At 38.2% G+C, this 527,840-nt stretch overlaps 176 protein-coding genes and 1 non-coding gene across 177 annotated transcripts; 94 read left to right on the forward strand and 83 right to left on the reverse strand.

Annotated features, from left to right (window-relative positions):
• Positions 1–2,096: 2,096 nt before the first annotated feature.
• BDF20DRAFT_860888 (rho guanine nucleotide exchange factor) lies at positions 2,097–3,313 on the reverse strand. The gene is made up of 2 exons (XM_053080546.1): positions 3,120–3,313; positions 2,097–3,042 (listed from the first exon to the last, which is right to left on the reverse strand). Exons 1-2 carry the CDS (start codon positions 3,192–3,194, stop codon positions 2,584–2,586), a joined length of 534 nt encoding a protein of 177 aa, XP_052938418.1. The 5' UTR covers positions 3,195–3,313; the 3' UTR covers positions 2,097–2,583.
• Positions 3,314–6,149: 2,836 nt separating this feature from the next.
• On the forward strand, positions 6,150–8,614 carry BDF20DRAFT_860905 (methyltransferase domain-containing protein). The gene is made up of 5 exons (XM_053080547.1): positions 6,150–6,908; positions 6,992–7,070; positions 7,134–7,201; positions 7,303–7,950; positions 8,044–8,614. Exons 1-5 carry the CDS (start codon positions 6,603–6,605, stop codon positions 8,425–8,427), a joined length of 1,485 nt encoding a protein of 494 aa, XP_052938419.1. The 5' UTR covers positions 6,150–6,602; the 3' UTR covers positions 8,428–8,614.
• A 2,235-nt stretch (positions 8,615–10,849) lies between these two features.
• Positions 10,850–11,695, forward strand: BDF20DRAFT_399600 (uncharacterized protein). Its single transcript, XM_053075372.1, has 2 exons — positions 10,850–10,918; positions 11,009–11,695. Exon 2 carries the CDS (start codon positions 11,088–11,090, stop codon positions 11,586–11,588), a length of 501 nt encoding a protein of 166 aa, XP_052938420.1. The 5' UTR covers positions 10,850–10,918; positions 11,009–11,087; the 3' UTR covers positions 11,589–11,695.
• Positions 11,696–12,345: 650 nt separating this feature from the next.
• BDF20DRAFT_986478 (ankyrin repeat-containing domain protein) lies at positions 12,346–15,907 on the forward strand (the record flags this gene model as incomplete). The annotated part of the gene is made up of 3 exons (XM_053085219.1): positions 12,346–12,419; positions 12,527–12,616; positions 12,734–15,907. The coding sequence occupies exon 3, from the start codon at positions 12,818–12,820 to the stop codon at positions 15,905–15,907; it is 3,090 nt and encodes a 1,029-aa protein (XP_052938421.1). The 5' UTR covers positions 12,346–12,419; positions 12,527–12,616; positions 12,734–12,817.
• Positions 15,908–16,027: 120 nt separating this feature from the next.
• Positions 16,028–17,358, reverse strand: BDF20DRAFT_860916 (uncharacterized protein). The gene is made up of 5 exons (XM_053080548.1): positions 17,294–17,358; positions 17,036–17,215; positions 16,808–16,967; positions 16,705–16,727; positions 16,028–16,626 (listed from the first exon to the last, which is right to left on the reverse strand). The coding sequence occupies exons 1-5, from the start codon at positions 17,327–17,329 to the stop codon at positions 16,222–16,224; spliced, it is 804 nt and encodes a 267-aa protein (XP_052938422.1). The 5' UTR covers positions 17,330–17,358; the 3' UTR covers positions 16,028–16,221.
• A 596-nt stretch (positions 17,359–17,954) lies between these two features.
• On the forward strand, positions 17,955–19,374 carry BDF20DRAFT_834114 (Pex12 amino terminal region-domain-containing protein; the record flags this gene model as incomplete). The annotated part of the gene is made up of 5 exons (XM_053078710.1): positions 17,955–18,074; positions 18,135–18,243; positions 18,313–18,770; positions 18,841–19,089; positions 19,156–19,374. 5 exons carry the CDS (start codon positions 17,955–17,957, stop codon positions 19,372–19,374), a joined length of 1,155 nt encoding a protein of 384 aa, XP_052938423.1.
• A 195-nt stretch (positions 19,375–19,569) lies between these two features.
• BDF20DRAFT_911701 (adaptin N terminal region-domain-containing protein) lies at positions 19,570–22,621 on the reverse strand (the record flags this gene model as incomplete). Its single annotated transcript, XM_053083859.1, has 8 exons — positions 19,570–19,709; positions 19,774–20,697; positions 20,770–21,201; positions 21,290–21,423; positions 21,548–21,984; positions 22,071–22,229; positions 22,308–22,510; positions 22,591–22,621. The coding sequence occupies 8 exons, from the start codon at positions 22,619–22,621 to the stop codon at positions 19,570–19,572; spliced, it is 2,460 nt and encodes an 819-aa protein (XP_052938424.1).
• Positions 22,622–22,943: 322 nt separating this feature from the next.
• Positions 22,944–24,334, forward strand: BDF20DRAFT_816239 (uncharacterized protein; the record flags this gene model as incomplete). Its single annotated transcript, XM_053077134.1, has 4 exons — positions 22,944–23,568; positions 23,654–23,819; positions 23,917–23,999; positions 24,147–24,334. The coding sequence occupies 4 exons, from the start codon at positions 22,944–22,946 to the stop codon at positions 24,332–24,334; spliced, it is 1,062 nt and encodes a 353-aa protein (XP_052938425.1).
• Positions 24,308–24,757, forward strand: BDF20DRAFT_860940 (uncharacterized protein). Its single transcript, XM_053080549.1, has one exon. It carries the CDS (start codon positions 24,459–24,461, stop codon positions 24,702–24,704), a length of 246 nt encoding a protein of 81 aa, XP_052938426.1. The 5' UTR covers positions 24,308–24,458; the 3' UTR covers positions 24,705–24,757.
• Positions 24,758–27,038: 2,281 nt separating this feature from the next.
• On the reverse strand, positions 27,039–28,001 carry BDF20DRAFT_834118 (uncharacterized protein; the record flags this gene model as incomplete). Its single annotated transcript, XM_053078711.1, has 1 exon — positions 27,039–28,001. The coding sequence occupies one exon, from the start codon at positions 27,999–28,001 to the stop codon at positions 27,039–27,041; it is 963 nt and encodes a 320-aa protein (XP_052938427.1).
• Positions 28,002–30,869: 2,868 nt separating this feature from the next.
• Positions 30,870–31,947, reverse strand: BDF20DRAFT_911704 (uncharacterized protein; the record flags this gene model as incomplete). The annotated part of the gene is made up of 3 exons (XM_053083860.1): positions 30,870–31,174; positions 31,342–31,577; positions 31,655–31,947. The coding sequence occupies 3 exons, from the start codon at positions 31,945–31,947 to the stop codon at positions 30,870–30,872; spliced, it is 834 nt and encodes a 277-aa protein (XP_052938428.1).
• A 104-nt stretch (positions 31,948–32,051) lies between these two features.
• Positions 32,052–33,337, forward strand: BDF20DRAFT_860948 (uncharacterized protein). The gene is made up of 2 exons (XM_053080550.1): positions 32,052–32,562; positions 32,653–33,337. Exons 1-2 carry the CDS (start codon positions 32,196–32,198, stop codon positions 33,294–33,296), a joined length of 1,011 nt encoding a protein of 336 aa, XP_052938429.1. The 5' UTR covers positions 32,052–32,195; the 3' UTR covers positions 33,297–33,337.
• Positions 33,338–34,930: 1,593 nt separating this feature from the next.
• Positions 34,931–35,792, forward strand: BDF20DRAFT_911706 (uncharacterized protein; the record flags this gene model as incomplete). The annotated part of the gene is made up of 2 exons (XM_053083861.1): positions 34,931–35,163; positions 35,243–35,792. 2 exons carry the CDS (start codon positions 34,931–34,933, stop codon positions 35,790–35,792), a joined length of 783 nt encoding a protein of 260 aa, XP_052938430.1.
• Positions 35,793–38,678: 2,886 nt separating this feature from the next.
• On the reverse strand, positions 38,679–38,751 carry BDF20DRAFT_t51. Its single transcript has one exon. It is a non-coding gene; the product is annotated as a tRNA-Arg (tRNA).
• Positions 38,752–40,725: 1,974 nt separating this feature from the next.
• BDF20DRAFT_905433 (emp24/gp25L/p24 family/GOLD-domain-containing protein) lies at positions 40,726–41,371 on the reverse strand (the record flags this gene model as incomplete). Its single annotated transcript, XM_053083161.1, has 4 exons — positions 40,726–40,815; positions 40,884–41,021; positions 41,089–41,171; positions 41,236–41,371. The coding sequence occupies 4 exons, from the start codon at positions 41,369–41,371 to the stop codon at positions 40,726–40,728; spliced, it is 447 nt and encodes a 148-aa protein (XP_052938431.1).
• A 3,293-nt stretch (positions 41,372–44,664) lies between these two features.
• BDF20DRAFT_911708 (membrane bound O-acyl transferase family-domain-containing protein) lies at positions 44,665–45,696 on the forward strand (the record flags this gene model as incomplete). Its single annotated transcript, XM_053083862.1, has 1 exon — positions 44,665–45,696. The coding sequence occupies one exon, from the start codon at positions 44,665–44,667 to the stop codon at positions 45,694–45,696; it is 1,032 nt and encodes a 343-aa protein (XP_052938432.1).
• A 147-nt stretch (positions 45,697–45,843) lies between these two features.
• Positions 45,844–49,503, reverse strand: BDF20DRAFT_911709 (Mis6-domain-containing protein; the record flags this gene model as incomplete). Its single annotated transcript, XM_053083863.1, has 15 exons — positions 45,844–46,011; positions 46,097–46,174; positions 46,265–46,379; positions 46,479–46,931; positions 47,007–47,178; positions 47,237–47,354; positions 47,426–47,565; positions 47,668–47,812; positions 47,876–48,158; positions 48,221–48,292; positions 48,360–48,469; positions 48,529–48,647; positions 48,731–48,859; positions 48,922–49,098; positions 49,473–49,503. 15 exons carry the CDS (start codon positions 49,501–49,503, stop codon positions 45,844–45,846), a joined length of 2,310 nt encoding a protein of 769 aa, XP_052938433.1.
• A 949-nt stretch (positions 49,504–50,452) lies between these two features.
• BDF20DRAFT_911710 (uncharacterized protein) lies at positions 50,453–51,020 on the reverse strand (the record flags this gene model as incomplete). The annotated part of the gene is made up of 2 exons (XM_053083864.1): positions 50,453–50,561; positions 50,629–51,020. 2 exons carry the CDS (start codon positions 51,018–51,020, stop codon positions 50,453–50,455), a joined length of 501 nt encoding a protein of 166 aa, XP_052938434.1.
• Positions 51,021–52,111: 1,091 nt separating this feature from the next.
• BDF20DRAFT_834126 (uncharacterized protein) lies at positions 52,112–53,883 on the forward strand (the record flags this gene model as incomplete). Its single annotated transcript, XM_053078712.1, has 4 exons — positions 52,112–52,381; positions 52,446–52,688; positions 52,770–53,052; positions 53,111–53,883. 4 exons carry the CDS (start codon positions 52,112–52,114, stop codon positions 53,881–53,883), a joined length of 1,569 nt encoding a protein of 522 aa, XP_052938435.1.
• Positions 53,884–54,250: 367 nt separating this feature from the next.
• On the forward strand, positions 54,251–56,587 carry BDF20DRAFT_400126 (70 kDa heat shock protein 3). Its single transcript, XM_053075373.1, has 2 exons — positions 54,251–54,389; positions 54,483–56,587. Exons 1-2 carry the CDS (start codon positions 54,371–54,373, stop codon positions 56,405–56,407), a joined length of 1,944 nt encoding a protein of 647 aa, XP_052938436.1. The 5' UTR covers positions 54,251–54,370; the 3' UTR covers positions 56,408–56,587.
• Positions 56,588–57,157: 570 nt separating this feature from the next.
• BDF20DRAFT_911713 (uncharacterized protein) lies at positions 57,158–61,467 on the reverse strand (the record flags this gene model as incomplete). Its single annotated transcript, XM_053083865.1, has 9 exons — positions 57,158–57,667; positions 57,750–58,315; positions 58,399–58,516; positions 58,595–59,433; positions 59,499–59,633; positions 59,707–60,066; positions 60,171–60,703; positions 60,823–61,306; positions 61,395–61,467. 9 exons carry the CDS (start codon positions 61,465–61,467, stop codon positions 57,158–57,160), a joined length of 3,618 nt encoding a protein of 1,205 aa, XP_052938437.1.
• A 534-nt stretch (positions 61,468–62,001) lies between these two features.
• Positions 62,002–64,430, reverse strand: BDF20DRAFT_860992 (uncharacterized protein). Its single transcript, XM_053080551.1, has 3 exons — positions 64,075–64,430; positions 63,294–64,002; positions 62,002–63,189 (listed from the first exon to the last, which is right to left on the reverse strand). The coding sequence occupies exons 1-3, from the start codon at positions 64,301–64,303 to the stop codon at positions 62,364–62,366; spliced, it is 1,764 nt and encodes a 587-aa protein (XP_052938438.1). The 5' UTR covers positions 64,304–64,430; the 3' UTR covers positions 62,002–62,363.
• A 7-nt stretch (positions 64,431–64,437) lies between these two features.
• On the forward strand, positions 64,438–64,926 carry BDF20DRAFT_400615 (uncharacterized protein). The gene is made up of 2 exons (XM_053075374.1): positions 64,438–64,681; positions 64,745–64,926. The coding sequence occupies exons 1-2, from the start codon at positions 64,514–64,516 to the stop codon at positions 64,811–64,813; spliced, it is 237 nt and encodes a 78-aa protein (XP_052938439.1). The 5' UTR covers positions 64,438–64,513; the 3' UTR covers positions 64,814–64,926.
• An 863-nt stretch (positions 64,927–65,789) lies between these two features.
• Positions 65,790–67,214, reverse strand: BDF20DRAFT_834130 (Pex12 amino terminal region-domain-containing protein; the record flags this gene model as incomplete). The annotated part of the gene is made up of 5 exons (XM_053078713.1): positions 65,790–66,281; positions 66,363–66,647; positions 66,724–66,881; positions 66,949–67,026; positions 67,103–67,214. 5 exons carry the CDS (start codon positions 67,212–67,214, stop codon positions 65,790–65,792), a joined length of 1,125 nt encoding a protein of 374 aa, XP_052938440.1.
• A 141-nt stretch (positions 67,215–67,355) lies between these two features.
• On the reverse strand, positions 67,356–69,126 carry BDF20DRAFT_861028 (Thiolase, N-terminal domain-containing protein). The gene is made up of 5 exons (XM_053080552.1): positions 69,014–69,126; positions 68,884–68,927; positions 68,301–68,798; positions 67,612–68,195; positions 67,356–67,545 (listed from the first exon to the last, which is right to left on the reverse strand). The coding sequence occupies exons 1-5, from the start codon at positions 69,049–69,051 to the stop codon at positions 67,516–67,518; spliced, it is 1,194 nt and encodes a 397-aa protein (XP_052938441.1). The 5' UTR covers positions 69,052–69,126; the 3' UTR covers positions 67,356–67,515.
• Positions 69,127–72,901: 3,775 nt separating this feature from the next.
• Positions 72,902–75,681, forward strand: BDF20DRAFT_800955 (uncharacterized protein; the record flags this gene model as incomplete). The annotated part of the gene is made up of 8 exons (XM_053076377.1): positions 72,902–73,098; positions 73,172–74,097; positions 74,631–74,722; positions 74,793–74,806; positions 74,893–74,918; positions 74,996–75,084; positions 75,179–75,532; positions 75,625–75,681. Coding segments are annotated over 8 exons (1,755 nt in total), but the record flags the coding sequence as incomplete, so codon positions are not given.
• Positions 75,682–75,705: 24 nt separating this feature from the next.
• BDF20DRAFT_400784 (uncharacterized protein) lies at positions 75,706–76,366 on the forward strand. Its single transcript, XM_053075375.1, has one exon. It carries the CDS (start codon positions 75,811–75,813, stop codon positions 76,306–76,308), a length of 498 nt encoding a protein of 165 aa, XP_052938443.1. The 5' UTR covers positions 75,706–75,810; the 3' UTR covers positions 76,309–76,366.
• On the reverse strand, positions 76,093–77,816 carry BDF20DRAFT_861040 (tubulin-tyrosine ligase family-domain-containing protein). The gene is made up of 2 exons (XM_053080553.1): positions 76,665–77,816; positions 76,093–76,591 (listed from the first exon to the last, which is right to left on the reverse strand). The coding sequence occupies exons 1-2, from the start codon at positions 77,704–77,706 to the stop codon at positions 76,425–76,427; spliced, it is 1,209 nt and encodes a 402-aa protein (XP_052938444.1). The 5' UTR covers positions 77,707–77,816; the 3' UTR covers positions 76,093–76,424.
• Positions 77,537–80,592, forward strand: BDF20DRAFT_400816 (uncharacterized protein). Its single transcript, XM_053075376.1, has 3 exons — positions 77,537–77,698; positions 77,776–78,366; positions 78,443–80,592. Exons 1-3 carry the CDS (start codon positions 77,680–77,682, stop codon positions 80,299–80,301), a joined length of 2,469 nt encoding a protein of 822 aa, XP_052938445.1. The 5' UTR covers positions 77,537–77,679; the 3' UTR covers positions 80,302–80,592.
• Positions 80,593–80,830: 238 nt separating this feature from the next.
• Positions 80,831–82,508, reverse strand: BDF20DRAFT_834137 (uncharacterized protein; the record flags this gene model as incomplete). Its single annotated transcript, XM_053078714.1, has 3 exons — positions 80,831–82,094; positions 82,153–82,248; positions 82,342–82,508. The coding sequence occupies 3 exons, from the start codon at positions 82,506–82,508 to the stop codon at positions 80,831–80,833; spliced, it is 1,527 nt and encodes a 508-aa protein (XP_052938446.1).
• Positions 82,509–83,142: 634 nt separating this feature from the next.
• Positions 83,143–84,618, reverse strand: BDF20DRAFT_861049 (uncharacterized protein). The gene is made up of 2 exons (XM_053080554.1): positions 84,394–84,618; positions 83,143–84,310 (listed from the first exon to the last, which is right to left on the reverse strand). The coding sequence occupies exons 1-2, from the start codon at positions 84,514–84,516 to the stop codon at positions 83,477–83,479; spliced, it is 957 nt and encodes a 318-aa protein (XP_052938447.1). The 5' UTR covers positions 84,517–84,618; the 3' UTR covers positions 83,143–83,476.
• Positions 84,619–85,984: 1,366 nt separating this feature from the next.
• Positions 85,985–88,379, forward strand: BDF20DRAFT_861050 (uncharacterized protein). Its single transcript, XM_053080555.1, has 2 exons — positions 85,985–86,584; positions 86,652–88,379. Exons 1-2 carry the CDS (start codon positions 86,152–86,154, stop codon positions 88,295–88,297), a joined length of 2,079 nt encoding a protein of 692 aa, XP_052938448.1. The 5' UTR covers positions 85,985–86,151; the 3' UTR covers positions 88,298–88,379.
• On the reverse strand, positions 88,380–89,792 carry BDF20DRAFT_861053 (SCO1/SenC-domain-containing protein). The gene is made up of 4 exons (XM_053080556.1): positions 89,702–89,792; positions 89,481–89,606; positions 89,226–89,414; positions 88,380–89,150 (listed from the first exon to the last, which is right to left on the reverse strand). Exons 2-4 carry the CDS (start codon positions 89,523–89,525, stop codon positions 88,449–88,451), a joined length of 936 nt encoding a protein of 311 aa, XP_052938449.1. The 5' UTR covers positions 89,526–89,606; positions 89,702–89,792; the 3' UTR covers positions 88,380–88,448.
• Positions 89,793–89,829: 37 nt separating this feature from the next.
• Positions 89,830–90,276, forward strand: BDF20DRAFT_817121 (ubiquitin-related domain-containing protein; the record flags this gene model as incomplete). Its single annotated transcript, XM_053077226.1, has 3 exons — positions 89,830–89,907; positions 89,985–90,134; positions 90,211–90,276. 3 exons carry the CDS (start codon positions 89,830–89,832, stop codon positions 90,274–90,276), a joined length of 294 nt encoding a protein of 97 aa, XP_052938450.1.
• Positions 90,277–91,880: 1,604 nt separating this feature from the next.
• On the forward strand, positions 91,881–92,711 carry BDF20DRAFT_905442 (NUDIX hydrolase domain-like protein; the record flags this gene model as incomplete). Its single annotated transcript, XM_053083162.1, has 5 exons — positions 91,881–91,946; positions 92,024–92,134; positions 92,211–92,338; positions 92,420–92,555; positions 92,619–92,711. The coding sequence occupies 5 exons, from the start codon at positions 91,881–91,883 to the stop codon at positions 92,709–92,711; spliced, it is 534 nt and encodes a 177-aa protein (XP_052938451.1).
• Positions 92,712–92,825: 114 nt separating this feature from the next.
• BDF20DRAFT_986506 (uncharacterized protein) lies at positions 92,826–98,750 on the forward strand (the record flags this gene model as incomplete). The annotated part of the gene is made up of 4 exons (XM_053085220.1): positions 92,826–94,344; positions 94,425–97,269; positions 97,370–97,494; positions 97,569–98,750. The coding sequence occupies exons 1-4, from the start codon at positions 92,878–92,880 to the stop codon at positions 98,748–98,750; spliced, it is 5,619 nt and encodes a 1,872-aa protein (XP_052938452.1). The 5' UTR covers positions 92,826–92,877.
• A 767-nt stretch (positions 98,751–99,517) lies between these two features.
• Positions 99,518–101,554, forward strand: BDF20DRAFT_911728 (uncharacterized protein; the record flags this gene model as incomplete). Its single annotated transcript, XM_053083866.1, has 1 exon — positions 99,518–101,554. The coding sequence occupies one exon, from the start codon at positions 99,518–99,520 to the stop codon at positions 101,552–101,554; it is 2,037 nt and encodes a 678-aa protein (XP_052938453.1).
• A 1,391-nt stretch (positions 101,555–102,945) lies between these two features.
• On the forward strand, positions 102,946–104,945 carry BDF20DRAFT_861078 (uncharacterized protein). Its single transcript, XM_053080557.1, has one exon. The coding sequence runs from the start codon at positions 103,090–103,092 to the stop codon at positions 104,905–104,907; it is 1,818 nt and encodes a 605-aa protein (XP_052938454.1). The 5' UTR covers positions 102,946–103,089; the 3' UTR covers positions 104,908–104,945.
• Positions 104,946–105,582: 637 nt separating this feature from the next.
• On the forward strand, positions 105,583–106,684 carry BDF20DRAFT_999607 (uncharacterized protein). The gene has a single exon (XM_053085488.1). It carries the CDS (start codon positions 105,799–105,801, stop codon positions 106,414–106,416), a length of 618 nt encoding a protein of 205 aa, XP_052938455.1. The 5' UTR covers positions 105,583–105,798; the 3' UTR covers positions 106,417–106,684.
• Positions 106,685–108,134: 1,450 nt separating this feature from the next.
• Positions 108,135–108,563, forward strand: BDF20DRAFT_861084 (prosome, macropain 26S subunit, non-ATPase, 10). Its single transcript, XM_053080558.1, has 2 exons — positions 108,135–108,347; positions 108,423–108,563. The coding sequence occupies exons 1-2, from the start codon at positions 108,252–108,254 to the stop codon at positions 108,540–108,542; spliced, it is 216 nt and encodes a 71-aa protein (XP_052938456.1). The 5' UTR covers positions 108,135–108,251; the 3' UTR covers positions 108,543–108,563.
• A 135-nt stretch (positions 108,564–108,698) lies between these two features.
• Positions 108,699–109,626, forward strand: BDF20DRAFT_861085 (ankyrin repeat-containing domain protein). Its single transcript, XM_053080559.1, has 4 exons — positions 108,699–108,841; positions 108,918–108,948; positions 109,017–109,084; positions 109,165–109,626. The coding sequence occupies exon 4, from the start codon at positions 109,196–109,198 to the stop codon at positions 109,433–109,435; it is 240 nt and encodes a 79-aa protein (XP_052938457.1). The 5' UTR covers positions 108,699–108,841; positions 108,918–108,948; positions 109,017–109,084; positions 109,165–109,195; the 3' UTR covers positions 109,436–109,626.
• Positions 109,627–110,904: 1,278 nt separating this feature from the next.
• BDF20DRAFT_861092 (uncharacterized protein) lies at positions 110,905–111,542 on the reverse strand. Its single transcript, XM_053080560.1, has 2 exons — positions 111,377–111,542; positions 110,905–111,293 (listed from the first exon to the last, which is right to left on the reverse strand). The coding sequence occupies exons 1-2, from the start codon at positions 111,384–111,386 to the stop codon at positions 111,067–111,069; spliced, it is 237 nt and encodes a 78-aa protein (XP_052938458.1). The 5' UTR covers positions 111,387–111,542; the 3' UTR covers positions 110,905–111,066.
• Positions 111,543–114,497: 2,955 nt separating this feature from the next.
• BDF20DRAFT_911733 (Sec1-like protein) lies at positions 114,498–117,030 on the forward strand (the record flags this gene model as incomplete). The annotated part of the gene is made up of 8 exons (XM_053083867.1): positions 114,498–114,564; positions 114,690–114,867; positions 114,950–115,040; positions 115,108–115,230; positions 115,301–116,280; positions 116,378–116,480; positions 116,543–116,848; positions 116,923–117,030. The coding sequence occupies 8 exons, from the start codon at positions 114,498–114,500 to the stop codon at positions 117,028–117,030; spliced, it is 1,956 nt and encodes a 651-aa protein (XP_052938459.1).
• A 134-nt stretch (positions 117,031–117,164) lies between these two features.
• On the reverse strand, positions 117,165–118,530 carry BDF20DRAFT_861100 (uncharacterized protein). The gene is made up of 4 exons (XM_053080561.1): positions 118,246–118,530; positions 117,968–118,143; positions 117,754–117,892; positions 117,165–117,674 (listed from the first exon to the last, which is right to left on the reverse strand). Exons 1-4 carry the CDS (start codon positions 118,401–118,403, stop codon positions 117,269–117,271), a joined length of 879 nt encoding a protein of 292 aa, XP_052938460.1. The 5' UTR covers positions 118,404–118,530; the 3' UTR covers positions 117,165–117,268.
• A 766-nt stretch (positions 118,531–119,296) lies between these two features.
• BDF20DRAFT_861104 (caspase domain-containing protein) lies at positions 119,297–121,010 on the forward strand. The gene is made up of 3 exons (XM_053080562.1): positions 119,297–119,664; positions 119,747–119,885; positions 119,968–121,010. Exons 1-3 carry the CDS (start codon positions 119,362–119,364, stop codon positions 120,981–120,983), a joined length of 1,458 nt encoding a protein of 485 aa, XP_052938461.1. The 5' UTR covers positions 119,297–119,361; the 3' UTR covers positions 120,984–121,010.
• A 12-nt stretch (positions 121,011–121,022) lies between these two features.
• On the reverse strand, positions 121,023–122,692 carry BDF20DRAFT_401816 (WD-repeat region-domain-containing protein). Its single transcript, XM_053075377.1, has 6 exons — positions 122,479–122,692; positions 122,225–122,407; positions 121,979–122,148; positions 121,524–121,913; positions 121,236–121,449; positions 121,023–121,157 (listed from the first exon to the last, which is right to left on the reverse strand). The coding sequence occupies exons 1-6, from the start codon at positions 122,593–122,595 to the stop codon at positions 121,062–121,064; spliced, it is 1,170 nt and encodes a 389-aa protein (XP_052938462.1). The 5' UTR covers positions 122,596–122,692; the 3' UTR covers positions 121,023–121,061.
• Positions 122,693–123,601: 909 nt separating this feature from the next.
• Positions 123,602–124,484, forward strand: BDF20DRAFT_816874 (P-loop containing nucleoside triphosphate hydrolase protein; the record flags this gene model as incomplete). The annotated part of the gene is made up of 5 exons (XM_053077201.1): positions 123,602–123,715; positions 123,801–123,888; positions 123,975–124,084; positions 124,149–124,286; positions 124,350–124,484. 5 exons carry the CDS (start codon positions 123,602–123,604, stop codon positions 124,482–124,484), a joined length of 585 nt encoding a protein of 194 aa, XP_052938463.1.
• Positions 124,485–126,657: 2,173 nt separating this feature from the next.
• BDF20DRAFT_817070 (Snf7-domain-containing protein) lies at positions 126,658–127,946 on the forward strand (the record flags this gene model as incomplete). The annotated part of the gene is made up of 3 exons (XM_053077219.1): positions 126,658–127,034; positions 127,071–127,353; positions 127,437–127,946. The coding sequence occupies 3 exons, from the start codon at positions 126,658–126,660 to the stop codon at positions 127,944–127,946; spliced, it is 1,170 nt and encodes a 389-aa protein (XP_052938464.1).
• Positions 127,947–128,526: 580 nt separating this feature from the next.
• On the forward strand, positions 128,527–129,745 carry BDF20DRAFT_816857 (DnaJ C terminal domain-containing protein; the record flags this gene model as incomplete). Its single annotated transcript, XM_053077199.1, has 2 exons — positions 128,527–129,141; positions 129,224–129,745. Coding segments are annotated over 2 exons (1,137 nt in total), but the record flags the coding sequence as incomplete, so codon positions are not given.
• Positions 129,746–129,953: 208 nt separating this feature from the next.
• BDF20DRAFT_834155 (transcription elongation factor Elf1 like-domain-containing protein) lies at positions 129,954–130,585 on the reverse strand (the record flags this gene model as incomplete). The annotated part of the gene is made up of 4 exons (XM_053078715.1): positions 129,954–130,189; positions 130,278–130,348; positions 130,411–130,517; positions 130,583–130,585. The coding sequence occupies 4 exons, from the start codon at positions 130,583–130,585 to the stop codon at positions 129,954–129,956; spliced, it is 417 nt and encodes a 138-aa protein (XP_052938466.1).
• A 206-nt stretch (positions 130,586–130,791) lies between these two features.
• BDF20DRAFT_834156 (uncharacterized protein) lies at positions 130,792–132,151 on the forward strand (the record flags this gene model as incomplete). The annotated part of the gene is made up of 3 exons (XM_053078716.1): positions 130,792–131,049; positions 131,151–131,617; positions 131,653–132,151. 3 exons carry the CDS (start codon positions 130,792–130,794, stop codon positions 132,149–132,151), a joined length of 1,224 nt encoding a protein of 407 aa, XP_052938467.1.
• A 98-nt stretch (positions 132,152–132,249) lies between these two features.
• BDF20DRAFT_402014 (nucleophile aminohydrolase) lies at positions 132,250–133,393 on the reverse strand. The gene is made up of 3 exons (XM_053075378.1): positions 133,201–133,393; positions 132,941–133,130; positions 132,250–132,836 (listed from the first exon to the last, which is right to left on the reverse strand). The coding sequence occupies exons 1-3, from the start codon at positions 133,284–133,286 to the stop codon at positions 132,411–132,413; spliced, it is 702 nt and encodes a 233-aa protein (XP_052938468.1). The 5' UTR covers positions 133,287–133,393; the 3' UTR covers positions 132,250–132,410.
• Positions 133,394–133,604: 211 nt separating this feature from the next.
• Positions 133,605–134,700, forward strand: BDF20DRAFT_815943 (proteasome component PRE2; the record flags this gene model as incomplete). Its single annotated transcript, XM_053077120.1, has 4 exons — positions 133,605–133,742; positions 133,833–133,980; positions 134,064–134,275; positions 134,365–134,700. The coding sequence occupies 4 exons, from the start codon at positions 133,605–133,607 to the stop codon at positions 134,698–134,700; spliced, it is 834 nt and encodes a 277-aa protein (XP_052938469.1).
• Positions 134,701–136,339: 1,639 nt separating this feature from the next.
• Positions 136,340–136,966, reverse strand: BDF20DRAFT_986520 (uncharacterized protein; the record flags this gene model as incomplete). Its single annotated transcript, XM_053085221.1, has 2 exons — positions 136,748–136,966; positions 136,340–136,669 (listed from the first exon to the last, which is right to left on the reverse strand). Exons 1-2 carry the CDS (start codon positions 136,889–136,891, stop codon positions 136,340–136,342), a joined length of 474 nt encoding a protein of 157 aa, XP_052938470.1. The 5' UTR covers positions 136,892–136,966.
• Positions 136,967–137,569: 603 nt separating this feature from the next.
• BDF20DRAFT_911745 (uncharacterized protein) lies at positions 137,570–138,441 on the forward strand (the record flags this gene model as incomplete). Its single annotated transcript, XM_053083868.1, has 2 exons — positions 137,570–137,822; positions 137,936–138,441. 2 exons carry the CDS (start codon positions 137,570–137,572, stop codon positions 138,439–138,441), a joined length of 759 nt encoding a protein of 252 aa, XP_052938471.1.
• A 166-nt stretch (positions 138,442–138,607) lies between these two features.
• Positions 138,608–141,440, forward strand: BDF20DRAFT_861162 (uncharacterized protein). The gene is made up of 3 exons (XM_053080563.1): positions 138,608–138,812; positions 138,887–138,984; positions 139,073–141,440. The coding sequence occupies exons 1-3, from the start codon at positions 138,681–138,683 to the stop codon at positions 141,219–141,221; spliced, it is 2,379 nt and encodes a 792-aa protein (XP_052938472.1). The 5' UTR covers positions 138,608–138,680; the 3' UTR covers positions 141,222–141,440.
• Positions 141,441–142,400: 960 nt separating this feature from the next.
• On the reverse strand, positions 142,401–142,977 carry BDF20DRAFT_986523 (uncharacterized protein). The gene is made up of 2 exons (XM_053085222.1): positions 142,514–142,977; positions 142,401–142,437 (listed from the first exon to the last, which is right to left on the reverse strand). The coding sequence occupies exon 1, from the start codon at positions 142,959–142,961 to the stop codon at positions 142,587–142,589; it is 375 nt and encodes a 124-aa protein (XP_052938473.1). The 5' UTR covers positions 142,962–142,977; the 3' UTR covers positions 142,401–142,437; positions 142,514–142,586.
• Positions 142,978–143,064: 87 nt separating this feature from the next.
• BDF20DRAFT_911748 (uncharacterized protein) lies at positions 143,065–144,407 on the reverse strand (the record flags this gene model as incomplete). The annotated part of the gene is made up of 5 exons (XM_053083869.1): positions 143,065–143,212; positions 143,284–143,738; positions 143,813–143,840; positions 143,929–144,115; positions 144,218–144,407. 5 exons carry the CDS (start codon positions 144,405–144,407, stop codon positions 143,065–143,067), a joined length of 1,008 nt encoding a protein of 335 aa, XP_052938474.1.
• Positions 144,408–145,471: 1,064 nt separating this feature from the next.
• BDF20DRAFT_911749 (uncharacterized protein) lies at positions 145,472–146,965 on the forward strand (the record flags this gene model as incomplete). The annotated part of the gene is made up of 6 exons (XM_053083870.1): positions 145,472–145,508; positions 145,581–145,659; positions 145,723–145,781; positions 145,866–146,368; positions 146,437–146,865; positions 146,939–146,965. The coding sequence occupies 6 exons, from the start codon at positions 145,472–145,474 to the stop codon at positions 146,963–146,965; spliced, it is 1,134 nt and encodes a 377-aa protein (XP_052938475.1).
• A 1,072-nt stretch (positions 146,966–148,037) lies between these two features.
• Positions 148,038–150,426, forward strand: BDF20DRAFT_816885 (WD40-repeat-containing domain protein; the record flags this gene model as incomplete). The annotated part of the gene is made up of 4 exons (XM_053077203.1): positions 148,038–148,178; positions 148,246–148,318; positions 148,445–150,272; positions 150,330–150,426. The coding sequence occupies 4 exons, from the start codon at positions 148,038–148,040 to the stop codon at positions 150,424–150,426; spliced, it is 2,139 nt and encodes a 712-aa protein (XP_052938476.1).
• A 296-nt stretch (positions 150,427–150,722) lies between these two features.
• Positions 150,723–152,114, forward strand: BDF20DRAFT_816536 (uncharacterized protein; the record flags this gene model as incomplete). Its single annotated transcript, XM_053077160.1, has 3 exons — positions 150,723–151,510; positions 151,578–151,738; positions 151,840–152,114. 3 exons carry the CDS (start codon positions 150,723–150,725, stop codon positions 152,112–152,114), a joined length of 1,224 nt encoding a protein of 407 aa, XP_052938477.1.
• Positions 152,115–152,342: 228 nt separating this feature from the next.
• Positions 152,343–154,444, reverse strand: BDF20DRAFT_993882 (adenosylmethionine decarboxylase; the record flags this gene model as incomplete). The annotated part of the gene is made up of 3 exons (XM_053085393.1): positions 153,601–154,444; positions 153,261–153,487; positions 152,343–153,166 (listed from the first exon to the last, which is right to left on the reverse strand). Exons 1-3 carry the CDS (start codon positions 153,966–153,968, stop codon positions 152,343–152,345), a joined length of 1,419 nt encoding a protein of 472 aa, XP_052938478.1. The 5' UTR covers positions 153,969–154,444.
• A 3,009-nt stretch (positions 154,445–157,453) lies between these two features.
• On the reverse strand, positions 157,454–158,140 carry BDF20DRAFT_816798 (nucleotide-diphospho-sugar transferase; the record flags this gene model as incomplete). The annotated part of the gene is made up of 2 exons (XM_053077193.1): positions 157,454–157,560; positions 157,654–158,140. The coding sequence occupies 2 exons, from the start codon at positions 158,138–158,140 to the stop codon at positions 157,454–157,456; spliced, it is 594 nt and encodes a 197-aa protein (XP_052938479.1).
• A 425-nt stretch (positions 158,141–158,565) lies between these two features.
• Positions 158,566–159,460, reverse strand: BDF20DRAFT_816062 (peptidyl-tRNA hydrolase PTH2-domain-containing protein; the record flags this gene model as incomplete). The annotated part of the gene is made up of 6 exons (XM_053077126.1): positions 158,566–158,725; positions 158,796–158,863; positions 158,927–158,980; positions 159,056–159,109; positions 159,186–159,311; positions 159,383–159,460. 6 exons carry the CDS (start codon positions 159,458–159,460, stop codon positions 158,566–158,568), a joined length of 540 nt encoding a protein of 179 aa, XP_052938480.1.
• A 176-nt stretch (positions 159,461–159,636) lies between these two features.
• BDF20DRAFT_861192 (FAR-17a/AIG1-like protein-domain-containing protein) lies at positions 159,637–161,127 on the forward strand. Its single transcript, XM_053080564.1, has 5 exons — positions 159,637–159,948; positions 160,043–160,124; positions 160,203–160,237; positions 160,324–160,678; positions 160,772–161,127. The coding sequence occupies exons 1-5, from the start codon at positions 159,835–159,837 to the stop codon at positions 160,846–160,848; spliced, it is 663 nt and encodes a 220-aa protein (XP_052938481.1). The 5' UTR covers positions 159,637–159,834; the 3' UTR covers positions 160,849–161,127.
• A 213-nt stretch (positions 161,128–161,340) lies between these two features.
• BDF20DRAFT_816753 (WD40-repeat-containing domain protein) lies at positions 161,341–162,928 on the forward strand (the record flags this gene model as incomplete). The annotated part of the gene is made up of 3 exons (XM_053077184.1): positions 161,341–161,468; positions 161,566–161,769; positions 161,851–162,928. The coding sequence occupies 3 exons, from the start codon at positions 161,341–161,343 to the stop codon at positions 162,926–162,928; spliced, it is 1,410 nt and encodes a 469-aa protein (XP_052938482.1).
• Positions 162,929–162,985: 57 nt separating this feature from the next.
• BDF20DRAFT_816461 (uncharacterized protein) lies at positions 162,986–163,742 on the reverse strand (the record flags this gene model as incomplete). The annotated part of the gene is made up of 2 exons (XM_053077150.1): positions 162,986–163,405; positions 163,566–163,742. The coding sequence occupies 2 exons, from the start codon at positions 163,740–163,742 to the stop codon at positions 162,986–162,988; spliced, it is 597 nt and encodes a 198-aa protein (XP_052938483.1).
• Positions 163,743–164,142: 400 nt separating this feature from the next.
• BDF20DRAFT_861205 (uncharacterized protein) lies at positions 164,143–165,242 on the reverse strand. The gene is made up of 3 exons (XM_053080565.1): positions 165,173–165,242; positions 164,947–165,103; positions 164,143–164,876 (listed from the first exon to the last, which is right to left on the reverse strand). Exons 1-3 carry the CDS (start codon positions 165,213–165,215, stop codon positions 164,237–164,239), a joined length of 840 nt encoding a protein of 279 aa, XP_052938484.1. The 5' UTR covers positions 165,216–165,242; the 3' UTR covers positions 164,143–164,236.
• Positions 165,243–165,820: 578 nt separating this feature from the next.
• Positions 165,821–166,819, forward strand: BDF20DRAFT_834170 (uncharacterized protein; the record flags this gene model as incomplete). Its single annotated transcript, XM_053078717.1, has 3 exons — positions 165,821–165,999; positions 166,392–166,497; positions 166,703–166,819. The coding sequence occupies 3 exons, from the start codon at positions 165,821–165,823 to the stop codon at positions 166,817–166,819; spliced, it is 402 nt and encodes a 133-aa protein (XP_052938485.1).
• Positions 166,820–167,260: 441 nt separating this feature from the next.
• Positions 167,261–167,824, forward strand: BDF20DRAFT_911756 (uncharacterized protein; the record flags this gene model as incomplete). Its single annotated transcript, XM_053083871.1, has 1 exon — positions 167,261–167,824. One exon carries the CDS (start codon positions 167,261–167,263, stop codon positions 167,822–167,824), a length of 564 nt encoding a protein of 187 aa, XP_052938486.1.
• Positions 167,825–169,225: 1,401 nt separating this feature from the next.
• BDF20DRAFT_861212 (uncharacterized protein) lies at positions 169,226–171,038 on the reverse strand. The gene is made up of 7 exons (XM_053080566.1): positions 170,806–171,038; positions 170,667–170,717; positions 170,525–170,587; positions 170,346–170,460; positions 170,132–170,255; positions 169,957–170,038; positions 169,226–169,872 (listed from the first exon to the last, which is right to left on the reverse strand). Exons 1-7 carry the CDS (start codon positions 170,839–170,841, stop codon positions 169,552–169,554), a joined length of 792 nt encoding a protein of 263 aa, XP_052938487.1. The 5' UTR covers positions 170,842–171,038; the 3' UTR covers positions 169,226–169,551.
• Positions 171,039–174,582: 3,544 nt separating this feature from the next.
• On the forward strand, positions 174,583–177,199 carry BDF20DRAFT_834174 (uncharacterized protein; the record flags this gene model as incomplete). Its single annotated transcript, XM_053078718.1, has 6 exons — positions 174,583–174,681; positions 174,767–174,805; positions 174,878–174,919; positions 174,996–175,239; positions 175,328–177,020; positions 177,118–177,199. The coding sequence occupies 6 exons, from the start codon at positions 174,583–174,585 to the stop codon at positions 177,197–177,199; spliced, it is 2,199 nt and encodes a 732-aa protein (XP_052938488.1).
• Positions 177,200–177,981: 782 nt separating this feature from the next.
• BDF20DRAFT_789247 (P-loop containing nucleoside triphosphate hydrolase protein) lies at positions 177,982–179,421 on the reverse strand (the record flags this gene model as incomplete). The annotated part of the gene is made up of 2 exons (XM_053076162.1): positions 177,982–178,125; positions 178,240–179,421. Coding segments are annotated over 2 exons (1,326 nt in total), but the record flags the coding sequence as incomplete, so codon positions are not given.
• A 2,132-nt stretch (positions 179,422–181,553) lies between these two features.
• On the forward strand, positions 181,554–186,228 carry BDF20DRAFT_911760 (chromosome segregation protein sudA (DA-box protein sudA); the record flags this gene model as incomplete). The annotated part of the gene is made up of 13 exons (XM_053083872.1): positions 181,554–181,568; positions 181,644–181,719; positions 181,792–181,830; positions 181,915–181,982; positions 182,064–182,135; positions 182,232–182,311; positions 182,384–182,580; positions 182,694–184,600; positions 184,703–184,957; positions 185,048–185,515; positions 185,593–185,694; positions 185,779–185,956; positions 186,053–186,228. 13 exons carry the CDS (start codon positions 181,554–181,556, stop codon positions 186,226–186,228), a joined length of 3,633 nt encoding a protein of 1,210 aa, XP_052938490.1.
• A 2,492-nt stretch (positions 186,229–188,720) lies between these two features.
• On the reverse strand, positions 188,721–189,167 carry BDF20DRAFT_861229 (uncharacterized protein). The gene has a single exon (XM_053080567.1). It carries the CDS (start codon positions 189,061–189,063, stop codon positions 188,818–188,820), a length of 246 nt encoding a protein of 81 aa, XP_052938491.1. The 5' UTR covers positions 189,064–189,167; the 3' UTR covers positions 188,721–188,817.
• A 4,823-nt stretch (positions 189,168–193,990) lies between these two features.
• Positions 193,991–194,994, forward strand: BDF20DRAFT_861232 (RlpA-like double-psi beta-barrel-protein domain-containing protein-containing protein). Its single transcript, XM_053080568.1, has one exon. It carries the CDS (start codon positions 194,279–194,281, stop codon positions 194,687–194,689), a length of 411 nt encoding a protein of 136 aa, XP_052938492.1. The 5' UTR covers positions 193,991–194,278; the 3' UTR covers positions 194,690–194,994.
• A 666-nt stretch (positions 194,995–195,660) lies between these two features.
• Positions 195,661–201,163, reverse strand: BDF20DRAFT_911764 (ER-golgi trafficking TRAPP I complex 85 kDa subunit-domain-containing protein; the record flags this gene model as incomplete). Its single annotated transcript, XM_053083873.1, has 7 exons — positions 195,661–196,149; positions 196,229–196,989; positions 197,077–197,452; positions 197,546–197,799; positions 197,875–200,204; positions 200,341–200,605; positions 200,689–201,163. The coding sequence occupies 7 exons, from the start codon at positions 201,161–201,163 to the stop codon at positions 195,661–195,663; spliced, it is 4,950 nt and encodes a 1,649-aa protein (XP_052938493.1).
• Positions 201,164–201,827: 664 nt separating this feature from the next.
• On the reverse strand, positions 201,828–204,048 carry BDF20DRAFT_935866 (uncharacterized protein; the record flags this gene model as incomplete). The annotated part of the gene is made up of 3 exons (XM_053084762.1): positions 201,828–203,333; positions 203,410–203,523; positions 203,616–204,048. 3 exons carry the CDS (start codon positions 204,046–204,048, stop codon positions 201,844–201,846), a joined length of 2,037 nt encoding a protein of 678 aa, XP_052938494.1. The 3' UTR covers positions 201,828–201,843.
• A 3,137-nt stretch (positions 204,049–207,185) lies between these two features.
• On the forward strand, positions 207,186–210,590 carry BDF20DRAFT_999639 (Sodium/hydrogen exchanger family-domain-containing protein; the record flags this gene model as incomplete). Its single annotated transcript, XM_053085489.1, has 9 exons — positions 207,186–207,521; positions 207,646–207,796; positions 207,860–207,974; positions 208,060–208,104; positions 208,185–208,267; positions 208,349–208,537; positions 208,621–208,669; positions 208,740–208,919; positions 208,992–210,590. Exons 1-9 carry the CDS (start codon positions 207,392–207,394, stop codon positions 210,588–210,590), a joined length of 2,541 nt encoding a protein of 846 aa, XP_052938495.1. The 5' UTR covers positions 207,186–207,391.
• A 177-nt stretch (positions 210,591–210,767) lies between these two features.
• Positions 210,768–211,943, reverse strand: BDF20DRAFT_403697 (uncharacterized protein). The gene has a single exon (XM_053075379.1). It carries the CDS (start codon positions 211,464–211,466, stop codon positions 211,062–211,064), a length of 405 nt encoding a protein of 134 aa, XP_052938496.1. The 5' UTR covers positions 211,467–211,943; the 3' UTR covers positions 210,768–211,061.
• A 1,751-nt stretch (positions 211,944–213,694) lies between these two features.
• On the reverse strand, positions 213,695–220,340 carry BDF20DRAFT_403852 (proteasome stabiliser-domain-containing protein). Its single transcript, XM_053075380.1, has 11 exons — positions 219,789–220,340; positions 219,388–219,693; positions 218,891–219,298; positions 218,669–218,813; positions 218,394–218,584; positions 217,762–218,314; positions 215,747–217,693; positions 215,458–215,675; positions 215,140–215,395; positions 214,055–215,050; positions 213,695–213,966 (listed from the first exon to the last, which is right to left on the reverse strand). Exons 1-11 carry the CDS (start codon positions 220,191–220,193, stop codon positions 213,863–213,865), a joined length of 5,529 nt encoding a protein of 1,842 aa, XP_052938497.1. The 5' UTR covers positions 220,194–220,340; the 3' UTR covers positions 213,695–213,862.
• A 74-nt stretch (positions 220,341–220,414) lies between these two features.
• BDF20DRAFT_905461 (phosphatase 2A regulatory B subunit-domain-containing protein) lies at positions 220,415–222,956 on the reverse strand (the record flags this gene model as incomplete). Its single annotated transcript, XM_053083163.1, has 8 exons — positions 220,415–220,627; positions 220,706–221,030; positions 221,105–221,206; positions 221,297–221,949; positions 222,016–222,219; positions 222,293–222,492; positions 222,570–222,671; positions 222,887–222,956. 8 exons carry the CDS (start codon positions 222,954–222,956, stop codon positions 220,415–220,417), a joined length of 1,869 nt encoding a protein of 622 aa, XP_052938498.1.
• Positions 222,957–224,471: 1,515 nt separating this feature from the next.
• BDF20DRAFT_861274 (uncharacterized protein) lies at positions 224,472–226,196 on the forward strand. The gene is made up of 4 exons (XM_053080569.1): positions 224,472–224,833; positions 224,905–225,086; positions 225,171–225,380; positions 225,491–226,196. Exons 1-4 carry the CDS (start codon positions 224,656–224,658, stop codon positions 226,067–226,069), a joined length of 1,149 nt encoding a protein of 382 aa, XP_052938499.1. The 5' UTR covers positions 224,472–224,655; the 3' UTR covers positions 226,070–226,196.
• A 520-nt stretch (positions 226,197–226,716) lies between these two features.
• Positions 226,717–227,841, forward strand: BDF20DRAFT_861276 (uncharacterized protein). Its single transcript, XM_053080570.1, has 4 exons — positions 226,717–227,105; positions 227,177–227,183; positions 227,273–227,616; positions 227,686–227,841. The coding sequence occupies exons 1-3, from the start codon at positions 226,885–226,887 to the stop codon at positions 227,453–227,455; spliced, it is 411 nt and encodes a 136-aa protein (XP_052938500.1). The 5' UTR covers positions 226,717–226,884; the 3' UTR covers positions 227,456–227,616; positions 227,686–227,841.
• Positions 227,688–230,368, forward strand: BDF20DRAFT_817077 (Rrp15p-domain-containing protein; the record flags this gene model as incomplete). The annotated part of the gene is made up of 6 exons (XM_053077220.1): positions 227,688–227,839; positions 227,922–228,147; positions 228,231–228,564; positions 229,523–229,738; positions 229,848–229,945; positions 230,021–230,368. The coding sequence occupies 6 exons, from the start codon at positions 227,688–227,690 to the stop codon at positions 230,366–230,368; spliced, it is 1,374 nt and encodes a 457-aa protein (XP_052938501.1).
• A 190-nt stretch (positions 230,369–230,558) lies between these two features.
• Positions 230,559–232,192, reverse strand: BDF20DRAFT_861283 (uncharacterized protein). Its single transcript, XM_053080571.1, has 5 exons — positions 231,736–232,192; positions 231,467–231,649; positions 231,109–231,201; positions 230,927–231,036; positions 230,559–230,847 (listed from the first exon to the last, which is right to left on the reverse strand). The coding sequence occupies exons 1-5, from the start codon at positions 232,108–232,110 to the stop codon at positions 230,658–230,660; spliced, it is 951 nt and encodes a 316-aa protein (XP_052938502.1). The 5' UTR covers positions 232,111–232,192; the 3' UTR covers positions 230,559–230,657.
• Positions 232,193–233,094: 902 nt separating this feature from the next.
• On the forward strand, positions 233,095–235,789 carry BDF20DRAFT_911773 (uncharacterized protein; the record flags this gene model as incomplete). The annotated part of the gene is made up of 7 exons (XM_053083874.1): positions 233,095–233,161; positions 233,243–233,309; positions 233,373–233,403; positions 233,480–233,755; positions 233,880–234,139; positions 234,269–234,431; positions 234,533–235,789. The coding sequence occupies 7 exons, from the start codon at positions 233,095–233,097 to the stop codon at positions 235,787–235,789; spliced, it is 2,121 nt and encodes a 706-aa protein (XP_052938503.1).
• Positions 235,790–236,075: 286 nt separating this feature from the next.
• On the reverse strand, positions 236,076–237,481 carry BDF20DRAFT_972252 (Bicoid-interacting protein 3-domain-containing protein; the record flags this gene model as incomplete). The annotated part of the gene is made up of 6 exons (XM_053085039.1): positions 237,203–237,481; positions 236,999–237,123; positions 236,591–236,912; positions 236,371–236,524; positions 236,178–236,298; positions 236,076–236,110 (listed from the first exon to the last, which is right to left on the reverse strand). Exons 1-6 carry the CDS (start codon positions 237,409–237,411, stop codon positions 236,076–236,078), a joined length of 966 nt encoding a protein of 321 aa, XP_052938504.1. The 5' UTR covers positions 237,412–237,481.
• An 11-nt stretch (positions 237,482–237,492) lies between these two features.
• BDF20DRAFT_861289 (kinase-like domain-containing protein) lies at positions 237,493–240,794 on the reverse strand. The gene is made up of 5 exons (XM_053080572.1): positions 240,488–240,794; positions 240,080–240,371; positions 239,876–239,908; positions 239,471–239,773; positions 237,493–239,393 (listed from the first exon to the last, which is right to left on the reverse strand). Exons 1-5 carry the CDS (start codon positions 240,686–240,688, stop codon positions 237,553–237,555), a joined length of 2,670 nt encoding a protein of 889 aa, XP_052938505.1. The 5' UTR covers positions 240,689–240,794; the 3' UTR covers positions 237,493–237,552.
• A 2,869-nt stretch (positions 240,795–243,663) lies between these two features.
• On the forward strand, positions 243,664–247,584 carry BDF20DRAFT_911775 (uncharacterized protein; the record flags this gene model as incomplete). Its single annotated transcript, XM_053083875.1, has 6 exons — positions 243,664–243,732; positions 243,815–244,475; positions 244,551–244,753; positions 244,827–246,704; positions 246,778–247,251; positions 247,360–247,584. 6 exons carry the CDS (start codon positions 243,664–243,666, stop codon positions 247,582–247,584), a joined length of 3,510 nt encoding a protein of 1,169 aa, XP_052938506.1.
• Positions 247,585–247,901: 317 nt separating this feature from the next.
• Positions 247,902–249,242, forward strand: BDF20DRAFT_834196 (uncharacterized protein; the record flags this gene model as incomplete). Its single annotated transcript, XM_053078719.1, has 5 exons — positions 247,902–248,007; positions 248,398–248,556; positions 248,662–248,742; positions 248,852–248,907; positions 249,099–249,242. 5 exons carry the CDS (start codon positions 247,902–247,904, stop codon positions 249,240–249,242), a joined length of 546 nt encoding a protein of 181 aa, XP_052938507.1.
• A 982-nt stretch (positions 249,243–250,224) lies between these two features.
• Positions 250,225–253,411, forward strand: BDF20DRAFT_861298 (uncharacterized protein). Its single transcript, XM_053080573.1, has 6 exons — positions 250,225–250,889; positions 250,976–251,122; positions 251,228–251,347; positions 251,423–252,023; positions 252,118–252,272; positions 252,381–253,411. The coding sequence occupies exons 1-6, from the start codon at positions 250,269–250,271 to the stop codon at positions 252,924–252,926; spliced, it is 2,190 nt and encodes a 729-aa protein (XP_052938508.1). The 5' UTR covers positions 250,225–250,268; the 3' UTR covers positions 252,927–253,411.
• Positions 253,412–254,149: 738 nt separating this feature from the next.
• On the forward strand, positions 254,150–255,977 carry BDF20DRAFT_861302 (uncharacterized protein). Its single transcript, XM_053080574.1, has one exon. It carries the CDS (start codon positions 254,215–254,217, stop codon positions 255,748–255,750), a length of 1,536 nt encoding a protein of 511 aa, XP_052938509.1. The 5' UTR covers positions 254,150–254,214; the 3' UTR covers positions 255,751–255,977.
• Positions 255,978–256,018: 41 nt separating this feature from the next.
• On the forward strand, positions 256,019–258,677 carry BDF20DRAFT_955040 (uncharacterized protein). The gene is made up of 9 exons (XM_053084906.1): positions 256,019–256,249; positions 256,320–256,431; positions 256,496–256,656; positions 256,774–257,039; positions 257,124–257,622; positions 257,785–257,976; positions 258,054–258,206; positions 258,267–258,434; positions 258,549–258,677. The coding sequence occupies exons 1-8, from the start codon at positions 256,058–256,060 to the stop codon at positions 258,324–258,326; spliced, it is 1,635 nt and encodes a 544-aa protein (XP_052938510.1). The 5' UTR covers positions 256,019–256,057; the 3' UTR covers positions 258,327–258,434; positions 258,549–258,677.
• BDF20DRAFT_861316 (Glutamate/Leucine/Phenylalanine/Valine dehydrogenase-domain-containing protein) lies at positions 258,673–262,207 on the reverse strand. Its single transcript, XM_053080575.1, has 3 exons — positions 261,864–262,207; positions 261,088–261,716; positions 258,673–261,011 (listed from the first exon to the last, which is right to left on the reverse strand). The coding sequence occupies exons 1-3, from the start codon at positions 262,019–262,021 to the stop codon at positions 258,772–258,774; spliced, it is 3,027 nt and encodes a 1,008-aa protein (XP_052938511.1). The 5' UTR covers positions 262,022–262,207; the 3' UTR covers positions 258,673–258,771.
• A 1,292-nt stretch (positions 262,208–263,499) lies between these two features.
• On the reverse strand, positions 263,500–266,020 carry BDF20DRAFT_905467 (P-loop containing nucleoside triphosphate hydrolase protein; the record flags this gene model as incomplete). The annotated part of the gene is made up of 4 exons (XM_053083164.1): positions 263,500–263,771; positions 263,858–264,313; positions 264,445–265,759; positions 265,835–266,020. The coding sequence occupies 4 exons, from the start codon at positions 266,018–266,020 to the stop codon at positions 263,500–263,502; spliced, it is 2,229 nt and encodes a 742-aa protein (XP_052938512.1).
• A 33-nt stretch (positions 266,021–266,053) lies between these two features.
• On the reverse strand, positions 266,054–267,271 carry BDF20DRAFT_816501 (uncharacterized protein; the record flags this gene model as incomplete). The annotated part of the gene is made up of 5 exons (XM_053077156.1): positions 266,054–266,391; positions 266,474–266,560; positions 266,653–266,763; positions 266,899–266,991; positions 267,115–267,271. Coding segments are annotated over 5 exons (786 nt in total), but the record flags the coding sequence as incomplete, so codon positions are not given.
• Positions 267,272–268,090: 819 nt separating this feature from the next.
• Positions 268,091–269,178, forward strand: BDF20DRAFT_905471 (Alpha/Beta hydrolase protein; the record flags this gene model as incomplete). Its single annotated transcript, XM_053083165.1, has 4 exons — positions 268,091–268,261; positions 268,336–268,460; positions 268,540–269,039; positions 269,111–269,178. The coding sequence occupies 4 exons, from the start codon at positions 268,091–268,093 to the stop codon at positions 269,176–269,178; spliced, it is 864 nt and encodes a 287-aa protein (XP_052938514.1).
• Positions 269,179–270,895: 1,717 nt separating this feature from the next.
• BDF20DRAFT_861331 (uncharacterized protein) lies at positions 270,896–274,283 on the forward strand. Its single transcript, XM_053080576.1, has 7 exons — positions 270,896–271,821; positions 271,922–272,577; positions 272,708–272,828; positions 272,950–272,958; positions 273,060–273,238; positions 273,340–273,467; positions 273,532–274,283. Exons 1-7 carry the CDS (start codon positions 271,337–271,339, stop codon positions 273,952–273,954), a joined length of 2,001 nt encoding a protein of 666 aa, XP_052938515.1. The 5' UTR covers positions 270,896–271,336; the 3' UTR covers positions 273,955–274,283.
• BDF20DRAFT_861343 (uncharacterized protein) lies at positions 274,284–275,935 on the forward strand. Its single transcript, XM_053080577.1, has 4 exons — positions 274,284–274,388; positions 274,514–274,655; positions 274,790–275,063; positions 275,219–275,935. Exons 1-4 carry the CDS (start codon positions 274,338–274,340, stop codon positions 275,787–275,789), a joined length of 1,038 nt encoding a protein of 345 aa, XP_052938516.1. The 5' UTR covers positions 274,284–274,337; the 3' UTR covers positions 275,790–275,935.
• A 1,433-nt stretch (positions 275,936–277,368) lies between these two features.
• Positions 277,369–278,713, forward strand: BDF20DRAFT_816553 (Vta1 like-domain-containing protein; the record flags this gene model as incomplete). Its single annotated transcript, XM_053077164.1, has 6 exons — positions 277,369–277,459; positions 277,563–277,657; positions 277,725–277,852; positions 277,942–278,017; positions 278,084–278,150; positions 278,265–278,713. The coding sequence occupies 6 exons, from the start codon at positions 277,369–277,371 to the stop codon at positions 278,711–278,713; spliced, it is 906 nt and encodes a 301-aa protein (XP_052938517.1).
• A 151-nt stretch (positions 278,714–278,864) lies between these two features.
• On the reverse strand, positions 278,865–280,927 carry BDF20DRAFT_405050 (PCI domain-containing protein). Its single transcript, XM_053075381.1, has 7 exons — positions 280,760–280,927; positions 280,600–280,681; positions 280,449–280,527; positions 280,321–280,381; positions 279,751–280,243; positions 279,585–279,672; positions 278,865–279,514 (listed from the first exon to the last, which is right to left on the reverse strand). The coding sequence occupies exons 1-7, from the start codon at positions 280,796–280,798 to the stop codon at positions 279,016–279,018; spliced, it is 1,341 nt and encodes a 446-aa protein (XP_052938518.1). The 5' UTR covers positions 280,799–280,927; the 3' UTR covers positions 278,865–279,015.
• A 20-nt stretch (positions 280,928–280,947) lies between these two features.
• BDF20DRAFT_861388 (raptor N-terminal caspase like domain-containing protein) lies at positions 280,948–286,025 on the forward strand. Its single transcript, XM_053080578.1, has 8 exons — positions 280,948–281,381; positions 281,458–281,488; positions 281,572–284,560; positions 284,650–284,774; positions 284,875–285,229; positions 285,299–285,508; positions 285,594–285,774; positions 285,853–286,025. Exons 1-8 carry the CDS (start codon positions 281,037–281,039, stop codon positions 285,868–285,870), a joined length of 4,254 nt encoding a protein of 1,417 aa, XP_052938519.1. The 5' UTR covers positions 280,948–281,036; the 3' UTR covers positions 285,871–286,025.
• Positions 286,026–288,638: 2,613 nt separating this feature from the next.
• On the forward strand, positions 288,639–291,680 carry BDF20DRAFT_861392 (uncharacterized protein). The gene is made up of 5 exons (XM_053080579.1): positions 288,639–289,511; positions 289,593–289,696; positions 289,840–290,210; positions 290,303–290,783; positions 290,916–291,680. The coding sequence occupies exons 1-5, from the start codon at positions 288,693–288,695 to the stop codon at positions 291,415–291,417; spliced, it is 2,277 nt and encodes a 758-aa protein (XP_052938520.1). The 5' UTR covers positions 288,639–288,692; the 3' UTR covers positions 291,418–291,680.
• BDF20DRAFT_405561 (kinase-like domain-containing protein) lies at positions 291,677–294,726 on the forward strand. The gene is made up of 4 exons (XM_053075383.1): positions 291,677–292,373; positions 292,452–292,972; positions 293,051–293,700; positions 293,784–294,726. The coding sequence occupies exons 1-4, from the start codon at positions 291,761–291,763 to the stop codon at positions 294,583–294,585; spliced, it is 2,586 nt and encodes an 861-aa protein (XP_052938521.1). The 5' UTR covers positions 291,677–291,760; the 3' UTR covers positions 294,586–294,726.
• Positions 294,727–295,666: 940 nt separating this feature from the next.
• On the forward strand, positions 295,667–297,974 carry BDF20DRAFT_955069 (Alpha/Beta hydrolase protein; the record flags this gene model as incomplete). Its single annotated transcript, XM_053084907.1, has 5 exons — positions 295,667–295,751; positions 295,828–296,563; positions 296,651–297,272; positions 297,367–297,385; positions 297,460–297,974. The coding sequence occupies exons 2-5, from the start codon at positions 295,953–295,955 to the stop codon at positions 297,972–297,974; spliced, it is 1,767 nt and encodes a 588-aa protein (XP_052938522.1). The 5' UTR covers positions 295,667–295,751; positions 295,828–295,952.
• Positions 297,975–300,672, reverse strand: BDF20DRAFT_999662 (mediator of RNA polymerase II transcription subunit 1-domain-containing protein). Its single transcript, XM_053085490.1, has 6 exons — positions 300,443–300,672; positions 300,037–300,361; positions 299,879–299,963; positions 299,545–299,798; positions 299,187–299,480; positions 297,975–299,110 (listed from the first exon to the last, which is right to left on the reverse strand). Exons 1-6 carry the CDS (start codon positions 300,570–300,572, stop codon positions 298,024–298,026), a joined length of 2,175 nt encoding a protein of 724 aa, XP_052938523.1. The 5' UTR covers positions 300,573–300,672; the 3' UTR covers positions 297,975–298,023.
• A 4,435-nt stretch (positions 300,673–305,107) lies between these two features.
• Positions 305,108–306,144, reverse strand: BDF20DRAFT_905480 (RNA polymerase Rpb5, C-terminal domain-containing protein; the record flags this gene model as incomplete). Its single annotated transcript, XM_053083166.1, has 7 exons — positions 305,108–305,173; positions 305,254–305,332; positions 305,398–305,537; positions 305,621–305,702; positions 305,795–305,899; positions 305,975–306,054; positions 306,130–306,144. The coding sequence occupies 7 exons, from the start codon at positions 306,142–306,144 to the stop codon at positions 305,108–305,110; spliced, it is 567 nt and encodes a 188-aa protein (XP_052938524.1).
• Positions 306,145–308,533: 2,389 nt separating this feature from the next.
• BDF20DRAFT_807551 (alkaline-phosphatase-like protein) lies at positions 308,534–310,441 on the forward strand (the record flags this gene model as incomplete). Its single annotated transcript, XM_053076551.1, has 1 exon — positions 308,534–310,441. A coding segment is annotated over one exon (1,908 nt), but the record flags the coding sequence as incomplete, so codon positions are not given.
• Positions 310,442–311,818: 1,377 nt separating this feature from the next.
• BDF20DRAFT_834215 (uncharacterized protein) lies at positions 311,819–313,027 on the reverse strand (the record flags this gene model as incomplete). Its single annotated transcript, XM_053078720.1, has 1 exon — positions 311,819–313,027. The coding sequence occupies one exon, from the start codon at positions 313,025–313,027 to the stop codon at positions 311,819–311,821; it is 1,209 nt and encodes a 402-aa protein (XP_052938526.1).
• A 2,435-nt stretch (positions 313,028–315,462) lies between these two features.
• Positions 315,463–316,569, forward strand: BDF20DRAFT_809272 (Alpha/Beta hydrolase protein; the record flags this gene model as incomplete). The annotated part of the gene is made up of 4 exons (XM_053076584.1): positions 315,463–315,537; positions 315,619–315,762; positions 315,832–315,981; positions 316,072–316,569. Coding segments are annotated over 4 exons (867 nt in total), but the record flags the coding sequence as incomplete, so codon positions are not given.
• A 437-nt stretch (positions 316,570–317,006) lies between these two features.
• Positions 317,007–319,483, forward strand: BDF20DRAFT_911795 (rab-GTPase-TBC domain-containing protein; the record flags this gene model as incomplete). The annotated part of the gene is made up of 2 exons (XM_053083876.1): positions 317,007–317,919; positions 317,994–319,483. 2 exons carry the CDS (start codon positions 317,007–317,009, stop codon positions 319,481–319,483), a joined length of 2,403 nt encoding a protein of 800 aa, XP_052938528.1.
• Positions 319,484–319,650: 167 nt separating this feature from the next.
• On the reverse strand, positions 319,651–321,399 carry BDF20DRAFT_911796 (kinase-like domain-containing protein; the record flags this gene model as incomplete). Its single annotated transcript, XM_053083877.1, has 6 exons — positions 319,651–319,668; positions 319,780–320,195; positions 320,263–320,752; positions 320,832–320,980; positions 321,075–321,185; positions 321,240–321,399. The coding sequence occupies 6 exons, from the start codon at positions 321,397–321,399 to the stop codon at positions 319,651–319,653; spliced, it is 1,344 nt and encodes a 447-aa protein (XP_052938529.1).
• A 2,544-nt stretch (positions 321,400–323,943) lies between these two features.
• Positions 323,944–324,830, forward strand: BDF20DRAFT_816483 (WRB/Get1 family; the record flags this gene model as incomplete). The annotated part of the gene is made up of 5 exons (XM_053077154.1): positions 323,944–324,027; positions 324,102–324,212; positions 324,305–324,374; positions 324,452–324,634; positions 324,712–324,830. The coding sequence occupies 5 exons, from the start codon at positions 323,944–323,946 to the stop codon at positions 324,828–324,830; spliced, it is 567 nt and encodes a 188-aa protein (XP_052938530.1).
• Positions 324,831–325,327: 497 nt separating this feature from the next.
• BDF20DRAFT_905484 (acyl-CoA dehydrogenase/oxidase) lies at positions 325,328–327,081 on the forward strand (the record flags this gene model as incomplete). The annotated part of the gene is made up of 7 exons (XM_053083167.1): positions 325,328–325,410; positions 325,470–325,567; positions 325,633–325,733; positions 325,852–325,974; positions 326,048–326,289; positions 326,370–326,851; positions 326,933–327,081. The coding sequence occupies 7 exons, from the start codon at positions 325,328–325,330 to the stop codon at positions 327,079–327,081; spliced, it is 1,278 nt and encodes a 425-aa protein (XP_052938531.1).
• Positions 327,082–327,247: 166 nt separating this feature from the next.
• On the reverse strand, positions 327,248–328,571 carry BDF20DRAFT_905485 (GTP cyclohydrolase 1 type 2/Nif3; the record flags this gene model as incomplete). Its single annotated transcript, XM_053083168.1, has 6 exons — positions 327,248–327,399; positions 327,479–327,646; positions 327,735–327,911; positions 328,001–328,154; positions 328,252–328,343; positions 328,478–328,571. 6 exons carry the CDS (start codon positions 328,569–328,571, stop codon positions 327,248–327,250), a joined length of 837 nt encoding a protein of 278 aa, XP_052938532.1.
• Positions 328,572–328,764: 193 nt separating this feature from the next.
• On the forward strand, positions 328,765–330,051 carry BDF20DRAFT_911800 (uncharacterized protein; the record flags this gene model as incomplete). The annotated part of the gene is made up of 2 exons (XM_053083878.1): positions 328,765–329,126; positions 329,220–330,051. The coding sequence occupies 2 exons, from the start codon at positions 328,765–328,767 to the stop codon at positions 330,049–330,051; spliced, it is 1,194 nt and encodes a 397-aa protein (XP_052938533.1).
• A 1,918-nt stretch (positions 330,052–331,969) lies between these two features.
• On the forward strand, positions 331,970–335,276 carry BDF20DRAFT_861500 (protein-tyrosine phosphatase-like protein). Its single transcript, XM_053080580.1, has 6 exons — positions 331,970–331,992; positions 332,063–332,592; positions 332,743–333,362; positions 333,547–333,739; positions 333,815–334,188; positions 334,285–335,276. The coding sequence occupies exons 2-6, from the start codon at positions 332,121–332,123 to the stop codon at positions 335,095–335,097; spliced, it is 2,472 nt and encodes an 823-aa protein (XP_052938534.1). The 5' UTR covers positions 331,970–331,992; positions 332,063–332,120; the 3' UTR covers positions 335,098–335,276.
• Positions 335,277–335,394: 118 nt separating this feature from the next.
• BDF20DRAFT_834225 (uncharacterized protein) lies at positions 335,395–336,752 on the reverse strand (the record flags this gene model as incomplete). Its single annotated transcript, XM_053078721.1, has 5 exons — positions 335,395–335,566; positions 335,616–335,733; positions 335,820–335,874; positions 336,016–336,093; positions 336,648–336,752. 5 exons carry the CDS (start codon positions 336,750–336,752, stop codon positions 335,395–335,397), a joined length of 528 nt encoding a protein of 175 aa, XP_052938535.1.
• A 968-nt stretch (positions 336,753–337,720) lies between these two features.
• BDF20DRAFT_834226 (uncharacterized protein) lies at positions 337,721–339,746 on the reverse strand (the record flags this gene model as incomplete). The annotated part of the gene is made up of 4 exons (XM_053078722.1): positions 337,721–338,126; positions 338,241–339,256; positions 339,400–339,513; positions 339,600–339,746. 4 exons carry the CDS (start codon positions 339,744–339,746, stop codon positions 337,721–337,723), a joined length of 1,683 nt encoding a protein of 560 aa, XP_052938536.1.
• Positions 339,747–340,325: 579 nt separating this feature from the next.
• Positions 340,326–341,293, reverse strand: BDF20DRAFT_861507 (uncharacterized protein). Its single transcript, XM_053080581.1, has 3 exons — positions 340,932–341,293; positions 340,842–340,858; positions 340,326–340,732 (listed from the first exon to the last, which is right to left on the reverse strand). Exons 1-3 carry the CDS (start codon positions 340,964–340,966, stop codon positions 340,572–340,574), a joined length of 213 nt encoding a protein of 70 aa, XP_052938537.1. The 5' UTR covers positions 340,967–341,293; the 3' UTR covers positions 340,326–340,571.
• Positions 341,294–341,804: 511 nt separating this feature from the next.
• Positions 341,805–342,623, forward strand: BDF20DRAFT_816825 (HSF-type DNA-binding-domain-containing protein; the record flags this gene model as incomplete). The annotated part of the gene is made up of 3 exons (XM_053077196.1): positions 341,805–341,947; positions 342,010–342,162; positions 342,248–342,623. The coding sequence occupies 3 exons, from the start codon at positions 341,805–341,807 to the stop codon at positions 342,621–342,623; spliced, it is 672 nt and encodes a 223-aa protein (XP_052938538.1).
• A 69-nt stretch (positions 342,624–342,692) lies between these two features.
• Positions 342,693–343,448, forward strand: BDF20DRAFT_406164 (uncharacterized protein). The gene has a single exon (XM_053075384.1). It carries the CDS (start codon positions 342,821–342,823, stop codon positions 343,373–343,375), a length of 555 nt encoding a protein of 184 aa, XP_052938539.1. The 5' UTR covers positions 342,693–342,820; the 3' UTR covers positions 343,376–343,448.
• Positions 343,449–343,714: 266 nt separating this feature from the next.
• On the forward strand, positions 343,715–343,978 carry BDF20DRAFT_796415 (uncharacterized protein; the record flags this gene model as incomplete). Its single annotated transcript, XM_053076277.1, has 1 exon — positions 343,715–343,978. A coding segment is annotated over one exon (264 nt), but the record flags the coding sequence as incomplete, so codon positions are not given.
• A 783-nt stretch (positions 343,979–344,761) lies between these two features.
• Positions 344,762–345,720, reverse strand: BDF20DRAFT_807725 (Alpha/beta hydrolase fold-3; the record flags this gene model as incomplete). Its single annotated transcript, XM_053076552.1, has 4 exons — positions 344,762–345,138; positions 345,212–345,413; positions 345,476–345,533; positions 345,617–345,720. Coding segments are annotated over 4 exons (741 nt in total), but the record flags the coding sequence as incomplete, so codon positions are not given.
• Positions 345,721–353,876: 8,156 nt separating this feature from the next.
• On the forward strand, positions 353,877–357,032 carry BDF20DRAFT_861528 (uncharacterized protein). The gene is made up of 4 exons (XM_053080582.1): positions 353,877–354,466; positions 354,656–355,932; positions 356,005–356,152; positions 356,218–357,032. Exons 1-4 carry the CDS (start codon positions 354,031–354,033, stop codon positions 356,550–356,552), a joined length of 2,196 nt encoding a protein of 731 aa, XP_052938542.1. The 5' UTR covers positions 353,877–354,030; the 3' UTR covers positions 356,553–357,032.
• Positions 357,033–357,660: 628 nt separating this feature from the next.
• On the forward strand, positions 357,661–359,903 carry BDF20DRAFT_861537 (protein-tyrosine phosphatase-like protein). The gene is made up of 8 exons (XM_053080583.1): positions 357,661–357,891; positions 357,963–358,094; positions 358,174–358,229; positions 358,326–358,633; positions 358,731–358,838; positions 358,913–359,250; positions 359,317–359,395; positions 359,500–359,903. Exons 2-8 carry the CDS (start codon positions 358,052–358,054, stop codon positions 359,669–359,671), a joined length of 1,104 nt encoding a protein of 367 aa, XP_052938543.1. The 5' UTR covers positions 357,661–357,891; positions 357,963–358,051; the 3' UTR covers positions 359,672–359,903.
• Positions 359,904–360,176: 273 nt separating this feature from the next.
• BDF20DRAFT_815879 (uncharacterized protein) lies at positions 360,177–361,553 on the forward strand (the record flags this gene model as incomplete). Its single annotated transcript, XM_053077118.1, has 2 exons — positions 360,177–360,449; positions 360,690–361,553. The coding sequence occupies 2 exons, from the start codon at positions 360,177–360,179 to the stop codon at positions 361,551–361,553; spliced, it is 1,137 nt and encodes a 378-aa protein (XP_052938544.1).
• Positions 361,554–362,452: 899 nt separating this feature from the next.
• On the forward strand, positions 362,453–365,587 carry BDF20DRAFT_407172 (uncharacterized protein). Its single transcript, XM_053075387.1, has 4 exons — positions 362,453–363,795; positions 363,884–364,132; positions 364,211–365,316; positions 365,391–365,587. The coding sequence occupies exons 1-4, from the start codon at positions 362,646–362,648 to the stop codon at positions 365,397–365,399; spliced, it is 2,514 nt and encodes an 837-aa protein (XP_052938545.1). The 5' UTR covers positions 362,453–362,645; the 3' UTR covers positions 365,400–365,587.
• Positions 365,588–366,303: 716 nt separating this feature from the next.
• Positions 366,304–370,860, reverse strand: BDF20DRAFT_911812 (P-loop containing nucleoside triphosphate hydrolase protein; the record flags this gene model as incomplete). Its single annotated transcript, XM_053083879.1, has 13 exons — positions 366,304–366,433; positions 366,511–367,076; positions 367,185–367,419; positions 367,481–367,581; positions 367,660–368,123; positions 368,202–368,336; positions 368,439–369,039; positions 369,126–369,235; positions 369,318–369,846; positions 369,931–370,234; positions 370,326–370,375; positions 370,465–370,609; positions 370,706–370,860. 13 exons carry the CDS (start codon positions 370,858–370,860, stop codon positions 366,304–366,306), a joined length of 3,525 nt encoding a protein of 1,174 aa, XP_052938546.1.
• Positions 370,861–371,440: 580 nt separating this feature from the next.
• BDF20DRAFT_815925 (uncharacterized protein) lies at positions 371,441–372,682 on the forward strand (the record flags this gene model as incomplete). Its single annotated transcript, XM_053077119.1, has 3 exons — positions 371,441–371,975; positions 372,055–372,276; positions 372,369–372,682. The coding sequence occupies 3 exons, from the start codon at positions 371,441–371,443 to the stop codon at positions 372,680–372,682; spliced, it is 1,071 nt and encodes a 356-aa protein (XP_052938547.1).
• Positions 372,683–372,920: 238 nt separating this feature from the next.
• Positions 372,921–374,280, forward strand: BDF20DRAFT_911814 (uncharacterized protein; the record flags this gene model as incomplete). The annotated part of the gene is made up of 3 exons (XM_053083880.1): positions 372,921–373,765; positions 373,852–373,924; positions 374,035–374,280. The coding sequence occupies 3 exons, from the start codon at positions 372,921–372,923 to the stop codon at positions 374,278–374,280; spliced, it is 1,164 nt and encodes a 387-aa protein (XP_052938548.1).
• A 1,406-nt stretch (positions 374,281–375,686) lies between these two features.
• Positions 375,687–377,740, reverse strand: BDF20DRAFT_816955 (endo-1,3(4)-beta-glucanase; the record flags this gene model as incomplete). Its single annotated transcript, XM_053077209.1, has 3 exons — positions 375,687–375,943; positions 376,055–376,686; positions 376,761–377,740. The coding sequence occupies 3 exons, from the start codon at positions 377,738–377,740 to the stop codon at positions 375,687–375,689; spliced, it is 1,869 nt and encodes a 622-aa protein (XP_052938549.1).
• A 594-nt stretch (positions 377,741–378,334) lies between these two features.
• BDF20DRAFT_407021 (S-adenosyl-L-methionine-dependent methyltransferase) lies at positions 378,335–380,263 on the reverse strand. Its single transcript, XM_053075386.1, has 8 exons — positions 379,993–380,263; positions 379,801–379,912; positions 379,673–379,705; positions 379,333–379,596; positions 379,037–379,184; positions 378,897–378,949; positions 378,771–378,826; positions 378,335–378,671 (listed from the first exon to the last, which is right to left on the reverse strand). Exons 1-8 carry the CDS (start codon positions 380,227–380,229, stop codon positions 378,591–378,593), a joined length of 984 nt encoding a protein of 327 aa, XP_052938550.1. The 5' UTR covers positions 380,230–380,263; the 3' UTR covers positions 378,335–378,590.
• Position 380,264: 1 nt separating this feature from the next.
• On the reverse strand, positions 380,265–383,102 carry BDF20DRAFT_406997 (uncharacterized protein). The gene is made up of 4 exons (XM_053075385.1): positions 382,923–383,102; positions 382,679–382,822; positions 382,311–382,594; positions 380,265–382,204 (listed from the first exon to the last, which is right to left on the reverse strand). Exons 1-4 carry the CDS (start codon positions 382,940–382,942, stop codon positions 380,538–380,540), a joined length of 2,115 nt encoding a protein of 704 aa, XP_052938551.1. The 5' UTR covers positions 382,943–383,102; the 3' UTR covers positions 380,265–380,537.
• A 2,367-nt stretch (positions 383,103–385,469) lies between these two features.
• On the forward strand, positions 385,470–386,364 carry BDF20DRAFT_861568 (uncharacterized protein). Its single transcript, XM_053080584.1, has 4 exons — positions 385,470–385,682; positions 385,778–385,825; positions 385,897–386,053; positions 386,117–386,364. The coding sequence occupies exons 1-4, from the start codon at positions 385,643–385,645 to the stop codon at positions 386,241–386,243; spliced, it is 372 nt and encodes a 123-aa protein (XP_052938552.1). The 5' UTR covers positions 385,470–385,642; the 3' UTR covers positions 386,244–386,364.
• A 43-nt stretch (positions 386,365–386,407) lies between these two features.
• On the forward strand, positions 386,408–391,291 carry BDF20DRAFT_407260 (uncharacterized protein). The gene is made up of 4 exons (XM_053075388.1): positions 386,408–387,458; positions 387,548–387,601; positions 387,706–387,821; positions 387,915–391,291. Exons 1-4 carry the CDS (start codon positions 386,621–386,623, stop codon positions 391,095–391,097), a joined length of 4,191 nt encoding a protein of 1,396 aa, XP_052938553.1. The 5' UTR covers positions 386,408–386,620; the 3' UTR covers positions 391,098–391,291.
• Positions 391,292–391,747: 456 nt separating this feature from the next.
• BDF20DRAFT_861575 (uncharacterized protein) lies at positions 391,748–393,740 on the forward strand. The gene is made up of 4 exons (XM_053080585.1): positions 391,748–392,235; positions 392,308–392,496; positions 392,636–393,264; positions 393,344–393,740. The coding sequence occupies exons 1-4, from the start codon at positions 391,767–391,769 to the stop codon at positions 393,362–393,364; spliced, it is 1,308 nt and encodes a 435-aa protein (XP_052938554.1). The 5' UTR covers positions 391,748–391,766; the 3' UTR covers positions 393,365–393,740.
• Positions 393,741–396,326: 2,586 nt separating this feature from the next.
• On the forward strand, positions 396,327–397,163 carry BDF20DRAFT_861579 (uncharacterized protein). Its single transcript, XM_053080586.1, has one exon. It carries the CDS (start codon positions 396,341–396,343, stop codon positions 397,142–397,144), a length of 804 nt encoding a protein of 267 aa, XP_052938555.1. The 5' UTR covers positions 396,327–396,340; the 3' UTR covers positions 397,145–397,163.
• Positions 397,164–397,341: 178 nt separating this feature from the next.
• Positions 397,342–399,673, reverse strand: BDF20DRAFT_407339 (uncharacterized protein). Its single transcript, XM_053075390.1, has 3 exons — positions 399,223–399,673; positions 397,706–399,085; positions 397,342–397,627 (listed from the first exon to the last, which is right to left on the reverse strand). Exons 1-3 carry the CDS (start codon positions 399,572–399,574, stop codon positions 397,539–397,541), a joined length of 1,821 nt encoding a protein of 606 aa, XP_052938556.1. The 5' UTR covers positions 399,575–399,673; the 3' UTR covers positions 397,342–397,538.
• A 692-nt stretch (positions 399,674–400,365) lies between these two features.
• Positions 400,366–402,401, reverse strand: BDF20DRAFT_861586 (Septin-domain-containing protein). Its single transcript, XM_053080587.1, has 7 exons — positions 402,170–402,401; positions 401,946–402,101; positions 401,632–401,848; positions 401,440–401,557; positions 400,973–401,316; positions 400,793–400,904; positions 400,366–400,702 (listed from the first exon to the last, which is right to left on the reverse strand). The coding sequence occupies exons 1-7, from the start codon at positions 402,366–402,368 to the stop codon at positions 400,556–400,558; spliced, it is 1,293 nt and encodes a 430-aa protein (XP_052938557.1). The 5' UTR covers positions 402,369–402,401; the 3' UTR covers positions 400,366–400,555.
• A 1,036-nt stretch (positions 402,402–403,437) lies between these two features.
• BDF20DRAFT_816302 (glutathione-disulfide reductase) lies at positions 403,438–404,973 on the forward strand (the record flags this gene model as incomplete). The annotated part of the gene is made up of 2 exons (XM_053077141.1): positions 403,438–404,440; positions 404,546–404,973. The coding sequence occupies 2 exons, from the start codon at positions 403,438–403,440 to the stop codon at positions 404,971–404,973; spliced, it is 1,431 nt and encodes a 476-aa protein (XP_052938558.1).
• Positions 404,906–406,157, reverse strand: BDF20DRAFT_407331 (signal peptidase complex subunit 2). The gene is made up of 4 exons (XM_053075389.1): positions 406,032–406,157; positions 405,870–405,928; positions 405,526–405,777; positions 404,906–405,449 (listed from the first exon to the last, which is right to left on the reverse strand). The coding sequence occupies exons 1-4, from the start codon at positions 406,051–406,053 to the stop codon at positions 405,225–405,227; spliced, it is 558 nt and encodes a 185-aa protein (XP_052938559.1). The 5' UTR covers positions 406,054–406,157; the 3' UTR covers positions 404,906–405,224.
• Positions 406,158–406,839: 682 nt separating this feature from the next.
• On the reverse strand, positions 406,840–409,486 carry BDF20DRAFT_972363 (OPT oligopeptide transporter protein-domain-containing protein). The gene is made up of 3 exons (XM_053085040.1): positions 409,167–409,486; positions 408,545–409,060; positions 406,840–408,404 (listed from the first exon to the last, which is right to left on the reverse strand). The coding sequence occupies exons 1-3, from the start codon at positions 409,381–409,383 to the stop codon at positions 407,008–407,010; spliced, it is 2,130 nt and encodes a 709-aa protein (XP_052938560.1). The 5' UTR covers positions 409,384–409,486; the 3' UTR covers positions 406,840–407,007.
• A 4,348-nt stretch (positions 409,487–413,834) lies between these two features.
• Positions 413,835–417,151, reverse strand: BDF20DRAFT_407714 (uncharacterized protein). Its single transcript, XM_053075391.1, has 4 exons — positions 416,097–417,151; positions 415,841–416,005; positions 414,327–415,752; positions 413,835–414,228 (listed from the first exon to the last, which is right to left on the reverse strand). The coding sequence occupies exons 1-4, from the start codon at positions 416,932–416,934 to the stop codon at positions 414,066–414,068; spliced, it is 2,592 nt and encodes an 863-aa protein (XP_052938561.1). The 5' UTR covers positions 416,935–417,151; the 3' UTR covers positions 413,835–414,065.
• A 286-nt stretch (positions 417,152–417,437) lies between these two features.
• Positions 417,438–418,620, reverse strand: BDF20DRAFT_816663 (Rieske Fe-S protein; the record flags this gene model as incomplete). The annotated part of the gene is made up of 4 exons (XM_053077176.1): positions 417,438–417,475; positions 417,553–417,677; positions 417,761–418,163; positions 418,467–418,620. 4 exons carry the CDS (start codon positions 418,618–418,620, stop codon positions 417,438–417,440), a joined length of 720 nt encoding a protein of 239 aa, XP_052938562.1.
• Positions 418,621–421,480: 2,860 nt separating this feature from the next.
• Positions 421,481–421,648, reverse strand: BDF20DRAFT_793473 (uncharacterized protein; the record flags this gene model as incomplete). Its single annotated transcript, XM_053076231.1, has 1 exon — positions 421,481–421,648. A coding segment is annotated over one exon (168 nt), but the record flags the coding sequence as incomplete, so codon positions are not given.
• A 4,470-nt stretch (positions 421,649–426,118) lies between these two features.
• BDF20DRAFT_911829 (carbon-nitrogen hydrolase) lies at positions 426,119–427,569 on the forward strand (the record flags this gene model as incomplete). Its single annotated transcript, XM_053083881.1, has 3 exons — positions 426,119–426,652; positions 426,768–426,995; positions 427,081–427,569. The coding sequence occupies 3 exons, from the start codon at positions 426,119–426,121 to the stop codon at positions 427,567–427,569; spliced, it is 1,251 nt and encodes a 416-aa protein (XP_052938564.1).
• Positions 427,570–427,995: 426 nt separating this feature from the next.
• BDF20DRAFT_861652 (uncharacterized protein) lies at positions 427,996–430,071 on the reverse strand. The gene is made up of 2 exons (XM_053080588.1): positions 429,338–430,071; positions 427,996–429,239 (listed from the first exon to the last, which is right to left on the reverse strand). The coding sequence occupies exons 1-2, from the start codon at positions 429,976–429,978 to the stop codon at positions 428,036–428,038; spliced, it is 1,845 nt and encodes a 614-aa protein (XP_052938565.1). The 5' UTR covers positions 429,979–430,071; the 3' UTR covers positions 427,996–428,035.
• Positions 430,072–432,132: 2,061 nt separating this feature from the next.
• Positions 432,133–433,183, forward strand: BDF20DRAFT_911831 (putative methyltransferase-domain-containing protein; the record flags this gene model as incomplete). Its single annotated transcript, XM_053083882.1, has 2 exons — positions 432,133–432,293; positions 432,448–433,183. 2 exons carry the CDS (start codon positions 432,133–432,135, stop codon positions 433,181–433,183), a joined length of 897 nt encoding a protein of 298 aa, XP_052938566.1.
• Positions 433,184–434,221: 1,038 nt separating this feature from the next.
• Positions 434,222–436,452, forward strand: BDF20DRAFT_861656 (uncharacterized protein). Its single transcript, XM_053080589.1, has 4 exons — positions 434,222–434,542; positions 434,613–434,651; positions 434,777–434,838; positions 434,912–436,452. Exons 1-4 carry the CDS (start codon positions 434,446–434,448, stop codon positions 436,316–436,318), a joined length of 1,605 nt encoding a protein of 534 aa, XP_052938567.1. The 5' UTR covers positions 434,222–434,445; the 3' UTR covers positions 436,319–436,452.
• Positions 436,453–438,381: 1,929 nt separating this feature from the next.
• On the reverse strand, positions 438,382–439,705 carry BDF20DRAFT_905501 (uncharacterized protein; the record flags this gene model as incomplete). The annotated part of the gene is made up of 2 exons (XM_053083169.1): positions 438,382–438,429; positions 438,968–439,705. The coding sequence occupies 2 exons, from the start codon at positions 439,703–439,705 to the stop codon at positions 438,382–438,384; spliced, it is 786 nt and encodes a 261-aa protein (XP_052938568.1).
• A 2,259-nt stretch (positions 439,706–441,964) lies between these two features.
• BDF20DRAFT_408017 (uncharacterized protein) lies at positions 441,965–443,292 on the forward strand. Its single transcript, XM_053075392.1, has 3 exons — positions 441,965–442,912; positions 443,056–443,216; positions 443,290–443,292. The coding sequence occupies exons 1-2, from the start codon at positions 442,056–442,058 to the stop codon at positions 443,063–443,065; spliced, it is 867 nt and encodes a 288-aa protein (XP_052938569.1). The 5' UTR covers positions 441,965–442,055; the 3' UTR covers positions 443,066–443,216; positions 443,290–443,292.
• Positions 443,083–444,450, forward strand: BDF20DRAFT_905502 (WD40-repeat-containing domain protein; the record flags this gene model as incomplete). Its single annotated transcript, XM_053083170.1, has 6 exons — positions 443,083–443,216; positions 443,290–443,369; positions 443,444–443,528; positions 443,608–443,683; positions 443,750–443,959; positions 444,040–444,450. 6 exons carry the CDS (start codon positions 443,083–443,085, stop codon positions 444,448–444,450), a joined length of 996 nt encoding a protein of 331 aa, XP_052938570.1.
• A 2,765-nt stretch (positions 444,451–447,215) lies between these two features.
• On the forward strand, positions 447,216–447,837 carry BDF20DRAFT_816982 (uncharacterized protein; the record flags this gene model as incomplete). The annotated part of the gene is made up of 2 exons (XM_053077213.1): positions 447,216–447,495; positions 447,584–447,837. 2 exons carry the CDS (start codon positions 447,216–447,218, stop codon positions 447,835–447,837), a joined length of 534 nt encoding a protein of 177 aa, XP_052938571.1.
• Positions 447,838–448,721: 884 nt separating this feature from the next.
• Positions 448,722–450,031, forward strand: BDF20DRAFT_905503 (oxidative stress survival, Svf1-like protein; the record flags this gene model as incomplete). Its single annotated transcript, XM_053083171.1, has 3 exons — positions 448,722–448,734; positions 448,811–449,042; positions 449,119–450,031. The coding sequence occupies 3 exons, from the start codon at positions 448,722–448,724 to the stop codon at positions 450,029–450,031; spliced, it is 1,158 nt and encodes a 385-aa protein (XP_052938572.1).
• Positions 450,032–450,581: 550 nt separating this feature from the next.
• On the reverse strand, positions 450,582–452,475 carry BDF20DRAFT_911837 (magnesium transporter NIPA-domain-containing protein; the record flags this gene model as incomplete). The annotated part of the gene is made up of 6 exons (XM_053083883.1): positions 450,582–451,570; positions 451,668–451,831; positions 451,942–452,032; positions 452,097–452,162; positions 452,234–452,299; positions 452,373–452,475. The coding sequence occupies 6 exons, from the start codon at positions 452,473–452,475 to the stop codon at positions 450,582–450,584; spliced, it is 1,479 nt and encodes a 492-aa protein (XP_052938573.1).
• Positions 452,476–454,532: 2,057 nt separating this feature from the next.
• Positions 454,533–457,521, reverse strand: BDF20DRAFT_861740 (P-loop containing nucleoside triphosphate hydrolase protein). Its single transcript, XM_053080590.1, has 6 exons — positions 457,395–457,521; positions 457,122–457,332; positions 456,971–457,052; positions 456,884–456,903; positions 456,080–456,813; positions 454,533–455,988 (listed from the first exon to the last, which is right to left on the reverse strand). Exons 2-6 carry the CDS (start codon positions 457,240–457,242, stop codon positions 454,585–454,587), a joined length of 2,361 nt encoding a protein of 786 aa, XP_052938574.1. The 5' UTR covers positions 457,243–457,332; positions 457,395–457,521; the 3' UTR covers positions 454,533–454,584.
• On the reverse strand, positions 457,048–457,910 carry BDF20DRAFT_408413 (uncharacterized protein). The gene is made up of 3 exons (XM_053075393.1): positions 457,399–457,910; positions 457,122–457,336; positions 457,048–457,052 (listed from the first exon to the last, which is right to left on the reverse strand). The coding sequence occupies exon 1, from the start codon at positions 457,832–457,834 to the stop codon at positions 457,454–457,456; it is 381 nt and encodes a 126-aa protein (XP_052938575.1). The 5' UTR covers positions 457,835–457,910; the 3' UTR covers positions 457,048–457,052; positions 457,122–457,336; positions 457,399–457,453.
• Positions 457,911–461,999: 4,089 nt separating this feature from the next.
• On the forward strand, positions 462,000–463,312 carry BDF20DRAFT_408436 (uncharacterized protein). Its single transcript, XM_053075394.1, has 2 exons — positions 462,000–462,342; positions 462,417–463,312. The coding sequence occupies exon 2, from the start codon at positions 462,478–462,480 to the stop codon at positions 463,249–463,251; it is 774 nt and encodes a 257-aa protein (XP_052938576.1). The 5' UTR covers positions 462,000–462,342; positions 462,417–462,477; the 3' UTR covers positions 463,252–463,312.
• Positions 463,313–464,689: 1,377 nt separating this feature from the next.
• On the reverse strand, positions 464,690–466,512 carry BDF20DRAFT_993930 (Metallo-dependent phosphatase-like protein; the record flags this gene model as incomplete). Its single annotated transcript, XM_053085394.1, has 4 exons — positions 464,690–465,696; positions 465,784–466,010; positions 466,084–466,293; positions 466,381–466,512. 4 exons carry the CDS (start codon positions 466,510–466,512, stop codon positions 464,916–464,918), a joined length of 1,350 nt encoding a protein of 449 aa, XP_052938577.1. The 3' UTR covers positions 464,690–464,915.
• A 767-nt stretch (positions 466,513–467,279) lies between these two features.
• Positions 467,280–471,248, reverse strand: BDF20DRAFT_911842 (adaptin N terminal region-domain-containing protein; the record flags this gene model as incomplete). The annotated part of the gene is made up of 6 exons (XM_053083884.1): positions 467,280–468,029; positions 468,096–470,206; positions 470,278–470,500; positions 470,584–470,723; positions 470,794–471,031; positions 471,108–471,248. 6 exons carry the CDS (start codon positions 471,246–471,248, stop codon positions 467,280–467,282), a joined length of 3,603 nt encoding a protein of 1,200 aa, XP_052938578.1.
• Positions 471,249–473,198: 1,950 nt separating this feature from the next.
• Positions 473,199–473,882, reverse strand: BDF20DRAFT_905507 (6,7-dimethyl-8-ribityllumazine synthase; the record flags this gene model as incomplete). The annotated part of the gene is made up of 2 exons (XM_053083172.1): positions 473,199–473,600; positions 473,703–473,882. 2 exons carry the CDS (start codon positions 473,880–473,882, stop codon positions 473,199–473,201), a joined length of 582 nt encoding a protein of 193 aa, XP_052938579.1.
• A 1,754-nt stretch (positions 473,883–475,636) lies between these two features.
• On the reverse strand, positions 475,637–478,281 carry BDF20DRAFT_408611 (WD40-repeat-containing domain protein). Its single transcript, XM_053075395.1, has 2 exons — positions 478,012–478,281; positions 475,637–477,925 (listed from the first exon to the last, which is right to left on the reverse strand). Exon 2 carries the CDS (start codon positions 477,861–477,863, stop codon positions 476,088–476,090), a length of 1,776 nt encoding a protein of 591 aa, XP_052938580.1. The 5' UTR covers positions 477,864–477,925; positions 478,012–478,281; the 3' UTR covers positions 475,637–476,087.
• Positions 478,282–479,314: 1,033 nt separating this feature from the next.
• On the forward strand, positions 479,315–480,319 carry BDF20DRAFT_999711 (uncharacterized protein; the record flags this gene model as incomplete). Its single annotated transcript, XM_053085491.1, has 5 exons — positions 479,315–479,524; positions 479,587–479,767; positions 480,009–480,075; positions 480,160–480,230; positions 480,300–480,319. 5 exons carry the CDS (start codon positions 479,315–479,317, stop codon positions 480,317–480,319), a joined length of 549 nt encoding a protein of 182 aa, XP_052938581.1.
• A 36-nt stretch (positions 480,320–480,355) lies between these two features.
• On the reverse strand, positions 480,356–483,389 carry BDF20DRAFT_999712 (uncharacterized protein). The gene is made up of 3 exons (XM_053085492.1): positions 481,682–483,389; positions 480,868–481,618; positions 480,356–480,799 (listed from the first exon to the last, which is right to left on the reverse strand). Exons 1-3 carry the CDS (start codon positions 483,278–483,280, stop codon positions 480,477–480,479), a joined length of 2,673 nt encoding a protein of 890 aa, XP_052938582.1. The 5' UTR covers positions 483,281–483,389; the 3' UTR covers positions 480,356–480,476.
• Positions 483,390–483,512: 123 nt separating this feature from the next.
• Positions 483,513–486,100, forward strand: BDF20DRAFT_816471 (Lecithin:cholesterol acyltransferase-domain-containing protein; the record flags this gene model as incomplete). Its single annotated transcript, XM_053077151.1, has 6 exons — positions 483,513–483,982; positions 484,113–484,159; positions 484,325–484,669; positions 484,757–485,550; positions 485,714–485,778; positions 485,887–486,100. 6 exons carry the CDS (start codon positions 483,513–483,515, stop codon positions 486,098–486,100), a joined length of 1,935 nt encoding a protein of 644 aa, XP_052938583.1.
• Positions 486,101–487,688: 1,588 nt separating this feature from the next.
• BDF20DRAFT_834272 (uncharacterized protein) lies at positions 487,689–488,534 on the reverse strand (the record flags this gene model as incomplete). The annotated part of the gene is made up of 4 exons (XM_053078723.1): positions 487,689–487,841; positions 487,904–488,215; positions 488,256–488,382; positions 488,440–488,534. 4 exons carry the CDS (start codon positions 488,532–488,534, stop codon positions 487,689–487,691), a joined length of 687 nt encoding a protein of 228 aa, XP_052938584.1.
• Positions 488,535–489,129: 595 nt separating this feature from the next.
• BDF20DRAFT_861790 (uncharacterized protein) lies at positions 489,130–489,436 on the forward strand (the record flags this gene model as incomplete). Its single annotated transcript, XM_053080591.1, has 1 exon — positions 489,130–489,436. A coding segment is annotated over one exon (165 nt), but the record flags the coding sequence as incomplete, so codon positions are not given.
• Positions 489,437–490,078: 642 nt separating this feature from the next.
• On the reverse strand, positions 490,079–491,049 carry BDF20DRAFT_816670 (uncharacterized protein; the record flags this gene model as incomplete). The annotated part of the gene is made up of 2 exons (XM_053077179.1): positions 490,079–490,537; positions 490,612–491,049. Coding segments are annotated over 2 exons (897 nt in total), but the record flags the coding sequence as incomplete, so codon positions are not given.
• Positions 491,050–491,919: 870 nt separating this feature from the next.
• BDF20DRAFT_805594 (uncharacterized protein) lies at positions 491,920–492,102 on the reverse strand (the record flags this gene model as incomplete). The annotated part of the gene is made up of 1 exon (XM_053076498.1): positions 491,920–492,102. A coding segment is annotated over one exon (183 nt), but the record flags the coding sequence as incomplete, so codon positions are not given.
• Positions 492,103–493,007: 905 nt separating this feature from the next.
• BDF20DRAFT_815973 (HAD-like domain-containing protein) lies at positions 493,008–495,076 on the reverse strand (the record flags this gene model as incomplete). Its single annotated transcript, XM_053077123.1, has 2 exons — positions 493,008–493,319; positions 493,400–495,076. The coding sequence occupies 2 exons, from the start codon at positions 495,074–495,076 to the stop codon at positions 493,008–493,010; spliced, it is 1,989 nt and encodes a 662-aa protein (XP_052938588.1).
• Positions 495,077–496,590: 1,514 nt separating this feature from the next.
• On the reverse strand, positions 496,591–499,442 carry BDF20DRAFT_986628 (uncharacterized protein). The gene is made up of 4 exons (XM_053085223.1): positions 499,146–499,442; positions 498,832–499,084; positions 497,665–498,775; positions 496,591–497,577 (listed from the first exon to the last, which is right to left on the reverse strand). Exons 1-4 carry the CDS (start codon positions 499,379–499,381, stop codon positions 496,691–496,693), a joined length of 2,487 nt encoding a protein of 828 aa, XP_052938589.1. The 5' UTR covers positions 499,382–499,442; the 3' UTR covers positions 496,591–496,690.
• Positions 499,443–499,860: 418 nt separating this feature from the next.
• Positions 499,861–502,537, forward strand: BDF20DRAFT_817140 (uncharacterized protein; the record flags this gene model as incomplete). The annotated part of the gene is made up of 7 exons (XM_053077227.1): positions 499,861–500,145; positions 500,203–500,803; positions 500,888–501,759; positions 501,831–501,912; positions 502,005–502,060; positions 502,128–502,214; positions 502,268–502,537. The coding sequence occupies 7 exons, from the start codon at positions 499,861–499,863 to the stop codon at positions 502,535–502,537; spliced, it is 2,253 nt and encodes a 750-aa protein (XP_052938590.1).
• A 389-nt stretch (positions 502,538–502,926) lies between these two features.
• On the reverse strand, positions 502,927–503,562 carry BDF20DRAFT_816420 (putative methyltransferase-domain-containing protein; the record flags this gene model as incomplete). The annotated part of the gene is made up of 2 exons (XM_053077146.1): positions 502,927–503,472; positions 503,509–503,562. The coding sequence occupies 2 exons, from the start codon at positions 503,560–503,562 to the stop codon at positions 502,927–502,929; spliced, it is 600 nt and encodes a 199-aa protein (XP_052938591.1).
• A 407-nt stretch (positions 503,563–503,969) lies between these two features.
• Positions 503,970–505,455, reverse strand: BDF20DRAFT_409404 (N-terminal glutamine amidase-domain-containing protein). Its single transcript, XM_053075396.1, has 6 exons — positions 505,251–505,455; positions 504,870–505,108; positions 504,752–504,805; positions 504,640–504,674; positions 504,407–504,581; positions 503,970–504,308 (listed from the first exon to the last, which is right to left on the reverse strand). The coding sequence occupies exons 2-6, from the start codon at positions 505,086–505,088 to the stop codon at positions 504,135–504,137; spliced, it is 657 nt and encodes a 218-aa protein (XP_052938592.1). The 5' UTR covers positions 505,089–505,108; positions 505,251–505,455; the 3' UTR covers positions 503,970–504,134.
• A 158-nt stretch (positions 505,456–505,613) lies between these two features.
• Positions 505,614–507,266, reverse strand: BDF20DRAFT_816269 (uncharacterized protein; the record flags this gene model as incomplete). The annotated part of the gene is given in 3 exon segments (XM_053077137.1): positions 505,614–505,766; positions 505,780–505,991; positions 507,122–507,266. Coding segments are annotated over 3 exon segments (510 nt in total), but the record flags the coding sequence as incomplete, so codon positions are not given.
• Positions 507,267–527,840: the final 20,574 nt, after the last annotated feature.

The following is a 527,840-nucleotide window of genomic DNA, read 5'->3' on the forward strand; positions in this document are numbered from 1 at the left end:
ATTGGATCGATCCATACTTTGGGAGTGGGGTTTTTTTTTCACAGAATTCTATAAATGCTGGGTATGATTTAAGACGACGGTGGAAAACACTTCACTTGATGGCTCTGCGTGATACGAGTTTATGTTGGAATTCTAATGCAAGACTATAATGACGTGTATGAGAAAAAAAGAAGAAAGGTAAACGGGTTAAAAAAGAAGGGGAGTCTTTTTTACAAAAGAATGGATCCAAAGAAGGTATTTTGCAGTATGAATAAGAAAAAGAAAAAGTAACAGAAATAATGAAAAATAAAAAGAGAGAGAGAGAGAGAAAGAAAGAAAAGGCAGAGAGACAAGATGAAATACCCAAATTACACAATGTGGACAGAATAAGCGGCGACAAAGTTCTAAAAAAGTTGTTGAAGAAAAAAAAAAAAGAAAAAAAAAATAAATCAAAGGGCGGTTTCAAAAAAATAATCATTGACTGGAGAAGTCGGTGATTTGGGTGAATTGTAAAACTTTGACAGCCCTAAGTTTGTCCCAAAAAAGGTAATAATATATGGTCAAAACGCCAACAGCTTCTTTTTGCAAAAAGGGACTCTTTGACAATACATGGATATATCAGTCAAGTCGATTCGGTCAAAGGGGGGTGTGAGACGTTAAGCTGTCTTTTGAAATAGAAAAAGCGCAAAAAAAAAACCAGCTGGTAAAATATAAAAAAAAGGAGGAGACAGAAAATAATTACAGTTATAGACAATAAATAGATAATGGATTTGTATTAACTCAGTTAATTAAAGCACGACATAGGATAGTTATATATTCGGGCCTACTCTATCTCCATCAGTTTACCAGATGCTAATTAATCGCATTTATGACCAGTCTTGGCTCAGGGCAGCTCCCTTTTGATTCATTTTGATAAGCCCGATATCAAAGCTCTAACCTATAAGATGCATGATACTTGTCACTAGGATGAGGTTTTAAAAAAGGGGCAAAGGAATACTATTGACTTGCTTTTTCGGTATAGCGTGTGCGTGCGTGGCTGTTTCAAAACAGATTTCACTGGGCATAAGATTCAGAAAAGAATCAAAACCTTTTTTTTTTTTCATCATCCATGGTTCTATGCCCCTTAAAGTAAGTGTGTCGAAACTATATATAAAAAAAAAAAAGGGCTTTCTAAAGCTATTGCTACAAGGCGTTGGTTCTTTACAAGCGTTGATCCAACTTGTTGCTATTACTATTATCGTTATTGTCATTGTCAGATCTACCTCGGGCTCGATAGGCTACCCCCTTCTCTTTCTACTACAACTCAGCTCTCAGCTTTTTTTTTAATTTTTTCTTTTACCGCAAATCAGTAAACTGTCATTGTGTGATTTCTTTCGTTGAAAGTCAGAACCACCTCTCAACTGCTCGTACACGAATAGAATGTTCATTTTCATTCAAGAAATAGGGTACTAGGTACAAGCCAAAGGGATAATCATATCATAAAGGCGAGGTATTCTATGCGTATGTATACATCTATAAGGAGTACTTTATTAACATGTAAATGCAACGACATGGATGCCCCTCGTTGTGGAGTGGTCTTGCTTCAAGACATAGGGTGGTAGGTATTTCATGAGAAAGGAAAAAAGCTGAGCGATCCTCAAGCCACAGCCACATCCACACGCACACGCACACACATAGAAGCCAGTTGTTGGGATGATCGATTGTTTCTAAAATTTTTTTTTTTTTTTTTTTTTTTTGTTTCCTCACCACCACCCCCCCCCCCAATAAACTCAAACACTAGGAAATTTTTTGTTGACCTGTTGGGCTCACTCGATCTCAGTCAACATCAAGTGTCAACAAGTGAGAGTGGTGGCTTGCTTATCGAGATGCGTTCATAGTGACCAAAAAGCAAGTCATCCTTCATGTAAAGAGAATATGGCTTCTGCTCTTCAACAGAAGGGAAGGAGAGGGTGCTGCACCTTTTTTCTTTTTCTTTTTTTTTTTTTTGAATTGCGTCCACAGGGTTTGCATTTTAAAGTAACAAACAAACACTTGCTATATTTGTATAGAGTAAAACATCCACTTGCAGAATTTCGATTTTTTTCAGGTAACACGTAGTGACTCTTGTTGCGTTATTTATAGGTCTCTGCATACGTTTGGCATATGAAAAAGAATGCTTTTTTATTGATGATGTACAAGATAGCACTGTAGAATGGATATAATTATAGGACATATTTACATTGTGCAAAGGAGGAAAAATAAAATAAAAGTGATATCTATATCTATATTTATATATAATGTCAAACGACAAAAAAAAAAACCCTATAAAAGATAGAATGGTATATAATACATTATTTTTTTTGTTAAAAAAAAAGAGGGGATATCTATGGTGATGTTACGCTGACAGTGGCTGGAGAGGGTGGAGGATGGAAGGTGTAAAAAGATGTGGAGAACAGAGACTTGGAAATCTTTTCTTGCACTCGGTTCATCGTAGCAGCCAAACCACTAATGATATTCTTGGCATAAACCAAGTCATTGCCACCTTCTTCAGAACCCATGGAGGACAGATCTGTATGTTTAATAAGATCTAGAATGGAAACAAGCATGGTGAATACGTCTACGCATCTAGTGTCGATTGCGTCCTCGCAGTAAAAATACATTACCTTTTAATAATAATTCATAACGAGGCACTCTTTGAAAAGGGGCAATGAGATAGTCTGCTAAGCCCAAACGATGATGAATGCCGGCGTTGGCTACTCTCTTGGATTCAGTATCTATCTTCATTACAAAACTCGAGGTGCTTGCTCTTCGAATCGCTTTCATGTAGCTTTGATAATGGATAGCATACTTTAAAAAGATGACGAAATCTTCTTCCAAATCTGTGAAAATCTGACCGACGGCGATACTAGGACTGACCTTGTGTGGTAGTTCATGACCCTGTTTGGCGTATTGCTCCAATCGGACGAGTATTTTTTCAGAAACAGCGATCAGTTCAGGAAGATGACAAAAGAGCAACTGTACATCGTTTGTTTTGACAAGAGGATTTTTGGTGAGAGTAGCGGCTTTCATGGGCTCCATATAATTCTAAACGACAATCAACACATGTTAGTATCGAGCCTCCCTCCCAAGTAGAACATCCTACACACACATTTTCCATCTACCTTGCGTATAAAGATTAAAAACCTGTGAAAAGACTTTTCAGTGGAATACAATTCGCCTACAATAAAGCGTGCCATGGCTAACTCTTTTTCAGTATTCTGATCGAGAGAGAGAAATGAATAAGTGTCTCTTTCAAAGACCCCTTCATGGGGTTGGTTTTTTGTTGTTGGGGGGTTGGTTTTTTTTTTTTTTTTTTTTTGCTTTACCTTTGGTTTGCGCATCGTAGCCGCGGAACATGGGGCAGCAAAGGTTGCTTGGGCTGCACGTCTCTGCAGGATCAACTCTTGAACAGCGGATTGCCACATCATGATGGCTTTGAATTCTTTTTTGCGTACTTCAGATTTACCAAAAATGACTTTAGGAGGGGATGGGGTGGAAGACAGGGTTAGTTTATCAAACGAGACGGCGGATACAGTGGAATGGAGGCTGGTACATCTCTCAATGGATTTCCTTCGCCAGTTGCTGGTGGTGGTGGTGGTGCTGCTGGTGGTGGTGGTGCTGCTGCTGTTGAAAGAGAGAGAAGTGGAGGAGGTGGAGTGGATCTTGGATGGACTCTGCTGACGGGTTCTTACCCGCATGATCTCGCTGCCATGACTTTTGCCTCTTTTTATTTCCTGAAGAGGAGGATGAGACATGTCATCGACGAGAGGAGTCGCTGGCGTCAAGGGTCGGATGGCTGGCGTGGTGGACGTGCAAGTCCAAGCACTTTGCAGGGTGGGTGTAACGGCTTCTTCTTCTTCGTCACTGCAGCTACTGTTGCTACTGACAAGACTTCCCGATGGACTGACGTCTTTTAACTTTTGTGCATCCAAAGAGCCGTGACGACCGCCGCTCTTGTCTTCCAGAGGGCAGCAGTGTTCAAATCCATGTGGTAAGGATAATTTACGTTGGCTGTCAAAAGCATCGCGCAACATGTCGCCAAACCAATCCAGATCGGTAGCGTCTGTCGTGGTGGTGGTGGTGGTGGTGGTGGTGGTGGCAGCGTCGTCGAGGGGGGTGAGTGGGTGGTGAATCGGGCTAGCAGGAGTCGAAAAGGAAGTCAATCTTTTTGCATGGAATGTGGAGTCGCAGCGGCTCATGCGGGGTGGTGAAGAAGTAGACGTGGACACGCAAATGACAGGCGTAGGAGCTACTCGCTGGGGTAGTGGACTGTCTTGAGGGCGAGGAGAACAGCGAGTCGTTGTTGGCGTCGTCGTCGTGGTGGTGACGGGCGTCCTTTTTGTTGTCAACAAAGATTCATCATCCGCGGATGTCTGCTTTTTTTCTACTGTCGTACTGGCGGCTGTCATTTTTTCCTTGTCAAGACGACCCGCATGGTTCTTTTCTGCAACAAGCGTGGCAGACGAGGGGTGGTCCGATGCATGTTCTTGTGGATGCTGCTGCTGCTCCGAAGCATGAGCGGAATGGAGTCTTTTGTGATGCGTGCTATGAGAAATTTTGTTGAAAAATGAACTTGCACATCGTTTCAAGGTGAATTTTGAGCTTTTATTGGCTGTGGGTGTCTGCAATGCTGTCATCTGGCTCATCGACTGCTGAATAAGAAGGGGGGCGGAGAAGAGACGGATAGAGAGGTGAAATTAGGAACGTGGGATGGGGAGCTGTTTAGTGCATACAATGACGAACAAACGAACGAACAAAGGAGTGCTTAAAGGAACGAAAAAGGAAATGAAAAAGACGGGGTAAAAGAAAAAGAAAAGAAAAAAGGAAAGGGAGATCAAAGCGAGGGCTTCTTTTCGTCTTTAATCAAGTAAAAATGGGTTCTCGCCGTACACACAAATAAAGAAATAAGTAGTCTTTTTGCCTCTACTCTAGTTTGATTCGTAAATTGACTGGTTGTTGCTAAGGAAAGGAAAAAAAGAGAGGATAGAATTTCTATGCTATGAAAATTCTCTTTTTTATCACTCTAAAAGCGGAGTCGACGCTAAAATAAGACATGAAACTACTTTTTTACCCTCTCCCAACAAAAGAAATAGGTTTAAAGCGTGATGATATCATTTCAAAAGGGGATTCACTTTTTGCAAACAACTCGTGATAGAAAAAGAAGAAAAAAAAAGGCTCTTTTTTGAACTCTCTCTTTCGTTGTTGTGGTCAATGAAAGCTTACTTACTGCTTTTGTCGGATAAGATTTTGATTCTGTTTTAACCTTCAAGTGTTACCGAAATCTTGATTTATTTTTGACAGGTGTGGTGGCAATGAAAACAAACACAATCAAAAAGAGATCGCTCCATTTCCTAAGCGTGTAGCATTTTAACTGATTGCATTATTATCATGCAAACCAACCAACACACAGGGATTCAACTGACTACAAAAATGCCCTTTTTTACTGAGCCTTCCATCGCTCGTTTTGTTGGTTCTTTCCACTCTTTTGGCACGATCTATTTTTCCCACCAAAAAATAAAATAAAATAAATGAATGATAATAACAATTAATACAGCACTTGCATATTATAGATCGTCAATTAACTCATTTATATAACATTTATTTATTTATTTTTTTTTCCTTGATAACTCCTTTGACTTGTATGATGTCAATTTCTTTTTTCTTTTTTGCAAATCCCATCAAGAATGCCAATCGCTTGGGTTTTCTATTTTCGCATTAAGAAGCACTGGGATACAGTTTCAGATCCATCAAAAAATAAAATAAAATCAAGGGCCACAAAAAAAAAGCACCAAAACTTGACGATCGAATATCCAGAGAAAAAAAAAAGTGGTCTAAACAACTGAGTTACTAAAAATTGAAAAAGAAAAAAGAATGGAGGAAATACGTCCTCATTGTTGAGACATGTATCACTTGTGCGTTTGCAGAAAATGAAAATGAAAAAAAAAAAAAAAAAAAAAAAAAAAAAAGATTTTCATCAAGTTGTGTGTCTATAGAATGGAACGTAAATGTGCACAAGAATTGCATAATTCATACTTGAGCATTAGAAGAGTGATTTTACCCAATAAACGTCATGCAAATGGACAACTTTTTATAAAGATAATTCTCTTTTTGGAATCAGTAAAAAAAAAAAAAAAAAAAAAAAAAAATTGCTTCTTCTTTCTTCTTGAATGAAAAACTTTATTCATAAAGACATTCTAGAATTATTATTATTTCAGCTCTCCATGCACACACTAGGTGCATTTTTCTTTTTTTTCAATGGTCGTGGACCCATGCCACCCACCCTTCAAGTCGCATCATGAGAAACAATCTCTCTCTCTCTTGGGATACCTCATAAAGGGTTTGCCGCGCGAAACCGATGTAAGAGTCTATCCCCTGTCCAACCTATCCCGCTCTAAGAATGAACAAGGAATTTTTCAAGACAATAAAAAAATTCGTAGCACACATTCTTCGATTGTTTTGAGAGACACCTTATTTTTTTTTGGGTTATTGCAGGATGAATTTACAGAGCATTGTGATTGGTCGAGAGATCGCTTGGAGCAAAGCTTCTTTTTTTTGCCCCTCTTTTGACAGTTTGTAGGAATGAACGTTTCTTTTGTGTCTCTACAATGCAAGATGAGCCTTCCGATGCGCAACAAGAACAACAGCGACAGTTTATTCCAAACACATTTTTGAATCTCCCAGAAAAATATGCCCATCTCAGTCCTACAGATTATTTATCGGCTCTGATCCATCATATTGAGAGTTATCGACATGTGATCAATGTTCACATTGGTCATTTTATAACGCATCAACAGTGGGAGTTATTGGATGAGGATTGGAGAAGTGCTCTTTTACCCGATAAACAGTGTCTATCCAACTCTGAGGAATGGATAGAGTCGCTTATTCGTATGACAACCGATGCTGCACCTAATGTAATTGTTTTTCCTTTGGTTTTTTTTATTCTGTTTAAATGTCTATGTGTGTTTTTTAAAATGATTTCCTTTCTCTCACTCAGGCAGATTGGCCTGATTCGTTGAAAAGCTTTATCCTAAAGACCAGAGAACTTGCTTTACCTAGACAGAATGGAATGAGCAGTAAGTGACGATGGATAGGATTTGGATCATCCCATCCCAATGTCTCTAATTTGTCAATGATAGCACAACAGGTCATAGAGACTTTAGATAAACGTATCACACCCGGAATGACGTCTAAAAAGATACACGAGGTTGTTCTTCATTTATTTTATTTTTTTATCACGAATGCTACCCTCCTATGGATGATGATGTTGGTTGTAACTCGAGAACTACTCTTCCACTCTATCTATAGGTGGAGCGTATGGCGCCTGTCATCAAAGAACTTGCCGCTGAACACAAGGTCGCTTCTATTGTCGATTTAGGAGCTGGTCAAGGCTATCTCTCTCGCGCTTTAGCCTTCAAAACCAATTTAAAAGTGCTCGCCGTCGACTCATCCGCCATACAAACATGTGGAGCCAAGCGATTTGACGAAAAAGTAGCCAAGTTTCTAAAGAAACAGGACAAGATCCTACAGCTCCATCATGTGACAGAGCTCATCACACCTGACAATGCGTCCAGTGTTTTATCCAAATGGGACAATGATCATCATCTCCAACAGAAAGAGGATGGAAAAAAAGAGACCACAGAGAAATGGCTGCTGACAGGTCTACATACATGTGGCGATTTAGCAAGCATGATGTTGACATTGTTTGCAACACACCAAGAGATGACGTGTTTTGTGAATGTGGGTTGCTGCTATCATTTCCTTACGGAACAGTCAGAGGACAGAAAGGGCCGTCCAGAGGTAGGCTTTCCTCTGAGCAGCGGATTAAAGCGTAGGAATTATAGGTTAGGATCCAAGGCAGCCATGCTTTCTTGCCAAGCGCCTGTACGATGGACAGATCAACCTCAAGAAACACGTACTGCCTTTGAGCATCATTTTTTCAGAGCGTTACTACAGGTAAGGAGGGGGGGGGAAAGAAACCCACACCGGAACTTGAGATCTCTCCTACACAACTTGCCCGCTAACGCTTGCCCCAACAAAAAAAAAAAGCTCATTATGGTAGAGAAAGGTTTGACGGATATCACCACGGCACCTATTGTCGGACGTTTGAACAACAAAAAAGACTTTACCTCCTTTCCTGTCTATGTCAAGGCTGCTCTGCATCGCTTAAAGATGCCTATCGATAGTATCACGGAGGAGGAAGCACAGGCGTACTATGATCAGGGCATCCAAATGCAAGCGGATCAACAGATCACCATCTTCTGGACCCTACGTGCTTTATTAGCACCCGTTTTGGAAAGTATCATTTTGGTGGATCGTTGGCTTTACCTGACAGAAACGATAGAGGACAGCCCCACAAAACAAGTCTACCTTTGGCCGTTGTTTGACCCTATTCTGTCCCCCCGTAATATGGTGATTGTGGCTACAAAATAAACCTTACGTCACTCACACTCCCTCTCTCTGTTGAGAGGCCCAAACCCCCAAAAAAAAAGAAAGAATTCATTTCAAACCGTGTCTTTTCTATTTTATACCGCTGGCATGGCTTTACTCATGAAACGCTTGACACACTCGGAAAAGCAAGAGACCTTTATCCTCATACGAAAAGACTGTAAAAAAAAAAAAAAAAAAAAAAAAAAAAAAAAGAAAGTCAACTCCATTGCCTACGGCTTTCTCAGCCTGAGCACAGCACGTTTCTGTTAAAAACCGAGTCAAGGTACATCTGGAAAAAAATAAAACACTTGTTTCATAAAGATATCCTTTATCTGCGCATAGAACACTCAAAAGGAAAGTCAATTAAATGGTAAGGATATGATGAACGTTTATCCTGTTGGCAGGTTATTGACTTTTTCCATGTTGTACCCAATCTTTCCTTTTCGTTTCTTTTTTTTTTTCAAGCTTAAATAATCCATGTTGGTGTGTTCCCGTCATTATCTTTCCTTTTCTCTATCAGATGCTCACAGGGAGAGGATGTTATGGACGCATTGACGCATCTCTTCAGCTTTTCATCCCCCCTCTCCATTACCTGAGATAGGACAGCTCTATGGCGCTCCTACTTTTTCTTTTTTTTTTTCCATGACAGCCACACTCTATACTGTAATAACAAATTAGTTTCACTGAGCTTTTTTGGAAAGCTTGCATCCCCGCCCCCCTCCCGCCCCGCCACTGCTGGTATCCTCCTCTCGCTTGAGTTTTTCCAAGCCGTCTGTGGGTGATACGAACAACGGGATTTTTATTTGAAATTCCGTCGTTGAAATGATTCCCCAAAAAAAAAAAAAAATGGAAATGACAAACAAAAATAACCAAGGGCCACTCTCTGGTCATGCAGAGATGAGCTAAAGGCATCTATTTCCGTATTTCACATCTGGTCCCTTCAACCCCAAGTATATCTCATGTCTTCTCCTCCACCAGACTCCTGTTCGGCGTCTGAAAATAAAAAACCCGCTTTTATATGTATTTGGAAAAAAAAGAGAGAGAGAGAGAACCGTCTTTTACAGTGTTGTGCAAGCCTGTCTGAAGCCCCCAAGATGGCGCACGCATTCCTCTTACTCCAGATAAATTGACCAGTTTGCACCAAAAATGGCTCATCTGCTCTTGATTCAAAGGCCCGGTTTTTACTGTGAATCGAAGGAAAAAAAAGGGGTCTTGACATCATGGTGTCTTTATTCTTTTCTTTTATCGAAGGCAGATTCAAGTTGCATGTTTTCTAACGAAAAAAGAAGCAGTGAAGGAAAAAAAAAGTCGAGATTAAGGTCTATGGCAGAATAATCTGGGAAAAAAACAAACGTAAAAAATAACGAACAGATGCGCTATTTGTGCGAAAGGCCATCATGCTTCGGTCGAGATTTGCTATTTCTTTCTTTTTTGTCCCTTCATGAAAAAAAAAAGTCCGTGGGCTATAAGCCCTATCTATTGTATCAATTGTCTAAATATGTCTACAACGTCAGATAGGTAGCTCTCCTATCTTCCTTGGGACATTTGGACCCACCTTTTCCAACTGGACACGAGTTTTTTTTTTTTCGCGCTGATATTGATCTCGTTCCGTTGGCTCCATCCCTGGTACTGTCACCGTGAAGCATGATGGTTACACGTCACTTATTCATTAAAAAATAAAGGATGGCTTTGGGAAACGACTTGCAGTTTTCATAGTTTATCTTTCTCGGAAACACATTCCTTTTTCTTTTCCTAATGATCGAAACATTGTCTTTTTTAACCTTGTATCCCAAGATTTCTTTTTCTCAACGACGAATCATATCTGTAGGCTCTCTGTTCATGCCATCATCATTATGGCGAATCAAATATTCGTTGTTGAGCATGAGGGTCTTTTTTTTTTTTTTTTCTTTTTGTTTTACCCGTCAAAAAAATAAATGAGAGTAGACTCATTGTCGGGGAAAACAAAGTTTTCTGACTTGGGAACATATTACAGATAAGGAGAGGGGGGGAAAAAACTGCTTATCTGCAAAACTGCCTAAAAAAGGGACCGAAGAGTCTAAAGAATTATTTTATTTTTTCTGAGCGGGAAGATGCGGAAATTTTTCTGCAAGCAAAAGAGCTCAGATAGGGCCACTCTCTTGCAAATCAGCAGTTATAAAAAAAGCACAGAAAGGCATAGACTTGGCATAGAGTGGAAACGGGTAGAAGAGAAAGATGTCAAAGGGCAGAGTGAGTTCAATAGAAGGCTGTATCATCCGATCTGGCTGGCTGGCTGAGCAGACCACAGGTGTCTTTTCTCACACAAAGAGAGGGCGTTTTCTTTTTACGATCACTCACTCTATCTGGGTTAGCAAATAAACATTTCGCATGCGTAATATTTCTCTGCCTTTTGATTGGACGGAAAAATAAGGGTCTAACCTACTTCCCCTTTTTCCGCCCCTGGAGGTTTTTCGAAAAAGAAGTGTAACTTTACGCAGGCAATCATTAGAAAAAAGTAAAACCAGATGAAAAAAAAAAAAAAAAAAAAAAAAAAGATGACACTAAAAAACATATATAAACTCCACTCTCTTATTTCATTTTAAAGGACGTAATTTTTTGACCCTTTTTTTTTTTTTCTTTTTCTCTGCTTCTGGGTTCTCTTTCAAACAATTCATCGTGACACTATGCCAGCTATTCGTTCTGATGATACCGACCTCTATCTACATTCACTGCACCCACTAGAGATCGACCATGGCGTTTTTGTAGAAAGACATGATACGGATATCTATAGCAGAGGAAAGAAAAGAACGAGAAGACTCAGTCTTTCTTCTGATTTGAGTGACCAAGCACTCTTAGAGGAAAGACGTTACGAAACAGAAGAAATAAAAAGAAGATACACTTTGAAAAGGAGCAAATGTAACCTTACCTATCCACAGAGCACCAGCAGTTGGGACCATCTATTGACACAGTTAGACCTGCAACCCGATCTACTACAACTGATTCATCTATGTAAAGTGGAAGAAGATAGGCGACGTGAAGAAGAGACCAAAATGAAGATCAAAGAATTACAAGTTTTACATCAATTACAATTCTTACAGTCAAGGGAAAACGTTCAGGCTATCTCAGATCTTTCCGCGGAACAAGTCCAACGAAAATTGCCGCCTTTGGTATCTTTACGTAAATGATTCCACTCGTATTATCTACAGAAAGCTCTTTGAGCTCTCTTGAGCGTTCTTGTCTCATCTTGTCCTGAGACATCGAGAGCCACTATTATATAACACACAATACAGCTTCCACACTCAGCTCATGCACATTACTTTCACATACATCTACACATGCTTAGACATCCCTTAGGACATATCACCCCGCCCCCCCACAACTATCCAAGTACATAGATCATGCGTCACCATCTGTTGTTTATTTACACATGTAAATTATATCCCTTTCCGTTCCTTTTATACTTTCATTGTTTTGTACATATTGTTTTTTTTTTCTATCTTGCTTTTTGTTTCATCCTAATAAATTCCAATCAAGTAATCTCGTTTCTTACTGTACTGTAAAGAATGTGACTTCTTATTGTTTACTCATACATCATGCATAAAGGATAAAAAGTACATTCACTGAAAAGCCATTTTCATGCATTTTTGCACTAGCGAGACAGATACACACCTTTTGACAACAAACAACAACAATCATCAGCTGAAAATGCAACCCTTTTTTGTTTTATGTTGAAGCGCGAATCAATCGAAAGCGTTCTTACTCTTTCCTAATATGTTCTTTTTCTTTCCAAAAATTTCAAACTCCTTTTTACAGCAAGCCAAAAGTGTATTTTGCTACGAAAAAGAAAAAAAAAAAAAAAATATTTCTCTTTCTTCTTTTTTTTATTCTTTCAAACATTTGCATCATTTTTTCAAGTCTATTTTTTTTCTTTTTTTTTTTTATATTTCTACAAAACACAATCTAAGAAAAGGCATTTTTTATATCTCCACTTGGAAAAAAGAAAAAAAAAAAAAAAGGTACGCAGGAAGAGTGCTTATTATGAAACTGCAAAAAAGCCAAGGGAATAAAAAAATAAAGATTCATTTTAATTGGAATTTTTTTTTTTTTTTTTTCACCTTTTTAGTTCTCCCTTCCCCAATTTTGATACCTTGTATATACCATTTTCTTTCATTATTTTTATTGTATTGTATTATATCTTTTTTCCCAATTCTACGTATGTATAAAAAGTGATTTATCTTGGGGGGTTTTTTATCTTAAAAAAAAGAGTTGATTCATTCTCATTTCTTTTGCCTATTTTTTTTTTTTTTTTTTTTTTTTTTACTTTATATAGTTTTCTCTCTCTCTCTCTCTTTCTTTTTCAAAATCAAGCACATCGACTTCTTTTTTAAAAAAAAAAGTTTTTTTTTTCCAACACATGTCAACTATAACACTAGATAAAGATAAACAAGAGAGCCCTGTTAGTAATGCATCTACTACTCCATTATCCATTCAGTCAGAACGACGTCCTTTCGACAAAGACAAACATAATGTTGTCACTGAAGCGAACAAAGAGGAAGAGGAAGAGGAAGAAGAGGAGGAGGAGGAACAGATAGCCTATAGCAGACCTAAAAGAAAACAAAAACGAATACTACAGGATGACGACGTTGATGGTTCCTCACCAGAACCTACCATGACCCACACCACGGAAGAGGAGAGTAAAAAGGGTCGCAAAAAAACATGTCGAAACCCTAACCGTAAAGATAAGGCAGGAAGAACAAAAATATTTTCAGCTACCACAGCGGGTCATTTGGACAAAGTGAAACAATTAGTGGAATGCGGTGCGGATGTCAACTTTCGCGACAATGCAGGCTGGACACCTCTCCACGAAGCCGCATTGAAAGGCCAATTTGACATTGCAAGCTATTTGATTGCGTGCGGGGCTCACGTCAACGTTCGAGGCTTTGGTTTAGATACCCCGCTTCATGACGCCTGTAGCAGCAACTCTCCCGAATGTATCCAGTTATTGATCGATGCAGGAGCCGATGTCTTTGCTTTGAACGAAGCCGAAAAACGACCTATTGACCTCTGCACCGATGAGGAATGCCAAGCCATTCTCGAAGCGAAAATGAACGTGTTGGACCAGCTTATTGCACGCGACGCCCACGGCCGTTCTTCCTTACACCGTGCTTCTCTCCACAACGATCTGGAGCAGATTCAGCGCTTGCTCGATCAAGGGGCCGACGTCAACGCGAAAGACAACCAACAAGCAACCCCGCTTCATTTAGCCGCCGCCCTTGGCCACCTGGACACCGTTCAGTTGCTCGTGCAGCACGGCGCCGTCGTCAACCGAAGAGGCACCGACCATCAAGACACACCCTTGCATCAAGCCAGTCGTAGAGGCCACGAAGCAACAGTTCAGTATCTGATCCAAGCCGGTGCCGATGTCAACAGTACCGATAAGGAGGGCAAAAACCCTTACCAAGTGTGCCCGGCTTCCTTTCCGGCCATCCGGCAACGACTCACTGCACGAATGGATGAAGTGCGATTAGAAAAGGAGACAACAGATGCATTAGATGAAATTGCCAAAAAAGCCCAAAAGACGGCGATCAGAGACTCAAAAGCAGCAGAACGTCGTCACCTGACCCGTGAAGAAAGAAAAATTCAAAACTACATGCGTCAGTTTGCCAACCTGGATAAATCCACCCACAGCAGTAGTGGTCCTCGTTTGGACGAAGAAGACGACACGACTCCCCTTCCATTCGCCACGTTACCTACGAAACGAAGACGCAAGCGAAGGAATACCAACCTATCGTCTGCTTCGACTACGTCAAGAAGAAATTCTCCTGCTGCTGCTATGGACAGTGAAGTCTCTTCGGTGGCGACGCCTACCCCTACAACGACCACTGCTGCTGCTGCTGCTGCTGCTTCAGACCTAGCCACTACGACGACAACCACCACCACCACCACCAAACGATCCACCTCGGCCCCCAAGTTGGATCCCTTCAAAAAAGATACCAGTGGTCGCACGCAATTGCATCGCTATGCGAAAAAGGGCGACTGCACAACCGTGGAGCGTCTGTTGGAAGCAGGTGCTGATGCCAATGCAAAAGACTTTGCTGGATGGACCCCGCTTCATGAAAGTGCCCTGAACGGCCATGTGGACGTCTGTCGCCTCTTGCTGAACTACGGTGCCGACGTGAACGCGAAGGGTGGCGATATGGACACACCGCTGCACGATGCCACAGAGAACAACCATTGCGATATTGTCGAATTATTACTGGACTATGGTGCCGATCCCTTTGCACGGAATGAACACGACGCTGAGCCGATCGATATTGCTACAGAACACGACTTTGAGGATATCATGCTGGTACTGCAGAATGCAAGTCCCGTCGTCAAGAAGAAAAAGAGAAGAACCGTCCTCAAAACAGAAGAGGCGGATGACACCCGTCTTCCAGACATCACACTAAGCTCCTCCACCTCCTCCTCCTCCTCTTCTTCTTCTTCTTCTTCCTCCACTCCTACTACCGTCACTACCACGACCATGACCACAAGAAGAACACGCAGAAAAAAAGCGCTTGCCTTCAGTGATTCAGAGAATGACAATGAGAAGAGTGACGATTCTCGGAACGTGACCACCCATGCATCTGTCAATACACCAAAAACACGCTTACAAAAGACACGTATGAGAAAACGTCGTCTCATACAAGCAGCAGACCTCGAAAAGAATAAAGAGGACGACAAAGACGGTGAGGAAAAGAAGAAAGAGGAGAAAGACGTAAAGGAGACACAACCACCCGTAAAGCATGAAACCAGCGACACCTTGGTCGACGAGCGTTGGAAGGTCGAAGAAAAAGAAGTGCCTATCAAACAAGAAAAAGAAAATGTGCTGATGCAATTCCCCACCAAAAAGAATGGCTTTTTAACCAGCTCCACAGCAGCCCTCTACAGCAGTAACAACCATGGCTCTTTGAAGAAAAAATGTACCAATATCTACGCCGCCACCACGACCCATACCCGTACTGCTGCTTCTACATTCACTTCCTCGCCTCTCTATACAGTGCAAATCAACTCGACTTACTATGTGATTGATCTTCAAGTCGCTCTTTTCTTGAATATGTCACTGCAAAAGTTCTGGTCCGACTATTTCTATCTAACGAAAAACCGCAAGTCTATCAACGAGCAAGGAAAATCGAGATTATGGTCCACCCTAAAGCATACACTACTGAATGAAGCGAAAGAAAGTTTTGTCAAACGTCAACTTTACTTTATTTCGTTAGACGATGTATTAGCCTTAGTGAAAAGGGATTTTGACTATCTCAGTTCCAGTTTAATCACCATTACGTTAGATATCGGTTATTACAAAGACGACAACCATGGACCGGAGGAGGAGGATGAAGTGGCCAAAGAAAAGAAGAAGGCTCAAGAACAACTGCCTTTGAAGAAAACAGTCTCACCTTTACCCATGTACAATTTGCCTCCCAAATTAGCAATGAAGATGAAGCTAAAGAGATTTCATACTTGAGAGGAAAAAAAAAAAAATATCCTCATGGTTGTACCCATATACCCTCATCATATCCTTCGCAATTTCCTTTTTCTTTTTTTTTTTTTTTTGGCTTTTTGTAAATGTGTCTCTCTCTATCTCAAAAAAAAAAAAAGGATTTTTTTATTATTCCCCCTTCTACGTTCAACTCTTTTTGTACAAAAACTCTGTTTTATTAAAGTCAATCTCATTGTGTGAAGAAGCTACATGAGATAAATCTCTCAAATTAGCCCATCTGTTTTATCTCAATAAGGTCTTTCTCTTTTTTCCAAATCAAATTTGAACAGCTTCATTGCTTAGAGCTTATAAACACGTTCAGATGTATAACCCAAATCTTTCAAGTATCCTCTAAGTTCACCTTGACTCTTGTCTGGGTTTTTGTCACCACTCATAGCTTCCATGAAAGGAGGTGGACCACAGACAAAGATGATGGAAGATTCCACATCAGGCTTAGGCATAGTCTTTTCTAACAATTCAGCAGAAATATAACCGGCATGGTACTTGCTTGCACCTTCGTCTTCAGTAGCGGGTGGCCTTTCCAACACATAGTGTACCTTGAAACGATGAGGGTATTCTTTGGCCAAACGATCCAATTCTTTCTTGAGGATAATGTCCTCTTCGGTAATATTGGCAAAGATAAGTGTCCAATGAGATGTCTGATCTTTTGCTTTGGGATTGAGATTTTTACGTAACAATTGAAGCTGCCATGGATATGAAAAAAAAAATAGTAAGTACTATTAATCTTCTTGGCTTTAAACTTTGATTACTATCGCCTTTACCATAGGTGTAATTCCAGTACCGCCTATAGTCCCAAAAAAAAAAATAGAAGGATTCGTTAGTCTACGGTGAAAAACAAAGAAGCTTTTTCATGGATTATTTTACCTGCAAGCATGCCAACGTGCTGGACTGTCTTTTGATCCCAATTATACTTTTCAAAAGGACCTTTTATCTCTAATGTATCGCCTACTTTCAAATTATGCACATGTTTACTCATATTGCCTTTAGGATAGTACTTAATCATGAACTCGACGAATCCTCGTTCCTATGGAGACAGTGAGTTGTGGTTTCGTCTCTCCCCTGAAAAGGAGAAAATAGTTTTCTTCGTTTTACCTCTTCTAAATTGACAGGTGTATAGGGACGAATCACTTCTTCTAATTGACCGTCTTCTTTCTCGACATTAGCACGAAACATAACACATGATGCAACGGGTAATCCAGCAACATCTGTTTCATTGGGAAGGCTGAAACGGAATAAGTTGACGTTATGATTGACGCGTTCTATTTTGTCGAGCTACAGCATAAAGTTCAAACGTATGAGAAAATACTTTGCAGTATTGGAAAGCCATCTTCTACTGTCATGTCTTTTTACTCTGAAATGCCTGAATTCTTTGGGAGAGAATGCCATTTTAGTTTTATGAAACCGTTTTTATGCAACAATGGAAAAAAGAGGGGTCGGAAATAGTTACTCCAGGATTTGTACTGATTTTTCGCTGGACTTTCGAAAAACTTAAATTGAGACAACCTATACAGTTGAATTTAGAAAAATTTCAGATGATAAGGCATCGTTTTTTTTACATTCAATTAGTTAACCCAAAAACTTTCGCAGTTCTACCTAACAACAGGTGAAGCCTACCAATTCAAAAAGCGAAGAGGTACCAAGTCAAACATAATTGAATACACTGTATATAGCGCTTTCATTCTTATCAATAGATCTCTTTATGAATAAAAAAGTACGAAATGAATGTCATAGATGGCTTTGCTATCCAATTTAGAGGTAAAATGATATCGAGTTTTTCTCAACTTTTCTCTTTGTAAGGGTTCAAGCTATTCTATTATAGTAAAACCTGATCGATGCACAGTTTCTAGGCGGATGCTAACCACGGAACACGCTTTTTTTATTTCAAAGAAAAAAATTAAAGTGGTACACCACAGAAGCACTTTTTGGGATAATATAAGAACTTTCCCCCCACATTTAATTTTTCCTTTTCTTGCTGTATCAATTCTTTCTCACAATTTAACTATTAACAACCATGGAGTTTATGAGTGCAATGGGGTCTCAGGAGGACGCTTATCGTCCTTCTCTTTTTGAACTCATAGCACAAGAGAAACTGAAAGAACTTTTGCAACCTGCTGTTCAATATATTGTAGCTGTATGTCGAAAACGAAAAAGGTGCATTCACAAAACGAAAGGCTGACATTTACATTCATAGATTTATGCTCAAAGATATCCACGACTTCTTTTAAAATTGGTGAACCATCATGAAGAATTTTACGCCTTGCTGATGCTGCTAGTGGAGAGACATTATTTAAAGGAATGGGGTATGTAAAATTCATGCTTTGAGATCAAATGGGTCACCCATGTGTTGATCACACTCTTGCCATCTTTAGGTGGATCATTTGCTGAAAACTTTTACGGTCTGAAAAGAGTTTCGACAGCCCACTTGGATCATATAAAATTCAATTCAGTCAACTCGCAAACACCAGCACTGTCATCCAAAGACGTAACCAAATCATTGTTAGTGCTGGTCGGCATACCGTATGTTAAATGTCGCTTGGACTTACTATATCAGAAAGTTACGGGTGGATCAGCATCTTTAATTTTAGGAGACAACGAACAAGAAGAACTTGAAAATGAAGAACTAGCTGATCCAAACACGAAAGCAACGAGGAAGCTAGCGATTCGATTAAAAAGATTATTCAAAAAAGTATACCCTATCATCAACTTTATCTATTATGGATCTAATCTGGCATACAACGTTGCTTATCTATTTGGAAAGACAAGATATTACACACCCTGGTTACATCTACTTGGATTGGAAGTGAAGCGTATGAGTATGAACGATTATGTAAGTTAAAAATGTGTCCACCCTCTATTTCGTCAATGTGTTTTGCTAACCCAGCATTTTCAATTATCAGCGTGCTCACTACGATAAAATGGAAGGGCAAAATATGCGACAGCCAGCATTTTCACTTTTGAAAAACCCTCTTGGTGCCATTTCAACGATACTCAGCAAAGTGATTGAATTTTTGAAAGTCTTATTACCAATGTCCATCTTTTTCTTCAAGTTTTTGGAGTGGTGGTATTCATCCGAATTCTCAAGGAGCGGCGGGCTAAGTCAAGACGAAGATAGTGCGAATGCTATCCCGCCTCCCGAACAGATCAAGGTACGTAATAAAAGTTGAATGGTATGGCATGTCTTACTGTTCTCACATCCATCCAATATTCAATAGCCTGATCCACGTGGCACAAAATTACCAAAGAGTCCAAATACATGTCCTTTATGTTTAAGCAGTCCGATCAACAATCCCACAGCCTTACCGTCGGGCTACGTTTTTTGCTATACTTGTGTTTACCACTGTGTGGAAGAGCATGGTCGATGCCCTGTGACATGGATCAAACTGAATGGCGGTACTGAGCAGTTAACCAAATTATATGCTGATGTAATGTAATGGAAGAAGTTTATTCTTCGAGGAGAACTTTTTAAACGGAGGAGATATATAACGTTTTTTAAGCGTGTAAATTACTCAAGGGAAAAGATAATAACTATATGATGCTAAGATTATGTATGTGAACGAGTAATGCATGCAAAGGGAAACAAAAGTAAATTCTACAATTTCCGAAAAAACCGGGAAGAATAAAGGCCTTTAAGAGGAGTTAGGGAAGTCTTCAGGTAAGACTTCTATACCCTCGACTTGATATTCATCTTCGTAACCTTCCTCGTCCGCTTCACCTGTGGTCGGGTCGCAATCCTTCACAATGAATTTCAATGTATTTTCAAAGGCAGCTAATTCAAAAAATCATGCTTAGTATTTACTGCAGCAGTTTTTAAAGATTGGTTAAGGACTCACCTATAGGCAATTCTTCTACCTCTGCCAACTCATACGCGACATAAATTTGGCCAACTTCATTGTACTTCAGCATGGGTGCTGGTACCTCGAAGAGAGGAATAAGGCCACAATCTTCTTCATCTACATCCATATCCATTACCATTTCTACATTTTCCAGCAATTGATCGTTCAGCGTATTGAGACAATCAAACTGAAACACAATATGCTTGGCAAAGATATGCTTGATACACTGCACAACATATTCGGTTTCGCTCTCTGTCAATGCAACCTTAGGACAGCTCTTTAGAAGGGGTCCAAAAGCAGCTATTTCTGGAATAGCTGATAAAGTATCAGCATAATTGGGTGTATTTCCTGTGGAAGTTGGTTTTTGTTCCAGTTGAGAGGTTGTAGAAACTGCGGCAGGTGAGCTCATATTGGCTATTGTCGTTAACTCTTGAGGCCTATTACGACGACGTTCCTCTTGCTCTAGCGCTCTACTGATGACAGGAATAGTGTTTAGATCAAAAGGATCGCTTTGTTTTGAGTTATTGATATAGTCGACTAGCTTGTGTTCCAAAGCAGGAAGGGAATAAGTCATTTCATCAGCAGAATACTGCTTGGCAAGTTCATTACGTTCAATCATACGCAGAGCTAAAGTAGCTCTATCGCGCACCTCATCATCAATGTCATCCTGACAGCGTGTTAGCAAGACTCTAATACTGTGTTTGACTTTAGGATCGGAGCAATTGGTACCAAATTTGGTGAGTGCACTGACGGCTGTACCACGTATAATTGAATTCTCAAGTACGACACGGTTGTAGATGTAGCGAATAAACTTGGTAGGTGTTGCTGTTTTGGGGCCTTCGACACCGAGAAGATGCAATACACGCACAGAAAGCTTAGTGAACTCACAATCTTCAATAAACTCACATAGACAAGACAGTGCTATAGTAATAGTAACAGAAAAAGTTGAATCTTCATCCATTCAAGTTATCTGTCGTCTATAACTCCTCTTACCTGTATCCTTCGATTCAGGAATATGACGAATCATATCGAAAATAGCTTCTACAACGGCCTTCTTAAATTCATAACCTCCCTCATCTCGTAAAACGCCACTCAAAAAGGAGAGCATAACTTCGTGCTTGTTGGGGAATTTGAGACAAAGTGAACGGATAGCTTCAACGACTATTACCTTGAATTCATCAGAAATCTCGCCCATAAAACCCAAAATTTGTTTCATTAAGCGATCCACTGAAGCTTCATTGCCTGTTTGCAGTAGAGTAGTGATAGCAAAAGTGGCAATGCTGCGGTTTGAATCAGATACAAGAGTTTCTATATCCAAGTTACAAGGTGATACAGCAGATGGTTTGGTTAATGCGAGAGTGTTCAAAATACGGATGGCTGCGAAACGTAAAGTAGGCTTAGGGGAGGATAGGAAATTTTGTAAAACTAAAAGACGAAGTGTGAGCAGCTCGTATTCTATTTTCGAACAACGACATAAACAAACAGCTGGTCTGAACCAAGCTCAATGTATTACCAGAAATAGCAGGAAACAATTCCTTTGCAGTTACATCCTTCATCTGACAAATAGCTCGTGCGGCCTCCAGATTGACCATATCGCTTTTATGTGCCAAATATACTTTCAGTAAGTCATAGATACGTTTAATAGACCTGAAAGATGAAAAGAAATATATAATGTTAAATATCTCTTTCCTCTTGTTTAAGATACTAAGATTGTCCATCGCTTGATTTGCTATTTTCTTTTTTTTCTTTCTTTTTTTTTTTTTTTTTTTACCCTGGATCGTCTTCCATTACTTTGCAAGCATATCTAATAAGAATGCATACTGCAGCAGGATTTTTCAAAGTCCCATTAGCTGAAAAATTTTGGACAAGCTTAGCAACAGCCATACGATCATGCTGACGTATAAGGTATAATAGTCCAATTGCATGATATTGAGAGATTATACTTGTAGAGACTACAGTTTGGTTCTGGCTTGATGATGAACCACCAAAGTTGGAAATATAACTGGAAGCAAAGGAACCAATGGAGGATAATCTGCCTGTCTGTTTAGCATAAGCGGCTTCTTGTACTTCCGTAGCCCAGCGACGAACCACTTCTCTAGACTCAGAAAAGAGATGGTATGCTGAAACGAGCGCTGCTGTAGATACTGATGGGTTTTTATCAACGATGGAGGCTTTAAGGATTCGTTCGATACCTTGGATCATGGTGGACTATTAAAACAAAGAATATTTTATGAGATGCAAAGTTCCTAATTTTGAAGGGGGCGCAAGATATTGGTATAGTCAGGCTTATTTACATCAGTGATAAGACATAGTGCTCGAATAGCGTTAGCTCTGTAAATAGTTTCTTCTCTAGACTGAATATCCTTAATTAGAGATTGAGTCACCATGATGACATCTTGGGCTGTGCCTGATAATTCCTTAATAACCAAGTACATAAGTTGTCTCAAAGAGACCTATTCGGGTTGGAGATGAGGCAGAGTGTGTTAGTCGCCTTCATCTGAGGATTGAGCTTTCAAAAGTTGTTTGCTTACATCTTTAGACTGGAAAAGTTTAATGACATTGAAAAAGAGATCTGTCGCCTCTTGCGTCGTAAACACTTCACCAGTTGAAAATAAGTATACAATTTTGGTGAGAACTAGGCGACATTTACGAATGTTGACAGGTGTTTCATTGAAAATTCGAGCTTCTTGTAACAAAGTTGTTTTGTTTATATGCGAAAAGACGCTGTAGTCTCCTAAAGTGAATTATGCAAGATGGTGATACTTTTCAGCAAGTCATTCCTTGGCCCTTCGTGCTAAACAGTTCGTTGAATACCTGAGTCTTCATCTCTTTTAACGTAACTCATCTTTATTCTTTCGGCAACGTCAAAAGAGCAGCTTGAAGTTTATTGTTAGAGATAAAGGACAAACAGAAAGCAATGTGCGAGAAGGCAGAACAGGAAAATGCAAAATTACAAAAACCGCTCTTTCCCAATTCATATATAGGCATGACACGTCCAGACACACACATATCAAAAAAGGGCCAGTTTTGTAATTTTATTGGTCAAAGCGTCCGTACTTTCTGCTTTAACCCGTCATTTTACAAACCCATATAAAAATACTTTTTTTTTCCTTTGAACTGATCAACTATCAACAGGCTTAAAACTTTTTGAAACAAAGTAGCTCGGAATGTCTTTTGTCACTCGTTTTTCTGATTCTGTTGGTCACTTTTTTGAACGGCATCCCCACGCAGTCCATTTGACACTAACAGCAGCTGCAGCTTCTGCTTTGACAGCTGCAAGTATTTTGACATATCAAGGTAGTCAGCGACGATCGAGAGCAAAGACGTTGAAGGATGAGCTAAGAGAGGCCGAATTGCACAGTTCAATGGACCTTACACCAGTTGGAACCGCCACCCCAATATCAAAACAACAGCAACAACAAGCGTTACATTTGCCTCGAGTGTACGATGATAAACTAATTGAAGAACAGTTGAGCAAGAACACGGCATTTTTGGGGGAAGAAGGTGCCAAAAAACTACGAAATGCATTCGTGATAGTCGTAGGGGCAGGTGGTGTGGGATCATGGGCTGCCCTTATGTTAGCACGCTCTGGTGTAAAACGAATCCGTATTATCGATTTTGATCAGGTTACTTTGAGTAGTTTGAACCGTCATGCAGTAGCGACACTAGAGGATGTGGGCACACCTAAAGTTAGATGTATAAAGAAATGCTTTAAAGACATCGTGCCTTTCGTAGAGGTAGAGGATTGCATCGATTTATTGAATGCAGAAAATGTCGATATATTACTAGGAGGTAAAAGCTCAACTGGAAAGCGATTGTTCATTGGGATGTAAATTGAGCTTTTTGTTTCATCATACATGTACTTTGATGTGTTTAGGGAACCCTGATTATGTTGTCGATGCTATTGATAATATCAACACAAAAGTTGATTTAATTAGATATTGCTATGAGAGAAAGCTGCCGGTTATCAGCTCGATGGGAGCAGGCGCCAAATCTGATCCATCACGTATTCAAATAGCGGATATCAGTGAAACTTTTGGTATGTTGTAGGACAATATAGTTTTTTGCATACTCCACATTCAGGACGAGACATTGATATAAAATGACAGAGGATCCACTTGCTAGAGCAGTAAGACAGAGATTGAAGAAGTTAAACATCTTGAAGGGAGTGCCAGTAGCCTATTCTACAGAAAAGCCCAGTCATGTAAAACTGCTACCGCTAGGTAAATGACAACAGGGTTGGTGGGGGATCACAAAAGAGCATTTTGATTGACACTCTTTTTTTCTTTTTTTTTTTTTTTTGTGGTAATTGTTAGAGGAAGAAAAGGTAGCAGATAGAGAAGAATTTGCAGCATTGCCCGACTTCAGAGCTCGAATTCTTCCGGTGCTTGGCACCATTCCCAGCATGTTTGGTATGGCGATTGCCAACTACATCATTTTGCGTGTTACAAACTACCCTGATTTTGATCCATTACCAGTTAAATTGAGAGACGGTCTCTACGTTCGAGTTCATCGTGATTTGCTGACAAGAGAAGCAAAAGTATACAATGAAAAGTAAGTTATAAAAAATAATGGGTGCCAAGTTATAATGTTAGGAGCTTTGTCTTTTGACAGTTATATTCAACACCTCATGTAGAGTCTGTACACTGGATGTCAATGATGTTGCCTATATTTTTGAGGAGATGTGGCATGGAAAGAGTGTGATATCTGGGCCAAGTGACAAGGTTGTTTTAACTAGATGGGACAGAACAAAGCCTCCTAGTTACTTTAACCTTGTGTGTCTGACAAGGATAGAAGCGAATGAGCATGAAAAACTCCCTGACGGTACAAATTTAGAAGAACATTACGGAAAAGATGTGTTTGACCGTGTCCAACGACAATTCGATCGAGAGCAACAAATCCAAGATATTTGGGGCAGTATCTTATAAATCTCTTTAAATAAAAATGCATGCATTCAACGTATCGCATCTATAATTTAGTGTCTCCCCAATTGCGTTTTTTATTGAGTAGGGTTACTAATACCTGTCTAGATTATATAAGTTGACGAGCTCTATTACTGTTACAATGATTTGGTGTATTTCTTCTATCTCACACTGTCAAATTTCTCTCTTAATGATTTGCGGTTCAATATCCTTGATGCTTTCAAAATAATCATATGTATATAATAGGACGTTTACTTCACTCATAGTGACTTCGTTATGGTTTTTACGCAAGATTTTGAACATGCCTTTAGGGCAAAGAAGGATGGGTGTTGGCTGTACATTGTATGACCAAATGGAACTTTTAAGCGAAAAGCAACACTAATAATCAAGTGCCTACAATAGTTTGTATATTCTACTAGTAGGGAAAAGAGTAACAGCTTTGCTGCAATTTTAAATGTTGTTGAGGCCTTATAAGCAAAGGAAAGAGAAATAGAGAGGGACAGCAGCAGAAAGTGGAAGAATTGACGAGGAAGAGAAGAAGCTTATCGTCAGCTGCAGTTAACTCTACGTCTATTTTAAGATCGATCCGTTCGAGGCATTGCTCTTGACTGAGTAATGCCTATTTACTTCAACAAGACAGTGTAGAAAAAAGTACCAAACTGAATGCAATCAGAAAAGCGATAAATTTATAATCTTTCTCTTATTTAGAATGTCGGTACGACCAGCAACAGCAGAAAAGACGATTCCTGATCAATATTTTGATAAGGTGATGTCTATCAATCGAAGTGTTTAATCATGAATTGTTGGGACATCAGCAAAAGTATTATATCAGTAGCTGTAGTAGTATGACAGTAATTTGCGGCTCTGCCACTGAAAACATAGTTTGACATCTTTTTGAATTCCAAACATGTAATATATGATGACAAATGTATGTACATGTATTGGATTGATTAGCATATTGAAAGCTGAGCCTATGAAGACATATCGTTGAGAAATAATAAACTTCCAGATAAATACAGTTATATCGAAATGGCAGAATTATTAACGAAGCAAATAACAGATAGACATTTCTCACATTTTCTGCCTTCTTTCCGTCAAGGATTACATCCAACCCTATATTTTTCTGTGACGGAACCCTGACAAGAAATGTTGATAAGATAACATTGAAACATTACAATTAAACATACCAAGTATTCAATATAGGTAATATCGAGCGTAAACGATGTATGACCCATCAATGCACGCCTCACTTCATTGTTCGATGCATCAAGATATTTATCTGCATATAAAAGTTTTGGTTTTGCAAGGTCAATAGGTATTGGGTTTTAACATAGTTATCGTTGGCTCAATCAAACCCAGAAGAGCAAATATTATAAATCCATACCATTAAATAAGCGTCTATCAATCAGCGCTTTCATAAGCATTTGTCCTTTGCAGTTGTGGATTACTAATGTTCAAAGGTTTTTTTTTGTAGCTTTAGGAACGCTTGGCTGTGGGTAAATATAAGATCTTTTTTAAATCTCATATTGTTGGCTGTATGTTACAATCGCTTGCCTCGTTTAAATCAATCTATTGAGTACTTTATCATTTTCTCAGTCTCGATTTTATCAACAAAAGGCGAATTTTAATTTATAATGGACCTGTTATCGTTCCATTGCACTTCCTAACTTATTTGAAAGAGCAAGCATTGGTAACTCAGAAGTTTTTACACAAATTTTTTGGGTAAATGGCGATCTCGAACAAAGAAAACGACCTATGCTCAACGTATGAATGGCGTAAGAAAGAATAAAGCAAGAGTATTATGATATTGTAGGCTCTGCACTTTTCTCGCCTTCTATACTACTATAAGGATGCTTTTATATTACAACAGCAATTAATATGCTTATGGTTATGTTATTAGTTAATTAAAAACTGTTGTCAATAGTGGGTACGCATCATGTAATGACTTTTGCAACGTTTCACTCTTGTGTTTTTTGTTTTCTTTTTTTTTTTTTTTTTTTTTGGGCGGCTGAATTATACGTACGAGGGGAAAAAAACCCAGACAAGCTGAAAAGGAGCGTTGTTTTTTGTTTTGTTTTTTGGGTACAGCAACAAAAAAGTATCTAGACTCTTTTTCTAGTTACAGAAAGGAGGTATCAATGCAGATGTATTTATTAAAATATAACTGTTCTGTCAGTAAGTATGTAATGAAGAATGGCAGGATCGTGAGCCAAAAGCAGCATCAAGATTTAGATAAGTTGATAGGTAATAGTAAAGGAATTCAAACACTATATAAGAGGAGGGCAGATACCGATTTCAGTATAACGCGTTCCCTTCTTCCGCGGCTTTTTTTTTTTCAATCTAAAGGAAAGGATTGACTGCTTGTGGCTGGCCTGGGTACTGATGATCTTCATCGGAACCTAATTGAAGTTTTGCTTTCATTTTAGCCTTATATTTTTCAGCAGCCGACATATGATGTCCACTTTCGCGACAGATACTCAGAGCAGCAATAGGCACCAGATCATCATCGTCTTCTTCGTCATCCTCTTCTGTACTGATTACTGTACTTTCTTCTGTGCTGCTTCCGCTCAAAGATGTATAATGGAGGTTCGAATAAGAATTTGTGGAGACCGGACTAGCCAAAGGACCAAGAGGCTCATTATTATTATCATCGCTTTCTTCCGCACTGGAAATTGAAGGCGCAGGATGATATGTAGAGGACCGCGTCATCTCTCGCCATGTACTTGACCTTCTAGTAGCGGCAAAAGACATATTTGTAGGTGACAAGGGTGGGGTAGAGAGTCCGTTAGATGTAAGAGGGTATAATGGCTTATGAGGAGGATATGGAGTAGTGAATGATCGTTTGACAGGTGAGATTGGAGAGGGTAGATTATGAGAATGTAGAGAAGACGGTGAATAAGGAGGGAAATGCTGTTGGCATTGTGTATAGTTTAGAGGTTGTTGTTGTTGTTGTTGTTGTTGTTGTAGTTGCTGGTAGAATGTAGGTTTGGTGCGATGTGTGACAAATTCAGGCGAAGAATGATGGCGTTCAATTCCACGCGTCAATGATTGATTTTTATATGGCCTTTCGGGCTGTTCCTTGAAAAATATTGTGTTGTTATGACTGGATGAGATATGAGGCGTATATGGATCGTCTTCTCTCAATATTGATCCAAAAACAGGAGATTTCAAGCCTGAGCCAAGTGGCATCTGGTGGGTTGTATTGTTATGGGATTCTTTTTTGCTACAACTGCGGTCCAGAATATTTAAAAACGATGGCTTTTTATCTCGCTTGAGGCCTTTTTTATGAAACAAGTCAACCATATTTTTTTTTGAAAAGAACAAGGTTCAATAAGTAAGAAAATTAGCTATTGATGAGAGCAAAGAAAAGCTAAACTAAGGATGGATCAACAATGTGAATATGCCTTCCTATTTATATGGAAAATGTCAAAAACTGAATCAAAGTATATTTCATTTTCCGACCGCATGGAAATGTAGGTTCCCCGTCTTTTTTTATCCTTTCCTTGTGATTGTTTTCCAGCAAATAACGTACTCGAAAAGGTGTTTTTCATTGGCTTGGCATGAAAGATTACATATTCTCATTTCTTATCTTGTTATGAAATATCGAAACATCTTAAGGCGCATTTCCTTTGTGTTTGCGAAACAGTACAGGTGTTGCAAAAGATTAAGCTCTTAGCCGGACAAAAAAGTAGCTAACAGAGGCTCCAGACTCTTGTACGTCATAAACAGATACATCAACAAAGATTCAATTTGTCCTGATCGATGCCTTACTAAGCTAAATCAAAAGGGAGCAAATTTTACTTACGAATACGTAGTCATCGAGTGTGTCTTCTTTTCTGATTAATCGAATTACACACCCTACCGTTGGTTCCTTTCAATCTAAAATGATTCAATTGTAAGCTTGAAATGATTACACATCTTAAAACTTTATAGCGCGTATTGCAAATGCTGATAAAGTCGAGTATGTAGCAGTGAACTATCTAAATGCCTTGGTTATATTGCACGGCAGATCACTCTGGCTTTTTACTTTTTAGTCTTTGCCGGTTGAATACAGTTTAAATTAAGCTACAGAAGCATCGTACGAAATGTTTGTTGCTCTTTTTCGACTCGGGATGAATATTATTCCTGCCAGCATGTCTCATGTGCTGCTTTATCATTTTTTTTAGCGCACGCTTGTTGTGGTATTTTTATATACCTATCAAAGTTGATGAATGTAGATGCACAAAATGCTTACTCTTCTTACTTCTCATTCGTCACAACCTATTTAACATTTAGTGATTATATATCATATGTTTGCTATGGCTAAAATGAGGCCACTTGAAGACGCGGGGCAAAACGCTGTCACTTTACGGCTAAAAGGGGTTATTCATCACTTAAGCTTACTTAAAAAGTCGGTATCCACTTTGTTGAAAAAAGAAGAACTGTTCGAAAAGGTAGATTGATGTACGTTTAGAGGATTGGATCTAGATAGTCTATAGGAATCTAGCTCTTGGCCACGTTTTCTTTTAATTCGTCTTTCTTTCTCTGCTTCTGCTCCTTCTCCACCATAAATTTGCTTTTATCATCTGAAACAAAAACGAAAATAAAAAAAAGAAAAACGTGGAAGATGAAAATAGATCACTGTGCATTGTTCATCATCTATTCTGGGGCTACCAGTAATAGCGGATTAGGCTGTATGATGACAACTGTAGCGAACACACATTGAACTTGGTTAGAAGAAGTCATATTAGACTGGTCCTTTTCTATTGGAGTCGCCTTCGTTATTTCATCTTATTGTCCTATTTTCGGACCGAATGATGATCGTCAATCCTATCAAGCCAAATAAAAAAATTTTACATATTTTCTGCCGGATGCTTAACAGAAGATCAGGCACTCATGTCTATCTGGAATCACTCTTGATTTTTCTGTACACGATTCTGTATAAGAACTGTTACCTGCTGCTTTATACTGCTAATAGTCAGCGACTTTGTCCTTTCTAAACATATTTTATCTTTCTTCAGCTTTTGCAGCAAAACGGTTTGCGAATATGTCTGGCTTGATCATTTATGAATCATTTGAAAAAAAATTTCCATGCTAAAAAGATTGAAAGACTAGATAGAAGTAGATCGTTTAACCATTGCCGCATACCGCTCAGGATCATTGGAAACACCCTCAAGGACCTCAGGTTAGCCGCTAAGTATGTGCTTACATAATTATAATTGGTAACGTAGGTAGACCTCTTGCCGCTTATTCTATTAAGATTTATCCTCTGTCCAATGAATGGGCTCAATTTTTCGGCCCGTCAACAACACTTCTTCGGCCTCTTAGACAAGAATAAAGGCTTTAAGAATTCAGTCTAATATAAGCTTCTATTTACTTTCTTTCTTATTTTAAACTGCAGTAGTGTGATTGCAATATCTCTGATACTCTCCATGAAGTTTGTTATAGAGCTACAAACACAACCTACCGGAGAAAATATTTGCAGTGTCAGGGAACAGGGATAAAAGGGATAGATGCATAGTTTCCGGGGTTAAATTTCTATAAATTTGGAAAATGATAAACAATTGGTTGTCACTAATAGAAAATAAGTCATGAGATGAGCCCCGTTATAAAAATAAATATGATATCCTTTGGCTGCTCCATTGTATATTCTGCTTTCGGCTTATTGAGATGTAAACCAAGAACATTTGAACCTCTCTAAAAAAGCACCGGTAATCAAATTACCCGCCAAAGCAAGATAGTTAGCGTAGCGCGTTGTTACGCTCATGTGTTATCTTTATTCTCAGCAGTATGACAGTGAAATTGTTCATGCCGGTATGGATTGAACGGCTGGAGCGACTATAGTTACGTAAAATCTCTCAATATGCATTCACAAATACTCTGAAACCATTAAACTCACCAGGGTTCCGTTGAAACAATGGTAATTGCCATTGACGCCCAATATATGGGAAAACTGAGTACAACTTACAGTAGTATCAATAATTGTATGCTTCCTGAAGGAACACTTTTGAGGAGGAGCAAGAAGCAAAAGAAAAATGGAAGCATTATAGACCTATAAAGTAGACTCTAGTCTTATATTCAATAAATATCGATTCAGCAGCGCCTCACTATAGAAAGATTCATTTATTGATAATAATTGTTATTGTGCTGGAGATGTGAGCTGCCGCTCAGTTGGCAACCGATGTTCAACTCCTAGTTTGATTTTTTTTTGTCCAAAGTCCCGTTTTTTTCTTTCAATGCTCTTAACTCCTTAGACCTCTTGTTCCATCTGTTGGAATATGTCCCATAAATAAGTCCTCCGGATAGGAAAACGGCACTCCAAGCTTGTGCTTCGATAGGTTCTAATATGGGAAGGTTGAGATATTCACTAATGGCGGGTGTCGTAGCGGCTACATAGAAGATCGTAGTGAAGAAAGATGCTTTCATATCAATAGAAGCGCTGTGAAGTAAGCGTGGAGTAGAAAATGTCCAAATAGGTTGATTTAATTGAAAGGCATCTAAAAAAGTGTCAAATGATACAGTACGTATTAAAACGATTAGGTCATTGACAGTCCATTTACACATAGTATCCATCAATGCATTTACGAAATGCACAATGTGTTCAAAGACGCTCTCTATACCACACGCAATTTCCACACATCACAACAGCTGTACAAGCACTTACCGATCCATAAACCGCCACCGCAGCCGGCTAAGGTTCCGCATAAGATTTTTGCGACTAACTTATCAGTACCCAAGGCAGGATTGGATGCAACTCCCTCGACTCCTGTTTGTATCATAGCAAACGCTCGCAAAATACTGTCCGATAGCGTGAACATATGTTCAATAGCTGGAATTGAGAAAAGGAAATCGATCACTTGATAGACGTAAGGATTCGAAAACATAGCGAGGTAGGTTGAGCTAAATTTTTAAAAGTAGAATCTGTTGATGTCAATCGTCAAGTCCATATTACCGCTCTCGTATACAGGGGATATTACCAGTGAAGAGCCCAGAATTCATTGCTTTTCAGAATACCCATGGGTTCGCCTCGTAGAAGCGAAACTGTACATCCACCACCTGTTGCCATCACTAAAGTAGCAATCAAGCCTTGATACCAACCTACTTGGTTATGAGCGACACCCAGAGCTGATCGATATGAATAATTGATTAAAATTGCAAACAAAGCATCCAATACAGGCAGAGGATAGTTTATAATGGGTATGTTTAATTTCAAATCTGCTAGTCCAAACACTAACTGGACTACTTGTTCGTTCAAAGTGAGAGGAGTCATACTGCTTTATTGCAAAGAAAGAAGAAGGAAGAAGAAAGAAACAATAGCAAGGAAAAGGATGGGAATAAATGCTCTATCAAAGAAGCTGTCCACTGATCAGTTGCTTGTTTACACTGCTTTTTCAATTCAGCTGCCTAACCTTAAATGTTAGTGTAATCGAAACTTTAATGCTTCTTTTTGAGACCAAACAGGTTTTTGTATATATTATAGCGATAACTAAGTTTCTCTGCTAAAAAGTCATCGTTATCATGTCTTTAACCGTATTGTCCCAGAAGAACATTGATGATATTTTAAGTAAAGACAACGTTGAAGTAGCCAATGCGATCGTAGATCTCATGGGAGAAACTTTTGCTAAATTCACTGCTGGTCATTCGGATGACACAAAAGCGTTACAAGCTCAGTCCCCACAACGTATTGGTATTGATACAGATAGTCGGAAAGTATTGTTCATGCCTTCGCGTTTAGGCGAAACCACATCCATTAAAATTGTTAGTGTTCCTACAAAAGATGGGCTAAGTGGTTTACCTGCAACAGTCATGGTCATGGATGAAGATACAGGGCGTGTTCAAGCAGTAATGAACGCCGACTCCCTTACTGCTATTCGAACAGCTGCAGGTAAATAGTATTGTACATAAAATCATTAAAAATGTCTATTGTATATAAGAATCTCCAGATCTCAAATATGTGCATACAATATTATTACAGGATCAGGATTAGCTACCCGTTATTATGCCGATGAAAACGCGAAAAATTTGCTAGTATTCGGTGCAGGGGCGCAAGGCGAAGCACATGTGAAAATTATGCTTGCCGTTAGGCCAAACCTCGAGAAGATTTACATTTGGAACAGAAGTGAAGCTCGTAAACAGGGATTGATCAAAGAACTGCAGAAGGCACACCCTACTCGAGAGTTTATAGCAGTTAAAGCAGACAACAGCAACCTTGAAGAAATTGTACGAAATGCTGATATTATTTGCACATGTACCAATTCGACAGAACCGGTTCTGTTTGGAAAATGGCTTAAACCAGGTGTACACTTAAATTGTATTGGATCCTACCGAATGGATATGCATGAAATAGATAGCGAGACAGTTAAGAAAGCTGAACTTATCATTGTAGACTCAATTGATGCATGTAAACACGAAGCTGGTGAGCTTGTCAAGTCCTCTAAGCCTGAACAATGGATTGAAATGGGGAGTAGAGTACTTGATGGTTTAAAAAAAACAGAGGCAGAAAGAAACAAGAGAACGCTTTTTAAAAGTGTTGGCATCAGTGTTCAAGACAGTGCCATTGCGGGTTGGATATTAGATAGAGCGAAAAGAAGTAATATAGGCAGCAAGGTGCCTTTCTGATGCGAAAAATTCATAAATTACGGGAAAAAACACTTTATTCATTTATGTGCAAAAATATTGGCATATCTATAATAAATGTGATTATTCAGAGAACCTTGTCAAACCTATATTTTAATTAAGAAGTCAATAAGTAAACCGAATAGAAATATGAACTGAAAGTTTGGTATAATGTGTCTCCATTTATCAGCGAATATGAATTAGCATCAAGTATACCTTCGTAGGGTATCTGCTCAGTGCTTGACTCTATATATTCACAATCTCATCCCGCAAACGAGACTACATTACAATCCAGGTTGCTTTAATACAATACCTACAGGTTGACGTTATGGTTATGGTTTCGTGAAAGGAAGAGAAGAAAGACTTACCATTCTACTTTTTTTTTTTATATGTTAATTAAGCTCAGAGAAAATTTTTTCATGGGACAATAACGGTAGTCCCGCACTGTCACAGACCAGCTGTCTGATTTTGAAGCTGTGTTTGACGCAAAGGCATCCTTTTTTTTTTGAAAAAGTTCGTTGAGGACAAAATAACAATAATTTTAACTGTACTCGAAACGAGTGGGCGATCAAAATGGACTGATATAATTAGCATTACGATAACTAACGAGAGACCTTCATATCTATAAATATCCATTACACAGATTTTATCCTATCCTCAAAAGATCGTTCACCGGGCTTTGATCTAAGTATGGCCCCTTTACACGATGTTCAATTCATAAAAGGTGATCAGCGGATGTACAAAATCCGGGTAAATGCAAATCGTTACAATTGACCTTTTGAAAAGCGTTTACTTAAAGCGAAAGGAAAATCTCGAGATACTTCTGTATTACTGTTAACAACCATATAATGTTGTCCCAGTCAAATTGGCTGTCATCCTTGCGGTATATTAGTAGTTTGTTTCTTAAGACACAATACTTGCTGTTGTTCCTTCTGAAAATGTACTCAGGTCTCACCCTTCTGTGTTGAATTTATACTGTTGTACCTAGTGTAACAGGCGTATTCATAGAAATTGCCATGTATAGAACTGTTAGGTTCGTAATTGTCGCAAACGGCTCTTCACAGTAGTGATAAAACGTTTATCATTGCTTAAATTATCTTTTTACATGCCCTGATTCCTTACCAAAGAAGTAGTAAGAGTTTCCCTTACCTTTCGCGCGACGAGGCTTGGTAATAGAGACATTCTTATCGTAGTATGTGAGCTTTGTAACTTAAAAATTCTACAGCAACTTAGTTGCATTCTAGCTATTTACAAGACTTTAATTTTCAGTAGAATATGAACCAATATAGGAATGGCGTTGACTTGCGGTTATTCCGTTTGATTCGAATAGTCATCGACAATTCTTGTTTAATCAGTAACGTATTCTATTAATGAGAAATGCACCTAAAGACTATGGCTATTGTTTATATCAGCAATTTCGTGCTACTGATTCAAGGAGAAATACTTTCATGTGCTTTGTGCTTCAAACAGGAGTTCTTGAGAGAACTTTACCATATCACTTTCTTTGTTCAGTCGGACAACAATAGGGCGTACAGACATCCATTACACAAGTTGATCCTGAGAGTATATAAAGAGCTATACAGCTCAGAATTTGGAACTTTTAACCCAATATTACACTCATTTAATTAACTGCTACTATGCGTTCTACATTCCTTATCACCGCCGCCGCCATTGCTACTGCTGTTTCTGCTGCTCCTGCTACTTTACAAAAAAGAGCCACTACTGCACAAGTTATCGAGACATGCACTGTACCTGGCACTATTGCTTTGACTTTCGACGATGGACCATACGAATATACTTGGGACTTGGCCGAAACACTCAAAAAAAATGGTGTTAAGGCCACCTTCTTCATGAACGGCGAGAATTGGGTGTAAGTTCGAAAATAGTGCCTTATGGTTTTTACTTTCTGCAGACAACTCACATATATAAATCCCTTTTTTTTGCTACAGTGATGTTAACACTCAAAGTGTCCAGACCAGTGCTGGTAAGAAGACCTACAAGCAAGTCATTAAGCACGTCTACGATATGGGACATCAGCTTGGCAGTCATACCTACCACCATCTCGAACTTGCAGGTCAAAGTACCAGCAAAGTGAAATCAGAAATGACCAAGATGGAGACCATCTTCCGCTCTATCATTGGTAAAAATCCTTTGTACATGAGACCTCCTGCTGGTGCTTATGACTCCAATACTCTCAAGACCCTAGGTGGTATGGGCTACAAGGCCGTCCTCTGGGACATTGATTCTAACGATTGGAGATACAGCGAAATCTCAAGTCTTAGCCATGAACAAGCCAACTACAAGAGTGTCATAGAAAAGGACTCTAAAACGAAGCCTCATGGTCACATTGCCCTCCATCATGACGTTTATGAAAAGACTGCTGAAAAATTGGTTCCTTGGGTTATTTCTTACATCAAGAGCAAGGGTACTTATAAGTTCGTTACTGTTGCTGAATGTCTCGGTAATACTAAAGGTAGTGCTTATAGAACCAAGCAATAGGCACACCTTCCCGTTCAACTTAATTTCGTAATAACATAATTTAACTTTTCTGCCTTCAGTGTTATTTTTCATCCTCCAAATTTTCTGGCTGTTTTACACCAGAATCAATTACCTGTACTTTTATAGATGTAATTTTAACAATAATAAATGCATTAATCTGTGCTTATAAAGAAGACAGCTATCATTGATGTACGACGCTTCGATTACCGTCTCCTAATAGCTATAATACATCGCATTACAGTAAAAGTGACCTTGCTACCGTTCGTTTATGTATCGTCTACTTTTCTTGGATAATGTCTGGCATGTATGTGTTAGAGCGGGTTCTGTCCTACACCTAGGAGTATTGTTAGAATCAAATTTGACTTGTAAGTAAACTCTCGTAGATATCAATTGAGAATACTTCAACCGCAGATCTGATAGCTTTCCTAGATAAAGTTTATCAACGTGAAACCTTGTCATTTGCGTCTGCTCAAAAGTTACTTAAGCTTGTTTATTTACTGAAAGCAAACTTTTTGAGCAGAGATTCCTAAAATTATACTGCGCACCTGTAATCGGTAAATGAAGTCCTACATAAAGACTTCGTAATATTGAGTTGCTGACATTTGCGTTATTGACAGGTATATAACAGTTTAATTCGAATTTCTTTAGTTTGTATCAATTATATTTTTAGCAGTTGCTTTGGAACTTAGTAGTTGCAAAATAGAGGCTCGATCTTCTGTAGATAACACTAAAGGTTGATGGAGCCGTGATATGGAAAGATAAACGACTTAATGCATTGCCCAATTAGTACCCATTCTTTGGCGAAACCTTATAATGCTGATTTAATTGGCAAACCCGTCATTACTAGTATAGCTCATCTTCCTTCTTATGCCCTTAAATTGGTTGTTTTAGCCTTGATATAACGCGTATTAACAATGTACTTTTGATGTAGATTCGATTGTTCCAAATGTCGTAATCAGTAGCCACATGGTTAATAATTCAATCTTGAGAAATGAATTGTCCTATTCTTAAACATTAATAGATTTTGTCGTATTTGAGGGTAGATGATATACAAATATTAAAGATCTAATTCACTTTATGAAGGATAAAGATGAATTATATAATAATGCAAACCAGAAATAATTAGAAACTACATAAACTCTAATTTACGAGTACCGTGAATTAAGTGTTGTGTTTAGTTGACAGCATCATATGAGATGTAGAGAATTCGTATACAATTTATACGAGATCCTCACACCTCATTACTGCTGAAATAATATAAAGTAGAGTAGGAAACGAATATAGAATAAGTGATGATTCTTATACGAGATTAGCTACCTCGTATAAGGCTGAACAGGTTGTCATTTAGGATATATAGTTTACTTATTTTACTGTAATACGTTACTATATGACATAGGATATATAGTAGAATTCATATATGGACATGCAGGATATATTGATTCAATACCAAGGTATAATAGGTTATAAGTACTGTTCTCTGCCTTCGGCATATAGAATGATTACAAGATAATAGGCTGTGATCATCCTTTACAATAACTGCTCCCTCAACTCAAACACCACGCACGAATACTATTTTCCTAATAATACTATTTTTCCTGTAAGCAGTGCTACATAATGGTTAGGACGGGAAAATAGGTTAGTTGCATGATCACTAGATCAAGCCATGGATACATTTACAAGTCCACCCGCTCCGGGTAGATGCGTAGACTCCTCAAGGGAGAATTCTATTCTTTTAGGGTTCAGAGGACGTACGTCTTCTTTGAGTAGAATAACTCAGCTATCAGTTTCTAGGTTCCGCAATATGAAGAAGATATTTCTTTTTGAACTTAACTTGATTCAAAATAAAGACCTACTAGTTTGATCTCGTTAAGCTTTTTACTGTTTTAACTATAAGTGATATTCAACTCTACAATTCGTCAAATACCACAGATCCCATAAACTACACCACCGAGCTTTGAAATTTATTGGGCAGTTTGAATGTGTATTGATATTGATTGGTATAATCTTAGGATGTAATATCATGTCAAGTTATTTAAATAAAGTAACTTTTGATGTAATGTATAAAAGAACACGTTTTTGTCGCCCTCATTTAATACTTCGAATTACAAGATTAAAACGTCTATTGTCTATCAAAAGTTTATCTCTCTATTATTTATTTATCCCATATAACTCGATACCTTATAATGTAATGCTCACTGACGTTACTAAAATATCCGCGAGTATAATTTTTAATTTTAGGCTATTCACTCTCTACGAAAATTCTTATTATCTTTCTCTACTTTGAGCCTATTTCAAAAAAGACTTGGAACTCATGCCGTGCCTAACCAAATAGCTTCTTCTATTAAGGTTCTTCTTCTCTTACTTATCACTTTGGATCCTGCTTTTAAAAGAAAGAGAAAGCTTAACCCTCTTCTGATTCCATGTTATATGTCTTTCATACAATTACATTGTTACCTTAAACTTATTGGTCAGTATCACATTTTTCGTGGCATTTCTTTTCTTCTTTTTTGTTTGAATTCATATGCGGTTTATTTGAACATAAGACAGAAGAGGCAAAGTAGAGGTCAAGACGTTTAGTGTCGTGCTTGAAATGATAGCCTCGTCAATTAGTGCAAGTTATATACAATTCAATAATACTTTTCAAAAGGGAGAGAAAGGATTCCGTTTATTTCTTTTGCAACATTCATATTCTTATAGGATTATTACTGTTACATTTACTGAAGTTTTATATACCGTAATTTTGTGGTAGGACATTAGTAGAAGAGGAGAAAAGGAGGGCTAGAAGAGGCACATTACAACTTGTGGCAGGACAATCGCAAGACTGGTTCCGACACTTAGAATAATCAAAAACGTTTCACGAAAATTATAAAAAGTTAAAAATAAAATCGAAGCTACCAGGGGTCGAACCTGGAATCTCCTGATTCGTAGTCAGACGCCTTATCCATTGGGCCATAGCTCCTTATATATTTTGAAAAGTCGCACTTCGATGAGATGGCTCAACACATCGGAGTTTAACTATTTCTATTTTTGGTATATGAGTGATTTGGTCGCTCTCATGTTACGTCAGCAAGTAGCTCTCTTTCCTCGTCGGAGATTACACCTCTTAAAGTTTCCCATTCCTTTTTATTCTGCAAATTTGTAAAGTTTATACTCGATCAAATTTTAAACAACGTATTTGATCTATCTATGTTTCTATGTTACACCCCATTATGTTAGTACCCCCATAGACACTATAACTTACATTTAATTTAAAGAGCAGTGCTTATAGATGAGTTAACAAAAAGTATAAGTAGCGACAATGTAATTTTGAGAATAAAAAAAAAAGGCTTTTCCACTTTTATATTCTTTTTGAGTACTGTTAGAGTATAGATTGAATCGTACATAGTAATATATAGACATTAGACTAGGTCGGTTACAAAAGAAAGATTGGAGTAATGAATTCCTGTTATCAAACCGATAACATATACACAATAGGGCCCATTTACCTGTCAATTTTGTGATATTTGTGGTTGTTTTATGCTTAGTGAACGCGATTTATAATTTGATATAAATTGTAAGGTGAAATGAGTCTCCTTTAGTCCTTTTATTATACACTGAAAATTAGAGAGGGGAGCGTTCACAGCAAACTGAATGTTTGTATTTAAAAATAAAAAGTCCTCGTTCCTTAATTTCTCAGCCAGTAATAATGCAGCATTATATATGCGCATCTTCAGAAATACAAGATGACGTGTACAAGTGTTATAATGATTCTATGATCATAATAACGAGTCAAATGCTTGAAAGTGTGTCTAATTCGTCTTTATATATTATAGGAGGTATGGAAATACAACACCTTCTTGACCAGATACATCCAGCAATTTGTTCGTTATAGGTAGGATTTTTTTTAGAAGATATTCTGAACTATTAGCGCCAAAGCGCCTATGACTCTTTTTGATTTATATGGTAATCTGGTACAATGTTGGACTGATTAAGGATGTTCCAACTGAACATATAATTTCTCAAGTTAGATAATCGCATTTGAGCCATTGGCATAATTTTTATTTCCTCAAATTTCATACAAATTCATACCTTAATCATTATAATGTATCTGTGTTCTTTAGTTAATCACTACTCCTTCGGGTAAATCTATATACCTTACCTACTTTTGATTCAAACTTTTTGTTAAGTTTCTTCCTCTAGCCTCTTTATCATTGAAGCATTTGGTTGTTGTAGGTTTGGAAGAAACAGTTTGGCTATTTTGAGATCAAAAGTTATAATTGAATTCCATGGATTGTTCAGACCAATATTCAATAGTTGAATTCTAACAATGATCATACTCCTATCAGTTAAGCCTATAGAAGGCAGTTATACCAGACCTCACCTATTTTTTTATTTTTTGTTTTTTCACACTAGGATATTACAATCACTTGTTTACAGTTATTCTACATACATTCATGTTCAGAAAGCATACGGCCCTTTCAATCGAACAGTGGGCTCACTACCGTATGGCTTGAAAAACAGCAATCTGTACAGACTGGATCAACATATACAAATAACCAGCGATATAGTAGGCATAACATTATACATTTATTTTACTGTTATACAAGTTTTTTCGCCATAAAGAAATTCTTAAAGTAATGCATCTGCCAGAAACAAACTACACCAAGAACAACAAGTTGGGCGATAGTCCACCAGACTACACGAGAATTTGTAAGCTCGGATTGATCACGAAATTCCTTCTCACGTTCCTGTATTAATAAACAAAGTTTTGCAGATGTTAACCAAGTGATTCAATTAGATAACATGAGAATAATAGTATAAGACTTACACGTTGGGCATTTTGTTCGATTTGAATATCTTCTACACGTTCGTTTAATTCATGGACTCTTCTAACTAGATCTGAATACACATATTCGTGATTATTTAGTGTACTGCTGCATCCAATTCTATTCAATCAATATATGCCGCACTCACCGGAAACTCCTTCTGCATTGTGATCGTGGTGGTCAGTTGGGTCATCAAAATCCATATCAAGTGTCATTTTCTAATTTTCCAATGTTATCGTTGGTGCCTTTTTTTGTTGGTTAAAATTAAATCCAATAATCAACTTACAGTTTTCGAGTTATCAAACCATGAGTTTGAGGCAGCAGAAAGGCAGATGGAATGATCACCAGACTCAAGAGATGTGAAAGTAAAGCGACCCGAAGATTTACTTTTAGTATCTACAATTTTATGACCTTGAGGAAGTTCCTACATAATATCAGCAAATTTAGTCACCTCCATCGTACAGATTGACAGGATGCCATCATTTACTTACTTCGACTGTAATTTGAATCTTGAGATCGGGATTCTCCACCCATTTATTCTCTGAAGTAGAGAATTGCTCAGACTTGTAAATACCTAGTTGCTATTGTTGTTAGTCTTTTGCTTTAAAATTAGATTGCAAAGGTCCAAACTGACGTACCAATCACCATGGTTTCTTTTGGTAAGTCTTCAACAAAACATTTCTTTTCTGAACCTTCAAGATAAAAGTATAGTGCTTGTGTTTGAGCAATGAAGGCAAGTAATAGGAACAAACTCCCAAAATGCAGACTAGTCATCTTATGACTATTCGTTTGAACGCGTTGTTGAAAGTAAATAGTAACTTATAGAAAAGGAAGGAATAGAAAAAAGTTAATTTGCTACATAAATTGGGATGTTTGCACACAGCAAAGTAGAAAATGAAATTTCAAACCAATCAAATATCAAAACCTGATTTTTTTAACTGTACGCGATGTATTGCAAGTCGATGTGCACTCTAAACCGAACGGATGATTACATTTTACAGCGATTAAATTTTATATAGCATAAGTAGCACATATTAGAAAGGAATATCTGGCCTTAGCGATTTTGATATGCGGGTAAACCAACTGGTAAGATTATTTGCATTACATATAGTCGAGAGGCAAAAAAGCAGCTTTTGATTCTGAATCCGACTGAAAAGCTTCATATGATATATTTGAGAGTAGTTGAGTGATGAAGGATACTTGCATTCGCATCAACAGTATCAGTGGTTACAATCGATTGACATTTCCTTCAAGAGGAAGGAGAAAAAAGTTTTAGAGAGAAGGCTCACCGTCAAAATCAAAAGCCAGCCGCAGAGCATGTTTAGATCGTATTTCAGCTAAATGGTGATCTCTGCAATCGAAGGAAGTTGGCTACCATGCATTTCCTGCAAATACCGCATAATTGCTGCTTTCGGTATCTAATATTTGAAGGTCGAAAATACTTCGGTTAGGTTACCCCAGATAATAGCTTCACCAATTCATCTTCTGTGCCTTTCCGGTAGTAGGCATATCAAACATCAATGAATTATACCTACATCAAGTATGCTATAGATGTTGAAATGCCAATACAGCTGATAAATACGTCAAATTTACGACATCGCCGAAGCTTGTGATTGCATACGATGAAAACGTGGATAACGTATAATCAATTGTGGATTTAAAGCGAGCTGACAATGAATGTTCTTAGCGCAATGTAGAGAAACAATCAATAATTAGTAGCTGAAATTTGTATGGGCAGTAGTATTAATCATTAAAATACGATATGCATCCTTGAACAGATCGATGAAATTAGTTACAACATTCAAGAAAGATGTCTAACTGTATCTACAATTCCTAGCGTAGTGGGTTATCTCAAAATGCGGCTCACAGGATTAAGAGAAATCTACCTCAAAATGTACATCTATTCTTATAGTTGTGCTGTATTTTTTTTTCCTGGAACAGAAAAACAGTTGAGAATAATGCTCACATAGTAGCGATAAACTGAGTCAAAAGCATGAAAAATGATGAGTAAGTTAGAATAAAAAAAGGAAAAAATGAAGTATTGAAATTGACCCAGTGAAAATGGGCGTTCATAAGCTGTTGATCTAGGCGCGTGATTTCTTAGTCGCTACTCCTCCTGAATGAAAATTAACAGCATTATTTTGGCAGAGCGGTATCTGTTGAATTCTACGAATGATAACTTCATCTCTGTTCATAGCAGCAAGTGATAGTCTCCTTTTGGTAGGGATCTAAAGTACCCAGACCGCAACCAGTTTTCCAGTGAACTTTTCGATGAGAATCCATGTACAGTTCGAGAGCCTATCACGAAAAATTTCTGTTATACCTTCTTAACTTAGTAAAGGATAACCGTGTAAATTCCTTTAGCATATGACTGCATGAATACTACCTCTCAATAGCGATTGCTATGATTTGCAGCTTTAGATGTTCACTTAGTGATCTTGCTTTTTTGCTCACTTTCTTTCTGAATTGATATGGCATCTTATATAGTGCATACTGCTGGCTGATAATAACTCATAAATGTGAATTTCTTTTTTTTTAATCTACTTGATTATATGGCATAGTGTTAAGTGCAAACAATGTTACATCCGTTCCTTAATTTTAGATTGTTTCAATTGTGAATAGCACCATTATAATGCATAAAACGATAACTCAGCGATCACTGCACGTGTAGGTTACGAGTAGCTGCGCATTGGATCTTTGCTTTCAAGTATATTACATTTGTGTCATAATGTTACTAATCTTATGCACATCTGACTCTATGTTATTATTGTTCGCAGAGCTACCAAATAATTACTTGACTTAACCAAATAATACCTCACGCCTCGGTCAATTATACTTACATTCCCCAAATGTAGCAGTGTCGTTTTTTATGAAATACAACACCTCCTTGCCACGTGCCTGCTGTTTTTGATCGGATAACGTATCAATAGCGTATATACTTTATACCGCCAGTACATCAGCACAAGGATTAATTACAACTCTGTCTTACAATCAGTATTTCGTTTTAACAACGTATAGCAGCATGGCAATTGAAAGAGTGTATTTATAAGCTATCCAGTGATACAATAAATTAAGACAGAAAAAAAATACTCTTTCCTAGCCTGTCTTAGCAGTCGAACGTATTAAACAGATGCTAATATTGCTGCTTTTAACATTAAATATATGGCGAAATACCAGGAAGATCAACGAACGAAAAAATGTTCGGGTATGGTTAAGAATCCGATTACAAACACACCGCATGAGCTGTGCACTGCAGAATTACAACAGAAGGGATCAACTCAGCAGGAGCATAAAGAAATGCTTATCTTATTATAATTAATTCAAAACGAAAGCTTTTACTAGTTTTTGTAAAAGAGTGTTTGAAATGTCGATAGTTTCAACGTAGAGATTTAGTCGTGTTTAATGTAGAGATGTTCTTTTGCTTCCAAACACAATACCCACTCTTATTGCTTAAATATCTGTAGTACAAACGATACGCGCTTTTGTCGTTGCTCGCGGACATAGTGTCCGCCACAGGACTCGCTGTCAATAATAGGGTCTATTATCAATTTCAAATTAACCCAGGAATTTTGTAGCAGTTTGAAATACAAAATGACTACACTACCAAGCAACTATATCAGCTCGCAGACGTAGAGTCAGAGTGCATACTTCCATCAATCGTACATATAAGCAAAAATCATCATACCATGTCTGTCATTAGCACATCGGCCGGAGATAATAGCGGAATTTATTTTTCAACACGCCATTTGCAATTACAAACGAAAAGCTTAATGGAAAGTTTATTTCCTTCTTCCCAAGTTGAATTTATACTTTTCTATTTTTTAACTTGTATTCACTTTTGATAAAATGAAATTATGCTGGGCTTCATACTACAGAAGTTAAAACTATATTGCGGCTGCTCTGTACCTTCAATTGTATTTTATCTTCTTACTAGAAACCAGACCACAAAGAGAGTCAACAATAGTCCTCCCAATTGGTTACTACTTCTTATTGGACTCATAGAAATTTTGGTACCTGTTTTATATGACACAGATGGAACAATACTTGACCGAGTTATATGCGCCGTTATGGCTGTCATCATGACTTCGGGGATGCTGTATTATGTTGCAGACCGCCGACAAACCCCCGTAGGAGCAAAACTTCGACCTTTTTATGAGATTCTTTCTCGTTGGAACGAAGCACCTGAAGTTCATACAGATCACAAAAAAGTTGACGATGTAGACAAGTCCAAAGTAATCACTGTCGGCGAGATTCGAGTGGACGCAATGAAATTTCTTCTTCGAGCCATTGTATATGCGCTTTTATATATGCCAGCGTTCGCCACCATGGACGGTTTCATTCGTGCGTGTCAAGAGCCACCAGAAATTTTCGCTTCTATACCTTATCTTCACAGACTCTTCAAGGAACATGTTCCTTTCCGCTCGATGTATTACTATATTTGGGTTGGCATAACACTTTCTATGCATATTGCTATCGTCCCTTTGGTTCATCTTTTTCTGCATGCTATTCAACTCAATGTTCTAGCCTGGATCCCCAATTTGAACTACAAGTTACTCATCAAGTTGCACCACGACCTTGTTCATTTTGTCGCGCAACCACCGATTTTTAACAAACCCTGGCTAACTCGCAATGTTCATGATTTGTGGTCAAAACGTTGGCATCAAATTTTTCGCCCAGGTTTTCATCAGGTTGCGTATAACCCAATTCGAAAACTGTTCGGTCCAAGACACAGAACCCTTGGGCGCTTGTTCGGTATTTTAGGTGTCTTTGCTTGCTCCGGTCTAATGCATGACTACATTGTCCTTGCTATGCTTGGATATAGTAATTGGAACAAACCCGGCATTCTCGGTTACCAAACATTGTTTTTTATGCTTCAAGCAATCGCTACCATTACGTCAATAGCAAGTCCTCGTTTGCCAACTTGGATCTCAAGAGTATTAACGTTAGGTTGGATCTTATATACAGCGCCCTTGTTTGTAGAGCCCTATGTTCGGCTTGGCCTGCATCATAACGCTGAAGTACCTGGCTTCCCCAAATTTATGGATACTCGTATTGGCGGAATCTGTCCCTACGGTCCGCGTGAATTGATTTCGCAGTAAGTCGTAACCTCTCTTCACGATATAAATTTCATTATTTGAACCTCTTCTCCACATTCATCATTTTGTATCACACTTTCTTACAATAAATGCATCCTAATATCGTTACTTTTAGACAATATTTAATAATAAACAATAAATTAGAAGTATTTATTCCAGTTGCGAGATAGATGGAGTTGTCGAAAGCTTTCTCTTGTGCTTTTTCAATGAACCCATAGTCCCAAATAAAAACATATGAATGCCCGTTAATCCCAAATTGCTCAGATATTCTAGATATTCTATACGATATTTCAAATAATTCCATTGGACGCCACCAGCCTTTGGTTAGAGTAGAAAGGAACGTTATTTTTAGATTTTTTTTCTTAATATGAACATCAAAAGTGATGGAACAAAGTACACTTACCTCTTTTAACCGGGTCAAATATTGAGCTGTAACAGGCTGAGAATGCTTTATAAGCGTTTGAGCTTCATTCTCGAGACTCTAATAGGATCGGAAGGGTATACCGATTTTAAGTTTTTGAACACTATACTGCGTAATATACAGCGCTCCCCCCTTACATTATCAACATACCTCCATAAACTTTTTCGCAAACCCAACCAATGCTGGAGAATGTGTGAGTGATGAGGTATAATTAGCTTCTACTGCTCTTTCTTGACAAAGATCATGGAAAAAAGCAAGGACTCCTCTGAAACAAAAAAAAAAGAAAGATGCGATCAAAACACTTTAGCATAAGAATAAATCACTATTCAAAAGACGGAACTCATGCGCGAACTCCAAGACTTACCTGCTCAAAGAGGTTGTTACTTTCTCTTGCCAAGAATCATCTAAGAACTTGTTTCTCCATAGCGAGTTGCATATATCAGTTACATACTCGTTAAAGTGCTGTAAATACTTTGGTGTATGCTGCGACATCCACTCTTCTGTTTTGTTCTCGTTCTCTTCGAACGCAAGTTTGTAGGTATAAATAATACCACATAAGCGGCTGATTGGCATCGCCGACACAGAATATAGAGTACGCTGAATGAAAGCTGCTTCAGGGATGATGATATCTGGTATATTATCTTGTAAAGAAAGGGTTGCAGCAAGCTCAAAAAAACTTAATCCTGCGTGTTGTATCAACGGATGGTCATTTTCTAATAAGAAGCCTGTTACGCTCAACTGACCAACATACTGTACCATTTGTTCAATGGTATGAAAATAGTTAGTGTTAAACGTCAAACCAGCGAAAGCATATGTACTATTCATGTTGAATAAAAAAGATTAGTCGTTTTTCCAACTCGACAAAAGCAAAAAAAAAAGCATTGGTCGTTACATGAATTCCATATCTGCATCAGTATCTCTTCTAAGTTGAAAATGGCGACGCCAATCTAAGAGCCCCCAATTTGCCAGCCAATCCGTATAGCAAAGTATTAGCCTTGATTTCCATTTGGTATCAGATATTATGAACAGTTCAGATAATGGTTTCAAAATATGATCATATAGTTCTACATGTAAAAAACAAGTAAGCACAATTTCAATACCAAACACTATTTGTAGTTCTACCTTTGTAATCTCGAGGCTTTATAAAGGTTATCAATTCAAATATTTCTGTGTCAAAATCAAATCCATTCCATATCGGAATGTATGCAAACAGAAATTGCTCTATGCAAGGAAGTTGGCTCTAAAAAATCAAATGGAGAATTGCTTAATCCCCTGTTTCATTGATATGATTAAGTACAAAAAATAGGTTACCTTTGCGAACCGTGTGACTTTAACAAACTTTTTTAACATTTCGCGTAGTTCATGCTTCCCAACATCTCGTTTGTTGCCCCAGCGGAGCAAATCCATTATCTTTTGCGTGATCCAAAAACCGAGTCGATTCAATGCCGTACCTGCCACCAAGAAAAAAAAAGAAAATAAAACAGACAGAAGAATCTTGAGTCAAAAAACGGTTCAAAATGACCAAGCTGTTTTGCCATGGTGAATAACACTACCATCTGGTTTACTAACAAGAATATGCTGCATCTTCCGATTATCTAATACTGCGCTCAACTGTTCAGAAAGCTCAAGATTTTCTATGTGGTTCACAATATGTGTTACATCGATTATATCCAATTCTAGAGGAGTTGTTTTCTGATACTTTCTTTGACAATAAGTATATAGTAATCGATAAATCCCTGATATTTCTCAACTGTAACTTACCTCTGGAGCAATTTTTTCACTCGATTTCTTATACTTGGGCTTTTTGTGAGCAGGCAGTCTAAATACTGGTTTCTCAGTCTCCGGAGACATTGTGTATTCATTATCCCAAATCTGTCTGATGCTGGTTATGTCATTTTTTATTTCGGGAAAAGGGTTTTGGAAGACGAAGCGATTCGCAAGCCGGACATTATGAGGAACATCAATCTTTAAGTCATAGGTTTGGTACACCACCATCAGGCCGATCAGTTCACGATTATCCTTCACATCTTCTATGAGTTCCTTTCTAGTCCAATTTAATAGAATAATTTAGTGACTTTGTCAAATAGTACATTGGCTCGAACATACAATCGCATAACTCTGAATGGTGTTACATGTTCCCGTCTCGTTAAATAGTACAATAAATGACAGGCATACGGCCTATTTGGTTATGATATTGGTTAGTTTCCTTTTATGAAAGAAAAGTGTTTATATTGGGATATGTTACCTTATTGTCTCGTAGCTTAGAAAATGAAATAAGACATGGTATAATCTTCTAAGTTTCTCCTTAATGGCGATGATATCATAAACAGATATTGTCCATTTCAACAGTTCGGCCTAGTTATTTTTCACTATGAGTAGAGCAACAATAACGACCGATTACATACATCACTTACGGCCAAATCCAGAATTTTTTCCTTGTGTGATATGCTGGCAATAATACGAACAATATATTCATCAGTAATGTCGCCCCTAGGTAATAAATAATGAACTAATCTTTTGCTCGTGCCGATTGCTTTTGTGGAAAAAAAGTGGGGTTGGTGAAATCATTCTTTCAATTATATGATACTTGTATGTAGCTACGAGATGACTACATACGTAATTTTTTGCTCATAATAACCTCAAATAGTGCATTAAACTGTGGAGGCAAAAGTCCATACTTCTTGATGACTGGAAATATCCGTCTTATCTTTTTAAGTTTTTTTTGTATCCGATATGTAGGTTGATCTAAACGATCGAGCAGCAAGATCAATAACTGATCGTACAGAAGATTCCAACATTGAAAATACCTGGGTGAAATCCTGCCATTGTATTACTAATAAGCTCATCAACTGTTTCTCTGTTTATTGCTTCGAACGAGATCCCGTTCAAATCACCATTGTCTTCATTCTCGTTGCTTTCATTGTTATCATCGTCGTCAGTGTTTGAATCGTGAATAGAATCTTCGGCTTCTTTTATTGCATATGCTAGAAGAGTATGTAAGAAAGAATGCTGTAGATAACGTTGTAGATGGGAAGTTGCTCAACTGCTTACGATCAGAATCAGACAAACTCATGTTCTGCTGTTTGACAGAAGCAAATTGTGTGGGAAGTTAATACTATAATTTTTAGTTTCTCTTTAGGATCATATTTCCATTTTCAGCTCGCATTTATCGTAACTTGAAACTGTACAAAGGCATTTCCACTGTTGCACCAAGTTCAATCATCATGTTAACTTATTTTCGAAACAATATAAGCGCCTTCAAAAAGCACAGAAAGTAACAAAACACGCTACCATTCAAGGCTAACAATAGACATGGTATAATAATTTCGCTTATATTTACAATTCGATGAAAGCTTACATGCGGAATCCACGTCAAACCGTCTTTGCATTTCAAACTGTCACAAGTATTTCTGCATCAATATGAAATTCGCAATAGGCCCTGTTATTGAGTGTTGTACAAAACACTATGTTTGCAAGATAAGAGAAACGCGCGTATCATTTGTCTCTTAGATAATTTATAAATAATGTTTCCAGAAGCAAACATATTAGCAAGTGTTCCTAATACAAGCAAGATAAATTGCTTTGACCTACGATAACCAACTTCAACAATTACGATTGGAATTTCTTAATACCCTTCAACCTTTCTCCTTTGTCGTGCATCAAGCATTTTTGCAATTGATCTGCGATCACAGCCATATACCATTTTCACATTATTTGAAGCACCTAACACAAGCCGCGATTCGGCAACAAAAATGGTCTCCAAACTTTTTTATAATGTCGCTTATCTGGTCCTTCCAGCACTAATCCGACTCTTCCAAAGCAATATGTAAAACACTCTATTTGTGAAATGCCAAAATGGTCAAACAAAGTCTATCTGACAACAAAATCGTTGATTTAAACCATGAAGATGAATACACCCTCAACATATTGGACACTCATTCTCTCAGTGCGCTATTAACACTTCTGACTTCCCTGATGTCAGCAAGCCTCGTTTCAGCAGACAAATCTGTGGCAGAACATGTCAAGTCTCGTGTCCCAAACGGTTATTAATACATCCTTGTCTCCGCTGTTACGTATTGCCTTTAGACATCAGATGATCGTTCGGTGTCATGTTGAACATCAGAGACCAACAGTAACTATCTCGTATAACTATCTATACGATATACTTTTAGGCTTTTTGATACCACCATTTATATTCCTATCTTTTACTGTATGGTACTTTATTTTTGGCAAACTGAGTAAGGCTTTTTTTGTTTTAATGATGCGTAATACATGTGTTTATTGCAAGATATGCATATAATGATTACATAGCTATAAATGCACATATTATTTAAGAGATTATTTGGAGCTGCTTGGCTCGTAGTTAATCCATTTTGTCTTCTTTTTTTGCCTTGGTCTAGATAAACCACTGGTATTGGCATTGGTGATTGTTGCTGATGGGGCAGGGCTATGTATAGTAAGATCATTTTGGTCATTATCTGTGTTGATTTTGTTTGATTGAAATATATGATTACCTATCTAGACCGAACTGTGTGAAATCAAAATATCGAAAGAAGCATCGAGCAATATATCTCACATTTGTCTCCCTAGTCAGTTGAGGTAAATATTCCCGAGAAAAGAAATGCCTTAAGTTTTGTGCATCGATTTTTATAAAACGCCATTTGTGTGAAGGATTTGGAAAGAGAGACAACAGTCGAGGTACGAACGGAGGAAGTCTTCTATTCTGCGGCTCTTCCTGTGGCAAATGACGAGTGGTTGTTTCTTCCAAACTTTCCATGATTTGCCGTTCATAAACCTGCATCATGTATATGAATAATGGTATCATAATTTGAGGCCTCTCTGTAACTGTTTCCTTTGTTAACGGTTTTCTTTCCAAATGGTTCCGTAGATGGATAATTTCTGTCATATTTATGGTTGATTTCTTATTAAAGTGAACGCGACTTATAAATTGATATGTAAAACTGTCAGGTGAAATGAGTCTCATGAGTCTCCATTAGTCCTTTTATCTACACTGAAAATCAAAGGATGTTTGTATTTAAAAAAAGGAAAAAAAAAAAAATAAGTCCTCTCTATAATTTCTCAACCAGTAGGAATGCAGCATTGTATGCGCATATTTAGAAATACAAGATGACGTGTACAAATGTTATTATCATGATAACGTGTTTAGTATTTGAAGGTGTGTTTAATTCCTTTTTATGTATATAGGAGGTATGAAAATACCACAAATACATTATCATTCTGATGAAAGGATATGTACTTGCCAATATTCTTTTCATTAATGAGAGCTTCAGGAAGTGTCATTTGATTCTGCTAAAGAGTATATGAATCTAAAACAACTTGTAAGAAACAAAGATAAAGATAGAGGAAAAGAAAAGAGAGAGTAGTATAACTGACAACATTCTTGGATAACAATTTATCACTCTACTACTGTCTGATGTATAAGCTTTGTATTTTAGCTCTTCGGGAGGGGCTCTCAAGAGGACAATAAGTGAAAGAAAGGTTATTCAGACTGTTATGCTCTCAGTCCTGAAGGTGCTTTGGACTGAACAACTGCCATCAGTCCAATTTTATTCTAGGAAGTGTTTAGAACAGAGCGCCAAATTGGTCCGAATGCAGCTAATGAAAGAGTCCCAACTTTATTTAAGAAAAGTTCGAATCTAAAGCGAAATACTGTCATGACTCAACTAAACTGAGATAGAATTGATCGTTGCAGCGTTGACGTCCCGGTACCTCATAACGCAAAATTTTACATGTTACGCCCGCTGAAGATTCTTCATTGGTGCAGAAGGCGTAAGTGGTAGCGTATCCCAATAACCAAAGTAAGGAGCATAAGGTATCCGTTAGAGTTCGCCAATCGGGTAGTTTTTCAAAGCGGGATTATCTTTCGACATACAATCCTCTACGTGCGACAATAAGCACATTCTGTGGGACAATGAAATGATGGAAAGGGAAAAAAGCGACTAGTTGTTTCCTTTTCTTTACATTAATAAATGAACAATGACAGCAAGCTATTATCTAGGATTAGACTTATCTACCCAGCAATTAAAATGTACTCTTATCAATGATGAGCACACTATTGTTTGGGAGAAGGCTGTGAATTTTGACAACGACTTGCCTGAATTTGGAACGAAGCATGGTGCAATTGTAAATGACAATGTCGTCACCTCGCCAACGCTAATGTGGGTAGCAGCTTTAGACATGTTACTTTGTAGTCTGAAAGAGACTCGATATATTGGTTGTATCAGGGGTATATCAGGTGCTGGTCAGGTAACTATCATAGACGATGGGTTTTTTTACCAGAGAGAAAGCTGTATCTGACAAAATGATGTAGCAACATGGCAGCGTATATTGGAAGCAAGCAGGCATCACTCAAATTCAGCAATTGGATCCTCAGCAGTCTCTAGCAAAGCAGTTAAAAGATGCATTTGCCATTACACAGTCGCCTATATGGCAAGATGCGAGTACAACTGCAGAATGTCGCGCTTTGGAAGAATTTGTTGGAGGCCCTCAGGCATTAGCTGATTTGACTGGGTCCAAAGCATACGAGAGATTTACAGGAAATCAAATCGCAAAGGTTCGTAACTAAAAACTTATTCAATAACCTGGAATATAATTACGCGATATGAACATAAACAGACTAATTGTATATTTACAGATATACCATACAAATGAAGATGCATATGAAAATACCGCATATATCAACCTTGTCAGTTCATTTTTGGCAACTCTTCTACTAGGTCAGTTTTCTCCGGTCGATGCCGCTGAAGGTTCAGGAACCAACTTGATGAATATCAAAAATCATAAATGGGAAAAAAAACTACTCGACTATTGCGGAGGTCCTGATTTGGTAAAGAAATTGGCTAAAGAGCCAGTGGAAGGCGGTACCGTTTTGGGCAACATCAATTCATACTATAGCAAAAGATACGGTTTTCCTTCAGGTACAGTTCTTTTCGGATGTTGACAGTTTTTAAGGAAATAACACTAACCCGATCGAAGATTGTAAGGTTATGCCTTTTACTGGCGACAATTCTGCAACACTTGTCTCCATGAATCTAAGTGAAGGTGACTGTGTGATTTCCTTAGGTACATCGGATACTGTCTTGGTTTATCTAAAGAAGGGTGCTGCCGCAACTACGGATTCACATCTAATGGCACACCCCACAGACTCTGAAGGTTTTATGGGTATGCTCTGCTACAAAAACGGCTCCCTCACCCGTGAATATATTAGAGACAGTTACGCTAATGGCAGCTGGGACACCTTCAACGAGTATTTGGTTCAAAAAGAGGCTTTATTGAACGATTGTTACGGATTTTATTACTATATGCAGGAAATCATTCCATTTGCCAAAGGCATTTATCGTTTTGAAAATGGTAGTGCATTGAACGATTTCACAGACAAGACTATAAATGTGAAGGCTATTCTTGAATCACAGTTCATGTCCATGAAAATTAGATTACAGCGTATGGGTGGTAATAAAGTTAAGCGCATTCTAGCTTCTGGCGGTGCCTCCAAAAATCCCATGATTTTACAAGTGTTGTCTAATATTATGGGATTACCAGTCTATAGACAAAAAGGAGCGAATGGCGCAAGCCTTGGCGGAGCTTTGCTTGCCAAATATGCTGTACAAAACAAACCATTCGAAGAAATGATGGCAGAACATTCTTCAACGGATTTGGAGCTTATTTGCGAACCAGATATGGAAAGAACAAAGCGGTATTCAGAACTCGTAGATAAATTTGTTGACTTGGAGAGTACAATAGCAAAATAAAGGTGTTACATTAGCAACAAAACCTATTCAGTGTATATATTCTATAGTTATTATGTATTATTTCATTTTTAAAGACATGTGGAGCTTTCTTTTAATCACAGTTGCATATTAAAGGATTGCTCATCCAAAGCCATCACATTACTATGCGTCTGTAACTTAGACACTCGTTAAAACCAAAAATGATCGCAGTCATGTCAAAGTTCGGCAACATGCTGGAACTTTCCTGAAATGACGATATGGTCGGAATCCAAGAACTCGGATAATTGCTTTAGACCAATAAGAAAGCAACAATATATGCACAGACTGCCAGTACTTTCTCGTACTTTCTCTACCAATTTTCATTAGCCAATAAAAAACCTCGGAATCTCCTAGTAATAGCCAAAGGAAAACATATAAAAAAAGCAAAGTTTGCCAAATTTTCTGTTCTTCATCAGTAACTGATTTTTCTTTAGTTCTCTATTCATTACAATATCAAACTATAAATAAAATGTCTGAAGGCAAAGCTGGTATGTATCAAACCGGAGTGACGTTTTTACAAATTTATATTTTAGTTTACAAACGGTTGTGTTAACCGCTTTTATTTTTCATTTTTTTGATAGTTGGTATCGATTTGGGTACTACCTACTCCTGTGTTGGTGTTTGGCAAAATGATCGTGTAGAAATTATTGCCAACGACCAAGGTAACCGTACAACTCCTTCCTATGTTGGTTTCACCGACAGTGAACGTCTTATCGGTGATGCTGCCAAGAACCAAGTCGCTATGAACCCTCATAACACTGTTTTCGATGCCAAGCGTTTGATTGGTCGTCGTTTCGATGATGCTGAAGTTCAAGCTGATATGAAGCACTGGCCTTTCAAGGTTGTTAACAAGGATACCAAGCCTGTTATTCAAGTAGAATTCAAGGGCGAAACTAAAACTTTCACCCCTGAAGAAATCTCTTCCATGGTCCTTACAAAGATGAGAGAAACCGCTGAAGCTTATCTTGGTACCACTGTCAAGAATGCTGTTATCACTGTTCCTGCTTACTTTAATGACTCACAACGTCAAGCTACCAAGGATGCTGGCTTAATTGCTGGTATGAATGTCCAACGTATCATCAACGAACCTACTGCTGCTGCCATTGCTTATGGTTTGGACAAGAAAGTTGAAGGTGAACGTAATGTCTTAATCTTTGATTTGGGTGGCGGTACCTTCGATGTCTCCCTCTTGACAATCGAAGATGGTATCTTTGAAGTCAAGGCTACTGCTGGTGATACTCACTTGGGTGGTGAAGATTTCGATAACCGTCTTGTCAACCACTTTATGCAAGAATTCAAACGTAAATTCAAGAAGGATATTTCTGGTAACGCACGTGCTGTTCGTCGTCTTCGTACTGCCTGTGAACGTGCCAAGCGTACTTTATCCTCTGCTGCTCAAACCACTATCGAAATTGATTCTCTCTTTGAAGGCATTGATTACTATACCTCCTTAACTCGTGCTCGTTTCGAAGAACTTTGCCAAGATCTCTTCCGTAACACTATGGAACCCGTTGAAAAGGTTCTCCGTGATTCCAAGATTGACAAATCTCAAGTCCATGATATCGTCCTTGTCGGTGGCTCTACTCGTATCCCCAAGGTTCAAAAGTTGGTTTCTGACTTCTTCAACGGTAAGGAACCTAACAAATCTATCAACCCTGATGAAGCCGTTGCCTATGGTGCTGCTGTTCAAGCTGCCATTCTTTCCGGTGATACTTCCGAAAAGACTCAAGACCTTCTTCTTTTGGATGTTGCTCCTCTTTCTCTCGGTATTGAAACTGCTGGTGGTGTCATGACCCCCTTGATCAAGCGTAACACTACTGTTCCTACCAAGAAGTCTGAAATCTTCTCCACTTACGCTGATAACCAACCTGGCGTCCTTATTCAAGTTTTCGAAGGTGAACGTGCCCGTACCAAGGACAACAACCTTCTCGGTAAATTTGAGTTGTCTGGTATTCCTCCTGCTCCCCGTGGTGTCCCCCAAATTGAAGTCACCTTCGATGTCGATGCTAATGGTATCTTGAACGTCTCTGCTCTCGATAAGACTACTGGTAAATCCAACAAGATCACTATTACCAACGATAAGGGCCGTTTGTCCAAGGAAGAAATCGAGCGTATGGTGAATGAAGCTGAGAAGTATAAGGCCGAAGATGAAGCTGCTGCCGCCCGTATTCAATCCAGAAATGGTCTTGAGGCTTACGCTTACAATCTTCGTAACACACTGCAAGATGAAAAGGTCGGCGGTGCTTTACCTGCAGAAGATAAGGAAAAGATAAAGACTGCAGTTGATGATGCTATCAAGTGGCTTGATGATTCTCAAGAAGCCTCCAAGGAAGAATATGAATCAAGACAGAAGGAATTAGAGGAAATTGTTAATCCTATCATGATGAAATTCTACCAAGCTAATGGTGCTGCCGGTGGTGCTGCTCCTGGCGGATTCCCTGGTGCTGGCGCTGCCAATACTGCTGCTCCTTCAAATGATGAACCTACCATTGAGGAAGTTGACTAAATATCATGCTTGCATCGAATTGTAGATTTCCCTCAGCTAATTTCTAGAATTTTGCATTATCACTCCCTTATACACTATTTATTATACTATTATCCATTTTAATTGTCTTTTCTGTAAATCAATAATTCAAATTGTAAATAAATTGTCTTTGTAAACAAATATTTTCATTTATCGTCTTTGTTTCTGTAGTATCGAATAACATTATTATTTGAAACTTTATTCAAAACGATTCATGTTTAGTTCGTGAAGAAATGTTTAACAGTTGTTAGGCGGTTGGTTTGATGTAATCTGTTCGGAATGGAGTATAAAAACAATCCAATACATTTTTAGATTTTCTGTAATGTCCATCATTTGTTTACACATTTTGGTTGCAAGCGGTTAAAATTTTACAATAAATTAATCTGAGAAATACTGATGGAGTAACTTTGCTTTCAATGAATAAAGTTTTAATGATGTGCATAACGGTAGGGTTTATATTCAATCGAACTCTTACCACATTGAAATAAAGGTAGGTTGAATTGTTATGTTTGAAAACAGAAGGAAAAGGCACATACTGACCAGATATTTATTCAATTGTTCCAGAAATAACCTTAGAGTATGAATATAGCAATTCCAGAATAAATTTGGCAAACACTGAAATCGACTTTTGATATATATATATAACATTGCTCAGAATTTTGATCGAGAATATACAAGGAATACTGACTGAGCCGCAGTGTAGATGTAGTATTGTTTAGTCAGAATAATTCTTTACTGCAGTTGTTTCAATTTCTTATAGCAACGGTTGCAGATTTTTTCTTCTGAATTTTCATTGTCATTATTGTTGCTCTTTGGCCACCATATAGGTGTATGCTGGATTTGACAATCTTCCATAGCACATACTCTTCTTTTACGTGGATTAGTATAAGTGGTGGTATTAGTAGCAGACAAATTGACAATGTTATTGCTGTTGGAAGATGAAGAGTTAGTTGCGGATGATGATGGTGTATTTGCAGAGGCTGAAGATAGTGACTTTGAGGCTGAAGCAGATAACGATAACAATGATGAATGCTTCTTTATAGATAATTCAGGATGATAACTCAGTAAATTAATATGCTCGCTCATATTCAAAGCTTCGATAGCAGCATCTTTGGCATTAGGAATCTTTGGATGACGCGCTTTTGTTGCGCGTGAATTTAAAGTTGCACGAAATCGTCGCATAGCTGGAGTTGTATCCGCAGCGACTTGTTTGTAAAGCTTGAAATAAGTCATTAATGCAGACTAATTAATAACAGAAAGTTAGTTATAGTGGTTCGCGCAGCATCTTCTAGAGGGAGCTGGTGTGCTTCCTGATTAAACTCACCTCTTGGGTATCATTGACTGTTCGGCAATTCAAGTCAATTAGTTTTTTGTGAGATATAATACTATTATGGGATGGACAGAATACATGAGGCACCATAAGGCCTGAAGGAGAACCACGGCCAAATAGTCCAGCAGGTACCATGGGATAATTTGTGAACTTGTTGCTGTTACGAGTATTAGGAAGTATTTCAAAGGCAAGTTTGAACTGATTATTCACGGCACATTGAACATGTACTGTCTTTCTACACTCGGAGCAAGCAACGCACGCACCACGGGTATCGTGACAAAGTTGACAATTGGCCTCAATTCTACCAGGATGCAGGCAACCAATGTATTCTACAGGCGTTAATGTGGTGATGTTGGCAAATTTGATCTCGGGAATAAAGGCGGCACAATGGAGATGGACCCAGTGATGACCAGCTGTTCGTTTTAGAGGTTGGTGAGGTGTGCCCTTGTTGTTACAGAGAAGGCAGTTGTAAGCATAGGATACAACAGGGTTTCGCTTGTTATTACAAACATCGCATCGCCATCCGATGCGTGCTTTACGGCTATCAATGCCATAGCAGTCTAAAATAAATTGGTCAGTGATTTGAAGATTCGCCCAATTCTGGTAACAGCAATTTCTTTAATAAAATTTCGTACGAACTTACCATTATGCACAGACATACCGCAGCTATGGCAGGTGTATAATCGATCATCCGGAGTAGTGGACGAGCAAATTTTGCAAGGAGAAGGTGGAAAGTGTATTACCACTTGCCTTTGTCGTCTCTATATGTCAGAACACAACATTAGTTAGACAGGTTCTAACGATTGATTTGCCAATGTTAAACCCTATCGCTCACTTACCTCATCTTTGATTTTCTTTATCATATGTTTGCTGCCACTTTCAAGAGGTCGTTTTCGCTTTTTGTTATCTACTATATCACTGCTTTCGCTGCGAGGACTTTGACTCGCAATAGAAGAATTTGAAGGGGAACTTTGACGAGCATGAGCTGTGTTGATGTGAGCAATTCTTGTCTGAGGTGAAATAGGTTTAATCTTGGCATATTTCAGCCAATACACACCGCAATCATCACATAAAACTTTGGTAAAAACTTTCTGCCTACGATCTATATCGGAAGGAGATCTTCGCCAAACTCTAGATTCAGTATTTAAACAGTTCATACATTGATAAGGTTTTCTTGGAGGTACGGCTGTCTTTGGAATAATGGTGGGATCAAGGTCTTCATCTTCGGCTTCATCTTCATCCTTTGCCATCTCTTCCTCTATAACATCGTCCTTGTCGTTCTCTGAAGAAACATTATATTTTTTGAACTTTTTCAATGGCTTGTATATTTTTGTCCATTCAGAATAAACAATTTCATAACGATTTGTTTTCTTCCACTGATAGAAGAATCGTACAATATCTGCCATCGGTTTAGTCTTGACATTTTTCTTAGCGTAGTTTAAATCGTGGCCATGTTCGCGTATACTTTGCTCAAACAGGTTGATTTCTTCTTGTGACCACTGAGGTACTACTTCTCCCTTAAAATCCTCTGTGGTAAGTTTGGACATATTCTCAAACGCAATATCGGTATGGTAGGAATTGTTATGAAGCTCTAATAGAGCTCGATCAAGTAGATCAGAATTATGCGTTGGAAGAGGAAGGTTGGGAAGTTCGCGTACTGAGTCCATATAATCATCCACTAGATTGTATACTCAACTTAGCAGAACGATCAAATGAATATTGGTTGACTCTGTGAAAACTTACCTTGCTCATCGCTCAAAACGTCTGGTTTGTACATGCAGGTTACTGTATCATCGCCTCCTCTAACGGGTTTACTCCATTCATCATTATTGGAAACAGAATCTATATCCATAGCAATGTCTGCTGTCGTTGTGTCGCCTAAAAAGAGAGTATAAATGAATTGGTTAAGTGACATGTGGTGAATTTCTATTTTTTGCAAAAATTGCTTTACATGGCTTTTTTTGTTTTTGATTGTGAGGACCATTAGACATGATACTGATATTATTCATTTTGTTATGGCTTTGATTCTTTTTATCTGACTTTCTTGATTTACTGCTGCCAGAAAGGAGGGAGAGGTGTGAGACTGAATTGGCTTCACTGCTTGTTGGAGAAGATAGCGCACTACTGCGACTATTATTGTCAGCTATTGATGTTGTTGACAGCGAATCTGCTACAGTCGCTTGGTAACGTGAGCCTATTCTACTTTTGGCTCTCGGGTAGATTCTATCATCAACATCAAGGATATCACCGATATTCGTATTAATACCAAAGTAACGGAACGGCCACATATGCGTCATTTTCATTGGTTGATCTGGCGAAGGCCGAACAAAAAAAAAAGAAATTTTTTTTTTTTTTTTTGAAGCCGTGTGTGTTAGTCAAATTCGCATCAAAGGATAAATAAATTAATGTGCTTACTGTTCTGAGGTATAGGTGATGCTCTTGGAGTACTAACAGCAGAAGAGTCATTTCGTTTGATGTTAAGCTTCAATTTAAGACTAGGAGAGGCAGAATTAGAAGAATTGGTAGAATTTGAAACAGCGGGGGCCAAAACGACGGAAGCTTTCGTTTGGGGTGGTGTGGGCAGTGGAGGAGGAGTGGTTGAAGGGGTTGAAAGGCGCTGTTGTTGCTTCGTTTGAGAACGGGTTGTACGGGCCTGTCTTTTATTCCTACTATTTTCCAAGCGATGCTGATCATTTTCTTGCTGCTGTTGAGGATGTGTTGCACCGGGCGGACTTAAGGAGTTTGCTGCAGAGCTGTGCGATGTTGCATCGTAAGAGGGACTTTGGGGGTTTGAGGAAGAAGACAAAGATTCAGCCATCAGTAATTCTTGTCTTGTGCAGAACGCGCATTGCCAAGCAAAACCCTTAGAGGGTTTGCGAGTCAATGGTGGGTTCAAACAAGCCATATGATAGCTTTTCTGACAAGCAGTGCATTTCACAGATACAGTACTACGAAGAATGTGAGAAGTATAAATTGAAATATTACGTTTGAAAAAAAAAAGTGAGATTCCAACATAATGGGAAAGATATGGCTTAATAATGAATGAGGAAATAAGAATTATAGTTACCTTTGGCACCATTCATTACAGACACAGCAAGTTCTTCTGGCTACAGTCAAGTCAGCTGCTTTACCTTGCTCAACTACGATAAACTGATACCTTTGTTTTAAGGCTTCCAATATATCCATGGGCACATTTTGAACTGTTTCACATGGAACGACATCATAAACTCGTTGGATATATCGATCATAGAGCTGATGGTAGTAGAAATTATCTGGCTCTTTTCTGTAGGCCTCAAACTCATTCTTGGGTATATAGTATTTGTGAGTTACGGTACATTTACCACGAATGGAGGATACAGGATTCACATCAGAATGCATAGTGGCCACCAGTAAGCAGGGATCAGCCGATTTCCTGTTGATGACATCTTTGAGTCTGTTATACCAAGCTATTCTAGCCTGTAGCCCTTTTCGTTTATGGGAAGTACAGAATTCCATCACTCTGCCAATGTAATAGGGTTCACCAAGGTGCTCTGGAGCGAGGTAGACGTGATCTTCCAACATAAATACAAAAGGAGGGGAATGTCAGTAACTCAAAAACAGAATGAGCAAAAGTCCTTCAGCCGAGTAGCATATACTTACCATTGATATGGATAACAGTTCCATTTTCCAGTGTTACTTCAGTAATTTCATGTGCAGGCTTTACCTCTGACATAACCAATGCTATCAATAGATATAAGAAGATGGAGAGGTAGTGGTGGGGGATAACAAATTTGGAAAGAATTTTTGGATTTCGAAAAGAGCAAAGATAGTTTTCTGGCCTGAACAGTATTAAAGGGGGTTCTTTTTGAGAGAAAGAAGTGCGCGTATGTCTAATGTGTGTATCTTTCTTTTTTTGTTCAATTAAATACGGTAGATGGGGTAAGGAAGTATAGGCTAAAGAAGTACAATAATAAACAACAAAAGGCGAAAATTGTTCAAATAGAGAGACTTTTAAAGCAGAAAATCCAAATTAGCCTTATGTTGATTCTCCTGTTTCCCCTTATTTGATTTGTGTATTCAGATATCTGTGTTCTGCAGCCTGATGTCGATAATCGATATTGAATAGGCAGAAAGAAAAAAAAGAGATGTTTAAAGAGAGAGAGAAAATGTAGGCGGACAGAAATAGGCATTTCAAAGTTGCTTCAGTCGACTGTAATAAGGACTCTTTTGTATTGGCTGCTGGAAAAATTTTACAACAGCAAGATAAGGAAATTTCATTGAAGAATTGCAGACCGTTTCCCTTCAGTCTCCCTGATCCCTAAGCCAACGTTGACAGGAATTCTTCCCCAGCAAATCTTGGCCTGCTGCCCTAGATAGTCAGCTAGACAATATATTCACGCAGATACAACCATCATAAGCATGAGAAAATATGCTGAAATCAATATAAGTATCGTAATAATCGATCATCGAGAATATTTTATTAACAAGTAAGTATTATAGGAAGTGAAAGTACAGGAATATTAGAGTATAGTAAGTAGAGTCATCATAAATATTAAGATTAGTTTTAGGAAACAGAAAGCAGAGTACGCATCATAATCAAATATCAACATTGGACAGCAAAAACAAGGTCTAGAATGATTCTATCGTGCTTTGTCGAGCTTGCCTTTTGTTCCACTCTCGTTTCTCTGACCAGGCTTTGATCACCATTAATGTGGCCACGTACGTCAAGGTTATAGATGTAAATGCAACACAAACATTCATCAAAAACATGGAATCAACATTATTACGGCGCAACCATAATAATGTGCCAGAATTAGAAGCCATGAACAAAATAGATCCTGCAGTTAACAAGAAAGCACCGACGAGTTCACTAGGTGGTCTGGTTGGTTGAGAATCTTTGGGTGGGTTACGATACAATGTGATATAAGTAATAAATCTGCACAAAGCTGCTGTAGCTAGTAGTAGACCCCACATGTAATGTATATTCGAAGAATAAGCTGTATCCTGGTGGTGATTTCCCATTGAAATGCCCGTCATAAGAACGGTCAAAGCTGGGAAAGGATTCCACGAATACCCTTCCCTGTCTACTGTTGTATTATTCGTATTTGTCAAAATAGTACGCTCTAACAGACGTCTCACTGCTCTACTCTCCACAAGAATTCCAACTAAGCCACACCACCACCACATGAATGCTAAACTAGCATGTTCCAAATCTTTGTGAGTCCAAGCAGAATCTTGACCAAAATGTTCCATCCAAGTGTTTGTGATACCATATACAAAGATGAGACTACATTCAACCATTTCAAAACTGAAGCCAGATGCACCTTCTACCTTATTCCAAGCCCATCCGCGATTTGCAAAGGCACCCAAATATCGGCCAAAAGTGCCCATACCGTAAAAGAAGAATATGCCACCTTTGATTAGATGTGCAATACAGCCCAGGACTTCCCAAGATCTGCATAATGACATGTGGTTGCCAAAAATAATCAGAGGAATAGAAAGCTTAATAATCTCGAATGTACTATTTGTTATAGGATGCATAATGCAATTATACTTTACCTGCAAACACCATGGTAAACAACGAGACCGCTCAGCGTCTGAACGAAAATCAGAACAATGAATGTTCTGCCCATTATCATATGGAAATATCGACAGACAACCTTTGTAAACGGGTTATATGCAAGCATCACAAAGCCGTCTTTAACAATACTGGGTATATAAGGTGAGGCTAAGTTGAACAAACGCATGGTGACTGGCTCTTTCTCAAAGACAACTTTGCTGCGATTGTCATTCAAGGACGATACCAGCTGATCGTTTTCTTCTGCGCCTTCTGGATCATCTTCATAATCAGTAGAGTGGTTCGCATTGTTAATCTCAGGATTAGAAGACCGTCTATATTCCTGCTTGTCTAAATCAAATTCATTCATGTGGAGAGTATCACCGCTTGCTTCACTTTGATGATCCGACGAGGAAGATGATGTTCCGCTACGGATAAATTCACGTTGCTGTACTTCCTGTAGTCGTTCGTAAGCATTGCTGGATCTTCTGCCTACTGCATTGGCTATTTTGCGTACAACACCCACACTCATTTGAATAAGCATAAATAAAAAAAGAATCCAGCCGAGTGTATGGTGAGAATTGCCTTTATAAAGGTGCGGCGTCGAATGACCATAGAGTTGTGCAAAGAAGAAACCTGCCATTGCAAAGCAGAAAGCTAATAACTGGACAGGTACGTGAAATGAAGATTTTGCTATGCCCAACATGATACCTGTGGTTGCAATAAATGATAAGCATGGCATGGTTATGGTTTAAAGATTGCTCTACATTTTGTTCAAGTTACCAATAGGCATAAGCACCCAAAAGGCTATCACCATCATTGCGACATGAATATAGAAATAGCCCTTCTTTTCAGGAAATAAAGCATAGGACATCAACTCATCACCTGTTGCATTGAATGCTGGTACTGGCTCATCCATTCCCATGGTGGCATGGTCATGTTGTGCTGAAGTAAGTTGAATCAGACATAAAAATAGTAATGAAAGGAATAGTAGATCTCGCCACTTGAACATTATTTTTCTGCTTTTCGGTGAGAGAACCTTATTAGTTAGATCAAGTAAATCAATACAAAAGCAAGTCAAAGTATAGAAATATAAATTAAAAAAGGAATTAAAAAAATTGAAAGATAAAACAAAAAGGAAAATCTGTTTAGAAAAAAAATAAAAAAACTAATACGTTTTAAGCATAATTTATATCAAAATTTTAGCGCGTAAAATTCCTTAATGTGTGTTATGATGCTTGTATGTGTTCTCCAGTCCGGGTTTTGTGTTCTGGGAGAATTGGATCTTTTTTATTTCCTGACGTTGAATTCAGTTCAGCGGCCGGTTGGCTGTCAAAAAGATTGGCTACGTTTAAGCGAGCTATCTAGGGTTTCAAAGGATGCAGTGCCCATATACGTAAAGTAGTTCCTTAGCATTTGAACATTTTATTGCATAGTCATTAAGCTTTTCTACCATTGCTTATCCCTTGATCGTGATCTGCCATATGATGCAGTTTGCTGTTGTTTGACAATACCAACTTGAGTAAGCTGATAGTGATATCATGATGTCCAATGATTTTTTGATAAAAAGCTCGGATAAATTGTTAATGTCTCATGCAAAAACTGAAATGCAACTCTAAATTGTACCCTGCAAAATTGTGTGATTCGGCTTTTCATAACAATCAATGTATACATTCTACATAATTCCTTATGGTTCGTTTCGTCCCCGCATTGAGGCCATAAATCATGTGTTTCTTACCCCGCAATTTCAATTGTTACTCTGAATTTGATGTATTTTTGATTTCAATTCTTTGATCCGACAATCGTCTATTATAAATATGAAAAGTGGCTTCAAATGCATGTGTATAATTTTTCTTTCATTTCCAATCTTCTTGAAAGATATGACTTTACGTTTTCGCGTGTAACATGCCCCGATTGCGCAAAAAAATTTTTTTGGGTTTTGACTGTAACTCATGGACACGGCTAAACTCTTTTAGGTCTTTCTAGAAGGATATAATCCTTCTATGCGTTATACATGCAAAAGAATGCTAAAGAATGACTGTCCTCATTGTACTTTTATTAGATGAGGAATATGCTATTAGCAAGATCGCATTAATGTTTTTATTGTCTAACACTTCTATGTTTCGAATTCAAACGACAACAAACCAACGGGAAGTATTTTTATGGAAATTCTTAGATTTGTCATGTTATCACGAAGTTACTGTAACGGTCCATCATATTTACCGGCGGTTATGAGTTCCTCCAGCACAAAATGCTCAACAGGCCATCTTTCGGATGAGTTCTTTATTCAGAAATTACAAGAATAGGAAAACAAAAACCATTTATCATGAATTAAACGATGATAATAATGTAAAGGTAATCAACCAAAAAGGTGTCTGAGAGGCTGTTTTCAGTTCTACGATAATTATATCGAGTTCGGGTTAAAGAATAAGCAGTTGCTATAAAACAGCAAATCAAATGCTCCTCGCCAGTCGAAACAACCCTGGTAGATCCCTTTTCTAGAAATTGTTTAAAGGAACCAGATGAGATATATTGACACTGCTGCGGCATAACGGACATTCCGGCTTATTTTGACACCATTCTATGATACAGTTCCAACAAAATAAATGACCACAGGGTGTTGTTGTTGTAACTGTACGCTGTTCTAAGCAAAGCGCACATTTCAACAATTGCATCTGTTCGTAGCTTAATTCTTCTTCTTTTTCTTCTTCTTCTTCTTCTTCTTGCGCAGCCTTTTCATCAATTGAGTCCATGAAATCGAAATCATCTTCATCAACAATCTCAAGCTCGTCTTTTTGTGCTGCCTTCTCTTTTTCAAGATTTTCAGCATCTTCAAGTAAGGCTTTCATTTGTTCTTTTTCTCGCTGTACAGCTTGAATACGTTTTCGGGCAGCTATAAAACCCTGAATTAGTAACTGAAGCGTGATCAGAACGCCCAAGACCTCGTAACCCACGCGTTGTTCATGGGCTCCTAATCGACGGGTGAATATCTATAAAAAAAAACCAAAAAAAAAACAACCTTTTTTTTAAGATATCGAAACCAGTTAATGTTATGTTCTTCAGGTACTTACATAACGGATGCCTGTGAATCGTTTTGAGAAACTATAATAGGCTCCGAAGAAGTAGAAGATAGCCAAATGCACAGGCCGAACGTTCTTTACAAAAAATTCTTGTATGGAATTCATATGGGTTCTGACAAATTGAGTAACTCTCTGCCTTACTGAAAATGTCTTTGCTGGATCAACAACGTGCTGCTGCTGCTGCTGTTGTTGCCGAGACCTTTTCTTGATCTCAGCAATACTGCGGGTATAAATGTATGGTAATAAGGTTTGAATAAATACAAGTGAAAACCGTCGCTATATACAATAGAGGAATTTGGAAGAGTCAAGTTAACTAAAAAGTTGACATCTACTGGAAGTATGAAATTCTTACAAAAAAGCGAGGATAAGTCTGACTACTATCGCTAATTTGAACTAATTCACAATACTCTTCTCCAAGTGTTTGTGTGCCGAGCAAAGTTGTCAACGCATAGTAACAAAAATCAGAGATTGTGTTGATCTCTTTTTGCCACAGATGCTGTCGGCGAGTACCTTTTTATACAACCCAAAGACTCAGTCAGCGTCTATTCTCTTAAGCTTTTTAACTATTTATCTTTACCGAAAAATTGTTGAGCCACTCGAGTCATTTGCTCTTGTAAAATTGTTTGATAGTAAACATCTTTCTGGTTTGCACGAACTATTAAATGTACAAATAAGCAATTACATGTGTAAATCAGTGAAGCGTATGCTGTACTGCGAGTTGATAATTTTACTTATATCCGGTTGAGCTCCATAAGGAAATTGCAAATTGAGGGGTGGCAAAGGTGGCTTCGTTAATGGCGGTTTGCTTGTGTCTGTGGGGGTAGTCGATTGTGCATCTGCCATTGTAATATTAATGAAGCAATTTTTATTTTAGGGAAACTTACAAAAAGAGTAAATAGCGCTTTGTAAAAGTTGAAAAAGAAATGTCTCCTCTCCACACGTGGGAGGTTACATATGCTCAATCTGTCTTTTCCTTTTAAATCTTCGTATGCCTCGAGTGGATATTATCACTTATTTACAGTCCACTGAAATGCTCAAGATAAAGTACATCTGTCTACCAAGCAATATGTCCGTCTGAAGGTTCAAACTTTTATTACACATTTCATATCAGTCTGCTTAAATTTGAACACTCTTGCTATTTGCTTTATACTCTTTCCAATATAACGGCCACACCCTAAGATATAGTTAAACATAGATTAAGCATTTTATACAACTATTCAGTTTTGAGACATTCGATTACCTGTCCTCCTCCAATACATGCAGATCCTACAGCATACCTTTCCTTTGTGCGTTGAAGGGCATGCGACAAATGCGTTAGAATACGTGCGCCTGAAGCACCCAATGGGTGACCTACAGCAATTGCACCACCATTAACGTTTGTTTTATCTCTATCCAATCTTAGTTCCTTTTCACAAGCTAAGTACTGAGCAGCAAAAGCTTCATTGACTTCGATCAAATTCATGTCCTGCAAATTCAGCTTTGCACGTTTCAGGGCCCCTTGTATAGAAGGAACTGGACCAAGACCCATCAGAGTGGGCTCAACAGCTGATGCTTGCCAACTTACAATACGGGCCAAAGGCTTCAAATTATATTTGTTGACAGCATCTTCACTGGCCACGATTAAAGCAGCTGCTCCGTCATTGATCCCTGATGCGTTTGCTGCAGATACTACTCCCCCCTTCTTGAAAACAGGCTTTAACTTGGTTAGATGTTCTAATTGCAGCCCAAACCGTGGATGTTCATCCTCGCTCACAAGTTCCGGACCTTTACGGCCTTTAATTTCGACTGGCGTGATTTCATCCTTAAAGATCCCTCCCTTTGAGGCTACACAATACAGGAAGAAACAATTTCTATGATTCAATATTGGACGACCCAACACAAAAAGTGTTTTCTTTTGCTTTTCGGTTTTGTAACCTATTTTTAACGTACCTTTTTCATATCTATTTTGACTAGATAAAGCGTAGTTGTCGCATTCATCCTTTGAGATATTATATTTTTCTGCCAAGTTCTCAGCTGTAATTCCCATTGGTGTCGGTGTCGGATACTGATCGGTTAAGGCTGTCCATAACGTGTCCTTTAACTGAGGGTCTTGACCCAGTTTGAGACCCCAACGGCTAGATCCGGACAAAGAGAAAGGAGAAAGTGACATATTTTCTGTACCGCCTGCCAAAACAATTTCTGCTTCGTTAAGTTGAATTTCTTGAGCAGCATTTATCAGACTTTGGAGGCCAGAACCACACAAGCGATTGACAGTCAATGCAGGAACTGTCACAGGTAATCCTGTACGATGACCAATATGGCGAGCAACATAAGCACCAGCAACATCTGTTTGGAGAACATTACCAAAGATAACAGAATCGATGGGAATATCTTTATTAGGAAGATCTGCGATAGCAGCTCTAGAAGCTAATCCGCCTAATTCAGAGGCTGATGTGTATGTAAATGAATAATATGTACTTAAAATCCTAACAATTTGTTTATGGCTATAAACACTCTTGAGTTTTATTGTTACCTGTAAGGTCTTTTAATTTGCCTCCAAATGCTCCGAAAGGTGTTCTATTTGTTATAGATATGAATGTAAGACGATGCCTATATGTATCCTTGTGGTATTTGAAAAAAAAACAACAAACATTGCCATGTACCTTTTTGCTGCTACTATGAACACTTGTCTTAATGTCATGGTATGTAAACGAAAAGGGGTATAAAAGGAAACAAAAGAAAAGAAAATGCTTGAAGATGAAAGTCGTACTAAAACACAAAACGTAGGCTATCAAAAAGTGTGTGAACTTTGAAGAGTCACAGCATGTGATTTTGAGTGATCTGCATTAACAGCTAATTGATATGGACAGTCTTTTCTTCGCAGTAAGCTGGTATTGGCACCTAATGCGCGAGCACAATTGCAGCAGGCGGCTTTAGATAAAATACAGAACCAATTTTCAGATTGAACACATAATGACATGTATATGGCATTGAGCCATTGTACCCCAGTGTCTGACAGCAAGTTAAGCAAAAAGCTGATTTCTTCTCCATATATAATTTACCCTTATTGAGTGAACAGTTATATCGAATTCAAACTCGTCCACTGGGTATACTGTATACAACGGTCAAGTGCCTATCAGTAATATTCAACAGAGAACAAATGAAATATTACTGCACTTCATTACTATTAAACAGACTGTGACCATATTTTTAACCACTCATGATATGACTTATATATGTTGGCATACGTCAACGAGCATCCCCGTTTTGGATTACATGTAATTGAAAGCGAACAGTAAAACTGTTCGGCCCAACTAAAATGCAAAAGACGAACTGCTATCGCAGCTTCGTAATACAGTGTACTGTTGCAGATAAGTTACTTCAGGCGGCCCTGACTATCACTTATTAACTTGGAGAGATACTTTCCGTTACTGTTAAGAATAGTATCCTATTGCGAAATCTTAAAAACCCATAATTGAATTTTACTTTTAATGAATAGTTAAAAAAGCTCTTTTGCGCGGTTTCTGTTCGATTATTTCCTTTGCCCATTTCGAGTTGGAGAGCATGATTCTTTTTTCTACAGAGGAAATTGACTAGAATTATGAAAGCACCAGATAAATATACGGAACAAAATGTAAAAATGTTAGGATTATTTGTGATAATTCATTGATGAACTTCTTTATTTTTAATATGCGTACGATTTTATGATATTTTATAAAATCGTCAAGGAGTAATCGACTTCAAGCGAAAATAGTGCTTTTGTATAGCTTAAAAAACATAGCAGTCTAAAGGAGTATATGCTAAGCAATTACTCTCAACGGAAGTATCAATAGAAACAATTGTACGTAGAAATCTTTCCTTAAAACTGATACATGCAGTTACGATCAGCACCGCTTATTGATACGCCTGTATGATGACTTGATAAAAGATGCTTTGAAGGCTCGAACTTAGCATTCATGTATAACTTTAACCTTTGAGTATTTGGTGCCGTTCCGAAGTCGACTTTAATTGAACACGTTCTAAAAGTCAGGTTCCGCAAGTCATATATTGGATCACTTGAATAGGAACTCTGCTCATTGTCAAGTCCTAGTGTATTAAATTTACGACACGTCTGTTGACAGTCTTAAAAAATTCATACGCTTCCCTTTCCTACCTTCCGCTCCGTAACAACTATTCAGGGTTAAATATAGTTTGCTATTTTTTTATTTCTGTAGAAAAAAAAAAGAAAAAAAGCGAACACTAAGGTAACATATTACAAACGTTTAAAAAAGGTTTGAAAGGTTTTGCAAGTCAACAAACGGCTCTTTTTACAATTTCTTCAGATACTCGAAGAAGTAAGTACACAATGATCACGAAATTGAAAATTTCAAGAATGCCAATTCGTGTTTTCTGCTGGTAACACACACATCCTTTTTTTCCTTTTTTTGCAATGAGATGCTTGGGAACACACGAGTTTTGTGCGATGTTTAATTGCCTAGACTTCCATGATGAATCTACACTCAGTAGACAGGCCACAAGCTTTCACCACAGTTGGCAGAATGAAGTATATCTTGTTTGTCGTACGAGTCAATTTCTATACCTATACATGGTGATCAATAGTTTGGTTCAATGTGTTCTTCTGATCCATCAAAAGCATGACAAACAAAACGGTTAAACATTGAGGATGAAAACTGTTGATTGACTTGTTCTATTATGCTTTTTCCCGGCCGGAAATACTTTGTTTTGCCTCTTGTTCCCTGTCTTGAAACAAACACACGACTTTGAATGTCACTTATTTATATTATTCTCAATTAAGTACAGCATATAGGAAGATACCAGCGTTGAAATACTATAATTGATACATTGCTCGTCATGTGATTAGAAAGTAGGATGGAATAGGAAGAAGATTTCTTTTATTGTGCGTGCATAAGCTGTGAGTTTTAGTAACACATACAAAATGCTTACAAATTGTTAATGCTTGCTATTTAATCTCGATAGTGTTGGTAGCGTGTGAGTGGAATGCAAATTGCAGCTTTTTTTCTTTTCAGAAAAGCAGACTGACAAAAAATTGAGACTATCCAAAGAATAGATTAAGACATTTCAGTTTGGTATTGCAATATAATTTTGTCGCCTTATACATCTTATATTTATAGTATCTATTGAAGGTAATCGTGTTCAAATCCGGCAGTGTATAATAACGAAATCCACCATAGCGACTTATAAAAGACGTCAAACAAAATTGGTTAATGACATTCACATTTTTGCACGTTCTAGCTCATACTGTTGATAGTCCGTATTTGCTGTCAGATATGGTCTTACCCAGCGATAGCTGTATCAAACTCGACAAATCTGATACTGCTGCCGAATGCCAGTCTGTAGCTAAAGTTAATCGCGTTAGAAAACAGCACTTGACACAGAAAAATGACGAATAGCAACATAGCATCCCGTGAATCAAACCAGACGTGAGTGAACTATTATACGTAGCTCTTGAAGAATAATGCGTAATGTAGGATTAGGCTTCGCTTTCAATATACGTCGCCGACGTAAGTTTAGAAATGTACAAGAAGGAACGATAAAGGCGGAGAAGCCATAACAGCGCTTAACTCTTTGGTAGTAAGATTCGACATATAATGGCTTTCACAACAATTATTTCGTATTATTTCTTTCTCTTGAAAGATCATTTAATCTTATTCCCGATCAAACATATTCACTATAATTTGCAACAAAGCAAAATTGACAATTTTTATATGCAATATTTAAGCCATACCGCATAAAAGAAAGGAGGTCGATGAATGAATATTGTATGGCAACATACGCAGAATTGTCCTAATTTTTTGAAACTGACTGCCCAAAAAATAAATTCGAATATGCTGACTTTAAAACAAATAATTATATCTCAAATATGCCCAGCGCCACGGTAAAAAGAGAAAAAGTCCAGATTTTTGATCGACAGAATAACAGAAAACCTCAAAATATCAACACAAGGTTCGGGAAAAGTCAAACCCATCTTTCATGCAGAAAGGCGGAGTTCCTGAATTCATATTTATCTCCTTTCCTCTGTACACAGCTGCCACAAAGAATTACAGAGCTAAATTTAATTCATAATGACAAAATCATTTTTTCATAGTTGGACTAGTACCAACAAGCTTATGCATAATAGTTAAGTAATTCTATGGTTATTTTACTAATTACGGAGAGCGTCATGGAAGGATAATCGAGTTTAAAAAAGCCTCGAAATTGTATGAATTGAATCAGCAGATTTATTCAAAAAAAAGAAAAAGAAAGAAATAGACAGAAGCACCCGGTTTGATGAATGTTTGCAAACAGACCCAAAAAAAAAATTGCAAAGAAAATTGTACACAAAATCTTTGTATGACAAGCTTCCCCCACCTTAAAAAAGATTTTCTATTTTTCTTTGGTTCTTTGTTTTTGAAAATCAGAAAGTCAGAAAATGATTTTCATATAAAAGGCTTGAATCACTGAAGGTTCTTTTTTTTTTCCTCATTCATATATCACCTATACCTTTATCATACTTTGTATTTCTCTACCTAACATACCATTAACACAGCAATATGGACAAGATAATGTCTCATGCTAAAGCAACAATTCATGTCGAAAACGATAAACTGATCATGTACGGTGCTTCGGATGAATCTGCTGGATGCGTTTTGAGAGGTTTCCTCAAATTAAATGTACAAGAACCTATGAAGGTCAAATCAATTTCTTTGGAATTTGTTGGCAAAATGTCTACATCATGGGCAGAAAGTAAGTCATCATTATATCTAAAGGCAGCCATTTTCAAAGGCAGGCAATTCTAACATTTTTATATCAGGTTTAGGCAGAGGACATGACAAATTATATCATGAAGAAAAACCAGTCATAAATCATACATGGAACTTTTTACCCAAGCAAACTAAGCTCCAACAAATCAACCCCGGTGAATACCAATATGGCTTTGAACTGGCTCTTGCTGGCAGCCTACCAGAGTCATTGCAAGTGCAAAACTTCTACCATGTCCAATATCAGCTTAAAGCCACCATTGAAAGATCAACCTTTATGCCCAACTTGACTACTCGAAAAGTGATTCATCTTTCTCGTCAACTCTTACCCCTCACACCCGACTTTTTGGAACCTATTACTGTATCAAATCAATGGGCCAACAAGCTCGATTACGAAATCATATTACCTTCAAAAATTTTTACTCACGGAGATTTGGTGCCTATCTCCATTCGTATCACACCATTCACTAACGCACTCCGTGTTCGTCATCTGACTTGCACGTTGAAAGAATACATGATCTGTCGTGGTGGTCAAGGATCATTCAATACTCGTCCACGAGCACACGGCCGAGTGTTGTTCACTACGAGAGATGACAAATTCGGTCAGCAACAATTTAATCACAATAGCAGCAGTTTTGTAGAATGGACAAAAGTGCAAAACATTCAGTTACCACGATCAAAAGAAGACTTACAATGCGATATCCGAAATGAGGCTATTCGAATCAGACATAAAATCAAATTTGTATTGTCATTGATCAATTCAGATGGCCATATTTCTGAGCTGAGAGCAGCTTTGCCAATAACCATTTGTTCTGTTAACAATACTGGCCTACCAAGATACGAAGAAACATGGCGCAGTCTACCCTATAATCCCATTACTGCTACAGGAAACTCATCAGATCAAGAAGATTATGCTATTCGAGAGGAGGATGCTAGCGACAGCAATGACTGCTTATTACCATCTTATAGCTCTATCTTTGAAGCAGATAGTAGTAACAACCATACTAGCCTGAATTGCTTTTCTTCAATCATTGCTCCACCTCCAGCCTATGAATCAATTCCTTGTTTATGAACAAAACGATGTACATATGCAAAGCCCATATACAGATTTACTGATATTCTAATAATGATACCCTCTCATTCCTATGATCCCCCCCCTACATGTAAAATAAAAGAACTAATACATTTGTTGAAGCGTCTCAAATCTAATTATGCAAAATTACTGTCAATGTTGGCTTCGTCGCCAGTATCCCGTTTAATGGAGTTGGATTTTGATTGGATAAAACATTGGCCTTTTAAAATGGAACAACCAGCATTGAAACGAAAAGGAACTCAGATTTCGAATTTATTCTGAGGTATTCTTTGTGCTAAAAAAAATGCAAATCTTCTTTCTTCCCTTTTTTCGTTTTATCTGATTTTTTTTTTTTGCCTATTCACTCTCATCTTTAGATTTAATATTCGTCCTAACTTATACGAATAATGGCAAAAATCGACTATTATGAAGTTCTAGGTCTTCAGCGAGAAGCAACTGAACAGGATATCAAAAAAGCCTATAGAAAACTAGCTTTGAAATATCATCCTGACAAAAACTCTTCTGATGATGCAGCTGAAAAGGTACGTACACCTGTCATTTTTTGATGTAATATACTATGTATAAATATCAACAATTTTTCAAATTTATCAGTTCAAAGAAATTAGGTAAATGCTGGCAATTTGGTGTAAACATTGCCATGTTGGCAACAATTATGAGAGTAGCAAGCTAAAACAACAAACTTTTTTTTTAGTCAAGCATATGAAATATTATCTGATCGTAAGTTCATTTGTACTCAGTGCCGGAAGGAAAACCATTGGCAGCTTTGCTAACCTGGCTTCTGCTTCTTATCTTAGCCGAGAAGCGTAATCTCTACGATACTCGCGGACATGTAGAAGAGGAGCAGGAAGACTACGCCTATCATGATCCCTTCGATAACTTCCATGTAAGGAAACAGATACAGCGCCTTTCGAGAAACTTTTTTTTTTTTTTTTTTGTTTTTACTAATCATTTCCTCTTCTTTCTTTTCCTGCCCTTAGTTCCATAGCCCTGAAGAAATCTTTGCCCAATTCTTCGGCAGTATGCATCCATTTGGTGGAGCGAGTGGAAGAACGGGTAGGGGACAAAGGCGTAACGATCCATTTGCTTCATTCATGATGCCTTCATTGTTCTCCGGCTTTATGGGTGGGATGCATGATCCTTTCTTTCAGGATGAAAATGATGGTTTCATGGGCTTCCCTCCTATGTTTGGCGGCAGTAGCAGTTTTTCATCATCTTTTAGCTCTAACAGCGGAGGACGCGGTAGAGGTTATTCAAAATCTGTATCAACGTCTACTCGATATGTCAACGGTCGTCCAGAGACGGTGACAGTGACAAAGATTACTGACGAAAATGTAAGGAAAAGGAGAGAGAGAGTTGTGTGTGTTAATATTTCGAGCAAAATTACTGTAGCAGACTGCTAATTGAATATACTACTGTGATATAGGGCACAAAAGTTATTGAGGAATACGGAAATGGTGTAACGAAAATCAACGGCATTGAACAACCTAGACCGCAACAGATCGAATCTTCAGTCAATCAACAAGCATTACCTTCTTCTTCAACAAGTAAGGCTCGAAATTCGGATTCATATAATAGTCGTAGTAGTCCTAGCGTCTATAATAACAATTTGATGGAGCAAACTCAAGATATTTACGATCAAATGAACCAACATAGAGCTTATTTCTCACAGCAGCAGCAGCAACAAGCTGAAGAGCAATTACGTCAAAAGCAAATACAACAGGAGCAAATGCGTCAACAAGCGCAGATGCAACAACAAATATACCAGCAACACCAACAACAATTTTGGGACCACCAGAGGTTACATGAAGAGATCCTTGAGCAACAGAGGCGTCAACATGAACAACTCATGGCAAATCAGGAAAATGAAAGAGCACGAAGACGCCAACGACAATTACAGCAACAACAGCAACAACAGCCACAACAATTATACCAGCAGCCCGAAGACGCAGCATACTACTTACAACAGCAACAACAACAACAACAAGCACAAATAATGAATCCGGGGATGCAATTTGCCTCAAATCAAAACTATAACTTGCATGGTAATCATTTCAATTACGACAATCAGAACGGATCCAGTTATAATCAAGGTATGTACCATCAATAACCTTAGTTTTTCTCAAGAGTGCCATATGCAATTATTCGCCTATGGCGTTATGTTTATATGTGGATAAAGTTATTCATACAATTCAATCTTATATTACAATGATGCCGCTTCTTTTCCTATAAGGATAATAGCTCTTTCTCATATACTTTGACCATTTTCTTGTCTATTGTTTCTTCAGTATCCTGCAATAAAAATGGTTCAATTGCAACTCTATTTGTAGTTTCAAATAACTCTTCAATAATATGCTGCAATTTGTCACCGGTTTGTTTGAAATCAGGAAACTGTTCATTTCAATGGACGTTAAATTAGTTTGGTTGCCCCCATTGAATACATATGCATATTCTTAGTACTTACAGCATTCGCCTCCAAAAAATACACGTTCAAATCTGCGTCTATCATAAAGTCAACGCCAAATAATTCGAAAGCATTGGGCATAGCTTGGAAAGTAGTCATTTCGCTAGTACAAGCGTCGAAAATGTCTGCCAAGACGTTCTTCATTTGCTCAAAGATATGTTCCAAATCCTTCTTTTCTAAATCCAGTTCCCAGAATAATTTGACGGATGCTTGTTCATCAAAGCCTTCTTCGTCCGTTTGTATACATGTGTTGGTCAAATGTATCAAGCTATCATTCAAGTCCTCTGTGCTGTATTTCTTCATAGCAAATAAGGCTAACATATCTCTGTATAGATAGACTTGAATGTTCGATTTCGCAAGGACATAAGCACGAATATGAAATTTTCTACCGTCTACTAATAGTGGATTCGCAATATAACGCTGTATCACCCATTCACGTACTTGCGTTAGATCCTCACGGTCAAAATTGTAACCGTCTCCTGCGTCCGTTTCTTCTCCATCTTCGTCTTCGCTGTCTGTTTCGTCTTCTTCAAACATGGATCGTAGTTGTTCTAGCGAATTAAACACTTTGATACCTGCACCTTTATTTGCCATGCTTGGCTTAATGATGAACATATGATCGGTATCTGGGTCTAACAAATCACGTTCTACTTCAAAAACTTCATTCATAGCCTCTTCAAAATAATCGACATGATCTAATTCAAATAACCAAGTTTCTGGAATAGCTGACCTCAAGATGCTTTCTGGATGCTTTGAAAGGTATTTTGTTATGTTGTAAGAGAGTTGCGATTTTCGGATTAAGCCTTTACGAATACAATAGGCATTCGCAATGGCATTTGTTGCATGGCGAGCCAAATAGTGCCAGTTGATCAGCTCATATTCAGCCCATTGTAACTGAATATTGTCGAGGTCTTGCAATTCAGCGTTGTCAGCGCTGGGTTCTTCTATTTGCCAGTCTATTCTCGAGGAGTTTTTTAAAGCATTAATAACAGCTTGATTGGTATAAGCTTCGTCAAGATGAACTTGAGCTTTCAAAGTAGGCATGATATAGAACTATTAAACAAAAAAAAGGTGTAAACTAGGTTTGCTTTTTTTTTTTTAAAAAAAAAATAGACTGCCTTTCAGGGTCCAATAAAATCTTTGGCATTAGGAAAATCAGAATTAATTTTCTTTCTCTTTTCTCCAATCGAACATTTTTCTTATTAACTATTGCTGAGAGAAAAAGAGCAATGGAAGTAAAGCAAGAAACTGTGAAAGAAGAAGATGTGACAGCTGAAGAAGCATTAGCTAACTCGCAAAGTGTCATTACTATGTACGAGAAAAAATTATTAACACAATTTGCACGCGTTACCAACCTAATGAAGATCTCCCCTAACTCAACTGAAGCTATGGAGGCTCTAAAAGAGTATAGCAATTTGGAATCCAATTTGAATACTCTAAGAACCATGAAAGCTTCTTTCGAAAAGAATATGACAAGATCCCCTTCAACATCTGCATCGCCTGCATCTTCCGTCCCGTCATTTACTTATAGTAATAATGATATAAACCATCCCAACGCTCAAGTGCAAACAAAGACTATTTCTCACAGTATCAGCGTTCCTTCTGCTGCTACTCAAACTGATTCGTGTGTACATACAATGAATCCTGGAAGTGCAAACTTATTGGTGATAGAGAAACAGCCTGGCGAAGAATCGATAACATCAGGTAACGATCAATGTTTTATGATATAATAATTGAATCTGTGTAGTACACATGAGTGAATATATATTGATGAATCGAGGTTTAGATTTGCTACCTACTCTACTGTCTATTGATTCTGCAACGAATACGTTAGACACAATCAATGACAGTTTTACATTAAGTGACATAAAAAAAACTTCAAACACAACGGAACAAAACAAAGGACCAAAGAAGAAGGCTGATACTGAGAACAATAATAATAATAATAATAATGCAAGATCTCTCACTGCCAGTAGCACTTCGTCACAATTATCAGCGCCCATAAAAAGGGAAACTGAAGGTCCTTCAATTGAGTTAGCGCACAATGGCACTTTGAAAGAGACAGAATCAAATCAACCTGTTATTCCTACTCATTTACAGAGTGAGCCGTCTCTTAATACTGAAGCAACTGTCAGTGCTGACGTTTTGAGTCCCGAAATCAATGCGCTTCCATCTACAGCTTTCAATAATAATGACACTACTGCTACCACTATTATTGCAACACCCGAGCATGGAGAATATGCAACTTCCGACAGACTGGATTGTAATCAAATAGATCCTCGCTTGGCCACACACTGGTCAGAATTAGGAACCGATACTGAGCAACATGTTACTAATCCCGACCGTAATGCTGAAGAAAACGTAAGCTATAATGATACGGTGTCAGCGTCAATAACAGCAGAAACATCATCTACTAAAAGACAGCTAGCGAAGCGGTCTTTACCATTACCACGTTCGTCCTCCTCTTCAGCTTCACCTTCACCGACGTTTGCAAGCACCTCTGAAGTCAAAGCTACGAATAATAAATCAGCAATCCCTGTTTGGAATAGCGCACCATCCTCTTTAGATATGCCTGCTACTTCAGCATCAACACCGATAATCTCGTCCATAACTGATACCGCACCTACAGGAGAACAACAGCAAGTTAAAATTGAGACCTACCTAAAGATTGGCAAGCATCCCGAAATAGTAAGATTGGCAATAGATTTTTTTGGTGCATTTGGAGCGGCCCTTAAAGCATCAGGTATACCAACAACAGCAAAACCGCCGGTCTTTTCGGACAGACAGCAAGATTCACAGCAAGTCAGTAATAATGCAAGTGTCAATTGGGAGGATTTGTTCATTCGGATATTGGAAAGAACTGAAAACCTAGAATCTGAGCAACGTGCATGGTTTTTGAATTATCTGATCAATCAAGGAATTTCGTGGAATGAAGCTCTAGAAAGGATTGCGCACCGTTATTTCTCACTACCTGAAATGTTTCCGATTACGAAACAGGAACTTTATTCAAGCAAACAATGTGAGAACGAGAGTAATTTGAGCTTTGTGAAGCGATGGCTTGGTCTTTTTCGAAGAGCCAATATACCAGATGAAAGAGAAGTGGCTATGGCTTTTTGTTTGTGTCTACAAAAACACGTCCTGCAAAAAATCAGACATACATTGAATAGAAATGGCTTTTGTTCTTCAGTGTATGAGGTGATGCATCAAGTAATTTTGAACAGTCCAGAAGCATTACAAACAATAAACTTTAGACTTGCTGCTTTTAAGGTTCTCAATTTTATCAACAGTAGCAGCAGCAGTAACAGTGACAATAGCAGTCGGAAGAGCAAACTGTTGGAACAACGCGAAAAAAGAGCCAATGAGCAAGACAGGCAATTGAGTTACCAAAATCAACGACTGCACCATAGTGACCCTCGATGTAATAAGAATAGAAATAGTAGTAGTAATAGTAGTGGTAGTAACAATTGGAAACCAAGTAATCGAGCCGAAGGCAATGAAAATAGCGATAAAAGACATCAGAAGAAGAGGAGGTGGATAGGATCAGATTGTACTTATTGCCATCAAGCTTGGACACCGGGTCATACTTGTCTTGAATTTATAGAAGCAAAGAGAATGAAAGCTTTCAGACCAAGAAGTTAATACTCGACGCTTAAAACTGTATTCTTGTTGATACAATATACCAATATCTATCTTTTTATTTATTTAATTACTTGTAATTTGCCAACATTTACAAATTTCTCAATGCTTTTGGCTGCGTATTTATAGCCCAAAGAATTACTTTTATACCCTCTTCACATCTCGTATAAATATTCTTCTGAAATATGATTTTAACTATGCCTGACAGGTCCCCGCCCCAGTATAACTCCTCTACTATTTGCATTTAGAAATGACTTTATAAAAAGCTATCGGGTTCTCTTCTATTAGAGCAGAATATTCTCTTTATGAATTTATACATTTAGTAAAAATAAATGTGGTAATGGGGTGAGAGTCTACATTAGAATTGAGAACGCCGTCAATTTTATTACAGCAAATCAATACCAAAATTGAAGAGATATAGTGATTAAATTGCTGTTAATGCTTGGATATACATGACAGGATAGGTAGTAACGGTTTCGATCGAAGGGATATCCGATATGAGAATATAAAAGTATTTCTCCATTCGAATATCTCAATTATTCAAACTCTCGTCCATAAAAAATTCAACCATACTCTTCACTCGCGAACCCACAGGGCCTCTAGGCTTCATATCCTTGATACGAGACGCAAATTCCGATGAGAAATTTGATGATCTTCTCTTCCTCTGTTTTTGATAGTGGTCATTAGCAATTCCACATGCATTATTACCAGGATCTAACAAGGCAGCACGAGGAGTCAGATTGGCTGTCTGTAAAGAATTGAGCTGGATAATTGTTTCGAATCGAATTCGCAGTTTCTCTACTTCAGCTGCACAATCGTTTTGTGAATTATGCGGAAGAGAAGCGATTAAAATAGGAGAGAAACAGGACCTTGCACTAGTGGGTGTTGTGGTTGCTGTTGAAGAAGACAGCAGTGGTGGTAAATCTACCAGTAGTGACAATCGACTGGTGGTGTCCTTGATGTCAGCATCCACATCATCCGTGAACGCTGCTAAACTTGTTGAGCAAGTAGAATTATAGGATACAGGTTGTTGTTTTCGGTCAGTCGACATAGTGGGTAATTGAGTGTTCAACTCTTTTTCCATTTTTGATACGGTCATTGGTTGTTCCTTTGCTCTTTGTTGCTCCTTTACTTCATTGTTTTGTGGCTGTAGGATTTCCTCCTTGTCATCGCCTTGCGATACTTCTTTTTTGGTGCTACCAGATTTCTTTTCCATAGCCATTTTGTTTGAATTACGGGGGCGACTGTTAAGAATTGAGGTGGGCACCTTCTTTGTGATTCCTCCTTTGTTAGCTGTCAATGATGTATTATTACGGCTGCCATAAACCTTGTTCTTCGTTACGGTAGTAGTTGGTGCGCTAGGGGCCTTTGACTTTCCTTTACTAGCTGTTTGCAGCACTGTATTTTGACTTGTTGTTGATTTCTTATTTGATTCATGACTCTTTCTTTTTTGTACTGGTGCTATTGATGCTTTTTTAGCGGTAACACTTGTGCTGGTGTTAGTAGTAATCGTTGTGGTAGACGATTCTTTGTTTATTGATTTCAAATTCACTGTCGACGGTAGCACCTTTTTTGTTTGTTGCTTTTGAGAGGTGGCTATCGTCGGTGCAGTTGCTGAAGAGGCTGAAGACGATGAGGATAGAGAAATAGAAAGTTTTCTTAAGCTCTTAGTTGTCGTGGAGGATCTTCTGATCGAAGATACATTTTGAGTAATAGATAAGTCAGCTAGGATCATATTATTGAACCAGCTTATTTCCAGTTGTGCGAACGTAATGTCAGAACTTCCATGAATCAATCTATTTTACAATAGTAAGTATAGAGGCTAACCTAATGTTTGCACCAGAAATTGATTACCTTTTGGTATTCGTCGCTGCATTCAATGCATTCACAATATTCAGCCACTCGTAGACGGCATTCATACCTTCTAATACAAATGCATAAACAGGAAGGCTAACGAAAGTGAAAGAAAGTAAGAATCATCAGTTATACTTTGTCTCTAACATTCGAGAGTATGTCTTGTAACGCAGGTACATATAGCTTTACTCGCTCTTGATCTCCCGTTTAAGGTTTTGCTTTGCTGTTTCAACTGAGAGCTCAAATTGTCCTTCAACTATGATCCTTAACTGAGGGTTCTTCTTCAGCTCTTTGAAAGCGTCTGCTGTCACTCTCATTGATATGAGGCCAAATGTCTGCTCTTGGACACGAGTCATTCTTTTGTAGCTTTTATATACAGATATCCAACGGACCGAATTACCACTAAAAGTCAAAAAGAAAGGAGAATGAAAGGTAAATAAAGAGGTCGAATAACAAATCCAATATAAGGTTCATTCTTTTAGCGTTTGGTATGCATTCACAAAGCGTTTACTATAGACTCATAGTGGTTATTATACCACCGATCTATAGCAAAATAAAGTATAATATTCACCTGCTCTTTTAGGTTGTAACTAGTTTTTTAAAATGCTATTGATAATTCTTTTAGAGCTGCAATATTATGCGAAGAGGAAGAAAAAAGAAGAAGAATAGAGGAACATTGTAAGCAACTTCCATTTCAATAAAATGTAAACGAATGGACGGTCGTACAAAGCGATTTGACAGTCTTTGCTGTTAGCCGGAATTCAATCTGCTTGAGGTCTCACATAGTCGATAAAAATCAATCGAGTAATTCAATGATTGAGGTCTGATAAAGCATCGGCATCTTTGCTCTATTTTGGTGACTAGAATAGGTAAAGGTTGATTAGTTGTCGAACATGCTACTAGGCAATGTGGCAGCAAAATTTTCTATTCTTTTAATACATGTTTCAAGACAAAAACGCTATTGTCCTAATATGAGGTAAAATCAAAAATGTTGAATTTTGATTTATTTAAGGTAGAATGAAACAGAATAAAAAAATAATAATAATAAAAAATCAATATATGTAGTATGTTGAATTTACAAGCGTACAGAAAGAAAATGAACATTTATGTTGAATTATGTTACAGATAAGGATATAGTAAATGTTGAATTTCATATGAAAGTAAGTGTTATGTTGAATATACAAGTATAAGCTGCAAAGGCTGCGAATTGTTTTCAATCCTAGAAACAGGAAATTGGTATATGTTGAAATATGTATAGAATAAAATGTAGAAAAATGTTGAATTTATATACATCTAAAGCTTGTTGTTGCTCTTGTGACCTACGCTACTGATTTTGATCCGTAGGTGCAGTAGCAGTAGAGGAGGCCGTTGTAGGCTTCACAACTACTACTTTATCCAATAATAAATCTCGAAGAAACTTGATCTCTTGCTCGAGCTGATCAACTCGTTCCTGAAGTTTATTTGATTTTAACGTCATTTCACGAACAGATTGCTCCATGGCTTGTTCACGTAACTTCTTCTTTTCTCGAAATCGTGCGCTAGCAGCGGTATTACGACGACGTTTATCGTCATCTAACTGAACGTTACCTTTAGTACTTTTTTCTTCGTTGATGAGTAATTCATCACTGGGTTTTGAACGTTTTTGTGGCGTAAGCTTTATCGTCGTTGTTGTTGTTGAAGAAGGAATAGCAATGCTTGTAGATTCCAACGTCGTCTTGGGCAACAATATCTGACGTTTAGAGATTGGTGCAGGTGCAATAGTAGGCATACTATTGGAAAGAGCAGGTGAAACAGGTGCAGGCGCTAAAGGTCGAGGTAGAATACGTCGTGTTGTTACTGGTGTCACTGGTGCTACTGCTGCTGTCAATGATTCCGAAGGTCGTCGCTTCGCACTAATAGTGTCATTATTGCTAATACTGTTGTTGTTACGAACAGTAGCCATCAGGTTAACTCCTTGTTGTCTCGGTAGCTCACAATCCAGATAGTTTGCCAAAGATTCATAAGTGAGTGGATCTAGCCCGGTAGCTTTTTCAAACTGCTCAGCGGCAGCCACCACTTCTGGACTCTTCACTAATAACTGCTTCTTTTCAATGTCGGTCCCTTCGGTTACATTTATAATTGATTTAGGTTTAAAGTCAAATGTGAATTGAGTATTACTCTGTTGTTTAGAAAATAAAGTGTCAATTCATAAGTTATAACTCAAAATTAAAATCAAGACGAAACTAATGTTAATGACGTTACCCATAATGCTAGTTCCTCATTGATATCCTTTTCAGACTGAGTCGCTATGTCAGGAGAGCCGAATATGAGAGAATCCAAATTTGAGAGATACGACTCATAGGATGAGAGGTGTTTTTCTGACATTTCCTTATTTTTCTTCTCAATGATCAATCTTTTCTTTGTGAGCTAATGAAGATAGGAAAAGGTGGATAAGGAAAAAGAAACCCCCAATCTGGACGAGGGGGTATCAAAAAAAATCTTATTCCATCATCAAAAAGTTATACTGGAGGCATCTGGCTGTGAAACCGTGCCACAGAACTGGATCTTTGAAGACTTTGATTGGCCTGTATTAATTGTACGTAACTGATAAGGATGAGATGTGTACGTTCAGCAAGGTTAGTCGTCATGCTTCGAACAGTACTGGTGCAGAAGCGAATTCATTATCATCAAAGTAATAGCTACAAGATATCTGTATGCAAAAAAAAGCCCAAAGCCAATCATATTTGCCTCCTCCCTTCGATAGTATGTAGAGAATTGTACACGTGTCTTTTTCAAAGTTAATACGCTTATCTTTGACGGCATACAAGTTTTAGAAAGCTTGTCAAAAACTTTCGAAGGAAGCACTAAGCATCTCCAAACATTAATTGAACGTGACTCCAAGTACAAACTTCCACTGGTTCCGCACGAAGCAATACAAAGGCTAGCTATCATATTATTGTCTTGACCGCCTTTAAAGAAACTTCTCACAATAGCAAATCTGTTATAGCACTATTTCTCGCTTGTTAACTTTTGAATATGTAACAAGATTCTGATCTTTCGATAGGACTACGGCATGAATACATACTAAAGTGTTTCATGTCTACTTTACAGATAAGCAAACGGAAGATTGCAACCTGTTAAAAAGCTGATGCTTATTATACAATAAAGCTTAAATCGTCAAAATAACAGCTGTAGCCGCAGACTTCTTAGCTTCCCACAAATTTATAATTTGAGTAATTCTCATCTGAATCAAATGAAAAGAAATCTGATTATTACTAGAAAAGACACTTACTGACGGCTTACATAGTAACAATTGGTTTTTGTAAGATATACTTATACAGCCCTTTATTCATGGGTTTACCCAGATTGATACGCTGCAATGTTCATACATAGGACCCTTCATTACTGTGCTCAGATGATTGTTAGAAACTTAATTGAAGGTATCCTCACCTCTCGGTTATCCCGTTGTGATTTGAGACTATCCATGATAGATTGTTCATTTCATTTCGATGTACCACAACAACAATTAAGACCAAAACAATGATAAAGTTTATCTTTTTGTCATTTCGAGCTTTTTAAGGCTCTTCTACTGAAAATTCTCGTGTAATTGATAAGTAGATACTTGTTGATCTGTTTTTTATTGAGACAAAAAGCGTGTCTGCCTACAATAAAAGCATAATAGTCCTTGAATCTAATCCATCTCGTTCTCAAATCGGGAAAAATATTGTGGAACTGAATTTGCAGGGCGGCAATTCTCCATTGAAACGAGCACTTACTTGTTTGGGACGACTGTGTAAATTGCTTTCAAACAACACAATCAAAAACCAGCCTGGTCTCTTTTCTTGGCTCATACCTGTGTTGCCTTTTTCATTTCCTCCTTTTTAATCGTTTATTTCTTTTTTTAAATCACAACGTCCATCATAAAGGCAGCTTTCTACTATTCTCTGGCCATCGACATTTATACGGATAAATTTACAAGAATATCACATTTTGTGAAAGGGTTATAGCAAGTATAAACTAATGCCAAATGATGCACATATCTTATCGAAATTGCATACCAACAAAAAGAATAGCATCGAGCAATTACTATACTTAAGACAGCCTCGTAAATCCTCGTCAACAAAAACGAGCTGTATGAGTGAGTCCGTGAACGAAGAATCAATGGATGATAGACACTATAAAAAAAAACGGCGGTTTCGCTGGTCGACTTGCTTTTCAATATTGACGAGCAAAATTACAAAAATAAAATTGTCTATGGCATCGTCGTCTACTTTTGATACTACTTCGAATTCAACTGCATCTAAATTTGGAATAGAACGTTATCAATCATCCCATCAACCAAATCTGTACACTGTTACAGAAAACACATTACGATCAAACCAGCAACAGCAGTATCAGCCAGTATCTCAAAAAAGGCCTGTATCAACACCTCTACTTACTAGTACAGTAATTGGTAAAGAGTTCTATTGATGTATTTGAAATATCCTGTTTACTGAACTGTAAGTTTTTTTCTTTTCCAGATGATAAGTTTGAGACAAAGCTTTGGAGTTTACAAAAAAACCAACCATCACAGCAGCAGCAGCAGCAGCAGCAGCAGGATTCTATTGCAACTTCTCATCAGTTAGCTTCACTTTCTCCTCCTCCAAGACAGAACATAAGAGCAAAAAGAGAAAACTGGTCTCATGACTATAGTGCGCATACTGACGATGGAAGACCATCCTATGAGATATCCTTAATAAAAAATACCCCGCAACAAATATCCTCAAATCCATCCACAGCATTTTCATCTTACAGCAATACTAACGGAAGATCTCTAACAGATCCTACACTGACTCCTCGTGTTCGACCGGTGACCGCCATCACAACTACCATTATCTTACCAAGAACAAATACATCAACAGTAAAGCGAACATCTCTGTTACGCTTGTCGTTAGATTCGCATCTCGCCTTAGATGACTTGGATACCAATAGCAGTACTAGAACGAATAGTACCAGTAGTCACTCAAGTAATATAACTTTCTTTGGACCTACAGCTGCCACGAAGATGCCTTATAGAAATGGTACGCTAGGTGCCATTACTCCTAGTTCAGTGGAACAAGCTATGCCAACAGCGGCTGATGAAGCTTGCTCTACCAATGATTCTTTGATGCTGTTGTCTTCATCTCCTCCCCCACCCTTCTTCTCCGGCATTTCAAGCCGACCTCAATCTCATTCTTCTATCAAAACACACTTTTCAAATTTTTCTATTGTAAACACATCTATTTGCTTGCGTGCTAACGATGAATCTTTAAATGATGATGTTGAGCATAGTCAGCTGCATGATCTTGACACTTGTCAACTGCAAAGCAGATCTCAGATTTCCGATCGTCATAAGAATCAAATAACTACTACTGCTGTAGTGCGGCGACGCCCACAAAGTGAAATTGAATCAATCAAAGAGAGAAGGCGCAAACGTAGCCCACTCTCTTTGCCAAATACTGATCAACTTACACTAGCTATGGAAAAGTTGTTGATCAACAGATATGGAGAGCAACACTGTGAAGAGAAAACAGGTTCCAGTACGATAACATCAATACGATCGAGAAATAAGAAATATCACAGCGACCTCGTTTGTTATCAGCAACTAAAAACGGCGGCAGTAGCAGCTCATACAAATAGTAAAAATAGTGATAGTACGACATCGTCATTATTGCTACCGTCTGATAAAAGGCGTTCTTTTGTTACTACTGCTTCTGTTGATGACATGCTTTGGTTTGGCAGCAGCAGTAATTCTCAGGACTATGATGACTATGGTAATAAGAAGCGTATTTCGTCTACTACCGTAGAGGATGTGTTTTCTACTGAAACATCTACCATGATATCCCTGCCCCCTCCTTCTCCATCCAATGTCACTGATAATTTAGTGGGTGAGCCCATTACCATTGATACTGAAGACTCGCCTCTCTCGCCACCATTGGAGACCCCTCCTTATCATCAACAAGCCGCTCCATCCTTGATCTCAGCATTGTCAACTCCAAATTCCTTTGATTCGTTTGTGGAAGACCACGAGAATGATAATTACATTCATTCGCCGCCACATCCTTCATATTATCCGCAGCATTTATATGCTCCTTCTTCCATCACTACTACTAGAAATGCTCATACTAATAGTGCGTCTATTTCTTGATTGTACTCTTAACTGGTAGTAGAAACACTCAGATCATGAAGTTTATTGCTAACATCCTCTTGTCATGCTTCATTAAACATAAATTTCCTCGTAATAACATCGATCAATTGAATGCTATATCGCTTTTTTTCTTTCTTTTGAAGAAAGCACTTTATTGTTTTTTAAAGATATCCGTTCTATCCAATTGGCCTCCTTGGGTTGTATAAGCTTCATAATACTTTTTAAAACTGTCCACCACGTCCTCAGCTTTGGAATTTTGAGCATAGCAATCCAAAAATTGACCTTCAGGGTCCATCAAATAAAAGAAAATCGAGTGGTCCACCAAGTAATCGTTATCGTCAGCGGCATCTGGCGGTGAAGAAACGTAGACACGGAACAATTTGGCCACTTTTCGAATTTCTTCCTCTGTACCTGTTAAGCCTATAAGATCTTCATGAAAATCCTTCACATATTCTTTGACAACTGCAGGCGTATCGCGTCGAGGATCACATGTAATAAACACTGGTACGAGAATATTATCTTCTTTCAAGTCTTTCTTTACCTTGTCTACCACTTCAGCCATTTTATCTAACTCGTCAGGGCAAATATCAGGGCAATGGGTGAATCCAAAATAGACAATGTTAAATTTCCCTTTCAGGTTTTCGGATCCAAAGGGCTTTTCTGTGTCGGCATGAATAAGGGTGTAGGGACCGCCAAGTTTGGGTTTCCCGTAACTTTCGACGGTTTTCTTGTTGTGATGCTCCTCTATCTTCTGTTGACGAATGGCTTCGACACGTTTCTTTTCGCGATTAAAGTAAAGTAATAGACCTGCACCTACACCTACGAATACAGCAGCTGCTTTCAAAGTAAAGGGCTATCGGATTATAATTAGGTTTGCTTTTATATCAGTGTAAGATTTACTGCCCCTCCTCTTTCTTCTCTTACATACACCCATGGCTGCTCTCGCCCTTATTTTCTCAGTGGAGGTTGCACTAGAAGAAGCATAAAATCGGCTGGATGATGTAAATCTGCATGGCTGCTTATTATTACATGTAGCAATTTTGTCTGCCCTGAAATAGGGTGTAGCCGTTGTGACAGTGCGTTTTGGAAGTATAGAATACGATAATAATTGACTGGACTAGAGTAAATTTTCAGGTTAGAACTACCTTCACTCGAGCCTGCTCTTATAAAGAATCCAACAGACCCTAGCGCCAAGTTTAGATTTGGTAAACGTTCGAATGACTGACATGGCAGTTTTTAAATGACAGTTAGATAAGTGAACAAAAAGATCATTTCTTCTGTTCTTATCATTTCAATACCCCGGGCTTTTCTTCATGCAAAAAAAAAAAAAAAAAAAATAAATTAAAATTTTAGCTGCTCCTACCGGTTGATCAGCGACTTTGAGCTCTTTTGAGCGAACATTACTTTCCAGCATACTGTGACAGGTTCCCGCTCTACTGAATCCTCCATAATTTTGCTACGGGCTTCTCTTTTTTTTTTTTTTTTTTTTTTTTTTAATTGTGGGTAACTACAAATCACCTTAAATAGTCGACATGTCTGAAAAGATGGAAAAGAAAGAAGGCGCTTCTGGTGGTGCAGTTGAACATATCAACCTCAAAGTTGTTGGCAGTGTAAGTAATCGTTTTCAATTGTTTAGATAGAGCCGATTGTAAGAGCAAGTATAATAACCATTCGTCAATTGAAACAGGATCAAAATGAGGTCTTTTTCAAAATCAAGCGTTCGACTGCTCTTAGAAAGTTAATGGATGCTTATTGTGAACGCCAAGGTAAACAACCCGGCTCTGTACGTTTTTTATACGACGGTACTCGTGTTTTACCTCAAGATACACCTAACGACGTTAGTATTTTCGAATTAAATTGCAACTGTAAACTTGTTCTCTCATCACTAATATCACACTACTTTATTGACACAGCTGGATATGGATGACGGTGATTGCATTGATGTTATGGTAGAACAAATTGGTGGTTGTTGCGTATAATATAGATCTATATCGTACTTCAGCATTAAACATATAACAAGTTCATCAGGAAAAAATTGTAAACCACCCAATCGAGCTCTATACTTTATGTTTGAACATTAACTTATTTAAAGTTATAAAACAGAACAAAGCAAGTCAAATACAGTAAAAGCATCGTATAAACCTATTTGCCTTCTTTGCTTGATACATTCGGATTATAATAAAAATACAGTGATTGCGCCAAAAATTCAAGGTTCACAAAGAAAAGAATCACCGATAGTTTTTGTTTCAAATTCGACACCATGAGAGGTGTACTCGTGGAGCTGCTCGGCTTATACAAGCTTGTTCATCTTATTGACCGCAAAGGATCCATTTGCAATTCTATTTTTATGAACGCATTTGGAGCCCCAGCTTTGAAGAATTGCTCACTTTATGTTCTATGATCTGTTATCCTATCATCATCAAGTCCACATTTACTTATCAACTTCCACCAAGTCGTATTTTCAGCGCAATAAAATGTTCGCATGAAGTACTCAACAATCTAAACAATTTTTATTCCTTTTATGAAAAGACTTTGCTTGTAACACATTTATAAAACCAGCTATCAATAAGCAGCAAAAAGATAATCTTAAGGATTGCATGAAAGAATTACGAAAGTATAGTTCATTCTTCAAGCAATAGCGTGATCGACGAAGCAAAATTGTGAACCACACATTATTTTTGAATATGCTGTACAAATTGCCGCGTCTAGTCGCTTTTTGATAATCAAACGCGAAAAAATAACACTCTGAACTCCAGCTAGTATAAGCGTCTTATATCAAGATATGAGCCATTTGTTTCAAAAAAGGGTCGAGAAAAGAATCATTAGTATTGACATTACGTTTTGTCCTCAATTATATGCGCAATAATACGTAAGCATAAGGTTAGGATCAGATGTGTTATTGAAGTACTTCGTGTCACTCATCAATATCTGTAAGGTTTACTTTTTACAAGGGGAACAGGATAAGAAAGTTTTTCTTCTTTTGAGAAGAATATCTAAAACTTCAGCACTTGCTTAACTGCTTGATGAGGCGCATTTATTGTAATCAGTAACCCGCGAGTTACTAGTGATAAGTCCTACTGTTCCTGAAGAGCCTAAAATATACTGTGCAGAGCTGCTTTCGTCAAATGTAATCTAACCTTCCTGACGCCCCTTTTTTGTATTTATGATACATAATTTTGAAAGCTTTCTTTGTATTTAATAATGAGTATTATCACGGGAAAGCGCAAGAAGAGGCAGCATGAATCTCTGGCTCGATATCAAATTGTTTGAAGAAGCCAATTTTTCCAACTTGCTGCGGCTAGACAATAATGGATTCAGCAATAAAACAGCAGTAGCAGAAGTAGAGAACAACAATTCGATTTTGAGGGACCTGAATTGATATATTCCGTACCTTTCGTTGGCATTCTTTATTATAGCTGCAGCTGGTGAATTATGGAGCTACAAAATTGAAGGAATTGAAGTTATCTGTCAACTTAGCCCTGAGACTCAATACTATTGCTGATCTTTCTGACAGAAAAAATTTTCGGAAGCGATCAAGATCTCTTTCCTCATCTACCGTTACGGTCTCGATTTGAAAAATACCATGTCGTTGATCAGTAGTATCAAGAAGCTCACCCTTGTTTTGACCTTGGATGAACAAAAAGAAAAAGTATTAAAATGAAAACGAGAATATTGGTAGAAAAAACACTTGTACAGGGTCCAATTGATGTATTGCCCTCTCTTTAGGTGCTTCTGGGTATGAAGAAGCGTGGGTTTGGAGCGGGAAAGTATAATGGCTTTGGAGGCAAATTAGAGCCAGGAGAAACAGTAGAAGAAGCAGCTATTAGAGAATTATGGGTAACAACAAAGCTTGCTTGTACATATACAGCTTTATTCTTCAATAATGTTAAGAAAGACTTTGTGGCAATTTTAGGAAGAGGCCGAAATCAAAGCGTTGGATTTGAAGCGAGTGGGTATGATCATGTTTACATTTGAGAAGGATCCCGTTGGATTAGAAGTACATATCTTTACGACAACCCAATATGAAGGAAAGCCAACAGAGTAATGACGTCAAAAAAATCATCTTTTAACATTCAATTTGCAGACATGGTTTTCTGAAAAGAACAATTTATTTCACATTAGGACGGAGGAGATGAAACCAGAATGGTTCGATTACAAGGATATACCTTTTCAGTCGATGTGGGCTGATGATCAGCATTGGTTCCCTTATATCATCGAATATCATCAAGCATTTACTGGACATATTCATTTTGCCGAGGTAAAGCTTTTTTGAATCATAAAATGTCAAGTGCTTGCAATACTGATAAAAGTTATATTGTAGGATCAAACCACCATTTTAAAGAAACATTTGATCGGCTTGAAAGACGATGAAGTACTAGAAGCAGGTTTCAATATAGAAAAAGTCATCTTGTAATTTTATGTAATTAACAAAGCCTTATGCTGAAAAAGCCCGTTATTATTGGACTCCACATGAAACTTTTGCATTAAAAAAATTGTTCCAAAAAATCCCATTTCCTTCTCCTGAAATCAAGCTACTATTTTTTTGTTTTTTTCGTATATGCTCAATCTGAATTCTGTCAATGTCTGAATCGCTCAAAGAAACTGACAACAGCAATAATAATATCATAGTATCCATAGAAAAGGGAGTTGCGAAATCTACAACGAACGAATCGGTTGCTACCGATAAGTCTCTTTCTGTGGTTGATGATATTGATAGTAATGATGGTAATAGCAATAGTAGTAGAGATATGACGCCACACAGTAGTACTTTATCAACTCGCGATGAAAGCTCAACCTTTGGTGTTTCTAATGCAACCGCTAAGCATACCCTGCCGTTTTCTTTACTCTCTCAATCGAACAGCGAGCTAAAGCAGCGCCGTAACAAACAACAACATCAGGGAGTATCAACTGCATTAGATTTCCCCGGTTCAACAGAACAGATCGATGGTAGTAGTCAGCAGAAGGACTGTTGTGTTGAGAGTAAAATTATAGCAAAAGAAACGATGCCAATGAATGAACTTTGCATCAGTATCATCAAAGCAACAGTTATATTCAATGTTTTTTATTATGCTTATTGTTTGGCTTATACAACAACTACTACGATTTGGACAGCTATCGAATTAAGTATTTGGTGCCTTATCAGTCTTTGGTTCATGGTACCGGTCTCTTTGAGCAGCTACAGCAATAATTGCGGTAGTAGTAGGAGTAACATCAGTTGTCGATTTGGCAATAATCTCTTGGATGTACTTGGTTACCTTCGAGTGATTTCATTGGTTATGCTGGTCATAACAACGTTGTTCAGTTTCAATAATAATTTCACAACGGCAACAACAGCGACTTTTTTTTCTTCCATCACTGCTACTATCACCATTCTATTTGAATTATTTATTCTTTTTATTTATACTTTGATGGAACAAAATATCAAATCATCCTTGCAACAGGCTAATTCTTCAACGCAGCAGCAGCAGCAGCAGCAGCATTCCAAATTGTCGTCATCGTCGACAACGCCGAGCTTGGCTGATGTTGACGATGCAACTGTACAAAATCAACAACCATCAGCATTTGAAGAGGAAAAAGAAGCACGGCTAGTTCAAAAAAATGTATTCTTATCTATTGTATCCCAAGAGATACGCGACACATGTTCTATGATTACGACAACCTTGGAGCAATTTTGTCCGAGTTCTTTTTTGGTCCCTTCTACCCATGAATTATTAAGTGCCTGTTCTATGGCAGTACCTGTTTCGAGTATATCAGCTATTACGACCACAGTAAATCATGCATCCCATATAGGTTCAAACTTACATCTCTTGGATTATATCTTGCAAGAGGGAGACGAGGAATATTCTGATAGTTGTCAGCGTCAACGGCTTTCTGCAAATCATTGCCACGATGTCGATATGGGAGAATTGATTCAGCATGTAGGAGACGCTTTAGCAGGCCTTTCTGCTAAGTTAGGTGTCCATATTGCCATCTATCATATGGACAATGGCTTTTCTTTTCCTTCTGTTTTCGCAGATGGTCCAGCCATGAAGCATACATTGTTAACTGTAAGGGAATTTAACCTGCTATGCGTGTCTCCCTATGTTCTGTCTTCATTAACCATCTTCTCTATACTATCTTTCTGTAGTTACTACGAAATATTTTGGAGTGTAGTACACCTGGAGCTTGCATTGAGCTGGGGTTAATGATTCAACCTTTACCAGACCAAAACAGCAGCAAAGTGCGAGTCACTTTTCAAATTATACAAACAGCTTCACCAGCTATACCTGTTGGTTTAACCAAAGCTATGATACCCAATATACATTATACCGAGAAGTTGATTGGTTATATTGACGGACAAATGGAAATGGAGGCAATGGAAAAAAACAAGTTTAAGATCGAAATCAATATGGATCTCGAGCCCTCTTCCAATGCAAACAATAGTAATAGCCATAATAGTGGCACTGATGAATTGCACCTTTTCAAAAATCAACCGCACCATCACCACATTTTTTTTGATAAACCATCTCATTTCTTCGAAACTCAATTTGCAAACATACGATTCTCCAACGAACCGACTTTAGAAGAATTATCCATCTTTTTGGCGCATTTGAAGGGTGTCAAATTAATTTTGCATGCACCTGAAAAGAGTAATTTCGCAAAACATCTAACAAGCTGTTTGACAAGCTGGAATACAGATATCAGCCATCTTCCTGTTCTCACCTATGCTACTACTGCTTCCAATGATGATGCCGAATCTGCTTCCTCAATTACTCTAGGGGCTTTAGGTGTTGGTGGATCTGATTCAGACACAACTGCTTCTTTCCATTCTATGTTTCAACAGCAAAATGGAATGAAGACACCTTTAGATAATGTACTATCACAAGAAATTTTAGGGTCAACAGCGACAGCAGCGACGCTAACAACGACAGGAGATTTATCACCGGCCTCCAACCGATCGATCAACAGTAGTAATAATCCCACCACTACCACGCTTACGCAGCAAAAGATACCCTCGCCTGCTATCGAAGAAGATCACATACATTCTATTCCGCCGGCCTTTATCCTAATTGATGATGACATTTTGACTTTAGAACGTAAATTACGACATTTCAGAGAAAATCTGATCCAATATCAGCAGCAGCAGCAGCAGCAGCAGCAGCAGCAACAACAACGTCAGTCTTCTATTAGCACTAATAACAGTGGTGGTAGTAGTGCTACTAGTGCCAGTACTACGAGCAATAAGAATGATACTGCTCGAAATACCAGCAATAGCAGCAGAGCAGCACATCATCATCCATCTATTCATCATCCCCACTATCCTCCTTCTCTTCCACATCACCGTCGTTCCAAATCGAGAACGAGTGACTATTCTTCGACTTATGGTACAGTCGCCATTATTTTCTTTACATCCTTATCTAATTACAAAAGAGTTCGGGAAACAATCCAGTGGTACACCTCTGCAGCATCATTATCAACACCTACACCCGCTGCAACACAACCATTCACTACTGCTCAGATGACCGCATCAGGATTTGCCTTTTCTCCGACTGCTTCGAGCATGGCAGGGGGCTCAGCTATTCCCGCGCCAAATACTACGCCAACGACGACAACAACACCGTCATCCCCTTATCAAAGCAGCCAGTACTATTTACCACGTGTGGTGGTGGTTCCTAAACCCGCGGGACCTCGTCGGTTTTTAACAGCACTCCATACAGCATGGCATAATGCGACGGTGGATCCTAATTTCGTACCTATCGCTACATCACCTATGAGTCCGATGACGATGCATGTATTACCTACGGCTTCTGCTTCGAGTGTTATTACAGATCAACAATCACAACAACAGCAGCAGCAGCAGCAGCAACACCTGGCAGTCACTCCGATGATGACGGCAACACCGCACCACCATCCTTATAGTCATCAGCAGCAACATGCGTATTATGGACATGAGACGCGTTACTCACCTCGTCGTATGCACTCACCTCATCAAATGGAAGCAATAGAAAGAGGAAATTACTTTTTTGCAGATCCTCACCGACCTTCGAACACTTCGCCTTCATTACTTGCCACAGCAGCTGCAGCCGCTGGAGCTGCAGCAGGGGGAGGAGGAGGAGGAGGAGGAGGAGGAGGTAGTGGCGGCTCAGTACCGTTGAGCAATAGTCCATCACTTATTGTGCCTCCACCTCCATCTCCGGGAACTGTTACGGCTTCACTAGCACTCTCGAGTGGAACGCAGCAACAAAACACTCACATGACTACAACTCATCCTATGCCTCCGAATACGAGCAATACTACCTCTTCTGCGACTAACTCTACCACTGCCACTACTCCAGGTACACCTACAGAAATAAAACGACGACTGAGATCGAGAAGTAGTTTAAGACGTGCTTTTATGAACAGCGGTGGCGTAAATGGAAATAAAATCCCCCAAGTGGACACAAGCATTGACAGTGAACAACAGCAGCAAGAACAGCAGCAGCCATTGGAGAAGAAGGATAAGTCACCCATTCAACAGAAGCAGGAAAGCGCAATATCCCCCACTAAGAATAAATCTTCTTTACCTATCAAGACGAAAACTACTACGAATAATAAGCTGGAATCACCAGGAATCTATTCACCTACGTCACCCTCCTCAAAAAAGTCAAAAAAGAATAAGCTGATTGAGAAAAAGAATGGTGAGAATACGACTATACCAGTAACAGTACCCACAAGTACACCAGGCACACCAGCACCCGTCGGTCATACTGTAGACACCCATGCTACCACGACTACTATTGCGGCTGCAAATGCTAGCAATACGGCCACTGCCCCCATACCCACACCTACGCCAGCGAACAGCAATAATAATAACAATAATAATAACAATAATAGTACTAATAACTCAAAGCCTAAACCCAAATTCAACTTCAAAATCAGTAATCGTAAACGTAAAGAAAAAGTCAATACGTCAGGCAAACAAGGACCCCCTATTACTGTGCTTATTGTTGAAGGTAACATTGTGTGTGTGTGTGTGCGTAGTGGTAAGCTGTGTCATCTTCTCCCTGATTCACTCATATTTGGTTTTGTTTTCTTTTTATTGTACTTGTATAGATAATATGATTAATCAAGCTATTTTATCTACTTGGATGAAGAAACATAGTATCAAATTTTCAGTTGCCTCAGATGGAAAGGAGGCAGTAGAGAAATGGAAAGGAGGAGGCTTTCATCTTATTTTGGTAATATTGCAAAATATCGATGCTTGGAACAATACGATATGAACCAATTTTTTTTTTTAAAAAAAATTCTATAGATGGATATTCAATTACCTGTGATGGACGGTATTGAAGCGACCAAGTTGATTCGAGCAATTGAAAAAGAGAGAAAGATCGGTGTGTTACCTTCGTCTTCATCCTCCACTTCGACTGTATCGTCGACGTCGCTCTCTTTAATAACAACAGAGGATGACAATGTGAAGAATAAGAGATTAACCGAAACAAAACGAGGACTTAAGGTAGAGGACACGGACAGCCATGATAAAGTAGGAACAGTAGCAACCATAGCAACAGCAACAGGAGGAATTGTAGGACAAGGAGCTGAACAAGGGGCAGGAGCAGGAGCAGCAGCAGGAGGAGGATTCCAGTCACCAGTGATTATTGTCGCATTAACTGCATCGTCCCTAGAATCAGATAGACAAGCAGCCTTAGCAGCAGGGTGTAATGATTTCTTAACCAAGCCTGTGAGCCTTGAATGGTTGGAGAAAAAGATCATGGAATGGGGTTGCATGCAAGCCCTGATCGATTTTGAAGGCTGGCGTAAATGGAAAAGATCATCACCTTCGACGAGTATACCCTCCACTTCGATAGCGTCCACTTCAACAAAGACGAATAACAAGTATCAGCCTTATTTGTCATTTAATCATGATCATCAACGCCCACAAGCCATCATTAATAACGAAGGTCATAGTAAGGAAGAATTAGAACGAGAAAAGGAATTACTGGCACTCCGTACGAAAGAACTACTCAAAGATGAATCAAGGGCCATTGTGTTGATGGGAGTGCATAAAAGAAGAGTTTCCAGTAATATCACAACGCCCACAACAGCAGCAGGCACTGTAAACCATCAAAGAACTCTGTCCTCTTCTAGTACGACAAGAACAACAGACCCACGCTTATTACAACAACAATTATCGCGGTTTATGTCTTCTTCTACCAGTAGTACAGATGACAAGTTGTCCTTGCCAAAGATTCCTTCGGACCCTGACCTGTATCAAAACGGTTATAACCATTTTCCGTATGAATACTTACCTATACCGCAGCAAGTTGAAGAAAGGGCGAGAAGAAGAGCTTTAGAACTACAGCAGCAACAGCAACACATGGTGAGCGATTTATTAATAAATTACGTAGGCTCTCCAAATCAGCACCACGTTGATGAGAATAGTAATACCAACCAACCACCACCACCACCGCCACCACCATTAACCACTTTAACATGAGCTAAGAATATATAAATAAATAGATGTTTATTTATATTAGTTTGCTTCTTCTATTTCGATTTATAAAAATTATCCGTTCTTTGATTATGTCGTAATTATTATTATTTTATTTTTTTTGTATAACAGTTTTTTTTTATTTATTATCTTCACTCCCTTTCAATTCTCTGCGTTGCTCCTTACAACATATACGTTGTCTCTTTTGCATGGCTCTGTATATGTATAATGCGAGATAAAACAGATCTTCCCGAAATTGTATTAATAAAAAAGATGACGGTTTACCCAAATAAGATTCAGTAATATATGCAAGACATATTACATATAGAAGACCCAAATGCTATGTAAGGAAACTACATGCATTTGCTTTAGTAAAGAAATAAGCTTTTTTAAGGAGTTCACTGTGCGTTGTGTTCTTTTACACGCCCATCAAATGAGCTCCCCGATGGTTACAATCCCAATATTTCATGTGCTCTTTTAGCCTTTTGAGTCGCGCCATAAAGTAACACTATGGACCTCTCTCCCTTATGGATTTGAAAAAAAAGTAGAAAAAAAAAAAAAAAAAAAAAGAAGAATGAAATGTCGATGTTCCATATACCTTTTCGGGTGAATAGGAGAAAATGAAAGGAAATACTAGCAAGATATATATACACATAGATCGAGTTTCTTTGCCTTCTTCTTTTTTTTATCTTTGATTTTTTTAACTTTATAGCAGCCGTCAAACGTTGTTTTTTTCTTTTTCTAAAATTAAAAAAAAAAAATAAAAAAAATAAATGCTCAAGACAGCAACGGAAATTGAACATAACAAATCCATATTATACCAGCAACGACATCATTATGCCAATAGCAGTAATGTGGATGACGAGGAAATTCTAGAGGATCTTTTACTCTATGGCGAAGACGAAGATGCTGGAGTGGATGGAGATCATAGTAGCTGTAATCATAGTTTGAGTAGTAGCAGCCATTACAGTCAAAAGTACCAACATTATCTCCAGCACAACCATTACATGTCCCCCGCGACAGCAGCAGCGTCTAGAAAGAGCATCAACAGCAACAGAGAAAGAGATGTACTAGCGTACGACACACGAAATGATACCTTACTGCTAGCGCAATTCCTTGCTACCACTGGGCCAGAGGAATACCATCATTACCGACATTCGGATAACGTCACTTACCAACAACAACTACCCGCACCCTCCGTTCCCAAAAAGCAACAACAACAACAACAACAACAACAGAAACAACCCTCGTCGTCGTCAAAGCGTACATCCAAGATTTTGAGTCGATTCCGTAATAAACGTAAAACGGTTGATCATATCAATCAAGAAGCCTTAACGCCACCTGTGCCTTCCCCTATTGTACAATCACGCCATTTACCTACTAGAACAAATCATCTAGGAGGATCCAACACCACGGGTTCAACAACAAAGAAAAATTATATACCCTTACCCGTGTATGAGCCACCGGTGCCACCCATGCCACCCCTCTCTTCACCCTCGCCACCAGCAGCGTCAGCTCCACAACAGCAGCAGCAGCAACAGCAACAGCAACAGCAACAGCAACAACATCATCCCCCATCCAACCATCCTAAAATCTCTTCCGACAGACAGCAAAAGAAGTATTATCAACATTCTCAACGAAAACAACAACCACAACAACAGCAACCGTCCATGTCGGGTACTGCTGCTGCATCTTCCCTTTTACGTGATTCTGGCATTTATAGTGAGACGCATTCCGAAAAAGACGCTTCCGTTATAACGTCTTATACGATGCATACCGGTACTACATCCTCCTCTGCCACATCGCCATCGACCCCACCTTCTAGCACTACTACTACTACTACTACTACTACTACAACAACCACATTAGATAGCACGCTATCGCCATCGCCGCCAAATCATTATCAACCCTGTTTGTCCAGTATGTTGTTGCTGAATGAATTTCCACAACCGCCACCCTCTCCTCCTAAACGTCAACATCCTGTTGTCTTACGTACTGTCCCTGAAGCAGCGAAAAGAAGATCTGTCCGCCTTCGTCATGTTCAGGTACAAACAGAAGCCGGGGATGCCTACAAAGACGACGACGACGAAGAAGAAGAAGAAGAAGAAGAGACAGCTACATATCAACACAAGCTGTTCAATCATCAATCACACATAAGTTGTCCTCATTGTCGACAGCAGATTACACCTTCCATGGTCCATACGGCTCCATCTACGGATATGGACGTTGTTGACAGCCATAGCACGCTTAACCTAAATCGGTCTCCTTCTTGCCCACCGGGTCTATCTTCTGGCCCCCTTCTCGTTTTACTTGAAGAAAAGAAGGAAGAGGAAGAGGAGGAGGAGAAGGAGGAGGAAGAAGAGGAAGACCAAGAGGACGTGTATGAGGCAGTACCACCACAAGGACAACAAGTGAGTCCCTCCAATAGCTTACATAGCCATACGACCCACACGAGCCGTTTGAGTCGACATGAAGAGCAACAAAAGGTCTTGCTGGATATGATTATGAAGTTAAAGTCGCAATTAGAAGAAGAGAAACAATGTCGACTTGAACTAGAAAAGAAGTTTATTCGACGCGTATCATTTATTGCTGATTACGATAGAATGGATGATGATGATGATGATGATCAAGACAGTAAGAAGAGTAATAATAGTTTCATCAGTGCTCAAGACCATGATGCTGATGAAGAAGAAGAAGAAGTGATGGTCGGGTGTCAAGAAGACGTTACGCCTCGATACACACCAGGAGCAATGAAGAGAGAAGATTCATTCTGGCTTCATAACCGTGTTACATTCTTACTACCTGAATAAAACGCTTATAACTAACTAGAAATATATTAACCTATCCATACCCCCCCTTAATGTCTAATAAATATCTCCGTTATTGCTTTCGCTACTATTACAATAAGATGAAAAGAACCCATCAAGATTTAACAGAGAGAGAGAACGGAAGAAAATAGTACTTTGCAAGTGCTCAAACAGATTATCTATCCATCAAAGGCCTTGGGAGATGAAGAATGTTATACCAGTGCTAGCCTTTAAACACGATCAGGAATGGCATAATGCACTCACTTTGAAATGTCTAGCTTACTAAAAAGAAAATAGCACTGGGGGGCGGGCAGGGAGGGACGTTTCTAAATTTGAAACGGTCTCTCAATGATTTACAAAAAGTTCTCCGACAGCGGGGACGAAAGGTCTACTCTCGCTGCAGCGGTACTGTCGGAATATTATCCAATTTTTTTCATCTAACGGCTGAATTAGACCGTTCCTCCTATTTTCCATCCGTAATTACGCCAATTTGGGCGTTCTCTAATGAAGCTTCTTGGAGAAGAGGAATTTTTTTAAAGTTAAGAGGAAGGGGCGGGGGGAGTGACGGGTGTGGCTTATGAGGAAAAGGGTCATAGGTGCGTAAATGATGGTTCATCCTTTTGAGTTTCGGCCTGGGTTGCATTACATTTTTGTTGGGTTTTTTGCACGGACGCAGCTAAGCAAAACAAGTACCCATGAAAGAGGATCGTTTCATGAGCAATTCCTTTTTGATAATTACGTACTTTACAATGACAACATACAATTGTATCTTTTTCTTTTTTAAACGGAATCTCCTGATGTCCGACGAATGATTTTAGCCATCCAACCGATCTGATTTTTTTCATTCAAATAAACATATCAATTATAAATCAGTCACGTGCGATGATATGTCAAACATTATGCATCATTGGCATTGATAACGATGGTATTGATTGACCAAACGGATTCGCCCCAGACAAATGCACAAGTATAGGCCTGGAATGGCGGGAAGATGTGTTTTTGATGTACATGAAGTATTAGCGATTTTCTTTTTTAATTCAAGACTCAATGAATCAAAAGAGATGCATGAACCACCCAGGAAACGGTTTTGTTTCCTTCTTGAAACATTCCATTAAAAGAACCATGGAAAGATCGGTTTGAAAAATATGGAAATGGGCCGATTGAGTTTGAGACGATACAAAAATCTAGAAAAAAAAAAAAAAAAAAAAAAAAAAAGTGATTTTTTTTCCCTGTCTTTCACGCACTTTGAGAAGAATGCTGCGCACATTTGCGTTTCTCTTTAAATGAGCTTTTTTGAGTTATTTGTGATCACTTTTTCGTTTTTTGACCTGAAATGAGTGAAAGAGTACTGCTGACTCGTATTTTTTTTTTTAATGCCAATCCTTCTTTTCTATTCTGTTATATTAGCCGTAGTTCCTTTTTATTTTTGTAATTTTGTTAGTTTTTTCCTTATTTCTACACCATCATTATCCTTCATTCATTACAGTCTATAAAAAAGAGAATACTCTATTCTTGAAAGAAAAAAGCAATTGAAAAAGATGGGTCAACGACAATCAAGCTCACAATCTTATAGAGACAACAATAGCCATTCAAATCGTAATGTAAATAGTAACAGAAGACAAAGAGTTGTTAGACCCGACAGTCGTTCCAATGCCAATATTCCTCCCCATGATAATATACCCTACAGACGTACAAACACAACTACAAACAGTAATCGAACGCATTCACGATCGTCGTCATCTCCACAGACAAGTTCTAATGTTACGGCATCTTCCAATACAGCCAGTGATGAAAGGACGTGGCGACGGTTAAGGAGAGAAAGAAGAAGGGAAGAGGGTCTTCACGAGGATAGCGGCAGCAACCATCATCTGAATAGCATTATATCTACTGTAACGGAAGCGATTGATGCTGCGGCTGCCATGGCGAACAATAACAGTAGGAATGATACCAACCATGCTCCCTTTGATCGGACGACGACGCCCTCTGACCCAACGAGTGCCACAACAACAACAACAACAACAACAGCAAGAGCAACAGAAGGAGCTGCAGCAACGATGAGCCCTTTTTCACGTATGCTTGCACAAGTTATTACGGAAGCTGTCGTTACTTCTTTCCGTAACGGCCATCTGAGTACTACGCCACCCCTCTCTGAACAGCCATCTTCCTCACCGTCTGATACGAACAATGAAGAACGTCATAGTAATAGTAACAATCAAAGTCAAAATCCATCCTTCCCCCTACCGACCTCCTCCCCCTCGTCCTCATTGTTGTCGTCGTCGTCACAGCAAGCACAACCTCGACAACAATTAACAATGCATATCTCACCCGAAATGTTTAGTCAAATGGAACCAGAAGGTACTGAAGATACATTTATGCGATTCCTAAGATTGCCTGTTATTGTTAGTAATGTTTCCAGTGACGATACAGCAAGCACATCTCATGACCCCGCTATTACTACTACTACTACTACTACTACTTCTACCTCTACTGCTTCTTCGACGTCTAGAACGAGACGTAGTCGTAGTTCAACGGCAGTGAATGCAGATGGTGAATCACCGACGTTGACAGAAGAAAATAGTGAAATTACTCGTGTGATGATGTTGCCAGTCTTTTTATATGGTTTAAGAACCCATGCGAATAGTAACATGATGAATACAGGCTCAACCACCACCGCAACAGCAACAGAAACAGCAACAGCAGCAGCAGCAGGAAGTGAAGGAGGAGAAGGAGGAGAAGGAGGAGCAGGAGCAGACAGAGAGGATGTAGATGATGAAAATAACAATAGAAGATTTAGTGTGAGAATTCGTGAAAGATTAGAAAGAGAAAGACGTCTACAAGCAGAACAATCAGCATCCTCCGTACCCGCCACCTCCAGTACATCTGGAACTGGAAGCTCCTCCTCCTCTAGAGGGACAAGACAGGAGGGTGATAACAGCGGCGGCATCAATGGTCAATGGACAGTGTATATTATTAGCGGTACAAGTATTGAAAATTTGTTCACCTCCGAAGGTGAATATAATTTTAGTTACGAAGAATTATTAGAATTGGCGGCCATGATTGGGCCCGCAAGAAGGCCTACGGTTAGTCAAGAAGAGATCGACGCAGCTATTCCTATTGTTAAATACACTCAACAGGTGAAACAGATGATGGTGGGTAACTCGGAGGGGTGTCAAGTGTGTTTGAATACATACCAATCAGATGAAGATGTGCGAGTTTTATCGTGTCATCATGGGTTTCACAAAGATTGTATCGATAAATGGCTGACGGAGGGCCAAAATCAATGTCCACTTTGTCGCGGCGTACCCGTTCAACGGCAAGAACAACAGCAGCAGCAGCAGCAGCAGCAGCAGCAGTAGCAACGTTAACCATTGAGAGAAGAAGAATAAAAAACAAGCTTTTTTCTATAAAGACTTTATCTATGGATCTTTTTGTATTATGTCATCTTTATGAAGATGAAAAAAAAAAGGCTTTTTTTTTATACAAGGGCAGGGGTGACATGATGTATATTGTTGATAAGAAAATTTAAACAAGTGATAGACTTTATGGGTTTTTGGTGTGCTTATCAATACATGATGCGTGCTGCGCTTGCTTTTGATATGATGGTCCCTGTCAGAAAAAAAAAGAGCTTTAGAAATCCAAACAAGTGCTAAAGGGAAAATCTTGTCCAACCACATCAACGTAAATTTTTTTTTTTTTTCTTTCACGCTCAACAAATAAGATTCTTTTTAAAGTTCGGTTTTTTTTTTTTTCGTAAAAAAAAAAAGCCACTTTTTCTTTTTAAAAAAATACTAAAATTTAACCTCCGTCGAATCAAAAGCGTGGCCCAATATGGTTGGTGACGGTGTTTATTTACCCTATTTCGCAATTAATTTTTTATCCGAAAAGTTAATACTCCTTTTCTGGAATTTGTTCACCGAAGTTTCGTTTGTTTCTTTTTTGAAACCTTAAAATAAGAAAGCCTCCACCCTGTTCTCTTCTACTGCAGATTTTTTTTTTTCCCATTCGAAATTTTTCATATATAAATAGCCTAGTTTTTTTTTTTTTTTTATCTAATTTCTAATTTAAATTATTTTCAGTCATTTTTCCCAAAAATTACAATTTTATCTGTCCCAAATCTTTATAGTGGATTTTTTTACTTACCCCGCTTTTTTTAAGCTTGCATAATCATTAAATACACCCCGTCCTTTTATTTTTTAATTCTTTTATCTAGTACACCTATAAATAATCTCTTTCTCATTGTTTCATCCATGTCTTTGCAACAACAACCACAACAGCAATCTCCTATGTTATTAGTCCAACCTTTAAAGCTTGATGAAATCAACTTAAAGATGGACGAGCCTGAAGAAGATCAAGAGGAACAAGCACAAAAAGCAGCCATCACACCGATTGATGTGATTGATGATGTCGAATTATTGGCTATCCTTGGCTTACCTACTCCCACTCCTACTGTTATTTCTACTGATTTCTCTACCATGATGAGCAACAACAACAACGGTCCTAACTTTCTAGCATCCTCTCCTTGTTGCAATACACCGGCTCTCACCGATGAAAACGCGTTTTTGGATTGGGATGATATGCCCGAACTTTCTGAAGGTGAAGAAGAACCAGACACCGCCTCTCTTACACCCAATAGTAGAAAGAGAAAGTCCTCCTATGATGATGAGGATATTTTTGCTGAACTTGATTTTGAAGATGCCATTTTATATCCTGCCGCTGCGGGTACTACCACAGATGCGACAACTGCTCATACTACCAGCACCAGCACCAGCACCACCACTAGCCCAGCACCGTCACTGCAACTTCCACCCACGAAAAAGAGATTTGTTCAGGAGCAAATGATCAACCCTATATCCAATGCTGTATAACCAGATATTATTTTTTTTCTTTTGCAACTGCACCCCGGCACCCTCTTCTACCAATACGCGCGCCTGTATCATATTCTCACTCCAACCGCGTTCATTCTTGTACATTCTCACTATTTCTATATACTATTACATACCTTTGCTTTTGTTTTTGAGGGAAATTTCCCCTTTTATTATTATTCATACAAAAGTTTGTACAAAGTCGCTTTCGTCATCAAGACCTATATTTATTTTGCTTTTTGATATAATCACCCTATTACGTAAATTGCTCTTTTTTTTCTTTTTTTTTTTTTTTTTTTTTTTTTTTTTTTCTGTTGGAAAAAATAAATTAATCACTTGTCCATTTTTTCTGATCCGCAAAAAAAAAAAGCTGGTTTTTCTTTTACAGTCTTTAATGAAAGGCAGCCTATGGGCGGGTTTTTTAATCTCCAATAGCGGTTTCTATTCTTAATAACTTTAAATGCTTTTTCTTATGAGAATAGAATGGTTGACGAAAGGCGGGGAGAAGGGCGCGATGCCAATGGGGATTGACGCTTAAACAAAAAAACAAGTATCAGAAACTACACATTGAAAACTTGAATACAATCTGTCAAAAAGCATCATGTGAGACCATTGATTGTTTGAAAAAGTGTACAAAAGCAGTTGGAAAATCTACGTTTCGTTCGTACGGCACCGAGATAATCCTAGTAAGCATGACAAAATACGTAAATTGCTTTCCATATATCAACAAACGTACAGTCAATGGTCGTATCAATCATCTTTCCTTTTTTTTTTTTTTTTTTTTTTTTGCCTCCCCGCCCTCCATTTTGCCAGATGCCCTTTTCTAATCGCCACTACAATATTTTATTGTTAATGAAAAAAGTGATATATCATTCTAAAATGCAGAACGTACCCATAACGAGGACGATCCTTGTTGGCATGCATCATTGAACGGATGATAGAGGAGTCCGATGACGCTTCGTTTTGCACCCTTCTGCATCACTTACAGGTTCGTACAAAACGTCAAAACGCGTCCGTTACCCATCACTAAGGTGCGAATGGGCTTCCAATGGACCGAGGGCTATTCTTTCCGTCTTTTTTTTTTTTTTTAAAATTTTTTTTTTTGTAAAATGCTTTACCCGCGGGGAGCATGTGTCATGAGTTAGTTATCTGGAAACCTGTTTCCCAAGATTTCCAATTGGGCGAGTTCTCCATCCATCGTAGAGAACATCGCTCGGCTAAAGCTTTGAAATGAAAGAACAAAGCATCTCTTACTCTCTTTCAACCATTAGGGTCAAAGGTGATGGAAACGACACGATGACTTTCAGTTGCTAATGACGAAAAAGTAGAGCCAGGGAAGGTGACGCACTATGGACAGTACAATCGTCATTCGCTTCAGTGACGTCTGCAAAAAAGATGGCTTTTTTTTGTCCCATTCTATTGAACCCATGACGCCCTTTCCGTAGCTTTCTTTTGTAAACAATTTTTTGCATGAATTAAACCACATGTCTCGGTATTTTAGGTTTTTTTTTTATCAAAGTAGAGCCATTGTTGTCTATTTTAGGTCCAATAATAGAATGTCTAATTGCTTAGGTTTCGTATTCATTTGTGTATGGGTTCATTCATCTCTTTCGTATTCCAGACCTTTTTTTGATAAAAGTGAACAGCCTCTTTTATCGGATTAAAAATGGGCGTAAAGTGTACACAAAACCACTTGTGATGTAGAATATGCATGACGCGTCTTTTTTTTCCAAACTTGATTTTTTTTTTCAACTTTTTCCTGCATGTGAACCTTTAAGGCTCTTTTTTATTATTTTACTGCCTATTGCTTGAGAGAAAAAAAATAAAAATTCGTCATCATGTTGGATATTTATCAGGCCTCCTATGAAGGAAAGCTATTCGTCGTTCAGTCCATGTTGGAAAAGGATGCATCCCTCATTCACTCATTTGACAATGTAAACAAAACTCTCCCGCTCCCTCCACCTTGAGATAAAACAACCCGAATAAACTAAACTCGTATTATTGTGTAGGATGGACGTACTGCCTTGCATTGGGCTGCCTCAGGTGGACACGTCGACTGTGTCGACTATTTGTTAAATCAACACGCATCTATCAACTTACAAGATAAAGAAGTAGGTTTTTTTTTATAAAAAAAAAAAAAAAACAATTCACGTGATCATGAGCCGAGTAAAGAGAATGACGATGGCAATGGATCTATATTAGGCAGGATGGAGTCCTTTAATGATTGCTGGTATGTCATTCCATGTTGTTTTATGAAGAGTAAAGGGCCTTTTTTTTTTTTTTTTTTTTTTTTTTTTCTCACACAACGTGGAAACCCACCCCCACTCCCACCAAGAACAGTTTCGGCTGGGCATACAAAAGTAGTGGAATTGTTATTGGAAAAAGGCGCAGATACGACGCTGGAAAATGAAACGAAGCAATCCGCCTTGCAAGTATCTACTATTGTCGTTTGTCCTTTGTCAAGGCGCATGTGCTAAATCATGATATCCCCCCCCCCTCTATAGACATTACGCAGCTTCTAAAAATAGGCTAGAGGTAAAAAGTAAAAAGGTGAAACTTGCAAACAAACTTTTCTACTGAGCAAACATTGCACAAAACTGTAGATTGGCCGCTTATTATTAAAGAACAATGCCCCTGTCAACCAAGTCAATAAATACAAACAAACACCATTGTAAGCACTACAAAAATCGCCTGCCAATAACCCGAAAAAAGAAAAAGCTCATACCCCTTTCCCTCCCCCACCCCCATCAGACATAGAGCAGCGGCGGGTGGCTATATCAAGATGATGGCATTACTTATCGAGGCCAAAGCAAGAGTCAATGCAAAAGACTCGGAGGGCAACACTCCTCTCCATTATGCTTGCGAAGAGGGTCATGGTGATTGTGCCGTGTATTTAATCCAACATCGTGGTAACTTGGATCAGCTCAATTCACAAGGAAAGTCTCCTTTGGACTTGTGTACCAACCACCAAGTGCGCTCCTTTATACAATCTCAAATTCAAGAGGAAGATCTCTCATCATGATCTCTCTTTATCATCTATCCCCCCCAAGCCCATTGTATAACACACATTCCATGGATAATAAAAAAGAAACCACAAAAGGACAATAGACAAAGCCCATCTTTTTTTTCATTTGCATCCTACCCTCTATTATTTTTCTTTTACTTGTCCATTTTCGGATCTGTGCAACGCAATCTAATAGGTAATAAACGAACTTTTTTTTTTTTTTTTTTTTTTTCTTAATTGAGAGTAAATGAGTTCATGTCTCCTTTTTGTTATTGTTCGTACGACACATAGAACAGACACACACATACACGCACACATACACGCACACAAACAAACGCAATACACAGAAACACATAGACAAGGCAAACAGACAGACAAAAAAAAAAAAAAACTGAAACAAACCAATCTGATTGGAGGCAAAAAAGCTTGTCTTTTCTTTTTAAGGGGCAGGGATAAAAGGAAGAAACATGAAAATAGATAAAAAATTTTTCGACTCCGATCAATATGACCCATTTACCAAACATACCACATGGAAACAAAAAAAAAGTTTTTTATTTTTTTTTGATGGTTAAAAGTTTACTATGTGTCTGCTTGGCGTTCATTAATCATCCGTTCTCCCATGAATAAATTGGAACAAATAAAAGCAAAATTTGTCATGGTTTTAACCAAGTTTCTATACAATTAAATAATGAAGGATGATGGGACTGGTTATTTTTAAGGTTTATTATTGTTATTTTTTTTACACAGAATAAAATATACATATAATATTCTACTCAATAAATAAAGGAGGCCTTTTTTGCATATGCATAAGATGATGAAATAAAAATAGAAAAGTAATGATATATGGTTAGAAAACGTGCGGTGACTAAGGATAAAGTAGAATAGGAGGGAGAGGGCATAAAAGATGAACAAAAAAAAACCAGTATATGAAATTTATTTGTGAGGCGCTAAGAGAGGAGAGGAGGATGTAGATGTGATGAGTGGTTGGTATTGCCTTCACTCTTTCTTTTTATATATAAAAAAAAAACCAAAAAAACTATTAAGGATGGGTGTATATATACATAATGGAGGGCCATAAAAGATGCGTAAACAAAGTAGTGCTGAGAAAACCAGTTTCCCTTTTTTTTTTTTTTTTTTTTTTTTTTTTATCTTTCGCTGTCTTTCTCCGTTGCTAAAAAATCATATTCATTAGTCATAGTCTCTAATAATAAATTCTGTTTTCACCAAAGATGCATATTGTTGGACAAAAATCCACTGACAGTAGTAGTTGCAGCAGTGGTCGATAAAGCAGCAGCATTAGGAGGAGAAGGGTGTATAAACGGAGATACAGACGTAGAAGAAGAGGATGGGGAAGGTTGGTGTTTTAGCAAATGTTGTTGTAATTGGGCGTGTTGTGCTTGGACTTGGGCTTCCTCTAGTTGTTGTTGTTGTTGCTGCTGATGATGTGCCTGTGCCTGTGCCTGTGCCTGTGCCTGTGCCTGTGCCTGTGCCTGTGCCTGTGCCTGTGCCTGAGCTTGTTGCTGTTGTTGCTGCTGTTCTTGAGCACGTAAAGCAGCTTCAGCTTGTTTCTTTGCCTGTTCTCTTTCTTTCTTTTGTCTCCTCCATTCTTTTCGCATTTCTTTAAATTCATTTGGATGGCGCTTTGGACCCTATAAAAAGTGGCATGACTTGTTAAAACAGGACATCCATCTCTTATTTCTGGTTTTTTTTCTATTTTTTTTTTTTACACTTACATGTTGTTGCATGCTCACATGTGCATTTAAATGGTTCAGCGTACCATAAGCTTTCGTACATCCAGGGAAATTACAATGATAAAGTCTTTCAATTTCATCATATCTTCTACGTGGACGCTTTCTTTGCGTTGTGCCAGGAATATCTATTCGATTCGAAAAGAAAAACAAGAGAAAGAGTTAGGCCATTTTAACGACAATGAATAGCAACAACAATGCTTGACATTACTTGTATTCATGTGATTGTTATTATTCGTATGGATGCTTGTGCTTGTGCTGCTATTGGGAGATGAATGGCTGGACACCGTGCGATGCTGTTGTGGTGGTTGTGGTTGGACGTGAGTTGGAGGGTGGTGATGATGTTGTGCTTGTGCTTGTGCTTGTGCTTGTGCTTGCGCTTGACCTGGATAGGGCTGCTGAGAAGGAGCAGAAAGATAAGACGAACCGGGCTGTGGATGTACTTGTAGAGATGAGGTCGACGTCGGTTGTAATGGCATCCCCAAAACACCAGCAGAATGGGTCAAAGCAGCCATCGGTGCGGTGGCGGTAGTGGGTTGTGTCATAAACAGTGGTTGCTGAGGGTCGATAAAAGCTGGATCACTCAATGTCACCATGGAATGATCCAACGTAGACGCCGAGTTTAATGTATGAGAAGGCAATGCGTGATGACTGAGGACTTGAGGATTCGCTGTTGCTGCTGGTATCACAGTGGTCGTGTGCGCTGTATTTACGGTTGTCTGAGGGAACAAGACAGCCGCAGCCGCAGCCGCAGCTGTTACAGCATCTACATCGGCGGATAACAACTGATTCGCATTCCCAGTGGTGGTGGGAGAGGCATAGTTACCAAACACAGAAGATGATGGATCGGCCGTCGTCGATAAAACGGTAGGATGGTTCAAAGTCGTATGGCTATTTGTCTTGACAACAGAGCCTGCAGTAGGAAGGTTGGGGTGATGACCAGTAGCTTCAAAAGAAGAAGGCGGAGGCGTAATCGTTGTATTGGCAGGGTTAATGGTGTGAATCGTGTTGGTCGAAGAGGAGACAGTCGAGGTGGAATCATTGGATAAAAAGGGTGGCGGCGGCTGTGGGTGAGTAAGCGTTTGCTGGATGATGGGTTGAGTCGATGTAATCATACTTGTGTTTGCAGCAGTTGCAGCAGCAATGACAGCTTCTGTAACAGCTTGTGTATTCGGTGTTAACTGCGTAGGGTCATTCATAATCTGTTGCTGCTGCTTCTCGGTCAACAAATGTGATAATGGAGGTAGAGAAGGTAATTCCAAGTGTTGTAGAAAAGGCGCCGTTTGTTGTCTTCTTTCAAGTAAACTGCTTGTCTCTGATGACGTGGTTTTCTGCTGATTGGATGCAGTTACATTCGTATTGTTGATATTGTTAAACACGGAAGCAGTCGTAGACGTCATTGAGTTACGCTTTTAAAGTTGGAATGATGGTTGAAATAAGAAATAATAAAGCTTGATCTGATAATGCGAAAATATCTCCTCTTTGGTTATTTGATAAGAAATTCGAATTATTTTTTTCCCTTTTTCTATAATAACTAATTCTATACTGTAATTGAGAATAAAAAAATAAACGCGACTCTTCGTTTGGTTGCTTCTGCTTTTTTTTTTTTTTTCTCTTTATTTTCTGTATCAGAAAACGGGAATATGCAAACAGAAAAGAAAGAGAGAGAGGTAGAAATCAAGAAGAGAATAATTAGAACAGGAGGAAGAGAAGTATTGAATTAAACGGCAGCTTTAAGGGGCAGCATGAAGAGATATTAGCGGAGATTGATCTATGACGTAATAAATGAAAATAAGTCACGGATGATGATGTCGCTTTGTCTACAGGCTTCCCTCTTTTGAAACTCATATATAAATTCATATGGTGAAAGCGAAAAAAGATCGACGTTGAGCCATTTTTGGATTTTCTGCTTATCAGTCAATGTTTGTTTGCTCATATGTCACCCTACTCCTTTTTGCACTTTAACGTTAGGTTTATATCAACATGTAATACGCCACCCCGCAAAAAGGTTTCAGAATCATTTAAACATATGAAACCTTTTGTCTTAAATCTGTACAGAAAAAAAAGAAAAAAAAAATAGGGCTGACATATTAAGAAACAGCAAAAAAATTTAAAATGCCATTCATATGAACAGAGAGAGGGGGCCCTTTAAAAAATGACCTGATTGAGGTTACAGACCTGTTTTCTCATGCAGAAAAAGATAAGATTACCATTCATCAGAGCATCTGATCCGATAATTGCAACGTTACAGTTTCAATACACTTAGACTTTTGCTGATGTCGTGCAAAAAAAGACTGATCAAGAGTAAGAAAGATTGCATTATTCTGTTTTAAGCAACAACCAAAAAAGTCGGGGGCAACCCGTTTATTTGTTACGCGTGATACAGAAAAAAACATTTGAAAAAAGATACGTTTTCCTCTGTCTAAATAAAGAAACTACGTCGTTAAGCTACAACCCTATGCCCAATGAAGCATCGCCACAGACCTGATGGTCTCTATGGCAAGATGCAATTTAAATAGGCATAAAGCCTCATTGCCAATCCATACATCTTCTTTTGTCAAAAAGCCCTATGCTTGCATAGCATACTGATTTGTTTTAGACAAAGCACAGCTACAATGGAAACTTAAGGATTTCTCATGGCTGACTACAAGGCATTCATCAAAGCTACATAGAGGAGAGGAAACGGAAAAAAAAATAAAAAACGCCTGTTCCTTACCATATAAGAGTTTCTGAGAGCCCTAAAATGGGGGAACATTAGCATTTTGCGACATTGTAAACATAAACTACACTTTTATAAGAAACAATCATGTGTCTATATTTTTGACCTGTTTCTCTTTTTGACACCGTTTTCCCAATACACGTCCAGCATGGTCAACCTTTTTACGCAAAAGACCACAATATGTAACGCATTTGAATGTTAATAGTAGCTAGTATCCATTTGCATATTTTGCACAGATGATAAAAAGTAGATGCTCTTTTCTCTAGAACGCAACGCATAGTACCCAGGCTGTAACCAGAAAAATACCAAATGTCAGTCCTAAAAATACCGTACATAAACTAATCGTAGCAGTGCTAAAAATAAGGAAAAGAAAAGCTTATCTGTAAAAGAACAAGAAGAGACCTTTTGTCTTGTACATTCTCAAAACTGTTCCTTTTGACGGTGGTAAGATCCGCTTTATTTTTCTATCTGGTGAGCGAAACCCCGACGACGCCCAAATTGGTTGTAAAATCCAAAATGGCTGACTCTTGAAATATGTTGCGTGTGTTTCCGTGTGTGTTTGTTTGGGTCGTCCTTTCAAGTTCATTCTTTTTCTCAGTACTGCAATACAAGTATGCAGAATACTATAAGCTCCATTATTCCTCTTGAGGATTCAAATTCCTTACGTTCCGCTCAATATGGTAAGATAAACTCAAACGTTGCCCATACGTTTAAAAAAAAAAGATGGGTTAGGTTCCCCCCATTGGGATAAAGATGACCATGACAAACATGCAAGAAAAGCTAACATGACAATTAAATTCATCAGCTGCCATTAAAAAGATGCTCCACCTAAATTCATCAGAACAGCTTATAACCGATGGCAACAGTAATAACGCAGAAAACATTGTTTGGAAGGTACTCATCTTTGACAAATTTGGTCAAGACATCATCTCATCTATTATGCGTGTCAACGATCTTCGTGAAAATGGGGTAACAGTTCACATGTAAAGTAAAAGCAGCATTGAGAAAAAGAATACGTCAGAAAAAGATCTCCTCACCACCCGTATTCAACCATTCTTTCCCTAGGCTCTTGTCGCAAGATAGATCACCGTTACCAGATGTACCCGCTATCTATTTCGTCGAACCCACTTCCGACAACATCAAACGTATTTGTGATGTAACTACTTGAGATTTTTAATGTTGCCAAGCTAAATAATGTAGTACTTATTATGCTTCAATCACAGGACTTGAATAGAAGCTTGTACGATTCATACTACATCAATTTTTGCTCAACAATATCTCGACCCATTTTGGAAGAGTTGGCTACTAAAACGATAGCAGATAACACATCAGACATGATTAATCAAGTAAGGAACCGGACGACCGCATCAAAAATTTTCAGTTGACACGTATTTATCGTTTTATTTTGTATGAAAGGTTTATGATCAATATCTCAACTTTATTTGCACGAATCCCAACGTTTTTTCACTTCATCAACCTCAAACTTTCATTCATCTGAATAATCCTTCTGCTACAGAAAAACTAATCGAAGAAACGATCGATAAAACCGTGAATGCACTCTTCTCAGTCATTATCACGATGGGCGTGGTTCCTATCATCCGCTGCCCTCGTGGTAACGCTGCTGAAAGCATCGCTCAAAAACTAGACAGTAAACTACGCGATCATATCATGAACAGCCGAAACAATTTATTCTTGGATGAAAACAGCACAAATAACAATCTACAGCGCCCTGTTTTGATTTTGTTGGACCGTAGTATGGACTTGACACCCATGTTGAGCCATTCATGGACCTACGAAGCTTTGATTCACGATGTTCTGCATATGAAACTTAACCGTATTACCATCGAAGAAGAAAATGGTAAAAAGAAGAGTTACGATCTTGACAATAAAGATTTCTTTTGGAAGAAAAATGCTTCGAGCCCCTTCCCTCAAGTAGCGGAGGACATTGACAGCGAGCTCAACAAGTATAAAAAAGACGCAGCAGAAATTACCAACATGAGCGGTGTATCTTCGTTGGATGAGGTGAATCAGAACATGGAATTATCGTCGAATACAAAGTTGCTCAAATCAGCTATCACAGCTCTACCCGAACTCACAGCGAGGAAGGCGACGTTGGATATGCATATGAATGTCGCTACGGCTTTATTGAATAAAATTAAAGATAGACAACTAGACAATTTTTTCCAGATCGAAGAAAATATCACTCGACAAAATAAGAACACGTTGTTGAAAGCCATTGGGGATACTGAGAAAAAAAATCCTGAAGATAAAATGAGATTGTTCTTGATCTATTATTTGTCCATGGTCGAAGAAATACCCAAAGATGACATGGAGACTTATGAAAAGGCTCTTTCAGAAGCTGGTTGTGATATGGAACCTTTGAACTATATCAAAAAGTAAAGGCCCCTCCCCTCTATAACAAACAAGGGAAAGAAGATGTATACTTCTGAATAGTCAACTCAGCTTTCCTTTTTGATTTTTATTTCAACATAGGGTTCGTGCTTTGATGCGCATGACGTCCTTAATGTCCTCCTCGGCAGCACCACCTCAAGGAGGATCTGATCTATTACGTGGCTTCAGCACGATTGGTAATAAGGTAACCCTATCACACGATCGACTTTTTCGCGCTATAATCCTAACCATGCATGCTTTCTATAGCTTTCTGACAGACTAAAGGAAGGCGGTTTAGGTGGCGGTTTTGGTAATTTACTATCTGGTGTAAAGAACCTATTGCCTACGCGCAGAGAGCTGGCAGTCTCAAAAATTGTTTCTGATATAATATCACCACCACAAAACCACGAAACATCCAAAGCCAGCGATTATCTTTACTTTGACCCTAAAGTTAGTAAAAAATCCTCCACAATATCTCCACGTCAAACGAGAGTGAGCTTCCAAGAGGCCATTGTGTTTGTAGTAGGGGGCGGTAACTATGTTGAATATCAAAATTTGCAAGAATTAGCCACGGTAGGTTCTCTTTTTTCCTCCCTTCAATGGTCCTTTCGTATTCTTACATCTTCATTTTATTGCTTTTTGTATAGCAAAACAACAACAGAAAGAAAATCACTTATGGCTCTACCGAAATCTTGTCACCTCACGAATTTTTGCAGCAATTAGCTACCTTAGGAAAAGAAAGCTCTCTCGCTTAAGATAATTAACCATCCAACAAACGTAGCCGCACATCCTTCCTTTCCTTTCCCTCTTTCTCTCTCTCTCTCTCTCTCTCTCTCTCTTTCATTTTGAGATCATGTTCATTGTAAAAATAAAAAAAAAAGACTTGATATAAAGTACAAAACGAAAAAATGCATCTTCTTTTTACTCACAACGTCCATGTTCCAAAATTTTGTAGAGTTATAACAGAAAAAGAAAAAAGTATATTTGCCTATTTTAATGAATAGGTGCTGCTTCTAACTTTGTTAATCCTGCCCTTTTAGACATGGCTAACAGATTAGCATAAGGCTTTTCCAAAGAATATGGCAAACTACTCTGAAATTGTTCCGAACTCATCCAGTCCAATCCGTGTTGGAAGATAGTAGCAGCACGATGATGACCGCCTTCGATAGTGCCCATAGATCCATGCAAAGTAGCTCTTTTAGATTTGCATTCATAGGCAGCACGATGGAGGATGTTGTTATCGTAAAAGACGGTTTGGCCTGGTTTTAAGACGACCTTCATCATATTGGGCATAGCGTGGCTTTTGGCATCGTGGATCGTAATGTGCCGTTCCTCGGCCGTACGGACACGACGATGAGAGCGAGGAACAACGTACAAACAGCCGTCTTCATACAAAGCTCTAGAGAAAAAGAAGAAAGTAATGTTAGAATACATATATTGTTTACTTTTACAGTCCACAGGCACAATTTTTACTTTACGTATTCCATTGTGTACCATAATGGGGTATTTCCAAGTACTCTTCTTCTTTCTCCTCCGGTGTTTCAGCAGGGACAGAGTCTCTATGCCATGTAAGATCAAAATCTGTTTCTTGCGGATTGATCAGCAGATTGAAAAGTTCTATACAAAAGAGTGTTAACGTTTTAAATTGTTTTAGACCACTGTTATACTCGTCATGTATGAGCAAACATTTACCTAATTGTAATTCTTCAGGTTTAGTGCCCAATAATTGGCATACGGTTTCTTGTAATTTAGCTGAGCCATACCAGTCGGCGAAAACAGGTTCATTCAATTCAGGGTGCATCAAATGCTGTACACCCCAAACGTCTGTGCCTTCAGTCCAAGGTGGAAATTGTGTACCCACTAATCGGCTGTGGAGAAAGGTAAGGTTTTAGGATTGTCATAAACAATAAACAGCACAATAGGCTGTTTTGTTAGACAAGAACCATGATGGCATGTAGATGCTACTTTACCGGTATTTCCATTCTCCTTGTCTGGCTTTCTCTACCACGCGATCACAAGCTTCCTTCAACTTGTCAAACAAGTCTAACGGAATCAACCCATCAATAATAACATAACCTTCGGTCTTTAGGGTTTCTTCGACAGGATGACCATGGATGTCAGTAATCATTTTTCTTCTTTCGGATAGCGAGATAGGGTAAGTAATCAAGAGATAGTATTAATGAAAAGGAACAAAAATAGCGGAAAAAAAGAGAGATGACACAAAGCTTCTCTATTTTGTAGGTCCCTACCATACATCAAGGGTTAAGTTCACACGATTCACTGTGACAGTCAGAATTGGTATCATTCGCTCTATGGATAGTGCTAACTTTAAACTGTGCACTGCTTAAGTAAGCGAATAAAAGATCCAAAAAATGCAAGAGTGTAAAGACTGATAAAGTTAACCAATAAACTCTTCAATACCACATATAAGAAAGATCCAAAGCGGGAAAATGTATACGCCCCGAATACTTTATGTAATACAAGTATAAAAAGTCAGATGAGTACCTTTCATGTTCTGATATATTGCTCGACTTGATTATCCTTGACTAGCAATGTTTAGTATTGTAAGCTTTCAAACCAGATAAAGTTGATGCTAAGCTGCCTTTTGTGCTCGGATTGGAAAAGATGTAAAGTTACTAAACTTAACAGAGGATATCAAGAAATAGGCAAGCGAATGCTTTTTGCAGTATCGGTGCTACGTTTCTTCTACGACAATTTGAAATTTCCTACAAACTCAAGATAGAGGGCCATTGAAAAGTTCCTGAAAATTTATCCAAGATGTTGTAGCCTTTCTACTGCAAAATGACATGTACAAGATAAAGATTGTTACTGGTTAGAGACGGCAATATGCTTATTTTGCAAAAATCAGGTAGTAGCGGGATCAAGCGCAACACATTTCGACCAATCTTGTTGCAGCATTTACGAATAAGAAAATTAAGGGGAAAAGACAGCAGTTCATGCCGAGCCAAGTTTTTTTGTTTTTTTTTTTTTTTTTTTTTTTTTTTTTTTTCCTTTGAGATCTTTCTTTTTCTTCTATTTTTTTAATTTTTTCTTTAATACCAACAAGCCGAAAAGTGATTTCTAGAATGCAATTTCCTGGTCAAGGATATACATTGAACGGTGGCGGTTACCCACCACCACAACAGCAAGGTTATCCACCACTTCATCCATCACAGCAATACAATCAAGGCTACCCTCCACCGCCGCAACCATATCCAGGCTATCCCCCACCGTCATCTCAACCTCCACCATATCAAGGCTACCCACCATATACTTACAATAGTCAACCTCCACCATCTACCTCTTCAATGTACCCTCCACCGCTCCCGGCAAATCATCCTCACAGTAACAACCATCATTCTATTCCACCACCTCTCCCTTCTAGAGAGGTAAGTTACAGTACGGTAGACAATAAGTAATTGCAAATGATTTACTTTTATGCAAATTCTTTCATATCAATACGATATATAGTCATTGCCCCCACCTCCTCCTCCAACAAGACCACCTGCCTCTCCACTAGATCCACCTTTTTCACCAAACGATCCAACGCTAGGTCAGGCCAACTATCACCAACCACCCCATTCGATCTACAATCCATCACCTGCACCCGGTAAGTTTATCTGTCATTGTTCTCTCAAGTTTATAAATGCAACTGTGATGTATTAATTTGGCATTGTTCTCTACTGTAACAGTTCTTCATATTCCACCACCACCCAATGTCAATCCAAATGACTTTGTGTTACACGTCAATCCAAAATTCAGAAATATCCCTCCACCTCAGTTTCAATTATCCAACTGTCAAGGTCGAAAGCGAGCTTTACTGATCGGCATCAACTACTTTCATACTCGTAACGAACTGAGAGGCTGCATCAACGATGTTCATAATGTGAAGCACTTTCTTATCACTGTGTATAACTTTCGAGAAGAAGATATGATCATCCTCACCGACGACCAGGTTCATGATGCACGCCACATGCCTACGAAGCAGAATATGATTCAAGCCATGCAATGGCTTGTGCACGATTCGCGACCCAACGATTCTTTCTTTTTTCATTTTAGCGGACATGGAGGTCGTATGCGTGATTATGACGGTGACGAAGATGATGGCTATGATGAGACAATCTATCCTGTAGATCACGAAGTGTACGGGCAAATTGTGGATGATATGATGAATGATATTATGGTGAGACCCTTGGCTCCAGGCTGTCGGTTAACGGCTATTTTTGATAGTTGTCATTCCGGGACAGCCTTGGATTTGCCGTACGTTTATTCAACACAGGGTGCAGTGAAGGAATCGAATTTGTTCAAGGAGACAGGAAGCAGTTTGTTGAATGCTGGATTGGCCTATATGTCGGGGAATCCGATGAAAGCTGTATCATCCATGATGTCCATTGGATCCAATTTAGTGAATGGTGGTGGTTTGTCTAAACAAAAGAAAGAAAGAGTCAAGCAACAAAAAGGTTCGGCTGCGGATGTCATCATGTTGAGTGGTTGCAAAGACAATCAAACTTCGGCAGATGCTCAAGAAGCAGGCAGAGCAACAGGAGCAATGAGTTGGGCTTTTACGACAGCGCTGAGACAAAACAGAAATCAATCTTATTTGCAGTTATTGAATTCAATAAGGCAGTTGTTGAAACAAAAGTATCAGCAAAGACCACAATTATCATCATCACATCCGATGGATATGAATTTATTATTTATGATATAACATGAGCTACAGTATTAAAACGAAACCATATGCTCTGTTCTTATGATTGAATAAAATCGTACATCGGATCGTGCTTTTTTATCTTAATTTTACATGGATGGGTTCATTGCAATAAGGGCATTTCCCAAATAATATATTAAAACTTTGCGTCGTGGACGGGTTACTTCTGACCCACTATAGAGAAAAGTGAAAATATAATACCATTAACCATGGCAGCTTGACCTGGATAGATAATCATCTACAGACACTCACCTCGTATAAACATTGATAGTGGAACCCACGATTACATGATTCGTTAGCACAGATAATATCAGGTGTGTCCTTTTGGTTCAATTTGTAAGAATAGCATATGCCGCATTCAATATCGCCAATATTAGTATAATCCTCATGAACATTGTTGTTTTCAGTATTGGATACCATCTGAAACGCTTCTAGCAAGTTTTCACTCATTGGTCTATCTTTGTCCCTGCTCATGGTAGGCTTTGTTAAAAGGCAATGCTCCTCTAGTCGTGCGTTTTTTCTTTCTCTCGTGAAAGTTACCATTTATACAACGCCCATTGTGCTTTAAGATCTTTCACTCTGTTCATACTTCCTAGAAACCGTACCCTTGGTTTTACACTCAAGGGTGTCTCTAAATTGCTGCTGAGATCAACCTCCATTGAACAATGATGTCCTAATGCAATTCTTCGCCAATTGTCACTTCTGGTAGGGTTTTCAGGTTCCAATATACGCATATGTTGGTCCAAATCATCCAAACAATCGAACAATTTCTGGTATCTGTCGATGATAACACGATGTTGTTGTATTATTTCTGTAATAGTGCGGTTATGCTCAATAGGAACAGGCAGATTACAAACCACTTTGGGTTTAGAAAGAGGATATGTTAGGGGTAAAATAACCTTTACAAAGTGTGCTCTTCCTTGAGTATCACTATGAGAAAAAATGCTTTAAGATCAGAAAGAATTTTAAAATGATTCTTTTGTACGCGATTTTACTTGATTTTGAAGGTTATATTCGTCATATCCTCAGATATTTCGTGTACTTGATCATAACCAACGTTAAGCAATTCATTATAAATATAAACAAAACGATCATGATCATATCGAAAGGAATGCTGTTGTTGTTGAGATTGCAATGGTTGTGTCACCGAAGTAGGGGGTGCTTCCTTTTACATTGCATAAGCATCAATGTTAATACTGTTTGAACTAGTGTTTAACAGTCCTGCTGCAGTAATCTTTTACCAATAATTCTTGTAAATCAGTGAGAAACAACATTATATCTGTTGCATGCCTAAGCTTCTTTGTAATTACATCTTGGATAGTGCTTCCTCGTTGCTGCTGTTGCTCGAGTAACTCTAGAAACTTTTTCTCGCCTGTCAACGTTCCTTCATCACCGAGCTGAACTTTGATTTCATATTCGACATTCTGTTATGTTACAATACGATGAGCGTTGAGTATCAGTAGAACCAATTCTTTTTCTCTCTTTTATTTCATACGTTAATTGATATAAAGCCTTTGTAAACTTTTTGTACATCGTCCACTGGAATGATCAACGGATAGGGTACGTTCATACAGGTGAGAATCGCGAAGCAAAGCTTCTTTTGAAATTCCATTTCGGAGTTTCTTCTGGGCTTCCCTGAAGACGGTTGTCACTTGATTTGCCTAACAGTGTACAACCCTCAATTCTTATGAATAACAATAAGATGTGCGCTAAGGAAAGCGGGCTATCGCAAAATACAATGGTTAAGGACTGAAATATTTACACTTGAAAAGATTATGATAAAAAATTATGGAACGGAAGAATTTCAATGGCCGTGTTCCCAACTTATCGAAAGAGAAGCAATATTATGATATTGTACATTTCGTATTTTTTCTTCCTTCTTCATATAGAGAAATGGCTGAGCACTGTTCAATATTCTTTTTGATGAGATGTCAATTCAGTGCAACGCAATATACATAATGGATGTGCTACTCATACTGAATGTTTCTTTTATAACCGTTGATACTGGCATTGTTATCAGAAAATTAATCGTGCATTTGCTTTTGCTTCCTTTCTTTTTCAAAATCAAAACCCCTTTGCTGGGTCTACTTGAGTAGAGTATCGTGCTTATAATGTGCTAGTTGTGTACATTTGAAGAAAAACTTGACTACGAAAAATCATAATAAAAAACTCTTCGTAGTGTTAGGAGAAATCAATGAAATCTAATTTCTTGTTTCTCAGAGAAAATCAAATGATTATGTTCAAAAAAAGTCAAAGGGGTCCGAGAAATAAAATGAGGCTTAAGAGTATTACCAAAGAGCAAACTGTAATTTTGGGCGTACAAAATGAGGCATAAATAAGGCCATTTAAACAACAAAATAATGATGCTTGATTGACAAAGCAGGATAATTTATCTTTATTTCTTTATTTTTTTTACTGCTAAGCAGTCTTTTCTTTATTTTTCTATTCGAGTATATGTGCCCATAGATCTCTCATAGTTTGTTTAAATAACAATAATATAAAAAGGAGTAATAGAAATTGAACAACTACAATCAAGAGAACCATTTTTTCCTTTCCTTTTTTTTTTCTTTCTTCTTCTTTCTTTATCTGTTTCTACTACATACCTCGATTGAATTGTTATGAGTTGCTTTGGAGAAGAAGAATCCCTCAAACGGAAAATTGTAATTGTAGGTGATGGGGCCTGCGGCAAGACTTGCTTATTCTGTGTCTACTCTAAAGGTGATTTCCCTCATGTGAGTTTTCATAGCTGTTATATATGAAGTAGGATTATCTACATTGTCTCCATCCAATCGGGTACTTATCAAACAGCCGTGGTAGAGTTATGTTCCAACTATTTTTGAGAATTCAGTGAAAGATACAGTCATCGATACAAAGCAAGTGGTGGTTGAGTTATGGGATACAGCAGGTATATTGAATGCTTATATACTTTGGAGTGTAGTAGTAGGGAACTTTAGGCATGGTACATTCTGTTGCTCACATCGTACAAAATAGGCCAAGAGGATTATGATCGATTAAGAACTTTATCCTATCCTGATGCTGATGTTATTCTAGTCGCATTTTCCATCGATGCGCCAGAATCTCTCTCTAACGTGAAGGAAAAGGTAATCTCCCACTCTTATTGTTGTAGGTTGAAACCGTTAAATTTTTGATATGTGTGATACATAGTGGGTACCAGAGGTGAGGCGATATTGTCCTCCAGATTTACCTGTTCTTCTAGTGGGTTGTAAAGCAGATTTAAGGCAGGATAAAATGGTCATTGAAAGTTTACAAAAAGAATCTTTAACACCCGTTACAACTTTACAGGTAAAGAGGACTTACAACAAGTTTATAACAAAGATTCAGTGGATTTATATCATTGTTGATTAGGGTCTGCAAATGGCAAAAGAGTTGGGATTCTATAAATATGTCGAGTGTTCCGCATTACTAGGAAAAGGTGTGAATGAAGTGTTCTACTCAGCTATTAAAAGTACTATGAAACAATCAGCTTGTATTATATTATAAAAGGCCCTCATAAATATGCTTTTATCACCCACGACTACTTATTTTTTGATAATGATTTACGAAACTGATAATGGTAAACTTTGGGAAGACAGTTATTAGGACTTTAATCGTGTGACATATTGTCTACCGACTTGATTTAAAAATGCTGGCTGGTATAAGCTTTCCTTGACCTCATTACAACTTTCCTCCAGGAACAGCTTACTATATGCGTAAATTGGTAATAAAGTCGTATACGAACCGTTCAATGAATCAGTCGCATTTGTTCCTTATCAAAGACAAAGAATTGTAATTTTGCTACGAGCGCCCATCTTCTTTTCCGAAGACTAGTAACTTCAGATCTATCAATTTGACATAGACAGGCAACTAAAATGCTATTTAAATTTTGAATGCTCCACAGCGTATCATTCCTTCACTTTGTCATATCTTAGCAAAACTAATAAAAATTGAAGCAGCCAGTTTAATTAAACAAGCGCATAATTTATGTCCTTAGCTGACCCTAAAGGGGTTCCAAATGATAGCAAGTCTTTTAGTAAACTGCCTGTCAACAAGCAACGCTTCCGCTTGGAGAAGTTATAATTTTAGCAAAAGATGTTTTTACAAGGTCAAAAGCATTTCGCTTCTTCATAAATGGACACTTATCATAGCTAAGCTATGAAAACTGACAGAACTCTTGTGTAAGCCGCTTGACTCAGAATAGTTGTGCTTACCACGTGATTGAAAATTGACGAATAACTAATTTATTACTGATGATTACATGTTAGTTCTTATCAGCTTCCGAAGAGGTCAGTATCAGTTACGAACGATGGAAATTTGAGAGTCAGTTTTACTATCAAAGAAATCAATGCTTATTACTATCCTATTAATATCAGTTGCGACCATATTGACAAGCAGTTTGATCTTCTCACAACGTGTATTATAGTTTTTAGTTTTCCATTTCCTCTAGGAAAGAAGGTGAAGAAAAAGGAGAAATTGATATTCAATAGAAACTTATTTACCATCTACTAGGACTTTGCTTGAAGTAGCGAATCTCTAGCAAGTGAGGGTATATGTGCCGGCATATGGAGAGGTATTTTTATTCAAAAGTATAGCAGAGAAAAGAATTGAAGGGAGATTTTTTTAGGGCTCGCAAATTGGATAGAATAATGCTTTTAATAAGTTTACCAAACATGATAGAAAATTTAAGAAGGTGAAGAGGACGAAGGCTATGATAGCCTTTGCTGCCGACCTTGCAGGCACTAATGGTACCTAATTATGTAGATTCCAGCATGATATTCTTAATGAAGCGGACCGAGGTTATTGTAGCTTTTAGATGGACGAGTACAAGACATCGAAAATTATCAATATTCAATTGTTTACGCTCTTTTATCAGCTTAATCTCTTGTATATTTCAATAAAATCTGTAAATTAGGTGAAGCAAGCTCCAGGGAAGCCTTATTGCAATCTATAATCAGCAAAGCCATTAGATAAAAGCCTGTAACAATTACTATCTTTTGGAATCGCGACAGTATGGAAGCAAGCGATATGTTCTCAGGAGAAAGTGTAATCAAAAATTGAATTATAGCTGTCGCAGTTATTAGCTTATGTAATATTGCGTCCCAGACGCTACTATTTCCATGCAGTTTCCAAATAAAGTAATCTAAGAGAACAATTTTTCACATTGCATTGAAACTCTTCTATCTATTATGACAATTGCTCCTGCTCTTTTTCCTTTACTTTTATTACATTACCTTCCCTGAATAATTTACCACGCTTTTCCACTATTTGATACCTTCATAGCTAACCATAATATAATATGGCCACCAAAAAACACTCAAAGCTCAAGACCTTCTTAGAAGCCAACTTTATAGAATTCAGTCAATCCGATTCAGAACGTCTCAAAGCTCTTTATGCCGATTTCTCTAAACTTTGGGTACTCAACAAATACGCTTACGACCTCAATAGTAATTACTGGCGCCGAGTTATCCTGGACAGTAGTCAACAAGGACTTTTAGGTTTATCCGATTATGCATTGGTCATCGATCGTGATGGTTTATCTGAAAAGTTTCAACGACCCATCTTAGGTCAGCCATTAGCTCTCGACTGCGTGTTAAACCACATGGAAAAGGAAAAAGAATTAATAGCGCTAGAGGACTTTAACAAAACTTTTGCACCACCTTTGACATGGTTAGGGTGGATGATTGATACCGTTGTGAAGAATGCTTGGCAATGGCGTTGGCGATTATCAGCGGCTAATACCACACCGTCGAAACTCTATGTAGTTCTTCCTACTTTGAGAGCCATCGCTAGAGCCATTCTGTTAGACCAACAGCAACAACAGCAATTACAACAGCAACATAAAAACAGTAATGTTCTTTTGACCTTGACAGAATTTAGACAGCGCTATGCACATCATTTCGTAAACGAGATAGAATTAACCGAAGAAGATATGAATCTCTTGTTGAGATATTTGCATTCGCAGCATGGAGTGGCTATAGTAGATAATGTGAAGGGATATAATGCAACTTATACGGTAATAAAGTTTCCTGAAGGGGATGCAATAGCTGCTTCTTTGTCGACAACAACAGAAATCGGCCAGGGTAATAATAGCAACAAGTTCAAACCTGCAGTTATTACACAGCATGATGAGGCTATTATCAGTATAAGGACAACATGTCATGCGCTATCCGTGCAAGTAGATGCCTTACAAAAGAAATCGGAGGAATTGTCAAAACAAGCCATATTAGAAAAAAATCTAGGACACAAGTCAAAAGCGTTGTATTGCTTGAGAAGGAAAAACAATTTACAAGAGATTCTAGACAGACGATTACACTCAATGGAAACCATGGATAATGTTTTGATGAAGATTGAACAGGCGAAAGATGATTTACAGGTAAAAAAAAAAAATTCATTTTACGTAGAGATTCCTCATTACTTGTATATGAACTTAATGCAATTTAATGTTGATCTTTATAGATTGTGCAAGCTTTGAATATGGGTGCAGATACATTAAAGGGGTTATTAGGCAAAGATGGTCTATCGGTAGTCTCTATAGATGAGGTGATGTCAAAAATTCAAGATACTTTGGACGATCAGAAGGAAATTGAGGTTATCATGCAATCTGGTATGGACAATATAAATGATAATCTCATGGCAGACCTTGATGAAGAGGATGTACAAGATGAATTATCGGATTTAATACGTCAAGAGGAGAAAGAGTATCTAAATCCTACACAAACCACAATTCCAACATTACAACAAAAGCAACAAGCATATGCGATTTCATCACCCTCATCAATATCAACATTACCATCAACGTTATCAACAAGTATACCATCTAAACAACAGCAACAACCAAGCCCTGAAGAATCAGAATTAGCAAGATTAAATAATCTCTTCTCCAGCATGAAAACACCTAAACATAATACTAGTAATGGCAAGGACGACAATAAGAAATCTAAAGACAGGGAACCTATTTTAGCATAAAAATCACCCAATGAACCTCATCATCTTATATATTTGAAAGCCCTATCTATCAGTTATTTCTTACTTGTAGTTACTTCGTAAATAAAAAAAAGACAGCCTGTGTTCGAACCAAGCAGCTCTTTCCTTTTTCTTGACCCTTTCCATTTTCCCCTTCTATTTTCTATCAGCAACTCTTAAATCTTGATAAATGGCTGTAGACGCTACCTATTATGAAATTCTCGAAGTTGATGTCGAAGCTACGGACTCTGAGATCAAGAAGGTGAGAGGACTTTACCATTTGTGCTTGTCAATGCACCCTGGTCTTTAGACATTCTTATGAGAAAGGCAAATACGTATAACTAACAGTATCTCCTTTTACAATACTTTTAGGCTTACAAGCGATTGGTAAAGGATCTATTACTAAGGAAATGCTAATTACCCACACTAAATTTGTTGGTTTTTATATATTCTATATCGTCTATTTCTAGGCCATGAAATACCATCCTGATAAAAACCCAGACGAAGGTGAAAGAGTAAGTTGAAGGGAATTAGAGCGATGAACGTGAACCCTTCATCTTCGATTAACAATTTCTTTGTCTAGTTCAAAGAAATCTCTCATGCATATGAAATCTTGTCTGACCCGGAGAAGCGCGCCAACTATGATAGATTTGGTGAAGAAGGACCTGGTGGAGGATTCGGTGCCGGTGGTGGTATGTCCGCTGATGATTTATTTGCCAACTTATTCGGTGGAGGATTTGGATTTGATATGGGTGGCAGTAGTGATGGTTTTTATTCTGGCTATGGTGGCGGCGGTAGTAATAGCCGTAGACCTCGCAAAGGGGAAAGCTTGAAATACCCACTCTCTGTTTCTTTGGAAGATTTATACCTTGGTAAAAAAACAAAATTGGCTCTTCAAAAGAATGTTATCTGTTCTACTTGTGATGGCAGAGGTGGTAAAACCGGGGCGACTAAAAAATGTACCAGCTGTAAAGGTCGAGGATTTACTGTAGCTATGCGCTCAGTAGGTATGGGCATGATTCAACAAATGCAAGTGCCTTGCCCTGATTGTGACCAGACAGGTCAAATTGCTAAAGATCGTTGTAAGAAGTGCAAGGGAAAAAAGGTGACAGAGGAAAAGAAGTACCTGGAAGTCTTCATTGAAAAGGGTATGCAAAATGAACAAAAGATTGCTATGAAAGGAGAAGGAGATCAAGAGGTAAAAAAAAGAAAGAAAGAATAATCTTTCAAATCATACGAAAGAAGTCTTATTGATATGGAATTATTTTATGTGATAATAGCCTGGTATTGAGCCGGGAGATGTTATTCTGGTGTTGAAGCAAAAAGAACATGATAAATTCAAGCGTGAAGGCAATGATTTATATACCAAAGTCAAAATTTCCTTAACTGAAGCGTTATGTGGGTTCAACAAGGTCATTGTTACCCACTTAGATGGACGCGGTATTAAAGTCAATCATCCAGCTGGACATGTCATTAAGCCCGGTATGATTAAACGTATTTCCAACGAAGGTATGCCGACGTATAAGCGTCCTGATGATCATGGTGACTTATATGTCGAATTCGAAGTCGAATTCCCCCAAGATAACTTTGCTTTGGCTGACGAATTAACAAAGTTGGAATCCATCTTACCAAAACGTAGCAAGGAAGAACAAAATTATGAAATTGTCGATGAATGCCACATGACAGACGGTAGCATGGACACCTTTGGCGCTTCCAATCAGTCACGTAATAACTATTACGATGAAGATGATAGCGAAGATGATGAACGCGGTAGCAGCGGTGTGCGTTGTGCCCAACAATAATAACCATGTCATTAGATCATAATATTTATTTCAGGAAACCTTTCATAGTTATATATACATAATAGACACGCGCCATGTTTCAATGTAAAAAGGAAAAAAACTACATGTATACATTTTGCACACACAGCGTTCTTGTACATAGTGAATAAAAGTTATGCATTTCTTTTTACTAAACCGTTGTTTATTTAATATGTACACAATAGCTGTTTTAAAAATCATCATCGTCTTCATCATCGTCAAAGGGATCCAAGCGATCCAGGTTATCATCGTCGCGAGTATTACGGCTTGTAGAAAGGGTCAGAGGCGGCGACGTTGACCTTCGTCCATAATCAACATTGTCTAAATCTGGTCTCAGCTGTCTTGCACGCTGTACTCGTTGCCGTTTATTCAATTCCTCACAAGCGTCGATCCAAGCAGAGTACACATCAACAGGTTCATCGAGATCTGTTCATTTTTGACAAATTACGTTTGAAAATATTGAATTAGTTAAGTGTGTTTGGTTATAGGTGACAATTGAACTCTTATACATTACAAGTGATGTTGGTCTGCCAAGAAACACCGCATATTTTGCAATTCAAATGACCCACTTTGTTCTGTTGATCCCTATAAAGTATATTATTAGTTCCACAAAAGGGCTCTTAATAGTGGTTTTGTCTTCTCTTTACATTTTGCATTCTATACTATTCTCATGATTACAGAACGTGCAGTTGAAGACTGTATCTAGTTTTTCCTTCAATTTCTTTTGAGGCTTTCTTTTAGTCTTTCTTTTACCCTAATATTAGAAAACGTTAATAATAGTCCTTGAATACACAAGCTTCTAATAAAGTGAACAGTTACCATTTTGGTTTTCGAAAGTTCTGCAATAAAAAGGTTAAATGAGCTGTTAGGAAAAAAAAAAGTGTTTTAAAATGCATAGTTTTTTAAGTCCCAGTTGCAAATTAACGTCATGAATCGTGGAGTCTAGCTGACCTTAAGCTCTTAATTTAGCGAGACAGAGTTTAATTCAGGCTAACCTTTCTACTCTTCGTTTCCACTCTTGAATTGTAATGCCAGATTTTACCGGTTTTGTATTCATCGACCCAAAAGAGGGAAAGGAAGAAAAAGAAAAAGAACTAATAGCGAAAGAAGAAGAACAACAACGTGTCAACGACCTCACTAATCAGTTCACCTTTATGCAAACTGACGATGATCGCAATTTGATAACTCAACGTTTAGCTGATTACAAAGCACGTCTATCGCCCTTATCAAATAAAGATAGTTTACAAGAAAAACGACGGCAAGAAGCTCTCGACTTTCAAAAAAGGGTAAGGAATTACTACCTCTAACGCGTAATAATAATTCGCATCATTAATTTGAATTAAAAAACCTTTCTCTTTCCATATACAACGAAAATGCAAAAAAAAAGCAACGGCATATGAGTATGTTTAAAGCTAGACAAATTGCATCCCTAAAGCTATCCTCAGACGAAGAAGACGAAGAAGGCGAAGATGGCGAAGAAGACGACGAGGAGAGTGCAAAAGAGAGTGAAGAACCACTAGGATCAAACCAATACGGTGTTTCTGCTATGAAAAGACAAAGAGATATTTCCGACGACGAAGAAATGGAAGAAGTATCAAAAATTGTCAAATACGAAACCATGAAAAGGAAATCGAAAAAGAATAGCAAAAAGCGCAACTCTAACCTTGCCAACCAGATTATGCTTGCTGAAACTATTGAGACCTTACCAGAGGATTTTTTGGAAAACTGGATCATGGTCATTTGTCCCAAGGGAAAGCGATGTTTAGTCACATCTGGTGGTGGAGTTACTATAGCACGTTCAAGGGCAGGATTTGTTATTAAAAAATTTCAATCTTTGCTACCCAACGGATCAAGGTAAGGAAAGTGTAGCTTCTATTTTTTGCGTGAAGTCATGCTCAGCAGCTCCCTATATTTTTTAAACGAACGTACAGAAGTAACCGTCGCACATCAGATTTTTGTATCTTGGACTGTGTTTACGATAAAGTGCATTGGACATTTTACGTCTTGGATATAATGGCTTGGAATGGCCATCCTGCTTATGACTGCGATACCTCCTTTCGTCACTTTTGGCTACAGAACAAAATTCAACCCAACGAACTATCGAAACCTAACGGTGAAAATCAGTTTTACAAATTCAAACCCATTATCCCTATACCCACTACTGAACTATCCTGCGTTATAGGTGATCCTGCAGCATATTTAAAGTCAATCCAAGGCATGAGCTATGATATTGATGGATTGTTGTTTTATCATCGTCAGGCATTGTATCAGGGGGGATTAACACCCTTAGTTAACTGGTTGCCATTGAATGATATCCAATCCTTCTTTGCATCTCAAGACCAGCAATTGCAGGAGCAGAATTTACAAGTACAACAGATGGAGCTCTAAATATCTCACGTTGTCACAATCCTATATACCCTTCTCATACTTATTTTCCGTATACACTTTTATATTTATGAATTTGACCGTCGCGTCCATACATTTTTACTCGTTGGTTCATGTCGATGTATTAGAATCCGTCTAATTTGTCCTTTCGGCTATGTTAATACGTATCGATGATGTTGTGTAGTTCATTTCTTCCCTTTTATTTAAATTGCTCAAGTACATAATATATATGCTAATAGGATACTGGGTTTCTCTTCTTCCTTTAATCTTTCTTCAAGGGATGAAGCTGAACTTCAACAGGTTGATCTTTACGAATAATGAAAATCTCCAAGTTATCACCGGTATAAATATCTCTTTCTGTCGCTGATGTAAATGCATCTTTCACGATCTTTAACACTTCATCTAATTCCATATCTTCATAACTTCGGTTGGCCATATTCTTTTTCATAATTTGGTTATCTAAGAAAGGTTGGATAAGAGCAGAAGCTGAACCACTAGCACGACATTTTTCACGCTCAAAAGAACCAATAGCATCATAACAGTAAACGGCACCTTTGCCTTCCGAGTCGACACCGCCTAAAATACAGAAACTGTAATAAGGGAAAAAGCGACGTCCATAGAGTGTGATGGATAACATTTGAGCGAGAGCGGTGACTGACATATTCTTTTCGTGATTGAATTTATACCACTATAACAAACCAAACAAAATTCAGTTAAATATTAAGTTGTATTTTACTTATTGTTGACACGCAGAACAGTGCCTTACTATGCATATTGAGCCTTTTAGCTTACCTTCAATCGTTGATCAAGTACTTTTTTTAAAGTTAAACCGTCTGCATGGAAACCATTCATAGCAATAACGGAGGTCTCTGATAATTTATAAGCTTTGGGTGCATATCTTGAATTAATACTGTATCCAGTACTTTGCCTAGTGTCAGCAGCAACGATACAGAAATCTTTTCCTGCAATAGCTACTGAGGTACTATCATAAAGGTAAATTGCATAAGTTCGCCGACGTTACAGTTTTCTCTTCATATAACATTTCTCCGTACCCTCCATTGTCATCGTAGGGTTCAAATCTATGCTGAATAGGTGCAGTTGTTGGCTCCATAGCAGGATTTGTAAGTGCGAAATCCATGGTCAAATTGTGAAATTGTATAGCGAAAAAAAAGAAGAATTTATTTAGGATGCTCGAGAGTTCGAAGGGACGCGCGTAAAATATAGGAATTATGGAACAGACAGTGTGTTGGAGAAAATCAACCAATCAGAATAATGACGTAGAGAGCAGATTGCCTTGATTCTCTCTCTTGACTTCAAAGAACGACGCGTAACTGTCATTTAAACCCGAATCGCAGCAGCATGTATCAAAAAATCAGTTTACAGAAATAAAGTATTCTTCTCTTCTTCTGCAAAACAGCTATCATAATCAAAATAGGATATAAAATTTAATATGATGATGAATAAGTTTGTGTCGAAATATGCTTCTTCACCTTTAACTTTACCTCAAGAAGAAAGCTTTGGCCAAGTCTGTGGAAAATGGGATGCAGCACAAGCTTATGCTGTTCCTTCATTCGACATTCCAAACGTTCACAACGTAAGAACTAAAATCTCCTTATGATTTTACAACGAACTACGATACAGGAACAACAAGTGACTGATTGAGCGATTTAACCATTGGCAATAGCCTGTAGATTTCTTAAAAAATATTACTGCTGAAGACTCTCCCGATTATAAGATTAAGATTCAACACGGTACAACTACGCTTGCTTTTCAATTTCAAGGTGGTGTTATTGTGGCTGTCGACTCTAGGGCTACCATGGGCAATTATATTGGTAAGCTACATAGTAACAGCTCGAAGAAGGATCTTTTAAATCAGTGCAACTAACAATATCAATTTGATTACATTCTGTAATAGGATCACAAACTGTAAAAAAGGTCATTGAAATTAATCCATATCTGCTTGGTACTATGGCTGGTGGTGCTGCCGATTGTTCATTTTGGGAACGTGAGTTAGGTAGACAATGTCGTTTGCATGAATTAAGAAATAAGGAACGTATTTCAGTTGCTGCCGCATCAAAACTATTAGCCAATATGGTCTATCAATATAAGGGCATGGGACTTTCCATGGTAAGGTTTTCTCTGGCCAGTTAGAAAAGTGTAGACAATAACTAGTCCTCTAACTCTATTACTGCTGTTGTAACGCATGTGCATTATAGGGTACAATGGTAACAGGTTGGGATAAATCAGGCCCCAATCTTTTCTATGTAGATTCGGATGGCTCTAGATTGAAGGGAGATATCTTCTCTGTTGGTTCAGGTTCTACATTTGCTTATGGTGTTTTGGATACAGGTTATGATCATGATCTATCAGTAAAGGATGCTTTGGAATTAGGTAGAAGATCTATCTATCATGCTACTCATCGTGATGCTATGTCTGGTGGTTCTATTAATTTATACCATGTTACAGAAGAAGGCTGGACATATCATGGTAATCATGACGTTGGTACGCTTCATTGGGAGTATCAAGATGGTATTGCAAAGGATATTATTTAAAGTAGTATAGTACGTTTAATAATAAAGCATAGGAAGACTATTGTTCGTAAAGATTTACAAAGGCTCGAGATTTTAAAGCATGTTTTTTTGAATTTCAAACAGTTATTCTGAGGACGTTAGAAATACACCAGATGCTAAGCCCGTTGAACTTTTGAAAATTTAGCGCATACTAATCATGTAATATTACAATCTATGTAAGCAGTGCTGTCTCCCAATTGGTTTTCTGAGCTATTGTAGCATTAGAGTTGTAAGGATAGTGTTGGAAAAGCTCGGCTAGAACACTCAAAAAGTGAAAACTAAACTTGCTTATGCTATGTTATCACTACTAAGTAATGAACATTAAGCTATTTTTGACTGTAAATACAAAGTATGATCTACGTACTACGTGAACGGTATTGCTGATATGGAATGATTATTACAGCAACTATTAACAGTGAGAAACATGACATTACAATTTTATTAATCTTATATGTGAATGACCGTCGAGTATAATTTTTAATCGTCCGAGCAAATAAGCTAGTAAAAAGAGTTCCACAACATTTTCTCTGCTGCAGACAGAGAGAAAGAAAAAAAATACGGGATTCCCAAACAAATGACACAAAACGCCAAACGGCAGTGTATAACACAAAGCTAGCCATGCCTTTTTTCTTTAAGCAATTTTTTCCTCAATTGATTATTGATTGACTACGAACATGGAAGCGCAATGTTCAAAAACACCGCATTTAATGCGATCACGGATAAATATACTGCCTGTGATAAGCTTTGAATTCATAAATGGCTTTTGGTGACTAGATATGATGCTTGCAGGAAAATTGATTTGGTGGAAGACGAAATATAGTGCTCAAAATAACTGTTCTGACAGGTAATATATGATATACTTTGATAGATATTGAAGTTTAATCTGATTTCGCTTAGTTGATTTAACAGTCTCCTTTGTTATTATAGGTAGGTAATGCATTTTCTATGTATGGGATTGTCAAGCCAGATCTGACTGCACTTGGTTGGGTGGCTGTAACGCGTGTGATAAAAGTCTGGTCTAACTATGCCCTTATGAAGATCACTGCTAAGCCTGAAAATATAATTGTAATAATAGCTTTTGTGCGGCTTATTTATGGTATTAGTTTTGTAGAAAGACAGCAATTGTGTTGCTGCTAGCAATTATACCCGCAGTTACCAAAACTGTACAAGAGATACGAGCATAAAACATACATGACTTAAACGGTAAATTTAATTGAAGAAATGAACGTTGTCAAGATTCTCTAAGCCGATTACGATGTAAAGAAGTTGATGCAAATAGACTCCGGGATAGGGAAGTTTACTATTAAATATGATTGATTGTTCCAGACAAATCACTTTTGAGTATGAAGGAGTTATATAGTGAAATAGTTAGACATTGTTTTAATAGAGTACAATTAAAGAAGGGCATTGATTAAGTTTGAATAAAGAACAAGGTTTCGCACGAACCCAACAGCGTTTACCGAAGAGCTTATTAAATTGCTTTCATGAGTTCAAGAGACGTGGTATAAAAAAACAAGAAAATATAAAGTACTTAAAGTTTAACAAGTAAAATGTCATATAAAATATTTTTTTAATATTTTCAGCAAGGTGAATGTCTGTTGAGCTCAATGGTATCGGTCGTTCAAGATACAGGCGCTACAATGAAAGCTTCAGACACCACATCACTATCTTGACACCCGAGAAGTAGCATTTGCTTGAAATGATAAGCAGCAGTAATGCTAGAAGGAGCCTTGATAAACATTAGACTTCCATCAATCACAATTCCTTGCCTCTTCAACTTTTTACTGAGGATTTGATTGTTTTGCTCATATGCTTCAAATTGCTTCAATTCCTCTTCAAAATCGCTATTATAGGAAGATGCAGAAGAACTATAACCATCCTTTCTGCTACTGTTAAAGTCTACAGAGTCTGCATCCTTTTTCTTTCTCTTCTTCATAAATACTTTAGTAAACTGTACAAGATGAAAGAAAGCAATGTCAGAAAACTATAATAGACTGATTTATTTCAATCTCTCGATTGATTTACATACTTTGCGCAGGAATAACTTGATAAAATTATTGGACATCATGTTGGAAACAAAGTTGCTTTGGATTTCAAAGGAGTGGAATGTTATGTTCGTTTGTGAAGGGAAGAAAAGACCAAAGATACGGAAACAAACCTTAACTGGGCTCATTCTTATAATGAAACATGAATATAAGTAAACGTACTTTTCACTTTTCTGTTATTGAACAGAATAGATTAGCAGTTAGCCTTCATTGTCCATGAATATACATTTAGAAAGATTTCATTATATTGTAAGTAGGAAGTTGTAACCTATCAAAAAAATTAGCATGGACTCAATGAGTGAAGGATACATTAAGCCTACTCTTCTTATTAGACTTTGTAAATCACCTTGCCGGTGACTTTTTTATTGCTGTTGTCATTGAAAACGAGCAAAGGGTATATGCTGAAGACAGTCCAAGAAGATAAGGGCCCCAAAGTAGATAGACTTTGTTTTTTTTTGAAAGATTCAATTATAGAAGGTTCAAATGATCAGCAAAATGTTCGAGAAAGATGAGATAATACTTGACAAAAAAACTCAGGAGAACTCTGATTCCATTATAATGCGCGGACAGCGTACTTTTAGGGGTTTCAGTATTATATAATGGCAGCTTCTGTGAATAGAATAATGATAATAGATAGTAATCTATTCAAAGAATAATAAAATAAATAATTGCTCAAATAAAGCTAGTAATGATGCACTACAATACTCTATATCTGTCTCAATAAAGAAATGATTAGTGTATATAAATACAACATCTGCTATCTTGCTTTATTCATTCACATACATAGATCATACCCTTACATTCAAATGTTGGAGAACAACAAACGGCTTAGAAAACGTACAATTAACCAAGGCTTTGAAGCTACTGTCAATCTTTCTTTCTCTCATATAAACGGTTATATGATTTATCGTAAGCAGAAACTAGAAGAAATTACCACCTTTGTTCCAGGCGTCTGCCAAACAGATGTGTCAGTCATTACTGCTAAATGGTGGAAGGAGCTAACTGAGCAACAAAAAAAACTTTACAATGATGAGGCTGCAGATTTACGGCGGTGGAACCGTATGATGAGGTATTATTGATACTGTCATGATAATGACTTCAATTACTTGCAACACTTGTTTACTTAATTGAATATAATCCATAACAAATATATAGATTGCTTAAAATCGGAGTCATTCCCACTGAATGGAATCGCATCAATAAACAAAGACAACGGTACTACACAGCTGAACAGTTTCGAACCTCTGATGGCGCCAAGAAAAAGCTATTGTTAGCATTATATCAAAACGGACCAAGTAAAGCAGGGAAGCACAGATCAATGATTACGATACGTGAAGCAGCAAGTGAAACGAAGGATAATCCGATGTTCATCAACAATTCAAAAAGTTACTTTTCAGAAAACGACGTTAATGCGTCTATATCTACTGCTCTTGCTCCTATTTTCAATTGTATGGCTCCTCAACTTCGCCATCTTCCGTTTCCAAAGTTCGGCAGTAAAACCAGTACTGACAATGATAATTTTTCTACTCATGGCTGCTCTATTTCTGATAATATTAGGTTACAACCTCTCATTATTACAACGAAGAGCCCTATTTACTATCATTATACAAACGGTGCTATTTCTTATTCGATACCCTTGGAACTTCCTCCTACAGGAAGATATTACCCATCAATTTAGAAAAATACCCTTGTGCTCTACCTATTTTATTTTTCTATTGTTGTTGCCACTTGCCAAAAGTTTGTTTATTGGGCCTTTTTCTCTCAATACGAAGACAAATAAAGCTTCTATATATTAATCAAAGATTACAATACCTTTCTGAATTTGCAGTTTTCCTATCAACCTACTCCGCTAGGTAACCAAAGGCGCCTGTTAAAATATTGATTGCATTACTGACTCTTCTTCTTCCTCTCCAAACTATGACAGATTTTGAAGCAATGGCAGATGAAGTATTATCCATTAACAATTCAAAAAGTAGATCTGACATATTAGCCGACCTAAAATACACAAAAAATGCAAATGCTACCTTAAACCGAATCTTCGATGGCCAAGTAAGAGGTAATAAACGGTTCCGTCACAGTAAGCTCGTAGTGATCAACCCTGTTTTCTTCGACCATATGTACAGTTTTTGATTGGGACAGACCGCGATCCTTCAATACAAAAACCTGAGTTGATCATTTTGGACTCTGATGAAGAGGAGGCATTGTCTCAACCGGACAGATCGTGAGTGTATATTACAAAAAATCTGATCTTGCTCAAATCACTATTTACAGTTAGCTGTTCTTCGCCTGACCTATTTCCATGAATATAGAACATGTAACTCTTCTACTTCCAATTTACATGGAAGTAGTGTTTCACGACTAGCCGATGATTGGAATAACTCTTTTCTCTCTTCATCGCAGCCTCCATCTCTACCAATGATTGATATTAACGAAATGAGAATGGAATCAAACGGAAGGAAAACTAATAGTCAATTCAATAACGACAAATTGAATGATATAATTCTTAATAATGACGATGATATGAAGGAAGACAAACTATTCGATATGAACTCAATTATACTTAGCAAAACCAACTTTGACGACAATAACCAAATTTCACAACGAGTACACTTAACTGACAAATATGTACAACAAAAGCAAAAAGAGGGCCGTAAACAAGATAACTCTGAGAAAGAAATAAAGGAAGATGTAATTGATAAGCTTCAGCTATCAACTCTATCTTCCCGCCACGATAATACTAGGGACAACAACGACGTTGATGATAAGCAAACACCTCGAAGAAGCATCTTGTTTGAAAATTATAATTATATATATAATGTTGAATTGTCTGATGTTGCCGCTGATGAACGTGACCTGTCCCTTGGACACGGAGAAAAAACCAATGATTTGTGTTTGTTGCTGGACGAGGATGTTGACAGAAAGACCAGCTTTAACGGTGAAATACAGCCCACTAAAAACAATAAAATTGAATATTCAGAATATAATATAAGCAGTGACTACGAGGATGATGTGGATCATTTGCCGTCTACTACAGATTTTTTCGAAGAATTAATGACACAAACGAAAAAACCCAAAAAATCTTTTGAGGTTTTTGAAATTGATGATAGTGATGATGAAGATATCGTCACCTATGGCAACAAAAGCAGTCCAAGAGTAAGTGATTGGAAGGGCAAAAGAAAAGCGGCAGAGGCTTTCTCTGAAATGAACGATGATTATGTTGACTATAATATTTTTGACATCGATTCACTACAACAACGACCACGCTATCTCAACGATTATAGTGACAGTAGAAGTAGTAGTGTAGAAACCACTCTAACCGCTAAAGAAAGAAAAAAATTAGAAGTAGACGAAAAGAAACGTCTTCGAGTTGAAGCTGCTGAAGAAAAGAAGCGGCAAAAAGCGCAATTGGCAGAAGAGAAGAAACGCATGAAAGAACAGAAGCTACTTGAAAAGGAAAGGCAGCAGCTTCTTGAGAAGGAAAATCGAATACGTAGCAACCGTAGCCAAATTCTTCAAGAGATGATAATTGATGTCCATCCGGACTTTAAAGCTTCTAAACCTGGTGAGCTTTTAGAACGCATATTGCAAGCAAAAGAGGCTGAGGTAACAGTACTTGATCCTAGCGCTAATCATACCATTGGTTGGCGACGAAAAATCACTTCGGAATGGGATAACGATAGCCAGGCTTTTATACCCATTGCACATACCAAGGTTGTTCGTGAGTCGTTTATTCTTGTGTATATGACGGCATTACAATTTGTTGACCGTATTCAACGAAAATCTATGGATGCCTTTATTGATAAGGTAGCCGAACCAAACTATCAAATACTGTTAATGGTTGAAGGCTTGAGTCAGTATTACAAAAAGAAGCTATTGTATAAAAGGCGTCAATATGATAATCAAGTGAGAAACGCTTTTCGATCTGAAGAAGAGCAACAACAACCTTTAACGTCATCACGTCGTAAAACTAAAACATTAAATGAACTAATCATCAATGGACCTGAGCAGAACGTAATTGAAGAATATTTGAACTATCTCATGTTAGTACGCAATATTATGCTGGTTCCTACAAAAGATGTTGAAGATACTGCAAACTGGATTGAAAGTCTTACGACAGATCTAGCTCTTGGGCGTTACAAGTCGAGAAATATCAATAATTCATATCGTGTCAGCAAATGTGGTACTGACCCTCAAGATACTTATATTAAGATGTTACAAGAAATCCAATTGTGTACACCAGCTGTAGCGAGAAGTGTCATCAGTGCTTACCCATCGTTGCAAAGGCTACATAGAGCTTATGAGAGGACACAAGGAAGAACAGCTGGTGAATTGATGCTGGCGGATTTAGAGGTTGAGAGAAGTGCATTACAACTACGGGATCGTACAATTAACAGAGCCATGTCGAGGAAGATATACTCAATCTTCACTAGTAGTGATCCAGAAGAAATAATCTACTAAGGAGTCTCTATCATACATTATATATACCACTTAGCTTATATTGATACCCCTTATACCTTGTTTGATAAAATCTTGCATATTAAATCATCAGCATTGTTTTTGGGCGAAAATGCTAGATTCTAAGAGCAGTGTCACTTCCACACTATTTGTGAATCATATGCATAAACATAGAACTCATTTCGTTTATCAATTTCCAACTAAAATAATCATGCAACCAACGTTTCGAAATAGCTACATAACTGTCCTTCAAATCAAATCCTTTTTCTGAGCAAAAACAAATAAACATTGTTTTAAGGCGACTTTGAACTGTTTCGGATGGTATTGGTAACATTAGACGAAAGTAACTTCGTAATAAATTGAATTAATTGAAGTGGAAATTGAGAATTATTAACTACAGCCCGAATATTCTAGTGATTGGTACACGTAAACCATAATGTTCATCTTTCGGCTAAGAACGCGTTAAAAGAGATCAAGCGAAAACTTTGGAAGTAGATTTAAATAGGATAGAAAACAATTTTAAGATCATATCAGCCTCGAGAACAATAACAATAAGCATGAATATTTACATTAGCAATTAAGTTTTTGTAACTGCCAATACTGTTGGGTTATTTGGGCAACAATAATGTTTGTTTGACTTTCGATTACAGCGAAGATGAAATTATGTTTAGACAAAAGCCAAATTATTTTACCATTGAAGCATACATGTCAGACAGTTTTCACTGATATAAAATTACAAGTTTATCTTTCTTACCTGTAAAAATCAGCTGGATTCGTTCCAGCGATGTTAAGTGTTAGTGGTAGAGAAGATGGCGGCGGTGGCGGTCTTCTTCCTTGAGAATACTTTGAGGTCTACCGTCCCCATTCCAAATCGTAATACCTACTGACATCATGTTCTTACAGGCATTGATGTCCCGGTTCCATAGTATGCCACAGCTTTTACAGGCTAGTATAATATGGCCGGGAACATGACCAAAACCATGCAATTCCTCGCTGTGGCAGCGGCAGCAAATCTTCGACGTCTTGAATTCGTCATTCGTCAGCACTAACAGATCGCCGGCTGCTTCTCTTCTTTTCAGCGCACAGAACAAGACACCAACAACGCCACAACGGACCTTTTAACTTCACGTTACCTTTGCCAAACATGCCATCTCCAAAGACAACTAGAGGAACTTTTTTCCTGTCGCCTACTTCGAAGGGTTTCTGCTTCCACTTGTCTCTAGACGGATTGTAAGTGGAACTTTAGTCTTGTTTTGACCTCTAATATGACGGTCATTCACATTTAATTGACTTACCCCTTTCCCATGCCTTTGATCTTTTTGTTTGGTTCTTTCTGTCCTTCAACTTCATCAGTCTCTGCAATTTTTCTTACGTTCTTCTCCATTTTCGAGTAGTCGTTTCCTTTTTCTTTTTCTTCTTGCGACTGCCCCTCTTCCTCGCTCGCAGATCCTCATTGTAATTGCTTGTTCCGTCAAGAAGCATGTCGACCATGTTATCGGCTGCACGCTGCCGACCTTGACAGAGACGGAACCTATCTTCAGCAGCACCAGCACCGTAGAAAGAAAAGAGAGGCTCAATATGCTGCAATATGTATCTTATATGGTTATCATATTGCTGAGGATAACCTGTCTTGGCGGTTGGGATCTCAGTTTCATCTGCTTGATGGAGTCGGCTATTCTTTTTTCCAAGCGTGCTGAAAATCTGGTGCTTCCAGTCATATGGTAGTACTCTTTGTTGGAGCATTTGCAAACCTGGTGCTCTTCAATATCTAACCCACATGCAGCAGGAAAACGTCTCTTCGTCCTGGATCGATGAAGTACGGTCTGTACGTTGTTTCGACCTCTTCTTAGGTGAAATCTTCGAGTTTTAATTCATGACCATCTATGACTACGTTGTTTTTTCTCTTCCTACTGAAAATAAAATCAACAGTGAAGCCATTCGACCGAACCAGATTCTTAAAGAGTATCTCTTGGCTGGTCTTGAGGTCATTTAAACTAGGCAAAAAGAAATGAGGTAAAAGAATTAAAAATTTTGTATTGTTAGAAACTGGAGACGCTGTACTTACCTTTCAAAGCCCAGCTTTATAAAACTGAAGACACGATAAAACTGCTTTAATTGATTCAAGTAACCAGTTTGTACTGTACCCGGCAGCACGAAAGGATTCAAGACGTTTATACTTATGGTTATAAATTGCCATCTGGTTGAAGGAGTTGGGAAAGGGAAGAAGCGTCGAGGTAAAGGAAGCCTACGAACATCATACGGTGCATGTTCGGCATGTTCCTGCTCATAAACAGATAGCATATACCATAAGGGCCTGGCGAAATTCGCAGGATTTGCTGCTAGTGACAGAAGTGTAACTTTCTCCTTCACAAGCTTTTCAAAGCAGTTGCAGAGCGTCTCGATCTTGCTTTTGTCCAGGCTGCTTAATTCGATTTTTTCAGGCCACTCGGGCTCGCCTTTGCAAATTTTTTGATAACAGTATGATTCTGCTACCTCCTCAGCATCAGCTTTCTTCATATTCTAACAGGCGATAAAGTACAAAAATGCCAGCAAGAGCAGATAGTGTCAACGATAATGATGAAAGTTGGCCTTACAACGAACACATTTTGAATCTTGTAGGGTCTAGTATTTTAGCATCCGTTGCTCAAAAAGTTCAACAATAGAATTAGTGTATGCAACACTTGTCCCCTTCGTAGCTTCTGTAAGATACTGACTATAGCCTTTGGTGAAATTTTTACTGGTTACTATTGCCGGATGTTCTTCCTTGAAATCTTCAAAAAAAAAAGTCTTGATACTGTCGTTTACTGCTGTCTTATGAGTGACCTTTTTGCCTGTAACCAGTTGTCCAATCGAATACCAGAATTGCTGTGTAAAGACTCTTGAAGAAAGCCATTCTTCTTATTATGGACGAGATAAGCATCGACAAATAGCTGACAACGGAACATTATAGCCCTAATGCCATTGCAGCACGAAATGACTTTTTTCCATAAACTTCTCACGATACTCAGGTAATACGGCACGGCTAACAGGAAGTTTCCTAGTAAACGTGGTAGAGTCACTGCCTAGGACAGACGAGATGAATTCCTGCTTCGATTGAGTGTGATTGGGACAATCTGGCGAACGGGAGCTGGTATGACCTTCTTCTTTACAGCTGATGCACTTTACAGCTTGCGATGCTTCTCTCTTCATTGTAGCAGCTTTTTGTCAGCCTTGACCTTGTCACTCTGTTTTCTCTGCTTGCCAGAGCTACCAACTATGTGTAAGAATGAGCTGTTAGTGTACTGGCTTGTGTGTGTGAATAGAAAATTTCAGGTTACCATCATCAGCGGTTACGGCTTTATAAAACTTGCATTTGTAGTAGTCCTTATTATAATGTTCGGAAGCATTACAGTCTTTGCACTTGGCATGTTCTGATTGTGTAATGATGTTGCTAGTACAATTGTGCGCCGAAAACACATTCCTCAATACATGCTTACCAAATGGGTTCGGTAGCTTTGGTAGCTTGAGTAGCTTCGGTAGCTTGAGTAGCTTCGGTAGCTTGAGTAGCTTCGGTAGCTTCGATTTTTATCTATGATAATACTCTTGTAAATGCAAGTAAAATAGCAGTGTTTACGAGGTAAAGAAATGAAAGAGAAGAGGAAGAGAGATGTGGAAGGATTCAAACACGAAAATGATCTTCGCTTTTGACAACAAAAAGCTTTCCTTTGACAACACATTATGAAGCATTATCTCATTTACGCGTTCAACATCGCGTGTAAAAGAAGCAGTCAGTCCCTTTATATAAAAACTTAGGTTCGATCTTTACGCTGCCAGCTTGCTGTGTAGAAGCTCATTAGCATACTGCCCTCATCATCCAGCTTTCCATTACACTGCTTAGCACGTATGCCTACTTTGTCCCAGTCTTGGTCGAGGCCCGCTCCGACTCACTACACATCATGGCATAATCCATCGTATGCCATAATCAAACTTTTATGTTATGCTTTCATAGCTACTCGATCTGGCTGCAGTGCGTCAGTAGAGCAGATGTTTGAATAGAGAACTTGTCTGAGCTAGACAGAGCATTATTCCAATTTTGAAAAGAGAACGTCCAATTTTTTTTGTGTATAAGTCTGAAAATCAAAGTATTTTGATTTTTTCTAAGGAAATCAATGCAGTACTTTTTCCCGCTGTGACTCGTTCGTTAAGTACAGGAATACCAGCTTAAGAATATTGTGTAGTCGTTTCATTGTTACTACTTTTGTAAACTAATCAACATGAGTCATGCTACTAGAGGGTCTCGTGTAGTATTTGGTACTTTATAAAATATTGGACTTTGTAAACTACGTTCGATAGACTGATCACAAACTTGTATACTTTTACTAGTCGGCAACATCCCTTTCGAACTTTCAGAGGAACAGTTAATCGATGTATTCAAGGAAGTCGGTCATGTTGCTTCATTTCGGTAAACTACTATCAGTGACCGTTGCTAATTGTGAAGGCGAATTCAGCTGACGTTTTTTTATAGACTTTTATTCGATCGTGAAACAGGTCGACCCAAAGGCTATGGATTTTGTGAATTTTACGGTAAGAAAATTGTTAACCAGTAATGGAAATAACAACCCATGGAGCTCAGAAGATTAATTGGAAACGCAATCATTAAAAAAATAGATGCTGAAACAGCTGCGAGTGCTGTTCGCAATTTGAATGATTATGAGATCGGAGGACGTCAGCTTAGAGTAGATTATGCTGCTATGGATGACAATCAAAATAGAGCTAATAACGCTAATCGGCACCACCAGCACCATCATGGAGGTCCCTCTCACACACAACAACAACAACAGCCTCCTTCTGCACCTTTACCTCATCAGCAGCAGCCACCTATGCACCCTTCACAGCAGGGTATGCCATCAGCACCGCAAAATATGCCTATGCAACAGCATGCTATTCCTATGCAACCAATGCAGCAAGGAATTCCACCCCACTTACAACAGCAGCAGCAGCTACCAGTGCATCAGCCAGTACCGCCTTTGCAGCAGCAACAACCACTACCATCAGTTCAACAACAATCACCCATGGTATCCAACCCTCATTTATCGTCTGTGGATGAAATCTCCAAAGTACTAGCTTCGATGAACGCTCAAGACTTGTTTACATTAATGAGTCAAATGAAGGTTAGTTGATAAAAGAAAGAGTAGAGAATAATTAATGCTTAACAAGAACTATATTCTACAATTTGCAGCAAATGTCTTTTGAAAGACCTGATTTTACAAAGGAGTTTTTGACAACCAATCCTCAAGTTGCATATGCATTATTTCAAGCTATGGTAATGATGAATATTGTAGACCCTAGCATAATTACACGAGTAATGACTACTGCTACAGTACCTCAGCAATCCCCCGCTGTTGCCCCTCAACAACAATTACCACCACAGCAACCTCCTCCAGTACAACAGCAGGCAACACCTATTATACAATCACAGCAACCCCAGCAGCCATTGCTACCACAAGTACCCATGGCAGGCACTCCTACTATGGGTCAATCTCAGCCTATGCAGCCTATGATGGATGATCCTGAACAACAGAAACAATTGTTAATGAAGGTTTTACAATTGACAGATGAACAAATAAACGCACTCCCACCACATACAAGAGATCAAATCAGACAACTGGTAAGATTACAGAGAGGGTTTATGTGTATTTCAAAACAAAGGGATTAACAACTTTTTTCGCATTATGCTCTAGAAATCACAATTAACTATGCAACAATAACGACTGAAGACTGCCTTTACAGTATCAAACATTACTATCTTGTATATTTAACCTGTCCACCACGTTTATTGGCTCTCTTTTCAAGCTTCATTTGACGTTTCGACGTTCCTTCGTTTGATGATGAGTCTTGATTAGTTCCCTGTTTGTTTTTCTGTAAAAAGGACGTGACCATTGGAATAATTTTGTATGCTGCATAAGCAGGAATCTATAATAAAATGAATCGTTTTAGCAAAAATTCAATAATAGATAGATCTCTATCCTCATTGAGAATCTGGCTAGTGAAAACCAAACGACTATTTTTTCTTACCACAAGGTAAACAAACCAAAATTTGCTGGAAATGAAAGCGGTTGTCATATGTACAAACCAAGTAACGTAAATTATGTCAAACATATAACTGTTGCCAAAATAACTTTTCAGTAAGCATGTAAACATGACAGACGACTTAATTTCTTCCCTCGCAAAAACTTACGCAGTGAGTCCCTCCGAATTTAGATCATCGCCACTATTCACCAGATTACCGTCTTTACTATAGGTGGGTGTACCATTGGCTGACAGAATTCGATATAGCATAAACGTAAGACCTGCTGTTGTTCCATAAAGCGTGGCTTGCGTTAAAGTAAACGAACTCCAGTAAAAAATTATACGCCACGCAATATAGAGCGCCTGGTAAACAAACAGCAAATAAGTATTTGAATTAATTTTTCACTTAACATAGTGCGTGCAATATTGAAGATCATCTTACGTTGATAATTAGGAATCCTTTCTGAAGGTTAGCCAGTGTCCGCTTATTGGAAGCTGCAATTTTTTTACTTGAGGCGTTAGCCTTAAAAAACAATGACTCAATAATGAATCGAAAACGTCGGCTATCAACAATAGATCTATGTTTTTACCATTTCAGAAGTTAATGCACGAAAAGAAGCTACAAAGTTTAAGAGATATAGGAAATTCTGTGAGGTTAAAAGCGCTGCTAAAAAAATTGAAAAAAAAAACTGAGTTAGGCAACTCCACAACGAAACAAATTTGCTTAATCTCTTGTTCGCTTTTCATTGTATAATACCCAACCAGTCCTTTATGTCACTATTTGATAAGCTAACAGGCTTAGCTCAAAAGGCAAAAGATAGTGTTGTTTCAAAAACGCTCATTTCCAAAGATAGACGACTAGAACGCTCCCTTTCTGAACGCATAAAAGTCAGCGACATTTATTTTGAAAAGGTACCTCTACGTTAATTTCGAAATCAGTCAAATTGCAAATACGTATTAACGCTTGTTAATTGCTCAGATCTCAACGTACGGTTTACCTTCCAAATTGGATGTCGTTGCTTTCGATTGTATAGCAAGCTTATTGGCAGTTGGTAAAAAGAAAAAATAAAGCGAAATTTTTTTAATTCATTGGTGCCTGAAATATCAGTTATTGATTACTGTTATTATTTTAAAAATAGGTAATTCAAAGCATGGCTATGTTAAAGTGTTTGGTAAAGGAATATCTGCAACAATAAAGCTACCTAAATCTAGTGGTATCAAATATCTTCAATTCAAAAACGGGTATCCTATTTTGGTTGTCATCGATACCAAAAATATTATCATAACCATCGATTTACGCACAAAATCCATTCGGCATACTTTACAAGCACAGCAAATTATTACTTGCCACGAGTATTGCACAGGAACAGATTGGCTATTTATTGGATACGCGAACGGCTATGTGGACGTATTTGATATTATGCAAGGGTGCCTATCGCCATATCAGATACCTAACCTAATAGAAACCTTGAGCGATCAACAAAAGGGTAAACCAGCAGCTAACAATGAGAATTATAACTGTGAGCAACGTAATGTTGTAGTAGATTTACAAATTCATCCAATTGATTTGAACACATTAATGATTGGATACAACTCGGCTTTATTTATTTGGAATATACGTGAAGCGACTATCCGCAAATCCTTTACTCTGCAAAAGCTGAAAATGCCGGTCGATTACAACATCAATGCCGGACTAACATGCTTTGCTTGGAATCCTGACGGAACCCATTTTGTGACTGGAAACGATGATGGCTATGTACACTTATGGGATATTAAAAATGAACATAAACCTGTAGCCTCAAAGAAAGTAGCAGAATACTTCGCAGCTTCAAATAAGAATGTTAGCAATGACGACAAACACAGTTTCGTGGGGCCTATTTATCAAATTGCTTGGTATACAAATGACAAACTGCAAAAATCATACATGCTCATTGCTGCAGATTTAGAAGCCCAACAAATTCATGGCCTGACCATCTTGGAATATGATCTTCTTGAAAACAGCGACAATAACAATTATAAAGAAGTGAAGAAGCAGACTCTATTGCCTCTATCGAGAGATTTATCCCATTTTTTAATTCTCGGCAACGATCCCTACTATTTAGGCTTACGAAATCCTTTGGCGGTTGCTGTGATAGATATTGATCATAGTCTGCAAATTTATAGCCTAGAACATGGATACCCTAGATTGAAGCTTCCGCCTGCTCTTGAATTCATTAACCCCAATGTGCTGAATGCTTGTTATATACCCAATATTTCTGATTCTGTGTTCAAACAAGTCACAGCTTATACCATGTCTGACCAAAAGACACGCTATTTACCCATCACAGGTGGTAGTGTAGGCCCCGATCACGTATATCATGTAACCTCTAATGATTTGCTGCTCACCATTCATCAAGGAGAAATTATCAAGTTTTGGGATGCATCGTATACCGGTCTACGGCCACTCAGCCATTTAACTATTTATAGTCGCGATGAATTAACTTCTGAGGACGCCTTTATATGCTGCGTTGACTTTAATAAAATGACAGGCACGGTTTCCATTGGTATGAGTGACGGTTTCGTTCTAATTTATCAATATCACCCAGACCCTGAACCGCCGACCAATATTAATCCTAAATTTCTGAACAGAAGAAATGAAGAGTTTATCAACAGCTGTGATGATACACTCGAAGAGATTTCAGCATTACTCAATGAAATGCAAAAAGATAGTTCTGATGTTATCGAAAGGTCTATGAATAATAATGAGGAACAGAATCCTAGCGACAGTACGAATCCCTTCTTAAAAACAGAACTCCAAGGAGCCGAACAAAAGGATGAATTAGACATGAAGACTCCCGAAACTACGGCTAGCTATAGTTCAGCCACGAGAACATCGGAAGAATCTACAACTAGTTCAGTATCATTCAATCGAATCTACTCCAATCCTATCTCGAGCGGTTATTACCCTTGTCTAACTATAAAATTAGGCTCTCCGGTACGAGGTATACTTAGCATCGATAACTCAATGTAAGGTTAATGAATTTGCAATGCATAATGGTTACCTAAAAACTCACGATCAGATAGTATCACTGTAACGCTCGACAATGGGCAATTATATCTCATAGATATCATGAATCTATACTCGTATGAGATCACTCGTAAGTACATGAATAATCTCTGAGATACCACTACGTGCCTTAAGCTCAAACCAACCATTGATTAGGCGACATCGCCGAACGAGAGACAGTTTCGTGCCAGAGAAATGTTGAGACATCCCATAATGTTGATAATAATTCTGCGCAGGACATATCACCTGAAACTATGCCATGTATCGTATCTATGAAACTTTTCAACACCTACTCACCATCAAAAGGTATTAGTAACTTTGTATGAAGCAGTTTTTTTTTCTAAGAGTAGTATAGCTAATTTCAATCTCTTAACAAAGTCATGACAGTCTCTCCTCAGCTCTTTGTTGGTATGAACAACGGAAATGTCCACCAGATTGATCTCAGCGAAATAGAAAATATAAGAACAGCTAATTTTGAAGAACACCCGATTGTCCATGCAACAGAAGGATCTTCATTGATTAATCTACATGTGATCGATTTGCTGGAAGGCAAGCTCCAGACGATTACAGACCGAAAATATTCGAATACAAATGCCAGGGACTCGCCATTAACAGTAGCAAAAATCAGTACGGCTGGTTCTTCTGAAAATTCTAATGAACATTCACTGATTACCGATAATGGAAACAAAAGCTCCTCTACATCGGAAAATACAGTAATATCCTCTTCAAACTGTGTTCATCAACAAAGTCGTGACGGTAACAGTTTGCATCATGGTACTTCATCTTCTGTTTCGTCTTCTTCTACAGTAATATCCAAGCGTATGATAGCCATCGGTAAAGGAGAATACCAACGACAACAAAATCCTCACCTGTTAATTTGTACCTCTACAAGGAGTATATCTGTATTTATGACGGGTTACAACATAAAACTAGTCAGCAAAGAGCTTAATGAAACCAGCATTGTTCATAGCGAGGTGATAATCACACAACATGGCAGTTGTCTTTGCGTATTACTTGATAATGGAAGACTAGCATTCTTGTCTTTACCACATCTGGAACCTATGCTTGAGAGAAGTCTACCAAATTCTTGCTTACTCGACAGATTAAATGAAGCTTTCTTAACCCAAGATGGTCGGATTGTTTTCTGGACCGGTGATTACGAGCTTGAACAGTACTCAGTGATACAGAAAGCCAATTTGTAAGCTTTCCAAAAAAAAAAACCTATTGATACAAGTTCTTACTGACATTTTTCTTTTGTGTTTCAGCCCTATCGGAGAGTCTGTCATTCTATTTAATGCACAGAAATCAATACCTCCCCAGAGTTGTACCTCACGCATGCAACAAAAACCAAAAAAGTCATGGATAGATGCAGTAGCAGGAGCATTCCAGAAGGAGCCTTTAACGGTAGAGGAATTTGATTTGCTAAGTAAAGTATCTTGCAAAAAACATACGACGTAGTCTTAAAAATATGAAGTTATATATTGATATGAACTTACTTTTTATACCTTTCGTTCTTAAAATTTGAAGTGGGACGTATGCCTGTAGAAGATCCTAACGAAATCAGAAAACAGAAAGTTGAAGCGTACAAGGCGAAAATGAAGCAACAAGAAACGGCAGGAGATACCGGAAACAACAGTTCTAATGTGTTTGCGCAATTAGGGCAAAAGATGAATGAACGTGGAGAAAAGTTGAATGAGCTGGATAAGAAATTTCAGGATATGAATGCTGCATCTGGGGATTTTTTGAAAGCTATTCGCGATTACAATGAACGGCAGGCACGTAAGAAATGGTGGGAGTTCTAATTTGTACAATCGGAAAGTTCGATAAATCGTCCATATATGGAGCTTTTTGTGATCCTCAAAAAGTTACATCGTTATGCTGGAATCTATATTGAATAAATCTGTAACATTTATTGAACGTTGTTGCACTGCTATCAATTTAAGTGTGTGTATGTGTGTATACATAAATCAAACAAGCTTTTGAGGGATCAAACGATTTTTTCGCAATGAAACTTATTTCAATGAAGATAATTAAATCTTTGTGTAGTGACCGAATATAAAATCATATCCTTCAAAATCATAAAGAATCTTATCGTTGCGTTTGTATCCACCGTATTTATCAACGATATGCACCAGTTTGTTCATGTTGGTACGTTGCTGTTCCTCGTCTATGTGAGATGTGAAGTACGTGATAGTGAATGATCCCGGCTGAAAAATGTCAAGGACTTGACGCACTAATTTAAGAATGGCATCCTCTCGTTCCTGGCTATTGTTCTCAGGCGTATCCATAGGTTTAACCGGGATGGTAGTTTCAAAGGAAGCATAAGAACATTGTGGTTCAGGAGTTACATGTATGGTGTAGTAGCCATCTTCAACCAAGCCATTACATGAATAGCCACAAGGTTCAAACAGGTAGGAGTCGATATCCGCTTGGGGATAAAGCTGATCAAGACCAGTTTCAAAATCAACACGCTTCCCACCTTCTAACCCGGCTGGCTCGTTGGAACGGTGGTAAAATGGGCGCATGGCCTCCGGGTTGAGATTAGGCATGAGTATTTCAATAGTCTCATCGTATGTTCGATAACCATGAATAGTAGTCATTTTCTCCTTTGGAGCATAGGCGTTATAAAACGACTTGTTACTGTTGAGAAGTTTTTTGTTTGAAGGGTTAAATTTGCTCCAAGAGTTGGCAGCATAACCATCATTACTCAGCCAAGACAGTCCTTCTGTCTCTTTTACCAATCTCTTAGCATCATCGACAGCCATAATTTCGTAACGTGTTTGACCAGGGGAAGTAAGATAGAGGTACCATTCTTCAGCACGAGTATTTCCTATAACATAGGAAGCACCATTACCTATGGTCAGAGCAACGGAAACGTGTTTGCTTAAAATCCAATATTGGGCTTATACATAGGATAAAGCGCTACTATGCTAGAGGTTTATGCTTACTGAAGTAACCATCCAGGTAATTGACTTCTTCTTCCCAGCTCCGATGAGGATCAGGTTGCTTGTCAGGAAACATGAAGGATTTCCTCGAATAGAATAAGCGATAGATACTTTTATACCCACAATGGTTCCAAGCAATATCCAAAATTAAAGGTATTGCTTTGAGCAAAGTTGTCGTACCACATGTCTTTAAGATAATCTTATGTGGAAAAACAAACATGGAAGACTCGCTGTATGTTAATTTGCCAGGATGTAGTACACATAGAAAAGGGATTGTTAGTCAAAAGAAAACCACCGACAAACCCATGTAATGAAGTAGACTTTTCATGCAGCAAAAATTTACCTTAGCAAATATGCGTGTACATGTTGATTCTTAACAATATTAAGGATCGTACACTTTACTGTAGCAAGCATCGAATCCCAAATTGGCTTTTCCACAGTACGAAGATCATTGGAGAATCCAAGAGATAAATTTATCATGGAATCATTTGGCGTAACCGGGTTGGACTCATCTGAAAATTCGGAATCGGAATTCGAAGTACAACGAGCAGTAGTAGCTTGGGCATGAGAAGAGACAGGGCGTGCAAAAGGAGCTGGGGAAAACCAAATCTCAAGGAGTTTTTCTGGGCCCTCAAAACAACCATGTTCTGCTGAATAGTTTGCTCCAGAGGGAGGTGGAGCTGAAGGATGAGGAATGTTGATTTGTGTCATAATGTTGAGTGCGTTACTGTTAGTTTTTTTGCTTTAAATTATTTTTCTTTTTTTTTTTTTTGCTTGAATTGAAGTTGAATTAAATAAGTGCTTATATGAATGTGTTAATGATGCAATTGATGAAGTTACTAGCCGAATTTCTGAGAGAGAGGCTCGCGTTTAAATAGTCTGATTTCTGCCTTGGGTTATGTCAGGACCAAAAATTGGAAAAGTGAAGCCGGAAAGGTAAGCTAATCAAATATCGTACTAAATTTTCTGTATAATAAAGGATTTCTATAGAGCGCATATAAAGGTGAAAGTGAAGATTTGCTTTCAAGTGCTAATAGTATTCACTGTTTTTAACAATTAGAATTGGTATAGAAAATATTGTTCATTCCTATACTTTAGAAGAAAAAGGAAGAAAGTGAAAGTGTAAGGAAAAGCAGACTAAAAGGCTGTTCACACAGAGAAAAGTCCATTTAAATATTTCTGGTTCAGCAACTTCGTTTCCCGTTTCAGCAAACTTAATTGTGTGTTACAAGATTAGATCAAAAAAGAAAAATCCTTAAATTAACAGGCTCCTGCTTGCTTCTCATATATGGACATATTATGATGACAATTATTTGCCCCCATAATTCTAAATGGAATGCTTTTATTCATATTGCACAGTTCGTTCACTGTCATCTATCTTAGTTGAAAGATTAGTAGGGTGAATAGCGGAAGTAGTTTCTATAGGAATTCCTTGAGGATATACTGAAACAGTATCTTCATGGATTATAGAGGAGACAGAAGGCCGTCTTAAAATATCCATGTCGTCAGCTGGAATCATGTTGACAATGGGGATAGAGTCTCGTCTAAGAATTAGAGGAATGGAGACTCTACCAATATTCGCAGCAACACTTGCTCTTCGGCTACCTGGTTTAGAACTGCCACGGCTGCCACTACCCGAGGTCGGTGTATGAAAGCCAGATTGAAGTCTGCTAGTGGGCTTGAACGTTATGGGTATCATATTTCGTGTACTAATATCGTCGTCGTCGTCATCATCATCTGCTATCAGTGATGCAGCAAGCTTGTCCAATTTATGCTGTGCTTTAGAGGACATTATTAAAGTATCTAATGCAAATAGATCAGACTGATCACCATTGGCCTGAGGGGTCATGGGTGATGAAAGATCACTAAGAAGTACGCATAATTCAAATGAATGATTAATAGTGTCGTTTGTGAATTGTTAAAAAAAATCATACTCTACTCAGTTTCATTATTGTCAGTGGTAGTCTTTGGTTTGGTTTCGAGGGATGATTCAGAGTTGTCTTCTGTTTTATCATTGGTCTCAAGTACTTCAAAAGAATGTGCATCCAATTCTCTATAGCGAAGTTCCTCGGCAGGAGAGTTATTAGAGGTATCGTCGTCACCCAGAAATCCAGGCATTGCCATATTGGAAGCATGTTCTGTAATCTGTGCATGCTTCTGCTCGATTGCTTCTTGATCAACTAAAAAGGACGTTCCTTCGTCAAGTCTCTGGTAAAGATCAGATGAATCAGCTTGAAGAGCATTGTTTTCTCCCTGCTTTTCACTAGTACGACGGCTTATTAAATTGTGATAGTTATATGTATAGCAACGCTGTATTTTCGATTCATAACTACTTCGTTCGTTCAGAGGTAGTTCATCGAGCCATATACGGGATGGAGGGGGGAAGTGATCAGCTTCCGTTTCCCATGGAAAGGCTGGAGGATAGTGAATGTCTTCTGATAATGATAGTTGGTCTTGTATCTCTTCCCCCTGCTGCTCTTCAGCCTTTTCTTCAGTACTTTCAGGGTATGCCATATCCGGCATCTTTTCCTCCATTTCCTCTTCTGCTTCCATTGCCTGTGCCGGTTGGGCTGAGAAAGATAGTGAAGTTGGTTCAGGAACGGGTGTTTGATATGCATCTCCTTTGTAGTCTTCAAGGCTATACTCGGCGTACTCAGGTCTGCTTGCAAGGACTCTGGCATCAGGCTGTAGAACAGAAGTCTCCCACTTGGATTCCTCTTGTTTCAATTTAGGTTCATCCCAGGCGTTTTTAAACGATGTAAGGTCAGGAATATTAGCTGTGACAGCTCCCGATGTTGGTGGTGCTTCACGAGCAGGGTCCCATTCAATCATAGAATATACTTTGGGCTCTTCGATAGGCTGACACGTATCCTGTGAGTGATTCTGCTCATTTTCAACGGTTTCCTCCTCTTTGACGCAACACTCGTGTTGTATATGCTCTTCGTTGGGTATTCCTGCATCTTCTATTTGATGGTCATAGTTAATCGGTTGCTGTACATCGGCAGAATAATTAAGCCTTGTATTATCCTCATCAATGACAAACTGTCGGCTTTGTTGCTCTTGTTCAGCTTTATGCTATAAAGATGGGGAAAATAATTAGAAAAGAGCCTCGTACTATGTGAGATTAACATTACCTCTTCCTTAAAATGATTCTGTGATTCCTCTTTAGAGAAATCATTTTCTTTGCGTTTTTCCTAATTGTTTAAACGTATTATTTGAATATGTCTTTCTTCTATTTACATTTTCATTAGTAGACGCACATAAAAACATACCTCCTGCTCTTCCATGTTAAGCTGACGCTCCTCTTGTTCCTTTCTATTCTGGAACTCCTCTTGTTCCAATCTTCTTTGACGCTCTTCTTCTTTCAATCTATTCTGGTGCTCCTCTTCTTTTATTCTCTGCTGACGCTCCACTTCTTTTAATCTATTCTGGTGCTCCTCTTCTTTCAATTTATGCTGACGCTCCTCTTCTCGTAATCTAATCTGGTGCTCCTCTTCTTGGCGTCTTCTCTATATATTAATGACAATTTAACAAGGTAATCTCGTTTACATATCGTTCAGCTTTACTAGTACCTTCTCTTCCTCTGCTTGTTGTTGTTGTTGCTGGCGTCGTATCTCTTCTATATACCACTCAGGCTCGGAGGTAGTAATTGCCGGTACAGGCGGCATGGGCTCTACATACTTATGCTGATCATCCAAATGGAAGTCTTCAGCATCCCAGGCATTCTCGATTGGTTTGCTAAAAGGATCAATAGGGCGTGTTTGAAACCCAGTATCAAAAGATACATGATCTACTGAAAAAGTATCGACTGATGAAAGTAATTGATGGGGTGATGTCTAAAGATGTAGTGTAAAGCGGAGAAACGGTAGGCATTTTAATATGATTTCCTACACACTATTTGTAATCAGTTATAGTTATAGCCAAGTTGATAATACTCACGTTCCCGAATTGCTCGCCCCAAGTGGACCACCAAGCTTCTATCGTCTCTTTCACACCATTCCAAGCGCCTCCTAGAGGAAGGATATGCCCATCTTCAAATCTTTGATATACCCAAGGCTTCTTATCGCCGATGAAATGGAGAATGGAAACGTCATGACCATAGTTCTGATATGCGGGAAGATAACTAACCACCAGGAAGAGAAAGCATGTGTAAGTGTCATACGTTGAAAAGCTTTCTAGTCGGCAATTTCTAACATTTACCCGTATTGAGTGGTAGGTGTTGTATTGTAAGTGAAGGGTAATCTCTGAGCTGGAGATGTTGACCACGAGTCAAAATAGGTATTTAGAAGTCCCTGATCTCCGCCTAAACAAAATTGTTGAAAAAGGCAAAGTTTTAGTTTTCTTTTTGCGGAAATCAACTCTGGGAAAGCTTGTTCCCTGAAAAATGATTGCTTACCATCAAAGGAGCCTTTTTCAGAGGCAGCAAGAGATAACAGTTCACTATAAGTTGTTTTTGAAGGCGTCGCTACGAAAACTCCAGAATTGAAGCAATCTGGCCAACCTGCATCCGGAGCAGCAGCAAAAGTGGCCTCGACGTTGAATAACTCATCAATCCTCTTCAAAGGGTAAGTATCAGCATCTAAGAAAACTACTTTCGAATATTGTGTCAAGTTCCAAAGATGAATCTTTGTGAATGTTATGTCCAGGTCGGGACGGCCTAATAGCTTCAGATTGTCGTAATTGCTCGACCGAAGTGTATCTACTTTTATGATAGTGATCTGCTGTTTTGACAGCAAATCAAGGACATGATCTGATATATTGGGTGTGACAAGACAAACAAAATCCCTATTATTAACTGAGCCTAATTTTCTTAATTGATGATTCAACACAAGTGCGCCTGCAGCGTAGGGTTCTGTCGCCACCAAGGTAATGAATGCTTCCATGAGTATATTTATTAGCAGTTATTTGGCGGTAATAGGGTTAGGGCTTGTTGAAGGATATCAAGACGAGGTAAAGGAAAAGAATAGAATGGAAAAGGGAAAAGATGTTTCTCTTAAGATTTTCGGGTTCAAAATAGCAGCACAGAATTGTGGAGGGCTGCTGAACTACAAATGTTTTTTTTGTATTTTTTTATACATTATAAAAATACAATCCCGTATGACAATGTATTTGTACATGAAACTGTATAAAACATATCCTCTTTGTCTCTTTTATTATGTATTTGAATCTATGTTAATGTCCATTTGCTTTTATAACACGAAATATAAGAATAATACCTCAGGACTATCTAATTATCTTACAATAGTTTTAGGTGACCTGTAACCTGATCAATGAGTTCAGCAGGGCCTATCAATCGAGTTTTTGGCTATTAGTTTTCCGCAAAGGAAACGAAACCAATATGATCAGTTTTATTACCTGGACCAACACCAAGAACAGTACGTGAACCAGGCGCAATCTGTGTACGACCAGCGTCTTGAATAGTTTGTGCAGGCAGACCGAGGCTAAGTGCAACAGCTTGCATTTCAAGGCTACACCCAGACCAAAGAGGAAAAATGAGAGATATGCTTATGTAATGCTTATGTTAGTGCACGCACTTACAGTTTCTCTTCACTATCACATTTTAAAGCAACTTTGGCCTGCCCTGACATTTCCCAATTCCTTAAAAGCTGAGGAATAATGCTCGTTAGATAAGCACATTAATAAGATTATATATCCTTCGCTCTTTTTACCATCGGATTAACTCTCTTTGCAGCTTTGTAACAAGCAAGGGTTGCATGCCCACACTAATAAATTTGGAACCTGTTGTTAGAATACTCTAAATCATATTGTTGTCAGTTGTTTGGAATAGGCAGGTGTACCTGTGCAGCAATTTTTCCTTTTGTCATTCCCAAGTCAGTCCGAACAACAAGTGTCTTTGTTCGAAAAAAAAAGATCATCAATAAAACAAAAGCTCATGCCGTCTAGACTGTGCACAGAACATAAACTCACAAGCTTGAAATTATCGTATTTCTTCAGATCGATCTTTCCGTCTTCAGGCAGTTCGTCAAGTTCTTCGTCATCATTCTCGTCTTTTGTTTCAGTCTGCTTAGACGCCTTCGTGGTGTCTTTCAATCTCTGCAGCACCCAGATCGCTGAAATTAGTAACAGACCAGATCGATTGCTACTATCTTTGGCAGCCAACTTACATTTTGAGCATTGTATTTTCCAATAATATACCCCGTCACAAGAGATGCAATCGCAGTAATGACAGTTGTTGATACCATAATTCTCTGCGCTCGCATACTATTCGTGAAAAGAAGTCATTCACCTAATCAGTAAAGGGTGGATAAGAAGTCTAGGCTTTTTTCAAGCTCCGTAGAAAGCTTTTTTGCTCTTGCTGCTCAACACTGTTATCCTTCTAATTTATTTTTTATAGATGATGATATTATCCTACCTTATATACTTTTTGTTGGCTTCTGCAATACAAAAGAAGAGCAATCGCATCTTTGCTGGTATAAATATTGCTTCCAAGGACGAACATGACGACTGTCGAAGCAGACTTTCAATCGGCTGTTAAATTGTTAGTCCACGATAAACTGTTTTACTGCTTGTGTAATGCTTACTCTGAGCTCTTTTTCTCCTCCGAGTTATCTATATCATGACAAAAGGCCTAAATTTGATTGTAATTACTTTTGGCTTGCTGACCAGCTTTTACGGATTCTATGGAATTGGTTTTGGAGTACCTGCACCTGGATATGGCGGGCATTTTCAAGTATATAAAATATATTCATTTATGCTATTTTATCTACTTCCCTCTTGTTTGCTCATGTTATGTAACTTAAAGAATCATTTTCTTTTTAAAACAGTATCTCACTATAATGGGACTTCTGGTTGCTACTTTAATGTTTATGGTTAGAATTATTCATTTATTGAGTGGCACAATGAAAGGTACATACGCGTCAATCAGCCAAATGGCACAATTTTGTAATATTGATAGCACTCATTCACTAAGCTCAATTTTCATAGTCGTGTATGAAACTTTAACAGCAATTGCTACACCAGTAAGTTATATATTTTTCGTGGTGGATGTCATCAGGAGCAGACTTACCAACCAAACTTTTCTTTGCATTACAATTCACTATATCAGATTGAAGGCCTTGTTAGTGTTCTCTATTGGCCACTTGTTCTATATGATAAATCATTGCTGATTCCAGAAGACACTGTCTTCGACTTGCCATTAAAACTGGATGTGTGCTTGCATTTATTCCCTACCGTCGTTTGTTGGATCGACTTTATGGTATTTAATACAAGTTATAAGCGATCTCCTTTACATATTCTGGCAATATATGCGTTTACTATGTTCTATTACGTCTGGTTAAACATCTGCTTTGAACACAATGGTTTCTGGCCGTACCCAATGCTAGGTTTATTCAAAAGCGATTTTCAACGAGGCGCTTTCTTTTTGCTTTGTGGATGGCTTTGTTCAAATCTATATAAAATAAGTAAGTTGTTGAATAAGTTTAATTGACAGTAAATGTGAAGTGGGTCCGTTATCAATACTAATATTATCAAAATACAATGTTTCTCTTCGATAGTTGCTAAAGGTCATGCTTTACTGCATCCAAAGGATGAGGTTCTCGTTGAGAAAGACCCAGTAAAAAAGCTCAGTTAAAATAGATTGTGCGTGGTTTTCGTTTACATATTGAAGAAAAGAATGTATACGTTTAGCTATTCATTATAGCAACTTAGAAATACAATATGCGTTTTTGTTTTCCGGGATATCTTATATATTTCCATCTGCTAGTATCAATCTTTTCATTTATGATCTATATATAACAGTCTTTAATAGCAATGAAACAGACAGAGTATACGCAACTACTTCTGAGAAGATGCTTCAGCCTTTAACCTATATTCACCGTCAAAATGTAACGTATAATTAGTGGTAATTTAGGGTTCCTTTTTAAAAAAAAAAATGGGAAAAAAAGCCTTAAAAAAATGCAGCTCTTCACATTTCGAGAAAGGGTGTATAATTTTTCCTTCTTTTCCATTTTTGACAGCCTTGTATCGAGTTATAACACGAACCAAAACCAAACTCCTTTCTGTCGTAAAAATATAATAGAATATGGTTGCAGCCAAACGATCTTCATCTAAATCAGCCGTTGAAATGGAAACATCCGTTTCAAAAGATCCAACCATTGAGAAAATGGACGAGATCTTGACGCAATCAGCAAAGAGAACCAGAATCCTATTCTCAACATCCTATAGTCAAACAGCTATGGACGAACAAGACAGGTAACTGTCGTGAGAGAAACGTAGGAATAGAGCTGGAAAGACAATTCCCACTAACTCTTCTGAACTGTGCTTCTTCCTGTATGTTACTGATCGCTAGTCAACGTGCCAAATTAACGAGTAAAATACACGATGAGTATCAAAACTTACGTACATTGCCGGAGGCTTTAATCAGACAACAAAAAGAAGCAGCTAAAGCACGTAAACAAGCAACAGCTACTAAAATTGAAGAAGCACCATCAGATCAGGAAGAAAAGAGTTCAATGTCTCAAATTATAGAGTCCATACCGGAAAGTTCAAAAGCGTAAGATGCTTTTTACTTAATGAATAAGCATAAATTGTATAGAGCGCTTCGACTAATATTTTGGCTTCAACACAATAATAGACTTGACGGCAAGAATGAAGGTGTTGTAGCCATTCGTAGTAAAGATCAGTTCTCGTCGGATGTATTTGGTGACACTTTGGCTGGTGCAGGATCACTCGTTCGCCGCGCTAGAGCAAAAATAATTAAACCGGTCTGGCATGCACCTTGGAAGCTTATGCGTGTCATTAGTGGTCACTTGGGTTGGGTACGTGCAGTAACAGTAGAACCAGGAAACAAATGGTTTGCCACAGGTGCTGGCGACCGTACCATTAAAATTTGGGATCTTGCTTCAGGCACCTTGAAGCTTTCACTTACGGGTCATATTGCAACAGTACGTGGTTTAGAAGTATCGCCTCGACATCCTTATTTATTTTCTTGCGGTGAAGATAAAATGGTGAAATGTTGGGATTTGGAACAAAATAAAGTGATACGTCACTACCATGGACATCTTTCTGGTGTTTATGCCTTAAGTTTACATCCTACATTGGATGTGTTAGTCACATCTGGTAGAGATGCAACAGCACGTGTCTGGGATATGAGAACAAAGCAAGCAGTTCACGTTTTGACAGGGCATACCAGTACAGTTTCAACAGTCAAGTGCCAAGAAGCAGATCCTCAAGTCATCACAGGTTCCATGGATAATACAATTAGATTATGGGATTTAGCAGCAGGCAAGACAATGGGCGTTTTGACACACCATAAAAAGAGTGTTAGAGCATTAGCTCTTCATCCAACTGAATTTGGGTTTGTCAGTGGTAGCGCAGATGCAGTCAAGGGATGGAAATGCCCCGAAGGCACATTCATACAGAATTATGAAAGAAAGAAGGCTATTATCAACGCATTAGCAGTAAATCAAGACGGTGTTGTTTTCGCTGGCGGGGATGATGGTTCATTGAGTTTCAGCGATTGGAAATCAGGATACAACTTTCAGTCACAGGATACAATTGTACAGCCAGGTTCGTTGGATGCAGAAGCAGGTGTCTTCTGTAGTACATTTGATAAAACAGGTTTACGTTTGATTACTGGTGAGGCAGATAAAACAATCAAAATATACAAGGAAGATGAAACTGCTATAAAAGATTCTAGTTTTTACCAATAAAGTAACTGCTATTTAATTGTTTGCTTTTGTAAGCTGTTTATTCTATGTTTCTTTCCATTAAATGTCAACTGTCATAATACCAATATCCTCACTGCCTAAACGGTTTAATATCGTTATGGATTCATTAGAAATATCGAGTACGCAACTTGAACCAGCAAATGTACTTTGCCGTTCAGAACCGGTCCTATTACACGCAACAAATATTGTATGTCTGCCGTCTTCAGAATCTTGGTATAGAGGTAACATTCGGGTAGCCCAGTATTTAATCGTACTATCTGGATTTGAATCACTTTTCAACCAAGACATACTGCAAAGTATTAAATTTGTGTTCTCTTTCAAATGATAATTTGCAAATTCAAAATCGCGAAAGTTCGCTTCGAATCGGTATGGATTGATATCCATGCAGATCCCTAAGCCAACCTGTAAAATGGAAAATGGAGAATTGGAGATGTAGGCAAAATCAATCGTAATTTTAAACTGTTATCTTCATCACGTTTTTGTAGTCTGTTTGTACCTTTCCTATATGCTCCATTTGTAATGTTCGAAAACCCGGCCCTTCCTCGGCCCAATTCTCATCAGTTTCATACAGAAATGCTTTTTGATAAGTTGTCATAAGTTCGCCTTTTGGATTGATTACACACATGCTATTATAAAAATGCGTATCATCTTTTTTCTGAGGATATCCAACACAAACGTAGCTTTTCAACCTCTTTGCTTGGTGTTTAGCCCACAAAGCAGAAGGGCCGTTCTCAGCATCCTCCAAGAATGGCATAATTTCCTCCTTGCTTTTGAAAACATAGCCTGAAAAAGCCATTTCTGGTAAAATCAGAATGTCGATATCCTCTTCAGTAAAACTACAGGTTAAATTCGTAGAATTATATTTGAGCCATTCTTGGTTGAAGTAGCAATATACATATTTTTTTTGATTTTGCTGCTTTATACAGGTTTGGAAAAACTGTTTACTCTTCCAACAGCTTAGTTGCAGTTTGAATATTGCTCTCGACATCGCCCCATTTGGGATTAAACTGACAGCACGCTTAAGAATCATTGTACAAACGCACAGATGTCAGATTGAAATTGAATATAGTTTTTTTGATAAATGAGTTTATTGAACGTCTTGAGGTCATTTGCTTAATTTCAATCGTTACCGATCTTCATTATATTGTACGCTTTGTCCTTGAAAAATGAAAGAAGAGTTCTAGAAAAGTTTTTCTGTTCTCGAAAAAAAAATAAAGAAAATATCCCACAATTATTATCTTTTATACTTCATAGCATCGAAAATCATAATAAACTCTTTTTTCAACACAACTACTCCGCCTTCTGCTTCTTATTTCCCATATTGAATCGTTCAGCTCTCTTTCGTTTCTTTTCTTCTTCTACCGGATCGAAGTTTACTGGTGCCTTTCCTTTAGACGCAGCTACTGTGGCAGCATTATCAGAAATACCAAACCTTTCGGCACGCCTTTTAAGTACTTCAGGATCGATGCCTAGTTTGTGGCTCTTCTTCACTTCTTGCTTATTTGTATTAATGCCAAATCGCTGTGCACGAATTTCTTTTTTGGCCTTCTCGTTTAATTGAATACCAAATCTTTTGGCCCTTTCTAAGGCTCTTTCAGCATCATCTAACTTCGCCACGGGCTTGGTGTCTGAAGTTGTTTGTTTAGCTGCGGGGGGTGAAGCAGCAGTAGCAGTTTTCTTAGAAGCTTCTGTGGTTCCAGTAGTTGTTGTATTTTTATCATTAAATGTGACGGGTGTAAATTTGAAGTTGCTGCTAGATTTCTCTTCGACATTCGTCTTTGAGTCTTTTGGTGCTATTTTGACTGTATCGCTGGGAGTCGTTTTATTTTTCGCAGTCGCATCCTTTGATTCTGAGGTTGGCACAGAAAGAGTAATATCATCCGCTGTATCCTTACTTTCATCGCCCAGAATATCCTCGAGTTCTTTAGAGCTACAAATTGTAGATATCTTAATGTCTATCTAGCGATAAACGATCACGTAAACTAACTATCTTAACTTACTCTAAAGGAACTTTAGATTCGTCAAAGTCTTCAAGATCACCGAATTCTTCTTCTAATGACTTTAATTCTTTTTCTTCTTTTTCGTCATGTTTAACTAAACGTTCAATCAGGTCCTCTTTCTTTCCGGTGACAGGAAGGTCTCTCTTCGTCAATAATTCTATAGAAGAAAAGCTTGTTATTCAGTATGTTTAGCACAGCAACAATTTCAAAACGACATCATGCTTACCTTGAAGTTCCTTTACTTTGAGATTCTTATATTTGTCGCTCATCTTTTTATTTTCAAGTGATGATCTGGAGGAAAAGGAGTTTGACTGATAGTAGAAAAGACCTTGTCACCATAAAATTGTCCGATAAAACACGAAATTTCTGACTCTCAAACACCATGTATTTTCAATTAACAAAATTAAGTCCTACCATTATACAAGTCCATTAGTCCAAAGACTAAATTTGTTGGCTTCGTAAGTCCTTAACAATTCTTTTGTCGCAATACTAACAGCCTGGAAGTATAAAAATTCACGTGAATGAGATTTCTTAAGATAACTGTCAATTTAATTGAAAATTGACAGTTTGAGTGAAGCATATATGATAAAGAAACTATAGTACATACTCTCTGGATGGTCAAACGGTGAGAACGCGTTCAAAATTTGCATTAGATGGGGGATAAAAAGGCCCTTTTCTTGCATAAATGCTAATGTAAACGTCATTGTCAATAAAATACCGATAACAAATGCTACGTTACTGACTCAAAATAGCGAATGTATAAGTATAATTTACTGTACACAGATGATATTAGCACATCGCATAGCATAATGGAGGATCTTTACTTCGAAGGTTTCGAACAAGCTCATTAGTCGTATCTAACTAAATTTAAATCATGCAAAGGCTTTTCGAACTAAGAGAAATTATCTGCGTTTTATGTAGCTATTGTAGCAACACCATACCCAACACCATCTTCATCTGTATTTCCCTTATGCCGCTATCATCTCTCCTCTTTGATGAAATGAGGCACTGGAGCAGTTGCGAAGGAAAGACTAATTATGTAGCCTGCCTGTTGTAAGTACCATCAATGTGGTCAAATAACGATCTGTTTGCATTTGATTAGCTATATTATGTAAACGATCTTCGAGACGGCATGGTTTCCGTTCATGTTTGGATGTTCCTTTCCTTTTCCTGAAAAATGATTTAAAATATGGCATGTCATTAAATAGCTAGGTTTATGATAAGGAAGCAGTCTTGAGAATGATTGTATAATCCTTTCGCCGTAGGCGACGAATGTCGTCGATGATTATCATCAACTAGAGCAACAACCAATTGCTATCGCTTCCTTAATTAAACGACAATAAAACAAACGTTCCAAGTATGGTGGCTGAAGGCTCTTTGATTAGGGTCTACAAGTATAGAAAAAGCTGTTGACATCATCAACAGGAATATTTTTAGTAGCACAGAAACTCTTTGCTAGCCTTCATAGTGAATATGATTGCTGGTGATGCTAACGTTAGCGGATTATTTCAGTTAACACACAATACTCCATCAAAGACAATGGTGAGAAAAGTAAAACAAACAAACAAACAAACATTTTGGAACTGATAGCAACGAGGCGGATGGTTGGTAAGGGATGAGACTAAAGGGATTATAGTTGCCTAGGTGTGTACATGATGTGGTCATACTTCAATCCCTGCCAAGGTATGAATATACGTTGATCTGTAATACCACGACTATAGAATCTTTTTATTGAGGTCATTTGTATTAATTGTAGAACTATCCAATCAGCAGTAACAATTCACTATTGGAACCACGTCTAATACTGGCTTTGAGAATGGAAATAAGACCAAGTATAGTGATGAATATGAGCCTAATAGAAATTCGAAAGTGACGGGGTATAAGGACAATTAAGAAGTGTTGTGACGCAGAACCAACTACTGATGGAAAAATTACTGAGGTGATGTACGCCACACACTTTTTTCTTCGGAATACATACAGCACATCGGCTTTCAGCTCAGCTCCCACACCACGTTAGCCTTAGTGCAACACATTGTTGATACAGACGACAAGCAGTAAGTAGTAAAGCTTTTGTCGGTTCAGTGTAGCATTCGGACATTTTGAGTGCGTCCTCATGGTACTATTGAAGACGTTTCAGCTTCAATAGTTTGATCCACAAGGGTTTATTTGCATAAATTTTTTCCTAGACACACGGATAAATACCAAACAACAACCATTTCGATTAACTATTACTTCGCGATCAGAAACTTTCCTCTGTTTTTCTTTCAAAAAAAAAAAAAATAAATCCTCAAATCTAAGAAAAATCGATTAGAAAATGTCTGCAAATATTGCAAACTCGACAGCAACCGACAACATGAACGGTAACTTTGATAATTTTGTATCTCAACAAAATGACTTGGGCCAGCAAGGTTATGAAGGAAATATCACCACCGCTGGATCCACTATACCTACTGATAGCTCATATAACAACTCAGGCGGTGGGACTTATGACTCGGTTCCCACCAGCGGTGTTAATGACTCTACTGTCAATTCAGGCTATGGAAACACTAGCGGTTACGGAAATAATACTTCTACAGCTGGCACTACTGGGGCTTACGTTGATACAACAGACAACACTACCGCTGGTGCTTACAGTAACGCCCCTAATCCTGGCACTGCTGAAGGCTTTGGCAATACAAACGCTACTAGTAATACTGGAGCTGCCACTGCTACTTACGGCAACAACACTACTGGAGGCAATGCTGGTGCCACAAACACTACCGACACGGCTGCTGCTAATGGAAATCAGACACAAGGTAAGCAATCCTTGGCTGACAAAATTGAAGCTTGGCTTGAAAAGCTAGTCAGCAAGTTCAAGAAGAATAAAACACCAAATTAAAGTTGTTTCTGTAAAATTTGCTATACTGTATACTTAATCTATGTCCTATGCTTTTTGTACTTTACTTATACTTACTTAATAACCTACTCCTATTTTTTATAAATAAATATATACTTATCTTTTCATTCTATAGCCAATATTCCTTTACGCGAATGATGAGCCATCATAGAAGACGCCAAATTCAAATTGCGGAAACTTTAACCTTTTTGCGAACAACTTCGTGTTTTAGGAAGTATAAACAACAATTACATTCGATTATATGCCTCCAAGTGCTATTACAACAGTAACTACTACATATGAAGTGCTGATTGACAACAATAACTGTCTTTGAAGGAAAAGAAAGGATGTTTAGGATGTAGATTGGTGTTGGCTTCTTTTTAAGTTTTCTAGATGAAAATTGGAAACAAAGTATGGCATCTAATAAGATCTTGATTGAGACACTCAAACAAAGATGACACTACCGAGAGAAAAAAAGATGAAAGAAAACAATGTATGTGACGAAAGAAATAATGTAATATTGATTAGAAACCACAACTGTAGTGATTGATTACCGTCTATGGTTAGTATACAGAGGCTGCTTTAACACTCATGCTATGCCAAAAGGCACATCAATACTATTGGATTAAAAAGCGATTTAATCAACTGAATGGGGAGAGTATTAAACAAAGCTAACACTAGAACGCGTCTTTGACCATACGGACAAAGTTATCGATGGACGAGGCTGAACAAGAAATGATGTGAACTGAAAGTGACAGGTTAACATAACATTTTTAATGCTTGCGTAAGGTTTCTGAGCGCTAACAAATGTTGACACTCCAAGCAAAAAACAGATTAGCATATTGACGTAGAAATGCTTTCTTAAGTTGAGTTGAGTAGTAAACGTTCAAAATGAAAAAGAAGATAAAGTACTTTTTTGAAAAGCAAGGGCCTCCTTCATGTGGTACTCAGGAAAATTTGGCTTACGATATCCATGTTGTTCAGCAGAGAGAAGTATGTACAGTAAAAAATTGTACATGATTTGACTAACAAATTTGGTTTTATGAGAAATGGCATGTCCAACATTCCTATATGCATCGCTTCATATTGGCTTCTTTCCTTGATAATTCACCATTATGCTCCTCTATTTTACTATCTGCTCGGCAATATTTTCTGTCCTATTGTGAATGATCTACTCGCTACTCTTTTCACATAGAGTGCTGCGGTATGAAGGAAAAAATCGATACGATAAGTTTAGAGCTCTGTCTGCGTGGGGTTTCCCAAATAACAGCCACCACATGACGAAACTACCAATTGTAGCCTTCACGTTCAGTGCCACATATTTATAGATAGGCTCCGCGTACGGAAATTAGGCTTGGCTTTAGGCGGCAAAGCGATACCACGTATGACTGATGATGTTAATGACTCTATTCGGAAAAGTTCTGTTATTTTATTATCGTAGTTTAATCGTCACCGGCACATACAAGAAGCTGAAGAAAAACAACATACTAACTTCAGTTGGCTATATCGATAATTGTAATCATGCCGGTGATTAAGTGCTAGAATGTTTGTATTATACTTCAAGAAATTGATGGGAAGACCATCTACAAGTAAGTTATGGCTCATACATCTTATTATATGAAGGAATGACTTTGCTATGTCTCAAATATGAGATCAGATATGTTACTGTGACTTACATTAGGCACAATATCCATCATACAGTAATAAATACAGGTCACAGTGCATTATATTTACATATGTGCAACTGTGACGACTGCACCACCATCTACTGTGATAGTGGTACCATTGGTATATTGACCGGCACGAGAAGCCAAGTATATACATGTTCCTGCAATATCTTCAGGCGAGCCAATACGCTTCACACCCAGTCTCGATACAATTTGATCGCCATATTTTTCAAGAGTTGCCTTCATCATTTTAGATTGAAAGGCACCTGGTGCAATAACATTGACGCGAACGCCTCGGTATCCTAACTTACCGGCCATATGACGTGACATATGATGAAGACCACCTTTTGAAGCAGAATAAGCATAGGTTTCTTGAGGCGGCGCCTTTTCAAAAAAAGATAAATAGCTTAGGTAGGTGTATGCAAAAAGAAAGAACCTCCTTTTATCTCATGAATCATTGACACTTACGCGTATACCGTCTATCGAACCAATATTGATGACGCTTGAAGTATTTTCTAAGCTTGCCTTTGCTGTTAAAAGGGGAAGACATCTATTAATGAGTAATAACAATTCATGTCAGTTTATTTTTGGAGCCCCAATTATTCTGCAGCGTTTCTTTCCTTTGAATGATTGTAGCACTTACGCTTGGGTCAATGTAAAGATACGCTTTAAGTTCAGATTTACGACCTTTTCGAACGCTTTATCAGGGTAACTATCGATTGTCTCGTTCCAGTTAGCACCTGCGTTATTTATCAATACATCAAGATCTGTATAATATGACATTTTGTGCAAGAGCAAAGAGAGACTATATCAATACGTTGTCTACTTTAAGTTGCGAAGGAATGCTATACACTTACGATCTTCTCTCTTGCTTAACTCTTCCACTAATCTTTTAATTTCATCGAAGCTTTGAAGATCTGCTGGTATAGCTATACATTCACCTGGCCCTTTTTCTGTCAATTCTTTAGCAACCTGGACAAATAGACATTAATATAAGGTATGATGGATTATTGGGCAGGTCATTAGTAATTCTTACTTTGTAACACACATCAGCAGAACGACTGGTAATGTAAATTTTGGCGCCTGCAGATACAAAACCCTGTACATATACGTATTAACATTTTGCTCGATTCAGTAATGTGTAAAATGGTCGAATATATCCAGTCGATATTAGTTACCGTTGCGATCATCTCACCAATACCTCTAGATCCACCTGTGACTAAAACAATCTATAGGGCAGAACGAAAGTTAATGAAGCTTACACCTTGCCAAAAAGAAATAGAGGCATGTTTAACAGATCTTTATTGTATGCTTTACTTTATTTCGAACATCAAATAAGTTATTGTAATCCATGGTTTATTGCTTTTGCTGATCGATCAATGATTATAGTAGATGTTTTTAATTGAAGTATGTGTAAAGGTAAACGGATGGGATATATACGATAATTAGTATAGAACAAAAACAGGGAAAAAGGAGAAAAAAAAAGTTGATATAGTTTACGATGAAGGATGCCAAAATAAAATCGTTTTTTTTTTTTTTTTTTTTTTTTTGTTCGCTAACCTAGTTTCGTGGAAGAGCTGACTAAAGAATTTCTCATGCTTTTAATGGATTCTTTCGAAAAGCAAACGTTTCTCATAATAGTCAATTAACTAAGCATACAAAAAGCACCATTGGTTTTTTAGCCTCGAAAAGGATATGTTTTAACAGTATTTCTAAGATGCACTTACTTTCAGAGGCGCCTTCTTAGCAACGACGCCTGTCTTATATCTCGCTAATTTACCGTCATTCCTTGACGTCCAAAATGAAAGAATATGAGCGGTTTGTCAACAATAACTATTAAAAAGCTACTATACAGATACTAACCATCTAACGATAGCATATAAGGTTTTATTATCGTCAGCAGGTCTGACAGCTTCAACCTTAGTAACGTCGACCCAGCTACTATTTAGTCTGAATTTGCTATCCTCTACTTCCGTATCAGAGAAGTCCAATTCAGTCTCACTCTCATAGTAAGACACAGGTTCGTTGGATTCTTCGCCTATGTTACACCGAAAAGTTTTGATATCCGATAAGCAAAGGCATAAAATCCAACACTTTTATATACCGTCTAGTTCAGCGACATTCTCTGTTCTTATTCTACTCACCTTCATCGATGTAATTTTTGGCCTTCTTTGTAGTGGAGGATGCATCAGGGTTTGATTGTTTTCTTTTTGCTGATGTGGTGTTATTATCAGCTGCAACCTTGTGAGTGGCGGTAGAGGCAGCACGTCCTAATTCCTGATCTACCTTTAGACGAACCGCTGGGCCCTGCTGTTGCCAGTACTGTTCAACAAGTTCTGTTGCATGATCCCTATCGTTATTTGTTACAATGAACGAGAAAATTATTTAGCAACTGAGGACCTTTTTTCTATTGTCCGGTTGTTATTTACACAGCATCTTCTGGTTCCCAGGTATTTTCATCTGAATCGTAACCTTTCCATTTGATGTAATACTGAAGTATTTTCTTATTTTTCTAACAGTGCCAGAAAAATAAACGCAAAGGTTAATCTGACCGTCACTTAATAAATTATCTCACTATTTCATTCGACGATCTTTCTTACCGAACGATGATTGATTTTGTGGTTTACGATACACTCAACTTCATACTCCTCGTCCTCTGTTTCCGATTCTGCTGGCTTTTTTACAACTTGTCTACCACTTTTTGCCATTTTTTCTTTATTTTAATTAAAAATGTATGAGTAAAAAATGGAGAAGAAAAAACAAAAAAAAAAAAAATATGGAAAACAATAGAAAAAGTCTGCTCCGCAAAGAAAAAAAAACTTTCTATTCCTCCTAACATAGACGCGTCGAATTTCTTATTTAGTGACTTTCGAAAAGTGAAGTTGCACATAATGAAGTTTTCTTTTTTTTTGTTTTTGTTTTGGTAAGCAAATGAAGGTTTTTATTAATAGTCACACATATGCGGAGAACAGGGACTTCAGGTACATAAGACAAGAGAGGTTTTCGTGAGATTATCTTTTAGGATGATTTTGAAAGGGTTAGAAGAGAATTCCATAAAAAAAAGAAAATTTCCCAATACGTTACCCATACATTTAGTAGTCGGCTTATGCGGAACCGACAAACGGAACTGAACCGAGCACAATGTTAGAAACTGACTCGGGTAGAGAGGAGTAATCGTACATAGAAAGGATACCAGATCCTATATCTAGCTATAATGAGAAGCAGAGCAAAAATGTTCTTAACTAGCCATCTCCATTTCTGAGAGACCCCATGTTCGAGGAGTCGACTTTTTCTATGAAAAAGAGATAAACGCAGTGAGAATTTACCTGTAGAAATATGGGATCTTTTTCATAAATGAGCTACTCGACGCACAGACTAAATAGTAAGCTAATGCATAATGGCTTTAAGATGTTGTAACACTTATCGAATATGATTAACAAAAATCAAAAGGGTTAGGATAGCACCTAAACAATAGAAGCTGTAGGCTCTGAAATAAGTAACTAAAGCACAAACTGTGCTACAAGGGACTTGGAGCGTTATTGTACGTCGTTGGACAAAATGTTGCTACACTCAACGGTATGAACTTGGAAGCATATAACCCTGCAACTTGCTGTATGATCAAGAAAAAGATTTATGTGGTTAAAGATCGACTAATTCTGGAAACACTGGTAATCTGAAGGTAGCTGCTAGGAAACTTTGAGGGAGTGGAAGCCGTAACAATAAACTGAGAAACTCATGAACCAGGTCGCATAGAAATCGAAAGTAATTGAATGTCTTGAATTTCATTGGCAAAATGGATTGAGGGTAGTTCAGGACATATCAAAAATAATAACTGTGGCATTATTTATCGTCTGGACCAGAGAAAAGTGATGAAGCATTTAGACAGCATAGAGCTGGGAGAAACAAGCATAGTCCATAGAAACAAGGGAAATGATACTTAAATTGTTAGCCAAGTTGTTTGTTTAATTGCTAACAAGATCAAGCCACCTTTATCCCTAGGTGGGAATGATTGATTATAAGTCGAATCATAATTGAGGCACCATAACTGCTAAGATAGCTGCCGTAAGATATTGAAAACAATCAGTAAACCAGATTCTACATAGAATTAAAAACGTTTCTAACTGTAACTCTTTCTATAGAGACAATTGCCGCTAAGAATACTGAGGAATCAGAGACCGCACCATTTCGAGCAGTTTATAGCTAAGCATTTAATACGGCAGTTATATCTATGGTATTTATTTGCCGGAGCACTTTGAGGTGTACATTTAGATATTATTCTTATTGGACCTCAATCATAAATATTATAGGGAAATACTAAAGTGCACTTCCTTTTAATTATGCTTTGCACGCAAGTTTAAATAATGTCATACTATAAAGTGGTAGTAACTCGTATCATAAACAAGCATATGAATCACTTTAATTGATAACTCTGTTCAAATGGTTACTAATCATGCAATCAATTCTTCATAGATACAACAAAAATAAACACATGAAACTATCATAGAGTCCTCCTCATTTATTTTTACCTATGCATCTGCTTCATTTTATTCATAAACCATATTGCAAGAGACTCATAGCTTGTTACATACTAAAAGGTTTGATATGAGTATATGTAATTTTTATGGTCTACACAATTGATTGAAATTAGGAGCTAAATTGTAAGGTTAGACATGCTTTTTTTTATGGTGACTAGCGTTTAAGGATTTTCTTTGCTGTTTGATATACGTCTTACAATTTATGACCGTTTGAATCTTTTAAAAACAGGTCCTTCTCTATTCCACCAATCCAACATACAGCCACATTCAATCGATCGTCCAAGTATCAATAAATTCAAACAACGATTTTGTAAAGCCATTTGTGAACTCGCATGGCTTACAGTTTCTAAGAAATACAAATTCCGCCGCCTTTTTCATTTCTACTGATCTGTATGTGGGCAGCTCGTTTTACCATTGGTTCGAGCCAGTATTTTTTTAGTTACACACTATAATCCAATTCGTAAATGTGATGAATAAGCTTTTGATCTCGTCTATCTTTCCTCTGCCAACACAGTTACTTTTGCTTTTTTAGTCTTTTAAAAACAAGCATTTGTACAGAATGTCATTTTTAGATGGAGGAGGAGGAGCTGACTGCGGGCCAGCCAATCCCATGGCAAGCTTGATGAAGCAATTTGGTCAAGACAGATCGATACAACAAGTAATGTCCTTAGAAGATCAAAATCTATATTCATTTAAACTTTTCTTTAAACGAAAAATACCTTCTTCACCTTTCATTTTTATAGGATCGTTTTGGGCCTGAACAAAGAGGTGAAAGCTCTAAGGTTAGATAGGAAATATATCCGTTGGAATAAAAAGCAGTATCCTAAGCTAACTGTCGACTTTCCAATTCATAGGCAGCTTTTCGAACTCGCCAAAGACCTACGCCAAGTGGACAAGTAAGCAATCTTTCCCAACAATCAATAGTTTGAAGATGCAGAGAAGCATTAATTCACATTATTCTTACTTTTACAGCTGACAGATGGATTTTTCAGAGAAGAGACCGCAATGGAAAGACCAAATACCAACGTATTTCAATTTAACGGGTTAAACAGAGAACTTGAAAGATTACAGCAGCCGCAGCTTTCATCAGGACCACCGCCCCCGACAGCCGCAGCGCAGAATTGGGCAAGTGATTTTATGGCACATCAGGGTTTGCCTTTACCTCAGAACGAACAGTTTGGAGAATTTGAAAAGATCTATAATAGCCCTCAGCAAGGTAACGCTGTCATGAAAAATATGGGGTAAAAAATAAATATAACAAAAATATTAAGGTTAAATTAACTCTTTTTGGTAAAAAATAAAAGCTGTTCCCCATCATGCATGGCAAGAAGAGTTTCATTCTTTACAACCACAGCAGCAACAACAACAACAGCATCATCATCAGCAACAATACCGACATCAGCCAGCTTTAAACTTATCGCTTCATGAGCGACAAGCATTTGAAAGAGCCTTTGATGAAGCAAGGCAAAATGCACCTTCTAACTGGGAACAAGAATTTGTCGCCAAAGAACATGATGCTTGGGCTTCTGAATTCGAGCAACTGGAGAAGAATGACACGCAAGTAACAGCCAACAATGATAACGATGCATTAGCCAAGACAGCAGGTATGCTGCTCGATTCAGTGGATGTTGAATCAAACCCTAAATTCAAAAATTCGCAATTTATGAACTTGATGCGTCGACTCAGAGATAGTGAAGTGGCTATTGAAGGAGATAGAATGGTAGAGACGAATAAGTCTGCAGCAGGTGATTGGGCCACTCAATTCAGTGGTCAACAACAGGCAGACAGCAGTACAGCGGGTAATATGTGGTCGACCGAATTTGCGAGTAAATTAGAACGCGGCTGGACCTCTGAATTCCATCAGGAACAAAGGCAGCATCAACACCCTGGTGATTGGGCTTCAGAATTTTCGACACAACAGCTGAGCCATCGACAGCAAGAAGAAATGCAACGGCTTTTTGGAAAAGGCACAGAAACAGAAGACTGGATCGAGCAATACAACAAAAATATCGCTCATCTCAAAGATGCCCAGGATCATGAATGGGATACAATGCAAAAGGACTGGGAGCGTTTTAAACCTGATTTACAAAAAGGTTTAGGCTATCGAGCCTCCAACCCCAATTACGACACCTATCATTTTGCCATCAACAATCCTTATTTGATGAATCCTCAAGCGATCGACTCAGCAGATCATGGAAATTTGGCAGAATCCATTTTGGCCTTAGAAGCGAAAACTCAACTTCAGACATCGGACGCCAATGCCTGGAAATTACTCGGTTTACGTCAGCAAGAAAATGAGAGAGATGATGCTGCTATTGCTGCCTTACGACAAGCTGTGCAAATGAATCCTGGTCAGTTAGATGCTTGGTTGGCTTTAGCCGTCAGTTATACGAACGAGAATTGCCGCGCAGATGCCTATGACGCCTTAGAGCAATGGCTCGCCAACAACCCTAAATACCAACATCTGCTCAATAAGCAAGCGAAAGGACAAACAGCTGCGGAAATCCACTACTACATTACCAACTTATTTTTAGAAGCGGCGCGAAGTTCGCCCGGTGAGGAAATGGATGCGGATGTTCAAGTAGGATTGGGCGTCCTATTCAATGTATCAGAAGAGTACGATAAAGCCATTGATTGCTTCAAAGCAGCTGTGAGAAGTCGACCACAAGACTATCTACTGTGGAACAAATTAGGTGCTACCTTGGCGAACTCGCGCGATACAACAGGTGCCATCGAAGCTTATTTCCAAGCCTTAGAAATCAGTCCTACCTACGTGCGTGCACGATATAACTTGGCAATTAGTTGTGTTAATTTGGGTCAGCAGCGAGAAGCAGCAGAGCATTTGTTGACAGCATTAGCAATGCAGCAAGCCAATAATGTGATACCGCAAGTGCCCGGGGGAAATAATGTTTTGACGGATGACCGCGGTAATACGGTGAAGATTGCTGGTGGTATGAGTGATAACGTATGGAGAAGTCTTCGCATGCTCATGTTAAAGTAAGTTTGAGATGAATCACTGTAATGCATCGAATGGGAAAGGGGAGCAGATGACGGATATATTTGGACTTGCGCTAATTTTTCAATCTATCTATAGTATGAACCGCGATGATTTAGCGAGGGCATGCGACGCCCGTAATCTCAATGCTTTTCGTGCAGACTTTGAATTCACAACATAATTTACCTATCCAAACCATTACTACTGATCAAGGCTATAGAACACCATACCATTTTGTAAAAAAGATATATCCCACTTTTATTTGGAAACCCTCGACACAAGTCGCTTGGTGCGTGTTCCCCGAGAAGGATCTGTTTTAATTCTTATTTATTTACAACCTTTTTTAATTCGATGCGTAACAATTTCCTAACCGCAAAAACGCGACAAAAAATGCGAAAAAAAAAACTATATGTATTTTTATTCTTCCTTCTACAATAAACTATCTAATAGTACCATATCATTTGATTTTGTAAATGGTGTAAATATGGCGATGGTCGGCATTCAATGGTTCGAAGGGGCATAAATAAAAGTTGTACGAAGACCGTGCTTATGATTATGGACCATATGCTTTGATTTAGTGATGTATAATTTTCTTGAGAAAGCTCCAGTTTTTTTAATATTGGCGCTTCTGTTTTGTCTATTGGCTGGGATTTGGCATAGATTCGTCTATTTGTTCATATATATATAGATACGTACAGAAATATTTTGTCTTAAGCGATTGTGGAATAAAAGTATAGACACTCTGTGCCAAAAATTTGAATGATATTTATGACCTTATTCAGAAAGAAGCAGTAAAAGCTCTTCATTGTTTGATACTATTGTTGGTGTAGAGGAATTGGAAAAAGCAAAAATATAGAATATTATTACAAATTAAAAGAAATCGTACAGTATCACTGGTATATGAAAAATTAAAACAGCAAACTATAGATGGACGTCTTATTGCTGATGCGTTTGTTGAGGTATCAGTTTCGTAACTCGGCCTATGCATTTTGATCTGCCTTCCAAAAACAAAATTTGTGATCCAAGCTTTAGGTAGCAAGGCTCATACATGGAGCTAAAACAGCATGTCCCTTTCTTCCCTGTACGTAATATAGCTGCGTTCGTTTCCTTTTTCGTCTGCTGCTGTTTGTCACAGTTCAGATTGGCGACTCCTTCAGTTACTGCTGTTATGCTGTCGGGATCTGCTTCTTTAACAACTGCATCTTGCTCTAGAGCTGTCACTGACATTACTTTTGCGCGCTGTCGAATAGACCCCGAATGAATCATACCGCATGTACCTGCAGATACTCCTGTCGCATGGTACACAACGGTCAGTTCTGCTTCAAACATGCGATAGCAATCTGGCTTTTTGTCATCTTCTGCGGCTAAAAGGACCATACCTCTACTGATCTTCCAAGAAGAAAGTGCTTCGCTCTCGGAACGGTTTTGTAAGGCCAGAGTAGCTGTTTGCCCGCAATGTACGTAATGAGAAGGAACTCTGTGTCGGTGGACGGATATAATATTCACTAACGTAAATTCGCCTTTAGTATTGGGTCCTAGATAATATTTTTTGTCCTTCTCTTTCACGTTGATTCTTCCTTGGCCCAATACCCCGCCAACGACTACACCGACGTCTGGTATTCTATAAACTTCTTCAATCTGAAATTCCGCCGGTTCTTCCAACTGTTCGTCGTAATTCATACGTTTTGGTTTCGGCAAATAATTAAAGAACATCTGTAATAAGTTCATATTGGAGCCGGTTACATTAGACACCAGAAATATAGGCAATTCAGATCCTCCTCCTTGTCGTCCAAGGCATGAGGCATACGTGACCACGTCGTTTTCGTTCTGTACGACAACGGGCACCTTCTTCTTCAGCCACAATGACGACTTTAGCAAATTGAGTAGAAGATGTAAAGTCGATTTGAGTTGATCATGTGTTGCCACGTCACTTTTTGTCATGACGACAAAGACAGGTACGTCCAACATGACGGCAATAGATAAATGTTCTCGTGTCATATCGTCTATGGTGGGTGTTGATTTATTGGCTGCAGAATTAGCAGCTATGACTAAACATGCATAATCAGGAGCATAGCCCATTAAACCCGAAATGGTTGTTCGTAAATATTTCGGATAACCACATGTGTCCAGCAGAGTGATGACTTTATGACTGGCTTCACAAATTTGCTCCCATGTATTAATATGAGTGGTGGCGTAGTTGATCAAGTGCCCTTCAGCGTCATAACCAATAATTTCATGAGAGATAGAGGAACTTCTGCCGGATTCTAACTCATGTCGATGCCGCAGCAGGTTGAGACGAGCACTGCCCCGTCCATTGTCTTTCGTGCCGTGTGTAATATAACTTAACAGAGTTGATTTTCCTGCTCCTAAGCCTCCTACGAGCACTATACGTAGATCCGTCAAACTTTGTCGGTCGGGTTTTCTTTTCACAAGCACTTCAGCTACTGTATATTGCTTCTGTGGATGTTGATATAACTGCTGCTGCTCTTTCCATTGGCATCGGCTCTGGTGGGTATGTGATTCGTTAAACTGTGCATCCAGTTTCATTTCTCGCATAACCGAAATGTCTGCTTTCAATTCTGCTGCCATTTTCTGTAACGTGTCGATGGATGCTTGCATTTCTTCACTACTTAAGCCTGTGTATATTCAAACAATTTTCGCACATACAAGAGTCGCGTTAGAAATATCTATTCCAGCCCTTCATACCAAACAAATACTGCGTCAAACCTTTAATTGTACCGTCGTCATCAACGCCAATCTCATAGAGTGCCTCACCATTCCCCTCGGATAGCCTTCAGGAGAAAGACGGTGATAATAATATGAGTCGTTATGAACGAATTGGTTCGATTATAGGGGAATAAAGCATCAAAAGCTCTATCTCTTTTACCTCCATTTCATCTGGGTTATGAGCTGTTCTAATCGTTCGCCTGACGTGTTGGTTAGCTTTAACTATTTGCCACAAACAAAACAATAAATATCAGTGTTAACCCTGCTATTTTTCTGCGTCTCTACGATGAGAAAAGACCCTTTACTTTATATTCTATATTTCCTTCAGCATCGCTTTCTGGAGGCAAAGCTCCGTTTGAAAAGTATTCTGATAATAAAGAGACTACAGGTTCGTTGCAATCGTCATTTGCCATTGAGAAAAGAAAAAGAATAAAATGTTGAATTGATAAAGAATTTGCCAGTTGTCATTTTCAATTTATGCAGAATATTTGAACGGAGTCTCAACCCTTTTGACAATATGTCGATGGGATCACAACTGTCGATCTATCCTGCAAAACGTCAATGCACTTCCCTTATACGAATGCCGAATGCAGGAGGAAGGTCTTTCAGCTTCTATAAAAACAATAGAAAAAGCGATTATTCCTCCCATAACTTGTCTTTAAATGAATAATTGTTTCTACGGTTTCTAAGCGTTTTCACACTTATTCAGACGTCAGTTTCAGATATCGACGTACTGTCATTAACTATGACAACTTGGGGATTATAGAAAGTATAAAAAAAACCTCCTGTTTAGCATCTATTTTGTTCTATTGATGCGTCATTCTACATAATCTATTCTGATAGCCCCTAGTATTTTTGTTTTGATATAACGACCGATTGTGTTTCTGTAAGTCTCGTTGCTGCAAAGCAGAATTTATTCAGGAAATGATTCAAGATTTTGACAAGAATTGTATTTATGAAAACCTTGTATATTTGCTATGGAGAATATTAAAAGGGTCCTCTAGAGTTAACGGAGTGTCTTGCCAAGGACGACGTAGACTCATTTATAACGAAAAGAATGGCGACTGCTTCACAAGTCCAGAGGCTGGTCTTTGATGAGCATTTCAATAGTTCAATATATATATACAACTAATGGACTACTTGATCATTCTTATGTGATAACTAAATATAGAGACGATGGTAACCTTAAAACCAGCTATCTGTCATACAGTTAATTGTAGGATAGAGAAAGAACGTGACCTTCTCTTAATAACAAAGTGTGAAGCTGAAGTTGTAGTGACGGTAGACCCCTTTGGCGCAGTGTAACATGAAAACTTGCGTTTAATTGTGGTCTTCTCAGTATGAGCACTTATTTGAGCTTTCTTCCTGTATGAGCGTTTTTTTTTTTTTTTTTTTTTTTCAACAACTGACGATCCATGACCGTTGATGCAAAACGATAGGTGATTTCTACACCAGTCCCTCGGCGCAGGTAGATGTTTCTTTGACGTAGCTTGTCAAAATGTACCTGATTTACTCAGAAAAGAAATGATACGTATTTTCCGCCTCTTTCAATTCAAAAAGAATCAAGAGACCAAACAAAGCAGAAGCTTTCGAGTCTATCAGTATTGGGAACTGTGAACCTCTTTTTGCTATGGGCATTTGAAAATGAAGCTCAGACCGCGTCCCTCTTTTTTTTTGTTGATTTTTACGCGGACCTCGTCGCGTCTTCATCTCCCGCCCTCCTTCTGGCGCAAACAAATTGTGCTTTATATTCTCAATCCTTTCAATTCCTTTCGTGCCTTGTGCATTATATACTATTGACTGCAACAATGTACATTAAGCAGGTACGCATTCAAAAGTGAGCGCTCATTACTTCTTCTCGTTATAACTGCTGGCTGAAGTTTCTCGTTCTCTGACAGGTTATAATTAAAGGGTTCAAATCTTATAAAGATCAACAAGTCATTGATCCCTTCAGTCCTAAACACAATGTCATTGGTATAGCGGAACATGAGCACTCTTGTCTGCATTCTGTATAAAATAAGAAACTAACTCTTCATAATGACCTAGTTGGCAGAAACGGCTCTGGTAAAAGTAACTTTTTTGCAGGTAAAAAGCAATAAGGAACCAAGCCCTATTTACTCCCAAAAAGAAGAAGATAACCGTGATATTCATCTCTCTTTTCTTCTTCAGCCATCCGTTTTGTTTTAGGTGATGCTTATCAAAACTTGAGCAAGGAAGAAAGGCAAGCATTACTTCATGTAAGAAGATAATTTATATGTGTAAATGCATACTTTGAAAGAACAAAGGCGATTCATTGTTGGACATGTATGATTTTCTAGGAAGGCGTTGGCGCAGCTACTATTTCAGCTTTTGTGGAAATTATCTTTGATAACTCGGATAATCGATTTCCTGTGAGTAGGAAAAGAATTTTCTGATGTTGAATACATGTGTCACCGCATCGTGTCTATGCTTAACAAGACACTCCTCTTTATTTTTGTTGACGGTAGACTGGAAAAGATGAAGTCGTTTTACGTAGAAGCATTGGTTTGACAATGGATGATTATACATTGGACAGAAAAGCAATCACGTAAAGTGTAGTATGATAATCATCCATAGTAGCAGTAACAAACAAGCGTATTAAAATCATTGAACACCATAGCAAATCAGAAGTAGCAAGTTTGTTAGAAAGTGCAGGCTTTTCAAAAGCCAATCCTTATTATATTGTTCCTCAAGGCAGAATCACTTCACTCACAACAGCAAAAGATGAAGATCGACTCAAGATTTTAAAAGAGATTGCAGGTACAAGAGTGTATGAAGACAAAAGAGCTGAAAGTAACAAGTTAATGCAAGAGACACGTAAGTTTTTGTTTTGTTTTTTTTTTTTCTTCTTTTGTAGAAAGAAAAATGAATGTAAGAAAGAAAGTCCATGTCAGGCTAATGCCTTGATGAACGATGCTATTTCCTTGTAGATTTCAAAAAGACAAAGATTGATGAAGTGTTGTCCTACATTCAGGATCGTTTACAAGAATTAGAAGCCGAAAAGGCCGAACTCTCTGAATTCCAGGAATTAGATAAAGAACGTCGAACGATTGAATATACCATTTATGCTCGCGAACAAGCGAGCGCTAATAGAAGACTCGACGATTTGGAAGAGGAAAGAAGGAGACATATCAACTCGAGCGAAAGTCTACGAGACAGTTATTTAAAGAACGAGGAAACTGTTCAACAACAAAAAACCAAATTACGTGACATCCAGCAGTCTATTCAACTGTACGAATCAGAAAAGAAGGATTTCCAAGACGAGCGTGAGACATTGATGAAGGAACGAGCGCAACTTGAACTTTTGATCAAGGACCTTGAAGACTCTCAGATGTCGGAAGAAGAGTTCAAATCCAAAATGGAGAGCGAAATTCGAGCCATGGATGAACAAATCAACACGCAACAAGCTACACTTGCTCAAATTAAGCCACAATATGATGAGTATGTCCAGCAAGAACAGCAATACAGATTGCAATTACGTATCTTACAAGCGGAACAACATCATATTCATGCTAAGCAGGCCAGAGCTTCTAAATTCACTAGCCAGTCAGAACGTGATACATGGCTCAACCGACAAATTCAGGATATCACACATAACCTGACGATACGTCAAAACCAGCTTCGTCAGTTGGAAGCTGAAAAGCAGCAAATCGAACAAGATGTTGCCAAGAAAACAAAGGAGGCTCAGCAACTGAAGGAGGCTCATCGTCAACAATTTGAAGAACGTGAACGCTTAGCCAATGAAGAATTACAATTAAAACTGCAGCGTGATGAAGCGATGGAAGAAAGAAAACAATTGTGGCGTGAAGAAGCAAAAATGGAGGCTGTTGTACGAAACTGTCGCGATGAAATTCGTAAGGCAGAACGAACATTAGCCAATGCGATGGATAAGAATATCAGTACAGGGTTAGCTGCCATTCATCGCATTGTAAAAGAGCAAGGCTTGACAGGTGTATATGGTCCTATTTTTGAATTACTTCAGGTGGCGCCCGAACTTGAAACAGCGGTTGAAGTCGCGGTTGGCGCCAGTTTATTCCATGTTGTAGTGGACACAGATGAAACAGCGACCCAGTTGCTCGAGATCATGAACCATGAAAAATCGGGGCGAATCACATTTATTCCTCTGAATCGCGTCAAGCCACGTTCTCAACAGCAACGACAGCAGGAGGATTCTTTTGATAGAGAAGATGCGGTTCCATTGATCAGTCAGGTTTCTTTTGACCCTCAATTCCAACTGGCTTTTGAGCAGGTGTTTGGTGGTATCATCTTGTGTCGTACCTTGGAAGTCGCTACTACTTATGCAAAGACGTACCATCTGACGGTGGTTACTGCTGAGGGTAATCGTGTGGATGGTCGTGGTGCCATGTCAGGTGGTTATATAGATACCAAACGTTCTCGTCTGAGCGCCGCCAAAAAATTGAGAACGTGGCAAGCACAACTAGAAGAAGAACTATTACGTGGTAAAGATATCAAACAAAATCTTTTGCAGCTTGACCAAAAGGTCACGCAGATTGTCAGCCAATTGCGTATGTTGGAAGCCAAGAAGAAGAAATTGCAACTCAATCAGGCTGTGGATGACGTACAATTAGCAGAAGCCAAGTTGCGAAAGGAAGAAGATTTATTGAAGAGTAGCTTGCTGCAAAAAACAAGAGCATTGGATAATATTCGTGTACACGGACAATTGTTGGAGAAACAGTTGATCAGTTATCAGAATGAACTTCAGTCAGAATTGATTCAATCTCTCACTTCGGAAGAACAAGAGATTTTGCAAAGAAATACTACAGCGATAGAAGAGATTCGTCAAAAGACAGCAGAAACCAAAAAAATGAAGGATCAGGTAAAAAGAGGCGCCGAACCCAATAGGATTTGTTTACAGGACAGCTATCTGTTGGAGCTCATGTGCTAACCATCATTTTTTTGCTTTGCATCATTGGTTCAGCTTGAAGAACGCATGAATAAACTGAAAGACACTCTAGAGAACCAACTTTTACGTAAAAAGGAAGACTTGCTCAATAAGAAAGATAGAGTTATCACTCGAGGCAGTTTGAACGATTTGAACCGATCCAAGAATGAGCTCAAAGCGATTACAAAAAAACTGGTGCGTTTATCAAAACGAATTGGTGATTTGGATAATGAAACGGATCGATTACAAGAGGAGGATGCCAACATTACATCCGGTCTTGAACAAGCGGTGGTAAGAAAACATCTATAACTCTTTTTTTTTTTTTTTTTTTTTGTATGTTGAGATGGGGGGTGTTTACGGGATTTTTCTTTTGTCATATAGGAAGTACAAATGAAGATTACACAAGCTATCCAACGTGAAGAAAAACGACTGGAAGAGAATTTACTTAAACGATCCTTACTTACACAAAAGAAAGAGGAATGTAATGCAAATATTCGTGATCTTGGTGTTTTACCAGATGAAGCCTTTGAAAAGTACAGTCAAACCTATCGTATTGAAAAGTTATTGAGAAAACTACATCGCGTCAACGAACGACTCAAGAAGTATAATCACGTGAACAAAAAGGCATTTGAACAGTATGGTAGATTTACAAAGCAGCAAGAGCAACTCAATAAACGTAAAGAGGAGCTTGATACATCAGAAGATAAGATTCGTGGTTTGATTGACAATTTGGATCGACGTAAGAATGAAGCCATTAAACGTACGTTCCATGACCTGAGCATCAAGTTTGCAGAAATTTTTGAACAGTTGGTACCTGACGGAAAGGGTGAATTAGTGATGAAGTCAGATGTAAGTCTTGTCATGTTTTTTGCGTCATCATTGTCATTGATATAACGTATATTTATTTTATTTATTTTTTTCCCTAGTCAACAACAATACAAAGTATGGATTTAGATAATAGTAGTAGTAGTAGTCAGAGCATTCATAGCAATTCTGCTGCGGAAAGATACAGCGGTATCTCAATCAAGGTGACGATTAAAAAGAGAAAGTTTAGGTTCCTGAATGAATAAAGATTGATCTGAGCTAACACCTTTGCTGGTTTTTTTTTATAGGTATCGTTTAATAGCAAATCAGATGAAGGCCTAATCATGCAGCAACTTTCTGGCGGTCAAAAGTCACTTGTGGCTTTAGCTTTAATCTTTGCTATTCAAAAGTGTGATCCTGCACCGTTCTATTTATTTGATGAAATTGATGCCAATTTGGATGCTCAATATAGAACAGCTGTAGCAGGTAAGCGTCAATATGAGTCAACATCAAAGGGGGCAAAATGGCATCCGTCTCATTCCTTTTTTTTTTTTTTTTCTGAAAAATAAAATAAAAAAATAGATATGATACATAAAATGTCAAATGATGCACAGTTTATTACAACTACATTTAGACCAGAATTAATACAGAATGCAGACAAATTTTATGGCGTTACTTTTCATGCCAAGGTCTCACGTTTCCACGATATTGAAAAAGAAAATGCCATGGCTTTTATTGAACATGAACAGCTTCACTAAATGGTTAATAAAAAAAGTCCATCTCCTTTATAATAATAAATAATTTATTTCTTCATTTTTTGTGGTTTTTTTTTTTCCATAAGTTCCGTATTGCATGTCACTTTGAATAAAGAAAGGGGAGGGTATATAATATTCATTAAAGAATGCGTATATGAACGATATTGCAAGATTGTATATTACAGTGTATAGATTTGAATAATGATAGTGTGCGACAATGGTTAGTTTTTATTTTATACAGATGTTGAGGTATTGGTGATGATGATTATGCTGACAGATTCAGATAAAGATGATTGTTTGTTGTTGTTGTTGTTGTTGTTGATGTTGTTGTGTGTGTGTAATGCAGATCTTCAATATGTTTTTCGTCAGATAATGACGGTGTCACGTAATGAAAGGGGAGCGTTATCAGTAATAAATTATTGTTGCCGTGTAGAGTAACAGAAGGTGGCAAAAAAGAAGAAGGGGAAGAAGAAGTAAATGGCTGATCTTGTTCGTCGCTTCCTAGCATGGGCGATGTTATCCTAGTAGCAGCGGTCGTATGATTTGTAGTCGTTGTGGTAGTAGAGTTAGCAGTAGTAGCAGGAGTAGTAGTCGTAGTGATGATGGTAGTATCCGTCGTAGCAGTGTCTTCCATAAGTATATCTTCATCGTTTCCGTCATTGTCATAGTACACTTCCTCATCTTCTTCTTCACTTGCTAGTTCGTTGAAGCATGCATCAAGCCATGTCTGTTCTTCTTGCACGATTTGATTTGTCATTAGAAGATTGGATGAGGATAAGAGCAGATTTCTCACCAGAAGCTGCCGTCGAAGCGTAGGTTCTCCTCTTCTACTATTGTAAGGCTGATTTTGCTGACTTAATTTATCCACTGAGATTTCAGCTAGATGATACAAGAATTCTTCGTTATTGTAATAGTCTTGTTGTTCGTTCATAGTAGTAGTTGTGTTTTTTGTATTCAGCATGTGCATGGACATTATTTGTATTTTTCTACTGCTGCGGTAAGGAAAGGGGCAGGAGTAGCAGGGAAAAAAAAAAAAGAAGAAAGAGATGCAAGTCCTAAAGATAAAAAAATCGCTTAGGTATTTATATAGAAGCACAACTTTGTCAAAAAGAGAATTCAGGAGACATTTTTAAATTCATGCAATTCCCTTATATGTCACCTTTTTTTCTATCAGCAGGCATTTTCTGACCAATGATTTGACTTATGCCCACATCATATTGTGTGTTGTTTATGAAATAAGCTGACTCCCTGATAATTCATTGGAATTCTTTGAGCGGTTTTATTTTAATTGTTAAAGAAGTGTTTATCTCTACACTATGATTCGCCATTTCATTTTACGTTGATTGGTCCCACTTTTTTTATTTTATTTTATTTTTTGCCCCCTTATTTCACATTTTTTTCCCATTTGAAATCATTGGACATAGTAATGTACGTGTCGCAGTAGAAGTATAATAAATAAATGAGTAGATAGATCAGCGGGTCTAGATTATGGATCGTTTGCCACCACAGTTGTGATTCTCAATTACGTTATTTTCTATAGAAATGGGCAAAAACAACTTTCAATAGAACAAAAAATAAAAAAATGTGACAGGTTGACGAAATAAACAAGACAAATGACCTCTACTAAGAAAGTGTTCCGATGATTAGTTCATGTAGCAAGTGGAAGTTATCGTTGGTAAGAGGGATAATGGGTATGACTCACGTGTTCGTTTGAGAAAAATAGACCCTTTTTCCAACAAGTAAGATAAGAGAAATACGGCTCATTCTTATATCATTATCCCTGTACACGCGATAGAAAACAGAATCCCCTTTCTATCGAGAAGAGAACCGGACTGGGATAGCATTACATTGATTTCTTAAAATAGTCGAGTTTTTTTTTTCTTTGGATTCCCAGATCAACAATAACGTCAAAAAACGATGTGGATGAATAAGGTGAAATAGGCCAAAAGCCACTCCCACTCAACCTTAGATAGAGTTAATTAAAGCGCGTGTAATGTTCACACACCCACACAGATCCACACACTCACATATTATTCTCAACTCTCTCTCTCTCTCTCTCTAACTATAACACACGCGCAGTCATCCTTGAAAATTCATTGATTGCACCCCTCTCAAAGAAACATGCTGCACGAATAGCAAAGAGTGAATGATGAGATGGAGTCTCCGACCTTTGTGCAACAACATCTGACAATATCAGATTTTGACTTTTTTACTATCAGTGAAAACTAAAGAGATACGGATTGTCCAGCATGGAGATAGGAGTCAATGACATGTGTATTTATAAAGTCAACCATTTCCACGACAGCTCTATGATCTTTCTAAGGGGAGGGGGAGGGGTTTCTTACGAGTGTTGTTGACAGGTAATGGTAACAATCAACCTGCTTGCTGTTATCACTTTCTGCCGTTAATCTCCTTCATCACATATTCATTCCATGCATATTTAATTTTGCTACCAATGTCCACGTTGACTAAAGAACGAGCTGCATTTGAAATCTGGGTATTCCAAGAGTTTTTCACTATAATTAGGTTATTTGAAAAAAAGTGAATAACTCTCCCCACCAAGTCATCATCAATGGGTAGATATCAAGCCTATCAAACAATCCTACCTGAGGGCACTAAACGATCTGACATGTATTTCTGTGTATTCCTATAATATTCTCTTGTCTTTTCTTGTTGTGCGCGCTCATCTGCCACAACGGCTTTCTCAAGTGTTGATTTCGCTTCTTCAAGACGATGCTTCATCTCAGATTGCTGTTGTGTTATATTTTGATCCATTTTGTAGATAATAGCAGCAGAAATGCCGATACCTGCTGTTAGCTTCCAGATGAGTCGCACCATACTGTATGTTAAGAAATTATCTTGTCTGTTTTTTATCAAAAGAAAGGGCTCAAAGAGAAGTAGTAAACAGAAATTTGCAAGCGAGGCTAGGGTGAGCGGCGATTAAATTTACTCCACACTTTTTCTTGGAGGGGCAAATTTGATCTCATTTTGAAGAAAAGCTTCTTGTCGTTATTGTATTCCATTTCACTTGAGAGTGAAGGGGAAGAGGCTATGTTTAAACAGGAGCTTTTCCTGGATGCACAATTCAAAAACAGCTTATTGCCTTTTCTGTCAGTTTAGATTGAAAAAAAAGACTTATGTCAGAAAAGATAAAGGATGCCTTTTCATGTCTGCCCACTTTAGTTGAGAAATCTTTTTCAGCCGTTTTGTTGAACAACCTAACAAGTAAGGTTGGCGGAACCTCTTGTCAAATGTACCGAAGTAGAAAGGGCCATTGAACAGGGTCCTAACCAATTTCGCAACCTATAACAACAATATGGTTGTAACTCCATGTTGCTGCTATAACAGCACTCCTTTCAAAAGAATTAGCTTCTTTGCTGAGGCAAAATTCTTATTTACTCTACAACTGTTACTCAAATTCACAACAATAACTGGTAGCGACTTCATCTCAGAATGTCTGGACAGTGAACGGTTTCACTCGTCACGAAATGGGCTTGGAAATCAATGGAAAATATTAGGAGCGCAGCTGTCCCGTCAACTCAAACGGGTTAGAATCTGGAAATTAAGCTGTAAAACTTTACAATTGGAAGGCAAGAGGGAGCTTATATTCAAGTTAGAAGAAATCGAGCCCAAACTTTGACAAAGAAAAAAAAAATAAAAATAAAGTACAGTGGTGATTATTATAGTATAGACAAAAGGTAAAACATGGGTTCCTCATACTAATTTCTCTTCTAACCATCATGCATTTAATTTGAAGAACCCTCACGCGATTGTTTGGCCTGTTGGAAAATGATGACGATAATAGCATTATACATGAAGATTTCTTTACCAAATGACACCGTAATCAATTTTAGTGGCCAGATTGTAGATCTAAATAGTGTTTATCTTTGCAAGACAAAGCATTCCGTAAGCCCTATAGACAAAAAGAAAGTTTCCTCTCTTGCTTGATTGTATTTTGCAAGATATTAAACTTTCTATGCTACAACCTTTATGCCGTGTAATATCGTTCTGAGAATAGAGTTGAGAAAGAAAGGATAGAAGCATGACCGCATTGTGCATATGCTCATTTATACTATATTTTTGTTCGTTCGTAGCAGACGGTCTATTTCTTCAAAACAACAAAATGGCTTTCTTTCTTTCGACTGAAGAGGTAAGGAAAGCTTCGCTGTAACATGGTGTGTTTGAACCTCATGCATTTAAACCTCATACATTTGTAACAATGACGCGCAGAGAGAGCCTTCTTCTACGCATACTGTTTACATTGGATAGTACTGAAAGTAAATTCTGAATAGAAGCTTTTAATAGTACAGATTCATTAACATAATGTAATATTGCGCTGTTGTCTTTCATTCATGTTTCATGATCACTATCTCTAGACTGAGAAAGTAATCTCGTTTCTTATCCTCCTATCCGCATTACAAAGGAGCCACCGTTGCTTATGTACTCCAAAACATGCTCCAAAAGACCGTAGTTGATATTCCACTTAATGGAATACGTGTTACCCATGGCTAAAATTGTTCAAGCAAATCCAACAAGAAGATTAAACTACTCTCATTGTGTCTTCCCTAATAGCAATACTCAACATTTATAATTCTATACATGAGAGAGCAAAAGCTCGTTAAAAAAAGCTAAATGAGTGTGCGTAGGCACTCATTTGGTGCAGTCACTTTGATATCCCTGGTTTATTCTCAAATAGGATGAATACATTCGTGAGACTGTAAGATGCAAAACCAAAATACTTGCACATACACGCGTGAGCAACCATAGACCTATAAATCCGCATTGGCATACGGCTGTTCTTTGTGCCTATTTACAATTTTCCGCAAATCTCTGTTAAAAATGGTTGTAGTTTAGGTTTCATAATTGTACCTGAAAAATAGGAACTCAATCAGTCACTGAAACACAGTCTACAAAAAAAAAAAAAAAAAAAAAAAGAAAAAGAAAGCTTGCATTATAAAGAAGGCTTAGCTAGTTGCTGCGAACGCAAAAAATACCGCGAAAGGAAGATTAAGATGAGTTGAAAGCCTATCACTGCGAGAAACTTCATGAGAAATATGCCTTCATCAACAGTCTGCCGCGTAACCATACCTGTTCTGTCACGTAATGAAATGTTCAATAGATCGTTGGACCTTGAGACTTCCTTCCTGCCTCCATTTTTCTAGTCGGCAAAAACGGATGTTCTTATCAGATTAAAACACAGATTCTAATCTCGAACGCGTTTGTTATCCCGCGACAACCTTTATCTACTGTTCTCACCCCACTCCCTCGCAGTTTTGGACTTCTGTTTGAAAAGCAACCGTTGAGGCAATATAGTCCAAATGAGGACCCAGGTACTTTGGTTCATCATCGTTACTGTTATCAGTGCCTATTGTCGCTAGTATAGTATGACCTATGAATAGCATTCTCTAAGATGGTAATGGCTGGTGGAAGGGATTTGACAATCTACTCTCAGGCTCTAGACCTTCAATTCAAGGCCCCTTTCCTTTATTTACTCTCCATCTGCCGATCGTTTGCGTCCGTATATAGAAGAGACTAAAACATAACTCAAGCTCCGCATTTCCTTCAACTCAAACTTGACTTTAGCCATGTTAACACCATCACCTATTGAGAATTACATTTTCAATACAAAAAACACGTATTGACAGAGTGCCTGGGCAGTTGAACGCATTGTTCTACGTTTTAGAAGGCTCAAATATTCTAGGTTTTCACGTCTAATAGAAAAACGAAAGTCCGCGTCGCCTTCTAAAATCCATAGTTTTAAAGTAATACTGCAGTGATATCTCTTTCCTCGCAGAAAAAAAGAAAAAGAAAAAGAGATCTGCTCATAAATGCCGACAGGTATCTGTAAGACATTAAAAAGCAGAAAAAAATAAAACTCTGACACAGAAACAGCAGTAGAAGCTGCAATTGATTTGTGTGGCGCGTCTTCTGTCTTCTTTTATATATTACACCCAATCAGCGCGTTCAAAACTTTTTGCGAATTTTCAGACTTTTGACATACCGTGCAAGATTTTCAATAATCATGCCCGAAAAACGAAACAAAGATTCCCGCAATATCGCTCAAGAAGCTACGACAACTTGTTGACCAGCATTCAGAGCCACCATAACCGGTCTCCATATTCATCTTGTTCAGAATTGCTTTGGCAGTTTGAAGCAGAGAAAGGAGCTTGAAGAGTACTGCATTGCAAAGTATAATACTTTAAACCTAGAAACCACACGTCTTGGCTACGGCCGTATGTGTATATTTTCCTCTTTACTTTCTGAACATCAAGCAAATGCTGTTCTTTTGTTAAATGTATGTTAAAATGAGGAAAGCCTCCAGAAAGAGACAGTTTCCAATTTTAAGAAGAGTTATCACATAGTTTTAAATTGTTGACGTCTATGGATACTTGAGAGCTATACTATTTTTTGATTTGGTCATTACAAAAATTTCATGTTCATAGTGGCAATTATAAAGACATTAATTTTGTGGTAGAAGGGAAATGCAACTACGCCGAATAGTCTACTGACAGGCGTAATGACAGGTGGGGATGAAGAGGCTACAAAAATCAATGACAAATCTTGAAAACGGTAGCATGTAGTAGCGTGTGAAGGCGTTTCTGCTATGCCTGAAGCATAATAATAGGGGCAACTTCTTTCATGGTAAAGAAATTGTTATGTATATTTTTGTCATATTGCAATCGTCATGCTTGACATTTGCTGAAATACGTATTGAATCAAAGTAGATATCATGGCATCCGGACGAATGTCAGGGGTCAGTGTACCTTCCTGATTTGGTCACCGTTATACTATCAACGACTGTCTTAGGTACAAATCACATTAGCTGAAACAGACATCTTAAAAAAGTACTAGTGTTTTCAAATGTGCATACAATGTAATCACGCTACGGAGGATAACCCCAGATCCGAAGAGTATGCTAAAGTATTGTTGAGCCGAATTTGAGAAAGACTTGACTCTAAAGGATTGACATCAAAAGAGATTTATCCAAAGAGTCGACTGCCTCCTCCTAAATTACATCTCTACAACGGCATTCAGACAGTTATGAACAAGCAGACTGATACTTATGAACCTGCAATGCTCAAGAATAAGGATAGGATCTTTGAAGGGAAACATTAGAGAATTGTATACAAGCAGTCGCTTTTATTGTTGCGGGAAGTTTCAGTGGAATAAATCCACATGAATTTCTACAAATATCTTTGTTCTGGTTAGTAACCCTCCGCGCCCACTCAACCCCCTCCCTCCCTACAGAAGATAAGGTCCGTTGTCTTAATTGCTTACAGAAATAGAACAACCCAAAATTTCCTTTTTTTATACATGATAACTCTCGGAACGCTATTGGCATAGAGCGGCATCGTATGTATATCTGCAGAATAGCTATAGCCATTGGCCAAATAACAAGAATGAAGCTCTTTTGCTACTAACAAGACCATAAAAAGTCACTAAAAGAACTATTATCATGTATTAGGACGCTGTTACATCTTGTATAGGTAGATGCAATATAAAATTCTACTATTTCCCATGTAAGACATTCATTGAAAGCTACGCCTAACCAGGGTGCTCAAATGCTCCATCGTAAGATTTGAGCTTTTTACTCTTACCTTTCCTTTTTCTGACGGGCAAAAAAGTAAAAAAAAAGCAGAAAAAAATAAAGGTCTCATTTTGGGAAAAATTAAATTGCCTACTAAAATAGAATCTGAAACTTCAAAAAAAAAAGAGTAAAAAAAAGATGATCGCGTACAAAAAAAAAAAAAAGCCAAAAAAAAAGGGACTTGAAATTTTATCACACCTGTCGTTGAATGTTAACTGACTTTTGAACCATTTCAAGAGGGGGGGAACTGGGTCCCTCTCTTAGAAGATTACAACATTTATAGAGGCGCGGAACACGGTCAATAAAAGCGGATCGTCATAAAAATACCCATTTGTTCAAATGAATATAAAAAGGACCGTCTTTGGATGCAACAGCTCTCTTTTTTTTGGTCTTCAAAACCTCAACCTCTACATTCTAAGCCTATTCATCTAAACGCAGGTCGTTCTTATCAAAATCATATTCAACATGCAAGCTCAATTCCTCGCTACTCTCTTTGCCACCATCGCTGTTCTCGCTGCTTTCGTCGCCGCTGCCCCTGCTACTGAAAAGAGACACAAGTCTTACAAGGGCACTGCTACTTGGTTCAAGCCCAAGCATGAAGGTGGTAGCCATGCCGCTTGTGGTGGTAAGCACATCGATAATCACTCTCGTATCGTTGCTCTTAACGCTAAGCAATACGGTGATGAAGATGAAGAATCTGAATGGTGTGGTAAGGAAATCAAGATCCATGGTAAGCATGGTTCCGTCACAGCCACTATTTTGGATGTCTGCCCTGAATGTGACAAGGGTGATCTCGACTTGACTCCTGTCCTCTTCAAGGAAGTCGTTGGCGACATGGACATTGGTGAAGGTGATATTGAATGGGAACTTATCTAAGTAGAACCATTCGTCATGATGAGTTGATCTCATTCTTTTTTTGCTTTCAGTCATCTGTGATGACGAACACAACGATTCAAATTACTGACACAGGTTGTCATTCTCATCTATAATGCTCGAGGTAGACATCAAAGTTCATGATACTACCATTAACTTATTAAATACAATTTGCAGTTCCGCTGAACCTCATCTATCATTCACAAATAAAATAATTTTTCACTCAAAATACTCATGCATTGACTAGGTGTTGTAATTTCAATTATTGTCAACAATGTCTCAAGTTTTTTTTTTTTCTTTGGTTTTTTGTGTTTGTACGTTCGGGTCACTTTGAACAAAACAAGAGAATGCTGTTGTTAAGTCATCCAACACTACAATCATTGACTGAGCGTTCTGCTGGTGCAACGTCGGAAGCGGATCATCCCATCCGGTTCCACAAGATCGAGTACCAAAATAAACATTTGCAACTGAGTAGTCAATGCTTTAGTGCAACATTATCTGTATCACGTTTATGTAACAATAAAAGTATCATCTTTCCCAGACATTGTCCTACCTTTCTTCCACTCTAACAGTCTATGATGTAAAGCGCGCGGGGTTAGTACCGCAACAACAGTCTTTCCTACATAAAGCTCCCCACCCCCATGGCCTATCTCTTTATATTCTAACTGCTGTGTCTATTAGTTACAAAGCAAAAACTCAAAAGATGACCCATCAACACATTTTGTAAGGATACCATTGCGGCTACAAAATCTGTTCAAGGTGTTTTTACCACAGAGAGCATCGCTTTCATGATAATGTTTGATGTCAATGTCGGTCGAGAGCCGCTAGCTGAAATATAACTCTCCTTTCAAATTGACGATTAATAATTGAGTTCTTTCTCATTTACAAGGGTGGGTCAACATCTACACTAAATTAGAATATGCCAATTTTTTTTTTCTTTTTTTATTCCTTCTCTATTATGAGAATAACGAACATTATGCTTTGGTGGCTTCCTGCATGAGTGTTTGCAATAATAGCGATCTTTCTCTAGCCGACATATCAAACAGAGACCGATTCAAAATAGTGTCTGCTATGTTATTATTAATGTCATTGTTCGTTGTATTTACAGCCGTTGCCAATGTTGATAAATTACTCTCCGCTGGCTCAGGATCGGTGAGATTAATCCCAATAATGTAATGGTGTCCACGTCGCTTATGGGTGGCAGCTGAAGCGTCATCACCACCTGTACTATTAGGGTCAGTGCTTGTAGGGTTGGCGGTAGGGGCAGTGACGGACGGTGAAGCCTCCCAATACATCGTAAAATCGATATCCCCTGTATTGTAGAGATTGAATAACTGTGGATAAAGGTCTTGAGGGACGTAAGGGTATTGACTCTCAAGGTTATTTTGTCGCCATTGCATGCGTGCATTCAAAGAAAATGACTTGAGAGTGGGCGAGTCGAACGCTATCTGACCATCGTCTCTCTATTCAAGGGGGATAAATTCGTCATTAGAGCGAGTAAAGACGAGCGTAGTACTGTTTTTTAAAATAAAAGTAACTTACAAAGGATAAATTGTCAACATGAAAGCCTATAGGTGCTGGCTTCTCTATCACTGATTTTCTGTCGAGCAATTCACCAGAATGAAACAGGCGAAGGCCATTCGCCGTCCACGCTTCAGGGCTGCTATCACCAACCTTCTCCGAGATCTCATCCTCCTTCGTTTGTGATGTTTTCTTGGTGATCTTGTAGTAAGCATAAGTTGTTTGTCTTGCTGGGATGGTGGTTTTCGCTTCGACATCTTCCTTTGACGTCAAATCAACACTGAGTGGCGAGATGCTCCAGACAGGGCTGTTGACGGTTAGCTGCACTAATCCAAAGTTGGTCAGGGTTTGCAAGTTCTCAATCTCCACGCCCAGAATATACCCACGCTCATCCTTTTTCTCTTTCTGGTCATCGTCGGCAGCGGATAATGTGGGAACAGTAGTAGTAAAGGTGTTGCTGGGACGTGTAAATGCATTAATTTTTAAAGAAGGAATGACTTGAAGAGGTAATGTATAATGAAGTGTACGATGGGCAATCATATTCTTCTTGTTGTTGTCTTCATGATCGTCCGGTTGGTAAGAAAAGAGTAGTTTGATGCTATGCTTACCAATACGATCACCGCGTATCCAAAGAGGGATCAAGGTAGTTTCCCCTGGCATGACAACGCCATGTCCATTTCCAGCCTTGTTCGCTGGTAAAGGAATAGTGATGACGCTAGGATCAAACAGTTGATTCTCGACCGTTAAACTAGTAGATGTACTACCTGTAGCCGTACGATCGGCTAGATGAGATAGGGGGAAGGAAGAAAAATCTTTGGGTAAACAAACGCAAGAGCTTCCTTTTTTTCTTTTAGAGCAATCTTCTTTACCATAAATATCTTTGTCCATGTCTTCTAAATTTCCAATGCAGATGAAGCTAGGATGACTTGTTTTGACTCTAAGCGCTGTCAATCCTTTATTTCCTTTATTATATACTTCTAATACTGTTTGAATGACTTCACCAGACAAAATAGCCCCCGGTACCTGATGACAAGTGAGTTCAAGCAGAGGCATGGGCGAAGTGACCAAGATATCCATCGAACGATCTTGTGAATAGACCACTGACATTCTTTCTTCTTTTGTGCGGTTCAGTCGTTTGCCTCTCTTATGGAAGTACTTGAACGTGTGAACAAGCTCGTTGAGAGTGTAATGTAACCCTTGAATCTGAACACTACCCTCATGACGAGGAATGATAGTCAAACTGATCTACAGTCAAGAGAACAGGAGAATAGGAGAAGAGGATGAGAGATGGTTCTCGACGAGAGTCAATTAAAATTCAAGTCAAATAAGAATACTCACTGTTGCCTTTTCCAGCGGCTCCAACGTCAATGACTGTATTGTTTGTAAATCGTAGTTTTCATATTCAAGCATATCGGCATCGTTTTCCTTTGGTTTGCCTTCAGGCATGATAGTATGATCTATTTTTTCTTCTCTATCTCCATTTTCATTGTTCGTGGCATCAGGCTTCTTATACTGACAGCCAAGTATCAGATCAGATAATTGAAGAGCCACAAGTAAAGGGTTGTACAATTGTATATGAACGATGGTAGGTTCTATGGTTCATTCGATGAAAGGATTAGGTCGACCTCTGCCATTTTTTTTTTTTTTTTCTTTTTCCCATTTCATACCTCCAACTGCGCAAACGATGCGTTGATCATCTTGTTGTTGTACAGCCATACGCTTTTTTGAACTAGAAATGAATCCATTGGCAATACTGTTTTCCAACAAGGCCAATTCCATTTGGGCCCATAAATCTTGATCATCCGATAAATTTGTTGCGTGGTGATCCATAGGTGTGCCTGCAGTGTCTGCTGCTGCTGCTGCTGCAACTTCTTGTTGCTGTTGTTGTTTATTGGACAAAGTGACTTTAATGCCTTTTTGAACGTCTATCACGGGCAGCTGCAACACATCGGCGGACAACAAGCATACTTTGGAAGGGTCTTCCACAACACCTTGCGAAGCAGCATATTGTTTATAAATGTACAAAAACTCACGAATATGCGCCATTTGTTGTTGTACACTCTGTGATTGTTGTTGTTGTTGTTGTTGTTGTTGTTCAGTGTTGTTCGCCGTCTTTTGATGCTGATACATCCTGCTGTTGTTATTGTCCGATAAGACGTGAGCAAAATGATGTACGGCTTCTTCCAACTTTCCTAAATGGAAAGCTTGTCGACCGAGTGCAAATTGTATATGGGATTGTGCGACTGACCATCCTTTATTCTTCAAGCTGTGTTGATATTTATACTCATCGTCCTCTCGGCTGTCTTTTGATAAGGCATCCGCGTTGTTAGCAGCAGCACTCCTTGCTGCTCCTGCTGCTGCTGCTGCTGGAAAAACAAAAGAAGCCAGTTGGTAACATCGATAGGCATGAACACGTTGCAAAGCTTTCCCATAACGATGGCCTGCCATGACCAAGTGAAAAGCGTATTTACGCACCATAGCGCCTCCTCTTCCTTCGTTGGGTTGGCCACTACTGTTTTGATAATTTCGCAAGCCTCTGTGCCTGCTCTGAGTGGCATTGGCGGAGGGCAACAGCCTACTGCTTTTCCTTTTTCTCTTCAAGAAGGCATGGGCAGCCAGCTCCAAAAATAATCCTGATCGTACGTCCCAATCCTCTCCCGTCATGCGCACCAGAGCAGTGGGAATCTCTTTCCAGAAACCACAGGCTTTCAGCAACTCGTAATACATAATGGTGGTACGTGTAGCGTAGTACGGTAATCGGCATCGTGTCAGGTACTGTTGAATCGCAAGTTCCATGTGACGATCGATCGAAGCTATATCCACTGTGCTCTTACTCAGGTTGTTGTTGCTGCTGCTGCTGTTGTTGTTGTTGTCGCTGTTGCTGCTATATGGATGTGTACCCGTGTTTGTACCAGGGTGGCTGTTCAGACTGCTGCTGAGGCCGTCCTGACGGGTGGCGGTCAGAAAGAGCTGGCAAAAGGCCATCATTTCCAAGGTTCCGGCGTGGTAAGCATACGCTTTCTCTGTGGCAAAATCCCTGCGCACGGTGTCATAAATGGTATAAGCGAATTTATAATCACGCAACATGAAGGCGTAATCGGCTAATTTACGAAGTTGAGCCTCTGGGGTGTTGTGAGGGTAGACCATGAGCTGGTGCACGCCGTGAGGCACGTTGGAGTTATTTTGATGGTTGACGGGGAGAAATTGTACAGAAGGTGGAGGGTGAGAGGAAAACGATCGACTGTTGCCTCCAAACAGACGTCGACTGGCGCCAAAAAGGCGGCCGGTCAGTCCACGGCGTGGTGCAGCGATTTGTTCATTCCAATGTTGGATATTGCGTTCCATAAACGGAAGCAGGCTCTGCGTGACAAAGGCGCGCATCATGGATTTGAGGTTTTGAATGTCATCGAACGTCATCAAGCAGCCGTATTGGATAGAGGAGGGTTGTCTGTCCTGAGAGGCGTCTTCTTGTGGGACAGACTCAGTGGGGTTATTTTCATTTCGCTGAGTGTCCACTTCCATATCGACAGGTACTGACTGGATGGATGTGCCTTGTATAATGGTGGTGGACGTGGGAAGTGTTTGTTGACTGTTGGACGAGAGAATAGAATTCGCGCGTGAGTGACTGGGGGAAGAAGAAGGTGACATGGAAGTGGGTGAAGTGATACTGATAGGGGAAGAGATTCTATCCGGTGGTGGTGGTGGTGGTGGGTGTTGGACGGTAGGCATGACTGAACTCGTATTCATGTTGCTCAAGGACAAAGACGATAGGGAAGAAGTGTCTGTTGAGTTGTTATCTTCAGTAAATGATTGCAGGTCAGACTCTAACCTGTAAGTGTCTGTGATTGTGTCGTGCCAAATCGCTCGAATCGCTTCTTCGGCTAGATATTCTTCTTCTTCTTCTTCTTCACCCTGCCTTCTTGGTTTAGAATTGATGCGGAGTAGATAGCAATGTAATCCTACTGTTTTTTTCAACTTTTCAAATAAATCGTTGGCTCTAGGATGATGTGTAGGAAAAAAAAAAAAAAAAAAAAAAAATTACACAGTAAAGGGATCAATAGGTTGTCTCTATGTGTGTTTCTTTTTCTCTCAATAAAAAGAATTGGAAAGGGCAAACCAGCCGCTGTTCTTACTGTTCATCTGAGGTTGTAGTTGGATCATGAAGCACAACATAATATCGCAACACATTAGGATGGATGTAAGGTCGGTCAACAGTAAAAGAAGGTATGTTTGGATTGTATAGTTGCATGATCGTCTGGAGAGGGTCGGGATTAGCCGAGGAAATGACCACCATGGTGGCGACAGGATGATCAAAGGTCTCATATTCCGTAATGCCTCGTAATGATAAAAGGGTTTTCTTAAAGTCGATATACCAAGGCATGAACTGATCAAGAGGTGCTATTCATTTGTTTATTTATTTATTTTTCTTATTCATCCACATCCCTCTTTCAATAAAAGTGTTCTAGAAATAGGCAACTTACTGTTCAAGTAGTCGTCTGTCACATCTTGTTTGGTTCTAATCATGGAGTTTTCTTGTGGTTGAACATTAGGATATCGTTTCATTTTATCTTCCATCATTTTCATTACACTCTGATGATTGGGTTCGTCAAGTCGGTGAATAGGTTTCAATCGAAGCATAAACTGATCGATAGGGATAGGTACACCTTGCCAATCGCGTGGCGTTACTTTCATAAGCGTATAGAGAAATAAGAGAAGCGTCAATAAATTGTCCTCTGGCAAGGGTAAAAGTGTATAAAAGAAAGTACCTCGCCCTTCTACAGGCGCACCAAAAGGCTTGAGTAAGTCAGTCACTGAAGGTATATGATTCAATCGGCATAATGCTTCGGCATCGTCACTAGCAGTAACTGCTATGACAGGAGATAATGTTTGAGCAATAAAGTCAAGGGAATACATTGTTGATGCTGGAGGAGGCTTCAAAGGTAATGGTTTCTCCATGTATTATTAAGGGATAGGATGAATGGTATACGCAATTGAAAACTGTCAAGATGGGGGGTGGAAATGGAGAAAGAAATGAGGACCAGACAACAGATCTTTTTGGTTTGTTTGGCCTTCATGCCAGAATACGATAGCGTCTGTATTTTAATAAAATTGAATGGGCGACTTTTTTATTTTATTTCTTTATAGTCTATCTGCTTGCTGGATAGATAGTTGTACGCAGCCGTTGAACAGTTACCATCCACCCCGTCCATTGGCTTCTTTTTTCAGAAACAACAAAAGAATGGCCTATTCGACGAACTCGGGTCTTTTTTGCCTCCAACCCCTCCTCACACAACTCGAAAAAAGCAGCCACTCCTGTATGCATAAGGATCCATCACGATATTTGAACTTGTATTAAAAAATTTCTTTTTTTATTATGTTCATTTTTAGCAAAACTACAAAAAACATAGCCAAGATTGGAAAATGATTGTAAAAAGGGGTGTATGTATAATATAATGTATGTCATGTCGAGAAACTGGATAAAAAAAGATATACTTTTACTTATATCATATATATATATATATGTATATAGTGTTGAAAAAGAATGTGTTTGTAAGAAAAGAAAAGAAAAAAAAAAAAAAAAAAAAAGATCAATCATGTCATAAAATATTCCAAAAGAAAGAAGAACGAGGGAGGGCTTATAATTCCATATGTACACCCATATCCATAATTGCTGTTGTAGTGGTGGTGGAAGTGGCATTGGGATCATCTGTTGTATTAGCACTTGTAGCAGTCGCCGCGGCAAAAGCAGCGGCAGCAGCAGCAGCAGCAGCAGCGGCGGCGGCCGCATTAGAAGGAGAAGAAGAGGAGGAGGAGGAAGATGAAGAGGCTGATGAAGCACGATTACTGCTATTACCATGAACGGTTGTATGCCGGCCATCGTGCTCTTGCGATTGATGTAATGGATGGGATACTAATTGATCAGGTACCCTAGTAATATAACTGAATCCCGAATTTCTCGGCATGATCAACGCATCCATATTGCCATGATTGTTTACACCTTGACGATTGTTGTTGTTGTTGTTGTTGTTGTTGTTATGATTCATTCCTACTGATGCAGCAGCATGATTCATATGGGTAGCGACAATGGCCGCTGTCGTAGCATGGGTTGCAGGCACAGCTGTTGTAGAAGGAATCGTAACAGAAGTTGCAGGAGGGTGAACAGCAGCATCCGTCGCAGTCGTCATCGTCGTCGTCGGCGTCGGCGTTATCGTCGTAGTAGGAGTGGCGTGATTTACTGGCGTATGATTTATTTCATTCGTAGTTCTTGCAGCAGTAGCAGCCGCAGCCGCAGCCGCAGCAGCAGCAACGGCCATGGATGAATGGGTGGTAGTAGTTGTGGTAGTCGCAGCCGTAGTGGTAGGGGTAGTGGTAGTGGTAGTGGTAGTGGTAGTGGATTGTCTTTCAACACACCACCATCGATGACCATCGGCCCAAGCTTTGGATTGACAAGGCTTTGAGCAATATTTTGCTTTTCTACAGCGTCTGCATTTTGCGAATTCTCTGGGTTGCGTTTCCCATTTACCACACGATAAATTAGCACAACGACGCAAACCACCTTTCGAATCATCCCTACGACAAGCGTTCCTCATGATGACACCAGCCCAATACTGAATAGGGCCGTTGGTAGAGCTATTATTGTTACTATTGCTATGGGTATGAGGATGGTTGTGGAATCGGTGGGAACAACAAAATTTTTCTACTACGCTAAAAACGTTCTTTTCATAGGCTGTGTGAAATAGATCACGGATATGAGGATATTTTGAGAGATAAGCTAATAATTGCAAGCATAAAAGGATATCTTCTTCTCTTTGAAATAAAGTGTTGTTATTTAGAATGTTGTCAACCTGTTGTTGTTGTTGTTGTTGTTGCTTATGAACACGGCGATGACGTCGTTGTTGTGGATCTATTTTTACATAAGGAAAGGTAGAACGACGACGCTGTTTGAATGAGGGTTTAGTGGTAGATGTATGATGTGCTGCATTAGAAACAGAAGAGGATGCTGATGATGGTAATGGGTTACTGGTAATGGTAGTTGCTGTAGTGTTATTATGATGGGTGGCGGCGGTGGTAGGAGTGGTATTAATAGCAGTGGCAGTGGTAGTCGAGGAGAAGGAAGAATTTGTATCTATGAGAAATTCCAGATGAGCCAAGGTGATACAAAAAAATGAACAAGATATTGGGAAACGGATGAATTATTTTACCTATCAAACTTTTATCTTGCACTGCAGCAGTTGTAGTAGTATTGGTGGTAGTGGTGGTGGTATTATCATTGTTGGTATTTGTATGATTCATAATGGTATTGTCATTCTTATTTTCTAGAATAACACCAATCAATTTTTTGGGTGTTAATAATGAGATAATTTCTTTTTTTCTAAAAGGTCTTAAAAAATTCTTATAATTTTTTTACTTGTGGTATTTTTCTTGTTGGATGATGTTATTTCGTGTGTTTTTAAATACTGAGACAGGTTGTTAATGATGAAAGGGATAATACCCGCTTCTACGACTTTTGTTCTAATCTGTTCGGAACCCCTGACACCAACGTTAACAACACTTTGAAAAGCAAGCGTCCATTTCCAAATGGTGAGTTTATTCAGTGCTTGTTGTTGATGTTGCCGTTGCTGCGATTGAGTCAAGATGCGAACCAGTCTTTCTATACCGCCATCTACACAAAGAATTTCTCTGATTCTTGGCGAAGTGGAAGTGAGATAAGCGAGATGGGTCAAGGAGTTGACTAATGGTAAGGTGGCTGTACAATCTAAAGCTCTTCTATCATACAAAGCAGATGTAATACATACAGCTGCTCTGCTTTGAGAAGGGAAGCATAAATTAGGTTCTCTCATGATTTCTTTAAAAATAAAAAGACAATTGTATATGACTGTGAGTGTGAGTGTGAGTGTGAGTGTGAGTCTGTGTATAAAGATGAATAAATAATTAAAAATAGTGTTGTATGTAAGTGTATCTAATAGTAAAATAGAATAGGGGAAGGGGGGTGGGCGGGGGGAATAGATGTATTTTATGTATGATTGTCAGAAAAGAAATAAAAAAAGAAAAAGAGGAAAAAAATAAAAAGAAAAAAAGAGTGTTTTTTTTTTTTTTTTTTTTTCTGAAAAAAAGAAAAGGGGAGGGGGATGGGTTTGAAGGCGAACTTTTTCTTTTTTTTTTTTTTTCTTTTGTCTAGCCAATGAAAAGAATTCTATTTATTGACTTTAAAGGTAATTATTTTATTGGTTTGTAAAAATGTGTATTATTTATCTGACGATCTTTTTCATGATTTTTTATTATTGGTCGGATGATATGTTGTCAAGGGCTTAGGCTTAGTAATAGCATCCAAAGTAGTCATATCCGTAGTCATACTCATCATGCTAATAGAAGTCTGTAGAAAAACCTGGATTATAAGAAAGGTAAAAGGCGGTGATGGTTGCGGCACAATATTAGCATTAGAATGAGTACCAAAAAATGATGTAATAAATTCTATTTATCATCAAATTAGATGTTATTTGATAATAATAAGAGTTAAAATAATAAAACGCGTACAATTATGAAAAACGAACTTACATAAGTGGCAATGGGTGTTGTCGTGGTTTGTTGTTATTGTTATTGTTGTTCAGGAGTCGTAGTAGGGTAAGACGAAAATTAATGCCACCAACATTTTCAGTCACATTTATACATGAATTAAAACACGCAAAATAGAACGGTTCAACATTTTCATATCATTTTATCTTTTTTTTTTTTTTTTTTTTTACCTTGATATTTCGTCTACACCTGTAATATATCATCATCATCATCATCATCCTACTTGCGAATAAAAAGGAGAAAGGCAAAGATAGAGCATAAACCCATTAAGTGTGCTTGATGAATGATGAGTATAGCAAAAAGTCATGATGCTAGTGAAATAATAGCTCAATCTACTCAAGATAATGAACAGTAAATGGTTTGATGGGTGTATGATTGAATTTATCGTGTGAGTCATTTTATGGGCAGCATCAAGTATCATATCTAAAAAGATGAGGGGCGTCTAACCGTACGCTTAACAAAAGCACAAAACTGTTGCCATTGGGTTACGCTCTGGAAAATAGGGAAGGTGGAAGATACATTTGTCATCTGCAACCCTCCCACGCGAATAAAAGAAAAGCATTATCCATAATATCCAACAATTTCCTTAGGAATGTCTGTTTCAAGTGTGATAGTCATGACGGTTTGGATATGTTCTTTGCGGGTTGGTATTTTTACCCAGAAAACTGCGCTTAGTGCTTTCCTTGACACTGTGTTTTAAGCGTAGCAGTTCTGGCTGACATCAAGGTTTGTCATTTTGTATTCAAGAACAGTTACCTTATACAAAGTTGAAACAGGGTGTTGTTTGCTTCTTTATACTCTCATACGTTGCTATACGGCATATAGGTCATGTATGGACATGCAGGATAAATTGTTTTGCCACCAAGGTGCCGTAGGTGATAGGTTACTGTTGACTGCCTTCGGCATTTTTCCTAATTCATACTGGTTTCTGCAAGCAGGGCTGCACAATTGTCTGCACAGAAAAATAGGTTCGTTCCACGGTCTTTAGATCAAGCCATGGATAGATCCACACGCTCCCAATAGATACGTAGCCCCCAACTCATTCTTTTAAGTGTGTCTTTATTGAGTACAACAACTCGGATGTCATTTTATTAGGCTTCACAAGAGGAAGGAGATGTTAGCATTGGCTTGATTGACTCTATAAAGCGCGTCTCTCTGAACGTGGTGTTGAGTTAAGCAATTAGCATTATCCATAGTTACTTTGATTCGAGCATTCAAATAGGATACGTGCTCAAACCAACACACTTCATTGGCAATAGGTGAAGAATAAACAGTTTACAACGATACAGGCAATGCTAGAACTATTGGCTCTTGTTTTATCCAACTGCTTATACTGCGCCCAACTGTACTCGAACATCGTCCCTAAAGATTGCCTTGGATGTGTCAAATACCAGGGAGCTTGGTTTGTGCAGACAATGACCTTCTTTATCATACAGAAGAATCTCAGATCAGGGAAAAAAAAAAAAAAAAAAAAAAAGTTTGAATTCTATTTTGTAAATCTAGATCTTCAAAACGCAGAACATTGTTTAGAGAATTACAAAAGTAAAAACATATAACTATAATTTCTGGGGAATTTTTTTTTTTTCTTTGATTTTTCTCAAATTGAAGAATTTCAACATAACCACGAAAAAATAAGGTTGACTCTCTCTCTCTCTCTCTTTTTAATCTCTTGAACTCTAAATACATACACCACGGTGACTACTGGACTTTTTTGTGGATAATCGTAAAAGAGGCTGCAGGAGATAAAGACACTAAAATGACAGTCTATCGTCGTCACTCACTGCAAAAAAACGTCCTGACTCCTATTCTCAATGCCACAACCGCTCAATGTATTCTCTTGGTTCATCTTGCAATTTATGCCTTGGTCTAATTATCATCACCTGTTCTACTACGTAAAAAGATGACTGTGGGGAAAAAAAAAAATAGTGTTTTTATGTTTGCCTCTTTTCCTACCCCACATAGGATGGTTGTTATAGAAACTGAGAAAAAAGGTAAAGCGCAATTCCTGATCCGATCCAAAACCAAAACCAGCAATTGATGTGAGGGCATTTCCGACCTGACTATTTCTAGCCTACCTCCTCCCACTTTGCTACTACTATCACTCATACCTTCACTATACTTGTTACATCATCCAACGAGTAGTTTTGTATTTTACAGTAGATCGATTGAATCAATAGGTGCAAAAAATGATCGACGATGTTTCTAGGCAAAAAAAAAAAAAAAAGGACACGATGCAAGCGGAATTTTCTACGGGTAGAAATCCTTTTTTTTTTTATTTTTTATTCATTAAAGAAACGAGAAGAAGGGGGTTTTTTTTTTATTTCCCGTTTTTGACGATTATTTATGGGTTTTTTCTTTTTTTCTCTCTTTCCTTCATTTTTCTCTTTTTTTTTTTTTTTTTTATAAATTCTCTTTTTTTGGTATATAGATAATATACATTTTTATATATATATCCTAGTTACTGCTTTTTACATTATTTTTTCTTGTTCCTTTCTGTTGCACCAACAACATTCTGTACAACCAAAATTCCTGTCAAATTTTTTCTGCACAAGACGGCATTTTGCATAAATTTTATAGAAAGTCCATTCACCAAAAACGAGATCAGTCAAAATGGCAATTCATGTCATTCCCGGAGAAATATCCGTATTCACTATTGCAGTGGCGGTCATTAGTGGATTTATATTATTCTTTGGATATATATCCATGTTCCTGAAAGAAAAGCTTTTTCTGTCTGAAGCACGTAAATGGGGGTTGTTTTTTTTTTTTTTTTTTAATGTTTAAAATGCTGGCTTGTGGGTTGTCCATGATGCTATCAAGAGGAAAGACTCATCTCACGCTTTTATCTATTGATTTATTTCTTACAGTGGTGGCAGTCATTGTTGGTATTATAGCGGGTCCTTTGGTTTCTCATGGCTTTGATCCCATGAGTTGGCCTGAACATGATGAAATAACCAAACAATTGACAAGATGTATCATAGCCATTCAAGTGATGGCTGTTGGTATTGAATTACCAAAGTAAGACAGTAAGAAACGTTGATTCAAATGGTACACATTCTCACTCTTTGTCCTCTTCTATAGACATTACTTGAAGAAAGAATGGCTCACCATGTTATGTTTATTACTGCCTACCATGGTATTCATGTGGCTCGTGAGTGGATTATTTATATGGGCCTTGATACCTCCCATCAATTATGTAAGAGAGAGGACAAAAAAAAAAAGAAAAGCAATGGAATGCCAGTTGAAAAAAGAGTCTAACCTCATCATTTTGTTCGTGGCAGTTGGAAGCGTTAGTGATTTCAGCGTGTGTTTGTCCAACCGATCCAGTAAAATTCAAATACCAGAAAAAAAAGAAAATAAAAAAAAATGGAGACCCCGTGATTGATTCGTAAATGATAAAAATTAGATTCTGGCGAATTCAGTTGTGAAAGGAAGATTTGCCGAAAAACATGTACCAGCTCACATTCGAAATGCATTATCAGCAGAAAGGTAAAAAATAATACAAAGGGAAGGTTGCAATGACACTTTGATGGAGATGTTTATCCTTTTACTTATGCGGTAACTCTAAAGTGGAGCCAATGATGGTATGGGCTTTCCATTTCTGTTTCTAGCCATCTTTTTAATTGCAGAAGACAATGTAGGAACAGCGATTGGAAAATGGATTTATATTACATGGTTATTTCAGATTGTATTGTCGTGCGTCATTGGTGTCATTGTAGGTTTTGTTGCGAGAAAAGTATTACAATGGTCAGAAAGAAAGTAAAGTATAGGGTCGCTTTTTTTTTAAAAAAAAAAGAGAGAGAGACAAACAGACGATTGTATTCATCTCATTTTTATTCTAGTCATTTGATTGATAAGCCATCGTTTTTAGCCTTTGCTATTGCTTTAGCGGTAAGTATCAGTCCTTTAGACAAGAAAATAGTCATGTACTTGGCAACTTATCCTATTTCTTATGAAAAAGCTTTTTCTGATGAGCATGACAGGTTTTTCAGGCAGTGATGATTTATTGGCTTGTTTTGTGGCAGGAAATGCATTTTCATGGGATGACTGGTTTCGACAAGAGACAGAAGAAGCTCATTTCCAAGAAGTCATTGATATGATGCTCAATTTATCCATTTTCGTTTATATTGGCGCTATCATTGTAAAGTACTTTTTTTTCTTTTTTTTTAAGCATGAACGGGGTGTTGATGTCTAACGCCCATCCTTTATCCAGCCTTGGTCTGAATTTGGTAATCAAGAGATAGGTTTGACACCATGGCGTCTCGTGGTGATTGGTATCCTCATTCTCCTTTTCCGACGTCTTCCCATCGTCATCTTACTAAAGCCAGTGATGCCTGCTTTAAAGACCTACCGAGAAGCCGTCTTTAGTGGTTGGTTTGGTCCGATGGGCGTGGGGGCTGTTTTTCTATCGATCATTGCCAAAGAAGAGCTCAGTGCTGCTTATGAAGGAAAAGAAGAGCCTGTGTCCGTCCGTCTCATTGCGCCTGTCGTCCTCTTTATTGTCTTTTGCTCCGTCATCGTCCACGGGACCACCATTCCTCTTTTCAAACTCGGTAAGCGTATTCGTACCCGAACACTCTCCATCACCAGTATCAGTAGTAATCAAGTGGTTCGACTGCCCAAGTTGTCTTCCCGCAAGAGTGTCGACGAAAAGTCCACCATGACAGAATTGGAAAGAAACACATTGTACAACACCAATCAATATGTGGAGCCTTCGTTGCTGCTGGGTCCCGCAAACGTCTTTACTAGCACAAGTCCCGCCACGACAGGTCATCTGAAAGAAAAGCACTCACAAATAGCGATTGATATGCCACTCCAAGGACAGCCTTATCATCTCCATCCCACACACTACCCGCACCCGCACCCTCCTCCTCCTTCACAGCAACAACATGAGAAAGAGGAGGAACATGCCTCTGACTCGGATTTGGCTGAAGAAGACTTTTTACCCGACGATTCGTCCGATACCGTGGATGTCCCCCTACAACACCCATCACCGTCGCATCCCTTCGCACCAACAACCCATACACTACACGTACCCTTATCCGATGCGGACGATCTTCGAAGAGGAAGTATGCATTCTGAACAAGCCATTCGATTTGTCGAACCTGTCAAACCACGGTTGACGGTGCAACAACAACAACAACAACAACAACAATTGAACGCGGAACGAAATGAAGCAAGTGTATCTAGTTTTCGCAGTTGGTTATCTAGACAGCAAAAGGAACCACAAGGAGATCCTTGTGTGGAAGCCGACGACGAGATCAAACACACAACAACAGTAGCAGAAGAAGCAAGGCAAGCTCCTGGTGTGGCTACTTCAGCCACCACCAGCAGTAGCCATCTTCTCCCTCATCAAGGCTTCATGAGCATCTTTAAACGAAACGCAAAAAAAAGAAATAGGGCAGAGAGTGAACAGGAGGCCATCCCCACGACCCTCGTTACAGCAGACGACGACGACAATGATGCAGACGATGGAAATGATACTTGCAGTAGTCATCATAGCAGTACCGTGATCATGACCCTGCCGCCGTTGACCTCCTCCTCTGCCACCACCCACGCAGAAACCCATCGAGAGCATCAGCAACACAGGCATCAACACAAGGGCATTCATCCACGTATAGAAGTGTGGGATGAAGGCAATCATGTAGTGGTGTCCGATAAACTGAATGATGTGCCTGAAATCATTGTGGATAAAAAATTACACGCTTCCAATTGGAAAAAGAAAGTGCAAGAAAAGATGAAACAGATTGAAAAAAATATATCGACAAAACAAACACTTCATGATCATGACCATGATCAGCAGCAAACTTAGCAATCATGAGAAATGAAGCTTGGGTGGCTGGCTCTACTTAGAAAACCCTTCCTTTTGAACGAATATCCATACACATCATCCATCTATATCCCCCCCTTTTTTTTTTCTACTTTTGTTTTTTATTTACTGTAACATTATCTCATGCATCATCCCATCTATCAGCATCTTTATAGTAAGAAAAAGCGCTGTAACAAAAAAAAAAAAAAAAAAAAAAAAAGACATTAAAAAAAAACCCGTCAAGATATCTACCCATCATTACAATTTTTAACAAGCAAAACTTATTTGTTATGTTTGAGAAATTTTGAAAGAAACTTCTATTTATTCAGAAAATCAATTTCTATATAAGAAGAAAGATGTTCAGACAAAACCAGTTGTCCGATAGCATCTTTTGAAATATTTACAATAGGGTGTATATAAACATATATACCAAGATCAACTTAAAGTACATATCAATGATGAGAGAGAGATAAATTAAAGAATTTCCCAGGTGATGGCACCAACACCTTTATCCTTGTCACCAACGACCTTCTTGAAGAGAACGCTGGTAAGATCCAAATCACCGTAAGAACATTCAGGACAAGCATCGAGAATAGTAGCGGTGGCAGTACCAGCTGGACCTTGGATTCTAATCTTCTTGCCACAGAAATCAGATTTACCGTCGAGGTTACCATATTGATCGGCGTTAAGAGCAACAATAGGTGATTCATCGTGGATGTATTCACCGTTACAGGCAGCTAAGGGACCACCTTGAGTAGCAGGAGCGTACCAAGTAGCAGTACCAGAGTAACTTTCACCTCGCTTGGCCATAGGGGCAGCTTGAGAAACAGTGGCGAGAGCAGCAACAGCAATAGCAGTGAAGAAAGCAGAACCTTGCATTTTGAATAGAGTTGAGTTTTACTTGTGAGATAAGAGAGAGTAATAAGTTGTTTGTTTTTAAAGGAATAAGACGACCAGCGACTTGATAATATAATAATAATGAAAATAAAACGGGTCAAGATGGTGGAGGGTCCCGTCTTTATATACGTTTTTTTTTCTTGATCTTCAACCGACCATAGCTTTTGATCGCCACTCTAAAAATGACAGCCAACTCTCTCAAACTGTTGTCTTTTTGAAAGCTGGAATTAAACCCTACCAATGATGTTTCTTTACTTTACCATTCCTTTCTTAGCATTTTTTCCTTCAGAATTCTAGATTTCTACAGATTCGTCGCCCCCAGCTTCTTATTCGATAGGCAAATTGGCGACTCCAATCAGGGTGCATTCTATCGTCAAATAGAAAACGCTCAAATAGATCAATGTAAAACCAGACAGGGACTGGAACTGTGCCTTCCCACCTATGTCCCGTTTTCCAAATAACAAATAATTGGCGTTACTGCTATAAGCTAAAAATAAATAAACAATCAACCAAAACTTTAATCCATGTTTTCTGTTTTCTTCTTTTAGCACCAGCGTTTGTCTATATGAATTCATTTGAAAAGAGACATGGAGAATGTCAGAAAATGACACAGGGGTTGTTCACGGCAAATTATTCCGTGTTTTTTTTTTTGTGCACGGACAATTCCCCTCAATTCTGGGCAGTTTTTTCTTTTTTTTTTTGGATGTGTACAGAAAACTTTTTCATTGGATTTCTGTTACCTGCAATAAGGTACTCCCTTGAGCTTTGACCAATGTGTGACCGGCTTTGATGGAAAAAGGTGTCTTTTTACTGGCTGTCACCACAAAATAGCCTCCATTGGCTATATTGATTCGTCCTGAACCTTTTTATTTGAGCAGTCTCTTGGCAGTATATTACTCTGAAACATATTGCGTGTTACTGATGTCTTCATTGGCCTCCAGAAAGACGAGCAGTAATGAAGGGCACATACGCATTCCTTGCCAAGAATACAGAAAGCGTCATTCCCATTGCCCGGAAAAGGGCGGTATTGTGATACACTAAAAGAGACACTACATTATGTAATTTAGCCAACCGCAAGGAAATGCCAGTAAACACATTGAAGAAAAACAAGTACATCAGCAGGAAAGCCTAGAATGACCCCTAAGAAAAATCAAAAAGAAACCTGGCGGCTCGTCGGCGAATGATCTATTTCCTCTTAAGCTTTCTTGAATCTCTCCAAGAAAACGACGTTTTTTTGTCCAAATGGTATTTCTTTAAATTCGTTGGTTTTTTGTTCTCAAATTCGTTCGATTTCAATACCATTCACTACAATAAAATTGTTCCAAAAAAAACCCGGGCAAACACTAGACCCCATATCATTTGACATTCAGAAAGCGCGCAACGGCCATTGTTCCTTCAATACCAAGAAAAAGTGAATGTGACTGTTTGTGCTTCCTGATTCCACAGTTTCCATATTTTTTCATTTTTTGGACAATACCGGGTTCGGACAGACTTATCTGTAAATCCTAAACATTTTTTTTTTTTTCATGACTATAGAAAGGCGATTATCCATTATGAAACATTGTCATTAGCAAAAAAGCTGAGCGGTGTTCTAAGCATACAAACAGTAAAAGTGATCATCCTCAATATCTGCTAAACGAGACATGTCCTACATTGGATGGCTGCAATTCATCGTCTGAATTTATGGTTTCAAGAACCTACTAGTGTGTATACGTGTGCTTGAATCAAACTCATTTTATGAACCGATGACACCGGTCGCCACTGAACCATTTTTTATGTAAAGCAGTCTTTACCAATAATCCTTTCTCTGCAGAAAGAAATCAATCCCGTAATCCTCCTCATAACTAGCTATGGAACACGTCTTCTTCACACACACAGACACCCACAGGTTCAATCGTTGGAATTTTTTTTTTTTTGCTGTCTTTCCTTCATTTCTATTCCGCCTCTCCGCGTTCCGCCCCTTCCCTACTCTGTATAATGGTGGCGTGTTATTCAAAAATGAAACACAGCATCGTCATGAGACTCTGCTCACTTTAGCGTAGTTCAACTTTCATGTATGGAAGTTTGTAGTACAGTACTCTGCTGGATATATTGATACTGGAAGGCAGAATCAGTACAACGGGCTAAGGTCATATTTGGAAGGCAAGCACTGGCCATGTTGTTGCGTTGATTGACGACTCGGGACAATAACAGTCTAGTCTCAGAGTTCAGAACACCCCCTTTTTTCCATTGTTTGCAAAACGTTTTTGAATAATAGGGTTAAAACTACTTTCAAATCATTTATTTTCAAATAAGAAAAATATACAAGTCACACTGCGTACCCAAAGAATAGCACATATACAGTTATGTATAGTAGAATACACTTGTCATGTGTATCATCACACTCGGGATTGAGTAGAGAGTGCTTTTAACCTATCTTTGATGGAGGCAACAGGCTCTTGATTTATATACTTTGCAAGTCGGCTGTTGATGTCGTCTTTCACTAGGTTATTTGAGAAACAGAATAAACTTTTTTAGTTACGCAGTCCCCATTTCTGATCCAGCCTTTTCGATATTTGCTGGGTCATTACCTAAATGAGCCTTCATCAACTCTTCTAAAACATCGACAGCAGCAGAGCGAATAGCGGAATACTTCATGTTGTCTAAGGCTTCCATGAGTGCTTTTAAAATAAGCTGGACAGTTTCTGGCTGCGATAACCCTTCCTGTGTTCCATGAGAGACCAACGTGCGAAGGCTCTGCAGGATAGCCAGTTGCACATTCCACACGTTACCCGATAGACATCCAGTCATTAAGCTCACAAGCTCATATGTTTTTGCTTCATGTTGTTGATACGTCTGGGGTCGGTAAGCTGCCGTTAACGCTTTGAACGCATTGGCTTTGATCATGAGTAAAATTGGCTTGATATTATCACTGTCGTCTTCTTCCATAGCGTCGGCTTCATCTAATATACACAGTTCTGTCAAAAACTCCTGTTGGCTATCTAAAAGATCCCAACTATCCCCAAAACTATCGTTAAATTGCGCCAAAGAAGCAAGCGCGTGACGTTGATAGACACGGTTTCTTCGTTTCGTTTCTCTCGCCATAATAGCGTTGATTTCGTCCAACGTGGCAACTTGCTGTTCAGTGTTGAAGGTAGCTTTGGCCGCTATACATAATTGCACCATGGCGTCCAACACTTTTTCCTTACCATCCCAGGACCTTGTAGCTAACGTCGCCATAAGCACAGGCAGGAGTTTACCCGTGTGCTTTAGAATACTCTTGTCGGATGACCTACACATATCTGCAATCGTAAGAGCTGCTGCTTGCTTTACCTTCCAAGAAGAGGATGACAGCAACGGTTCGACAAACTCAATGATTTCGTCTGCATAAATAACGACCATACTCTTGGTACCCGACGTCAGGTTTTCCCAAGCAGATTTCCATAATTCTTGAAGGTCAGCATCTGGGTCGTGCACACCAAAATAGATGAGAGGCACGATCGAATCTCCAATAGCTTTGGCTCTATCTGTGGCAAATCGAGTTATTTCAACAGCAGTAACAGCACTACCTGCTTTAAAGTCCTCATCTACAAGGGAAAGCAAGACAACTTTATTAATGTTGCACTGCTTTTCTATGTTCCCAAAAATAAAAATAAAAAAAAAGTTGCTTATTTACCTTCCTCATCGACGTACAGCTTTTTTAAATGCTTAACAATAGACACTAAACGCGCATCGGTGACAAGTTGACAAACGTAGCCAATGGCTGTGGCGTATGATTTACGAACAACTGGGTTCTTTGAACGAATCGTACCGCTGAGTGCTTTAAGGAAATCGTCAGCAAACGGTTTAAAGGTACTTCTGCGATTCATCACTAAACTGACAATAAAACGAGCACAACCAGCCTGCAGTATCATTGACGTGGGTGGGAGGACAAAAAAAAAAACCACATAAGTGTCTTTAGCCTATATTATCATCAATAGCCCTGTTCACTCACCTTTGTAGGAAGGCCAGTGCCCTTCCTGACAATATATAAAATACGAGGCGTCAGCTCCTTCATCACATCATCATCTATTTGACTTATACATTGCTCGATGCCATCCATCATAGGCGAGTTCTTTGCGCTGCTTAGACGGGCATTATCCAATTGTTCTTGTGAAATGTTGTACTTGTCAACATGGAAACTCAAATAATTCATTGCCTGCGGCTCAAGTGCTACAATGAATGAGAAATAATTGCATTAGCTTCCTCTACGTACCCCAATCACACAGCAATAGCATTCTTACAAGACAATGATTGCAATAGAGTATCGACCACGTCAGGTATATATTTCTTTAAAAGCCCTGCGCCGGTCTTACAAACGCGAAGAACAGCATCCAGACTGAATTTACGTACGTCTTCAGCATCCGATACGATACCTCGTTCCAACAAGAAGGGCATGACAATTTTCATCACCTTGAGGCCATCTTCCATCGCCACCATCGTAGGGTCACAATAATGCACTGTTAATCGTGTTAAAGAGCGGCACGTCTGCGTTGCTGCTTGTCGAACAGAATCTTTAATGTCATCTAAAGCCCGGAAGCACATTTGCCACAACTTCTCCAAGTACGGCTCTATTTGCACTAACTGCCGGCCGACGATCAAATCCGTCACTGCTGCACAGGACGCTTCGCGAATGCGCCATTGACTATTACTCAAACCGCTCAATACATCCTCTATGATTTCGTTGAAATACGTATCGACCGTCTTTTGATTGTCTTTCACAAGAGACCGCCAGATAGACTTCATTGTCTGATTAACACGAACATTGGGATCAAACTGATAACGATAGAGCTTGGGGATCAAACGAGACAAGTAAGGCTCCATTTCTTTTTCGGCCACTGCCATCAAGTTTTGAAATCCAAAAGCAGCGCCGCGTCGTGATGTCCACATAGCATTATGATTAGCCAAATTCATAAATTTGTAGATAAGATCGGGCTGGTTCAATTCAGAGGCCAAAGAACACAGTTCCTTATAAGTAGTAATCGAATTCCCATCTGGTGTCTCACCTAATTGTCCTTCTTCGAACAAGACAGTATTATCCGTCACCGATTGCGCCTGGATTTGTCGTCCTTCTGAAAAGACACCCACCAAGGAATAAAGCATGTCCTCTTTGAGCTTTGCATCGCCATACTCATAAACAAGACCCAAGCCCTTGGAAGCGCATTCTTGGGTGAAATCGTCGCGGTCGGCTAATAAGCGGGAAAAGGAAGCATGTATGTTACCCAGGTTCTGCTGGACGAGAACATGGTTTTTGCCAAATTTCAAAATAGATAAAAGCCAAATGCAGCCAGCCTTGCGATACCACGAGCGATTGCTCACCACGTAGGTACGCATGATCCTTTCCATAATTTCCAAGAATTGATCATTGTAGTTGTAGTCAGTGGGGTAACTGATACTGTTGATATCTTTGTACTTTTGCATTGCCTGTGAGCTCCAACCAAAGGCGAGGACAGACCAAGACTCACCCGCGGCAAAAGCAAGCTCCACCTGTTTTGTATCCGCTGTCGCGAAAAGTGCTTCCACAATGAGTTTAATGAGAGAGGATGAGTGATTACCAGATATGACCAGTGGTATGACCATATGACCCAGTGCCAATATAGCTTTCTCTTGAACCTTGGCATCTTTGCAATGAGCAGCCAAATGAGCCAATTTTTCAATGATGCTTTGCATACTCAACGCTTGGTCCTTCGATCTGTCTATCTTTTTTTCCGCCGTAAAAGGCAACAAACGCATGCGGCTCATTTCTGCCAGTGATTGACAAGCAGCACTCGCCAGCATAGAGAAAGAGGAACTTGGAGGACCCTCTAACAAGCGTGTGAGAGAGGTAACGCATTGCACGTATAAATCTTCCGGAATAGTGCGTTGACGATAGAAGCACCTGCTGAGTAGGTAACCTATCGAAAGAGCAGCGCCATGGCGATGGTCGAGAACTTGCTGCTTGGTAGATTCAGGGGCATCCAAGAGTCGAACATACTCACCTAAAATGTCTTCAATTTCCGCAATAGAAACACTTTCATGACTAGCCATAAGACCGAAAATATGTGACATGAGCGTTCTTGTATCTATTTTTTCTGATAGCGTAAGTGACCTAGAAAAGCTGAGACGATCTTTGAAAATTGTTACAATAGACGATGGGCCTAATGAGATAATCTCTAATAGAGACTTGGCTGATGTAGATAACAGAATAGCGTCTAATGTAAATGTACATATCTATTAGTACGAAGTTTCTTACTCTCTTCTAATGCCCAACATCAAATACCTTTCAGTTCTGGTTTTAGCCCATTCTCAATGAATTCAAGCCAACGTTGAATCACCACTTGATCATCCGTATCAGACCACATCTCTGTCAAACTATTTCTATAATTCTCCATCACTCTGGGATCTTCCACAATACTATTATCTACTTTTTCTGCTACATATTGATCCATCAATATCGTAGTGCGGTTGGCTTGCAGGATCCATATCAATCTTAGGAAACGAAGAATTTCAGAATACACTTCCACAGGAAATCCTTTGATCACTGGCGTTTTTGAAAGAAGAGAATACTGTTGATCAGGACGATGTTCATAGATGTATGTGACGAGTTCAGAAAAGTTGGGTAATTCAGATGGCGGAACGATATCGACACTCTCCACCAAGCCATATTTGTTACGAACAAAAGGAGTGAGGCCACGTTGAGCCTCTTCTTTCACATCTAATTTAGCAACAGATGAGGATGTGCCTAACAAACAGACATAGCGTGCAAAGACACAGGAAAAAGGGAAAATTGCATTGGCATATCTTAAAGCCATCAATCGGGAGTAAGGATCATTCTACAAGTAATTTAACAGCGGAGTGATCATTAGCGCATTTTGAAAGATGAGAAAAGTGGAGCTTCCAATTAATGCTTACCGTTTGCACAGCTTTGAGAATGATCTGCTGAACTTCTGTGAAAATAGAACAATCCTCCGGCAAGTCGACGTAGGTCTGTATCATGGAAGAAAGAGCATCTTGAACATAAGTTCGTACATTTTTCTGTTCCTTTTGCAAATTGTCAAACAATAATGAAAGAATCTGAGTATCCGATAAGCCAACTTTGGGCACTAAATGTATATAAATATGGATGCGTATTCATATCATTAAGGCGAATGGAGCTTCGTCTTTTCACTTTTACTTTTTTGTTATACCTTTCTTTATGATCAAACCACAAGCGACATATGCGTAACCTTTGATGTCCTCAGAACCAGGCTGCATCTCATCGTTCTCCTTTATAAATTTTAAGAGTCCCGAAATCAAAACAGGTGCAACAGGTGCAACGTTTGCTTCTGTGCTCTGTATTTTGTCAAAAGAAAATAACAAAAGTTGTAACGTCAAAAAGGGTTAAATTCTAATTGGGGTCCTTTTCTTACCATCCTAGCACACCACTGTAAAAATGACATGGTAGATCTTTGTAATTTGATTGTAGTCTTCTCTCCGTATATACCATCAAAAATAACTTGGACCATCATTGTCACCATGGTTGTTGCTATAATGGATTTGGACAAATATTGAAGAATACGCAACTTGATAGGAGTAGACGCCGGTGCACGACCATCTTTACCATCTCCTTTTGCTGTTGGCTTAGTTCCCAAATATAATCTATAAAGTGCTTTGATGGTGTTCACATTCTCATAATCTACATTGCCTGTCCAACGTCTTATACCATCCTCAGAAGCTGCAACCACCTGGTGATGGGGATCGCAAGCGCCAACCAAAAGCAACAGCAGCCTTTCACTGTCGGTGAATATAGGTGTCAAAATGAAATTCAAAACGCCCAGCTACCGTAAATGCTGTTGAGTCAGTCGACCTTTCATAGGGAAGAAATCTCGTCTACTATCTTTGATTTTTTTTTTTCTTTTTTTCAAACCTTGATATCCTTCAACTGTGATGTCGACCATTGCACTTTGCCTTTAGTGACTTCTTCAAGAGCTTGTAGACTAAGGCCGGGGAATCTCGAAGTTGTTGGTGTAGTTCCTTCCACACTCGATGCTCCCTCTACACTTTGCTGTTGCTGCTGGTCTGCCAACTCTCTTGCTGTCAATGGCTGGTATAGCATAATATCCAATAAAAAACTCAATATGATTGGGACGTCCTTTGAGTTTTCTTCAAAGTGAAACACATCCTTCCTCGCTGTGGATTGTTGTTCTGTATCCATTTTCCACTTTTCCAAGACCTGTGAATATAAATAAGATTATGCAGCTCACTATAAGTTCGTGCTCAGCATCTAAGAGGATATGAATTCACAACAAGTACAGCAAGATACATTACCGGTAATACAATATGCAAGAGAGCTATCCGTTGCTGAGGTGGTCTCAAACTGATATCCTTCAAAAATCTGGGCAATTGCGTCGCTACTTCTTCTGCTGCTAAGCGACTGGCGGCCATTTCCAAATAGATGAGTGTAAAAGTTTTGACAAAGTTGGAAACGGTGGCATTGGTAAACTGATCGAGTAGTGCTTCAAAAGGTAATTTGATATGGTCGTTGGACTTGACTCGTTTATTTATATGTGAGAGAATAATCATTACTTTATTTCGTGCCTGGGGGTTAGTGCTTGCCAACTTTAAAAGCACTGGAGGTAAGAATACTTGAATTGTCTTTTCGAGTTGAGAATCAGTATTGCACATGGCAAGCTTCAACTCGACATTTTCGAGTAATTGAACTTCATTAGACATGTTGCTCCTGAATTGTAACTTATTTTGGTACTCTCAAATTTATCTTGTAGTAGAGATATAATGCAAGGTTGTTGAAAGGTGATAGAAAAGCAGAAAGCTTAAAAAATAATCAATTATCGGACCAAATATGGTAATAAATAGAGCTAAAAAGTTCAAGGTACGCGTAAGCTCTGATTTAACAGAGCTGTTACTTTATTGATGAATTACGCGGACAAAGACGACTACGCATTGTTACTCTCGCCGTTGTCGTAAGATGGCGAACTATTCGCTAGGGTAATGGGGGAGGATGAAGATGTGTCTGCACTTGGAGTCTGATTCATGACTTCATCGAGGCTGACATGGCGAGATAATTCTGTTATGACAGTTTCATCAACGGGTATAATAGACTTGCGTCTAAACTGTCGAAATTGTCCTATATTGGGCTCAAAGTTTTGCTAAGGTTGCACAATTTTTTTATGTTAGTATTCATACATGGAACTCATGTTAATAACTCTGAGTTATGAGTTTCCTACCATATCCGTGTCTAAAATATCATGTTGTTCTTCTAAATGTACTGTGTGTTCATCAGTGGACGCTGGTACACCGTTGTGTGGAATCCCTTCAGTTTCCTCTTTGATGCTATTACTCTCAGATTCATTAAGAATTTTATCGGCAGTTTCAACTGTGCCATCGTTTTGAAATGCAGCAGAACAAGGATCAGATGAAAGGCTTTTAGTGGCATAATACATGTTATTGTTGCCATCATTAAGCGCTGTGATAGTGAGTGAAGTTGTGCCTGAAACTTTACGCTGTAAAATTTTCCAATTCTCTTCGCGCTCTCTTTGTCGCTTTCGTTCACTAAAAAAAAAAAAAATAGATAACACTTCTAAGTAGAGATGTTCGAACTCATATTGCAAGAAAGACAGTCTTACTTTTGCTTCTGGTGTTTATACTGATTCACACATTGGTCGAATAACTGTGGATTCAAATTCATACATAGTTTTAGTGCGTTAAAAATCAGTCCTAGAATAGTCCTATGCGTTAAAAGTGCAAATGATTCGAAGCTTGAGCTTTTCCTGTCCTTCGACAAATCCATACAATTGGAAAACAATAAAATCTTTTACCTATTCCAATGCGTTTTGGATGTTTGATAAAGTATGGGGAAAATGATGGGCATAAGGACGTTCATATTCTGTGATAGTAAGGTAATGAAGTATTCGTTGTTCCAAAAATAAAGAGCTCTCTCGGCTACTTGGAAATGTTCACTTGAGACACACTGACCAAGTCTGACGAACAAGGGAACCATACATTGTTGAAATGCAACGGGATCTATAACGTCCAGTACTTCCTCTAATTCATTCAAAAACATCACCTCTTTCGGACTGTTGACTTTAGGCCAATATTTTAACAAGCCGCCAATCACTTCTTGCGATAACGTGTGATCTTTATCCAAAAACTGCACAATACAATAGGCTAATTGTGGATGATAAAGAGCCAAGTATTTGACTTTGTGCAGTGGTATAAGTACTTTGCTAAAGAATATTTTGTGCTCTTCCTTTAAAGGCAAAGCAAATCCATTAATAATGCTTCCGAGGACCTCTAATAATTCTGCAATGCCGTTGTGCCGTTCAGTTTCGTAAATGAATTGGAAGAATATGTTGTTGATGGAACGGCGGATGTAGGCACGCAAGTTGACAAATTTACCATAGATTCGATGTAAGGTTGTTTTTAGAAAATCTCTCTCTCTAGGATCCTCACTGTCGAATAGCTCTAATAACTTTTTGATTCACGACGCTGAGATTAGTATCACCAACAACTACTAAAGAAAGAATACCCACTTTACCTGAAAAATAAATGTCTGATCGACATACTTTTTGGCATAACCAATGTTAAAATCAGGTGATTCTAAAAATCTTAAAAAAAATTCGTATACAATTTGCAAATGCGGCCATGCTGGTTCTAGGACTGGTTCATCCTCCTCTGGATCAAAGGCATCGCCTGATGGGTTTACTTGTGGTGGAATAGTACGGAACAAATTGAGTGCAACCTGAATGTGCAATGTGTTATGATTGATTAATAATTGCCCCCTTCCTCACTATCAAAATTTTTCATGATAATACCATTTTCAAAACTTCCGGGTATAAACTTTCTGATATGATGACACCTCTATTGCTTGCTACATAATTTGATAGCTCTTGCAAAGTTTGCCTTTTAAGTTCTTTCTCCTCCAATTCAGCCAAAGGTTCTGAAAAATCACAGATAACTTTGCACTGTTGTAACTTTCTTATAAATAAGTCTATTCTTAAATGTGGTGGAACCTCTAATAAAACAAGTAGCAATCAATCACCATGACCTCAAGGTTCCTTTTGAACGTCCTTTTAACACCGTAGTGCATACCATGAAATGCTGGAGTTCTTTCTATATGGATTCGTTCCACCATATGATGAAATCTTGATGATGAATTCTGCCTTCTGGGTGACTTTATTATAGGAATCTGATCTTTGGGAGCATTTTTTAAGCGATTGATAGGACCAGCCTTCGGTACGTCAGTATGCCTTTGATGAGTCGGTGAACGTAACTATCAAAATGGATAAGGATTAATATAAGCAAATTTTTGGCCAAGTTCTTGAATGTCAATTACTTCTTGAGAAGAATAGTGTTGCTGTTGTGAAGATTGCTCATTTGTTACTCTTGATGTCGCTGTTGCTGCTGACGTCGTAATCGGCGGCACAAAAACGATCGGTCTTTGTAGAAGTCTTGCTGCAAGCTCTGCATTGGAAGCATTTGTTGTCGAAGATTGAGGGGAAGTTCTGTTCAAGTTTCCATTATGCTAATGAAATTGTTACAGTAAAAAGTTAAAGAAGAGCTATGATTGTTTGGTGTACAACAACAAACAGCAAAGTGTATGTTTGTGCATACATTATTTGCCCAATCACTCATTGAATCTTCTTCTTCGTTGCCAGTAGAGGAAAATTAAAGAAAGACTTTGTACTATTTACAGTATTGGGTAATATGAAATTGAGTAAATGCTAGCTTTGTTGAGGATAAAAGAGCAAATTTGAATGCTTCATGGGTGCTCCAAAAAAAGTAGACACAACAGATTTTTGCCTCTAGTAACAACTGTTCGAAAATTTTAAACTCCTACAGTTACTCGCTTTGTACAGTCATGAATTACAACCCATTGCAATTATTGATTGTCTTCTACCCTTTGGTGTAATGAAATGGTTATGATCCGCAGTTCACAATCCATGGTACATCTAAAAGAAGAGCACGATTTAAATCGAGAAAAAATAACTTATACACTGGCTCTTGAGATTCTATAATCATTTGCCATAAGAAGGCATAATTAGCCTTGCTTTTCTTTAGGTTTAGGATGCTTTCAAATCTTTTCGGCTGCACTACTTCGTATAGGCTTAAAATTTGATTTTAATTAATATCACTAAAGCTACCGTAAATATCTTATCAGCCCTAGGCTTAAGTTTTAACCTGCATTAATCTGATTAAATCTGTGAGCAATACTCCACTCAACCAGTAATATTGCAGATAAAGGATCGGTTTTATGGTTAATCGGGGGGTCTTCAGCAATTCTTAAGCTTAAAAGGCTCTGGTAAACTGCATAATAAGTAGTGCATTTTAGCAATAGTCACACTTGTGTTGGGATGGTCGATCCCAACTTAACAACCTTTAAAGTGTCAAGAATACATTCCGTTACGCAAGCCTCATTTTGTGGATGGGGCAGTGTTTCCTGCATCCTAAAGTATGCCTATTTTTTAAAGTGGCAGCAGAGATTCCGTTATGTAAACAGTAATGATTTGATATAACTGACATAAGCCAACTAATACTCAAAGCAATAGCATAGGAGGGGATAAAACAAAGCGATGAATAACCTGTAGATTTGAATAAAGAGCAAAACCCAAATATTGCCTTTTCCCTTTCTGTTACTTCTGTAAATGTGCGTTAACCACTTTGTATGGATTGGAAAGGTGAGACAAGAAAGGTGGCAGTGCACACATTATGCTTCAAAAATTCAGGTCTCCTATTATGCGTAAAGCATACCTTGAAAAATCGCTGAGATGACGCATTTCCTTTAGTCCACCTTTCCGCATTGACTGCTTACTGCAATGCATGTATACAATCTACATAATCTAGGATAATGCATCTGTTAAAAGGCTTGTTTACCAAGTAAGGCAATACAGCACTTTAAATTTTGTCAGTGCTCGATTGGACATGTTTTTTAAGAGAAAAGTTTGTGTTGCCTCGTTGGATATACAGATTAAAGCTTTCCTTTTCTTTTTTTTTTTTTTTTCTTTTTTTAGTTACCCCAGCTTTCTCTTCTCTTATATATTGCATTATTAAAGAGGCTATACGCACTCTTCTTTCAGACAGTTTTCAATAGTTTTATGATACCTCCTTCAGCTGTAACAACTATAGCTTTACAAGGAGCAGCTGTAGGTGTATCATGTCAATTAGCCATGAGTAGTCTATGCAGAAAACGAGAAAAGAATATTCAAATCAAAATTGGAAAGTTTTTTCTTGGTTTTTGCATGGCGATAAAATCAGGGCTATTTTTAACATTTTATGCAAGGTAAAAAAAAAAAGAAATGAAGTTACTGTTCTGCAAGCAGACAACGATATTCACAGTGCAAATTTGGAATGTCTATGTAAAGTCAATGGAAAGCATGTCTTATCACAGGCCGCTTCGCTGATTTGTTTTATCATTTGGCCATGACAGCAGGCAATCATGTCTTGGTTACTCGAGTTCAATCAATTATACCCTTCGCTTGGAAAAGCCGTGCACTTATATTTCACTCTACTCTGACCGTGTTGCGATTTTTGATTGGTATAGTGGACGTTGCAACCGTTCATCTCAGTTATTTTGAAGATGGATCCTGTGAATATTATGACGCGGAATTCGTAAGCACAGCAATATATTGTGATGGATGTTAACTGTAGATACATACTCACTCTCTCTTGCAATTTATATGTACATATCATCAGTGGGGTCCTGTCTATACACTGTACGATACCGTCGTTGACTTTTATGTTACACTGATGATCTCAATTGTCCTGATTAGTCACATTCGGTCCATCATATCTACCAGAATGAAGGTCAATACCCTTCTTTACACGTCTGTTATTTACAATAATGTCTTACGAACACTTTGTATTACAATCGTTAATTTGATGTCAACATTGTTAATTATAATGGTACCTGGACAGCATTTGTACATACATTGTTGGCAATGTATGTTAGTGAATATTTTATCAAAGATAACAAGTTCGACTTACAGTTTAAATGGTCTCTTTTATGCTTATAGGAGAACAAAATGATAAAAATTATGCTGTTATGGCCGATTATCAATATCCTTATCGTCTGCCTTGTGGGTTACGATTCCGATGTCACAAAAGCAATACAAAAAATAAGACAGAGACATTGGCAAACTCTATCAGCAACAGCAACAAGTGTCACTTTGGATTTGAATGAGTTTCCGATGAATGAAGCAGGATTATCACATCTACAGCAACAACCACAAGAACAAGAACAAGAACAACAACAACAACAACAGGAGCAGCAAGGACAGCCTTATCAGCACTTCCGAAAACCTTCACTGACCAGACGACACTCGGACTCTGCACTGGCGGAAAACTTGTTAAGCGACAAGTTTGACAGAAATAACAGTGAGCATCTTTCGATCACAAGCCATTGGAAATCAGTGGTCCCCTTGACGGCTACAAATGCTGCTTCTCAACATCTTCAGCAACAATTTTCTCCATTATCAGATTACGATAACAATTTACTGCATAACCTACATATACTGCTTTCCAACACATCATCTTTGCAAGGATCTACGTCAAATAATACTATTGACAGCTATGTCAAAGGTCAGTCTGTTTAATCAGAAAGCATTCAAATACCAATCAATAGCCTCGCTCTTATAACCTACTACTACTACTACTATTACTACTAATCTAATTTTGTAATGATATTCTTTATCGCTGATGATATTGTACCTTTATACCCCCAACTAAAAAATTTTGTTCTACTTGATTTGCTTCTTGCAAAGACCCTTTGTAATTCATTCAGCTTTATATTGATTGTCTTTCAGAACTTTAGTTTACGCAATATCTTTACAAATATCCTATCTTCCAAACAAAGTGAAACAATTGGCACTTGTTTTTAGCTTTAAATTTCATATGCTTTACATTTGAGACCATGCTATTGTGACAAAACGGCAGTTTTAACGACAAGGAGTCGAAACGATGATATTGCTGGCATGTACTCTTTAAACCCGTAACAGCGTATCAATTCGTTTTGTAAAAGACAAGAACATTTAGTAAACGAATACAATAACAAAAAGAAGGCTGAACATAGTCTTTTTATTGAACACAAAATTGAAGAGCCAAGTGGTGTTTTCTTCGAAGCCATATTTTCTCGAGTGATGGAGTTGTATAATATACAAATCTGAACAACCTTCAAAAGTATGCATACTTTAAAGTCGCTTAACAGCCCAAAAAAAGAAGAGTTAATAAACGGAGTTTTACCCAACACCCAAAATAAGATCAAAGAAAAAAGGGGGTTTGAGCGACCTTTCAATCTCGACAGTTTCCGTGCGTCTTCAAGCCTGTAGTTTTCACTTTGTGTTGCATATACCATTAATGTGCCCAAAATACATCCAACTTTGAAATAGTGGGAACAAAGAAAAAGATAGCAATGAATAATAAAGCAAAAGCCCGCTATAACAGTCGGCTGTCGGACGAAAGTGATGTCGTACCCTTACGACAAGATGTCGATGGTATCGACGAGATTCCTCAGCAGCAACAGCCTTCTAATGCTTCACTCATCGATCATGCCATAAAAGAGGAGGCGGCAATTCAACACAAACAAAGTATGGTGAAGACTTCAGCTGTAAATTTATTTTGGGTTCTTATGTGGTAAGCTAACAAATGTCGCATTATCTATATCCGCTCTATTTTGAAACATTATTAAATATTTATCGTTATAGGTACACTGTAAGCAAGCCTTGAAACCGACAACAACATAATGAACAAACAAGTTTACTTATTCTGAATTATTCCTTGTTTTTCTTTATTTGAAATAGTTTGCGACCGTGCTATCAATTTATAACAAATGGATGTTTTCAGAAAACCATTATAATTTCCATTATCCATTGTTTGTCACAACTTTTCATATGATTGTTCAATTTGTATGCTCCGGATCTACATTATTAGTAGTTCCAAAGTTGAGGCCCAAGAAGCGGCCGAGCAGCAAAGACTATATGTAAGGGTTCAAGATGGACTGGGCTTTTATAAACTGGTTATGTGAATTGAAGACTCACATCCAGTACACCCATTAGGTATAAAGTGTTTCCATGCGCCTTGGCTACGGCTTTAGATATTGGTTTATCCAACTTGTCATTAAAGACCATTACACTATCATTCTATAGTAAGTTAAAATTCATGTAGTAGTATAGGTGTGGTAAGTGTATTGATCATGTAAACTATTCATCAATAGCCATGTGTAAATCATCCACTCTTGCTTTTGTTTTAATCTTTGCGTTTTTGTTCAAGTTGGAAAAGCCGACCTGGAAGCTGGTGACTATTATTGTTATTATTACAGTGGGCGTTGTATTGATGGTAGCCAACGAGACCGAATTTGACGTTGTAGGGTAACGTATTATTCCTCTCTGGGTTGGCAGGTTAGCAACTGTTGTATATTGATTAATTTATTATTTTCCCTGGCTCATCTAGGTTCATGCAGGTCATGTCAGCTGCTGTTTGTGGTGGCCTCCGTTGGTCACTCACAGAAGTGTTACTACGTAGAGAAAGTATGGGCCTAACCAACCCGTTTGCTTCCATTTTTTTCTTGGCTCCTGCTCAAGGTATCATTTTGTTTGTTATTTCTGGTCTTGTGGAAGGATATATCACAATTTTCAATAGTGCTTTCTTCATTTCTTTTGCTGAAGGGTTGAATACTGTAAGTACACGTATGATATAAGGAAAAGAAAAGTTCGCTCGTTATCTCGGCAAAATAACTCCGTTTTATATAATTTGAAATAGATTGCTATCATTCTTGCGGGCGGTTCACTTGCATTTTGCATGATCGTCTCTGAATTTTTCTTAATCAAACGCACTTCCGTCGTCACTCTCAGTGTTTGTGGTATTTTCAAAGAAGTAGCGACTATTTTCATCTCTATGCTTGTCTTTGGTGACGTTCTCACTATTGTCAATACAATCGGTTTATGTATTACTTTATTTGGTATTGGTTTGTACAATTGGTTTAAATTCAACATCGTATCAGCAAGAACGCGTAAGGAAGCGGCCGAGCTGGAAAATGAAAGGATACTTGCCATAGCGGAAGATAATGAGCGGAATAGAGAGGATGACGCTATGAGTGACGACATTGAGGACGATGGATTCAATATCGGAAGACGAAGTGGAGGCAGCTTTGATTCAGATGGATTTAGACGAACAGCTTTTTACAGTACAGTTGCTGAGAGTACACCGTTCTTATTAGTGGATGGTGGACTTACATCAGCCTTCAATAGAAGCAGCCACGATGAGGATGGGGATGAAGACGACTCGCTCCATAGTAACAACGACGAGGAAACGGGAAATCATCGTCGACATCATACTGATAATAATAATAATAATCGTTTTTCTAATGAACGTTACGAACTTCACTGATACCCTTCTCAATAAACCTTTTCATCCAGTTTTCTGACAATTTAGGCTAGAAACATTTCTTTCTTTCTTATTATTCGCTCAGATTTCTAGACAATTGGTAGCTTTGTAGCAACCTCGATTCTCTTACACACCCAAAGTGTACCTATTTGCTGTTGAATTCATGGCTTTCATCAATGAATAGCCGGCAACAGCTGATGTTTTCCAAATACCCGCTTTACTTGAGGAACGAAAACCGGATTTTCAATCAAATTTGGTGAAGGACAATGATAGCTTCTTATAGATATCGTAATGAAAACCAACTGTAAAATGTTCACATTTGACACATTTTATGCTTTACGATAAATAGCCAAAATTTCTTCGATAACCCTTATCCAGACAACAATAGTTTCTATGAATTCTTCAATGTATTGAAGCGAGTCTGAGGTGTGACTGTATTTCATCTAAAGCCTCAATTTTGAAAATTCCTAATGCTGTGTCAGGTCCTTTTTTAATATTATTCCGAGTTTAACTCGTACATTTACAGAAAAATTATAAATATCACGCTATGGTCGCTAAGAAACAGCAGTCTAGGAAACAAGCCAACAAAAAATCAAGCGCTAAGTCACATACGCATGAAGATAAACCAAAAGAACGAGCACCAGTGATAGATTCTGATGATTCTTCAGAGGCCTCATCAGTAGAAGATGTTGATGAGGATATAAATATGGTTGACGATGTTGAAGATGAGGAGAATATGAGCGAAACACAAGAGCAAAACAGCGGCGATTCGAGTGAAGAAGATGACGAAGATGTAAATAGTTTGAATGAGTCTGATCTAGACGACGAAGCTGATGATTTGGAGTCTGATGAAGACGATGAAGTAGAAGAAATGGATGTAGATGGTAAATATTGCATTTTTACAAGAAAGTTTTTTGGGTACTACATCTGTAAGGATGAAAAGGATATATGTAATGTTAAATATGATGTTTTCTTGATATTTTAAATGGACAGGTTTAGCAAAAAAACGAACAAATAAATATGATACAGAGGCATTTTCCAGTGCTATGACAAAGATTCTATCGCATAAGCTCAGTGGATCTGATAAAAAGGTAAGAAATTTGAACAGCAATCAGTATCGTCTCCATTACGATTTGTCATTAAACTATTGTATGTTTTAAATTTAGCAACCAATTTTGGCGAGATCAAAAGGCGTAGAACGTAAAATTGAAGATGAAAAATTAGACTATAAAGCGCGTAAGATACTAGCTGCTCAGAAAAAGGCAGCAAAAGAGAAAGGACGTGTGATTCCAGACTTTACAACATTTGATTACGAAAAGAAATTAAGGAAGGTAGCGACCAGAGGTGTAGTGAAGCTATTCAATGCTATTAGAACACAACAAAAAATGACAGAAGTAGCAGTGAATAATGCAGCTTCGACGAAAAAGACTTTAAATGCCATTGAAAGGGCTAAAGATGTGTCCACTATGTCAAAATCTAGCTTTTTAGATCTCTTGAAGTCTGGCAAAAAATAATCTCATCATGTATCCCTTTTTGTTTGTAATTCTACACTTTATATATTCTGCTCACGACATTTTACCCATTCTATTTCTCTACCAACTGTCTCTTTTCGCTTTGCTTAATGTGTATATTCTTTCTAAACTCGATCTTCCGGTTTCTATAATCGCATTACTCTAATCAAACAGTTATTATAAAACGCCATTGCTAGTAAAAGCAATGTTCAACTTTTTTTTTTTTCCCTGGTTTATTATGATTCAGGTTTTGGTATTCTTAAATGGCTGCTACAAATTTAATACACTATAACTATCGCCTTGAGGGTGGTTGTGATGAGGCTGTTTGCTGAGCATAACTTTCCGCTTTGATTGGGTCAACTATACCAGTACCATGTTTGCCTAAACCTTCACCTTTCTTCCACCCCATTTTCTGTAGCATTTGTGCACCTTTGTTCGAATCGGAAATAGGTACGTGCATAGAAGCCTGTTGGATAGCCTCACTACTCGCAATTGAACGTTGAGCGTTGCTAGAAGAGAAAGGAGTTGCTAATTTTATATTTTCAACAGTAAAGCACTTACATTTCTCGCGGTGCCACAGGTTGTTTATAACCTCCAGGTCGTGATGAAGGTATCACTGGTTTATCTGGTTGCCCATAAGTTTGTCGTCTTTCGGCTGCCCTATTACGGTACTGTCATGAAGGAAGCTATGTCGTTTAATTGAACGATAGCTTTTGTCGTTAAGTGCAATTCTTTTCAGTTACCTGCATCGAAGGCTCCTTCTCTTCTGAATCGGACTTTAAGAATTGCAACTTCAACTTGGCTTTGTTCACAGCTACAGGATCATTCAAATTGGTCTATTGTTTTTGTCAAAGAGAAGAAAAGGGTTCCAGATGCAAAAGAGGAAAAAGAAAAAAAGAGAAAGAGCTTTCGCTGGTTATCATTCATAAGTTCTATGCTGATTTTCATACTTATAATATTTCACAAAAAAAAGAGCCCCCACTGTTAGAAAACTCTCATATTCTTTCTTCCCAATCACCTTAGTGAAAGAAAAGGAAGTAAAGAATGTAGATGCATAATAATATTGATGTTGCATAGTAATTTGTGTGTTTGAATCCGTACTTTGTGTAGTTCTGATAATTCTTGATGTCTCTCCAAATCAGCTTGAGACTTGAACTTTCTTTGACAAAGTAAGCAAGCCATGGCTGATAAATCCGCATAATTTTTAATAGCCTGCTCCTCGATCTCCCTCTCATGCTTCAATTCTTCCTTTTTTCTATTCCAACGTTCAAGATGACTATGAATCTGTAAAATAATGACAAAAGTTGATGAGTTGTTTCGAAGAGAAGTATAAAAAAAAACCCCAAAAAACACCCGATCAGTGAACACACCTTTTTCGTAGTCAATGGTGCAATACTGCCAGGAAGAGCAGTTTCTTTGTCAGAGCGCTTACGCTTACGATTGTCTGTTGTTGCAGAGGCATTTTGAGCGGCTGAAGGCTCAACCGTATCGGAAGCTGAGTTGGTTGAAGTAGCTATTGTTGTACTTGTAGTTTTTGTGCTTGTTTCGCTCGTTGTTTCCGTTACAAGCGAAGAAGTAACTTTCTGTTCTTCAACGAATTCTTTCGTACTGCTCTGTTTCTTGTCTATTTCTGCGCTTTTGAAGCCATCGTCCTTTCTTTCTGTACCTTCTCCTGAATTCTCTTGTTCTATTTTTGAATGAATGACAAATTTAAAAGCAGGCTTATGTGGTTGTGGATTAAACATTTTGCTGTTTGTTGAAAAGAATTTGAGAGAAAAATAGATGCTCCAAGAGTAGACAGAAGCGATTGACAAAAAAAAAAAAAAATAGATGATCTGACTTTGATTTAAAAAAAGACCACTGTTACAGTAACATAGGATGCCAAACGTGTATCCAAACTACTGTCCTTATTTTTGGCTCAAGTAAATAGCACCTACAGAGAAATGCCTATCGCATATATCTGAAATAGCTCATTTTAATTGTAGAAGCAGAATAGTTTTGGTTTTATTATAGATGAAATACCTATTGATCGCTTTTTTGAACAATAAGATTGTATACTCTTTGCTTATTTACAGAAATCTAACGATCAAGATCCATGACTGCTATGGAAGTAACTATTAACGTACTCCAAAAGTTTCAACACTGAATCTTTATTACTCGACAGTGAAGGCTTCTATAGGAAAACATAAAATGATCTGACCTTTTTTCCTTGTTTGTGACCCTCTCTGTCTTTTTTACTTACAGAAATCAGGAACAATTTTTCTAAGTTCTATAATACTTTCGACTGCATTAATGTATCGGCGAAGTTAAGTCTCTTGCTTGGCAATGAATCATAATCACAAAAAGTAAGGATCATCGTTGGCCAGTAAGGTTCTTCTAGAAAAAAAATAGAAAAAAGGACGAATACCATCCCAAATAGTAAACTACCTAACTGAAACTGTTAGGCCAAAACTGTGCACAGACGCCTTAAGCCTAACTATAGGCGAGTTTTCCATGTGTTGGATCACATAAATTGGAACAACGTTAAGGTTTCTAAAAATACAATGCAAATTTTTGGATTTCCGCAAAACGCTGTGCAGTAAATGGAATTTAGGCTTATGAACAATGTCTTGGTGATAGATGATTAAAATTGCTTATTTTTTTATTTTTTTTCAATTCTTTAAAAATTCTGAAACCCTCTCTTCCTTTTCCCATTTTCTGATACATTACAACAACCTCAGTTTCCAACAATGCTAAACGACACTCAAAAAGGATACGACATCGAAGATTATCCAGTGGTCGTTGGTATTGATTTTGGTAAATGCGATAACCGCGTGGTGTAACTGTATCATACCTGATCTGCTAAACTGATGAAATTTTCATCCACATTGATAATAGGAACTACATTCTCGGGCTGTTGTTATGCTTTTGCTCAAAATGAAGAAGTGATTGATATTGTGAAATGGTACTAAACAAATTTTAAAGAGGGTTGCATGTACATAACACTGACATTCAAAGGATTACACAGGCCAAAACAGAATAATAATATATATCCAAAGGTAAATGAAGAAGGAAATCGAAGCAACTGTGACAGTTATAATTAGCTTACTTTTAATAAACTAACGCCAATTATAGACGCCTTCATTATCATTGTATCGGAAGGGATCAACGCAGATATTAGATTGGGGACATGGTGCGCGGCGAACAGCCATGAAGCCTAATAGTGCCGACCTTTTACTCTTATCGAAATTTAAGCTTTACCTCGACGAACATTTACGAAATGAAGTTCTTCCAAATAACCTCAACATCATTGATGTGATTGCAGATTACCTTCGTTCGTTTCATCAACATGTGTGCGCAGAATTATTAAAAGGATTTGCAGGCAACTATGATCAAAGCAAATTTAGATATGTGAGTTAACTTTGATATTGACATTGTCTCGAGCTACTGCTCTAGATTCATGTGCATTTTTTTTGGGGGGGGAGGTTTGGAAGAGCACCATCCATCTAATTGCGCAAACGTAACTTTTCACTAGTGCCTAACAGTGCCTGCAATCTGGACTGACCGTGCCAAATCAGCAATGCGTGAAGCAGCCATTCGCGCGGGACTCGTTACGCGTCATGATCCACCTGAAAGACTAGCCCTAATTTCAGAACCTGAAGCTGCCGCTTTGTATTGTGAAAAGAAATCAGATCAGTTTAATTTATCACACGGACAACGATTTATGATTTGTGATGCAGGTGGTGGAACAGTGGATTTGATTGTATTTGAAATAGAAGAAAAAATACCAGGAAGGTTCGTGTGACCGCTAGTAACATTGACTTGCTTGGTTGAGGAAAGAAGAAAAGAGGTGTTCATGAGGATAACGTGCTGGATAGATGTATACAAATACTTAGCAGCTCTAAATATTCATTAATTTAATAGACGGTCATTGAAAGAAGTAACGAATGGACAGGGTGCTACCTGTGGGTCAGGGTTTTTGGATTCAAGAATGCGTGATTACATAACGCGTAAATTCGTACATTTGGGGCCCATTAATGAATCAGCTATGGAACATATAATGGAAAATTTTGTTAATATTATCAAAGTAAGTTAGCCGCACAGGAAAAAATAGATATCAGCAATTGATAAAGTCCTGATAAATCTAACGTTGTATTTCTCTGAAAACTGTTTCCAAAATCACTGTAGCCTGAATTTGATGGTATAGAGGACCATTACTTAGACTTACCAGCATCTATGGGCTTAGCTGATTTCACGGACAAAACAATAGGTTTGGAGAATGGTTGTTTGTTATTACCAGTGCAAGAAATGATCAATGAAGTATTTGAGCCTGTTGTTGCTCAAGTGCTCAGTCTAATCGATATACAACTACGCCAGTCTCCTAACTTGGAAGCTATTTTCTTAGTTGGTGGATTTGGTCAATCTAATTATTTATTCAAACGTGTGGAGGACATTTTTGCTGATCGAGTGGGTATGATAGGTGTCCCTCCGCGGGGTGAACTGGCTGTTGTACGAGGCGCCGTATACTTTGGCCTGAACCCTCAAACCGTTACTGAACGTGTATCTCGTCGTACATATGGTGTAGAAACGCGTATGTTATTCCAAGACGGTATTGACCCGCCAGAATTTGCAGCTATTGGTGTGGATGGTAGGACGTATTGCCGACAACGATTTAGTGTCTATGTACATAAAGGACAAAGTGTAAAAGTAGATGAGTGTATATCAAAGACATTTGTTATCAGTTACCCTAATGACACTGACTCCGACCTATACGCCTATGATGGGGATGGTCCTGTGCCCCGTTTAACAACAGACCCTGCAATCCAAAAAGTAGGTCACTTCCCCATCCGCATGCCAACATTGGAAGGCGTAAAGTCTGGTGACAAGGTGACACTGACGATCAGAATGTATTTCGGACTTACAGAAATTAAAATAGAATGCGTGATACAAGATCAAGTGTTTGTGTTTACGTCGGCTTTTGATGCATCCGACGCCATTGTACGACCTCCAGTAACACCATCCGTCAATAATAATAGTATATACAACATACAAGACACTTACAATATACAAACGCCACAATCTACAACATCAATGTATCCACCAATTACAGTTTCCACAAATGCCTGTGCTACCCATACAAGGTCCTCCAGTGTAAATCAAGGGTATCATCCTTTACCTCATAATACTACTCAAGGCACTAATATGGCAATGTACAACTACTCTGAAGCTAATACTCCCAATAACAATACTATGTCGTTCGTCAACCGCAATTCGTTATATACGAAGCCTTCTATTTATAGTTCGCCTGGAATTAGTCAAGAACTATATAATCAATCACAGCAACCTCAACAACAAGCTTATCCTACAACACCCACAGGTTATTATAATAATGCCAATTCTGCGAATTATCCTTCGATGTACCCACCTAAGACTAATTATCGCTAATGATCAATCGAAAACTAATAAATTGAACTCTTATACAGCAATGTTACCATAGAATATTTCAAGGGTAGTAGCAGTAGACGGTAAAGTGCCGAAAAGCATGTTAATACAAATGATTCCATTCCCACCCATTTAATTTAGTAGAATAGAGTTTTATTTATCTTCCAATTTATTAGTTACAACCTCCCACATTGGGTAGGAAAAGACAATAAGGGTTTTCGTTCAATCACCTGTCATCATAATAACTTTGAGCTTCAATAATTTCCGACTTCTAAACACTATCTCTATTTCATTTAATGTACAAAATGACTGGCCGAGAAAACCCTGACAATATAAAACAGGAAAGATCAATATAGGTTATATAATGCATAAGTCTATGGAGAACATTTACCTTTAGATTCACTTTGGGGAACCCCCAAGTCGTGATGCTCTCTGAATCCCACTGTATTTATCAGATAATCTGTATATTCTTCAGGTCGAAAATGTAATTCATCCTCCACTTTGGTTGATGGCTGAAGAAGAAAGATACATGTTAGTTTCTATTGAGGGCTTTATTTTGTCTTTTGCAATCATGGCTACTTTACATCAATAAGTTTTGCCTTCTTCTGATAGGTCTCAAATTCCTGTGGCTCTAAAACCAATGTACCTCCTGGCTTCAAAGTATCGTGTATTTTTTGGAAGAAAGCTTTCAAACCCTCATCGCCACGATGCAAATGAATCCATTTTGTAATACTTAGCCTGTTCAAAACAAGCGATCAGTGGAATGAAAGAGTACTACATAGCCTCTTTTGTGATTACACTTACGCTAAGACAGTATCGTACGTTTCTTTCTCTACATCTGCTGTTGTCCAGTCCATTGTCTCGAATGTTACATTGTAAGGAAAACCTTTCGGCTTTGGGCAATTTGGAGGCAACGTCATAGGTAGCATGCCGAACATATTGGTCATAGATTGTGGAAAGTAGTGAAAGCGTAAACTTAGATCGAAGGGCATTGTTGTGGTATTTATATCGTTTGTTTCATGAGGATTTTGAAGCGAATATGCCACACGGGCATTTTTGTTTGCTTTACTTATCAACCCCTCATCAATATCTACACCGTGTATGGAGATAATATCGTACATTTTCGCTATAGTTTAGCATGACACAAAGTCAATTATTACTGTTAGACTAAGATAGGAGCACTAATTTTCTTAATGATAGTATTTGTTTTACCTATGGCTATCGTCAAGTTTCCAGAGTTGCAACCTATATCCAATATGCGTTTATGCTTAAATACGCTAGCATCAACGAGATCAATGCGCGGATCAATAACAGCATTGCCTTGTTTACGTCGTTGACTATTTTTGAAACATGTTCGTGAATGTTGTCTCAATTGAAGGTAACTTCGTTTTCCTTCTTGCTATTAAACATTCATACGTGTAATAAGCTGGGTAGTTACCGTAAGGAAAGCTACCAAACGTATTCTTTTTATCTTCTTTGCGTTCATTTGTTTTCATCTTGGCATTGCTGTTTCTACCGCCATTATATCTCATATTACTGCCAAATCTTGGTGGTCGTCTTATTATTTTGGCTCTTTGGCCACGGGTTGAGAAAGATCGCGTCGATTGATCTGTTCCGTCATTCATTTTGGTATGTATTATATTCTTTTCCTCCCTTTATTCGTGAAAAATCACAGAGAAAGGAATTTGAAAAAATCAAAATTCATGCTTGGATATTCCATGCTTCAGTAGAGGGGTTCTTTTTTTATTATTTGGGCAGTTGCAAGACTACAATTTAATACTGTCTAATATTTTACTACAGATATTCTTATAGTGCCAAGGGTCCCCCATAATACGCCTAAACCGTATCCCTCTCATTCCTAATAACCAAGGTATTTTTACTATATAAATATCGAATCTAACAGCTTGAGGATCATCTATAGAGTAGTCAAATATGTATCGCTTTGATTTTGCTGCAGACGTCTGTTGTTGTCGTTGTTGTTCAACCAGACAACTTGTCGTTTCCTCTTCGTCAGTGAAATATACAATTGTCATAGTGGGGTCGTTTCTTATTCTATTAGGCTTACTCAATAGCACACATTTAAATCGATCCTTCGTTTCTTTGAACTCAATATAAGCATTGGCTTGTAATACACGAACGATTTCCTTTCGGATTTCAGCAGGTTTTTTATTGGATGTGGTGGATACAGAGAACAACCCCCTGATATATACTGATTTAACAGATAAATCGTCTGCTTGATCCATCGTCATTTGATTGCAGTCGTTATTGTTCGCTTCGGTCCTTTCGTGTTGTTGTATAACAACTGTATCAGCTGAAGTTGAAGCGGTGGGTGGAGTTGCTGAGGACGGAGGCAAGGTGAGATACATGTTTTCTGGATGAAGGGGAGTAACAACTGTAGTAGCGTTGACTGCCGCTCCTGCAGTATGATTTTGCTTGTTTTCCAGTGTGGCAGACCCACAAGTTGACTTTCGCCGAATCTGAGCATCGAATTGAGGGAGATGAGAAAACCGCCGACGGTAGTCTTTCTTCGCGCTCATTGAAGTGGCACGTTTAAGGAGCCTATTCCATTTGCTGTTATGAGTACCATTCAGTTGACCAGTTTTATTTGTGCTGGTAAGAGAAGAAGGCTCTTCTGGTAGGTTGATAGTCACCACAGGCTGAGCGTTGTCCGCGCTGGCGGAAACTTTAATTTGCTCTTCTTGTGCAGAAGCCATATTATGCCTTTGATCGTAAGGATGAATGTTTATGATAGAGGGTGGAGGAGGTGAAGGAAGCATATTGTTTTCTGCTGCTATCACAGCAGTACCAGTATGTGGTTGTTTGCCGCCTTCATTTCCTATGCGACGACTTAGACGACGAAATAAATTAGGTTGTTTGGTTGTTGGTTTAGAGGATGCATTCGATGATGCACTGGATGCTGATGTGGTTGTAGGTGTTATTTCCAGCTTGGGTATACGCAATACAGTTTCTTCTTCTTTTGTGAAATCCAGAGCAGCTCTGCCATTACTGGATAGCTGCGCTGACATTTGCTGTGGAATGACTTGTTCTTCTTGTACTGTAGATTGGTACACATCTCTTTTACCTTCTGCAGTATAAGAAATACCAACAGTTGGTGTATCTGTAGCTGAAGTTGCAGATAACCGATGTGTTTGTTTGTCTTCCTTTTGCATATGTTCTTGTACCAGGTAATAAACAGAGATCAAAGGATGAAATGCTGGCGGTGACGTCTGGGGAGCTGGTGGTATCTGTTGAGATGGGAATCCCAGAACGTAAGGTAATGATTTTCTACGGACTGAATGCAGCACATTAGTCCCGCCAGCTTCCACTCTTTTTGTATCCATTTCTTTTGTACTTTGCTGATATTCCTCTGATGTTATTAGTGCTTCTAATTCCTTTTTTATCGATTCTTCCGTGCCAAAATCAAAACCTTTCATTCCTCTGATAACATTCATATCCACTGGTAGTTGAAGTGGTTTCCGTTTTGGAAGATGATTATCTACAATGCTATCATACCCTCTATTCATCCAAGGATGGTATAAAACCTCTTGCAAAGTGGCTCGATTTTTCGGTTCCGTTACTATCATACGCTGTAACATATTCCTGCAATCTATGAAAGGCATATTTTAATTCTAATTCCAATAGTTCTGAGACTAGAGTCAGCTGCGACGTGCAAATATGATTTACCTGAAGACAGGTGAGCCGGATAGTTTACATGGCCTTTTTTCACTTTAGCATGCATACCGCCCATAGTAGGATCGTCAAAAGGCACTTGCCCACATACAAGAACGTAAATGATAATACCAAAACTCCATATATCCACCTCCGGCCCTGTATAAACACGTCCATCCAGCAATTCAGGTGCCGCAAAGTAAAGTGATCCACAGAAAGTGTTTAGTTGAGACTTGGGAGAAAATACATTAGATAATCCGAAATCAATGATTTTAATAGTGCCTATTGTAGATAAAAGGATATTTTCCACTTTCAAATCTATCAAAAAGTATGTACCATCATATTGTAAGAAAAGTATATTCATCAATATCTACTTCGAATCGTGAAACATTTCTAATTGTTGCATATTTCATATTTTACCTCTGTGCACAATTAGATTGCGATGACAATAGTCTTTCAAAAAAAAAAAAAAAAAAAAAAAAAAAAAAAAAAAATTAAAAAAAAATGTGGAAATGAGTCATGAGAAACAACTGGTTTTAGTAAGTGAGACCCAAAAATAAAAATAAAATATCGAGCTCCAACATATTGTTAAAGGCTTATGAAGGATCGTAGACAAATATATACCTAAAGCACTGGCAATTTGACGAGATATGTCTCTAGCATGCTTTTCCTTGAGTTTTCCATGAGAAATAACATAATCTAACAGTTGGCCGCCATCCACATATTCCATAAACAAGTAATAATAATTATCCACAAGTGACATTTCATATACTTTGGCAATATTGGGATGGTCAAGCAGAAGCATAATACTTGCTTCGCGAATAGTTCGAATCTCTCTACTTTTATCTACATCTTTTGTTTTCTTCGGATCAGCAGAATTGCTATGAAATCTACGTGGTACAATTTTGACAGCGACCTTGATAGGATTTTTTTTTTTTTTTTTTGTAAAAGAATATCACTTGGTCAGTCTTTTCACAAACTCTCTTCGATATAAATGTATATGTAGTGAATGCAATGATATTGATGATTTACTTTTTCTTGGGTATCTATATTCGTCGCTAATTTTACTTTACCCATGGAGCCTTTACCAAGAGTTTTTGACAGGTAATACTTGCCCACAGTTTTATGTGGTTTTGACATAGATGGGTCTGAAGCTCTGCAATTATAATGTTTGATGTGATCCTCTTCCGTGGTGTATTGAACAGGCTTTATTTGGGCAGGTGCAAGCGCCATTATGCAGAGTTGCTGTGATAGAAATATGAAGAATGTATATAGGCGAAGCTAATTATGTGATTTTGTGCCTAAACAGAAGTTGGAGAAAGAAAGCAAAAAAGTTGAGAAAGGCAAGACATTGCCATAAAAATTAGTAATTCAACAGCGGGGTAATTTCTGCATGCCTTGCCTATCTACTTCGGTGGCACTTTTGGTGCGCTCAGACCACATTGCACAACTTCCCCCCAAAAAAAAAACCTTAAATGCGCCCCAGCTTTCGAAAGCTATAACTTGGTATCACTCTCTACATCATCGTTCCATTTATTCAAAACAGGAAATTTAAAAGCTTGATCTTGGAAGTACTGGACTGAGATAGTCCGAGCAGAGAAATGTTCCAGTTGGAATCAGTATAATGTATTATTTACACGCATTATAGGTCTTCTATGAATAGCAGTGATCTGCTTTCAACGTAGCAAAACCTGATGATGTTTGCGTGCAGCTAATGTCGGATGACAGTTATAATAGCTAGAATATTCCATATATTCATTAACAACAAGAGATTCAATGCAATTGAAGATGTTAAATGAGTAGTACTAAAATGATAACATCGGATATAATTCATTTATATATTGCATACTGACTGAGAATAATCGCATTGTAACCGTTCATTCAGATAGCTGAATCACAACTTTTTAATTTTAACAGTAACTGTAGTGGAATACATCAATGACGAAGATTTATATAATAAGGTACTCTTTTCGCTTTGAAATTACCTTTAAATAGCTCGCAAATGTGATGACAATAAGGCAAGGTTGACTCAAAGTGATTTCGAAAAGAGTTATAACGGACGAATATACACAGTTACCTGCGACAACTTCAGAGTCCATTGTAAAATAATCAAATTGTAATTGAGTTGTAAGCTATGAGTATATCCATTCAAATCGTTAATTGCTCTAGATGATCAAATATACCAAGCTAGACAATGAGTCGAACAGGAATTATCCCTCTACTAAATCGATCTTCTGTTTGGTCGATGAAAGTAAAGCTCCTCATTGGCCTCTGTCCACAATACTGACTAAAGCTGCTTTTCTACAGTTCAATTAAGATTAATAACACTCAGTCTTGATAGTTAGTTTCCTTTTGCTTTCCTTCTTCTTTGCAGTTTTTTTTAGGCATTACTTGCTAAACCCTTCGTTTTACTCTGTATAGTAAATTGAAACTTCTCATTGGTGTGTATAAAATTGCTTTTGTATGCATATTGGTGTCCTTAGTTTTGCACAGATAGTTGATTGTGGACAGAAATCGTACTGTTGCATTTGTTAATCCACTTTTCCGAGCTGGTTTCTTTACCTGCTTTATCCGTAATCTTTCTTTTATTCTAATTTTGCATTCTATTGTTACTCATTATTTGTTATTATAGGACAAGCGAATCTTGACTGATACTTCGAATGGTTACGATTTGAGCTGAATTCCGTAAGTATTAATCAACTACAGAAGCCAAAATTATACTGATGGGCTTTGGCAATAGATCTATCTAAAGTGTTCTTGCTTTATTTTTAAAGCTCGTTCTTGTCTCAAAATGCTTATTATTATCCGCTCCTTTAAGACCCTAAGCTAGGGATTTGAATCTGGGATTCCTTGTAAGCATACTACAAATGACTTTCCGTTGACAGTTATATTTATTAATAACTGAGCCTTATACTAGCAGCAGTTTTGTATTACACTCTTATTTTTGTTGAATTTAAGATTTTTTCCACGGTTTAACCTAACGCAAACGTCCTGATACGGTATGCTTATTTGCTCATCAGCGCATATGGTGCTGTCTTCTTCTACTAAAGATAATACACGTAAATTTTAAGTTACAACAACGTGCATTGAGTTGTGTATCCATTGCCCTTGCAATTTATACACTGGGACTTGAGATTAGCAACAAGAACCGGAATACTATTCACCTCTTAGAAGCACATAATTGATAGCACTGTGTCAAACACATTCAATTCCTTAGTCTATAAACTTAGTACAGAAAGAAAACTAATAAACTACGGTTACTCTTTAGCTATTGCAAAGACACTGTTAAAAATGTACTGCACGATTTTCAGTTCTAGTACAACTCCTTGCAGCTTCTAACATATTAGTAACTTATTGACCAACGAAATCACGCCAATTATTGTTACAGCAACGAGAAGAACAAACAATTCATGAGGATGTGAGATCATAACTTACCAAAGATTTGCTTATGTGGCTAACCTTACTTTATAGCTCGAATGTTACATTGATGCGGTCTATCAGCTTCTGCTAAGCCAGTAGGTGATATCTCCTGACAGTGTTACCTTCATTGTACAGATGAGCAACTCTGCCTTCGGTTAGTATTAAAGAGCATAACGAGCCCCTCTTGAAAGGGTAAAAAATTATTTATAGTCATTTACTACAGACTTAACAACAAAAAAACAGAGGGAAAGGCCAAATACCTTTTTTTTTTTTTTGCTTTCTTTCTTTTCAAGGAGAAGAAAAAACTTCTGTTTCTTCATGGATGTATAATAAGTAGAAGTCTGACTTAATCCTTTAAGGTGCATAATAGGTATAAATACCGGTGATGTTATTCCACACCAAAAAGATTCAACAATTGCCATATATACCACCTTGAACCATAGATATAAGAGAAGAAGTTAAGTCATCAATGCCTTGCGTAGTTTCACTATTACAACCGTCGTACAGGAAAATTCGAACCAGACCATTATTCATCACTAAAATGTACCATTTGGCCTAAAGCAGCTTTTAGTACTTCAGCTGAATCTATCTACTACTTAAGGCATTGATATACTAATCTTAGGTGGACCTTGTCATCGTGAGACGTTTCCCTATCCTTTGCAGCAGTTTAGTTTTAAACCCCAGTGATAGACACAATTCTTGCAGTAATTTTTCTTTTTTTTTTTTTTTCTTGTATTTTAACACTAAAAACACTTGCTCAACGTTAATTCCAGCAAAAACTAGATTAAATGTCGTTAGCTGGCTATTTTTTTGGTAACGTCGACGAACAAGGTCGACTTGAAAGTGATCTAGACGATGTAATTTCTTTTGTTAAAGAGCGATTTGAAGTGCAAGATTCCTTGGTTAACAAATATAATGCAACAAATTGGTTACTTTTAGGAATTGAAAGAAACGTTATCTAGCGTTGATGCAAGCGTGATGTCGAGGATTTTTACCGAAGGTACTTTTGGCTTGGAATCAGCACGTCCTAAAAGCGCCTCTGCAGACGAAGATCAAGACGAAGAAGACGAAGAAGACGAAGACGATGCATCGAGTGCACTTGGCAGTAGCCGCATACCCAACATACCTACCCACCATGCGAAGGACGCCGTTGATTATTCTGATTTTGACGAAACTGTTCCTGACGACCAACAACAACAACAGTCAATACTGTCAGAAAAATATTTCAGACGTGGTATGGGTATTTTACAACAACAGCAGAAAAGTCTGCCAAGATCTAGACTATCACTCGTGACAGATAACTATGATGACGATGAAGAAGCGGAGGAGATCAGCACACAGCAAGCTGAAGCTTCGCGTACAGCAATGGTTGAAAAAGAGATGCAATTGGATCGACCAATAAAACAGGAAGGGACAACAGACACAATCATGGCTGCTGCACCTGCGTTGTCAGACTCACAGTCCATGGAGCCAACAGATAAGAAAGGAGTAGACATTCAAGACTTATTCCCAGGTTTTGAGAAATGTAAAATTCTAAAGTTCTCCGAGTTATTCATGCCGAATATACAAAGGCCACCAAAGCTAACACCTCATAAGAGAAGTAAGTACGACTTTTTTGTTTGGGTTTGATGTACATGGTTAAGACGATCTGTTGTTCAATGTTTGTTTTTTGCAGTCATTTTTGGTGATGGATACGAATATGAAATGGAACGTGATGAACGAGCAGCATTTTTGAGAGCGAGTAAATTTGATAGATTCAAAATTGAAAGGGCAAAGCAGACAAATAAAAAGAGAAAGATCGAAACATTACATGAAGAGAATGAGAGTAGTGAGGAAGAAAGCGAAGATGAGGAATATTTAGATGATTTAGCGGAAAGGGTAAGTTTTTTCTCAAATTATAGGTCGTTTGGCAAACTTCAATGTCAATAATGTACTATTATCTTCACTTTAGGCAAAAAAAGCAGAAAAGTTACCGCAGATTATTGAAGATGAAAAATTATATCATTCAGTCGTGCTGGATAATTGGGAAGATGATATAGTTTGGGATGATGATAAAATGGAAGAGGATAACACAAATACGAATGAGAATAACGATAAAGTGGTCTTGAAACATTTGAACATGAACCTAGAGGAAGGAGATTGGCTGAATGCAGTGATTTGGGATAGAGAGAAACCACCAGCTGATTCTTTGAAAATTGAACTTGATCTCAACGATCCCAATATGCTATTTGATGTAGAAGAAGTTGAAGCGAGTAAAGAACTTCTTATACAACCTAAACACGTAAAGAAGGGTCGTAAACCTTTGCCAAGGCCACTACCCAAGATTCAAATCTACCATACAGAAACGGAGCCTCACAATAAGCTACCATTGAATCGCTTTAATTTATCCAATGATAAACATTATGAATCTCATTTGGCGGGCAGATTGATTCGTGTTCGACAAACATTCGGCCAGTTAGTCGTACAACATGCGCTACCTGCACTGAAATTACATCCTGCATTATATAAGACAAAATTATCCAAACAAGAGTTACGGTCCTTCCACCGACCGTTATTACAATTGCCTACCAATACAGATATTACCTTCTCACGATTGAAAGCTAGCAAAAAGAGCAGAAGAAGAGATAAGAAGAAGAATAATGTTGAGGAAATCCGCAATACTAAGGAATTGACAATGAAAGATAGTTCACCATTTGTTCTCTTTGAATATTCTGAAGAAAATCCACCCATCATATCCAATGTGGGTATGGGTACACTTGTTATCAACTATTATCGAAAAACCGAGCCCAAAGACGAATTCGTCCCTAGTGCAGACATAGGTGAACCCTTTGTGCTGGACATTGGTGATACTTCCCCTTTCATGACATTCGGTAATGTAGAGCCTGGACAAACGATACCTGTGTACTATAACAATTTGATCCGTGCTCCTCTCTTCCGTCACAATGTTCGCCATACTGATTTCTTGTTCATCAAAAGCACTTATAAAGATCATACACGTTTTTACTTGCGTGAAATACCCACTATTTATACCATTGGCCAAGTATATCCGGTTCAAGAGGTGCCTGGTCCTCATTCGCGTAAAGTGACAACCACGATTAAGAACCGGTTACAAGTGGTTGCCTATCGATTAATCAAACGTAATCCTTTACATCGATTGAAAATGAGCAAGCTGGCGCAGAAGTTTCCTGAATACTCTGATATACAGATCAGACAGAGGTTGAAGGAGTTCTTAGAGTTTCATCGCCGCAGTAAAGACGGTGGAGGAGGATATTGGAAAACACGAGGCGGCGGTGATCCACCTAGCGAGGAAGACTTGCGAAAAATGGTAACACCAGAAATGGTCTGTCTGTATGAAAGTATGCTTGTCGGTGAGCGTCATTTACAAGATCTTGGCTATGGGGATGTGAATGATGACGATGAAACAGCCGAAGGTGATTCGAAACTGGAGGTAGAACAACAATTAGCTCCCTGGTTTTCTACACGTAATTTCATCAATGCTACTCAAGGAAAGGCTATGTTGAAACTGTACGGTGCGGGTGATCCCACAGGTCGCGGCGAAGGTTTTAGTTTCATTCGTGTGTCGATGAAAGATATTTTCTTGCGTGCTGGTGAATCAGCCGAAGAGAAACTGGCCCAAATTGAAGCCAGGCCTAAAAGTGCCCACAGATACAATGTTGCTGAGCAACAGCAAATTTATCGAGAAGAAATTGCTCGTATTTGGAAGGCACAGTTGGAGTCACTCAGCAATAAAGTGGAACCAGAGTTGTCAGACCATGAAGAAGACGATGAAGAAGGCAAAGATAACGAACAAGTTGATAGCCCGTCAGCGGTAAGTTTTTTAATTTATCCATCCTACTACTTTTCTTCTCCTTTTAATCATTCCCCCTTATCACTATACGTAGTCTGAGTATGACTGGAACCATCGCCCTGGCATGTCGCCCTCACCCGCTACACCTCATAGACGATATCAACGTGCTACTTCTGAGTTCGATGATGATGACGATGTTTCTGTCACCGGCAGCATGAGCTCTAACTATCATATCCAAAATCAGAACAAATACCTCATCATTAAACGTTTGATCCGCCAGAAGAACGGCGAAAAGGTTTGGCAACAAGAAGTCATCCGTGATCCTGTTGTAATCAAAGCCTACCTGAGACAGCGACAAATGATTGAAGAAGAGGCAACTAGTGCTGAGGCATTAGAACCCACGGATGACGAGGAAAAGAATGCTCGTATGAAGAAACGTATTCAAGACCAATTGGCGAAATTGAAACGTAATGCAGAAAGACGCCGACAACGTCAACTTGCTAAACAAGCTGCTCTGGCGGAAAATCCTGTGCTTGGTCTAATTAGAGGCAAGAGAGAGGGTGCCATGGTAATTTTTTTTTATTTTTTTTTGTTATAAAAGATATCATCTAGCTTTACGCGGTCTGGCAGTTAGTTTTTCTTTGTGGAGACTAATACAAACTCGTTTCTTTTCCAGCGTCGCTGTGGCAACTGTGGCCAGTTAGGACATATGAAGACCAACAAAAATTGCCCTAAGTTTTACCTCAATTTTGTCGATGAAGATGGTAACCCTAGAACACCAAATGCACCAAGTACACCATCCATTATTCCTTTGGACCAACAACAGACACACCCGAGCACACCGTCTTCCTCTCTCTCAGGAAACGCACCCAATAATAATAGTACTGAATTTAATTCTTAGAAGTATTGATATATAAACTGTTTCCATATAACCCCTGTTGCTCATATCAGTAATTATTTCCGATGCTTTTCATTGAAATTGAACAATACGACTATTTATGTCTTGACGAATAATTTTAACCGGCCCAATAGAACGCTCCAGTGTCCATCTTTTATTCTACATATTTGATTTATGTAAACTGAATCATGTAGGAGCTCAAAATGGTATGGGAAAAATAAAAAAGTTGGATTTAAATAAATGAAGACTCTGCATTTTCAATATCCATTCTGAGGCACCATTATGGAATCTGTCAGTTTCCGTGCTAATAAAAAGTACGAATGAAGCTGCAGGAATTGGTTGGGTTTCTTTTCGTACTCATAAATCCTTTGTTTCCACCACTTGCGCTTTGTAATGCGGAATCCGTTAATAGGAATACCTCAACTAGTATGCAGTGCAACCAAAAAGGATTGACTAACCAACCTATGCTCGAAATAACAGTAATCTTAATTGACTTCTCTTTAAACTATTTTGAATGAATGAGTTGCGTGGTACGAGAATTCACGCAACTTTGCGAGAATCGTCGCAAAAAGATAGTACGGCGTGGAAACAACACTTTTGCAAGAAATGTCGCAGTTTATAACAATGCATTATAAAACGCATGTTGCGTGAAAACGTGCAAATTGATTCTTTTGCCTGAAAGCATGCAATTTGATTAATTTTTCGTCTACCGTTCACCTATGCTTCGTAGCAGGAATTCTGGCTCAATTAATTGCGCAGTAAATTACATTTACAGTATATCCTTTTATTTGTATAATAATACTATTCTATCATGAGTTTGGGACATCTTTGCGACTCATTTGTTTCCCATTTTTTTTGAAGAAGTTCATACAGAAATTTCCCTACACTTGAATGTTGTACGCATATTTCTTGCTTATATTGAAATATTTTCGTCTACCTCTTCAGCTTTACCTAAATGTATATTTGTATTTGAAGGTAGTAGCATCGTCCCCTGATATTATCTCCTTCAAGTTCTGTCGTCAAAGCCTTAACGAATAGGAAATATACGCTCCAATGATGATAATTATATATGTCATTGAGGCAAAGTATGGATAGGATTTTATGACGTTAAACGATTGCTATGTATCTCCAATCCTCTACAAAATGTCCACAATTCAAATTGTAAATAAGAAAGAATGATATATGCAAAAACCGCGTCTATTGGTATGCAAGTCCTGATGTAGTGTATCTATTATATACTCTATATGTATGTGTACATGTATAAAATCAGCTTTCAAACTGATACTAGCCATCACTCTTCGTCTTCAACGCGAACCACTCATTAAGGTACACTATTTTATAGAATCTACGTGAAATGAACCAGCATGGCTATATAACATTGTTATCAATCAGCAAAACTCAGTATAAGTGAACTGCTTCATTTTATTTTTTATTTTATTTTATTTTCATTTTCTATTTTGAATTATAATATGAAAAAAAAAGGTGTTGATGTTCTAGCCTACTTTCTAGGAAAGTAGTTGCCCAGGCAGCCCCCACGAGGAGAGACATCAACATGGCTGCCCATGGGACTGGTTGACATTAACCTTATGCTACCGGCTCACGAGGAACCGACAGACACCTATTTCAGGCAAGTGGCAACAACCAGCATTACACATGAATAGAAGAACCATCATAATACAATAGGAGTACTAGGCCCATCTACACAGAGGAAACCAGTTTAGAAATCAAAGCTACTGCAATATTTGTGCTGAGCTGATTTCTGAGTAAAGAAAAAAGAAGCGGAAATTCAGAAAAATGAGCGCCTTTATATACTTTTTGAAAACAATTGTAACTCCTTTTAAAAGACTGCTTTTTGACCCAATAGAAGTCATAAAAATTGGTCTCCTGTTAAAAAAATGCTCTTCTGCAGCTAAAGTATTCATATACAGCAATAAAAATGTGAATCCGCGCAAGTTTGTGCCTTAACTTTGATTTTCCATTTTTAAATGCCCCCGAGTTAAGCTATGAAAGCATTAGCTCACTTTTTTCCTGGACATCCTGCAAAGTGAATTGCAATTGGGGAGCAAGCATTCCACCTGTTGCAATGAAAATCAGGCTGCATTCATTCTTTAACGAGATCAGCATTTTTGTTCATCAGCTGATTTGAAAAGAGGCTTTCTGCCCCACTTCTGTATGTGTATTGCTCTCTGATACAATAATCTGAGAGAATTTGTTAGTGAAGAAGGATTTCTCATCTTTTCAAAAAGCTCATAATACACCATAACTTCTTCGCAATCTTCATAAAGCAAGAACCGAAGAAATGTATAGGATTTGAAAGTCAAATCTTGGCTAATCTTTCGTGTATTGGCAGGCAAATTAAGGCAAATTATATAATTTTATTTAATACAGAGTGTTTCGCTGTCCTTTGAGTTGTAACATAGCACTTGTCTGCAAAAAAGAAAACAAACCAGAGGTGCAAATCATGACTTAAAAGTGTTAAGCAGAAAGTCAATAGGGCTTCTGATATACGAATGTTACGAGATGGTTCTGAGCCAATCTTTTCAATTCTGGAAACATGTGGTTTAGTCAGATTGTGTACTTTATCTTCAAATTATGGGTATTTGCCTAATTTAGAGACGAAAAGGCTGAAGCAATTCCCAACTAAAAATTTTGTTGTCTTTTTTTTTTTTCTTCACTACAAACTTCCTATGTCTAATATTGCAATAAAGCAACCTACAAAGAGTATATTAAAACATACCTATTCTGAAGAACACCATCAGCTCAAAAATAGACAGAACGAAAGCTTGAATAACAACGTCAATAATCATATACATAACCCTTCGACTTGGTTCACGAAATTCAACTCCATTCCAAATAGAGACGATTTGGCATTAGCGTTTACCAATACTACTACAACGAATGCAGCAAAAACAACAACTCAAACACACAGACTACAAAGCTTTTTAGGCAGTCTACGAAAAGTTTCTCCGCAACAGCAGCAGCAGCAGCAGCAGCTAATAAAAGAACGAAACAATAACAACAACAATAGCAGTAGTATCGACGAAGAATTGATGAGTAAAGAATTAGCACCGAGACAACTTAGACGAGTTCGGTTCCCTGTAAAAAAAAATATATCGACAGAATATATATTCCATAAAAATGATGATACCCATATAGATAAGGAGAGATTACAACGACGGCGACAAGAAGCTGAAGAAGAGCAAGAGTCTATCCATATCCAAACTGCAGGCCAGCTATTGTCACTTTATGAATCCATTTGTAGAAATAAGCAAGAACCAACAATCGACCTTTTAGTGACAAAACTGATAGTAATATCATCCATGTTCATTTTGAAAGAAAAGAAAAAACGAAATTTAAACAACTGACAAACAAATTGCCTACCTATCTATTGTAGACACAACCTAATATGACCAATTTAAGGAAATTAGACTTGACAAATCAGCCATTGAATAGAAATAATGTCTCACCACTTGCAGATCTCCTGTGCATTGATTTTGGTATAAGAGAGCTTGTACTAAACAACTGTAAATTGGAAGATGATGTAAAATGGACAAAAACAAAAAGAGGAAAAAAGAACACTCTATAAGTTGAATTAGTCAATAGTCGTTGACCTGAACTCGTATTCTTGTTGTCCGTCTAATGATAGGCTGTCAAGATCCTTATGAGCAGCTTATTGGATAATGATCCTATCGAACAATTAGGACTTGCGGAAAATCCTAAATTGACGACAAATGGGTTCAAATATATAGCTATCTATATTAAAGCAGTAAGTTGATGTGGCATTATGAATATGAACGTATCGACAGGACGTAGAGGACTAAAAGCAACACTTGTGTCGTAGTCTAAACAATTGTCTAAGCTGGATTTATCCAATAATCAACTCCAGAAGAAGAGCTTACAATATATATTAGCTGCTGCTTCTGTGACGAAAGCAATGTCACCTCGACTGAGCCATCTTGTGTTGAACAACTGCAATTTGAAAGGACCCCAGTTAGAAGTGCTTGCTTCGAGTATTCGAACATCATCCATTAGAAAGCTTTCATTGAGGAATAACCGTATCACTCACCATGGTGCACTTTCCATCGGTGTCATGTTACGTGACTATGACAGCCTCAGCGGCAACAAACAACAGCAGGGCTTGAACACGCTATGGCTGGATCATAATGAAATTGGCCTAGGCAATGGCATTCAATATTTAGCCCAAGCATTGAGAAGGAATCAGAACCTTTATCATTTGTCGATGAGAGATTGCAAAATAGATGGGAAAGGATGCACATTACTAGGAGAAGCATTGAAATACAATCAACATCTGAAAAAACTAGACCTTGGCTATAATCCACAACTATGTACCGAAGAAGGAATAGCCATGCTGGGGCAAGCACTAAGAATAAATAAAGTATTGACCGAGTTGAATTTTGCAGATACAGGCTTAGGGACAGGAGGTAAAGAATGAACAGACAAGAGGATATGAGTAATAAATGGTATTGCATTTCAACGAATGGGATTGGGTCTCACGTTGACATTATATGTATGTAGCTACCATTACACTAGCAGAGTGTTTATCCGGAAATACATCACTCGAATATCTGGATCTTTCCAATAATGCATCTATAGGTTTAGCCGGCTGTATGGCCATTGCAGCCGCTGTACAAGTGAACCATGTTATTTCTCACATTGATCTTGGTATTCCTGTAAGTCGATATTTCTTTCATAGGCAGATTATTGTGGTCGTTCCAACTCTTTTGAATTGCGATAACAAAAAAAAAAAACTCATTCCATTGCCTAACCGTCTTTATTAGAGAGAGAATCAAGATATGGTGGATGTACACAATGGAATCATCGCAGCGTGTACGAGAAATGCACTTAAAAAAAAGGAGACCGAAGAGCAAGAACAACGACCCTCTCTTCCCCCAAGAAGCGACAGTGATAGTAGTCATAGCAAAAAAAGTTTGAATTTAACAGCGCACGCAACAGCCAGATTATCATTAGCGGAAAGATTAGCGGCTGTCACTAAGAACGCCAGTAATAGACGCAGCTTATCCAGAACCTCTTCTGAAAATTCGTTGGATAAATTCACCATGACCAGACCCATTGGATGCGACTCTACATTAAAAACAGCTGGGAAACCAAGCGACAATGGTTCTAACGCCAGCGAGGATATTTCTCGTCTGATTCAGGAAGCATTGGATGATCTCGGTCATTTGGAGTGTGCTTTGAATAGTGAGAAGCAAGTACATGATGATGACCTTGATACTATTGCGAATAGATGCAAAATGAGGCATAACATGATTTGTCTAGAGATACCCTCTGTGACAGATGCCGTACAGTTAGGTACGACTGCATAACAGTGTGCTTTGCTCTCATCTATTCGGATCTTATTTTTTTTACTGATTTCATTTGCTTTTAGAGTTGTTGCTAAGTCTCAATGATAGGCTAAATACAGTGATAAATGCGTATGAAGGAAGAAAAGCAAGGACTGCGTTATCGACCAATGGCAACGACCTTCTGCTACAAAAGACAGATACAGAAAGCATGACTCCTTCTTTTGAGATTGGTGATGAAGAGGACGAGGACGACGATGAAGACGATTATTTGGAAGAGTTACGTGACGAGATGACGGCAGAGGAAGGTGCGGCCTTTTTAAAAGCGAAAAAAAGTGATACAAATACAGTGGTAGATGCGGCGTGAATTGTAGCAGGAGAGTAAACGATAGACTTTGAAGATGTATGATCATTTGTAATAACCTTGTAAAAATAGAATACCATTGTTTCTAAAACAATAAACATTTCAGATAGAGCCTTCTTTGCCTTCTCTACTTTTTTGTGTAACAATATCAATTGAAACAAGCGGAATACAGGATATCAGCAAGTGTCTGTTGAAGCTCATGTCCAATGCCTCTTAGGAGTGGCATCAGGAGGATACAGCGCTCAGGCCGAGAGTCTGGGTGTAGATTTGGAGGCCGCTCATGGCCTGCCTCTCACTCTGGCTTTCTATTTCACGCTCCGATTTTAACCCTATTACATCTTTCATTCGCTTATTCTTTTCCCTTTTCTTTTTTCTGCTTCTTTATTTTATTTTATTTTTTGTTAAGAATAAAGTACTATGAGCTCTTCTGTTTCCTCTTTTGACGGGAATAGTGATAGAGATTCGCTCTTCCAAAAGAATTATGTAGAGGGTATCGCTTCGGCATCTTCTTCGACGGTGGGTGTACCAGCTATCAATGCACCCATCACCAGCTCGACGATGATAGCTCCAACGCTTCGGCATTCTTATTTAAGGAAAACCGACCTTTTAGATACGCTAGATACAACCACCAACCGATTACGTGATACAGACGCTTGGAGTGTGGCAGCGACGATTGATGATCAAGAAAGTGTGATAAGTGCTCATGGAAATCCGCCTTCGATTATTACTAGTAGTAGTCGTATGACGATGGATAGAGAAACAGACCTATATAACGAAGACGTCGATGAAGACGAAGAAGCAGGAGGCGAGGAGGATAGATCGAGTGTGGTATCGTCCATTCGAAACATTCGTATTACGCATTCTCACACTCGCCACAGTAGCCACAACAACAACAACAACAACAACAACAACAACAACAGTAATAATAATAACAGCAACAATAACAGTATGCCACAAGCACTTCATAGTAACAGTAGCATGAATCATCCACCGTCCATAGTAGGTAGTTTACCATCTATTATACCACACATTATAGAAGATGATGAGGATAAAGGATCTCGCTCCAATGCAGCAGAGTTTGGTGATGACGGAACTCGTTCTGCCGCAGCTGATTTCGACGACCACAGTAGTGTGACATCGGATTCCGTCCATGAGGATTCTCTTCACCACGGCCATCCTCATCGTCATCACCATCAGCACCTACACCATCATCATAGTGTGGTGGATGATCAAATCATGGCACCGCCCCAGCCTCAACCAAGCTTTGCTGCCACAGCCAGTGTGGTGTCGACCAAATCGTATGCTGAGCTGTTGGAAGAGAACGATCTGTTACAACAACAACTGCGTGCTATGCGCATCCAAATGAAACATCAAGAAGAGATGATTTATCATTTACGACAACTGACAGAATGCAATGACGAAGTGTATGGCAAAGCACTTCATTTATCACAAATCAAAGAAGAGGATTTGAAAAAGATCAATAGTCTCAGTATCGGTGGAAGAAGCAGTAGCCGCAGCAGCAGCACCCACAGCGGTAGAGCGGGTGGAGATGCCACCTCCGGTAGTTTATTGATGACCGCGAATTTGAACTCGATCGATTACAGTCAAATCGCTCCTATTGTGAATGCACGGACGTTAACTCAAAAGTTGGTTCGTTTGGCAGAGACAGTGACGCGATTCTCGCAATCCGCGGCCATCAATGAAGAATGGAGTTTGAGACTTGAACAGGTGCTCTATTTGCGCATCATGGAAAGCTATCTTGGTTCGCTTCCGTTTGGTACGGAAAATCAGCATTTACTCAACACAGCTTATTCTGATCAAATTCGTCGGTTCCATAATACCCTGGGAGCTAATTTTGCCAAATGGTATCGTCGTCAAACAGTTCAATCCCTATCGTTAAACCCGGCCACGAAAGAATATTTACAGCATATGAGAAGTTATGTCACCGAACAAATGCTTGGTATAGTCAATACTATGTTGCAAGCCGCGGCAGCAGCAGCAGCAGCAGCAGCAGCAACAGCAGCTACTTCACCCACCAAAGAGGGTCATGATACGGAAGAACATTCTCTGGACGATAACGATGCAAAGGGGAATAAAGTGGAAGAAGGAGATGACATGGAAGATGTACAACAGATGACGACGACCCGTGCTACCCATGAGAATACAACGACAGCGACATCCCAACCAACAGCAGCCGTAGCACCGCCTACAGCTGCTTTATTAGACCAGAATAATTTGCACCTTTGGAATGAATTATTAGAGCTCTGCTCTGCTTTGTCATTAGAAATTCATGGCGGAGATGCTGATGTAACGGCACAAATCATTGCTGTAGGAAGCAAATACGATGAAGAAATCATGGCTCCTATTGGAGACGATTTGAAGAATACCAATATTAAGGATAAGGCTGTGAAAATGGTAGTGAGTCCATTATTCGTAGACGAAGATGAAGTGGTTTTATTGCCTGCTCGAGTAGTGCTTGAATGATGATGAGTGTTTCTTTATCCAGACTATTTAGCCCAAAAAAACCAGACTAAAAACCGTCCCCCCCCCTTCCCCCACTGAATTTTAAACGAGAAATATGCCCCGCAATTTAAACAACCAATCATATGAGGAAATCTTTCAATTTTCGCATGAATAAAACGGCTTATGTGTGACCCTGAAATTGGAACAAAAAAGTAAAAAAAGACAAAAAAAAAGTGTTTTGGTTTCAATCCCATTTTTTATGTCTTTTTACTTTTTTTTTTTTTTTTTTCCCTAAAAAGTTACGCTTATAGCTTTTTTTGTTGAAATAATGAACCATCCGTCGTCTTGTCATTGCGTGATTAAGCAAGCGCTAGACAAAGAAAAGTTGGACATTGAAATTATAAATGCAGAAAAAGTTCAGTCAACAAAAAGTAGTAATAAACGTGGCAACAGCAGCAACAATAGCAGCAGTATGAGTAGTGGATATCATGTATACAAAATAACGACTTTTTGTGACGAGGTATAGATAGAACGAGTGTTGAGCATGATATGGATCTATGAATCAAAGAATGTCTTTTGTTTTTGTCTAGATTGTGAAAGAGACAAGTCGAAGATATAGCGAATTTGCATCACTGCGACAATCTTTGATTCGATTATATCCGAGTTTGATTATCCCTCCTATACCAGAAAAGCACTCTATAGGTACAGAAAAAGCATTTACTACTTTTGATGTCATAGTGCCCTCTAATCACACCCCCACCTGCAGCGGACTACACTTATACAACGCAAAAGAAGAGTAAAGAAGATACTGCTGTTATTCATAAACGAAAGAGAATGTTGGATAGATTTTTAAAGAGGACAGCTGCGCATCCTATTTTGAGAAATGAACACCTCTTCCATTCCTTTATTGATGGAAATGAGACCTGGGTAACAAATAACTGAACAGGGTTTGTGTAAAGACTACCATTACTGATATTTACATGCTCCTCCTTCCCCGTACACACACACACATACATACATACACACGACACACCACTGTCACAGTTAGCATCTATAGCCAATCTACCCAAGGATCCTCTCTTATCCGTACTGGAACACAGCTTTACTTCATCTATCACCAACAACCTTCCAACCACTTCTTCATCATTCTCATCGAATAACGTCATACCCATTCCTACTTTATCTTACACACTGAAATACCCTGACAAAGAATTTGAATCTTCCGAGTATAAGCTAGGTAAAGCAGCTCAACACTCGGTATTGCAGTTTGAAAGAGCTCAAAAGAAGATGATGAGAAAATGGACAGGCAAGTATCTCTCTCTCTCTTTTTTTTTTTTTGTTCTGTAGTACTTTTTCGAAAATTGCGATAGAGAACGTTTTTCTCATTTTGCGAGCAATGTCATTTTGGGTATGACGCCTATAGATCTCGCCACAGATTATGCTGACTTAGGGTCTGCCTATCAAGCACTGAGTCTAAATGAGTCTGATAGAGACGTGGCCGATTCTATCAAGAAAATGAGTCGAGCGCTTGAAGAAGGCTCTCATCAGTCGACGAAAAAAATGGTCGAGTTATTGGAAAGTGAGTTTTCTGAACATGTGCAGGATTATATTCAATACTTGGCCATGGCGAAACAAGTGTTGAAATACCGTCGTTTAAAGCAAGCACAGTTAGAATTGGTGGAAGATGCGATTGTATCCAAAAAGGCTCAGTTACGCAACCTGACAAAGACAGAGGAAAAATCACAACAGTTGAGAAAAATGATGAGCAGTCAGGATGAGGCCCCTCTTGGAGGCCCAACAACAGAGCAAGAAGAGCAGCAGCAGCAGCAGCAGGAGGAGGAAGAGGAGGAGGAGGAGGCTGCTGTCCCTAGCCGGATCGCAAGAGACCAGAACGTTACAACGCGTCAAGATCAAACGATGGGTCACAGTAGCAGTAGTAAGCATCATTTTGATACAGAGTCTATTGAAGAGGGTTTTTCGGCTATCGTGAAAACCTCGTCCAACGGGTCGGTTCTATCCAGCAGTAACCCTAGTCAAGACGAAGATGAAGAACAGCACAGCCCATTGGACTATCCAACGAATGCGAGCGCACCTACGATGCGTGCTTCAAGACTTCAGACGAGAAAATGGTCGTCGCCTAGAAAACTATTATCTGCTGTTACGTACACAATACAAGGCATGATGGATACAGACCCTGAACAAACACGACGAAATCAAATCCAAAAATTAAAGGATACTCTATGGCAGGTAAACTTTTTTTTTTTTTTTGAAATAAATTGTTACTGGTGGATGAGAATCTGACTTGGTACGGACAATATGTGTAGTTGGAGGAAGCCAAAGTGAGGTTGAGACAAGAATTAAAAGAGATGGGTCAAACGATACATGAGGAACTTGATCGATTACACATTCAGAAAGACACGGAAATAAAAAAGATGCTGATCTCCTTTGCGAAAATACACGTGTCTTATTGTCAACAAGTAAGTGACATGTTTCTCCTCGTTAGGTACATACGTTTATATGTTTCTTTGAATGAATAGAATTGTGAATTATGGAAAAAGATGAAAGAGGAAGTGACTTTTGTCATCAAAGACCTGTGAGCTCTTATAGAGTGACGAGCATTGTAGCCATGCGCTATTTTTTGGATCTTATCCTATGGTAACGAATGTACGATGAAGATGAGGAAGGCAGCAGTAAAAGAGAAACAAGTAAAGAATACCCAATTTACACTAGAGTGAATGAAAAAAAAAAAAATGGTAGCTCTCAAAAAGTGATACCTATACATATCCTCTTTCTTTTTATTTTTGGATGACAAGAAATAGTATAAAAAGCAGTAGTAGTACTCGTAGGAATAGGGTAGTAGTAGTAGTCGTAGTCGTAGTAGTAATAGTTGTTGTTATCGTCGGCAAAGGAGGGGCAGCATGCGAGGAAGGAAAAGTATATTACAAAACAGAAAAAAAAAAAAAAAAAAAAAAAAAAGTCGTTCATGTTGTTGTTGTTGTCGTTTCGTTGTATAGGTTGATGAGTGGGGGAGATGATCAGATCCTAAAAGTTTTCACGCATGAATTCAAAGAAAGCAAAGTTATCAGGATGGGCACCGTATTTGTAAACAAATTGAGAAGCCAAATAAGCACCAAAGATAGCCTTGACATAGTTTTCAGGCACACGCTGTAGTAAAGTGGAGAGACCGACAGTATCTAACAACAACTTGGGGAAAGCTCTCGTCAGCACAGTCGTACGTAGAGTTTCATTCTCCCACAAATTAGAGCTTTGCAATTGAGCTTGCAAGTGAACAATGGCCGTCGACAGTTCATCCGAGAGAATAGAGATGGGGGTTCCGGTACGCTCATGTTCGCGCCAAAGGGCTTCGAATTCAAGACGGGCATTGTTTTCAATAATGTGTTGTACTTCTTTGACGTACGCTTCGTAGAAAGCAGGCACGACGTCACCACTGCCCTTGACACACATGTTTTCTTCAAAGCTGTCATCATCGAACGCCAAAGCCGCCAACACTTCGAGAGAGGAGGAGGTGACACCGCCCTTGTTCGCTGAGGCATCCTTGAAGATAATGATACCGGCTTTTTCAAGACGAAGACGCGCTTCTTGCGTAAAGAACAAGTTGGCGCCTTCGACAATATACTTAAAGAGAGGACCCTTGCCGCAATCGATCAGTTGCTGAACATTGTCCAGGCCAACGGATTCAGGGCGACCGCCACAGGGAACAAAGACAGTGGCTTGGGCCAAGGGGTTGGTGTGGAACGTATTACGGAACTGCAGACCATTTTCCACGACCGTGCCATCGAACAAGGTGATGTTGTCCTCGTCGACCAGCACACGGAAGCCTCGAGGAGACAATAAACGGACGTCAAAGTTGCTGATCATCAAACGGGACTCGGCCAAACGGAGCATTTCTTTGCGATCAATACCGTCCGCATCGTAGAGGACACCTGAGCCATCGACGATGGCGATGGTCTTGTCGTGGGAGATCTTGATTTCGTTCGAGCCCAAGTCACCATCGGGACCGCCCGTCTGCACCTTGGTCATCTCTTCTTCCTTCAATCCCAGCTTGCGATAGATACCCAAGACGTATTGGTGCACCGAACGTGTGGTCTTACCATACTTGTCGTGAGGAATGCCACCCATGGATTGACTCTTCCCGGTCGTGAAGGCCTTCCAGAAGGAAGCACCGCGACGTCGGGCATGCTGAGAAGCCCAATCCATGTACTCGGCGGTGCCTTCATCAGGACCAAAGAACAGAATTTCAGGTTGGCCGACGAGGTCGACGAGCTTGTCCTTGATGCCGATCGTCTCACCGTCAATCAACAAGTCGAGCATGGAATCGACGTACTTTTCAAAGGCCACGAGCGGCTTGTCTTGTTGGTCCACGTCCAGCAAGATGGTCCCCTTGGAGCCTCCTTCGGGGATATCCTTGTTTTTGCGATGCTGCGTATTGGCCAAGTTGTAGTTTTCATCAAAGAGAGTACGCAAATTGATCGAGTAAGCTTCACGGTTACGCGAGCGGATCATACGAATACCACCACGAGCCACATCGCTGAATCGAATATGGAAGCCACGGAATTCAGAGCCGACGACCAGGAACATGCCATAAGGCGCGGTAGGGTATTCAATCTCTGGCAAGAAGTGGGGGTCCAGTCGGAACGACAAGGCGACTTTGGTGGATTGGTAAAAGTTGGTCTTGAGAATGTGTTTGTTGAAGGTCAAGAAAGACTCAAAGACCAACTGTTCATGAGCGTTGGTGGTGACGGATTTGATACGCTTACTCAATTCCTCGACCGACAATGCTTCCATGTTGGTGAGACGCTGATAGGAGATGGTGGGTTGCAAAGAGGCCTCACGCTGATTGACGTAGTGCGTCGTGGCAAAATTGGCATACAGCACTTTGATCAGTTCGGGATAGCGCTTCATGATGTCCAAGATGTACTCACGGGTAAAGGTGTCTTGACGGAGACGTTTTTTCAGTTTGGAAAGGACCTCTTCATGCACGGGATTGTTGCGGTCCAAAATGGAGGTGAGACTGAGATATTCTTTACCAAGACGGTTTAGGAAATGTTGAGCAAAAATCCAAGCCACGTAGCCGTAGACCATTTCCTGAACAGAGAGCTTGTTTGTTTGGAAGTAATGTTGGAGAGGTGTTTTGGGCAAACAGTACAAGAGAGAGGCTTCTTTCATGACTTGATAGATGGAATGCTCAATGGGAACAGCCTTGGAATTGGGCACAGGATGCAAGTAAAGACCGATGATGGTGACACCATTCGAGAATTGTTCTAATCATGAGGACCACAGCCGTCAGTCAAGGTGGAAGCCTTTTTTTTTTTTTGGGCAAAAAGATGAGAAACTTACCAACATATTTACGAGTGGAGTATAAATCATAATAATGGTACAAATCAGAAATCGCAGAGAAGAATCCCTTGGTGCTTCTTTGACGATAACCAATGATCAAACGCTTTTCTCTTGTGCCTTTGACTTCATACATTTCAATGACAGGGCCTGTGCGTTGCAAGACGGTCTGCATCATCTCTTCATACAACTTTAATGTATAATCGGTCGCTTTACGTAAAAAGTTCTTATCGGCCACCTGTTGGATATCCATTTCCTGTGCAAGCGTAGGCGTTGTGGTTTCGAATTCACAGCGAGTGACAAAGTAGCTTCGAAGCTGAGACGTCAATTTACCACCGCCATTGGAGCTGGAACGATAAGATTCGACACGATAGGCTTCAGAAGGCGTGGAATTATCCAGGAATTTTTCATCAATGGCACGTTCGTGTTGAGGACCGTAGATCTGAGACACACCAGGCGTGGAAGAATGGATGTAGACAGCAGCATCCGCGGTTTCTTTCTGAAGATTGATGTCGAGGACATTCTCGTTTTTGGTGTAGGCAAGTATTTTAGCACCGTAAAGGGACATGATGTGATTGGCAATGGTTTCCACGCTTTCCAAGGCAAAATAGTAGTCATCTATATTTAAATTACTTTTTTTTTTTTCCAAAAAAAAAAAGTTTCAGTGATTGCTGCAGGCTTCACCAACAAAACATCCTAGCCTCCCCTCCCCTCCCCTCCCCCCCCTTGATGGCCCAAGTAATCAGGGAAACCCCTCACTCTGTCTATAGTTGGTTTACCTGTAGAACCATTGTACTTCATTTTGCACCAATTCCTTGGGTAAGAAACCAAGCTTGTCAAGATACTCACAGACCTTTAACATTTGACTTTCCTTTTCGGCAAAGACGTTAGCAGCATAGCCACTTTCATTACTGATGATATGTGTAGTATCTCTCATTTTTGTAACAGTGTTTTCAAGTAAATGTGAAAGAAGAAAAGAAACAAGTCAGAATTGAGAATAAATAAAAAGAGAGAGAGAAAAAAAAACGAATAATCAAGGTTTGAAACTATTTGTTGATTCTGACGACTCATATTTATATGAAAAAATAAAATAAAAATATTAGTCATTGCTTTGATGATGAGCTTTTTTTCTTTTTCCCATTTTTTTTTTTTTTTTTTTTTTTAGGCACAGGGAAATAAAGAACTCATTTTGGCGTCAAAGCAAAACGGTTGCTATGTTTCCAAAAATACCCTTTTTGCCTATTCATTTTTTGATTGGTTGGATCGTGAGAAAAAATGCATGTGCGTTGTTTCAACTTTATTATCAAGGGAGGCGCGGTGAAAGAAAAAAACCCTCCCGTCCCTTTCCCTCATCCTCTTTCCAGATCAACAATACAACGCATTTCATTCTTCTGATGAAAAGGACAGGTCCAGCCTTTCACATTTGTCATATGCACAACAAAAAAGATCCGTCTGTGTGTGTGTGTGTGTGTGTGTGTGTGTGTGTATGTGTGTCTAGGCTTTTTCATGTGCGCGTGTTGTAGATGGTTTTTCTATTGTCATGAAGAAGCCCTTCTCTTTTTTCCTTTAGACCGTAAAAAGCACAATGCTGACTTTCTTCTTTACAAACTCGGATATGTGATCTTTTTTTTTTTTTTTTCCACGTTCATAGAAAAAAGTTTTTCTCTCTTTTTCCCCAGTTTAAAAAAAAAGCGGAAATCAAAGTATTGGCTCATGCGTTACATTAATAATATTGCGCGTAACTGGCGAGGTTTGCAAATCGAAGCTGCTTATTTTTCTTGCTGACTGATAAAGACAAACCCAATAGCAAAAAAACCCAAGAAAGGGTGAAATTTAAGGTTCACGTCAGAAAAATGTGGGGTAAAAAAAAAATGTGAAACTGGGCAACCCTATTCTAATACATAAGTAGGATGACTGTAAAATAGTGACTAGTTGCATCTATTGTATGATTTTAGTAATCACCAACCCCCCCTCCTTCCCCAACAACAACAATAACAACAATATTCAACAGACACGGAATAACCTTGCTGTACCGCGGAAGACGTCTAAACCTTTTTTTCAAGCGGGAGTTGAAAAAATACACTGCTTATTCTGTTTTTAGTCAAGTAAAAGATAACACTCGCTTATCACGGACCTTAACTGCTTACAGTAGGTGATACGTCCCCCATCTCGTAACATGGACTACCGCCAATTGTTTTCTTTTTCCGCTTTTAAACAATAAATTCCATCATGATTATCGTCATTATGAATTGTTTCTTTACCCAAAAAGTCATCAAAAAGAAGATGTGTTATTATATACACAGAATGAGAATAAATTTGTACGCTAAAATAGGGGAAAGGGAAAGGGAAAGGGAAAGGGAAAGGGAAAGGAGAATAAAAAAAAAAGGGGTGTTAGGGGGGGGGAAGGAAATCTATTTATCTTCTTTCTTTAACAAAGAATACAAGCCCTATATAGGCTATCAAGATGAAAATGCCAAACATGCCGCTTAAACGAATGACATCTGGCCAATAATTCTTGGCATTGAATCCAAACGTGGATAAAATAGTAGCGCCTGGCACATCAATCTTGAGACCGAATCGTTCTTCAATGAGTTGGAGATATAAAAGTTCATTGACCAACATGGCCTCCAGTGCATAATTGAAAAACGAGAGGTATTTGAGCCAACTGAAATAAGCAGGCATGGTATCTAAGATCAAAAAAAAAAGAGGTGAGTTTTTCATCTGTTTTATGATAAAGGGAGAAAGAACCAGCACACACAAAACGTCATGTTACCTTTGTTTAATAAAAGACCTGCAAACAACATGGAGAACAAAATAGCCATACACGCCAACAAGTTGGCTATGGAAAGGTTCTTTACGACAACACCAATAGCCAAGCATAAAGCAGCCGCCGTCAGATTGAACAAAACGAGCACGAGTAAGAATTTAAAAAACTCGGGCACTCCTTCCACTAATCCCACCATAGGATACGTGATGATGGCCATCATTAAAGGCGGGACGACGCGGAGAGGAATGATATCAAACAATACTTTGGACAGGAAATAAGTGGTAGGAGAGTAATAACCATTGGCCCGTTCGCGTGCAAATAAAATACGTTCACCGCTGAACACTTGTAGAGAAGTAAGGCACATGAAACCAAGAAGGGCCTCATAAAAGAAAAAGAGACCCATACGATTTTGAAAGCCTGCGATGGTATTGGAAACATTATAAAAGAGACCACCACAGACCACTAACAAAAAGGTATAAAAGACAATGGATCGTTGTTAGACCCAGAACATTTCTATGTATATCCTCCCCCCACTACCACCCTACATCCCCATCCACACACCCATGCCCAAGTACAATAGACAACCCACTTACAGGCAAGAAGGACAGCCATAGCATAATGACTAAACATCAACATAGGGTTGCGATACAGATTCTTGAACGTTCTGTTGGCCAGAATCTGAAATTGAGCAATGGGACCCGGTCGCTTATAAATGATGATACTGTTCGTGCTGATGGATGAATTTTCTTCTTCCTGACGATCCTCCTCATCCTCATCACTTATATGCTGTTGCTGAGCTTTCATGATCACATTCTGGATAGTTTCTTTGAGCGCATTGGCAATGATGCTATTATCATAATAGGCCACCAAATCTCTCAGATGAGACGACAGGCCATCTCCTTGTGCTTCCTGCTCTACAATGACCTGGGGCACCCTACTGGTCGTCGTCGTCGTCATGCTCTCCCTACCTGTGGTTAATGGAGAAGGCTGTTTGGCAGTGCGCTCTCGAGACCCTAATTCAGAGGCCCACTGCTCAGTGGTGTTTTCAATATCACTGTACATACTCGACGGTGGAGGAAGCCCTACGGCTGCCAACGCGTCCGCTGCAGAAAAACCACGGGTGTCGGCGGAGGTACTTACAATCTGCGAGGGTAAATGAGGGACCCGGTTGACAGCGCCCATACTCAAATCAATAATATAATCCGCAATATTGAACCCTGGAGGGCAAGGATAACCAATCTGTCTAAAGTAGTGTTGACATTCCTCTTGAGGTCCTGAATAGATCACGCGTCCTTGAGCAAGCAGCACCAACTGGTCAAACAACGTGACAATGTTGGATCGGGGTTGATGAATCGTGAACACCACGGTACGTTTGTAGTTTTTGGCAAGCGCCACTAAGCATTCGACGACATTAAAGGCATTGTAAGCATCCAGTCCACTCGTAGGTTCGTCCAGAAATAAGATGGAAGGCGACGTGACCAGTTCGCAAGCAATCGCGACACGGCGACGTTCGCCGCCACTGATGGAGCGCGCACCGGGCTGTCCAATTTTGGCGTCCTTAATGGCATCAATGCCCAGTTCTTGCATGACTTCCATGACACGGTATTTTTTCGCGGCCTGGCTCATCGATTTGGGAAGACGCAAAAGAGCAGAATAAAGAATGGTTTCGTACACAGTCAAGGTGGGTATCATCACTTCTTCCTGATCCACATAGCCAATGAGCTTTTTGTAATGGGAATGATCCAGTGTCTGACCATTGAGATAGATGCTGCCTGAAGAAACGCCTGCTTTCGTACGTTTGGCAAGAATATCAAGCAACGTGGTTTTACCTGCCCCTGAAGGCCCCATGATGGCCATGACTTGTCCTGCTTGGACAAAGCCACACGCATCTTGTAAAACGACCTTTCTCTCTTTACTGCTGCTGCCACTACCACCACTCCCCTTCGAGCCCCGGCGTCTGGAGGAACCCACCAATCCATTGACGTTGACTTGATAGCTGATATCTTTAAAGATCAAGCTGGTGGGGGTGTGTTCCGACATTAACTTTCCTGCCTCATCATCCGCAATCGCAATCACGCCGTCCGGCCCTCGTTTCTTGGCGTAGTAGGCGACCACAGCACCTACCATGATTAAAAAGGCCGAGACGCCGGCTAATCCACTGATCACCATCGCCCAGTTTGTCTTTCGTTCGGGTCGTTCAAAGCCAGGCACCATCGTGTAATGCAAACATTCACCTCCATTACACGACAAATAGATGGAATCGTCTCCAAAAACGGCCGAAATCAAATCGTCCATGGCCGCCTCTGAAAAGGCACAGTCTTGACCCACACAGTTGAATGAGGCAGGGCCTTTGATCTCCTCTTTCAGCATGTCTGTCAGATCAATCGATCCATCTTTTCCGCAGAGAAACTCATCCTTGATACAACGACATTCGATATTGTCACAACGGTATTTGGTGGTATTTTGATCATAATCGTGTTGTTGTTCAAATTCACAAGTGTCCAAATGACAGTAAAAAGATTCAATTTCATCCACCCAAACTACAGGAGACAAGACAGGATTATCATCCCTCTCTACGCTTGCTTTTTTTCTTCCACTCGACCAAATACTAAATAACCTTACATTGAAAATCACATGTTTCCTTCTTTTTGTTACAAGAAAATGTCACTTGAGGAATTTGTCCTTTCAAAATATCAAGAATCTTTCTATCTATACTCAAACATACATAGGAGTAAGAAAACTGTCGTAAAACAGATGTTCTTTCTCTTTCTTTCTCTCTTCAACCTTTCACTGTTACTTACTTGTCACATCGCACATTTGATAGTTTTCAAATACAGTCAATCCATTTCTGTAGCAAGTCCCGTTTTGACCCGTAGGTACCAAGGAATGACACACGGAATCCATCGTACATACTATTGAGCAAAAGAAATGATGTCATGTTGGTTGGTTTTTCTTTTTTTGTGCGTGACATTCTCAACTCTCACAAGACAGCACAACACAGCCGTCTTTCATTCTACCCTTTTGTGTGAGAAATAAAGAAACCCTACCATTACAATTGATGCCTTCCCAGCCTTCAGGACATTCACAATGATTTCCTTGACGAGGTGATCTATCATGACCGTCCGGTAAAGCACCACACACTATGGACGAGCAATAAGTGAATGATGTGTTGAAAACACATGTCTTTTTATCTTTTTTGCCCAACGTTGTGTTTTCTGACTGTTTGCCCGTCAAGAAAGAACATTTTACTTTCTACTACTTACAAGGTTGTTTACAGTCATCTCCACCAAATCCTGGTGGACACACACATTTACCGTCGTACTCGGAACAATTAGCGAAATGAAGGCATTCGAAGCCTGGTAATAAACAATTGAAGCAGGGTGGACAGTCGTCCGTGTTATTTCTATCGATGGCAAACATATTGTAGAGCTGGGCTGTATCTGCTGTAGGGGATATCTTTAGCGACGTGGGTGCGAGGGAATCCATGCCTGTGGATAGTAATGGATCATATTCATACGCTTGCGTCGAAGGAACGACGACGACGACTACTAATACACATAACAGTAGTGGTAGTAATAGTAATTTGAGTCCGCTGAAGAACCCTAAAAAAATGGTCATGTTCTTTTTCTTCAAGAAAAAAGAAAAAAAAAAAAAAAAAAAAGGTATTATGAAAACAAAAAAAGAACAAACATGGAAAAATACTGTTTTTTGTGTGTTTCAGCTCTTTATGCAAACATTTAGGCTATATGCTGGGTTTTGTGGGTAGTTCCGAGAATGGGGGGGGGATCTTCAGCAAAAAAGAAAAGCTCACATAGTGAACTATTTTTTTGGTCACGTTTTTTTTTAAAGGCGCACAGTGCTCCTGATCCCCTCCACTGCCCAATGAAACAGTAGAGTATTGTCTTTAAATAAACGTACGTATCGCCCCGTGAACGGCGGAACGAACGCTTAAAACGAGTGATGCTGCTGTTGACAATGCTGTGCTCTGAGTACGATGATTTTGTGTGTGCAGCTATCGTTCGAGCTGCTATGTGCTTTTCAGCTTTATACAACGCAATAGAAGGCTGCCCTATTCTTTCACTCGGCTCATTCGACCTTTTTTTCGGTATTTTTTTTTTTTTTTTTGCCTATTGTGCGGGGGATATAGACATAGTATGTTTTGAAATCCATGGCAGGCAGGGTGACACACGCAGATACACACGACTCTTTTTGTATCAAGTAAAAGGCATCACACTCTCCATGTCGACTCATTGGAACCCATTGTCATTATCATTTAAGCGATTCGGCAGCAGGACCCACAATAATAAAAATCCGCTAATTATCTGTCATGGCCTCTTCGGATCCAAGCAACACTGGAAAAGTCTGGCACAAAAAATTCACGCCATCACTCAACATGACGTATGGACCATTGTATGTAAACGATAGAGAAAGACAGAAACGTTTCCGTTGAGCTTTTCTCAAGTAATGCTTACTCCGCCTACTAGGATGCCCGTAATCATGGTGAAAGCCCCCATCATCCAACCCATGATTACCAAGTGATGGCTAATGATCTGGTCCACTTTATGAATCAACATGAATTGAAAAAGTCAATTCTACTCGGACATTCCATGTAAGTGAATATCATCTTAACTGCATGCATAGAGACACCTCGTTGACAGAAAGGCCCTTTCCTATGTGGGGGATAAAAGGGGCGGTAAAGTGGCGATGAATGCTGCCCTTCGTTATCCACAGTTAGTAGCCAAATTGATCGTAGTGGATATCCCACCTTTGCAAGTTCCTTTAACAAAAGAATATCACGGCTATATCAAGGTCATGAAAGAGATCCAGCAGAAGCGACTTAAACGACAGAGTGAAGCTTACGACATGATCTCTGCCGTTGAGCCTGATGTTGGGGTGCAACACTTTTTGCTCACCAACCTAAAGAAGAATTTGAAAAAAGATGGCATCTACGAGTTTAGAATACCTTTGGATATCCTCGACAGCGCCTTGGATAATTTAGGCGAATTCGAATCGAGCATTCCTGCAGCTCCGAGTAGTGATAGGAGTAGTATTCACTTTATGGGGCCTACCCTGTTTATCACTGGACAGCATAGCCCTTTTCGGGTACCTTTTGTAGAATACCCAGACAAGATAAAAGCATTCTTTCCAAACTCTACAGTGAAAGAGATCAAAGGATCGGGCCATTGGGGTAAAAAAGAAGAATACCTGTATCGGCAATGATAGATCATGTTGACTAACTAGCATGCCTTTTTTCATTAGTCCAAGCTGATAAACCTGACGAGTTTTTAGATACTGTCAATACATTTATCAATGATGGTGTAGAGTAGTAAAGCCAACCTACATAGACTTGCAGCTCAGTTTTCAATCCGTACAATTCTAGTGGGAATACCTAGTACGATTCATACGACTCGCTACAGAATAATATATCCTACCCACGTGGAGACAGCTTAGCTCTGTCAATGGTAGACATACAAAGGCATTGCCGTCTTGAGAAATAGTGTCCATTTCTGTAAAAGTCTCTTTCTTTACATTTTTCATGATAGCCTTCATTAGATGCCTCTCTTGGGTTCATCCATGAATGAAGCATCTCTTTCAATCTTATGTGCCTTTCAACTTTCAAGACGAAACATCCGAGAGGAATAGTAAAGCGACGGCTGCATCTTTTGGGCACTCATGTCATGAGTCTTACAGGTCCTTGGTTTTGAACCAATGTGAGCACTGTCTTTTTTTTTTTTTTTTTCTTATTTTTTTTTTTTTTCTTATTTTTTTTTTTTTTCGTTTCTTTTCCTTTCCATGATGCAATGGATGGCAACTCCGTTTTTCCCTCTACCCACACAACCCAGCCCTCCAAAGTGACTCTGTAAGAATGAAAGTTTTATTTGTCACCACCCGATGAAGAGAATCATCGATAGGCTACTGTAAACCCCTTGTAACGGACCAGAAAGAATGATCAGGAAAGAAAGACACTGTTAAAAGAACCCTTTTCGTTACTAGAACCGCGTCTATCATATCATCTCTTATAATATAAATCGATATTGATTGCTGCCTGTGAATTACTTAGCAGGGTTATCATGCCTTTCTATCTATGCAGGCAGTCCATCCTCCCCTCCTCGCCTTCACCTTACCCCGTTGTGGATCATTGTCTTGTCGAATCATCCCCCACGACTTCTCGTGAGATATTGAACTCATGATAGCAACAGAAAAAAGATGCTTCACCATCTATCAGCGATGTTCGGCCCTACTTATCAAAGCTATGGTATGCCTTTTCTTAGATGACTTTGCCATGTCGTTTGATACATGACCCAAGAAGAGCGACACTTCAATTCAGGAAGCACTCTTTTCTTCCTTGGTAATGTTGCCATCAGCCTCTCTTCCGCTTCCTTGCAAGGGAGCCATTGAGAAAGAGGGGTATGATCATACCGACGTACCTATCTCTACTGTTCCTTCCTGCCAAACCCAATCGATGAGATGCGATATCCGCTGGTTATGGACTTTTAAAAAAAAAACAAAAAAAAATTCCACTTTTCCCTTTTTCTTTTTCATTAAAAAAAAAAATTTAAAAATAGTCGAGATTTTTCTCTTGTTTTTTTTTTTTTTTTTTTTTTTTTTTTTTTTTTTCCTGGTTTTTGCCTTCTTTTCTTTTTGTATTTTTTTCTTCGGTTTTCGGTTGGCTTTTCTATTTTTTTTCTTTTTTTGTAGTGGCATGGTAATAAAATTTTCTTTCATTTGGGTTTTGTTATTTGGGATGGATTGATTATGTAATATTAAGATTAAACCCTCACATACACACATATACATATATATACATACCTATACAACGCCTACCATCATTTCTTTTTTCCATTCATGCTCTATAAGGCTATCGTACCTCAAGACCCTATCACAAGGTCTTCTCATTCTACCGATAGTCGTCTTCAGCAACAGCAACAGCAACAGCAACAGCAACAGCAACAGCAACAGCAACAGCAACAGCAACAGCAGCAGCAGCTACAACAGCAACAACAACAACAACAACAACAACAACAACAACAACAACAGCAGCTACAGCGTCAATCCAATTCACCGTCGTACAGCGAAGCTTTATCCACCACCTCCTCTACTGGATCTTTAAAAAGGAAACGCCTCACTCGAAGCGGTGGTGGTCATAAAAACGACACGAATACCACCACTGCTACTACTCGTCTTGCCTCAAACCGACCTCCTCTGAGTCCTAGTGAACCTGACTTTAGAGCGAATAAAGTAGATTCAACACAAAAAAAATTGAGAAAACTAAATATAACACCAAGTAAGGATCATAAAAACTGTTCTGTTATATATATATGTATTCTATCAGTGTAAAAGTTTGAGCGGGTAGAGTAGGGTAGGGTATAGTCTGGGGGCGGGGGGGGGTGTACGGTGTGGGGAAAGGGAAAGCAAGAGATACAGAGAAATGGGGAGTGAGGAGGAAAGAAAGAGCTTCCATCACTCATGAAAAAAAAATAATGAATGATCGTAGACAAAAGCCCTTATCGTAATCTATCCTTCAAGATTGGAGAACAAGTAGAAGCCATCAAGTTCAATGGAGATGCTAAGGAATGGTATTGTGCTCGAGTGGTGGAGATATTAAATGATAGCCATAACGAGGATGAATTGTTAGTGTTTGTCCATTATGAAGGTTGGCCACCTGATGAAGCCGATTGGATTAGTCCTACTTTAATACGCAGTATCAAAGCAAGCAAAAGCAATCAAGACAATGAGGATGAGGAGTCAATGCTTCGATTTGGCCCAAGAGGACGTGAAAGTAGTCGATCATGGAAAGACTATGCCATTTTTTATGAGTCAGAGTCAGGCGAAGAAGCAAGACAACATACGGGTCTTGTTCAAGACAGACGCATGACATTGCATTGTTGCCCTTGTCATTCTCGCGAAACAGTTCACCCTGAAAGGCCCGATCGAATAACCTCTATTTTACAGGCATTTCACAGTAATAGGTATGTACGAGAGACGGTCTTGGTTTCTTTCCAACGAAAAAATAAAAGGAAAAAAGACTCACGTCATTTCCATTTTGTATTGTTCCCTACCCTGTATCAGAATGTTGAGATACTTTAAACGAATTCATGCTCGAGAATGTACCAGTAAAGAACTATTACGTGTACATCAATATTCACATGTACGTAATTATTATCCACTCCAGCATGACGATGATGACGACAACAACAATAACAATCACACTGTAACAGCCATCATAAAAAATGAACCTCCGTCTCCACCTCAAAAACCGTTGAAAATCACATCCATTGCCGCTTTATTAAACCCTGCACCCTCGCCTACATCGACCACCCAACCTTCCTTTCCAACCCCACCCTCAGCACCCTATCCTTTAAGACATCACAGCACCCCCACCGTCAAACAGGAGACTGTGAATACGAAACCTCCCATGGTCACACGCGGTGTCAGTGGCGGTGTCGTCATTGAAGCCGATCATGACCATATCAGAAAGCAACAGCGTCGATTTTCTACAGCGGCTGCTGCGGCTGATGCCTCTCAATCCAATCCTCAACCGAATACCCCACCTGCGCTTGTCTGTAAAATGACATGTGGTGAGCTAGGTATCGCTGTCGATACTACCTTCCATCCTCTGTATAGTAGTTTGTCTGCTCGAGTCGCGGCAGGTGCATTATTGACACTGGTGGAACCTATTGTGAAAGGACAAATGAGAAATGGATTTGCACTCATACGACCACCAGGTAAAGACACACACACACACCTATACAGAAAGAGAGAGAGCGAGAGAGCGAGAGAGCGAGAGAGCGAGAGAGCGAGAGATCATCCTTATCGTAGAAGAGTGGATAATGAACTTTTCTTTTCTATTATAAGGTCACCATGCAGAGGACGATGCAGCGATGGGATTTTGCTTTTATAATAATGTAGCGGTGGCTGTGGCTGACACTCTGGAAAAATACTCTGCAACAATCAAAAGGATTCTCATCATTGATTGGTAAAGAATATCGTAACAGATTATTTGCTGTCGTTGAATAGAGTTAAGGAATAAGCGAGCAAAATGCCTTTTTGTTATTAACAGCACTCTTTTCTTTTTTTTTTTCTTTAACAAAATATAGGGATATACAGTAAAGTTTCAAAGGACGCCTTTTTTTTTTACTCGGGATAAGGGATGTACATAGTTTGTAACTCATCATATCTCATTTTTATTTCTATATTTTCTCTAAAGTCATGGAAATGGTACCCAGAAAATCTTTTATGACAATCCAAACGTATTATATATATCCATTCATCGATGGGATAAGGGCCAGTTCTACCCATTCAGTGGCGCACCTGACGAATGTGGAGTAGGAGCAGGACTAGGAAAGAATGTCAATATTGCATTAAGTGCCTCTGAAGATAAACCAAGTAAGTCTATTTACAAGTGGAAAAAAAACAAAGGGTATCCTATCTGATGCCTCATCTATACATATATCTATTGTATTCTCTTGAAACTGCGGGTGGAATAGAACCCATGGGCGATACTGAGTTTGTAGCTGCCTTTTATCATTTTGTTATACCCATCGCTAAGCAATTTCAACCGGATATGATTTTTGTTTCTGCGGGATTCGATGCAGCCGAAGGACACCCTGAAAACGTAAGTTTCAATTGTTATAAGGAGCGGAATGAAGAAAAATATTCATACGTGTATTATTCTATAGCTGGGTGGTTATAATGTGACTCCTCGAGGTTACGCGATCTTGACGAAAATGGTGAAAGATTTAGCAGAAGATTTGTGTCAAGGCCGCTTGGTACTGACCTTGGAAGGCGGGTATGAATTACAACCTCTTGCTTACTCTTGTGCAGCTAGTGTTGCTCAGCTACTACTCCCCAACACATTACCAGACCATCAAATCACAACCTTCAAACGCACTCTGAATGCCGTCAAACCCAATATGGGCGCAGTAGAAAGCTTCAAGGATATCCTAAATCAACAAAAGAAGTATTGGACGTTTTCTGAAAAAGTACAATCACCTGAATTCAGATTTAATTTGCCTAGTGATTGGCGTGCAACCGATAGTATATCCACTAGACCACGACGTGATCGAAAAACTGTAAAAACACCTATTGTTGAAGGCTATTAAGAAACAACCAAAAAAGAAAAGGGTCCGTTCCCCTTTGCAATAGAAACATCATGTTCATTTCATCAAATCATGTTATTTTTTATATCTTCAATTCTTTTTTTTTTCTTCTTTTTGCTTTTAAGATCAATAATCTTTTAATACATATACATACATATAATAATTATAATCCCCATCTTTTATAAAAAAAATACTCACTTTCAACTATTACGTAGAATATATTTAAAAATAGACGCAGGTAGAGGCAGAATTCAAAATTGTATATCTCCCCTCTTTCATTGGCTAGAAATAAAACTTGTCACAATCTTTTCCTTGTCGTTGAAAAAAATTGGAACCAAAAACTTTTTGCTAAATCCTTACTCTCGTTTTTACACGTACTATATACAATGGCTAGCATCGTTACTGAGCCTATTCAATCTGTTCAACTTGACGGCTTGGTAAGCTTTCTATATACATCTTTTATCTCTCACACAATAATGCAATGCATCGACAGTAGGAATGCTCTCCTTTTCAGTTATTAATGTAATTTTTCAACCATCGGAAATGGTCATCACTATTTTAGGTAGTTTTAAAGATCATCAAGCACTGTCGCGACTCTTACCCTAACGATGTCACAGGTCAGCTTTTGGGTTTAGACGAAAACGGTCGCTTGGAAGTTACCAATAGCTTCCCTTTTCCTACCGAAGGTGACGAAGATGCTAGCGGTAAGAACTTTTTTTAGATCCTCTATACTGTGCAAGACAATCAGTTTCTAACGACGATTCCCTTCATCATTGTTCACTTTTCCGTCTTTCTCGGGCATGTCGAACAAAAAAAATTTTTTCGTACCGCTTCATAGCCCAATATCAATATAATATGATGAGATGCCTTCGTGCAGTTAATATCGATAACAACACTGTCGGCTGGTATCGTTCCGCTCATTTGGGCAACTTTATCGACCTCAACATGATCGAAACTCAATACAGCTATCAAAGTTCCATCGGTAAACAGTCTATTGTCTTAGTTCACGATGTTTCCAAGAGTTCGGCGCAGGGCAATTTGAGTTTAAGAGCGTTCAGATTACAAGATGCTTTTATGAAGGCTTATGAAGCCAAGAAATTCACAACGGAAAGGTAAAGATAAAAAGGCAACCCCTTGTATACCATTCATGTGGATTTGCATCTGGACGACTTTTGTGTATATGTGCTAAGGCTTGAAGCGGAATACCCTTTTCAGACAGAGTGAAGCCATTTCTAACACGTTTTCTTCCTTTTTTATAAACCTTTAGCCTTCAACAAGCAAAACTATCCTTCTCCAACATCTTTGAAGAATTACCTGTTCAAATTCACAACTCTCACTACGTTACTCTGATGCTTCACAACATCGAAATGCCCAAGTTGGAAGCTGACCGTCTTCACTCCCTCTCCACCTTCACTTCTGCTCGCCAGACTCAAACTGAAATAGAAGAAGCTCGACCTTTAGCACCCAACTTTGAAGTGCTCGACCTAGAACTCGATCCTTTCATGCAAAAGAATTTGCAATACCTCTTGGACTGTACTGACGTTCAACAACAAGAGCAAAACAACTACCAATACTGGCAACGATCTGTGGCTCGTGAACAAGCCAAGATTCAAGGTTGGTTGAACAAGAGAAGACAAGAAAACGCTCAACGTGCTGAAAAGGGCCAAGATCCTCTACCTGAAGATGAAGTCAATACACTATTCAAGCTACCTCCTGAACCTAGCCGTTTGGATTCAATGATTTTGACTGCTCAAATGCACAACTTTACTAAACAACTCAACCAATTTGCTGGTCCTAGTCTTGCTAGATTGTACAGTATTCAAGAATTACAGAAATAAGAAAAGAGAGAGAGAAACTCCTTTTTTTGTTACATTATTTTTGCTTTTCTCATTCCCCTACTGTTGTCTTTAATCAGTGGTTTCTTATCCTAATCAAAAATTTTAAAAAAATAAAAGGCCAAAAGGCGGATTACTGATCCTTCACGATTGATCGAAGCTCTAGTGCATATCAGAGTTAAAAACCTGGAATTTCAAGATTCAAGCACTTTCTTTCACAAATGAACACATGTACATATTGTAAACTATCTTTTAACTACAGGTATACGCTGCTGTATAAAGCATGGCAAGAATGATTTTTTAAACCAGATAAAATAGTTCATGCTAGCATCTTTTGCGCCTCCTAGTCTCAACCATTCCCTTCCCTCCCCCGCTTACGATCAAAGAACTCACAGAACAAAAGTATACCAAATATAGGCTTCATCATCAATAGATACACACAAAGTAATTCAACTTTGGTACATATCGCATCTTTATCAATTCCTTCGGCACTACATTATAATCAGTAAAAGAAAAAGAGGGGAGAAAGCCAAAAGATATTGTATATGAAATGTAGTATAGGTTGCCTCAAATTGATGTCTAAATTCAAGAGAAACACCGGAAGAAGCTGCTTTGCTTTTCGCGTGATCGTTAGGCGAGCCATTGTCTTTGTATCTGGTACGTTTCATTGAACCTTCCATGATCGAGAAGCGAGGCAAAGTCAGTAAGTTTTCAAATAATGTCAAACGCGCTTCATTAGGGAATCTTTTCTGGCAGTCTGTTTATTGATATCCTTGTAGTATACTGCCAACTATTTTTTGGGCAATTACCATCATAGCCAAGAGAAAGAGCGAGGCGAGACAGGAAGTATCAGTAAGAACCATGGGTTTTTGATTGACTTTATCATTCTGGAAGAATTAATGATGAAAGGTAAAGAGTGGCAAGCGCAACGGAATGTTACACATTGCTTATTTATTGGCTTGTGGAGCTTCTATCGTACGCCTTTATCTTATATAACGTATAACCTGCATAGAACATGAAAAGCGATGATTAATCGCTGTTTTGAATTCATAAAGACATCAAATTTCTTCGCGTATACACAACATACACACATTTGTGTCTATTTTCAATTCAATGCATACCTCCTACACTTTTTGCGATCAATTCAACGGGTTCTATTTGTTAAAAAATGAAGAAAAACGATGAAATGACTCTGATAGTAATAGATCGCTAAGTTACGTTGCTACCAAAAAAAAAGAAAAAAAAGAAGCTAAGCTTGCAATTCCCAAACATCAATTATTGTTATCAAACAGGGCTCTACGCATTCGTTATAGTTGTTACATGCCCTTTTACAGTTGGGCAGACAGTTGACTTAGAGTGAAGTGGCTCGAAAACAGTCGAATAGGTTGATTAAGGATTTCCTACTCTTTTTAAAAGGCACTTGCTCGAAATTGGTGTTATAGTATGTTAAATTGCTCAGGAACTGAATCAATACGATTATCCGGAAACAGCGGAAACTCTTACGTAATTAGAGCACCATACTAGCCAAATCACAGACAAATTTTACCGTCTGCTTTCTTCACTCTTCACTTTCTCATTTCCAATGAATATTCCAACTGATCTAAAATATATTACTCCCTATATTCAAAGGGGGCAAGAGCTTTTGAGTCGTGACCCCATTTTATCTTACTATGGTAAAGTCCTTTCGTTAGGAACGGAACGGACCAGAGAATGCATAAGTTTCAGACAGTCAATCAGGGATTATTGACAAGCTTAGCTTTTCTTTTTCTATTATAGCACGTTATTATGCTGCAAAGCTTGCAATAGCCAGAGGGCCACGAACGAAAGAAACAAATGCATATCTATCTGACCTACTAGACGCTTTAGAAACAGTAATAAGTTGATGTTTTAGCCGATGAGTTCAAGATGCTTAACTTTTACCGGATTCAATTTTGGTAGCAAAAGCAAGACATCGGCGACAATGAAGCTATTACTAACGACATCGTCGCTTATGCTTATGTTGAAAACTTTGCTCTGAAAATCTTCCTGAATGCTGACAACGAAGACCGTGCTGGAAAAGCGAACAAGTAAGGCCTGGCTTATAATTTTATACAGAACTTTTTTATCGTTGCGTATTAGATACGTACTAACATATTGTTAATTCTCGAACTTACAGGAAAACAGCCAAAACTTTCTTAGCTGCATCAATATTTTTGGAACTCTTAAAAACGTTTGGTGACCTTGATCCTGAGGTAAGATTAATAATATATTTTTGTACCAGGCAAAAGTAAACTGACATATTACCGAAATATGAAAAGGTCGAGGCGAAAATCAAGTATTCAAAATGGAAAGCGGCAGATATTATGAAGGCATTACGTGAAGGACGTTTACCTACTCCTGCTCCCTCTGATGATAATGCTGCCAATAATGAAGCTTCTATCACTATAGCAGAAGAGCCAGAATTACAGAATATGGAAGCAACATCATCTGCCACGACAGCAGAGCAACAAATACCCTCATCAACGCATTTCGATCAGAACAATTTACCTGCTATCTCTGATTTCCCTGATCCACCATTGACATCTATTAACTCAGATCATAGTGCTACAACGGCTTCGACACAATACCCATCGTCTTCCATAAAACCATCTACTGCTTCTGCAAATAACAATACTTTCACAAATCCACAAACACAGCTGCAGACAGAGCCACAAACACAATTTCAACCGCAATCACACTCACAACCTACTTCTGTTAATACGCCGCAACAATCATCATTGACTGTTGAAGCATCTAAGCTGGATGCTGGTACTATAGCAAGGGCACAGAAGTATTGCAAATGGGCTATCAGTGCTTTGGATTATGAGGATACAGAAAACGCACGCTTACAGTTATTAAAAGCACTAAATGAAATGGGATACAATCGAAATAATAATTTCGGTTTTTAGAGGGAACTGTTTACTAGTAACATTGTCCGGTTCATATTCATTGAGTAATAGGTAACATGCTGTATACGATATGAGTATGTTTTGAGCAATCTCGTTAACTGGACACTGCGCCTTCATCCTGCGATTTTCATGCAATAAATTTATGACTGCTGGTCTCTTTTTGATTATGGTTACAGAACAAAAGATACGTTTTTGATGCTTCTCTAAATATCCAAAGTCAATCTAACACAGCTTTTAATCTACCCTAAAGTTCCAAGATTTATTTTGCAACATTGAATTGAATTAATTCCAGGTCTTTTTAATCAAGTCGCTTTGCCAATAACCGTCTTGCATAATTTGGAAACATTGTCGGACCAGGCATCCAATGCCAGATACTTTAATTCATCTGTAGTTTTTCGTTCCAATTCCAAACGTTGATTCACCTGATCAATTCGCCCTGAAATACGATCATCCAAAATCAATCCCACTAATAATTCTTCCACATCCTCTGCCGGTATATTAAGTTGTTTGGAAATAAATTGGATTTCAATGCTAGTATATGGTTTGATAAGTTTTATCAAGACCTGAGTACGGATATTGCGTAGTACATCATCGATATAAGCACGAATAAAGGAATCACCCATGATAGCCTTTTCATTAACCTTTAAAATGTGTTCGAATTCATTTATATCCTTCCGTTGATAAGCTGCTACTAGGTTGGTGATAGCTTCAATTTCTCTATCATTTTTATATGGTTTGGTCTCTTGTGAATCGAATGGATTGATCTGTGATTCAGTCAACATATTTGCCAACACTAGATATCTTTACGTTCAAATAGTGAAATTTGTTACAAACTCCTCGTCGGCTTCAAAATCAATTCTGTGAACCTTACTTCAATACTTGTATACGTTGTGGACTACCAGCTTCATCATAATTCTTGAATGATTCAAAGAAATCTGTCTGTGCATCATCCCATTTTTCTATTCAACGATCATTTTAAATTGAAACACATGAACGACTCCTCTTTAAAACTTAACAATCACGAATAATATACTTACTCTCACTCATATGCATTTTCCCGCCACATTCACGTATAACCCCCATGATCCTTGGATGTGGAATCGCTGATTTAACAGACAAACACTGCTGATATAGTTCCTTCAGCTTTTTGTTATTTTTCGTCTCTGTATACATTTGAATTTCTAGGGCTAATACTTCCAATAAGTGCGTTCCTTTTCTTTGATCATCTGTGCCATCATCTTTTTGGCACGCGACGTGTAACTGTTTAATGATCTTCTGTAAGCGTGTATATTCTTTACGGTCCAACCATAATTTTGCTAATTTTAATTGTGTCTTGACCCAGAGTCGTTCATTTTTCGCTTCCCCATCCACGCCCAAAGCTTCGAGAGTGATTTGGTAGAACTTCTCCATAAAAATCATGTTGTCTGTTGTCGAGATGTAGTCGAGGATGTTGTTGATAGATTTTTCACTGTAATTACGAGCTACTGCAGATTTTACGTAGGTAAGAAGCTGTTGATAGTATTTAAGTATCTATATACAGGTGAAAAACTCAGTATGTATGTTTCCATTTATATCAACGATAAGTGTCGCATTTCTTCTGGACATACGTCATCAAAGTTGTTTAGTTGGAAGCATATTTTGATCATTTGCTTTAAAGCTTTGAAGCCCCTATAATTGTCAGACGACGAGGGATCAGAAGATCGGAAGCAGTAGTTTCATCAGTTTAGCTCATTACCAATCGCCTTTCTCTTCTTCAGTATCCACTATATTTTGAAATTCTACCAAAGCTTCCTTTAAGTCATCCTCTTTTCTTGCTGTTTTACCGGTTTATTTATGCAGAAATATTAATTATCATTACATTGAAAGCAAGAAACTATTGATAATACCTTTGGCGTTATAGTATCTATTTTCTAAATCTACGTCGGGTTCCTCTTCGTCATCGTCATCGTCATAGCCGAAGTCATAGTCCTGTATTGTAAGAGCGTAAAAAGAAATACACAGTTACAGATACTGTTGACAAGCATAAGTTAAGCACTTTAGGCTTACCTCCTCTTCATCTTCAAGCATAAAGTCGTCGTCAGACATTGTTATACAATTAGTTGCTTTGACAAGAAAGAAAATAAATATTACTGATGGAGGGTAAGGGAGATGTTAGCTCACGTCAATTTCAGTTTGTTTGAAAGCTGCTTTAAAAAGTTCTTGAACTGAGTTTTTATTGTTCTACATATGCTTTTTTTTTTTTTTTCTCGTATTTTTTTTTGTTTTTTCTCTTCATTTGCTTTGTTTACACCCGCTTTTATTGAACAAGAGCAACGCATGAACAATGGTAGCTGCACTACACTCCCAACAGCAGCAACAGCAGCCGCCGTCAGTAAAGTGCAGTAATAAAGATAACGATGATAACAAAAGTACGAGCTCAACTCTGGTGGGCGAAAACGAAAGTGGAAGTAACAATAACCATAATACAAGCAGTAATATGAATAACGATGAGGACCTTGACGACGGATCCTCACTTCAGCGACAGGGGCACAACAATAACGAAGTCAGACATGGCTTTGACCAAGAGGCGTATGAGGAGGATATTATCCGATTTCTATATTTTACAGAAAAGAGACATGATACCAATGCCAAACCTAACGCCACTGTTCGAACTGCTTTAAAGGACTGGGTAACTACGCTTGGCATAAGATAACATGTTGGTGCATAAGATTAATCTATTTTTTTATGGTTTTGTGTATATTTAGAGGCTTAGAGAAAGAATAAAAACTGTATCAGGTCAGAATTGAAAAAATGAATACAAATGGTATCATGTCAATACTCACAACTCAACTTTTTATTTCATTATTGACGATAAACAGGATTGTTGGTTGTTTGCTTAAATATTGGCACAGACCCACCTGATATTGTTAAAACGAATCCTTGTGCTAAGCTTGAATGTTGGATTGATCCCTTTTTACTTATTCCTCAGAAATCCTTAGAAGCTATCGGGAAAAGCCTTCACAATCAATACGAAACCATTAATGGAAGAACCCGCTTCAAGCTTTCACTTGACCCTTCTGTAGAGGAAACAAAAAAAGTATGCTGTCAAATGCGTCGAAACGCCAAAGAAGAAAGGATTCTTTTTCATTATAATGGCCATGGTGTGCCTAAACCTACAACTAGTGGGGAAATTTGGGTCTTTAATAGAAATTATACACAATATATTCCAGTCTCTTTGTTTGATTTACAAAGTTGGCTAGGATCACCTGTTCTTTATGTTTGGGATTGCTCGGCAGCAGGCAATATTATTCATGCTTTTAATCGATTTGCGGAACAGAGGGATTTGGAGGCGCAAAGATTATCACAGCAGCAGCAACAACAACAGCATAGCAATAACAGTCAACATCATCATAGTAGTAATAATTTATCAGCTCAAACACCACATACTTCACCACAGGCTTATTTACCACAATGGAAAGATAGTATTCAGCTTGCCGCCTGTGGTCCTAACGAGACATTGCCCATGAACCCTGATTTGCCAGCCGATGTTTTCACAGCCTGCCTTACCACACCTATTGAAATGTCACTACGTTGGGTTGTAATGCGTAATCCACTTCTCACTACTAATATCACAATGGATATGGTGCTGCAACTCCCAGGCCGCGCCACTGAGCGTCGAACACCTCTTGGTGAACTTAATTGGATTTTCACAGCTGTAACAGATACCATTGCTTGGTGTGTCTTACAAGACCAACCTGAACTTTTCAAACGCCTTTTTCGTCAAGATCTCACAGTGGCTTCTATGTTCCGAAATTTCCTCTTAGCCGAACGTATCATGCGTTCTTATCAATGTACACCTATGTCTACACCTAAACTACCCGAAACGCACGATCATCCTATGTGGCAAGCATGGGACTTGGCCGTCGATATGTGTTTATTCCAGCTTCCAGCTCTTAAAGCTGCAGAAGCTGGTGGTCCACCTTACGAATACCAATCCAGCACTTTTTTCTCAGAACAACTTACAGCCTTTGAAGTCTGGCTATCTGAAGGCGCTGTCAATCCTAAAATCCCAGAACAACTTCCGATTGTCCTTCAGGTATTGTTAAGCCAAGTGCATCGATTACGTGCACTTATTTTATTGAGTCGATTTTTGGACTTGGGTCCGTGGGCTGTCAACGCGGCCCTTTCCGTGGGTATATTCCCTTACGTTCTGAAACTATTGCAAAGTCCTGCTGCTGAATTGAAACCTGTCCTGGTTTTTATTTGGGCTCGTATCCTGGCTGTCGACCGCTCTTGCCAGAACGATTTGTTGAAAGATCACGGTTATGCGTATTTTATCAATATATTGACACCAAGCCATGCTATGCTGAGCATTCCGCACGTTTCCGAACATAGAGCGATGAGTGCTTTTATTCTATCGGTGTTTTGTACGAATTTTAAAATGGGGCAACAGGCTTGTCTGAGAAGCAATATAATTAGTGCCTGTTTGGCACATGTGGCAGACCCTGATCCTTTGTTAAGGCAATGGGTTTGTTTATGCTTGGCACAAGTATGGATGAATAATAATAGTGAAGCCAAGTCAGCGGCGATTGCAGAGAATGGACATGAAAAGCTATGTTTGTTATTGACGGATCATGTTCCCGAAGTGAGAGCCGCAGCGATGTATGCACTAGGCACCTTTTTAGCGGACGGCAAATCAACCTCCAGTGCGAATGCAACTGCAGGCGCAACAGCTTCCGCCGCAGTTGCAGCAACTCAGAATGCAAAAACGGAACAGATTATGAATATAGAACATAACATTGCGATTGCTGCTTTAACTGTCATGAATGATGGTTCACCTATGGTACGAAAAGAGTTGGTAGTGACATTGTCGCATATAGTGGATCAAGCAGGTGCCGATAAATTCTTGGCGGCTGCTAGCCAAACTATAGAGGAAGACCAATACCTATACCAACGCAATAGCACCATGGAAAACGGTTCAGGTTGGCGAAGTACTACTAGTTTAGCGGAAGCTGCAGCAGCAGCTATCGCGTCCTCTACAATTTCGAACAATACCTTTGGAACAACCAGTTATGATTCAGTGTATGCAGTTGTCTGGAAGGCTTTATTGAGTCTATCAGTAGATCCTCATCCAGACGTTTGCCAAAGCGCCTCAGCACTTGTGGATCACATCAATTTAATGCTATTAAGTATGTCTTTGACAAGAGAATATGGATCGAATTTAAGAGATTCGCTTTTATCATCACCTGGACAGTCGCCTCAACATCGACATGCACAGGAATATTTGGAAAGATCGTCATTAGACGACTCTCCATCAGCAAGAAAACGTCCTGGAATGAATGCGAATACCAATAAGTTGGTTCGATCAGTTTCTTTTGCATCTACTCTACGGAATATCTATAATTTCGGTACATCCTCTTCATTGGATTTATCGCCTTCTTCACAACAACAGCATCACGAAGCCATGCCACCCATTGCCTCTTTGTCTTCTTTAAGGTTGCAGCAAACACCTTCAAATACCCACCATTTACATCACCATACTACCTCCGTTCTGGAGGAAAATGCTAACGTGCTTCCTTTATCTTCTACTTTTTATGATTGGAGTTGTGAATACTTCACTGAGCCACAAATGCGTGCTGCGGAGGCTGATGAACCCGGCAGTGTAGTGTATACGCAACGTAAATGGCGTAGAAGTCGAAACGAAAAGATTTTACAGGAAGCGAATACCACAAAAGGTTTTGCAGCAACCAAGAAAACTCGTTGGGACGAGCAAATAAATACGATGTATAATGATACAGAAGCAACCTTATTATTGTTGCATCAGTTTGAACCGCATTTGGTGGCTGCTGATGCCTACAATTCCCTTGTGTAAGTTCAATCAGTCTATACGCATGAGGATACGGCGCACTATTTGTTCAGAATTCCAAAACATCTTTTTTTTTTTCTTTTCCGTCTAGTGTATGGGATTGGAAGACAGGTACTCCTCTGAGTGTCATTGATAATCACAACCCTGCACATAGTAGAATAACAGATCTGAAATTTATCAACGAGGAAGATGAAGCCCTTCTACTGACTGGTTCAGGTAAGGAAAGAGTAGTATAAGGATGTTCTTGCTATTCTCGAACCAAACTAATTGGGTTGACTTCATTATCTATTATCATCTATGTGCATTTCTTCATTAGATGATGGCGTTATCAGGCTGTATAAAAACTATGATGGCAGTGATCCTGAAAATGAGGAAGCCATTGTTGTCAGTTCTTGGAGAGCCTTAAAGAATCTCGAAAGAAGCAATACCCGCCACAGTGGATTGATCACTGATTGGCATCAGGCCAGAGGATTATTGTTTACAGGCGGCGATGCTCGAATCATTAAAAGTTGGGACGTGCATCAAGAAATGCCTGTGATGGATATACCCACCCATTCATCCAGTTGTGTATCAAGCTTGACAAGCGACCAACTAAGCGGCAATATATTAATTGCAGGTTTTGGTGATGGATCTATAGGGGTGTACGATAGAAGGTTAAACCCAAATGAAGCGTAAGTGGTTTCTCTTTCGAGTATTTATACATGTACAAGTTTGATTAATATTTGACCTTTTCTGAAAAGCCGTGTCAAACTATGGAACGAGCATAAGGCATGGATTACCGGTATACACTTACAACGAGAAGGAACTCGTGAGTTGGTTTCAGGTGGATTTGAAGGCGACATAAAAATTTGGGATATTCGCGAAACTAAATCAATTAGAACCATTGAAGCTCATACCCATAATGAAATGATAGCGTTGGCTGTACACGATCATAGCAGTGTAATCGCGAGGTAGGCACTTTTCAAACTAGTTCCAAGTCTTTTCTTTTGAAATTTGACTAAAACAAACTCGCGAATTCCTTAAACTCGCTTTTAGCGCTGGTGATGATCAGGTGATTAAGGTGTGGAAAATGGATGGTACAAAATTATCTACCATTCGACCATCATCTGGCAGTGGCGGCTTTCTTAGTCAAAAGCTGTCTCCTTTTACTCGTAGTTTAGCATTCCATCCCAATTTGATGGTTATGGCAGCAAGCGGAAATGATGGATATATTACTGTAAGTGCTGGTTGATTATATCAAAACAATATGTAACTTGAAGTAGCTAACTAATCTTAACTTTGATTTTGTTCGTAGCTATATAAACCCCATTAACTAAATCACCTCATACATTGAACCTTGTCAACTTAAATCATATCTACTCTGATACTCTTTACGTAATTATACACTTATACACAGTACTATAGATTTTCCCTTTAGCCTTCTTGCTTTGTAACATAATAAAGTTTTTCATATACCTACTGCATGTATGTTTATCACAATGAGTTTTGTTACGAAATGCACAGATTGAAACTCTATTATTGACTTAACCTGATGAATCTTATATTTCTCCAGCTTGAAATAAAATTACTTTACCTATTGCTGACGCAAATGAGGCAGGTAAGATTATTTCTAAGTCATGGTTAATTGGATTTGTAGAAGCTGAAGGTAGTTTCTACTTGGTAACTAAAGATACCAATAGAATCGTACATGGATTTGGTATTACTCAAAAATTAGATAGTAGTATTAGAAGGTATTAGACATATTCTTCATATTTCCACTAAAGTTGTATACAAAGAAAAATATAATCATCATATGATTGATACTACTAATTCTAGAGCAATTGACAATGTATCAAAATATTTCTTCAATACTATGAAAGGTATGAAGGGTATTGAATACAGAATTTGGTCTAGATCGTTTAATAAACACAAAGGAGATTATTCTCAACTTGTAAAGATTCAAAAATTATTACGAGGATTAAGAACAGTTAGAGCAAATAATACATTGTGGACTTCTAAGTCTTAGGTTGAAGGTATAGTCCGAACAATAGTGAGAGCTATTGAGTATAACGATAGAACCCAATATCTATTGAATACAAGGGTTTGAGGTTATCAACATTAATGTTACCCACCATTATCAGGTATTGCTTCTCATTCTGGTGGATCTGTTGATTTAGCTATTTTTAGTCTTCATTTATCAGGTATTTCTTCTATGTTAGGTGCAAAAATTTTATTACAACTATTATTAATATGAGAGCTCCTGGAATGTCATTTCATAAAATGCCTTTATTTGTATGGGCTGTATTAATTACAGCTGTATTATTACTTTTATCTTTACCTGTATTAGCCGGTAAACTAATTCTGCCGGCTTTAAATTCGGCTATTTGCTGGAAACTGTTTGATTATTATACATTATGTCAAACACAATCAGCAGGAAACCTATTAGATTTGAATCTTTTAGGGATCTTCAGAGACTATACGCCGGAATTAATCTGTTATTCTATTCTACCTGTATCCCAATTAAAAACTAATAAAGTCAATAAAGACTTAAGATTCTTTGATGAATCTAATTTAAACTTAACCAAATATAATCTTCTTAATTCAAACTTTAATTCTTATTTTGCTGGATTAATCGAAGGTGATGGTACTATTATTGTACCTAAAACTGAAAGATCTCCCAAAGGAAGAATTAATTACCCTTCAGTACAAATTGTTTTTCATCTTAAAGATTTACCATTAGCTTTAATAATTCAAAAACAATTAAGAAATGGATCTCTTTCTAGAAAAAAAGGAGTAAATGCTTATATTTTAACTATCAATAATTATGAAGGATTATTAAAACAAATTTGTTTTTATTTATACTATCTAAAGGATAAATTTATTTTTTTTTTTTCATTTTTTTATACATGGTAATCGATGGCTTAAAGCGACACTTCAAATAGCTTTTAACTCTTTAACCAAGCAGTATCAAGGAATCCTACCGATCCCTTTTCTCAAAACCATATAATAGAATAAGAAAATTTTTTCTTTAGTGTATTTTGCTCTCTTCACGATTTATGAAATTATAACAAATTTTGCTCTTCCTAGTTTATGTATATTCATACTGTAATGTGTTAAGTAGTCTGTCACTATGGCTTTTGCCAATCAGTACGATAAACCTTGACTATGCGGCTTTACTGTAATAGAGTACTTATTCCTTCTGGCGCTTTTTCGTAAAAAAGATTAGAATCGCTATCTGAAGATGTATATAAATGACCAAGACTTCCTGTTCTAGCGAAGTAAGTATAGATTTCTACTGTTATTAACAATAATATGGCAACTTTTGAGCAATTCAGAGTTGCAAAAAATAAATACGCGATGGACTGTAAAGACATTCATGATAAGCGCAGAATGATGAAAGCGGCGAAAAATTTGTACAACCATATAACAGATACATAATACGGTAGATGCACTAGCCGACGCGCGATTTTAACCTTAGAGGAGCTGGTGAGTATAAACATCAAGAGCAAAACTTCTAAAAGTCGACATTCTTCCAATATTTAAAGCAACCCGGTGGTATTAATGCTGATTATACGAAGAAAAGTATTAGTACTGGTTCATATTCCGTAAATTGTTGCGCAAATGATTGTGGGTCTTAGTGTCATATTTTTAGTTGATAAACATGGCGCTCCATTCTAGACCTTCCATCTGATACTTCTACTCTCCAAACAAGATTGATATTGCTACACTGGTCGTTGGTAATGAAAGCTGTTGTAGCTAAAGAGATGAGAATCTCTATACAAAATACGCAAAAGTTGATATTATTTGGTGTTGCTCGTGATACCCAGAGGAGCTTTTTAAATACTTTTATACGTAAAACTTTCAGAATAAACATGATAATACAAAAAGCCACATCATCAATAAATAGTTATTATTCCAGTGAAATAAGATATAAACAAAGTTCAAAATATGGTATTCTCGACAATGTTAGAATAGTTGATTATCGAAATAAGGAGTGAGTTCTCATGGATTTGCACTCAGTTGGCAGCAGCGTGAATTTTTATGCCGACAAGAGTTTAAAGGGGAATTTTTATTTTTATTTTTTATTTTTTTCTGTAACAAATAAAATACGATTCCAGCTCCTTATTGTCTTTTTTTTCCCTCATCAACACTGTAATGGTAACTCCACGATCACAAAAGAATCCAAATAATTACAGAGGACGAGGCAAAGGTGGCATCAGTAAGCTACAAATAAGAGGCGGAAGGGACTTTACCAGTACCGCTGCTATTAGCACTGCTGCTACTGTTGCCCCTTCTCTGTTCATTGCAGAGCCTGACAGTTCCGATCGAAAGGAACTATTTGAATACATGCAAATACTGGATGTAACTGAAAACCGCTCATCCAGTATTCAACCGTTTGTTATTCCCGAACGTCTGGCAAGGTCGTTCATTTCTCGTAGAGGGATTGGCATAGATAGCTTCATTGAAGGATCTGCGGCAGGACTTGAAAGGAGAACCGTTTCGCAATATGTTAGAGATATTGGGCCAAATAAGCTTGCTGGTATTCCCTCTAATAAGCTAAAAGGTTCCCGATTATGGCTATTGTATCCTGTACAATTTGATCCCGAGCTTGCTTCTGCAACATTAGCACGCAGACCTGACGCGCAATCATCGTATGATGAAAGTGCAGCAGTAGCAGGAGCAGCTTTTGCTGCTGCTCCTGCTCCTGCTCCCTTTCACGGAGCTAATTTTGCCGCTCCTGCTTTTATGTCAAATCCTACTCTTGCTCCTACCTCGAATTTCCTTGCTCCTCCTCACGCTCCGTATTCCGCTCAAACCTTTAATCCTACGCGAAAGATTAATACTCCTAAAGCCTCGAAAGCTGCTGAAATCTCGAAGCCTCAGATTGAAAATCCTATTGCTGCTCTGAAGCAAGATCTGATGCAACCATTAGAACGTTACTTTAAATTTGATCATGAACAGCCAGAGCGACAGGTATTATGATAACGACTAAATGGCAACTTAGGTATGATGGATAGGAAATATTTGCTAAAATCATGTCTTCTCTTTTGGCAGCTTTATAGAGCAGAACCAGCTTTATTGAAAAAGATCATCCAGAAGTTAAACTATATATTCCATAAAAGATTTCCGGGTTACTACTTTAAGTTCACTGCTTATGGGTAAAAGAAGGAAGACTTTAACAATTGTAGTATGAAAAGCTTGCAATCTCGTATAGTTAATATATCCTTTTCTTTCCGTTTTGTGTGCTTTTATGTGCATTGCCAACCTATACTACTATCATTTTAATGGAAAAAACAAAAAGTTCAGCAAAGTCCGGGTTGGCGTTCATTAACTCAAGTATCAATCTAAATGTCGAAATGGATCAGCCTGACCTTGATTGCTTGAAAGATAGGGATGTGAATCCATATGTCTCCGATCTTGATGCACCGTATTGTTTCAATACAATACGTCCCTTTTTACAGCAAATGTTGAACGCTAAAAAAGTTATATTAGACGAAGCTACAGGATTTACGACAATCCAGTTGCAGCATATCAAAGTTGAATACAATTTCAACAAAGAAATATTTACGAGATCAACTCTTCTGATTGAGCAATATATAAAGTTAGACGGTCGTGTTGGTGAATTTCTGGGGATTTTGAAGCATTTCTGTCAATCTAGAAATCTTCTAGCACGTAGGTGTATTATATGGAAATTTATGGTAATGATTGCGCGAAGCAGATAAACTAATGGCTTACTTCTACTTTGCAATTCAACTATCTGACAGCTTCCTTATTTAATGGTATGCGGTATTATGGCTATGTCATCATGGCACTTGCGTACCTCACTTCGTTGAATCCTCCTGTTTTACCCAATCTGCAAAACATCAATTTTAAAGACATGAGTGATACCTGCTTCTCCTCTACTTGTATCTCTAAAAAGAAATATTGGGATTCTGTCATCTTCAACAATCGTGAGTGCGGTATTGCTGCTCGATATCATGACTGTATTTCATTTAAACCTCACCTTAGTAATACCAAATTACGGGTGAAGAAGGCAGAAAATGGCACACTTTATTGGAATTCAGACAATATGGCTACTGTTAAGAAGCTTTTCATTGACTTTTTGTATCATTATGGGTATGAATTGGATTATAAAGAGTTTGCTGTATCTTTGAAGTCGTTGGGTGGATATGCAGTTAGAAAGGATGCATTTAATCCATATCCAGTGGTCGTTGAAGATCCCTTCATACCCGGTATCAATCTAGCGTAAGTTATTTTACTTTGTTTGTACCCTCACAGGCTTACGTGTGTGTACATTTTAGTGAAGTTTAAAAAAGTGTAGGGACTTGATCGCTTCAATAACCACATAATGCATTTTTTTTTTGTATCAAATTACAGTGCTACAGTAGATAATATTATCAAATTCAGAGATACATTAAGAGGCGCTTTTACGTGCCTTTACGGTGACATGACGTTCGGTGAAATGGTTCGCACGTCTGATATTCATCGTATGAATAATATTCAAGGATTTGAAGGAAGGAAAAAAGATTATGAACCTTATATGAAATTGAACCTGACGCCTACCTATCGTACACTGCTATTGATTGGTTTGCCTGATATTCCGGAAGGAAGTGAAGATGCTTCCATGGATAATGTGGCAACAACAACAACAATGTCAGTTCAAGAACAGAACTGCTATTGTGTTGAATTGGCTCAGTCATTTCCCAAGTCTTGTCGGATAGAACAACTAAACATCTATGATAGAAACACAATGCTTATGAGTATCTCTGCTGTAGAAGGTAGTATGAAGAACATCGTTATACCCAACAGTTTCACTTTTAGAGATCGTACTGTACAAGTTGTCGAGCTTTATGAAACTGTCGAAATCGAGGAGCAATAGAGTAACCCCTCTATATTTTTGTGCATCTACTTTCTTTTCTTTTTTTTTCTTTTTTTTCCTATCAAAATAATCAAAATATTTATCATGTATCCATATGTTCTCGTTTCAAGTACATTCTATTACATACGTTGAGGCTTGATTCAGCTTTTCTATGCATTTTCTATATTTATAAACATCCATTTTAAACTTGCGCCCAATTGATGCAAAATCATACAAAAAAATCGTGAAATACCGCCTGAGAAAATGCAATATGCCTCGATCAATCTTTAATTCTTTTTGTCTTTCGTTTTTAAAAAGTGCCTGTATAAAAAAAACGCTCAATGCCAATTGGGGAATATAAAGGATGTCTTCTTCTCTCCCTAAATCTACTGGCATTGTTTCTGCAAATATCAAATTGTTCAACAATAAATCTGACAATGAATCATCAACAGCGATAGTCAATAATGTTAGCAAGTCTTCTGCAACGAGCCATGCTCACCAGAAAGATAGTATTGACGAAAGTCCAAAAGTACCGCTAGCACCCCCATTACCACCGAAGCCCTCACAAAAACAGATAAAACTGGGCTTCACTAATGGATGCACATCAACTAATGGGGATTCTGCCGCCATTAACAGTAATAGCAATTTACCTGCGTCGCTATCTACAACACCACCACCCCTTCCGCCTACAAGGCCACGGGCCATACCCAATAATAAAGATGGAAGCACACTCAAACTGCATAGCCATAAATTGCTAAAACCACCAGTATCAATTTCTTCGAATTCGACCTACACCCATCCACTGTCTTCGTCTGCATTAACTGTCTTGTCAACTCATAAAACCCATTCACCAAACACTTTTTCTACATCAATACCTTCAACGAATACAACCGTTACCACACCTTTGCCGCTAACAGCGCAAAGAAGTGGGTCAACGTTGAAGGGAATGTTAGGCAAAGTAGTCGGCAGTATGAGCGGTAAGGTTATTCGCAAATGCTTATCAGGATTCCTTTCTCCTAACTATGTGATATTTGCATTTTCGTGATTGAAACTAGATTTATGGACAGCTGCCCCAAGTAGTACTTCTGTTACTTCTGCTGCATCAAATTCGAGCCCAATAAACAATAATAGCACTAATAGTAGTGGGAGAGCCAAAATATCTTCACCATATAATATGGTTCACGTCACTCACGTAGGATTCAATGCGCAAACAGGCGAATTCACTGGTTTGCCTAGGGAATGGCAACTTTTACTACAGCAAAGTGGCATTACGAAGAAAGAACAACAGCAAAACCCTCAAGCAGTTTTGGATGTATTGGAATTCTATAAGGATACCAAAGAACATTCAGTAAATTCCGTTTGGGAGAAATTTGATAATGTACATCTCAAGAGCAACTCTACATTTGTAAGCATGACAACTTCATCCACGCCTCCACCTCTACCAACACGATCCCGGCCAAAGCTGGTTGTTGTAAATAATAATCACGATCATAATACTACCATCAATAATAATACAAACATAAGCGCTAGTAATACTCATAAACCACCTGTACCAATACGACCTTCCAGCGTAATTGTAAGTGGGCGTTATTTATAGATTTATCCTATTCATTGAAAAAGGACTGACTGAACTATTTTGAATTGTTGCGCATAGAATGCTACTCAAAATATCGATACACCTATTAATACTAATAACAATAATAATACTGATACCAGGAGTGCAACACGTCCTATATCAACTTCTTCTCCTCCACCTATACCTAATCGGCCTGACCTTTCCAACATAAAACGCGGCAAATTACCGCCCCCTAAACCACCATTATCTACAAAGCCATCCGTCTTGATGTCTACACAAACGGCGTCTTCCTCAGCACTAGCATCATCGCCTGCCATGTCATATACTAGCAATGTTCCGACTACTACCGAGTCGCATCAGCTTTACAATAAAAAGGCGCTTACCAATGGAAACAAAAATGTAAATATCATGTCAGCCGCGCTTAAATCAACTCCTGTACCGCCGCCCAGATCAAATAAGCCTGTATTTGCGCCTGCCGTCTCTTCAATGTCTTCACGTCGACAATCTGCAACAGTCGCATCTTCTGTTTATATTTCACCTTTGCCCGCTCCGCTAGATCCTGCATTAGATACTGATACACTACAAGATAAAGCACGTCAATTAAGACGAGAGCAGAGACAACAAAAAGAAGCAATGAAGGATGCTCAGATTATTGCCGAGTTGAAGGCTATTTGTACAGATGCTGATCCTACCAAATTATATAGAAATATGGTGAAAGTAGGTCAAGGGTGAGTATATGATTCTCTTTGAACCGAAAGGAAGTTTTTTTCAATGACTGAAGTATAAAACAAATGCTGTCTGATTGTTATAGTGCATCTGGTGGTGTTTATACAGCTCAATCTGTTGATACCAATATGTCAGTTGCCATTAAACAGATGAACCTAGTCCAGCAACAACGTAAAGAAGTCATCATCAATGAAATTCTCGTTATGCGAGAAGCCAAGCACAAAAACATTGTCAACTTTATTGATTCATTTTTGATCTCAAACGAGCTTTGGGTAGTTATGGAATACATGGAAGGTGGCAGTTTAACTGACGTCGTGACAACTAGCATGATGACCGAAAGTCAAATCGCCACTGTGTGCCGCGAAACTTTAGAAGGCATACACCATTTACATTCCTTAGGCATAATACATCGTGATATCAAATCTGATAATGTTCTTCTCGGCTTGAATGGACAAGTGAAGCTAACTGACTTTGGCTTTTGTGCACGGTTGAATGACTCAGAAACACGAACAACAATGGTTGGAACACCGTATTGGATGGCACCTGAAGTAGTGACGCGAAAAGAATATGGGCCAAGAATTGATATCTGGTCACTGGGTATTATGGTGATTGAAATGATTGAAGGGGAGCCTCCCTACTTACATGAAAACCCCTTGAGAGCACTCTATTTGATAGCTACCAATGGGACGCCTACTTTGCAACATCCTGATGAACTTTCTGACAAACTAAAAGATTTTTTGAAGCAAGCACTCATGGTAGATAGTCAAGAGAGACCAGATGCTGAGACATTATTACAACATCCATTTTTGGGAAAATCTGATAATGTAAAGCTTTTAATGCCCTTAATCAAAGCAAGTCGAGAAATACGAAAAGCTCATGAAATGTAACACACTTGCATAATGGAGGGAAGGAAGCCAACAGTTTTTTCACTAGCACATTGATGTGTAATAAAGTAAAGTTACCCTCCTTTTCTCAGCTAGCAATAAAATTTTGGTCTCACTTTCACAATGGAAGCCTGACGTTGTTTCTTGCTTTAGTATATCTATAACAGATGGTATTTGATTAATGAGGCCTGATGTGGTGTTATGACTTCACCTTCTTCACTGGTTTCTTGATCATTGATGGAGTCTCCTGTTCACCGTGTGATTTTCCGGAATCTGTCGTATATCATTGGCAACTCACATTTTTCATGTGAAATTTTTGAACTTTCGTTAGTTAGATATAGTCGAACATGACAGCAGCTGTATGCTGGACAAATTCAGCCACGGGCACATGAAAATATCGAAACCTTAATCATTATGTATCGAAACAGCAAGATCAAAAGCAGCAAAAATCTCTAACATTGCAGTGCAGATTACTGTTGCTCCTTTTTTCATTCCTTCTAGATTACAAACCTGCATTCCATTTTTTTTCTTTCGCTTTTCCTTCTGTCTATTCTATTCCTGCGCCACTACTATACTATATCCATTTTTACACATACTTATTAAATAGAATAGAGAATAAAATAGAATAGTATGTTGGACCATTTATTGGGAAAGCCTTCGCCCAGCTTTAAGAGGACACAAGTCTTGCTGACATTATTATTTGGGTAGCGAAACGCAGCTACATAAGAATTGTTTTCGTTGTACTAATGTTAATTTACTGTTTTAGATGGTATTTCGTTGTTTACGGTAAAACTAAGTCTTTACCTAAATTCATACAGAGTTTGAATAGAAAAGCAGGTATGCATTTTTGAAGAGCTGATATCTAATACTAGGTGTGTCTTATCATACTTATCGTATGGATATATACTAAATTTGATACACAAAATTGCCGAAATACAGGACAAACACCATGGAGGCTAACGTTGGCATCATGGTTGGTGTTTTATTTGTCCCAAAACATTTTTCTTCTATTGGGATTGAATGGTATTAACAAAATGCACTACTTGCAGCTCCCTAACCAACCCCCCTCCCCACCCCACCCCCACAAAATAAGAAGCCTTCATAGTGGCAGATCAGGAACTAATTTTATTGAATTATAAAATATAGCCCCTGACCCTCTATCGCGGCTGGTAAATATACAAAAAAAATTTTGATGATATACTATTTTACAAAATATTCCATTAAGCGCAACTCCAAACAACAAAGGGAGTAAAAAGAAATATTCACACATTGTTCTGGCTCTGTTGTATATACATACATAATAGTACAAACGCAGTTTTTACCGTGCCACTTGGATTTTAACAGCTCTTGATGCAGGATTTTTTACTGCCATGTCATTTAAACGGCCCGCCTGGCTTCGACATATTCTTTCTATTCTCTTTAGCGGCTATTATCTCATTTTCGCAGATGCTGCTGAAGACAAAGTACGAAAGATACGAGCCACTATTTCTATTGAACAGATGCGAGTATCTTGGGAAAAGGCAGCACAAAACCCTATCCTGAGGTGTTTGTCACGTCTTCTACGCCCATCTTTAACAATAGAAGATATCATCTACGTTCCAAGAAGGCAACAACAACAACAACAACAACAACAACAGCAGCAGCAGCAAAATAAGTGTCATCTCCCGCCTATAGAAGTCTATCGATTATATACAGGCAATCCGAGTCAGCTTGAACATCATGACACCATTGTCTTACAGTTCCCTGGTGGGGGCTTTGTTTCAATGGGACCAGCATGCCATTTGGACGCCCTATCTGCATGGGCGAGAGACACTCGATTGCCGATATTCAGCGTAAACTATAAAAAAGCGCCTGAGTATTCATATCCTTGGCCCATCGAGGAATGCTTTGATCTGTATACATCCATTATTGAGAGTCGTGGAAAAGTGTTGGGGCTTTCTGGAGAAAACGATATCAATATTATATTGATGGGTGATTCTGCGTAAGTTTTGAGAAACAAGCTTGATGAAATTTTGCATTTCATTACACTATATCCCGCATTAAACACTCATTCTATGTATTAACCCAGTGGTGGAAATATTGCAGCTGCAGTCACTCTAAAGATACTGCATCACAATCAACAATTGCTTAAAGAGTTTACTGAAACTGCAGAGATGTTCGTACCTACGGTATCGGATGATGAGGATTCAGTTTTGCAAAAGTCAACTGAACACTCCATTATAAAGCTCACTCCAATCTTTGATAGAAAAGAGCAAAAGAATTCAACAAAAGCGATCATCCCTGCACCAACTGGTATCATCCTAATCTACCCAGCTTTAGATTTTGAGATGTCTTGCTGGATGTCACCTGCTCAGCTCTCTCTAATACGTGCTGAATCCACTACAAGCTTATTCCGTTCAGCTTCCTTGAAATCTATTTGGGAGTCAAAAGATCATTTAAGTCATGCTAGTCCTTTGAGTGTTGTGCCTGATCTAGAACAAGACAATAAACCAAGCTTGTTCCATCATTTGTTCCGTAGTAAGCAATCCAAAAGGAAGAAACCTAGTGTAGGCGAACGTGCTCAACAGTCGTTGAGCATGACAGATCAATACAAATTAGCCCTTCAAACAAAAGAAGCCTGGGCTACATCACGGTTAGCTATGACAAGTCGTATGAGTTTTTTTAATGACCGTGTTATTTCGGCTGATCTGGTATAACATTAATGAAATAATTGACACCTGTACCTTCTATTTAACAGACGCTAACTGTATAATATTTTCTTTACGATGTATATGAATTACTTAGATGAGAGCAATGGCTATCCGTAAGTAATACTCTCAGTATATGATGAAGATAAGCCGATTATTAATGACTCGCTGTGCATCTATATACCAACAGTCTATTTAGGACCACACGCTAATCCAGACTTTGAAAATGACTACTTATTGTCCCCTATCCAAGCACCAGATGAGCTTCTATCCCAATTTCCAAAAACGTATTTGATTTGTGGCGAGAAAGATCCTTTCGTAGACGATTCTGTCCTGTTTGCAGGCCGTATTAGACAAGCTAAGGCTCGATGTCAATTTCAACAACAAGGCACAAGTAGTGCCTGTAACGAAGAGGGTGTACGTGTTCGCTTCTTAGAGGGAATTAGTCATGCCTTTTTACAAATGATGCCGTTTTTGCCGGAAGCCCATCATGCTGTAAAAATTATTGGAGGCTGGATCAATGATATTGCACAGCAGCAACAGCATAGCCAAAGTAAGGACTCGGCATCAAATAAAAAGACAGTTATCGTACTCAAGATGGACGGCAATAGTAAGCATACTCAACACCAGCAAACAATTGTTACCAATGAAAGTGATATGATTCGTCGTAGAAAGCAACAGTTAGTGAAAGGCTTATTGTACTAATAGCTATGTCTATGAGAACGTTTATTGTGGAAGAATAATAATCATGTAGTTACTCATCAATTTCCATTTTGATGTATTTGTTATGTTGATCATTTTTGTCTTCGTCATCCTTTGATGTTAGAGGTCTTTTCAGTGAGTTAATTAGTAGGGTATCAGCGATGGACATTTTTTGGTAAAGGGATCGGACTAAAACGGGGATTTTATAACTTGATTGAAGGTCTTGAGTCATTATCGCTTCATCAAATACCGCAGGATTCCAAGATTGTCCTAACTTTGGTGGAGAGTGTAAAATTACCCGAGGCTTCGTGGGTTCATCAGCAGGGATTTGAATAGAGATGGGTATCATGGCAAACTGTTCTGCCCCCCATGAAGGTGGCGGTAAAATGGTAATGTGCATAGCGTTTGGTGCATCTAAAGTGACCACTTCGATTTGTAACTTAGAATCATTCTGCTCGCTCTCTGTTGATAAAAACAGTAGGAAATTAGTAGCCCCTTTTTTACACTTAGTTCGATCAATATTAATCCGATCTGTATCAGTCTTACCTGCTAATATATCGTTCAATGAAAGCATAAACGATTTTTGGTCTTTTTCAGCTTCGGTTACTGAATTATTGCTATTATTGATAATACTTTTATATAAGGTATTAAACATTTGCTGCCGACGAAGACATTGTAAGATGTTGTATATTTGAACCGGATGCTGAAATGGAACCCGAGTGATCAATTTGGCGCTCGAACTTGAAGAATTTTTCCAATGATAAATTTGATCCGGTGTTTCTTGCGAACGATGAACCCATTCAAATTGTCCAGAATCATCGGCATGCTGTTGCTCCTGTTGCCTAACGCTACTTTTAGTTATATCAAGCATTAGTATCTCTTCTAAAGATAATGATGACGATTCAAAAGATATTCTTTCTGGTGCAGCCATTTTATTGCAGATATTGACATTCGTTAGGCCTGTCACACTTAACAACTGCTGGCAAATCACATCTGAAGCAGGTAAAGGCGGTTCAAGATTAAATACAAATCGTAAAGGAATTGGACTAATATCAGAATGCGTTGTTGATGGTTTGATAAATCTAAGTGGTTCCGAAAAGGATGGCGAAGCTCCTTCTGTGACAATTTTGAATTGCTCTCTTAAAATTGATTTGCAAACAGAATCAGTCCTGCTTCCCTAATCAATCGTATGTGTATGAACAATACGTCACTTACTGATCTATCGATTCTTCTGTTTCTTCCATTGAAATAAGATAAGATGATCTTGTTGAAGGTAAATATGGTATAAGTTGAATAGAAGTCTCGAATGACAGCAAAAGTCGATGCGAATCTGCTAACTGCAAAGGATTCTCTCCATTGTCAAAGGCAGTTTTTACTTCATCCCAGGTAGTTTGGTTGATCATGTCTATATCCATCCAATACGCAATAGATATACCAGGAAAATTGAAGTGTAAACTTGGGATACCGTGACCTTCGACTAATATACAAGCCATATCTGGTTTAATTGATCTTTGAGCTGCCTGTTAGTATCCGTTAAATGTCGAATGGCAAATTGATGTGCCAAATACTTTACATTTCTCTGTTGCATATTGATTTCATATCGTCAAATAAATTCTTGATGAGTATAAAAAAATCAACAGGTCTATATGTGATATTGAGTTGTGCTAACGATGCTAAGCTGCTCAAATTCCGTTTGAATAGATTAAATTCGCTGTTCTTCAAATTATCAATTAACATTTTTTCAACGCCTCCATCAAGGTTTTGTAATGTATCTGATACATAGGTCACTTTGGTTTCTAAAATTCGGCCAGTATCATCAATGTCAATCTATATGGGAATATACACGGTTTTTGTTAGGATATTCTCTCCAAGAAGCTAGTAATTCAAATTAAGCGAACGGCTCTTACGTCAACCACAATTACTTCACCAGCTAAAGTAATGGTCGTTACTGGTGGGCTTGAATCCATCTTAGCGTCTTCGTATGTTACTAGACTATAACCGTACAATAATGTTAGTTTCCTTTTTTCGTTTCTATTCCATAGTAAGTTGCCTTGCTTCTGCTTACCCTAGCGAGTGTGCGATCTTTCGTAATTGCTGCTTTTCTATTATCGATGACTTCAACTCCTCCTTTTCCTTTTGCGATTTATCGAGAAACTCGTTGGTCATTTTTAACATCTCTTTTACTCGCATCACAGTGCTTTCTAGGTTGGCTTGCTCTTTAAGATGGGTGAAATGTTTTCTAAAAGCGGGATCGGCGCCTGCGCCCATTTTCATGACGTCTTCCAATACTTCAGATTCGAATTGAGAGCAAATGTCTCTTATGCTACTGATTTGAGCGTTGAATTCGTTTCTTGCTTCGTCTATGTTGAAAGGACCCAAAGCATGAAGCTCTAACAATGGATAAAACGTCTGAGTAGGAGAGAAGTATAATTTCGAGATTCAACAGCAGTTAAGGAGACAGTTGTCTATACCATTAGGTCGCCTTTGAATCTTGTCGACTTCTGTTGCTGATTCCGCGAGACATGGTAGTTGTTGTTGTAATTTACGTAAAGTTTCATGGAGACTGAATAACGCTGAGCTAATTGATTTTTGTTCGGTCATGATGAACAAAGTTCATTAAAGAGCGGAAGAAAAATAAAAATTGAAGTGAGAAATAACGCGTAAATTTAGAAATTTTATGCCATTGAAAAATTATCCCTCGGCAAGCCATAAATTAGCTATAACTATTTTGTTTCTGAACTGTCAATTTTCTTTTTCAGTATTACTTATTTTACAGTCTCAAGAAAACATATTAAAAAGAAACTACCATTGAATGTCGCAAAGTAAATGACCCTTCTTAGTTGCAAACTTATTTTTGATGCGTGTTCGCCTTTTTCAATCATTTGTGCTCAAATTTCCTCACCTTTTACTCGTTTCGGTAAAGGCTCGTGGACATGAAAGTTCTCGTTAAAAAGCTTCTTTTCTGGGAGATGTTAAGTAGTTGGTCATTAACACAGCAATATCACGTATTTTAAGAACTAACAGAAAAACTTTTTTTAAGTCGCTCGTCGTCCATGCGTTCTGGTTGGAGGGAAGTATAGAGTTTGCAACAGTAATAACAAAAGTTATAACTTATTCAGTTAATACCTGGACACACGCAGCTCTGGAAAATGTCAAACTAAAGCCAAGATTGTCGAGGGGCTCATTAATAATAGTAGGACGATAAATTTCAACACATTCATAAGGCGTTTAAAAGTTTTTTTGGTTTTCTTTTATAAAAATAAACTCCTAGGATTCTACAGTGTGATATAACAGATACAAAAAGCAATTTATCGTAGAGAAAGCTGAAATGCGTGTTAGAATACGTAGGTATATTATAGCTTCTGTTGGTTTCTTAGAAGCTTTAAAATAAACCTTAGATAATACGATAGGATCCGCAAGAAAGTAAAACTCCATCTAATCACAAAAAAAAGTGTAGGGTATAACTTTTGAGTGCCTACAATTGTTCATTCTATCATCATTTGAAGAAAAAAATCACTAAAATGACTAACGTTTTGCTGCTCACTAGCGGAAAAAAGTGGGAAGATAAAAAGTAGATAGCAACGTATTGAACAGTACAAATTCGAACGTTAGTTTGCCAATGTTTCCTAGGCAGAAATGGTCCATGAAAGAATAAATTCGGGTTGCAGTTGATTAACAAACCGTTATATGATGTTTAGCATGGGCTTATGATGCAACTCAAAATATGTATATAAACCATTGAAGCGCATGGAGCTTATTTGATATCCAATCAAAATTGGTATATACATTTGAAGAATGATGCTCTAACGAATACAACTTGAATGACGGGTTAGACAACAATAACATAAACGAAAATAGAAAGCAAAAACTGATTATTTCAAAGCACCGTATAAAAACCACGGTATCTTATCTGTTTACTTTGGATAGTTTCGACAAGATTATAAGAACATAGAAACATTCAAAATAGATATGATTATCAAATTAAGAGATAGAAAACCAGAATTAAAACTATTTAAAATGCGTTGAAATGTTGTAGAAGAGGAGATGAGATTAGCTTCGCTTTGAATGTTTAAAAACAGAATCGCTGTGAATTACTTAGTATTAACTTTGTTGTCTTTGAGAACTTGGTTAGGTATTTCGACTCTGTATACCAGGATTGCTTCTTTTCTTTCAATAACAACTGAATGGTAGCAGTAAGCTCTATATCAACCAAATTATCTATTTGTCAACAAGTATTAGAAGCTCGCGATTGAAAGTAGCTGCTAACGAACAACCGCAAATGTCTTCAGGGCTACTAAAGTCTAAATTGAAGAAGAAGTTCGTATATATTGGCTGTATGGCACAATGTTTGATGCTTATAGTTTATTGCATCTAATAAGTAATATTTTTAATTCATTGAAACATTTATCATTCATATATTTAAAAGAACATACATCGCGAATGTATTTTCATGTAATTGGCAAAGGGCTTGTTTACCAAAATTGCGGTCGCTTTTTCCCTAGTATTATCATTGGTAATTTTCTGCTTAATTGTTCTGACGCTGCTGCTAATCCTTGTATAACAGATGCTATCTCTATCAATGCCCATTCTGTTGTTTGCATTATCATTAATGTGAATACCTCAATGATGGACCTAAATAGCTAACAAAATTGGTGACACAGAATCACAATCGGTGATTAAGATTACCGTAATGTACAACGACAATTAACCTGGAATGGTCCTATACGCCTAAGTCATGGCGCATTGCCCAAACGATTCCGATTTATAAGAAAGGCCCCCCAACCGATCCAGGTAACTACCGTCCAATTAGTCTTACATCTATTTTCGCAAAATTTTAGAGCGATGCATCCAAAATTATCTTTTGGCCAATAGTCCCCCACTCAATATTGCCAGGGTGGATTCCGTATTGCCTGTAGCTCCTTAGATCAAGCTCTTTGTTTAGCGGAAATCTGCAATATTTTGAAACGCCAGCACAAGATCGAACCAGTTCTAGCTTTCCTCGATATCAAATCAGCGTACGATACGGTTGACCGTAACGTCATATGGACAGTGCTTCGTCCCCATATTCCAGAACCGCTCCTTACTCTACTTCAAAACATGTTTGACGATGTCAGCATTGAAGTCCTCCAGAACAATGCCAAGTAAGAACCTTTCAGCCCTACTACTGGTGTCCTTCAAGGATCCATACTATCTCCTATACTCTATTCATATTATATTAACGAACTACCTACACTGCTCCGTCCAAGCCCCCTGGATCTTTCCTTACCTGTTCCGGAATTGATTCTAAATATCAACTGTTTACTATATGCCGACGATGTCGTCTTGATTACTGATAAAGATCATCTGCAGACCCTGTTGCAACAATGTGAAGCTCATAGTCTTCGGCTAGGTTATCGCTGGCATCCGAATAAATGTGTTATCCTAGACAGATCAACGCACCCTATAGATTACCAGCTTTATGGAGTTCCTCTACAACGTCAGCTCACTTTTCCGTATCTAGGGATATCTTGTCAACCAGGTGGTAGTATAGATATAAATGAACTAGCACGCACTAACACGTTTAAGGCCCTTACTACGATGAATCAATTAGCAGCAATCGGTGTCAATCCTGGTGGATTCGAAAAACTGCTCTCACTACGATTATATGCCCAATTAGTCCGCGCAAAGATGGAGATCGGACTGGCCATTAGCCCCCTAACTGCGAAGCAATATAAACAATTCGAAGATACCCAGAACATGTGTATTCGACGAATCTTTGGTGGATCCAGTAGATCGTCTGCCAGGCTTATGCTCCACCTTGCCAATCTGCCCACCATGAAAGAACGCTCCTTTGTCCTGCAAGCTAAGTTTCTATTACGTTCTACCTCACTGCCTACTGATACTTTAATCTCGATACTACTCCCATATATAGGCCAGCAACAGAGTAAATCGTTATATTGCAAGCTTGCTCATTCTCCGATCTGGCAAGATTACACTTCTTCTCCGCTCAATCAATGATCTGAATCAGCTGCTCTGCGACGCTGTATTGCTAACTTCCGTACTAGCCTCCTTCACATCCAACAATCGAACAGCCCCAACTCCAAACTGATCTCTCAATGCCGTTCTCGATTAATGATCGACCCGATCCTTTATATTCCAATGTCAACTAATGAACGCAGCCGATGTATCCGATGGCGTTTGGGTTGGCTTCCTGGAGGCCACCGAACCTATTGCCTTAAACATCCCTCGTCATTACTTACAAAGTTCCACGCTATCTCCTGTTTAAACATGCACCACCGCCTACGACTCCCCACATCAGTCTGTGATCCCATATCCTATGTCCTCAACCGTCTTCCTACACATCCGATCAACAACCCATCCCAAATACAACACTGGCATCTTCTATGGCCTGCACTTTGTCACATTTTGTTTGAATTCGACTACTTACACCACTCTCGAGAGCCGCCTACAACTCCTCGGTTAGGGCACCTATTGCTCGACTGGTTACCCTCTTCCCCTCCCACAATCCTTTAGTACATAATCCTTTTTACCCTTGAGCCCGAAGGGGTTTTTAGATTCTTTTCAGCCTTTGGAGCTGCCCCGGGCAATTTAGATAAGATTGATATCTCGTGTCCATTGGGCTTTAAAAAAAAATAAAAAAAATATAATATTATGTAATAAAATCTATGTTTGAACGTAATATACAACGACGAAGCAAAAGACAATATTCGACATGTGTACTACATTTCCAACGAGACATGTAACAAAAAAGAAACAAGCTTTCGATCATATAAAGGAAGTAGAGTTTAGGTAGTTCGATACAAGGGACACAGTACATAATTGCCTTTAGCTATGTTCTTCGTAATACACAATATAGGAACCTTAAACATATTCTATGCGGCCATTTACTTCACATATTATACCGTGCTTTGTACACTTAGACAGAACATTTTTGATCTTTGACACATCATTATATAATCTAATCCGTTTCTCATGAACCGCAGGAACTATAACCGTCATTCACCAGCCCTTCAAGTACTGATATCTGTAAGTTCACTCTCCAGTAGTCAAGTGTAATATTAAACAAAAATTTATTGTTGCTGTTGAAGTATGATAATATGCGTCTTCTCTACTGCTAGTAGTGCTTTTTGAATTTCTTAAATACACAATCTATAACTGACATAACGACCAGCTGTCTCACTCTCTCTCAAAATCTTCACAACCTATTTAGTACAATAGTGATTGAATTGACTTCAGCTTGTCATTCAAAACAGATATATCGACATTCTTGTTCTTATTATACCTGTCCACGTCTCAAACCGTAATATCTGGCAACAGGATCGGTATGCTGAATACGGGGTAATTGTGTTTCTTTCAAACGACTATACAGAAGGACAATTTTAGCAGCCTTAGACAACCAGTGCTGTGACATATTACTTAAACTTACTATCTTTGCAATAATGTGGCTTTCTCTTCAGGTGTTAGAACTTCATGCTTGGGTACTAGGACATGATGTGTGATATTGACTAATAATTCACTTTCTTGGAATGATTCAAGAGTGTGCTTTGATGGTAGAGATTGAATAACCTATGGAAACCAAAGTGGAGTGGTCAGAAACATTGTTCTTATTTAAATAGGTTCGTACAATCGTGCGTTTGTTGATCAATTACCTTGTTAGCTGAGGAAGTCATACTTTTTTGATAGATACAGATGCCCTTGGGAATTTGCTGTTGAGCCATACGTTCAACATAACTGTAGAAACAAAAAAAAAAAAATTGTTAAACTCAAAGCGAACCATTTTTTTTTTGCGGTTGTAAAAGTACAATAAAAACTCAATGCTTTACGTTCTTAATGGCTTCACACCAACAGAAGCGTCTTTAGGGAAAAAAACAAGCAGTTGGTCTGTAGGTGAATCTCTTTTTTGAACCACAAATGTCAACTGATCGCGGCTGTTGTTAACATTGGAAAAAAAAAAGAAAATCAGCATACTTTCTGAATCTATCTGAAAGTTTAACTGAGCTTACTCAACATCACCAGAAGGTGCAAATGTACGTTTGAAAGATTCTAAATCCATGTCTAGTTCAGACTGTGACACTAGATATCCCTAAAAATCGTACATTTAATTTCTCTAAGTGTTCTGCTTGCCGATTGTACATTCTCTTCAGTAATGGGTAATTACTCTGTCATGAACCATTTGATGTGCTGTACGGTAAACTCTCCATAATCTAACAGCTTCACTTTTACCGGTATCCAAACTATTCATTTTCTGGGAATTTTTTTAAGGTGTTGAGATATGAGTTGAACGTCCGTGTGGATTTTGATTGATGGTGGATGGTCAAATACAAAAGCACTGGTCGAAGAAGGGTTGATATATGAATAAGACTGAAAGCGAAATTAGGAAACTGCGAGGAGGAGACGTGACTGAGAAAAGAGTACAATTGCAGACAGGTGGCTTATTTAGTAGACAACCGACTTCAGACCGTAGAGCTGGTTGGAACTTTTTGATCTGGAACAGTATATATGAGTTCCTTTATTCAATGATTCAACGGAATAGTCTGTAGTTTTTAGCAAAATAATATCAGTAATTTTTACATTTTTTTCTTACTGATGGTAATAATATCCTTTATCGAAGAATTTTGTCTATTTGAAATCAGCTACTATGTATGATAGGCATAATTTATGTGTACTTTAATTTTTTAAAGTTGATGAAGACTCTTATTTTTTGATAGTGAGTGAGAAATGAAAAAACCGTGTTAGTGTATTTACCCTTGTTTACACTTCTGTATATACATTCTACTGTTCTCAATAGTAATGTCTGCTTACTCGGCAGATTAATTGAGTAACTGAACAGCTCTATTGCTCAGAGCTGCTACTCTACAAGTACCATATTGCGCTGTATGTGAGATTTCTGTCAAGGAAAAGTGAAAAAATATTTGCGCATCGGAAGTTTTGAAGTTGCTTATGTGTATAGTTTATTGTGATTACCTTGAAACTGAAAGCAGTATGCCTCGCATAAAACGACTTTGAGAAACACATTGCGCGATAGAATCGCCATTTTCGTTGAAAAAATTCTGCACAATCATTATGTAGTGCTTGCAAGACTAGAAAATGGTCGTCAAGTTATAGGCTAAGCGTCTGCACTTGATCCTTTTATGATGTACACTGCAGATACACCTTTTGTCAAAACGATGTCGCAAGAAAAGAAATTATAGTGTCGCATTTTCACAAAAATCGTTACCTGAAGGTAAATTTTACGTTAAATAAAACGAACACTATTCTTGGCTAGTGGAAATATATATCTTCTGCTAATAATAGTAATATGAGGAAAAGAAAGCTGACAATTTGTGGTTTTATAATGATAAACATGCGGTAAATCAACAACTAAGTTATAAGAAAGCGTTGGATAACGTAGAGCCCCGTTTCCTCATGTTATTCTTGAACTACGAGGTTGTACTTCGAAATGTGAGAAAACATAATAACAAATTATTGAGATGGGCTTGGCACTATACTACAGAAATAATTCATATTACCTTGTCCTTGAATAGTACATCTTTTGGCAAAATGCTGCGGCGAAAAACCAAAAAAAAAAGGTCTTAGAGAAACAGTTGTAATCCTCACTTAATCATAAATGCTTGAAGCGTTTCTTTGCCCACTCAATAATATAAAAACGTTCCTTTCCCTTGATATCTAAAATATATGCTTTCCTTATTTGCTCGCTTTTCTATAGAGTCTTTTTTCTAATAATATACAAGCGTGATAAAATGTCTCATTCTTGCCAAAGGCTATGTCATGTTACGATAAATAATGTCAAGGTCCATGTACCTTTATCTATCGATTCATTCTATTTCAAGTATGCATGAAATTGATTCGTTAGACAAAGTAGAGCCATAACTGACGCAATTTCGATAAAGACTTGATCATGGAAGAGAAGGATGTAGTCGATCTTTGTGAGCTAATGGTCAACTTTCACATCTACAAGTCAGTTGAAGGCATTTGCTTGTACCTGTAAAGTTAGCCATCTTTGGACTGCTTCTTATCCGTTCTTGCTTCCGCTTCTTAAACGTAAACATCGGCTCTTTACCTTTTGAGTTATTGAATGAACTTTTGGAGCGGCACCTTATTTCATTTGCTGAATCAGCAAGCCAGGAACAACTATCCATACTTTCGTTAATCCCTTTACTCTCCTTATGCGGCTATCTGGACAAACGATTATATTACTGTTTGCCATACAATTATTTGGGCTCTATATCTTTCTGAAAGGCTTCCTTCTTACACGCCAAACATTCAGTTTAAAAGGTCGTCTTTATCCTGCTTGGGAACGTTTCCCTCTACATCAACATTCGCAACATCTCCCTAAATCATCACTGCCACTCACTCTTCCACCTACTACAAGTTCGCAAAAACCATTTAAAAGAGCTATCATAATACTTATTGACGCTCTCCGTTTTGATTTTGCTATCAACTTCACAGAAACTTCTAATGAGTACTTTCTAAATCACCTACCTGTCATAAGCCAACTTCAACAATCACAGCCTCATTCCTCTCTCTTATTTCAGTTCCGTGCTGACCCTCCTACTACCACGATGCAACGTATCAAAGGCTTAATGACTGGTTCTTTGCCCACTTTCATCGATGCGGGTGCCAACTTTGCTTCCTCTGCGGTTGGTGAGGACCATCTTTTGCGGCATATACAAGCTCAATATGAACATATTTATTTTATGGGTGATGATACTTGGGTTCATTTGTTTCCTGAAAGCTTTCAGCCAAATCGTACCTTTGAAAGTGATAGTTTTAAAATGCTTGATCTTGACTCTGTTGATAACGCTATTGAGAAAGAATTATGGCCGCTTATGGAGAATCGTGTTAAAAAAGACGAATGGGAAATAGCAATTGCTCACTTTTTAGGTGTTGACCATTGTGGGCACACTTATGGTCCTTCTGACCCCAATATGGCGCGAAAACTGACTCAAATGAATAGTGTCATTGAGCGTTTATTGCAGCAAGTTGATAACGATACTTTGCTCTTAATCATGGGTGATCATGGTATGTCTGTTGACGGTGATCATGGTGGTGAAAGCGTAGAAGAGCTCATGAGCACCTTATTTTTATATTCTGGAAGACCGCTAACTTTGCAGGAGCCATATTTCCAATCCCTTTATGAAAGAATTCATAATGCTAGGGCTGCGCTTTTGGGCTATGACCTGGATGGTATTGCTCAACGACTTCATTATAACCCTAAATCTTACCCTATAGTGGCTCAAATTCATCTTGTCCCCACTTTAGCTTATCTCTTAAACACTCCTATACCTTTCGGCAATTTAGGCGCCATCATACCTAATCTATTAGTCCCCAATCTGCAAGCAGAAGAATACTCCCCCATCAACAAACAGCTGTATACATTATGGCATATGGTGGAAGAATTCCGCAAAAACTCCTTACAAGTGCATGTTTACCTTGAAAATTATCAAAACCAGACACATCAACTAGACTTTTCGTCCGATAAATTAGCACCAATTGTACAACATCTATATGACGCCGAGACAATTTTGACAAATTTACTGCAACAAAGACTCTTCACAGAATCATTATCAAATGAAAACAAAAACAGCAAAAGTAACTCTCAAATCCAACAATACATTGAGCAACTTGAACAAGTGATATTGGCTTATGATGCTTTTTTAATCAGTACCATCAAGTACTGTGAAGCCATTTGGGCTCAGTTCGACACAGGCTGCATGATTCTTGGAATTATCTTATTGAGTTTAGGAGCCGCTGCTACTTTATCGATTGCATCATCGCAACCACAGCAACAGCGACAACAACTGAGAAAAACCACGTCTACTACCATTTCCACCATTACTATCTCGAACAGTGTATTTGTGATTTGTATTCTCTCTTTATTAGGTACTTCTATTTTCACATATGTTCGCTATCAAATTCTTGGACAATATTTCCTTGCCCGAAATTGGTTTGAAAAAATGGGATTTATTGATTGGCTTGGAACTGGTGTCGCCTTAGCCCTAACTGCCAGTATTCTTGTTCTTTCTTTGAGTAAAAAGCAAGGAAAGACATTCGACAGTATTTCACGCAGCAACAACTCCATCCCTTCATCTTGGTGGAATTTAAACGACAGGCAGACTATTGTCATAGCTGCTACCATTCAATCGTTTACTTTGGGTTCTAATAGTTATGTCGTTTGGGAAGATCGTGGAACGCTTTATATTTTGAATACATTGGCTGTTGTTTGGGCTATTCGAAACCTTAAATCTCTTCATTCAGTTTCCATCAAGGCCATAGTTACTTCGTTTGGCTTCCCACTCTTGTTCATGGCTTTGATTCGTATATCAAACGTCACAGGCCAGTGCCGTGAAGAACAATTTCCATATTGCGATTATGTCCATAGCGGAATGCTGGAATTTGGTTTTGATACTACTGGATATTTTACGATTGCTTACGTCGCTGTTATGTACACGCTTATTGTCTACTTCTCTGGCTTTCTGTATCGTTTGAAAGGTCTGTTTTATACCGGAATATACCAAATTTCAAGCTTACTGGTGGTGCTTAGGTTTATCTACGAAATTGCACAAAAATCATTTGATTCCACTTCAGCGGCATCAATTACAGAAAATGCAGTTGATATTACAGCAAATGTACAGAAATACATGGATGTCTATATTCCGCGTCTAGTTTATGGTCTGGTTATCCTAGGCACTATCATCGTTATCATACAATGGGTAACGGCGCCCAGTGTCAATAGAGAGAAGCAACTTCATTGGAGTTGGACACTATACTTATATTGGACTACGTTACTTGCTATTATACAACGTCCTATTGGTGCTTTGATTGTCTTAAGCTCCCCTTTCTTGATTCGAATCTTGAGTGAAAAGGCCTCCCACTCTACTTTACTTATTCGCCTGACACTTCTTCATTTCCTTGGTCATCATTTGTATTACGTTACGGGTCACCAGGCTACGTTTACATCTCTTCCTTGGAAAGCAGCTTTTGTAGGCTTTGATGATATGAATTATTATGGTGGTATGATTTTAGTGGCTCTTTCAACAATAACAGGTTACATACTAAGTTGGTTAGGTTGGCTTGTTATTCTATCTCATGCGTTACTATTACAAGAAAGACAAAAAGACGATGTCAATGCGGAGAAGAAAGTATCTTCAGATTACAAGCAACTAGCGACAGACGAAATTCAATTTGATACTAATGATGTCCATCATACTTTGTATCTATTACCTTCTTTGCATACAATTTCGACATCACTGTGCGCCATTTTTATTTTCGTATTAAGACGCCATTTAATGACATGGAAGATCTTTGCTCCTCGGTTCTTATTGCAGGTAATAATCGAAGTATGTTCCTATATCGCAGCTATCGTTATTCGAGAATTGCTACATTGATCAATGTTTAAGCTAAATTAAAGTATTTGTGAATCAATTGTTTATATATACACAAATAAGTCAATTTTATTTTTGAAATAAATATTGATTATTGAAAATAGACATACCTACTCACAAATAAAGGTTATTTTTTTAGCAAGGATAGTTATACACTATGCAATGAAGAATATCTAATGTCATCTAACAATTTCCGAAGCAAACAAATAAAACATTTCACGTTTTGAATTAATATTCTCAATATTTAATTTGGAGGAAAGAATGAATAACCGTTCAGAGGTACTTTTCTGCATCGCTACACTAGGATCGCAGAAATTAAAAGCCTTTATTGATGGAAATTAAAAAGAGCAGAAAAGGGGAAAAAACTAATGAGATACTAACTAATAAGATTAAAGAATTAGAGTTAAGCAACATGTGTTTTAATCGATCAACGATTTTGTTTAAAAAGTTGAAAGAATAATATTAAAATCCTTGAACAGGGAAGTAAATCCCTTGACCAAAGTTAGGCGGCGATGGACCAGCTGGGGGATGCGCATGATCTTTACTGCTTGATTCAACTTTGGCATTATCATTGTCCTTTTTCTTACTTGGCCGACCACGTTTTTTGCGGACAGCGTCAACGCATGTTTCTCCCTTTTTCAATCGAGTACATCTTGAGCAGGGGCGTGCAACATCACAAGCTACATGCGAAGCCTTACAAGAGACACAAGCCTTACGAACATAGACTTGCTGACCATTATCATTGCTAGCAGTCGAAGAAGAGCTCGCACTTGTCGAAGGAGCAGGGTGAGGAGCAGGATGATAAACAGGATTCGTAACAACATTATTAAAAGAAGAGGAGACTTGCGCTTGGTAATTTGATGATGAGCTATAAATAACAGAGGTCTGCTGCTGCTGCTGCTGCTGCTGCTGCTGCTGTTGCTGTTGATGTTGTTGATGTTGATGCATTTGCTGAAGCTGTTGCAGAACTTCCACAGGATCGGTCAGTTGTTGCTGAAACTCTTGTGGTTGCTGACGTTGTATATCTCCCGCAGGGAATAAAAATTGAGACGTTACTTGTTGCTGGTATTCCAGCCGTTTAAGTTGTGAATGCCCTGCAGGAGTGGACATTTGGGGAACAGCATGTTGCTCGTACTCTTGCTGTTGTTGCTGTTGAAAATATTCGACACGATCAAGCATTCGAGATACCATCTGATGTTGATAATCTTGATGGTTCTGTTGTTGCTGTTGTTCTACGAATCCCAAATGGCTGACAAATTGAGGCATCATTTGTTGCTGATATTCTTGCCGTGGTGGAGTGAGATTCTTTAATTGTTGAGGATCAATATATTGAGGCAATAAATTGTAGGGTGAGTGGCTATTACTCAAGTCATTAGAATAGCTAGCAGTGGAGGATAGCGTACTAGTTGAAGCTGTTAAGGAAGGCGTAATAGTGGGTGTACTGACATAAGCCGCGACAACTGAGGGCGTACATAGTTCAGCAGGATCGTAATGTAATTGACTATACATCGTACGGTCAATTTCACCAACTGTAGGTGTACTTAAACGAGCAGCGGTAAGTAGGGGGGAAGCGGTAGAATTTGTACCATTCTGTTGGCAATGGTTCAAAAGATTCACAAAGTCAGCATCCCAAGAGCGAAATTCGGCAGGGTCGTAAGGAAAATTAGACATAGTTGCAACAAAAAAGCAGAATAATATAAGGAAAGAAGAAAATAGTCTCCGGAAAAAACTGGTGCCTTTTTATAGTACTTCGATAGCATTTTGTTTATAGCAAAGGTCTACGTTTGTCTTTAGGATTAAACTTTAGGAAATATAAATTTCTTTTTCCAACGTACCCAATGTATCAAAGCTAATAAACAATAAAGTCTAAAACTGCATGGACTTAATTCTTCCTAATACTCCCAGAGGTAGTTATATGATTATTCTGTAGAGCTTCCCAGACAAATAAAGAAAACTGATCATTTTGTTAGATATATACTTAAAGAGACACAGCAAGTGCTCATGCTCGACAGCAAGATGCCCACATAATTGGCATGTCCTTCGGATGCCGTTCACTTTTTTGCCTTTGTGCTTGAAAAATTGGCTCACAGACGTCGATTGTTTCAAGTTGAATCAAAGCCAAAACTTTCACAGTAACAATTAAGCAGAACGCAATGGCAGAATAGACTTTTGTTTGTTCTTTTTCCCAAACAATGCTCCAAAAAATTTTCATCAAAAGCATCCATTTGGATGAATATCAATGAAACCAGCAATTTAAAGTGTTTTCAAAGTGAACCCAATTAGCATCTACATCGATCAAATACGAGACTTTAAGGGAATAAAAAGTATTATTTACAAGCGCAATTTATCGTAAAAAAGCTGACCAGTAGCTTAGTAGCACATACAACTTCATGGTTCTTATTAATTGTGCACTTAATTAGAATCTGTTTGAATGTCAATAGTTTTTTTTTTTACTGATCAGTCATTATTATGAAGACGATATGAATGTATAGAAAACACAACAAAAAATAACGTGTTAAAAGTGAATGATCCTTATTCATTAAAAATCATTTCTTGTGATACGCCTTTATTGAGGGGTTAGTCGTGCACAAGCTAAGAATCTGTCTTACTCGTTCGAAAGTTTCAAGCATATGGTTCTCTAATAATGCTGTAAGAGGATATGAGGTAATCTATGTTTGTATTTTAGCAAGAACCCGTCTTATTCATATATTGAAACCACAATATTGTATCGTTTCCCTAATTGATAGGTTCATATTCCTCCGCTGATGCGGGTCCATCAACTTCATTACAGTCAAAGTATGATTTATTGTGATTATGAAGTCTTTTTTCTCGTCTCCAAATCACATTCTATGTATGGCGCTTCGAATTACAGTATGTTAATATGATGTGGAACCGAAAATGGCCTAACAAACAATGAACTTGTTATTCAACCAAGGTTGTTTAGGGGTCTCATTTTTTATTTCTTTCTATTGAACATTCCACATGTGCCTCACATTGATTTACCTATGAAACATAGCTTCAGGTAAAAGAACATTTGTTGACATTTCAATTCTTAATAGTTGAGAACACACCATAGGATTAACATGGAGACGCTAAGAATCTGATTCTAAATAATTCAAGCGGAAATGAAACAATGTTTTTGATAATCATTGAGCGAAAGAAAGTTAACGTAATCAGAAACATAATATAGTATATGATGATGGACATGAAGTATAACGAGAGAACAGTCTGAAATTTTGAGATAATTGGTTGTTAGTTACTTGGCATTCTTTAGCTGATGACTTTGCTGCCTCCTTTTAGAAACACTAGCTTTCTTTCTGCTTCTACGTGAGTTGTAATTGTCTCTTTTAAAACATTAGGAGATCGTGTTGTGAATACACTTTTCTAAATTCAGAAGCGGCTGCATTTTTTACAACTGTACATTGAAAAGTTGCTATTGATTGTGGAAAGCTTAAGCAGTAATAAGCTGAGAAACACAGATCTTTATTATGATTGGCTCTCCACATAGTACCTTCAGATCTTCCTTGAATTTAAAAAGGGTTTATGCGCACTGACCATCTCAATTTTACCGGTATCTTCCCTCTCTCCCCCTTCACTTTCTTTTGCTTATCTATATGCGGTTTTCTGTATTGATTTTTCACTTGCTATTGTTCTATTTTACTGTACATGCTGTTGCTTGCTACAATCTATTACAGCAGCAGCAACAACAACAACCGCTCTTCGGAATCAAAAAAGAATCACAATCATTGAAATTGAAATCCATATACCATAAAGCAAGTTATAACGCACCTATACCCCACTTGTTCAGACGTTACGATGTAAAGGAAGAGGAGGCTGCCATTTTTGAAGCAGAGATGGATAATGAAATGTCAATACAAGGACATCTAGCTATCATTGATAAGCCGTCGGATACAGATATTTCAAGGTTGTTGGAGAGCCGTAAGAGATCTGCATTGGGATTAGCTCGTTGGTCGAATGTTGTAGAAGAACAATCGAGTAATGGCCGGAACAACTACCAAAATGTGCAGGCAGCAATGAATATGCAATCAGCGATTGAATTTGTACCAGATGTAACGGATAGGAAAACAGTATTAACGTTAGCCATGATGACAAATAATGCTTACTTGGATATTAGCCTGAATGATACCGATTGGTACGACATTGAAGAGCCATGGAAATTGGTAAAGTAGAGACTATCAGAAAAAATGGGCAGTGCAGAGCAAGACTAACTATAACAACATATTTTGCCCATTTCACGCTAGAATAATTCTTTCGGCTGGAAGGAAAATGGACTGCGTGGACATATCTTTACCAATGATGACGATTCCTTAGTGGTTATCAGTATAAAAGGTACAAGTGCAGGCTTGTGGACTGGTGGACCTACAGGTGAAAAAGACAAAATCAATGTATATATTGAAGTATTATGCTCTTCATATCCTACCTTTACAGTTATTGACGGCCTTTTTTTTTAATAGGATAATATGTTATTCTCTTGCTGCTGTGCAAGAATCAGTAGAGCTTGGACTCCTGTTTGTGATTGCTATCAAGGAAATGGTTACATTTGTGAGAATTCCTGCTTACAAAAAAACATTCAAGAAAGTGAACTTTATTATGACAGTGCCATGGTAAGTTATACATTATTTGAATACTCAGTGATTCTATAAGAGGCTGACTTTTGATTGCATCCATTGATATGATGTCATTGATATCAACAGGTCATGGTTGAGGAAGTAATACACCGCTTTAAAAAGAGTACCATATGGATCACAGGTCATTCATTAGGTGGGGCCTTAGCCAGCTTGGTAGGACAAACTTTCGGGATTCCCACTGTCACTTTTGAAATCCCTGGTGACAAGCTTGCTTCCACACGTCTCCACTTACCCTCAGGGGTGTATAATAACCGTGCTCTTTGGCATTTTGGGCATACTGCCGATCCGATTTTTGTTGGTGTTTGTACGGGTCCGTCCAGTAGTTGCTGGTATGGCGGCTATGCAATGGAATCTCGGTGTCATACCGGTAAAAAGTGTGTATGGGATACAGTGAAAGACAATGGATGGCGTGTCGATATTCGATCACATCGTGTAAAGGATGTGATTGAAAATATTTTAAAGAAAAAAGAAGAGTTCCCTTTACCGAATTGTGTATATGAAGAAGAAGATTGTCAGGATTGTGGGTTATGGTCATATTATGATAAGAGAGATCCTATCAGTAGCACTACTACCTTGTCATCTACTCAATCCGCTACTACAACTTGTAAATCATCAAGTAGCATTCCGTCTGACAGGTCTAGCAGCACTAGCACTAAAACAACAGTGATAGGGGAACCAATAACTGATGATCCTTGGGGTCATTGGACTACTACATATTATTAGACGTCTTTAGCATATACGATACTATATATACCTCATATGATTTGTTTTTTTTTCTTTTTAGTTCCTTTGCTCGACAATAGTTTTAAAGCATGCTACACCAATAAACCTAACATTTATGCAGCAGAAACTTTGTTGTTGTAGCAATCATCGGCATGAAACTCACAAAAATTTTCTTTGTTATTTGTTATCATTATCCCTGAATTTTCAGGCTTCTTGCAACAAGCTCCCTTCATGTATGGGAACGAAATTTCTAGTCAATATACATCATCTTGAGAAATATGACTAATATCGAAAAGAAAAACAACACATATAATCAACAACAACAAAATGAACAGCAAGAGCACCATAGACCAATGCTTAACGATTTTGATCTCAATGTGGTAGATGAAGCTTTATTACATCCCGACATTCCAGAATATGAAGATCACTTTGGCTTTATTATTCAAGTCAGTTCAGATCACGAGTATGATTCCAGTGATGTTTCTTCATTGGAAGATAAAGACGACTGTAATATTGAAGATAACGAACTGGGAGAGGATGGAGAGAATAATACTATCAGTACCAAAAATACAACTTTATCATCCTCCTCTTCCTCTATCACAGATGATTATCGAATGAAAAAAAATGTGAAAAATCTGACAGGTGACAACAATGGTGAAACTAGCAATATCAGCGAAAAACTACAACAACAGTATAAAATACTAGATGCCCGAAACGCTTTGGATAACATGGCGCCCACCAACATTGAGGAGATGACAAACTTGAATACTACTGAAACATGTTCACTCAACGAAAAAGTTGACGAATCAGCCCCTAATAAAGTCATCAGTAACAGTGCACGTTTTGAATCTGGTAATAAAGTGCAAGAGGATTGGCAAATAGTAAATAAAAAGCCGCAAGAGGACCACCAGGCAGTAAGAACACCGTCGCCAACTGCTTCTGCTCCTTCAAGTACTGCCATCACTGATACCGCAGTATCCGCAACACCAACTGCTGAGACAGCAACCGCCACTACGAGCTATTACGAGATGTTACTGTCCAAATTTAGAAGAAGGGAATGCAATAAAAGCATATCGTCAAACAGTAACAGTGTCGGTAATACGCAGAAGCAAACGTTAACGCTACTTAAGAAGGAATTATGTCAAAATTTGGAACAGTTGAAAGAAGAATGCAATGATGATATTGATTGGGGTGAGACTCACTTAACTTCATATTGTATAATTTGTCATGCACTTATACCTTCATTTTATTTGCCATGTATAAAGACTTTTGTGCATCTTTAATATGCAATTTTGAGAAAGCAAAAAGGACGGAGCAAGCTAAAATCCGACGCTTCCTAGCCATTGGCATCCCACCGCCTTTACGTGGAAAATTATGGAGAATCTTTTCCAATTCAGACGATGACAATTATCTCAATGATGATACCCATAGTGTTACTAGCACTGTTAATACCACAAAGACTGACAATGAACTTGTTGTAAAAGAATATATTCATCTTCTGAACCAAACCAGTCCTTGTGAAAAACTGATCCGTCGGGATCTGTCTCGTACATTCCCTCACATCCCCTTTTTTAAGGATAAAGAGGGGGAAGGTCAAGAAATGCTCTTTAACGTTATGAAAGCTTACAGTCTTTTTGATACCCATGTAGGCTACTGCCAAGGCCTTCATTTTGTTGTAGGCGTTCTATTATTGCATATGCCAGATGAAGCAGCATTTTGCGTATTGATCAAGTTAATGAGTCAGTATGGGCTACGAGGGAATTTCACACCGCAAATGGAAACACTGCATGAGCGTATGTATCAGTTTGGCCATTTACTTCAAACATATTTACCTGAAATCCATCGGCATTTGGATGCTCAAGGAGTATTGCCAAGCATGTATGCTTCGCAATGGTTTATGACGCTCTATGCCTATCGATGTCCTTTAGAATTGGTGTATCGTGTTTTTGATCTTTTGTTTGTAGAAGGACCATCTATATTGCTAAGTATCGCCTTAGCCTTGATGAAGAAGAATCAATCTGTTATTTTGAGTTTGGAATTTGAGTCTCTGCTAGAATTTCTTTCTGGTGGTAGTAGTAATAGTAATAGTAATAATAGCAACAGCAACAGCAGTAATAAGAGGAACCATAATGAACATATTGGTAGCATTTTTGATGCTTACAGTAATGACAGAGAAAGCGGCGCTTATCAATTTGTTCAGGATGCTTACGAATTCGTTATTTCACCCAAATTACTGGCTAAACTCGCAAAACAATATCAAATAGAAGCGGCTAAGGAAGCAAAATTGCAATCTATAGAAGACGCTATCAAACGGGAAAATGTTCAATTGACTGATCAGATTCAACGGATTCGTATAGCTTACAAGGCGCTAGAACGAGACCATCAAGATGTCACTCAGCATGTCATTCAGTCCAAGGTTGCTATAGCTAGTTTAGACGCGGAAAATCAACAACTGCGGCACGAGATAAAAATAATGAAGCAAGAAATGGTCAAAATGAAAAATAGCTATTCGTCAGCCAATACAAAATACAAGCAGCAGTTCGAACAGCTTGCCAAGCAAAATGCTCATCTGGTCGAAGCAAATTCGGATTTGGAAAATAAAGTGGCAGAATTGGAGGCTGTCCTGATTGACATGAAGATCAAGTATGCAGAAAGCGAAAGCGAGTATGAAATGATGAGGCAGAAGCTGCAGGAAGCTCAGAGACTGAGTAACGTAAGCTCTCATAGAAGTAGTAGTGCTAGTAGTCGAAAATGATAAACGAACTCGAATGGAGCGTGCAATTTACATTTATTGTAATAAGATGAATTATAAGGAATAGGTATATTTGTTATGTATTGGGGATGTCAATTGATGATATAAATTATAATTATGAATGCTTTTTTTTTAAAGAAAAAAAAAAAGTAATACTCCCGCGTTTACTTCTACACTGGAGTAACATACTAAAGACATGAACAAAAGGCACCAAAGCATCTCGAGAAAAAACCTTTTGATGACTGCTGATTATGTAAAAGCGGTGAAGAGGAATTAATTGTATTGTAGTTGTTATGAACATCTGCTGTTAACATAGGTTGGCTAGCTTTATAGACTCCTACATTACTACTATATCTTTTGGATAATCTTCTCTTCTGCTGCTGTTGATAGTAGTTTTTGTGACTATTGCTATTAGGCGATGATGGATTTGAAGCAGCATGGTTTAAAGCCATCACAGCGTTATGCTTGTGCTGTCTGTTGTTGTTATTGCTACCGTTATTGTATGGGTGATAGGGAGGGTGGTGCTGCGGTTGATAATGATGACGAGAATATTCCCAACCCTTACCGTCGTTCAAGAGCATCCAATCGTAGATACCGTCGTCTGTCTCTCCAATGTCATCCAGTACTTTATCAAATAAGTCTTTCATGTATCCATAGTTAGGGTTCTCTTCAAAGTCGAGTCTACGTGCATACTGCAGATATAAACCGAATTCCTCTATTTTTTGTAAAACAGTTAAGAACATATCAACCAAGTATTAAATCATGAGTGTAAAAAAAAGTACCTGGAAATCCTTCGCATAAATCCTTTATTGATGTCGTTTGTTTTTTCTCTCCAATTTTTTCATATTTCTGTTTATTGGTGGCTGCCTTTAACCCTTGCCAAGGTAAAGCACCTCGCAGGAAATACATAAATACATGACCCAAGGATTCTAAATCATCTCTTCTAGATTGTTCTCGGCCTAAATGCGTGTTGATACTCATATAACGTGCTGTACCAGATAAACTTTTCTTTTCACGGTAAGGTATATGTTGTTTCGTTTTTGGGTCGCGGTAAAGTTTAGCCATGCCAAAGTCTATCATGTAAATGGTATTGTTACTATTATGCTGATAGTCATTCCCACCATGCTTCGTGGGTGATGAGGACTGCTGTTGTTGTGATGCAATAGCAGAAGTAGTGGAATTCGTGGCATTCGGTCTGCCAATTAAGAAATTATCGGGTTTGATATCTCGATAGATGAGGTTACGCTCATGAATTGACTGTACACGAGTAATCTATGGTCGTTCGTAGAGAAAATAAGAAGGCTTTCAGTTGGAAATATCAATTCTAATCCCTTTTTTGTTTACAACTTACCATTTGTTTTGCTAACATAGCAACTGTTTTTATACTAAATTTACGTGAGCACATATCGAATAAATCTTCTAGACTAGGTCCCAAAATATCTATAACCAATATGCTGTGTAATCCTTCCTGACCAAAATAATAAGCAGCTGGAATGCCGCCTATACTCAGAACGAGCGAAACCTGTCTGTGTGAGTAAACGAAAGGAGTTCTGCTCAAGTGTGTATCAAAGGTAATATTGTCTGAACACTTTACTTAGGCCTGCTAATATTTTGTATGTTCGATATTCATCTCGTAATTGAGGTGCATCTGACTTTCTCGATTCGAACTTAATAGCTACTTGTTGGTTGTTCATCAAGTTGATACCTACAATATTTTGAGTGAAAAGCAGCGAGTTTTCTTTTTTCCGAGTCAATTTACCTTCGTAGATGACGCCAAAACTGCCTTCACCAATTTTTCTTCCAACTTTATAATGAACGCCAACGACATTAGACGAGGAAACCGAGTGTCCTGGGCCTGAACCGTTAGTGCGTGTCTGGTGCTGCGGTTGTTGAGGATGTTGACGGTGATGAGTGGGCATTTTATAGACTGTGTCTATTGAGAAAAGAGAAAGGGAAAAAAAAAAGAGAAAGGAAGAGAACAAACAAATATAGTAAGGGAAAAACCTTAACAAATTATACGGTAGGTAAGAGGTGAATGGAAAAGGGAATAATAAAATGCACAAAAGAAATGCACTCTTTTCCTTTTCCGTATATCTTTTGGCTTATGTATAGTTCAAGGTAAAATCGTTGATAGGCAAAAGGAACATTATCAAAAGTACTGTGCATTGATTGCCGTTCGTCAACTAGCGGCCATTAAATACTTGCTGCTGCTGCTGCTTCTGCTAAACACAACAATTAAACAATAAAGCTATAACATATTGTTAGACCTCGTGTAGATTTGTAAATGTACTCTAAATTTGAGAGTACTTCTCTACAAGTCATTCGTATGAGTTGCTCATTTTCTTTCGAACGTTGCAAATCCTTCCATCACTCTTTCTCCAACTATAGAGATATACAATATGCATGGGATTGCTACTAGCCATTGCCATAACTACAGAGCTCAGTAAAAGAAAACAATTCAGTCTTTAAAAATTGTGGCAGAATTCACTCTAAGCGCACGGTGTAAATAAGTGCGTGCAAAAGCTTTTTTTTTCTAAATAGAACTCATTAAGTTAGTCTTTGAAGCTCTAAGCTCGGATGTTTTTGGTGGATAACTCAATGATACAGCCTGCGTCATGTGCCCTTTCTGACAGCATAGTTATACTGGAAGTAACAAGTCAACTGTTTTTACAAAAGGTTATGAAGACTTTTTTTTATTCTTTTTCTTTTGTTTAATGCTTTTCAGGGTTCATAATGGAGCTATAGCAATCCAACAAGCTACTGAATCTTTATTCTTAATTACTGATTTACCTTTATATGAAGGTTTAAAAAGTGTGCTTAACAAAGATAGCTATTATTGGTGACGTACACGACGATAAATGTTAACAAGCTTATGCAAAATGAATGGCTCGTGCGTTTGTCTTTGATAATGCAGTGTTTTTTAGGTCGCACAAATGATTTCAGGCACAATGACCCTTCATTGGTCGGCTAGAGTAGTCGTGCTTGCTTCTACAGTCTTGATTTACTTATGCAGAGCACAACAGACTGCTTCAATCGAGGAAAAAACGCAACAAAGATGATTAGAAAAAAAATCCGAATAGTATTTGCAAGTGTTTGTTTCTGCGGCCATCTTGACATATAATTTGTTTACTCCTTTTCGAATGATACAAAGTTTGCAAGCCATATTACATCTAAACCACGCTAAGCTGTCTATCCAGTGTCGAGACAGATTATAGACATAATCTAAATAAACGGTAAAATTGTCATGGATAACGGCGTCTTTTCTTTTCGTATAGTTTTCATGAATATAGTGAAGGGTAATAAAGTCAAGAATCAAGATTCATTCGTTATACTACCTCTCCGACGTATGAAATGGCATTTAAAACTATGTATATGCGCTTACCAGCGCATTTACATGGCTTCAAACTCCTTCAGCAATAAGCAATCCTCTAACTAAAACTTCTGGGCAGGAGACACATTAACAAAAAGAGTTGATTATACCCTTCTTTCAGTTGCTTTCTGACTTTGTTTCCATTACTCGTTCATAATTCCGGTATTCATTATGACTGACCATGGAGCACTATTTTCAGCTTGCACCATTCATTCGCTCAGACAGTTAAATGGTATTGAAGACTATGACGTTCACGAGATTTCATAATCAACGATCACAGTGGATAATCTACCGCAACAAAGCTTAGTAGGCATTACGAGAAATACATTACATTTGCCTTTATCTCCACAATGGTAGACTAACAAATGCGTCCCTGTTGTTTTACTGCAGCAGCGACACATATTAACAGCCTTGAAAGTAGAGTAATTTATTCTATGGCCTATAAGATGAACAAGACTGACTTAAGTTGTGTACGAAGTTTTGAATGAGGAATGATTTGATTGTGCTTGCTGATATATATCTGGCGTTCATTTGATTACACGCGTTGAACCACACTAGATGTTGTCTGTTAACTGTTTCGCACCATTCATACTATGGCAATGTTGGTGCTTTATACTTTCAATTAAAACTTCCCTTTATTTATTGTTTTTTTATCTACTGCAAGATCGGCCCTAACGACACATATTGTTATGCTAAACTTCTGTTGCTAGGCCAAGGAATTCAATTGAAAAGGAAACGCGGTTATGCAATCAACAAATAGCCCAACGTCATTGACCTATTATTCAAAGCTAGCAAGGAGTTTACGTTTCATCTGACAACCTATCTAACTTCATGGTACAAGCTGTTAACTTAGGCAACCAGTCATCAACAGTTCTCACAAAATGAAAGCTGTAGGGTAAAGGTTTTTCTAAGATGCATATGCGTTTCTATTTCCTGATTTTGTGTATTTATTTTAACCAACAGGTTTCAGGATTTGCATTTCAATAGAATCAAGTTCCCATCTCCGAACATAGTGGTAGCAAGGATGTTCAGTTTTGTTTTTTGTTTTTTTTTTTCTTGAATTGCCTATGAATAAAGTATAAGGGTCTTCAACATGTATTTAGCCATAACTGTTCTATTGCTTGTGCTGCTAACAGAATCGATCCTTTTTCTTGGATACTCTTATATAACAACCATTGTGTGTGTCTATTTTTCTCAAGTCTTTTCTCAATCGAGCTTTGAATTAACAGATTTTCCAACATTTGCCATTAGACCTATGACCTGTACGTGAAAATAACAAGAGACAACCGCGTTGCAAAACAGAAAAAAATGAAGACAGATGTTCTTAGACTGAAAGCAGAACTGGGCCAGACAAGTTCGCAAGTAAATTCTTTTTGTATTATTCAAAAGGATGATAACATTGCCATTCGAGCTTACCAAAAAACTTCAACCCACTGTTTTGGGTAATTACATAGGATGAGTTTTCAAAATGGGCAAAATTACGTAGAAAGTTGGATAAAGCAGTTGCTGATTTAGAGAAATTAAGTAAGCTTCGATTTTAGCAATAAGTAGAGAAGCAACTCAAAGTCGAACTAAAACCCTTTGCTTTCACGCCTTGATAGACTCTGATATTTCATACTCAAGAGCTGCTTTTGAGCTTAAAGTCAAGTCTGTATTATGGTTTTTGGTTCATGGATCTCAAGTCGTCATGGTATTATGGTTCAGAAAAAGTGCTGTATTCTACCTTCCTCCTGGTTGGTTTGGACCTGCTCAACGTTTCTTGTCATGGCCATCTGCACCTGAAGGTATGAGAACAATAAAACATCAGCATACATACAGTGGGAAAAGGCAACTCACCTAACTGAAATTTTAATTTCAAAAGGCTCGGTTAGTGTTGGTATTTGGTTTGCAGCTTGTAGAAGAATGATCAAGGCTTTAGCACTCACAGTAAACGATTTTGTTCTCGTTCCATCCACTGAAAAGAAGATAAAGACAACTTAAAAACGTTGAGGAAGGTGAAATAACTGACGATGGAGTATCCTATCTTGTATATATACATAATCATTATAAATAGCGGTAATAATAAATAGGGAAGTTCATAGGGCCACTCACTTACTTTCCCATGCCATCTATTTTCTATCTAGTAACCTTTTTAACTGTAGTAGATTTTTCATTTGCCGCATTGTCGTTCAATTTGTGCTAGTGTCTATGAGTGCTTATAGAGTTTTTTTTTTAGAAAAAAGAACAGTCGCAACTAACGTTAAAGTTTACGGAAAGGGCGGGGCAAATGTGTATATAACTTGAAGCGTGTGTGTGTGTGTGCGTGTGCGCTACATTGTACACGTCGAAATGTCAGTCTTCACCGTGAGAAAATTCGAGGAGAACCGTCTGATTTTCCCCACAAACGAAGGGTTATAACTATTTTAGTTTTGTCATTTTCAAACCGTTCTTTCTTTTTTCCTTGCTTTCCTTCATTGACTCATTCTTTTGCTATAAACATGTTCAAATTAACCCAACGTCTGGCTACTGCTACTCGTACTGCAACTCCTCTAACCTCAGTGACTCGTCAAGCCTTCAAACGGTAAGCGTCGGATAAGAGTTGGCCTTCTATGAGCGCGTGTACTTATTGCCTTCTAATAGTAACTATGCTGCTTTAACTTATTCTGTGCCTACGGCTCATGAGGCTCCTTCTTCCTTGCAAGCTTTTACGGAAGAAGAACTCATGTTGAAAGAAACTGGTAAGTAGCCTACCTACTTTAAAAGTGGATGTCGTCCTTAGGTATCAACGTCCATTCTATCACAGTATCTAGATTTGCTCGTGAAGTTGTACAGCCTCAAGTTCGTGAAATGGACGAAGCTGAAGTGATGAATAAAGACATTATCAAATCCATGTTTGAGAATGGAGTAAGTATTGCATTCAAAAAGTCCAAAGGGAGGAGGAGAAGGAGGGGACGCGCAGTGTCTGTAAGGGGGTTAGCTGCAAAAGAGACTTGAGTTGTTTACTGATATGTCCATCCCATAGTTTATGGGCCTTGAAACTCCCGCGGAATATGGTGGTGCTGAATGTTCGTTCACTGCTGCCATCTTGGCTGTAGAAGAACTTGCCAAGATTGATCCCTCTATCAGTGCTTTGTGTGATATCCATGTAAGTTTAACAATGTAGAGCTGTATTGCGCGTGAATCCACGGGTACTCAATCAACCCCATTCTGCCCTTCAGAATACGTTGACCAATACTGTGATTCGTAAATGGGGCACACCTGAACTGAAAGAAAAATATCTCACCCGTCTTGCTACCGACACTGTGGGCAGCTTCTGTATCTCTGAGGCTGGAGCTGGTTCTGACGCATTTGCTCTCCAAACACGTGCTGAAGATAAAGGTGACCACTATCTTTTGAACGGTGGCAAGATGTGGATCTCTAACTCTGCCGAAGCCGGCATTTTTGTCATTTTTGCCAACGTGTAAAGTATATCACAAAGAAAAACTGCTACCGAAATAAGAAGAATCACTGTGTTTTCTAACATACTTTTTTACTTATCAGCGATCCTTCGAAAGGTTATAAGGGTATCACTGCTTTCGTAGTAGAAAAGGAATGGGGTGTTGAAATTGCCAAGAAAGAAAAGAAACTCGGCATCCGTTCCTCCTCCACCTGTGTCCTTAACTTTGACGATGTAAAGATTCCCAAAGAAAACGTTCTGGGTAAAGTGGGTGAAGGATACAAATATGCCATTGATTCCTTGAATGAAGGTCGTATTGGTATTGCTGCTCAAATGATCGGTTGTGCTCAAGGTGCCTATGATATTGCTTTGCCTTATATGATGGAACGTAAGCAATTTGGACAGGCTATTGGTAGTTTCCAAGCCATGCAACATCAATTTGCTGAGGTGGCTGTAGAAATTGAAGCAGCCAAGTTGTTGACATACAATGCAGCTCGTTTAAAGGAGGAAGGAAAGCCTTTTGTTATGGAAGCTGCCATGGCTAAATGGAAGGCTGCTAAGGTCGCCGAAAAGGCTTCATCTTATGGTAACTCATCCCCTTTTCTTACTTGTATGCATTGATCGGCATCGTATTCTAACTAACTGTTCTTTTTTTTTTTTTTAACAGCGGTTGAGTGGATGGGTGGCAATGGTTTTGTGAGAGAAACGGGTGTAGAGAAATTCTACAGAGACGCTAAAATTGGTTCTATTTACGAAGGCACAAACAACATTCAACTACAAACCATTGCAAAAATTATTGGCACTAAATACAAATAAATGATTCCCCCCGTCAGAAATATAACTGATATATAAATATAGATGAACCACGATGTTGACTAGGTTGATAGGTAGTCAAAAAGTACCCCAAAAGACAGCATGTGTTTGCAATAAAATAAAAGAATAAAAAAATGCAGGGGAATTCTATTTGAATCCGCCCATTTTGTTAAACAACTTCTAAAGGATCCTTATCTACTTGAGATACAAGAACCTCAATAGAGTCCTCTCCTTCCTCTGACTTTTCATCAGCCAATGCTTTTTCTAAAGCAGGCTTCAGAACAGCAGACAGATAGCCACGTTCAGTGTTTGAGTGTTCGCCTAGGATAAGAACCAGTGGTAGTTTTAGACAAATGAAAAATATGACGTCGTTGCAACCTTGTTTACTACAAACACTTACAGAGAATGACGCTTGTATTTTTAGCCAAGGCGGCCAATACATCATGATGACCCATTTCACCTGTGAAATAAAGGTCAGCATCAACAGAATTCAAAACCGAAGAACCTGAGCCAGCGCAAATGGCGACAGTTCTGACTACTTGATTCTTGTCATTCGTAGCCAAACGAACTAAATGAATAAAATGGTCGAATAAGAGGATGAACTGTTCAACAGGGTTAGCAAAATAGCTTTTTTCTTTTTCACAATCAAACTTTACTATAAGGTAATCCAATCAATTTCTTGACACGGTCAACAATCGTCGTGAGTTGTGTAGGCTCATCGAATGTAAAGATACGTCCTGAACCTGATTCTTCTTGTCCAGCAGGAGGGTTTTCAGCAGGAGTGATGGGTTGTGCAGAGCCTTTACCGAGTCCGCTAGCAAGCCAGTCATTGACTGGTTTATGTGGATTAGAATGATGTAAATCTCTTTCTCGTTTACAAAAAAAAAAACAAAAAAACAAAAAAACTCGGTGCTTCATTTACCTCCATTGACGCAATTATCGCAAGCTGTGTGCGGTGAGTAGATACCCACACCTTTGGCAATGGCTTTCAAAACAATATCCTGTTTAACATCCTCGGAGGTCAGGCGTTTCATGGCACGGAAAATGGGAGGATGATAGGATACAATGGTGCCAATCTATGTAGCGTTATGTATTTAAAGGGGGGCGAGCGAACGCTAAGTTTAGGTGCCAAAGCTCCTCAATAGTTTGTCATCGTTGTGTGTCCTATTTTACCTTGGAATCACTAAGTGCTTCATTGAGAACTTGAGGTGTAAGATCGATCGTCAACAAGACTTTATTCTGTTTGGGGCACGGATAAGGTGGCTCTGTTCATCCATAAAATAGAATGAAAAGCGGGTGAGCAGATGAGTCAAAAGTAAAAGTTGCATTCGGCATGGGCACAAACAACCATCTGACGAGTTCGCGTCTTGTCCATGTGCCATCTACAAAGAATTTTTACCCACAAGAACGCCAACATTATCCCATGAGGTCTCAGCAAGCTCCAAAGGAGCTATTTTTTTCATGCAACGTGCAACTTTTGATAACAAAGACATGTTTGAAAACTTGAAAGAAAAAAAAGAAAGCAAGTGTTGAACAAGGTTAGAAATGAACGCGAAAATTGGCATAATTTTGCTTCCCTCACTTTGAACAAGCTGCCTTCGAAACCCATATAAAAAGAACACACAAGTATCTAGCAAAATAACATTTATTTTTTACTAAAGTCATCTACACACATATCTACAGAAAATGTCTCATCACATGAACGCTATCTTGATTACCAATGTTGACTCTCTTCTTGGCTATGCTCTGGCCTACCGTTTCCTCGAGGAATGGAACCGACGCAGTAGTGTCAATGAAGAATTCCGAGAAAAGACTGAATTCCGTTTACTATGCCGTGAACGTCAAGGCATGGAAGAATTGGAGCGTATGGGTGCTAAAGTGATGGAAATTCCCAACTATAACGATCCCGACATCCTTAAAGCAGCCTTACGTGGCGTCTCCTACATGATGCTCTTGCCAGAAAACGACTCAATGGCGTATATGGCCGGTAAAATGATGATGGAACAAGCCAAAAAGGAGAAAGTGGATTACGTTGCTTTGTTTTCTTAGTAAAGTCTTCACTGTTGTGCATGCTTTTTTCTTTTTTTTTTTCTTATTCCATCTAACGAATAGTTCTTCTAACTATTTATCATGTCCATTAGTCAAGGCATTGATCACGTTGAAAAGCACAAGCATCATTATTCAAGCCTTTATCCTTTCTATCAGCTCGAGCAAGAATTACGAAGCGTCTTTGGCAAGGACAACTGTTGTATTTTCCGTTCCGGCATGTGGCATCAATTTTTCTACTATTTTGGCCCCATGATCTCTGATAAAAATAAGGTGCAACTTCCTATCCGCAAAGACTGCCGATGGACCTCCATTGATCTAGGTGATTTGGTGGATGCTGTTTATAACTTGTCGGTTGGTGAAAAAGGCTCTGAACAACGACGTCAAGCCGGAAACCATGCAAATCTTGCTCAATCCATCGTTGCTAACTTGCGAAAGAAAAATCAACTATTATTTTGCTTCACGGGTGAAGAAACAATATCACCTCATCAACTGACTCGATCCATGGAAAAGAGTCTACAATTGGGGCACCCCTTAAAGTTTGAAGAAATCGATGCTGCTACCTTGCAAAAGTACCTTAAAGAAATTCATAACGATAATCGCTTCAGAGCTAGACCCGGAATGTCAGATAAAGAGTTCCTGCAACTCTTTGTCGATGAAGCAGAGCAACAGCAACGTAGCAGCCAAGTCGGTGCTAGTATCAGCGATAGTGAATCTAGATCGTCTCATCAAAGTCACTATACTTTCCCTCTGGGTCGTTACTTGAATGATAATGTCATTTATGGATTGCTAGAATTTTGGCGTCTGGCTGATGCTGGGCACACCGAAGAAACGACCTCAGATTTGCAAAAGGCTCTGGGACGTCATCCTCGCCATTTGGAAGATTTCTTTGAACATAATCGTGACCAGTTCCGTCGTCTCCGTTGAATATAGAAAAGAGATGCTACTAGGCTTTCTCTTTTTTCTTTCTTTTTTTTTTTTTTTTTATTTTATCGATTACGTACAAATTATGTTTATTTCTTTTTTTAAAGTATTTTTTACTGGAAATAAACAGAACATCTCTATCATAAATGGATAGATTACAAATATTACGGTTGCAAAGGAGGAAGGAACGCAATAAGTGCAGTCTTAGCATAGATAAACAGTTCAATTTGCATGATGACAATTTAAATGTTGATAAATAGAATATTCTACCCGTAGATGACGATCACTGTTACTTGAGATATAGGTCAATAACGAAATGCGTCAGGAAAAGTATATAACGACAGGACGTGAGCATTCTTCGTTCAAGGGAATCTTAGCTAAAACGCTCAAAGTATGGATGCTATCGGCGCTACTCTATCACCGTTTCTACAAAAAGGCCAATGCAAGAGAATGCCAATGTAACAGGTCTCAATTTAATATATCATCATTGAGAAGGGATAATAGGTGTTTGATTTGTATTACGACAAACATAGGAACATGCTTGACAAGATAGCAGTCGAACTGAAGAATGGCATGCTTGGCGGTTTGATAGCTTGTAACTATGTGTCTTCATAAGTGGAATAAATTGAAGAGGAAAGGAAATACTTAAAACGACATATCTATATAGTTGATAACTATGAGAACCAAAGAATTGCATCATGCTTGTCTCGAAAAGCATTGTCCAGTCAACGAAATAAACGGAGATCTATTCTTGCTTTTTGACAAAGGACGGCTCATACTTACTATTTTTCTTTCTGCTGAAAGGTTATTTTTTCCCTTTGTATTCCCCAAGTAGCAAGGGTCTTTATCCGATAAAATGTCAGATAATTAGTTTACTCGACATCGTATATAAGTAAGTAACCTGTTTTAGAGAACAATAGAAAGGCCTAGGAGTTACTTCATTAGACGAAAACATGCGTCAATAAAAAGTCTCTTACTTAAACCTAATTTCTTCACTCGCTCAACGTTTGTTATACTTTACTATCTTGGGTTAAAATATATTGAGTACCGCAGAAAAGAGTATTTCAACATTGACGAAAATGTCTATCAATACTTTTCATCTATTGGTCAGTTTTCTGAAAATGTAACCTAAAGATGTCGAGTAAAGTGACATACATGTACTATTGAGTTTAAAGTGTTGATGAGATTGAACATCTACTATTTGTATGCAATTCTGGAATTGCTGGGCATCTTTAAACTGTCTACTTGTTGAAAATCAAAGACGCGATGCGAAAGTACTATCCTTTCAAACATTAATATATGCCTGATGCGATAAAGAAGATGTAAAATGAAATTGAATCGACGTTCCAAAAAAGGCTTGAAGTTTTCTAGAATGTTTAGAATACGTGAACAGTAATTTTGGAACAAATAGCGAGGAATAAAAAGCAAATATTGTTTGTTAATTGTGATTGGCCGATCAAGGGGAATGAACACACTGATCCCTTTTTTGAAAGATTCCCCCGGCAAATGAAAAAAACTGTAATGCAGTCAACCGAAAAAAAAAAAAACAACAAAAGGTAAAAATGACGTTTTACTTTTGAAATGCAGCTGGCAACGAAATAAATTTACTCAACCTGGATAGAAAAGCCTGGAATATATAAACGTCTATTTTTGGGTGCTTTAAACGCTTTATTTGTAACTTTCCTTTCTTTTTTTTTGATTTCTATCATTTCTATATTTTACTGCATTTACATAACAACTAACTTATTAATCTTTTTTCTTTTCAACTATTTTTTTTACTAAAAATGAGCCTGAAAGTTGAATCACCCACATGGTATTTCAGCGATTATAACAGTGACACAAATTCTACATCATCTAATAATTCACCTTTGCAACCCCATTCATCATCATCGTTGTCAAGGATTTCACCTGCAGTAACTGCTGCAGCAACTGCTCTCCACTTCACTAATCGAAATACCAACAGTAATATTAACGATAATAATATAACATCTGCTGCTGCAACTACAACACCTACTAGCATCCATCAAGAATTTCTTAATGCATTACAAGCACGCCATCAAAACTCATCTGCCATGGGTTGGTCTAACGGACACTCAACCTCATTCTCTTTGCCAACAACAATCTACCGACAGCAGCATTTAGAAGACTTGACACCCATTGATTGTGATTTCCTAAACGAGCTATTGAACAATCAAAAAAGCAATAATACCAACAGCAACAATAAGAAGAACAAGATACTATTAATTGATGTTAGATCATTTTCATTCTATTCCAAGAATCGAATTCAGTCTTCTATTCATATATCTATTCCTTCCGTATTATTAAAACGTCCCTCTTATACTTTGGAAAAGATATGTGAAGCGATAACTGAACTGGATCATGCGCCTGAACGATTTCGACAAGGATGGCAATCTGCGGAATACATCGTTTTTTATGATCACGCATCTTATAAACCGAGTGATTCTGGTAACTCGGCGACTGCCATTTTGTTAGGGTCCAAATTGAGACAGTATGGATACAAGAATCAACTAAATTATTTACAAGGTAAAACAAAGTAGCAACTTTATTCAATTCTCGCTTTCAGAAGTATTTGGAAGTTTCTATAGAGTTCTTTCAATATAGTGCAAACCTTAAACAGAACTTAAGAAATCATGTACTAATAACATGGCTTGTACTTTTGGAAAAAAAAAATAGGAGGTTTTGATAAATTCAGTCAATTCTATCCAGATCAATGTCAGTTTGTACGACTTGAATCATTGAACAAATCAATGAAAAGACCCTCATCATCCACATTAGAATCGCCTATGGTTAAGAAAGCGACCACGGCAGCAGCACAGGCAGCCACAACGACAATACCTCGTCTCATACCAGCCTTACCAACTTCTATCCTCATGCGACCGTCTTTTTTATCATCATCAACCTATCCTGCTAACGCTTCAGTGGCAGCAGAGTCATCATCCGTTCCTAATGCTTCGAGGACCACCATGAGCAATCCTCATAATGTAAATCCGTTTTTCGACAATATCAGGCAAAATCTCGAATTGTCGCATGGCCCGCTCCAAGAAAGATTCTCTATTCGATTACCCGAAGGCGTAGAAAATAGAAATGGAGCACTTCTTGTGCCCAATATTAGCAATGCATATGATATGACTTCGCCGTTCAACGCAACTTCTCTTACTCCGCCTCTTTATTTTCCTAGATATGGCTTGGGAGGCAGTTCAGTCGACTTTCAAGGCTATTTTATGTTGCCCAGTTGGTTAAAGGACGTAATGCACCCTGATCGAGGCCCTAGAAAACTAGCTCAAGCGTACGAGGTAGGTGTAGTTTAGAATTTCAAAAGAAGCAAAAAAACAGGCCCAGAAAGAGGATGATTTTTTTTTTTTTTTTGATGCCTTTGTTGCACAATTGGAAAAATAACCGAATAAAAGTAAACTTACCCAAAACATTCATTTTGTACAACGCTGATCAAACGACATCATCTGTGATATCATTGAGTAGGAGCTGGAACGTACTGAACAAAAAAGGCTATCGACCGTAATGAAGTATCATTCCTCACAGCCTGCAGTTTGCTTAGGCAATGTGCCCGATCTCTCCAGAACAGAAACAACAAGTAAAGATTATTTTCCTTTCAGTATCGTTTCCGGTATCGAGAAAGGGGCATTAAATCGGTACAACAACATTTGGCCTTACGGTAAAAGATTGGATTCTCTTTACTGCTTTCTTTTGGGTCCAGCCATTCTAATATTCGAAATTCCTATTTGGTTAGATTACTCGAGAGTTAAGCTTAAGTGTCTTACAAGTAACAATGACAACAAAGATGTCACTGGCGGGTCTCAACGTTGCGCAGACGACGACAAGTACATCAACGCCAATTACATTCAATTTGCCACTATCAAAAGGAACATTACACTAAGTTCTATTTCCAAATCACAGCAAGAAGTTCAGCTGGAAGAAGATGGCTTACTTAGCGAAGCATCTGTGCGCACGATGAACCAACGTCACGTAGAATTGAAGAGCAACCGGCGGTATATATCTACACAAGGGCCCTTACCAACTACCTTTAATTCTTTTTGGGAAATGGTATGGGCTGAAAATACACATGTAATCGTTATGCTGACGCAAGAGATGGAAATGAATAAGGTAAACTTTTTCTTTTTTTTCTTTTTTTTTTAATGTAATCCTGAATTCTTCTGTTACAGAACGCACATTAATGTATACTTCCACTGCTGCTAATAGATCAAATGCCATCGATATTGGCCCTCCACATTGAATAAGCCTCAGCAATATGGCCCATTTTCTATCACTTTGTTATCTGAGTCAACTGAGCTTGTTCAATACAACTCAAAAGCCAGTTCTTTTAGCAGCAACGATAGTACGCAGGAAGATGAAGATGACTGCATTATTATCCGCAAATTTCTTATGACTTACAACGATGGCCATCAGTCATCTTTGCAACAACGAAATATCACTCAACTTCAATATACCGGCTGGACAGATTTTGGCGTTCCAGACCATCCTGTGGGCTTGCTACAGCTTATTCATCTGACAGATCAATATCATAAGCGTAGCTGCCAGCAACCCAATGAACCCGTCATTGTCCATTGCTCTGCAGGTTGCGGACGTTCAGGTGCTTTCTGTGTCATTGATACCATGATTCAACGTCTCTGTCAGGAGAATGACCTTTACACATCAAGTCGTGTGGACAAAATACTAGAAACCATCGGACGTTTCAGAGAACAGCGAATGAGCATGGTGCAGACCCACCGACAATTCGTGTTTTGTTATGAAGCTGTTTTATGGTGGCTGTTAGGGTTTGGCTACTTACCAACGTCATCGCCTCTATCACCCTTGATTGCTACTCAAGCACATCAATTACAACTACCTCAGCCACAACAGGTCAAGTTGCAATCGGAGAATAGAGATGATGAGGATGATAGCAGCGATAACTCTATTACAGCAACAAGCCCTGTTGCAACACCCTCTACAGATGAAGGAAATGCCTCCTTGTCTTCATTAGGAAGTATTGTTAATGACTTTCAAACATTGTAAATATTTATTGTAATTACAGTAGGAATGGCTAGCATGGATGGTTGCCATCACTAGTAATGCTTATAATGCATATAGCTGTTTCTGCAGCGTATTTATTTTTTTTTCCTATTATGACACTTTTTTTATTTATTTTTCTTCTAAAGACAAGCTTATACCGTTGTTTATCCTAAGAGTGAACAATAAAAGATCTTAATTGTTTGTTTTTTTGCTTTATGATGTCGAAGGTAAGATAGTAAGCGAGCGTTGAGAATATATATGAAGAAACAGAAGATGGAGCAATGTAATATTTTAGAACTCTTACGAATAGTTCCCTGAGTTGTAAGTGAGTGTATGCTTGCTGTATTGCATTGTTGTAGTCCTGTCAGCTTTTTCGGGACAGTATAGTGAAGCAGTACGAGATAAATGAAGGTTCATAGTCTGATAATTAATGCAAACGCAAGAGCAATCATGACAGGCTCTGCTTGTAGGGCTTTAAACAAAAAATAGAGCAGTAGTTCAACGTATAGTCGATCTTTTACATATAGACGTAGCTAAAAACTATATCTCTCAATGTGCTATCATCACTTAGGCGCTCAGTACTGGTCACATTATCCGTTTGAAATTTTGACCTTGACGCTGTTCTACAGACGCTTTCGTCTCTTTTGGAAAAAATGAATGCATTTCGTTTGTTGAAGTCGAGTCTTATAAAATTATCGGACAACACTCATAACGTAAGCACTGACACTTTGCTACATCAACAATTATACAAACATTACATTTCGAAGCCCCATCGAATAACTATTGAAATTGTAAAAGGGACAAAGCCTATTTAGAAAACTGGCAAAACTTGGTATAAAAATGCTTTCACATGGAGATTATGCAAAGTAATCTGGAATCATTATCGTGAAGCTGTCAACAAATAACTCAGACAGAAGTTACCTGCGATTGTCGTTCAAGACAGCTACAAGTATGGCCCGAAGAGAGCAATTCACCTTCACGTACAGGATTCTTGAACATCTTTCACAAGCGACTTTTCAAAGGTTTGGAATAAGTATAACACACCTATAAGGACTATAAAATTGCAGTTTGTTTGTAAAAGATATTGAGTTTATCATCCAGGGCTTTGAAGCCAAAGAAGACATACATGGTTATATTTGATACATAGGCTTCAACTCGTTTGAACACTATTCAATAAAAAAAAATTCACAGAAAGCTTGCGCAGAGGTACTTGATATCTATTACGGCTAACGAGATCAACATTTGTTCTATCTTGACACTGAACATTAACGTCGAATCAGTGCTGTGGTTTACCAGCATATGGCATTTTACAGGAGCTATTTTTTCTAACCTTCCCTCTACTCCTGTTTGAGTAACCGCTCAAGTTACACAAAGCGGTTTAAAGAGCAATTATGTTAGTTTGCATCTGAAAACCTTGAGCTTCACAGACGACAGCGATGAATAGCAAAGCAGGAACAGTGCTTAGAACACTCGTACGTATAAAGTACATCCTGCAGTTCAGTACATTATGAATGGCACTCTGAAAGACAGCCAACGCTTTCATTCCAGCGTACCATAGGATTAACTTTAATCTCTCGAATTGCCCAAAACATCCAACCGTATGCAAGCAAATGCACTTTGTATTTGATAGCATGTACACAATTCAACAGGATCGCCATTGTTATTTGCCTTACACTCTGGGCAACCCTCTATGAGCAATACTCATCAAGAATATTGCCTTTATGCTGATCAGTGGAAATAATTATTTATGTGCAACTCTATGAAATTACACCCGGTTCTTTATCGTTCTTTAGGGTTAGCACTTGATTTTCCATCAGTCCACTTTATGTTGAGCAAAATTATGTATACCCCTTATTATAAACTTTGATCAAAACGGTTTGTGAGCGATGTAAGTCTTGCCAGCAGAGCAATCATATTCACTTGAGAAAAAGTAATAGCTTTAAAATAAAGATAAGAATGCAAGGGAATGATGCACGAGTAAATAAACTTAGATTTGAGAAACGAAGAGAAACAGCAAAATGTATTAATCTATGGTATTCCTATCGTTGGTTTCTACATTCATGATACGAGAATCACTACCTGAACAACTCAATTCGAACCAACATCATAGAGCAGCTTAATCTCATTATCGTTACTGAGCTAAAAATGCTTTCTGATACAACAAATATCGATCGGCTTTGCTTATGTGAGTTATATATTATAACTCAAATCAACAGGCTTTTCTGCTTTTACGGACGTTAGTCTGATGACTGTTGATTTTACGACTACAAGGACTGCAAAGTGCCAATGTTGAATTGACGAACATTCATTTGAAGGAGATATATCAGGACTAAACGTTACAAGTTTTGCAAACATTGACTCTAAACTGTTAGCAGATCAGCTACTGGTTTCATTCAATTTATTGGACAATAAACCGCATAACTCCAATTTATTGAAAAATACAGTACAGTTGCCAGAAGGAAATACTTGAATAATGAGAAAAAGGGAAATATACAAGCCTCAAATGTTCGAGCAAAAAAGTCTTTCTATGAAAAGTAAAAGGGAGAGGAATGAGGTGGGTAGGAGGAAGATGCTAGGCTGCGGTAAGAGACAGGGAAAGGAGCTTCAATTTGCTATTTTTCTTCTTTCACAGCTGCGGAATGGTGATATTCAATCTTGTTACACGTCTTTTTGGTATCTTTCTTTTAGGACTTAGTGTGGAATGATGTTGTCTTTCACTCATCGTGGTATTATTTCTAGCGTACGGTAAACTGCGGAATGTACAGTGAGAAATAGTTTCTGTTAACGGTGATAAAGTGTAGTTTATCTTTGTTAATTCTGTCAGCTGGTTTGTCATTGTACTGTGGGCTTCGTCTGAAGGATCCAGAATAACAGGCTCAAGAATAAGATTTTTTAACAGAGAGGATGTCTTTTTGTTGTAACAACTAAGTTCGGGCCCTTCAATAGCGTACCATGGAGCATCCGGATCTTCATCTGCAAAAAGATCTTTAGGTGATGTAGTTTCGATCTCATTCGATGCTGAAAACATGGAGCTATGCGTTAGGGAGTATTCGGACATACTATCTTGCTGTTGCTGTTGCTGTTGTTGTTGTTGTTGTTGTGACTGGGATAACGCGACAGAAGATATGGCTGATGTAGGAGAGTACATCATCATAGGATGAGAATGAATACCAAGTTGTCCTGCAGCAAAGTATTGTTGTTGTTGTTGTTGTTGAAATTGTTGTTGGCGGTTGTGTGTGAATAAATTAGCAGCTGTCATTGGTATGGAAGAAGGTATCATTTTGTAAAGATGTTCATCGCTAAATTCGATGGACTGATCATAACTGGCACTATCCTCAAAAGAAGAGCCATAATAAATAGTTGGAATGGGTGCTGGTGGTGACATAGCAGACAGGTAGTCCATATTGAAGCCATGATTCAGTTCGTCACTAGGTTCCTTATAATTGTACAAGTCGAAGGATCCCATAACAGGAGTGTAGACGGATGTGGGCTGAGACTGTGGCGACAGTGCAGACGAGTAGCTGGAATCTAGTTCTGGCAAGCTGCTACAAGTGACATTCTGGCTGTTGGCTCTTGAAGGTGTTGTACGTTGTATTGATGCTGTTCTTAAACTCGGAGTTAGCACAGAAGATGCATTTGACGTATAAGAATTACTACTATAAGCTGATACTGTAGATGGACGCTGTTGGAGGTGGTGAAATGGTGTGCTTGAGGAAGAGATCGACAGTCGATCTTGCTCTTGCCGTGATGCTGCTAATTTTTGTTGATTCTCTCTTAACTTCTCTTCTTGCTTTAGTTTTCTCTTCTTTTCTTCCTCTGACTGAATGTATCGGATACTCAAATTGTGTATCATTAACGGTAAATCCTCTTGGAAAGTGTTTCTTAATTGAACTTCAATCTGACGCTGTAGAAATTCACGTAGAATAGGAATACTGTCAAAAGTAGAACTGACACGGATGCTTTCGAGTGGATCGTTTTTAAAGACCAACGTCACACCTTTGGTTTTAGAAACAACTAAGACAACAATGCCACGAAGTTTGAGATCGCTAATACGCAGGGTCATGGGCACCACTAACGGTTGATCTGCTGCTAAAATAGAAGGTCGACCGTGTCGAGGTAATAAAGAAGCATTTGACTTTTGTTTTGCATGCAAAGGATTTGCCTATTTGTTTTGGTTTGTGTGTTGTGTATATTGTTCAAGAAGATGATAAACAAACGGATAGCACAGAAAAAAAAAAAATTATTCTTATGAGTCATTTTTTTTTTCCATGCATCGGAAGAGTATGGGTCTATGTATAGCTTTACCTGAACTTTGGTTTGAATTTCGATATGGGCGTCACCAGCATATGTGAGTTTGAATATACCTCGAAACTTGTCATTGCCAAGTTCTCCAATCTCTAAAATCTCTAAATCGGGTGGCTGTAGGATAAATTTGTATGTAAGTTTTCGTTATGCACGAAAATTTAACTTCTTTAGGCAAAAATAAATAGAGGCATCAATTCTACCTTTGTACCCATGTGCAATTCTTTTACTGTTATATGGTCTACAATAACAGAGGGCTTGTTGCTCTTATTCAAAGCCATTTCAAGTTGGCTTTTGGCCTCATCGTAAAACTCGTGTTCAAATTCAGGCCAGTTGAATCGGAAGGCCATGTTCGCTACTACAGTTGTTGTTACTCTGTTTTTCTTATAATGGACTTAACAAGTTGTATAATAGAGACTTGACTTGATAGTTCGTCAAATTAATGGATAGCGACGAGAAATAGAATTAAGCTTTCAATGATGAAAAATGACAAATATAAGGAACCTTTAGGAGAAGAAAAGAATGGAATCCTTAAACGCTTGGGATTAATGGAAGAAATAGGAAGGCTTAAAAAGTGGGGGTGGGTGGTGATGACTTTCAAGAAAAAAAAAAATTGCCGATTTAGTGCAACACAAAACTCCAGGGTTATTGGTAAAATAGAAAGGCCGCGACCATCAATTACGTTTTGTGGATTGCTTTTGCACACCCATAGAAATATCATTTGTAAGTTCAGTGCTGCCAATAGGATGACGTTACCAAATCAACCCAGTAGTGTCAAAGGGAATGCGTTCCATCTATATACTACAAATAAAAGCTGATTGACCAACTACTATGGTCTCAGAAATAGTTCGTTTTTATCACTAAGGGCGTAGAGCGTGAATACTGGAGAATTTCCCTCATTTTGACCAACAATTTGATGTTAACAATAGTTCTAAAGTCAAAAGACAGAAAGCAGAAAAGGGGCCTTACGAGTAGGCATGTTAAAATAAAGAGTAGTTGGCTCTATTGAAACAAATTTGCAACATTTTATTTTAGATTTCTTCTTCCATAATCCCAAGTCATGCTGCAGTATTCTGCACACATTTGACTCACTGTCAATCAAGGTCCCTATCATGTGGGGTACTTTACATTAGAAAAACTACATCCGACGCATTTTCATATCGTAGCTTTTACTATTAAAGACGTCTGTCTACTGAACGACGGAACTCTCCTTCCTTGTTAAGCTTCTGGTCTCCCTCTTCATCTCTTCGACTAGATGTCACTGAATTGTCTATGGTATAGTCTCTTAATTTGTTGAGAGTATATTGTTTACCGAAGATATAAGCACCCAAAGCACCTAAAAAAATCATCATTTAACTATTTTTACTCGTAACAACTGGAAGAAATTGTGCCAAATTCCATCATCGAAAACCCACATTGAAAGTATTGAGATCAGTTAAACTTACATGCAGCAACGGAGGTCCTACAAAGTGTGGGGTGTTAATATGTCTTAAATAGATAGCCTTTTCCATTCACTTTAAACCCTTAAAAGTTACCAGCCTATTAATACGCCTCTTGGTGAATTTTGCATGATTTTTATAGATTTATTGTTTTGCTGATAGAGTAGCTTCAGGGAAGCATGAAAGATTGTACAATGTGTACTGGAGCAACGATGAATGTGAAACTTGTGTATATTTAAAAGGCCGAAAGTTGCCACTTACTGCACATTGTGCAGGTTCATGCCGTTATGGTATGATATGGAAATGATCATCTGTTTGCAGCTAGAATAGACCTTTAAGAGCAGAATGTAGTCTATAAAACCTTGACATATTGAACAATGCATGTTTGAGTGCCTTCATTTTGTAAAAATGTTGAAGTTTTACAAGTAAAGAGTTCAAAAAAAAAAAAAGAAAAAAAAACCATAAAATAGAAAACCTTGGCTTAGCTGAAGCAGTGAAAGTGGATTCATTTCCACAATTACAGCCAGTCATTGGACGATCGTAGTTAGAATTCGTATTTTCTTATTTTTTTTTATAGCTTGCCCAGTTCGGGTTTAATTATTCCACTAACACCTTTTATCATTTCTTTGATTTCTCGTTTATTTATTTGTATACCAATTCTTTCTGTATTGACCATTTATCCATTATTTGTAACAGTAAAACGACTATCCAACTTTATCAATTACAAGCTTTCAGAGATTTGAAATAAATAGAATGAATGAAGGGACTATATCTTCTCAGTCGTTAGGCATCAATACTCACTTTACTGGCGGTAGTTCAGTCTCTTCAGGTCGAGGATCGTCTTCGTCACCTTTAAATTCACCTTTAGTCTCACCATCAGCGGCCACGATTCCAACCTCAGTCGCCCGTCATGATAGTGTATCCACTTGCGGTCATTGGGATCAGCTGCAAAATAATTTTTCGAACCAAATGACCTTACAGCCTCCATCTTCATTAGGAACACAGCGTCAAGCGTCACCCTCACCGTCATCACCTTCCTCATCGCCTAACACAACTACCAATAGCGTTGGAAAAGCCAATGGTGGAAATACATTTGTACATAAATTATACAAGTAAGGAAAAAGTTTCTCGTTTGGTTACAAATAATAAACACTCACTTTCTTATTTGATATAGTATGGTTGTAGATACTCAATATCAACATTTAATTGCTTGGACTTATACAGGCATGTCGTTTATCGTTTGTAATATAACAGAATTCTCTCGTGACGTCTTGCCAAAGCACTTTAAACACAATAATTTCAGTAGTTTTGTGAGGCAATTGAATATGTAACGTTTTCAAGAGACAAAAATTGATGTCATTCCAAAATCATTCTGCTTACTAAATGCTTATCAATCCTTCTCTTTTTACTAGGTACGGTTTTCATAAAGTGAATAAATCTCCTAGAGGCCATCGTACTTTAGCAGAGAACCAGATATGGGAATTCAGTCATCCTAAATTCTTAAGGAATAGGGCAGATCTATTAGATGAGATCAAACGTAAAACAATAGAATCGCAAGCGAATGACGCCAGTAGAAGAGGATTATCGGACGATTCGAGCTCACATATGGCAATGTTACAAATGACTCAATCAGATATGCTGCAGAAAATAAATCATCTACAAGAAAATCTAGCAGTAGTGATGCAGGAGTTAACAGAAACGAGAAGGAAACAAACTCTGCAACAGCAAATGATGAAAGATGTATTAGATTTTATGACAAAGCAATATGGATCTTGTAAGTACATATAAAGTCGTTGCATGTATTGGTCAAGTCTTGTAAGGTTTTTTTCTAACGCAGCATATAAATTATCGATTGAACAGTACCTTTTCAGCAAAATATAGATATACTGGATCCTGTTAAACAAGACCCTGATAGACCTCCACCTATTTTTATCACATCCGCAGACCCTACTACTACCTCTACTTCTATTCCTACTTCCAATAATATGACGGACAATTTTAATAATGCGCCTCATTCACCATTTCAACAACCGCAACAACAACCACAGCCAAATATCAATACGAACAATCGTAATAATCAATTTTACTTGAATATTAACGATAGCACTTCAACTTTGAACTCGCCCTTATCCGTCACTACTCCATCCTCTTCACCTCGATTAACTAATCAGCAACAGCAACAACAACAACAACAACAACAACAACAACAACAACAGCAGCAACAACAACAACAGCAGCAGCAGCAGCGCCAACAACTATATGTTCAAACAAATCAACTAGGTATCTATTCTCCTCATTTGCACCCTACTTCGCCTGCCCTCAGCTATCAATCTGCCTTAGCAAGTCCCTTGCGTCAACCTACGAGTCCGTCTTCCGTGATGGCAAGTCCCTTATTACCACCCACAAGCCCTCTACCGCCATCTGCAGTCGCTATGCCTACGGAACAACAACAGCAACAACAAGCATTTATGATGCCACCTTATAATACTACTACAACCAATTCTATAAATATTAATGACACTATCAATGGTTTTTCTTGAACTATTTAAAAAAAAACCTTTTCTACCATTTGTTATAGTACGAACTGCTATAATGATTTCAAAGAATTCCGTCTTTTTCTTTTTCTTTTTTTTTTTTTCCCTGCTTGCCCGTGACGTAAAATTTGTTCTCAAATACCATATTGCACCTTTCTTTCTCTTTTTTCAACAACTTGACATTTGCCAAATAATAGACTAAAAAGGTATATGGATCTTTCAATCTTACAATTTTTTGGCCCATGTTTTGTTTGACTATGACAGATTACTAACCCCATTGGTATACCATCGTTTGTTCTTCTTGTCAACCACTCTATTGATCCAGTTGACGGAAAAATCATAATCATGCTTCCTCTTTCACTTTTACACACTGCAGCAGGTCACCCCATGCTCGTCGAGCTCAAATCAGGAGAAACATTCAATGGTCATCTTGTCAACTGTGACAACTGGATGAATTTAACCCTACGTGAAGTCATTCAAACATCAGCAGAAGGAGATAAATTTTGGCGATTACCCGAATGTTATATTCGAGGCAATACAATCAAATATCTGAATGTGCCAGAAGAAATTATTGATATGGTGAAAGAAAATGAAGATAGACAAAGACAGCAAAGATTCCGTAATAACTATAACAAGAACAATAATTATAATAATAACCGTGGCCGTGGAGGAGGTCGTGGCGGCGGTAGTGGTGGTCAACGTAATAACAATAATAATAGACAGCAACACCAACAACAACAACAACATATTGTCATTGGCGCTAGAGGAGGGGGAAATTAATCATGCATTGTTGGACTCCATGTATGATAATTTTGAAAAAAACATACATACACACTTGTACACATACACACGCACTTATACATAAAGAATGGGTTTACGCGAACTCCTTTGGACACACTCAGACACCTGTGCTTCTTTATCCGCATCACTATGAAGCAATCTTCAAAATAGTATTATTCAATAACTAATGGTTAAACTGCTTTCATACGCCTATGGATCACGAAATAAACATAGCGTAACACTAGATGTCGAATGTCAAAAGAGGGGGGTTGTTCAATTTATTCTGTATGCTTGTCAATATCAATGAGAAGGGAAAATGATGAAAGGATACATTACTATGATTACAATGATAGCTTTGATGAAAACGTTAAAATGACCGAGCGATGAAGGGGGAAAAAGTAGCAATCACTTGTTTATCTCTTGGCAAATGCCTTAATGGTTACAGCATCCTCCTCTATGAGCACTACTGCCCATGGTATGGGCAATCTTTTCCATCAAGGCTTTATCATCCTCACTGGGCTCTTGATAATCTCTAGGAGCAGGGTTTAAAATTCTGCGCAAACTACTAATAGTCATATCCAACACATTTAAAGAGTTTTCATCAAACATATGTGCAGAGCTCACAAATCCATGCAAAGTACCCAGCACGCGCATGCAGTTCACCTTGACGCCTGCGTCCAATAACTTGCGAGCAAACTCCTCGCCCTCATCTCTAAGTACATCAGCTTCTGCTGTGACCAAGAGAGTAGGGGGTAGTGTTTGAAGTTGTTCCTTCGTAGCTTTAAGAGGACAAGCTAAAGGATTCTTACGTTCCTCGTTGTCTTTGCCTGGGACGTAGAGATCCCAGAACCATTCCATTAATCTGCGATTGAGTGGATATTCCTTAGAGAATTCGAAATAAGAAGATGTATTGAGTTGATCATTGGTGACAGGGTAAAACAAAGCTTGGAATTTGGGCTTGTGTTCTAATTCACGTTGTTGAGCGAGCACTTCATATACAAAGAAAAAGAAATTTAGCTGACTTTATCCCCGCTCTAAGATTCTATTCCCATTGAAACTTACAGCAAAGAGCAATCGCCAAGTTACCACCAGCTGAGTCACCAGCAACAGCAATACGCGCAGGATCCACTTTGAGGAAGGCGTTGGCGGGGTTCGCAAGCCAAGCATAGGTAGAGTAGCATTCCTCGACAGCAGTAGGGAAAGGACCTTCAGGAGCCAAAGAGTAATGAACATAGAAAACTGCACAGCCAGCTTCAACAGCGATCTAGATAGCCGCGCTTTTAGTTTCATTTTTACTGTTTTTCAACAAAAGATATTGAGCTTTACCTTGGGACAGATGTAATCGTAAGCTTCATCAACCTCTAAAATCCATCCACCACCATGCCTAAAAATAGTAGAAGATACAGTCAACTTACAAATCAATACATAACCACACATAATATTCATACACAATAGGCGATACTTTACAAATAGATAAGAGCAGGAAGAGTATCGTTATGACTACATGGAGGTCTATAAATAGTCAAATTGACCATCTTTCCATTACAGAAAATACTCATATCTTCACGATCAGCCTTGGGACGAGGATATTTGGATTTGTCTAAAAAGTTTCCTCTGGAATTAGCACGGAAGGCTTCAACTGACAGAGGGGCATTTGGATCACTAGGTGGAAACTTTTCTAAATAAGCTTGGGAGGTAGAAGATAATTTCAAATAAGAAGCTCCCATAGTTGCTATTGCTGTTCTATATGTAAATGATATGAAAAGAAGGGAAAAGAAAGAAAGAGAAAATTAAAGAAATAAGCAGCTTTAGCAAAAGCTCAATTAAATAAATTTTTTTGATGAGCAAAGATCCTACAATGAGAAACCAAAAAGAAAAAAAAAAAAAATGACTGAAATGCCCGGAATAAATATTTTTTTGGTTTCAAGAGCCATAACGCGCTCTTTCTTGCTTTCACGGATACTAGTGGATCATGCCATGACAAGACCTTTTGGCGTTGTTAATGCCAAATATAATTGAAGGAACAAAGACAATATACCTACTATGTCATTTATTAGAACGTTTTGTCTAACTATCCCTTTCATTCAATGTTCTCGAAATTTCGAGGTTATCTACAGCTAATTGAAGCCAACGATCTGACGGCGGCACTTACGGTAGATGGAGAAAATAAAGCATCCACACAAAAATTACTTAATGCCGCTTTATGTTTAATAAACATAGTGATTTAGGACCTGAGTTACACCGAAAAGAAAAGTGAGCTTTTCTGTGATTTGGATGCATACAGAAAATGGATATTGAAAAAATAGCGGAAAATTTCTTTTACCGTGCTTTGCGTTTGCAGAAAATGGGGGCCGTACAATTTCTACAATCCGTAATGATAGTTCGGTGAAATCATTGATCCTCCCAATGACAATATTTGGCTTTTCGGTACACGTTTTGACCTCTTAATACAAATCTCTCGGCCAGACCCTAGTATTTTGAACCTACATATCTATATTATTGCTTAATACGTTGCATATCTAAGCATTTATTAAAGAACTTCTATGAGTGTCTTATTCATCCCTCGACTAATTCGGCGATAGTTTTTCCCGCTCTTTGATTTTCGATCAGAATTTCTCAATGAAAGTTAGAAGGAGAGAGTAAGGTAGCAAAGACAAAGAGACGTGTTGTTTTTTTTTTAATAGTCCTCAGTACTTGCTTAGATTAATAACAATATAAATGGTCTGTTAGCCTACGCTTGTTTATAACAACTTCAAATTGCTCCAAAAACAACGAAAAATGATATGTTCTTTCACCATGAGGTTATGAGACTCTCTTCCATCAACAAGCTTGCGTTTCTCCGAATCAGTAGTTTGAGGAACATGTTAAGAGAAAGTATTAAGATCATACTGTGAGCTACATCCGCAGATGCTGAAATTAGTGCCTCAAATAGAGAGATGATCATTTTAAATAGATACTCGATATTAGCTCTAATTCTTCGGATTGTTATTAGGGTTATCGCGTACTCAGTCGCTACTTGGGTTAATAATGATAAAAGCCGTTTTTAGATTGAAGCAGTAAAAGACGTTCTGGATCAATCTACTTATGGTTTTTAGTAATGCTCAATCACTGATGTAGAAGCTACAAAGCCCATTTATTATATTACTTGTTATATTCAATTATAGTATAATATGTGAGAAATCTAGAGAAGGTCTGATGCCTAGATGAAAGAATTCCAATCAACGTGCCACCATTCCATAGCATTCGGTATAAGTTCATGCGGTATGGATATTGCTCTTATTATTCAAATACATTTAGTAAGCGCTATTGTGCGTTAAAATGTTATTAGAGAAGAATAAAACAAAAATATTATCTTCACGATTTATAAATATACAAAGAAAAAAAAATTGAAGATGAAGATATGAGGATGAATTGTTACGAGATGGAGAAAACCAAGTTGAACGCTATCGCTTACGAAGATGATGAGATTGGATAGTGTTTAAGGGACGGCCTTGCTTGATACCAAATGGCAAACGTTTATCCTTGTACAAGTCCATCTAATTACCAATCAAGGCTCCAACAGCATAAGGGTAATATTTCAGGGCTAGTACGCCCTGAGGGTATCATAAAAGCGTTGAAAACATGATGAAAATTGTGGGTATGAATGCGGTGGCGAGACAAAGCAATCTAATTACCGTCTTCGTCAAGTTGCACAGATAGTATCTCGCTTCAAAAATTATCCAATTGAACCACTACGTCCAACATTGTGTGTTGGCTGCATGATCCTCGACAGATTATGTGAGATATCTTTCCCTTACGCAAATGCTTGACATTTCATTGATGCTCTTGCCATTAAGCCTATTACAATTGGCTGCTTCTGTTACAACAACATCAATGAGCTTGAGCATGTTATGGTATTTCCATGCCTCTTATCAAACTTGGTTTTGAATTGGACCACACATTCAGCAAGAAAGTATGGCATTATGATCAAAAAATCATGTTAACATTTGTATATCAGTTGTACACATTATTCTGCACTGCTTATACAGTATCATGTTGATAACGCATTCTTAACTGATTAGATTAAAAAAACGAGTACTTTCCTCCCTTTCTTAACGAGAACTTCGTTTGTTGTCGAACGCTAACTTTTCTTTGATCCTCAATGCATGAAAAAAGATTAAAGATGCTTATTTCACACTTCGTCTGCAGCACCATTTGTAACATCTCGCGTTGACACTTATTAACAAAATCAATAAAAAATCGATATATCAACCACATTTGTTCAAAATTCATACTTAAGAAAAATCACATACTTCGGCTTTAGTAAAGACAGTTACACTTCTTAGGTATACATGCACATTATAATTCAAGACTGCAGATGCACGCTTCCTTTTCAAAATTCTTTAGAAGAGCCTTGAAATAGATGTCTGCGAAGATGTTGAAGTTGTGAATCAACCGTTGCTACGTCGTGAAATGGAAACATGTTTACAAAATAAACCACGCAGGTTCTATCATTTGATAGATTTTACCTGGAGTGTTTCTTTATTCGTTTCTCTGTATAGTGCTTTTCAGAAAAGAAGAGTAAGAAAGCGACAAAGAGTAGTTCGCTACACTGTGAAATCAGAAGAGGGGGATATTACTCCCACTGCATTGCAAACAAACCAAGCAAGTGCACACTGAATATAACGCTTTTATACCAACTGTTGCCTAGCCTTCTTTACTCATTGCTACACTTTGCAGATGCGCTCTTCATTCATTCTCTTACGATGAGTCATTCACTCCGTTTGACCAAAGTGTATTTTGTTCAGAACCACATTCTATTTCACAGTAATTTCACATCGAACTATTGGAAAGTCCAGCAGTAAATTGTACACTTCAGCAACATATGCATTGTTCCATTACAAGTATCACTCAAAACTGGCATCTGCACGGTATTTTTCTATTTTTTTCTTTTTCTGCTGCTGAATTGCTTCAAGAAAAACGGCCCATTATAACAAATTTAGACAAAGACAAAAAATTTCGAATGAAAAAAAGACAGGTTGTAAAGACAAATAAAAGTGGCAAAATCCGGTTTTTATTAATTTAGTAAAATGAGTTATAGATTGTTTGACATATTGGCTCATCCTTATACTATAAGCATAAAGACTTAACAGGTGGCACCACGTGTAGGTTTGTCAAATAGCCACCCACACCCGGCCGTCGCCGCCCCAGTTCTGAGGGGATATTAATAGATGGGTTAAGTTACATTTACGGTCAGGGAACTTCCAAAAGCACCGGCACCCGGCCGTCACCGCCCCAGTTTGCATGTGGGATATTAATAGGTGGGATAAGTTACATTCCCGGTCAAGGAACTTCCAAAAGCACCGGCACCTACAAAAAAAAAAAAAAAAAAAAAAAAAAAACTAACCCACCGTATCTAGCCATTATAAAAAGAAGGATACTTCAGTAATCAGACTTATTTGAATGGATATAATAAACGAATAGGTAAATGTTAAAACCAATACTTACACTGAAAAAATGCTGAAAAGAAGTGTTTGAAAAAAGAGATGATGAAGAAAAGAGATGATGAAGAAAAGAGTATGATGAAGAAAGAAAGAAGAAAACGAAAAAAAAGAGCAAAAATCAGCTTATTTATAAGAAAAAAACAGGCGTATTTTCTTTCTTGGGGAGGAATTTGCACCGTCTCCATTTTGTTGATATTGCATCTTATTAGCCCTTGTTTACATGTGAATTAAGGGGGGTATCATCATAAGAAGAGAAAATTTTTTTCTTTGCTCTTTCGATGATGTGTTACAAGATAAGGCGAAAACGTCCAATTTTGGGTATTGATGCAGTTACTTTTTGCAAGTCGTTTTGCAGACTTGTAGCGTCGTCGTAGTAGCACTTCAATAACTGTGAAAAAAAATAGATGCACTTTTACTTTTAACATCTTCTTTGTCTTAAGAAAAGAGATAGTTACTGATATTGAAGAAATGGCACACTCTTTCTCAAAAGACAAATAGACTTTTACATCTGTACAACAGTTTCATGTATCCTTGCCTCCTATATAAATAAACTGCTCTATAAAAAAAGCTCCTTTCTATGCATTATGGAAGCTAAGCATAAACTTTATTAGCTTTACTATTCCAATTTGAAACGGAATGCTATCTTTCTTACCATTATCAATCCATCAAAAAAGGCATCCTTTTAAGAACCAACGGACCATTGAGTTTCGTAACTTTGTAACACATCTCATGAACTCATCCACATAAGCAACAACAAAAGATATTCAAAGGATACTGCCCTCAATTACAGGTACTACAGTCTAAAAAAGTGGGACATCATCTCAACTCCTCGACAAATATGCATGAATACACTAAAACTTTGCAGTGCTTGTCTAAACGTAAATCCTTCTTTTTTCTGAGCTCTACGATTGCAATTCGTTGTTCAACAAACAACAACGTACAAGCTACATTGAATGTAACCTATGCTGACAAGAATCAGAAGAAGTTTTTTAAAAAAAAAACGCATTATTGTTATGATGATCATGTATGATTCTCCCTCGCATCTATTGCAGCTTGAAGTGAACACAATAGCAAACAGTTAAAATGAATGGGAGAAAAGCGATTTATGTATTATGAATTACAATTTGCACAGGTAGACGGAAAACATAAGAAAAGAAGCAAGAGGAATTCCTTATGACACTTACTTCCACCGATTAACTGAGAGCAGTGTACTATTCATGGTAGCAAAAAAAAAAGATATATGAGAGTCATGCTAACATGAAATTTGCGTGGTAGAATGCATAATGCTCGCAAATTCGTCACGCATTTTGCGTGCCACCACAAAGTAAAGCTGGTATAGCCGATGCTACCACGCAGATTGCGTGCTGCCATGAATAGAGCAAGGGCGCAGGACTTTAAACATTTGAGATTTCCGCTTACATTCTACCAACTCTCATGAATGAATTTTGACTAAGTTAAAACAAAAAAAAAGAGAGTAGACAGAGTCTCTTATATGTAGACTAGTAATATATATATTAGAATTTCCTTGACAAGAAAGTGGTATGGACGGCAATATATAATAAGCAAGTGCAGAGTATTGTTGTTGTAAATAGAAGCATCGATGAAGAATAACGATAGCCAAAGATAATGTCCTTTTTCTTCTGCTTGGTGCTTCCTTACCAATTTCACCAATTTCAGCCTTTTGAGCAATAAACAAAACTTTACCGATATATCGCTTTTGCAACCATTTGGGCTGTTGTTTCAATTATTTGAGGGCTTTCTTCTTTCATTTCTTTCTTTTTACAAGGGCTTTTAAAAGCAAACGAAATACTGTTACTACATCTCAATTTCTTTTCATAATCTGCTCATTTGGCCACATCACCGACAAGATGCACAATGAATAGTGACATCTGAGTAATTAAGGCAGGCTCATCTTTGCCATTACATTGCTGCTTATAGTTTAGCTTGTTTATTAACTAGGATTGCAAGGTCGTATGAAGAAAGTGAAGCAAACGACGTCAAATACGCATAATGCCGATTACTTCTCATTTAGCACTGCGAACGACAACTAAATAACCTTTCCAAACAGGTATTTTATTTTTGGCCCAGAAAAAAAATAACTCTTCGTTTTACAACTCATGGTCAGCAGACAATATATATTTATACCATATCTTCAATTGACACTTTTTTTCTATAGAACTCAACCTTGTGGCCTTTGATCAAACCCTTTCTTCAACTGTTTCAATGTCTTCCGCTGGGCCAATACCAACGCTCTCAAATACAGTTGCAGCCTACCTGTGATATTCTTAGATATCAGAGTTATTATTTTATAAGTTTTTAAATGTAGAGACTGAGTGAGTCAGCGAGACCGAACAATAGTTTTTGGATGATTTTATTTTGGTTTAGAAATTGAATGGTCTTTTATATGAATGCGAGGTTAAACTGAGCTTATAGTGGAATTGAGAAAGTAGTAGTGACAACCGAATAATATTGTTCCGTTAATGAATTGTACAACGCCACTGAGATATATCTAGATTACCAGTAAGGTTGAAGTGTGCCTGATGAAATCTCATTTGTCCCAGTGTGCCTGGAATCTTATTTGTTCCAGTACACTATAACTGGTAAAGGCAGTAAATCTGGATTGTTTCTCAGATTGTTATATGAATTAGAGGTCAGAACGTGACACTACCATTGCAAGAAAAGAAAAATACAGTCGTTTATGGTTGCAAATAATCTGTTCCGTACCTTATCAGGTAATCATACAACATTATTTTTTTACTTCATAACCTTATAGCACCAACTTATTCATTTGTTTTACTTCTTTCTTCTGCAATAATTAAGAGTAGTAGACCGTAAAAATATCAATGATACCCAGTTGTCAGGTAAAAATTGTCACTGTCATTCATACTGGACCTTCGTCAATCGAATGATCCACACGCTTACTTGTAGGAGTACTTAATTTTGCTGTAGGAGAGTATGTAAGAGCATTATCTGAACAAGCATACCAGCTACTTCTTTGCATGCTAGCATGCTATTTTCAACGCAATTTGCGTGCTATCATGTTTAATGCACGGTGAAAATGTAAACGGTGAATTATGATCAAAAATCACTTTGCAAAACGTCGTTTGAAGTCGACTTCAAGTGAAGCACTCTTTTGCGTCATTAAAGCTGATTGCGTGAGCCTGGAATCTATTAGTTAGAGAAAAATTACTTACAAAAATTTTAGTCGTAGGATTTCACGACCGTTCAATCATGATTAGCATACAGGCACCAAGTGACACTGCAACATTCTCCACCACTTCCACCAGCAACAGCAACAGCAATAACAACAGCAACAGCAACAGCAATAGCAACAGCAACAGCTAATATATCTGGTCAATGCTAAAGGTTATAAGATTCAAGAAGACAATAAAACCTACCAAACACAACAATGGAAGCTTGCTTTATTCAGAAAGTTGACACAGCGTGACCACATAAAATATGAAACAGGTGATATTCATCGGTGTTTAACTAGTTTGACAACTGTGATATAACCTTCAACGGAGGAATAAGATAATAATAACATGCGGGCATCGAAGTAAAAGTGCGTCAGATCATAAAACTGATAATGAGGCTATTTTGCAGTTACTTTAATGTAGAACTTTCGATAGAACAGTTTTGATTGCCACATATCTCACTTTTTGTCGTTTTTGGAGCAAATAACAGCTGTTGTGAACAAGCGTAGGCTGACAGAACATGCATATTGTGATCAATTTAAACAACTGCAAGGCTACCAAAAAGACCTCACCATATCCCTTTATTTTGGCAACCTTTCTCTCTACCCTTCTTGAATCCCTTTGAGAAAAGTTGGTCGATGATGATGGCTATGTGCGCAAACACCATTGTGAAGCAAAGATAGCCTTCCTGCGTGCATTATTGTTAAGGGTGGAAAGGACACACATAGAAGTACTTTAATAAATGCTTAGATTTGCAATCTACTAAGCAATGATATAGATATACATCATATGATAGGTTCAAAATACTAGGGTCTGGTCGAGTGATTTATATTGAGAGATCAAGAAGCCAAATATTGTATTAGAAGATCAAGGATCTGAATCCTCTTGCGGATTGTGAAATTTGCAATACGGCACCCCCATTTTCTGGATTCCCAAACGCAAGCACTTTATGTCACGTTACTTCATCAGTGACGTTTTCAAAGTGGAAAAGAAAGTTGTTTATTTTAACAATAATAATTTTAAAATGGGTGGCGTCTGCGTTGTTTTCTACCTTCTTCTTTCTTGTTTCTTTTCTGTAACCATTTACTGCCTACCCTCATCAATACTATCTCACACTTTTATTCTGCAATTTTACAGCAACAAAAAAATCATCGGAATAAAAAGGCTTTAGGCTGGAGGCTATAAACAAACCAACTAAATAACAATGCTTTATTGGCCGAAATTCTTAATTACTGGATACGCCATCACGAATACAGTTGAAGCCTTTATTCCATTGTATCTGGTACATCAGTTACAGTTGTCACTACTACAAACATCAGCTTTTGTTGCTGCGCTTTATTTCTGTAAATGCCCGTTTTCAGGTTTCTGGGCGACGTATCTAGATCATAGCCGTTCCAAACGACGATGCTATCCCGTCACATTATTTCTTTTAGCTTTGATAGCCTCTATTGCTTTTTTGATTTTATTTGTTGTTTTACCAGCGACAAGAACAACAGCAACTGTGATGTCCGGGCAACTACATCCTTGCCTATTACTAAGTGTTTCGGCGATTATTTACGGAATCTTTTATCAGCCTTTGGGAATATTGATAAACAGTGCCATCATTAAAAAATTGGGCGATTTTCGAGTTCTATTTTTCGGTAAAGTATTACTTTATAAGGTCGAGATAGAAAGGAGGGCGGAGGGTGAAGGGCGGACAGTGCTTACTTTATCAGCTAAATTGAAGTATAGACCTGTACTACTACTTTTACTTGTAAAGAAGTTCTATACGTATCACTCTCGGGTCTACATATAATGACGTGCATTATCTTTCAAATTACCTTTTATAGGCTATTATGTACGCTGGGGCCAATCTGTTACTATCGTTATGACGGGATTGATAGGAATATTGATGAAATATTTATCGGCTCTTTTTGCGGAAGAAGAACAACAACAACAACATAAATATAGTGTGATGATATACTGCGATGACAATAACCAAATGAAAGCTGTTACTCAAATTAAATACTTAAACAAATTGCTATTGATAACAGCCATGATTGGCTTGCTTTGGATTTGCATGACAGTGTTTTTTATTAAAGTGGAGCCAGCTACTGCCCCTGAACTGGATATAAGGGAAGAACAAGCACCTTTATTATTGAAGAATGCACTCCAACTGACAGCTGATCATGTATCCACATCAATAACATCAACAGTGGCCCAGCAATATCCTTATAACTCCATAATGGCAGCGACCATAGGCAATACCAGTAGTGGCGGCGGTGTTGGTGTAATTTTTGGTATGGGACTGTACAAACCTTATAGTTTGTTTGCAGAACAATTGTCCCATATATCAGAAGAAGATGCAAGTCAACTAGATCGTGTATGGACTAACAATAACACACCGACAGTCGATCATTCACTAAGGCCTGTAGATAGTCGTGATAGTGCACATTCTTACTACAGTCAGCAAAGCACCCATACAGCTATTTCAGGGCCTTATATCTATAACACATACTCTCGCCAATCTGCAGCAGCTAACAGTAGCATTTTGGACTATGATAGTTTTTTAGGTGCTCAGTATAATAATGAAAACAACACCAACAATAACAATAACTACATGTCTGGTACCACTATTGCGCCTACGAATGCTGTAGTGGCCTCAAATGCATTGGCGTTACTTCCTGCACCTACGCCCACCATCCCATTAGTAGCCTTTTATAGTCTTTTCATCTCTAGAAAACCGAAGGCTACAAGGTTAATAGAAAGCTATGGTCAAAGTGAAGACAGTTATGATAATATGGAAGAGCAACAAGTAGAAGTGGATGGCAATGAAGCTGATGATGAATCAAACTACTTCTATTGCTATAACAATTATTATCACCGCAATTCACTGCAGCAGCAATTACTGCAGCAGCAGTGGCAACAGCAACAGAAAGCAAAAATATGGCGAATGATTACCTTACGCCTTACACTGTTATGTTTAGGCACCATGTACAGTTTGCAAAATACCTTTCTTTTCGTCTATATGTATTCTCATCTGCAAATTGCCATATCCCTGATTGCTTGCTTGATCATGACTCATCTATTTTGTGGTGAATTGTTGGTCACATACATATTTGAAAAGGTATATATAAATCTACCTGAGTCAGGCATTTCGATAAGATGCACATCTCATTTAAAGCATGTATTTTTACAGTATTTTATACACAGATTAAACCTTATCTGTATCACAACAAGTGTGCATTTCATACTTGTCTTCTGTTCTATTGGCTATATGTGTTTAACACATGAAGTAAACCATACTCTAGCTATATGTTCATTATTCGTATTGCAAGCTCTTCAAGGTACAAAAAATGATAGAAATTTTCATTCAAAAATTGAAATAATGACGCTCAATTCATTTCCTTAGCCGCTGCTTTGCAAATAATATGGTTAAGCGGAATCGATCATGTGAACCTCATTTACTATCTGCAGTCCAACAGAATGAAACAAAGATCGATTCTATCAGCATGCTATAGCAGTATTGGTCCTACAATAGGTACTCTTTTGGCAGGTATCATCCTACATTTCCAACAAGAGCAGCGGCAGCAGCAGCAACCATTTTATGCTGCTTCTTTTTCTTTGAAAGATTATACCCTTATCTTTAAATCTTCTATTGCACTTATATCTTTAAGCTTCGTGATATCCTGGGGCTGGACCTTCAATCATGCTAATGATGTCGATGATGAGAATATCGGGTATTAGTATGCATATCTTTTCGTTTCCCTAGCTCTCACCCAAGTTCGTAACAGACTTCACTGTATATCCTAATTCCCACATTTGCTTTTTTTTAAAAAAAATCAAATCTACAATACATAAATATATGCATGTATCTGTTTTAAAAAAACAATATTAGGGTGGACTATTGCAAAGCCTCCTTATCAATGTTAAAACCATAATGTACTATTTTACATTTGATTGAAGCTTCTGATCTGTATATGATTTTCATATTCTGGAAAGGATCAACATATATCCTCCGAACTAGAAGTTACCCTATGTGTAAAGATCCAAAGCCTCTAAAACTGCTCTCCACAATACGTGGAGACAAAGAGGCAAATAATTTTTTTCTGTCATCAGAGCATAAACGAAGGTCTTAAAGCAGCCATATTTGAGCGTTTAGTTTATCTACAATAGATCAATTAAAAAAAGTTATAGTTAATTTACACAAAGTTCAATTTCCGTTCAGGCACATACACACCTTGCATTCTGTCTTTTTTTTTTTTTAATGGAAAAACTAACAATGCTAATTGTCTGTGCGTTTGGTAAAAACATCCTTCTTCCAACCACTAAGTAGTGTACTACACTCTTCATCTCCCACTAAATTATCCTTACTGCTGGATTTTGAAAAAAGGGAACAATAAGTGCTTTGATACTGTTCCTATACCTTCTCCCCATTGAAATTGTTTTACTGCCCCGACATGTCAAAAATCACCATCACCAATGAGCATAATGAATCCATTGTTGGTATACTCGAAAAGAAAATAGAATTGGACGTTGGACGTCCCAGACCTCGGATAGTTTTTATAGTGCATGGTATTTTAGGTAGATACATATCGTTACAGCAACTACAAGAAAGCTGTACAAAACACCTTACTCAACTTCAGTTTTCAAACCTCACTGTATATACAAGGACATAAGGATTACCTATTTCATAGAGTACTTGCAGAAAGGTTACCTTATTCTTCGTTCCGTTTTGATTTCAGAGGCAATGGTGAAAGTGGTGGTTCGCCTGGTTATGCTAATATTCAGGTACTCAAAAACCATAACGATAGAGAGGTGGGTCTTCTGATTTCCCCCACTTTTTTGATTTGAACAGGAGGATACAGACGATATTCATACTGTGGCAGACTATTTTGAAAACACTTTGGGTTATGAAGTGTATGCAGTTATCGGCCATTCTCGAGGCTCCCTGGCTTCTTTGAAATTTGCTACGACAAGAGAAAGACATGTTCCTCTTATCGTTAACATTGCTGGAAGGTTTAAAATGAGGGACAATCAGATGAGAACAAGCAGACCTCATATCGGCAAAGCTTTGGATGAGCAAGTAAAGTATCAAGCAATAATAGCAACAATAATTTATGCACGTCAGAATCTTTCCTCAAATACAATAAATAGCTGAACCGTTTCCTTTACCATACGTTCTAAAGGGATACTTTGATTGGCACGTTAAGCAACGAGACCGTATTGCTACTATCAAAGTAACAATGGCAGAAGTAGAGAAATTTTATTTGTGGTCTAATGAACATGGTAAGCGGGTAAAGCATATGAAGATCACTTATGTTTAAGAGCTTAATAACCTTGTATAACCTATATCGTGTATAAATAGTTGCTAGAATGCCTTTGTCCACATGTGTTTTATCATGTCATGGTTTAAGTGATACGGTAACGCTGATTAATTCATTTTAGTTTTTGATACCAAGAAAAGCACCAAAAAGAAAAGAGAAGTTTGATCAAACTGAACATTTTCTATTGAAATAGACTGTACCGCCTTACAATGCAGCAATGTTTGCCAACAGAATTCCCAATCATACTCTATCTCTTATTGAGGGTGCAGATCATAATTTCAGGGGAAAATTTGAAGAGTTAACTGTTGTGGTACTGGATTTTTTCCAAAAACATGAACACAACCAATACCAGAGAGCCATTAGTATGGGACAAGGATCCGGCTTGATAATACCTCGTTGGATCGATGTGGATGGAGTAAGGAACTTTCGTGATATTGGTGGATGGCCAACCAAGGACAAAGCAGGTTATATTCGCGAACGAGTAGTTTTTCGTTCAGCAAAGTAAGTTAATCTACCGCTTTGATCTAGAAAATAATGAAGAGTCTGTGCTTTCTCCCCTCCCCCCTTACTTACGAGCTGCTGGATTTGACTTTGACAGTTTAGCAAATGCAACTCCTGACGGCATTGAAAGACTGATTAAATTAAATGTCAAAGCCATATTTGACTTTCGATATGACCGAGAAGTAGAAAAGAATGGTATCTTAAGGTAATTGTCAATGCAACAAGAAGGTCTAATAGTCATTGTTCAGTTACCAAACGTCTGCGTCTTTTTCTGTGCAGGGAAATACCTGGTGTCTCCCATTTTGCTTACAATATGTTTGAAGAAGGTTTAAAGACACCAGAGGACGCGAAAGCCCATCTAATGGAGTATTTAAAAGGAGAAGAAGGTTTTGCGAATAGCTACATGTTCATTGTAGAAACAAACAAGAAATTGATCGGCAATATCTTCCGCTATATGAGCAAGGAATTATCTCCTAAGGACAGAAGTGCCATGGTTGTTCATTGCTCTGCAGGCAAGGACAGAACAGGCGTGTTTATTATGCTTCTATTAGGTCTCTGCGGTGTTGATGATGAAATCATTGCAAGGGAATACGATCTGACCAGCCTGGGCTATTTCGGTAAAGCTTAAATTTGGCTCAATGATGATCTCTTACTCATCATCGTATTTGAATGGTAATAAATAGGCTTTGAAAAGGATCTGGAGAAGCGAGCCGAAAACATGGGACTCACCGTCGAGAACTTACGTGCCGCGTTATCAGCTTCGTAAGTAAATAATTTAAATTTTTTTTCAACACTCTAATATGAATATTTGATCTCCTTGCCTTTCCCTGTTGATAAACTAATCAAGATTTGTTCCATGGTAATAGAGTTGGAGGGATGAGGTTGTGCATACAGCAGTTAAGAAAGAAGTATGGCAGCTTTGAGGATTATGTAAGAGATAAATGCGGTCTAACAAATGAAGAAGTGAACTTGATCCGTGAGCTTATGATTGTGCCAATTCGTTTTGAAGAGCGTCAGTTGCACAGACCAAGAATGTAGAATTATAGTGTTTATTGTAATGGCGTAAATCGGAAAAGGTTGGGAAAAAAAAAAGATTCTGAAGGCAATCTCAATAGAAACTCTGTCTTTATATGTTTATTAAACTTATATCAATGCGGATCAGTTATGTGTGCTTATTTTCCGTTCTCAATGTTTGTTGTGTTGATAGTATGCCCATGCTTGATGATGCATACAGAATCTGGGACCCATTATGCTTTTTATTGTATGCAAGCACAACAATCCGATTGCGTGGGCATAAGTGAATTCTAAGTTTTGCCTGTATAACTCTTTTCTTTAAGCATGTACAATCAAAATACACATACATGTGTCATGAAGAATGTTGAGAATTTATTTCTCTTTCTGCTGCTTTGAAAGAGACCTACTTCTCTTTTCTTTTCTGTCACCTAACAAAGATTGATCAATTTTAAATTCTCCCTTACATCAAAATCCTTTTTGCGCCATCAACTTTTAACACTGGATATACGCTCAACGACTATTCTTGATAATGCCTCAGGAACAACCCCATTTGGCACTTCAGCTACCTGAAATTATAAGCAACATTATGCATTTTCTCGTACCTTACGAAAATCATTTAGACTATGAAGTTATGTTTACCAATCAGAAAGATAAGAAAACTTATGCCGATGTCTACCCTTGCCTTTTCGTCAATCACTTGTGGCATGATTGTGCTGTTCGAACTATGTGGAGAAAAGTTCATTTTGATGACAGCATGCTTTGTTATACTGCAATGATTAAATTTGCCTCAACTTTATCATCTGTGGCAACCAATAATAATACGACTCTCACTTCAACAACGGCAATGGATGCATTAGCTGTCAGTAAAACATCATCACCTGGTACTGTGTCAATGGACGAGAGCTTAAATGATATGAATGTAGATGATGCAGAAGCAGACAATAAGTATTATGTAAATTCTCTGAGTCGGTCAAGTTCCTTCTCCAGTTATGTTTCCACTTCCTCTACCATTATCCGAACGCCTCCAAATAATGAAGATGAGACAATGAAACCGATAGAAGACTTCTATGCCAACAATCCAACTTTTTTATCTAACAGAACATATCACAACAACAGCAGCAACACTTTACTACGGTACAACGATCAAATGAGCAGACGCAAAACTTATCAGAATGCCCTTCGTACATTTTCTGTTCGAAAAATTAAAAATCCTCAACTGAATGAACCCTTATCAACTATCGCAAGAAATGCAACTAGACTTGAACAGCTCGATATTTACATTTGTGACAATCTAACTAACGAAACTGTAATTCTTTTCGCAAGCCATGCCTATAGTCGACTTACATATATATCCCTTGCTGGCTGTCATATGATTTCAGACGAGGCTATTCTCAAAGTTGCAGAACAATGCCCTGACCTTTTGCATTTGGATTTAAGAGCTTGTGGCCTTGTGTCTGACGTTTCTCTATCAACTGTCGCCAAAAATTGTCCACGACTTAAACACATCAATGTTGGTCGAGTGCGCGAAAGACAACGTATTACAATCAAATCCATCAGATTGATAGCTCAGTATACAGAAGCAACAGTCTTGGGACTAGCAGGCTGTGATATTGATGATGAGTGCATGATTACGTTAGCTAAGCACCGTGGCCCAGGCTTAGAGCGAGTATCGGTGAATAGCTGCTACAAAATTTCAAACACATCTGTTTATGCCTTGCTAAAGTATTGCCCAAACCTATCCGTATTTGAAATGAAGGAGTGCCATCGCATCAAAAATTGGGAAGCAGTGGCTGAAATGGTACAGAAGAAGGTATTGTTAACACTTTGTGACCAACAGAATAAGGACTGCTTAGCATGGGCAGCGAGAAATGGAAGACAGTTGGATGTTAAGGCACCTGTTAAATAGAACTAACTTGTCCAGCAGTTACAAGTCTGCTAGTACGAGATGAAGAAGCATCCCAACAAGCTTACACAATCAGCACTATTAATGATATTTCCTTCTCAATGATAACCAGAAATCCTTCCGACATTCAAACACCATCCCATTTTTTTCAATCAGCACTGACATAATTATGATAGACATCTACTTAAATTTACTTTACTTTAATCTAGTCATCTTAATCAATAATCTTAGTACTAACAATCAATTTTGTTTAATCAAGCCTAATTATATTGTATAATCATTTACCTATAGACGTCCTTTTTGCTAGACATCATCGTTCAAAGACAAAACAACCTTTTATAAATTTTGACACACTCTCCTGAAGGGCATTTGTCGCATCAATTCATTGATTTTAAGTCATCAATGTGGCTGAAATAGCTATGCATTATTCAACCTGTAGCGTAAATAGAGTATGATTGGTTTTCTTATGCTTTAGGGCGCCTTTTCAGGCTAATCTATCTTTCTCACACAACACTTGAATTACTTACTGCTTTAAAAATTTAAAACAGTATATATAATACACCACGGCAAACCAAAGCTCCATAACTTTTGTTTTGCTCCTTAATCACTTTTTTATTATGGTTGTCCTATTTTTGTTTTTTCTGGTTTTTTTTTTATTTTACGATACACTTTTCTTACTGAAAGCCTTTGATTCCCTTTTGCTACAGCTACATACCCTTAAAATTATTCTCTTTTTCACTATCTGAAAAGAAAATTTTCCTGGCAGTGATAATTATAGTTGCAAATCAAACAATGATACGACTTACAGTTTATGGTTGGACCGTCAACTTGGTCCAGGAATTTTCAAACAATGATACGACTTACAGTTCATGGTTGGACCGACAACTTGGTCCAAGAATTTTCGTAGTTGCCGTCGCTGTCGCCACCGACCACAGTAACAGCAACAGCACCGAAGAATTCAAACTCCAACTTTTGCCCTTTTCGTTTCAACTTGATCGTCAATTACTTTTTTTCTTTTTCTGCAATTTCCTTCTCCCAGCCTTTTTAATTTCACTGTTACTACGCTCGTTTTACACTCTTTTGGTCCGGAACGGTATGTCAGAACAGGAAAGTCCTGATAGCAATTGTAACAATCAAGACGTAAATTCAAGTGTGAGGCAATTTCTCGTCGAAACCGAGAAATCTAGCCAAAAACAACAGCCCGAGGCTGCTACTACTGCAACAACTGTCAACACAAGTAAAATGGCAGAAGCTGATAACATAATTGAAGAAAATGTAAAGTTGGATTGTAAGAACGGCGTAGTCGATGACCGAAAGGATATCAGTATTGAAAGTCTCAAAAATCTCGACAAAGCTGCTGAAGCAGCAGAACAGCGCAAGACAACCGAGGAAAAATTAGCAGCTGATTCACAAACCACTATCAACCTTGAACAGCCTCTGTTTATTTCAATGCATACAATGTTAAATCCAAAGGAGAGCAATAAGGCTGTAAATGAAAACTCGAATAGCATAGACGAAATACTAGAGCAAAAGGATATCATTGAACAGTCAGAATTTGAAGATTTCCGCCAGAAATCTGCAGAACACAAAGGCATTAAGGAAGGAGAAACAGTAAAACCAGAAGGCAACGAAATCGAGCCCCAGTCTTCTCAGAAAATTAATATAGATATGGGTAAGAGTCAAGAAGGTTCTTTAAAGAAGGGCCTTGAAGCAGTAGAGAAAAAAGACAGCATTAAGAAGGGAACTAGTACAGAAGACGTAGTTATTAATGATGAAGACCATGTTGCCGACGCAAGTAAAGATGTCCAAGACATTGCAGACAGTACAGCGAGCGAAGGAAATTCTATAGCCGGTATCAAAACTACAGATACTGTAGAATGTTTGCCACAGAACTCAAGCATGATTGGAAAAGATGCAGTCACTACAAAAAATGGAGTAGCAACTCCTGCCATTGCCATAATGGATGACAACGGGAGGGAGACAGAACTATATAAACCATCTAAAGAAAGTCGTTGGAACCAACATAATGATGACGACAGAATCAAATATCATCAGAAACCTTCTTATCGTAATAAAGGAGGATCTCAATCAGCTTACGAGCAAAGAAACCAAAAACCTGCAACTAAAATTCCTTGGGAGCAAATGTTAAACAAAGCCTCTATAGTAAACTCAGCACAAAATGCCACAGAAACTGATCACAGTCGTAATAACGGCGCCAATACCAGTTGGAGACATATTAATGATGGTAGAGTAGTAATTGGATGTTGAAACATAAGGGACATTTTGAAAGTGAGTTGACATAGAAACTTATTTTTGACATGTTTATGCTTCAGTTACACAGCAAACAGGAAATGATGCAAGTCACATAGCGACCAAAAAGAAGTCAGACGAGGAAATCAAATATATCAAAGACCCGAAAGATGAAGTAGTGGAAGCTATTCCAGAGATACCCAAAGATAGTTTTTCATGGGCAGATGATATAGCAACGTCAGATGACGATTTAGATATTGAAGACACCATGATTATGGACGGCAAGAACGCTGTGAATTCGTCTATAGACATAATTGAAGAGGAAAACAAAGGTATAACCTGAAAACATACCTTCACTGTTTATCAAAGGAAGGAAGCAGTATATTAACAGTCTCTCATTGAATTGATAGGTAGAGGTGATGCAGAAGATTCAACCGAGGAAAAGAGATTACCGGAGAGCAATAATCACTCGAACGATAATCCATCGTCAACAAAAGACCCTATCGAGCAGTCTGTAACCAACACCACATTTGACAGCTATGCAACAGATATAAAGACGTCTGAGATTACAATAGCTTCAACGTCATCGGAAAGTACCAATGAACACGCTTCTAATATCATAACTCGCACGGACCTCAAAGCCGATCAAAACGAACATGCAAACAACGCAGTAGCTAACGATAATGCATCTTCTGCATGGAATACCTTTGCTGCATCTGCGTCTAACATTGTATCCATTGTTAACGCCAGTGAAGCTACGAAGACAACGTCCAATGAGAAACAGAACGAATGGAAAGATAGTAATTTACCTGAAGATACGGTATCATCAACGAAGGACAGTTCTGTAAAACCTATTACTACTACTTCACCTGCAATGGCGAATCGAGATGATCATGCTTCTATGGCATGGAATGCTTCTGTTGAAACTGTTTCGATCGCTGCACCCTTAGCATCCAGTAATACATCCGATATTAAAGCTCCCAAAGAAAATCCGGGAGAATGGAATAACAATTCAATGGTGAAAGACAATTATTCCTCAACATGGGGTAGCCCGATTGGGTCCTTATCAAATGGACAGCCTTATATGACTGTTGGAGAGTCTACTATTACATCGTCGCTAGTGGATCAGAGTGGGTGGGGAAGTGATACAGTAGCTATGAATAATCCAACAGTAATACATGAAGATGTTACATCTAATACTGCGGTCAGACCTACTACTAGTAAACCTACCGTTTCAGCCTGGGAAGAAGGACCACACAGTTGGGGACGCAATGATGCGTCTTCAAATTGGGGCACCTTCGACAATTCTTTTTCAACGACGCAACCCTCTACAGCTGTCGCTAAGCCGACTATACAGGCCCCAATACAGGATAATGTTAGTGCTTGGAATAATTTTAAGCTAAACGAAACCGAACGATGGGAAAAAGTTCATGTAGCTACTGTTGAGAAGGAACAAAAAGCAACAACTAGTAGACGAGGTTCAAACGCGTCTTCTTTCAAATCGTTCTCCTCAAAAGTAAACAAGAACGATCCATGGGATAAGAACTTGAATAGAAAACAATCAACAGCGTCTATTAAATCATCATATAGTACGCATAGTAAAATTGAAGCTGCTCCAAGTACAAGCTGGCAAGGAGATAATAATGCAACTCAGCTAGAAAAATCTTGGTCTACAGTAACACCGGTTGATCATACTACATCGTCTACAGAAAGGAATCGCATGCCTGCGCACTCCTGGCAGACAGTGGCTGGCACAGCTAGAAAGACAAAGGAATCAGAAACTATAAATCAATGGAAGTCATTTGCTTTGGCCGAAGAGCAACATTTTAAACAACCTACTCTTTACTCATCTCCATCTGTTAAACATGAATCGAATACACCACCAAAATACACTCCTTCACCTTCAACATTTGATAAAATATCTTCTCCTACACCAAATGCTCAGCCTCAGGAGATTGGTTTCAGCTTGAACGATTATAGATCTCCATCATCTCCGTCAGCTGTAACTATGCCGTCACCTGTAGTACATCTAAGTTTACACGAGTCTTCAGCACCTGAAATCAATTTAAGCCTAAGCGAACTCATATCCGAAGACATAAAGCCACAACCATCACAGGCGCAACCACAATCGCCTCGTCGAGAACCTGTCAACATTTCATTCACCTTTCAAGATTTACTTAAATAATATACATAATGGTACATTTTTGTCTATTTAATCATGCAAACGTCATTAACATATTTGAAGTAATATGAGACACTCATGCTATCTTCCTTTTAAATAAGAAATTTAATAAGCATATAATAAAAATACTGTTTGTTGGAAATACAGTGTAGTCAAGAAAGGGGTGGGGGGAGGAGGAGGAATGATGTACTGAAACTGATTCATGTTTATTGTAAAAAGCTTCTATTTAAAAAAGTTTAGCAGAAATTGCATATAATCTACATAATTGATACAAGTAATATTGATATATACAGGCATTATACATACGCGTAAAAGTGATTTTTACATCATTGTAACCCAACGGGTTCCTTCTCTTCTCTGTTCGACTTTAATAGGAGGAAGTGGCCAGCTCTTTGGACCGAAACTAGGAACGACATATACCGTTCTTCGCTGTTGTTTATCGTCAATGTATCTGATCATATTGGAGCAATATGGTATGTCAGTGATCTAGCAATTTGTCGTCTGAAGAAAATTACATTCAGTACTTACTTTGGCAAAGGAAATTCGAGTGGTCGGCCAAAAGAGCAAAGATCTTTTCCAATTTTAGCAAGCCATTTGGCCTCAACGGCTGTGACACCCTTTAACCATGTTTTCGTGGATCCTTTGAACAATTCATTATAGACAACCATTGCAGGTGGCTCATGGGCAAAAAGTATAGAGTTCGGATGAATGAAGGCCTCTTCATCTGACCATAACAGCTTGTATACAACGTTTTGTGAATTTTTATATTTGACGCCTTTGCCACCTCCAGTCTCCAACACATCTTGACGTATCGCTACAGAATCGATGAATCCTGCTGTTAGTACTTGCCTTAACACCTTCAATTGAGTCGCACTGGGCGGTTTCATTTTAGGATCTAAACATATATCCAAAGTTGGGAAATTGCTTAGCATCAGATTTGTGAGTTGACGGCGTAATTTACGGATTTCTTCCATGGCCTTAGGTCGTAAGAAGTTTTCTTCACAGAATTGAACCGTAGCACCAGCAAACTCGTAAGCACCCACAGCATTGAGTAACTTTAAAATATCGCTCGACGGATCCAAGCCAGCATGTTTCTACGAATATACAGCAGCAAGGAAAACAAAGTTAAACGACAGAAACGGAATGAAAGAGTTACGCTAATTGTAAACTCAAGGGCAACAGGCTTAGATTTGAGATCTTACCAACTGAGTAGAATAATATTTCTTTCTCACTAATTTTCGTCTCGCCTTCTCTGCAACATCTTGACTTTTAAGGTTTTTAAGCTCTTGATGTTGCAAATCATCATCGTCGTCTTCGTCACTGTCGGGTTGATTTTCATCCAAATGATAGTCCTGGATAAAAGGATCACCTACAGTAAGGGCTGATACCATAGCAATCACATAGGGTAAACATTCATGTTGTTGACCTATGATGAGCCTACAATAAAATATCGTTAGCTCTGAACATTTACAATAAAGAAATCCCATTTTATACTTACATCTTGGCGAAGCGCGGCGAAACAGGGAATATAGACATGGTTCGACCAAAGTCTGTAATACACTTGGTATTTGTATCAAGAGCGCCCAAATATCCAAGAAGCTAAGGAAGAGAAGAAATCAAATTGGTGTTAGATGAGCAGAAAGGAAAACGTTATCCTTTTTTTTTTTTTTTTTTTACCTTTTCGGCCTTATACAACACGTCCCTTGGGGGTGGTGTGGGGAAAGGAAAGTTGACTACATTGTCGATATTCATGGATTTCATGTTTAATACGACGCCTTCAATAGGCATGCGATGAATTTCGGGTGTGGAAAACTTGGGAAATTCATTGTCAAATACGGCTGAGGAGAAGAGTCGATAACAATGACCAGGCCCTGTTCTACCAGCACGACCTGCACGTTGACCCGCAGACGCCTGCGAAGTCCAGTCGATTTCGAAAGATTGTACACCTGTAGCTACATCATATTTACGTTCCTTGGCTTTACCAGAATCAACTACATAACGGATACCAGGAATAGTGACAGAAGTCTCTGCTACATTAGTAGCGACCACACATAGTCGTGTGCCTTCGGGAGGAGGTTGAAAGACACGAAGTTGTGCTTCAGTAGGTAACATAGAATATAATGGGAGAACATGCAATGGAGCTAAAGTATTTATGAATACAGCATGCTGTTAATATTCTATGTTTGTACTTGTCCCGTTGATGCTTATGACTATTTTACCGTCTTTAACATTATCCAGTTCGTCATCTTCAAATCCTTCAGCTATGTCATCTTCATCTTCAGTGTCAGTATCAATATCAAAGTCCTCTTCCACTTGATCTTCGCCAAACTCAAGGTCCTCTTTTTCAATGTCCTCTGTGTTAACGCAAAGTAGGCAAAATATACCTGAGGTAAGCATAACAGCTTTTTGCAAAAAAAAAAAAAAAAAAAACCTAACAACTTGAGCATTTCTTTTACCTTTGCCTGCTGTGGGTGTGTTGATATGATTTGTTTCCAGTTCAATTGCTTTTTTCTCTTCAGTTACTTGTTTCTTGGTTGCTTTAGGAGGCAAAGCAGGGTATCTCTTTCGTAATTTTTTGCACAAATGATTGATTTCGTTTTGACCTGTCAAGAAAACTAAAATGCCGCCATGCGGTAACCGTTCGTGAATTTTGGTAATTTTTTTGAATGCTTCAGCTACGTGGTCCTCGGGAGTTCGCTTATTAAAATGAATAGAAACGGGGTATTGACGTGCATTCACATTGATAACGGGAGGCACTTTCGGAAACAGGACTTTGTTTTCAGTAAAATCAGAAACACGCAAAGTAGCAGACATGATCACGACACGCAAAGGCTTGATTTTTTCACGGTCTTCGCGGCTTAATTCAGCTCTCAATTTAAGCACACGACTAACAACACCGATAAGGATATCTGTATTGAGATTACGTTCGTGCGCTTCATCAATGATAATGATAGAGTATTTGGTCAGAAGTAGATCTTGGGACATTTCACGTAGCAGTACACCATCTGTCATGAATTTGACCCGTGTTTTATCAGAAACAGTTGCGTCATAACGAATCTAACAGCATGACAAAAGTGGTTAGCACGAGGAGTCCAAAAAATGATTCACATATCAACAGCTTCACTTGCGAGGAATAAACTTACTTGGTACGAAACTTCTTTATCCGACAAATTCAATTCTTCTGCAACACGTTTAGCCATACTAACAGTGGCCACACGACGAGGTTGAGTGACACCAATCATTCCAGGATTGTCTATTGATAAAGTAGTTGTTAGACATTAAAAAAAACAAAAACAAAACACATCAAACAGGCTTTAAAAGAAGCATCAACTCACCGCTATCTCGGTGCGACCAGCCAGCCTCATACAGGAACTGAGGTACCTGAGTCGTCTTACCAGAACCTGTCTCACCGCAAATAATCACTACAGTATTATTTCGAATGGCTTCCATAATCACTTGTTCCTCTCCAACAACTGGTAGCTTGGAACGAGCTTCTTGAATTTCTGGTTTACGATTAACCGTAACATAAAACGGCTTTGCTGTATCATCTGCTAAATCGCCTTCACGATGACTCTTTAAGAGTTGTATTTTAAGTTCGTCGTCCTCGTCTTCTTGACGCTTAGGAACTGGTGTTACTATATTTTTGGCAGCTTCTGTTACTTGTTCAAGATGGGTTGGTTCTTGAGGCTGGTCGTCGGCTTCATTGGTGTCGTCCTCGTCGTTATCATTCGATTCCTTCTCGTCGATTGTTGGTTCTTCAATTTCTTTTTCATCATATTCTGAATCAGAGCTATCAAATGAGTCGTCTGAATCCTGACCTGTTCTTTGTTTATATCGTTTTCTTGCTATAGCCGGAATGGTACTCTATTTAGAGGTTCGATGGCGAATCAATACACCATATCTCGCTTGGTACCATGTGTATGTATGTCACAATGGATTCGAACTTACATGCTTCTTCTTTCTTTTTCTTTTCATACTCGGTAAGGCTCCTTTTAATGCGCTTCCCATCACCGGTTTAATTTCTGCTTGTTGTGGCTGTTCTGGCTGTTGTTGTTGCTGCTGTTCGACATCTACATCCATTACTACCACTGGTTCCTGGACTTCCTTTTCGATAACCAACGGTATATTTTCATCTGGTGTCAGTCCAGCTTTTTGTTCCAGCATTGCTTGGTGAAGTTGTTCTCTCAATGTTTGGCCAGAACGACCAATCAATTTAGAAGATTTCAATAAATCTGAAGACCAGGATGATGTACTATCAGGGCATCGCATTTGCACATATAATGAAGGGTTATGAAAGTTGCCGTAGACTAAAATTCAATACCTTATAATGTGTATCAACTTACGAGAGTTTTTCCAATAGGCCAGCACGAGCATCTTTTTTCAGTTTTTGTTCCTAAGGTTCGCATTTCATTAGTCGTTTCCAAAGAGACATTGAATTTACAGATAGTTGTATAACTGCAAAAAGAAAAAGTATGCTCTTACAATGTATTTTTCAAGTTTCTTTTTCTTTTTCTTTGACATATATTTCTCGGGCTGTTTGAAAGAGGGCGTCTTTCTTGACTTGGTTGCTTCGTCCTCGCCTTCTTTCTTTTGGCCGGGAATAAGCATCAACTCATTTGTATCTTTACTATATATACGAGAGCGCAATGAATAAATTGTTTTCATAACGGTATTACTTTGTTCAAGACGTCAGATCTGAAAGTCTGCAGTTACTGATGATTACATTTCCTGCTTTGAAGTAGTTGAGGATGCTGTAGCTTCAGAGTCGAAAGCTTGAACATCTAAACCTCCGTCTCTTGCTTTAGGGTGAGGCTTTTGTGTAGGTTTCTTCGAGGAGGCACGAGCTTTCTCATTATATCTAGGTCTTGATTTGCCCATGATGAAAAATCAGTACAAGATCTAGATCTATTGGAAAATGAACCTTTTTTTTTCGTTACTTCTGCTACCTGGGCTGCTTTGGACCAAAAACGAATTTTGACTATTTGAACACCGCTAATAAAAATTGACATTTTTTAATTGTCTGATCTGCCCAAAACCTGATGTTATGTAATATGAATCGTTATTATTTTTACTACTTAATTTGGATAAAGTATTTATATTTGAGATATCCTAAAAATAAGAGTCTTGTTTTGATTTCATTAGAAAAGTTCCTTATATCTTTGTTAGAGCCAGCAGTAGGAACTCCTGTTAAAGAAATGAGCAAGACCAGCTTGGGTTTTTTAAACTCAAATTCATGCGAATGCGTTAGGTGTGACCGCTTCTCCTGAACTTTTGGAGCGCCACAATCATTTTCCAGCAGCAAAAGCTTAACAAGTTCATTCTGGAACTTTGGAAGATCATCGTATTTACAATCAGTTCCTTTTTTCGAATCATGTCTTCTAATAAGAAAGAAGAAAAACCCGAGGACCTTTTTGGTATTGAAAATGAAAGCGATGAAGAAGACAACTCAGAAGATGAAATGGTAGAAGACAGTCGTTTTTCAAAAGCCCGTCTTCAACAAAATTCACTTGACAATGACAGTGACGACAGTGATGAGGATAGCGATGCTAGTGATGATGACAAATCTGTTGCTGAAAAAGAACAAGAACAAGAAGAAAAAGCCGGAGAGAAAAGTGATACCAATTCCGATCATTCTGATGAGGAAGTTGAGAACGATGTAGAACAAACAACAGATACCCAAAATGCAGCAGTTACAGATAGTGAGGAAGAAGACGAAATGGAGGAACATGAAGGTTATGATGCACCAGAAGATTTGACTGAATTTGGTGTGCACGGCAATGATGAAGCATCAAAAAAGAGCAATAAAAGAAATAAAACTTCAAAGAAAAAGATGAAAGCTTTGACACCTGAAGAACTTGAGAAATTTGAAAAAGCCAGGAAAAGAACTGGTGTTTGCTATCTCTCGAGAATTCCACCCTTCATGCCTCCCCATCGTGTTCGACAATTATTAGAAAAATACGCTGAAATTGGTCGTATCTATTTGGTACCTGAAGGTATTACGATGAACTAAAGTTTATTTCAAAGGTGTGATTGAGACATCAGGATGATTGACGCAGATTATACATGCCATAGATGCCAAGACAACAGCACGTCGAAAGAAATATACAAAGAATAGAAGAACAAATTTTGTGGAAGGATGGGTTGAATTCAAGGACAAGAAAAAGGCAAAGGCTTTAGCAGAGTATCTAAACATGAGACAAATAGGTGGTAAACGCAAAAATCAATATTATCATGAAATGTGGAATATCAAGTATCTACCGAAATTTAAATGGCACCACTTAACAGAGCAAATGGGTAAAAGTTATATCCCTTTCACTTTTTCCAAAACCAAACTGATTGCGCTTGTGAGGCTTACTTTACATCTAATTTTATTTTTTATAAAATAGCGCATGAAAAACAAGCTCGTCAACAACGTCTTCGTAATGAAATTGCACAAGCCAACCGTGAAAATAAGACATATATTGAAAATGTTCAACGCGCAAAGATGTTGCAAAGTATGGAAGCAAAGAAACGTAAGCGGGAAGGAAATGAAGGCGATGATAATCAACCCACTGAGATCAAGGTTAAACGAACATTTGCTCAAAGAGGAAAAGTTGAGCGTGAAGTGGATCCTTCTTCCTCTGTTTCTGGTAAACAGGCCATGGATAAGCTGGACAATGGTTTAAAGAATGTTTTGAGTAATGTCTTTGGAAAGCATTAAAACAAATCAGATTAAAGATTAAAAAAAAAAAAAGCCTAAGAATTTAGACAAAAATGCAGCAACTGTTTGGATTGAAAGGCACCATCTTTTATATTTTCTTTTCTTTGTCAGTTTTCTATTTTCTCCTCTTATTTCGAAATACATGTGTCATTACACAAGTAAGGCTTTTAGAGCCTTTCCTAGAAACTCTTTTCTTTCTATTGCGAAACTGTCCCGCCAACGATACACCATTCGTGCTATGCATACTAACCCAACGCTCATTAACCCAACTATAAACGTTGCATTAAAGCCACCATTGGGTTATGTTCGTCCTGTTTTGTTTGGCATCAGCTCATGCACGTCTATCTTTTTCATTGCCGCCTACGTCCATGACAAAGAGGAAGAGAGCATTTGGAGAAAATTCAAAGAGCGTACAACAACCGATCTCCATCGGCTACGAGACGTCATCACGGACGAGTCGCTGCTGAAGCATGACATTTGGAAAGAAAAGATGCGTCTTTGGATTCAACGCAAAAGCGAGCTGATGCAGCGTTTGCGACACCATTTGGATCAGTATCAGGCCCTGCCAACACATATTAAAAAGTCCATCCTTGGCAGTGCACAGCTCTTACTGGATGTGACAGAAGAGGAAAAGGTATTGCTTGGTATCACCGCTATTCATTTGCTTGTCTTTGGTGTATGGCGCATACCCCGCTACCAGAAGTTCATGCAGCAGTATTTTGTGCACAGCGGCGATCGAACCATCACTTTATTGACCAGTGTCTTTTCTCAACGTCGACTCTGGCATATGTCCGTCAATATGGCAGCTTTATGGCTGGTGGGGCCGTGGCTTTACAACAAATTAGGAAGAGAGCAATTTATAGCGACTTATCTATCCTTGGGTATTAGTGCCAATGTAGTGAGTCATGTAACGAGAGTCGCGATGGCGAGGAGGTGGAGGCATAACGTGGAAGCAGCAAAGCTAGCCACACTCGGCACAGATAGTGCTTTATATGGTTTACTGGCAGGCACAACTATAATATACCCTGAGGCTACTCTAATTATTCCCTTTTTACCGACAGCATTGTCTACACTCAACCTAAGGTAAAGCCAAAAGTTGGCTGACGTAAAGAAGAAAAAGAGAGAGAAAAAGATGTATACTCATAGTTCTGTTTCTTTGGAAATAATAGTTATACCTTACCAGCATTTCTAAGTATGGATGCAGTAGCTTTATTTTTTCGATGGAATAGAATGGATCATATTGTAAGTCATAGACAAGCAATACAGTTAACATTGTTGTAAAAAGTTATTACTTTGCGGAAAAAGATGCTAAAGTTTATAAATACATAATTTATGTATATGCATATGGACAGGCTCATATTGGAGGCACTATGATGGGAATTGTTTATGCAAAATTTGGACCCGATCACCTATGGCCACAAGCATTGAAAACGGTACGAGATGTAAAAGCGAGCATTCACGGTAGAGGCAGTGGTAATGATAAAAATGGAGGAGGCAGACCACCGGGTGCTCTGATGTTGATTTTACCAGAGAAACTTCGGCTCAAATTACAAAAGAAGGCAACACCCGCAGCTCCCGAAGGAGGAGGCGAAACTTGACTTCATCGTTCTGGTTGTGGTCTTGATAGTACAGTGCATTCACTTGTAAGAGGAACTTCAACATAATATACTACTGAGGTTGAGCGGGGGGTTTGGCTTTGATATGCTCCTTACTCCTTAAGAGTTGATTTGCCAATTGACTTGTTGAATGCCTCCACTTCAACATGGGCAAAATTCTCAGTCTTAGAATAAAGTGTAAACAAAAACATTCAAAGGGTGTGTAATAAGAGTTTAGAAGTACAAAATATGGGATGAGTACAGTGGGTACAAGAAGTGTCTTTTCAAACCTAACTAGCGTGTATTATGATCTTAAATTTACTGAAGACTGAAATTGTATTGGTTGTATAGATGATAATGGTTCACAATTATTTTTTTTACGATCCCTTTTGATATAGTGCGCTGTTGAGTTTTGGATATTTATTATAAGACTGGGAATATTATTTTAATTGTGTGAAAATAAAAAATAAAAAATGAGTAGGGGTAGCAGGTTGGAAATCTATTGATATGTATAATAAATATAAAGTGTTGCTGCTGCATCGACAATTTTAGTCGTAGAGTACATGGTGTGTCATGCCTTTCTTCAAGTGAACTTGGGGCCCAGCATTTGGTTTTCTTGCGGTATCGACACTATCTGCTGTTGTACTATCTGCTGTTGTGACCTTGGCAAGAGCTGCAACAAGTAGATAAATAGCAAAATTTCAATCATTTTTTGTTAGACTTAAATGAGTAGAAAATAACCATAGCTATGGCTCATCCACTTACCACGTGAAGAGAAACCCGAGCGAGTGGCGGCAAGATAAAGTGAATAGGCTCTTGTTTGACCATCATCAATTAAGCTTTCTTTTAGCTTTTGATAGGCTTCAGAAGGATTGATGATGGCGTAATTAAGGTAAAGTACACCGGCCCATCCAGATCTAACAGAAGGAGCTATCGTTGCCAGTCTTTGTTCCCATTCTTGCTTGACAAATTCACTGGTACGCATGTAATCTGCGAGAATAGGCGTCATGGGAAGTTGTTGAATGCCATGAATATATTCAACGTATCTTCCAAAGTATGTCGTCTATGGATGTTGACGTTGTATCAGCATACGCTCCGGGCGTGTAGTTAATAGACTCGAATTCACTTACATAATCTAGTTTTTGCTCAAAAAAGATACCAGCCACTTTATTCTTTACCATTTCAGCTGGGCGGTTTTCATTACCATCGAGCATCCAAAAGTATTCGTAAGCTGTTCTTTTCATCAATGCCAGTTGAAGGTTGGCCAAGTTTTCAAGGTCAGTGTTCTTCGTAGCAAGGGCCCATAATTTCATCCCCCAGTAGAAATTAACGCTCTATGTGAATATTTTGTTAAAATGATGAGAATGAGTGAGTGAGTGTGAGTGTGTGTGTGTGGTTAGTGCCCAGATCTATTTGAGGTTCACGAGGTGAGGTTCGGTTTTTTCTCTTACTTCTGGGACTGACTCTTGGTCTCTGCCGTCCATAGCACCATCTACTTTGATACCACCTGCCCAACTGTGGCCAGCAAACCAATCCCAATTTCTAAAGGGAGCGAAATAAACATCCTCCTCTTCTACTGGATTATTTACGTCACGGATCAACGTCTCTGTCCAAGTTTTGAGCTCTTCTGCTCTCCAGGTAGGATCCATATAGTGAATCATAGCCGCTGTTATCATTTTTTTTTTTTTTCGGAAAGAGGATGAGAAAAAAGCACATGTGAAAAAGGCTGTGTTAAAACCCACTTTGTGTCTCTCGCATTGTTTCTCTTTGAATTTACCTGTTACGATAAGATAGCCTTGATGATAATGATGATCATTGTAATAGGCATGTCCAAACTCTGCATTTCTATCTCCAGTACCGCCCATCGACTCTGGCAACCCCTTCTTGGCGACAATGCCCTTATACATGGTATCGTACAAAAAGGGATCCTCTTGTCGGTTTTCGAGATAGGGCACAAAGGACTCTTTCAATTTATCCAAAGCTGTTTGAGCCAAGACGGGATCGTTGAACTGAGTGACCTCAGGATGGTTCAGTAGCAGCGCGAGGAGAGCGAATTTCTGTAAACCCTTGCCACTAAAGTAGTTATCTCCTCGTTGCGTGTGCTCAGTGTAGTTGGATTCCAATATGTCATCTTCAAGCACGCCGAGGATATCGTTTCGGGTGGCCGGGTCTGTCACGGCCGCATTTTGGGGAAACCAGTTGATAGCCGTCGGAAGATCGGGTTCTTCCAGCGTCCACGTGTTGCCGATGACCGCTTGCATGGCGCCCTTGGTAGAGGACTGGAGTATAAGTGGGGTCTTTTCAATCCTGGCTGAGGAGGCAAAAGATTTGAGATGATGTGGATAAGCATACGTCAGTAATGTTTTTGACATGTCGCCTTCCAGTTTCCACCGGATCGTGTATTGTTGTCTATCAAAAAAAAAAAAAAACATCATTGGTATTTAGTATTATAAAAAAGAGTCTGGGAGAAAGGGCTTCCTTACTTGTTGGTGGTGGCATCCAGTTGAGCCCCTACAGCCCACACACCACTATGAGCATCTAATACGCTTTCATCTTCTGGCCGAGGTAGCTTGGCAATCTGAACAGTACCATTGTAGGTTCCGGTGGCTACCAAGTTATTGGTATCTACTTTTCTCAGCGTCAAAGGTCCATTCAAAGCGTAGATCAGATAAGTACTCGCTGGATTGTCGTTGAAGGTCATTTTAAACTTGGTGCCTTGATAGGTTGCCTCTGCGGAATTGTTACTGGTGCCGTTCACGGATTGTATATTCACAATGGCATGTTGGCTGTAAAACTGAGGTGTCAATGCTTGGTATCTTGCTGTGATAAAAGGCGTACCTCTCGCCAACGGGATTTCCATACCAGCAGCGGCAGCAGAACCGCTACTCAATAACTGCAGTTTGGCACCAAAGAGATCCCAGTCTTTTACTTTCATGGTAGGTTTTTTGGCTTGCGTCCATTCATTAGCAGTGATTCTGAAATCCACGGTGACACCATTGATCATATAGCCTGCAGGGGTAGGAGGGACATTGTTGACAGCGGGATAGGAACCAATGACTTTATCGTGCGGCTGGCTGATAGAGACACCAGGGTGATCGCCTACTGGGTCCAGGAATCTCAAAATGTAAGGGTCCGGCGTGGTGGGCGCTCTATTTTCTACACTCGGATAGAAAAGGTTGCTGAGCCAGGAGCAAGTAGGTACAGCGTTGTCTTTATAGACAGCAGCATCCGCATAGATGGGCGGAAAAGGATGTTCGATGACAGGGAAGACATCAAAAGGAGGGGGCGTTGTGCCAATAGGACGAAGGAGACGGCGAACCGCTGACTCTGTAGCAGGTACACTGCTGCTATTGCTGTTGTTGTTGTTGTTGTCGTCAGTAGCAGTCGTAATGGCGGTGTTGTTGTTGGCGACCACTGACGGTTGTTGTTGAGCGTTGTCAGAAGAAGATACTTGGATTGTCATTTTGTCGGTTAAAGGATTGTTGTAATCAAGTTGACCATCCTCCGTGTCAATATGTACCCTCAGAGCAAAGATGGTATTAAGGAATAAACTGATGGTTACTAATTTCATCACATTTGCATAGGCTGAAGTGGTTGTTCTTCTGCCTACGAAGGGTAGTAGTTTCATTTGTAAAAAAAAAAAGAAAGAAAATCTTGGCGTCGTCCAAAGTCTTTTTGTCTATTGACGAACCAATATGTTTTAAAGATAAAACAAAGAGCTGCTTTCAAGTCTTTTTTTGGTTTTTTTCCTCTTTTTTAAAAAAGAAGGGAAACAATCAATCATTAACTTTCTTTTTAACAGACTTTTTGTTTACGTTTTCCCGATGTATAAAAAAGAGCCAGAAGGATGTATTCGGCTTTTTTTTTTTTTTTTTTTTGCTTTATAGTGTATCACTTTAGCATAAATCAAAATTTTGCCCTTACTTGGTCCATCATCGGGAGAGGGATTCTTTTTAGAATGATAGACTGGTTCTTTTGATATTCTTTTCATGAAAAAGAGAGGGAGGAGGGAGGAGGAAGGTGACTACTCTGTCAAAGACGAAAGAAGGCTTTGCTGCAGAGGGGGCGTTGAAGACAGGTAGATGAAACCAAATGATGTGTATACACGCTATGATGTAGACAGCAACTAAAAATATATATAGTAAGGGCTTCAAGAAAATCTTTAAATTTTAATCATGGCCTTATTAATTTTTTCTCCTTTCGTTGGTTCATCGTCATCCTCCCTTATTATCGATCATGGGCTGATTTATTTACAGATGGGGAGAGGGAGGGGGAGGGGAGGAGGGGAAAGGCATGGGCTATTTATCGTCGTTTTACAAAACGTCTTTCAGTGATACGTTAGCAGATCCTCTCTTTTTAGGTAAAGGCGTATTTTCAGATGGTTTCCAACCAATCTAAGAGAATAAGAAAGAAAGGGTTACAACTCATACGCCAATGTGTATCAATCCAACAGAGAAAGTGATTGTCTTTTTTTTTTTTTTTTTTTTTTTTACCAAGTGTATAATTTGAAATGTGGCAGGCACTGTACCATCAGGATGACCATGGAGTTCTACACAAATAACCATGACAGTATGTTAATGGATGGTCAGGGAAGGGGTTTCTTGCCTCTATTGACCTACCTTTATAGATAGCTGCAGCAGCCATCATAGTATCTCTTTTTAAAAGGGGACGCCTATAAAGAAAAGCCCGATATGGTTCATACCACGTCAGTGAGTCTTTGCATTTTTTTTTTTAATTTTATACTCGGTGATGAGAATACCTTGTCAAAACAGCATTACTTTCACCCATCGCTTGCAAGTCCTTCATCAATTCAAACATACTGGGATAATTGACTTGAATTTCATCTACATCTACTGTGGTGAGAGTAAATCCTGTTCTTGATAAGAGTCGAGACATATCATTTGAATCTAGGCCGAGAAAAAAAAAAAAAATAATGAAAAAGTAAATTGTCAGGTTGAGTGTTATGAGTGCATTACATTCGGGCGGTAGGGCGCGAATGTTTGGATGGCTTTTTTTTTTTTTTTTTTTTTTTTTTTTTTTTTTTGCGACACACACCTGCCATGGGAGAGACACGTGGAGAAACACCACTTTCTCTTTCTGTTTCCGCGAGTTGTAAGGAAGTGCGTAATTCAAATAAGGTATCACCGCCCAACATGGCACCGATAAAGACACCGTCTGGTTTGAGAGCATTTTTTATTTGAATAAGGGTGCCTGGTAGATCATTGACCCAGTGGAGAGAGAGACTGCTGAGGACTGCGTCAAGTGAATCCTGTTTGAAAGGTAAAAGTTCTTCGTCTACAAGCTGTCTCTCTACCGGCACTGTTAAAAAAAATCGTATATATCAGCTTGGTGGGTCTGTGGTAAGTTTGAAGCAAGCCTTTGGGCGTTTTTATACCTTCGTACTGAATGTCTTTATCTCTATACAAGGCTTTTTCTAGTGGAGTGGAGTGGAGTAGAGGGTGGGTAGCAAGGTGAGATCCCCCTTTTTGATGCATTCTCCGATGAGCGTCTGTTGGCACTTACCCGACATATCACACAGAATCATCTTTTTCACTTTGTCTGCTTTGACGTGTTTAATAATATGTCCAGATCCTGATCCCAAATCCACGACTGTATCAAAATTACGATGGATATCCTTTTGGGTGTTTATATGTCAAAAGAAAAAGGTTGGATTCTTTCCGCTTCTTTTGTTGATTCAGACAGATTACAACTTACTAATAGTCTATCAGCCACTCGAGCTCCTATTTCATCTCGAAGATAATCCACCGTTCGACTCTGTTCCACTTGACTCGCCGCGCGATCTTTTTGTAATCGCTTCGCTTGACGATCAAACACTTGAAATACTTTAGGTGTGGTTGACGTGTCTGAAGACGTTCCTGCAACAGCAGCACTAGCATAAAGTCGACGGCGTTGGCATGTCAATATTCTAGGAACGACGGAAGGGAGAAGCATCAGGGTCAACTTTCAAAAAGAATGAAAAAAAAAGGAAAAGTAAATCCGGGGTAAAAAATAGCCACTTTATGCATAGGTTATATACTAAGCCATGTTGATTGGATGAAAAAGCTCTTTTTTTTTATAGTGGGGTTTAAATGATTACATTACTTCGTACAAAAGGGGGGGGGGTGTAAAAGAGGCAAAATGCCTTTTTGGCATGCAAAAACGTCGAAAAAATCAAAAAAGAAAAAGACAACAAACGAGATAGATAGATAAGTGTTAATTTAAGGAAGAGAGAGAGAGAGCATAGTACAACTGTTGTGTCTTCACCAACGGTCCGTTAAAAGCGCAGATTTACCTTGACTCCGTGTAACAGGACTACTATGACTACTGTTATGGTTACTCATATGGTTCATTGAAGTAGAGTGATTCTCGTTCACTGGAAAGACTGTTGTAGCACAGATAGAGATGGACGAGGATAAAGTAGATTCTGTTGGTGAAGAGGAAGAAGAGGCAGCAGCAGCAGCAGCAGCAGCAGCAGGAGGAGGAGGACAGACTGGGTTGGTTAGAAAGCCAAATTCACGTTGAAAAGCAACTATTTTCCTGGCTAAGGATGCCATCATTTCTATAGACGTGGAAGGTTCACCTTTTCTTTTCAGCATGCAACTTTCCTCAGAGACGGTGACCTTTGACACTGAAGAAGGAGTAGTCATAGTAGTAGTGCTAGTGGTGGTAGTGGTGGTGGTGGTATGGGTAGTAGTAGTAGTAGTGTTGGCAGGGTAAGAAGGATGCTTTTGAGTGTCATCTAAAGGGATGGTGCTCGCACTACTTAACGAAGAGGAAACACTTTCTGAATCATCCTCTTCCATCATTGACTGAGGATCATTCTTCATGGTATTTGTCTCTTCTTGAAAGGAGAAAGCCTCTGCCTCTACTTTGGTTTGAGGGTTGTTTGGTATCAAGATCGGTGTGGGTTTACGATTTTCTTTCATGCTATAATGACTCATATGGCTGCTACCACTACTGCTGGTAGGGCTACAAGCACTTCCTACTTCCATATCAGCGACTGCCGTTGCTTGTATTTCTTCTTGTTGTAATTGACGTGACAATGACGCTTTCAAATCATTCATACGTTGTTTTACCATTTCTCGACGTTTTTCACTCGTTTCCTCTTCTTCCTCAGATTCTGTCTCCTCCTGATAAAGGTGTTGGTGGTGGTGGTGGTGGTGGTGGTGGTGGTGATGATAATGAGGATGAGGATGGTAAGGAGAAGCATGACGTGATAAATGCAAAGTTTCATGATACGAATGTCGTGGTCGCTTCTTTTTATTCTTTTTCAGCGTTAAATCTACTTGAACTGAGCAAAGGTACTGCAAGATTTGCTCTGTTCTTTTATGCATGTCGTCCAACGACATTTTTTGTGTTGGCATTCGCACTTTTGCAGGAGGCGAGGAGGCACGAGCGGAAGGTTGAAAATGACGGAAGAGCGGATGTTGAAGAAGTCTGTCTTTAACAAGTTGCTGATTGGGTGACGGGGTTTGAGCATGCTGTTGTGATGAACGAAGTGTAGGTGGAGGAGAAGGAGGAGGAGGAGGCGGAGGAGGATGTGCATTTGCATTCAATGCAGTGTTTGAGTTGAGAGCAGCCATAGTAGAAGAGTTGCAAGAGGAAGGCGTGGGTCCTCGAGAGCGAGAAGCTCTTTGATAGTTAGATCGTCTTCCGTTCTCTCCATTGTCGTGCGTATCGAGTGAGTTGCTTGAAACGTGTGATAACGATTCATCCAATGCTCCACTGCGATTGATGTCATTGGAAGGTGGTAAGGAAGCCGTGGTAGCAATAGGTGACGAGGTTGGGGTATAACGTGAACGAGTTCTTTTCTCTTTCTTACTGTGGGTGGTGTTCTCCGCTACCGGCGAAGGATGCTGTTTTTTGGTATAAGATCTCTTCTTTTGGTGTCTTGTGATGGTGGCAGTGTTTGTTAGTGCGGTTTTCTCTAGAGCGAAAAGATAAGAAAAAATAGATGAGATGGTTCACATGAATTAAGGTTTTTGAAAAACTGGAAAAAGTGAACAAAAATAAAAAGAATTTCTTTCGCTTACCCTGCTGCTGCTGCTGCTGCTGCTGTTGTTGTTGTTGTTGTTGTTGCTGCTGCTGCTGCTGCTGTTGGCGTTGTTCCCTTAAAACAGGCGTTGAACCCTGGGTTGCCCTTCGAGTGACCTTGGTGTTATGATGGATGTCTTCCAGGGGATGCTTCGCCCGTTCACCGACTGTTTTCGATTGTAAAGTAGAAGCTTCCTGGCTGTTTGTCGTCGTTCTTTTTCGAGGAGATTTCTTCTTGTCATGTTTACTGTTACCATTCTTTTCCATAGCAGGTTTATAATATCTACGCGTTCTGAAGATACAAGTTTTCATTTTAGATTTTCCTCCTCCTCTTTCAACCAGTAAAGTAGACACTGATGTTATTTACTTGTCATAGCCTTTCACTTCGATATGATCAGACGGTCGACACAACTCACAAAAGTACTGTTCTGGAATGTCTTCTTCATCCAACCCCATGCATTCGCAATGTTGCCAAACTTCACATTCGTCACAACACACCATGAGACCTACACTGTCTATAGGCAGGTTGAAAAAGAAATCATTGATTCAACAAGAAATCGAGTGAGTGACAGTGAGAGTATGAAGTTTTGGTTTTTCTGTTGGACATTTACGTGATTTCCCACAAACACATCTCGTTACAGAATCGTCTTCCTCTTCTTCTTCTTCTTCGTCAACTAAATCTTCATCATCTTCTGAACCTACTGTAGGCTCGGATAGTTTCTGCTTTCGTCTCGTTATGGTTGCAGTGGAAGTGACGTCTGTAGAGGCTCTTAAATTCCTTGTAGGAACGGCAGCGGCTACTAATCAAAAATGGATAAAAAATGTCAATGTAAATAAAAAGAAAGTGGGGGCGACGACGGCATTCTATTTTTACTCATTTTTTTTTTGGGCTTTTTTCTTGAAAGGGAATAAAAAAAAGGGAAGTTGGAAAAAACAAGGGTATTTTATAACTTAAAGAGTATATAGAATGTTTGTAGATAATGTCGATGGTTGCAAGAGAAAAAAGAAAAATAAAAAAAAAAGGCACCTAGTGTTAAGTTGATTTTTATAATTGGCTTTCATCCAATCAAATTTCTTGTAGGTTTTTTGCCCTTTAAAAAAATCATGAAAACGTTTCACAGGCAGATTTCTGTTGTGAAAATCCACTAGAACAGCTTCATCACCAACGCCCTTATCCAACGTCATATTATAAGCAGTTTCCAGAAAACGTGAAAAGGCGAAAGGGCGGGCGAAGAAAAGAAAAGAGAATGATGAAAAAAAAAAAAAAAAAAAAAGAAAAAAAAAGCTGCCTCACCCCCATTTTGCAAAAATAAAAAATAAAAAAGACGTTTTGTCATTTTTGGCGGTTTTTGAAAAAATGCAGATCAAATGGACACGTCTCTTGAAAGGACCTTTTTGCCATCTTAGCTTCAAAATCTGCAGCTATTTTGTTGATGCAGTCTATCGTGGGTTCAGTATCCTAAATACTCCAATAGTTTACTTGAAACACTTTGTGTCCTGTTTTTTAGGCATACAGGTTTTAACTTTTTCAATTTTTTTGTTTTACGGATTTGAGACAAGTTTTCTGTTTTTATAAATTTTTTTTTCTAATGGGTATAATTTCCAAATAAGGTAACAAGGACCTTTTTTTTTTCTCTACCTACATATAGAATGACAAGTTACAAAATCCATGACCAAAGAAATATGCAAACTGTTGCACGTATCAAAAAAAGAAAAAAAAAGTCATTTACATGAGTAATCCAAGCAATGGTTGCGGTGCAGTAAAAGTAAGAATATAGACGGGTCATTATCATTATGCATGTATTAAGTATCGTACTTCTTTAGCTGACCTGTTCAAAAACGTCAGTGGTGGATCTGCATGAATCATTAACCTTTTTTTTTTTTTTTTTTTACAACATAGCCAAACAGAGAAGAAGAGCTCAAAAACATGTCAAATCAAAGAAAACAAATAAACACTATATAGCTCTTTTTTTTTTACTTTGCTTTTTTTTTTTTTTTTTTTTTTCCTTCACCTTTTTGTGCTTTATTATATTTACTAAGTTTATCATTCATGCCTTCTATTGTCAATGAAGATTTTTCTATCTTAGCAAGCCATCATGAGCACTTATTGCCTTCTTCTACTGAAGACTTGATGCCTACTTCAGCCTTCGCTGTCTCACCTATTCTTACTTCATCTATTTTCGATGATTTTCTTGGAAATCGAGGAGAAACAGCCGACGAGATTCGAGAAGCAGATGATCCTACGGCTGAGAGGGAGGAGTATGACGACGACGATGATTTTTTCTTGAATCGTCCGCATCAAACATCTGTTCGAGAACTTGAAAGATTATCCATTCGACAAAGACAGCAAGAAAGATTAAGGACCTATTTACAACGGCGTCAACAACAGCAGCTTCAAGCACAAACGGAGGAACAGGATATGACCGCTTCTCCAACGCAACGACGACGGCCCGCACCACCCTCACCCTCACCGCCACCGCCACCGCCACTTTCCGTATTGGAAGCAGTCTCTACGATCGTACCAACACCACGGTTGGAGTCTTCCCATGATGCGTATGTTCAAGTATCTGCACCCACCACTGTTGCACCGCCCGCTTTGAGAAGACTGAACGAAATGCGTACCAATATCACCCTTCATTTACAGGAACAGCAGCAGAGGCAACGTGACGAGACCCTCGATAGTCGTCCTTCCTCTGTCTCCACACCCATCGCCCATGAATTCATGCATCATTATCATCGTCATCGCCATTTCCATTATCCTTCTCCACCTCCTCCACCTGCACCCGCACCGCCAACACCCCCACCGCCACCACCCGCATTACCTGCCGTATCGGCCTTACCTGCCTTACCTGCCTCTTCCACCACCACGGTGCATCGAGGAAGGCTTTCCTTCTCCTCCTCTTCCATCAACCATTGTTTGGATATCAATAAAGCATTGGATATGCAAGCTCTGGTAAAGAACAATACGTATCGTATTCAACCTGTCAAAGTGTTGGACTTTGGCGTGGTGGAGGATGATGGAGGACAATACGGTGCCATGTATGGTATTGAGAATATTTTGAGGAATGATGAATCTGTCTATTGGTAGGTGTGAGGAGGACCCGATTTATCATTACTATGATCTTGTTCTTTTGATACATGTATTTCCCTTTTATCTAGTTCGGGTAGGAAAGGTCCTGTGAATATACTGATTCAATATAGCGGTCAGAATCTGTCAGATGTCGCATGTTCTCTATCTAAAATAGTGCTTCTATCGCCGAGATATGGGTAATCATAGAATTAAAAAAGAGAAACCTTTCTTTCTTGCTGTTCATAGCTAACCTCTTGTTTTATGGTCTGCTGGGTGGTTATTAGTAGTTTTACAGCACCATGTAAGTGTTGCTTTTTTTTGATGACGAAATGAGAAGCAACTCATTTCTCAAGTACTTTTACTTTTCTTTTTTTTTTTTTTAAAAAAAAAAACCAGGCAAAGAAGGACTTGTTTTTATTTCCAACAAAACTATCAATGTAGCAGGTATAAGCTAGATCCACCTCTCTTTTCACCGAACTAGGACCAACGCCCAACCATTTCTTTCCCCTTCATAGACACTGCGAAATTCAACTCTTTTACAAAATCAGATTATGACGCCTACATTGAAAACAAGTTGGCAAAAAACAATGGTATATTGGAAGACACCGATCCAGCTGCATGGTTTTCGTTGTCCAATAGTAATCGAACAAATATACTGGACGTGGATTACAGGTAGGAAGAGAAGGCAGCCGTGTTGATGTGAAGCTTTATACTAAACGACATGTATCGCACTAGATCCTGCAAATATATACTGATCAAAATGCTACGCTCGCATTTCGATTCGGACAATATTGATCTACAATACATTGGTTTCATAGGCCATGTTGGTACAGCTTCTTTTGCTCAATGTACTCTAAGATGAATTCTTATTTCAAAAAACGGTATGAAAGGTTGTGCGGAATTTGAAAAGTTCATCAGTCATTTCGCGTACCAGAAAAAGAAAAAAAAAAAAAAAATCAAGGACGCATTCCCTCCCCCCGCCCCTTATTTTTTTTTTTTTTTTTTTTTTGTATACTCTTTCTTTCATTCTTCTCTCTACTTTTCTTCTTTTTTTTCTTATAAATACCCTAATATTTTTAAAACAAAGTAATAAAAAAAAGAAGTAGTGACTCTTTCTCCGTTTTATCATTGAATCCATTTGATTTTTCTAAAAAAAAAGTGATTTTTTCTAAAAAAGCATAGTTCCTTCTTTCCCAAAATTGTCAACGAATAAAAAAAAGAGCGTCCCAGAACATTTTTATGCCTATAAAACCAACGAGACGTGCAGCAGCACGTAGTAAGGAAAAGGAGACCGTCATACCCGTAGAGAAAGATCCTACTATTATCCATGACATAACACCACCACCACCACGCACATCCAAAAGAAGAGGAAGACCACCTAAACATTTATTATCAACCGACCATACGCCTATCCCTTCACCTTTACACACATCCATCCACGACACTGCCAAGAAACGAAGAAAAGGAAAAGAAAAGAACCCACAAGAACAAACCATGGGCAACACCTCACAAGACACTAGCCATAGCAGTCGTCGTACGCATAGTTCCAGCCAAAGAATCGAGAAAAAGAAAACATCCCATCACGATTCGTTCTACGTCGATGCAAAACAACCTTTAGACATTAAAAGACACGATCATCAGGTCGATCATCAACATCAAAGCACGCACGATACCCCAGATACTTCATCATCATCATCCATCGCTTCCGATCCAGTGTCAACGGAAGATTCTCCCGTTTCGACGACCACCCCATCATCTTCACTTACTCTTTCCTCTACTTCATTGACACCAGACACACCTACAGAAGAAGAAGAAGAAGAATACGGCACACCGTCAGAAGAGTTTGAGACAACAACGCCCTCGCCACCATCTCGAGTCGATCAACAAGAGCAACCCACATCAACATTACCAGTTGCTGTTTTTGAAAAAGTAACCGATCAAGATCAGTTTTATAATAAAGCTACTTTTTACAACGACAGTAGCGACATGGACGAAGACGACAATGACCTCATTCCTACAGAAAAACGAAATCCTATCGTCTTTAAAAGACCCAAAGATCATTTAATAAAATTCAAAGGTGAGCCTTTTATTCGCCTTTGATAAAAAGAAAAAGAAAAAAGTGTGTGTGTGTGTTCATGACTTTTTTCCGCCTGCGAATGAATGTAGAACCTACAGAACAAGAATTGATTCAAACCGTCGAATATGATATGGACGAACAAGGTAATAAAGCAAAAAGATCTGTCCAAAATGCAATCATGGATCGAATCTCATTCCTACCTATGGGTGTTGTATTTGTGGGGGGGGGTGCGGATTTTCTTTTTTAGATGCTCAATGGCTAAAAGTGTTGAACAAAGAACGTAAAAAACACAAATTAGGCCTCATCACCGCTGAATTTTTCGAGGCCATCATAGATCATATTGAAAAAGAATGGTTCAACTTGGTATGAGCTCTTTTATTGAAAAAAAAAAAAAAAAAAACAACTCTCTCCTCTCTCTTTGTCATCACTCATCCTCCCTGTGACAACTCTCTATAGGTCAAGGATTTACCCAAAAAGTCATCCGAAGAACAAGGCTTTCCTGAAGATATTCAATGTGCTGTATGCGACGATAGCGAATGCGAAAACAGTAACGCCATTGTCTTTTGCGACGGCTGCAACATTGCCGTGCATCAAGACTGCTATGGCATCCCTTACATTCCTGAAGGGCAATGGCTCTGTAGGAAATGCATGGTCTCCCCCGAACAGCCCGTGTCCTGTATCTTTTGCCCCACCGAGGGTGGTGCCTTTAAACAAACCACGGAAAATCAGTGGGGCCATCTGGTGTGTGCCATGTGGATACCGGAAGTCGGTGTAGGCAACAGTGTCTATATGGAACCCATTGATAATGTCGACAAGATACCGAAAAGTCGTTGGAAATTGACGTGTTACATTTGTAAAAAAGAAAAAGGGAAAAGCGCTTGTATTCAATGTGATAATAAACATTGTTTCACCGCTTTTCATGTCACCTGCGCAAGATGGGCTAGATTATGTATGAAGATGAAGTTGGTCCATGGCAGTACGGGTGGTAGTGGTGCTGCTGCTGCTGCTGCTGCTTCAGGTATGAGTACAGGTACGGGTATCAGCTCTGCTGCTGCCTCTTCTTTACCCAGTAGCACTACGCATAGGAATGCAGTAGCCGCAGCCAAGGGTTTGGATTTGACAACACAGTCAATGGAAAACAGTATGGGTGACCATCATGACATCGCAGCCGATAATGTGGTATTGAAAGCTTATTGCGAGAAACATACACCCAAAGACTATAAAGAAGAGGTCGATGTCGAGGCATGTGTTGCTGCAGCGCAAGCTTGGCATGCAAAGCATAAAACGTCCATGCCGCGTACAAGGTATGTAGATGAACCTGAGCAGCTAGAAACAACTCCCGAATCAGAGGAGGAGGACGATAGCGAAGGGGAATCTACAGAGGAAGAGGATGAAAGCGATGGTAAAAGGAGGCTGGGGGGAAGGAAAAAAGGAAAAGGTTTTCATCATCGTCGTCGTCGTCGGCGCCGTCATCAGCACCACCATCATCACCATCATCGTTATCGCCAGGAGAAACGCTCGAGTAGAGGCAAACGTCCTACTTCAAATCGAAAGAAAGCTGCTCTAGCCCACCGCCATCAATATGCAGCCGCCGATCACGATGGAACAGCACCGATAGCACCTCAGTACATCATTGACCATTTGGAGCATCTTGACTTTGTCAGAGCCGCCACACAACTCAAAAAGAAATCTTCCGTCATCGAGCAACTCTGTCGCTATTGGTCAATGAAACGCCAAGATCGCAGAGGTGCGCCTCTCTTGAAGCGACTTCATTTAGAACCGTGGACAGCTTCCGCCTCAGAATTGATGGAAACAGAGGTCGAAAAAGCGCACAAGGCAGCCGCCATGATTGCCCTCAGAGCAGATATCGAAAGAGTGCGATTGCTAACCGAGCAAGTGCAAAAAAGAGAAAAGCTGAAATTGGACCGTTTGAGAAAACAAAAAGCCTATCTTGACATCATACTCTATCCTCTCGAATTCATCATTCAATCTGTTCTCGAACAGCTCATCGAGTTGGATAGTAAAGAATTCTTTAGGTACCCCGTTACGCCAGATCTCGCTTCTGACTACTTTGATATCATCACTCATCCCATGTCCTTTCAAGACATTCTCGATAAATGTGACCTGCATCAGTACACAACCTTGAACGAATTTGAAAAGGATTTGGATCTGATCTGGACAAACTGTATGACCTACAATAAAACAAACACCATCTATTACAAAACCGCTCAGAAATTGCAGACCATGGCTGCCACCTTCTTGAACCAAGCGAGAAGCGATTATCAAGGGATGCCTCTGAACGAACACACCGGCTTGCTCGATATAGCCGTTGGCCGTGATTTGTTTTCCTACGGTCTTCATCATCAACAACGCCCATCGTCGAGTACCACCGTCACCGCTTCTTCCGCTTCAAGTACAACACCACTCCCCACCTCCCTAGAGGGTGACGCACCACCGCAACAACAACAACAACAACAACAACAACATTCTTCTCTCGCCCGTCGTTTTGAAGACGCCTCGACCAAAGACACTCACGAAGGGTCGCCGCCTACCTCGTCTTCGGATACCAGTAACAAAAGAACGAAAAGACGCCGTGCTCCGACTACAGATGAAGAAAACGAAAAGGGGGTTCCTACCGACGCATCTCTTTCCCCTTTAAAGAAACGACGTGTCACTCGAAATCTCTCTTTGGATAGGAATCAACGAGAATTACGTTCACGCTCTGTCACCAGGAATCAATCGAAAGCAGAAGACAAGCAAAGTACGCCGTCATCTCGCCTTAGAAGAACCCATCCATTGGATACCCAGACGTCCTCTCCTTCTGTGAGGACGACGACGAGGAGAAGTAAGCGCATGCCAACATTCGTTTCCACCTCTTCTTCAATAACAACAACGCCATTCACTTCAATCAATGATACCACTACATCCAACGATCCACAAGAGAGAAATAGAATGAGAGAGTTGAAGAAAAGACGGACGGCAGGTCCTAATGATTCAAACACCAACACAGAAAGACAACGTCCAGTAGAAGTGCAGGAGACGTTACTATCCGTTGACACTAGACCGGCGCGTAGGATGACCCGTAGCCACAGTACTCATAGTATCCCATCGAAAGAAGCAGAATCAAACAAAGACAAAGAGCAACAGATGTACGAAAAACCTACAACGAGAAGTCATAGAAAGCTCAAATTAACGCTAAAAGAGAATAACCATCAGCAGCAGCAGCAGCAGCAGCAGCAGCAGCAAGGAAAAAGTAGAATCGTAAAAGAGAAAGTAGATAGGGACAGAGATGCGGTTAAAAAAGATAACAAGACAGTCGACACACCTGTCGCCACAGCAGCATTATCGTTGTCGTCCCCGTCGTCGTCAAAACTAAAACAAAGACAAGAAAGACCTCAGCAAGAAATAAAAAGGAGGTCAACAAGGGAAAGGCAGCAGACCGACAAAAATGAAAAGAATAAAAAGACAAAAAATGTAAATGAAGACACAGAAACAGCACAACCAGCACCTTCACCATTATCATCATCCATGTTGGACTATAAAGATGGTACTATTGTGTGGGCAAAAGTGAGAGGTTTCCCTTCACACCCAGCCAAGGTAACTGAGAAAAAGGAAAAACAAGAAGGACTAAGTGACTGACCTTGATCCTTTTTTCTATGGAAAAGATTGTCGATGATACTATGAAAAAGAACAAAGTGCCTGAACACGTCATTTCTGCTAAACCTGAAACGTCTAATGAACCGCCCATCTTGGTTACATTTTATGAAGTACCCGATAACCATCGATGGGGTTGGGTCGAGAAAGAGGATGTTCAACCTTTTGGACATTTGGAGACCGATGTGGCCATGTTACAACAAGCAAAAAAATCCAAAAAACGTCCACGTATTCAAGAATCAAGAAAAGGCTATGTTCGTGCTTGTAAATTATTAAAGAAGGATCCTGTAGCGGATGCTTTGGTATTCCCTCATATGCGAAAACCGATTTGATTCTGTAAATAGTTATTTCTTTTCAGTCCTTTGAAAACATATGCTTTTGAATAATAAAGGGACGATATATACCTTGCTCTGTAAACCAAAATCTACGAATATTATCACATTTCGTCTGAAACTTGTAAGAAGGCAGAGAGCACTAGAAATACCTTTTTATTTTTTCTGTTATGCAAACTTTATCTTTTTAATTTCACAGAAAAACAATAAAAGCATAAACATGTCAGCCGACCTTTGAGAGTGGATATAAAAAAAATGCATGTCAATATTTTTTATCTTGTGTTTTTTTTTTCTTCACAAGCAATCCTCCACTAACTAAACAATGACAGTTGAACCAGAAACTTATTTGCGTACTTTACCTTCTATTCGTGAACGCTGCCAAAAAGTGTATGAAAAGGCTCAACAAGGTCAACTCCAATGCTTCGATATCCATGAAGACAAGGCTTTACCTGCCATCGTGGAGCACGTTCTCACGACAACGCAACGCCGGTTCTCGGACGTGAGTAGTGTTCCTCCTCACTCTCGTCTTCGTCATTTTGATCCTCGAGATATCGAGGGGTTGATGCAAACATGGCAAACGAACAATGTAGCCCAAATAGAACAAGCACGCCGTCTGGTCGATTTGGTGATTGTTTCCGTCTTGTTAGATGCAGGTGCGGGACAAGTATGGAAGTATAAGACCCAACGTGGTGACTATGCTGGACGGTCAGAAGGCTTGGCTATAGCTTCTTTTGATATGTTTATAGCAGGACGTTTTTCTACAAACGAGCATGTTCCTGATCAAGTCGATGGTAAAAAAGTAATTTTTTTTTTTTGGGGGGGGGGGAATGGTTTCATTCTTGATAACTCACCTCGTTGCATAGTGGGAGGTTTGAACAAGGTGACAGTGGAGCGTATGGCAGCCGATTTTCAAGTGACAGAAGAAAATCCTATGGTGGGATTAGAAGGACGCTCAAATTTATTAAAGCGTTTGGCTGCAGTGATGGACGAACAATCCATGTATTTTCCAACACAAAATCAAACTGAGACTCGTAGACCCGGGCATCTCGTTGGTAAAGTAGCTTGCATGTGTATGGGCTACCATACCCAACTCATATTATGTCGTCGTATCAAACGAAAGGGAGAGAGTTCATTTTGAGAAGGAGAGTATGAACATTAGTTAACTTTCTTGTACTCTTATTTTCCTGATAGATTATGTCCTGTCTTCTGTTGATGATGTTTCCGAACAAGGCAGTAAGAAGGCATTGCGCGTTGAAAAGATATGGGAGGCTGTGATGAGTTTAGGGGCCATGTGGCCTGCTCGTGTCCAAATCAATGGTGTCCAAATGGGCGATGTCTGGCCTTGTCCTTGCTTAACATCTGGCAACAATAGCAATGACGCTTATGAGGATTTAGTTCCTTTCCACAAATTATCGCAATGGCTAACTTATTCTTTAATAGAAGCTATTGAAACGGGTCTGAATGTCACTGTACAAGGCGTTGAGTTGTTGACAGGTTTACCTGAATACAGAAATGGCGGCTTGTTGGTTGATTATGGTTTGTTGACGTTGAAGTCTGATGAAGTTAAACGCGGTATCGCGGCAGCTGTCGATCCTGAAGCTGATGATGCTTTACCTACGTTTGAGGGATCCGACCCTGTCATTGTTGAATGGCGTGCATTGACAGTTATCTATTTAGATATCATTAAGCAAAAGGTGGAAGAGAAGCTCGGTAAGAAATTGTTGCTAGCACAGGTATTGGAGGGAGGCACCTGGACGGCTGGTAGAGAAGTGGCTGCCAAGCTGCGGCCCAAGGATGGTGGACCGCCCATCGTCATCAAGGTAATTGGGAAAGACTCGTTTTATCACGTGAATCGCAATAGAATTAGCTAAATAACTGATTCTTTTACTCTATAAATAGAGCGATGGAACTATCTTTTAAATATAGTTGGTACATCTGCATTAGAATAGCTTTGTAGTAATTAATCAGGCGCTATATCTAATGATAGAATGTAAGATTTGCATCTATCAATTTATTAAAGCAAAATACGTATAACGTGACAAAGAGCTGGCATTTCCTTTTATTTAAAAACTTGTTTGCCCCCCTAATGTAGCATTACTGTCATCTATTAAAGCGTGTAGATGACAGAATGGTATTTCAATTTATACGACAATACAAACGACTTACGGGGAGATAAGGGCAAGAAATGTGGGGTAGCATATCCTAAAAATAAGCTTTTGACTGCTCAAACCGTTCTCTTCCCCCTTTTATTTTTTTCTTGTGTGTCTTTCTCCTTCAACTTAGAATATCACTTTGCCTGTTTTTTCAGCGCTCTCTCTTGAAACGCAGAAAGGCAAAAGAAAGATTCAATAATAAGCTTAGAAGAAGAATGACATGCACAGATATTTCTGGTATAAACTTTTTTCCTTTTGTTATAACTGTATGCTCGGTCACTTTAACAAAAAAAAAAAAGCTTATAATGAAAACTCTAAATTGCTCTATCTTCATTAGGGCAAACGTGAGAGGCACAGAGTCATAAGCCCTTCTTCAAACGGTATATTGCTCATTGCATACGTTTTTACTTCTACGTACCTCCACTTTTACTGTTGTTGTTGTTGTTATTGTTGTTATTGTTATTGCGCTATTTGTGTCATTGCTAGATCCACAAAAAAACAAAACTGTACCAGGAAAAAAAGGGCTACTGCTTCGGTTCTAACTGATAAGATTTACACACCACAAAAATGTAACAGTAAAAAAAAAGGTCGCATAAATCTACTGTTGTACCAGTCTTTTCAGAAAATGTAAGCAGCTACATAAGATCGTCTTTCGTTTTTTATGCTTTCCCACCCCTTCCATCCTTGCCCCCCCCCCAGCTTACATGTCGCTTATTTTTGATCTGAACGATTGAAATCGTCCCCTTTTTGTTTCTTCTTTTCTTATTTTGTTCTCTCTTTTTTAATTGTTTGCAATTGTAAAGCAGTTTTTATAAATAGAAGTGTGATATCATGTTGGTTGACCAAAACCAATTCATTCAATCTTCAACAGCAACAGCAACAACAACGTCTACATCCAATCATCCTTTCTATTTGGATGGTCAGCAACGAGCGCCGTCCACACCCATCACCCCCACGCCACCTTCGCTTCATCCCACTGCTTACTTTGATCAGCCTAGAAGCAGTAGTAATCATCATAGTTACCATAGTCCAGCAGCTATTTTCATGAATCATCATCGCTATTATCAGAGAGATAAAGCACCCAACTCGTTTTTATTATTCAGTGCTAAAAGGCGATATGAATCACCTACTATCTCTTCTCAACAATTGATTGAAGAATGGAAAGATATGAGTAAAGAACAAAAGGCTGAATTTCAAAATCAATCGCAATGCATACAATTCACTTTGGATATAGATAAAGAAAGGCAATTGCAAGAAGAGCAGCAGCAGCAGCAGCAGCAATTGGAACATCATCTCTACTACAGCAATACGCATCACAGATCGATACCAAAAATGGTCGTTCCATCTTCTTCGTCTCTTCTCACATCAAATAATCCTACGGCTACCCTCGTCAGTCGACAGCAGCCATCCATGATTATACCCAATTATAGCGAAGAAGAAGATCATCAGCAGCAGCAGCCACACCATCGTACGATCAACCATACTACGGCCAACTACTTTACAGGCTTACACCAACAACAGAAATGTCCTTCAGAACAGCAACAATCACATTCGTATTCTCATTCACCGAACTTTATGTTTCAGCAATATCATCGTTCCTATGAACGCACATCCTTACCAGCATCTTACTCATCAGCCAACACACCTACATTACAGTACCAAGAACGTCATCCTTCTTTTATCGATACGACTCCTTCTTTATACCCAACAACCGCATTTCGTCATCCTCAGACTACAGTCACTGCATCCATAGATGCGGCGGCGGTGGCTATGAATACATCATTAGCATTTTCTACTTCATCTTCGCTTCCTGCTCCTTTCATTATGACATCTCATCCCTTATTGTCTGATACATCTTCTTCAATAAATACTACTATGACTACTACTGCAGCATCTACTGATGCTGCTGCAGCAAATGACTCTATATCGGTATCAAGACGAAGCTCTTATACCAATGTCAACGATTCAACAATAGCAGCAGTAACTTCAGTACCCCCAGTCACTCCAGTACTACCTGCCCCAACGCCTACATCCACATCATCCACAGCAACCACGGTCGAAAAGGTGAAACGTCCTCCAAATGCTTATTTACTATTCAATCGTGACATGAGACGCAAAATTCAACAAGAACAGAATGTTGCTTATCAAGGATTAACATCAGGAGAGATCAGTAAACTTATTAGTCAAAGATGGAAAGCCTTGTCTCCCGTAAAGTTCCTGCCTTTTTTTTTTTTGTTTTTTTTTTTTTTTTTTTGCCCCCAACTTTTTAACTATATATACAATTAAGAGCAATCTGTTGTTCATTGTCAATAATGGGTAATTTATTTTGAAATAGGAAGAACGCCATTATTATGTACAGGAAGAAGCAAAACTAAAGGGAAAACATAGTCAAGCCTATACTAATTTTGTATATACAAGAAGATCAAAAGCCGAAATGATGAAAAAACAGCAACAATCCTATGATCGTCATGCACCAACACTTGGTACAAAAGATACCCTTGACCAAAATACTTTAAAAGTGCATCAGCAAGATGCTAATATCACTAGTCAATCCATAGATGATAGTCCATCTGTACTATCAACAGCAACCGCATCCGCATCAATAATAACAAGCAATAATAATAATAGTAACAGTAGACAAGGAAAAAGAAAAAGTAGCCATAATAGTAGTAGCAGTCATCCAAGTCGTCATCATCATTTCATCAAAAATAAAAATAGTACGAGTAACAATGATGATTGCAGTATGACAACGACAGCAACCACTACCATCACAGCAACCAAAGCAGCAGCAGCAGCAGCAGCAGCAACAACAACAACAGCAACACCAGGTCGTGATCCACGCGGTCGTAAAAAGAAAAAAACTGATGATCATACTTTACCTAAACATCCCATGTCGGGTTACTTGCACTTTGCAAAAAAAATGAGACCTATCATGAAAAAGAAACATCCAGAGGCTAAATTGGTAGATATCAGTCGGTCGATTGGTGAACAATGGCGCGCCATGTCCTCTACAGAAATGCAACCCTGGATTGATATAGCGAATGAAGATAAAGCAAGGTATGCAAGAGAAATGAAAGAGAGGAGTCATATGTTACAGCAACAGCAATACGATGCTACTTCCAAGAAGAGAAATAATAATATTATTACCGGCACAACAAATCAGCAACAGAGTGACACTATGCAACATTTAATGACGATGAGCGAAAACCATGAACAGAGTGGTCAGCAGCTATTAATATTACAAGAGGAAGACGATCTGGATAAAAGAAGGTATTCTATGGCAACCACAGCCACCACGAGCTCAACTCATAGTCATAGTAGTCATAGTACTACTAGTAGTAGTATGGACAGTAATAGTAGTACGAATAGTTGTAGTGCGAGTGATAGTATCAGTCGTAGCCATCCTCTGTCGAATGAAAAAATGTCTTCTACTCTATTGGGAGCCGAACTGGATAATGATCTTATTGCTAAAGTCGCACAAATGGTCAACCCAACAACAACAACAACAACAACAACAACAACAAAGGATTCCATGAAGCCTTATTGAATATTTTGAGGGCATTTCCTTTTTTCCTCTCAATCATTTTTGTGTTTTTTATTATTTATGTATCTGATAATGATGACCAGGATTATATAATGTATCCTACGTTTTTCTTCCTTTCCTTTCAATATTAATATTAAGCATCTCCGGAACACTTTATCATGTTCCATATAAAATAGTAAATAGTTGTAGCAGTAATTGAATAAAGAAAAATAGGAAAAGAAAAGAATAAGCAACGCTATAATAATGTGTAAGTAAAAGTAAAGATAATTATAAAGAAATGCATATATGTGTTATATACATGTGTATAGAATAAGGATGTAAGAGAAAGACTACAGAAGGGGTATATTTTGACAAATGATAGAACAGTAGTAGTTAGATTAAGCTGGAATGGGAAGTTTTAACAAGTGTACAGCTTTTGAAGTCTATCAATAGAATGTCTACAAATAGCACATTCAGTCAATTTCATTACACATCTTTCACAATAGGCTATCATAAGGATAAGCAAAAAATCAAGTCAGAAAAAACTACATACTCCATTCTTCCGTTTTTGTAAAAGATAGTTACCATAATGACCGCAAGGTACTAAGCAATATTCAATGTTACGTGTAAAACACACTCGACACTTGTTATTCATCAATTCATCGTTTTTTTCTCGACGAATCCTCTCTTCCTCTTCCAACTTGTGTAATTTATTGCCCAAGACTTCATTCTCATTATACAGCTTCACAATGTCTTCTTCTAGATCGGAAAGGCGTTTTTGGCAACTTTTTCTTAGAAACCTTTCTTCCACTGTTTCGTTCCTACCACGATAAATGTCTGTTTGTTGCTCAGCAAATGTGTTTCTGAACTTTTCTTCCTTCATCTTGAGCATGTTCAACATGACTTCGCACTCTTTTTGTATCTGATGTATTGATAATTCATCAAGATGAGCAAGGCGATAATGACCAAGGCTACTATGACTACTTTTGCTACTGCTGCAGCTATTAGAAAATGGAGAACTCGTCGTAGCAGTAGGACTAAGAGGAGTATGGGCTGTACCCGTATTGGTGGGGGGCATGGGAGGATGGGGTATATGAAAGAGTGGATTGGGTCCAACTGGAGCAGAAGATGAGGTGTGAACTGAATGATTGCTGTAAGAAGAAGAGCTCGATGTAGAGGACGAAGAACTGAGACCGGGTTGTGGCAGTGATTGTTGTCGCTGTAATAACTTTTTTTGTTGCTGCTGCTGCTGTTTAGCCATTACATTCGTTGGTACAAAAAGCATGGTGGGCATCGACTTCTTCGGGGTATCGACTACTGCTGTCATTATGTTTGGCGTATTAACGGCAGTGGTGGCTGTAGATGGTGTTTGTGGAGGCGTAGTATAAGGTGAAGTTGTTTGTAATGGCGGTGGTGAACAATTGGAGGAACTGGATTGAGAATTGGATGGCTCTACTACATTATTAGCGGTACTAGGATAATGGAAAGTAGGCGGTACTATTTCCACTAATCCCTGCTGCTGCTGCTGCTGCTGCTGTTGCTGTGGATGACTATTTAGCGTGGATATCAGATTCAGCATGTGTCGTTCTTTCTGTTCGTTTATATACGCTTCATCGAAATGATGAGTCTCTTCCTTGAACAGTGCTTGCTTACTGTCACTCTGGTTTCCCAACTTATTGAAATAATCCTCTCTTGCTTGCTGCTTTGCAGAACAGTAAGTTTCTTGATCTACCAACGCATGCATACGCACTGAAGGTTTGTCAAAGGCCACCTCAATAGCATCCATAACAAACGCACATTTCTTGGCACCATCTACTTCGCCATTAACACAAGCAAACTGCAGCTGAACATGAAGAGGACAATTGTCTTCATCATCATCAACATCATCATCATCATCAAAAGTATGACCACGATGATGACGACCTCGACGGTGGTCTGAAGATCTATGATAGGCTTTCAAAACAACTGGTTTACCACAAAAACACAATGGTAGTTTAGCTGGTGGCTTCATAGGATAATCATTTTTGATATGAAATAAAGTACAGAAAGTATAGTTGTACAAAGGACAAGTCATGAGTTCGTCCATTTTTGAATTAATATACCTGCCCTTGGTTTGGAGATCATGTTTGATTTTATTCCAAGAGTACTCATGAACATGAAATCCACAAACAATTTCTTTTTGTAGTCTGGCGAGAGCAGGTTTAGTTGCAGTGGCAGCGCTGCTAGCAGAGCTGTTGTCAGCCATAGTGTGACTGGACAATGGTTTAATAGCGTACTGATGACATTCGAGAATGGGGCCATATTCCAATGAATAACTCTTTGAGGCAACTTTGCCACAAAAACAGATAGGAGGATCAGCAAATAGCACTTCAATTTCGTTGGGCTTAGGCTCAAAGTAAAATTCATCCTTTTTCGTATGGTAAGTATTGACTGACGAAGAAACCGAAACATCATGTTTGCTTCGAAGTCGTTCTTGAGTCATATAATCGTCCAGATCATTGTACAGTTGATTCATTTCTCTCAAAGTATCATATCGAAGATAAGCTTTTTGTCGTTCCAGATTATAAGACGTCGGGCTTTTTGACTGCTTTCGTTCTTGTCCTTTCATATCTTCGACTCTTGTAGGTGAAGAAGTAGTGCTGCTGACACTTGTATGACGCTGCTTCTGTTTCTGGTTGTCAGAGTAATTCGTTGTTGCAATAATAGAGGGTGGAGGATGCTGACGACGTATCGCTTTACTAATTTGATGATGGCCATGATTAATAGAAGAACTCCTCGACTGAGGAGGAAAGCTCTGTTTGTGTTCTGGCATTGAACGAAAAGCTGACTGTTGAGAGTTGGAAGAAGTTGCAGGACTGTTGACAAGGCGTGTGCTATTTCTCGCAGGAGCAGGTAAGTCGGGTGCTTCTTTATTAGCAAAAGCTAACCAAGGGTTGATCGTAGTAGTCGAAGACGACATTGAGTTTGACTGATCTTGCGATTGATCTGTCTTTCTTGTTTCTTCTTGAGCTGTTGTACGACTAGAGACATTATGCTTGGCGCTATCAACAGCGGAAGTATGGCTCGCTATAGATGAAGAGGAAGTTGTCCTGTAACAGACTGTATTCTTTTGATACATGAACTATTGAATGGTATTTCTTTATTGAAAAATGTTTATATATCGATGGTATAAACAAGTAAAAAATACAGTTTTAACAATGAAATGCTAAAAGGAAAGGAGAGAGTAAATTTTTTGAAATCTTAGCCTCCCTGCTTGATTTTTGTCGTCAGTTAAAGGAAGGTTCAACTTCCTGATTCGTTTATTTTGAAGCGGACAATCAAAGAGCAAAGCTACTGTTTTCTTGTATTCTTTTGGTTTTTTTTTTTTTATTTTTATTTATTTTTTGGGTTGTTTTTTTTGGTTGTTGGATAAAGAGGTAAGGGAATCTATCTGGTCTATCTTCTTACGTTATTTCTAGGTGATTCACGCTGATAAGCACTAGAGCTATTGGTATAGTAAGCCTCAATTTCATATTGCAACTCTTTGATCCTTTCACTTTGGGCTTCTAATTCTTTATGGAGTCTGTCCCTTTCAGCCAAGAGCTATCATAGTGTGTAATGTGTAATTGTTTGGCATGAGTTTTACTCTTTTCTTTGCTTTACTATCATTGATCTATCAAGTCTTTATTTTACCTGCTGTTCCCATTGACGGAAACGGTTCTCTTCGGATCTTACTTTTTCAGTGAAGCTCTTACGTAATTGCTCTTCCTCTTCCGCAAATTTGGCGTTTTCATCACGTTCCACTCTGATTATCAGATGAAACAGCCTTAGAATTTGTAGTGTTTTGACAAACTGATCAAATTTTTTTCTTACCTAGGATCTCCAAATTTACGTGTCTCCATTTGAATTTGTCGATAATTCTCATAATGGTTTTCTTCAGTGGTTGTAATCAAGTCCAACATATGGCTTCGAATCAAAACACGTCGCAACTTTATGAAATCACAGTGCTCTTCATTTTCTACCTCAGCAACGCCCCATGAGTACCCACGTCCTTTGACTTTACGACCATCAGGTGTCGTGATATCTTGAGTCGAGCCAATGACAGCAAAAGGCATAGCTGCCATGGTATCTATGTTACGCTTTAAACTATTTTCGTCGTCGCTTTCGATAGGAGCAGAATAACATTGAATATTCTGAGCAGCAATCACATCCCGTATCTATCAGTTGTATAAATATAGATATAAAGTTTGTTAAGGAATAAGGAGTTGTTAATACCAAAGAAATGAGCGAGTGATTTGCAAGGAGAGTTCCTGGTTTTTTTTTGGTTTTTTTTAACTTACATTCTGCTTAAATTTGGCTAGATTGTTGGGTGTCAGAGTATCTGCCTTAGCAATCACTGGGATGAGGTTTACGCGTGAACCAAGTCTTTTCATTACTTCAATATCCAAAGGAGATAACCTATGGACAACATCAAGAAGGTTAGACTGATTACTAATTTGACATCGGTTATAGAAACAGATTTCAATACGTACGTATGGCCAGTAGGCTTGACAAAATAAAGACAAGCATGTACTCTCATATCAATAACCCCTTTACGACAGGGTTGTTGTTCTTGTCTCATGTAATTTTCATGTTGATCATCAATAAAGTTGATGATAGGAATCCATCCATGACGGTTGTTTACATAGTCACCGAAACCAGGTGTATCAATAATCGTTAGTTTGACCTTAAACTGCCTTTCTTCCAATTCTTTTTTACAGTAAAAAAGAAAAGACTCAATGAGCTTTCGTGGCTTAACATGTCAACTCATTGGAAGGATTATGGATTATCATGGTTGATATTATACCTGCTCTGGTAATTTGAATTTGTACCGTTCTATTTGATCTGCCAGCGGTAGCAGTAGTGCTGATAGGAGCACGTTTCTTATTATAGTTCATGGGTTCTTTGATAGTAGTTGTGAAAAGAGTATTTACAAATGTCGTTTTACCAAGTCCAGATTCACCTATACATCATTTGTAGCCGTCATGTTAAAGACTGAAGTCGATCTTTTTCTCCAGATAAATCACTTACCGCACACCATGATTGTAAAGTTGGCACCATTTTTAGCTACAATTTTATGTCTTTGATTTGGTAGGTTGGCGATACCAGTAGAATCTCCTGCAAAAGTAGGATATGCTGATGTAGCAGGAGTATTGTTAGCGGCCGCCATCATTTCAGATGGCATATCTGTTTTGATATTATTATTTGTAATAGGCGATAAGACCTCCATTTCTAAACTCTAGTTTTTTATTGAAAAAAAAAAGGGTAAAAACGAAGAAATATAAAAGAAAACAGGATAATATATATGCATACTGTCTTTTGAAAACATTGAAGCTTTATATTCTGATTCAGTTTACCTAAGGAGAACAAAAAAACTGTTGCAAAAAGTCATAATTTGCATGCAAAAACTCCCAGGGGGTAAGGTGTTTGTTAATAGTGATAAGGAGATGGTTAGGAGAGGGAATTACAGAGATCTTTTCTTAACAAAAGGAGTCAAATATACACATCATGTAAGTATGAGGATGAGATGCTGAAATCATTCTAAACTGGATATACGCATCCATTTTCGACACAATTGTCGAAAATGAGCACACATTGTATAGATCACAGCTTACAGTTTGATATTACCTAAGGTGGTTGTTCACGAAGGGATTGCACGTTCTAAAGTGATTGATATGCTTTGCAAATATGTAGGCGGCACGTTTTGCTGAGCATCAAAAAAAAAAAATCCTGCACAGGGCAATTTTCTGATATGTAGTTTATCTGTGTACCCATTTGGTTTAAAAATTGTATAATAACAATCATGTTTTACAGATAATCGAATGACTGCAGTGCTTTTTTTTAGACTGAGGTTTGTCAAAAAAGGTTGGGCGGCATTTTTGATGTTGTACCTTGCTGTTTACGTAAGTTCTAGAAATATTGCTTATTCATCAACTGCTTATATATTTCTAACATCTAAGAGGCTGTAAATCAGAGATTGATATATCTCGCTTTTGATTGGCTTGCATGCGGACGTTTCAAAGATAGTGGAAGCCCTTTTCTTCTTTTTTTTTGCTTTTGGCTTTTCTGCAGGAAAAGGAACGCCTCTTCAATAAATAATGGGTGGGTGCTTGAACAAAACAAATAATTTCCCGTTTTAACTTTTTTTTTTTTGCACGTTTCTTTTTTACTTTCTTTTTGACATTTCATTTCGTTTGGAATCTCACATTTAATTATAAGAAAAAAAAGGCCAGCCTTATTGTATTGCAACTCAACGACTTGAACAAATCCATCACTGCTTATCAAATAAAAACGACAATATGCCTTACTTACCTGAACCTGCTAAAACAGACTATGACTATATTGTGATTGGTGCTGGTTCTGGTGGCCAAGCTGGTGCCAGAAGAGCCGCTTCCTACGGTGCTTCTGTCGCCATGATTGAAGCTCAAAGTGTCCTTGGTGGTACTTGTGTCAATGTCGGCTGCGTTCCTAAGAAAGTCATGTGGAACACAGCTTCTATTTTTGAGACTATTCGACAAGCTAAGGGCTACGGGTATGAATTCCCTGGTATGAACGGTGAGGTCAAGTTCAATTGGCCCTTATTGAAGAAGAAGAGAGATGCCTACATTCGTCGTTTGAACGGTATTTACGATAGAAACGCCACGAATGAAGGTATTCATGTCTATCGCGGTCATGCCAGCTTTGTGGATAAACATACTGTCAGTATAACACATGAAGACAACACTTTCGAACTGACCGGCAAACATATTTTGATCGCTACGGGAAGTGATGCCATCATCCCCAAGGTTCCTGGCGCTGAATTGGGTATTACCTCAGATGGCTTTTTCGAATTGGAAGAACAACCTAAACGCGTGGCCGTCGTCGGCACTGGTTATATTGGTGTAGAAATCGCTGGTATTTTCCACGCTTTGGGTTCTGAAGTTACCATCTTTTCTAGAACAAAACAAATCTTGAGAAAGTTTGATACAATCATTAAGGATACTCTGTTAACACACATGCAAAAGCAAGGTGTCAAGTTTGTGTTTGAGTCGAAAGTGACGGGATTAAGAAAGAGTGAAAATGGCATTGTGGTAGAGTATGAGCACACTTCCTCTGATTATGATGAAAAGGAAAGTGAAGTCGAAGTGGATTGTGTGCTTTGGGCTGTAGGTAGAAGTGCCACAACCCAAAATCTGAATTTAAGCGCTGCTGGTGTCAAGTTGAATGATAGACAGCAAATTGAAGTTGATGAATACCAAAATACTACCACAAAGAACATTTACGCCTTGGGCGATGTCATCGGTAAAGCTGAATTAACGCCAGGTAAGCGCACGCATTCCTTATCAGGGATCATGGAGGAGAGTCTTTATTGTAGGGGGATTTTTTGTACTCATTCATAGGAGTCCTCGTTTTTCTTGTGGACTATAGTTGCCATTGCTGCTTCTAGGAAACTAAGTGATCGTCTTTTCGGTGGCTCTGAATTCGCTACATCACACTTGGACTATGACAACATTCCTACTGTTGTCTTTGCTCACCCCACCATTGGTACAGTGGGTTTGACAGAAGAACAAGCACGCGAGAAATATGGTGATGAGAATCTCAAGATCTATAAGAGTCGATTTACAAATATGTATTTTAGTGTCCTCGAAGAACATGAAAAGGAACCCACAGCTTACAAATTAATCTGTGCTGGACCTGAGCAAAAGGTGGTCGGTCTTCATATTATTGGTAGAGGAAGTGATGAGATCTTGCAAGGTTTTGGTGTCGCTATCAAGATGGGTGCCACTAAGGCAGACTTTGATAGCTGTGTTGCTATTCATCCCACCTCTGCTGAGGAATTAGTTACTTTGCGTTAACATGGCACACGATTTTGTAAAACATAACCCATTGTAAATTTTTATTAACTGTTAGGATACAATCTTCTTGTTTGCTTCAATAAATGTTGAACTTTCAACTGAACTTGTTCAAGCTAAATCATAGGTTGTATAACAGCTTGATGAATGCAAGGGTTCAGGGAGGGGTATCTCTCGTTCTTTCTGTCTTATGAAGTGGTTTCATTTGTTATTTTTGCTTAAAACGTTTCCCCTTTTATACGTAGTTTTTGGCCTTAGTCTTTGTGTAATTTCTGTTTAACATCAGCCAAGGAGGTATCCAAGCTTTTATCCATCACTTCTTTCACCAAGACGCCCTTTGTATTGAACCAAGTAGTGATATTGGTCTCTACTTCGTTTGCCACTGATTTACTAGTTGCCTTGTCTTGATATGTAAACGTAAGCTGATACATCGGTGAATGTTTTTTTATCTTTCCTGTGACACTTAATGTGCCAATTGCCTAAGGATTTTTAACAATACATGATTTCATTCAGTTCTTTCTGTCTATCTGATTTTCTATTTTATCATTGCTGTACCTTTCCGTCGACTATTTGAGTACCACGAAAGATTTCATTCTTTTCAACGAAAAGCGAGTAAGTAAATAGAAGAGCCTGAAGAACCCAGAACACAATGACAGCCACTGTTGTCACGTTCAAAGCTTCCCTAAAACTCGTTTTGTATTCATAATAAAATGCACCAGCAGCAACGATGCATGACGCGTATCCTAACGCCAATTTGATATCTGTGTGACGGTAGGACTGCTTGAAATTCTGTTCCTTGCTAAAATACTATTTTTTCGACATGGAAGTATTAGTTAACAGCACTAGTAGAGAACATTTATGAAACCAGCATGGAAAGATGTAGGAAACTTGGGCCTTACTCTTGAAATTTCGTCATCTACAGCATTTTTCAATTGAGTCAAATCGTACTTATTAGAAACTTCAATAGGCTCGTTAGAGCTGTCTATAATTGAGTGCGTTTTAGGTGATGAGTGACCTTTCTGTTTAGCAAAAGAATGTTGTCCAAAATAGTCTTAACTTACCGTCAAGAGTTGGTTGTGACATTACGTTGAGATGAGTAAAAGGTCAGTGGCAAAAAAAGAAAAATAAAGGGGCAGACAAAATAGGAATTAAAATACAGTTTTTATGGTTTCCTATTTGGATACAATTTCACTTCTTTTTAAACAAACCAAAGATTTTTAATCAGATCACTTGCAGCTCTTTCTAGACAAAATTTTCAAACCATATCCGGTTTCTCGCGTTTCTATTATTCAAAGTTTTCTTATAAGGAAGAGGTTCTCTTAAACGGGGAAAAGATCCCTTCGTTTTCGTATTTCGCATCTTTTGTAACTTTCAGCCCTATTCATGTACAAACGTTTTATTATATAGAAAAGTAGGTCTGTGAATCAGCTTAAAAAAAGAATTTAACTGGTCGCTCAGACACATTAGAAGCATTAGACATCGCTGTGGCTGTAATATACTTGTTTGCAAAACTTGTAAGATACAATAGAACCGCGATGTCAATGCAGCAAAAAAAAAAGCATAATGGCCCTCAGCATTTTGATATAGAAAGACAACATCTTGGTCCTTTTTGTATTATCGCCAGAACGAAACCTGGCTCAATTTTTGCAAGTAAACGATATGACAGCTCTGTCTAAACCCGAAGATAATGCAGACAAACAGCTTTAGTTGCTTGAGCTTTTGCCATGTCACGAATAACTCTAGACAAAAGATTTCCCCATTCACTTACTTTACGATACAGGTTGGAACGATAGACTAGTACTTCTCATGGCAAGTTCATATGGCAAAGGATAGAGATTAAATCATTAAGTTTTATTAGATAGAAATGAAGTATAAGAAGTATTACGTGATAGTGCGGAGAGTTATTTGCCAGTATAGGAAAGATAGTATGTATATAAGTGTTCGAAATGTCTCATCAAGATGATGACGATAATAATCGATGAAATAAATAAAAATTAAAAAGATATTAGACTACAGGAAAGGGGAGGTTTGGTATTTTTAAGGGCAGTTTTCAGCAACTTGTCCAATACAAGTGGCAACAACCGCGTTACCACTCACACCAACAATCTTGAATACAGCTTGGATTAAAGCAGAAATACCTTGACCAGCAATTAGACCACCAGAGACACTATACATCAAATCATCATAGGCGGCAGAATCGATTCGCTTCCAAATCTTACCAGCAACCCAACCGATAAACATGGAAAGAGGAACTTCAGGTGATGTGTTAATCATGGCAATACCGATAGCACTGATAGAGGGGAAATAACGATGGTACTTTTTAGGGATGAAGAAATGACGAACAAGAGGAATGACAACTGCAGCAACTGCACAAACCACAGTAGCAATAACACTGCCTCTGCTCAAAGGATCGCCACCGCCTGTTAGCAACAAGGTGACATTTTGCCAGGCGACAACAGCAACCAAACCGAATACACAGTCTTGGGCTTCAATGTTGGGATCAATAATACAAGGATAAGCATCAGCAAAGATAATGAAAAGACCCACAGCCATACCAATCGCGAAGAAAGAAGCAACGAATTGAGCCAAGAATTGAGAACGGGGAGAGGCACCCACCAGTTGGCCAGTCTTCAGATCACCTACCATGTCAACAGCTTGAGATGCGGCAGAAGCAGACACATTACCAGCTTGCAAGTTATTCTTCATGACTTGTTCAAGGCTATGAGCAGGCATTTTGGCAAATACCAATTGAGACATTTTACCAATAGAACCTGTGGGATTAATATCTGTCTCACCAGAGGCTTGAATACCGACAAAAGACAAGAGGAAACCCAAAATAACTGCAATCAATGACTGATAGACGGGCATGCCAAAGTATTCACCCATAATAGCACAAGTAAAGATGACAGAAAGAACAGTACCGCCAACCCACCACCATGCAGGGATCAATTGGTCTTCAGTAAAGATTTCATCTTCGTCCCTTTCAGAGTTGTATCGATTGTTCTGTTCGTCAGTCAAAGTGGTACGGAGCACAACACGTCGGAAAAAGTTGACACCACGCATGAAGGCCAGTCGAAGCTCAACGACGCCACCCTTGATACCACGCCATAATGAATCGTAATGAATGAAGAGTTCGGTGAAAGCAGAGAGCGCCATGAGTGCAATACCGGGCCACAAAAAGAAACGGTTGGTGGTGTCACCAGCGGCTTTGAAACCCATGGGAGCAACAAAGGTACCATTCGCCACTAAACAAGGACCAATAATACCGTAGACAATAACGGAACTGATGAAGAAGGAAAAGACTGTATTGCCAGGTGTCATAAGACCTGCACCAAAGAAGGGGAAATCAAAGCGGAAATACCAGCCCCAAACAGCATCAGCGCTCATCATTGGGGCATAATTGGCAGCACTACCAATGTAGTAAAGAATATGAACTATGCAACGTGAAAAAGAAAAATGTCAGCCTGCAATAATCCCATATATGTCATCCCTTTCATCCAATCAACCCTTCTTTTTTTTTTTTTTTTTGTTGCACACAAATTAATGTTGCATAAACCTTTGTAGATTAACTTACGTGAGTCCAAGAAGGGTAACCAGTAAGAGATCAAAGTCCAAAGAAAGGTAAGCATAAAGAAAACACCCATCCATTTCGCTTTCTTCATTGCGTTCTTTTCACCTTCGATAGATTCGTGAAGAGAAAGGATGGTAATAGCGGCAGCACGGGGAGTAGGAAAAGTTAAATCTTGTTTAACGACAAAGTGACTACGAAGGGGGACAGAGAAGAAAAGACCATAGAAAGCACAAGATATAGTGAAGAGCAAAAGAGCGACAGCATCTTCACGAGGTGTTTTCATCAAGCCTAGTTTGTACATAGCAGGAATACCAGATACAAAACCAGCAGAAAGACCGCCAGCAGTCGTTGCTGCTGATTGAGCAGAGCAGTTTTCGGCAGCACCAAAGTAGCCACCACCCCACTTGGGAGGGAGGACTCTAGACAATGGTTTGAGGGCGGCGAAAGAGAAAATGGCACCAAAGAGAGAGGCACCAAATGTCCAACCAATCTTTAAACCAAGATATGTGTTTGATGCAGCTGATAAGTTTTTTGAAAAGAAGGGGGTCGTGTTAGTTTGGTTATTCTTCGTTGTCTAATAAGCGAACCATGAAATTTTGTCACATAGTATATCTTTTCAACTTACCAACTAAACATCCAAGTAACGAACCAACGATAGTTGCACGCCATGTGAAATGAAATTCTTCTATGACAGGATGCGATTGTGATCGGCTGTCTACGATGCTATGCTTTTCTGATGTCTCAAATTCATATTCTTTTTTTTCAATCTCTGCATGCTCGTTGTAGGTTGCCGGAACATTCAGTTCGTACTTCTCTTCCACCACTTTTTCTCCTGCTGTCATTATTATGTTTTTGACCGTTTTCTTTTTGTTAGTTTTGTGTGTAGCTATAAAGTCCTTGAACGAAATTGATATGTTGATAAATGGAAGGAGATAAAATGTGAAGTGGGAATAAGAAAAAGAAGAGTAATAAGATGAATGATACTTTTCAATTCGTCTTTATAGGAAAATTCGATCCCTAGTTATCTTTGACATGATGATTATTTCTTTTTTTCTTTTTTTTTTTTTTCGTGCGTGTGTTCTATTTTTTTGTTAAACAATCAATGCTTTTCAAGCATGTGATCAATATCTGAAGCCCATTACCAAACAGATACGAACATAGAAGAATTAAGCTTTTCGCACAAGTGTAGATTAGTGGTGCTTCAATCCAAAGTAAAACATATTCAAATCGCGTGAGTCAATATCGAAAATGGGAATAAAAGAAACTGCAAGAAAGTTCTTGTATTACGAGCAAAAGTGCTTTGGTTCCTTCGTCGTTCATTGACAACCCGATTGAGGAAATTCTTTCTTAAAAAGGTCGTCTGCATCGTCTTCAAATTGTGGATGAGCGGTTTGTATTATCATTTGCACTTTGTAAGACCCTATCAATTTCCAAATACAGATAGAAGAGAAAAGCGCATCAAAGAAGGCAGAACCCTGGCATCTGGATCTGTTGTGGTGAGGCGACTGTAAGATAGACTAACAAATACATCCATAATCATATTCCATAATACTAACGCTGCAATTCGGTATGTAATGTACCTCTTTTAAAGGCACTTTTCAACAATAGACAGTAGTAGGAAAATCCTTGATAGGTAGAACCGAGTGATGTGGGTATCATGACGTTGTAGTTATCATTTATTCGGAAACCAAAACCCATCTAAGTTGTAGTACGCCTGGATGTTCTGGTGTTTCTTTACCTTCTTTCGACTCTCTGCTGACAAACAGACTCTGAATAGCTGATCTTCAACAATTATGTACATTTTTCCTGTCCATTGGTCTTTGTTTATTTCAGATTCATTACCGGACAGTTCTAATAGAAAAAAAACCAAAAAAAAAAAACCAACCTAGTGCACATATCTGATGGATTGCGACAAACATGCGTTACAATTACTTTTAACACAACATAATAAGCTCATTTTATTAACGAACTATTGGCAGATCTGTAGAACATATATAAGAGAATACCCTTTTTCTGATCCGACTTTTCGAAACTGTGAAAGACAGATGGTAATACTTAGAATCTGTGTAGTACAAACAAGTTTAAACGGCAACTCTTTTTCAGGTCAAAGATTCCAAATATGTCTACACCCTAGTTCATGCCAAATGCTGTTTAACCACGGTACCAGTAGTGGTTGCAAGCCGCAACATGCAACTTTTTGTCTGGATATAGGCATATATCCGCTAAAGATAGTCTTTAGATGCAAGATTGTGATATACTACCTTTATTTGAATCTTGAGAATCTGCCCTCTATGATAATGCCGTTGAAAGTGACATCTTGAACAGATTGTCCAGTGAGGAATGCAATTCGGAAGAATTGCTACAGGACATTAAGCTGTACAAAACGCTAATTACCTTCATTACAAAAATGAACATTGACGACGATCAGTTGTTATGTGTATAAGCAGCACCCACGTTCGTCCTACATCTTAAAACGGTTTTATCCGTAAAAACCTTTCTAAAACATCAGAAGACATGATGCTATAATACGTGGGATACTACTGTTTGCATAACCAAGGCTCTAATAAGTATGAGTACAAGATCATCCACTGTAAAAAAAAAACGCGTGTTTAGAAAGGTCCTCAATTGCCATTCGCTATACAATTATACTTCTATCTGCACGAAAAAATGGTATGTTAGTGCTCTTGCAAGACATGTCTCGTTACATTTGTGAGGAGACAAACAAAGAAAAAAGGGATAAACGTCTTAAAATGATATAGGAAAATTTCTTGGTTGCATGATAGGAAAATGATATTAGTTAGTCTCAGTCACTCGACAGCAGTGTTAATTGAAGCATGTCCGAAAGCGTATGTTTTTAACTAGAAATGAAGAGTTAACCACAATTGATACCATGGTTCCCAATACTTCATCATGTAATAAAAGCTATCAAATAAGCCGCCACTTTTTTTATCGACGTGATCTACATCATTTATGATCATAAACTTAGCTATATCTCCCTCGTGACAGTGAACTTTGGTGGCACGCTGAAGTGTGGTTTACCTTTAGAAAGAAAAAAAAAAAAAGATTGACTTAGGGACATACGCCCAGGGGTATTATCATTGTGCTCATTAAATAGTGAATGAAAAAAAGCAGATGCTGAATATATGAGATACTGTATCTTTGTTGATGAGGTAGGCTTTGGTTCGCAGTTAAGGGTGATTTGGTCAAAGGTTGGTATCATTATTTGCATATCACATTTGGCCAATTCAATTTCTTTAGAGTTAAGACAAGCAATATATGCTGGATACCAAAGACGTGATTCATAGAAACAGAGAAACCATAATAGAAAATCTTCAGCCTACCTCTTAAGAGAAGAGTATTGTACAGCTCCAGTCGAGGAGACGGCTTTATTGTGTAGAAGAATTCAACATGACTCTTTAGTAGTTGAAGCAATAGATCGACGGTAGATATAATTGAGGCTGAAGTAAGGATAAATTAGTTATAACAGGAAATCCAGTCGACAAACAAGATTATTTTACACTGCTTATTATTGAATATTGTAAAACAGTTGCAGTTAAAGATTTCAAGGCTGGAAAAAGTGTGTAAAACCTATTGACCTTTCTCATTCTGAACATAGAGGCTAATTTTGTTAGGTAAGCAACATACATACAGTTCTCCTTGCCAACTAGGAAGCTCAACTCTTCCTATTATCGCAGCTTTTTTTCCAAATTAAATACACACTCAAGGGTAAGCTTATGTTGTATTATGTAGAAAAGTTAATTCAACACAATTTTGTTCAACACGATAAATAGCTGATTATCATCATTGATCATACAGTACTGGAAATCAGCTTGTGTTTGAAAAGCCTAGACAAAAGCATTCCTTTAGGTAATCATCATTAATCACATGCTCAAGTACGGTTTAACGGAAAAAGGGGCATGTATGAGATCTATTTTGAAAGTCCTGCAAAGCGAACAGGCAACATTGTACCCTCACCTTTTTTCTATTACATAATTTACTGAACAAAAGTCAAGATTAGAAATATAAATTGTGAGTCTGTGCATAACGATACGCCAAAAGGCTGTTATAGTATATTGCTAATTTTGGAAGAACCTGTATGTTACGCTCTAACGTGATTGCCAGCCATTTAGTTTATATCACTATTTTCATCTAATAAGCTTCATACACTTTTTTAAGCTTTGGCATATTCGATGAATAGTTGCGATAAGTGTTGATACCAGATTGTTATACTAAAGGTTTAAAGTTACAAAAATATCATTTGTAGTGGATTGTTGACATGAGAATAGAAGACTTCCAATTATTCGCTTAGACAACGTTCTCGTAAATGTGCCAGCAACGAGTCATATTCTTTACAACTAATAGACCAGTCTCAGTTGCTTGACCTCTGAAAAGTTGTTTTACTTGGTTTTAAAAACTCTCTCACTTCTCACTTCCTTTTTCATTTAACTAATGAACTGTTCTGTTTGTGTTCTGTACTGTTTAGTAAAAGGTATCTTAAAATGGATAATATACAGCTCTACCAATTTGTTCATAAAAAAAACCAAGTGAGAATGTTTCTTGGAGTGCTGATCACTTGCAAATCTCACAAAAATATTAGCATTGTCTGTAAAAAAACTGATTAACGCTTGTACAGGGTGCCCGCCAACAAGCTTTTCTTCCCCATCAGAAAAGCATGGAAAGATACAGACATTCCAAATATGATTCAATTCGAATCAGCAACGTGAAAGAAAGTATTACAGCATAGCTTTTACCATACACACTCAACGAGGATAAAAATTGTTAACTGTCCATAAATACTTTGTCAATTTTGTTAATGTTCTAAATAGTAATTTGCCCTTTCAAGTAGTGTAATGTTGCATCTGAGTTGTATAATAGCAAACGTTGTTAAGCAATAGAAAGAATCTCTTTGGCTCATAAAAGAAGAATGTACAGAGACAATAAGCTTCCATTAGTATATAATAGCAATGCAAGATAAAATACGAATAGTCATTCATATTAAATGGCGCTGATTGTTGAGCTTTTTCAGTAATCAACCATCATGATTACATACAGTATATCATTTATCCAATTCTCCAAATTGCTAAAAGGAAAAATGGGTTATACATTTTTTATCACATTTTCAACATCTTTTAATACAAGACTATACATACCCAAGGCTGGTATAATAGAAGATAAAGCCATATGAAAGTTTATTATATTCTTCAGCTTTGTAATCTGTCTCAACATGAAATTATTTTCTTGGAAAAACGAAAAACAATCATGAAAAACGTATAACTTTCAGATGACAACTGAATGGGTTGAGAGGCTAGAAATGTTGTGTTGTTAATGGAACAATGTAACAATTGTATTGAAGAGAAGATTTCGCAAAATTACTCTGATGTTATTCCAATAATAAAATAAAAGTATATAAAGTTATGGTATAAAGTAAGTATCTATCTCTCTAAACAGAGTAGACAAAGAAATAGGTATAATGTAAATATTCTAATAGTAATGGCAGATGGGCAACGAGTGAACTTTTTCACTGTTATAACGTTCGCTTCGATAAACTTGAAAAAGCTGCACTAGAAGAACTATTGCTGGTTGTGGTAGCAGGAGTAGGAGTGTATTTTTGCAAAGGAGGTGCAGGCGGATGAGACCACCTATGATTGAATTGTTGTCCCTGTCCTCTGTTAAGCAGAATACCTGTGCTTTTTTTTATATATATGTGTATATGTGCGGTTAGGTGTTTGAACCTTAAAATGTGTAGTATTGATCTAGTGGAAATTTTTTGTAAAAGGCCCTTTACCTGATTCTACTTATTGAGGATGACGATGCTGATGATGATGCTATTCCTGCTGCTGTAATAGTGGTGCTATTTTGTTGAAAATAATCACTTTGGACATGGTGGTCATTACTGTTCTGTGGGAGAGGCGATGAAGGGGACTCTTCAATAAGTGTGCTTCTACCAGGTGAAGAGATTGGCATTGAAGATGGTGAGGTTGTTATCGTTACAGTATGTGTCTTAGGACGATCTTCAGGTATGTAGTGTTGATGGTAACGTTCGTTCTTGCGCACAAGAAAGACTTCATCAGGTATAACGCCACCAACACCACTGAAACGTTTATCTCCAGCAGCAGTGCTGGTTTCATTAGTGTTATTATAGTTGAAAATAGCATTGGAAGCTGCTGGACTGTTTATACTGGGCGACTGGAGGAGCAGCGATCTCCTTTTAGCACGGTATTCTGATGGTCGCATCGTTCTAACAGACGTTTGAGGTGAGGTTGAATTGCTGATTGTTGGTAAATAAAATGGAGCTCCACTTACTGCTGTTATAATCCTATCGACCTTTGGCCTTTTTACCTTTGTTGATTGCGTGGTTGGAGTAGATGTTAAGATGTGTTGTTTAGACCTTGGACTATCAGCAGTAGTATCTACGGATGGCAAAATATCGATACAAGAGGGGTCGGAAGAACCAGGCATGATATTTGAGGGGACCTTTGTATCGTTAGTCAAGCTGTATCCTGTCATTGAACAATGTTGTTCCCTTCTTTCATCAGAGTTGGATTGATCGATGGGTCTATAGGAAGATAAAGATGCTAATGGTAATAGCCCTGTTTGATCTTTCAATTGATAAACGTGATGTGATGAGTCGTAGGGTGCTATTGACGTGCCTTTTGGTGTGGTTGATAATTCCAGATACTCATATTCACTAAGTTTATTTCGTCTTTTAATGTATTTGTACAATGTACATAGCCCGCTAATATAGGCAGACCAAATAAACGATATGGCCAGCATAACATTGATGTATGTGGATGGGTCCGATATGTAATAGCGTATGTGGTTGATCCATCCCTGGGTGGATCCTATGAGTAATATACCACTACATATTGTCAGAATGGAAGCCAATAGTCCAAACACTATTGTGATGGATGCACAGACTACTGTATGTCTACACTTGTTTTTTCTATGTGTTTTCCCCAGCACATCTTTGTGATTCCTGGCAAATGCGGCCTCAGCTGTAGTGAATTCTTCCTCTTCGTCTTCAAGCATATCTTTATCGTCATCTTCATAGAAGCTTTGTTGAGATAGCAGCTGTTGTGGTATATTTTCTGAAGGTGATTTACGAAAGGCAATCTGGATGATACGTGATGTTGCTGCTCCTATCCATAGGTATCCTAGCATAGTGTGGCATTCATTGATATAAGGATCATCGAAATATGTCACAGCAATAGCTGGATAAAAGTAACAGGAGTAGTAATTGCTTGATCCATTAGATTTGGATTGAACTCCCGTCTAGTTCAAATTATTTCTCTCATTTACCTCTCCCTGTCAAACAAACCACTAACGCATTCACAATGTTTTTTTCTCTTAAAAAGGGCATCCATGTTTGTAAGCTTAAACTGATTGAGAATATTCCACCTGTAAACCATAATAAGCCTAGATTAATAGCCCGCCAACCTGATCCTAAATTGGGAATTGTTGTGCCTGAAAATCACACAAAAGTCGGGAAATTGAAAAGAAAAAAAGTTAGAAAGGATACCACTCATGCAAGCACCATACACATATGTTTTTTTACCAGTACTCATAAAACATAACATTATCAAGCCCCATAAAATAAGTAGAACACTTTCATAATATTCTGGCGTAGATGGACGAGGTAATTGTATGACAGAAAGTAAATGTAGCAAAATTGTTGTACCATAGACTAAAAACCCAACACCTAGAAGAATGGATATAGGATAGATCGAATACTTTTCAATACCTTCATTAACCATATCGCTCTCTGTTAATGTATAAAGTACTATGGTAATGTAGTTTAGAGCCATTGTGAGAAGGAGAAGGCCTGCAGGCCATCCACTGATCACAGTCATTACAAGTTGTTTTTTGCTTGATAGGAACCTGTTGAATCTGTTCATGCTGCTGTCAAGCAGGAAAACCAACGTATGGCTTTTTTTCTTCCTGCTTAAGTTGCTATTGCTGTTGTTACTGTCTGTTTCTTGCTGTTTATTTCTTGTTGACATGGAGTAATAATGCATAGCAAATAGTTGAAAGGAAAAAGTGGTGAATAAGCACAAGAAGCTCCATACGTACAATATTGTCGTTGTATTCGAGGCAATCGTAGAGGATGGGAGTAGTAAATGTTCGCATATGATATACAGTCCGAGAGAAGAGCTTATAACTAGCAAAATGCATATTGCTCTAAATAGGTAATGATAGTAGATCTTTTGACGTTTGGTACATAAATGAGATATAGATTGATTTTCTGTTTGTGGTCGTGGTTGGAATAGTACAAGAAACGGAAAACAAGCGAATAAAGTCAAGATGGTGGCAATGAGATGAGTGATGACCAAAGGTTCTTTCAGTGGCAGATGAGCAGAGAAAGCTATCTGCTGATTTATGACACTGCCAACCATGACTATTGTTTGTTTTTTTTGTTCGAAAGTGACTTGTTCTATGTTGAGAAAGAAGGGCAAACGAATGATAAAGTAGTTTTGTCCGAGAAGTGCCAAAATGTAACTGTTTAAATACTTGTGGCCTGAATGCACATGCAATAGGAAGAGGGAATAAGCAATGGAAACAAAAATGGACAACGCAGTTATGTTAAATTTATTGACAATAAAGTACAAGAGAAAGAAAAGAGGGGGTCCAGCAACAGTAGGATCAAACAAAAAAGCATTCAAATTAAGAACAATTTCGATTGGCTCCCCCTTGTTTTGTATAATTATAGTGCGAGCAGTTAAGGTCCTCAGTTACATAAGCATGAGTATAAGTTTACTCTTTCTTTTTTTTTTGGTGTTTTATTCATAAGAAATAAATATATAATAAAGAATAGTGAAATTAGAAAAGATAAAAATTGTTGTTTGCTGTTTCGAATTGTCGACAAATGTATGATTTTTTAAGTGTTTATTGTATTATTCTAACCGATAATGAGTGTATCCTCGTTGATTTGGTATTCTATAAAATCAGAAGGAGATACAGTTAGTGATTGATTTCGCAGTAGAAAAAGTATTGTAGCATATATAAAGACTTACCGGGAATTTCCAGATTAAGTGGTGCAGGACCTTTACGGATACGACCAGAGATATCGTAGTGAGAACCGTGACAAGGGCAGTACCATCCTCCGTAATCACCAGCTTCACCAATAGGTACACAACCCCTAATAGTTTCCAAAAAGAAAAAAAACATTTAGTTTCTCTTGCCTTTTTTCTTGAACCTTCCAAATCTATAACAGTAACTTACAAATGAGTACAAACACCCAACATGACGAGCCAGCTGGGATCCTTTACTCTTTCAGCATCTTGCTGAGGGTCACGTAATTCTTGAACGTTGACTTGGTTCGCCTCTTCAATTTCAGCTTGGGTACGGTGACGGATAAAGACAGGCTTGCCTCTCCACTTAATGGTGACGTTTTTACCTTCGGGAATAGTGTTCAAATCAACTTCAGCCTTAGCCAAAGCCAACACATCAGCAGAAGCAGACATATTGGCCAAGAAATCGGAAACAGTAGCTTGGGCACCAGCAGCACTGAGAAGACCAGTAGCACCGACCATCATGTAAGCAAAGTTGCGACTGCCTTCACCAGTATGTCTTTCTTTCTTGTATTTGGAGAAGTCAGGGATACTTGTAGTGTGGTTGAGGCGAACTTGGAATTGATTAATAGGTCCAACTATTATTTTTCGTATGAATGATGTAACAAAAAAATAGGCCTGTCAGTTTTTCTCTATCATCTGTTATTTCGATGCTTGCGAAATGATCCTTTCAACCATCCCTCTACTCAAAGTTCTGTCCTTTTCGTCTCTCTCTCTCTCTCTTTTTTTCCCCTTATCGGTTGTAATAACATCTATAAAAGTTACAAAACGTGTATGTATCTTACCATTGACTGTGGATCTGTTGACCAAACCACCGGTGGATCTTTGCTTAACTAAAGGGTTGAACATAGAGTCACTGGTTGAAACATGAGGTTGGTTCTGTTCGTCTTCAGATTTGGTGTTGGATAAAGTAAAAATTCTCTTTAATGCATTTGCTGAAGCAGGAAGGTTTGTGTAAGAACGGTTTGTGATAGTAGAAGCAAATGTGCGAGATAATGAAGCTGTAGCCATTTTTGTTTCTTGTTGTTGAAGTCTATATGAAAACTAACGTGGTTTTTGTAATAAATTAAAGAGTGGGGAGATTGTGTATATAGTTATTGATTGTGAAAAAAGTTCAAAACTTTCTCTTATTCTTGTTGTAGTTGCTGCGTTGTTTGATGTTGATTGCTTGTAAAAAAGAAGAATAAAAAAAAGAGAACAATGGAAAGAGGTGAAAAATTAGCCCCGCAATTGTGAGGTGTGTATGTGTGGAGGGCCCTGACTCCAGGTAAGAAAAAATTCCCATTTTTCTCCAGCAGCGGAATTTTCGTTTTTCTGATGACGTTTACTTTTCTTTTTTGATTTTTTTGTTTCCTGCCAGAAAGTGTAGAGTGAGCTGATCCTTATACCGTTAAAAAGCCAGAAAAAAGGCCGCAAGAATTGGTATCTTAAAAGCGTCCTCCTCTAAAAAATTCCATTTGCTTGGCATATTTATTTGTGGTTTGGTTGGCTTCTGTTTCCATTGTCATAGGCAACTATTGCTAGAGTCGTAGCAAACATGCATTTAATCACCCCTCATAAAGCTACGTTGGTTGTAATTAAGGATATAGACTTATTATAAGAAGGGCATTCTTGTTGCAAGTATCTGTCCCTGAACCCATATTTTGAATCACCATTTTGCACGTCTTCTATAAAAAACGATCTCATTAATCCTTTGTTGAAGAAAAAAGAATGTCTGTGTACATACTTTATTTATTCCAATCAGCATTGATGGCATCTAACCTTACCACTAAAGAATACTACTTTTGTTAAGAAGAGCTTTTCTGGACAATTTGGCTCTTTGCAGCAGTAGTTTTTCATTGGTCTCTTACCTACAAGCTTTTACTCAGTTCGTTCAGAAGCGGAGTCTGTTGAGGAGCAAAAGCACATCTAATAAGATGGTAGTTGGTTAACAGTATCTCAAACTAAGTACATATTTGGCTAACGGATATTGCAGCTTCTTTTTTTCTATTACCTTAAACAGGTAAATGGTTCTAAATTTAAAAAAGTTTTGACATGAGCCTTTCAGCATATTTTTGATTTCGTGTCACGACTTCTACAACATTGGAATGTAACGTTGAACCAGCATTTGGATGTTTTAAGCTCGATCATAGCTATTGTGGAATGAAAAGTAATTGAGCATACTATCTGGACACTCGTCAGGCAAAGGAAACGCGCCCAGACGTAAGGTACTGTTATCAGGTTTTTTTTCTAATCCCAACTAAACGCATGAAATACATGAACGTCGACCGAAAGAGGAAAAGAGCAATAATCGCTGCCAATAAGAAAAGGTAAGTAAGGATAGATTGAAGGCAAGAATGCTAATAAGAGACTTGGTATGAAATTACACACTATCTCTATTAATTCTATGAAAAAAATGCTTGTTGTGCCGAGGCTAAAATTATCTCTGTAGGATACTAAAAAAGGCTCCAGATAACAATAATGGTACAGATATACACATTTATTGGTGGCTGTAGAATGAAAGAAGATATCCAGCCTGCCAATCTCAAAGAAAGCAGTAAAAAATAACGTTAACATAGCCAGACGGCAAGCCTTCTTAGCACTCTTGGAATGAACAAAGGTTTATGCCAACTATAGCTATGGTCCTACTTTCATCCTACTGCTAACAAAAGTAATACCATAATTATGATTTCAAAGTTTGCAATCGAATTGCTGGTGTGGGTGGGAAGGGGCCGGTGGTATGCAAGCAACATATCTGCATTCATTAATATGTACTGATACATCAAATATCGCTAAGCATGCAAAGATTACAAACGAATACTCGCAAAAAAAAAAAGACCAAAAGGAAAAGCGTCCATTACAGATTATTTGATTGAAACGGTCAACTTGCTTCTCTAAAATAATATTCGACCGCAGAAGCTGAACACAGAAAACACGTATGACTTTATCGTTCATTGTCGAGGTTATATTGACAAACCGCCATTACTATCCACTTGCATGGTACATTGTATATACAATTGTCTTGGAATAGTTTGCTTTTGTTCATAGATCGGAAAAGTAAAATAATAAGAGTGTCTTTTCATAGGTAAGTGGGGAATTACTTCAAATCAATCAGGCAGGGTGCTTTATGAATTAGTTATTTAAAACTGTTGTTATGGTTTAATAAGGAAAGGAAAAAACTTTTCGTGAACTAGCTCTATATTCTTGGCAATCAACTCCACTAACAATCAGTTCTTTCTCGATGATGAGTATACCATACAATCTCCTCATGGGTATTTGACATACAAAAACACTAGTCCTTGTTTGCCGTGTAACTGCAACCGTCCCCGATATATTTTCTGAGAAAAGAAAAATGAATATCTTGCCTCATTTCTAATAAATACTTGCAAGCGCAGTAAATACTCATAGAAAACATTAGTAGGCCAGTAGAAGCAAAAGGTTTTATTACGTATGCACAGCATTTCAAGTTGAACAATACAAAGTAGAGAAAAAAAATTGTGGTATACATGGGTTAATGAAGTAAGTGTAGTAACATTTGTAATACTTTTTTTTTCTTTTGTAAAATAAATAGTTGTATCAATTCTATAATTAGATTTTGAGGACAAGGATAATTTGCAATCGTTTATCACACTATTCATCAACTCAAGGGTGACAGAGAGTCGATTGTGATTTGCGATATAGATGGTAATGATGGTTTCGAGTACTTAGATGAATAGCGATGACCAGCATCATGACGTACAATCGAAAAAGTAGTGTTCGAGTATGTTTCTTCTTCCTCTTCCTCTTTCTCTTTAGTCACATTCTTTACCGGCTGCTGATATTGTTTGAGCTTAGCATTATTGCGCCTATTGTTGCTGTTACCATTGCTATTGTTGCTTACAGATGAACTGTGAATCTTCATATGCCGCCTCATATTACTTTGCACACTGAATTTTCGAAAACAACCATCGTATGGGCATTCAAAGGGCCTCTCACCGGTATGAGAATAAATATGGATACGAACCGATGAAGGTCGGCTAAACCCTTTCAAGCAATAGGGGCATTTGTACTTGTTGTTATTACTGCTTAAATTGATATCGCTGTCTTTCTTTTTCCTTGTCGATAGATTAAAAACAGAAGTGATATTATTACCCGTACTTTCTGCTGTAACAATAACTGGATCTTGACATTCGCTCAAGGGTTTTGGTTCTATTTTTTTGAAAGGAAACGAAGTTGCAGTAGCAGTAGCAGCAGCAACAGGATAAGACTGCTGTTGCTGTTGATGATGCTGTTGATGCTGCTGCTGCTGCTGCTGCTGATGATGATGATGATGATGATGATGATGATGATCAAGTTTAGGATTGTCACTCAAAGGCTGCTGGTAAGCATCAGCAAGATAGTCTTGATGGGTTGTGACAGATGAAGGGCTTTGAGGGGCAGAGTGAGCATTTGTGGTAGTGGAAGAAGATGCGTACAGAGAGGGAAGGGTAGGATTAGCTGTGCCATGAGAGCAATCTACAGGCTGCTTTAGAATAGGTTGAAGCTTTAAATCCAATGTAGTTGTAGAGATGGCGCGGCGATGAAATGTATTGTTGTTGGTTTGTTGCTGCTGTGGATGAAGGGGGGCCAATCTGCTAGAGGAATGGTGTGGTGGAGAAAAAGTAGGATAAGGGTGGGTATAATCTGAAAAGGAACGTGAATGAAGGTTACGTGGAGACCGACGCGGAGAAAGGCTACGCTGGTAATAATGAAGTGACGTTGGATGCGTATAATGAGTTATAAAGCTGTTGCTAATGTGGCTGGCTGTAGTCGCACTATCCCTATCTGCAGGAGTGGTCATAATCTCATTTTTGCTGGTGAGGTCAGCGTCTATATTTGGTTCAACAGGACCTACAGGTTGGAAATTGACGAGCTCAAAAGCATGCCTTCTACATCCAATGGATGATTGTTTTTCTTCGCTTATGGATATGCCTTCAAAGATTGTTTGAATTGAAGGTAAAGACTGCTGATGATAGCGTTGGTGATCTGATTGCATAATAAGGAATGGAGAAAAGATCGATATAATGATAGAAAAAGAAGAATTGAAGAAAAGAAATGGAGAGTTTGTGGCCTTCTTAAAAAAAATCAAGACAGGAAAAAAGAATAAAAAACCGAAAAGTGGATAGTAAGAGAAAGACGAAAGAAAAGGGACCTAAAGAAAGCAAGAGACGATCGTCTTTCCCATTTATAAAGTGAAACAAAAAAAAGTATAACAAAACGAATAATCAAAACGTTTTCTAATTGATGAACAACCCTGGGGCCGCATTTCCCAAACTACGTCTAACCTTTTTTGTATGCCATCTCGTGTTGGTCAGGTCAGGAGTGCGGAAGATCCTTTGCTCGCCTAAAATAGCCTACTAGGCAAATCCTTTTCTGTAAAATACGCTATTGTTTATTATTGCATAAGAACTAGAAACTCTGCTAATTTTTGATATGCATTCCACCTCTTTACAGGACTTCTAAAAATACCATTTCCTTGATCTGCAATTAGCCACGGTTAAACCATATTACAGAAATCCATCAGCGATTGCAATTTGTTGATCTCATAATCCTTTAATAAGCTTTCCTTGTAGTACAGAACATTTCTTAAACAGTTGAGAAGAAGTCCTTCTATATCATGGACATACAGACTATATCTGTCCAGTTCTAGCTTGGCATTACTCCTTCGGCACGCCCCTGTCCCTGATCGGTTTAGCCTCCTTTTTTTTAAGTTGTTTTTTTTTTGATGTTTTTAAACTTTTATCCAAAAAACAAAAAAAAAAAAAAAAAGTGAAATCCAGATTACAAATTTTGTTCTTCTGCATTTTAAAACGGCATTTTAAAAGCTAATTCTTGAAAAGTTTAAAGCGCTCGCTCTGACTTGGATCAGGCGAGCAGATCTTTCAAACAGAAAATTATAAACTGAGACAGATTAGTTTGATCCCTTCTAAGAATTCGCCCTTTCAATAGCTCTCACTTTGTAAGTATAAAGTTCTATGGAAGGAAACTATGTAAGGATAGTGTACATCAAGTTACTGTTCGGTAGACAAATGTGTAAGTGAGGTTTCTGTAAAGCTAGTCGCGTCAGGAGTTAAGGTAAGGATAAAGTTAGACCAGAACCATAACAGTAGTTGAGATACACTAATGTAGTTACGTGTGGGAACGACAGACACGTGTGGAAACGTCTGCTGTTGCTAAAGGGTCATGTACGATATGCCCATGCAACCGACTTAATGATGATGTATTGCCTATGATTTACACCTATGATACAATTTAATGCACTGTGTTCCTTTTAGCCTTTCTTGTTCAATCGTAGACTTTTTTTTTCGTTTGCTTGTCCGCGTTCTTATTTCTTCTTGCCTTGCTGCGCTTCTCCTTGCCGTTGAGTAGTATATTATACATTTCCTGCTGGGCACGTTGCTTCCCTTGATAAGAATCCAATCATACTTTGGCAGAAGTCATATTGTTAAAGACTTGCATAGCGGTCAATTGCTGATATATATAAGAAAGCAAAAAGATCATCCGGTCTCTGTACACCTTCCTGCCATTAACCTCAAAAATATTTGTTTTTGACTTCAAGCACTAGGAACCTGTTACTTTAAATACACAACGACTGATAATTTTCAACTTTCAATTTAAGTGGCCAGCAATCACGCCGATAAATTGTAATGCATTGCGACGTTGTCCACTTTATTTTCGTCTTCAGAGAATGAAAAATGTCTGTAGATAGCAATATTGCAAATGATTCGCTTTTACGATTCCTGTTCTCGATCGTCCTCGAGTATCAAAAAATTAAACTGATTTTTGTTCATTGGCTCGTCCCTGGTAGTATTAGGTATAATATATCCATCAATTAGATTACAAACAAGTGTAAAATGCGTGAAAATTAGAGCGTTATAGAAACTGTTGACTTAATAGATTGGGGTGGTTGCTGATGAAGAAGACATTTCAGATTTCATAAAATTTGTGAAAAGCTTGTCCAAAAAAAATGTAAACTACTCTTATTTTAAGCATTCGTTACTGGAAATATAATATTACAATGATCCGAAAGCAAGGCCCGCATCAACTTTTAATGCGGGAAGCGTCAACTTTCAACGCGTAGAGTGACATGTTTTTCCATTTGTCTATGTCTCATAGAATGAGTGACAGCTGGCGTGAAAAAGCATAGCTATACCAGCTTATTCAGCAATAAACTGTTACTTGCCATGCTAGCTATATAGCTCAATTTTCTTAATAGTTCTCTTCTTCTAATATACAATATGCTGGCTTGTCTAGGTTCGGTAAAATTATACGATGAAGCTAAAAGAAATTGTTTAATGATTTGATTATTAACCAACTTTTTTTTTTGCAGTTTTCTTAGAAAAAGTCACTTTCTCCACTGGAAAAAAATTCCACTCTCAATCCTTGCCCTTACCTCTACCTCTCCCATTCTGCCGTGGGATGCAATTAGATACAATAGGATGAGTGAGCGCTTGCTCGTTGTGGATATTAAAAGCAAAGGCAGACACGCAAAATGTTTAGCAAAGCTCTTGTTGTTTCAACAAACATACTAGAATCGTACTGTTAACTGTAAATTCACAACATAGCGCTGCTGTGACAGTCTTATGCTAATCGTAACTGCGTGTCTTGATGGTGCGGTTTATTCATTGAAAAGCACAGCTTGAAGTTTCCACGAATGTACTCCTCGAAAAGCATGCATTGATCTTTATCCTTTATTTATTGTCTTCGCAAAACGTTAAATCAGTGCTACAAGTTGTACGAAACTGGTCAATCTTGGATCTGGAGGTTTAATTTGCACAACCTACAAACACGGAAGGAAATCAATGCCTGGAAATTATTAACCAAACTTCATTCCACGTGATGATGTACCGTCGTGGAGCTTTTTTTTTTATTTTTCTCTCTCTCTTTCTGCTATCCTACCCATTATCTTTCATACATCATTTCTTATTCGAACCTATTCATTCTGAAAATTGTTTTACGCAGAAAAAAAGGATGAATGAGAATCTGAAGGTCTCCGTTCAACAACACGGATTGTTACTACTTATTGCTATTTTTACGTAAGATACCAGGAATATAAATACTATACTTTACTTATATAAGTATCCTACTACTACAATTTGTACTATATAGTTTATTTGGATCTGGTTATAATGCTATACCTCTCTTCTCTTGGCTTTACTTCCCGTGTATCCTAATTTATACTCGTCATAATCCTGAAAATAGCTACAAAAAGATTCTTTTTGTCTATCTTACGAGTAGTCTTTGTTTCAGTTTCAGTTATTTGGGTAGCTTTAGCACCAATATCGACACTGATCAAGAACGCTTTTCCCTGGCGTGGTTTGTGCTCGTGATCGCGTTTACTGTCCATCTATTTCTTTTAGTACCTGTTTTATTAGCAGATAAATGTGTACTACAGAAATCAATCATCAGGAATGGTCATCGGGGCAATTATGATAACGGAAGGAACAAGAGGGGCTGTTGTCATCACCATCCCCGTCATTTTCAAGCGGTTCTTCGCATTGCACTCTTTCCAATGCTTTGGACTGGCTTATGGTGCCTTATGGCACGGTTTGGGCCTCTTGGAGATTATCCTGCATTCTCTACTTCCATTGTTACCTGGCCAACTTTTGCTCAAATTGTGTCGGTTGGAGGCCGGTCTTTGATTGATTTTTTGATGGCCTTATTTGGAACCTGTACTTATGAACTAATGGTGGGCATATATCAACATCACACGACAGTATGCAATACAACGCGACCTTTACTTTCAAATGTTGATAATGAAGAAGAAGAAGAAGCAGGACAAACCGCTAACGCAACAGCACTAAGAGCTGTAGAAATAAAGCATTGGCTATTGCCCATAATGATCTATTGTTTCATCTTGAGCTGTGTTCTTACTTATGGCGGTATTTCTATTAATATACGTAAGGGGTCTTTCTTTCAAGTAAACTATCCTCAATATGTGCCAAAAACAGTGCCTGTCGGATGTGTTGTTGGACCTGGCACCGATTACCCCAAACTGCAGCTGCAGCAGGATATTTGGTTCAAAAAATCAGCCAGTCTAGCCGAGGTACATTTTTATAAAGCGACAGAAAAAACCAAGAAACCCCAGTTTCATTTTCACTTATAATGCAAAATGGTTATATAAGCAGAACCTTGTAATTAATTCTTTGAATCTCTTGTAGTCTGGAGCTAAATTGATCGTTTGGTCCGAGTTAACGACATCAGTAACTGACACTGAGGAAGAAGTTAAACTTATTCAAAAAGCCAAAGAATTTGCAAAACAGCATCAAGTATACTTAGGTATTACATATGCCAAAGAACAACCAGTTGGCCAAAACAAATTAGTCTTGATTACTAAGGAAGGTATCATTGGCATCGATTATAATAAAGCTCACCCAGTACCCGGTGTCGTAAGTTGCTTTTTCTTTTCTGATTTATATCTTCATCTCATACGAATATTGATGACTTATAAATTGATTCCTTCTTCTTTCCCAGGAATCACAACCAGCAGGCCTTGAAGTATTACAATATGTAGATACTCAAGAGTTTGGCCGAATTGGTGGAGGCATTTGTTTCGATTACAACTTTCCTCACTTTATCTCTCAAGCCAGTACTCACCATGTGGACGTTATGATACAGCCTAGTTGGACATGGGGTCCAATTGGGACGTATCACCAACAAGGAAATATTCTTAGAGCAGTTGAGAATGGGTTCACTCTTTTCCGCTGCGTGTCTCAAGGTGTATCTGGTATTTTTGAACCCACCTTAGATGGAATATTTACCCAAAAGGTGGCTTCGTTGAATGTACAAAAGTACCTGTTTTATCTGCCTGTACAGACAAGAGTACCCACTATGTACGGGTTATTTGGCGACACATTCGGTTATCTTTGTCTAATAATGAGCGTTTCCACTTTAGTCTACGTACTAACACTTAAACGTAAGAAAAATAAAATAATCGCAGGAATAGTGTTTGAGAGTGACTAAAGGCAGAAACGGAGATGGTCGAGCTGATGAATCGTATCATACATATAACAATACTAATGGTACTGTAGTTCAAACATTAGAAAAGCAGGATTAAAAAATTCTTCCAGAACTTGATCAAAGGCATAAAGAGATTACGATGAATTTTGGCTATTGAAAATAATTGCAATAAAATATAGTTAAGGATGTAACTTTTATTTTCTTGTTTTACTCCTATATTTTGTATTTGGAGATAAAAAACCGTTAGGGAATATGAGAAATAAATGTAACTGAGAAGGAAAAGAGGGATGGGGTGGGTAAAAAGCCATGCCGTATTGACAAAAGAAGCTTAAAAAGAATGTACATATCTCTTTAAAAGAAAAAAACTGTCAGAGACAAATATGTATGTACAAAAAAAAGCAAAAAAAAAAAAAAAAAAAACAATTAAAAGTTCAGTTACATTATTTTGAGAGTCATGAGCCAGTTAATTTTATAAAAGACCAACGGACACTCTTCTCCTAGGTATTTTGCTGTTACTACTCCGAGCAATACTACTACCAGGGTCACCAGTATTTGTTGCTGTTGCTGTTTCCGTAATACTACCAGAGGATAGGCTAATAGCAACAGTTATCTGTTGCTTGTTGCTTGGATAGCAGTTGTTATACTTTGGGATTAAAGAAATGGAAGTCGGACGCTTTTTCTGAGAAGAAACCACTGTTACTTCAGAAGTTTTCACGAAGTTAGCACTGCCAAGGCTTATGTTTGAGGTTAGAGACAAACTGGATAAGGACGAGGAAAGACCAGTTGATATGGTTGAATCCGTAGAAGAAGTAGTAGAAAGGCTATTATTCCCTATTCTGTCAATTGCTGTAATAGTGGAGCCTCGTCGTTTGTAAGGCTGCTTGGTAGCCAATACTGGAATATAGCTTCTTTGTGGCTTCTCAGTTAATGAAGCTGTCGTTACTTGGCCATCTTCTACCTTTAGTGATTTGGATATCTTGTTGGTAGGTAATCTTCTTGGAATGAAGCTTGCCATGCGCTTTTTCTCTTCGTTTTGAATAGATAGCGTAGGGTCAACAATTGTTTGAGAATCTTGCTGTCTAACAATGGCAAGCCCATCTTTAGCCCATTGACAGCGGGATGAGTTTTCGATTTCTGCGACAAAAGACTTGCTTTCAGTAAGTGTCAAGCTTGCTATATCAATTTCGTCGACTACTTCTGCTTCGTTGTCCTCATGCCCATTCATGTTGGTAGCTGTATCCGTATTTTCTTTGTCTTGTGCACGCTCACCAAAATTAATCATAGCTTCTTCATTGTTTCTGTATATTACTGAGGCACTGCAATTACTCTCATTTGAAGCTTGTTCTGTAACTTTTGCGGAAACTTTGTTCTGCACACTAAGCAGATCAACTACGTCTGCTGTGTTATCCGGCTGTTTATCATGTTCTTCATCTTTTGACTTGATGTACTCTTCATCTTCTGTGTTGAAGCTTATATCGTCAATATCCCAAACCGACTCGGCCAAAAGATTCGTGATACTCTGATCATCATCATTAATAACGGTATTTTGGATAATGTCTGTAATATTGGTACTGCAGCTACTAACAATTGAGGCTACATCATTGCCTTTGCTACGTTGTTCTTTATCAATTTTCTTACTGGACGATAAATCGTCGTTTTTCTCGTTACATTCACTGTTGCAATGCATTAAAGAGATGGTAATAACGGGAACATTTTCAGAATCAGCAAATGAATCCATTGGGTGTAGATCAAGAAGTTAGCATACACTTACAATAACTTATTGAATGATGCTTCGGTATCTACGGAGCCCGATGTTGGTATGACGTTACTAAATGGACTTTCATCTGACTTTCTGCCAGCTATAGAAAGAGAATGTTGGTCATCTATAGAGTAATGCCGTTTCTCTAGACAAAGCGCTGCAGGGCCGTTTCTGTTGCTGTCGCCATTATTACGAACGGTATTTTCTGCTACTCCTAGGTCATCCACTATAAGACAGCGCTGTTCTACTGAATGTCTATTATTATAATTGTAACTGTCTTCTTCAAGATCTTCATTTGCATCAAAAAAGGAAGCAGAAGATATTTGAGAGCAAGTAGGCGATGTTGCGCTAGTAGTAGTTGTGGTTGCTGTAGTCAAAACACTAATCCTCTCATTTATATAGTCTCCATGCAGTTCAGGTACGTCGAAAGGGCGAGCAAAGTCATTCGGCAAATGTAGCTGTAACAAAGACTTGTTGTCTACCGATGCTGGCTTTTGCTCCTGTTGCTGCTGTAATACAACTGACTCTTCTGAAGACGATGAAGTAAATGTACTATGGCCGTTCTTCTCTTTTTTGTTTTTGCTACTATCACTGCTACTTATTGCTGATGCTGTTGCCTTTTTTATATACTTTTTGATTGAGAATCTCATCATAAGCCCTTTTTGAGAAAGAAAAAATCTCTTTGCGGTAGGTAATGAAAGCTCTTTAGGGAGAAAAAAATGGATGCGAAAAAGAAATGAAAAAAGGTTGAAGATCAAGTGAGCAACAAAAGGGAAGCAGAAAGAAAAAACGACGAGGTAGGTTTATATATGGGCAGGCAATCGAATGCCCAATGATGCATGAATAGGGAGAGGCTAAATCATTCTTGCATGCATAATTGTTGACATTGGGCAGATAGGAGGGAAGGCAGCGTTAACTTACTATAATATAAACTCTTCCTTACGTAAAGAAAGAGAGTGAGAAAGGCTGGGGTCCTAATTTGTATGTAGACTATTATGTGCCGTATAGCATAGAGAGCTGCTATCAGTATTATATAATGAGACGAAGCACAAGTTGTCTCAATATTGACTACATTTTTCTACACAGCATGATGCAGTAATCTGTAGTGATGTGGAGTTGAATTTTTAAGTGGGCAGATCAGTAACATCTAGAGCACGATCCTTTTGGAAATACTAATTCTGTTATTCCGTATGATAGGCTAATAATATTCTAATTATCACGATATGCCTTTCTTTAAGATGGAAGTACTGCTCTATGCGAACAAGAGCTACTATGATGAATGAAAAGTTGCTGAAGAAAAAGAATAGATTACTAAATCAGTGTTCCGTGTAATGTGGGGGTGGGAGGAAACAAACATTTTAAAATGCTTATTTGAAATAAACAAGAAACGTTGTTACTACCTCCTTACATGAGGACAGCCTCCTATTTTTTGCAAGTGAAACTGCATGGGTTGTGGAATGGGCTACCACAGAAGGGTCGAATTTTTACGATGATTTGAGGGAAGCAGAAAGGTCTTCTTAGAAGCCGCTTATAATCTGTTGGTATCAAAGGGCAGTACATTGATACTGTAATCGATCGAAGTAAATGGTGACCATTGATTTATTTACAAGAAGTTAACAATTATTGTAACATAAACCCTTGGGACCACTCTTAAGGAATCTAATGGGATTCAACAATTAGATTGTATTGCTATTTAAGACGTGAGTTGAATCTACGATAAAGTACTCAAATATAACAATTGAGAGTGGGAATATATTCAGAGATACGCACAATGAAGCAAGAGAGTGCAAAAATAGAAGGAAGCGGAGACAGGGCGGGGGTATTATGTTACCGATATTCAGGATAAACAGGAATACATCAGTATGTATGCGGATTTATTTATTGGTACTGGTCATTTTATGCCCTCAGAGCAATAGAGTAAAGGTGTTATTGAAAAAGAATAGAAGAGCAGCTAATGTTGAAAAAGCAAAGGATACTGAGTAAAAATAAAAGAACGAAGGCGACAAAACCTGTTTGGAATAACAAACGTCAGCATCATAGATAAAAATTGCAACAGAACCACACAAGCTACCACCAAAGACAATTTGTAAGGGCAAGTTTCTCTTGAGAGCATTGTAATGGAATTCAAAACTAAGCATTTTTATGTGCTATTAACATGCTATGAAGGCTTACATAGAAGAACTTTGGTATTGATTACTGGCTACACGTGCATTAAGTAGTGTACTGAAGATGTCATACCAGTTCGGTTAGATTCTGGTACCATAGATGTACGGTGTGAGGTTATGTCCTATGGATACATTACCTTTCTATTGCAAAATCCACAACAAAGTGTCAGAGCAACCATTCCAACAAGGTTACTTTCTGCAGCTTGTTATAATGTTCATGTCTGCCTATTTCGAAGTTATTATTTATTCGAATGCTGCTTCAATGTTCCTTAAACGGCTGACAGTGTTTTGGAAAACGGTTGGCTATGGTATAATGTGATAACCTTCGCTTTATGGAGCTGATGTCAGGACAGCGCACAACTACTTCAGTTGTATAATTCCTCGCATTTCAATTAGTTGTACCATTCAGAATTATATAGCTTTAGCTGGTTTTTCGTTTATTTTATTGCATTAGTTGTTAGAATAAGAAGGACAAAGCAATATCCACCAGGAGATGGATAGTACCTACTCAATATGAAGTACATACAAACCATCCACTTCGGCTATAAACTCCGACAAAAAGTTTTGTTGAATGGCTAAAATATTTTTATTTAACAACTTGCCCACTTCTTCCTCATTGATGATCTTGTTGTGGCAAACGAAATGCCAACGAAAGAAGATGAGCTTGACTTTGAGATAGGCAATTTACCTGAAGGGCTTAATGTTAGTGAATCCAGTGGTGCCCCTGAACATTTGCAAACAAACTCACTTGAGTTAAAGCAAGATATTGGCAAATTCGGATTAGCAGGGAAAATATGGCAAAGGTAGATATGCTCCGACAGCTTCAACACTAGCACTTCATGTACTGCAGTGAGAAAAACGCAAACCATTCTCAAAGTAGAGAATTAACACTTATTTTTTCTTTGTAACGCATGGGGAAAGTGCCTATACACTGCAAGCGTTATTTTCTTTCGATAGTCAAATCAAAGTCGAACCTAAAAACCCGATTCCTGAAGCCTATTATCGTAACCATAATAATGAGCACAGTTCTGATGACAGTAAACCATTTAAGGTACTAGAGTTGGGCGCAGGGACAGGATATGTAGGTATTGCGTTGGCGTCGCAGTTAAAAAGGCCTGCTCAAGTCTATATCACCGATTTAGAACAGGTTGTCCCACTGATCAATGACAATGTACTGCTTCATTACTCGGATCATTCATCTGAAAAGAAAGAAACAGCAGCAGCAGATATTTTTGTGGACCGTCTCCATTGGGGTAATAAGGCCGACGCGAAACGATTGCTTGATAAAGCAGGCGGATCATTTGATTTAGTGGTAGTCAGCGATTGCGTCTATTTTCCAGAGCTGTTTGGCATCCTAATAGATACATTGATTACAGTGTGTGATGCTCAAACCAAAGTAGTGATTGGTTACAAATGCCGATCTTTGGAGAAGGAAGTTGGATTTTGGCAAGATTATTTCGGCAGGTTTTTTGAATATGAGCCCGTACGCAAGGTGGACTTGTTGGAAGAAACAGTCGAAGTGGAAGAGGCGGGCAAAAAAGTGACTAAAAAAATTCAAAAGGAAGAGTTGGGCGAATTTCTGGGCGCAGAGGAGCAGCTATTTGTCTTTGTCGGTAAAAAGAGGCCGAATAATCAAGTGAAAGCAGCTGATGATACATTCACAACATTACTGTTTTGTTCAATGGGGCTATGATAACATATGAATTCAATAGTTTAGAAAGAGACGGTATGCTTTAACAAGGCTGGAAGAAAGGTAAGTGTAAAAGTATGCTTATTTCGATGGATGATAAGTAAGTACCGACAATAAGGCGTTCAACATCAAATTGTGTAGGAATAACAATTCCCTTAATATAAAAAGGAGAGACACGTATTTATCCGTGTGCAACTTGTGAATAATAATATACCTTCTTGTTTCTCCCATTGTGTTTAAACTCAAGGTTTATAACCCATAAAGTTCTGAAAAATTCCAGCTTAATAGAAGGATATCCATTCAAAAGTTGACGTTGATTTAATTTTAAGAATAGCGTTATCAGATTTTCTTTTCAACAACATGTATAAAGTGCAAACACACTATTTATTTGGCTGCTTAATTGCGAAATGTGTTCCTGTACCGTCTCTCATGATGTACGATATATTGCTAAAGCTTCGTAAACACCATAGCGAGCTCTTGCTTTCTTTTTTGTACACTAGTAAATCTTTTGCTACAGCTTGCACATGCTAAACATTACATACAGTTGGATTCTGAGAGGGGTATTTTAACGTTTAACCGCCCCGCCATTATTTCCTCAAACTGTAAAATCTTCTTATCTCTTGGCTCTAAGCATTCTATAACGTTGTGCGGCTCTGAACTAACCTTTAACGATTCATACTGTTTAAAAAACCGTACTGACTCACCTATTATCTTTGCTTTTCTTCGTATTTACGTTTCTTGGCTTCAATCATTTTCTGTCTTCTTTTTCCCGCTTACAATTATCAATAATCCTATGCGTTCGTATGACCTCAGTATATTGTTTTTTTGTGCAAAAGTATACTTAGGACAGACGCTTTCATCACCCGAATCAGAATTTTGCTGTAGGCTGTTCCTGACATGGTTTTTTTTCAGAACCGTTTTTAAATGGCTAGTAGGCGGCCTGATCTTGTCATGAAATTTCTCCGTGTATAATTAAGGAACATTGTGTTTCTTCCATGCCTTAAACCGATAATTCAACTCAGTGAAGCAGAATAGAGGAGGAAAAAAAAAAAAAAAAATGATAACAAAAAAAAAATATAAATAAAAGTTCATTGGATATATCAGATTTTCATTTCTTTTTTTCGCTGTTCTAACAAAAGGAATTGTATCCATTGAACATTTCTATACATATAAAGCACATTCTACTTTCATATTCCTTAAACTAGCTTTGAACACATCGATTTTCCTATTAGAGATCGACTCTAATCATTCGCATCTGATAAAAAATGCCTACACGATATGCAGACGATCATAGTTCAGACGACTCGCTTTGGAACAGCGATTCTTATTCACCAAGCCGTAGAAGACGTAGCACGAAAAAGGGTACGCTTCATCCGAGCACTATTTATGTATGTCTGGCAAAATTGGATACTCATATCCACATTCTTAATAGCTAAATCAACAGCATCAACGTCATCTAGAAGCAATACAGGTAAAGATTGCAAAGAGTTTCACAAAAAAGGCACGGCCGATGAGCCCCGCATCGGTCTTTGAATCCTTCACTTTTGATTTCTTGTGTTACAGTTGTCTAATTTTGAAATTTAATCAATGGGGTAGTGGTAAACGGTAGTGTTAAGAAACCGAAGAAACCAGGACGCAAGCCCATGGAAAACCTTGATGTAAGTATTACTTCTTGAATAAACCCGTGTTATTATTAACAATGTCGTATAAACTAACACAAAACTCCCGTAGGAATTACCAAAAGACCCTAAATTGAAAAGAAAGGCACAGAATCGAGCTGCCCAAAGAGCATTCAGGGAGCGAAAGGAGCAGTTTGTAAATGAGCTCCAGCAACAGATTGCTGAATTGAAAGCTGCCAAAGAGAAACGTGAGAAGGAGCTAGCACAAGAAAATGCCCTTCTAAGACAAGAAAATGCAAAGCTCAAGGAGGAAAACGAATGTTTGAAAGAAGCAGCTCGTTATAGCGTCAATGGACCTGTGGCATCCTCATTGCTGACTTCTCCTGCTTTAGCAAACAATGTATGCACTAAAGCCGATGATGAAGTTGATATGCTCCCTCTTGATCTTGACGATGATGCTATCACTTTATCCTCTCTCAGTGATCGAGAAGAAGTCCTTCAAGACCAAAGCACAAAATCGCCTATCCTTGAGCAGGAAGAGGTCCCAACGTCCAGCGTGTCCTTAAGTACTGATTCTACACCTGAAATAGAGCAAATAGATAGTTTTAGCTCGCCTCTTTCCGGTTCGTCACCGTTTATGTGGAACAACGAAGAAGTTGAAGCTCCTCTGACAATGCCTTCTCCTGATTGCAACAGTTACTGTGGCTACTCCTCTCCTTATAACAATTACGACGAAACCGACGAACTATCTGACTACTTGGGTGGAAATGAAGATAATGGAGAAAGCACGACGCCCATAACTCTGGCAGCGGACAACAACATAGCCGTAGAAGGCTCTATTAATATGCCTAGCAACGATAGTATACCAGTGAACATTAACACAACATCAATCAACTCTTCAACTAATAACGCGTTCTCTGATATAAGAAATGATTTTGGTGGTTTCAGCACAACAGATCCTTTTTATGCCACAACAACTGCATCAGATTTGATCGTATCCCCTCTCATGTCTCAATTGAATGTACCTAATACAGCTACCAAAGGTCTGTCTCCAGAAACTGCAACTACAGCCATGATGCTGCAGCAGCAAGCCTCTCTATTTGGTGAGCCTTTTGTCGATCTATTCGGTCTAGACAGCAAAACGTCAAATCCTTACTCTTATAATTTAGAGCATTATGAACCATTTTTGGCCGAGCAACTGAATACAATGGATCAGCCTAACCAATTTGACATCAGTAGTATTAACAGTAGCGAAATCAGTGACGACGCTTCTGGTGGTTTTAGTGCAAAACGAAAGTTATGCCGAGAAAGAATTATTCAGCTACTTCATCGGGCGAAGGGAACACATAATCACCGCAGCATATACCAAATCAATCAAGTGGTGAAGAGCCAATGTCCAATAATCAATATGGATCAAATTTGTAAAGATCTGGGGCGTCAGATTAACATTGATGATAATCGTGTCTTATCAGATCGAGAAGTAGATGTATATATTGAGTGCATTGCACGCGCACCTTAGTCTTTACTATTATACTATGTATTTTTTATTCTTATTTATTGTGGCAACTTCTCTATTTTCTTTTCCTTCATACGCTTTTTTTATTTATATTCAGCATTTTGAAATACATTTTATTCAAATTGTTTATACGCCTGATTTTTTTTAAAAAAAAAACCTCTGTTATTCACACACCGGCTCCTCTACTTTGTTGCCTTTGAATTTTTGCTTACCTAATTTTGCTTTCCGTTTTGGAATTCCTTCATTTTCAATCTGATAACTCATCACCTTTGCAGTTGAACGTGTTTTAGATCGAGCTTTTAATTATTATTGGTTACCATAGTTACCATCAAAAATGACGAACAAACATTCAGAGGATCTGATAAGTTGAATTTTAATTTTCTTGTCTCATTTACAAAAAACCCGACGGGAATCTAACGGAGCTTGTAATAAAATCGGATTAATTAAAACGTGAATAAGCACGGTACTGATTGGATGGAATAAGTGATGGGGTTCTTTTTCCAGCAAAAGATCTGCTAGTCGCTTATGGTTTTTCCCGGTCAGAACAAAAAGTCAGTATCCCTTATACTATGCCACGGGATTTGATCGATGCAGAGAAGAGAGTTTTATTGCTGTAACTGGTACTTTACAGGACTGCCTAGTAACCGATGTCCTTTATGTGATTGGAAGTATCGAGTTGATAGTAGCAATACTGTTAGCCTTAATACGTTACGCACAACAAGCTCTATTTAAATGTAGTTAAAATGGTAAACTATCGTAATACGATTCTTTTGGACAGTCAATGTACTTGTTTTAAGGTACAAATTCATTATTAAGAAGATTGTCTGGTACATATAGCTTGGAACTATTTCGCACTTTCTGTATTTTTGCGTTGTTATATAATAAAAAACAAACCATTAGATACTGCTGCTGAAAATTCATACTATTGTACACCTCTCTACGTGAGATTAATGATAACGATGTTTTGAGGCATTTATGGTTTCTCACTGTTTATGCATACAAATGCTATTTGAAATAAAGGAAAAGTTGTGCATTACAAGTACAAAAATAGCTCACATTTCATAATGTTAGCTGCCATGATATTATACAAAAGAATTGAAGACTTGGTATTAACTAATAAACACGCAGGACTGGAAAGATTTGTATTATATTGCTAGATCAAAATACTATTGCACAAATTTTAATAAAGTGATCCGAAATAAAAGATTGTAATAGTAGTCTTGCACAAGGAAAAAAACCGATAGAGGAGCAGTATCAGCATGATTTAAGCTCGAATTGAAAACGGAAACACGACAAATAGTTTGGTCCACATGCAAAAAATCGTAGAATTGCGTGATTTGACCTTAATCAATGGATATCTTCTATCTTTAGTCTTTACCGAATTGAGGGTCAATGCTGATCGGTCATGAAATTCATGTTTCTCACCAATATCATATATGACACTAATTTTGGAGAGCTAAAATAGAGGAAGCTGCAAATCTAAGGTTAACTGGTCACTTTATAGCAATACTGTGCAAAGTGATTTCTGACCATCTTAAGGAGGCATCTGTAAGAATAGCCTCAACTTCAGTGGGTAGAAGGTACGATTCTACTCTTTCTACAACTTGCTTCACTATCCAATTTTGTTCCTTCTTACCTTGAGGCTGCGTCTATAATATTTTAAACGGCATTTCTGTGCCTTTCTATAACAGTGTTGATCTCAGTAAAGTTTTAAAGAAACGGATGGATTTTGAGTGGAATATGCGCTAGTTTTCATCTTTAAGAAGTCACGTCAGGATAACGCACGGCATCTCACTCTTACTGATGGCGCCGCACCATTTATTAGTGCATTACAATCTAATCCAATATAATGGTATATTGCTAAGATCCAAAAATCGCCATCGTAAGTGTCTTTTTTTTTTTTAATCGCGGTTCTTACCAAGATTCTAGATAGCTATTGTATAGTGCTCTATTAGTAACTTTTATTAGGCTAGTTAATCACTCCTCGGTTTACGATCGAAAAATTAGATAAGACTCTATGGAAGTTCTTCGAATTGAAAAAAAACCAAACAAACTAAACTTTATATTCAGGTGTCAATTGCTGAATTGCCACTTTCGAAATTGGCTTTTTTTGTCTATACAAAGTAATAACGCCGCATCACTTGTTTATAGTCCTGGTATGATATAATGCGGCGAAAATGAAAAATCTTTGGTGTGTACACTGCAAGGCAAAGACGGACGTTTGAAAACACTTTAAAGAGACGAAAACAAGCATATGCTAGTTTAATCTTATTGTTGTGTCACAATAAGTTTGCAAAATAAGAGAAGTTCGCAAGGCATTCGAAACATTAACCTAATTACAAAACATGAAAATTATGGATGTCTTCAATAACAAAAAAAAAAAAAAAAAAAAAAAAAAAAAAAAAAAAAAAAAGTGGTCCTGATTCTATTGAGTCAGTTGCATGCCAAATGTAACTCTAACATGATGATAATGGGTGGTAAAATTAGAGGAATTAACTGATATAAAATTGATAAAAGCAGGATATAAATAAAACAAAAAAGAATAATTGGTAGGTAAATGTGACTAAAGTGCTTTCAGAGTATTTACTTTTGCACATACACCCTATTTGCTAAACGAATGACCAAAACCAGACCATCGTCTGTGGCGCTTACAACACTTTCCACAGGCTCTAGATAACCCTTTTGCTTATCAATGATCCAGTCAAACCTTAAGCGTACGACCATATCGTGTTCCCTGGCTAAATCAAGTTGTGCTTGAAGTATAGCTAAGTCTTTATCTTGAACATAATCGAAAAAAGATGTACCGATTGCCTGTTGAGTATCAAGCGAAACCAAGTCCCACGCCAAAGCGGAAACAAATACAATGTTTAAATCTTCAGTAAATCTGTTTAATATCAAACAGAACCGGCGCTCTTGCTTCAAAATGATTTGGTGATCTTTCCAAATTATATTTGAATCCAAGGGGTTTTTCAATTTCTCTTCATGTTCGATCCATGCGCCTGATAATTGAAGTGAACCATCTGGAAGACAGGCACACATTTCATTAACTGAATTGACTCGTATTTTGTGATCCAACGAGTCTTCGTTGTATTCGTAATTGGCTGTTACTATCACATTATGGCAGTAATGGAGCACCGTTTCAATGGGAAGAGCTGAGCCGTCTTTACATAACAAGCGATAAGACACCAATGTAGACAACTTCTCTTTGTACACATTGACTAAATGTAGCTTTCGGATGTTACTATGATCATCTGGGTGAAACAAATCGTAGGCTTCTCGGCCTATGATCTCCTCTGGCTCCCAACCTGTGTGATCTGTTATGCTTTCTGATACGTAGACAACTCTTGCTTCTGGTGTGTTATCGTAAATAGTTATCCAGTTTTTTTTCATTACGAAATTTCCAAGTATATTTAAACGTGGGTACTTAATAGAATAAGTATTTTATGTATGTGCGGATAATAGTGATGACGTATAATGTATGTAGAATAGATGGGATTACGGTATGCTCTCTCAGATTTAAGCGATCGCGAAATGTTGAATGTAAAGTAAAGAATCTAAGTCAGAGCCATTGCCCTAGAAGGAAAGTAGTTTAAGAAAAGGACATGATGGATATGTGATCTTCCTATCTTCCTTTTCAAGTGCTGAGAAATTCCAGCCAATGTCGTATTAGATCAACTTTTCGGGACTCTCACTTGAAAAGGATAAGTCAAAGTTCTCTTACAACAATTGCTTTCTCTGCATGAATTACAACAAACATTTAGAGCTTGACTTATACAGGTACTGGAGTGTTATTGCGAATCGACGGTTTCTGGCTTAATATGAATAAAAAAAAATGGCTTCAACCTTGGTGATTTTCATGAATATTCAAGATTTAAACCGAAGCAGACAATTATAAGTGCAGGCAGAACTATCTTCTACAAATAAATGATACCAACATATATGATATAGTTACATTTTTACACTGTATACTAAATTGAAGTGCGAGCTAGATAAAGTTTTTGCCCACGAAGGCTGTAAATGTTTGCTGGTACACTTCGGGGTTACTCAAACAGACATCTTCGGCAATTTGCATTCTCATTTTTCCATAACGATTTTTATAGGTACTAACCTTTGAAAATCCTCTTTGCCTCTTCAGATTCATCGAACCAATACAACTTCAACAAAATTAGGCATTTTGCACTACTGAAGAACGTCTCGGCTGTGCTTCAGGTGACCTATTGATACATTGACGATTCACAGCACTCTCTAAAGCATGCCGTTTGCTTTCAATCAGGTCTTCACTAAATTCATTTGAAACAGGAATGAGGCATGTGTCTCACAGATGCTATGAAGTACTTTTTTTTTGTACAAGCATGAGTTATACTCCACTAACGAGCATTTATGAAAAAAAAATTACATTGAAGCAGCTGAAGGTCCGTATTTATGTCTCCTTTTTTAGTCCTCTAGTAGGGCCAAGTTTATTAGAACTGCGATGAATCCAGAGTTATTCGTTATGCATCAATTGGAAAAGCTTAATTCGAGCAATAAGACGTAAAGCGTGGTTTCTTCATGATAATATGATTCAAGCTGATAAAATCTTGCTTATTATGGTATGGCTTAGCCCATAATCTCAATATTATTGAATTTGATGTAAAAAGAACACTCTGAAAAACTAACGAGAAAGAAAAACCTGTGCTCAGACATATTATCTTTGAATCGCTTGCTGTACGAGGATTCACAATGCTACTATAATTTCCTGAATAAGTTTTTTCTCTTAGATTACTCCTGTTGATCTTAACAAAGGCTGAGAGCAGCCTGAACTGTTGTTTTTCCTGTTGAAGAACTATAGAAGAGCTTTAAAAGACCTTAATGCTTTGAATCATGTATAAAGTTCGAGGAACCATTTTATTGGAAAGAGGCAGATATGAACATACAAGCATAGAATAGGGTTGTGGACCTTGTTCCTCGGCTGTACCTGAAAAGGTTTCAGATAATTACCTAAGCAGATCCTCAATGCTATCCCTGACCCAAGTGCTTGATGCATTAAACACACATTATTGCTTAGGACGCTTTCTAGCAATAGGTAAAGTGCTGCAAACAAAATTGAGTAGCATAAATACAAAGAATAGTGACGTTTTCTTCCGCATTTCGTATTTTGTAACCTGCTGATGTGGACAAAACATAATATTTTTCTTTTCAGAGAAGAAGCTCTTGATTAATTACCAATAACAGATTACCTTTATCCTTTCCAAGCCTTACCCCTCTGCGATGGGTGGCTAATCTTCGATAAAATAAGCTACGAAAAATGAAAAAAGAAAAGCTTGTACCTTTAATTATTTTGTCTAATTACTTTTTTACAGTGTGTCTAATTTTTCTTTAAATTTTTTTTTTTTAAAAAAAAAATGGATGTGTTTGGGCAAATATTCATTTATCTGAAAAAAAATAACACTTTTGTCTAAAGTTAGAGTTCACGGATTGGGAGGGTCAAAGAAGCATTGGAAAGTGCTTTCTCCCCTTTCTTTTGCTTCTTCTCATATAATCACAATTTGTGTAATATTAACCGCTTATGTATCTATAGTCGTAACATTCATTCCTTTGTATTTTAGTTTCTTATCATTCATAACAACATATAAATTAAATACCAGACCAACTTGTAGACTAGGAGGTAAAGAAACACTCTTTGTCATGTTGACGATTCAATGTGAAAATAGAAATGACAGCTAATTGGTTTTTCTCCTGTTTTGTGATTCGAACATAGTCCATGACAAGTATAGTTAATAAACGAACTAACACTAACAGCAGCGTAGATAAAGCTATTTTCAAACCATGTCCTTCAAGAACTGAGTGCCAGTGCGCAGAATTTTATGCACCGGAGGGAACCTACACTTTATTGCATGATATTTTTTTTGAGACAATACAGCCTCAGTTCGATACTGGAACGCATGTTTCATTCTTTTCGTCGCTGAACGAATTAGCGCCAAATGCACCGTTCGTTCCTTGTATTAAACCATGCCAAGCCTCATTGCCCCTATCAATATCAGATTTACAGCATCCACCAGACCATTCCTTTTCATCTTGTACAAATACGACATCAACGGGAACCAATGATACTCTTATAGAAGAGGAAAGTGACCAAAGAGAAGAAGACAACGATCCTATTTTAACAACAGACGAGACGACAATCGGTTCAGCTGTACCCACTGCTATCGCCAAGGAGTTTTTGGAGCATAATAACAGTAGCACCAACAACATAGCAAGTACAAGCAGTGGGAGCCCCTCTTTTTCATCTTTCTTCTCCAATAGTAGCAAACAACAACAAAAACATAAGAGGCCGAAGAGCAGCTTATCAAAGTTAAAGTCCAATTTTATAGAAAATGTTACCCTGCACGATCATTTTGCAAAATTGACGAGCACAGTGAATCAACATATATTCTTTAATGTGGGTTCAAGTTTATTGTGGATGGAAGAGGACCCATACTTTCAACGACCTAAAGAAATAATATCAAGACTGACGTTTGGGAAGTCCTATATTACTTGTCACAATGTTAATTCAACAACGAGTAAACTCGCAGAACACATTAATCTGGTTATTGGATTCTCAACAGGTGATTTACTTTGGTACGATATGATTTCCAACAGGTATACCCGTTTGAATAAAAACGTAAATACTATTTGAAGATACAAAGAAAGAGACACACGATTGGGCTGTTACATCTCCAAAATTGCCAATATGTTAAATTCAACGTTTTCAATCCGCTTAGGGCATCATGAATAATTCAGCAGTGACAATGATAAAATGGATACCAGATTCCGAGGATTTATTTATGGCATCTTTTGATGACGGTTCCGTGCTCATCTTGGATAAAGAGAAAGAAGATCAAGCGTACACCTTGCCTCAACCACAAACGTGGGCTGAAGAGCAGTAAGACCAAATTTGAAACAGGCTCCATGCATATATAATTGTATATCTAATAGCTTCATTTCAATATACTTAGTTTGCAAATTACCAAACCGGATAAGGGCAGCAAATATAATCCTGTGGCTCACTGGCAGGTCAGCCATAAAGGCATATCAGGTAACAGACAACAAAAATGAAGTCGCTTCTAATCAGCCTGATTCCTAAACACTGAATTTCCGTCCTGAATGTAGCTTTTTCTTTTTCTCCAGATGGACGGCATATTGCTATGGTTGGTAAGGATGGCTTAATGCGTGTGATAGATTATGCAGATGAAAGGTATATGACTCTCAGATAAATTTGCGGTGACTTTCTTTGGCTTCGTGCAGTAGGCGACTAATTCACAAGAGGATTATAGGTTATGTGATGTATTTGTAGGATATTTTGGCCGAATGCTATGTGTTACATGGAGCCCTGACGGGCGTTATATACTTGTAAGCAGAACAATCTGACACGATGTTCTTCTAGATTTGAATCTGACGCCCTTCTGTAAAATTCAGACAGGGGGACAAGATGATATAGTGACCATCTGGTCTTTTACAGAAAATAAGATTATCGCTAGATGTCGTGGTCATAGATCCTGGGTAACAGGAGTGGCATTCGACCCGTTACAGTGTGATGACAAAAATTATCGATTTGGTAGTGTTGGGGAAGACTGTAAACTACTTTTATGGGATTTTTCAATGAATGCACTCCACCGTCCAAAGCACGTAAGTTCAAATTTCTACAAGTTTCAGACCACTTCAGCATTTCAATTGTACCAACAATGAACAACTAATAATTGTAATAGAAACCTGGGAAACCTGCAATATCAACTCATGAAATGAACAGCCGCAATGTTTTACCTTTACGCGATTCATTTGTTAAACGAGACTCATATAGTACAATATCCTCTTCTGGAACGATAGCTGCTCCCACTATTCCCAATTCGTCACCTTTAATGGCAAGACGTTTCAGAAAGCGTGCATCTATTTTTGGAAATAACATGCCCAATGAACTGACAACCTTGCAGCCAATTGATCATGTACGCTTACCTACTATTCATCCTGCTTTGAGTAAAGGCCAAGTACCTTACTTACAGCCTATTGTAAAAAGCACCGTTCATTCTGATCCTTGCGTTGATATTGTCTTTCGCAAGGATACGATCGTAACAACAGACAGACGTGGTAGAATACGTGTTTGGAGCAGACCCACAACATGAAATAATTCTTACCAACAATAATAAAGGCATCAATGGAAGTACTAACAGCGAACTTCAAGCCTTCCCAGTTTCATGGGGTTTTTAAACTCTCATTTTCCTACGTTTACATAACTGCTATTAATAATACTGTTCCAGTTGCTACTGCAACTATCTAATAAGCCTCACTTATTACTACACCTTCGGCTGCTTTGTCTCGTCTACTAAAAGAGAACTAAGCGGACGCATAGAGAAAGTAATGAGTGCTGGGATTGATACTATCCTGAGGGCTACAGTCTAACAGCCATAAGACATTCCATATGTAAAACAGATTGAATCCGTTACACTGCAGGACAACTGCGAGGGAGATTAGGATATCTGGCAGCTTGGTATTGACAACTGTTGTACATGGTAGAAAAGAGAAATTGTTATTATAATCATTGGCAATTGCTACAGCTCCACCTGTTCTATATGAATCTGTTCTTGTACAAAAGTTAGCCACCCTGAAATTGAAGCCTTTCCATGCAAGTATTTGATCTTGAAAGGCAATTACTTGTGCGATTTTTCAAAAAGTATATCTGAAGCCATCCATAGCCTTGATTAACACTGATTGTAGGCATACTTGATTGATAGTCGGGGTTTTTACATTGATAAGACTGAACTCAACCATAAAACTTGGGCTATGAAGAGAAAGATCGACTCTTCCTCTTTTCGTTTCCGAGGCTTTCCTTAGTCAACAAGACAAGAAACCACAGACGTGTATCACGAAATCAAGATGGTTTGGTGTTTCAAATTTTAAAAATGAACCTTAATATAAAGGGAATTAACTGATCATCGTTTTACAATTCTCTAATCCAGTAACGGCCATCAGTCCTCTCAATTGGCCTCTAATTTGAGGATAAAAACCATCTAAAAGTGTCAGTTAAGAGTTTATTTCTAATGACTACTGTATTATTTACTGTAAAAGCTCCCATAGGAAAGCATTCATTTACTACAAAATTCTTTATGCACACTGGCAAAGCAGACCGACTAAGACGACGACAAGTTCCAATCATCTGTACCACATCGATTTAAACTTTTTTTTTTCTCTTTGAATGGAATGATAATTGGGTCAGTGGCACAACGCCAAAGTACGATGGCTATGTATATAAATTATTCCGGTACATCTACATAGTGAAGCAATTTCCTTTTGGAAAAGCTATAAAGGTGACCGTGAAAATAGAAAATGATTGCCGTAAGAAAAACTATGTCTATGATCACTTTTGTGAATCAAACAATATATCATGGGTCAAATTGTGCTAATTCTTTTTATGGTATATTTGAAACTTCTTTTCAAACCACCCGTACATGTCAGCAGTTGTGCTCTGTTGGCTAAACGCGTTACCTAAATAAGGAAAAAACTCAAAAAAACTGAGAGGTGCAAATACTTTTTTCATTTAGTGGGGTAGCTTATAACCGACTGATGAATTTTAGCTACAATTTGCGATTACAACAAATATCAGGTCAATACAGTTTATAATAGTATTCGAATTTGGTTAAATTTGTTTATCATTATTTATATATGATTGATATATTCCGTAAAGGATTCTACTATTGGGATCAATTCTGTTATACGTTTGTGATAGCAGAATCATTCCTGTGATCTATGTTGTGTTCGCATTAAAATCATGTTACTTCTTCATTATAAGATTGGGTTTAAAATGTTTATATGACGTTTCGCTGATTAAGAAAGAGCAGGCTTCACTTTCGATACGTTTAATCATTAAAGGTTCCATAGCAAGGCGAAAGAGAGACGACGAAATGGTTTTAGGAGCTTGAAGGAAAAGTGGCTTCATAGGTGAAATTTAGAAGATACTCACTGTTCATTTTTTTGACGTATCGGGTTACATTCCTTTAACCTTTCGTTCTTGTGTAATGTCGCCACTGTATTCTCTTCTGTTTGCCCTTGACTATTACGCTACTGCTTCCAGCATGATCATACAAAAGTGAGAAATGAGTGAGCTGATGTAAGAAAGAATGGCTTTCCAAAAATGCGTGATCTTATTTTAGCTCTTTATCGTCCTTTTCTTCTCTTTTTTCTTTCTTCCTTTTACTGTATATTCCTACAGCCACTTTCATCTCTTTCTTCTTTCTGTCTTAATAATTAAACTGAAATGCAGCAAACAGTAAGTTCAATTGACTCCCCTGCTTACAACAGTACCGTCTACTGCACAAAAGATAGATTTTATTTCCCAGACAAAGTATGCTATAACAAACAAAATTCTATGGTTGTTTCACCACCGCCAACCCCTGTTCATTCCACTACTGTGGTTGTTGCTGCTGCTGCTACTACTACTAATGCTACTACTGTTGGTATTGACAATAATGTTTCTGCTACGTTTGGATCTTCTGATTGCCGTCAATTCAACAAAAGAACAAATACATTTGTTAAAACTTATGCAAACATGGTTCATACGCTAAAGGGTCAAGCTTGTCACGACACCTTTATGTTGAATGTCTATCAGGAGTTCAAAAAAGATGACAATCAAAAATCTGCTTTCGTTGTTTATTCCAATACCTGTTTAGAAAAAAAGCTTAATTCTCGGACATCACTTAGAGCCGCGTCCTCTTCAATCAATAAGGAGCTTTCTTGCAGTGAGCGATCAATTAAGAATGTCCAAAAAGGTAGCAAGTCTACTGCTACTTTTCCCCAGAAAAAGCATAGCAAGCTATGTTGCGCACAACATTCAGATTTAGCGATCTGTACTACTGACATTGAGAACGATAAAAGCAGAAAACGAACAGCAATAATGACCGAAACTGGCAATAATAGCATCGCTGAATTTGGTGTGCTACAAAAGAAGAAGATATCACACCAACCATTGCAGAAGCTTTCAGCAGCTATTACAAGACCAAGCAAAAGGAAGCGCGTAACAATCTCATCCATACTTCCGATCGGCAAAGAAGCTCAAGCAGCATTTGACGCTCTAGATATTGATTCAACAGATGAAGTTTACTATCCTGAAGGATGGATCCCTTCCAATCATGCTCTTGATGAACACAATGGAGCAATTAAATTTAGTTGGAAAGGTATATGAGCCCCATGATGACTTTCGTAATTTTTTATGTATCTCAAAGTCTAAACTCTCATCAATCGTCTATATTAATACAATTACAGGCTCTCCAATGAATATAGAAGGACAAGCTTATTATGATCATCTTCATCCTGCCGAAATAATGATGGCTTCTTCACTAAGGTTATCACCTGTTCAATACTTAAAATGTAAACGTACACTCATAATGGCAGCCAAGAAGCTTCAAGAGCAACGGGTTCCCTTTACCAAGTCCGTCGCTCAAAGATTATGTAGAGTGGATGTCAATAAGACAAGTGCTCTTTGGACAATCTTTGGTCAACTGGGATGGTTCAACTAATCCCAAGGTTTATGACCATCAACCCTACTCTTTTTTTTGTTATTTTCAAATGACTGTCTAAAACAATCATACGAAAGCATTTTTCTATTGTTCAGAAAATCGAAGGCACTCAAAAGATTACATAGATATACTGTTATTACTATACCTCCCTTTATTCCCTGCCATAGAGCGTTACCATTTACAAAAACACCAAAATTCCTTAGTGTTACAAATAATCATATTTGTTATACTGTAAAGCAGTCCAACGCAGATGCAGTTTGCTCCATATATCCTGGGTTTTGAAGTCTCTTGACAAGCTATATTTCCTGCTCGTTCCGCCATTTATCTTCCTGAAGTACTTTTATTCATAACCATTGCTATCAAACCCTCCGCCCCCACCCACGACGTGAGTGGTTATTCACTAAAATTGAAATCACCTTATCATATGATTCCTTGTTGGTTAATGATTATGGCTACATTGTACTACATGAATTGGATAGAGGTTTATCCAGCTTGCCTCTTCAGATCAATTTTAATCAATCATCAATAATTAATACCTCATTGATTACAGTTATCAATGGAGCCTTACCCAATCAAACTATCATTCGCTGTACAAGAGTTTTTGAAAAGCATTATTTCTGCCGTTGTTTGAACTTGTAGTATAGTGTCGCGCTCGCACCTCTGTTGGACTTGATCATGGTACATTGCCCAAGTGTCTTGTGTTACATTCCAAGCGACTGGAAGATACGAATAAAGGAAGCCAATCAGTGTGATTGAAAAAGTTATATTGTAGCTCATCTAATTGCTGCTAATAAATTGCAGTTGCATGGTAGAAACAGAGGGTTTTCTTTGGTTTTGTTTTTTTCTTTGCTTTCTTATCATTCAGCTATTTTCCTCCAACTAAAATGGCTTCTTGGTGTGAGTCCAATTTTCAAAGGCTCCCTCCCCCTGAAATTTATGATCGTTAACTCAGCTTTATCTAATATTACTACAGTTTCTCAACTTTCAAGTACTGTTTCAAATGTTACTGGTCTCGGCAGTGGTACTGTGGAGAAAGTAGAAACGATAGCCGATACAATTAAGGATGGACAGGCATATACAGCTTTAGATGAACATGATTTAGAATGGACATTAGCTTCAGGATCTTCAACGGAGAATCAAGTATTTTACGTAACAACACCCAAAGGTGGTTTTGCATTTGTGCAGCTTATTCATTCAAATATAGGGTAAAACTAGAGATTATAATATATAAAACTTTGATGGTATTGAAATTAACCTCAAGCTTGGTTTATGTGATCAAAGTTTGTGGAATCCAACAATATCATTTACCTGCAAGTTCTACGATCCAGAGACAAATACCAGCGTGTTCAAAAATATCAACATGAGTAATAAATTCGAATTGTCAAAAGATAAAAAATCTGTGAAAACAGATTTCTTCAATATACAACTCGACACTGCTCAGAGAATCTATAAGGTTAACATCACACATCCAGAACTTGTTGTATCCTTGGATTTCGAGTGTATAGATAAGGGATTCAAAGTAGGTGAAGGTAAAACCTATCTAGGTGGTGATAGATCCTCAGCCGCTGGATTTGTTTCTCACAAATTCTGGCCCAGAGCAGCTGCCAAAGGAACGTTCATTATCGATCAAAAAATTTTTGAGGTCGAAGGTCAGGGCATGTTCATTCACGCCATTCAAGGTATGCAACCTCATTTGATTGCTTCAAATTGGAACTTTGCCAACTTCCAATCAACAAATGGCTGTTCAATTGGTATGATGCAGTTTCAAACAACAAAACAATATGGTTCTGTCAATATCAATCAAGGATCCTTGGTTTTGAATGACAAACTTGTATGCGTATCCATTGAAAATCATGTTGAACTAAGTGATAAAAAGAAGGATCCTGATACAGAATATGACATTCCTCAGTTAGTCGAATTCACTTGGAAAGGAAAGACGATTAAAGCAGACGAAAGTGATACACCCAAAGATGTGGCTATTACAATGAAAGTACACCCTAGCAACCTAATTGACAAGATTGATGTACTTGCTGAAATTCCATATTTCATTCGAAAACTTGTTCAATCCTTAATAGTCAAACCATATATATATCAATGGATTGATAAGGCAACTGCCGAAATAACCATCGGTGATGAAAAAACTTGCGTTGAGGGACATTGCTTTCAGGAGCTTGTCTTTGTTTCCAGCTTTTGATATCTCTTATTTCCACTACATTTACTGCTTGCGTCTAGTTTATTTTATGCCTTAATTATAACAACTGTTAATGAAATTTCTCTATTTTTCAAATTTAATAAACTGTTGGGATAAACAGTTGCCTTTTCGCCAAGGGAAATACAGGCTAGAGCAGTATGTACTCGTGTGAGATCAAATGGGATCGCTCTACATACTACAGTTCGAATCTGTATATGCTCCTACTAGGTTTCCTTCAACAGGAGAGGAAAAAATTTGTATATCAGACCAGAACTGTATTTAATAATTGTAAAACCCTGTGGGCACACGTAACAAAAAGTATTGCCTCTTTATTTTACATCTAAATTGCTAGTCCGGGTATTATGAGATTTCGTAAGTTTATGATTTTTACCTGATGAAGAACATAAAAGACAGTATACAGTCTTCTCATCAATAATTTGCTAATTAGCATTAAGTCTTTTCTCAACGTTCATATTACCGCTGCAAATCAGCAATCGAAGATTGTTCACTGATAGTCGTATCGAGTAAACTTGTTACAGGAGGAGTTCTCTGTTCAGTTACTGCTTCGTTCAGATCTACCGTCTTCTTTTTTATCTACCGGAGATACCACCAGTTGTGGTTTCAACTTCTCGTTGTGATGCTGCTGTTGCCCATCAGTAAGTTTACCACTGAGTACGCATTGGAATTCCTCTGCTGTTAACTTAATGCCATCGTTTACTATAGACATGGCCACCGCAATTGTATTTGCATGTTGAGGTGATCTTTTATCTGACTTTACAGCAGCTACCTCTGATTGTGGTTCGTCAGTTGCTAACATTGACTGTCTTCTTCTACTCTTTGTAGAAGAAAGACTGATGTATCGTTGAATAGTGAAAGGAGGAGGATGAAAAGCTGTTGAAATGTTATCGTTCTCTTTCAGTTGTTGTGATTGATTTGGTACTTCAAACATCCTAAATAAACTTCTTTGTCTTTTTTTTCCTGACGGCCCTCCTTCCGCATTATCTAGCAGTAATCCTTCAGTATCATCCGCGAATGACTTTTCATCTTGTGCTATATTGCTCTCAATGACAGTGACTGGCATAGGTTGGCTTCTTGAATTATGCAGTAGTGCCACACCTGAACAAATACTCAAAAAGCCCAAGACGCACGTTGCAATATTCACGGGCGTAGAATCGAAGCCTCTGAATAACACAGTTGAGCTAACAATGGTCATTGTTGTGAAAATAACATAGTACGTTGGAGTAACCAAGGCTGTATTGAATAAATTCAGTGCTTTGTTTAAGTAGATAATCTCTACTAACAGTGTCACAACTGTTACTCCCAAAACGAGGTAAATAAACCAATTTTTGAATTGATTCTCTCGGGTCGTTATCGAATGAACAATGGCTGATCCAAGACCTTGAGTAAATACGACAGAAATGGAACCAATCAATGAACAAACAGTGATATAGATCAACATATTCCTTTTGCCCCATCTCGGTCCACAATAAAAGATAAGTATAAGTGATATAAGGATGGATAGACCGGCGTAAACAAGAAATCCTTTAAAAAAGTCAAAACAAAGAGTTAGTTTAGAAAAACTTGATACGTATCATTCCAATTCAGTCAATAACGGTAGTATTTGTGGAAGCAATCTTACCCACAGATAAAACCAATTGCTTGAACGCTTCAATCTTTGTATCTGCTGAACCTTGTTCGGGTGCATGCAATATGATAACAATAGCTCCCAAAATGCATTGAGCACATCCAGCTTTTCCTTGAAAACTTAATTTTTCGTTCAAAAAAATGGAAGACAGTATCGCACTGCGTATCATATACGAAAGAGGTAGCAAAAATCAAAGCCATCACTTATATGTCAATAAATGTATTTCTTTGTATGAAGGGTCTTTTCGTCCATTTTCAAAATCTCTCACCTGATGACGACGCTAAGAGCACCTAATGGTGTTACAAGGATAGCTTGTGTAAATGCATATGCTATGAAGTTGCATAATTCTCCAACGATCACTGTAATCCATGACGGAAATGTTAGTCTGCGTTTTTCAATAAGGTATAATAAAATTCTTCGTACTTAATATCATTCCGGTCCACCACATTGTTGATTTCAAATATGTGTAGCCTTCTCCAGGAACACCGCCTGAAATAACAAGGTATGTTAATATAAATTGTCAAGCCAAGAAGAAAAACGTGTACGATTAAGGCACAAACCTGATTGATTTATGGATTGTAATAGTCCCTTTTTCTTGAAAACAAAACTGCTACCAATAAAGATGCCTATATATTTTTCTTCCTATCAGTAACAAATCCAAGCAAGTATGGCTTTTTATCATGTTGAAGAACGATATACCGCTTGCAACAGCTAAAGATACACCGATTCCTTTGAATAAGCCAGCTTGGGCATCAGACGCATCTGAGGCGAATGGATTCACTGTGCCATTTTTTGCGCTCATGCGACTAATTTTTTTTTATTTATAAAGGAAAGGAGCGAAAGGAAATGAAAAAAAGAAATATAATCAATAAGAGAAGGAGAAGGGAAATCGAAATGAAAAAGATTAAAACTAAATTCTGTCTGTGGCTGATGTGATAGTAGGTAAACTCTTTAAGGATTTTAGCCTATTCTATGTACAAATGAGGAAAGTAAATAGATCAGCGTATCTGAGTCAGTCTCCTTTCTACTGCAGTTTCATATACTGCTAGTATTGGCTTTATCAACGAAATGGGAGCAAATAAGACCTGAGAGGCAGTCGTCAGTCTTAAGTACTACTTCGTTTTGAGGAAGCCTTTGATACAGTCAAACCTATGGATCGAGCGTCGTACATTACAATATAAATTCCCTTTAAACTTTTATCAAGATTTATTATATCAAAGAGGCGCATTCATAAATTTAACGAAATGCGCAGTAGTTGTGCCTTTTTTTGCTGGTTTATTATCATTTAATCCTCTACATCAACCTCAGTCTCCCTTTTCTTTGCACCATTCTTAACCTTTCTCTTTTAACTCGCTGATTTCTTTTCTTTTCTGGGCGGAGGTTTTATCATCACAACATGAACACTAGATGAATGGATAGCACCAATAATAGTATGTTATCGCTCTAGTTGTTGGTCGTTTTACAATAGCAGGACTGCCTTTTTTGATCTTGCCCAATTATTCCTCATGTTAATGTGATATCGAGCCTCATCAATGAAAACATAATCCTTGTAAAATCAGGGTTAGAGTCCTTCCATTTCATAAACCACTCATGCCCTGTATTACACAAACTGAGTTATCAAGTTACGAGTTGTTATTTTAAACCACTCCCAGGAAAGCGCAAAAGATACCTTTTAGTCTAATACAATCTTTCGCATTTGAAAATACAGAAATTAGCGGGAGATTGCAAAGTTTTGTTTATTTAAAGCCCTTGATCAATCCTTGTTAAGTGCATCAGAATTCTAAATAATGGAAATATTGCTTAAAATGGTCAGGCAAAAACAATTATGTCTGATGTGGCTTCAAACAGATATCTTGAGCCTTATCAATATGAATAAATAGTTAGAGAGGACATGGATTTATAATAATAGTTTATAACATTTGCTATAGTATGATGAATGGGTTACCTTTACCGTGTACTACTTTCTCTTTATCCTCATTATCGCTTTACTAGTTATAATGAAAGGTGTCTGGCAAGGTAACTGACTGCAACGTAAGCACTTGTATTATTGGGACCTTGTATAGAAAAATAGTAATATATTAGTATTACTTCCATCAAAAACAAATATTGTGCGGAGGAGAACTCAAGTCCAAAAGTCATTTATGAGCTATAAAAGGTGATAAAGACCCAGGGATTGGTGTCAAGAGAGGTTGTTTCATTCAAATAGTGGACTACTGACTCAAGCATCTCTTGCAAGTTTTTTTGTATAATAAAAATGCAAAATGCTAATACTTTCCTGTTTGTATCCCCTCTATCTCCCATTTTCTGTTGCGAATACTGTTGCGCCTATTATTTGAGCACAATTACCGAATGATTAACACTGTTGTTCTTTATTCCCTTGTCTTCAAGCTTCTTCGATCTCTTTGAGGATTATATTGCACCTGTAATTTTTTATTTTTATTTTTTGGTTTTAATTCAATATCATATTCCTCATTATGATGTTACCTCCTAACCTCTTCAAAAACGGCGTTTCTTTTAACAAGGGGAACGCATTGCTTAGTGTTCTGTCTGATATATTTACATCTAATATCAATGTATCAAAATGAGTGCAAGACCGATTTGGTACTATTTGTAGTATCAGTTCGCGATCATAAAAATCTCGAATGTAATATACATGGGAACGTTCGAAAACCACATGGACGAGAACATACTAGGGGAACAGGGTTTATACCAATGGGGACTGATATATTGGGAGATGAAGAATGGCTTAAAGTATGGCTTCAGTTCACGCGTTCTGACCATCATTGCCTTGATTAAAAAATATGTGTTTTATCACAAAGCATACAACTTCAATAACAACATTACACATAAGTTTACCGTCCCATAAAGGCCTAGGTATATATACTTTATTTCTCAGCTCATGTGCTAATAGTTATCGTCTTCTTCTCGCAAGTGCTCTTTGTCTTATAGATTCTATTTCTTCTGCACGACGCTTTCTAGTTTCCTGTTCTTCTCTTGCCGCCTTTTCTTCTCGCTCTTTCCTCACTCTTTCTTCTTCTTTTTGTTGCACTTGTAAATCTAATAACTCCTCCGTCGGCCGTGCTTCGCCATTCAATCTTGCCCGCGGCAATTGTTTGATACGCTCTTGGCCGTCACCTTCTTTCACCCAGTCCCACAAAATTTTACTCACTCCTTTCATGACAGCTTTGTTTGTATATGTGATATTGGTGTACATGACCCATTCCAATTCAGAGAACTGCAATTTGCTTCGATCAACCATATCCGAAAGCGCACAGGATGGATGTAAATGAAGAGCTACCAAAGCTGTGGAAGATATATTGTTAACTTGTCCTTCCTGGACTAAATGTTGATCCGGCGAATAATGTGAAAAAACACTGCGATGAGGTACTTTGTTGGCTATGTTGGTGAAATAGCCCCTTAAAAAGGATTTCAAAATTGGTATTGGATCTACACTCTCGTCACGATCAATTATATCCAACTGTCGTCGTTTATTATCGTGCTTCTTCCTGTCCGACTTCATTTTACTACTTTTCATCATAGGTGCGTGAATAATTCTCAGGCTCAATTTATCCAAAACATTTGTGAGTTGTTGCCGTACACTAGACGCCATTTCCAAGACCTTGTGATTAATGTATTTTTCTCGACACCATTGTCGGCTTTTACCGTGTCTTTTCCATTCATTCCACACATTTAATAATGTCATATGGTCGCCGGTGTGGTGAGCAAATCGTAATTTACAGGCTTCAGCAGCAATCGCTTCTTCTTTCTGTTGACGATGACTTGGGAATTTGAACAATTCTAAATCACTGGCTAACATACTGACAATAATTAACACTTCGTAACTGCAGCCGTAGTCAACTGAGGCCAACAGAACACGTGCTAATGATGGTGCTAAAGGCAAGTGATTCATTTGTTTTCCCAATTTGGTTACTAACCCATTTTCGTCTATAGCACCCAAGAGATACAATTGCTTCAGAGCATCTCTTACGAGTTGTTCTTCTGGTGGATCAATGAATTCAAAGTGTAGCACATCAACTATATTTAGATTTTTAAGTGCTAAAACTGTGCTCATCAAACTACTACGTTGAATTTCAGGAATGGTGTCAGGTATCATTCTTTCAAAATTCTCCTCGCTGTAGAGACGGTAAGCTTTGCCAGGAGCGGTACGTCCAGCGCGACCAGCACGTTGAATAGCTGCTGCTTGACTAATTTCCGTCACAAGTAAAGCATCCATGCCAGTGTTGGGATCAAAGGATTTTTCTTTAACAAAACCAGAGTCAACTACATATTTAATTCCGGGTATTGTCACTGACGTCTACATGAACAAAAATTTCTAAATGAGTATAACAATTTTTTCAAACGCATATTTTTTACTTTGAATGATCTAATTTTGTGTGCATTCAGACCTGGGCAACATTAGTAGCAAAAACTACTTTTCTACTCCCGGGCTTCGATTGCTCAAACACTGCCTTTTGATCATAGGTCTCCAAACTTGCATGTAGCGGATATACCACTGCACTGTGAATCTCTTCTTCGTCATATCCGTCCCCTCGAGGCTGCCTTTTAATACGCGGTACATTATTCTTGTTACTATACAACAAATCATTGAATTTTTTACACGCTCGGTCAATATCCTGCTGACCTGTTAAAAACACAAGGATGTCACCTTTCGGTTGTTTGATATGAACATCCCAAGCTACTTCTACCGCTTTATCGACACATTGGGATTTGAGCACAGACATGGTTCGAGCTGGTGCATCTAACAGTGGATAAATAATCTCGACAGGATAGGTTCGACCAGGAATTTCAAAAATAGGACATTCATCAAAAAAATCAGAGAATTTTGTCACATCTAAAGTGGCAGACATAATGAGAATCTTGAGATTGTTAGAACGCGCACGTTGGGTTTGCTTCAATAGACCAAAGAGGACATCTGTTTCCAAGGTACGTTCATGCGCTTCATCAATTATAATCACATCGTAAGCACTGAGTTGTGGGTCTACGGTAATTTCACGTAGCAGAATACCATCGGTCATGTATTTTAGTCGCGTATTTTGTGAGGTGCGATCATCAAAGCGGATAGTGTAGCCAACAGCATCACCCAAGCGTACATTCTGCTCCTCACTTACTCTTTTAGCCACTAATAATGTGTTTATCTTTAATAACCATAAAATCTACCTCAACTATAAATGAGCTTTGTACGGTTATACCTGTTATTGCTGCGATACGTCTAAAAATGAGGAAAATAGGTTTAATATAGGGCTTAATTATGCAAGAGTTTGCCACAAGCTCGTTACCTCGGTTGAGTAACTCCAACCTTTTTAATCTCGGGTATTTCTTCCAAAATGTACTGAGGTATCTGTGTAGTCTTACCAGAGCCTGTTTTATGCGATTAATTTGGTGATTAACGATCATCGATGAAGGTTTATGAAAGGTTGATGTAATTACCAGTTTCACCGATAATCACAAGAATATCGTATTCTCGAATGGCGTCTATTAGCTCAGATTTATAATCGAATGTAGGAAGACTTCTCCTTTGCTGCTGAATACGTTCAATTTTTGACGACATAATGAAGGACTATTTCAACAAAAAATTAAGTGAAAACTAGGAAAGCTTGTTTTTATTCTGGTAATGATAGGATGGCTCGGATGCATCGGGCTACGTTTAAAGAGATATTTTATTACAATGAAATTTTACCCAATGAGCACACAGATAAATACTTATTAAAATTGCCCGGGAAGGAAGATGACCAGAGGCAAACTAGGGAATAACAGAACGATCAAGGTGTAATTATCGCGGGCGCATACATCCAATCTAAGAGTAGCTGTCCTAGGTTTTCTGGCGGTGTTGGAGGCTCTTTATTATGTTGGAGGTAGTCAACTTCAAATAGTATTAGCTGCAGAGTGGGCCATCGAAGTGTCCAAGCGTGGCACCGTATTTTGTGCTGCCTTGAAGGACTGGTGGGTAACAAATTCAGCAAGAAAAAGATGGGGTCAGATATGGTGTGGGGAAGCTGTAAGCGGTTGTGTATCTTAATACAGTCAATGACGTGGGCTTTTGTAAGTGTACGCGTTGGATGCCAGAGGCAACTGGTTGAGTAGTTATTGGGTAGCCAGCCAAGGCGCCATCGTAGACATCGATCACGTTCAACAAAGGTCATTTGGAGCCAAAGAATGGGGTCGAGCGATATAACGGGTCGGCAGATCAGTAGTAGTTTTGAATGCTGTGGTGCATCGGGCTACGTTTAAACAAAGGATTTTTATTACTGACATTTTTTAGAGCCCAATGGACACGAAATATTAAACTTATCTAAATTGCCCGGGACAGCTCCAAAGGCTGAGGAGAATCTAAAAACCCCTTAGGGCTCAAGGGTAAAAAGGATTATGGACTAAAGGGTTGGGGGAGGGGAAGAGGGTAACCAGTCGAGCAATAGGTGCCCTAACCGAGGAGTTGTTGGCGGCTCTCGAGAGTGGTGTAATTAGTCGAGTAAGTAAAATTATTAAATAATTAATTTATTATTTAATACGATTAAAAATATTAAATCTTTTTATCGATTAGAAATAAACAAAATGTGACAAAGTACTGGCCATAGAAAATGCCAATTCTGTATTTGGGAGGGGTTTTTTATGGGATGTGTAGGAAGACAGTTGAGGACATAAGATATTGGATCGCAGACTGATGAGGGGAGTCGTAGGCGGTGATGCATGTTTAAACAGGAGATAACGTGGAACTTTGTAAGTAATGACGGGGGATGTTTAAGGCAATAGGTTCGGTGGCCTCCAGGAAGCCAATCCAAACGCCATCGGATACATCGGCCGCGTTCATTAGTTGACATTGGAACATAAAGGATCGGATCGCTAATTAATCAAGAACGGCATTGAGAGATCAGTTTGGAGTTGGGGCTGTTCGATTGTTGGATGTGAAGGAGGCTAGTACGGAAGTTAGCAATACAGCGTCGCAGAGCAGCTGATTCAGATCGTTGATTGAGCGGAGATGTATCGGGCTACAGTATTTCTTAAAGAACTTTAGTTTGGAGACATTTAGATAGCATCCACTTCCCAATTAAAGTAGAATCATTCGAATCCGAGAACTTTGTAACATCCATTACAATCGATGGTTTACGCCAGTTCGCCAAGCGGTCTCCTACCCAGAGTAGCCCTGGAAATGACGGATCAGGATATCCCTACTTAGCATTTTTATTCAGTCTCCCTTTTCTTCAGTCAATTATCGTAAAGGTATACTATCACGCTTTAAGTGATGGGATCTTTCCTAGATCATGAAAAGATATATGGGTCCGCCTTTTGCCCAAGAAAGGTGACTTAACGTCTCTGAAGAACTGGCGTCCCATTTCTTTGATTAATTGTGGCGGGAAAATCTTTACGTGCCTCCTCACACAACGCTTGGCTCCCATTATGACTAGAATAATCAATCCATATCAGAAAGGTTTTCTTCAAAACCGTTTCATAGGTGAGAATGGATTGATAGTACATCTAATTTTACAATAAGCGCGACAGTTCAGATCAGAAGGAATAGGCCTCTTGTTAGATCAAGAAAAGGCCTATGATCGTGTTCACCCCAGCTACTTGGAACGAGTCATGAAGCGCTTCGGTTTCCCTGCCACGTTAATTACTTGTGTTCAACGACTTTTCTTTGGCAATGCTGTTCAAATCAATACCGACGGGTTTTTCACTGATGATATTGCCCAGACCCGGGGACTAATACAAGGGGACCCATTATTCCCTCTCCTTTTTAACCTCGTACTTGAACCACTGCTTCTACCTATCTAACAGGATCAATCATTTCAGGGTTATTACTCGCATGTTCAAGGATCACCACAGCGAATCAAATGTCTCGCTTATGCAGACGACATCTGCGCATTTGTTAAAGATACCAATGATTTTCAACGGTTAAGTCAGCACCTTCAACGCTATGCAGAAGTTTCTAACGCTCAGTTCAACCAACACAAGACGGAAGCCTTTTCTCCATCAGGGAATAAATGAATGTCTTGGACAACCTTATTGCAGTCGCATAATATCTCTTTTTTTTCACACTAAGTTCTCGCCTTCCCCTCTCCGGTATTTAGGCTTTTATTTACCTTATACGACTTAACAACGAAATTACGTTCAAGATATGTTATTAGAATCTGTTCAACAGCAAGGGGCACTTTATTCACAGAGACAATTATCATTGCGCGGTCGGGTAACGATGATGAATACACTTATATTGTCCAAAGTTTGGTACTGTCTTCGTATATTCCATCCTACCAAAACCTTTATCAAAGCCTTACAGAAACTTAGCTATCAGTTTGTATGGCGGAAAAAATTCCCATTACTTTCCTATGATCGCCTGCTCATGCCCAGACACTGAGGAGGAGTTGGTTTGTGTTATTCTCACAACAGCCTTCTCTAGTTCAAGTACTCCTTCGCCATCATTTCCGGCTGATGGGCATCACATTTACTAGTCCCATACTTCCTTTCTTTTGCGCTATTCATCGAACTCCTCATCTTTGTCACCCAACCTCGTTTATACCGATTATGTTCACATCGTTTGATCATTTGGATTCTACCCTCCTTTTGGAGAATATTCCACTCAAGAGCTTGTTACTCTTCCCATTGCATTCTTTGTTTACACGCTTACCAGAGTCGCATTGGCTAGAACGCCATCCCAAGATGCTCGCAAACGCCTTTCTCCTCTACGACCGGTCCACTAACCGCCTCATAATGAAACGACCAGGTGAATATAATGTGTGACGTGTTTGGTGAGATAATAACTACAATACTCGAGTACGTACAACCAGGTAGAGAATACATTCTACCACGGTCTATCTATATTGAATCTAATATAGGTTATGTACAATAGAACAAGATACAGGCCTAAATATAATAATCACCCAATAAGCATCTGAACCTGAAATTAGTGACTAGCGTACGCGTCCTCAAATAATAATTCCCATTAAACCTCACAAAGTAAATAATCCTTCTACTTCATCTGAAGAACAATAAAGACACCTAAACCTCACAAAGTAAATAATCCTTCTACTTCATCTGAAGAACAATAAAGTCACCTAAGTTCATAGTCATCGACTTACAACTGTTATCAATTTTATAATAAGCAAATACAACAATGTGAAACCGCGGTTGCTTTCACATCTCTTGGGCCAATTACTCACCGACTCTGCAGTGCAACTTCACCCGTATATCCACAGATTGCGAGCAGGCTCTTCTACAGCTACCGACGACCCAGATAAGGCATTGGAAATTTCACTACTACGACGATTGGCCAACAGTAACCTTTGGCGTCATTATTCGGCTTCAACGTTTAGGCTTCATCATCACATCCAAATACAACAAGCATCAGGTATAGGGATGATCCCCAAACGGATGTTCACCCTGTTCTGGTCCCTTCCTTTGTTTCTTCCGGCTCGTGATCTAGGCTATCGCACCATTTTGAAAAAATTACCATGCTTATCAGTCTTACAAGCCGCAGGGATAGCTTCATCTGCTACCTGCAGACTTTGTAATCATGATATTGATACGTTCGAACATTTTACAACCAGTTGTCCACCACGCTGGCAGATATGGCAAGAAGGCCTCGCGATATATTTCCCGTCCTTCTGCTTTGATCCTCAAAACATCTCTGGCACTCTAAGATTACACCCGCCACCATCACTACCTTCGTCTGAGCAATCTCGATTTTTCACCGTCTGCTTCAGTATCCACTGGGCTATCTGGACTTCATTCTTTCGAATGATATTCCATGATATTCCTTTTGTCGTATTTGAGGGTAGATGATATACAAATATTAAAGATATAATTAGAAACTGCATAAACTCTAATATATGAGTACCGTGAATTAAGTGTTGTGTTTAGTTGACAACGTCATATGAGATGTGGAGAACTTGAATACGAATTATACAAGATCCTCACACCTCATTACTGCTGATAATATAAAGTGAAGTAAGAAACGAATATAGAATAAGTGATGATTCTTATACGAGATTAGGTACCTCGTATAGGGCTGAACAGGTTGTCATTTAGGATATATAGTTTACTTATTTTGCTATAATACGTTACTATATGACATAGGATATATAGTAGAATTAATATATGGACATGCAGGATATATTGATTCAACACCAAGGTATAATAGGTTATAAGTACTATTCTCTGCCTTCGGCATAAAGAATGATTACAAGATCATAGTTTGGGATCATCCTTTACAATAACTGTTCACTCAACTCAAACACCACGCACGAATACTATTTTCCTAATTAATTCTATTTTCCTGCAAGCAGTGCTACATAATGGTTAGCACGGGAAAATAGGTTAGTTGCATGATCACTAGATCAAGCCATGGATACGTTTACAAGTCCACCCGCTCCGGGTAGATGCGTAACCTCCTCAAGGGAGAATTCTATTCTTTTACGGTTCAGAAGACGTACGTCTTCTTTGAGTAGAATAACTCAGCTGTTAGTTTCTTATGAAGAAGATATTTAAATTTTTTGCAGTAGATATTTTTCTTCTTTTTGAACTTAACTTGATTCGAGTAAAGACCTACTAATTTGATATCGTTAAGCGTTTTACTGTTTTTAATTAAGTGATATTTAACTCTCAAGTCGTCGAATACCACAAGCACTACGCTCGAACATGTTTGAAGCATCTGTTTTCTGTAAGTCATGATCACATCCATAACAAGTGTAGTAGCAGAGTGTCTCACGAAGTTCTGTTTATTTTATGTTCTAGGAGCATAAGAAGAAAGAAATCGACAGAATCGTCAACGAATACTGCTTCAAAAAGATAATGAATGAGGGCTACGAATGGCCAAACGGGGTGGCCCGTTTGGAGAATACAGGAGGCTAATGCCATATGCAAAGCTGTTGAAGACGTACTGCCAGCGATCCCGAACATAGAAAATCTTACTGCCAACGGGTCGATGTTCCTACCAGCGTTAGGCTTGATGCTGCAAAAGGTGTTGCCTATTTCCGAAGCTACTACAGACGAGCAAAAAAAGCCACGACTTTTCTCTTTAATTCGAACACCTTCTTTGAAATGGCACCATATCCATATCAACCACAAAACGTTGTCTATTATAACGAGCCAAAAGTATCCTAGAAACACCTACAGAGAACAGGTTGAGGTCTTCCATTGCGTTTTTTACTTGTATACGTTTGGATACATTTCCGTCAATGATATTGTTAACGACCGTGAAATAAAGCTAAACTGCACTGCCCAAAGCGACGGACATGGTATTACACTACAGTTTGTCAGACGAAAGGCTACTTCCGGTAATACAAAGGCATTACTACAACTAGACGACTTCAACCTCGCGGAAGCAGGTGAGTATTTCCACCCAATTACTGTTGATCCTGGACGGAATGAAGTCTTTACAGCTGCGGTTGGCTTCAACAATGTTAACCATGAAACACGCAGTTGCAGCAAAGGTGAAAGAGCCAACTTTGCTGGCTATACGAGGAGAAGCACTTATTTGAAGAAATTAAAAGAAAGGAAAGTAATAACGTCCATTGAATCATCGCTGCCTTCACCGAAGGTTGTGTCTAAAGAGGCCTATATTGTGTGACTTGGAATACACATTGCAACATCTGCAGACACTATTTGACTTCTACAGCTTCAAATCGGCCCAGTTCAACTTCAACAATTACCAAGGCAAACAACGGGCAGATGCTGAGGTGGCTAATGATCTTAGGCGGCGGAGATGCTTTGAGGATCAAAGTCGAAGGATGGGAAATATATCGCGAGGCCTTCTTGCCATATCTGCCAGCGTGGTGGACAACTGGTTGTAAAATGTTCGAACGTATCAATATCATGATTACAAAGTCTGCAGGTAGCAGATGAAACTATCCCTGCGGCTTGTAAGACTGATAAGCATGGTAATTTTTTCAAAATGGTGCGATAGCCTAGATCACGAGCCGGAAGAAACAAAGGAAGGGACCAGAACAGGGTGAACATCCGTTTGGGAGGGAAACCGAAGCGCTTACCATAAAAGTTAAAAGATATCTCAAAAACTTAATGAAATGCAAAAATTTTATCTCAACTTTTGTGTTTCACAATCGCAAAAAGTGTGTCTCAAATAGCTTTTACCTGCCTTAAGGCAAGAAAAATGAACTATCGTTCTCAAAAGTACGTGAATTAAATACAAAAAAAAAAAACTATCGTTCTCACATATAAACGAATATATAGATTTCAATATAATTCAAAAAATATATACTTATATATGTTATAAAACTGTAGAAGCTTTTAAACTACAGAAAAAGTACCATTTTCATGTTTTTTTTTGGAGGACCAAACCGCAATCAAGTTGATTGAAAAAATGCAAGGACCGGCAATCAAATTTATAAGTAGTTGATTAAGCGAGGCGTCAGTACTGAGTCTATGTCTTCCCTTTTTCCTTTGTCCCTTTCCCTCACACTTTCCTTGAACCTCCCTGGGCAATTTTGATAAGTATTTATCTGTGTGCTCATTGGGTAAAATTTCATTGTAATAAAATACCTCTTTAAACGTATTACACGCTATGTGAATTTCATTTTTGAGAGAAGACGACTTAAACGTGGCAGAATCGAAGAGCTTCTATAATATAGCGGATTTAATATTTAAAGCGTCAGACGATTGGTATGGAAGAACTAATTGTTGGTACTAACAGTAATACGTTTATAAATAAAAAGGTCACTTTTACAAGGCTACAATAAAAGTGATCACTCTATTCTTCTAAATCAAGTAAAATGGGTGAATTATGCTTGAGAGCGTGAAAAATAAAATACTAATCGATATCAAAGAGTGTCATAGCCGATGTGATATAAATCTGAAAGTTCTTGCGGTATACTTATGCCTCAATGTACGCGCCTCACCTGATCTAAAGAAGGCCTTATAAAATGTTTGTGATAAGAAATACAGAAAGGGGACTAGAAGGCTTTCTTTAAAGTGGGTGTTAGCCGAGTTTATTGTACTGTATCTGCAACTTCATCTTTTGATCAACGTGTATGAAATAGTAACACTCTGGATACAACGGTCATTAAAGTATTTTTTGTTTATTGATTCAGCATAAAAATTTGAGCTATTACATGTTTTTCAGGAATGATTTGAACATCATTTCACTATTATACCAGCAAACCAAACTTGATGATCAAACATGCCATCGAAATGTAGGAAAAGAAATCAGATAGCTTTTAAAATAGAACAGGAGTAACATTAAGTTGCGTCTTCGAAATCTAAAATACAGATAGCACTTTATGAAAGATTATCCTTTCTTCTTGGGTATTTTGCTCCTAATGTTTGTTGTTGGCTAATTTCAATTAGAGGATCTTTTGTCACGATGAATTCGTCAACTATCTCGCCCAGGCTTCCATCCTCATTGGCTTGATAATGAGATCCTATTATACTAGTTGGTGTCACTTTAAAAGTAGAAAATCCGTAACCACTGTAACGTTTTGCAGACCATTCAGGATAGTATATGTTTTCAGAGGATGATTGAAAGGGCTCAGGTCCTTCAGGTTGCCCACCATTTCCTATCACAATTTGAAAGAAACTAGGCGCATTATGATACGTCATACTCATCGGCTGGCCATTTGCAACGGGATAAGTTCGTTCATAATTGTGTACATGACCACTCATATAGATGTCTACACGATGTTTTAGTAGTATCTGCTCCAAACCCCGGTTTCCTCTATCAATTCCATTTTCCTTGCTATCAACATTGATGCCACTCAAGCTGATACTTGATGCTTTGTCTCCATACTTAAGCCTGTCTGCTTTAATAGTGCAGTCAGGAGATTGGCTACTACAATAAATTGGATGGTGTGTCATAAAGATGATCCACGGTCGTTCAAAACGATGCTGGTTCGCTAGCGTAAGATCATTTTCCAACCAGTGATAAGCGGTTTGTTGCTCTTCAACAGAGCCTGTAAAAAATATTTCAGTAGAAAAGGAAATAAGGTGTAAAGATTTGTAATTAATGGAATACATAAGAGCATTCTCTGATTTGGACTCTGCGTATGGAACACTGTTAAATCTGCAATTACGGAGTAGAACAGAAAGGATATCATAGGTTAAAATTGATCGGGAGTTTTGTATTGTTGTATCATATAATACGAGTTACCTATTTTTGTAATGACTGAAATTATAAGCAGCCTCATGATTTCCGGTCGATCCCAAATAAGGTACTCTAGCAAAAATTTCTTGCATAAAATTCAAATATTCATCACCTTTTGTTCCATTGAAATCGTCCATATTGTAAGCTTGATCCCCGGCGATCGTAATGAAATCGTATTGGTGAGTTTTTCCAAAGTCTATCAAATGTGATGCAGCTACTGCATTACAAGCACCCTTAATATTCAGCAGCAAACAATTAGTATATAAGTGGTACCTTGTTATCATAATGCGAAGCATGTTTGCTTACAATGTCTCCTGTAGCTAAGAAACTGAATGCATCATCTCTACTCTCAGTAGGTGTATGGAATTCATAAATCTTTGACCATTGTATACGTTTTTTCTTGTGTCTTGACCCAAGTCGGTAATGATAGAGAGTATTTTGCTCAAGCAACTTTGTTTTGATCTTGTGTAAGTATAATTTACGTTTGGCTTCGCCACCATCTGTGAATATCCAGTCCTAATATACATAAACGTGTATTGTATAATATTTAGTCAAAATTTATCAAAATCAGCAACTTGTGCTTCCTATTGTGATACTACTTACTTGTCCAGACACTATTGTTGCTTGCCGAATACTGCTCGATTGAGGCCAATACATCAATATTGATTCCTCTATTCTCCCTAGTGTGGCGAATTGAACTCGTACAAATGAGGCATCATCAGTCCAAGAGAGCATAACTTGTTGAGGTTCATACAAAGCGTATGTTCTATTCCAATTCCGGCCTCCAGCGTTCCATTGATTGTAAGCATCTGGTAAACAAATCATTCCGGGGCTCCCATTAAGAACTTCTTTTTGTTTCGGCTTCTTTTTGAATAAGGATACAAAGGAAGATGCCGAATAGGGTGTCGTTGGTATTTGAAAAAATATACTGGAGGCTTGAACCATAGCGAGAAGGAAGGTAAAAATACAAACTACTCGCAGAACCATCGATTCGATATAGTTTGAACTTATAGATATGCGTAATTAACAAGCTAAAGAAAACTTCACAGTTGAAGGTCCTGTCAGGCTTATCAGATCTCCTCTTTTAAAGACGCAACCAAAGCTTTTATCCTACTTTTGATCTCGTCCAAGCTTAATTTAATGATCGCTTGCAAACAAAATATCTAACATTATATATTGAACATTGCTCCTTTCATTCAATTCGGGCCTTAGAATAACCTTCTAATTCTTCACTATGCTGATTACAATTTATATATGGGAGTAATCGATGCCTTGCTAAAGAAAGTAAGTAGATAACTAATTGAATAGCAATGGTACTCGCACAGGAGGTGCTTAAACTGAACTGCATGCTTAAGGCATTGGAAAACTTGCGTTTGGATGCCTTTATTGTACAGATCAAACTCAAATTTAAAAACACCTTATACTTTAATTGTATTGAATCATGTCATCGACATATACAAAATTGATCAGTCTTTATTTTGGTTTTACACCAATCTGTAGTTCTACAGCTTAATTTTTTTCAATTCATCCATTAGACCTTCCAATAGGTCTTGATCCGTACATTTCAACTCCATAGATAGTATCGCCTTCTTTTGTTCGTAAATTTCTATACTGTCACCATCAGCTTCCACTATGAATTTCAAGAGGCCAGCAACTTGAGCTCCTTGTGCTGTTTTACCATACAAAGATGCTGCGCCGGCCACAACCTCTACAATCAATAATCCGCTGGCTCTCGTCACTTGCTCAAACGCCTCTTGTAGAGCCAAAGGGTTGGGAACTGGTATATCAATATGTTCATGATACTCAAATTCGTAACCGTACTCAGAGAGTAAGGTAGCAAATGCTGTAGGATCCATCGCTTCGGTTCCATTTGAGTATGCCGACGGTGTTATGAAGAAGAGAGTGACAGGTATAGGTATTTCAAATGAATGCTGATGAATTGCTGAAGAATCCTCCACATCATAGAATAAGTCTCCTCTCACCGTAATACCCTTCTGCACCTGAGGGACTTCAAAATCCCCAACACATTCGACAGCTTCTTTAGCTTGCAACTCGAAACGTTCTCTTATTGAAGCAATATCATTATGTTGTTCATGGTGATCAATAAGTTTAGCAGTCTCATTATCGATAATTTCAATATAAACTTTTGGCAGCATCCTTTCGTCCAGTTTGTTTCGAATCGTATAATATATCGAGACCGTATTTTGCTCGGGTGTCATTATCTTATTATTTGTTAAATTTAATCTTACAGACTATTGAATCAAATACATCAGTATCAGTTGTTAATTTAAGTATGACTTTGTAGTTTAATTTCTTACCATTTCGATGTCGTCATTCTCAAATATATTCGTCAATGGTTGGTTGTGGTGTTGTGGAGGCTGTGGTTCTTCTATGAGTTCGTTGTTGCCAAGCTCTACTTCGGCTAAGGCTTCCTCTTCTCTTTTTTCATTTTGCTGTTGTGTGGCTGCTGCTGTAGCTGTGGAAGATCTCTTCTTTTTTATTTTTCTTGCTGACGTTTTCTTTTCACTGTTTGAGTCCGGCACATCCACATCTTTGCCCTTCGTGCTTGATTTCTTTTTCTTGGGTTTCTTAGTCGACGATAACGCTAGTTTCTGCTCTTCTTTCAATTGTTTCCTCTCGTACATTCTCTTTTGCATTTCCTTTCTGTATCTTGCCTCTTCTTTCATACGTACCTCTTCTGGACTGGAATACACTTTAGGTTGCTCAAAGCGTTCATCTTCTCCTAAGGGGGTAGATAAATCAACGCTGTTGAGTTCTTCAACCTCATTTGTATCGAAGATATATTTAGCATTTCGTTTGGTATATAGAGAAGGCATCGAAGAAGAAGAAGTATTGCTGCTTTGTGCAGAGGCTCTAGTACTGGATGTTTTCTTCGTTTTCGCTTTTGTTGGTTCTTCAGTATTATCAGATAATGTGGCGTCTTCCGGCATTTCTTCTTCCGCATAAACTGGCTTCTTAACCAACTTTTTCGATTTGGATTTTCTGTGGACCTTGATAGGTGCCTCATCTAAATGCAGCTCAACAATGGGAATGGATTCAATGTCACTGTCATCCAACTTGGATTTAGATTTCCGAGAAGACGCATCGTCGTGGATGTAGTAAGGATCGTTTTTACGAGCTTCTCTTCTGGCTGCGCGGCGTCGTTCTTTTTCCTCTTCAGCTTCATCAGAATCCTGCTTACGGCCGCTTCTTGTTTTATACTTTTTTGAAGTAGAACGCTTATGCTTAAATCCATCTTCAACTTGTTCATCCGAGGATTCATCAAATAGATCATCGATCAAATCCGGTAAGGGCTCATTAATGCGACTGTCCAAATCCAAATCCTGGGGTATGGGTACCTTTGATTGGGCTTTGGGAGCAACAGGATTTAGCTCATACATAAAAAATAGATCCGACAATCCAAGTAATAATGTAGGTGGTTCATGCGTCTCAGTTTGATTTAACACCTGCTCATCCTTCTTTGTCTGTACTGCCTCTAACACCAACAGGAATATCTCTTTCACATTTGACGCTCTTTCCTGCACTTCCAGATTTTCTCCTCTATTCAAAAATCCATCCATTTTACCAACCATCTTCTGTGTTACTTTGACGAATTCTTTTTCTAACTCTTCATGCCATTGCTCAACCAATTGTGAGCTCCAGTAAGCATATATTTTGATAATACTTTGGACATAGATTATTTGAACATGACTGGGCAACAATGATGATGGCGTTGCTGATATAGAGGTATGGTTATTTTCTCTGTGTTGCTGCTGTTTACGACTTTGATCATAGAATAAGCATTCCAAAGTAGTAGGAATGTCCTGCAAATAATGGCAGTATTCACCGCAAATCCACGCGGCAGCGGATAAGACATGAGGTAAATTACTATTTCGCTTCTTTGCTTGCTTTTCCAGAAACTGTGTGTTTCGTAGTAATTGGCTCATCAGTTGAACAGCATATTCGCGAACTGATTTTACACGAACGGAAACATCCATAAATTGTTGCGTAATTACTTCTCCTACCGAATCCGTTTCGTAGGTTAAGCGCATTAAAATATCCAAATACCATTCGAAATCAATAAGATGTTGATAGTGGTTTTGCGAACACATAAATATGATACGATGGATAATGTCTGTACGATAGGCGGGGTCGAAAAAATAAGCGTCTGTTGTAGCATCAGGATCATGCAGGTTAAGTTGCTCAGTATGATGAGATTGAGTGGGCGGTAAAATATGATTCATGAGACGCTTTACAATATCTTGCAAGTTTTTACGGTTGACCATGCCAACCACCAGATCTAAAGCACGTAAACGGATGCTAATATCTTCGTCATCAATGCATTCTAAAATGATATCCTTATGTTCGCCGACTAGTTTGGGGTGAGTGAGTAGCAATTTACCCATCGCCAAAAGTCCAACATATTTCACTATTTAAAGAAATACTCCATATAATCAATACCATTCCTATTAAGGTTGCTTTACTTTCAACATTTCTTACAGTTTTGATCTGGATCCTCCAAGAATTTTCGTAACTTCGTTGTACATGTTTTAGCTAAAGCATGTCCATTCTCAGCACCAGCTGCCTCCAAAAAACCACCGGTAATTACTGTGTATATACACTCATATAACAGGGACATGGCCGGTGTAGTTTGAATTAAGGTAGTTAATGGTGGTAATAATTTTTTAATGAGCCTTGGTTCTAACGGTGTCAAAGAAGCAAACTAAAAATTGATAGAACAAACGTTAGCCTCATATTGTTAGCTTTTCTTCGGTTCTTTAGTTCTTCGGTTTGGTTTTCACTAACCAGTTTGATGATCTTAATTAACATCCAGTTGTTGGATGATGTTGTCAGTAGTTTGAACAAATGCGGTGCTAGTGATAAGTAATTTTTAGGGTTTTTACGAGCCAATTCGCAAATGACACTAACAACAGCAGAAATGACCGCTAATGTGTACAATATAAGTCTATCTGAGCAAAGTAGCAAGCATAGTCTGAACATAAATGAGGAACTTACATGGATCAGGGTCCTCTAGCTTTTCTTTCAAACGCGGAAAACTTAATCTCAACGCTTCTGGGTATTTTAAAAAGATTTTGTACAATACAAGAACAATCTTTTTACGAATATAAGGTCGAGAATGATTCAGCATGCTAACTAAATCAGGTGAAACATCTCTTGCTAAATCAGGAGTAACTATATGCGATAAACCGTTGAGTGCAATACTGATATCGACAATATTTGGAGAAGCGAGGTCCTAGATTCGTGTCGATGTATTATTAGAAAATAATGATTTGGTATAAATATTGAAATGTTTGGTTGTGTAAGGATACCTTCTTAATGAGGTTAGTTGTCAGCATCAAAACATCTGTATCTTGTTGAAAAGAGACAGTTGCTGCCAAATAACCTGTCCTTTTATGTAAAAACTTTGCACTTGACATAACTTCGACAATATAGAAAGATGCCCAGGACATGTCATACCCGAGCATGTGAAGCTATGCATTGTTCAAAAAGAAAGGAATCCCAAATAATATAAGCAAAGTCTCATTCGCTTGCATAAGAAGTCAACGAAAGTTTTACTCACATAAGTTAGTTTGGCAATGGCAAGTGACTTAATATCCAAGTCATTTGATTTGATTTCTTTTCTTATATCTTGTAAGCACGACGCAATATACTTTTGCTCATTCTTCTTGTTCGCCCTGATTCCTCGGATAAGGTCAGTAAGAGACTTTTCAAACATGTGAAGATGGAGTTGACGGTAGTCGAAAGCTGAAACAAACAAGAAAAAGAATAGGGCCGAAATATAGGTAAAATCAACTACTGTAGAAGGTTGAGAGGCGTATCACGAATAAATAAAGTCCGCTTATCATTTCGAAAGAGAATAAGGGCGAAGTCCACAAAAAAAAGAATTCGCTGTAAATATTTAGAAGCCGGCTTTATCATTGCAAAAGCTGCAAATTGTTTAGGAATGGTTGCGCCATGGCCGTATAATCAATGAGACAATATGTAGCAGGTATATTGTGGGTGAAACTCTATTGGTCCTACTTGTACCTTTCATGACCGTATGGTTTTTATATTTGTTGTTTCACCGCTGTTTTGAATATCTTTATCAGGTCAACATCTTCTACATTTATGCGGTTTCTAACTATAGATATCGCTTTTGAAGCTGCTTTAGAAGAAAAGAGTATCAACGACCTGAAAGAAGAGCAAGCTTATAGTACATTAAAAATAGCGTTGTAACTGTAGGCGTACGTTACTTTGAGATCATATCTTTGAAAAGAGAGATAGTTCGCAATCTTCGAGGAGAAAAAGAAGACAGCGGAAACATAATGATTACCATGGATACAATGATCTTAACGCATGATAAGAGTCCTAGGCTTTAGCCCATAGCAGTTTTGGTACTCAAGCTCTTTCACGAATAATCCATCCTTTTCAGTAAATCCTTATTAGTCCAAACTGTAGGGTCCAACGATATCAATAGCAATAAGCCTAAACTTATCGTAAAAACATGAATTGACAAAATCAATGTCTTCTCCAAATAGTGGTACAGCTGTTTGACAATTTGTCTAAGGTGCAGTTAAACAGCTCGCATTATACTTTTGCACGGTAATAAGTATATCTGCTAGTTCTTCAATCGTTCTCTGCTCGTTCTGATAATTATAGAAACTGAATATCGTTGAGAAGCGACCACTGAACTTACAAAGTCTTTACAAATGCTGAATCATGTATATGTCATAACTGATACAGCCTTTTTTTTTGGTTTGGGTAAGGGCATTTTGTTTCCACATATTCTATTCCAGATAGTATCCTCAATGGCAATTAAATCCAAACAGTATATGCAGCTGATATGTCATCTTCAAAAATATAGCAATTATTGATCATACAATACGTTACCTTATGTTTATATAGTAATTTGAAGGATCTGATTGATGTAACAGCGATGTCAATATCGTTTATTTGAAATCAATGGCAGTGTTCGTCGAATTTATTCCTCAAAATTTGAATTGCTTAGTAAACAGCACTGTTCCTATTGGCCTCTCAGGTAATGTCAATTTGAGTATTATTCAGGCAATTTCGTAGAGAAAACATGTAGTATAATTTACTATCGCGTTCTCGTATAATAGCAATAACTATTCTTTGAAAAATATCTACTGATTTTGCAATACTACCATTACATAGAAATCATTGCAGAATGGCTTTGTTAGCGTTTATGGTGAAACTTCTAAACGAACATGGTATTCTCCTAATTTAATTCTTAATTAAAAGTAATGTACTGCGCATGCACACTATCGAACGTCAAAAGCACGGACAGATATGCGTCGAACAATAAGTTTTATTTTCGTCATTCGAAGAACAAGCTGAAATATCAAAAGGAATGTTATGTTTTGTGATAGTGTGGTCCACCATATATCAGATTGTAATGTTTACAATTTTTGAAACTTTCTTAAACTCGCCTCTACAGCTGCTGCTGCCCATTCCTCTGCGTGATGGAATCCATCTTCTGATGTTGAGCGAGCAATAGCTTGTTCGTCATTGTAACAAGTTAATACACCGAAAATCACAGGCACACCTGTATCCAATTGTACACGCATGATACCATGAGTGACAGCATCACAGATATATTCAAAATGGGCGGTGCCGCCTTTGATTACCAAACCAATACAGATAACTGCATCGAAAGGTCCTGTCTTACGATCTTTGGTAGACTTGTTCCCAAGGGCTGGTGAACCTAACAAATCATTTGCAGTTTCAGAAGCTTGCGTTTGAGAGAGCTCAATTAATTGTTTAGCAGCCATAGGTAATTCGTAAGCACCAGAGACCGAGTCCTGTCATTTTTACATTTAGGCAATCAGTGTTAGTTACATTAAAAATAGATCATAGACTGCTTACAGTGTATTGGTATTTTGTTTAGTATCTTCGATATTTACAGTATGAATATTTTCAGGCTTCACGTTGTATCTTTGAGTCAAAGTTTCGTAAACTTTGTTATAAAGTTGATCAACCAATGTATAATTCCAACGGGTATGAACAATAGCAACACGCAAGCCGCTACCGTCTAATTTGACCTTGGGTGATGCAACACCTTTTTGAAATGTCTTCTCGCTCATTCTTGTCAATTAAAAAACTGTAAAGCAAAAAATAGAAAGAAGTTTTTTTTTTTTTGGAGATTCACACAGCAACGACAGCAACCGGAATTTAAAATACGTCATCTTCATTGTCAGTTTTATTCGGTAACACACTGTAGACCTCTTCTAATAACAGTAACTTTTTTTTCTCCAGAAAAAGCTGGCCTTTCGCATATTCTTTCAAACCATAATGAATAATATCATTAGTGACGCTGTGTTTGTAAAATTGCTCAATATCACTTTTTAAATGGGTATCGACACGTTGGAATCTTTGAAGGTGGTAATCTTCTATCGAGCGGGACTATAATTGATTATGTCAGCAACATCAACTAATCAGATCAAAATAAGTATCCTCTACTGTACCTCTTCAAGTATCGCAATCGCTTCACTGGCTTTATCTCGGTCAATATGAATAGATGATTTCAGTCGTTCTAAATTACGTAAACTCGATTCTGTATGTTTTCGACTGGAAATATAATCCGATAGTGCCTTAAGTCTTCGATGCATAGCATTCTTTGTTAAACAAGTAAGGGTTTCCGCGTTAGTAAAAGGCAATATTCAGTTCGTTTGAAACAGCTAGTATACCTGTGTCGCTTCACAATTTTTCGTTTCATATTCTAGTTCTTCGCCTAATGTTTCTCTTGTAGCAGAAATCTGAAAGAAAAAGCCATGATTAAACAATGTTCAGAATATCTCGATGAACTCACATTGAAGCTGCTTACTTGTGTCTTTTCCAAATCATGATACTGCTGTAACCCTTTGGCTAATTTCTTGTAGACCCTATATAAATGCACCTATTAACCACTCATAAAGTAAATATCAATGATATTTCATGCGATGTCTTACATAAATAGGTCCGGATTTCTTTCCAAACCTCCATAAGATACGTAAGAAGCTGACAAATTTATCCATTGATCTACAAAAGTTTGCCGCCTTTGTAATAATTTGTTCAAATTAGTGCTTACTAGACTCATAAATTGATGAGAGTCATTTAGCAATTGATCATCGCGTATGAAACACGGCTCCATATCATCTTTCGAAACCAGTAAAAATGAAGAAGGCGAAGGAGTCGCTGCAGCAATAGCCGTATTTGATGCTGAAGATTTGTATTTCAATAATTGATATTGCTTTGCTGAAGGTTTAAACTGTTGTAAATATTTGTAGTTACAAATCATATAAATGTTAGTGTTTGCGCTCAATTGACGCACAGTCATCAAAGCAAAATTTACCCCAATTTCACTTTCTACAAATTCTTTCAAAATTTTACTTTGTTTAACTCTTTCATGCTGTGAAACTCTGTTTAACCAGATCTGTAGTCTTTCATAGTTATTCTCGGTATGACCTTCTGTTAGCACAGACGGTTGTTCCTGCTGTGAATGTTGTTGCAACTGCTCTTCAAAAGGCAGTCGGATAGTAAACCACCAATGCTTACTCACCAGCTGCCCAACGTTATTGAATCTTGGTACAGGGCAATCCGGTAAAGTAGGTAAAAGTACATCGTCTAACGTCGCCTCCAGATAGTAATGTAGTCTTTTCAATTCACTATAATATCGGGGAATTCGTTTATGTTTATGTTTATATTGTGGTAAATCTGTCTGTTATATGTAAAAGAAAAGGGCATCAAACTAAGTATACAGATTAAGTCATCTCGTTCTTTACAGGTATGTGTGTCCGTTTTACATCAAATTGATAAGAAACTTTACGTTCACTTCTATCCAGAAAACAGGATCTTTACGTTTATAATCTACATTTGTTATGAACAACTCGATTTTACACGACGATTCGAGCATTTCTTCTTTTCGGAAGGATAGACGATATTGTAAAAGGGAAAAAAGTAGAAAAAGAAAAGAAAAATTAAAAATACAAAAGTGACAATAAAAGATTGTGCAAAATTAATCTAGAAGTTAAGTCATGTTATGATTATTTCTCCCGCGAGTTGGATGTACTGTGTCTACTAAATCTCTAAACTGTTGGATGGTTGCGTTCCCTCTAATGATTGCTCTTTCTATGATTACGGTATCCTCCGAGAGCACTGTAACAGGCGGTTCATTTGCTGTTGCTGGCGTAACAGATTTCGGTTCAACGTCGAAATCCAAAAGCTCAAACCAAGTTTTGTCGTTACTAAATGAATATGTACGTCAGGAACATTTATTATTCGAGCAACATTTGATGTTAGAGATGCGTAACTTACTCATGAACGGAGACTACACATTTACTCCTATTAAAGGTGAGCCACCAAACACCTTTTACACCGGTTACCAAGTCATACATGAACTTTCCAGTTTTGATATCCCAAATTTTCAATCCACCCTCTGAACCAGAAATAACCTTCTCTTCGTCATGTTTGAAACAAGTAATAGCTCCTTCATGCCCATGTTTACCAGACAGCACATGCTCACAAACACCTGTATTCGGATCCCATACTCTTAAGGTACGATCAGCAGCAGCACTCACCAGATAATTAGGGGTTAACCCTAGGAGTCCCACAAGTATACTATGTCCATCAAGCTTGTGTAGGCATTCACCTGTCATATAGTCCCAAATATACACAACGCTGTCCATACTTCCACTCATACATTGTTGGCGAGGGGGATCAATGACAACAGAATAGACATTGCTTGTGTGGCCTTCCATACGATGGAGTAAACGACCCGTATCCAGACTCCAAACACCTACTGTATTATCGTAACTGCCACTAATAAGTGTATTGCCATAAGCAGCGATAGACCGGACAGAATTAGTATGGCCCACCATAAGAAATTTAAACCAAGGGTTCGTTCCTTCACCAACAAAAAGATTTTCATCATTATTGTCATTGTTCGTGGATGGATCACGATTCTCATCGTTCATAACGAGCTCATCGTCCCCTTCGTCATTGTTGTCTTCTTCTGGACCTATTTCCATTTCTTCCTCCCCTTCTCCGTCTGCCGTTGAGTTATGATTCGCAATATTTGTATGGGTGAGAACCGTATCACTGATAATTTCATCGCCTTTTGTAAACTCAACTTGACTCTCATTATCTAACTCGGGTAATCTCCACACTCGTATCGACGAGTCTCTCGCACCTGTCACGATCAATGGCTCACTTGGTTCTTTTTTTCCGCTGGACGTCACTACAGGCATCACAATTAGCAAGCACCTTACTGTTGAAGTGTGGCCTTTAAAAACATGTGTACACTTTCGTTTGCTCAAATCCCATACACGGACGGTTCGGTCCACAGACCCACTAACCAACGTATTGCCTACGTATTGTAAAGCCCATACACCGCCATCATGGCCCGATAAGGTAAATCGTTGACGCTGCGGATCTTTTGTAGAATAGACATTAATCAAAGAGTCTGTTGCACCAGAAACAATTTTATGCTCGTCAAATTGTAACGAAGTAACAATGTTATCTGTATGGCCGGCAAATGCTGTACGCTTGAACCGGCCGTATTTCCAATTCATTTTAAGAACGTATTGCGACCGATAAGCACTTTTGTAGTCGATAAAAGAGTGGTGGTGATGCTTATTTAGATGCTCATGAGGGGACAATTGGAGTGCTGAGAGTGGGGAAGATGTTGTGGTTGGGGCATTGGTTTGCGATGATGTAATATGAAAGGAGAGGTTATCTGTTGTTGTTTTCGTTGATGTTGTTGTGGGTATAACAAATCCGTCTTGTAGTAACAAGCGATACCATGTCTGTTGATCATAATCAATCAAAACATTCCATATTTTACTTACACGTGACGCTTCACATAAAGATTGTACGTCTAAATAGCTGATAATCTGTAGACGTAATTCATAAGGCAATGATGCCAAAAAATCTCTTTTCAAAATGGGATGTATAAGACTGCTGGCAAGCTGTAATGTAGATTTTCTTGATTTTTTTATCAGACTTGATAAAATGGAAGACTGAAGTTCAGGGCTCCAAGTTTCATAAGATTTTGCTAAATGGGGAAGCTGTTGTAATAAATAAGGCATTGGTACGTCAGCATTATTGGTATCTGTATTAATTGTTGTAGGGGGTATAGCGCTGAATAAGGCTGCATCCTACGTTAAATAAGGAAAAATTAATTTGAGTAATAGCTCCTTTCTGCTCGACCGTATTGAAAAAAGAGTGTCAACCTACGTTTGGGGCTTGTTCAGAGGTATCGGTTGACGTTGCGTTCAAATATGAAGATGAGGATGAAGATGATGTGTTATACAAGTGCTGTTCTTCGGGTCTATAATTCAGAGTTATTTGTACAATCGATGAAGCATTTTGTTGGAATGTCGCTGACTCTGGCATCTTCAGCGCTATCAAAAAAAGAACAGATGATGATATCTTCGAATATAGGAAGAAACAAAGAAAGTAAAAGAGGGCGTCACATATCACACTTGACGGGAGATAAAACGAAATTATGCAAAAAAGACATATTCGAACTATTTTCAAAAGAAATAAGACTTTTTCATTAAATAAAATTGGACAAATTTGGCAATTTGTTTTAGACACTTCCTAGAATAAAATCGGATTGATGGCAGCTGTTCAACCTAAATCACCCTTAGGAGTGGGAGCATAGCAGCCTAAATAACCTTTCTTTTACATATTTCCCTCTTAGAGCCCCTTTTGAAGAGCTAAAATATAGACCTTATTGAGCGTAAAGCTCTGCTTGCAGATTCTGTTGAGCTTACGGAAACAGATAACTTTTACGCCATTCCAATATGTCAAACAGTAATAGAGCGATAAATGTTGTCAGAAAAATGCTGTCATCTAACTACTCTCACTTTTCCCTTTCCTTTATTTTTTCTCCATCTTTTTCTTTCTTTCTTAAAAGTTACTTAGATTCGTATACTTTTATGTCACGGCATAAGCTCTATGCCGAAGCTGCTCTCGATGATGAAACTGCCGAAAATTGAGAGAAGATTGAGAAGTATGAATTCCTAGTATTGCTTATGTCTACTGAAAACTTATAATATACTGTAAATATTGTATTAGGCCAAAAAACCAAAGATTCCGAAAGCGTTGTTAAAGGTAAGAAACGCGCAAAAACCGAGCGGAAAGCATCTTCCAGCATAAACACTACCAAGTGCAAGTCATGTGGAGAACTCGGACATGGAAGCAAAAGAAGTCCATTATGCCTCAATCATGAATGGACATTGGAGGAAACAATAACAAGGCAATTGTGTAGTTTTGAAAGGTTCACTATTTCAGTGCCGTTAGAAACTTTTGTTACGAATCCTGCCAATTTTGTCCCTGCCATGAACGTGTGTTGGAAAAGTCAGCCTTTCTGCGAACAGTGGTAGTCAAGGCTCAATTCATTGTCAACCATTACATTCTTACGTATCATAAGCATGTAACAAACGCGTTGTTCGAGCAAAACTTCTGGTATACTGTCTGTCGAGTCGTCTATGGAAGTGCCAGAATTGAAGATGTGGAGGCTCGTTACCTTGAAATGACAGGTTTCGCAGAGACATATTATACGCTCTTGATACATTATCATGAAGTCAATCTTTCAGTATATTGTGGTTATTTGGCATATTACGGCCAGATTGTATCGTCAGCATGTATCACTTTGGCCACAACATATGAAAACTATTATGTTGAGAACTTTGAAGACACGGTGGCAAAATACTTTATCTATTATCGTCGCCTTTATTACCCTGTAAGTATTACCAATGAATATATATATTTAAGTACACCAAATTGACAACCATAACCATGTAGGGTTTCAATGTTGGCCCTATCAAAGACCTTGTTTATAATGAGCTCCTTGATTACATTTTTCTTCAGCCAGCCGGCCAACTTATGGTCATGGAAGACCTGGCCCATTTTGTCGTCAATCACAAAGCGCCACAGCGAATGTGGTTGTCTCCCCTCGATGGGAGACTTAAAGATTCTACAGGAAGTAAGTCTACATTTTATCAATAATATATCCAAAAATATTGTACTCAAATCCCAATTTTTTTGTTCTTTAATCTGAAAATCACTTCAATGCTGTCCGAAACTGAACCGAAAAGACTGTAAAAGGACGCTACCCATACACTTAGCAAAATTAGCGTCACGACTATAAATATGTCTTTCATCCAAATCTTGTTGCTATTGTGCAGTGAAAGGGTGATATACGAAAGGAATCGGATTTGTTATAGAATACGATTTTTGTAGTCATTCTATCCGCCGTTCATCGACAGCCTTTTTCGAGGGCAGAACGCTTAGGTAAAATAATTGCTTAAAAACCAAATTGATGGAACAAAGACCATTTTTGACTTTATTTACGAGCTTTGTCTATCAAACATATAGTATACTTGGTCCCGAATTGAATGCTTTTCTGTCTTTTGACAAACTTATGCAAGGTACAACAAGCGTTGCAGGTAAAAAAAGATGCCTTCTATAGTCAATCAAAAGCTAAAGATATTCAGCTGCTGATCTTTTGACGATAGGCTTCTTACAATTTCATTAATATTATCAATATTGGGTTCCCTTGATGAGATTTCAGAGAGCATATATTTACAAGAAGTTCAATTTTGATTCATAACCAAAAACTCCTTTTGTTTACTTTGTACAAAAGGATTATATTTATATACATAACCACAAGGTTTACACAAGTAAATTTACAACTAGATTTCGGATGATGAGAACGCTGAAGATCGTTGAGCCAAATTTCTAAAGGTTATGAAGTCACTACTATTACTGCTAATACTACTGCGTTTCCCATTGCTATTAATGTTGTTGATACGACCATTATTATTACTGGCGGTCATCATGGTGGACATGGACAACAGATTATCACCGGAAAGAGTACGCATACTGGCTCTTTTGACAGCCCTGTTTCTTTCGACCAGATAATCCTTATAATCTCTCCATAATTTGAATGGAAATGTAATGACACGTTTACACCATTTCATTATATAAATAATGACCCAAACTAACAAAGCAAAAGCTGATATAATGATGGTTATTATCACTCAGTCCTTCATACGTAGACCAGTTATAAAATAAATTAGTTACCTGTCAATAAATAGGACAAAAGAGCATAACCAGTATCTATATAAGGATTCTTAGCTCTTTTTGACAAAATATACTCGATATCAACTTCCAATTTTTTGAGCGCAGAATAATGCGACTCCGGGATATCTTTGATGTAGGTATCCATTCTACTTCTGAAGTCATCTATATCCAGTTGTACATCCTCAACGAGTTCCTCTGTATGTTGCAGAAATGTTTTGAAGTCCATCAATTCTTTCTGGAGATTATCGATCAATTGGTCTATTTCAGACTGTCTTTCTTCAAACGGGTCATGCATAAAAGTGTTTGACAACGTATCGGCTATTGAATGGCGTCCAGATATGAACGTGGAATGAGCCTGCCTGTTACTATCACTAAACGCTTGTTGCTGCTGCTGTTTAAATGATATTGGCTGACCACTACTATAACTGCGATAATGATGCAAATGGATTAAATCTTTGGTAGGTCGAAGAATAAGTCCGTCCTCTTCTATCGATGAAGAAGACGATGCTGAAGATGATATGGTATAAATAGATGATGATGAGGGTCGAACACTATAACTTTCGAGTTCTTTTGTAGTTGATAGAGATGTGTCAGTAAAAGAAGATGATGTGCTTATTGCTGGTTGAGAGTAAGTGCGAGGTAACTTTGATTTTCGATCATTGTTGGGTATAAAATATTTATTACTGGTATTGCTGAATCCATCGTATAGTTGGAGCGATTCAAGTGTGTCCAAATGTTCCTGTAGAAAGTCCTGAAAATAAACAAGAATGTAAGCCATAGTATGAATCAGATAGATGTACTTCAGTGTATTTACCATGGACTCGTTTTTGAGGGTTCCTAGCGTTTCAAGTCGGCTTTCAACTACCTTCAAAATGTCTCGAATCTCTTCTTGCGTGTTCAATTCTTCCTCCTTGTCGTCGTCGTCGTCGTCGTCGTCATCGTCGTCATCGTCGTCATCGTCTTCATCGTCTTCATCGTTATTTCGCTTGTAAACATCTATAGGAGCTGTTGCTTGTATTGATCCTTCACTTTTTGCCTTTTTATTTAAAAACAGAAAAACCTGAATATCCAAAAGGGAATTGTCTGGTTTTAATTGCAATAGTTTTTTGAAGTCTAGATTGTCTGCTACTGTAGTCGTCAACACAGCAATATCTCTAACAGGATTGGTGTGATAGTCCAATTCAGATGCATTTCCACCAATTAATAAATCACGCAAGAGAACATAGTTGTTTATATTTCCGGTATCAAGCTTGCATTCTGCTGCTGCTGTTGTTGGAGCAGCCACCTCCTCATCTATAGCCAGCTGTAATGGCTGCAGAGAGTTACTACCATCACTATTATCCTTTTTCAATCTGACCGTCAGTTTTCTGTGAACTACTTTTCCATTTTGCTCGTAGGCATCTACCAATGCCCTGACTTCTTTAGGTAAACTTTCATAATCAAACATAAATATATGCTGCTCTTCCTTCTTCGCTAATTCGTTATCATCAACTTTATTCCGGTTCAAATCAGCAATATCACCATCCTCATCATCTTTTGAAGATATTGATGGTTCTCGATTGTTCGTGATAGTCATTATTGGGGGTCGTAAGAATGGGTGGTTAAACACATGATCTTTGTCTGGAATGGGTATTGTCGGCGTCATAATCTCTTTTGCCTTTATAGAGTTCGATGAAGAGACTTTATTGTTGTCCAAACTACTTTGATCGTCTGATATATTTGAACTAGATTCATCACCTTTCACAAAGAATTGCTGAAAATGTTGAGATACGTTGGTAGGCACATCCATTATATCACTACTATTAGTGCCCATTGAATGACTTGGAGACGAAACATATGAGAAAGAAGATGATTGCTTATCTTTACTGTCAGCATGCGAAGTGGGATGTAAAACTGACTTCGTATGTCTGTGCTGTTGTTGAGGATGAGGGTGTTCTCTGTTAGTTTTGCTAGAACCTCGATGAAGTCCAGACAAATGTAACTGAGAAGAAGTTGATATATCGGGTAAATGGACAGCCATTTCAGTTAGTTTCAGAATATCCTCATCAGAGACCGTATTGAGTAGCTTCTCTTTGTTGTTGTTGCTTGCCGCATCAACGCTTGATACTGGCTTGTTTTTATGGTGTTTTTCGGACATATGGTCCAGTGTGGATGTATTTTCGCAGTAATCAATTGATTTGGAAGGCTTTAGTTGTACCATACCCATATTATCAAGCCAGCCTCGACTGCTACTATTGCTAACACCTTGGCTATCATTGTTATCGGCGATAGCAGAGTTTGAAACTGAGGATGTGAAGATTGATGCTGCTGTGGAAGATGAAGCCGATCGACTTCGACTGTGGATTCTCTGCTGCTTTCTCTGTTGCTTTTTGTTCTTTTTTACGTCATGCTCCGAACTAGTTGAATCCATCATTCGAGGAATGAAAAGTGTAGTAGGGACGATGACTGTGTGAATAATTGAATGAGCAGTTGTGATAAAGAAAGAGCAAAAGGTAATTGTGGTTTCTTTTTTTGAGTAACCGCCTCCCAAATAGAAAGATAAAACCCTCAAATATGCATTTATGGATAAAACTGCCATTTTTTTGCTTTTTCTTTATTTTTTATTTTTTTCCTCTCCACTATTCCACCTTATTCTATTATATCTCATGTTTTTGAGAAAAAGGAAGCCTGTAAATACCAATGATGATCATAAGATAACTGATATACCAGCAATCACGCCATCGTTATCTGCAACTGCAACTGCAGCAACAACACCAGACAGTAGCAGTAGCGAGGGAGACACGACAGAGCTTTCACCAGAAGATATTTTATCAGACGCTGCACATCTATTCTACCATCAAATGGAGCGACAACCCTTCTATCGTAAAAAGAGGTTCAATTTTTTCGTAGGGATTGGTATCGGTCTATTAGCTATGTGGGCTGCTTCAACAACACCCGCTGCTCAAACAACTTTAAACGATTTACAAGATTTTCTATTACTGCAATTGGCCGATATCGATTTGCAAAGTATTTTACCTCAGCATGATATGGTAGATGAATTTTTGGGTAATTTTACCAGTTTTATCAAACCCACGCCAGCAACGGAGATTTCATTTATGCCTGCATCCGAGTTCAAGTGAGTTGATATGGCACACATGCTTTTTGCATATGTATCCTCCTTTGATGACTACTATTTTATGCTTACAATTTGACTGTTGGGGTTCGAAAAAAAAACTGTATTTTACTTTTTTGACGCTGTATTATAGAGAGCAACTCGGTCTGAAACCACATTTTCCAGTTGTCATGGTGCCTGGTATTGTTTCTTCAGGCTTAGAAAGTTGGTCAACTGAGGAACATGCAAGAAAGTACTTCAGAAAAAGAATGTGGGGATCAATGTGTAAGAGTTATCTATTGAATCATATCTGCGTAGAAACACGACTTTTAAATTGCCATATCTACATTTGCGATTAACACATAGCTATGATTCGCTCGGTACTATTAAACAAGGAAGACTGGATACGAAACATCATGCTGGATCCCGTGACAGGATTGGATCCACCGTGCTGTAAAGTTCGTGCGGTTCAAGGCGTAGAGGCTGCCGACTATTTTATCACGGGCTATTGGGTTTGGGCGAAGATTATTGAAAACCTCGCTACCATTGGCTATGATACAAATACCATGTATTTCGCTTCTTATGACTGGCGACTTTCTTTCCATAACCTGGAAGTAAGAGATCACTATTTCTCCATGCTCAAATCTAAAATTGAATTCTTTAAAATGGCCACTGGTGGTTTGAAGTCCGTGGTTGTTACACACTCAATGGGTAAAATAATGAGAAAATGGTGATGCAAAGCGAGTTTTCTCAAACTTACCTTATTGATGTCGAACTAATTCTTTGCTACAATTATAGGCAGCTGCGTATTCCCTTACTTCTTAAAATGGGTTGAGAATGATTCTGGCGGTAAAGGAGGACCTACCTGGGTTGATGATCATATCGAGTCCTTTGTCAACATTGGTGGCCCCTTGATGGGCGTCCCTAAAGCAGTAACTTCTCTTCTTTCCGGTGAAACTCATGACACCATGGCGCTAGGTAGTTTCGGTGCCTATGTTTTAGAAAAGTTCTTCTCACGTCGAGAGCGAGTACGTATTATGCGTTCATGGTTTGGAGGCTCGTCTATGATTCCGAAAGGCGGTGAAGCGGTATGGGGACGACGGGATTTTGCCCCTGATGATGAAGAAGACGAAAAATATGAATCGTTCGGTAATATGGTGTCCTTTGTTCCTCATCCAGCAGGCATTGACGAAAATTCCACCGCTATACCCAGTTCGGCCAAAGATCCTCTTCTAAAGAATTATACTGTGGATGGCGCGATCGACTTATTGCTGAAAAATGCAGATGCGAATTTTGAAGAGCAGCTTGCTAAAAATTATTCATTTGGTGTTACAACGGATGAAAAGCAGCTTTTGAAGAATGAGGATGATCATACAAAGTGGTCTAGTCCTTTGGAATCGAGGTTGCCAGTAGCACCGAATATGAAGATTTACTGTATGTATGGGACGGGTGTGCCTACAGAAAGAAGTTATTACTACGCAGCAGCCGATGAAGCAGCGGAACAGACATGCAGGGATGATGAAACAATCGAAACATCCTGTGTAGAAGGGGCCGAAGATTGTAGCAGTGATGATAATGAGGAAGATATTACAGTGTCAATAAGTGAAGATGAAAGCAATAAAACAGCTAAGAAAAAACGCCATCATCATTTACGGGATTTGATGAAGGAGCAAACACCGTCTACACGTTTGGTAAAAAAGCATAATCTGTTTAATATGCCTATTCTAATGTTTACTAAGCGTAATATTATTTTAGTATATCGATGCTAGTGTAAACAATCCGGTTCGACGCATTGAAACTGGTATAAGATTTTCTGACGGGTAAATACCTATCCAATTCATATCCCTAATTAAAAAACATAGCACTAACATCCTTCTAAATTCATATATTTTGAATTTTTCTTCTTTTTTCGCTGTTGTATGTTGTAGCGATGGTACAGTGCCATTATTATCACTTGGGTATATGTGCGCTCCATCGGGTGGTTGGAGGAAACATGCTGAGTTATACAATCCGGGTCACAGTGAAGTTATTTTGCGTGAATATAAACATGAGCAAAGTCCCAGTAAATTAGACGTTAGGGGTGGATATAAAGCTGCAGATCATATTGATATTTTGGGAAATTGGGAGATGACTGTAAGTTAATTTTGAAGGGCTAGCATTTTCTCACGGCATATACGAGAGGGTATTGTACTCATGATAACTTTTTGTATAGCTGGATTTACTATCATTGGTCTCTGGAAAGGCTGAAAACGTAACCGAGAGAATATATTCGCCAATTGAAGAGTACGCAAAGAAAGTTCAATTGCCATGAAATGAATCATTACGTTATATTCGATGAAACACGTTTTTTAATATTCCCTGTTCTACTGTAATTGAAACTTTGAGACTTGCATACTTCTGTCTCTGCAAAAGTTTGTATAACTATCATTCGTCGCTGTTATTTTACTTGTTTACGTTTTATAATATGTAATACTTAAATTTTATGCATTTAACAATGCCTATAATATAACATTAATTCTGCGTACACTTACCTCAAGCTCAATGCAATAATCAATGTCTGTGCGCGCAACTCTAACCTAATTTTAAAAGGTTGCAGTTTGTAGGTAGTAATTTTCGACTCTTGGCATAAACCATGAATTCTCCTGAGATAACTGTAATGAATCCAGATTGACTAAATCAAAGTCGAGCTGGACAAATGGCTGGGAGAATTACTCCTGTAATGTTCAATGTATTTATCAGTATATTAATCCTGTGTACTACAGAAGCCAAACAAGTCATTTACTCTACGTAATCCAAAATCCATTCAAGAATATAATGCTCAATTTCAGGGAAAAGAAATCATTCCCAATTTTTTTATTCTTCGATTGTGCTTTCTACGCTTATGCTTTGACCATTTTCTATAGAGTCGCTAAAAAACCATATTCATAATCCATCTATATATCTTTTGGTGTTGGAGGTAATGTTAATCTTTCAAAACCGGTAATGATATAAATGAAGGAGTCAGTTTTCATTCATTTTAGAGTGTTTATCATAGACACAGACCGGAAGCTATATCATAGTAATGTAAGGCTTTCAATTTTTTGATCTGTTTCTTATGTTATAGAAAAAAAAAAGAAAAACCTTTGAAGATTGAGATAAAATTTATGAAAAATCGAAGTAAAGGTGAGGATTACAGCTTAACTACATGTATTCAAATTAACCTTTCTATTACTTAAAATACATTTCTATACTTTAAAACATTAATGGCATTAAGCCAAATATACTTGTCGCAATAAATTAAATCAAATTGACCTGAATGATGTTTCTCTTTTCGTTTAGGTTCTATACAAATTCTTTTATACTTCTATTTCAAAAAAATATGGCAAATCCTTTGTTTTTTGTTTTTTGATAAGGTAGTAGGTTTAGGAGAGGGTCTAAGAGGTCGGCTGCATTAGGATCAAAGGAAGGTCAAGTTGGTTATGGAAGTTTGTGTCATTGCAAAAGGTGAACTCTAATACTTTGCTCATAAAATGGCTTTTCATTTTCTCTATGTCTTTCTACCATACTTTTTCATGTGTTTTATATTTCTTTTACTCTGGATCAATAACCAATATACCTTCTCTCGAAGTGTAATGACACATTACTAAAAACGATTCTTTATTTAATATATGAAAAAAGAGGCTATTTATATATTTATATGTATTCCTTTTATGATTGATCATTCATATACTTCGTTCTTTTCGATTGATTGCTAGGTAAGAATATATTGACTGGGGCTACATTTCTCTCTGGTGATTCGACGAAAATTATTTGAAGCATAAGCACAGACTTCCACACGATCATACTTATAAGATTGCTCAATATGAGACAATGTGATTTTGTTGCAAGTTTCACTGCGAACTCTCTCCAGGCATAAAGATTTAAAACACTTTTTCAAAGTTGATTTAACTCTACCAAAGAGCTTACCAAGCTGAAATTCCCAACCTTGTGTCCTACAAAGTAGTTTTCATATCTGAACAATTGAACTATATAAGCAGATCTGCCAGCGAAATCAAAATAAATAAGTTGGTCGTCAGTGTCTCGATTGAAAAGATGGATGTCATTCAAAATACAGCTGTTGATCCTGAGATTTTTATTTTGTTGTTGTAATAATGTAGTTGTAGTGGAATTTGGCTTTTTGAATTCAATAGAGCATATTTCTACATCGTCAACATCAGTGTCAGTGCCAAGATCAGTTGCAACGAGGATATCAACTCTTTCTTCCATAAGTAATTTCGACTTCGTTTATTAGTTGCATTCTTTGTGTTGCTACAGACACCATTTCGCCTTCTTTCGATATCACGCTCGTATCATCCAGAAGAGGCCGTAAAGCACCAGGAAATGCATGCAAATAAAATGATTCAGAGAGTTTTGGCTCTCTCTTGTACTGTTTCATGATTTTAAGACTAAGAATAATGTTGAATATTATACATAATAAATAAACAATATGTGAAAAATATTACATGGCATCAATCGTTGATAATAGTTTATACGCTTCACAACTTTTATTAGTTTCTTCTGCTTTTCTAGTATCAATGAAGTCCAATATTCTGTCCATGGTATTGCTATTGAAATTTAAAGATGTTTCAGTTCTTTGTCACTACGCATATATAACAGTGTTATACAGTTTATTAACTTTAGATTCGGACAACACACACAAAATTTTTAGACGATAAGGAAATTAAGTTTAAGCGGATGTAAGATAATAGTAGACCATTAAGAATAAAATGTTAGACAGTTTGCACAACACTAGAAAGTATAAGGTTTTCATTCTTTTTACCTGTAATTATCAAACTGGGTTCGTTCCAGCGATGTTGAGGGAGAGGAAGATTTTATATTTTTGTCCGCGTGAATTCTTTTGGCCTTCCTAAAGCCTTCCAAATAGCACAACTAATTTTCATCATATTCTTAGCAGCATTGACGTCTCGATTCCACAGTATATGGCATGTCTTACAAACAAGTATACTGCAGGTCTCAACGCCTTTCAACCTCTCCAAAGTATCGTTCGAACAGCAGGAGCATATTCTGGATGTCTTGTATTCATCAATTTCAAGTACTACCAAGTCTCCGCTTGCTTCACGTCGCTTTAGTGCACGCCACAAAACACCCACCGTTCCACATCGGTGACCCTTCAATGCGACATTGTCTTTAGCGAACATACCATTACCAAATACAATGAGAGGCACTTTTTTGACATCACCGACACTGAAAGGTTGGGGCCTCCATTTGGCATTTGAACTACTATTACAAAAAACATGTTACTTTCTATAAGTTGTTGATGATGATTGCTTATGAACTTTACCTATCTTTCTTATCTAATTCCATTTTAACTTCTGGCGTCCCTTCTTTTATACTCTTTTTCTCTGGTGCTCCTTTCTTCTTCTTTTTTCTTCTTTTCTGAGAAACCGCCTTGCCATTGTTCTTCTTCTTTGAACCCTTCTTTTCTTTTTCTTCTCTCTTCTTCAATCTGAGATCCCCATTATACTTTGTACTGCCATTAACTAGCATATTTACCATTTTGGCTGCTGCACGTTTCCGTCCTTAGTATAAATGAAATCGATCTTTGGCAGTGTCATCACCGTAGAAAGAAAACAAGACTTCCAAGTGCTGTAGGATGTATGCTGCATAACAGTGATATTGGGCTTTGGAGCCTGTCTTGGCAGTTGGTATATCACTTTCGATGTTCTTTATGGTACCAGCTTTCTTCTTCTCTAGCCTTGCAGAGTACCTGGTGCTACCAGTCATATGGTAGTATTCTTTGGTAGAACAGCTTCGCACCTGGTGCTTCGTTACGTCTATCCCAATTGCTGCTGTGAAAACGTCTCTTCTACCAGGATCAATGAAGCAGGGTCTATAACCAGATTCGACTTCGGCATAATCAAAATCTTCCAAAGTCAACCGATGGTCTTCGATGGTTTTCTCTTCTTTTGATTTCCTCTTCTTACTAAAAATAAAGTCGACAGTGAAGCCATCCGAGCGGACGATATTACGGAATAGGGTCTCTTGGCTTGTCTTGAGGTCATTCAAACTGTTGTCACAAAAAATGAAATTCAGTAAATACCAATGTCAACATTTCTGCCAAACCTTTTTTTTTTTTTTTTTTTACCTATCAAATCCCATCTTTTTGAAGCTGAACACTTGATAAAACTTTTCGAGTTGATTTGTATAGCCTTTTGGAGCTGTACCGGGAAACATGAATGGGAGGAGCGAGTTGACGCTTATGGAGATGAAACGCCAATGGAGCGAAGGCAGAGGGAAAGGGAAGAAGCGCTTCGGTAACGGTAATCTACGGACATCGTAAGCTGCATGTTCGTCATGTTCCTTTTCATACGAGGATAGGATGTGCCATAATGCTTTGGTAAACTTGGCGGGATCGGATGATAAGGAAAGCAGCGTAACCTTTTCCGTTATAAGTTTCTCAAAGCTTTTGCATAGCATCTCTATCTTGCTTTTGTCTTCTTTACTAAGCATGATTCTATCAGGCCAGTTGGGTTCGCCTTTGCAAATTACTTGGTAGCAGTATTCTTTTGATATTTCCACTGCGTCGGTCTTCTTCATGCTCTGATTATTATAAAGCAAATACAAATGGTTAGAAACTAAGAAATCGAAATTATAGTAGTGATAACAATACGCACAACAAACATGTTTTGCAGCTTATAGGTTAGATATTTAAGCACTCGTTGTTCAAAAAGCTCAACAATAGAGTTAGTATACGAAACGCTTATCTCCTTGGCGGCTTCTGTGAGACAGTGGCTGTAACCTTTAGTGAAACTCTGACTGATTACTATTGTCGGATGCTTTTCCTTAAAGTCATCAAAATAATTTTTGATGTCGTCGTTCAGCGCCTTCTTGTGAGTAACCTTTTTGCCCGTAACGAGTTGTCCAACAGAATACCAAAATTGCTGTGTGAAGACTTCTGAAGGAATGGCATTCTTATTATGCACGAGGTAGGCATTAACAAATAGCTGGCAGCGAAACACTATAGCTCTGATGTCCTTGCAGCAGGAGATGACCTTTTCCTTGAACTTTTCACGAAACTGTGGTAAAACGGCACTGTCGATAGGAAGCTTCCTCGCAAAAACAGTAGAATCATGGCCAAGGACAGATGAAATGGCCTCGTCCTTTGATTGTATGTGATTAGGACAAAGAGGCGAACGAGGAGAAGCATGGTCATCATTCCCACAACTGGAACACTCTACAGCCTGTGATGCTGTTCTCTTCTTTTTCACTGCTTTCTTCTCTGCTTTAACACTGGCGCTCTGTTTTCTCTTCTTATTGCGAGTCCCAACTATATGTGGAAGAGATGGTCTATTACTTGGCTTGTGTGGCTAAAGGCAGGTCGAGGCTCAACTTACCATCATCGGCGGATATAGCTTTATGGTACTTGCATCCCGGGTAATTTTTATTAAAGTGACCCAAATCATTACAGTCCTTACATTTGGTATGCTCTGAAAAGTGTACAATAAGGTTACTAATGTCTCAAACTACACATTGTATAGTGATATGCCATTACCGGGCGGATTTTCCTTCTTGGTATGATTTTCTTTCACTGAATTGATTTTATCTATGATGATTGTCTTGTACATGTGTGTAGAAAATAACGTTGGTTTGAAGGTAATGAAGTGAAAGAAAAAAAGAAGATAAGAAAATAATTGAAAAAGGTGAAAGATAAGAATGATCACTAAATTTTGGCAACATAACATGTCGTTTAACAACATTTATAATAACAGTATGATTTACGCGTTTAATGTCACATTTAAAAATACGCAGATATTAAAAAATTTGATCCGATACAGTAATTTAGCGTTGGATTTAACAAAGCTGCCATATGAATGGAGAGTACAAACCAGATTTTTGAGACGTCTACTCAAACCTTCAAATTTGGCACAGAGCTCCTGTCTTGCAGCTTCAATTGTTGTCAAAGGTCTCGCATCAAATAATGCTATAAGAAACTCAGTATGTTCTGCAAAAAGCTTCTTTGGTCGAGAGATGCCGGTTCTTGGCTTGCTACCAGGAAGGACTGTACCATCACTAACATTCCACTGATCTGAAAACTTATAAGCGGTGAACCTCGGAATGTCACACTCAACCGCAGCTTTGGGAACTGTAAGCCCAGCCTCTTGGATTAAGTGAATCAACCGTCTAATGCTGTGCTCACTATATTGCTTGCGCTTCTTGGACTTATCCGTTAATGCGACAGTGCTGAATTCTGTTGTTAATTCTTCAACAGTTTCTTCCATTTTCGCATCATCGACTACAGGGCGCCGCGCGCTGCATCTCATCATAGTCGACGATCTTCTCAATTTGCCCGAAAGTAACAGCAATTTCATCCAAGTCCATAGCAAAAGTATTTTCGGAAAGCATAGGCTCACTTGCAGGATTATAATTTATGTAATCCATGTTGCAGGGATGTGTTTATTTTAAAGCAAAAGAAATCTACTCAAAATATCTCGTCTACCATAAAAGCCTACTTCGTCTAAAATCAAAAATCTATAGTCCACTAAAAGAAAAAGAAACGTCCCAATTAAGGTACCGACTTCGTCCACAAAATTTTCGAAATCGTCTCTTATGAAACCTAAAATACTGTAATACTCACTGTAATCTCCGACGAGGAAAGAGAGCTACTTGCTGACGTAACATGTGAGCGACCAAATCACTCATTTACCAAAAATGGAAATAGTTAAACTCCGATTAGTCGAGCCGATCTCACAGAAATGCCATTTCTCAAACAAAAAACTATTTTGCTATTCCGTTGATAGTTCGCGGAATCTTTCATCGAAAATTGTCTGCGTAATCAATTTTCCCATTGGGGATTAAAAAATGAGAAATCTAGTCTATGTATAATGATGAGAATTGTCAACCATAATGACAACAAATAGATAGATAGGGACATTGGCGAAATTAAATGCCATAAACGGTGAGATTCTGAAACATACGACTAGATCATTCTGTAAACATTTTTCTAGTTTTTTATTATAGTTTAACATTAGGATGAATAAATAAATAATTGATGAGGTATAAATCTATTTCTTTATTGCTTTTCCAATTCTTCCATATCAATGTCAGAATAACCTAATAAGGTCAACACATATTTCAAACTCTTTTGATTAATACGCGCCCTGGCTTGAGCTTGTACCCGAGGTTTAGCATTGAAAGCGATGCCTAGACTAGCCTTGTTTAACATCCATAAGTCATTGGCACCATCGCCCACGGCAATCACTTGCCTCAAAGAAAGCCCTTCCGCTTGTGCAATGACCTCGAGTAATTCTGCTTTACGAATACCGTCCACAATGGGGCCAATCGTTCTACCCGTCAGTGTAAGTCCATCAGCAGATACTTCAAGCTAAAGGATAAAAGAGGAAACACAAGTTTGTCAGTGGAACGCGGAAAATAACAGTACGCTCTCCAAACAATAACATTTACATGGTTGGCGAAGGCATAATCTAATCCTAATTCTGATTTTACGTATGATGCCAAAGGCATGAATCCACCACTAATTACTGCCAACTTGAATCCCAACTTCTTCAAAGCTCTACATAAGTATTTGGCTCCTTCTGTGAATATCAAAATTTGCTTAACCTCCTCCAACACTTGTACACTCGTTCCAGCAAGAAGGGCAACACGGCGTCTTAAAGATTCTTTAAAGTCAATCTCACCGTTCATGGCCAACTCAGTGATCGCTGAAACTTGTTCTACAACACCAGCATATCTTGCTATTTCGTCAATCACTTCTTGATAAATCAGCGTTGAATCCATATCAAAGACCACCAATCTTTTATTCTTACGATACACATCATCTTTTTGAAATGCAATATCAGTTCCTTCACGAGTGGACAGCTCAATGAGTTCACTACGTAAATTATCCATAATAGTTTCAAGAGGGACACTGAGGCGCAAATCAACACAAGATAATAAGGATGGTTTGTTGAGGCGTGTCCATTTCTCAATTGAAATACGATGTTTCAATAATAGCAATGTAAAATTGTTCAAAAATGCAGCAGAAAGGCCATTTTGATTGAAAAGTGTTGCAGCATACTTGACACGTTGTGAGTAAGGTGCTTCTTCCAACGAAGAAGGAACAGTGTAAATAGGTGACAAAGGTTTCTCCAAAACTGTCGATGCTGATTTCGGATCAGCTGTTTGTCGATCACTTGATTGATGGCGTACAACAGGTTCTATGGCTTGAGAATCTGGTATATCATATGTTAAAATTGCATCCCATTTTTTAGCAGCCTCAGCTAAGTCCCGAAACATCGCTACGTTATCCTCTTGCAATGTTATCAGCACACCAAATGTAACTTGGTGGTAGAGACGAGATAGCATTACATCGTCAATATCACATGGATGACGAGCCAAACAAGACAGCACAGCGCCGACAATGTCTGTACCATGGGGACCTGATAAAGAGACTAGTACTTTTTGATTTGGGCCGATAAAGGCAGGCGGTAAGGCTTTGGCAGAGGCGTGTTGTATTTGCGAAGATCGACTGCGTACAGGTCGAGTTGAAGGTGGCGGTAGTACATCCTTAACACCCTCTGTATATTGGTGTTGTTGCTGGATTTGACTCATAATCAACTTTTTGAATTGATTAAGTGCATTCGCTTTAACAAAAGAAAGTTGAGCAACACGTTGTAAATATGGCTCTGAAAGAGCTAAGCCAGAGTGCCGATCACTCTTTTTTAAAATTTTTGTAATGGCAGTGTAGTTGAGAAATACAAAACGCTCCAAGATGATGATCTGTCTGAGGTGGGCAACTGCTTCTGATTCAGGCAATAACACAATGACATTCTCATTGACCTTGTGCCCTTCCTTAATGATACGGGCTGATTCAACATCGAACCAATGACATACTTTGCTAACTTCGACTTCAAGTTGCTGGATGAACGTGACTAGACATGAGTTAAGCTGAGTCAGTCGATCAGAGACAATATCGGCAAAAGAACGCTTCTGTTCAACATCTGTAGTAGAGGACGATTTGATAGAATGTGGCAAAACATTGCTTTTCAAAAAGCCTTTCAATTGATTGTAGTCGATACAATAGTCAGCGTACGGAGAAGGTAAGTGTCTCTTCCTTTCCTCCAAAAAATTACCAAATTTCATAAAAAAATAAAACAAAGGGGGAAAGGAAACAAAAGGGATAGACCTCCCAATGTGTTTACAGCTTTTTTCCATAAAAACAGCGGCTATTGAATTACTTCTTGCGCTCCTCAACTTTTGAATTAGCAGTGTCTAACACGTAAGTCGCTGGTCCTATATCTATTCTCCTCGTTTTGGCTATTGAAGAAAGCATTGATAATAGGTTACTTATTATGAAACAATCTATCTTAGAAATGTACGAGTCTCGATTTTGTTGTCTGAGAAGAGTGCACGTACAGGTTGAATTCGCTAACATCTCTTTGTAGGTTTGTAACGGCTGCTTGGGTAAAGATATGGATGAAGCGAGGATTGTGGTGGGATCATCGATATACGGTATCAAAGATTGCAATGCGCTGGGAATGCGGCGAAGAATATGCTTTGATTTGCAGATTATATATGAAATAATAATGAGCATCCCGAAATATTTTCACGCAATCGCCATAACGAAAATGATGCTGCCACGCGCTAAATAATGAGTCATTATTCTGTGCTACCGAACGTTCTACGATTTAAGATGGGTATGCTGTGTTTCTTGTACAGTATGCTCACCTCGTTTTGGCTTTGTAACGCTTTGTCATTCAGTCTTATGGCTGCAACAGAATGTTAGTAAGCCAAGCATAAACGTGCCTTAAAATATTTAAAGTGAGGACCGCTAATTCATTCTCCAAACCGTGATCGTTACATTACAAACAGCTTGTCTTATCTCTGATTTTACCACATTTGGTAAATTAATATCTTTCTTGTTTTATAAGTGTCCGTATTACATAAAATTAAGAGAAAACTAAAAAAAAAAAAAAAAACTTGAGAGATAAGGGATGAACAAATTCATGATAAAAGGAATAAAATGTAATCCAAGTAAGCAGAGCTGCATTGGTTTAAGTATGCATGTACTTTATAGGCAAAACCTGAAAAATTGAGTTGACCATCACTCACTGAAGAGCTAGCTGTTCATAGGTCTCGTGGGCAATTCTTATATTGTTTCATAATATTATAACTAATCAGTACACCTAGTAATATTATGATTAGAAGAGCTTCAAATTGAAAAGACAGCGCCATGCTCAAAATTTTTGTCCATAAAATGGTACGATCTCTGTTTTGGCTGACGCTCATGTTATCAACCCGCTTTATCAATACGATTTATATGCTCGCAGCCTTCATGCTCTCAATGTGCGTGTTATCTGAGCTCCAACTATAGTGAAATGTTCCTTGCTCAAGATAAGGTAGCGTAAAGTATGTCGATTTTTGTTCAAGCTTCATTTATCGTAATGGGAAAGCAGTTGAATTCATATTAATGGAAATTCTCAATAAAACAGTTATACCTGAGAAAAGTGTAAATCATGAACTTCCTATGTATATTTATAACCTCCAATTGCACACAAAATGTCTTTAAGCAGAAAAGATAGTCTCGTATACTTGTGTTAAACGTATTGCGCGAATTCGTGCTATTCGAAACGATAGTATTCTGACATTGCGGAACGTTGAGTAAATTTTTTGCAATCAATTTTTATTCAGATATTATGTATATACAAAGAGATTATCAAAAAGGAAGAAATTGTTGATAAAGCGGAAGATTTAAGTTTAAGACGAGGGTGTCTCCGTCGTTGTTGTATCAGCATGTGTACTGAGATTATTCGGAGTAGATAAATGGGTTGCATAAGATTGTGAAGGTTGTTGCTGTGGTGGTTGGGTGTAGTTTTCGGTAGCCATACTAGAAGATGTTGCAGAAGACGAAGGCACTGTCATTGTAGCAACTGGTGGGTCACCAAATGCTCCTTGCCTTCTGATCTTTTCCATGAAACCTATTACACGAGCCAAATCCAAATCAGGTGGATCACTTTCGATAGCTAATGTTAAAGGCTCTACTAAGTCGTCTATCTTTTCAAGTGGTAAGTTACAGCAAGCTGCAATCAGTCGTTTGCATTGTAGTTCTCTTTCCATATATTCATGTTGCAAATTTTGGATTTCATGCTGTAACGCTTCATCATTCTTTTTGTATGCTGTGATAGTAGCCCTTAGTTTTTTTATATACTCTTCAACGGTTATTTGGTCTGCCGGATTATCAATGTCATCACCAAGGATGAGCTTATCTATATCTTTGTTCAAATTTATGGATGACTCAATCTCTTCCAGAGTAGGTAAGATTCTTTGAGATTGATTTTGGGGTTCTTTCTTTATATCTGCTTTCTCTTCGTCGTCTCTATTTTCCGCAGTTCCACCGTAATGATACATCAGCCACTCTAACTCTTTATATTGGTTCTGTATAATTGTTTCTATATGACGCGCCTTTTGCTGGGATTCCGCTAGCTGTTGGGACTGCTGTTGACGTTCTTCTAACCCTTTTCGCGTAGTATCTAATTCACTGGTCACTTCCTCCAAATCTTTCAATATACGTTGAAGTTCTTGTTCTTTTACCGCTAATTGATTACCATATTCATCATCCAGTGCATCTACAATCTTCTGCACGGCTATGCGATTGTCATAAAATCAATGACGCATTAAAAACTGATTATTCTATTTGTTTTCTTTTTTTTTGAGCAACTGTGGTAACTTACTTGCCATAATCTCCTTGCCTCTTTGGCTTGGCGCATAGGACCTTCTAGTAAAGTCGGATAGATTGCTCTGTTGATGATGCTGCTGCTGGATTGGAGTGTCAGATGTAGATTTAGCAGTCTCTCCAATTTCGGCATTTCTCAAATCGTTATGATCCGCAACACTGAGCTCGCTCAAGTTCGTTGTAGTGCTCGTTGCACCTGCATCTTCCAACATTTCCATTAAAGGCTTACACCCTAGTTTTGCTGCAACCATGTATGCTGTATCACCTAAAGCATCCTGCGCATCTAAAATATTCCTGAAATCTTCATCTACTGTTGCTGTTTCAGCGGACGCTTGATCCATATTTACTGTTGGCTTTATCTTACTAACGATATAATCCAACATTAATTTCATATAATAAACAGAAGCATGCATTCTACCTTGAATGCCAGCTGTCATGGCCGCATGATGTAACGCTGTCCTTTTCTTATTGTCCGTCACTGTTAAGGACTCCTTCAGTAAATCAAAAATCTCATCAAAGCAATGATGATCGAAATTGTTGACGACCATTACACCACGCATCAACGGAGTCTCACCGACGTAGTTCGTGCAAGCGATGTTAGCGCCTAGACCAACCAAGAGCTTTACGGTTTCAGAACGGGCCAGAGAAGTGGCCCAATGAAGAGCGGTATTTCCTTGGTCATCAATCACCATATCAATGTTAAAAGGCTGATCTTTGTTTTGTTGCTGTTGTAGCTGCTTTTGATGCTGACCGTTCAAGTAAGGCAAAATAGAATCAGGTTTATCTGATAAGAATATGGACATCAATAAGCTACGATGAGTGTTGCTGCTATTATCGTCATCTGACATTGCCGTCGTTGTATTTTTGGTCATGTGTTGTGATTGTTGCTGGTAAGAATAATTACCCATACTATGACCTGACGATAGAGGGGAAGGTTGACGTTGATATGAATTTGAAGCTATTATAGTCTGACCATCATAAACAGGAGTGGCAGGTTTAAATTTCTTTCGCGCTGGTGAGGTTATGGATCTGTGATTGTCATGTGTTGTATGAAGAGAAGACGGATTATCTGAAGGATTGTACGTTTGTGGAATAGGTGAGTGAGGTGTCTAATATAAAGTTTGGTTAGATGGGAGTAATATGCTCAACAAAGTCCAGCACTTACAATAGCTGCCGCTGAAGCTGCATTACCACTGGTAGAACTATTGTTACTTCTATTTCTATTAACACTGGCGGCATTTCCAGTAATGGCTGATAACTTTTTCTTTGCTAGTTTTGTCTGTTCTTTAGTTAACAAGCCTTCCACACGTTCACGTTGCGGTGTGTTGATGTCATCTATTTCAAAAAAGAGCAGAGGAGCCAGCGCATCTCGAACACCATATTTCTCTGCCAATTCGACACTTCTTTCATAAGGGATCCTATTTCAAAATTGTTCATCAATGCTCCATTGCTCCTCTCTATCAAAAGATGATGCTTTACCATGTTCCTTGATATTTTCCGTATCCTCCTTGCACTTTTTCATGTGTACCAGTCAACACTTCTTTCTCTAAAATTTTTGTTCGTTTTCCCTTTTCGATGTTGGCTACTTTTAGTATTTGAGTTGCATTCATATAGGAGTCATTTCGCCTTCTCATGACGGCCACTCCATTGACCACCATTTCAAAGACTGGGATGCCTGAATAGATTGCAGAATATATTTCGCCTACTTCGACCATTATATTTTACTGTAATTCAGAAGAAATGAGTAAGAATTCAAAACACAGAAAAAAAAAAAAATGAAATAGAATAAAATAAAAAAAAAAATATCTCCAGAAAAAAATCATGGAAATAGAAAAGAGAAATACGGAGAAAAAAGATACGCGTCTTCGCTTCTAACTGGTTAGACCAAAAAAGGGTTCTGTGTTTTTCACTTTTAGTATTTAAAGCCCCGTAGAATACTGGCTTTCACTAGATGCAGAATTCTTTCTTTGATTATTTTCTGCCTAAGTGTAAAACAGCTTTGCTTTTATTTTTGCCAAAATGCAAATAGAGCTGACCATACCATGGCATCAATCCGCTGTCATATTCGAAACAGATCAATGTGATTCAGATCGAGCGGATCTTTAATTAAAGTAACCCTAAAATCATGCATAAGGCAGCCTTCTTCCTTTACGCAGCTTTTTTCTTCTCCCCTTGTTACAATTATTCGACTACTATGGCACCCACTTTACGTAAAAGGAGAAGAAAATTTGAGAGTAGTAATAGAAACGAGAGTGAGAGAAAAAGCAAACGACCGAAAGCAGACGAGGTAGAAACAGGAAAGGACACTATCGCGAAAACAAATGACGAGCCAACAGATGCGGACTACAACGATCGCACAGATCTGGAGTTTGAATCGCAACAAAAACCATTAAACTGTAGAACAGATACTGACCAAGACGAAGAAGATGACGAAGAGGAATGTGACTGGGAGACAATAGAAGTTTCTGAAGGTGATAGAGTGTCAACTTCTGATGCTATGACGACTTCTCCTACAACGTCAACTTCTAACTTGGAGGAACATTTGGAAAATGAGTACTATGAGCATCAACCAATATATAATGATGTTGAAATTGTAATGGAACAACAAAGCCGGCCAACGACAACGAGAAAAAATATGTCAGCCTACGAAAGAGAATACCAGCGACAGCTACGAGAATGGATTCATCATAGCCATGTTGTCTGCCTTACTGCCCATTATAAATTAAGAAATATTTGGTGTAATCAAATCAAATCTGCCTGTCAGAGTATCATACCTTCCCATTTTTGCCGCAGCCGCTGTCAAATTAAAAATACAAAAAATTTCCTTAAAGCTTTTGTAGACTGGTGGCGCAAAGAGAATGGGTTTGTCATAACGGGACCAGGACTTTTGACAATTCCGTATAATCCAACTTATCTCAATGGTTGTCAATCCCTAAAAGATTGGATAGATGCGCGTAGCTCTGATGAGAATGGTGATTTTATACAGGACAAAGAAGAATTTGCACAAATAAACCAAGGAACCAGAGATACAAATGCAGAATTGTTCGTCGCTATGTTGAGAGCGTGTGAGATTTTTGATGATGTGCGTTTGGTTTGCTCTTTGCAACCCGTTCCGTATAAAATACCCCCAGCTAATAGTTCTGCATCGAGTAAAAGCAGTAATGGTGTTGATGTAAATAATGCCTCCAACCAAAATACAAGGAAACTTGAAAAGGAGGAAGAGCAAAGTAACAGTCAAGAATCTTCGACAGAATTAAAAAACGAAAAAAGGAAAGCACGCACCACAAATAAATTTAACTTGCGAAAGCCTGCTCCAACGCCTCAGGTTGACTACAACACTTTACTAAGGGACCCTTTCAAGGCTGCTAATAGACCGCCTACTGTATGGGCCGAAGTTTATTGTGATACATTGAAACGGTGGATCTGCGTCGATCCTATACGCGGCTTCATTGATCAACCGCTCTTAATGGAACCCAATCATAAGGCACGCAACTATCAATTATCATTTGTCCTCGCTTTTGATCAAACTAATCAAGTGACCGATGTTACTCGTCGCTACACAGCTCGTTATGAGAAGGCAGTTTTTGCGCGGGAACGATCATTGACCAAAAGAGAGAAAGAAGCAGGGATGCTTTCATGGTCAGACCTTTTTCTTTCACAGCTATGCCACCGTCGTGTACAAAGGAAGCGTGACAGAAGGGAACAGGAGGAGTTTGCGCAGAATCAATCTAAAGAAGTCATGCCTACAGTTTTTTCAGGTTTCAAAGATCATCCTTTATATGCTCTAGAACGACATTTACTTACCTATGAAATTATCTATCCCAAAACCAAGGATCAAGTGTTGGGCAAAATCAAAGGCGAGGCAATCTATCCACGGCAGAACGTGAAAACCGTACGAACTGCAGAAGCGTTCTATAAGATAGGGCGCGTTATTATGGAGCGTGAACAGCCAGTTAAAATGGTGAAAGCACGAGCAGTGACGATGGAAAAAAAAAGATTGAAAGAACAGGCAAAACAAACTGGAGAAGACTTACTGGTGGCATGTTACGGAGAATGGCAAACGGAGCCTTATAAGGCTCCACCAGTGAAGGATGTAAGATGCTTTTACTTTGAAAAATAATACAAAGCCATTCGTGATAACTCAACGCATGCTCTTTATTCTAGGGCAAAATACCGAAAAATAGCTATAACAATATTGATCTGTTCACACCAGCTATGCTGCCAGAAGGAGCAGTACACTTACCTTGTAAACGTTTATTTTTGTGTTTCAAATTCGTATATATATAAAAAAAAAAAAAAAAAGGGGGTTTACTAATTGTGAATTTATTGTTTCGTTAGATAAAGGAATTGCTAGCGTGGCTAAAAAACTTGGAATAGATTATGCCGAGGCTGTAGTAAGTCATCTTTGATTTTCAAGCGATGGCTATTTGTCTTAACATTATTTTGTTTTTTTAAATCTAGGTTGACTTTGAGTTTCATAAAATGAGAGCAGTTCCTGTGGTTAACGGAATAGTAATAGCAAATGAGAATAAGTGGCTTGTATTAGAGGTATACATCAGTACATTGATTTCCTGGTAGAAATGCTGATTAACATTTTGTAGGCTTGGGAGGAGCAGGAAAAAGAAAAGGCTATGAAAGCTTTCGAAAAACAAGAAAAAGAGGCGATTGCACGATGGAAAAAATTGATCAAGAGTATATTGATAGATGCTAGAATAGATCGTGATTATGGCGGACATAAAGAGCAGCAATCCGTGAAAGAACGATGGGATACATTCGCTGCAAACAAGGAAAAGTCACAAGGGGAATATGATACAGATGAAGACGGCGGCGGTTTTCTACCTAATGATAATGATGCTGCAGATTCTTTCTAAGGTGCTTTACTAGGCGAAATGGTGCATTGAAGCACATGTCGACGGTGACAGGCTTTCGCTCACAGATTTCAACCAATCACTATACTAAAATTATTCCTACTACCTCCTTCTTGACCTGGTAATATTTTCTTTTTCCATTCTATCTTGCCAACATCTGGCATTTCCGTCAGTTCGAATAAATAATAAGCGAGCTTACTGGAGAAGTGATAATGCACACATTTTGTATAACCGATGGACGACATCATAGTCAAAAAATGCTGATGACTCATATAACGTGAATTGTTGATACATGGCAAAGGAAGTACCAAGAACAAGTAATGGAATCGATCTTTCTGAGCAGGTGTATATAGGAAGTGTCTAGAATGTACCAGCATTCGCCCTAAAATATGCTACTTGTTAGATCTACCTCCATCAATCGCATACGAGGGTTTGCAGATATCTAGCTTACCTCGATCTCTTGGATCGCCCACAAAATTAATAACTAAGCTCAGACATAATATGTCAAATTTCTGTTCTGGAGGCTTCATTTTTAAAAAATCTTGCTGCTCAATATCTTGATGCTGTGGATTCAGATCAATAGCTCTAGCATGTATCCAGCTTTTGTAAAGTTTATAATTGTCAGGCGCCACCGCTCCAACGTCTAGGACATGGAGTGGTTTTTCTATTTTTTCCAACAACGAAGGCAACCGCTCCTTCATAGTTTGAATCAGCCACTTTGACGAATCACCTCCTCGTCTTTTACTTTGACCGAGTTGAGAAGCCTTTTGATACCAATCCAATCCTCCCATAGCTTCCATTTCTTGTAGAATTTCCTGTTCCCGCTGTGAGGTTGATGACTGCTTCCGACATTTTGCTAATTCCTTATTCAAGACGTGGAAACGACGAATGAGTCGAGCTGTTTCGACTCTTGACTGTTTGAATTTGACCTTATCGTTCTTATGGTTGTTATGAAAAGCGTTAGTAGGCGTTACAGTGTTTACAGAACTGGTGATCGGCAGCTTTTTCCTCTGCTTCTTTTTACTCATTCTTTGTTTATCATGTATCAACGAAAAAGAAAGGTGTATCAATGCTGAATGACATTCGAATGTGTGCATCGTTGTGACTTCGAATTGTTGCTTTCTGCACCCTGTCCTCTTTCCAACAGCAGATGGATTTCTCCGTTGCATCCTTTTCAACATTAAGATACCAAGACAGAAGTTATGTCTGCAGCCAGAAAAGTAATCCTTACATTATTTTCATCGAGCAACTGCTCTCTTTGTTCAACAGCCCAAAAATCAATTTTGAATGTTCAGAAGGAGGTATTACAACACTCATGCTTTTAACACGTGCTATCGAAACTTACTATTACTACTGTAGATACCATTTACATTGAAAATAATCGATATCCATCAAGATTCCGAATGTCCTAAGGAATATAAAGAAAAGTACATATTCGATATACCAGTTCTCCATTTAAATGGTCAATTTTTGATGCAGCATCGAGTGTCTGAGACTGCTCTGGCAGAAGCTATCAAACATTATCGAAAAGAGGGTGAAGTAGAACCAAAATATTGATATTTCGTAAGAGATGTGTATGAGCATGTGTCACAATACTTTATCAAGTGCAAACTGTCGTATAAAACTCTTCGAAAGAGACTACTTTCCCATACTTGCTTTCATCCGCGTTATTCATTTCTGGATTCATTGTGATGTACTTATTCAAGTTATGTAGACCTTTAGTTATTGGAGGATAAGCTGGTGGGGGTTTTACAAACATTCCATCTTCATTAAGCTACAATAATATGAATAGTTGATGAATTTCTATAGACTTACACATAGCACCTGCTACTGACAGGCAGCGAATCTTTTCCTTCACTATTACGCTCATACCATATGACTTCTGTCAGATTCGAAGTGCTCTAAGTAAACCTCAGCTGATAACAATCTGAACTTGGGTCTGTATCGTTTGTCAACTGCTGCATTAGGTTGGAACGTTTTAGAAATATACACCTCTGCTGGGCAAGGAAAAGGCAATGTTGTATCAAAGTCGTAAACGAACGACTTACTATTCGTAGAGACATTTAACTTCAAAATCAAAGATTTCATTTCTGAAATGGACTTACTCCTCATTGCAGTAATAAAGAAACACATGATAATCCTGAGGAAAATATGAACGACAAATGAGAAATAAGAAATGAGACTTAAGAAATCATCTTAACTTTCGCAATATATTACCCAAATGACGACATGCTCTTCGCCATGACCAGCAAGTTGTTGCCATAGCGCTACCTATAAGAACTCGCATTAGTTTTTGACAGCTAATAGAATCAGAATCGGCAATCTTCGAACATACTGTTTTGAATTCGTTGCTGACGAAAATAACTGAACATCCTTTAAATAACTTATAGTCTCTGCGTTGAATTTCTCTACATAGCATATATATATTTTCCTCGCAGTAACACGGTGTATAAAGCAGATCCTGCTTACTGAGGTCAAGACATCGAAACTCTTCAAAGGAGAAGGTCGGAAAAATGCTTCTGCCGCTTTGTGAAGATTGTTGTCTCGCAGCCATAAAGTAAAAGTTGCAGTACTCTACTGAAAAAGTCAAATCAAAATTTATTGAACCTAGTGTTTGTAGATTTCCCTTCGCTCATTCGTCAGCCCTAAATTATCAAGGCAGAAAGATAGGCAAGAACCGCACGCCATTCACACTCTTGTTGCGTATTAAACTTACAACAATTATTGATTGTATAATAAGAGTTCAAAGTGGATTATACTATCTAGTTGTCTATCGTTATAGTGAGAGCGTAGATGTTGGGTTTTATTCCACAAAGCGAAAGGCAACATGTGGTGCCTTTGTGTAAACTTGACGTAACCGAAAGATTATTCCTGCGGCTTGTTAATTATGGCAGCAGGATTTTTTTTTTGTAAATAGTTGGTTTTTTTTTTAAAGGGAGTCAACTCCGGTTTTATTTAGAGTCTTTCAAATGTCACATCAACAGAGGAGGGAAGTGAAGGACTTGACATACAAGATGCCGAGAGAAAAGAAAAGAATAAAAAATAAAATAAAATAAAAGGGTGTCGATAGTAGAAGTAGTTATGGAATATCAGAACTATAAAGCTCCTCGTTTTCCAAACGAGACAGGATGCGTGCGATGGATGTAATCACGTTTGTAGGCACGAAAGGGGTAGAGTGAAAAATGAAGGCCCAATGGGCATGCCATATACCCAAGAGGGTGCAGGCAAAAAGCTCGTATAGTGACAAGAGTTGAAGGGGAGGGAAGGGAATCTAATGTTATTAATGGAAGTGAGCCGGCAAATATTTTGAAGTATTTGTAGGAAGTTGGGTCGATCAATGTTGATGAGAGGTGAATAGTAGCGTTGGAAGATAGTCGACCAAACTTCATGCTTAAGGGGCAGTCGTAGAGGAAGTGGTCTAGTGTTTCGGGGATAGATGATGAGCATAGGCGACATACTGACGTTGGACGATGTTGAGGAAAGATACGATATTTTGTATATGGTAGAAATAGATCACAATAGAAAGAAAACAAAAAGGAAATCTGTGAAAACCAAGTTATCTTCTTTAGTAATTGAATATTCAGATGAAGAATGAAGACAAAACCATGTAGGAAAAAAGTAGTTCTATTTATCTTTGTGGATATTGTAAAAAACTTTTTCTATCGGGACCCTTAGGTACAAGATGACCTGATGATAAAAGAAACGACATACCCACTTGCTACAGCACGGTTAATCGTGACAGAGCGGTGCCTTGACCGATTGGATCGGTAAACGGAGGTAAGTGAGTTGATCTGATGAAAGATTCCTTTGACCCGTACCTCGGCAGATTCATTATAGCTAACGGGACGGACAGGATAAACTATTCCTTGATTCTGCCGACATCTCCGTTGAAGTCTTTTGAATTTTGCCAGAATGTAAAGAGTTAAAGTAAGGGCATCGACAAGTTAAATAGTAGCTTGAATAGATAAGATATATGTATATTTGAGATATTCTTAAGTAATTTTGTAGACCAAGATAGAACGAGACCGAAAAAGTCAGATAATCTTTATTTCAATTTTGAGAACATGAAGGCTTTATATATTTTTCAGAGAGTTAGCTGAGCTTATAGAGGATGTTAGGAAGATGTAGTTACAACCAATGAGTACTAATGGATCTAATGAGAGATTAGTGAAGGCGTGTTCTAACACTGTTATGGAGCTGGTACCAGTTTGACTTGTGAACAATTGCTTAATCGACAATTCAAGTCTAAGATGACAGCCGTTTATGCTGTGTTTAAATTAATTAATTCTCACTCGTGTTTCGATACTGTAGACAGTGGTCGGGACATGACAATATTGTTTGATCTGCAAATTAAAGTTATCTGATTTATACAAATCCGAATACTATTTTTTTTTTTTTCTAAATCAAGTCAATTATTCATATGATGATGTCTCGGATGTACATATAGATGATATCTTCTTCCAGGATCGATGAGAATTGTTCTGACAAAGCTATCACTCAAGATTAAACCAATCATTATAAGGATCTGTAGTCTCTTATTTAGTATTATGTAATAATCTACGTGTAATATGATGTTGGATACAACACCATACATAAGTGTTCGATGAGGTATTTTGTTGTGGAGAAGACGCAACCAAATTGTGCGGGCGTGAAGTGGGATAGCGAGTGCCCAAAATGTTTTCCATTGGCGATTGGTCAATATAGGATTATCGGGAAGAGCGGTTGAAGGTGGTAGTAGCGACTTGAAGTGTTTCGGTGACGAGGAAGAATGGGTGGTATTGCTAGATGGTGGGTTAAACAATTGATCGATCAGGGGTTGGTTATCAAAGTAATCTGCCGCAGGTAAAGTCGAATAAGGGAGTGTTGTATTTGCTTATTTAAAAAATTGATAACAGTTGTAAGTCGATGACTATGAACTTAGGTGTCTTTATTATTCTTCAGATGAAGTAGAAGGATTATTTACTTTGTGAGGTTTAATGGGAATTATATTATTTGAGGACGCGTATGCTAGTCACTAATTTCAGGTTCAGATGCTTATTGGTGATTATTATACTTAGGCCTATATCTTGTTCTATGTTGTACATAACCTATATTAGATGCAATATAGATAGACCGTGGTAGAATGTATTCTCTACCTGGTTGTACGTACTCGAGTATTGTAGTTATTATCTCACCAAACACGGCAGGGAGAGTTTGAGGAGTGATGTGACAATGGTAGTAGAGGATCGGTTTAAGCAAAAAATTGTCTGCCAATATATGGCAGGCGGCTAGTTTAGAAAGAGTAGAAAATATGTTAAATTCGTAAGCATATCTAAGTAAGTCTGAGGAAGTGCCTGTCAAACGTGAAAACGTCCATAACCTGGAGCTTTGAGATCCCGGGATGGTCTTCGAGAAACTATGAAATAGTAAAGGTAGAAAGAGAGGAGTCAGATATAACATATACAGTAATAATGGTAGAGATAAAGTAGAACAACTGTTGAGGTGGCATGAATCCGACTCTACGAGATTGGATGAGATGGTGCAGTCGATAGTCGTTGTGAAGGCATGAAAGATGTCGAAGATAAGGCAAGAAGGAGGCGGTCGATGAGGAAACCAGACATATGTGCGGCAATGTGGTAGGAGTAATAGCGATAGTCGTTGAAGGTCTCTGAAGTGTAGAACCATTGTAGAGTACTATGGAGCAGATGAAAGGGAGAAGAAAAGTGGATAGCTGAATCATTTTGGAGAAGCATGGGAGAAATCCACCTCCATAGTAGGGCTTGCTGTTGAGCGATAGGACTAAGGGATTCCAAGGCCACCTTTGAATTGGGGTAAAGTGAGTGTTAAAGAAGCTATTTGAGGGAAGATACGGTAGATAATAAAAGACATGACAAGACTTTGTAATTTGTGTAATTGAGTTTTAGTGAAGATAGGTAATCGTAAGGCCTGCCAAGATTGAGAATATATGAGGGTGTTTAAGGCAGTAGCGCGGCCTCGGGTGGAGCGCTGACGTTGAGTATCAAGTTGACAAGAGGTACGGAAAGTGTTGTAAAGGCTATCAAAGGTGAGGTTGCGTTGTGTAGTACTGGAACAGAAAGGATGTTATGACGCCTCTTAGGCGAATTCAATCATTAGAGAGGTTTCACCTCTTAAATTATAAATATGGCTCACCACTGTAGTTAAAACATCCTCAGTGTTTTTATCCTTGTTCTTTCTTGTCCCCACATTAATTTTATATACTGTATCTGTTTAATAAACGTTATTTTATTAAGTACTATCTTCTGTCGTTGTAACTTATCTTCAGAGACGTTAATAACACCAACCCCACAGTCTTGTTCTGCTAATTGGTCCTCATCACCTCTGTCACAGTCCATAGTCATTACAGAGGAAAGCCTAGGTAGTAGGTGAAGGGCGTGGGAGATGAGCGATCGTGTCATTGAGTAATGTGGTGTTGTGAGAAGTACTGTTGCCACTCAGGCTGAAGATACAGTAGTGTCACGTTCTGACCTCTAATTCACATAACAATCGGAGAAACAATCCAGATTTACTGCCTTTACCAGTTATAGTGTACTGGAACAAATAAGATTCCAGGCACACTGGGACAAATAAGATTTCAACAGGCACACCTCAACCTTACTGGTAATCCAGATATGTATCTCAGTAGCGTTGTACAATTTATTAACAGGAACACTATTACTCGGTTGTCATTACTACTTTCTTAATTCCACTATAAGCTCAGTTCTACCTCGCATTCATACAATAAAAGACCAGGCAATTTCTAAACCAAAATAAAATTATCCAAGAACTACAGTGACTCACAAAACTGTTCACATGTTTGGTACAACAGGTTAGTTGTTTCAATGGTATGGTCAATTCTCAATGAAATTAGACAAAAGTTACATCAGTCGAAAGCTTAAAAAATGTAGTTTAATATTCAAGTTTTTTTTATTTTGAAAATGTGACTGTCATTTCAAGAAATTGACTTTGAAAGCTAGTACTGTATATTGTTCGGTCTCGCCGACTCACTCAGTCTCTACATTTAAAAACTAATTAAATTATAACTCCTGATATCTAAGAATATCACAGATAGCCTGAGAGAGATAGAGCGTGAGTCTTGTGGTAGTTCAGGAGGGTGTTAAAGGCGGCACTGTATAGAGAAATGGCCTGTTGTACCTGTAGGTGGCAGAAATCCTATTGGTCATGAACGAATACCAATGTGTCATCAGCATAGGCAAGAATCTTAGGGTGGTGCTCAGTGGTAGTGGAGGGAGTGTTGGAGGGAAGAGTGGCGGTCTGAGGTGGTGGTTGTGGTATTCGCTAGGGCAAAATATGACAATAAGTTCGTTACACAACATTTATCAATATTAATATTATTTTTGAAATAAGTAAAAAATGAATTTCTGTAAATAAGAAAAATAAAAAGTAATAATGAAACGTATTTTGATTATTCATAGTCATAATGACCTGATTATGTCAATAAACTAATCTGTTTAATAGTTCATAATATAAAATACTATTAAATAAATATTTTTCCTGATAAATAAAAATAAAAAAACAAAAAAAAAAAATAAAAAAAACATCTTCTAGCGTTTATGGGTTTTTGGGTAATATAAAACCTAGAATATTTATTCTAACAATTTTTATTGAAGATATATTTTTTCCTTCCGTTTCTCATTTATCATTTTTTGATTAACAACGTTGCTATTTCCCGCAACCCCAGAGTATAGCTTGATTCTGTATTATTCATTTATTATGGAGTGTGTTCCACACGATAGCCGGTAGCTGCCATAATATCATCTATCCACAATGGATAGCTTACCTTCTAATATATTACATTCCAGAATCTTCTTAATAACCTGATACCATTTCATTATTCAACAAGTTGAATTATCAGAACATTTAGATACTGATTCTTCCATTCGATTTCATATCATAGAAAATAAAAAAAAACATTTTTTTTTTCTTTCCGTCTGGTTTAAAAACACTTTGTGTTTTTCCTGATTTTAATGAAATTAAAATCTTTAGTATCCAAAGGATACGTTTTAATTTATAAAAAATAAAGTACACCAAGTGGTGTACCAAAAATTAACAAAGTTAATTTTCCAGAAGGGTCTTTCAGACCCGACAGAAGGTGTCAAAGACACCGTTAATATTTTATAAAAATAGGACCAAAGGTCCACCAGAAGGAATCAAAGATTCCGTTAAGAAATTTAAAGAATATTAAATTTTAATAAATTAAAATTTTATGGATTCAAAGAATCCACCAGACGGAAAGAAAAAAAGAAAAATATTCTTTAGAATAAAATCATTTACAAGAAAGGAAATAGTTTGTGTTACGAATGGATCCTCATAATTACCCTTCGCTAGTTTTAACTATGAGATAAAAGGTAAAGAATAGCACAAGAGAAAATAAACACGAAAGCTTAACGAAATCAAACCACCGTCTTTATTTCTCTTTCCAAAACAAACTAAAGAAAAAGAAAAGAAAACTAAAATTACTGCTATTAATAAAGACTTATTGTGTTTGCTGTCTACGAAATGATTGTATCGGGATTATAGCTGACACTGATGTACAGTATGTTACGATGTTCTCTATAACAAGAGGAACAATAAGTGGGTTAGACTTATTACTCGGGAAAGCAGAGAATTGCTGATGGTACTTACATTCTTGGGCTTGAGCACGCTCTTGCAAAGATTCATTATCAGATGCAGAAGCAGATTCATAAGAATCTACTTCCATGGCATCCAAAGATAAACCAGTTTGCTTAACGCTGGTCCAAGCAGAAGACGCACCGTGGTGAGATCGGGGGAAGGCAGGATCAGACATGGCACTCAAGATCATTTCGCGCGCTTTTAAATCCTTGGCTGGACCACCATTACCATAGCTCTGGCGGTGACCTGAAGAACGTTTGGCATATTGGCATTTATGACCTTCAAAGGAGCCAGGAGCACGACAGACGGAACAAGGTTGACGACGTGATTGATGATTATTTTCTTGACGTGCCTGCTTCTTCAGAGCCTTGCAATCTGCCGTACTGTGTGTATCGACTTCATGGAAGGTACAATAGACACCTTGCCTTTTACTTTTACCTCCACTAGCATACTTGCTAGCATTGGTACCGTTAGGAGAACGGACGACGGGAGAATGATCATATTGGTAACGTTCATTGGACGAGCTCAGACTTGAACGACCCTTGGATTTCTTGAACTTACGCTCATAATCTTCAAGAGAAGAAGAAGAACGCTTGTCACCAGCTGATTTTTGAGCACTAGCGGAAATAGCAAAATCAGTCGCATCCCATTGATTGAGTTGAATGGCTAACGTTTTAGCAGCAGCAAGAACGAAGTCGATATCCTTGTGTTGGCGTTCATTGGCCAAGTTGAGCGAAAATGAGAGACCTTGGAAGAACTGGGATTCCAAGCCACGGTTGAAGGAGTTCAACAGCACAGATTTGTCACTGACACCTGATTTCTTACGAAGCTTCTTGAAGCGATTGCAAAAATCGCGCATAGTTTCAGATGAATGTTTTTCAAGGTCATCAATTCTGATGTCGCCTTGGAGCGTTCAACCTCAGCAGCAGGACCAAACTCCTTTTTAAATTCATCTACGAAAATAGACCATGAAGATTCTTCTGAATGTTGATTGACAAACGAACGAAGCCAGTCGCGCATTTCCTTGGTAAGGCATTTGCGGACAAGACGATACCAGTGATCTTCAAGGGGAAGTTGCCATGTATCCAAAATATCTTCAAATTTCTGAAGACAATCCTCAATATCCTCATAGACAAAAAGTTTATTGTCATAGACGCGAGCACTCCACTGAAAAAGAGGAAGTTCATTAGGGACTACCGCCTTTTGAACAGCAGGCTTACTGTCAGTCGAAGACAAGGATATATCAGCAGACGATTGACCGCTGACAGAAGACGTACTATTTCCTGAAGAAACAGAGGGAGAAGACAACTCTGAGCTAGATAACAATGTCATACTGTACACCTTGCATCCTGAGCTAATAAAATTGCTTCTAATTGCTCCATGTCCCTTAGGTTTTGTGCCAAACGATTACGGAGAGGTAACTGTTGCTCTTCCGGCAAGTTACGTTTAGCAAGCAACTGCAAAGACAAGTTACGGTTTTCCATAACCATTTGATGTAGGCCTTCTTTGAGGGCTACTACAGTATCGAAGACGAATCAGCAGAGGGCAAGTTAACCATCCCAGTTGTGTCAGAAGGGACAAAAGCCTCAAAAGAAGCTTCACCTTTGTTGTATCCAACAGCATATTACTCTTGGATTATTACAAAATACTGAAATAAGAGACTACAGATCCTTATGAAGGTTAGAATAACCACGAGTGATAGATTTGTCAGAACAATTCTTTTCTTTCACGGAAGAATATTTAATCTGTATATCCGAGACAACATTGTATTAGTAATTGACTTTATTTAGGAATAAGATATTATAATATTTGGATTTGATTGGATGTATAGCAAAGGAACTCTCACAGTCTATATTCAAACTCCGAGCATACTAATAGTTTTCTGCATTTGATACAAAATTGAAATTATAATTTAAAAAAAAAGAAATATATTAAATGTTCATTGAACCTTATAAATCTCTAAGAAAAATATTTGAAGATGAGAAAGAAGCATTAGTATATTTGATAGATCATGATTATGTCAATAAGTTTCCAAAATGTGATAAATGTGATCATGAAACTAAGTTAAATTTGAATAAGAAATTATACGTTTGTAGATATTATAAGTGTAGAAAAGCAATATCACCATTAAGAGGAACAATCTTCAATAAATTAACTTTGCCATTAAATAAACAGTTACATATATTATATTTATTTCTAGGGAAAGTTCCATCATCATTTATAGCATCAAGTTTACAAGTAAGTAGAAATACTGTATCATCTTATAATAAAATCTTTAGAAAACATATAAAAAATAAACAATTATTAAATAATAGAAATATTAAAATTGGAGGTAGAAATAGAATAGTTGAAATTGATGAGACTAAAATTGCTAAAAGAAAATATCATAAAGGTCACAAAGTAGATGGTGCATGGATTATTGGAGGTATAGAAAGAAGTATATTAAAAAATAAAATTAGAAATGAAAATAAAAAATTATTTTTAGTACCCATTAAAGATAGAAATATTGATAATATAGATTTAATAATAAAAAGATATGTAAAAAAGGGTACCATAATATATACAGATTTATGGAAAGGATATAATAATTTAAATAATATAGGGTACAAACATATGACAGTAAATCATTCCAAATATTTTAAAGACCCTAAGACAGGTGTACATACAAACACAATTGAAGGTACATGGAATGGTTTAAAACAAAGTATAATCCCAAGGAATAGAAATAAAAAAGATATATTATTATATTTGAAAGAATATCAATGGCGTAAAAAAAATAGGGAATATAACTTATGGAAGAAATTTTTAAAAGATTAATATTATCTAAAATTGAATATTCCATATAATTAAAAAAAGATAATCTTAAGGACCATATTAAATGTATTTCAAAAATGCAGTCTGCTTCTATAATGACCTAGTTACGTCTATAAACTGACTTATTTAATACACAACAATTATATAATATAGTATGTCTAAAAGGATATCATACAGCAAGTGTATTAGATAGATAATTATGATAATAATACAGTATTAAGAAACTTCCAAAAAAGTCACAAAACTATGCCAAAAAAATTAAAAAAAATGTCAAATATACTATAGTAAAAGTCTGAGACGTCGATTGCACTATAAGGATTTGATTAAATCAGATAACTTTATTTAGCAGATCAAACCACAATACATAAATCTAATCTACTTAAGCTATTATCTAACTTGTTGATCCCTTACTTTAACTCTTTACATTCTGACAGAACTCAAAAAGACTGAAATGGAGATATCGGCAGATTTAAAGATAATTTATCCTATCCGTCCCATTAGTCGTAATGAATCTGCCGAGGTATCGGTTAAAGGAATCGATAGCCAGATCAGCTCATCACTTATCATCTTATACCTATCCAATCGGTCAAGGCACCGCTCTAGCATGATTAACCGTGCTGTAGCAATTGGGTATGTCTTTTCTTTTATCATCAGGTCATCTTGTACCTAAGAGTCTTGATAGAAAAAGTTTTTTACAATATCCACAAATATAAATACAGTGACTCACAAAAGTGTTACAATGTTTTACAAAATCAAACAAATTTCCAATTCAAATCACTATTGCACCTGATATGATTAATAAACCCCCCTCCAAACTAATATCATTAGAAAGTATATATTGTTGGGTTTCTAATTATATAACTTTCAAACATATTAGCGTTCTTTGGAATTACTTGAACTATAGAGCTTAATTTGCATATGCGTAAAATTTTCATTTTTGCGATAGTCAGATTTATTTAAACGTGCAGTTAGTACTTTGTTTGACCACCTTTGGCTTTTATAACAGCTTCAATTCTTTTTGGCATGCTTTCGATATGTTTTAGGCATAAATCGGCTGTAACTTTATTGTACCATACAGTACGTCTCCTACTCTTTGCCAGAGTTCGTCCATATTCTTGGGTAGGGTGTCATAAGCAGCTAGCTTGCACTTCAAGTAAAACCGTAAGTTTTCGATTGGGTTCAAGTCTGGTGAATAAGAAGGCCAATCTAGAACATTTATCTTGTGCTTTTTAAAGAATTTTTTGGTATATTGGGACGTATGTTTAGGATCATTATCCTGTTGAAGGATAACGTCCTTCAATTTCAGGCCATAATCCTTTAATGTATCCATGAAGTCGCCTTTCAGAATCTCGCAATATAATTGCGAGTCCATTCCCCCATGTATCTTGGCAATGAAGCCAGGACCATGTTGAGTGAAGCAGCTCCACAATATGAGGCTGCCACCTCCGCCTTTATACTTGTAGTTGACGTTGTGCTCCTTGAGGGGTTCTCCCTTCTTTACCCAAGTCCACTGTTTCCCATCCGATCCAAGACGATTGATTTTGGTCTCGTCGCTAAAAACGACTTTCTTCCAATCATCAACCGTCCAGTGTTTGTGGGCTTTCGCCCATTTCAACCGATCCTTTCTTCGATCATTCGTTAATGGCAATGCTGATTTTCTAATCCTTGAATCGAAATCGGATCTTTTCAGGACCCTACGTATGGTCTGTGGAGAAATATCTACTCCTTGACCCCGCAGGTTCCTGGCAGCATCAACTGCTGTTATAAACTGCCCTAAGTAGAACGATCTTGCGATCATTCTCTCGAGACGATCCGAGATTAACCTAGGACGGCCGGTCTTTTCGTTGCATGCAATGTCATTAGCTTTAGCGATTCTACCAACAGTGACGTTGGATACCTTTAAACTTTTGGCGATACTTCTATGAGACTCTCCTGTACGCAGTCTAGCTAAAATATCATTTTTTTTATCGTAAGGTACGGGACGCATGTTGAGATTTGTCTAATGTTGCGGTTTTTGTGAATGGGTAAAGTAATGTAGCTAATCGAAAAGCAAAAAGGTACAAGTTTGACAAAACATGATACTCAACATTAAATTGACCCCTGATAGATTGCTGAAACTCAATAAATTCGAAAAATCCTGGGGAAAGAAGGCTCTGTAAACATTCATCATTTCAACCATCTGAATTTCTACAGATTGCGAATGTCGAGATGAGCGATTAGAATGTCGAATGTGCTCAAGCAAATGTATATGAATCCTAACACAAGCTATATCACTGAATAGTTTAGAACTACTACTTTCCATATCGCAAAAAAAAATCAGTGCTTAAGTATGTGCTCAAGGGGAAGAATGCATGAAAAAGTCGAAAAATTAAAATTTTTAAAAACATTGTAACACTTTTGTGAGTCACTGTAGAAGTACTTTTTTCCTACATGGTTTTTGTCTTCATTCTTTATCTGAATATTCTACTTAATAAAAGAAGATAACTTGGTCTTCACAGATTTCCTTTTTGTTTTCTTTCTATTGTGATCTATTTCTACCATATACAACAGACTTTCTCTTTGTCTTTCTATTCTTTCTACTGTTATACTTTACACATACGTACAGTACACAACACTACCCCGTCATTTCAGGAATCCAGTTCTGCTGCTGTTCAACACGAGGATAATTCCATGGTAGTTGATCCGACTCCCGTAGTTGAAGGTTGTTGTATATGTTATAGTAAGAACAGAGAAAGAAACGAAAACAAAAGGAAATCTGTGAAAACCAAGTTATCTTCTTTTATTGATTAGAATATTCAGATGAAGAATGAAGACAAAAACCATGTAGGAAAAAAGTACTTCTATTTATATTTGTGGATATTGTAAAAAACTTTTTCTATCGGGACCCTTAGGTACAAGATGACCTGATGATAAAAGAAACGACATACCCACTTGCTACAGCACGGTTAATCGTGACAGAGCGGTGCCTTGACCGATTGGATCGGTAAATGGAGGTAAGTGAGTTGATCTGATGAAAGATTCCTTTGACCCGTATCTCGGCAGATTCATTATAGCTAACGGGACGGCAGGATAAACTATTCCTTGATTCTGCCGATGTCTCCGTTGAAGTCTTCTGAATCTTGACAGGAGGTGAAGAGTTAAAGTGAAGGAACAATAAGTTGAATAATAGCTTGAATAGATGAGATACTGTAAAGGGAAGACCTATTCTTTTACGGAAACCTCTGATTCACTGAGTATTATCTGACCATAATACATCAGTGTCAGCTATAGATCCTGCTACAATCATTTCGTAGACAGCAAACACAATACTAAGTCTTTATTAATAGCAGTAATTTTAGTTTTCTTTTCTTTTTCTTTAATTTGTTTTGGAAAGAGAAATAAAGACGGTGGTTTGATTTCGTTAGGCTTTCGTGTTTATTTTCTCTTGTGTTATTCTTTACTTTTTATCTTATAGTTAAAACTAGCGAATACCACAATAATTTCGTAAGTTTTTAAATGTAGAGACTGAGTGAGTCAGCGAGACCGAACAATAGTTCTTGGATGATTTTATTTTGGTTTAGAAATTGAATGGTCTTTTATATGAAGGTTGAACTGAGCTTAAAGTGGAATTAAGAAAGTAGTAGTGACAACCGAGTAATATTGTTCCTGCTAATGAATTGTAAAATGCCACTGAGATATCTAGATTACCAGTAAGGTTGAAGAGTGCCTGATGAAACCTTATTTGTCCCAGTGTGTGTGAATCTTATCAATTAGGATTATAGTGGACTAAATTAAGTAGCGAGACTGTAAAAAGATCTTTAATTGTCTTTATTTCGAGTTAATGTTCAGGTCTCTTTTATATCTTTTGAAATAAGTAATTTGTTTGGGGAAAAGGCATGTCTGAGACCTTGTAAATAAATATGGTGTCATGTCCCGACAACTGTCTACGGTATCGAAACACGAGTGAGAATTAATTAATTTAAACACAGCATAAACGGCTGTCAACCTAGACTTGAATTGTCAATTAAGCAATTGTTCACAAGTCAAACTGGTATCAGATCCATAACAGTGTAAGAACACGCCTTCACTAATCTCTCATTAGATCCATTAGTACTCATTGGTTGTAACTACATCTTCCTAACATCCTCTATAAGCTCAGCTAACTCTCTGAAGAATATATAAAGCCTTCATGTTCTCAAAATTGAAATAAAAATTATCTGACTTTTTCGGTCTCGTTCTATCTTGGTCTATCAAATACTTAAGAATATCTCATTTGGGCAGATAAGAAAATACATGTAATGTTGTTTAGGTGAATAATTACATATATTTAGCCTAGGTAATTATAGAGGACATCACAGTGTGCCTGGAATCTTATTTGTTCCAGTACACTATAACTGGTAAAGGCAGTAAATCTGGATTGTTTCTCAGATTGTTATATGAATTAGAGGTCAGAACTTGCACTATTTAAGACAAGTTAAGCATAAAATCTCAACTATATCTTCTTTGTTATCAATAAAACTCTAATTGACAATAATGCAGAGAAAACAGAGACGCTACTACTGTAGCTCAAAAAGATGATAATTGCTCATATCAGTAAACTGTCATTGAACAAGGATCTGAAACTCCTCACTTACAGTACCAGTAACTACAAACCTATGCCAACATTATAAACCTCTGCATACAACGTACCTATGCAATATGTTGTGTATTATATAAACTATAAAAACATTAGACACAAAATATTTATATAATTATAATTTAACTTATTTTTAATTTACAAATATTATTAAACATGTTTATTTTTGTAAAATAATACACATTTTACTTACAAATTCACGATACACCCCTTAGATTTACGATCGGCTGACACCATGCTCATAGCGTTTGTCTAAAAAAAGATGACTCCTGCAAAAGTATACATAATCTTTTATTGCTTAGTTAGGAGTACACTAAAGTGATCCTAACATTTTTCAGACATTCCTTGGCCATTCCCGTCGTTATTCAGACCCGTGATCATTGTGTCACATCGCAAGTTGACCATTTTGACTTTAAACGATTAAATGCTGTCGTATTTGAGGGCAGATGATACACAGTTTTAGTATTACTGGAAAGATTATAATTTATCTCGTTCTAAACGAAAATGAATATATTGTAACGGTATAAAAACTAAACTGTTCCTAAAAAGGACAGCCAATAAAATAAATGCCTTGCCTATAGGCTTGAGTAGTTGAAAAACTACTACTTATAGTAATCCTTCCATTTTTAGATAAAATCACGCAAATACCGGAAATCATATACTGAGTACCCCGCAGGGCCAGAAAAAAAAAACATCATTGGCTTTGATATCATGTTGGACATTAGAGACCAACAGTAACTATCTTGCATGACTATCTATACGATATACTTTTAGGTTTTTTGATACCACCATTTATATTCCTATCTTTTACTATATAATACTTTATTTTTTGACAGACTGAGTAAGGCTTTTTTTGTTTTAATGATGCGTAATACATGTATTTATTGCAAGATATGCATATATAATGGTTAGATACAGTATATTGTGGTTGAACAGCAGAAGAAAAGGTAGATGCTTGAGGCATATCGTTGTTGATATTTGTATCTAATGTGATATATCCAGTTACTTTGAAAGGCTTATATAAAAATAAAATAAGACAGTAAAATGACCAGACACAATAAAGATACTCTTTATTCAAGTTTGTTGAAATGATACTTTTATATGAGAAACGGCGTTATTAACGAGTATTCAACTATTAATACAACTGAACTAAAACTATCATGAGAATGATAAGATCTTAGCCGCAAGCGGGTGTCAAAGTAGATGTGTATCAGATTGTCAAGCAGGTACTGAAGTCGTTCTGTAGTTTAAGACGTATAGTTGTATCTTGGATACAACAATTATCCTTCTCCATCTGATCAAAAGTCGTAAAAAGCCTCTTTTTGCTGTGTCTAAGCTGCTCTGAACTGCTCGTTGCTTTCCCTTTCTTCATCTTTCTCGAGACACCATGATTCCATTCTCTTCTACAAGTTCCAATGAATTTTCACTGATTTCTACATTGGCCATGTTATCCTCCTCATCTTCGTTCTCGTCAATTTCTTTCATTTCTCGCTCACATACAGCCATCCATTCAATGTTGTTTTCTCCAAAATAATACTCAATCCAAGGGAAAATCATTCGTTGCAGTTCAATGGGCGGTGATACGCTGTTTCTTTCTAATCCGAAAGGCTTATCCCAGAAGCCGGCCATACCTCTTCCGAACTGTGATGGAAGTTTTCCGAGGTAATGAGTCTCCAATCGGCCAAGACGATCCTTCCATCCTCCACCACGCTTGATTAAATCAATAGGCATACCTAGAGCTTCAGCCTCCATTGCACCAGCATGGCGTCCACCGTGAGTCACTCTAGTTGTATGGATTGTTTCATCTAAAAGCGCTTGTTTTGCAGTTTTCCATTGCGAAACGCCACTCAAACTTTTCTCTGGGCTGCCACGTCCACGCAAAACCTTCCAATTATGCCACCTATCTTCCTTCAAGAAATCACCGTTGTTCTGAAAGAAATGGATTAATGCTCCTTCTAACTTGATACTAAACTCTTGTGGGCAAATGAGTTACCTGAAGCAAACTAAACATGAAAAAAGCAAAAGCACTGAAAGGACATCTGAAGAGGTTTTCATGGCTAATTGCACAAGCAAATTTTACTTCTCCTTCTTTGAGTGTCTTGCCTTTGTCTAAGCTAAACACCAAAGCTACAGCCTGTTGAATCCCCTTATGCTGTTTCTTTGGTATGATAGTACAGAAACAGTCAGCAAAGTTTAAATTTCTGGGGTCTTGATCCCGAAGTAGCATATGGTGGCGCAACGAAATGGAGAACATCTCACGCAAGGCTGTTTGGCTTTCAGAGACCCATAAGCTTTTCAATATTCTAATAAATTCGCCGGATTTGTATGAATCACGGATAATACAATGGGCAGCTCTATCCACGTTGGTTTGCACTTGATCGTAAATCAAATCATTTTCATACTTCTTTATCAGATCAGTTATTTGCTTTGTCTTGTTGGGAGATGGCCACTCCAGTCTTCGATGTTCAGATTGAAAACCATATAGATATATCAAGGCTTTCTTATACTGATTAACAGTTTCTATGCCGATAGGAACTTCTATTAGTTTCTTTCGACCATTCCCGCTTACTGGAGCATTTCTGGCCACTATTAAGATAACGTTAATTGAGTCTAATCACATATATTCGTGTTGCAGTATACAGTATAATTCTATTTTTAACAGATGTATTCGAATTAAGGCGATCTAATTCATCCCAGATGTTCCCATTCTTATTCGTATACACAGCTAATCTCCTTGGCGGTGCTCGGAGTCGTTTCAGTTTAAGTTTTCCACCTGACACAGCAATATTAGAAGCGGCATCCACATTAGGGTCAACCTTATCTGTTGCTTCCTGCATAGGGATTCTCATTTCCGAATCAGACATTGGCGTTACGGTAGCATTTATGTTTGGTTTTCCTTTTTTTTATTCCATTTTTGATAGGTCGTTCATGATTATTTGTTGCAGGACGTTTTTCAACCGCGTATATGGGCATAGGTGAAACTTCACTATGTTTACTGGGGGGTTGTATTATGTCGACGTACTGTAATTTATTCTATTTTTCTGTTTTGATTCATTTATTACGTTTTGTTGTTGTATATTTGGATTGTAATTATTTGGAACGTTATTCATTATGGGCTGGACGACAGCAGTACGTTCGCCTACTGTCGTCCCAAATCTTTTCCCTGATTAGGAGAATATGATGGTTGTTCATCGTTGTTATGATAAGGTTTTCGAGGGCATTGATATGCCTTATGACCCAGAGTTTCACAATGGTAGCATTGTATATTGTTATTGTTATGATTATCATTCAAACGTTTTCCCATCCCTCTGTTTCTTGTATAATTATTCTGATCCAAGGGTACTCTTCCTCCCAGTGCTACATACAGTATCTATTGTTAATTGCGGATTGACCGGTTATACTGTAGATAGATTCAATTTTTCCATAGCAGTATACAATTCTCTTAAGGTTGTACTAATATCACCATCACTTGTTCCTGTTGCACTTGATTGAGCATAAGTAATGGGTACCACGGCCTTATTGTTTGTATTATTCATATTGATTATGCCGTCATAATTTATGATTCCATGTTTTCTATGTACTGTTTCAAGACGTTCAGCTTCCACTGTTATTCCGTTCCAAAACACATCAGGAGGAGGAAACCGATCGAGTTCATAGTGTATATCTTGTCGTAGTTCCTTTTTAAAATAACGTATTCTCAAAGAATAATCCCCGATTTGGAGACGATTGCATAAATCTTCGACCTTAAATTTAATGTCAGTTACGCATTGATTTTCTTGTTGTTTCAAGTTTTCCAATTCACTCCACCAAAGATCAATATGACCATCAGTTATAGCAAACATGTTTTTAAACTCTCGTTTAAATTCTTGCCAACTACTTGTGATGTTATCTTCTCTTAGACACCACCATTCTTCTGCCTTTCCTCGTAAATGATTCCCAGCCAACAATAACGTCCTTTCATCACTAATACTAAGACCAATACGTATACGATCTATCTGTTTTAACCATCTTGATGCATTCTCCTTAGTATTTTCACCGGTAAAGATGTCAGGCTTGTATTAAGTTACTCATAACACCTGGGTTGTTACTCATTGTTTTCATTTTTCCTTTTACGTTGCTGTCCAAACTTTGATTCCCTTCCATGGTTCAAGTTACAATGAATATCTTTAACGAGTAGGATGTCCTTTAACGAGTATAATTCCCCCTTTTTTTTGAGTATTGTCCCCCTGGTAGCTTCGCCAATTAATGACGTTAATTCTTGTGTAAATGGAAAATTGAAGTTGGTTCAAGACTTCAAGTGTATACTGTAGTATAGGTAATAGTAATTTATTAGATAAAGATCCCTTCATCTTCCTTACGAAAATTAAGATATTTATAAAAGAATGATTTAAACTACGCTCAAGTCAAGCGACATCACGAGAACAAAATGAAATCTACTGTAAATAAGAATCATAAATAAGTCCGATACGAATATAAAGTGACGTAGGTAATCCGGGTCGAAACTGCGCTGTACATTTTGGACGATATCCAAAGTCACAGCAAGACGTAACACATATGTCACTGTTTAAGTGTATAATAATGTACCGAACTACCTAAAGTTCGACCCGTAAGACTAAATGGAAGATACAGTTGGTGGAAAAATGGTCCGGATGTTTTACAACTTTTACGTTTTTTAGGTGTTACTTGATGAATTCTGGGTCAATTAACGTGAAATAAAAAACGTTGTTTTATTCTGTGTAAGAAGTTGAAGGAATTTTACTGGATATCGGTTCCTCAAAATCATTTCCAAGCGAAGGTCTCCATCCGGACCATTTTTCAGGGTAGGTATAATTTTGCTAATCTCGTTAAAAAGACTTGTGTTACTACTTCTAAATGGGTCAGAGTGAGTCATAATCTGTAATAATGAGTTGTATCTATCTTTGTTACACCTACAATAATATAAAAGAACTCACTTTTTCAGTTCTGGTTCCACCTTTCATCTACATTCTTTTTTTACATCTCACCTAACAACCATGGTTCGAACATCACCTCTAGACGTCCAAAATAACATCAAGTCGTTACTGCAGGCTGGTCACTCCTACTCTACCATCATGAAACGTGTTCCAGGTCTAAAAAAAAGCACCATTGGCGACTATAAAAGGAGGTTTTTTCCCGATTTGACTTGTGGTGCACCTGGTCGCAAGCCTATTATAAGCACTACTGCACGTAGTTACATCCGCAAGCAGCTGGTTTTGGGTAAGTTTAGAACTGCCAAGGACGTTCATAAGTATCTGGAAGGTGTTGGATACAACATTGGTTACTCTGCATGCCTTAAAATCCTAAAGATGATGAACTTTCAATCGGGCATTAAGAAGAAGTGACGTGTTTGGTGAGATAATAACTACAATACTCGAGTACGTACAACCAGGTAGAGAATACATTCTACCACGGTCTATCTATATTGCATCTAATATAGGTTATGTACAACATAGAACAAGATATAGGCCTAAGTATAATAATCACCCAATAAGCATCTGAACCTGAAATTAGTGACTAGCATACGCGTCCTCAAATAATATAATTCCCATTAAACCTCACAAAGTAAATAATCCTTCTACTTCATCTGAAGAATAATAAAGACACCTAAGTTCATAGTCATCGACTTACAACTGTTATCAATTTTTTAAATAAGCAAATACAACATTTTTTTCGATGAACACCGAACGTAACAACAACAACAACAACAACAACATTTCAAGTGGGGATCAAAGACCCAACTTTGTTGACGTTGCTTCTGGTCGCAGACCTTCACCAAAGTTGTTCTACATTGATCAACAACTGCGTGGGAGCGAAAATCCTTTGGACTTCGAACTCACGTTGGAAGAAGAGATTGAGAAAGATCTCATGGAAGATGTTGACATGGGTGATGCAGATAATGCAACTAGCCCTGTCGAAGAAAATGCTAAGCCTCAAAAAGAGGTTTTAGACGTTACTGTCAACATACAGAGTAACATATCAGTACTCAACAAAAAAATCATGCAACTGAATGAAAAATTGTGTGATGCTATAAATGATGCTGATATAAAAAGCACCAGCATGAAGCTGCAAATATTAACGCAGCAACGCAATGACTTGTTGCAACAATATAACATGTTGCAATCCGGGGGAGGCGCTAAGCCTACTGCCCATGCTGATCATCAGCAAGGTATATCAACCAATCTGATGAAAAAGTCAATTCCTGTGGGCGTTATACCGCACTTCAGAATTACCAGCATTGACGCCACCCTTGTCCATAATAACAAGAATGGTGACCCAAAGAAAAATGACAATGGAACATCATATCCATCATTAGAAGCATTTTTCAATACTTTTGAAAGTGTCTTCACTCATTTTATGACAGATGAGTCTATTGAACATAATTGGTTTAGTGCATTACGTATGTCATTCACAGCATGTCCTGATTTAGTTTTTAGTTGGTACAAGAAAAATATAGAAAAAAAGAAGGAGGAGCTCACTTGGACGCAAGTGAAGCGACTCATCACTGAAAGGTTTGATATACAGACAACCAACTTTCAAAAGGGATTACGGTTACTTCGTATATCACCAACATTTGATGAAGATTTCGTGGACTATGTTGACCGATTCACAAATCTTTTTGACGAGCTTACGGAAGTTAATGATAATAAGTTGGTTGTGATGTTATTCTTTAACAGTTTACCAAAGCAGTTTAGGAAAGTCATATATGACAAAATCAACATGATCACTGGCAACAAATCTGATGAAACAGATCCTTTTCCCGCAACCTGGAGAGAAACCGCAGTACTCTTCAACCAACATAAGGTGATGCTCAGCAATGAACTGAAAAAGGTTTATGTGTCTTTTGGTAACAAAGACAGCTACGCACAAGGTTTAAAAAGGGATAAGAAAGCGAAACCAACATCAGATAATGATGTGGCTAGCAGTGACAATAAGAAATATAATTCTTTGAGTCGTCATGATGCCATCAAACATCATGATAGAAAACGTAAGCATGCAGCTGATGATCATAATCCTCGGATGCAAAAGACTTTCAGGCATAGTCCTAATGGCAGTAATGCATCTCGCTGGGCGCCTCATAACAGGTTGTCTACGACCAATATTTGCCACTATTGCAACAAAGAGCCGTTCAGTTTGGCACACAGAAATAATTGTGCAGCATACATCAAGCTGCAGAACAGCAATTTCAAGACTCATACAAATGACAATCGTGGTAATAATCATAGGAATTATACTCCTTCATATGATAAACAAAATAGCGAATTTAAACGCGTCAACATGGTTGTTAAACAAGATAAAAATTACAATCTACAGGAACACGACGTTGACATGATTGACATGGACCATCATCCTGTCAAATCATTCCATGAAGACGACATTGATGAATTCAAGGATGAATTGAATCGACTCAAAAACCAAAAATCTGATGATTGTAAGTACATAATAGCAGCTATAATGGATCATAAATCCTCAAAAGCCATTATGAAACAAAGCCCGTTGACACCTCTTTCACCCATCCTTATAGAAGGTCAAAGACTGATGGCTCTTCTGGATACTGGTTCGGATATATCAATCCTAAATAAAAGTCTTCTGAAGTCAAATAAAACATTTCAAAATCTTAAATTGAATGAGATTGAGGGCGATATTGTCTTTGCACAAAAGCACAATACTATTAAAAGATTAGGCCAAACCAATAAGCTTAATATTTCGTACAATGGCCATGTCTGTCAGCATGCCTTTGACGTATTTGAATTACATGATGATAGCATGGATGCCATAATTGGCAAAGATCTTATGCCACACATTGGCGTAACCTTAACAGGTGTGGCTGTTAATTGGGATGACAACAAGATTATCCATGATGATTCTATAGATGATCGTGAATACCAACCCAACATCTCTTATGCAGGCACTGAATTGCAACATAAAACTTTACTATCTGCATTGCAAAAGTATATTGATGAAAACCAGAAAATTGACAAGAATTCATTTTGTAATTTACCTGAAAGTGTGGTACATTTGTCTACACCTGAAGGTAAAGTAGCCTATAGGAAACAGTATCCTATTGCAGATACACTCATGTCCGTAGTGGATGACAATATAGAAAAATGGTTATCAGAAGGCACTATTGTGCAGTCTAACACACCAACAGGCTTTAACAACCCTTTAACTATCAGCAAGAAAAAAGATGCTCAAGGCAACCTCACTGCTCATCGTGTATGCCTTGATCCTCGAGAACTCAATAAAATTCTCATAGAGGAAGATAAATATCCACTTCCACTCATCAACGATATCTTTCATGATATGCAAGGTGCAACTGTATTCACTACACTTGATTTAAAAAGTGCCTTCAATCGTTTCAAGATCTATGAACCTGATCAACACAAAACTACATTCACACACAGAAATGTTCATTATCACCATGTTGGTGCACCATTTGGCATCAAAACACTCACTAGCAAATTCTCCCGTGTAATGGATATCATATTCAAGGATATGAAACAATTTACTCACCACTTTGTAGATGATGTCTGTATCTTTAGTCGTTCTGTTGAAGAGCACTTTAGTCACGTTAAGCAGGCCATTCAAGCTCTCACCCGGAGTAATCTTATACTCAATCCTGAAAAATGTCATATAGGCATGAAATCCGTATATCTTCTTGGTTTCTGTATTTCAGAACAAGGTCGATCTCTTGATCCCAGAAAGCTAAGCAATTTACATGAATACCCCAAGCCTACTACGGGCAAACAAATGCAACGATTCCTTGGTTTAATTAACTATTTCAGGGAACATTTACCTTTGGCTGCACACTTAACTGCACCATTGGATGGTTTACGCCATTTGGAAAGCTCTAAGCACATCACTTGGACTCCAAAACTAGATGCTCACTTCGATGCCATTAAAGCCATTCTGATGTCCAACATTGTACTTAAACCTGTTGACACAACCAAAACCATGCATGTAGTTACTGATGCTTCTAATTTTGGTATTGGTGCTGCGCTGTATCAAGAAGATGTTACTACTGATGCCAATGGCATCACGACTAAACGTATAGTCTACAATGGCTTCATGGCTCGTTCGCTCTCCACTTCAGAACGTAACTATCCGGTCACCAAGCGTGAATTGCTAGCGATCGTTTTTGCGTTGAAGAAGTTTCACAAATTTCTATGGGGCCGACGTTTCACTGTTCACACTGATCATCGCAGTTGACATACTTATTCACACAGGATA

This window comes from Mycotypha africana, assembly GCF_025528875.1.
Source record: "Mycotypha africana strain NRRL 2978 chromosome Unknown BDF20scaffold_3, whole genome shotgun sequence".
Taxonomy (NCBI): Eukaryota; Fungi; Mucoromycota; class Mucoromycetes; order Mucorales; family Mycotyphaceae; genus Mycotypha; species Mycotypha africana.

What these genes read in the sequence shown, in the direction of transcription:
- BDF20DRAFT_860948 (XM_053080550.1), top strand. Translation starts at nt 32,196, where the DNA reads ATGTCTTTAACCGTATTGTCCCAGAAGAACATTGATGATATTTTAAGT. An exon ending in TGCTATTCGAACAGCTGCAG is followed by an intron (nt 32,563 to 32,652) that starts GTAAATAGTATT and finishes ATATTATTACAG; the next exon opens with GATCAGGATTAGCTACCCGT.
- BDF20DRAFT_407172 (XM_053075387.1), top strand. Translation starts at nt 362,646, where the DNA reads ATGTCAGAACAGGAAAGTCCTGATAGCAATTGTAACAATCAAGACGTA. An exon ending in TTGGAGACATATTAATGATG is followed by an intron (nt 363,796 to 363,883) that starts GTAGAGTAGTAA and finishes TTTATGCTTCAG; the next exon opens with TTACACAGCAAACAGGAAAT. An exon ending in AATTGAAGAGGAAAACAAAG is followed by an intron (nt 364,133 to 364,210) that starts GTATAACCTGAA and finishes TTGAATTGATAG; the next exon opens with GTAGAGGTGATGCAGAAGAT.
- BDF20DRAFT_399600 (XM_053075372.1), top strand. Translation starts at nt 11,088, where the DNA reads ATGCCAGCTATTCGTTCTGATGATACCGACCTCTATCTACATTCACTG.
- BDF20DRAFT_861049 (XM_053080554.1), bottom strand. Translation starts at nt 84,516, where the DNA reads ATGTCAGAAAAACACCTCTCATCCTATGAGTCGTATCTCTCAAATTTG. An exon ending in ATGAGGAACTAGCATTATGG is followed by an intron (nt 84,311 to 84,393) that starts GTAACGTCATTA and finishes TCTAAACAACAG; the next exon opens with AGTAATACTCAATTCACATT.
- BDF20DRAFT_861078 (XM_053080557.1), top strand. Translation starts at nt 103,090, where the DNA reads ATGGGTCAACGACAATCAAGCTCACAATCTTATAGAGACAACAATAGC.
- BDF20DRAFT_861507 (XM_053080581.1), bottom strand. Translation starts at nt 340,966, where the DNA reads ATGCAAAATTCACCAAGAGGCGTATTAATAGGCTG.
- BDF20DRAFT_861229 (XM_053080567.1), bottom strand. Translation starts at nt 189,063, where the DNA reads ATGGTGCGACTCATCTGGAAGCTAACAGCAGGTATCGGCATTTCTGCT.
- BDF20DRAFT_861392 (XM_053080579.1), top strand. Translation starts at nt 288,693, where the DNA reads ATGGTAACTCCACGATCACAAAAGAATCCAAATAATTACAGAGGACGA. An exon ending in TTTAAGTTCACTGCTTATGG is followed by an intron (nt 289,697 to 289,839) that starts GTAAAAGAAGGA and finishes AAAAACAAAAAG; the next exon opens with TTCAGCAAAGTCCGGGTTGG. An exon ending in ATACCCGGTATCAATCTAGC is followed by an intron (nt 290,784 to 290,915) that starts GTAAGTTATTTT and finishes ATCAAATTACAG; the next exon opens with TGCTACAGTAGATAATATTA.
- BDF20DRAFT_861388 (XM_053080578.1), top strand. Translation starts at nt 281,037, where the DNA reads ATGGTAGCTGCACTACACTCCCAACAGCAGCAACAGCAGCCGCCGTCA. An exon ending in GATGCCTACAATTCCCTTGT is followed by an intron (nt 284,561 to 284,649) that starts GTAAGTTCAATC and finishes TTTTCCGTCTAG; the next exon opens with TGTATGGGATTGGAAGACAG. An exon ending in CCTTCTACTGACTGGTTCAG is followed by an intron (nt 284,775 to 284,874) that starts GTAAGGAAAGAG and finishes TTTCTTCATTAG; the next exon opens with ATGATGGCGTTATCAGGCTG.
- BDF20DRAFT_861276 (XM_053080570.1), top strand. Translation starts at nt 226,885, where the DNA reads ATGAATAATAAAGCAAAAGCCCGCTATAACAGTCGGCTGTCGGACGAA.
- BDF20DRAFT_860992 (XM_053080551.1), bottom strand. Translation starts at nt 64,303, where the DNA reads ATGTTCAAGTGGCGAGATCTACTATTCCTTTCATTACTATTTTTATGT. An exon ending in TTGGGTGCTTATGCCTATTG is followed by an intron (nt 64,003 to 64,074) that starts GTAACTTGAACA and finishes TTGCAACCACAG; the next exon opens with GTATCATGTTGGGCATAGCA. An exon ending in GTTTACCATGGTGTTTGCAG is followed by an intron (nt 63,190 to 63,293) that starts GTAAAGTATAAT and finishes GTCATTATGCAG; the next exon opens with ATCTTGGGAAGTCCTGGGCT.
- BDF20DRAFT_861343 (XM_053080577.1), top strand. Translation starts at nt 274,338, where the DNA reads ATGGCTAGCATCGTTACTGAGCCTATTCAATCTGTTCAACTTGACGGC. An exon ending in CTGTTCAACTTGACGGCTTG is followed by an intron (nt 274,389 to 274,513) that starts GTAAGCTTTCTA and finishes TCACTATTTTAG; the next exon opens with GTAGTTTTAAAGATCATCAA. An exon ending in AAGAAATTCACAACGGAAAG is followed by an intron (nt 275,064 to 275,218) that starts GTAAAGATAAAA and finishes ATAAACCTTTAG; the next exon opens with CCTTCAACAAGCAAAACTAT.
- BDF20DRAFT_861298 (XM_053080573.1), top strand. Translation starts at nt 250,269, where the DNA reads ATGTCTAATATTGCAATAAAGCAACCTACAAAGAGTATATTAAAACAT. An exon ending in TTTTAGTGACAAAACTGATA is followed by an intron (nt 250,890 to 250,975) that starts GTAATATCATCC and finishes TATCTATTGTAG; the next exon opens with ACACAACCTAATATGACCAA. An exon ending in ACATTGATCTTGGTATTCCT is followed by an intron (nt 252,273 to 252,380) that starts GTAAGTCGATAT and finishes CGTCTTTATTAG; the next exon opens with AGAGAGAATCAAGATATGGT.
- BDF20DRAFT_400816 (XM_053075376.1), top strand. An exon ending in CGAAGAATCGATAACATCAG is followed by an intron (nt 78,367 to 78,442) that starts GTAACGATCAAT and finishes TGATGAATCGAG; the next exon opens with GTTTAGATTTGCTACCTACT.
- BDF20DRAFT_861528 (XM_053080582.1), top strand. Translation starts at nt 354,031, where the DNA reads ATGCTTTATTGGCCGAAATTCTTAATTACTGGATACGCCATCACGAAT. An exon ending in TTTTCGAGTTCTATTTTTCG is followed by an intron (nt 354,467 to 354,655) that starts GTAAAGTATTAC and finishes TACCTTTTATAG; the next exon opens with GCTATTATGTACGCTGGGGC. An exon ending in CGTATTGCAAGCTCTTCAAG is followed by an intron (nt 356,153 to 356,217) that starts GTACAAAAAATG and finishes TCATTTCCTTAG; the next exon opens with CCGCTGCTTTGCAAATAATA.
- BDF20DRAFT_999607 (XM_053085488.1), top strand. Translation starts at nt 105,799, where the DNA reads ATGTCTTTGCAACAACAACCACAACAGCAATCTCCTATGTTATTAGTC.
- BDF20DRAFT_406997 (XM_053075385.1), bottom strand. Translation starts at nt 382,942, where the DNA reads ATGTGTTTGTGGGAAATCAC. An exon ending in ATGTGTTTGTGGGAAATCAC is followed by an intron (nt 382,823 to 382,922) that starts GTAAATGTCCAA and finishes GCCTATAGACAG; the next exon opens with TGTAGGTCTCATGGTGTGTT. An exon ending in GAAGTGAAAGGCTATGACAA is followed by an intron (nt 382,595 to 382,678) that starts GTAAATAACATC and finishes CAGAACGCGTAG; the next exon opens with ATATTATAAACCTGCTATGG.
- BDF20DRAFT_861205 (XM_053080565.1), bottom strand. Translation starts at nt 165,215, where the DNA reads ATGAGCGACAAATATAAGAATCTCAAAGTAAAGGAACTTCAAG. An exon ending in CAAAGTAAAGGAACTTCAAG is followed by an intron (nt 165,104 to 165,172) that starts GTAAGCATGATG and finishes TTTCTTCTATAG; the next exon opens with AATTATTGACGAAGAGAGAC. An exon ending in GAATCTAAAGTTCCTTTAGA is followed by an intron (nt 164,877 to 164,946) that starts GTAAGTTAAGAT and finishes TACAATTTGTAG; the next exon opens with CTCTAAAGAACTCGAGGATA.
- BDF20DRAFT_405050 (XM_053075381.1), bottom strand. Translation starts at nt 280,798, where the DNA reads ATGTCTGACGACGACTTTATGCTTGAAGATGAAGAGGAG. An exon ending in GAAAATGCATATGAGTGAGA is followed by an intron (nt 279,673 to 279,750) that starts GTAAGTATATTA and finishes ATCGTTGAATAG; the next exon opens with AAAAATGGGATGATGCACAG. An exon ending in CAACGTATACAAGTATTGAA is followed by an intron (nt 279,515 to 279,584) that starts GTAAGGTTCACA and finishes TTGAACGTAAAG; the next exon opens with ATATCTAGTGTTGGCAAATA.
- BDF20DRAFT_861537 (XM_053080583.1), top strand. Translation starts at nt 358,052, where the DNA reads ATGGCAGAAGTAGAGAAATTTTATTTGTGGTCTAATGAACATG. An exon ending in GTAGTTTTTCGTTCAGCAAA is followed by an intron (nt 358,634 to 358,730) that starts GTAAGTTAATCT and finishes TGACTTTGACAG; the next exon opens with TTTAGCAAATGCAACTCCTG. An exon ending in GAAAAGAATGGTATCTTAAG is followed by an intron (nt 358,839 to 358,912) that starts GTAATTGTCAAT and finishes TTTTCTGTGCAG; the next exon opens with GGAAATACCTGGTGTCTCCC.
- BDF20DRAFT_861050 (XM_053080555.1), top strand. Translation starts at nt 86,152, where the DNA reads ATGCCAAATGATGCACATATCTTATCGAAATTGCATACCAACAAAAAG. An exon ending in ACTTACTAGTACAGTAATTG is followed by an intron (nt 86,585 to 86,651) that starts GTAAAGAGTTCT and finishes TTTCTTTTCCAG; the next exon opens with ATGATAAGTTTGAGACAAAG.
- BDF20DRAFT_972363 (XM_053085040.1), bottom strand. Translation starts at nt 409,383, where the DNA reads ATGACAGCAGGAGAAAAAGTGGTGGAAGAGAAGTACGAACTGAATGTT. An exon ending in GTTACTTGGATGTTTAGTTG is followed by an intron (nt 409,061 to 409,166) that starts GTAAGTTGAAAA and finishes AAAACTTATCAG; the next exon opens with CTGCATCAAACACATATCTT. An exon ending in GTTACCCTTCTTGGACTCAC is followed by an intron (nt 408,405 to 408,544) that starts GTAAGTTAATCT and finishes CACGTTGCATAG; the next exon opens with TTCATATTCTTTACTACATT.
- BDF20DRAFT_409404 (XM_053075396.1), bottom strand. Translation starts at nt 505,088, where the DNA reads ATGGCTGCGAGACAACAATCTTCACAAAGCGGCAGAAGCATTTTTCCG. An exon ending in TCAGCAACGAATTCAAAACA is followed by an intron (nt 504,806 to 504,869) that starts GTATGTTCGAAG and finishes GAGTTCTTATAG; the next exon opens with GTAGCGCTATGGCAACAACT. An exon ending in AAGAGCATGTCGTCATTTGG is followed by an intron (nt 504,675 to 504,751) that starts GTAATATATTGC and finishes TATTTTCCTCAG; the next exon opens with GATTATCATGTGTTTCTTTA.
- BDF20DRAFT_860905 (XM_053080547.1), top strand. Translation starts at nt 6,603, where the DNA reads ATGCAAGATGAGCCTTCCGATGCGCAACAAGAACAACAGCGACAGTTT. An exon ending in CGTCTAAAAAGATACACGAG is followed by an intron (nt 7,202 to 7,302) that starts GTTGTTCTTCAT and finishes CTCTATCTATAG; the next exon opens with GTGGAGCGTATGGCGCCTGT. An exon ending in TTTTCAGAGCGTTACTACAG is followed by an intron (nt 7,951 to 8,043) that starts GTAAGGAGGGGG and finishes AAAAAAAAAAAG; the next exon opens with CTCATTATGGTAGAGAAAGG.
- BDF20DRAFT_408436 (XM_053075394.1), top strand. Translation starts at nt 462,478, where the DNA reads ATGAGGGCTACGAATGGCCAAACGGGGTGGCCCGTTTGGAGAATACAG.
- BDF20DRAFT_408017 (XM_053075392.1), top strand. Translation starts at nt 442,056, where the DNA reads ATGACAAGTATAGTTAATAAACGAACTAACACTAACAGCAGCGTAGAT.
- BDF20DRAFT_861162 (XM_053080563.1), top strand. Translation starts at nt 138,681, where the DNA reads ATGACAGATTTTGAAGCAATGGCAGATGAAGTATTATCCATTAACAAT. An exon ending in ACCGAATCTTCGATGGCCAA is followed by an intron (nt 138,813 to 138,886) that starts GTAAGAGGTAAT and finishes CCATATGTACAG; the next exon opens with TTTTTGATTGGGACAGACCG. An exon ending in TTGTCTCAACCGGACAGATC is followed by an intron (nt 138,985 to 139,072) that starts GTGAGTGTATAT and finishes CCATGAATATAG; the next exon opens with AACATGTAACTCTTCTACTT.
- BDF20DRAFT_406164 (XM_053075384.1), top strand. Translation starts at nt 342,821, where the DNA reads ATGACGGACAATTTTAATAATGCGCCTCATTCACCATTTCAACAACCG.
- BDF20DRAFT_861283 (XM_053080571.1), bottom strand. Translation starts at nt 232,110, where the DNA reads ATGTTTAATCCACAACCACATAAGCCTGCTTTTAAATTTGTCATTCAT. An exon ending in AGAAGGAGCCTTCGATGCAG is followed by an intron (nt 231,037 to 231,108) that starts GTAACTGAAAAG and finishes CCTTCATGACAG; the next exon opens with TACCGTAATAGGGCAGCCGA. An exon ending in CCTGTGGCACCGCGAGAAAT is followed by an intron (nt 230,848 to 230,926) that starts GTAAGTGCTTTA and finishes AATTGCGAGTAG; the next exon opens with TGAGGCTATCCAACAGGCTT.
- BDF20DRAFT_861500 (XM_053080580.1), top strand. Translation starts at nt 332,121, where the DNA reads ATGGGTTGGTCTAACGGACACTCAACCTCATTCTCTTTGCCAACAACA. An exon ending in TCAACTAAATTATTTACAAG is followed by an intron (nt 332,593 to 332,742) that starts GTAAAACAAAGT and finishes AAAAAAAAATAG; the next exon opens with GAGGTTTTGATAAATTCAGT. An exon ending in AACTAGCTCAAGCGTACGAG is followed by an intron (nt 333,363 to 333,546) that starts GTAGGTGTAGTT and finishes ATCATTGAGTAG; the next exon opens with GAGCTGGAACGTACTGAACA.
- BDF20DRAFT_400784 (XM_053075375.1), top strand. Translation starts at nt 75,811, where the DNA reads ATGGAGCAAACTCAAGATATTTACGATCAAATGAACCAACATAGAGCT.
- BDF20DRAFT_408413 (XM_053075393.1), bottom strand. Translation starts at nt 457,834, where the DNA reads ATGACCTTTGTTGAACGTGATCGATGTCTACGATGGCGCCTTGGCTGG.
- BDF20DRAFT_861575 (XM_053080585.1), top strand. Translation starts at nt 391,767, where the DNA reads ATGACAGTTGAACCAGAAACTTATTTGCGTACTTTACCTTCTATTCGT. An exon ending in TGTTCCTGATCAAGTCGATG is followed by an intron (nt 392,236 to 392,307) that starts GTAAAAAAGTAA and finishes CTCGTTGCATAG; the next exon opens with TGGGAGGTTTGAACAAGGTG. An exon ending in GACCGCCCATCGTCATCAAG is followed by an intron (nt 393,265 to 393,343) that starts GTAATTGGGAAA and finishes CTCTATAAATAG; the next exon opens with AGCGATGGAACTATCTTTTA.
- BDF20DRAFT_861302 (XM_053080574.1), top strand. Translation starts at nt 254,215, where the DNA reads ATGCCACAAGCACTTCATAGTAACAGTAGCATGAATCATCCACCGTCC.
- BDF20DRAFT_861331 (XM_053080576.1), top strand. Translation starts at nt 271,337, where the DNA reads ATGATCGTAGACAAAAGCCCTTATCGTAATCTATCCTTCAAGATTGGA. An exon ending in CAGGCATTTCACAGTAATAG is followed by an intron (nt 271,822 to 271,921) that starts GTATGTACGAGA and finishes ACCCTGTATCAG; the next exon opens with AATGTTGAGATACTTTAAAC. An exon ending in TGCCTCTGAAGATAAACCAA is followed by an intron (nt 273,239 to 273,339) that starts GTAAGTCTATTT and finishes CGGGTGGAATAG; the next exon opens with AACCCATGGGCGATACTGAG.
- BDF20DRAFT_861568 (XM_053080584.1), top strand. Translation starts at nt 385,643, where the DNA reads ATGGTCTGCTGGGTGGTTATTAGTAGTTTTACAGCACCAT. An exon ending in TAGTAGTTTTACAGCACCAT is followed by an intron (nt 385,683 to 385,777) that starts GTAAGTGTTGCT and finishes AAAAAAAACCAG; the next exon opens with GCAAAGAAGGACTTGTTTTT. An exon ending in CAAAACTATCAATGTAGCAG is followed by an intron (nt 385,826 to 385,896) that starts GTATAAGCTAGA and finishes TCCCCTTCATAG; the next exon opens with ACACTGCGAAATTCAACTCT.
- BDF20DRAFT_861586 (XM_053080587.1), bottom strand. Translation starts at nt 402,368, where the DNA reads ATGGAGGTCTTATCGCCTATTACAAATAATAATATCAAAACAGATATG. An exon ending in GTCAAGCCTACTGGCCATAC is followed by an intron (nt 401,558 to 401,631) that starts GTACGTATTGAA and finishes TGTTGTCCATAG; the next exon opens with GTTATCTCCTTTGGATATTG. An exon ending in TAGCCAAATTTAAGCAGAAT is followed by an intron (nt 401,317 to 401,439) that starts GTAAGTTAAAAA and finishes TACAACTGATAG; the next exon opens with ATACGGGATGTGATTGCTGC.
- BDF20DRAFT_405561 (XM_053075383.1), top strand. Translation starts at nt 291,761, where the DNA reads ATGTCTTCTTCTCTCCCTAAATCTACTGGCATTGTTTCTGCAAATATC. An exon ending in AGTAGTCGGCAGTATGAGCG is followed by an intron (nt 292,374 to 292,451) that starts GTAAGGTTATTC and finishes GATTGAAACTAG; the next exon opens with ATTTATGGACAGCTGCCCCA. An exon ending in TACGACCTTCCAGCGTAATT is followed by an intron (nt 292,973 to 293,050) that starts GTAAGTGGGCGT and finishes TGTTGCGCATAG; the next exon opens with AATGCTACTCAAAATATCGA.
- BDF20DRAFT_861192 (XM_053080564.1), top strand. Translation starts at nt 159,835, where the DNA reads ATGACAAAAGGCCTAAATTTGATTGTAATTACTTTTGGCTTGCTGACC. An exon ending in GATATGGCGGGCATTTTCAA is followed by an intron (nt 159,949 to 160,042) that starts GTATATAAAATA and finishes TTTTTAAAACAG; the next exon opens with TATCTCACTATAATGGGACT. An exon ending in TAACAGCAATTGCTACACCA is followed by an intron (nt 160,238 to 160,323) that starts GTAAGTTATATA and finishes TCACTATATCAG; the next exon opens with ATTGAAGGCCTTGTTAGTGT.
- BDF20DRAFT_860916 (XM_053080548.1), bottom strand. Translation starts at nt 17,329, where the DNA reads ATGGCATTCTCTCCCAAAGAATTCAGGCATTTCAGA. An exon ending in CACCTGTCAATTTAGAAGAG is followed by an intron (nt 16,968 to 17,035) that starts GTAAAACGAAGA and finishes CTGTCTCCATAG; the next exon opens with GAACGAGGATTCGTCGAGTT. An exon ending in GCACGTTGGCATGCTTGCAG is followed by an intron (nt 16,728 to 16,807) that starts GTAAAATAATCC and finishes TTGGGACTATAG; the next exon opens with GCGGTACTGGAATTACACCT.
- BDF20DRAFT_986628 (XM_053085223.1), bottom strand. Translation starts at nt 499,381, where the DNA reads ATGGTCGAAGTAGGCGAAATATATTCTGCAATCTATTCAGGCATCCCA. An exon ending in CAGCTTCAGCGGCAGCTATT is followed by an intron (nt 498,776 to 498,831) that starts GTAAGTGCTGGA and finishes ACTTTATATTAG; the next exon opens with ACACCTCACTCACCTATTCC. An exon ending in AGGCAAGGAGATTATGGCAA is followed by an intron (nt 497,578 to 497,664) that starts GTAAGTTACCAC and finishes ACAATCGCATAG; the next exon opens with CCGTGCAGAAGATTGTAGAT.
- BDF20DRAFT_407260 (XM_053075388.1), top strand. Translation starts at nt 386,621, where the DNA reads ATGCCTATAAAACCAACGAGACGTGCAGCAGCACGTAGTAAGGAAAAG. An exon ending in TCATTTAATAAAATTCAAAG is followed by an intron (nt 387,459 to 387,547) that starts GTGAGCCTTTTA and finishes GAATGAATGTAG; the next exon opens with AACCTACAGAACAAGAATTG. An exon ending in AAAAAGAATGGTTCAACTTG is followed by an intron (nt 387,822 to 387,914) that starts GTATGAGCTCTT and finishes AACTCTCTATAG; the next exon opens with GTCAAGGATTTACCCAAAAA.
- BDF20DRAFT_403852 (XM_053075380.1), bottom strand. Translation starts at nt 220,193, where the DNA reads ATGTCTAATGAAGTTCAATTACTCGAAAATGTCGAGTTGAAGCTTGCC. An exon ending in TACAGTGGTGTGCTAGGATG is followed by an intron (nt 218,814 to 218,890) that starts GTAAGAAAAGGA and finishes GACAAAATACAG; the next exon opens with AGCACAGAAGCAAACGTTGC. An exon ending in GCACTGGCCTTCCTACAAAG is followed by an intron (nt 215,396 to 215,457) that starts GTGAGTGAACAG and finishes GTTTTTTTTTTT; the next exon opens with GTCCTCCCACCCACGTCAAT.
- BDF20DRAFT_861100 (XM_053080561.1), bottom strand. Translation starts at nt 118,403, where the DNA reads ATGATTACTGACATCCATGGTCATCCTGTCGAAGAAACCCTAAAGACC. An exon ending in CAAGGAGAATGGAAATACCG is followed by an intron (nt 118,144 to 118,245) that starts GTAAAGTAGCAT and finishes CTTTCTCCACAG; the next exon opens with CCGATTAGTGGGTACACAAT. An exon ending in ACCTGAAGAATTACAATTAG is followed by an intron (nt 117,893 to 117,967) that starts GTAAATGTTTGC and finishes TCTTTTGTATAG; the next exon opens with AACTTTTCAATCTGCTGATC.
- BDF20DRAFT_861579 (XM_053080586.1), top strand. Translation starts at nt 396,341, where the DNA reads ATGACAACGACAGCAACCACTACCATCACAGCAACCAAAGCAGCAGCA.
- BDF20DRAFT_986523 (XM_053085222.1), bottom strand. Translation starts at nt 142,961, where the DNA reads ATGCTCCAACAAAGAGTACTACCATATGACTGGAAGCACCAGATTTTC.
- BDF20DRAFT_861289 (XM_053080572.1), bottom strand. Translation starts at nt 240,688, where the DNA reads ATGGCGCTTGCACCTGCCCAAATAAAGCCTGTTCAATACACCACGGAA. An exon ending in ATATAGATACCCAAGAAAAA is followed by an intron (nt 240,372 to 240,487) that starts GTAAATCATCAA and finishes AATCCTATCAAG; the next exon opens with GTCGCTGTCAAAATTGTACC. An exon ending in TCCGGCTCACCTGTCTTCAG is followed by an intron (nt 239,394 to 239,470) that starts GTAAATCATATT and finishes TGCCTTTCATAG; the next exon opens with ATTGCAGGAATATGTTACAG.
- BDF20DRAFT_861085 (XM_053080559.1), top strand. Translation starts at nt 109,196, where the DNA reads ATGATGGCATTACTTATCGAGGCCAAAGCAAGAGTCAATGCAAAAGAC.
- BDF20DRAFT_408611 (XM_053075395.1), bottom strand. Translation starts at nt 477,863, where the DNA reads ATGCCTTATTTATTACAACAGCTTCCCCATTTAGCAAAATCTTATGAA.
- BDF20DRAFT_999712 (XM_053085492.1), bottom strand. Translation starts at nt 483,280, where the DNA reads ATGATGGATTCAACTAGTTCGGAGCATGACGTAAAAAAGAACAAAAAG. An exon ending in CCCTCAAAAACGAGTCCATG is followed by an intron (nt 481,619 to 481,681) that starts GTAAATACACTG and finishes GTTTATTTTCAG; the next exon opens with GACTTTCTACAGGAACATTT. An exon ending in TTTGTCCTATTTATTGACAG is followed by an intron (nt 480,800 to 480,867) that starts GTAACTAATTTA and finishes TCATTATATCAG; the next exon opens with CTTTTGCTTTGTTAGTTTGG.
- BDF20DRAFT_861652 (XM_053080588.1), bottom strand. Translation starts at nt 429,978, where the DNA reads ATGATGAGATTCTCAATCAAAAAGTATATAAAAAAGGCAACAGCATCA. An exon ending in GCATCATTCAATAAGTTATT is followed by an intron (nt 429,240 to 429,337) that starts GTAAGTGTATGC and finishes GCATTGCAACAG; the next exon opens with TGAATGTAACGAGAAAAACG.
- BDF20DRAFT_400615 (XM_053075374.1), top strand. Translation starts at nt 64,514, where the DNA reads ATGTGTGTTATGATGCTTGTATGTGTTCTCCAGTCCGGGTTTTGTGTT. An exon ending in TTTCAAAGGATGCAGTGCCC is followed by an intron (nt 64,682 to 64,744) that starts ATATACGTAAAG and finishes AAGCTTTTCTAC; the next exon opens with CATTGCTTATCCCTTGATCG.
- BDF20DRAFT_407021 (XM_053075386.1), bottom strand. Translation starts at nt 380,229, where the DNA reads ATGCTTCTCCCTTCCGTCGTTCCTAGAATATTGACATGCCAACGCCGT. An exon ending in GAGTGGCTGATAGACTATTA is followed by an intron (nt 379,913 to 379,992) that starts GTAAGTTGTAAT and finishes AACACCCAAAAG; the next exon opens with GATATCCATCGTAATTTTGA. An exon ending in ACGTGTCTCTCCCATGGCAG is followed by an intron (nt 379,185 to 379,332) that starts GTGTGTGTCGCA and finishes TTCTCGGCCTAG; the next exon opens with ATTCAAATGATATGTCTCGA.
- BDF20DRAFT_861028 (XM_053080552.1), bottom strand. Translation starts at nt 69,051, where the DNA reads ATGACATTAAGACAAGTGTTCATAGTAGCAGCAAAAAG. An exon ending in TTCATAGTAGCAGCAAAAAG is followed by an intron (nt 68,928 to 69,013) that starts GTACATGGCAAT and finishes TATAACAAATAG; the next exon opens with AACACCTTTCGGAGCATTTG. An exon ending in CATGTATTGGAGGAGGACAG is followed by an intron (nt 67,546 to 67,611) that starts GTAATCGAATGT and finishes ACTATATCTTAG; the next exon opens with GGTGTGGCCGTTATATTGGA.
- BDF20DRAFT_860940 (XM_053080549.1), top strand. Translation starts at nt 24,459, where the DNA reads ATGTGGCATGGAAAGAGTGTGATATCTGGGCCAAGTGACAAGGTTGTT.
- BDF20DRAFT_999662 (XM_053085490.1), bottom strand. Translation starts at nt 300,572, where the DNA reads ATGACCGAACAAAAATCAATTAGCTCAGCGTTATTCAGTCTCCATGAA. An exon ending in TCAATATGCAACAGAGAAAT is followed by an intron (nt 299,481 to 299,544) that starts GTAAAGTATTTG and finishes GGCAGCTCAAAG; the next exon opens with ATCAATTAAACCAGATATGG. An exon ending in ACAGAAGAATCGATAGATCA is followed by an intron (nt 299,111 to 299,186) that starts GTAAGTGACGTA and finishes ATCAATTTTAAG; the next exon opens with AGAGCAATTCAAAATTGTCA.
- BDF20DRAFT_407339 (XM_053075390.1), bottom strand. Translation starts at nt 399,574, where the DNA reads ATGATGTTTCGGTTTCTTCGTCAGTCAATACTTACCATACGAAAAAGG. An exon ending in GATCTCCAAACCAAGGGCAG is followed by an intron (nt 399,086 to 399,222) that starts GTATATTAATTC and finishes GTGGTAAACCAG; the next exon opens with TTGTTTTGAAAGCCTATCAT. An exon ending in AGTACCTTGCGGTCATTATG is followed by an intron (nt 397,628 to 397,705) that starts GTAACTATCTTT and finishes TCCTTATGATAG; the next exon opens with CCTATTGTGAAAGATGTGTA.
- BDF20DRAFT_861232 (XM_053080568.1), top strand. Translation starts at nt 194,279, where the DNA reads ATGCAAGCTCAATTCCTCGCTACTCTCTTTGCCACCATCGCTGTTCTC.
- BDF20DRAFT_402014 (XM_053075378.1), bottom strand. Translation starts at nt 133,286, where the DNA reads ATGGATTTCGCACTTACAAATCCTGCTATGGAGCCAACAACTGCACCT. An exon ending in CCCTACGATGACAATGGAGG is followed by an intron (nt 133,131 to 133,200) that starts GTACGGAGAAAT and finishes CCTTTATGATAG; the next exon opens with TACCTCAGTAGCTATTGCAG. An exon ending in TACTTGATCAACGATTGAAG is followed by an intron (nt 132,837 to 132,940) that starts GTAAGCTAAAAG and finishes GGTTTGTTATAG; the next exon opens with TGGTATAAATTCAATCACGA.
- BDF20DRAFT_861316 (XM_053080575.1), bottom strand. Translation starts at nt 262,021, where the DNA reads ATGAGAGATACTACACATATCATCAGTAATGAAAGTGGCTATGCTGCT. An exon ending in GAAGTACAATGGTTCTACAG is followed by an intron (nt 261,717 to 261,863) that starts GTAAACCAACTA and finishes AAAAAAAAAAAG; the next exon opens with TAATTTAAATATAGATGACT. An exon ending in CTCCACTCGTAAATATGTTG is followed by an intron (nt 261,012 to 261,087) that starts GTAAGTTTCTCA and finishes CCTCATGATTAG; the next exon opens with AACAATTCTCGAATGGTGTC.
- BDF20DRAFT_861740 (XM_053080590.1), bottom strand. Translation starts at nt 457,242, where the DNA reads ATGTCGTCAAAAATTGAACGTATTCAGCAGCAAAGGAGAAGTCTTCCT. An exon ending in TGTGATTATCGGTGAAACTG is followed by an intron (nt 457,053 to 457,121) that starts GTAATTACATCA and finishes CGCATAAAACAG; the next exon opens with GCTCTGGTAAGACTACACAG. An exon ending in GTTGGAGTTACTCAACCGAG is followed by an intron (nt 456,904 to 456,970) that starts GTAACGAGCTTG and finishes CCTCATTTTTAG; the next exon opens with ACGTATCGCAGCAATAACAG.
- BDF20DRAFT_861656 (XM_053080589.1), top strand. Translation starts at nt 434,446, where the DNA reads ATGCCTACACGATATGCAGACGATCATAGTTCAGACGACTCGCTTTGG. An exon ending in AAGACGTAGCACGAAAAAGG is followed by an intron (nt 434,543 to 434,612) that starts GTACGCTTCATC and finishes CATTCTTAATAG; the next exon opens with CTAAATCAACAGCATCAACG. An exon ending in GTCATCTAGAAGCAATACAG is followed by an intron (nt 434,652 to 434,776) that starts GTAAAGATTGCA and finishes TCAATGGGGTAG; the next exon opens with TGGTAAACGGTAGTGTTAAG.
- BDF20DRAFT_861053 (XM_053080556.1), bottom strand. Translation starts at nt 89,525, where the DNA reads ATGTCAGTCATTCGAACGTTTACCAAATCTAAACTTGGCGCTAGG. An exon ending in AATCTAAACTTGGCGCTAGG is followed by an intron (nt 89,415 to 89,480) that starts GTCTGTTGGATT and finishes AATTTACTCTAG; the next exon opens with TCCAGTCAATTATTATCGTA. An exon ending in GGGCGAGAGCAGCCATGGGT is followed by an intron (nt 89,151 to 89,225) that starts GTATGTAAGAGA and finishes ATAATCCGATAG; the next exon opens with CCCTTTACTTTGAAAGCAGC.
- BDF20DRAFT_407331 (XM_053075389.1), bottom strand. Translation starts at nt 406,053, where the DNA reads ATGTCACAACCAACTCTTGACG. An exon ending in GTCACAACCAACTCTTGACG is followed by an intron (nt 405,929 to 406,031) that starts GTAAGTTAAGAC and finishes AGCCTATTGAAG; the next exon opens with TTTCTAATAAGTACGATTTG. An exon ending in TAGATGACGAAATTTCAAGA is followed by an intron (nt 405,778 to 405,869) that starts GTAAGGCCCAAG and finishes TCGAAAAAATAG; the next exon opens with TATTTTAGCAAGGAACAGAA.
- BDF20DRAFT_861040 (XM_053080553.1), bottom strand. Translation starts at nt 77,706, where the DNA reads ATGCCTACTTTGAAAGCTCAAGTTCATCTTGACGAAGCTTATACCAAT. An exon ending in GTATTTTTTGGAGGCGAATG is followed by an intron (nt 76,592 to 76,664) that starts CTGTAAGTACTA and finishes ATTGAAATGAAC; the next exon opens with AGTTTCCTGATTTCAAACAA.
- BDF20DRAFT_861104 (XM_053080562.1), top strand. Translation starts at nt 119,362, where the DNA reads ATGCAATTTCCTGGTCAAGGATATACATTGAACGGTGGCGGTTACCCA. An exon ending in CACCTCTCCCTTCTAGAGAG is followed by an intron (nt 119,665 to 119,746) that starts GTAAGTTACAGT and finishes TACGATATATAG; the next exon opens with TCATTGCCCCCACCTCCTCC. An exon ending in CAATCCATCACCTGCACCCG is followed by an intron (nt 119,886 to 119,967) that starts GTAAGTTTATCT and finishes CTACTGTAACAG; the next exon opens with TTCTTCATATTCCACCACCA.
- BDF20DRAFT_401816 (XM_053075377.1), bottom strand. Translation starts at nt 122,595, where the DNA reads ATGGAATTTCAAAAGAAGCTTTGCTTCGCGATTCTCACCTGTATGAAC. An exon ending in AAGGCTTTATATCAATTAAC is followed by an intron (nt 122,408 to 122,478) that starts GTATGAAATAAA and finishes GTAACATAACAG; the next exon opens with AATGTCGAATATGAAATCAA. An exon ending in ACTATCAATGTTTATACGAG is followed by an intron (nt 121,158 to 121,235) that starts GTGAGTGTCTGT and finishes TTTTCTCTATAG; the next exon opens with TGGGTCAGAAGTAACCCGTC.
- BDF20DRAFT_407714 (XM_053075391.1), bottom strand. Translation starts at nt 416,934, where the DNA reads ATGGTTGGCAGTGTCATAAATCAGCAGATAGCTTTCTCTGCTCATCTG. An exon ending in GGTTTGTTTGACAGGGAGAG is followed by an intron (nt 415,753 to 415,840) that starts GTAAATGAGAGA and finishes ACTTTTATCCAG; the next exon opens with CTATTGCTGTGACATATTTC. An exon ending in TCCTCAATAAGTAGAATCAG is followed by an intron (nt 414,229 to 414,326) that starts GTAAAGGGCCTT and finishes TATAAAAAAAAG; the next exon opens with CACAGGTATTCTGCTTAACA.
- BDF20DRAFT_955040 (XM_053084906.1), top strand. Translation starts at nt 256,058, where the DNA reads ATGAACCATCCGTCGTCTTGTCATTGCGTGATTAAGCAAGCGCTAGAC. An exon ending in TAACGACTTTTTGTGACGAG is followed by an intron (nt 256,250 to 256,319) that starts GTATAGATAGAA and finishes GTTTTTGTCTAG; the next exon opens with ATTGTGAAAGAGACAAGTCG. An exon ending in ATGAGAAAATGGACAGGCAA is followed by an intron (nt 257,040 to 257,123) that starts GTATCTCTCTCT and finishes TCATTTTGCGAG; the next exon opens with CAATGTCATTTTGGGTATGA.
- BDF20DRAFT_403697 (XM_053075379.1), bottom strand. Translation starts at nt 211,466, where the DNA reads ATGCAAGGTTCTGCTTTCTTCACTGCTATTGCTGTTGCTGCTCTCGCC.
- BDF20DRAFT_861084 (XM_053080558.1), top strand. Translation starts at nt 108,252, where the DNA reads ATGTTGGATATTTATCAGGCCTCCTATGAAGGAAAGCTATTCGTCGTT. An exon ending in TCATTCACTCATTTGACAAT is followed by an intron (nt 108,348 to 108,422) that starts GTAAACAAAACT and finishes ATTATTGTGTAG; the next exon opens with GATGGACGTACTGCCTTGCA.
- BDF20DRAFT_861212 (XM_053080566.1), bottom strand. Translation starts at nt 170,841, where the DNA reads ATGGATTACAATAACTTATTTGATGTTCGAAATAAA. An exon ending in GTTAAGCAAGAGAGAAGATC is followed by an intron (nt 170,256 to 170,345) that starts GTAAGTGTATAG and finishes CATATTATACAG; the next exon opens with ATCTTGATGTATTGATAAAT. An exon ending in ATCTTTACATTGACCCAAGC is followed by an intron (nt 170,039 to 170,131) that starts GTAAGTGCTACA and finishes ACTCATTAATAG; the next exon opens with ATGTCTTCCCCTTTTAACAG.
- BDF20DRAFT_860888 (XM_053080546.1), bottom strand. Translation starts at nt 3,194, where the DNA reads ATGGCACGCTTTATTGTAGGCGAATTGTATTCCACTGAAAAGTCTTTT. An exon ending in TTTTAATCTTTATACGCAAG is followed by an intron (nt 3,043 to 3,119) that starts GTAGATGGAAAA and finishes ATTGTCGTTTAG; the next exon opens with AATTATATGGAGCCCATGAA.
- BDF20DRAFT_861274 (XM_053080569.1), top strand. Translation starts at nt 224,656, where the DNA reads ATGCAGAAAACGAGAAAAGAATATTCAAATCAAAATTGGAAAGTTTTT. An exon ending in TGCAAATTTGGAATGTCTAT is followed by an intron (nt 224,834 to 224,904) that starts GTAAAGTCAATG and finishes TGGCCATGACAG; the next exon opens with CAGGCAATCATGTCTTGGTT. An exon ending in CAACATTGTTAATTATAATG is followed by an intron (nt 225,381 to 225,490) that starts GTACCTGGACAG and finishes TTATGCTTATAG; the next exon opens with GAGAACAAAATGATAAAAAT.